At 40.0% G+C, this 576,716-nt stretch overlaps 15 protein-coding genes and 1 long non-coding RNA gene across 37 annotated transcripts; 6 read left to right on the plus strand and 10 right to left on the minus strand.

The window, feature by feature from the left end:
* Positions 1–899: 899 nt before the first annotated feature.
* adgra1a (adhesion G protein-coupled receptor A1a) lies at positions 900–13,932 on the plus strand. Of its 2 annotated transcripts, XM_071463106.1 has the most exons (7): positions 900–1,391; positions 1,764–2,034; positions 7,397–7,524; positions 9,664–9,787; positions 10,422–10,573; positions 11,788–11,883; positions 11,973–13,932. In XM_071463106.1, exons 2-7 carry the CDS (start codon positions 2,032–2,034, stop codon positions 13,468–13,470), a joined length of 2,001 nt encoding a protein of 666 aa, XP_071319207.1. In that variant the 5' UTR covers positions 900–1,391; positions 1,764–2,031; the 3' UTR covers positions 13,471–13,932. The 2 variants fall into 2 exon arrangements, with proteins under 2 accessions (XP_071319207.1, XP_071319208.1); XM_071463107.1 differs by lacking the exon at positions 900–1,391 and having other exon boundaries at positions 1,407–2,034.
* A 9,160-nt stretch (positions 13,933–23,092) lies between these two features.
* On the minus strand, positions 23,093–46,568 carry LOC139608546 (zinc finger protein 518A). Of its 2 annotated transcripts, XR_011685047.1 has the most exons (4): positions 46,029–46,568; positions 38,520–38,598; positions 24,341–32,032; positions 23,093–24,293 (listed from the first exon to the last, which is right to left on the minus strand). XR_011685047.1 is itself a non-coding variant. In XM_071462430.1 (3 exons), the coding sequence occupies exon 3, from the start codon at positions 32,010–32,012 to the stop codon at positions 27,822–27,824; it is 4,191 nt and encodes a 1,396-aa protein (XP_071318531.1). In that variant the 5' UTR covers positions 32,013–32,032; positions 38,520–38,598; positions 46,029–46,568; the 3' UTR covers positions 23,093–27,821. The 2 variants fall into 2 exon arrangements, 1 of the variants encoding a protein (XP_071318531.1); XM_071462430.1 differs by having other exon boundaries at positions 23,093–32,032.
* Positions 46,569–71,690: 25,122 nt separating this feature from the next.
* fmn2b (formin 2b) lies at positions 71,691–103,065 on the minus strand. The gene is made up of 19 exons (XM_071462836.1): positions 101,136–103,065; positions 98,765–99,015; positions 93,610–93,779; positions 93,269–93,401; positions 90,424–90,482; positions 87,833–88,836; positions 87,429–87,573; positions 85,462–85,549; positions 85,104–85,165; positions 83,994–84,085; positions 83,722–83,851; positions 83,286–83,432; positions 82,011–82,070; positions 81,506–81,626; positions 80,835–80,927; positions 80,342–80,393; positions 78,252–78,401; positions 78,000–78,081; positions 71,691–74,855 (listed from the first exon to the last, which is right to left on the minus strand). The coding sequence occupies exons 1-19, from the start codon at positions 102,788–102,790 to the stop codon at positions 74,829–74,831; spliced, it is 4,521 nt and encodes a 1,506-aa protein (XP_071318937.1). The 5' UTR covers positions 102,791–103,065; the 3' UTR covers positions 71,691–74,828.
* Positions 103,066–105,407: 2,342 nt separating this feature from the next.
* chrm3b (cholinergic receptor, muscarinic 3b) lies at positions 105,408–116,656 on the minus strand. The gene is made up of 6 exons (XM_071462835.1): positions 116,333–116,656; positions 112,077–112,147; positions 111,425–111,594; positions 109,906–110,201; positions 108,832–109,556; positions 105,408–108,709 (listed from the first exon to the last, which is right to left on the minus strand). Exons 2-6 carry the CDS (start codon positions 112,129–112,131, stop codon positions 108,192–108,194), a joined length of 1,764 nt encoding a protein of 587 aa, XP_071318936.1. The 5' UTR covers positions 112,132–112,147; positions 116,333–116,656; the 3' UTR covers positions 105,408–108,191.
* A 6,433-nt stretch (positions 116,657–123,089) lies between these two features.
* Positions 123,090–315,836, minus strand: ryr2a (ryanodine receptor 2a (cardiac)). 9 transcript variants are annotated; one of them, XM_071462590.1, is made up of 115 exons: positions 315,279–315,836; positions 268,563–268,682; positions 268,019–268,123; positions 256,474–256,548; positions 255,673–255,751; positions 252,704–252,816; positions 251,405–251,504; positions 250,612–250,708; positions 247,894–247,968; positions 244,376–244,532; positions 243,616–243,780; positions 243,300–243,421; positions 237,772–237,955; positions 237,468–237,603; positions 235,563–235,658; positions 234,910–235,028; positions 231,458–231,591; positions 230,979–231,220; positions 230,431–230,623; positions 229,775–229,979; positions 229,449–229,553; positions 228,759–228,862; positions 228,446–228,529; positions 228,071–228,230; positions 226,478–226,625; positions 226,158–226,258; positions 225,650–225,754; positions 225,327–225,501; positions 224,635–224,843; positions 224,172–224,348; positions 223,419–223,564; positions 222,221–222,335; positions 221,706–221,866; positions 219,883–220,042; positions 219,214–219,300; positions 218,474–218,605; positions 215,773–215,867; positions 215,060–215,235; positions 208,784–209,442; positions 206,326–206,526; positions 205,804–205,909; positions 205,549–205,692; positions 205,059–205,186; positions 204,225–204,370; positions 201,929–202,043; positions 201,630–201,762; positions 197,211–197,314; positions 193,489–193,624; positions 193,164–193,350; positions 192,739–192,847; positions 192,519–192,639; positions 192,184–192,353; positions 190,535–190,755; positions 188,599–188,689; positions 188,291–188,431; positions 187,035–187,198; positions 186,740–186,818; positions 186,520–186,609; positions 185,735–185,872; positions 185,548–185,625; positions 185,309–185,384; positions 184,923–185,046; positions 183,898–184,013; positions 183,333–183,397; positions 182,881–183,002; positions 182,534–182,583; positions 180,476–180,536; positions 179,088–179,326; positions 178,758–178,839; positions 178,074–178,204; positions 176,595–176,722; positions 175,929–176,121; positions 175,175–175,257; positions 174,586–174,743; positions 174,274–174,361; positions 172,908–173,000; positions 172,517–172,687; positions 171,998–172,057; positions 171,655–171,789; positions 171,372–171,484; positions 171,130–171,226; positions 170,878–170,984; positions 170,231–170,282; positions 170,069–170,119; positions 169,865–169,964; positions 168,880–168,959; positions 168,456–168,532; positions 166,877–166,950; positions 159,147–159,227; positions 158,522–158,610; positions 156,648–156,776; positions 155,954–156,058; positions 155,493–155,574; positions 152,989–153,147; positions 152,709–152,863; positions 151,316–151,531; positions 150,892–151,164; positions 149,881–150,087; positions 149,457–149,771; positions 148,977–149,044; positions 147,739–147,889; positions 147,382–147,468; positions 144,679–144,948; positions 144,405–144,535; positions 143,699–143,741; positions 142,858–142,991; positions 142,324–142,384; positions 141,390–141,536; positions 139,113–139,247; positions 137,065–137,221; positions 135,633–135,697; positions 130,392–130,492; positions 129,257–129,308; positions 125,626–128,378; positions 123,090–125,537 (listed from the first exon to the last, which is right to left on the minus strand). In XM_071462590.1, exons 1-114 carry the CDS (start codon positions 315,324–315,326, stop codon positions 128,283–128,285), a joined length of 14,901 nt encoding a protein of 4,966 aa, XP_071318691.1. In that variant the 5' UTR covers positions 315,327–315,836; the 3' UTR covers positions 123,090–125,537; positions 125,626–128,282. The 9 variants fall into 9 exon arrangements, with proteins under 9 accessions (XP_071318691.1, XP_071318690.1, XP_071318693.1 ...); XM_071462589.1 differs by having other exon boundaries at positions 192,739–192,850; XM_071462592.1 differs by having other exon boundaries at positions 205,549–205,686; positions 226,158–226,261.
* A 117-nt stretch (positions 315,837–315,953) lies between these two features.
* On the minus strand, positions 315,954–349,826 carry mtr (5-methyltetrahydrofolate-homocysteine methyltransferase). 4 transcript variants are annotated; one of them, XM_071462596.1, is made up of 33 exons: positions 349,636–349,825; positions 347,737–347,948; positions 347,209–347,298; positions 344,852–344,921; positions 344,676–344,768; positions 343,640–343,746; positions 342,388–342,447; positions 342,060–342,154; positions 341,741–341,841; positions 341,102–341,163; positions 339,784–339,851; positions 339,605–339,684; positions 338,359–338,471; positions 338,095–338,235; positions 336,501–336,686; positions 336,251–336,430; positions 335,724–335,840; positions 335,244–335,384; positions 335,074–335,163; positions 334,420–334,572; positions 333,623–333,730; positions 333,089–333,189; positions 331,421–331,488; positions 330,489–330,609; positions 328,948–329,029; positions 328,431–328,529; positions 326,462–326,537; positions 325,943–326,098; positions 324,976–325,175; positions 322,640–322,840; positions 322,298–322,490; positions 320,593–320,705; positions 315,954–317,581 (listed from the first exon to the last, which is right to left on the minus strand). In XM_071462596.1, the coding sequence occupies exons 1-33, from the start codon at positions 349,676–349,678 to the stop codon at positions 317,492–317,494; spliced, it is 3,810 nt and encodes a 1,269-aa protein (XP_071318697.1). In that variant the 5' UTR covers positions 349,679–349,825; the 3' UTR covers positions 315,954–317,491. The 4 variants fall into 4 exon arrangements, with proteins under 4 accessions (XP_071318697.1, XP_071318700.1, XP_071318698.1 ...); XM_071462597.1 differs by lacking the exon at positions 315,954–317,581 and adding an exon at positions 317,651–318,442; XM_071462598.1 differs by lacking the exons at positions 315,954–317,581; positions 320,593–320,705 and having other exon boundaries at positions 322,347–322,490; positions 322,582–322,840; positions 349,636–349,826.
* A 970-nt stretch (positions 349,827–350,796) lies between these two features.
* Positions 350,797–371,851, minus strand: bms1 (BMS1 ribosome biogenesis factor). 2 transcript variants are annotated; one of them, XM_071462600.1, is made up of 23 exons: positions 371,696–371,851; positions 370,886–371,069; positions 370,229–370,419; positions 369,521–369,600; positions 369,051–369,239; positions 368,756–368,898; positions 368,446–368,567; positions 367,978–368,171; positions 367,675–367,817; positions 365,218–365,756; positions 361,299–361,400; positions 360,650–360,801; positions 360,136–360,217; positions 359,738–359,817; positions 358,904–359,086; positions 358,598–358,786; positions 357,392–357,572; positions 355,962–356,020; positions 355,293–355,415; positions 354,699–354,846; positions 352,076–352,251; positions 351,474–351,635; positions 350,797–351,206 (listed from the first exon to the last, which is right to left on the minus strand). In XM_071462600.1, exons 2-23 carry the CDS (start codon positions 371,056–371,058, stop codon positions 350,979–350,981), a joined length of 3,639 nt encoding a protein of 1,212 aa, XP_071318701.1. In that variant the 5' UTR covers positions 371,059–371,069; positions 371,696–371,851; the 3' UTR covers positions 350,797–350,978. The 2 variants fall into 2 exon arrangements, with proteins under 2 accessions (XP_071318701.1, XP_071318702.1); XM_071462601.1 differs by having other exon boundaries at positions 370,886–371,066; positions 371,696–371,825.
* A 26,782-nt stretch (positions 371,852–398,633) lies between these two features.
* Positions 398,634–403,213, plus strand: adoa (2-aminoethanethiol (cysteamine) dioxygenase a). The gene is made up of 2 exons (XM_071462963.1): positions 398,634–399,227; positions 401,344–403,213. The coding sequence occupies exons 1-2, from the start codon at positions 398,892–398,894 to the stop codon at positions 401,800–401,802; spliced, it is 795 nt and encodes a 264-aa protein (XP_071319064.1). The 5' UTR covers positions 398,634–398,891; the 3' UTR covers positions 401,803–403,213.
* A 6,336-nt stretch (positions 403,214–409,549) lies between these two features.
* egr2b (early growth response 2b) lies at positions 409,550–412,158 on the minus strand. Its single transcript, XM_071463347.1, has 2 exons — positions 411,786–412,158; positions 409,550–411,437 (listed from the first exon to the last, which is right to left on the minus strand). The coding sequence occupies exons 1-2, from the start codon at positions 411,949–411,951 to the stop codon at positions 410,266–410,268; spliced, it is 1,338 nt and encodes a 445-aa protein (XP_071319448.1). The 5' UTR covers positions 411,952–412,158; the 3' UTR covers positions 409,550–410,265.
* Positions 412,159–480,885: 68,727 nt separating this feature from the next.
* rfng (RFNG O-fucosylpeptide 3-beta-N-acetylglucosaminyltransferase) lies at positions 480,886–502,186 on the minus strand. 2 transcript variants are annotated; one of them, XM_071461796.1, is made up of 9 exons: positions 502,051–502,186; positions 496,016–496,591; positions 490,457–490,505; positions 487,214–487,316; positions 486,906–487,059; positions 486,657–486,742; positions 486,185–486,350; positions 485,352–485,437; positions 480,886–484,107 (listed from the first exon to the last, which is right to left on the minus strand). In XM_071461796.1, exons 2-9 carry the CDS (start codon positions 496,523–496,525, stop codon positions 484,032–484,034), a joined length of 1,230 nt encoding a protein of 409 aa, XP_071317897.1. In that variant the 5' UTR covers positions 496,526–496,591; positions 502,051–502,186; the 3' UTR covers positions 480,886–484,031. The 2 variants fall into 2 exon arrangements, with proteins under 2 accessions (XP_071317897.1, XP_071317898.1); XM_071461797.1 differs by lacking the exon at positions 502,051–502,186 and adding an exon at positions 500,330–500,704.
* Positions 502,025–511,285, plus strand: dcxr (dicarbonyl/L-xylulose reductase). 4 transcript variants are annotated; one of them, XM_071461798.1, is made up of 9 exons: positions 502,025–502,160; positions 502,358–502,444; positions 503,965–504,062; positions 505,104–505,258; positions 505,390–505,432; positions 506,000–506,099; positions 506,277–506,341; positions 507,857–507,995; positions 508,808–511,285. In XM_071461798.1, the coding sequence occupies exons 2-9, from the start codon at positions 502,393–502,395 to the stop codon at positions 508,909–508,911; spliced, it is 756 nt and encodes a 251-aa protein (XP_071317899.1). In that variant the 5' UTR covers positions 502,025–502,160; positions 502,358–502,392; the 3' UTR covers positions 508,912–511,285. The 4 variants fall into 4 exon arrangements, 3 of the variants coding, with proteins under 3 accessions (XP_071317899.1, XP_071317902.1, XP_071317901.1); XM_071461801.1 differs by having other exon boundaries at positions 507,857–507,974; XM_071461800.1 differs by having other exon boundaries at positions 502,146–502,164.
* A 15-nt stretch (positions 511,286–511,300) lies between these two features.
* rac3b (Rac family small GTPase 3b) lies at positions 511,301–522,191 on the minus strand. Its single transcript, XM_071461802.1, has 6 exons — positions 522,012–522,191; positions 518,780–518,851; positions 517,263–517,380; positions 515,696–515,758; positions 514,916–515,075; positions 511,301–514,078 (listed from the first exon to the last, which is right to left on the minus strand). Exons 1-6 carry the CDS (start codon positions 522,044–522,046, stop codon positions 513,948–513,950), a joined length of 579 nt encoding a protein of 192 aa, XP_071317903.1. The 5' UTR covers positions 522,047–522,191; the 3' UTR covers positions 511,301–513,947.
* A 744-nt stretch (positions 522,192–522,935) lies between these two features.
* Positions 522,936–541,928, minus strand: lrrc45 (leucine rich repeat containing 45). 4 transcript variants are annotated; one of them, XR_011685066.1, is made up of 19 exons: positions 541,772–541,928; positions 540,292–540,589; positions 539,522–539,583; positions 539,351–539,421; positions 538,756–538,934; positions 537,936–538,064; positions 537,659–537,771; positions 536,631–536,689; positions 536,269–536,346; positions 535,165–535,300; positions 533,137–533,214; positions 532,594–532,705; positions 532,403–532,473; positions 530,506–530,598; positions 528,980–529,072; positions 528,202–528,375; positions 526,448–526,595; positions 525,539–525,796; positions 522,936–524,839 (listed from the first exon to the last, which is right to left on the minus strand). XR_011685066.1 is itself a non-coding variant. In XM_071462602.1 (18 exons), the coding sequence occupies exons 2-18, from the start codon at positions 540,518–540,520 to the stop codon at positions 525,597–525,599; spliced, it is 2,025 nt and encodes a 674-aa protein (XP_071318703.1). In that variant the 5' UTR covers positions 540,521–540,589; positions 541,772–541,928; the 3' UTR covers positions 522,936–525,596. The 4 variants fall into 4 exon arrangements, 3 of the variants coding, with proteins under 3 accessions (XP_071318703.1, XP_071318705.1, XP_071318704.1); XM_071462602.1 differs by having other exon boundaries at positions 522,936–525,796; XM_071462604.1 differs by having other exon boundaries at positions 522,936–525,796; positions 540,292–540,606; positions 541,772–541,914.
* Positions 541,929–542,129: 201 nt separating this feature from the next.
* On the plus strand, positions 542,130–548,929 carry trub1 (TruB pseudouridine (psi) synthase family member 1). Its single transcript, XM_071462605.1, has 8 exons — positions 542,130–542,342; positions 542,431–542,529; positions 543,733–543,788; positions 545,060–545,141; positions 545,283–545,355; positions 547,295–547,434; positions 547,591–547,647; positions 547,760–548,929. The coding sequence occupies exons 1-8, from the start codon at positions 542,195–542,197 to the stop codon at positions 547,939–547,941; spliced, it is 837 nt and encodes a 278-aa protein (XP_071318706.1). The 5' UTR covers positions 542,130–542,194; the 3' UTR covers positions 547,942–548,929.
* Positions 548,930–553,788: 4,859 nt separating this feature from the next.
* Positions 553,789–559,779, plus strand: hhex (hematopoietically expressed homeobox). The gene is made up of 4 exons (XM_071462951.1): positions 553,789–554,460; positions 557,268–557,446; positions 558,299–558,349; positions 558,472–559,779. Exons 1-4 carry the CDS (start codon positions 554,064–554,066, stop codon positions 558,745–558,747), a joined length of 903 nt encoding a protein of 300 aa, XP_071319052.1. The 5' UTR covers positions 553,789–554,063; the 3' UTR covers positions 558,748–559,779.
* Positions 559,780–563,232: 3,453 nt separating this feature from the next.
* LOC139609229 (uncharacterized) lies at positions 563,233–573,347 on the plus strand. The gene is made up of 5 exons (XR_011685181.1): positions 563,233–563,337; positions 565,144–565,183; positions 570,007–570,062; positions 573,033–573,103; positions 573,271–573,347. It is a non-coding gene; the product is annotated as an uncharacterized lncRNA (long non-coding RNA).
* Positions 573,348–576,716: the final 3,369 nt, after the last annotated feature.

Here is a 576,716-nt window from a genome sequence, read left to right on the forward strand (position 1 = left end):
CAAGAGTCTGAAGTCCACCACATGAGTCTAGGCCACGTGGTACTTCTCATAACAAGTCATCCTTAACAAGACTCCTTAGTATTAGTGATGTGCAATACTGCATATTTTGGTATCGATCCGATACCAAGTAAATACGGGCCAATATCGCCGATACCGATACTTTTCAATAAATAAGGTGGATGCGTCATTGAATTGCTAAATCTCAATTAATTTTTTTGTTTTTTGTGATGTTTCCTTTTTTATTATTAAATAGTTAAAACCCAGGACAGAATTAGGACAAAGTTTATAATTAAATGTTTCATAATCAAATTTTTTTCAGATAAATCTTAAATAAAAAGTGCACGCAAACCAGTAAACAAATTAAAACAAACAAGTACTGTTGAGAAACTATAATACAAAAATTTAATTAAAATTCTCACATTTCAATTTCATTTTCTTAACACATTTCAATGATTACATCAAGGTCTTAGCATAATATATACTTTTTGAGTTGGCTAAAGTAATAAATAACAGTTTCAATTTGTTACTTTCAACACTATAACCTGCCTGGATATTTTCTGCCATGCTGAAAGGCCTCTGCCAATGACCTCTGCCTCTGGACTGGGGGTCTTGCAGCAGGGCCAGGGGGTGGGGGATTTCTCTCCTCCTCTCTCCGTTTGTGTAACTCCATGTTTTCTTTTGGATGTTTTTTTTTATATGTTTATATAAATTGGTGGTGTTTCCACTATACCTGACTAGCTTTTTACAAATCCCACATTTTGCTGTTGTCTCGTTTTGGGCTTGAAAATACAGCCACACGGCTCCTCTTCCTCTCTGCCATTCTTCTGTTGTATTTTCTCTGTGTGTGCTGATGAACCTGAGCCGGAAACTTGCTTGTTTGTTTGTTTGTTTGTTTGTTTGCTTTGCGCGTCTAAGTTACGTCACGTGACTCACGTGATGGCGCAACATCTAAACACAAGAGGGGGAGGGGGAGCAAAGTGCGCCTGCTCTGCGCTGACACAGGAGCGAGTCCGGCGACCTGGCTGTTTCCTCTTTGCCGGAACCGCAGCATTGCAAAAAAGAGCGGAACTTAAAGTAAAGAATCGATCTCACCAGGCTAGTATCGATCCGATACCGATACCGACTTGGTATCGATACTATTGATATTTGGATCGATCCGCCCACCACTACTTAGTATAGATGCTGTGTGGTATTCAACTGATGGGTGCAACATCACACCCTCCCCGCCGCATGTGCCGCCTCCACTGTATTGAACAGGGTTTCCCCGCCCTTGCTCGCTACGTAACATGCGGCACATCGATAGTGGGAAATAGAGCGCAGCCACTATCTCCACTGACCTGGATTGAGCAGGATCTCATTTACGTTTAGCTGTGGAGAAGACGCCACCGCAGGTAACTTAGGCTTCTTCTTTTTTCAAAATATCCTCAGTGCATGTAAGATTTGTGTCTGTCACTTGTGTCTCCACTGATGGCTTTGCTACGATGAACATATTTGGAGAACATTCTCTATTTAAAATGACAGTCAGTGCGTACATGCAGAGGTAAACCCTGTCAACAACCTTGTTGTTCTGCTAACGAAAGGAGAACCGTCTGGCATTGTAGGCTGTCGGATAAACCAGGACCTGTCGTCACTACAGAAAATAACTGAATCTGAACGTGGTCTAACGTCGTCCTTGCCGCTCACATTCATATGTCATTCAAAGCTGGAAGATGTAAAGTCTATGTGGCAGATGAATCTTCTGCTCTGATTTCTCTACTGTGCAGATGGAGTCGGGACCAGGAGGCCGTGGCTGCCCGTCACCGCTGCTCCTGCAGCCGCGGAGTTGCAAGAATAGTGCCGGGCTGCTGGACAGACTCCTGTGAGCAGATCATCGTCTACTGCTCCAGGAGTGTTTGAGACACCAACTTGATTAAAAATCTCTGCTGAAATCAACGTCCTCTACATGGACCCGCAGGGCGCGGAGAAGTGGGGCGCGTGGGCCTCAGGGAGAGACCAGAGTATCACGATTCAAGTGTAACTCCACTCAGGCTAATGGTAAGTTATTATGCTGTTCATTATTACTATATACACCGCCTGTGTGTGTGCAGAGGCGTTTTTGCCACAGTGTAGCAGAGGGTATTAACATAGAAATAATATAACTTACCATCAGCCTTAGTGGAGTTTATAATTTGTGATATTGGGCTGTAAATGAATAGATAAGATTTGACTAACATCAGAGCAAATTAAGTTTATAGTGCACACAGTATATATTCTAGTCACAAGTTTAGGGGAAAGGATAATATTTACCAGCTGATTCTCAGACGGGTACAGATATCATGAAAAACCTATTAATACTAAGATGTTTTAAATCACATTGCAGAAGTCTTTATACTGTATGTAGAACGCAGACCAAGGAGAGCGAGCTGTGGTGTGGACAAAGGACACACCACAGGACAGGTAATACTGAGGTTTAAAACTGAATTTGGATTACATTAGTTGAAACTGTTGGCTGCTGTCCTCTCAGAGCAGCTTGCAAAGGTAGACGTCTTCAAACAGGACCACATCAATGCACACGGGGGCACATGGCAAAAATGAGCTATGAACCTCCACTGATCCCCCTGTGTCTCTAATCTTCTGTACATTAGCAGTAGTTTTTGGTAATTTGACAAAGCCAAAATATATATAGTAGAATGCAAGTAAATTTATTATGACATGTAGTAATCCTGACTCAGGATTACAGATTCTTAACCTAACAAACTGGAAATTTGGGGTTTGGAAAATGTGGGCAGTTAGCAGGTGGTCTGTTGGAAGAATATGGAGTTGCACTCTGGGAAATGCAGGATCCAGTGCTTTTGGAGATTGACCCATATAGTCTATAGGATATTTCATATATTTCCTCTGCTGCAAAGGGTTTGACGGTCATCTTTTTTAGCCACTTCCGCACAGCTGACCAGCCCCTGGCCCATTGCTCGTCCCCCAGTTGCTCACTCTGCTTGGTTGGTAATCTTGTCTTATCTGTCTTGCTTGTGTGTTACAGGATTTTCTAAGTTGTACTGATATTGATATTTGAGAGTTCAAAAACACAAGCCAACAGATAAATGATTTTTTTTGATAAGGTTCTTTTGAATTTTTTAATTATTTTTTACTGAGCAGGACATTTACAGATAATAAATAATCTTCTCACAACTCTAGCTGACAGACTATAGAATGGTGATATTGTTTCAAAACATTTCTTTGGGATTTCTATACATTTGTATATTTATAAATCTACAGTGAGTTAATATTGGCTGATGTATCAGTCAGGCTCTGGTTATCATTTAGTGTAATTACCCATGGTTCCCTTTTTAGTCATGTATCTGGTTTATGAAAATTAATTTATACATGTTGGGTCTGAGCAGGTCTTCAACAGGTCTAGACCCATAAAGATCTCTAGTTATACCTCAGTCATAACTGAGTACATACTATAGTGGTCTCTTTTATTATTATATTTATTGTTGTTGTTATTATAATTTTGTGTGTAATGCTTTCTGTTTGCTAGTGTTGTTTGCCCACATGTACTGATGGTTCCAGCTTTGTAGAGCCCATGTCTAATTTCCCCCTGGTGACAATAAAGTAGCCTTTATATCTATTTGTCTTTGACAGCAGACATAACTTGATTTAAAATACATCTGGCTTCGTAGTGAATGATACCAGTCAATTAAAGAATGCCTTGACGAGCACCAATACATATTCAGGACATCCTTGATACTAATGAAATGTTTCTGATGCACTCAAGATAAATAATCCTCAAGAATGCTTAATTTAGCTTGTACACCTTTTTTAGAAATATAGACAGCAGGAAACAAAACCAAGGGATAGAAAGACATTTTTCACCCTCTGTGGATTAATACAACCAAGGAATGCTTCTACCCTTTGACAAATCAGATGTATTTAGGGGCAAGTATGACTATTTTTTAAATAAACTTTAAATAAACTTTCAGCTGTAACACTTGTGAACTGGTTAAAAGCTCCGACACCCTGAAAAAAGATCCTGTCACACATAAGCGCAGAAATCAATTCCAGAACAAAGAAGCCTCATTACAAAATCTTACGTCTTGACACAGAGTGTGGTCAGTCATCTGAGATAAGAGGAGTGTAGTGCGCACTGATCTCTGCTGCCGTGTGTGCATGCCTGTATTTTCTCATTTTAAGGGAACTGCAAAGGATTTATTCAGTCATGCTCCGTCCAATAGATGGCTTGTTTAGTGGAGCATGATTAGAGAGCATGCTGTCCCGGAGTGAGAGAGATGAGAGGAGGAAGACATGACAGTGTCTCTAAAATACAAGACCTCTGAACACAAAGGAAAAGCGAGTTGACGCTGTCATAAAGACGGAGCCAAGTTAGCTCTTGATTTCTGCCTCCACAGGAATCTTCAGCATGAATTATGCACATGAAAGAGTGTGTTCCAGTGAAAGAAAGGAGAGAGCCGAACTGTTAGTTGCCTCTTAACACAGAGGGAATGCTAGACCTGTCCAGGAGATGTACATCACTTACTGTATATGAGTCACTTTCTCTGAGCATCCCCCACATCCCTGCCTCCACAGCTAAGTCATTTGAGCGTTGCTGAATAATATTAATGCACGTAACTGAAAGTGCACTGAGTCCCTATTCAAAAAATGTATTTGTTGCTAATCTTGCTAATCTCGTGGATTTGCCATTATGTGAAAGGACTAAATTTGTCTTTTTAAAATGGCATTGCTCATGTAATAATGTAGTGATAATGTGATAATGACTACTGAGTATTCACATAACAATGTAGTAATAATGTTGTAATAACTACTGAGTACTCATGTAATAATGTAGTAACAATGTAATATTACTAAGTACTTGTGTACTTGGCTATGGCATGACGAGATGTCGTAGATTCTACCTGGGCACCTCTACCTATTTCTCCCATTGTAGACAGTTGGGCCGTAATGGTAGGGAGTGTTGAGAATCTACCTCATCACATAATGCTGTAGCCATCCCTTCAACTGTTGCTGTTAATATACTCATTTAATAATCTAGTAATAATACAGTAATGACAGCTGAGTACTCATGTTATAATATCAACTGAGTGCTCATGTAATAATGTAGTAATAACTGAGTACTGGTGTAATAATGTAGTAACAATATAGTTATGACTACTCTACTACTTATGGGTCAGAACATTTTTTACTTTTTAATATTGACATGCATCACAGTGGGTGTTATCTCATCACAAGATGGTCTCTAGTTCACTTTCTTTCCAAGAAATTCGGTATCAATTTCATGTTTGTGTGTTAAGCAAAACTAGGATTTGTCATTATATCATATATTCAGAGCAGGTCTTACTTTTGTTACTTCAGCCATTGGTATAGTTGAAAGCGATAAGTTTCACTTTGTGAGTCTGCATTTGAGTCACTTGATCCACTTGTGCTTTCAAACATTTTGGTGGCTCTCAATGACTTATGACCAGCTGCAAGGCACATGACACAGATTATCTCTAAATTGAAGGATATTTTCTTCTGAGCAAGTCCATAGAGTGTACACCATATACTGTACAGAAGTACAGTACAGTAAAGGGCATACACATTTGTGGACATGAATAAAAACAGAAAACTAGAAATGATGAATCTTTTTTTAAAGACATTGTGAGGAAAACTGTCCTCCACAATCAGAGCCATTATCCCCAAAAATGATTGCCAATATCCCCAATGGGCTATTTGTCAAATTGAAACAAATTTGTACAGAAGAGTGAGATTTTGAGTTTAAACCAAAATAGCATGCAAGGCTATGATGTCAAAACTCAGAGTAGTTTCTGCACCTTGCCCAGAAAACATTAGAAAGTAGAGTCTCCTTTTAATCATAAAATTAAATAATCTCTGGAGAGATTAAAGTTACAGCCACAAGCATTTTCTGAGGTCACCATGACCTTTGATCCAAATTTTGATTATTTTATCCTTGAGTCCAAGTGAATATTTGTGTCAAATGTAATGAAATTCCTTCAGGGCATTCCTGATATATCGCATTCACAAGAATGTGATGTCACAGTGACCTTGAACTTTGACCTTTGCCCACAAAATTTGATCCAAGAAATTCAGCATTCAAACAAAGTAGTAGATTTACTTTGATGTTTAGTGTCATTGTCTTGCTGCATCACTCAGCTTCTGCTGAGGTTCAGCAGGTGGACTGCCACCCTGACATAGTGTCAAGCTGCTCTGACAAGCAGTGATATTTTTTTTTGGAGAGCAGCAGCTTCTTCTATGGTCTCCATGGTAGGACATCATGCTCACTCCAACCATGTGTTTGGTAGACTCATTTAAGCCTGTTACTAATTTTGCATTCGGCTTTTGGGGTCATCTTAGCTGGATGGCTACTTATAGGGAGAGTAGCCACAGAATTAAATCATCTCAATGTATAGACAGTTTGTTTCACTGTGACTGGTTAATATCTGAACCTTTAGAGATGACTTTTTAACCCTTTCTGTTATATTCAAATCAGCAATTCTTGATCCGAAGTCTGATCCAAGATCTCATTTTTGTGAGGCATTGTTCAAATCAGCAGATGCTTCCCTAAAATGCACAAGGTTTACTTTTCCACTCAACCTGGGGGCCATGTCAGGACATTTCATTGATGCACTCATACTGAAAGATTCTTGGGTAATTGTGCAGGGTTTTGGAAACATGCAGCACTGTTTAACCTCCAGCAGCATGTCACAAGGCTTCATGTAGTCATTCTGACGAGGATGAGTAAGGCTGGTTGCTATGAATCCTGATGGTGTAGCAGTGCTGACTTTATGAAGAGAGGAAACATGATTACTTTCTTTTACAAGCATTCTTAAAGCTTTTTTGTCTTTTACTAGCATTGTTGGTGTCAGTTGCAGTAGCCGGAGCCACAAAGCAGGCTCAGTTATTATTAAAAGAATAGTTCAACATCTTATAGCCAGACATGCTGCACAGATGCCATGGACAAATGGATAGAATTATGTCCAGAAAGAAATAGTTGTAGCTGTAGCATGAACAGAAAAAACTAATCAGATATGACTTGTTAATCAGTTAGCTTTGGATGTGTTGGCATTTAGATGCGTTGGATGTGTTTCTGAATTATGGAAGGTGCTAAAAGTTAGCACTTTTAGTTTTCATGCTAGCTAGGCTAATCACATGCCACCTCCAAACGTAACATATACAGTATATATCCATCTTATCTCATTATCAGAAAGAAAAGAAAACTTCCATAAATGTTAGAACTTTTCCTTTAAACTGAATAACGTGGGCAGACAAATGCATGAACATAAAGTCAAATGCACCAGGACAAGGGTGATTTTTATTCTCAATTCTTGTGCATCTAATATGCAATGACTTCATAAAGCACATTATATTCTGCATTGTTCTCTTTGTAAATTTGTGTCATTCGCAGGATTTGAAGAGAGTGTTGTCCTTCCCACCATACCCTGGGGATTACCTGCATCCAGTGGTGTATGCCTGCACTGCAGTCATGCTGCTCTGTCTGCTTGTCTCCATCATGACCTATATTGTCCACCACAGGTGAGAAGAACATTTGTTAAAGGATTGTTTAACATTTTTCAAGCCTATCTTAATACAATAGTCACATGCCCATATGTATGTTGAAAGGATTATTGATTGATGTAAAGGTCTCATATGGACTGTCGCTTAGTGCCTCAGGCACGTCGTCTATGATCATGGAATCAGTGGAGCTGACATCTGACATATTTTGCAACTTTCCAGGCAGACAGGTTAATAATAATGGTCTTGATAATAAACTTTATTTATATAGCACTTGTCTTAAAGTCAAAGTTACAAAGTGCTTTATTAAAAAATAAGACTATACACGGCAAAAAGAATATGAGCCCAATAAACAATAAAATGAGAACAGTAATAAAATAGTATAAATAAAGACTGTCATCAGACAAAAAAGCTTTTACAAAGAGACAAGTTTTAAGAAGAGATTTAAAAGAGGCTAAAGACAAGTGCTTGAACTATAAGAAATAAGACTGATTAATATTATTTGACAGACCACCATGATTAGCTCTAACAGAGCTGATGGACTTAGGAGGAGCGAACAAATGACATCAGACTTATTGTTGTTAAATTTAAGGACATTTTGGGACAAGGATTTAATATCAGAGGCAAGTTTTGACATTTATTAGGCTGCTATGATCTGTGGGTTTTTAAGGGCATGTATAACTGAGTGTCGTCAGCATAAAAATGGAAAAAACATTATGACTTTGAATTACCTGGCCAAGAGGCAGCCTGTATATGGAAAACAGAAGGGGTCAAAGAACGGAGCCCTGAGGGACACCATATCTTAGCTGATTCATCAAGGAGGTGGAGTTATCCAAAGAGACAGAGAAGGTTTTGTTGGAAAGGTATGAACGTAGTAAGCTAGGACCTGTTCCTTTCATTTAAGCACATGTCTCTAACTGATGTAAGAGGATACTATGATGAACTGTATCAAAGGCAGCACTTAAATTTAAAAGAACTGAAATCAAGCAGCCTCACCTCTGTCTGCAGTTAGCAGTAAGTCATTAGTAACCTTAACAGGTGTTGTCTCAGTATCGTGAAGTGCTCTAAAACCAGATGTAAACTCTTAAAAAGATTATTATTGTTCATAAAAGATATCAACTGAGATGAAATTACTCCTTTTTTTTAGTCCTCACACAACTTCTTCCATTACTTTTGTGAAATCGCCTTTGCATGTGGCTCATCATAATAGATACAAACAGTTGAAGCTTCAGACAGGGTCAGACAGCATGCCCAAAGAAGAATAGTCAGGTCTTAATCAGACAAAATCCTCATCCTCGTTCCAAAGTCCTTCTTTGTGTTTACATCTCTCTTTACTTTACTGACTCAGCTTCTGCCACAACACAGTGCACATTCTTGATTAATTTGGAACAATTTTGTAAAAAAGTTGTAAAATCCCATCTCATGATATTTTAACATTTGTGTAGCCTTAAAACACATGGATCTAATACTCAAACCAGCCTCCCAGGGCTGTATTTCATCATCTCACCTGTACCTAAAGCAATGCACCCCCACCACAGCCCCTTGCATTGTTTTGAGCAGAACTGTTTTCATCCTGAGCACTTGGTATCTCAGGCTGTTTCAGCTTCACCTCAACTTGAGGATTCATTGCAGGATGAAACATTTTCAACATCTTCTCAGTGTTCACATGTGTTCTTGAGATAAAAAAACTGTGTTAATTTGGCCTAACACCAACAAAAAAAAAAACAAAAATAACTGCATACATTTGATATGATTTTTATTCATATTTAAATATTATTAAATATTATCTTAACATTTGACTGAACTGGTGAATGTTTTGGGTCAAAATGCAACAAATTATTGAAAAGCACAAAACACATAATAATGTTTTTATTTATAGCAACTGCCACACTAGTAGCAAGAGTCCACTTCATGACCTACCACCATACTCACATAAATACTGTTGTTGTGACTCAAATGTATTTCATAACTGTAAGATTTCTTTCTAAATATAGCCACACAGTTGAATTATGTCACTCTTTTTCCCTTAAATACTTCTCAATGCCAAAGATGTCACAGTGTGACAGTTCAATGTAGTACATACTATATACATTCACTTTATCAATATTCGTTTGTTTGCTCAAAATTGTTGTAACTTTTAACTCTATTCTTTGTTTGCAGTGTGATCCGCATCAGCAGGAATGGCTGGCACACACTCCTCAACTTCCTCTTTCACACAGGACTAACGTTTGGAGTTTTTGCCGGGGGCATCAATCAGATTAACCTACCTTTTGTGTGTCAGATTGTAAGTTTTTTTTTTTCCCTACTTTATTAGTGTGGTGATATTTTTATGTTGTTTGTTAATTGGTACTGGGAATATTAGTTTTGCAGGTATTTGGTCAAAAACCAAATCATGCTGTGGGGAACATGCATCAAATTTATAGTAATTCATCCAATATTTCACTCTGGACCACTGTCATCCTTAGGGCCGCACTGTGAGTGGGCAAAAAATTATTTTCTTTTCTTACATTTTTAAGTGGAAGTGAATACTTTGTATAAGCTCTGTACAGCAGACCTATGTGGCTGTGCAGAACCACCATGCATTAGACAAAAAATAGTTATTTTTAGGTCAAGTTTATTATGTGATTCTGTATCTGAACTGTTTTGCTGTAATCTAACCAAAGTGGTTTAAATATAATCACAATATCAGTGTAGAGCAGTGCACCAGTGCAAAAAGTTGTTTGCATTTCTCTATACCTCTTTATTTGATGACCTTGCTAATTCATTCAGCCCTTGGCCATTTTCTTAACATGACATTGTCAATATTCGATTAGCAGCATGATTAAAAAAATAATAGGATAGAGCACAGTTTGTGGTATGGTGATTACCCGTCTATCTTACATTCATGTGTTGCTTTTCATAATGTCTGTTTGTGTTAGGTTGGCATTGTGCTCCACTATGCTTCTTTGTCTACCATGCTGTGGCTGACATTTGCTGCAAGGAACATCTGTAAAGATGTGTCCAAAGACCCACTTCAGGACCATGACAGTAAAGGGCTGGCCCAGACTCATACCAAACCAACCATCCTTAGGTAAGCCATAAGATAGTAAGCAAATGTTAATGTACACAATTGGGCTGCACATTGTTCTGATTTAATCACTATTCAACACAGTGTAAATTAATCATAACTGCCTCTCTGGGTTCTATAACAAGCTTTGATAGAACCCAAAGCTTGTTGGAAGCTTTATTGATTATGACGGCTTTAGTGATCCTTGAAATTTGTCTAGAAGTTTGAGCCCAACTATGGCAAATTGAATTGATTGGACATAGTTTAAAAAGGCTTACACCTGTGTATATAAGGTTCCACAATTCACACTTCATGTCAGGACAAAATCCAAACCATGAAGTCCAATCAACTCTCTGTAGACCTCTGTGATAAAACTGTGGTGAGGCAGATAAGGACAAGGCTATAAAAGTTTACAACCACCAGGAGTTCCTAGAGCTGACTGTCCAATGGTCACTCTAACAGAGCCTCAGAGGTCCTCTGCAGAGATGGGAGAACCTGCTGGAAAGATGACCATCTCAGCAGCACTCACTCAATCAGGCGTTAATTGTAGAGTGGCTAGATGGAGTACAAGACATATGACAGTCTGCTGGAGTTTGTCAAACAGCATTTAAAAGAGTCTAAGAGCATGAAGAAAAAGATTCTCTGGTCTGATGAGACAAAAACTGAACTGGCAGAACTCCAAAAACTGTCTGAACACAAGGCACTGCTCATTGCCTGGTTAATAGCATTAAACCCTATAGAGCCTCTTTGGAGAGACCTGAAGATGGAAGTTCTCTGACGCTTACCATATAATCTGGCCAATCCCATTTTGAGAGGATCTATCAAGTGAAGAAGCCTATTCAAGAATGGAAGAAAGTGCCCAAATCAAGATGTGCAAAGCCAGTTCAGACTTAAACAAGAGCGGTGGTTCTCAATGTTGGGTCTGGGGATCCCCAGGGGTCCTTGAGGGGGTTCCAAAAAGGGGAATCATTTATTTTCACTATAATTCCATCCATAAGTAACACAATGACAGAATATATGGCTATTTTGGTCTTGGGTTTCAAACACTTTTTGTAATACAACATCTGAAAGCAAAAAGCTTATCAGATGGGGGACCTTGGGGTAAAATCATAGTCTAATTTGATTAGATACTGGCCTTTGATCCAGCTGTATTTTCTTCTGTCTCACCGTCTCACTGGTTACCCTGCAAAATCCCCCAAGCCCGCATTTGTACTTGATATTTTTGACTTTTTTTGCAGATTTTATCTTGTTAGTGATGGAATCCCTCTCATAATTGTTGGAGTTACAGCAGCATTTGATATGGATAACTATGGCAGCAGGGATGATGCTTTGTAGTAAGTACTCATTATTTTTGAGCACACGTTCACATTTTTATTCATGGTTGAATAAATTAAATGTTTACGTCTCTGTGTGTCTTTTTCAGTTGCTGGATGGCATGGGAACCAAGCCTGGGAGGTTTCTATGCCCCTGTGACTCTTCTAGTCTTAGTCATGTCTGTGTACTTCTTGTGCACCTACATCCAGCTCAAATGCCACCCAGAGAGGAAGTATGAGCTACGAATTCTAAGTGAGGAGCAGCAGCAGTTATCATCCAGTGAGTCAAACCATCACTGCCACACAGACACTGGTGGAGCTTCTGGACCTGCTGGGGACTGTCCACCATTTGCTACAGGTATATCAGTGCTGGCGAATGAGCACTCATTTAAATCTCAGCTCCGGGCCACAGCCTTCACCCTCTTTCTGTTCCTGGCTACCTGGGCTCTTGGGGGATTGGCAGTATCACTGGGACATTTCCTAGATATGATATTCAGCTGCCTCTATGGGGCTTTTTGTGTCACTCTGGGACTCTTTCTTCTAATCCAGCATTGTGCCAAACGTGACGATGTGTGGCATCATTGGTGGGCTTGCTGTCCATCTAAGTCCAAGACAGAGAATGGAAATGGAGGCGGACAGAGCCAGAGGCAGGGGCTTCATCAGCCCCACTGCCACCTAAACTCCCCATGCTTAGGCAAGCAGCCGTTGCTCTCTCCTCACCTTGTGCAGAGTTCTTACCACAAAATGATGCCACCTCCCCAGAGCCCCACACGTGACCACACAGGTCCATGCTGTGTTGCTGTGATGAGTCCTGTTACCACAACCCCCGTCTCCCCCCTCACTGAGCCAATGCCCTCACCACGTCCACAGTCACTTCCTGATGAACTCACTCATCCTATTCTGCCCCTGCAGAGCTGCCTTACTGACAGAACAAAATCACACTCCTTCAACCGGCCACGCCCATGCCTCCAGGACTACCATTCTCACATGGCCTCCACCAGTATGGATGGGAGTATGCACAGCTCCCACCTAGACAGCCCTCATGCTGCACACCATCTTGAAGGCTCACCACTGGTTTCCAACAGCCCACACCCAGACCTCCAGCTTCCCTGCCTCAGTCCTCACTTGGATAAACAGCTGGTTTCCTGCCACAGCTTGCAACGCCAGACCTCCTGCCACAGTGTACAAGACTCAGTGACTTCCTGCCACAGCCATGCACATAACATGCATGACAGCACCACTTCCTGTCACAGCCTCCTCCTGCCTTCTCAGGGGGTCCACCCCAGCCAGTGGCACATCTACAACTCAGCTGATTATTCTTCCACCACAAGCTGCTGTGAGAAACCTGATCCCTTCATCTTGCAGTATCAGCAAGACCCTGATGCTTACAGCTGCATGTCAAAGACAACAGAGAAAGAAAAGGATAATGTCTGTGAAGAGGTGGAGCAGAAAGGGTTCCCCAGAAATACTCTGCCTCGGCAGCATGCCACCGTCAGCCTACGAGGCACCATCAGCCGAAACAGGAGCCTGCAAGAAGACAGCCTGTTTGGTTCAGACACGACAAGAAACATACGAACTGGCCCTTGGAGGAATGAAACCACCGTATAGTTTTCTTATGCTTGTACATGTGAGACCTTACAGCAGCCCTGTAATCAAATTACTCCTTAAGTGTTTGGGCCTCACTGCCTTTAACTTTGCCCCTTAAACTACAGGTTGAGCTTGCAGTGGGGCCTCATATTCTAATCATATTTCAGAACTCTTTATGACAAAGTTATCTTTGTGTTCTACAAATCAGTTTTTATAAGGAATATTCAAGAAAGATTAAAATCATGTTGAATTAATTTTCTGTTCATTGCAGTTTATAGTTGCAGTCAGTATGTATGGCTCTTTATAGCCACAGTGACTCAGTAGACTGCAATGTGAGAGTTTGACCCGCATCAGTTCCAGCTGAGTTTTTTTGGGAGTTTGTATTTTTTCCCAGTGGTTGCATCAGTTGCTCCACATTCCTCTTATAGTCCAAAGACAAGCAGGTCAATAGGTCTTCATGGTGTCAAAACTCTGGATGGGATCAGTTCCATTCCTTCCTCCACACTTGACCAAGAAACTGGAGTTTTTAAACAATATTTCTACAGGATGTGACATAGAAATTTCAAGCTTTCTCCTGTTGGCTAATCCAGTGTTTCCTATGCTTTCACATTTTACTTATTCAGATAGAAACACATTAAATGAATACTCTTTAAACTTCTCAAACACCCATTTGCCCCTTAGCAAAGAAGAGGGAGAATCTGAAGCTTTCAAATGCTGCATTTATAACCTCTTGGCTTTTGGAGTAGAGGTCTTCATGGGTTTGGACCCAATCCAAAACTGACCCATGGGGAAAAATGGAAAAAAATTGATCCAAGGATACTGAGACCTGATCCGACTTACAGGCTTAAAGATAATTATACCTGATCCAATCCAGTATTATGCAAAGAGGATGTTTCACTGATTGCTCCTTTCAGTACTTGGATTAATCTGTTTTAAAAAATATTTGTTAATGTTATGTTCTTAATGGCATTGTCAGACACAATATAATTTAAAATATGAGTTACACATGTGATTTCATTTCAGTATGAGCATGTGTGTGTTTTTTATGTGTGCAATGGTGCATGAATAGGTACATAGAGATGTGGTGTGTTTGTGCTGTATGTATTTGTTTTTATGGGTCACCCTTGCAGAATTTTACATTTATGAATATCTTGATAAAAATATTTATGAAGTCTGAAGATTTTCTATGGAGACACTTTATGTATGCTGCCAAGTAGAGTCAAATAGACTATTGTCTGACAAATATTGCACTAATAAGTACCATAGAAACCCTCACTTGGTGAGATAATAATTCAAAAGAAAAGTGCAATGTGCTACAAAGCACAAACTTTGTACAGTGCCAAAACTATGTGCCAGTTTTCACTGTGATGAGAAACTACACACAAATCATTCTCAACATTGTTTGTAGCATCATACAAACTTGAACTCAGGTTTTAGAAGATCATCAGCAACTCTTTCAAGTTGTTCCAAAAATTTCTGTTTTCTCCAGAGAGGTGTTTATATGTACAGCCAGTTCTATATCAATAAACCAGGCTCATTTTCTGTTTCATAAAGTAGTTTAATAAGTCTGACTTAAGTTACCATGACAATGTATCCCCAAGACTACCCTGGTCCTTGTCAGGTAAGCTTTCAGGTTTGGTTTCACCTCAGGCTTAATCAGTGGGCAGAACACTGAGTCAAATAACAGTGCATGTCAAATTTATCCCAAATTGACATGACCTGCAGTCTTTTCCTATTTTCAACGTATGAGCTCTGAGCTTTAAGGTTTGTATATTATCACAGGCTTAAATTTATGTCCCAGTCTTCTTTATTGTGAATTGATTCGACCTAAACTTCATGTCTCATGTCTGTGTCTTATAGAAATAGCTTGACATACTGGGAAATGATGGATTGATGTGACTCTTATGTCTGTAAAGATCTAGAGCCAGTAGGTGATCAACCTAGCTCAGCATAAATGCTGGAAATGGGAAAACGTCACGCCTGGCTCAAAAAGTAGAGTCACACCCTGTAATGCCCCCTAAAACCACAAAGTCATTTTTACATTTTTGTTTGTGCACAGATTAAAGTGTAATTGTGATCTGTACATAACACACAGACATGATACATTTTCTTATATTCTCAAAAGAAAAGTGAAAAAGCATGTTTCCCCAAAATGTTGAACACATTAGCGTTCAGTTAGCTTTATACAACAGCTTCATCCCGTAAAGTTAAAAATCCTAACCCTTGACCTCAGAAATAGTAATCTCACAAAATAATGTTAAAATAATAAGTCTACTTGACAGCTTTTCATGGAGGTTTCACCTGCATTTGGGGGAAGTCATCAATGACTTGAAGTTGGCTTGGCTGTCATGGGGTTAGCTCGTGATAAACTCTGACCCAACACTACTGAGTCAATTTCATCTGCAGATAAAGACCATGATATATATAGAATTATGTTTGTTTCATATCTGAGCACATAATGGGACATTTTTAGCAAAGATCATAAATTATATTTTGCAGCAAAAATATATTTGAGAAAATAAAAATATATTCTGTGCTCGATAAATGTATTCATAGCTCACCTAGTAGAAGGCATTCCATTGACAAGGCTGAGTCCTCTCTCCCCTCAATTTCCACTCTCTGTCCACGCTCTACTCTCTCAATCAAAGAAAGCAGAAAAGCCAAAAGAGAAATAAAGAAGTATCTATATGTTTGAGTCACTATTAACTGCTTATCTGCTCTCAAACCTCCACAGAAAACAATACATATAAATATTACTCATTATAGGTTTTTCTTTTGCATAATGATGAATTTTTTTTACATTGTAATTTCGCTTGCAAAAAATCTTCCCTGTGCTCAAAATGTCCCATTGTGGACGTATATAGTGCCATAGAGATTCAGCTCTGGAAGAAGTGAGGGAAATGTCCTTGATTTATTGAATGGTTAATTATTATTTTTACCAAGCTTAAACTCCTGGTTTACATTGTTAGGCTTACTTAATTTGCATTAAACCGTGCTTATCTGAGCCATCTTCATGAACCTCTTAGGTTCATGGTATTTAGTGGCATATAGAGAATTTCACTCAGATTAATTCATCCTTACATTTTATTCTACTTTTACGCCATAATTAAGCCTTCGTATGGAAACTGGTATTACATTGAAGAGGGATGAGTCATATCACTGTTATATATTATAGGTTAAACATGGAAGTTCACTCATGTCACATGTATACTAGTTTGCTTGACCATGTGATCATCAAATGACATTAAACTTCAGGCTGACATTGACAACTGTGTGATGTGTTGTTGTGTCCCAGTATTGCGACAGCTCAAAGCATCGTCCCAGGCCAGGGACAGCTATTTAGTGTTGAAATGACACCAAAGGATGCTGTCCAAACATGAGATCATTTTAATGTGGCATTTTTTTATTTGTCATGTCTATTGTGGATTTAAGCAGTGTAAAGAAACAAGTGGACACCTTGTAAGACAAAATGAGTATATGAGCACTGTGTGTTGTCTGCACTAGAAATAAAAATGTATTGTGAGTCACTGTACGAGTCATTTGTCTGTCTTTGTACAGGGTCCTAGATACTATCGAGGTTGAAATTAGACATAAGTAGTTTGCAGTGAATTGGACCCAAAGCCTTGTTTTGTGTCATAATTACAGACACTTATACTGTATATTACACAACATGTAGAAAGTAATTAATTACATTCACATTTTAATGACAAACGTCATATACATAAATTTGTTGTGTTTGTAATTGTATTTTATCATTCTGTACTTAAAATATAATGTATCCTTTAGTACATTTATATTTACACATTTTGTGAAGATTGCCTTTTTTTGTTTGTTTTTAACAAAGTAAATAGGTTACAGTATTTCGAAGGAATGACGTAAAATGTGCTTCAGACGTTCATGTTCCCCTCAGGATGAACTATAACTTTGATAATCACCTTTCTTTTCTGATATTGTAATTTGTCCAGTACCTAACTTTATGACTTACACCTGCCAAACTAGTAACATTCCCATCAGCCGCAGCTATACATTATTTTCTGGCTAATTAACATATCTAAGATAGATAGATAGACAGATAGATAGATAGATATGACAATGATGTGATGAAGATGTATTAGTATTTAGCTCAAAACACCCCTGTACCTAAGTAAGGCCTCACAGATCTGTTGGTTGCATTCTGTTTCTGTATCATAGACTATATATAAAGATGGATGTAATCTCGGTGACATCACCCATAGGGTTCCGAGAAGCGATTTTGAAACTCAAGAGTGGGCTGCTACACCGTCACCATCTTGGTAGTGTCCAACTGCACCTTACTCCTGGCTAATCTGGCTAAAATTGGACTAAGAAGTGGCGTGTGTGTGGAGCCAAGACTTCAGTGCATACCAGTTTGTGGCAAGTATATGCTCACCCACCTGTTACTCAAAGCAGTGGTCGCACCCTCAATAATGACTTTAAACCTTACTAGAATTTATCTGTGGGGACTGACTCACTTTTGGAGCCAGCCTCAAGTGGTCATTTGAGGAACTGCAGTTTTTGGCACTTGGCTTAATTTTTCAGCCCTGGAGGTTGCTGATTGGGCTGTATACATGGACATATTTAAATCCCTGCAGACAAGTGCAAATGACAAAATGAAATTAGGCAGACCCTCTCCACCACACATACAGAAAGTAGGGTTTAGATGTGCATTCATGGAGAGTAATAACCACTGCTTTACTGCTCTACTAGCTGGAATCTGTATTTTGATTGTTTTTTATGATAATAATAATTTATGTTGTAGGCTATGTAGCATAAAAAACAACCAAGCGAATCCATGAACTTGTTCTGCACAAGCTGTGTTTTTTTCTCATTCTGACTCAGTCACAGTCATATTCATAACAGTTTGTGACTAATCATTTGAGGAGACTAATCACTTCATTTTTACAATCCAAGGCCGACAATGCGTTACAGTTAAAACGGTTGTGTCCATAAATCAGCTGAGATGAAAAGTATGTAGTCTATTCCAGTGTTTGTGTCTCAGCATCTCTGATGACGATAATTCTTCATGTAGAGGTCTCCTCCATCCATCCCATCCCCCACACAGTGCTCTCCTCACAGCCACAGGCCACTGGCCTGAATCTCTTCAGCAGCAGAGAAGTCAGAAAAATTATGCATATGTCCCTGATATGAACATGACCTATTTTGAAGGCCTACAGAAGCCTGCAGACCTGGCTGTGTTCCTGCTGTCCTGGCCTATTGCATACACCCGCCTACATGACATGTTGTTAAAGATTAAAGCTCTTAAAGCTAATTTAATTTTATGAATATAAAATTCTACATAATTTTTGCAAATTTGCTTCACAAATGTCCAGTCTCTCTGCTTGCACTGCCTCCACTGTGGACATGCTTCTGCAATTTCTCAACCAGAAGACCATTTTTCTATTCTTTTTTATCAGACCATAAAATTTATAATAAGTGCATAGCTTCTGTGTTTCGTCATTTAATTTTAAATGGATTCCCTGTGGATTGAAATATTTAGGCAGAATTCTAACACCATTGGCCAGACTAACAGTGATTCATACAACCCTGATGGAGTTTTTGTTCAAAGATGTGTCACTTTGCTTGGATCAGGAAAACTGTGGCTTCCTCCTAGAGCCGGGCCTGTAAGGGGAGTTTGCCATCAATCATCTAGTGGCCGGGTGCAATGTAAACCGGGTGACAGTTGGGACCTAGATGCGCCAATCCTGGGCATAGTAGACTGATCCTAAGGACATGGAATATCACCTCTCTGGTGGGGAAGGAGCCAAACTTAAACAGGAGGTGTACTTGTACCAACTAGATATAGTTGGGCTCACCTCCACACATAGCACTTATTCTGGATCCAAACTCCCCTGGGTGAGCACTGCTGTCTTAGACTGCAACTGCAAGTTGCTGGGAGAAAAAATCTGATTGTTGTCTGCGATTATGTGCCGAAAAACAGCTCAGTAGGGGCCTGGAAAGGATACGACCTAGGCCAGGGGTGCCCAATACGTCGATCACGATCGCGATCTACTGGTCGATCGCAAGAGGAGTGCAGGTAGCAGGTAGCACAAAAATGTAGATCGCACGGCATTAGAAGAAGTAGATTCTACTTCCTTTAATGCCGTGCGATCTACATTTTTTCCTCAACTTCATTGGGAGTTCCGTGCGATCTACCTGCACTCCTCTTGCGATCGACCAGTAGATCACGATCGACGTATTGGGCACCCCTGACCTAGGCACTCTAATCCTTTTGGGGGACTTCAGTGCTCACATGGGCAATGCTGGGGCAGGACTGGGAGGAATGGCATACCTGATCTGAACCCAAGTGGTGCTGTTAGTGGACTCCTAATGGATCAACCATAATGAACACCACAGTTCATAAGTGTACCAGGTACCATAACATTCAAGGCCTAAATGTTCAACTTTGTGGTTGTTTCATCAGATCTGTGGTTGCATGTCTTGGTGACCACCTTGTAGCACAATGAATACACATTAAATGTTCTCAAGCACAAACAATGACATAATACATCTATGTATTACTGACTTACAATGTTTTCAGGAGGTATCAGCCTTATGGCCACAGATGTGGACACTCAGTACACATGCACAAACTCTGTAAACATCACATCATCATCATAAACATCATCATGAATCACTCAACTATTGACTTCAGTGTGACCATTGTATTTTACACTAGTCTATAGTAACATTCAGAAAGCCCCTCTTTAACAACGGTGGCCGTTATGTGTATTACCAGAAGAAGAGAAAGGGGCAGTCTACCCTTCTGTCACTGCCGACCATGTTGAGTTTTGAATGCGACTAGTTAGAACTGCAGATGAGACGAGCGGTGACATAATGGCGAGCTAATGGAGGGAATGTCTACTGATGGTCTGATGCCCTGGACTTATCTGCTTGAACATGTACACAGCACTCTCTCACATGCACATCAATTTGCAGGCACACAGAGAGGTCCGGTAAAAAGACTAACAGGGATGGTAAAGACTTTGTGTATTTTTTGATGGTCCACCAGGATTTGTCCCAGTAATCCCAATGACCAGTCTGACTACATGATAGTTCACTAGATAAAATGTTAATATGTCTCTTTTAAATATAAATAAATAAATTGGAAATAGAAAATACTTGACAAACTGTCCAAAATAAGGGATTCTGATGTGCAGGAAGAGGGGAAAACTGATCGCACCACAGCCACTTTAACTGTGGCATTGTGTATCATTAGACTATTTACTTCAAAGTGTTTCCTTGAAATATTAGCTGGCTATGTTGTGCAACATTATGTGTTTTCCTCTTGTTTTATCTAGTAAAACCAAACAGGAATGTGACCAATGTCAGGGGAAAACTAGGGTCAACATCAGCTGATGGCCATATTACATTTTAAAGCCTATTTTAAAAAAATATAACATTAGTCAAACTATAGTCTTGCATAACTAGACCAATCTCCACACTTTCTTTCAGCACAGTGCAGGAGCTGGAGAGTCAAATATAGTCTAAAATATAGTGTACAGTGTAACTTCAGTGCCCTCATCTATCAACATGTCGGTCAATCACAGTCTCATGCATCAGCGTTGTCAGACCCATTTTCTGCTGTGCCCATTTCAGAAACAGTAATTTATACCGTATACAACTGATGAGTCCAAACCACACCCATTCATCTCTATTAACTTGCTGGCGGAATACTCATCACACAATTAACATACATATATCAAACCACGACTTGAGCTTCCCAATGGTGCTACCCACTAATTTGCGATAAAATTAACATCAATGAATTCACATCAAATGTCTAGCACCACCTCTGGTAACATGTATTCCGACTGACAATTGGGACCACTGGGACAAATCCTGGTGGACTGTCAAAAACACTGACAGACCTTTTGATTAAAAATAGATAAATAACAAAAATATTGGAAACAGAAAGTCAGTCAAAGATTATCAGGCATGAAATTCACAATATGAAACAACTTGTTATCAGAGACAAAAGTGAGATAAATGCATCAGACATGAAACCTGAAAGATGAAGAAATTGCACTGAAAAAAACAAACAAACAATTTTTCCGAAACCTTTTAATTAAGACAATGAAATCAAAACAATACAGAGTGTAACATAATACAACACAACATATCAACTGGTTCTGGTCGGATCTCTCTCCCTGCCTCACTGATTTAAACTGCACATCACAATCTCTTATTTTGCATAAGTATTTTCTATTTCCAATTTATCTTATTTATTCATTTTTATTTAACAGGGACCATGTACATCTTTCAACATAAATGTCACTATTTGATGCGTTGCAACAGATTGCAGCTTCAAGCTAGTTCACCCCTGGAGTCCCTTGGCAGGTCATTTCTTGCATGCCTTGCAACTTGAGATAGATTGTCTCACTTGACAAATGTTTTTTTTTTTTTAACTCTATTATAAATGGTGTAAATGTCACAGGAGTTTATGTCATTTCTTTTTTGATTTGTTTGGGAAGCCTATTAGGGATGTTCCATTTTCAATAAACTCAGACAGTAAGCAGGAAACCATTACTTTCTTATATTACTTATACGATGTCCCAGCTCCATATTAAGCTACATACTGATTTTATGCACGTTTTTAGTGTTTAGTGTGTTCACAGTGGTAAAAGTGACTAAAGTACACAGTATGCAGCATAAATGTGGTGGATTTCTGAGCCTGCCTGTTGTCCCACAATACCATGCATAAAGAAGATGGAGGAGCTGCTCACAAGCCAGAAAAAATAAATTGTGGGTTATGGTTAAACATCTCAAAAATAATCTTGGACAGCAAAATAAAACAAATATTAAATCTGAGGGGACCATTTTGAAATGTCTTTGTGATGTTTAACTGGGAGTAGCATATTGATTTTTCTGTTTACTACCTGTTAAAGCAATAGCCTATACTATGATGATTAGTGTGTAGAACGTACTATTTAGATTTAGTGCAGGGTCAGGGAATTGGGACACAGTTTTTCAAAAGCTCAAGGAAATGGTTTTCATATCAAATAGGAAGTACATTTCAGGGGAGGGATCAGGGGAGCTACATGTTGACACATCTATTAAATCAGAACAGTGTTTTTTTTTTTGGCCATTTTAAATTTTTTTCAAATCAACAACATGCAAAGCAATTTGTAAGTGACATCGGTGTGCTCCCCATATACGATTCATAGAAAATGAAGGTAATCTTTGTCATTTTTTAAAGCATGTACTAACCCAAGCTACATTGCATGATACTTCTAACAGTCTTTACCACATAATATGTGATCTTTCAAATCATTTGTTTCTTTGTTGTTATTCTTTTAGGAAATAACACCAATATCTAGCTCCAAGTCCAACTTTTTCATCACTCCAAAGACAGCTTTTGTAGAGACTCAGAAAGACAAAGTATTTAACTGAATATAATACAGGTGGGACATCCTGTGGCATTTTGTCTTGTGCTGCCCTCATGTGGATCTCTTCATAACCATCATCATCATACAGTTGATGGTACATACAGTGGATCACCTATGTCCCTTATAAAGCATAGAATTATTAAACTACATGATCAGTAATGGATGTATCATTATTTGTGAGCATTTATAAGTATTTATAACAAAGTTATGTTAAGTAAAAACAAAACACACCACATTCTTTCCATAGGGTCTGTACATTTATTAGAGGAGAGTGAATCACTAAGTTAAACAGAAGAATACAGTACACATTGTCAATCTGCCAAAGGACATTTGAGGCACTTAGCATGAGGAAAGTTTCAGTAAAGATTTGAACAGCTTGCTGGAAAGGAACAATTTACTGTACATGATGAGTTCTGCATTTGAGGGTTGAAACTTATAACAGTATATGGTAGAGCGTCATCATAATTGGTGGTTGGCATCAGCACGGGACTGAGCTGTACTGGATTTCAGTTAACTTTTAATTTTAGGCTCATATAACTGACATAATAAGTAGTGTATCCCCGTACAATGAGTGGTTTGTAGTTATCACAGTGCAGAACTCTTGTATACGGTTGGAAATGCCGTCAACAAAACTTCTTTTTGAATTTTCATGATAGAACCAACAAGTTCTTTGGCCTGAGAGCAGTGAAGAAGTAGCAGAAAAGTACTGTGTGTTTATATCATAAGTGAAACCACGTGGGTCAGTCTGAGACAAACAACCCATTAAAATAAACCTAGATTTCATTTTATATTTGCATTGATTTAGTGCTGTGATCAATTCAAGCTGTCTGTATGAAGGGTTTAGTTATGACATCATAGAGTTGGTAGGCTCATTTAACTAGCACATATGTTCAATGGCTGCATTAAGTATGTATTTAATGCAAATTTTTGTCAGCCTTGTGATCAGCCTGATATATCAAACATATGACAAAACACAATACTGTTATCATATTGCCATCATAATGCTAAAATTAAAAATGTTGTTTGTTGAAATGTAATTTAGAAATTTTAAAATCAAGCATCAAAAACTGAATAGCATAAAAGTAGCAATGATAAAAATGCAACTTAGCAACCTTTAGTTACTTTATATCCTTTTATTTCAAGTATATATGAGCAGTATTTTTGTAGCCCTTGATTTTTATGAATTCCATAAAAAAAAACACACACTTTTTTTTGGGAGATAAAAGGCTGTAACACTGTGTGGATCTTTGTGATTTAAAAGGTTTTGCAGGCTGAATGTCATGATTATTTTTCCCACCATAAAACAGAAACCATACAGCAATCTGAGAAGTCTTCACTGGCAAATAGAACTTGCATTGTAAAGAAGGGTAGATTTTACAAAGGCTCTGACTGGGCTGAGGTATGGTTACATCTAGAACAGATGAGTTAGCTTTTTTGGAGCTAGCTAGTCTGGTTTGATTAAAGAAAATTCAGAGTGAGATATGCACATATATAAGATGATACCAATTTCCTGTTTGTGTTAAGTACAGAGGTGGAGGCAGGATTAGCTTTAGTTCACAAGAAGACTGCAAGCAGGAGTAATCAGATATCCCAGCTCAGTTCAAAGTTCAAAAATACACCCAAAGACACTTCAAGCTAACAAATGTCTATGTAATATGTGGTCTGTTTAATCTGTACACATATATGGATGGAAATGTTGTGTTTTAGGGGAAGTTATGTGCTGCAACAATTTCTTGACAAACAATAGCCCGGTAAGTCACTGTGTTCTGTCGTCAAAGTGAGGCTGTCAGATTTGGTACAGACCTTTCCTAAAACCTGTGCTCACTGACCCTATTTGACAACCTGCACTGTATAAGTGCTGTACAAGTGCTGCGCTAGAACTATTTCATGACAAACAATAATATGTCCATCTGCACAGCACTTCTGTGCAGCAATTTTACAATTCTGTTCGTGTGTGTGAGATTAAATGAATCAGATACAACATGTTCATTAAGCTCTGGTTGTGATAGTAGGTGTGTTTTTTAACTTTGGACAAGGCCCTGTTACCCTGCTTCTAGTCTGTTAAACTAGGCTAACCATGTCCCTACTCAGGTTCTGTACTTTACATATAGACAAGAGATTAATAGCCATCTGAACATCTCTGAAAAAAGCAAGCTTATTATGTAGTGGAGCATGTAGTAGAACATGGAATGGGGTTGTAGTACTAATGCTCCAATGACAGACTTTACTCATAATTAATTCAGAGAATTCACTTAAAATAAAAAAGCCCTGTTGCTGACTGAAGTGGTTGATTCAGATGAACATTTGGCAAATGATGGAAAGTGGACCCTGCTGAGGTCAGAACTTCAGTAATTGGAGGCTGGCTGTTTTGAAGCATTTTGAAGTATAAAAACATCAACATGGCTTGCATTATTCAGTCAGTTTTGCATATTGAACAGAATAAAACATTCATTTCCATGGTTCAATCATGTTAAATTATAAAAATCATTAAAAGCCATGAAGAAAATATAGACCATGTCCTGTTGTTAAGAAAAGTATGTCAAATGTACTATTAAAATAAATGTATGTACAGTATACTGAACTTGATGACAGTAAGCAGATTTACAGTACAACATTAATGCAATAAAATGTTAAAGTGAAATATAAGGGTCACGTGTAAGTCTCCTACTATACCTAAAATGTTTATAAAAGCATAAAAAACAAAGATCAGTAACTATAAAATCACCTCTCAAAGTATCTGATATTAACGTGAAACTTTTTATTGAACAAAAAACAGTTTAAAGGGAAGAAAATACCTCTGCTTTTGTCTTGGGTCTGGGTGCATCGTTCTGTTTGTTCTATAGCATCCGTCCAAAGATTATGTTTCACACCCTCATTTATTCCTGTACAGCATACATTTTTAAGTTTTCTGCTGTCACATTTTGTATTTACTTTAAAACGAAATTTTGGGGTGATCCAGCCAACCCCTTCCATCATAAAAATGACCTTTATCCTCAATCTAACCAGCACTAGCAGCAGTAACACAGGTTCAAGGGTCAGAAACATTGTATCCAGTTCCCACAGAGGTGTGGTAGTGGTCCAAGTGGCTCATACAGAGTTATTTTGTAGTGGGTGGTATCATTACGCAGGGTTTGACATTCTTGGTTCCCTAATTGCTATAGCTGACCAGATTTGAACCAGTAAACCATTTCATGTGGTTTGGCTGTCCCTGTAAGCAACCAAACCATTAAAAATGGCAAAAATCATTATGTTGCACTATTGTTATACACAGAAAAAGTATTTTGTGCATATTGTGTATACTGTAAATTCTCAAATATTAACCAGGCCTTTTATTTTCCTTGTTTTGTAAATATATTTCATCATATCTTAATAAAAAGCATCTCTGTATTCTTATCTGCTCCTGTTTTTATTTTCTGCTGATGCAAACTTGACATTTCCTCTATGTCATACTCAACACTATGCTGCTCCAGTTTGTCTTCTCTAACAGATATATTTTCTTTAACTAATTTTTACAACTTGCTGTCATTTACTTTTAAAAAAAAAAATCACTGTTAAGCTACTGTCAATAAAAAGTTACTTACTGTACAGGAGTGAAAAGCTTTCCATCGGCTTTAAAGAGATAATTTCTCTCTTTCTTGACAGGCTTTTCATATTAAATATCTGTAGTAACTGCTGGGCTTTATTGACGACAAGTGAACAATCACCAAAAAAGAAAAACAGAAGGCAACGTAAAAGCAAAAATTTGTTACACTAATATATGTGACTTGTCCATTATTTTAATACCTGCTTTAATTTGAGAATTTACAGTAATATGGCAATCACTTTTTACTTAACTATGGGGAGCAATTACAGATGACCTTTACCATTCTAATAATGCAACCATGCCAACTGTGGTATACAAAGGTTTTGGAAGTAGATACCAAAATCTTACTTTCAGGCCCTGTGACTGACATTTTTTTTACTGTTTCTGGCATAGATTTTTATGTCAAGTCTCTCTTGATGTTGACATCCTGCACCAGCAACTTCATATGTAAATAAAATATTGCAACCCACAAAATAACTTTACAATCCCAAAGCACATTCATGGGACCTTTACGATTTGACTCACAACATGTGCACACAGCCTGAGCTACTGACAACAAAAGTTATTTTCAATGAAACTGCATAGGGTGTGTTATGGGCTGATCTGTATTTCTCAAGTACTGGCAGTGAGCCATGAAGCATCCCTGTTCAACAGATACAGTATTTTATAAGACCATTGGTCTATTTGCAACACTTGGCAGACTAAAAAAATAACCATGGAAAATCTCAACTCTAGTTATGACAAATGCATGCTACAGGTTGACAAAAATCCTGACAAGAAAACTGTAAACTACTCCTGATAATAGAATAGTGTGAAATTATGTCCCGTTAAATAAAAAAAAACAAACAAACAAAAAAAAAAAACATACATAAAGGAATATTTTGGACCAGAACAGTTTTTCATCATGAGCACAAAACAATTTAATATGTCTACAGACTTTAGAGTTAAGCTATACAATTTCCTGTCCTCATGCAGGATAATAAAATATACAAAAGTCCCTTAAACTAGGCCTAGGCTGTTTTCAAATTTCTGCACAAAAATGAGAAATCAAATTAATATGAAATCACCTGAGTAATTCAATCCGACTCTGCATACACCCTTTGCTGATATTGTCCCCTTTCTTTAAGCCACGACTCCTAATTACAGTGTACCATTTTCACAGTTCAATTTGACCTGTGCATGCATGATGGAATCATGCTAGCAGTACATTACCAGAATATGCACCTATGAAGAGATAAACTATGATTCACCTAAGAAAATGTATTTACATCAACAGAAATTGAACAAACGTTTAACGGAAGGTCATTAAAGAATATACAACTTCAACCATTTGCTCCACCTCAAAAAGGCAGAAGATCAAGCTGTTTAAAGGTGATGGAAAACTTTCAGAACAGTTTATTCCAGTCTCTAGTTGCCTCCATGAGGTGCCGCTGGCCATGTCCAATCCAGTCTTCTTGGCTGTTGAAGAGTCGACCACAAAACCAACAGTCAAACACTACGGACTCTTGTCTACAACCTGATAACGTTTCCACTACCTCATACTTTTTTTTGCTTTTTTTCCTTAACTTTAGTTTCAAAAGGAATCGCTCTCGGACAGAACTCTGAACTGGTCGAGGTCTTGGATCATCGCTATGAGAGGAAACACCTTTGGTTGAGTAATTCTTCCCTTGAGCACTAAGCTCAGAGAGTGCTTGGATCGTTTTCTGAGACAGAGAGACCTTAGTAACAGCACCTTTGTACCTGTTAACTACCTTCATGATATTTGCCACTTCGGGAATGTCAGCATCTGGATGGTTGAGCACCACAACAGGTTGGTATCTACGAGGACATTTGATCTGCTGTACAGAAGTGAATGGGGCAAGTCTCAGTGTCCTTTCAACTTCTTTGGCTACAGGTTTCCATAACACAGTAGTCTCTTTCTCTGTCAGTACTTTATTTGTGAGTCTTCTAGCTTTATGCACCGGTGCTGGAAGCTCATCAAATAATGGTTTCCTGCGCCTTTTCCTTTGGCTTGGAGGCCGAATTGACCTTGGAGCAAGAATAGGTTTCTCTGCTTCACATTGTTGTACCTTTACATTCATCTTAGAGGGTGAAATGCAAGATTCCTTGACGTCTTTCTGTGCAGTATTTTGTATGGTGATTAATTTCTTGATTCCATTTGAGGCATTTGCATTTGATTTGTTTGATGACACCAGAAAACACTGGGTCTGAGGTCTGGTGGCCAAAAACAAAGGTTGACTGCTTGAGCTGGGAGCACCACTTGTAAGAAGGCTACCAGTAGGGGTGACAAATTTAAATATGACTTTGTTTCCAGTACTTTCACTGGTTTGGCTACACTGAATCCCTGTCTTTGTCTCTTGGTTGTTCAGAAGTAGGCCTGATTTGGGTGGAGAAATGTACCGGAGCAAGAATGCTTGACGACCAGTTTGCATAGTGCTTGGTTTGTCTGCAGAACTCATGGGCATGGCCAGAACTGGCCGTGAGTTCAGTGGGAGTTGTGTACTTGCCAGTCTGAGACCAGCCGTACTGGGCGTGTGAACAAATGGAACAGACCTCTGTACCAAGTAGCAAGTAGGCTGTGCCTTTGATGATCTGTCCGTAGGTGTATTATGTGGTGTGCTTGAAAGGAGTACGGGACCCTTCAAACCTGGGCTGTTGATAAGGTAGTGATTTGAGGTGGTGCCAACACCTGGTTGAACAGCAGAGAGAAGAGATGTCCCTTTTTCAGCAGCTCCTGCCTTTGGTGTTGATACACCTAGTCTCCCGCTTTTAGGAGTAAAAGTTACACCAGTTTGGTTACTTGATCTCTCTACCCCTGGCTTCATGTAAGAAACATTAATCTGAGGATTTGCAGAATTGGTTATCAATTTGAAACCTGGAGTTGTCTTCACCTGCACTGGCATGGCAAATCGATTCTCAGTAGTCCTCAGAAGTACTGGCTGCTTACCCTCTGGCAATTGAAGAATTCGTAGAGTTGTTTTTGTTTGTTTCAAAGAATCATTGTTTGCACTTGACGATGTTATTCTTTCCTTATGAAGTTGTTGGGTAATGATTGCATCTGAATGTTCTTCCACAAAATTGCCAAAGGAAGTTGAACTTCTTTTTGATTCTGACTGTTTCTTGGATATAGGAATAATGTCCTCCTCAATTTTGATAATATTAAAGTCTTGCAGCACTGACTCAGGATTTTCATCTTCTGTGGGAGGATCATCAACATTAGCTATGCACTCATCAACCTCAATGTCACTATCTGATACTTTCCTCGTGCCCTCTCGATTCTTTTCTTTAGTTGTTTCTCCATTGCCACTTTCCATGAATGGTTCTGGAGACTCTGCCAATATCAAGCTAAACTGTGATGATTCGCAAATACTTTCTTTTTCAGCTGAGTGCTGGGACATATTGTCAAAGCTTTGGGTAGTGTTAGGTAAAGTACCAAATGTTTCCTTGGAGTAGTTGTGAAAGTTAAATACTTCTTGGTTTAGTGACTTTTGGGTGCAGTTTTTGGAGCTCATGTTCTTTTCTCTGTGGCTACCTGAAGCGGGTGGGGATGACTCTGATAGAGGTACAAGATTTGTCGAAAGCTTTTTAAAATTTTGCTGACCATTGTCACGTTTAATCTCAGTTCTAACCCTATCCGTCTTTTCTGGGGCACTCTGAGAAGATCTGTCATCATTTTCTACAGTGTTAGAAGAGTTCCTTTCATATTCATCAGAGAGTTTATCTGCCACTGTGTCAGTAAATGAGAACTCATTTGCAGCCCCACAGTTCTCAGCAGTTTTTTTGGAGACGGATTCGGAAAGGAATGTTTCCTGAGCAACTTCTGAAGGTGAAGATAAACCAGTGACCTTACCAGCACACACTGTTAAAGCCTTATTGATTTTAGAACCACTATGGCCGGTTGCATCAGAATTTAACACTGCAGAGACTGAGCTAATATCAAATGTATTTCTCTCTGAGCAGGTTGTTTGACTTGAGTGACTTTGGTCGCCCACATGATCCGAATCATTTGTCATGGGATATAACGTTTCTGCAGATGTTGAAGACATACTTAGGAAAGAATTAGTTTGTTCCCCAACATCATCTCTGTGCAGGGTGGAATCAAGGTTGCAAACAGAGGTTTCTTCCTCCTCAATCTTTACCTTTACTGCCATAATATCATCTTGATCCATTTGTATGCAAGATCCACCTCTTGGTGAAACAGAAAAGCAATGTGATGTGGAGCTCTTGTTATCAAAGCATTCCCCATTCTCAACAGATTCTTTACTTTTATCTAACACAGGGTTTGATGCTAAGAAGCCCACATCTTCAACTGAGGAATGGTTCTGAATGGATGAGTCATTCTTTGCTGTTGGGATCACTTTGAGGACTAAATGCTTTTTGCCATCAACCATTTTGAATCCCATCACTTTGGTTGTACAGTTGGGGGGAAGAGAGATTTTGTTCTTAACCATCAGAACAGTGAGCCCATTAGGATTTGTGTGACTTGCAGAATCAGAGTTTGTACAGTTGTCACATTCCTGTAACATTACTGGTGTTGTCTGCTCTGTGTTTTGAGAGCCTTTACTCCATATGTTGTTGTCCTTTTTTGCTGCAGTCCCATCCAAAAATTGGTGGGTTTCCTCTAAGGACAGCTCTGGTTTGATTAGCCTGCCATTTTGGTTTGTTAAACTTCCAGAAAGACAGTTCAGTTTTGATATCCTCTGAGCCTCCTGTGATTCACCACTTTTTTTTAGCAAAAGTTTTAAGGTTGCAGATGAATTTGCTGGAGTACCACTGTCTTCTATAGTCCTCCAAACATTCCTTCTCTCAGTTTCCTGTTTGTGAACAGCTGCGGTGTGTTTTTTCAGGTACTCGCTTCTTGCCGCACCATATCCACAGATCTGACAAGTGAAGGGGAATGTACCCAAGTGAGCTTTCACATGCCTTTGATGATCCTCTTCATTCAAGCTAATATGTCTACATTTTGAACACTTCCAAGGACTCTCATTATGATGATGGATGTGCTGGACAAATGTCCCTGCATCAACAGTAATAAACTCACACCAGTCACAGTTAAACTGTCCATTTAGACTGTGACACATGATGTAGTGTCTGGTTAGCAAAAGCAGAGAGTACTGAACATCATCGTTGCAAAGCTCACATGTCACTAGAGTATTTCTGTGCTCAATCCGATGGCGTTGAAGAGCAGGAAACTCGTTTGTGACAAAACCACACAGGTCACAAGGGTATGTAGGAAGGGTTCCTTTATGGGCTGCTCGAAAATGTTTAAGGAGATCATTGGGGCTATATGTGGAATCATCTTTACACACTGAACAGCCAAAACTCAGAATCTTTCCAGAGAAAACAGCTCCCTGCTGAATTTTACAGTGAGCTTTACTGAGAGTTTGTTTCTCTTTCTTGGTGGAACTCCCATGTTCCTTAATAGAAGATTCTTCTGCATTATTGAAGAGCGACCCGTCTGTCACTTCTCTGAAATGCTTATACACAAAGTCTTTTACCTTTTCTTTTTCATCCTCTATTACTGATATGCTGCAGTTTTTGGCAGAATCATGAGGTATTACGAGGTCTTCTTCCATAGTTCTAGATTTGGAGATATCTGTAAGAGAAGAAATCAAATATGTTTTTAATAAATACATACAGAAAAATTGTTTTAGAACAAAAAAATAACAAAGTGTTATGTATGCACTGCTATGTACTTTTCCAATGATGCATGGTAATCACTGATCCAAACAAGCACAGGGCAATTGCTGATCAGGTTGATCACAATTTCAACTGCCACTCAAACAAAATTAAAGTTTCAATTATTAGACAAGGATTCCTCTTGGGAGCCCATAGAGCAGCAGTTCCCAGCCTTTTCCAACTCACGGCCCACTTGAAAATCTCAAAAATGTTGGCGGCCCACATCCGACCCCATAACAGTATGGAGGGTTATGATCAAAATGATTCTCTTTCCTTTTAATTCTTCCTGTTGCTAACCATCTATCTGTTATTTGGTAGTCAAGTTTTTTTAGCCATGGATTTAATCTTCTTATAAAGACAGCAAACAAGTGTATGGTGTGGTCCGGCAGGAAAGTTTGCCTGCTGACTGTATAAGCAACCGGAACCATGAAGCAGAAATAGCAACAAGCAGCTAACTCTGTAAGGAGAACCAAGGACAAGGTGCACAGACAACACAACTGATCTTAGTGATACAGAAGCCAGCAGCAAGACCAGTCTATACCCCACCAGGAAGCCGCACAAGCCTGCAGCTTGCTGAACTTAACAAAGCCTCTCTCCCTCCACTGGACTTGATAACATTAAATGCGCCTAGTATAGCAAAGCATAGCACAGCTAAGCCCAGGTCTGTTAAACTTTTGTGAATGTATTGATTTGGTGTGGTTAGATTTGCATTTAACCAACTGACCTCTCTTTTTATCTGGTATCTTCATCTTTAATCAACTGGCCTTAAACACAGGCACGCATACATGGAGAGGAATCTCAAAAACTGCTTTATACACTCCTTTATTTATCTCACACAAGCCATGTTTTCCCAGCCGACATTTTGTTCTCCCTCTCCCTCTCTCACTCACTCTCACAGTACCATTTGTTAGGATATTGTGTGTTTTAACTATTGCCAGTTATCATATAAATGCTTTTGAATATACCTGGTGGTCTATTTAATGTTGGACGAGGGTAAACGTTGCCAAACTGTACTCTGCAGAGCATTAAATCCTTCAACCTTTACTAGCTCTTGATATGGTTATTTTCGGTTGCAGTTGTTCAGTTAATTATTAATCAGAGTACCGAACTGATAGTTGGTACATTTCACGAGACTGAATCAGTGAATTGGCTAACCTTTCCCTTTTTGAGGGTGGTTCCCTGTGTTGTTAGTTTAATATCAATTAAATCCTATTACTTAATGATATTATGAATTGTTTCTGACAGCCAAAACTTGATAAGCTGTTGCACCTACAACATGCCCTATATCTCCACTAAACATTTTTCCTGGGTGAATCCCTAAGGAAGACATTTCACCAACTCAAAGATTTTGATTTATAGATCTTTGAAGTAGTTCAGGGTATTTGGAACAGGGTATAGCCTGAGATCCCACAATGAGACATTTCTCAGGTGCTATCCGGGGGGGGTAGGTGAGTAAGGCCCTTCAGTCATGTACATTTTAGTATGTATGGATTAATCCAAACACAATAACAAAAAATAGGATAATTTGTTGTTCATTTGTTACAATTACCGCTTGCTGTAAACATGCACATGGTGTACCTTTATTAGTACACAGTCTATAGAAAGGAATTTTTTCAATCCTGACTGGCCAATAACAGATAATGTGATGTAATGTCACTCTGCTACTCATCAACCTACACTGGCTACCCGAATCAAATTCAAGTCACTAATGCTCGCCTTCAGAATGATTTCTGGGTGTGCACCCACCTACTTGAACTCAATCATACAGCCTTATACTCCTTCTCGGCCATTGCGTTCCTCCAGGGAATGTCGTTTGGCATTGCCATCCCTCCACACAAGGCAATCTCAGTCCAGACTGTTCTCATTTGTGGTTCCCTAATGGTGGAACGAGCTACCAAGTTCTATCAGAGGAGGGAGCGTCCCTCTCTATTTTGAAGTATCTCGTGAAAACTCATCTCCCCCAAGAGCACCTTCTTTCCTAAAAACCTGAACTTGTCTAACTAGCATTTTTTGATGCACTTCCTCATACAATCTCTCAGCACTTATTAAATAGATGTACTACCTAAAATTTACACAAAGTTTTTCCACCACACTGTAGTTTTACTATTGTCCTTCCCTTGTAAGTTGCTTTGGATAAAAGCATCTGCCAAATGTAAGTAAATGTAAATGTAAATAGACTAAAAAAAAAAGTTCAAGAAAACTTTGATAATGAGCTTGTATTTACAAGAAGCTAGTTAAGGGAGCTATTTCAGTGACTACATAAGGTAACTTTTGGGGTTTACCTTGACTTAATAGCTTATTACATTGGGACCCATGTCTGTTTTGACTACACCCAGTGTATTTGGGATGACAGACAGTGAGTTCACTGGCAGGCTGTGTCTGACAAAGATCTGTAGCTTTGTGTTGTTTTTTAAGTATCGTGTCATAGACACAAGGCCAAGCAGTGGTGCAACAAAGAGTGCAAAGGTGTTTAAAACTAAGCCAGAGTAATCTACCATAAACAGATAAAGCTACTGATAATCTCCTCAAATGACTAATCGCATAGTCTATGAAGTACACAAAATTGTGAAAAAGAGCCTAAAGTGACAAAATGCCTCATTTTATCTGACCAACAAAACCAACAAACAAAAATTTACTCTCATATATAGCCAAAAAAGCTGCAAAAAGTGTTTCATATTTTTTGCTGGAAAAACTCAGATTATTAAAATGGTTGCCCACTGTTTTTCTTTAGATTGACTAACTAATTAATGGACAAATTATTGCAGTTCTATAATTAAAAAAACATTATAAAATTATGAAATTATTAAAATTATAAAATTATAAAACATTACTGAACCAAGTGACAACATTACTGTAACATGTTGCTCTTTGGTGTGTTACTGCTCTAAGTTTGATTATACAAACCAAAGTTGAAGAATCTGTATTTTATGATGATGGTTGTCAGGTTTACGGCTCCTGCAGTTTCTCACCCTATATTTGTATATACAGTATACAAAAAAAAAACATGTAGTATCACTAAAATGTTGAACAATTTTAAACTGTTATCTTACAATGATTGCATATTTTGAAGTCTAAGTGTAAGATATTTGATCTTGCGTATAATTAAAAAACAAAAGGTTATACAGATACACTGAAAATACAGGCCCCAAAGTACAGCCTCACTGAAACAAAATTAAGTAGATCTGTGATTACCAATTAAAGCTAATTTCATGAACAAAATTATAAAAGAGCCTGTGAACTCAGCTTCCTCAGTTCTGGCCTGGGTTGTGTCTAATGCAACATGGCTCCACATGAAGGAACTACCTGAAGTATAATAAACCAGATTGTGAGACTTCTCAGACAGTGTGTCCTTCTCAGACAGTGAGGACAACATACAAGAGGAAAACCATAACAAATTAAATGGCACATGTGGTCCAGCATGTTTGGTGAGGATCTGGTCAGGACTACCACCATGACTGCACAATGCCAACTGTAGCCCCTTTTCCACTGGTCAAAAAGCCCACCAAGACCCCCTGACATCGGGCTTGTGTTGGCAATGGAAAAAGCTACAATCTGCAATCCGTTATTTTTTTCATATCACACATCATATGTATGCCATTTCAGAGGTCTATCAAGCAAGCAACATAACCTTTGGAACTTCCTTTTCAGAATAAAAGCTATAGCTTGAAATAAAGCATTGCTCCATTTAAAAAAAAACAAAAAAACAACTTTAATTAAACACGCTTTAACTTTGTAGACCTAAAGACTTATGATTGGTTTCTACAGTTTCTAGGATACTACAACCTTCTACACATATGAGTTGAACTTAAGTCTACCACACTTAATTTCTCACTGTCAGGAAGAGTTTGTTGTGACTAAGATTTTCCATCAAAAGCTCTTGTTCTGCTGATGAATAAGCAGTACTAAGGTCCTCGTGGCAATAGCAGGAGGCCTTAATAAAAAATTTTGAGACACTGAAAAATTAGGAGTAAAACATGCTTGTTTAACTACAGAGTAAATCTAAAAATAAATTAAATTTTCAAGTATTGACCCAATCTTCAAAGTTGGCTCACATTATAAATTAAATGATTAAGACTTTTCAAACAATTATTTGATGAGTCAATTAGTCATTCAACAGAACTTGGAATCATTAAAATTAACCAGCACTCACTTTCCGAACCATTTCCAAATTGCTGCTCTGCACTGCTAAAATCCTGATTTTGTAACAGCCATAAACATCGTTTAAATTAATCATTCTGTTGTGATTTCGACTATATTTATCTATACATGTAAAATGCTCAGTCAGAGAGAGAGAGAGAGTTAGAAGCTCATTCATGTCTATTTCAGCTGCTCTGCGATCACTTGAATGAGAGGCATAGCATTTTGAAAGAGAAATGACCAATGGGGAAACACTGAACTGGCCAACCTTATCACTTGGTCACATGGTATTCAACAGAACAATGGTACAACTTCATCGCTCAGTCAGACAGACAGTCAGTGACATTGCATTTATAGGGCTGGCTCCACTATTTTGGTCCAGCCAAATAAAAATCTGCTGGCGTGGAGCTAGAAAGGAATGAGCTTACCAGACCTCTGTAAACTGCCCCTCATCACTGCTGCAGGCTACAGGCTCCAGGTTACATTAGCCATTACTAGCATAACTCACCTGAATCTAGACAAAACTGTCAGAAGTTGAGTTGCATTGTAGGTTTTTTTGATACCAGGTGTTGGAAGGAAGAAGACTGTGTGGACAATGGTAAAGGAGAGCACTACTAAATCTGTGGAGTACTGGTTTAATTTACGTGTGGCCTAAGCAAACAGGTAACTCCAGTTATGATTTATAGAGGAGAGGGAGGAAAAACTACAGGTCTGCATCAATTAGAACTAAAATCACATGCAATGTTAAACTTCTGCCTTCTCATTTTATTATTCTGTTTTGTACATTGTACAGTTGCTGTATAGTTGTACATCGTACAGTTGCTATTAATATGTCAGAAATATTTTCTGTAGAACAGTTGTCTGATAATCTGACACTTCCTGATTCAATCCCAGACTCCTCCAGAGGAGACACACTGTACTGTGTATGATTGTGTGTGAGAATGGATGAATGAGACATACATTATAAAATGCTTTGAGTGGTCAATAGACTAGAAAAGTGTTATATAAAATGCATATGATTTATGATAAATTATCATTCATCATAAAAACAGACAAAAGTCCCACTCCCCCCACTAATGACCCTCACGCTTAGAGGAAATGCTGTTATCTACAGCTCCTGAAAAAGCCTAAATAAAGATACTAGGCTTACTGAGAGACATTTAGCCAAAACAGAATCACTGTGGTCTGCATACCAGTGTTTTCAGTGACACACATTGCTTTGCTATATGCTTGTATACTGCCTGCTCAGTGAACGCTCTATCGGAGTGGTTAAAAGAGGCAAATCGAACCAGCCAGACTCCGAAATCTCCCCTCCCTGCCTGCATGCAGACTCACTTCTTACACAACATATGCATTTACCTTTCCTCTCTCATGCTAGACGAGTAGAATATGATTCAAGCTTCCCATGACACTGACAGCTTCTTGCTGTCTCTCTAACCTTCATCTCTGACCACCAGCTTTTCTGGAAATTTGCTCAGTAAATAAATAACAAACATATAACATAAAGGATCATCATGTGGAAAGAAAGAGATACTTCACCACATATCCATGAGCTCATCAAAAGAGTGGCTGAGCCCAAAAGAAAGACCAGCATGGCTAACAGTGTCCTACAGAGCAGAATACACAGGTGTTTTCTCTTTGATTAGACCTCCGCTCATGACTGTGTAGATATGTACAAACTGGCCACTTTATTTATTTACACAATATAATGGAATCCGGTACAACAGTTTCTTGTTTTTAGCCAGATAGTTTGTGAGGGAAGATGCTCCACTCTATTAACACTCTGTTGTTCCACCAACTCCAACAGTGAGATGCTTCTCTCTGATTATGCCATGTTAATTGTGGGAGCGTATTCTCTCAGTTTAGCTTTCAACCATTTAGCAATAATTTTGGCTTATAAACTTAATTCTCCTGATAGTTTCCATCATACAGTTTGGATGCTATACACTGTTTCAGAATTTATTTGTTGACTTTTTGTCGGTTAGTTTTGGCTGCAGGTTGCACTTGTGTATTTCAGTGCAAAGTAAACAGTTAAAGTTGTCAGGTGGTGGACCAAATGAGCCGCTTGCTGGGTTGGGTAGGGCACTATCAGCCATGCTGGTGTTTCTTTTGATTAGCTCATGGACACCTAGTTAAGTAGCTACTTAGTGGGTAATTTATTAGGTACACAAAGGTCAAACTAATGTCGTCTTCTATGGCTAGTTACGGCTTTATTGCTGAGGTAAGAACAATTAGAAAAAATACATTTAATAAGCAGTTATTGTTACCTGTATTCCTTTAGGAAAAAGTCAAAGATTAATGCATTTCAGCGCTGAGGAGCAGGACCTTGTAGTGTGGCCACAATGCCTGTAAGAAAGAGATAGAAAATTACAACTTTCACTTTTCAAGCTGTAAAATGTAATTTTCTGTTCCAATTATTATTACTGTTGTTGCATGGAAAAGAGTGTGAGAGAAAAAAATGTGTTAGAATAAACCTTGTTCACACAGCTTGTTTGGCAATTTAACCACAAATTATCAGTATTGCCATATTTTTATTATTATTTTAAGGGCACAGGGAACACACTGCCTGCGTTGTTGTGTGGTGGTTGTGCTGCTGAATTGCTCCGACTTGTGTGTGTGTGTTTGTGTGTGTGTGTTCACATCGACTACATGTCTGCTGCATCACTGCCACTGCTAGCTCTATCTTGCTAGATAGTTTGCCTTGGATAATGGTCATCAGCAGGCTGCCCAAATGTTCATTATAAATTAATTTCTGATTTATTTTTGACAGAAAATTTCACTAAAATGCCAGTGTCTCCTCATGTGGCTGCTAAAATGGTTAAAAAACATATAATATTAATATTTTTTCATGTCTGCGTCATTTTTGGATTCAACCTAGACATTGAAACTATAGTGAAAGGTGTCAATTGTATGTACTGTTGCTGGTATGTCAATATGACTATCAACAGGTCCCTACGTGAAAAACAGGTGAGACGCCAGATCTCTAGATCATACATCACAGCCATGAGGCACGCAGGCAATGTGTCCACTCTAACCTGTTAACATGTGTGCCAAAATGAAAACCAAGACATTCCGCAGCTGCTGTGCACACGTCATGCAGCCAGTGCGCTCCCGGTCTAATGCTCAGTGACCACAAGGTCAGACTGTAGTTGTTCTGGGCATCTTCCACATGTGAATGTGTGTAAGTGTGTGTATGAAATCAGGGCGTTCTTCTAAAAAAGAGGCTGCATCTCAGTGAAACTTTCCTCAATAAATACAGGTTAAAAATGTTAACATTATGAAGCTAGAAATAAAAACTAGCTTCAATAAAACTAGAAAACTCTGCTGCACATCATGCCACATGAACTACTGTTAATGCCACTTTTCTGAGTCTACATATGGGACAAGTCATGTCCACTGTGTGAGAGATTTTAGGAAAACACTTCCAATGGAGCATAGATCTCACCTTTGTGTCGCTACTATGTTTGAGTGTTGCGACCCCTTCCCCTCATTTTGGCGCACCAGGCAGTAATGGGCTCACTACTGCCCCCTGAGACCAGAGGCCACAATGGCCACAATAATCATCTTAAACCACAATAGAAAACAAACTTTTAGATTCAATTTATGCTTTGTGAGAAGTGTTTTCCATTTTGCTCCTTCAGTAAAGACTAACTTGCCGCTTTATTAAATGTACATCTGGTTAACATCCCCCACCTCCATTAAAAAGCTGCGTAAAACCACTTCCCCAAGCTTTTCCATGAAATCTACCCAGGACTGTCTACACAGTCGATAAGACAGTGCTTAACAAAGGTAATGCAAACCCACCATTTCTTCATGCTGCTACTTCTCAGCATTACACCTGCTGAATATCAAATACTTTGGATCACGGTGACGTGTTCAACCTTTATACAGTAAAGCCATCTTAGTAGTGTTTCAGGATCTAACTGCAGATAATACAGTTAAGGTCAAAATTATTAGCCCCCAATGAACTATGGAATATTTCCCTAGAATTCTGCAAAATGTTTGCATCATTCATAAAACTGTGCATAGTCAAAAATTCATCAATGTGAAGGCGTCTCTTTGGTAAATTTGGGAATGTAAAATAAATCTTCAGGTTTGCTTTATACCAAATATAGTGAAAATTGAGAAATCTACTTAAGGGACTCCAGTGAACAGGGCTAGTGGCAGTTGAACACTTGATTTAGAGGGCCACTCCTGGTAAGAAGTAAGAAATGATTTCAAAAAGTAAAGAAATCAGTCTGGAACTCAAAAAGAAGATAATGGATGCTCATCTCAAGGCGGAAGGCCATCTCCAAGCATTTTGCAGTGTCTAGAACAGCTGTGCATTGAATCATTGCAAAGCACAGGGAGACAAACTCTGTTAAGAACAAACCTGGGTGTGGCTGAAAGCTCAAGATCTCCAAAACTTTGAAGAGGAAAATAGTAAGAGACGTCAACAAGAATCCCCAGATCTCAGCTAAGATGATAGTTGCTGAATTGGCCTCTTCTGGACTTGATGTTTCAAGGAAGACTGTTGTGAGAGCTCTTCATCGTAATGGGCTTCGAGGTCATCGACCCAGAAAAACTCCATTGCTCACACAGAAGCACATCAAAGCCAGACTGAAGTTTGCCCATGAACATTTGAAACATGGGGATGAGTTTTGGAAGTCTGTCCTTTGGTCTGATGTGATGAAACGTGAGCTGTTTGGGCACATGGATGCTGCATTTGTTTGGCGAAGGAAGGGAGAGTCCTTAAACCCTAAAAACACAGTTCCCACAGTAAATGGAGGTGGGAGCTAATGCTGTGGGGCTGTTTTGCTGCCTCAGGCAGAGGGAACATTGTACATATATCTAAGTTGGTCCAAACCTTTTTGAAGGACAACGAAATCATGGTCCTGGAGTGGCCCTCTCAGAGCCCAGATCTCAATCCTATTGAGAACCCTTGGTGGGAACTCAAGGTTCATGTCCATGCTCGAAAACCACAACTGGAACAATTTGTAACGGAAGAATGGGCTAAGATCCCTCACAAGACATGTGCCAACCCAGTTAAGAACAACCATAAGAGGTTGTTTACAGTTGTTAGTCAAAAAGGTTATACTATTGACTATTAATTGTCAGAGGGCTAATAATTTTGGCCTTGTCATTTTTGTATTTTCTTGTTTCAATTCAGCACATCAGTAAAATATCTTAATCAAGCTTAGTTGAGATTTTGTCATTGTTCTTTTGGAAGCAACTAAACTATAAACACTTTTGGTTATGGTCATTTCCATGGAAAGGTTGAGGGTTTTGTTTGATTTCATAAAGGGGGCTAATAATTTTGACCTTAAGTGTATATACACACTCTCCATTGTAAAGCTTTAACCTTAAAAGTGCCTTGAGATGATGTATGTTGTCTGTGATACACATACACAAATAAAACTGAACTGAGTTGAACCCCAAAATGTCAACTCCTCTTGACTCTATAATTTGGACAACAACTATGATTCAAGAGTGAATTATCCGTTTTTAAACAGCTTTCAAACTGGAGTTAGTTTTCACATTTCCTAATGTAAAATTAAAAACAAAACAATCATCTGAACACAAACTGCAAGTGGCTGAGTGCCATAAACTGCAAACACTAACCCTCTTGGACATTTATGGGGAATCATCTAAAAAAAAAAAACCAAAAAAAAAAAAAACCCTGCCATTATAATTATGAATGAGATTTTGTATATATATATATATATATATATATATATATATATACACAAAATCTCATTCATTAATATAATTGACAGATTACATGAGCTGAGTTTGTGTCACTGTAAATTTTATATCTCCACTCCACAGGTTTTTGACTGTACATACAATTAGATTAGGTATTATTGTTTCTTATATTTCACTGGCAAGATGTTTAATTCAATTGAAAAAGGTCAGTTAACTAATCAGTAAACCATTCTTTTTATGAGTGTTCACAAGTATTTTAGTCTACCTTCAGTATGTGTGCGTAATTGTGTTGCATGCAAATATATACAGAAGTGAATTGTAAAGTATATGATGCAAGATGATACATTAAGCTACTGACTGGCTTATTACTCATACCAAAATGAGTTGAGTCTTTTTTGCACCACTCATTTTTACAACCACTGCAATTTGCTTTTCTATTACAAGCATGAGAGCACACACAAGAAAACAGCCTGTACAACATCAGGTTTACAATGAGATAGACAGTACAGGTAGAATTACATGAAAACCAAGCTAGTGCGTCGTTTAAGGTCATAATCCTTTAACAGCAGCACTAATTCAGTGTTAAACGTGGAGCTGAAAAGATTAATGAATCAACTGAAAATTAATCAGTTACAATTTGAAGAAGTACAATTAACAGTAGCGATGGGGCTCAATACCATTTTAATGAAGCTGAATCAAGTTCCAAATCCTCTTATCAGACCTTTTCATGTTCTTTGTTAGATAAGAATGAAGACATCTGCAGTTAAAAAATAGAGAATAGCTTCCTCTAAACACATTAATAACACAACTGAAACTTTTAATTGTGATTTATGGTACAATTGACAGACATGACAAGTGACAGTAATACAAAATAAAGTATGTAACTATTAAACTTAAACCAAGGAGATTCTGCTGAGCTGAATGGTTGTAGGGCTTCCAACATATATTTTGTCTCTGCTCTGTGATGTTCATTTATCCCTTTCCTCACTGCACTGCAGCTGAACAAGTACAGCCTCAATTATATTCCACTGCGAATGCGCACACCACAGATGTGAGGTTGTTATCAATTGTAATTGTAATTTCAATTTCCTTGTGTTTCAACCACTTGAGATACCCTACTTTCTGCTTTCCCACCACGATATCAGATCATTTTGTCTTTTAACCATTTGTGAACTGTGATGTCTAGATCTCTTAATTTCCCACCTAGATACAAAACCTTGCAGGATACCTCAAGTGTGAAACATCACCCCAGGGAGGGTGCCAGTCCCTGCAGCAGACAGAAAAGGCAACAAGATCAAAGGCCCTTTTGATACACTCTTGAGGGGCGTTCCTCAGGTATAAATGTTTAGGTCTCCCCATACTCGGGGTCTTTCTTCATTCTGACTGCTCGTGTGTTGATTGACCTTTTTTTTGCAAAGAAAATAAAAACCTTGTCGGCAGGCAGAAGTCTCTATTTCATTCTTCAACAACAGCAGAGAATTTCCACCACACATTACACTTCTTTCTAGTCTGCCTGGAGCACATGCACAGTTGATGCCCTTTTAACATAGTGGCCGTGTGGACAGTCTACATGGTCACAACAAATTGGCAGGTACACAGACGGCTGGCACACAGCTTCCTGGACACCCTCTGATGACGAACTTTACCACTCTCAGACTCTACTGGATCCTCACTTACACACAGATGCAGGAAGTGTAACATTTGCCTAAAAGCAACAATAATAGTGGAAATAATATTCATTCCACTTTATCATTCAGTGTATATCAGCCAAAAATATCTCAGATGTTTTGCACAATGCACTGAATATTACCCAAAGGTGAACTGGTTGCTATAGCTGACAGACTACTGCTGCTACTGGAACAGCTTGTTTGCAGGCTACTGCTACCAAAGGAGGTTCAATCAGTTATTGAATCCAATGATTGACTTACTTTTTCCACCAGCATTGTGAATGTTTAATGGCTGTGTTTAATAAAGACAAAAAAGATTATAACTGTTTGTGTGATTAGCTTAGTGGCACTGTGTGTCTTAGTTGTCATTTAGATGAAGATCAAATCACATATTATGACCAATCAATACAGAAAACCAGGTTGTTCCACAGGGTTCACAGACTTTCTATTGCCTATTTTCTTATAAATCATTTAATTTATTCACAGTGACTGTGGACTGATGAGTATCTAAAGTCTTTGAGTTAACTTTTTAATCAGCAATTCTTGATCCTAAGTCGTCTGGGATCTTTTCTGGGAGGCATGGTTCACATCAGCAAATATTTCTTGTGAATAAGAAGAAACTGAAAATAATTAGTGTTATATACAACTCAAAGTAACTCTAACTCACACCTCCAATATGGTTTCATTGACTGGATTCCAGGTTTGATAACTCCTGACTCCAAAAAGCTTTGGTAATGCTGAGGAGTTCACATATTTTTTCCAACCTACACTGTAAATGTTTGAATGATGTTTTCAATATAGACAAAAACCAACATAATTATTATTTACTATTTAATCATTACATTGTGTGTTAGAAAATAGATTGTGTTTGTTCATAATTATAAGACAAAGATCTTATCGTAATTGCAACGGTTTACTTACTTTTTCTTGCCACTGTATGATAACAGGATGCTGGAATTTGTAGAATACTAAGAATACCAACTCAATATTTATTTCACTGTTAGGATTGTAACCAACTAATTGGAAATGTAAATGTATTGTTTATATTTATTATTTACAAATATTCATCAGAGTTCATGTAGCTCCCTTAAGAATTTTTTGCAACCACTTTCCCAGTAGTACTCCCCAACACCTGGAAATAAGCACTCGTGTGGCATTACCCTTGTATTTAAAACATGCAGGGTAAAGATGTGACCTTAGAATTTTGGAAACAGGCTTTTTCACTATTTTAGGACCCAAAGATGTATCACTTGCTGGGCAGATTACTTAAATGGTTAAAATATATATATATATAAATATGTCTATGGAGCAGTCATTTAAGTAATGAAATGTTGTTGTACAACCCTAAATAAATGACTAAGCATAAACTTTATTTAACAGACAATGACAATGATGGAGGATGCATCGGGACAACTGAAAATCAACCCAGGGAAACACTTCTGGGTGCAGGCTGGTATTTCCTGTGTGTCACATATTGAGATAAATAAGCTTAATTCCATCACCAAAATGCAAAGGGGTCTGCTCTGTTAACACAGCACCTTAATTCAACTTCATACTTTAAAGTATTAATGTAAGTTCAGCAGGAGACCTGCATCCGCCTACAACTCCATAAGTCTCAGTGAGTTGTCAACACTGTGTATCCGAGGGAGCCATGTTGAGGGAAAAATGGCTGCCATCATTATATGACTTATCTGCACCAGCTACTTCAGTCCAAAAAATAATAATTTCTGCCAACACTATCTTAAACTCTTAGGCTAAATGAATTACCTCATCTATAACATACTTGAAAACAGGATGGAAATTATACTACCCACATCAAATTCAACAATACAGGAGATTAAGTCTGCTTAGATTTTATTATTTTAATTAAACTGGATACAGGACACTAATAGTGTAATAACACTGAGCAGGACCGGTGAACACCTGGACCGCAGACAGGTAGGCTAGTCCAGGCCCACACCATTTAGACGGGACAGATACAAATGAAGCTTGGAGATGAGAGGAAAAGTTGCATCGTCTCAAAACTGCATTTTCAATGAGCCTCGAACCCAGAGACAAGTAGCCTACAACATGAGGCAAGACTGTGAAATGTCCACCTGAACATTAAAGTCCCACATCTTGATTTAATTTAGGTTTACTTTTCCGAGTGACTTGCTCCACAATCGCTTAAGTTGAGGAAAGGCGAGGGAAGGCTGCATCTGTGGGAGCATTACAGGCTGTGGACACAGCAACAAAGGATCCATACTCAGCGGTCTCTGGTTTTAATGCATTGTGGCAAGTTTCAGCTCGGTACATGGAAATATGTTAGCCACTTCAGGACAATGTTACTGTCTAAGGAGTTTAATAAGCAGTTATTTTACACCAAAATGAAGCCCCCACCCACGCTAAGATATTCAAAGTTACGGGAAATCTGTTGTTTCTTACCATGAACTCGATGGAAGTTGAGGTGGCGTCCGCTCAACGTCCGACATTAAGAGAATAAGGTGAAGCTTGAAAAAACACCCAGTAGAAACATTTGCCTTCCTTCTCTCCTCTCTGTGGAACCACAGCGACGGCGGCCATGACAGTCCATCCGGGTATTGCTGTGCTCTTGACACTCATGGGGAAGCGGATGAATATGTGTTGCTTGTCAAATCCCAAACTAGTGCCTTGAAGGACATTTTTCGTAGAAAAAACAGTTAAAACAACTTTCACCAAGGCGGAATCATATGCTTACGAGATATCCATAAAAACCTGTCAGTGTTTTCGCAGCTTGAGTCCTACGTCATTTGTTGCGTGTGTGTGTGTGTGTGTGCGTGTGTGTGTGTGTGTGTGTGTATGTGCGCACTATGTGGAGGAAGAAGCAGTAAGAGCAATGGCGGATATACGCCATTTCCTACTGAATGCGTTAACATGTAGGCTGATATGCCTTTGTTGATCTCCGATACTGAATTATTTCTTTTTCAGGGCTAAATACTTATGATTGATCTGTCTTTCCTGCCAGTCCACTATCCCCACCCACCCACACACACAAACACAAAGAGACAGACTACAGTAATGGAGGATGTGAAGCTTGCACACTGTTACATTGTTACACTGTAGCATTGTAAAATATTAGCATGTTAGCAGCCCTCCTACGGTAGAGGTGTCAGTTAGACCTGTCTGTGTCTGTCTCCTTCTGACATTTCTATGTTTTGGTTACATTACATAGACTGACATTACATCCATTTAGACTGAGATACTACCACAGTATTGACAATTCATCTTATTCCAAATGAATTTGTCCAACCATGTGTTCACAGAGAATCTTCAAAAATAAATAAATAAATAAATAAAATAAAGATAAAAATAAAAAATCAAGCTATTTGTCAATATATTTTGCTTTGCATGCTTCCAATTACTTTTCACTGGAAGAAGATGCTTTTGGCTTTTGCAAAGGGGTTCAAGTACTGTAGAGAATCAATTATAAAAAAAATTGCCCAAAATAGTTTGTAGTTAGGAGTTAATTACACAAAAATGGCAAAAGGTAATTTAACCACTTGAATCACTATGCACAGATGAACGCAGTTGAACTACCAGCCAGCTACTGCAAAATGTAGTTGAAATAGTTGAATTGCATGTAGCTCACTACTCCTCCATTCCAGAACAGCTGTTAACTGGGCCTGGAGATTTCTCAACCAAAGTCAAGGAACTTTGAGTTCTGTATGAATGGTTCTATACCTATTACTAATACTTGGGGATGACTTAACGAGTCTACATATAAGTTTAAGATGTGGAACATATGGAGTAACTTCAACTGAAATTTGGGGATTAAACTGAAATTATGTTGACGAATTATGCACAGTACAGGATTAGACAGAGGCTTTTTCTGTTTTCTGTGTCTGCTGAATGTGTAAGTGGCCAACTGTTGTTGCTCACATCATAACCATCACCTTATAGGGTGTCATAGGTGCGAGTTAATCAGCTTGTTGTGGAGTTCCCCTGCACGCAAGTGACCAGACAATCAATTAGTGCAGCTTTAATTACTTTACCTGACATGCCTTTGCTGTCTTTCCAGCATCAGCTCCCCTCCTCCCCACTACCAACATCACCAGGGTCCCAGGAACAGTCCTGGAGTTCTCCAGAGATCTGCCCATTTAATATCCTTTTTCCACCAATATTAGTGAGTATATGCAGGTTTTTCAAATGTGGGAGCGATGTTATCACATGCACTTAGAGCACACACACAGAAGCAGGGGAGAGACAGTGAGCTGCTAGCTGCCATGCAAACTGGTAAAAGCCTGTTAAAGAGTCGAAGCCCCCATATGAGATGTTTTGAGCGGTGATTGTGTGTTTTTTTAAACCTTCAGAGCTGCAGCTCACTCTTTCATCCCGAGTGCAGTGTAGCTGTGGTGTTTCTGATGTAACAGCACCATGCTGGACAGGTAACAGGCCTGTGTCTGTGTGGTCTGAAAAACATTACCGCAGGAAAAAAGGCAAAAATTAGTGGGTTCATCTGGATTTTGTATTTACATCAATGTTGGTCAAAGCTGACAGCCTGAACTGATAAATATCTGCATCTCCTGCAGAGTCATTTGACCTAGGTGTGAATGTCAATTGAACCCTTTTACATTGCCAACAAAAGCCTGATGTTAGCAGGTCTTAAAGGGTTTTTGACCAGTGGAAAAGAGGCTTAATTAGGTCAGGTGAAGGGAACAAAAGGGCCCTGTATTCCATACTAAGCAATATTGTATAGCCACTGACACTCTTTCACCTTTCCTGCACTCAATTGCTCAGTGTAAGACCTCCATCACTTTTTTAATACTGAAGCTAAAAATATTCATTGAGCTCTTTGACCAACTCTACATACAGTATGATCACCTTATTTGTCTCCCCATGTTACCCCCTGTTCTTCACTATCTAGTTTTAAACTCCCAACTGTGGCAGAAATATCTGGTCTCATTCATAAGTCTAAATCATCTACCTGTCAGCTGGACCCCCTTCCTACTCTTTCAATGAAACCCTGTTTGTGTCCGAAATCACTCACACATTCATTACATTCTACTCACTATGCAGAGAGTTCTATGTAGATGACTATATAGTAAGCTCATCAGTAAAAGTGAAAAACACTTTCAGACACTACTAGAGCAATTTTCTCCTCACTGTTTTTCAGTCTTTCACTGAGAGAGCAATGCATGATGGTATATATTGCTTGGTTAGTGACCATCGGTTGTACACTACTTTTCATGAGACTATGAGTCTACTATATAGGATACAACAATTCTCACTATACATTCAGACTGCACTATAAAATGGTGAACTCCCTATATAGGGAGTAGTGATTTTGGACACAGCTTCTGTCAATTTTCCCTGTCCTCTTTAATTACTGACATCATACATTCCCTTTCTTACTGCTGGTCTTGTTTCCTCATCTCTCAAAACAGCTGCAATAACACCTGGTGAAGACCCAATCAGTTTGAATAATTTTTGCCCACTTTCAAATTTCCTATTTCTTTCTAATACTTGAGAGAACAGTTGCTGCTCAGGTTCATACTCACTTCACTGACAATAATCTGTCTGAACAATTGCAGTCCGGTTTTCACCTTTGTTGAAAATCACCTGTGATCTTTTGATGGCAACTGACTCTGGGCTCCTAACTACACTCATCCTTTTCAATTTGAATAAAGCCTTTGATACCATCTCATTGAACATCCCCCTGGAAAGATTAGTTTCTATTGGAATCACTGGCATGACTCTTGCTTAGTTAAGATAATATCTCTTCAAATCCACACTTTTAAGATTTAGTTTTTCTTGATGAGTTTGTTGCTCAACATAATCTGAAGCCTGCAAAATAGAGAATTAGTTGTATAACACTCATTGGTATCAAGAACTGAATACCACAATGAGAAGACTCAAATGCATAACTTGGAACACAGGTGAACACGGGACAGTAAAACTCGCAAGGCAGACTGGTTCCTAAGTGGAAGGCTGAGGTGATGTCAAAACTGAGCAAAAGACATACACCAAAGGCTACAGATTAGGAAATAAGACTGGAACACTAGGAGAGGAGAGACAATGGCCCTGTTCAGACCTGGTATTAACATGTGTCTTCAGTGATCTGAAATGGTCGGCTCTAAGTATGTCTGTTCACACCTGGCTTTAAAATGTGTCTCTACATGCGTTGAGTGACCACCTCCAAATGTGGTCTGAGTGATTGGATCTCAAATGCATCCTGAATGCATTCTGGGTGTGTTCACACCTGTACTTGGAGCTGTCCACTTTGGATTGGATCACACAGGAAGAATGTTAATGCCAGGTCTGAACACGGCAAATGAAACATAGGCGCAACACATTAGGGTGGGGCAGACAATTACAGTGGCTGTAAACACATAAGGGCAGGAAGTGAATCAAAAACGAGTGGGAGACTTAGTGAAGTCAAATTAAAACAGGAAGTGCATAAAAAAAACATGGTAAAAAAAACGAAAAACATGATGTAAGAAGCAGAGCAAGAGCTGTCAATTAAATACAAAGGTCAAAGGAAGAGGAAGAGAGGGGAAAACTACGTTATCCACAATGCAGATCAAAGTTGCCATCAGCTCAAAGATGAACCATTCTCCATTCATGAGCATTTATGGTGCACTGTGCCTAACAGTGGATTTACAGACCAGCAACTGAAAGGACAGTTCTTGAATGCCCCCTCTTCAGAGCTGAATCATGCTGAAATGTTCACTTTATCATACAGTGGGTTTGCAGCAAGACAAAAATATAAGAGGAAAAATAGTCAATAGTAAGATCACGAATGTGTGACTGATGCCCTACTTTCCTGTTTGCTTGCTATCAGATAATACCAGCCTAATGTCCTTCACATAGAATACAAAGTGTAGATGTGGAACCCAGAGCTACATTAAGCTCACTATTTAGTGTTCCTAAATGGTGCTAAATGTTCCCAACAAAGTTTCTTCTTAAGAGCTTTTCACAAAGCTACTGGTTGACACTTTTAGAAAAGATCTGACAGAACGCCCACACTAAGTCAAGCCAGTTCTATTTATATAGCACCAAATCATAACAGAGCTTATCTCAGGCCATTTTACATGTTTTCACTCATACTTCACAAATATTATATTATATTAATAAAGAGACCGAACATTTCCCCATGAGCAAGCATTTAGAGACAGTGGCAAGAAGAACTGCTTTGACCAGATAGAATGTCTGATATATGTTTGAACTTCTCTTTTTAATTTCAGGAGCAACTATGTTCTCATTCTCATGTGAAAATGCAATAGTATGAATTTTCCTCAGGAGAGACTGTCTGAAAATGTATGCTCTCGTCAGAATCAAAAAACTTTAATAGTCTTCACAGGGAAATTGCTTTGTTACAATTGCACAACACACAGTTAGGAAAGAGGACGTAAATAAATAAAAATGTGAAACTACTACAAAATTGTAATAATAATAATAATAAATACAGATTAAGTGAATAGAAGACATGTACAAATGCAAATGTACAAAAAGTAATTTGTTTGGTAGAATAGCCCGGTCTAATCAACATGAGCAAACAGCAGGTCCAGGGTCCTGTCTCCTCCAGTAGTGCAGTGCACAAACTGAGTGAAAGTGGGGACAGGCTTGCCCAGCTGAAGTCCCCACAGACCAGTCGGAGTGAATGATATCACACATGGTTGATGGGTTAGAAGAGGGGGGATGTAAACAACAACCAAGATGGTGTGAGAGAACTCGCTGAGAATATAGTATGAAAAGATATACATGGCTGACAGTTCATTGTCTGGGCTGCAGAAACAACCAACTGAACTGTCTGACTGCCATGTCTCCATGAAACACATAAGACTACGCTCAAACAGGTCCCTTTGATTCTTCACTAGATGAGGGCGTCCATTATTCTGGTTACCATGCTGGCCAGATTCAGTGTATTCAGCTGGTCACTGGTGTAAACAATCTGACCATATTATAATTATATCATGTCTCAACCCTCTCTATGATCTAGATTTTCACCCCACTTCCAGTGTGGCTGTTCACAACAACTATAAACACTTTGTAAAATGCCTCCTGATGTGGTGGGACACATAGTTCTCTTCTCAAAAATCTTTTTATTGGATTTTAACCAAATGGACAAAACATTCAAATAGTATACATTAGATATGTCAGTGTGACGCTAATTAACAAAGTATTCAAATTCTTCTCTGTATCCTACTTATATTAACTTTCCAGAGCATGTCCATATTAAAAGAAACATAACATGTAACTCTAACCCCTCATTGCAGAGAGCGCTGGAAGTCAAGGTTTTGCCTTTAGAAAGGAAAGAGAGAGGAAAAAAATAAGTAACAAAGGAGGGGTTTATAACTGTATTACTGACAAAAATCAACTGAATGATAGAGGAAGGAAAAAAAAGAAAGAAGAGGAAATGAAGCCTCAGATTGACTGAAGCTTCAGAAAGTATTCTAGGAAACGTCCCTACACCTTTAGCAACTTTTTGTGTGAGTTATAGACTGAATAGTGAATCTTTTCAAGACAGCCACAATGTCCCCCAGCCACTGAACATGGGTGGGCAGGGCAGCGTCCCTTAACCTTAGTAATACTGCAAGCCTGGCCAAAAGAGAGTAAAATGATAGAATGTGGCATTTACTTGGAGTCAGGCGTCCATCACCCCTCCAATAATGCCAAAAAGGGCAACCAAGGGGTTAGGTTCGAAGTCAAAAATGATGATTTGGGATAGGATATGGAAAACATCCCTCCAGTATTTCCCACGCCAGGACAAGTCCAGATCATTTGGATCAGGGAGGCTTCACCTCTTATATTTGTCGTAACAGGAATTCACATCTGGATACATACGAGAAATTTTGACTTTGGACATATGGACTCTATGCACAACCTCGAACTGTAACAAACAATGTTGGGCACAGAGGGATGTGGAGTTGATAAGCTTGAAAAACAAAAATCCCATATAACGTCTGACAATGAAAGTTCTTGTTCCCAAGCAGTTTTAATTTTGTCAAGCAGGGCATGTCTTACATCAGCCAGCTTGTCATGGATAAAGGACATTAAGTGTTAAGTGTGTGATGGGTGTACACCAAAAAAAATGTATCAATGGTATTCAAATCAAGCACCCAGAAAAACTTGGTATCTGGGAGTGGAGAAAGTGTCTGATTTGCATGTATCTGAAAAAATGGGTATTCAGTAGGTTGAACCTCTCAGAGAGACTTTCAAGTGATGCAAAACTGTCATCAATAAATAGATCTTTAAAGTGCTTTATACCCCTATTGTGCAATTCTTGAAATACAGGATAGAATCAAGAAGGTTGGAAAGGATGATTGGATGGGATGGAACTTAAAAGAGAAAAATCATGGAAACCAAACCAAATTGTATGCCAGACAACTGGATTATCAATTGATTTATTTTTGGGGAGAGGGAGTGAGGATCCAAGTAGTGCTGGAATGGAAAGGTTTTTTGCAGAGTTCAACTCCATTGTCACCTATACCAGACTTGGTTATGAAAGTGAAATCAAAATGTAATGCAGCATATATTGGCTTCCCAGTAATAGAAAGGAAAATTAGGCAGTGCCATGCCTCCAACATTTGTAGATTTTTGAAGATTAACTTTATTTACTTGAGGCTGCTTGCCCCTCCCTAGTCAAAAAAGGATTTAGAGATTAAGATTGGTAATACTATGTTAAGGTTCAATATGTTTGATTACTTGAAGATGCAGTCTAAGATTTATCCTATTCTGATTTATAGACACAAGTCATGAGAGAAACCAGTTTCTCATTTGTTTATGGGAAATGCTCTTTAAATGTTGACAACTGACTCAGTTGATATGATTATCATACAATTGTTTTTGTTAACAATACTTACAGATTATACAGATTGGAATGTACTGTTGGAGTCACAGGAAAATGATAACAGCAAGGACACAGATCTTGATAGAATGGATGACTGCACCGTGGATAACATTAATTTCTGTATGGACACTCTAATACCAACAACAACTATACACTGCTTTCCAAACAACAAACTCTGGATCACCAGTAACATCAAGACCCTTCTCAACCAGAAAAAGGAGGCCTTGGGTTGGAGACAGGGAGAAGTGTTGGTGTGTGCAACATGAGTTGAAGAGGAGATTAAAGCAGGTGAAGGAGGACCACAAATGGAATGAAGAGAGGAAGGTGCAGCACATCAATACTAGAGAGTTGTGGAAGGGAACGAGGACCATAACTGGCTATGAAGAAAATAACAGCCAGGCAACATCAGATGATGTGGAGATTGTAGATTCAGCTGCTGTGCAATGCTCTCATTCAGTCTCAATGTGGATAAAAGTATAATAAGCATCTTCAGGTAGGGGGAGATTCTCTATTTTGAGATTAGCTACAACTTAATGTAAGACTGTTAAAAAATCAGATTATGTGATTAAAACTGTAAAATAAAACTGGCCCACAGCCTGCCAGTTGCTGACCACTGCTCTACAGTTTGCTTACAAGAAACGTATTGGAGTGGATTATGCCATCCTCAACATGCTCCATCGGACCAATTCTTACTTGGATGAGCCAGGTGGTTACGTGAGGATTTTTCAAGTGCATTTAACATCATCCAACCCCATTCTCAAAGACAAGCTAGAAGGGATGGGTGTGGATCCCTCCTTCACGTCCTGGATTGTGGATTATTTCACAAAACAACCACAAAGCATCAGGCTGGATAAGTGTGTCTCACTGGGGCTCCACAGGGGACTGTTCTGGCTCTGTTCATGGTCACCTTGTATACGGCAGACTTAAATAAAACTTTGAGTCTTGCCACATCCAGAAATACTCAGATGACACAGCAATTGTGGCATGTATCAGGAATGGACAGGAAGGAGAATACAGGGATTTGACAGTGGCCCTCAGTGAATGGACCAACAAGAACTGCCTCCTTCTGAACACTTCCAAGATCAAGGAGATGGTCATTAACTTTCGCATGTCTAGTCCCACCATTCAGCCAGTCAAAGTTAGAGGAAGGACATTATTGACATTTGACAAGCTGCTGAGGCACATGAAGACTGTAAAAGCTGGTTAAAAGGCTGGGTCTGTGACTGGCAGGAGTCTGGACTCACTCAGGACTGTTGTGAAGAGACACATGCACTGTAAGATGTAAGCAATCTTGGACAATACCAACAACCCTCTCCACAACATCCTTGCAGGCATGAAAAGCAGCTACAGAAGCCAACATCTCATCTCTTTGTGCTGGCTAAAGATATTTTTCGTTTTTGTTCTTATTTTTGTTGTTTCTAGTTCAAATGCAATAACAGATAGGTTACTCAGAGAGTGACAAGTTAGGCTGGGAGGTTCATGCGGGTGGGATAGGAGAGTTACTCACTCAAACAGTGATTTACCTGATTCAGAATAGTGAATGTTATGTAATTGATCAATCAAGAGGTGGAAAGAGGGGTTTAACATTCAAAAGTTGGAACATTAGAGGAGCTAATAATCCAGTCAAAACAGGCAAAGTTCTGGCCCAGCTGAAATCACTAAACTCTGATTTGTTTTTACAAGAAATGCACTTGAAAAGTGACTCTCATAACAGGCTCAGAACTAGATGGATATGGATCACCTTTGTTCCACAAAAACAAGAGGTACAGCAATCTTAATAAGAAAAGGAATACCGTTCAACCACTATAAAAACCATTGCTAATAAGGAGGGGCAATATTTAGTTCTAACAGGAGAAATACTTAATACTTCTCTGACTCTATATGCCCCAAATATAGACAGTCCTTCATTTAAAAAAAAGCCTTTGCACTAATACCAGATATATCTCAAACAAACTTGATAATTAAAAACTAAAAGAATCCCAAGAAGTAACTCAAGTGAATTCTTGAACACAAAGAGCACAAAAATCTCAGACATATGGGAAACTATGCCTTGAGATTACTCATTCTATTCTCTGTAAATAATTCATACAGTAGAATTGATTATTTCTTGTTTGATGCAAAATTGAAACCCTTTTCAACAAATGTTTCATACCATAACATTGGGATTTCAGATCATAGCCCCCTTACCTTTTCATTCTGTTGAAATGATATTACTAATTCATGTAGAATCTGCAGACTGAATCCTCAGTTGTTGGCTGAAAATGAGTTTGGTGAATATCTGAATCTCCAAATTATGCATTTTGAAATAAATGGTATCCTAGAGAACTCTACACCACTTTATGGGAGGCCTCTAAAGCTTATTTGAGGAGCTGTGTGATATTCTGATGAATTTGAATGAGTTTGATTTACATAGAAAATTAGCATATTTGAAATACCAATATAACATACAAGGAATTTTTTCTGGTGATTGGTGCAATTGATCAGCAACAGTGGGGCTCTCTAGCCTTGTTGATGAGGCTAATAGCAGATGGGAAGAAGCTATTTTTGTGGCGAGAGGTTTTGGTCCTGAAGGACCGCAGCCTCCTGCCAGAGGGGAGTGTCACAAAGAGTTTGTGTCCAGGGTGGGAGGAGTCAGCTACAATCTTCCCTGCACGCCTCAGAGTCCTTGAGGTGTACAGGTCCTGGAGGGACGGAAGATTGCAGCCAATCACCTTCTCAGCAGAGTGGATGATACGCTGCAGTCTGTTATTGTCCCTCTCCGTGGCAGCAGCGTACCAGATGGTGATGGAGGAGGTGAGGATGGACTCAATGATGGAGGTGTAGAAGTTCACCATCATAGTCCTTGGCAGGTTGAACTTCTTCAATTGCCTCAGGAAATACATCCTCTGCTGAGCTTTTTTGATCCACCACCATTTTGCTGATGTTTAGCTCCCATTTGAGATCCTGTGTGATGGTGGTTCCCAAGAAGCGAAAATGCTCCACGGTAGCCACGGGGGAGTCACACACACCAGGTCACCAGACGCTCAGTCTCCCACCTGTAGGCAGACTCATCGCCATCAGAGATGAGTCCAATGTGAGTGGTGTCGTCTGCAAACTTCAGGAGCTTGACAGACTGATGGCTGGAGGTGCAGGTGTTGGTGTACAGGGAGAAGAGCAGAGGAGAAAGAACGCAGCCTTGTGGGGATCCAGTGCTGATGGTCTGGGAGTCAGACACGTGCTTTCCTAGCTTCACGTGCTGCCTCCTGTCAGACAGGAAGTCGGTGATCCACCTGCAGGTGGAGTCAGGCACGCTCAGCTGGGAGAGCTTGTCCTGCAGCAGAGCCGGGATGATGGTGTTGAAGGCAGAGCTGAAGTCCACAAACAGGATCCTGGCATAGGTCCCTGAGGAGTCCAGGTGCTGGAGGATGAAGTGGAGAGCCATGTTGACGGCGTCATCTACAGACCTGTTGGCTCTGTAGGCGAACTGCAGGGGGTCCAGGAGTGGGTCAGTGATGGATTTGAGATGGGACAGGACAAGGCGCTCAAATGATTTCATGACCACAGAGGTCAGGGCAATGGGTCTATAGTCATTTAGACCTGTGGGCCTTGGTTTTTTGGGGACAGGGATGATGGTGGAGGATTTGAAGCAGGCTGGCACGTGGCAGGTCTCCAGTGAGGTGTTGAAGATGTCCGTGAACACTGGAGACAGCTGATCAGCACAGTGCTTCAGGGATGATGGAGAGACAGAGTCAGGACCGGCTGCTTTGCGGGGGTTCTGCTTCTTAAAAAGCCTGTTGACATCTCTCTCCAGGATAGAGAGAGATGTTCCTTTGGTAGAGGAGGAGGAGGGGGGTTCTGATGTGGCTCTGATGTGGAGGTTAGTGTCAGGCTTGTCCCACTGTCTTTCAAAGCGGCAGTAGAACTCATTCAGATCGTTGGCCAGACGGAAGTCGTTAATGGAGTGGGGGGGTTTAGGTTTGTAGTTTGTGATCTTTCTGAGCCCTTTCCAGACAGAAGCAGAGTCATTGGCTGAGAACTGGAGCTGAAGTTTCTCAGAGTACAGTCGTTTAGCTTCTCTCACCGCTTTGCTAAACCTGTGCTTGGACTCTTTAAACTTGTCCCTGTCCCCACTCCTGAAAGCTTCCTCCTTTTGCCTCCTGAGCTGACTGAGCTTAGCTGTGAACCAGGGTTTGTCATTGTTATAACTCACCCTGGTGCGTGATGGGATACAGCAGTCCTCACAGAAGCTGATGTATGACGTCACAGCCTCTGTGAACTCATCCAGACTGTTGGAAGCAGTCCTGAACACCTCCCAGTTAGTGCAGTCCAAACATGCCCGCAGATCCTCTATGGCTTCACTGCTCCACTGCTTCGATGTCCTCACAACAGGTTTACACAGTTTTAGTTTCAGCCTGTATGTGGGAATCAGGTGGACCATGACATGGTCAGAGTGGCCCAGTGCAGCCCGGGGGACGGCGTGATAAGCACCACTGATTGTGGTGTAACAGTGGTCCAGAGTGTTCCCCTCTCTGGTCGGGCAATTAACAAACTGTCTGTATTTGGGCAGTTCGTGGCTGAGATTACCTTTGTTAAAGTCACCAAGGACAATAACTAAGGAGTCCGGGTTGGTCCGCTCCACACACAGTATCTGCTGTGGCCTGTGGTGGGATGGAAACACCGACCAGGATGAATGAGGTGAACTCACGGGGGGAGTAGAAGGGCCTGCAGTTGATGATGAAAGTCTCCAGGTCAGGAGAACAGTGCTGCAGGATCACTGTCACGTCTCTGCACCAGCCACTGTTAGCATAAAAACAGATTCCTCCACCTTTGGTTTTGCCGGACAGCTCTGTGTCGCGATCCGCTCTGAAGAGCTGGAAGCCGGCCAGCTCCAGCGCAGAGTTCGGAATCGATCCACACAGCCACGTCTCCGTGAAGCACAGGATGGCAGATGAAGAAAAGTCTCTGTTCTTCTGCACCAGTAGCTGAAGTTCATACAGTTTGTTGGGCAGTGAACGCACCTTGGAGAGAAAGATACCTGGGAGCGGTGTGCGGAGTCCGCGCCGGCGGAGACGCGCAAGCGCACCGGCACGTTTTCCTCTCCTCCGGCGTTTCACTGCGAGAGCAACGGTCAGTGCACCTCTGACCAAAATGTCCAATAATTCCACAGGTGAGTCGAGAAAAGTAGGAAAAAAATCCACTGGAGTTGTTTCTCTGATATTAATGAGCTCTTCTCTGGTGAAAGAGCTCCGGAAACCAAAGCAGAAAACTGGATTTACAAAGAAAATAAGGCAAAAAAATGCGCACCAAAACACCGAGGCAGCCATCCGCGGCGCCATGGCAACGGAATTGGTAATAATGGCACTATGTTGACCTAAAGACATAAACAAAAGATTTCTACAATCTTATTCCAGCTTATATATATCAAAGACCATGTAACAGTCCAAATTGTGAAATGTGCCTTTAAGACATGCTGTGGTACCTAGTTGCGAGAAAGACTGCATCTTTAGCCTGCACATTTGTTTTGTTTTAGTTCAGCACCTTGATGGAAATGGATGTCTGCAAATGAGCTCCTTATTCTTTTCGTCCCTCAACTCAAGAGTAACATTTAAGGAACGTGTGGCTTCTATTTTGTTAATGACAAGATAGAGCTGTCCAACCGGGCTTGGTAAGGTTGAAGTGTAGTAAGTTAATAAATGATGAGTAATGCGGAAGTCCCAGAGTTTGTGTGAATGTGTGTTTTTTTGCATCCTTCCTCTCTTTTTCTCCACACCCTCCAAACTTCTTCAACTCAAATACATGGATCCAAAAAGCCATTACATCTCTCAAAAATGGGAAGACACTAGGCCCCGATGGGCCTTAACCGAGGCAGCAATTAACATTAATCCATGAAAAAGGAAAAGTCGCACAAGATGTAGGATCATATCACCCAATCTCTTTTTTGAATCTGGATGGAATTCAATTCAATTCAATTCAATTTTATTTGTATAGCGCCAAATCATAATATACATTATCCCAAGGCACTTTACAGGGTAAGGCCAAGACCTTACTTTGTTACAGAAAAAAACCCAACAGTTCCCACAACGAGCAAGCGCTTGGCGACAGGGGGGAGGAAAAACTCCCTTTTAAGAGGAAGAAACCTCCAACAGAACCGGGCTCAGGGTGGGCAGCCGTCTGCCTCGACCAGTTGGGTTTAGGAGAAGATAGAAAGAGGGGGAGGGGGAGGAGAGGGGAGAGAAGAGAGAGAGAGAGAGACCATGAACAGCTGTATAGGTAATGGTGTTATCAATAATAATGACAGGTAACAGTGGTTAATAGTAAAGATGAGTAGTGGTGGATCTGGATCCTGCTGCTCCCGAGGCAGAGATACCTGCAGAATGAGGACAGAGAGAGGGAGAGAGAGGAGAAGCACAAACTACGGGAGAGAAAAAATACAAAGTTAATGGCATGAAGTCATTGAGAGAGAGAGGGGGAGAGAGACAGAAATAGAGAGAGAGCGCCCAGTGAATCATGGGAATCCTCCAGCAGTCTAGCTCTATAGCAGCATAGCTAAGGGATGGGCCAGGACATACCCGAGCCAGCCCTAACTATAAGCTTTACTAAACAAGACAGTTTTAAGCCTGATCTTAAAGGTAGAGAGGGTGTCTGCCTCCCGAACCCACACTGGGAGCTGGTTCCACAGGAGAGGAGCCTGATAGCTGAAGGCTCTGCCCCCCATTCTACTCTTACAAACTCTGGGAACCACAAGTTGACCTGCATTTAGAGAGCGAAGTATCCTATTGGGAAAATAGGGAACTATAAGCTCTCCAAGGTATGATGGTGCTTGACCATTAATGGCTTTGTAGGTGAGGAGGAGGATTTTAAATTCTATCCTGGATTTTACAGGGAGCCAATGCAGAGAGGCTAACACAGGAGAGATGTGATCCCGTTTCCTAGTTCCTGTCAGTACTCGTGCTGCCGCATTCTGGATCAATTGGAGGCTTTTTACTGAATTTTTGGGATATCCTGACAATAAAGAGTTACAGTAGTCCAGTCTTGAGGTAACAAATGCATGAACTAGTTTTTCAGCATCCTTTAGACATAGAATGGGTCTGATTTTAGCAATATTGCGCAGGTGGAAGAAGGCTGTCCTAGAGACTTGCTTTATATGTGAAATAAAGGACAAGTCCTGGTCAAAAATGACACCAAGGTTTCTGACTTTAGCACTGGAGGCCAAGGTGATGTCATCCAGAGTCAGTATATTATCACATAGTGTATCTCTGAGGTGTTTTGGGCCAATTACAATAACTTCAGTTTTGTCTGAATTTAAGAGTAAGAAATTGCTGGTCATCCAGATTTTTATGTCCTTAAGACACACCTAAAGCTTGGCTACCTGGTTAGTCTCACCTGGCTTCATGGATAAGTACAGCTGGGTGTCATCTGCGTGTTGGGACCTCAAGCCATGAGTTCTGAGGAGAACAATGGAGAGGCCTACATTTCCTCAAAAGCCTGAGTCTCAAGCCATGCATCCTGAAGGGAACAAAAGAGAGGCCTGCATGCCCTCCAAAGCCTGTGCCTCAAGCCATGCCTCGTGGGGAGAACAAAGGAGTGGACTACATTTCCCTCCAGGCTATGGAGCCAAAACCACCCCCACAATTCACACCTATGTGTAAAATTGGAGTTTGAAAGAAAACTCCGCAACGGCATTGGCCGCGGCCAGGCATTCCCAGCAGGGATCCCCGGTGACGTCACTCAGGTAATAAAAGCTGCGCTGCGACCCTCCTCCTGCGCTTCATTCCCGTGCACCAGGTACAGTAGAGAGCTACTCCCGCTCTCTCCGCGACTCGGCTGCTGAAAGGGAGCAATCTGCAACATCTGACCCTTTCCAGAACTTCTTCAAGCCCAGGTCACAGTCTCCAACTCGCAGGCCGAGCGCACAGACTGCTGTGTTTCTCTTCTTTTCGGACCCGACGTAGATCGCTGTGCAATCAGCTGATTTCACGTCCTGTGAGGACGAGCGCCGACTTTGTTAAAGACAAAGTTCACCGTCCCTCATCTGTGATCTTCCCGCTGCCGCCGAGGAACTCATCACTGTCACCGCCAGGAGAGCGAGACACGACCCGCCGAGCTCCCGGCCGAGGACCGAGCTGTGGAGACCCAGAGACTTTCTGTTCTGACTCCGGAGGATCGGAGCAGCTCACAGTAAGAGGCTGATGTCTGGGCAGAGACACAGTTAGTGTAGCGTGTTGTATTGTTGCTATTGACTTATAAGTGCTGCAGATCCTGTTGTTTAGATCGTTCTCTGTGATCAGCTTAATAAGCCAAATATCACTAGTTAAAGGACCAATATCCGACCAGACGAGCTCGGTTCTCTGGCTCCGTTATTGTGTGGTGATGTTGTGGTGATTATTAACTGTGGTGACGATCTCTGGTGGACTCTTTCCTCTCTTCACCTCTATTCTCCCGCTTCCCTTCCAACCACACACCTCATCTACATCTCTCACATTCAGGCCCTAGAGTGTGATCACGTCATACACGTGAGGCTCAAGGCCCCTCCCCTTGTTCTCGTGTTCACGCCACTCACGCTTGGCTTGGCTCTAGCGAGTACCTCACTCTGCCGCCATCTTGGTTCCTACTGACACGTCACTCACGTGACCTCGTCACATCCTCTCTCTCTCTCTCTCTCTCTCTCTCTCACACACACACACACACACACACACACACACACACACAAGGTTGTACATATGTGTTTTGCCTGTAATCATCTAGTTAGTAACCAATGTTTGTTTTAGTTGTAGTTGAGTTATAATCGGTTTAATATTAAGTAATGTTATTTTGAATAATTATTACTCTTATTAATAAATCCTGTTATAATTTAACTAGTCGTTGTCTGTGATTATTGTGACTATATTTGTGATAACAGCTGGATTCACAACACTCAGTGCTCGAATTTACCCTTCAACCAACCTTCTGAGACTGTATTCTGAGCCATCAATTTGGTCATTGGTCCCTGGTGACAGGGTGGTGCCCCGAGGTTACTACTTGTAGTAAACATTTATATATATATTGGTGATTATCACTGATAATCATTAATATGATAAGCCAATAACCAAATTGCTCCTACCTGTGCCCCAACATGCGTAACAATGGAAATTCATCTGGTGCCTCCTTATAATGTTTCCCAGAGGGAGCATATATAGACTGAAGAGCATTGGTCCTAGCACAGAACCTTGTGGAACTCCTGTGCCCCTGCCCTCTCCTGTCTGCATCAGTGGGACGGATGTGGATTTAGTGGCCTCATACAAGTACCTGGGTGTAACACTGGACAATAAACTGGACTGGTCCACCAATACAGAGGCCATCTACAAGAAGTGTCAGAGTCGGCTTTACTTCTTGAGGAGGCTCAGGTCTTTTCTGTCTGCAACAAGATGCTGCAGATGTTCTATCAGTCTGTTGTGGCGAGCACCATCTTCTTTGCTGCGGTGTCCTGGGGTGCGGGCATCAAGGCAAAGGACGCCAACAGACTGAACAAACTCATCAAAAAGGCAGAGTCTGTTGTTGGCTCTAAACTTGTCACCCTGGAGGAGGTGGTGGAGGAAAGGATGCTGGCAAAACTGCTGGCAATCATGGACAATCCCTCTCACCCCCTCCACAAAACACTGGACAAGCTGAAGAGCAGCTTCAGCAACAGACTCATCCAACCCCGCTGCTCTAAGGAACGATACAGGAAATCGTTCCTACCTACTGTGGTCAGACTGTACAACTCATCTACCTCTGTCAGAGCCAAGATGACACAAGATGACTTGTCACACTTTGCACTCTGAATTTTCATCACAACACTCCACTCCAAATACTAACCGTATTGATATTATATATCATATTCATACAATATTTGTATCCATCTTTTCATCTTTCCATTTACATATGCATATACATAGTATATTATTATTTATATCTGCCATTCTGTATTTTTATTTCTTTCTGTCTACCTCTGTATTTTATTCTATTGTATATTTTGTATTATAATACACCGGACAGCTGTAACAAACTAATTTCCCTTCGGGGATGAATAAAGTCATCTATCTATCTATCTATCTATCTATCTATCTATCTATCTATCTATCTATCTATCTATCTATCTATCTAACTCCATGACTAACTTCTGTGATGATAGAAGAGTCATTATTAACATGAACAAACTGGAGTCTATCTGACAGATATGACTTAAACCAGCTTAGTGTGGTTCCTTTGATGCCGACCATATGATCTAGTCTCTGTAATAAAATCTTATGATCGATGGTGTCAAATGCAGCACTAAGATCTAGTAGGACAAGTACAGAGACAAGTCCATTGTCTGAAGCTATGAGGAGATCATTGGTAACCTTAACCAGAGCTGTTTCTGTGCTATGATGGACTCTAAAACCTGACTGAAAATCTTCAAACAAACCATTCCTGTGCAAATAATCACATAAATGGTTTGCAACAACCTTCTCAAGGATTTTGGAAATAAAGGGGAGGTTGAATATAAGTCTATAATTGGCTAAAACATCTGGATCAAGAGTAGGCTTTTTAAGTAGAGGTTTAATTACTGCAACTTTAAAATAAAGAAGATCTTTCTACTTCAGATATCATACCTTATTCAAAACATCCCTATCTTGCTGACTAAGTCTTTCTTTAAGTGGCTGGAATCAATAATAATGCATTTTCTATGGAATTATAAAACTCCTAGGATTAATAGACAACATCCTCACATTATCTGAATCTAATAGAGGACTAGCACTTCGAAACTTTATGCTATAAAACTTTATACTTCAATCTTGCCTCCTAATTTGTTAAAAATAGAACAGGAAGACTGCCACTCCTAGTCATTATGTGGCATACTTTTAGCACCAATTGATAAGTCTATCTACAATTACAATCCTATCATACATAATCTGGCATGTACATGGAAACAAATAAAAGCTCATTTTGGTCTTAAACCTATATCTCTCGCTTTACCCATTGCAAGCAACCCCACATTTGCCCCATCCAATTTAGATAGAACCTTCTGCACATGGAGTGATTTAGGAATTCATAGTCTCAAAGATCTATATATTGAGGGTAGATTTGCCACCTTCAACAATTACAAAATAAATGTAACCTTCTAAACAGTACCTTTTTCAGTTATTTACAAATAAGAAATTATATAAGAATATATCTAACAGGATTTGAAAATGAAAGTTAGTCAACAACAGACAATTGTCACAAAACATCACCATATAAATACAATATATAAAAAAATATGAATAATCTCTTACATGTATAATACTTTACTATAAATAACCTCTCCATCTTCTGAAAGTTTTAAGGCCACTTGGGAAAAGGAAATGAATAATGAAATACCTAACGACATATGGTTAGAAGGACTCGGAGAAATACACAAATGTTCAAATAATGCCAGACACTGCCTTATACAATTTAAAGTACTTCATAGACTCCATTACTCTAAGGTGAAAATACACAACATATGTTCAAACAGCCGAACAACAGTTCCTCGCTTACTGCGTCATCACAGCAAAAGACTGTTATTGATGTCATAGAAACAAACAAAAGTTTGACAAAGCCTATTCGTAGGCAAGATAATAATAATGTCATATACTGTTGGCCAAAGGCAGAACAATAATAGCCAAATCCTGGCTATAAGGCAGAACTTGTTGGCTGTAACACATCAAAGTGAAATAAAAAAATTAAAAAAAAACATTAATGAAGGCTACTAGTAAAACAACTGGGCAAGCATGTGGCCTGCCAGCATACTATAAGATGAATGAAAAAATCATCACCATCTTCCTCATTTGTCATCCTCAATGATGTTGAGTTCATTGTCAAACTCTTCCTACTTATCATTTTCCTCCTCTTTGTTCTCCTCCTTCTCTTCAACTCTAGCCAACTCTCTCTGTCTTGCCTGAGCTAGCAGCTCTCAACCTGATGCGTATGGCTGTCCTTCTGGCGGTCCTCACTGCCAATGTCAGGCCTCCAGTGGCATATTCCTTCTCCACATCCCCTGCCGTCCAGTTACCATATGATTCATGGAGACTGGCTTTGAACGGCTGATTCCATACATCGTATTGAATATACAGTTGTGGCTATGTTGTAGCCACGCTTGAGATCCGCTTTTGTGGCAGTGCTGATGTGACATTGGTAAGAATCCCAGGCTAGGAGATGACGATCAAAGTTCAGCTTTCCCACCACTTTTTGGAGCCAGTCTATAATCAGATCCTCATTCATCCATCCATTTTTGGAGGAGGGTACCCTCCACTTATGTTTTGCATTGCCTTGACTTCCAAGATACCCCCCTTTGAACACCACATAAATCAGTCACACAGTTTTGTCCTGTCCGCTTTTGCAGCCAACACCACAGTTGAGTGACTCTTCTCATGGCCTGTAGCTTTCAGTGGAAAGTGTTGTTGATGTAGTAGGAAAACCTGGCAAACTTGGGAAATTAAGACACAAGACTTCAGCTGCACCCAAATTCATTAAGGTCTCTGCTCCAAAATCCATTTGAGAGGAGAAATTTGGTGGAAAAACAATGACTGAAAGACCTTGGCCCAGATTGGCAGGACATAAAAATCACAGAACAGGCAACAAAAAAGGTAAAACATACATGCAAGGCTTCTCTTGCAACTGGTACAATAGAAAGCTGGATAGCTGGATGCAGTCATGTAAATGCTGTATTTTGTTTCACATGCTTACTTATTAAAACAACCAGACACAACCAGGGGGCCAGATGCATAAATGATGCATACACAAAAAAAAAACTATGCGTGAGACTGAAGCATCCTTTTGGTCATGCGTACACATGTTTTTTTTTTTGAGTAAACCAAGTTAGATACAGTGAAGTGAAAATACAAATTAAAGAAGAGACACAGAATTTAACATAAAACAAAGTGGCCAACTTTAGCTTGCATTCATAGTTTTAATTAGAGTGTGTTTAAAACACAGCAAAAGCAATTTCCCAATTAAAACATAAATAATAGTGTTTGTGTGTTTGTAAACTTTCCATACATAATATTTACTAATCACAATTTCAGATGCCTCTGAAGTTAAGAGTAAAACAGGACTTTACAGTTGGAGTTATTGTACTAAAGTTCACTGATGAGCTCCCGACCAACAATTGGTGAAGTTGTGTTCCTTTTTTGTTATTCTTTTCTGTGCCGTGCCTGATAGTGGCATAGACACTGTTTTTGTATCCAAACTGATGCATTAAGAGAGTGTCTTCATCGATACATATGCCTAGTTGTGGGAGTGGAAATGAATCTTGTACACCCAATTGTGCGCCCAATTCCTCAATGAGTGAAATATATATAACTTAATCATGCATATGCATGCTTTTATAATTCTGACTGAAAGAATGTGTATGTATATTTCTGGTTTAGTGCATACAATAGTTTAACCTTTGAATCTACAAAGAGTTAGATCTGGCACCTGGACTGTTGCAGGAGTTACGGATATGAGACATTTATCAGAAAAGATTAAAAAACATGATTGTACCATGGCCACAGGATTGGGGTGAGAAAACACAACAAACAGGTGGATAAGAACAGGCACAGCTTATCAAAGACAATTGACAATTGTTAAATTCTGCGGGGCCTTGCGGAGTCACAAAGACTGCTTATCCATACAGGGGGGGCTGGAGCCTACCCACTACAAGTTGGTGTTTGTGACATAAATAAAAACCGCTGGTATGATCGCCACCACACTGTTGGAGAGGCTAAAAACAATCCTCCCTGAGGGACAAGAGGGTAAACTAAATGCTCAAACCTATGACAGGGCTGCTGTAATGAAGGGAGCCAGAAATGGAGTGCAGGGCAAGGTAAAGTCTATGGAAGTGCACACTACGTCCACTGCTATGCGCATCAACTGAACGTCATCATGCAACAAGCAATATCACTAATTCCCAGGATTAGTACTTTTTTTTTCAGACCTCGGTGGATCTGCTGCATTCCTCTGCCAATCAATCAAGCAAACCTGCATTCTTAATCAAGTGGTGGTGCACAGACCTCTGAAACTTTGACAACTAGGTGAAAAATCCACTGTCATGCTGTCAACACTGTATATAGGCACAAGGATGACCTCCTAAGATGTTTCCAGACCATCAGAGACTCTGGTAACTTTGATCCTCCATCTGGGGCATTGTGAGAATGCTGGATGATGAGGATTCCTGCTTTTTCCTGGCATAGTTTCAAAAGATGCTGCCACACATGAACATGCTGTTTGACCAGCTGCAGAAGAGGAACATTGACTCTGTCTACATCACAAGAACCATCAGATGTCTTGTAAACGGTTAAAAAGACATTGTAGAAGACATGAATGTTTTTTTTTTTGTTTTGTTTTTTTTTAGGCAAGCAGTATGGGTGGTCTGGATGCCTTATGTTGTTGGGGCAACAAGGAGGAGGAGTATGGGATACTTTTCCTGCTGCATAATTTAACTTTATTAATACAACCAGACCGCATCAGGAATGAGAGTGGACAGGAAGAGGAAAGCAGAGAGAATATGGGGAAAAAGAGAAGAGGGGAGGAGAGACACAGAAAAACAACTACAACAACAATAACAGCAAAACAACCACACAACAACAACTAACCATATCCACATTTATAGTCGCTCTATAATCATTAATCATGAGACACTCCGTATGTGTGTGTATGTGTGAGTATGTGTGTGTGTTTGTTTGAATGTGTGAGGGGAGGGGTAGGTGTGTGTGTATGTATGTGTATGTATGTGTATGCGTGCATGTGTGTATGCATGTGTAAATGTGTACCGATTTGTCATTGGATGTGGTGGGTAGTTTATGTGGGGGCCGCAGTAACACCACCCCCCCAGACCAAAGGCACAAGCAGCCAGAAACCAGGCCACCAAGGCCCCCAGCCACCACCAGGACCAAAGGACCCGAGGCCACATGCCCCCACGACAGCAACGAGCCGGACCCAAAGGGGAGCCCGCAAGGGAGTACAGAGTTGACTGCCCCAAGTGCAAAGAGGCCCATAGAGGGACAGCGGGCAGGGAGCCCCCCAGCCAGCCCTCAACCACCAACCCCAGTGCAAGTCAGGCCCAGAGCCAAAGGGCCCAGGACGGTTAATATTCCTCAAATGTAGATGCTTATGCTCTGTCACGGTGGATAAGAGTGTGTGGAACCCCTGTGAAGCTGTGTAGTGTGTAACATTAAGAGATTTTGTAGTATCGTAGTTAACTAATTAGTTAACTTTGCTGTCTTAGTGGACTGATATGCAGAGGTACTGTGGTACCGGAGATTTATATATGTTACTTCATGGTATGTTGTAAGCTTGTCCTGATAATAATGATAGTATTTCTGTCACTTGGATGTGGTAACAATTAGTTCTTAAATTTAATATCTGCTGTATGTATTTCTGCTCTGGCTTAGTTTATAAGTATTTTTCATGTAAACAGCAGAATAAATCCTGCATACAAGCTGAATGCAAGCTAAAGTTTTTGGTCTCTTTGTTATCATACACAGCTGTAGGGTTTACACACCCCAGCCTGACACCCATCAGACCAAAGTGGGCAACTTTCTAATCCCGACAAATGAAGTTGAAAGTAAAGGAGGACTTTACAGTTGGAGTTATTGTTCTAAAGTTCACTGATGACCTCCTGTTTGTAATCTGACCAACAAAATTGTCCTTCTGTTTTGTCGTTATTTTCTTTGCCATGCCTGATAACCTGTGGCACAGACTGTGTTTTTGTATGCAAACTGATGGATTAAGGGAGCATCCTACTGGAGTGAGATTTATCAAACTAAATCATGTGTACGCACACCCTTATAATTCTGCCGAAAAAAGTACATATGTATTTTTCTGGTTTTGTGTGTACACATTGTGTTAGTCATGAATCTACACAGTTTTATGCATCTGGCCCCAGAAGTTGTGATGTTAAGGTGTGCTTGATCATAAGTGTGTCTTCACCACCCACATACTGCGTTGATCACATAAATGAAGAGATATAACAGGGTTTGACTCCGGGTACAAGCAGCTGCCAGGTGGTCAGGAGTGAGGTTAGGGGCCACCTCCTCTCACAAGAAACCAAGATCACTTTAAGTATACACTATGTATCTTGCCACCAGGCAACTCTTTCTTTTGGCACTAGATTTTGTCAACCATTGAACTACCATATTAACATTAACAATAACAGCAGATCAGCTGCTTTATTCATACAGGGCTAAACTTCATTTTTGTAAAGCTTTGAAAGTGTTTGTCCCACACTATGCGGCAGTAGTTGTCTTTGGGTATTTCACACATCTGCACCACCAAGTACCTCCAGCTCTTTCTTGGCCTCCTGCTTCCACTCTCTTCAGCCCATCATTTCTCATTTGGAAACGTTGTCTTCTGAATATTCTGGTTCATAAAGGTATCCTCTTATTACCGTACTGATCAGCATTTTGTTGCCGCTGTCATGATCACTCATTTTCATTTTCTTTTATTTGTTGTCTACTCCGCAAACTGCTGGAGCTATAAATGTTTCAAACAGCTGATTTGTGGTGTGATACAGTACACAGCAGAAAGGTGTGTGTATGTGTAGGAATACAGTACAGCTGGCTACATCCATTGCAGCACATAATTCAGCTTCTGTGCTGGTACTCTTGGGTGCTTCTGCAAACTGGGAACGCACTGACTGAAATCTACTGCAGGTATAATACACAGACTGTGTATAAGTACAACCGCATGTCAAATAACCCAAACTATCCCTTTAAGAAATACAAGGTTTTCAAGTTCACGCATTTCCATTTGTTCCACAGGAGCACTCAAGGCTCTTCAAGAAAAATGTGGCTCTACCCATGCACACATCCTTACCTCAGGCCCAGTCAACTCCTAAAAATGCCCCTGCTATAGACAATATTTGACTCTCCAGCACTGGTACTGCACTGAAGCAAAGCATTGAAATAGGTCTGGCTATGTGAGACTATAGTTTGATTAATGCCATGTTTTTATTAAGTAGGATTTATAATGTGTAATGTCAATATCAACTGATGTTGACCCTGGTTTTCCTCTGACATTGGTGAGCTTTCCCATTTGGTGAGATAGGCCTTACTAGACCAATATCTTATTTGTTTTTTGTGCTTGTAGAGTTTGTATTGGAGTCTGTGTTTTGCTTGGAGCTGGTTGTTTGTTGATGTTAGTGGACTCCATGTCTAAGCTAACGTTAGCTCGTGTTGCAGACTGTTGGCACTGTAGGGGAATGAAAGACAGGCACTGAGGCAAGTCACTCAGGAGCACAAATGTCACATCCTTTAGATTTTTATGGGAAATTCATCCCAAGTTTTTTACATAGAAATCAGTCCAAAGAAAGTTGGCGAAGGTTTCACGTTTTAAGTTACGTTACTATACATTCACACATTGGCAATAAAAAAGTGATAAATATATGTAAATTGCTTCACATTCTTAACTTTAACCATTTTATCAAGGGATTTCAATTTTAGTGGCAGGAGCTGTAGTAGATACATATTTATCTTAAGGACCAGTGGTTCCAACCTTTTCCACCTCCAGGCTCACTTGCAAATCTCAAAATTGTTGGCAGCCCACATTTGACCATATAAATACAGAGGCCAAATAATGCTGTCTCACAGCACTTTTTATTTCATTGATAAGGATCAAACATTCAGGTCTGAACTGAAAGCAGTAGAAACATGTAGGAAGCTCAATTTTTCTTTTTTGTTTGATAGGGAGGAGATCACTGACTCACTTTCCTTTTTATAACATGTTTATATGTGATTCCTTCCTTTTGATAACGAGCTATCCATTTTGATACTCAAGTTTTTGCCATGGATGTAATCTTTAAGCAAGCAGTCAGACTGAGATAGCAAACAATTATATGATGTTGTATGACCAGCGGCAACATAATAGTTTCTATTACAATGAAATAGGTTTTGAACATTTTTAATGTTTTAAAGATCACATTGTTTAAAAAAAAATGACTTTGTTTTTTTTAATATAATTACATCTTTTCACCACAATTGTACTGTTGCAAATGATTTGTTGGCCCACTTGCAATACCTTCATAAATCCCAGGAACCCATTTCACTTCTTCACAAAGATCACTGAAAGAAACCCTCAATGAGAGATTGCATTGAGTGTCAGAGGATAGTCTGGATCATGACTTCATGACTTGAATTCACTGTACTATGAGAACCACCACAGTGTTCTGCTGTTGGCTACAAGAAAGTGAACTGTTATTCACTTCTATGTTCCTCATTAATTCCCCAGCCTGGACAGTGAGCTTTAAGTCCCATCACTAGCCTAGTCTCACCACTCAAATATTGTGCAAAACCAAAATAACGCAGAGGTCATTCTCTTTATTTTACATAAATTACACTGCACCCAGACCCCATGCATCCAGTTCATATACATGTATACAGAAACATTTATTGCACATGAAATAGTTCAATTGTAACTGGGTTCCTGTTGTGAGTATCATGCCAGCCAACAGAGGAGGATCTCACTGACAGGAACCCAAAGTGAGTCTCACAATCATTTTTAACAATTTATTACTTGACATTAATAAAGTCTTTAATGTTGCAACAAAATTCCATAGCTGTAATTCAATGTACAATACACATCTTTCATCACACAGCTATCAACCACAAAGATGTGATTAACCACACACGCGCGCACACACACACACACACACACACACACACACACTTCCTATGGTTTTCTGGTGTGATATGGCATGTCACTGAAATACATTGAAATTACACATGTGAGTAAATTTCTCCTGCCCATCAACACTGCTGTAAAAATGCAAGGTTTGATTTTCTAATCAGAGGCAAAGTTTGACTGGACAGTCAGGATGTAGAATCACACACAGCGTTGTGGTAATTTCCATTAGGTGTATGCTGAGACATCAAGATGATCACACAGAAGATTTACCGTGTTGTTTAGTAGGATGTGTTCATGGCTATTTGGGATAACACACATTTCTGTTACTTTTCATCATAGCTGCTGCAATTACTTTTAATATTTGTACAGTATAATCAGATATATCAGTGTTTAAGTGCTGCTTATCAGTGCCAGTCAATGCAGTTCTCTGTTATATCAGTGACTGCTGAAGCTGGCCCGACTCTACGATCCACACTCTACAATTCAGGTCTAGTGCCAGGAAAAAACAAACAAGTAAAAAATAGGGCTTAATCGCGATCACATTAACGACCGAGAATAACGCGTTTTTGTTTTGTTTTTTTAATCAGGTTAATCGCTGGCCACCAAAGATTCTTTGGTTTACACCATCACTAGTGCTGTTACCAAAGATTCTATAACGCTATGTCTAGAATCTTTGGCTGCTACTATTTTGAGCCTTTGACGCACCCGTACTTGTTGTCAAGCTGCCGTGGACACTACAATGATTTTTACATGGTGGAGCAAGACTTCATGGCAAGTCATGTCTAATGGAGCAAAAGGGGGACGGTTCTGGTCTGCATAAAGGGGCGTGCTGGGAGATCTAAAGTGTTTAAATCCAAATCCTGAATCGTCGCTGGTGAGGATTGGATGAGTAGGAAAATAAAAATATAACTTACCCAGAGCTCCTGTACGGATAAGTAAATTATCAGACATCTTTATAATTACACATCAGACATGCTAACGTTAGCTTCTAGTTCAGACAGACTGACTGTTATGTGTTGTCTTCAGACAGATAGGTGCACACCTGAAATAAACTTGTTTTTCTTCAAGGTAGTAAATCCAAAAATGTCCAAATTTTTCTCAATGAGTCAGACGGGTTTGGAGATCACGACAAAGTGTTTGAAAATGATGCACCCAATTACAGAGGGGCAGGAGCTTATTATATTTTATAAAATCTTTGGATATTCCCATAGACCTAAATAGAACAGTGGTTTGATTCCCAATCAAGATACACTGGTAAGAATTGCTTTACATTGTTAATGTAGCCTAAAAAACTACTCTGAAATGCAAAATAATAGAATTTTAATCATGTGATTTAATCACATGTCAATCCCCACATTTCCTGTCTCTGGACTATGACTTTGTTATAAAATAAATAAATAAATAAATAAAAATAGGCAGAAAATGTGTGTATATATATATATATATATATATACACACACATTTTCTGCCTTTTTTTATTTTTTATTTTTTTGTGTATATATATACATTTATGCACATATGAGGTTTAGGAGTTTTGAGCCAAAACAAACTGCTTCATAAATGGTCACATGGTGCTATCCATGCCAAAAGTCAGAGAAGGTAACACAAACACAAACAGCAGAATCTCTCTTCTCCTATGGCTACCACTGTAGAATCATTCTTGCACCTTTTACACCAAAGATCGATCATTGTAGATTTCTGTGATGAAGATGGTGAAAATATGTTTTGTAGAAAAGTAAGGCAAGTGTATGTTGTCCCAACTAGACAAGTGATTGAATGACACACTCAAATGAATATTTCAGATGAACAATGGTCATGCTTTGTAGTCTCCCAAGCTACAGTATGTTCACAGAAATTTACAGCAAACAGCTGTTTACATCTGGTGGATCTGAATGCTTTGTTAATCCTTAGGATTTAATAGTAATCACCACAACTGATTCTGTTCAAGGTTTGTGTTGTGTTGAACTCTGTTTTCACTGTTGATAGCAAATGCAAATCCAAAAATTCAAACTTGCACACGTTCATGTACTGGACGAGATGTGAAAGATGAATGCAGGTGCATTCATTCATTCAAAACATTACATGAAACATTACATTGATACCATGTCAGTATTATTCTGTTATATTTATGACTGATAACAGCCTGTGGTGTGTTTCTGCCCCCAGCTGAGACCAAGAATGTCTCAGCAATACTCAGAGGAAGAGTGATTCAGACAGCTGTGGCTTTGAGCTGAATTCAAATAACACCATGTGGCCTGTCAGACAGTGACAGTCAATATGAATATTGTAATACTGAGTCATCTCGTTGCTTGTGCTAATCAATCTGATTTTATACAGTCTCCATCACTGAGCCTTTGGCGATTATTGGAGGAGTAAGTGCTTAACATTTTATTTCTCTTCAGACATTGTGGTCTTATTGTTTGACTTTATCATTTTGGTGTAAAATCTTAATTAGTGAGCTTTTTTCTGATTTTATAAATGTGGGTTTATCGACTACACAGACAGTGTGATGTTATTCCAGCCTTGTGTAAGGTAATGTAATATGTCTGAGTTGTAATGATCCCAAATGTCCAGGATTCTATTTGCCTGGTGACCCCTGCAGCAGCATCCTTCCATGACTGTATTGAAATTAGTTATCACCTGCAGAGGAAGCAATGTTAGACAACATGCTGACAGAGCAGGAAAAAATGTAAGAAGATGTCCAGAGCAGGCTCAGCTTCCCAATATAGTAAATGATCCACATTTGTGCTGTCCCTTCCTTTTTTCTCTTCTGTCTTCTTCATACTGTTTTGTTTTTTACTCACTCGCTTACAGAGTCAAATCTTCATACCAAGCTTGGCTTTCTGTGGAAAGGATACATTAAAAAGGGATAAAGTGCATTACAGATGTTCAACATCTGGAACAGAAAAAAGTGAATGAACTAACAGCTTGTTTGGTCAGGATAAGCAGCAGATAGGCAGAATTAAATTCATATTCTAACTGTTGGATTAATAATGCAAGTTCACAGCTTTCATTACTGGCAGCACAATGTCACTTTCTGTCTCATAATAGTAGTTAGCACTGGCATTTCCATTACTTAACCATTATCACCCTAACATTATCCAAGTGGTATTAGCTCCTTACACTGGAGACCTATATTCAGGTCCTCTAGTAAAGGTATCAATATACCACGAGTAAAAATACTCCATTACAAGTAAAAGTCCTGCATTCTAAATGTTAGTAGTATGGAAGTACAATCAGCAGGATGTACTCAGAGTATAAAAAGTAAAAGTATCCAACACCAACACTACTGACTACTGACTTCATATTTTTGAGTTTTTTTTAGATTGCATTAAGTTATAATATATATTTTTTTAAGTGGTTAGACTACTGTGTGGACCTCCCTTCTTTGTTATGCTCTTAAATGAGTCGGGCATAACAATAATTAATACTGCAGAAATGGGTATGTAGCTAGTTTAGGTGCTCTATTTTTGACTCTATCCTGCAGAGTTTAGTCTATGACAATGCATTTTTTTCCTATTAATCTATTTTGAATCTAAAATATCTGTAAAGTGAAATGTTTAAGTAAAAAGTACAATACTAAGTCCCTGTGAAGTGTAGCTCCCTCAAGTAAGGTACCTGGAAACGGTACTTAAGTATAGTACCTGAGTAAATGTTCTTAGGTATGTTCCATCACTGCTGGATTTAAATTTAAGCACATTCACAAACAGCAAAGATGATGTGTGGATATTAGCCATGCATTGATACTGAAGCAATATAACATGTTAGATTTTCAGCTCATACTTTGTGTTGGAGAAAAAAGAATTTAACCATAATATGCCTCTATTGAGAGATAGTTGAATGTATCTAATGAGATATGGTTGGCTAGATTAGACAGGAGAAGTGACTAGTGAAATCTGATTGGCTCCCTTTGTTTTCAGATTATGACCAGATACACTCACTGACCACTTTATGACACTGGGTAGTTCCTCTCTTTGCTCTCAAACAACTTCAGTTCTTCATCTCATGGATTCCACAAGATGTTGAGAACTTTATGTAGCCAGCATAGAAATGTCCCTTCTGTGCCACTGTAGAGCCAGACAGGCATCAGCCCCTCCCACTTACGTGACCTTAATTTGTTTGTTGGTTAGGTGTATATATACCATACAAATTGAGCTTTGGTGGGCTGATGCCTCTCTGTAGACACTGATTGATTGCCACTGCTGTTTTTTTTATGTTTTATTTGGTCTCTCTGTAGACACTGATTGATTGCCACTGCTGTTTTTCTTATGTTTTATTTGGTTCGTTTTCTTTGTTGATATAGTTGAGGTGCTTCTAAATTGTACTGTCAATTTAGTTATTTTAGTAGTTTCTGTAGCACTGTGGTGATTATTGTTTTCCCCCAGGAATTTTCATAGTGTGGAGCTCTGTAATTGCTTCTGGCACAGATATTTGGATCTAGCACACGTTTTTAAGAGCACTGCAGGACTGGTGGTAACCATGGCCATGCTGACATTGGAGGATTTTGATGGCGGAGTCCCTCACCTGTGCTTCACATCCCCTTATGACCATGTGTTTGGTGGTAGGTTTTGTTTTGCTTTGTGGTGTGTGTGTGTGTGTTCAGGGCACTAGAGTGGGGTGAGTGCTCTGCCCCCACCTAATTTGGTCTCCCTGCTGTTTGCTGCTATAGCCCACCATCCCTTAGTGCTCCTCCACTTTTATCCTGAATGTAGTATTTTTAAATCATAAGGTTTTAACAGTTTGGATGAAATAAAATTGCAAATTCCTGTAGGTTTTGTTATTTTGTTGTTTTCATTTGTTTTTATGAACAAATATTGTAATCTTGGGGCAAGTCCTTGTCTCAGTCTGTCATTTTGTCACTGGTATCATTTTAAAGGCTCTAAGGGCTTGTGTAGGGTTTGCCTTGGCTACTGACGGGGCAGTGCAATCCTTGGTATTTTTAAGAAAGGCCTGCAAAGTGGATAAGCCCTTGACAGGCCACATTCACTTTGAGACTACAATCACATCATTCGTATGGATTTGTCAGCTGCACGTTCACACTGCCGATCTCCTATTCTACCACATCACAAAGGTGTTCTAGTGGATTCAGGTCTGATGACTGGGAAGGCCACTCAAGTTCACTTAACTCACTGTCATTTTCATGAAACCAGTTTGAGATTACTTTTATTTTGTGGCATGAAGCATTATCCTGCTGGAAGTAGCCATAGAAGATAGTAAACTGTGGCCATAAAGGGATGAACATGGTCAGTAACAATACATCCCACTGTCTCCATTAATTCAGGCTGTTGATGCCAAATTCTGACCTTGCCCTCTGCTGTGTCAACAGAAATCCAGATTAATTTCCAGTCTTCAACTGTCCAGTATTAGTGAGCCTGTGCCCACTGCAACCTCAGGTTTCTGTTCTTGGCTGACAGGAGTGGAAACTTATGTGGTCTTCTGCTGTTGTAGCTCATCCATCTCAATGTTGGGCGTGTTGTTCATTCTGAAATGTTCTGCTCACCGCAGTTGTAAGAGTGGTTATCTGAGTTAAAATAGTCTTTCTGTCAGCTTCAATCAGTTGTGCCATCCTCCTTTTACCTCTCCCATAAACAAGGTGTTTCTACACACAGAACAGCTACTCACTGGATGTGTTTAGCTTTTGGCTCCAGTCTGAGTAAAAACTCTGAAGACTGTTGTTGTTTTTGCCTCATTCAGTTTGATGTGAACATTAACTGATGCTCCTGACCTGTATGTGCAGGATTTAATACACCACTCTGCTGCCACATGATTGGCTAATTGCACAACTGTATGAATAAGCAGGTGTACAGGTTCCTAATAAAATGCTTGGTGAATATAAGCGTCTTTGTCAATTGTACTCTTTGTTAGGAAGCCATGATGAGTTATGATAATTATAAGATCTTTTCCTCTTCAGTCCCCAGATTAACAGACTGATCTTCTGACTTTCAGGTTACTGAAACCACACAAATGATGAGGAAAGATGAACTTACGATGCCAGAGGCGTGTTTAGGTTTGACGCTGTAGGAAGCCTTCTCTTTGGCCTGACGGAAACACTCCTCTGCTGCTTTTAACCTGCACAATATACAATGTTACAAATACACACTAAAGTTGCCACTTTCATTAAGTATAACATTAATGTTATGGTGATAATCCATTTGATTGATCTTGTTTTTGCATTCAAGGCACTTTAGTTTATTTAAATAAGACAGAACAGCAGGTTGTAGCAGGATGTGGTAATGTACCTCTCTTTGAGAATGGTCTTGTTCTCCTTCTTCCACTGGTCCTTGAAGTCAGAGGAGAACTCATGCCAGATGCAGAAGAGTGTGTTAGGTGAAACCTCCTTCTCTCCTGCCTTTGCCTTCACTGAGAAAAACACTGTGAGCTCCAGGAACCTGACAGGACACAAAGTGAACTTAATCATCATTCCCTTTTCCTACATACAACTGTGGTGAGGCATAGCTCAGGACAAGCTTTGAGGGTTCCCAGGAGTATAGTGGCCTCAATAATTGTGAAATGGAAGAAGTTTTGAATCAACAGGACTCTTCCTAGAGGTCGCCATCTGGACAAACTGAGTAAGCAAGAAGGGCCTTAGTCGGGTAGGTGACTAAGCACCCAACAGTCAGAGATGGAGAACCTGCTGGAAGGACAACAGCAGCACTCCATCAATCAGGTTATGGTAGAGTGGCTAGACAGAGGTCACTGTGAGTGAAAGGCATAAAATCCCTGTTCAGACCTGGAATTAACATCTGTCCTGAGTGATCCTCACACAAGTGGACAGTTCTAAGTACAGGTGTGAATGCATCCATGGCGCATTCAGGAAGGATTTGAGATCCAATCAGTCCACATTCATCTCATTAATCCATTCCAGACCACATTCCAAGGTGGTCTGAGCCACATGTGGCCTCATGCTAGTAGTAGTTGTCCCTTTACAGTTTCACAATACACCGAAAATATTGTACTATTTGTAATGGCTAAAACCTTATTTCACTGTAGAGCCGTGCAATGCATTGATTCACTCAACCTCTTGTACCACTCGCTCCCTCGTTTGCACTCTCTCACTCACTCACTCACACACACTCCATCTGATTGGCTAAAAATGACACCACATAGCTTTTTATTTGCATATGAAGTGGGGAAGTGAGATCCAATCACAAGTGTTCATTAGAGATGCATTTGGAGACACATTTTAAAGCAAGGTGCGAACAGGCATACTTAGAACTTATTACTTTTGATCACTGAAGACGCATGACAGGTCTGAACAGGGCCTAAGACAGCCTGCTGGAGTTTGTCAAACTGCACTTAAAGGATTCTGGGAGCATGAGGAAAAAGATTTTCTGGTCTGATTAGACAAAAACTGAACTTAGGGCTTATGAGTAGCGGGGACAGGTAGAGTGGTATGGACAGAGAGGAGAGAGGGATGAATGCAGCCAAATACAGAGATCTTTGAAGAAAACCTGCTCCAGAGTTCAGCTGAGCTGAGATTGGGGCAAATATTCACCTCAAGGCAAGATAATGACCTGAAGTGAACAGCCAAGATAGCATTCCAGTGGCTTCAGGGCAAATGTCTGACTGAATGATCTATGACAACTTGTGCTTTAGTTTTCATAATTGCACAGTTTAGTGAAAATTATCCCATTCCATGGATACTTGCAAGGTAAGTTATAAACATACTTTTTCATATTTTGGGGCAATACAGTATTTAAATTTGTGTTGTCACTATCTTTGTCAGCTTTTAAATAAATGTTACTTTACCACCCCATCAGTTAGGGAAGCCGATACAGTCAGGCAGTGCAGTGGAGTTTCATTTAGAGCTCTGATATGAACATGTCAGAGCTGTCATGTTAAGGGGAAGTAATGCACACTCATTATCCAATCAGAATATCTTCTGTGGCAATGGCGTAAGATTCCACAACAACAGTACTGGTTGGCACTGCAAATAATGTCCTGGGCAAAGTACATAGATACAATTCTAGGCCTCTTTTAAAAGATATTAAGCTTTTTCTTGATATATTACTATTTTCTTTATCCACTTAGATGCAAATGAGTCACCAAGACTCATTTTATTGTAGATGTTGCATGTTTGCCTTCTGGTCACCAGATGCCCTGTCCTAAGGTCAGAGGCCCCTGAGCAACAGCCCTATTGACTTAGTCATCATCTCTGATGTAATGTTGGAAATGCAAGACAAAAAAGAACACACTCCAGTGGATTTATGTAGTACACTGGTCATAGTAATATGTAAGGCACTCCTCAGTACTTACTGGTATAGAAACACTGCTCTGGCAGTGGCATTTACACAGTTGAAATACAGCAAGTAAAGGAGGTTGTTCTTACAGTTTGTGAGTGCTGCTGAGTTGAGCTTCCAGGGTCTCCAGTTCACTTTTAGCTAAGAAAGAAAAAATAAACACAAAAGGTCAAACAAACAAGTCGTTGGGTTTGTTGTCTGCAGCTGCCGCCCATTCAAAGTTATACAGCAAAAAGACATTTCTTCCTTCCTGGTCCACTTCTGTGATGTGTGGCCCATTGTACATACTAACTAACCAGTGCCTTATTGTGCCAAAGATAGATATAATATGATGTCAAACATACAGTAGCTTTTCCAGACCTTGGGAAAGTTTTACAAACATTAAACCTTGACAGTTTAAAGGCTCACTGTACAGAGGGTACATCTGGGTATCCTGTCAACAGTTTTACAGACTCCTGTAGAATGGGAGTCTATGAGGAACAGACTTTTTTTGTTGCAGGACTGAAACTGGCCACTGGGACAAATCAGCAGAGGTTGACTCACTGCACCTGTCTAATATATGTCATGGTTTTTGTCAGTTACCTTGTGTGAGGAAGTCCTCCATCTTATCTTTGAAAGGCTGCAAGTTATCCTCATCTGAAACTCTACACACTTTTTCCACTTCTGATGTACAAGCTGACAAAATTATGAAGAAAACAATATAGTCAGGTCAAGATTTACAACTGTAGCAGCATAAAATATACACAAAATAAATGCAAATCAAATACAATATAACTCAAGTATAGTTATTAACATGGTTGGATACCCTCATGATGTGTATGATTTTGGTGAGAACAAAAAGGGAAACAGTAAGGAAAAATATGAGCTGTCACATTTATAAAACATGCAATATTTAATGTTTAGTTACACTTCACTTCTGAGACCCAACATTTCATTTTTGTCTTTAATGTTTGTCTCCTATCTCAGAAGCTTGTCACTGTGTTGAGCGCTTTTGTCCTGAACAGAGATGATCCAGAGCTTTTTGATAATTCATCATGAGGAAGATGTATTTTACTTTAGCTTGCCAGTACTGATGTATTCATTGAGTAAAAGTGGCAAGTTACACACCCAGGACTGAGGAAGGACTGTCTGTGAGTGTGTGTGTGTGTGTGTGTGTGTGTGTGTGTGTGTGTGTGTCTGTGTGTGTGTGTGTGTGTGTGTGTGTGTGTGTGTGTGTCTGTGTGTGTGTCTGTGTGTGTGTTTGTGTGTTTTACCTCTGAGGTCCTTCCTGAGTCGAGCCATGTCTTTCTGAAAGTCTTCAAACTTCATCTGTGAAGCCTGGAACAAATCATGAGGCTCAGGGAGAGGATATAAGCATGTCTCCCTGCCAGCATCCTAGTGACAGAGACACACAGATATTAAATATCATGGCATGAATAATTAGGACAATCATAAATACCTGATACTGTTTTAGGATCACCACACGCATCATTTCCTCAGTTTGGGGGCTGCCACTCTAATAAATATGCTACATTCATTACAGTGGTGTGTTGCCAGAGCGATGTCTGTTACGTTCAGTATGTCCAACAGACAGATGATGGATACATCAGGCAAACTGTGTTTATTGGGTTTTGCTTTTTCAATGTAGATATGCTCTGAATATGAAAGGAAGCCTGATATAAGAATCCACTGAGAAGCAAACACAGCAAAGAAAAGGGTAAAAGAAAGTGGAAAAAAGGAAGGAAGGAGGAGAGAAAGTATGACAGCAAAACAGCTTACCTCATCAAAGTGTCTGAGGTAGTATGCAACAATGTAGGACAAAAGACTTTTCGTGCTGTCCTGCATTTCAAGAGAAAAGAAAAAAAAAACATTTACTAATAAAGTTTACATTAGTGGAGAAGTTGGTTTCAAGATCACAATGTTCTTTACAGGTATTTCTAGTGGTTCTCTGTAACTTTCCAGCCTTTATTTAGCACAGATCCCCAAGTTAAAAAAGTATCCCAAAAATATATCATTGCATTCATAAAACATCATCTGACCCCTGGCATCAAAATCAATATAGCAGAAACTGAGACATTGTCCTTTTTTATTCCATACATTTTTCTTCCTTGTCAGTACCTGGTGCCTACATTATCTATGATGTAAATCCACACCAACAGTTCAATCAGAGTCTGCTAGTAGCAGTTAATGTATCCTGGATATGGTTTTCAATGTTTTCTTTTTCCTAAAGAACAAGTCCCTCTCCTCATATTAATTTAATTGTCATTTATTTACCTGCAACTTTTTCCATTTGCTTATTATTGTTGTTGGGTTTTAATTTGTTGTCTTGCACAAGGCACTTTACAATCTGGCTTTTGGAAACTGCTCTAGAAATAGAGGTAATGATAAAAAAAAACTGTAATAATAAACTGTGTTGTAAAGAGTAAAAAATATGTTGTGAGCACAGTTCAGCTCAGATAATCCATGACAACTCATTCATATGAAATTGTAACATGGATTTTTCCTGAATCTTTCCCTCAGTGTGATGGGTACACAGCCAACTGCTGATGAAGACTGTTTACAAAGGAATAGATGGAAGATACGAGAGCCAGAGCACATAGACAGATAAGCCACATCCTTTTGTCAGTGCCCACTGGCTGTCGGAGAGAGAGTCAAATGTTGCTACCAGAGAGTCTGCAGAATTAACAAAGGTTACATGTTACATGTCTGAAACTGAGCTGACAGAGCTGGACGGGATAAAAAGAATCAGTTGTGTCCATTTACACCTTCAAGCCATATTAGCACACATTGGAGACAGACTTTGTGTTCATGCCCAAACTCTGCATAGATTTGCTTATGTGCTGGATGTAATAACAAGTAACATTACAAAAAAACAAGAAGATACATATTACATAGTTATAAACTATAGATATAAACTATAAACTATATCAACTTATAGTATAATAGTATATAGTATAAATAGCATAAGCAGCACATAAAACCTCACAAGGCTGTAAGGAGCCAGGTCCAGGATGGAAGAGCAACATGTTTCAGTATCTTCCCCTATTTACTCACACTGCTCTTGACATCTTTGAGTTTGGGCAGGATGTCGAGAGTGAAGCCATCAGCTTGGCCTCTGGTTCGATTACCACCATTCATGAAGTTACCAAAGGCCAGAACCAGACCTAGAACCTGCTTTACTGTCTCACTGTCCCGTAATGCCTTCAGAGAATGTGAAAGAACAAAGGCAATGAGGATGGAGACAGAGGTAATGTTAACACAAAATTGGAGAGAAGACAACAAATGTGACAAAAACCCTAAAACATTTTCCCATCATACACACAGAGGCAGTGCTGGGATCTGACACAGTGAGTACCAACAGGTTATCATATCATTTATCTGCTGTGTTGAGTTTATGCTGAAGAAAAATCAATGCGCTTTTTAAATCAGCCATATTCTGATTGGACAGTGATGGCTTTAAGTGGTCAGTAACAGACAGTGTTTGAATCACCTTGCATACTCTCTGCAGTGTGTCCAGTTTCCTCATTATAGATGACATGCACTCAGAAAAGCTGGACTGGAAGAGGATGCAGAAAACTCTGCCAGAGAAGTTTGGGATCACAGAGAGCTGGTAGAGAAACCTGCAACACATGACAAACACAGGCTGCAGCATTTATCTCCCATCACCCCTGTACTGACTCTCTAATTCTCTTCTGTGTACAGAGAATAGCATTCACAAGTATGTCTGCTCATTGGTGTTGAAAGGTCAGAGGAAGAACTCACTGCTCAGGTTTGTCCAGGGGTTTAGTGCTCTCTTTGTCTTTAGTAGACTTCATGTGCTTTTCAATCTTGTCCAGCTCTTCCTGCTGTGCCCTCTGGGAGAGACACACGAGAGTGATTCCATCTCTGTCCTCATTCACACAATTCAAATGTATGCTTTACAACTGTAATATACTATAGTGAATATATTGTTGGTTAAACTAAAAGGAAGTATAATCAGTATGACACCAACTGAAAGAAACCAGAAGCCCAGCTGTGAAAGGTGGTCTATAACACCCAGACGTCTGTTACAAGAAGGAAATGTTTGGATCAGTTTCTCATTTAATCTTTTATTTACTTTATGTATAATTTCTAAAATATATATTTTCTGCTGGGGATGGAGTGGTCATGTCCCCCTCAGTTTTTCTCTCGGCACAGTTTCTCTGTACTGTTCTCTTACTAAGACAAAACCTGATTTGTATTGATACACTCATCTGCGTCACCCTCAGCAAGTGCTAACAGGACACACGCACTGACACCAAACCTTCATCCTTCTATATATTTGATCAGATTCTATGATTGACAGTACTTTAGAACACAGTATATTAATTACAGTAGCTGATAAAACTACTGTATATGTTGACTTTTGATAGTCTGAGCTTGTGGGTGGCCCAGTAGTTGAGTGGTTAGGGCGCGTACCATGTGTGAGCGCAAGACGCTCTTAGCAGGCAGTCACCGGTTCGATTCCTGATCGGTCTGACTCTTTCCTGCATGTCGCTCCCCTCTCCCTACCCCCTTTCCTGTCAGTCTCCACTGATCTATCATAAAGGCACAAAAAGCCCCCCCAAAAAAATTAAAAAAATAAATATATAAATAGTCTGAGCTTGGACAGAGTTAGTTGTTAGTTAGTTGAGATGTAGGTGATTATTATTTACACTACAGTCTGGCAACTGATTCTTGTACTGATGCAAAATAGTTTTAAAATAGTTCAACTATGACTCACTTTTCAATTCAAATTACCCATTGATTAACTATTCTAAGCATAATTCCAAACACCTATAACCATTTACCCATATACTACCAGACAGACAATACAAGCTGTCTGTAAGACTGTGGAGAGTGTGTGTTGCTCACATTCTCATACAGGGCCTGCAGAGTCTCCAGGTCCACTACTGTGTTGTCCAAGTTCAGGATGGCTGAGAGAGAGAGAGAAAGAGTAAGAGAGAGAGGGAGAGATAGATAGAGAGAGAGAGTGAGAGAGAGAGAGAGAGAGAGAGAGAGAGAGAGAGGTAATTGGTCACAACTGCTGGCAACTAATCATAGAAGTGAAAAATTATGTCTAATGTGATATAAGAAAATTAAGTAAAGCTAGAAAAGCTGCAGAAAAAGACTGAGGGGGAACATTTCACGAGAAATAAAAACCAGCCCTGTCTTACTGTACATGGCTATCAAACGATCACACAAACCACAGCTAACACATTGATGAACTCACCATGCTGGATATCTTTCATATCAAGATGTAGAGAGGACATGAGTATTCCCACTGCCTGAGATCGCTTGTTGTTCAGGAGCTTCACAACCTGAAAACACACAGATACAAGATCATATTCAAAAGCTTACATGTAGTTTTGTCATTGCAGCAGATGATGTTACCCTGTAAAGTGCCTTGAGATAATATATGTTGTTATTTGGCTCTACACATTTGAATTGAATTGAATTGAATTGAATTGAATTGAATTGAATTGAATTGAATTGAATTGAATTGAATTGAATTGAATTGAATTGAACTGAACTGAATTGAATTGAATTGAATTGAGTTGAATTGAAAGAGGTTTGCATTTGTTTTTTGTTTTTTTTGTCTTGTTTGGTTTTTTTGCAGCATTTCCACAAATATGCTGCCATAGATAATACTGTGAAAATGAATATCAATCTGATAAAAGCTGAGTAAGTAAAACATGAGTAATATAAACAATGGCGGCATGGTAACAAGACTAAAAGTAGGACCTAAAGTCTGGATGGAACAAACATACTTAAGTGTCTGGTAAAGGAAAGTTCAGGGGGTCACCAAAGTGTTAGAAACAGTAAATTAAATGGCAATCAGGCCAGAGGCTTATATACCATTTTTCAATCACATAATCATATATTTTGTCATATATGGTTTTACACATTAATCTTGGACAGTTTTAGTATGTAAGATGCAAACCTAATGTGTGACTGGATGACACACTTAGAAGGCTGGGGTTGTACTTTATTTACTCACACCATAATCCCACATGGAAGAGACCACCAGGTCAGTATTCAAATGTACTGGTTAGAGTTGTTTAACTCAACTAACTTAACAATGTCTCATTTTAAAAATCATTTTTAAATACAAAAAATTGACTGTTTGCATTTACTTGTGTAGTGGAGACATCTAAATTCAGTTTATTCAAACTTTTTATTTACAGACTAGAATTTATTGATTAAGACAAAGGAGAGACTTTGAGCCATTATAAAAGCCTGAACAAAGACTCATCAGCAGTGCACTGCACCATAATATGGGACACATAGACTTGACCCATTCCCTTGAGAATGGACTTCATCATAAACCCTATTTAGACTTTGTGTTTGTGCATCCAGGATCTTCAGTCTTCAGTCTATCGGTCTTTACTGCTTGCTACTGAAGTATGTTGAGCTGTGTAGTTTATATATAATAGAATACTGTAGGTTTAAGAGTGACAGTGCAGTTTCCCCTTTGCTTGTTAACAAGCTGGTATTTGGCCTGTAAATAGTATTTATATCTGCAACCTTCCTTTACCACAATGACATTGTCTGTTACCCCCTTATTCTGTCAGATGTAATAACTACTGCTGATCCTGAATATATTCCTTCCACACTCCATGTTTGCATTCAGTTTGTTCCCTGGTATAGGTGATTATTGTTAATACACCAACTAACTGCAATGCTAATTAATGGAGTTACATATGAACTTTATTTCCTTTTCTGACTGCAGTGTATTTCCTTTCTAAAATTGAAGAAATGCAGTGCCTTTCTGTCCATACATGTACTTGATTGAACAAAGCTAATACTTTGGACACAATTATAGCATTTAATGTGACTTACTGAAGATCTTTTTCTTTTAATATTTTTGGGTGTTTGTATTTTTGTGCTTTAGTTATTTAACTATACACATCAACAGGCTTTTCAGAGAACCTGACTGATATATATCTGTAACTGTGCCCTCAAATAAAAAGTTGAGACTGTATTCTGGGTCTCAATATATGAGTCCTGACACACACACTCTGACAAATGTCAATCTTAAGGTTAAGCCTTTAGAATTTTTATTCTACCTTCATTCTACCTGGATTCATACCAGATCAGACTTTTGACTCTTAAGAAGGAATAATATTAAAAGGCCTTTACTCCATAAAGTGACAATACTACTTGTACATATATGTAAACATATTTAAGGACACAGACCTGTTTGGTCTTGGACTTTGTGATGGTGTCAGAGAGCGGCTGTTTCTTCTCCTTTACAGCTGTTTTTGAGAACAACTCTACAAATTCCTGAAAGTCCACATCAGGCTCCTCAAGTGTCTCCCACACCAATGAGGATGAAGCCTCCCTGAGAAACACAAAACAGCATTTAGAACCTTGTAGTATTTTTTTATATTATAATGTGTATGACTGGTCACCATCAAAACCTTTAACACCAAACTTAAATCACATCAGATTCTGTCTTTCAAAGGCCACTTCTTTCTTTGCACTACTTATTCCGTTTTCCAGAGCACATCATATTTGGACTCAAGATGCAAGTAAATAAAAAAATACTGCAGCATCATTTTAAGGCAATCATGACTACAGCTGTTACTTTACGTCTTTACTTTTTGGTGTGCAGCTGAATCCTGGTCCAGTAGAGTGGCTTCATGGGTCTGGGCGGCTCTACCACAGCCTTCCTTGCTTTCTCCTGAATCAGACCCAGAGCATACAGCCCCAACGGCAGAGGAGGAGGCAGGGAGCCCAGGGCCCCTGGAACAGCTGGAGGAACACAGATGGCTCCTGGTGGAGGAAGAGGAGGAGGTCCACATCCTGGAGGTGGTGGTGGAGGAGGTGGGCCTCCAAGTCCTGGTAATGGAGGAGGAGGGGGAGGTGGAGCAATGCCACCTGGGAGAGGAGGCGGTGGGGGTGGGACAAGGCCACCAGGAAGGGGTGGAGGTGGGGGTGGAGCAATGCCACCAGGGAGAGGAGGTGGTGGGGGTGGGAGAAGGCCACCAGGAAGGGGAGGAGGAGGTGGTGGGGGTGGAGCAATGCCACCAGGGAGAGGAGGTGGTGGGGGTGGGACAAGGCCACCAGGAAGTGGAGGAGGAGGAGGAGGAGGAGGTGGTGGAGGAGTTGGCATTGAGCATACTGATAAGGGTGGAGGAGGTGGTGGTGGTGGATGAGCTACCACAGTCTGGCCTGAATGAGGAGATACTGCTTCTCCTGGAAGGGGAGGAGGCTGCTGCTGACATGAACACTGGAAGCCATCTTCCCTGGGTGGGGGCTGTAGGAAGCTGTTCACTCCACCCGGCTCACTACAAGGCACTTTGAACTTAAAGCTGTCATCCATGGGCGATGTCTGCACTGACTTGGCCTCCAGGCAGTCTTGGTAAGGAGCTGCCTCCGTCTGCAGGTGAGCGTCACACACAGCCCTCAGTAAGCCCTCTTCTCCCCCACACTCCTTATCTGTGGTGATGGTGGAGGATTTCATACTGTCCCTGTCCAGCAGAGGGGGCTGTCGCTCAAGCTCAGCTATCTTAGTCCTGAGGTCCTCTATAGTTTGTTCCAGTTGCTGGATGACGTTAATGTGTTTTTCCTTCAGTTTTGCTGAAGGAAGGACACATTCCTCCTGCAAATGAGAGAGAACCACAAGTGGTGAAAAGTAAAAAAAATGTTTATCAAGATCTATGTTTCCTATGTGAAATACTGACCTCCTGGGACCAAACAAAGCCACTGAGGATACATACATACAGTATATAAGCTGTGTATATATCCTATGAAGAAAACTCACACAGAATAGATTCTTTTGTAACTGAGGCAAATGTACAGCATAAACATTTAGCGCCAAGGCTCTGACCCTTTTGCCCTGACAGCTAGAATTGTTTGCCATGAATAAAAAGGAGCATTAGATACATGCTGCATCAAAAAGGACATGCTATGTGTGACTGTAACACCTGGCTCCAGTTGATTACCACAACTAGCTTTCAGAGTTCACTTCATTTGTTGTTGACTGCAGTGTATTTTTTATGTGACAGGTATCCAGCTGATCTGTGTGTCATAAATGTTACCTCTTCTGTCCCCCTATAGAGAGCGAAGTGAAATCAAAACATCCAGAGTCTGTTCCATAGGTAAGAAAATCTAATTCAAATCCATCTGATATGTGTAACTACACTAATCACTAAAAATCCTGCATTTGAACACAGTCTGTGTCTAAAGTGGACATGTGGCTCACTTCATATGTTTAGCTAAGGATGGTGGCTTTTTGATGCTGTTTATTCAATATTTATTTTTTAGTGTTCTTTAAAACACCAATTCCCATAAGCCCCATAAATGTCACGGCTTGACAGAAGAGTAGTATAGTCCATGAGCAACACAAAACCTGGACATGACATCACAACTTCAGCTCTCTGTGTTACTACTGCTTCAATTCCTAAATTACAAATACCATTAGCTCTCAGTTTTGCTGAATGGATTAGAGTACCAGAGTGCCAGGGTACTCTTTTTGCTGAGTTCTGTCTCAGTTCTGTCTTTTCTACAAAGACAAATTTCTTTACTCGAGTGATTGTGTGTTTCGGTACAAAGATACCAAGAAATACTGGTGATCAAATCGCTGCTAAACTGTAGAATTGTATAGACATTTGTTTATCTCTATGTTCAGCAATAATAGTCTTAAATCACCAAGACAGACATCTGTCAAATAAAAAAACATTGCTGTCCCATAAACTGTGAGTAGGATTTCTTAGCTTGTTGTGGCACTCCTTTAACCACATTTACCACACAGTTATTTTAAATAAAGCTTCTCAACATCAGTGGAGATTGTCTTTTGTTGAAAGTGGACAGCACAGACTCTGCTAAACATTCTCTCATGTATTTTTAAATCAAAGACATGGAGCTCAATTAATCACTCAAGCAAAATGAGCTCTGAAGTCATTTTAAGTTATATCAAGTCTTAAGTTCTACATTAAAGTATGTTCATGGTTTGTCAATTCACATCCATCATTTATCTGAAAATGAAAGTACTGCAAAGAACTCAGAGAAAAAGAGAAACACTTTTATTTAGGATCATGCACAACAATTATGTGCAAAATCATTTTGCAAAAAACTGTTTAGAATGAACTATAATGTACTCTGTACCAGTTTGTTATCCACATATAGTCTTTTTAAAAATCACTCGTTTTAAGCTTTAGGTAAACCAGAGAAAATTAAAGTGACTGACCAGACAATCCTGGCTCTCCATCTGTTGGTGGCCCAAACCCAAGATGGCTGCTTGGAGTTCTGGACAAACACACACATCAGTATTAGGAGAATACAGTACAACAGAAACACTTTTTACAAGGCTCTAGGCTTTTGGCTTTAGGTGATTATGAACATGTGAAAGCATGAAGTGATTATAAAACATATCTTGATATTTCACCACTAACCAAGCTAGTTACTAACTAACCATCATCACTTTTGTACCAAAATAAATTTTAATTATTATAATTATCAGCTCTGCTGGATGTGAATATCTGCGAGAGCAAAGCAGCTGCATGGTGTCAAATAAAACCGTGACACATCTGTGACATCATAACAGTAAAACACCATAATTTATATTGTAATATTAGCACTGATGTGTTGCTCTGTGGTGTACAATGAGTATTAAGGTTTAGTTGAGAATTGCATTTGGTTGCACATCACACCATATCATACTTTTCCAGAATGAAAATCTTGATTAGTTTTTAATTTGAGTGTGGCCGTTGTGGGATATGCCTGGAGTAAACGGCCATTTAAAAATATCATCAAAGTGATTATCCAGGCTAAATGGTTTTACATTCCTACAAGTTGTTGCCCAACCTTTCCACACTGTCAGGATACAGCTAATTGTCTGTTGTTGTCAAAGAGATGGAATTGCCATCCAATGAGCTGCTCCCCTCACCAAATAATGATCAAGTGAAATACAGTGTGGTGTTCTGTGTTTGATAAACAGTATCTATATTTGCAACATGAAGAGCAGCCTGGTTGCAAATAGAACTATGCAATTTAAAAACAATAAATGTGCTCTGTAGGCCCCACATTTTGGGGAAATTCATATGATTCCCTTTATACATTTGCCAAATACAGAGAAATAAAGCAATTTCATGGTAATTGCTGGTCTACCCAGTGTGATCAGTGCCTTATGGTACACATGTAAAAATTATTGCACCATTGTAAGATAAGGATTATTATTATTTGTAAACAGGAAAAAAAATCACACCATCAACACATTGTATAAGATGCTATTACAATTCTTCAAAGTGGTGAGGTTCTACATGTGATTCATGGATCTTAATGGAGAAAGGCATCATATTCCTGCTTGTAAATGACCTTTAATATGCTTAACACGTAACTACATTTGTTGTCTTCATGTTTATTTATTTAGTTCATGTTAAGGCCAGGTCATTATTTTTTATATATTAAGCAGACGTTATATCCAGCGCTTTTATTTTGAAGGCGTCCCGCCGAAACCTCGTAAACATCCGGTGCTTCGGATTTCACTGGCTGTGAGAAGAGTGTGTCAATGTTAAAAGTGTGCTTACATTACATGAAACGCAGCACCTGGCTAATAAGAGGCACTAGCTCTTACGGTGTGTTCATAATGTTCGTTAATGGATCACGGTTCGCGAAATAAAGGAACATGAATCATCAGTTTCAGAGTTTGACCATGATTTAGCCGGAACACTACACTGAAACAGTATACGATTCTTTGTGGTTCAGTCCTAGTGAGTTAGGAGTCCTCTTGACTACTTCTAACTTCCCCCAAACTTAGGTACTACTTTTAGTGCTAATTGGATTTGTGAATCACTCTTAGTCAAAAAAAGTAGGGGTCCTAAAGTTAGGACTGACACGCCCATTATTTTTTGGGAGATTCTCCGCAATCGGCAAGTTAGGAACTACTTTTAGCCTTAAGATGCTTTGTGAATATGGGCCCTGATGTTACTAAATAGGCAGACTAATCTTCACCTGAAGCCCAACAACAATGGCAGTCTGCTAGCATTTGCACATTCTCAGGCTTTGAGTCAGCACAAAAATATGGCCAACAGTTGCAGAAATTATCACTGACCTTGATTTTCCTCTACAAATGCAGAAGAATGAAGACGGAAAAATCCCATTCAGGAGAAAATAGGAGAGGAAAAAGGGGAGAAAAACAAGTGCAAAGATCAGAGTACCTGCATAAAACTGCATGGAGATCAGGCAGACTGTCATAGAGCTTTTCTTCCTCTTGTTAAAGCAGGTAGGTTGGACTGAATCTTTTAAGACCTAAGACAGCACATCACTTTACTGTCCCAGAACGGAAGACAATGACGGTGTCCACCATCAGGACACTAGTTATTATGGGACACTGAAGACAATTTGCTTCAGATACAGTATACAGTTGTATACACTCTAGTGTTGTGAATGTCTATGAGAAATGATTTTCAGTCACTTATGTTCATGCTCATTACAAAAAAAAATAGTTAAACAGATACAGTGGCTCTTGTCCCCTTTAACAAGCATAAGTAGTTTCAACATCAACATACATAGATACAACATGAGCGCAGCCTGAGATCATCCAACAAGGCTCTCCTATCTGTTCCACAATCCCAACTTGTCACTAAAGGTAACCGGGCCTTCGCTGTCCAGGCCCCCCAATTCTTGAACTCCCTGCTCTGTTGATCTCAGGCTCACAAACTCAATAGCTTCTTCTTAAAACTCAGCTTATTTATATTTCTTGAATTAATTCTAATTATTTTTATTTTTATATTGCTTGTTCATCTATTTTGTTTTTATTGTATTCTTATTGTAAAGCACTTTATATCCTGGTTTTGAAAAGTGCTATATAAATAAAGTTTTTATTATTATTACATCATCATCATCAGTAACAAAAACAATGAATAAAATGTTTTATTTAATATAAAAGTCATAAATACCAGCCTCTATAAATAATCACTGAGGGCAAGAATAAAGATTAAAAGCTACAAAGTTAGTCCTGGTGTATTCTGAGTTTGCTGATAACCTTCATGCCATATCCAGTACGTACAGGACATGTGTAGAGTTGTTATTACCAGCCTCTGTAAATTTGAGTCCAGGTCTACTGTCTTGTCTTGTCCTGCTGATCTGCCCAGGTAGCTTCCCCTCAAGAGGATCCTGGGAGTGTGGTGGCTGGTTAACTGCTGCCCATGTATACAACTGGTCGTGCTGGGGATTATAATTAGAGTCAATTAATGAATAGCATGAGAAATGATACTGACTTTCAGATTGTTCAAAATAAATTAAGCTGAGTATGGTAAAGTCTTAGGTAGAAAAAACTAAATCTGGACTTTGATTTTAAAATGTATGAACATGGATGAAACAAACAACCCACAGCAAACTTATCTGAGCTGCAACTGCTTACATCAAACTTGGCTGATGGTGTGGGGGTGATGTTGGCGGTGCTGCCACCCAGCTGCTCTCTGAAGCAGTCAGTGAATGGCAGAAGGAGGCCCATAGCCAAGATCCTGGAGCATAGTCTCTCAGCCTCCTCTGGTTGCTCCTGCTGCTGCTGCTGCAGAAACAGCTTCTCCAGCAAGGTTCGACCTGGACACGCAGCAATGAAAGAGAGAAACAAAGCTGTGTGAACAGCTGGGAAACACAAGTAGTTAATCAATAGCACAATCACATCAACACATCAACTACCCACCACATCCAATGACAAATCAGTGCACACTTACACATGCATACACACATGAACGCACATACATACATACACACACACCTACCCCTCCCCTCACACACACACACACACACACACACACACAGATAGACAATGATTAATGACTATAGAGCGTCTATAAATGTGGATATGGTAAGTTATTGTTAATGTTACTGTGGTTGTTTTGCTGTTATTGTTGTTGTTGTTTTTCTGTGTCTCTCCACCCCCCTTCTCTTTTTCCCCATATTCTCTCTGCTTTCCTCTTCCTGTCTGTTGTCTTAATAAAGTTAAATTATGCAACAGGAAAAGTATCCCATACTCTTCCTTCGCAGAGTAAATCTGCCCCAACAACACAAGCCATCCAGACCACCCATACTGCTTCCCTAAAAAAAAAAAACAACATTCATGTCTTCTACAATGTCTTTTTAACTGTTTTTAACAATTTTTTCTTTTTCCCCGTATTCTCTCTGTTTTCCTCTTCCTGTCCACTCTGATTCCTGATGCGGTCCGGTAGTTTTTTTAACTAAAAAAAAAAAAAAAAAAATCAGTAGTACAATCTATTGCATTTAGTAAAGCAATCTGATGAGAACCCAGGTGCTCTGGATATATTTTTCTTCTGTCTGCCCTGTCATTGTAAGTTTTCTTTTTCAACTTTTCAACTTGCGGTTTGTGCCAAAACCTTCCTTCATATTCCTCCTTTGTCTCCACCAGCTTTTGTTTCAGAGACACTGCAGTTCTTGGATGTGTGATGTCTGAGAGGCCATGGCAAGCACAGAGTGTTTTCCATGTACCCACTACCCACTGGCATGAGAAGTCAGAGGTCTGGGGGCCATCTCTGGGACCACAGATGTCAGTACAATATGTGCAAAGGTATTCCTTTACAACTGGATGGAATACCAAGACATCTCAGCATGACTAAAACAGGTGTCCAATACTGTAGCAAAAGTTTCATGATGTTCATGAGGTTTGCTGAGGTTGTAAGTTCCTTAGATCTAATGTACTATACATGTATTACAAAACCGAAAGATGACAGCATGATCTACATAAGCTTAATAAAGTTTCGTTATACTAAGACAACTAGAAACCTACATATAGACCACAATGACAGACTCAAGAGTATACAATATGGTCCAGTAATTCATGATAATGGTAATTTTACTTTACACATGAAAATGTTGATCTATTGATTTTGCTTTTGCAGTACTGGTCCTATAATCTAACTAATGCTGTGTCATTACCAAGCTGGCTACACTTAAAATACTTCTTCTGTGATTTGGCCCTACCTGTGTAATCAATGTTAGGTAAACCCATTCTCCATCTTTATTCAAACACTTCCTGTTTACGTCACAGTGCAGTAAAGCAGTCTTCTTAACATTGTCATACAGTCATTTCCACATCTCTTTTTCACCAACTGACTTTATAATTAAATATTATGTGAATACCGCTTTCAAAAATACAATATGAACACTGTATTAAGAACCAGAAAATAACTGTAGTAAGTACACCTCTGTTAGTCCTCTATGTACTGCATACACAAGGAAAAATAGCATCACACTTATCATAGGATTAATGATAGGAGCAGAGGTTGTAGAACTTGTTGTAGAATGGTAGGATTTTTATGGGTCATCCCCATACCTGTATCCACAATGCACAGGTAAAGTAAAATAAAAATAATCATATTTAATATTAATTTAAGCTCTTTCCGCCTTTTTTCAAGAAAGAAGTTTGTGAGGCACACAAATGCTCAGTCCCATCAAATGCATGATCATTGAAACTCTGTAAATTTAAGAGTGGTCACAGGACACAGGTCATAGGTGAGGTCAAAAGGTATATCATCTGATCTTGTTTAGAGCTGCACAAGAGAAATAGGGCACTGCCCTATTTCTACTAAAGCAGAGGAAAGACAGAGAGGCAAAAGAAGCAGATATTTTATATCAAGTTCCACATTTTTAGTTTTCTCAAAAACATTGAAACGATAATGATAAAAAATGATTTAAAAAAAAACAACACCGTTGAGGCCCCCTCATGAGTCCACAATTGGAGGTGGTTCAGTCAGCAGCAGTGCTACCAATGTTGTACCACAAGGGTTACTGAAGGGTGAGGAGGAACGGACCTAGAGGGATGATGACTGATTAAATGTGTACTCCAGCTGTGGACTGACACTGCTCGAGATCCTCCTCCTGGCTCTTTTCATTGTTGTTCATCGCTGTGGATTCTTGCAAATGGCATAATGGGCATAGTAATAGTTTCAGCAAATATGGCAAAAAGTTTATTTATAAAAGTTATCTGCTGAACCTTTAACTGGAAAATAATGTTATTGTTTAGAACTAATCTGAGGTAATCTGACCTACACAAGATTAATGTGCAGTAGAAACAGCATTAAGATGCCACTGCAGTTAGTTAAATGAAACAGAGCGCTTGAACACCACAGTGTAAATGTCATATATTCATTTCAGATACTTTATTTGTTGTGTGCTTTACAGGCAGTTAAGGCTCCTGCACCCGTGCTGCTGGTGAGTGGGAACCCCTTCAGTGCTGAATGTGACATTTCTCTTTACATGAATGGAGTTCATGTTGTAAAGGCAGATGACATCTCAATGGGAGTTGGTGCCCTACTGGGGATCTATTTTATCTTTGGAATTAGATATTCAGAGACTGTAAAGATGAATCTAATGTTTATGCAGGTCATGGTTGGAATAAAATCAAATGATAAAGTTCCAGTAGGGGAACTCTAAATGTTGCAAGTGATAAATTAACAGAAATGAAGTGCTGATCACATCCATTTTGTCAGCCTGTGATTATTTTGATACAAGCACACATTTATTAAATTGAATTGTTAGAATAATATATCTATTGACACTGCACACTTATACTTAATGTTTATTTACAGTGTTTATTCATTCCTGTGAAATATTTTGATGCTCAGCTCTCTATCATTATGGTTGTACTTGAAGTTCAATGTCAGTAAAACCTTGCTTAAAGATATCTGCAGTTTCACCAACATCTATAATTGTAAAACAATAATAATATGATTTTAAAAAAACATTATTATTATTATTATTGTTATTACTGCACTTTTTAAAAAGTTCCCTTGAAGAGCTCCAAAAGGTTCTTCAAGTAACCCTAAGTGCAGGTTCTTATTAAGAAACTTTTCTTGAAGGTTCTTCAAAGCACCTTAAGAGGTTCTTCCAAGAGTTTCAAACTGAAGAACCTCCAAAAGTTCTTCAAGGATTTTGTCTTAACAGTGTGGCTCCGTAGTGGAATAGTCGCTAAAGATGCGAAGACACTAAACTGGCACCCACTGAAAACATTTGGTGCATCATGAAACAAAAAATACAACAAAAGAGACCCTGAACTCTTGAGCAGTTGAAATCCTGTGTCAGGCAAGAATGGGACAACATTTTACTTTCAAAACTCCAGCAATTGATCTCCTTTCCAGTGTTGTTAAAAGAAGAGGTGAACATGCCCCCCCACCCCCCCCAGCCCCCCCCCCCCCCCCCCCCCCCCCCCACACACACACACACACACACACACACACACACACACACTGCTACCCTAACCCAAGCCCATCTCCCCTTCCAAGCCTCACCCCTACCGAATACCCTCCACACCTCCCCTCTCAACCATTCCCTCTCTCCTCTGCTAAATAGTTAATTAAAATTCAAAAACGCATCAACCATCTTTCTGGGTTTCTGAATAGAAACACGGTATTAATGCAGTATGTGACACCATAACCTGAGCAGCACATGGTCTCACCAAAGATTTATTTTAAATTTTTCATTGTAGATTAAATGATAATAAATAAAATAACTTACAAAAAAGTGGCAAACACAAAAATAATGACAATTATCATTATTATTATTATTATTATTATTAGAATAGTTATTAGAATTAAATCTTGAGCTTATGGAATAATTTTCCACTTTGAACATCAATACATTTTCATACAGTCCTTTATTGTCTTCAGTTTGATCATGGTCTCTAAGTTCAATTTGTTGCTAGTAAGAACAGTTTTGTTCTGTTCAGTTTACTGGCATATACAGAAAACAGTGGTTATAAGTTAATAGCTTGACTACAACCTGCAGTTATTTCATCATGAACCTTTCTGTGGCTTCCTTTCGTTTCCAGGAAGCTTTTAACTGGACAATAACATGCTACTACTATTTTACTGTTGTTGGTGTTTACAACTCTCAACTGGAAACACAGATGTTTCAAATATACAACCACTCACTGTCTGAATGCACTTGAAATACTGTAATCTACTTCAATTAATAATTAGCCATCACCCAGATGATGACGTTTAACAAGCTTTTGACCTTTTTGCTCATAAGCCAAATATAACTTCAAGAACAGTAAAGGGGCATATGAGCAAAGATCAATGGAAAATGGTTGAGCTTGTCTCCAGCTAAAAATGCCTAAATGCATTATTAAGACAGGCTGCTTGACACTAATGCTGTCTAGGGTGTGCTAAAGCTCAGCAACATCTAGCTATGTTTAGAGCATTAACTTAAAGCCATTAATGTGGACAGAGAGGTCATGTCTGCCACATATTGATCTTTTTTAATCAATTTTGCGCATATAGAAACCTTAATGTTTCAACTACAAGACATTATTAAACTGCTCCAAACTACTGAGGTGGAAGTTCTGGATTTTCTGCTGTGTACACATCCGACTAGATGATACTGGTGCTTTGGATGACCGCTGTCATCTTATGTATGCTGACTGCTCTAAATGAGATGCAGAAAATCACATATTCAGGGTTAAAAGTATAGGCCTACAATCAGTTTTTTTGTCCTCAGTGCCATTAATGTACTTGTGTTACATTCAGTTTCTTCCGGGAAACAGTAATCACTGACTGCTTTGTACTCACCTGTAAAGACGTCCTGAAAGCCACATGTAGACACCTGTCCACAGGAAGATCTTCTGGTAGCACATATGGGCTGGCTGCCTCCCCCTCTGTAGCCCACCAGATATTCCCCTGAACCATGGGAGCCTCCTCCATCCTCCTCTCTGCCCCTGAGCCTCCTCTCTAGCTCCTCCGTCCAGTCAGCTGAGCGGCTCAGAGGACCAGCAAGGCTTCGAGATCGTTGCCTACGGACCTGGTGACCCTCAGCCATTGTCCTGTCAACATTCACATTTCTAGTTTGCTTTACTTTTGACAGTGGATCAAATGAATCATACTATTAAACTAATCTCGTTGAGTAAAATAGCAGCTTCCCTGTCAAAGCAGTAAGTTGTTTCCATGTATGGTCTAAAAATTAACTTTGAAAGACCTTAAAAACCTGTTTCAGTTCTCAGCCAGAAACCATAAGAATGTCATGTTTCCTTTTACTGCTGTCAATGCTATTGTTGCTTATTAATGGGGACAGTACTCCATGACCACATAATAATGTTACTTTGCCAAAAACAAAAGTGTAAAACTTGCAAAAACAAAAACCTTTAAAAATAATTTTAGTTATACTAATTGCTGTCATTTGGGAAATGTTATTTTAATATAATTCCTAGATATTAATTGAACTACCTTGGTGTGGGAATATCTCATACTTAGAAACTTGTTAACAACCTAAATCCATTTAATGGATAATTGATGGATCCCTTACACCTCCCCAAAGAGCAATTTCCCAAATATAGCTTAGCAACACTAACTAGGCACTACAGGCCTGTCAATCTTTAAAGTTCCTGTCCTACATTCTGGTGCATGAAGCAACACTTAGTGTGAAGCATTTGAAGAGTTGTGTCCACAACAAAAATACCGGCACAAAGAGTATGGAGTGGATTAAACATGTGGCTGGCTCACTCGCTGCCTTTGCATTACTTCGAAATCCATTTGGATTTACAGAAATTTGTACCCCCAATATTTGTAATTAATCAGAGACATCATTAGATGCCTCCTAAAGCTGAGAGAATTCTGCCCTTCAAATTCAGAGTGAAACTCCTGGATACTGAACTCCTGCTTGTAGCAACATGAACCAAAACAACTGCCAAAGTTTTTGGTCGATTTGTATTTCCCATAGCAGACACAGGTCTCTCCCCTACACAAGCTGGTCACTAGCATGTCTGCACAAGTAAAATGCATCCTAAATTAAAGATGCACATGAAGAATATAAGGCAGTGTGTTACTGCTGTGTGTTTGTCAGTGTGACAGGTTGCAGGATGATCAAATTTCACTCAGTCACATGTCTTTTTAAAACTGGCTCTGTGATTGATTTGTCACTAAACTCTGTCACCAGGAACCAACTAGCTTATCAGTGCATGATTGGTAAAAAAAAAAAACAAAACAAAACATTCTGACTTTAATCCTGGGACCTGTTACGTTTCGCTTTTAATTCTATTGCCAGTACTGCACAGTGCTGAGTTAACATAATATAATATATGTACCCTTCAAATGTATATTTAATAATTTGCAAGGTTTAGATTTTCATTCAAATCAGCAGGAGGCATTAAAAAGTCACTATGAGACCAAGTTTTCAACCAAAGAATTGATTAGCAGCTGTTCAAATCTGCCACAATAGTTGTGATTTCAGCTTGCAGAACTAACTAAAATGAGAAACTTTTAAACTTTTATCAACTGTTTAAAAATGATGATGGTACAGCTGCTGCTGTTTGCCCTTAATTTCACACCCTCAGTGCTAACTGGAAAACTTGATAGGTGTAGCAACAGTAACTAAGGGGGGATGGAGGTTTAAATGATGGGTCAGCTCTGTTTTATTACAACTTGGGTCTGATTTTCACAGCTTAGGCCACTGACTCCATCAAAGCTTTGACAGGGCAGGAAACACAGGTTGTAAATAAACCAGCTGTTTATCCAGATGATCTAAAGAACTGAAATTGAAAATGACTGCAACTGAGCACACATGCATGGTGAGTACTTCAAAATGAAGCAGGAAGTGGCTCTAAACTATGACAGATAGTTTGGGTTTCAATTTTAGTCTTCACCTTAATTTTCTAATGAGTTTAGCTAACCTGGATGTTTGTTTACAACCTGTCTGATGTTTTATGCCCCAACATAAGATCTCAGCAATTAACTTGGGTAATGTCATTGTTATTATTAATATGAATAATGAAATAAAAGCCCAAGGTGTAATAAAGTAGAATTATCCTTAAACAATCTATGTGAAACCAGTCTTCATCACCTGCTGAAAATTCAAATCAAATTAAATTTTCTCTTAAAAAGCATCATATCAGAGGTAAAGTTAAATCAAAGATTTAAAATCATTGACATGCAGCAACACCACAGGTACCTGTGGAGGTGATGGTGGGCTCTGCGCGGGGACAGGGGGCTGTGGGAGGGGGATAGGACTGGGGAGTATCCTGGGGAGCTGAGCTGTCTGGTGGTGGTCTTTATGTACGAGGGGAAGATAGGAGGGTAGGGTTTCACAACAGGGCTAGAGGAGGTGGAGGAGTGGGTGGACCTGAGGAGTCTTTTGGCCATTGTGGGGCTCTCCTGTGGAGGCAGAGGGGTGAAACAGATGCTGCTCCTCCTGCACTGCTGGGTGGAGGGGGAGTCGTTGGTCCTGGCAGCAGCAGAGTGGTACTTAACACTTAAACAATCCTCAAGGGACTCTGCACTAGTATCTGAGCCCAACTGACCCTCACCTTCTTCAAACAGGGTCCCTGGCCTCAGCCCATCAGTGGCTTCCGGACTTCTGTTATGGCTGTCTGTGGGTGGAGGACTGAGATCCACCTCCACCCCAGGCCCCCTCTCCTCCTGGGGGGATTCACCTTCTGCTTCCTCCTCCTGCTCCTCCTTTAGGGGTTTCCCAGCACTGTCAAATGTGTGATCAGGGACGCTGTTACCACTGGTCGTCATGGTGACTGGGCTGGCTGCTGTCCCCCCTTCAGTAGCCATGGTGATGGTTGTGTGAGGGGGCTGTTGTATCAAGGCATGCTGGTCTTTTGTGCCTGTAGCAATACAAAGAGAGGCTTCTCCTTCTCCGTCCCTCTGACCCTTTCCATGCAACTCCAGATTCTCCACCTCCTCCTTCTCCTCCCTCCTCCTGTACACCTCTGTGTTGAAGGGAGGGTGTAGTGTTGGAGGCTGGTCCGTGTGCTTGACAGAGCCAGACGGAATTCCTGTCTCTAGGAATGACAGGGCATCAGACCCCAGTTCTAATTCTGGGGTGAGGTCGAGTACCTCAGGAGGAGATAATACTACTCCATTGCTCTGCTTCTGTTCCCCCTCTCCTCCTACCCAGCTCAGATCCCTCTCTCCCCCTTCCTGTGCTTCCACAATTGAGGTAATCCCCCCTTGCTGCTGTTGGTGCTGCAGCCTTATAGTCAGCTGGATATCAGCTAGCAGATCCTCGTGGTCAGCTGCTGAGTGGAAGCTGTAAATATCTGTGTCTGACCCCGAGCTCCCTCCCTTCTGCCCTCCATCCTCTGTTGGAGAAGTTGCTGCTGTCGAGGCTTTCCGCTGCATCTCCTGCTTCTGCTCTCCTCCCCCTCCAGCTCCATCCCTCTTCCCTTGTTCCAGTTTCTTTTTCTTCTCAGGGAAAGCAGCCTCAGTGTCTGACTGTCCAAGCTCATCTGCAGATAAATCAGGTGTTTTAGTGCTGTCCAGTTCGTCATGTTGAGGTGCTAAAACATCTTCCTTTGAGCCTGTTACTGATGAACATGCCTCTCCTTTTCCTTTCAGGTTGCCCTTTCTCTTGCGGATGGAGAAAACAGAGGGCTTGGACTCAGATTTGTTTTTCTTCTTGCCTGGTCCTGTCCCATACATCCCCCCTCCTCCTGCACTGCTGCCAGCTCCTTTACCTCCATGCTTACCGTGGAGTTTCTTTCCTCCTTTTTTTGTCACATCCCCTCCTCCCTCTCTCCATCCTTCATCCAGTGAAGGATAGCTTCCATTACCCGATGCTGCTGCAGCTTTCTTTTGCTTAGCCTCCTGGTTGCCCATGTCGATGGAGAGCGTCTGATGGCTGCCTGCTTCACTCAAGTCATGCCTGGGACAGCTTTTTCTATCTCGGGGGTGGTTTTAGATGCCTGTGCCCGGGGAAGGTACAACCGTCTTGGCCTAATCTGTGGATGCACGTCCGGTGGAGAAGGAGGAGCGGCTGATGATGATGTTTTTTTTCATCTCTGTTGTGTCAAGATTTTCCTTGTTGTTTTCCGGTGACGAAAGCTGGCGTGGCCGTGATGTTGGCACTGATGCAGGAGAGACATACAGCTCCCTCTTCCTCCTCCCCTTTCTCTGCCTGTTTTACCCTCCCCCTCTTCCTCCTCTCCATCTGCTGAAAGGAGTGACGTAGGCACTGCATGCTCACTGGAGCTCGAACAAGGAGGCTGACTGAGAGAGATGGAGGGCAACTGGGATGGGGACACAAAGCCAGGTCTGCTGGGAAAAAATGGCAAACGAGCCTGAGAGGAATAAAGATGCTGCACTGTGCTGGTGGTTGAGTGGACTCGGGGTGGGGGTGAAAATGCAAATCCCCTGTCTTGGCTAGATAGTCTCTTATGGTCTATCAGTGCACACAGTTCTTCACTACATTTCCCATGATTCCTAGACTGCTGCCTATGATACCCATAATGCTAATGTTACAAGTGAACAAGAAGAATGACAGCCTGGCTGCACAAATTACCAGCAGTAAAATCACTAAACAGGTCACAAAGAAAAAAACCCCTTAGCACTGAGGGATGCTGTCAGAGTTAAAGGTACTTTTTATATTCTATGAACAAAAGAAAGCCAACTGAATTTAATGTAGTAGGAACACAGTCCCTGTTCCCTCAATTACTTTAAATTCAGTTGGAAAAGGGGAAAGTGAAACTTAACACCTCTTTTGTTTTCAAAGTGAAATCAGAAAGCTACTGACAGCTCTCACCTGCACGTGGCTCAAACCTCATGTTCTAAATACACAAAAAACCTTGACCTTTGACCTTCTAGAACAAAAATATTGCCTAGCTATCTATTGTCATTTATATGCAACTAAAAGAATTCATGATTGAGAAAACTTGCACTTTCTGTCTCTTTCTGTTCCCCTGTAAAATGAATATTGTGTATGGAGAGAATGACAATAAATTGTACTTGTACTTTGATTAAAACTAAACGAAATGGGGTCACAAATATATAAACCTTCATCAGAAAAATGCCGCAACAATAACATGATGAATGTTAGACTAATACCACTGAATGACTCTTCAGTTCAAAAACATAGTTGTTGTTAACATTTTGATCACTGTTTTGCATTCAAACATAAATTTTACATTAACCAGGTCACTGCAGTGCATGCGAACACGTTCTACTGAAACAGATTTCTTTGTCAGAAAACACAGTGACTAAATCTGAAAGGCTAAACAGAGTTAAGGGCATGGATCCAAGAGGCATCTCCCTATTCTAAAACAGAGTTCACCTTTATAACACATAAATAATGCAGCCAGACCACAACCATACACTGATGTGAAACTATACAGTCCAAAAATAAAATGTTACGTCATTTATCATCTGAAGCGCCACCAAAGTTTAATATCTGTGTGAGATGGCGGAATAAATTAAATATTCCCAAATATCAGGAAAATTAATATGGACTGTGTAACTGCCATTGCAAATGATAGCCCAGTATGCTGCATCTAGCACACAATGTGAGAGTTTAAAGACCTACTCAGGGTGACATAAAGACTTAAAGAGCTAAGGTCAGACTTGTAAAAACAAGTCTACTAGGAAACACAATCTAAACTTATCCTATCATTTACTCTCTTAGGAACTATATAGCTGTGGACCACACCATATCAACAGTGTTCATGTTCTTCCATTGCTGGTAGATCTTTGAGCAGAGAAATTGATTCAAATATTTGTCATGTTGCCCACAAAAGGCCTCTATACTGATGCCAGGATCTAGATCTAGGGGAACTGTGCTTCTCAGTAAGAGAGCATCCTACACCTTTCAAACACATCTCAAATATTGGCTTAAGTCAGTCCAGATCTGTGACCACTTTTAACTCAGTATGCAGCAAAATGCATTTTTATTTGTCCTTTTATTTGTATTTGTAAATCATGACTTGTAATGGTTTTCTTTCATGTCATTTAGGGAGTTCAGATGTATATTTGTATTTTTGCTACAATCTGGCATTTTTTCATTGTGTATTTTGAATTGATGTTCATCGCACATTGTCCCTATCAAAAAACAAACAAATAAATACATAAAACATGAATAGATCAGCTCTGCTGCTCTTTACCTCTAAGCAATAGAACTCAGTGTGGTGAATCTTCTTCTGGAAAATAAATATTATTATGAATTCTATGAGTTCTATGGGTTATAAATAAACATTTCCACCATTTTAAATTCAAATTACACTTTTTTTTTTTTTTCTGGAAATATAGTGACACTGTGTGGCAAATCAACAGTATTGCAGTGGTATTCACTCTGTAATAAACAGCAATTCAGCAGTTTATCTTGAGGCCACTTGATGACACTATTGCACTATTATTACAAAAACTATGAACTAGAGCTGTAGTAGTGAAGGACATGTCAAAATCTTTAACATATTTATTTATTTTTCAGCAATCATGGGTAAATATGTTGAAGGTAATCCATTTTATTTTATTGCTCTTCAGCTCATATAAACATGTGAACATTGATGCAAAAATGAAAATGTTGGACAGAGTTAAGTTGCACACATTAATAAAACACTGAAGTGCAATGTATGCACAATGTAACACTTCTAAATAATCTCAGATTATTTTCATTTGTGAAGACAGCAGTGGTGGAGCAGAAGTAATTGTTGCACGTGCCTTCAGTTCATGAGCGTGTAGGAGAATGCTGTATTTTAACTTTGAACTTTTCTTTAATCATCCAAGCAGGAAAATTCAACAGAGCAATGAAGCTGAAGGGACTTTTCTCTCAAAAAATCTGATTGAAAACTGGATAGATCTATGAACATATAAAACAAATGTAAAAGATCAAGGATGGATGGAGTCGTATCAGACATTCAGGTCATTGCTGGACACACTGAGGGAGAGCACTGTTTGTTCATGGGCCTGTGGAAACAGATGAGGAGCAGACAGTTTGTACTTATTTAGCCAATTACTCACCCTGAACACAACTCGCCCAGAATAAGTTTTGTTTATATACATTTCTGAATGTGGTGTGTATTGATATTTTTCCCACAGCACAACACAGAATAAAAATGAGGTTCATTATAGTTGCAATAGTTCATTGCAACAGTTCCAGCAGCAGACCAGAGAAAAACATTATTTTATTGCTTCTTGTCATTAAAGATTCCTTGGGGCAGTTTTACTTTTTAATTTATGAAGTTTTCAAATTTGACAGACCTTCACATGCTTTGTGTTATTTCCTGTACCAATCTCCTGACAAAACAGCATTACAATGTAAAGTAGAGCTCTACCATCTTCTCCGCTTTCACCACGTGCTTTGGGCTATTTTTGCCTCCTAATTTGAACTGCAGTTTAGCAGGGTGTCATGTGATCCTGTTATTATTTCATTATTTTCCAAAGGTAATGGACATGTGTCTTCACATTATAACACTATTCTATATTATTTTCACATATAAATAGAAAATTAAACAGGACAGTCAGTGTCACACAGTGTTATATGTTTCAGTTGACAGTACATTTCTGTGAAGAGCTTCATACAAACACCACAATAATAAATAATAATCAATAATTATGGCCTGACTCAACCTAGGTATCAACAGAAGGCTGCTGTGTCTGCAATGGTCATTTCTACACATGAAAAAATTCATTCTATTCTGTTACTAATTTTCTTTATTCTATTTCAGTGAGTGTGCAAACCACAGCTCTGAACAGAATTTTATTCAAGATCACAACAGGGTATGGCAAGGCAGATTTAAAAAAAAAACAACTCTTTTTTAAACTATAGTGAAGATACTGAATGAGTGTATTTAGAGTATTTTTAGTCATAGACACTCACAGTAGTTGTCAGTTTATATAGTAAAAACATCTCCCAAAATGACACAATACAGCTCTACAGAAGCAAAAACTACAGCCTGCAAAATGGCCTTAAAGATGAATCAGCACATTTTTAACAGTTTCATCAAGGTGTACCTAATAAGTGATAAGGCAACTAAATGTATGCAATATTTCAATAGACAGTAAACTGTCTGTCATTTTTTGAAAACATTATTCATTCAATCTATTTATTCTAAGTTCAGTAACCATAATGTTATTACTAAAAAAGTCATTTTGAAAAACCTCTTGGCACATACTGCACTGTCTTTGAGGTAACTATATCTATTTATTTATCTATTTTCACTGAATGCAGATATTTAAATATCTGACTGAAAATCCTTTCATAAGGCACAATGAAAACCAAACTGAAACCCATGGAAACTGTAAGCTGAGCTGTAAATTATCCTTGTAACATTAGTATTAAAAAAATAATAATCCCACAAAGCTCTTACACCCTTCAAGAAATCCGCTTCCTAAAACATGCCAAGCTATCATTCCATTATTATTTCCAATAGCGAAATAATTAAAAATATCTCTACCCACATTTACTATATATCTGAAAAGCCTAAGTCCGAAACAAACATTTTTAAAACAAATAACACACTGAATGGTTTGTTTTGTTGAGCCTCATCAGGCCTGGGGGGACAAATATGAAGTCCATCCTGTGTGGGAAACACGTGTCAGAGAATTTAGAGAGAATTTAGCATCTACCAAATTACATGCAGAATTCTAAAATTAAATTGAGATATATTATTCCTGAAATTGTCAATTTGGCCTGAGGGTGGCTGTAGCAGTGAGCTCATGGAAAAGGAAATGATTTATCCTCTGTGATGATGAGTATGTTCAGTATATTTGTGAAACTGTCCCATACATTTTGATAGATTTGATAATTGTCATAAATAATGTTAATATTGGCCTGTGGCACTAAATATAAGATCATGGGGCAAGCAAAAACATTGTAGTCCATTCTACGTCTGAGGACCATGTACAACATGGAAATCCAGTGATTAGTTATTGTGATATGAGATCATTGATGGTCAATGCGATATTTTTGAACTTGAATGCTATGCTAAATGAAAGATCAAGCAGCCACCAAAATTATTAGGAATTATCCTCTGAGGACCATAGATATCCATTTCAAAATTGGCCAGCTGCTGTCAAGATACAATATCTTGGACCGACTGACAAATCAGCCTTAGGCCCCTCAGCTAACTTGGCAAAACTTCCTGTAATGCTAAAACAAGTTTGGGTGACAAAATTCAGTTCAGCATTTTGTCCCTGAAAGATCAGGCATGTATGCTGCACTCCAAATCTGAAAATGGATCAAGAAACACATTTTTAGTTACAGATCCATGTAATAATTTGCGCCCATACACTACATTGGGTCTTTCTTCTGGAAAGCCACAGCCTTTCTTTGATGAAAATGAGGCTTGTTCTTCTTTTGATTCCACTGGCACATCAAAATATCCCTGAAAGTTGTACGGAAGGTCTTGTTACACAGGGCATAGCACATGGGGTTGACTGTGCTGTTTACATAACACAACCAGTAGCCCAGTGCCCAAAGAGTTTCAGGGATACAGTCCTGACAGAAAGTGTTGACCAACACCATGATGTTATATGGCAACCATGTAGTAATGAAGGCAAACAGGATAGCACTCAGTGTCCGTGCTGCTTTCTTCTCATTTGCCTTTTTTTCATTCTTGCGCTTACTGATCTCTGTCTTGGCCTTGGAAGCAAACCGTTTGGCCATAGCTGCATCTTTCATGGTGATGGCTGCAGGTGACTGGTCGCTAGGCGATGAGCTGACAGGGCTTGATTGTGACTCTTTTTGACTTTTGGATGACAATGACTGTATATCTTTGTTCATCTTCACCTTCCCACATTTCTTACCATCTAGATAGATAGATGGATAGTAAGAAAGAAAGAAAGAAAGAAAGAAAGAAAGAAAAAAGATAATGTATATCTATGTAATTTATGTGTCATGCAAACAAGGCCTTAGTGTTGTTATGTCTGACCTGTTGAAGGCCTTGCATCAGCTTCCCCCTCTGAGCCTGACTGGTCTCCAAATGCACCAACTTCATTGTTGTTGAGACTATCACAGCTGCTCTGCTCTGCCTCGCCCACTGTAGTTGTCAAGGTGTTGATGGACCTCTTGGATGCATGGCAACCTGGCAGCAGTGATGAAAACTGAAAGCAGAACCTACCACACCTCTCTCTGCATCCTGTTCCTCCTGGCATACTGGCATTGTCCTTGTTATTCTTCTCTGAAGCCTGCTGATTTAGTTCATAGCTGCTGCAGCTTTGGGAGCTCATCTGGCGCAACATAGCTGATGAAGTCTTCTGGCTGCTGGTCATACCCTCTCCACCAGTTTTGCCACTGCCACTTCCTTGATTCTGAGCCTGGCTTGGGCTGTTGCTTGACCCAGATCCCTTGAGGCCTTGTACATCTTTAGCTCGCTTTTCTGTCTCCTGATAGATCTTCCAAAACAGGATTGCCATAATAGTCACTGGCAAATAGAATGCAGCGATAGCAGTGCAGAATGTAATGATGGGCTCAGACAAGAACTGGATGTAGCATTCGTTGGGCTGGACTGTCCGCTCACCCACAATGTACTGCCAGAATAGGATAGCTGGGGCCCACAGAATGAAAGAGATGGACCAGGCTAATCCAATCATTGTCATGGCCCGCTTGGTTGTACGCTTGGCACGGTAAGTCAAAGGTCTGGTCACAGAGAAATACCTAAGCGGACACAGAAAGAAAGAAGCTGTACACAGAGTAACAGTCACAGTGTTGTGTATAACCATATACTACATTGTCTGTGGTAGTACCACAAAGATTCAAAGAATTTCATGCTCTATACATGGGACTTGAAATATGTCCTGTTTCTCATGGCTATGAACATGATGCCACCAGAAAATGGACCTCTATACTACACAATCAGAATATCCCATTCTTACAAACAAATCCGTGTCCTATATTATCTTTAAAAATATTATCATACAACTTTTTCACATGGGTAGTACCAACAATACAATAGAGTCCAGTAGACATTTATCAATAAAAAACAAAATACACCATGTTCTGCTACCTGTCAAAGCTGATAACGAGCAGATTCATGACCGAAGCATTACTCGCCACATAGTCAATAGCAAGCCACAAGTCACAAACCACTGGCCCCAGAGCCCACTGGTCCATGATGATGTAGGTAGTATACAGGTTCATTGACAGTGTCCCAATGGTCAGGTCAGCAAATGCCAGACTTAGGAGGTAGTAGTTGTTCACTGTCTTCAGTGCTTTATTGATCTTGAATGACACCAACACTAGGATGTTGCCAACAACAGTGACAAGAGAAAGTGATCCAGTGAGGAAGACAATTATGATGACCTGAAGATGAAAGGTGACAAGAGAAAAGACTAGTACATTAAGGCATTAACTACAATGCAATGTGTAAGACACTGTCATTGTTAATGTTATGTAAAGCACAAGTGAGAACAACGTTACAACATTAGAACAAGTTTGTATTCATTTTTTCCAACATTTCAAAAAGATATCAGAGTGAATTTTGAGCTGTGGACATTTCTGAAGACAATTACACTTTCGCCATTTATGATTCAGAAAATGTCAGAACAACCACTGCTTTACTTCAATAATAATGTCACTGCCAAGAACAATGAGTAACAGTGTACTGCACTATACTTTTTAGCATATGATAAATGGTACACTGGATTTTATGGCTATCTGTCAGGAAGAACTCAAGAAGTAGTTTCAAATCAAGTGCCATTAAAGTCACTATGGATGTCCCACAAGGGTGTATTCTGGGTCCTCTTCTGTTCACTGTTTATATAAATAATATAATTAGTAATTGCAAATGTATATGGATGGATGGATGGATGGATTTAACTAGACTTCTGGATGTACTTATAAAACATAGAAAGAATTGAGTCATTGACTCATTTAGCGTGTCTCCAAAGCTCCAAAGTTTATCTTGGAGTGCAACTGATACAAATGAGCCATAAAATTCCCTGGACCTTTGGAGCAGCCATGTAAAGAGTGCAGCTAAATGTTTGTCTGGGGCTTACTAAAGACCTAGAATTTACACAGTGAGGCCACAAAACTATCCTGCCCACTCTGTTCTGGATTGCTTAACTTACAGTGTGCACGCTTCATGTCTGCATATTCAAATGAGGTATCTGTGGTAACTTATATTTTGAAAAAGGACCACTGAACCACTTCATGTCTAAGCTTCATTTTATCCAGGACTGCAAAAGAACAAATATTTACATACAGAGGCTTATACTGCACCATGCTGCCTGAAGAAGTATCTTACAGAACATGCCTCACCAAAAGGCAGAGAAAAACAAGAATCCCAAAACATCCTCTTTACAAAACAGTTTGTGTGAGTGGGAGTATGGCTATATTACCTTTATCCTGATTACAATAACATTAACTTATTTCTATAAAGCTCACATCACAACAGTATTGATTATAAAACTGTCTATTAATGGCTTGTTGATGGCTTATTCAGTATTGCAGTGTTAGTTAAGCACTATCTAAAACCATGAGAAAAGATTTACCAGTAAAACTGTAAAATCACAGCTGATTACTACCTGCCAGATGGTATGTCCTCCCAGTGGGTCAAAGGCCTCTCCTGGCAGTATTAATGTCCTGTTAATTGGTGAATCAGAGAAGTTGTCTTCTTGTCTTGAGACATGACTAATATTATGCTGCCACTGACCAACACTGTCAGATAATATGGCCAACTCCTGGTATGAGCCACCTGAGGATTTAAAAAAAACAACAACAAAAAACATCTCAGATTGTGTCCTTCTCGAGATCACAAAAATAATTATGTCATAAATTTAAATAGTCAACAATTGTTGTCTCAGAGTATCATGAAGAATCCTAAAGACTTCTTACAGATGTAAATTTTATCAGCTAAGAGCTTTATCTCAGCAGCTGTTTGGCTTAAATCATAAAGAGTGTTTCTTTTTTCTTTTTTCTTTGGTTTATTGATTGCTCCTTTCTCTCTCTCTTTAGATTATACTAAGTTGAATCTAAAATTGGTTTAATACTGGGAAATACGATGTGTAAGTTCCTTTGGCTGCCCTGCTCCCCTTATGTATCCTTTGACATTTTATTGAATGCTTTTACAAAGGCAATTTAAAATGTGCTCGCAATCAACTACACAATACTAAGTATTGTACTTAGTACCTAAGTTGGCAGGCTCAAATATGGTGCTAACAGACTGGTCTCTCATACCAGGAGAACTGTTGGTAAGGAATTGGATAGAAGTAGAGCTGGTGTTCGGGTTCATGATGACCAATGGACACCTGGAAGAAAAAGCAGAAAATAGATTTCCAAATATAAAAATAAATGATTGGGGTGTTAAACATGTTTAATTCTTTAACATTTTACAAAAGATGTGGGCCAAAAAAGCTATTCCATTTAAAGATTAAGTTCGCATTTCAATCAGTTGAAACAGCAGTTTTGAAGAGAGCACGTTATCATCACTTGCAAATTGTGTTACAATGAAGCAAATGGTACTGTAACCACACAGACCTATACTGTACATGTTGACTTACTAATTACCAGCCAGAACATTAGTTTTAATAAATAAAGATTTACCAACATGCCAATATAAATATATCAATAAAACAAATTCTAGTCTTCAGACAGTTGCAGTTTATGGTGGCCATGGGTGGCTAGACTACACTTTTTGTGGGGCTCCCTACCATATTACTAAAAAAGGAGAGAACTGAGTGAATAATTGACTACATATAGCAGAAGATTATAGAAGGGAGTGAAGATAAAATGCTCACACAGAGACAACAGACACATAAACACTCATACAACTATAACTTGTAATAAAAACACAGCAATGCCTTGTAATACAGGCTCAAAAATTCAAAGGAAGCCACAGTTACTGAGTGTATGTTCAGAGGTAGTAATGGTAGTAATGCTATTGAGCTGATAGCTTTACTTAGTTTCACAAACTCTTTGGATACCTTAAATCCAAAGGCACAAAATAAACAATGGATCCGCACTTAAAAAATGTAATCTCAACACTAAAAACTGATTAATATAAAGGGAAAAAGGACTGCAACACTCTTGAGAGGGTTGTCACATAGCTGACTTGAATGTCTTACATGGATAACTAAAAAATCATTAATCTGTGCAAAATGAATAATGGGACACAGAGGGTTGCTAAGGATAGGATTACACACTGTAGGTTGTGTCTTCCAAATTGTTGTTGCCGCTCAACTTCAATATCATGTATGTCTAACCATGACTTTTATGAACCATCACAATCTGGTGTAAGAGCACAGTGCAAAAACTGCCTTCATTGACAATAATGTAGAATATATAAATAACCTCTCCTTCTTTTCATTAACAACATGCTTCCTTTGGGCCATGTGAAAGAATTCAAGGTAGACCTTACTGTAAGTGTGAGTGATGAAGATTGCTGACAGGGTCACCACCACTACCATACACCCTGATGATACACCAGTTGGTCCATGTTATCAGAACATTTCAGTACTGGTGTTTATTTTGGCCAACAGTTCACCCTTGCATAGATTGTCCAGCACAGAACAGTTAAGAACTGCCTGTTTAAAACGCATGTGAGCTGGCAGCAGAGACAGCTGAGCAGACAACCGGCAGAGAAGCAGAGTTTGTTGGCCTGGTAAGTGTTTACTTCATGGCAAGTATTGGCTTATGAAATTGATAATACAAAAACCAACAAAAGATGACAAATACAAACCAGTGTGATGCCTGACAAAAGTTGTGTCAACCATAGCCATGTCATATTCACTAAAGGATATTATGCATATGAACATACTATACATCTATTAGATTATAGTGTTTGTGTGAATGGCATTCCAAACCTGACTGGCAGGTTCGTACATAATAATGTCAAGCAAATTCATCTTTAATATGCTGCAGCCTGGTGTTCCTTCAAGCTGGTGACTGCGTTTTTTAAATTGCAGACTCATTCCACATATTTATCAGTTGTATCTAAACAGAGAGTGGCACATAGGCAGGACAGAAGCTCAAAGCCTTGCTGGCAGAAGACCTTTGTGATTTCAGGTTTCAGTTGCGATTTGGTTAAGTTTAGGAAACAAAGCTGCTTGTTTACATTTAGGAAAAGATTGTGGTTTCTGGCTGAAAGCCTTAAGGCAAACTTCTCCAATGTGCTGAACAGCCAGACTGCTGCTTGCGCAAGAACTGGCATATTATTGCATTGATAAACTCATGGTTATGATTTTATTTATTATCAGTGTCTACCTTGCTACAGAAGGAGTGCGAGTGTAAATGGTGTTGCTTTTTTCATAAGAGGTAGGTAATTTCAAATGCAACATTTCAAACAGAGCTCAACAAATATCACTAGGCACAAAAGCTGCTAGCTACGGGTATGGTATAGGAAATCAATTTAGGGATTATTTTGAAGTGAATAATCTTTCCCTGCTGCACTGCTACCCCAGATCTTTAGGGTTCCCTCACCTGCCAAATCCCATTTTATCCCCAGGTAATAGCTGTATTATATTTCATTTAAAACATTACATCTACCTAAGAGTGTCCCTACAACATATACATTAAGCCAGTAACATGACCATTTTATGCCAAAAGAGTATAGTATTGCTGACCCAGGAATTGTAAGAATTACTCTATCCAACAGGCTAAATCAAAAGGATCTGTAACAGTGAAACAATAATGTATATCCAGAGTGCACAATTACTTCACAGCAGCACTGTTCTGCATACAATAGACCAGTGATAAATGATAAATGCATATAATACTATGTGTCTTTCCCAAAAGCAGCATTATCTGATAACCAGGGAGCTACCAGTGGAGTTGCATGATGTAACATTCAAACTATGATCCATATTCCACAGACAGAGGTCAACAGGAGCACAGCAGAGTAGCATCTCAGGCTTGATCACATACTCCACCATACATAATTTGCAACATTCACAGGCTGGAAGATCCTCAACCTTGTCGCTCCACTAGTGCTGGCACCTACCACTGTTTGGTTTAGGTGCCTTAACAGTTGGTGTGGTACTATGTATAATGTGCATGGTTTTATATGCAGGCGCACCGAGACAAAATAGTATTCACATTGATGGTGCAAGACGGAGTGGAAAAATATTCAGAGTGCTCCAGATCCCTGTGCATTGCTGATTCTGGCATAGATTAGCATAGCCTGTAAAGAATAGATGACATTACTAATACAGGCTGTACTAATTAAAGCCAGAACCATCATATCTCCTCAGAAAATGTCTTCTCTCCGATGTGTAATATTGGGGAACAGAAAGGTTTGATATGTTATGTTTAAGGAGCTACACTCCTACACCAATCAATACAATCAACAAAAATATAAAAAACAGCAATAAAATAAAATATACATTTAACAAATTCAGCCAGTCCCATTAATACTTAAACTGTGTTATCTGACCTCTTTTCTGTTTTCCATGTAATACTCACAGAGTAGGGAACAAAATTTTAAAATATTGAGAAAAGTGAAAAACTAGTAGGTAAAAGAGTGAATTAATCTTCTTATTTCTGAAAAGACCAGTGAGGTGGGATAACTAAATCTAATAGTGAAATGTTTTCTTCCCAGTAATTTAAAATGTCAGTTCACTAGCTTCATACAAACAAATGAGACTGATAGAAATTTGACATAAACAACTGGAAAGTTGCATTTTTAAACAATACCCAGATTACACTTAAAGAGTCATTAGATGCTGTAATTGTTCCTCTTGTGAAGAGATCATTTCTTAAAGCTATTTAAGTGTAAGTGATGGGCCACAAAAATCCACAAAGTTCCATTGTGAAGTTCAACCAAATTTAATATAAGGCTTTAGCTGTCTGTGTGTTTGCTACCCTTCCACTGCAGTTGAGCGTGACAACAATGTTGGGGGCATTTTGTACACTATAACTTTGGTAGATACCAACTGAACTTAAGTATCCATTATTGCATAGAATCAGGGCATGAAAAAGGAAATATCACTCATATGCTGTTAAATAATAATACTTCTTTTCAGATGCTTACTTGAACAATTTCTGAATTTATGGAAAATGACAGAAGATAAGCCTCATCTGAAATGAGTTGATTGTTTCTTTTATACTTCTGTGCCATGAAAGCTGCAGGAGACATATTATTAAGCAGATCTGCTTGAAAAGTGTGAGCAGCATGTGGATAGGAGACACTACACGAAAACATTAAAAATAATTCTGGAGGACTCATTCACTTAATTTATCATATTAATCCCTGTATGATATTCCTGTACTAATACCTTTTATTTGTGATTGTCATTAATTAGACAGTAACCATGCAAAGACTACCACAGGAAGAACTTAGATGTGCCTTGATTTCTCACACTAAAAAACAAGAAATTCAGAGAAACCTAAACGGATATTTAACTTGAGCACCAACCACTACCAGTTAAGAGGTTAAAGACACTGACTGTATATGTATGGCAATATGCCCCTAAGAAATTAAAGTAAAATGTACTTACAAGTCCTCTCAGGTTACCAGTGTTGAGTATGATATCCTACTGGGAAGCTCAGCTTTGCTGCTGCAGCATGCTGCTCTCTACTGAGGCTCAGACTATTTGGTTGGTGTGTGACTGGAACCTCCAGCTCCACCCTAGACAATCACTTTGCAACTGTTTGCAGTGGAACCTTTCTGAGATCTATGACAGTGGCAATTATAGGATTTTTTCATGAGGGGGGCCCCAGGAGATCACGTGTTAGTAATGGATAGCCTCTGACAATGCAAATAATAAGCTCAAAGTGATACACCTGTACAGATCAGGGCTCTGTGGGGAGCAGACCATCTATTGCAGTTCTTGTTTCTGAAGATAGTCTTTTATGACTCAGGCTCTGGCTGTATGTTTGGACTTGTTGTCCTGCTGCAGAATGCATCTGGGGCTGATCAGACACCTCCTGATGGGACTGGTGATGGAGAAGGAACCAAATATCTAAATTGCCTAAAACTTTGATATAGTACTGTATACATGTATATATTTCTACACATATAATTGTCTTTTTTGAATGGTCAGATAAACTGATTGAAACAGAAGTGATGTAGATTTTTATGTGTTTGTTAAAGCAAAACTACGTCAAAATATATGCATCAAAAAACTTATTTACCATATGATATATAACAAGACATAAGACAGAAATGAAAACACTTGGTCTACCAAGTTCTCACTTTAGCTGGAGCTTGGAGGGACAACTGATTGACCTTGGGTAGATGTTCATAGGCACCATAAAGGAAAGTAAGGAAATGGGGGGTGAAACTATATGAGCAGTTGCAACATTGCAATTTAAGATTTTCAGTTTTAAAACATACTGTATGAAGAGCATCAGATTCAGTGTCCAGATTTCCTGGTCCCTGGTTAGACACTTGAGGATACATGCAGTAGTTCTTGCCACTGTCTATTGCATTAGGTGCTGTCAAAAATAATGCTTTTGCCATGTGAACCTTAAATACAACAGTTTACAAGTAGTGGAACCATTGTTTACATTTTTGCTGGACGTTGTAGGGTTTGCAACATCCAGATGAATTGGCTCTGAGTAAACCTCTTAGCAAGCATTGCAAGAACAAAACTCTTGGTGCTATGTCTTCATTTCATTAAGCAGTTGAATTGGTCCTCAATGATCAAATGAAATTCTGAGTGAATTCTGGGAATTGATAGACACTGCTAAAGCTAGAAAACATGATGCATCATAGCAGCGTTTGTATTTAGTCAACTTTAATATGAGATTGAAAGTTGAAAATTAATTTGTGCACCAGCATTGCACTGTCGTATCTGTGTGGTTTATAAAATGCAGTTTAAGAGTACTAATTTCTCTTGTTGCAGACTGAAGTACCCCAGCGGTCCTCAGCATTAGACTGAAGCTCCAATGTTCGTTCCAGGGTAAAGGAAACCTAAGGTACTGAGAGAGTAGGGGCTTGCCTCAGGATGTTTTCCTCATGTGAATGGTTATTATGGTAAAATATAGCAAAAAGGAAAGTCCTATTCTGTGTAAAGGAAAACTAAGCATATTTTACTATCCATCCTTCAACCACACTTAAGAATTCTTCTCCTCATGGGGGTGGGAAGTTTATGATCAGATGTCTGGACATATCTGCAGAGGATTGTCAGGATAGAGCAGGTTGCAAAAGGATCCTTAACCAGGTTGATTGCAGGGTAGGACATAGGGACCAGGACCAGGTTTCTAGGCCTCTCAGTTCAGGATCTCCCTGCCTAAGATTCTTAGCCAGAGTCTGTGTGCTCTCCCCTTTTAATGTAACTGATGACTTTTTCTTTACTGATGGTAATTTGTTGTAATTATTTTAATCATCATTTTATCTTCCATATTTTATATTTTATTTACTTTTTATTCCTTGTTTAATGTTGAGCACTTTGTAACTTTGTTTTTTCTGGAAAGTATCATATTGATAAAATGGCTACTTTAATCATTCAATTACAGCTACGCTGCTGACTGTTGAATTCTGTCTCTTTTTTCACCTTCATCTTGAACATCTGCAGTAGTCATTTAACCGCCACAAAAAACTGTGCTTGCACCAATGTCCATGCTTGGTGATGGGTTGTCTCACAACAACAGGCCCACATTGGCCAGATTGTGTATTTTGGCCCACTGTCTGGTTGCGCTAATGCCCCACTACATTTTCCATTAATCAGCCTCTCAACTGTTTATAGGAATGCCACTCGAGCGTAGATGGCAAATAATTATATAATTGTGCTGCCAACTAAACAGTGCTTTTTGTGGTTATATACTCTGATTTTACATCATACTATTCTACCTTCAATTATCTTAAATGCTGCACAATCCATTTGTACCATACATACAACAGACTAACAGACAAGTGAAAATATAACATTCTGGCTCCATGTGATACCTTGTATTTGATGACTAGGGCGGATAGCTTTATGTTCTGCTGTTATGTTCTTAATAAACTAGTGTCTGTTAGGTTGTGTAAGGTAGCGTAAGACTTATTTTTGATTTTTAATCTGCTTATGGTGGAATACTTTTACATGTTTAGTTTACTCATGATTGATTTCTAATTCCTCATCGGTCATAGATTGATTGAAGCTAATTAACAAAGTTTCAGGAGCAGGACCACACCTCAACCACACCTCTTCTGGCAATCTCATAAATACCAACCTGATCCTCGTCTCCACTTTCCAGTCATATTCTGGAAACCAAGAACGCAATCAGCCACGCTAAAACATACTTAATTAATCTATCCACTCACCTCATCCAGAGCATGGATTTTGTTTCTTTATCCACATCAGACAATGATATTTTGGACTGAACCAGGACGATCAACTGCAAAGTTTCCATTAGCCCACGTTTTCCAATCCAGCCAAAATACAGGCCTCCATGCCCGAAGACCCCACACTAGGTGGTCCAAATGCCGTCCAGGAAGCAAGTGACTCAGGCTGGCTCCGTCTATCCCACCCGGTTCCTCTATCCTCAAAGTTCAAAACTATAGTTCACCTGGCAAATCCACAGTGTCTCCAGGCCCACCTGTTCTTCAGCAAAGAGAGGACAAGGTAACACGAGTCCACCAAAGTCGCCACATTTCTCCTACTCCTTCACCTCAGGGGATAACTTCAGCACCCCGCTATCATCCCGACACTGGTCACACGACACGCAGCTGGCTGCTGCGTCTCCACACTCCAACAAGGTCCACTGAGGGTCAGCCCTAGACAAAAACCTCTGATTGGACTTTCAGCAGAAAAGGTAGGCTTATTAATTAAAATAATAATAATAATAATAATAATAATTTAGATTTTTGGCCTGATCTACACCACCAGGGCTACAGCAACCACCTCCTGCCATCATCCTGTGCAATCACTGACTTCAGTGACCCTTGTCACCTCCTGGAGCTCTTGGCACCGGGATGCCAGTGACCCTCGTTGCCTCTTCCTTGAACCACAGCGGCTCATAGTATCTGGAGCTCATGGTACTGGGATGCCAGTGACCCTGCCACTGCCTTTCTCAAACCACAGCAGCTCACAGTAGCTCCTGCCATCAGGATGCCAGAATCCTCTGCCTCTCAGCACCAATAGCCCCTGCTGGTAGTATTAGCAGAGGCTATTGGCACCAGGATGATGGCTCCAAACTTTTCTCCACACCCCTGCAACAGCATGTTCCAACTTAACTTCATCCACAGCAAATCCTCCTATGTGTCATGCTACCTCTTTCACCTCCCATCCTTCCCAGTCCCCACCAATATCTGTAAACAATGACAGACAATAAGTTTGTAGCTGTCACACTCAAAACAGAGCTCTATTGTTAAATTTTAGTTCCCTGTGTAAGTAAGCACAAGGAGTAAGTAAGGCCCTACTTACTTACTCCTTACACCTACACCTACTTACGGCACCTTTACCTCCTAAACCAGCATCATCCACCTCTCCCGTCATCTTTCCTACAACTTCTGGTATTGACTTCAATGATGCCAGATACACCACATCAAAGTGCTGCTTCCTCCACATCTGCTCCTTCTGCAGAGGTGGCCAGGCTCATTTTGCATGTCCACACTACTAAACAAACATAACATCCCGTTCCTTGTCCATCTTCTGGACAACTTATAATTTCCCTTCTGTCATCGCCACCCACTTCCGACCTGGTCACCTTGACTTCGGTATTCTCTGACTTGTCAGCAGAGAAACAGGGGACCCATCCATGTCCCTCCAGTTCCTAGGAATCACCCTTGATGCAAACCTGTTTCAGGCTATAATCCTGGTCGAAAGCTCAATCGAATCAGCCTTTTGATCTCTAATTTCCTCCTTGCTCCATGCTGCACCAAACGTTAACATTTCTCCCTTGTAGGCTACCTCAACTTTGCCCTACACTTTATTCCACACCTGCTATCCATCACTTCTTCCACCCCCTCTCTCTTGGCTGCGATCTCTTCAGACAACTCAAGCCATGCCAAACTTCGTTTATGGCTTAATCTTCTTGCTCATCCTCATGACATTCATCTGTACACTGATGCCACTCCTTCTGCCGGTTTCAGGGGTTTCTATAATGGGAGATAGTTCGCAGAGGAATGGCTCCTGGAGCTGGCAAAAGAATACAAAGTCTTCCTCCTGCCTTCTCTGAAATCTACTCTGTAATAGCCACCACCATTCCATGGGGCCACAAGTGGTCCCGCAAGTCCATTCTCATATACTCAGGCAATCTTGCAGTAGTAGACATAGTTAACAATGGATGCTCCAATTCCCCATCCATCATGCCATGCATGTGCCGCCAAGCTCCGCACTCAGTCACACCAATATATCCTTTGTTCCCAGTCACTCCAACTCCATTACTGACTCTCTTTCTCTATTCACATCGCTCATCCTCCATATTCAGCACTGACACTCAACATGTAAATCCTTCATCAGCACCCCTGAACCTTGATTCCCTAAACCACGTCATCAACAGTCTATCTCCCTCTACCCTTTCATCATACTTGATGGCTTGGAAAAGTTTCCATGACTCTCATGACCAGCATAATATAACCTTCCCATGGCTCAATCTCATCACTCCGACTTGCCTACACCGAGATGGCAATCAAAACACAAATAATTAAAGCAGCAGTCGGCAGGCTTGCAAAAATCCAGGACTTAGGCAGAAAATTTGAGTAGACAGAAGTTTCAGGGTCCTCGCCACTTCCCACTGAGCTCCAAAACTGTTTCCGAAGAATTTTTGCAAATTGCATTACAGGCTGTAGGTGGAGACAGGAGCCATATTTTTTTCAAAATTACCTGCTTTGTGTACTACTGTCAGAATATATTGACAGATTCAGGAAATAACACAAAAAATGGTTGCCTACTGAAGCTTTAAAGTTCATACAATCATAGGTCGATGGTCTTCTCAACTTCCCTATGAAGCCTCCTCACATCGCATCCAAAATCAAGAAACACATTCATCCATCTGTTTAATAAATCTTTCAAACATACCCTGTTGATGGTGTGGTCCTTGCTAGTGAACTGAAAAATTAATGATTGCTGTTATGACTTTTGATTGATTACTTTACCAATGGTTGATTTCATTATTGCTGATTGGTGATTTTGTCTGACTCGGTTATTCTGCTCAGATACACATCACATCATCTTTGTTTTGACATTTTAAATTACATGTGTACTTGTTTATTGCACATCATGCCTGTTCTCTATGATAACTGTCTGCCTGGTTCATTTTTGTGCTGCATCTAAATGGGTGTCTGATGTTAAACTGGTCCTTTCTACTGGTGCTGAAAATGATGTTAATATTTAATTAATTAAAATATTATAATATATATTTATATTATCTCCCTTTATATACACAGCCTCAAATTTGAAAGAAACTGTGCTATGGAACAATGAGCTTTCAGACTTTTATTTCTTCTCTGTTAAAATCCCCTGTTGTAGTGCCAACAGTTATGCAGCTTTACTTGGTGTAGATTTACTTTTTTTTTTATATATGGTTGATTAAATTTAAGAACATAGTTCAAATAAATGACTGTTTTTTGAGCAGCTGAATTCTTATATGCACACAGCATAAACTGTGGAAACTGATATAACACAGAAAATGAAGTGACCAGCCTCTAGCACAGACACTGCAGTTCCAGCACAAAGTATAATAATACAGATATTGTAGTGAATTTCACAGATACAAATAGTAATTTTGCCAAGTTACACTGAAAAATAACCTGATTATTGAATGTGATTTTCATCAGCATTTAACCAGTTTACAGTAGCCTAAACTGGCCATTTTACAGTTGACACATCTTCAAATGTTTCAACTGCTAAAAAAGTGAAGACAGAATTTGAGTGATTATTTTTTCAATTATGCGCATCAGTAGCACGAAAAAAGAGGAAAACAATAAATGGCTACAACTAGAGATTTTGCAAATTATATTTTTAAAATCAATTTTATCCAACTTATATTTATTAAATTATATTATAATTACTATTTATTATTCAAAATAAACAGATATTTTTCCACATTTTTAAAATGAAAGCTGAAAATAATGAGATCTAAACATAGTGCAAGAAATCCTTTCTTCATAAAGCTTTTATTGTTTGTTGAGCCTGTCAGAGGTGAGTTGGTTAAATTGCATTACCATTGAAACCTGCAAAGTGGTATATGCAGGTTTAGATAACAGTAACTGTATGTAACTGTATGGTCTGTATGAAAAATAACCACAAAACAGAAATAACAGAAAACAGAACAGAAACAGAAAACTGTAAAATGAAAAAAAAATGTTGAATTAAGAATATTCTCCTCTTCACAAGTTAATAAAGTTTTATTTTCAAAATCATGCAAATCCATTCAGTACTCAGTCCCTCTTTACACATTTATGTCTCAGACATTAGCATTAGCCTATTGTGCGGCAAACTAAACATGCCCCCTCTGTGGTAAATATGGAAAATACTGATTTATTTTACACAAGAAATAGACCACTGAGTGATGATATCATTCAGTCCTCTGTGTATTGATATGAAAAGAAAAACATAGGCATGACATCAACATAGTATAATGAGGTCAGTGCTATATACATAACACCTATAGTAGCTGGTTTCAGCTGTAACTGTATCCCCTGTGTTATCATTCTTGTCAAGTCATCAGTGCTAAATGTCAATGTTAAACGTGCCTCCTCAGCTAACTGTAAAGATGCAATCGGTAAAGATATCTTCTGCTCCACCCTGTGTCTGAGTAAACTCTATGGCATTTGATTTACAGCACTTCAAACATTTCGTCATGTACAAACAGACCAAAGTGAGAAAATTGACAGATTCATTTACCTCACAATCAAATGTCATCCATGTTTTTCACAGTGGGAGTTTGAGCACTCTGATTAGCATTAGATGTTATTAGTTGTAGAGAACTGACGTGTTACAGGTAGCTAGTTTATATGGCTAACTGCATCATACTGTAGGTTGCTTATTACAAAGACTAACAATGTTCAATATTTAATAAAGAAAACATTATGAAATACATGTTATACAGACAAAATATATAAACATATATAATATATAAACAAATAGTAAAATAATCCAAAACAGTTCAGCTCAGCTCATTATCATAAATATTAAGTTATTCTATCCCAGCAGTTTGTCTTTCAAAATGTCCTTTAAAGTATGTTTTATTTCATAAAGCCACTTTTAATCATAAAGTCCATCTCAGTCAAGACACACAGAGCAGGGCAAGTTATGTGATTGGCTGCAAGAATGAATGAGTAGACAGCAAATCACAAAAGTTGCTCTACCCATGGATGAAATAACAGTTCATAACAATGAGCTTTAAGATGTATTGGATAATTTCATGGTCAGTGAGGCATTTGACATTGGGTTTTAAAGAAACCAGACCAAGTGCGGGAGTGTCTGCTGAGCCAGGGGAAGTGTAACATTCAGGACCAGCTCTGCCTGTTTCAAAGTTAAATGTCGAAAGCTGAAGAGTGACGGGCAAAGTTCAGCCAAACCTGCATGTATGTGAAGGTGGTTTTGTGCAAAGAGCCAATAAAATATTGACTATGTACTGCACCTTTAAGATTAAGTGGTGAACTAACTTAACAGAACAACCTTTGTTTTTGTATTTCCTTACCATTATTTAAGTAAATGAACTAAAGAAATAGCTAATAAAAAGAATAAATACATATTTTTATTTAAATCTGAGACAAATTTCAGCAAGCTCATTGTTTTGCCTTTGTTTGCACTTTACAATGGTCAGTCATCTCCCACACTCTCCCAGAAGGGCTATTGCTTGAGCTTAAAACCAAATGATACTTAAACAAACCTAGTATTCATAGTATATTAAAACAGAGATGGTTCAGATGGAGAAAAGCAGGAGCCACATTCTTTTTTTCAAAGGGATGCAGTTGTGGCAAATGAGTTGGAGAGTTACAATGAAGCCCACAACACTTAAATACAATATCACATAAATCTTAATTCATTTTAAATAATCCTATTAAACAATTAATGGGCGACACAGACTCAGTGTCATTGTTATACTTGTTCATTAAACCCGCATAGTAAACATGCAATGACATTTTTTTTTTTTTTGAGAATTTTCATAGAAAAAGAGTAACTCTGTTTGCTGTATTGCATAAGATCATCACACGAAAAGGAAAAAAAAAAAAAAAAACAGGAAAGAAAAGATTATGGATAAACAGTCCTTATTTGCAAGGGTTATTGGACATTTGTTGAACATCATTTGCCAGCTGTGAGCATTCATTCATTCAACACACACTTCCTGTTATTGTGGAATGAATTTACAAAAATAACTGAAGAAAGAAATAAAACTATAGTCCAGTAATACTTCTACTTGAAATAAATCATTTAGTTCTGATGTTATCATTCATTTGGCCTTTATTTGTACATTCTGACCCAAATCCTACAAGGTCCAGACTTTGTAAGTCTGTGGAAGATTTCTCTTCCACTTTAAACTCGGCCAGTTCAGTTCCTGCTTTACAGTGAGGGAGTGACAATTTAATACCAAACAGAAATAAGTGAGCAAACATTCCAACTGAAATGGATGATTTCTGTATCTCAATGGCGACTCTCCTATAGTGCATGAGACAGAATGTATAGTGTGTATGTCTGCAGCAGTGTGTACTTAAACAAAGCTAAGTTAACAAGATGAATTAATCTTTAACATCAGTGGCATGGCAGCATCATAATGATATAATCTGGTAAGTATCATGAAAACCGTTGATGCTATTGTAGCAGCAGTTAACTAAACAAGCATTGCCACACACACACACACACACACACACACACACACACACACACACACACACACACACACACACACACACACACACACACACACACACACACACACACACACACACACACACACACACACACAGCTAAAGCTAACACAGTCTGATCCGGCAGCTCTGCAGTAAATCCTACCACAGGCTGCTGTTTACACAGAGAGGTGTTTATAAAATTTGTCCACCCATTCACATCAATGATGGTTGATTAAATATTAGAAATACCTCACAGTTCAACAGTAGCACAAACGCTACAATGATTACACAGGTGAATCAACGCATCATCACCTGGAACAGTTTCAACACAACCTGAACATTAGAACTTTGATGAAGGAGGAAGTATAACGGGCGCTCTTTCCCTTTTTGGGATTTTTGTTACATTTTTTAACTTGTTATGCCCTAACACAATTACGGCATTTTAACTACATCCATGGCTATGTGCGTGTGTGCCTGAAGAAAGCTTTCCTTTGTTCTTTAATTTATCACAGGTCTGCTGGATCAGACTGACTTAGATTAGCTATGTGGAACTGACTGGCAATTGAATGTATTTAGAGCCAGCCCAAAGAATTCAATGCTTTTGTTAAAAGGAAGAAGCCATCTTCACTTGACGAATGCCACAGTACTGGAGGTGTATTTACCACGAGTGCTACTAGTATTAGTCATGCCTTCTGTTGGTCCCCAGTGGCTGCTGTCATTTCAAACTGAACTCTACAAGGCAACTTAAAGATCATCTGACAGTACTGTGTAATACAACTGAATGAAATAATACAGAGTTGTAATTTTTTAAAATTGTAATTCAGAAATTTGAAATTCATATAGCTATAAAGCAAGCCCAACTGAAATCTAAAGCCATTTCAAATGCGAATATTTCTACTCAGGTCACACCGGTCATTTTATGTCTCCAGTGACAAAGTCCTAAGGACATGTCTCTCTCCATTTATATTTCTACTTTCCTCTAGTGCTCCCACATGGCATATTTCTCTCTTTTTTAAACACCCCATCTCCCAGCTCCACATGTTATCCTCACGTCTTTACATTTATTTTAAGCTATCCAACCTTCCTCTCCCCTCCTCCAGTGTGCATAGCTCATTCCTGGCTTAGTAAGGCACTGTATCCTTCCCGTCTCCCCTTCTTTCATCCACTCATCTGTCATCTGTCTACAGTCTGCCCTTGCTGTGCATTCCCACTGCAGAGTTACTCTACTGACTATTTATCTTAGCTAACAAGCATGTACAAACTTTGTATCCAGCTTCATAGGGATCAATTCCTTTTTGCTGCTTTGGTATTGCTTTACATAAAACTACATCATTTGATTAACAGATGTACTGAGCAAGCCCTAGTGGAGTAGCATTCATTACAATAAAAAAAGACAGTCTGAAGTCCCACCAGTGGCATGTGTGTCTTCCACACCATGCTGAAGAGCTGGACAGAACAAACTTCTTGTTCTTGTCTGGATGGTGGCATTAGATGACCGGTAGCTGTCCACATATATAAGTCTAAACAAGAGTGCTGGACTGGAGCTCCAAAAGATGCCAATAATGTATTTAACCATTCTGAAAGCTTAGTTTAGGGGACATATTTATTTCTCTTATCTTTGAAACAAAAGATGTTAATAACTGGCGAGATAATGGAGGATTGTGACTTGTAGATGTCCGTACTATGGCTGAGTTTCCAGGTCACTCAGCTCTTCTGGAACGAAATAGACTTGCTGATCATGTTGCTAACAAATATGAACACTTACTTGAAAAGCCCTTCACACACAGTGTTGGCATGTACAGGTGTGGACTCAGTATTAAAATCTGTAATCTGTACTTAAATTCAGTCCATTACAATAGGCCAATTTGTAAGGATCAGATTGTTCAGACTTTGTTGACACTGTGTCACAGGTGGTTGATTCAACTCTGTGGTAGTTTAGGAGACTGTAGTTTAGTGGTTGATTAGATTATTATGTAGAGGAACCTTATATCTTCCAACTATGTAGCACAAACTAAAAAGCCTACAAACAGTTACCTTAGAGTTGAATCAAGTCGGCTCTTTGTAGATAAGGATTTGTCTTGATCACTGACCATGGAAGATTTTTAAGAGGTCAGATTTATTGCAGAGCTCTTGTGTTGGATTACAGTGTCCACCCCTTGTACCTACATACAACGTGCACTGTGCACATGAAAAGTCGTAAACATCATTGTAATGTTTTCTGTGTCCATCACTGTCCTGTAAGTCTTTCAGGAAGTACTCTCTCTTTATCTTCCATCCACTCTCCTCCTCTGTCCATCTTTGGGTTCTTCCTTTTTCCCTTTTTTACATTATTCCTTTGTATTTTTTGCTTGTTACTGTGAATGGAGAATAAGTTAAAGCAAAGTAGTCCTCATCTGAGCCAAAAACCTAAAGTACAGCATTTAATCTGATATTTTCTCTGTACAAAGTCTTAGAAGCATTCCAAACATGGTGTGCTGGAAGTGAGGGGCAGAGCTGGCAGAGTTGACTGTCTGGATGAGGAATAGCTGGGTGGAAGGCTTAGGGTGGGGCCTGTAGAGGAGGCTGGAGATGTAGTTCCTCCTGTACTGGAAAGTGGAGCAGAGTGTAGACACTGTCGACCCCTCAGAGAGCAGTATGAAAGGTCTACAGGGGGAAGTAGAGGGAAGGTAGAGTGCCTTGGACAGGTGGCGATGTGAAAGGGAAGAGTCTGTTGCTCTAAGAACAGATCAGTTAAGCTGATCCTCGTACTGTTTCCGGAAACAGTCACCAGCAGGAAAAAACTCCCAGCAACGCTCCTGGTACATCTTCCATACGTAAGACTCCTTAAAGACAGACGGATGAGAGGAAGGAGGGAGGGTTTAAATGACATATGATATGTTTATGCATGTATTTGACTTATCAATACTGTCCACTACTGAGGTTGGTAACGACAGCAGTGCTTCAAATACTGAACCACAAATGGCCTCAGTAAGCTTCAAACAAGGTCATGTAACCTGAAGGCAGGCCTTAAAAGCCTGCCATCATGAAGAGAGCAAGATATGAGGAATCAAATGGAGGCAACAGCTCAAACTCTCTCTTTTTCTCTCCTCAAAGATCCTGTTTCCTGTTTCATTTCAAGTGTTTTGTATGCAGATAAAATCCAGAGGAGATTTAAGACATTTTCATTTAAACTCAGTCACAGTTCTGTATCTGTGTTGGTCACATCAGTTTGTTATATCTGTCTGTTCTCGGCTACATGTACATCAAAGTAGTCCTCCTCCAGTCCTAAATAAAAGAAGGAAAACTACTTCTCCACTTTGGCTAACATTAGCTAACAACTCTCCATTAGCTAACACAAACACATCAAATTTATCAACTACAAGTCAGACAAAGGTTGAATTATCTTCAGGCCTCTAGTCTCTCTCTCCTACAAGATCCTTCACTGATTGAACTAATCAGAATATTTTTAAAATCCATTTTCATTTTAAATGCTGATAATTTACATTTATAAGGCCCAACAACCCATAATTGTTGTTATGTTGAAGAATAGAAGTTGCAGGTTTTACAGTTCAGTTATAGGATCTGACAAGAACTTAGTCAGAAGCATACTGAGGCTTTAACTGCACTGATCAGAACCAGTGGAGGAAAGTTTGAAGCTGAGCTGTACTAACCTCATTACACTGTTCACTTACTGAGACCAAAGGGAAATGAGCTGGTTTACCTGGCCTGTGTGCTCTGTTTCATCTTTGTTAATGAGATACATCACAAAGAATCTGAAAGACACACAGACATGCATTAGAAAAACATACCTACCAACTTTATCTCACATACACCCACATGCATAAACAAAAACTAATGCCGCCTGATGTTAAATACAATGTGACCCTATCGTATTCAGCATCAACACTGAAGCTCGAAGCTCTGAAGTTGTTTGAAGGAGTCATTTACCTTAATTTGGGAAAAACAAGAATTACACAAAACATTTCTGATATTATCATCTTCAACTGATCTGAATTCTAAAATGCAATGCTCAAAATATAATCCTAAACTGAAGAAATCCTAAACCTTAAAGCAACACTTTCTTTTTACTTTGAATCACATTTCTTAAATGGGGAGGACAAAAAATTCCCACTAAGTTTTGGAGGTTTTCTTTAATGCATCTACCAGTCTACCTGTCTCAAAGTAAGATTTCAGCCATCTCCAGAATCCCACATCTGAAAAATCTTTCCACCCGAAATGAAATTACACAAGTTTTCTTACAATAACAGCAACACAAACATTAGCACATGGAAGAGTGGCCACATATAGCAATTTCTCCTGCAGGTTCTTTTCCAGGGGACCAGGAACCTTATGAAGAGCTCAGAGTTGTGACCAGAGGAACTGGGGGCTAAAAATAGTTGTTGTTCAAAGGACAAGATGAAGAGAGAGAGCGTTACAGAGACGGAACTGCAGAAGAGAATGAGCGAGACGGAGCTGTAATTAAAGAGCAAAGTGAATGAAGGAGAAAAACAAAACTTATTTTTTATGTGTTTTCATGTTGGTTACGTTATAAAGCAGAAATCAATAACCAGCAGGTTGACATTCTTCAGTTTTCACTGTCAACGTTACACACAGTAAATACAAAGAGGATCATCATGAGTCTGTGTTTCTGGCGTCCTCAGATGTAAAAAATACCAGGGACTAGTTTACTTCATCTCCATAGTTCCTGGAACTTTTTGGACCTAAAAGGCAACTAGTGGTGATGCTAGTGGGGGGGCAGCACCATTATCCTGCATTTCATGGGCAATGGAATGGCAACTGTAATTCAGCACTGATTGGCACAAGAACGAACATACACTCACTCCAGTCGTACTCACAGGTAGTTGGCTAAGTTGTGCTCCTGTAGCGTGTGCGTTTCAAAGCCATGTGGCACTGTGTCAAAGTAGTCGTTACCTATTCCACAGATAAAACATTTGGTCTGAAAGAGAAGCATAGAAATTTTGGGTGATTGTGTTGATACGAAACATTTACCTGTCAGTTTCTATTTGTGATTCTTACTGCCCTGCTGGGAGACAGAAATTAGCAGCTTGCATTTGGACATCATGCAGATTTGCTGAGTAATTTGGGAGATTTGTGTGTGATATCCTTTTATTACAGACCGATTCGATACGAATCGATTCCATACAGTGTAAGAACGATAACCGGGTTACAGGCCGGAGTCAGTTATAGTTTGAACCCGCTGACACAATGAAGGTCAATAAATATATAAAATAAAAAGGCGGTTGTTGTGAGCGGATGACAGGCTGGTGAACTGCAGTCAGGATGAGACACTGCTGGCACACAAATCACAGAAACTATCATAGAAGCTAAATGACTTAAAATAAAATACCTGAAGAAAACTTACGGAGGAAGTTATGAAAAATCATATCGGCGTCTTAGTGAATCCAGTTATGCGGCGAATATATCGATTAAAAACAAAAAGTGTAAGAAGTGACGAATAAATGGGGCAAAAAAAAACACAAAATCAATGTACCTTGATGTGTGTAGAAGAAAACTCGCCTTTGTGCCGTTTATTCACTTTTCACACTAACTTGTTCTCGTCCTGACGAGGCTAGCAGTAACCTAGCAACCATGCTCGTTCCCGAGACACAGCGGGACCGCGGATAGAGTGCACGTACACAGTTGTGACGTCACTCAGAGAAAAAAGACTTTTCAGAATCAGAATCAGAATCAGAATCAGTTTTATTGCCAAGTATGTTTTCACATACAAGGAATTTTTTCTGGTGATTGGTGCAATTGATCAGCAACAGTGGGGCTCTCTAGCCTTGTTGATGAGGCTAATAGCAGATGGGAAGAAGCTATTTTTGCGGCGAGAGGTTTTGGTCCTGAAGGACCACAGCCTCCTGCCAGAGGGGAGTGTCTCAAAGAGTTTGTGTCCAGGGTGGGAGGAGTCAGATACAATCTTCCCTGCACGCCTCAGAGTCCTTGAGGCGTACAGGTCCTGGAGGGACGGAAGATTGCAGCCAATCACCTTCTCAGCAGAGTGGATGATACGCTGCAGTCTGTTATTGTCCCTCTCCGTGGCAGCAGCGTACCAGATGGTGATGGAGGAGGTGAGGATGGACTCAATGATGGAGGTGTAGAAGTTCACCATCATAGTCCTTGGCAGGTTGAACTTCTTCAATTGCCTCAGGAAATACATCCTCTGCTGAGCTTTTTTGATGAGGGAGCTGATGTTTAGCTCCCATTTGAGATCCTGTGTGATGGTGGTTCCCAAGAAGCGAAAATGCTCCACGGTAGCCACGGGGGAGTCACACAGGGTGATGGGGGTGGGTGGGGCTGGGCTCTTCCTGAAGTCCACTATCATTTCCACTGTCTTCAGAGCGTTTAGCTCTAGGTTGTTCTGCCTGCACCAGGTCACCAGACGCTCAGTCTCCCACCTGTAGGCAGACTCATCGCCATCAGAGATGAGTCCAATGAGAGTGGTGTCGTCTGCAAACTTCAGGAGCTTGACAGACTGATGGCTGGAGGTGCAGGTGTTGGTGTACAGGGAGAAGAGCAGAGGAGAAAGAACGCAGCCTTGCGGGGATCCAGTGCTGATGGTCTGGGAGTCAGACACGTGCTTTCCTAGCTTCACGTGCTGCCTCCTGTCAGACAGGAAGTCGGTGATCCACCTGCAGGTGGAGTCAGGCACGCTCAGCTGGGAGAGCTTGTCCTGCAGCAGAGCCGGGATGATGGTGTTGAAGGCAGAGCTGAAGTCCACAAACAGGATCCTGGCATAGGTCCCTGAGGAGTCCAGGTGCTGGAGGATGAAGTGGAGAGCCATGTTGACGGCGTCGTCTACAGACCTGTTGGCTCTGTAGGCGAACTGCAGGGGGTCCAGGAGTGGGTCAGTGATGGATTTGAGGTGGGACAGGACAAGGCGCTCAAATGATTTCATGACCACAGAGGTCAGGGCAATGGGTCTGTAGTCATTTAGTCCTGTGGGCCTTGGTTTTTTGGGGACAGGGATGATGGTGGAGGATTTGAAGCAGGCTGGCACGTGGCAGGTCTCCAGTGAGGTGTTGAAGATGTCTGTGAACACTGGAGACAGCTGATCAGCACAGTGCTTCAGGGATGATGGAGAGACAGAGTCAGGACCGGCTGCTTTGCGGGGGTTCTGCTTCTTAAAAAGCCTGTTGACATCTCTCTCCAGGATAGAGAGAGACGTTCCTTTGGTAGGGGAGGAGGGGGGTTCTGATGTGGCTCTGATGTGGAGGTTAGTGTCAGGCTTGTCCCACTGTCTTTCAAAGCGGCAGTAGAACTCATTCAGATCGTTGGCCAGACGGAAGTCATTAATGGAGTGGGGGGGTTTAGGTTTGTAGTTTGTGATCTTTCTGAGCCCTTTCCAGACAGAAGCAGAGTCATTGGCTGAGAACTGGAGCTGAAGTTTCTCAGAGTACAGTCGTTTAGCTTCTCTCACCGCTTTGCTAAACCTGTACTTGGACTCTTTAAACTTGTCCCTGTCCCCACTCCTGAAAGCTTCCTCCTTTTGCCTCCTGAGCTGACTGAGCTTAGCTGTGAACCAGGGTTTGTCATTGTTATAACTCACCCTGGTGCGTGATGGGATACAGCAGTCCTCACAGAAGCTGATGTATGACGTCACAGCCTCTGTGAACTCATCCAGACTGTTGGAAGCAGTCCTGAACACCTCCCAGTCAGTGCAGTCCAAACATGCCCGCAGATCCTCTATGGCTTCACTGCTCCACTGCTTCGATGTCCTCGCAACAGGTTTACACAGTTTTAGTTTCTGCCTGTATGTGGGAATCAGGTGGACCATGACATGGTCAGAGTGGCCCAGTGCAGCCCGGGGGACGGCGTGATAAGCACCACTGATTGTGGTGTAACAGTGGTCCAGAGTGTTCCCCTCTCTGGTCGGGCAATTAACAAACTGTCTGTATTTGGGCAGTTCATGACTGAGGTTCCCTTTGTTAAAGTCACCAAGGACAATAACTACGGAGTCCGGGTAGGTCTGCTCCACACACAGTATCTGATCGGCGAGCGCCCGCTGTGCCTCCTGCACGTTGGCCTGTGGTGGGATGTAAACACTGGGCTTTCTGGGCTTTTTCTGAGCTTTGAAAAACTTTTACACAGATTAAAACCCCATGCCTTAAAAATATACATTAGAAAGATTGATATTCGGCTGTGTGCACAGCTGTTAAAAGTTTTACAGGCCTCTCTTTTACTATTACCGTCTATGGGAAAAATGCTTTTTGGGGCGCAGGGGGACTTTTCGCTGCAATACCACGAGTGGCCACTGGAAGAAATTGGCTGCAAGGCTGAGCGGCGGCGCCGTGTCCAGTAGTGGTGTGCAATACTGCATATTTTGGTATCAATCCGATACCAAGTAAATACGGGCCAGTATCGCCGATACCAATACCGATACCGATACTTTTCAATAAATAAGGTGGATGCGTCATTGAATTGCTAAATCTCAATTAATTTTCATGACCTTAAGTGTTTTTTGTGATGTTTCCTTTTTTATCATTAAATAGTTAAAACCCAGGACAGAATTAGGACAAAGTTTATAACTAAATAGAAAATGCTTTATTATCAAATTTTTTTCAGAAAAATCTTAAATAAAAAGTGCACGCAAACCAGTAAACAAATTAAAACAAACAGGTACTGTTGAGAAACTATTATACAAAAATTTAATTAAAATTCTCAACAACAAAAACAACAACTGGTGAAAATGTAAATAATGTAAAACAACTTAACAACCCCCATAGCCCTTAGTTAGTCTGTGCAGAAGAAAGGTTTTGGTTACAGGTTTTTGTTCAAGAACAGTATCATATTGACATTTTTTTGCTTTTAATGCACTTTGTCTGTGACTCACTAACTGCCCTGCTTTTGAAAAAATCCTCTCAGCTGGCACTGATGTTGCAACCACTGCCAGGTATTTTTTGGCAAGTTTGCTCAGAGAGGGGAATGTTTGTTCATGGTTTTTCCAACAAAGTAGTGGATCTTGATCCCGAGGAATTGGCCTTTCCTCAGTGTACCTGTGCATCTCAATTAGGGCATCAGTGCCAGTTGTGCACATTTCAGTGGGATAAATGTATTACATCAAGGTCTTAGCATAATTTATACTTTTTGAGTTGGCTCAAGTAATAAATAACAGTCTCACTTTGTTACTTTGAACACTATAACCTGCCTGGATATTTTCTGCCATGCTGAAAGGCCTCTGCCAATGACCTCTGCCTCTGGACTGGGGGTCTTGCAGCAGGGCCAGGGGGTGGGGGATTTCTCTCCTCCTCTCTCCGTTTGTGTAGCTCCATGTTTTCTTTTGGATGTTTTTTTTATATGTTTATATAAATTGGTAGTGTTTCCACTATACCTGACTAGCTTTTTACAAATCCCATATTTTGCTGTTGTCTCGTTTTGGGCTTGAAAATACAGCCACACCTCCTCTTCCTCTCTGCCATTCTTCTGTTGTATTTTCTCTGTGCGTGCTGATGAACCTGAGCCGGAAACTTGTTTGTTTGTTTGTTTGTTTGCTTTGCGCATCTAAGTCACGTCATCTAAACACAAGAGGGGAGGGGGAGCACAGTGTGCCTGCTCTGCGATGACACCGGAGCGGCGAGTCCGGCGACCTGGCTGTTTCCTCTTTGCCGAAACCGCAGCATTGCAAACAAGAGCGGAACTTAAAGTAAAGAATCGATCTCACCAGGCTAGTATCGATCCGATACCGACTTGGTATCGATACTATCGATATTTGGATCGATCCGCCCACCACTAGTATCCAGGTCTTATAATACACCCATGGTCGTCCCTTGTTTATCACTCATGCTAATACCAGCTAGCCAGCTACGGAGTTTCGCGGGCAGCCTCAGCTCTCGCTCTCAGACCTGGCGCGTGTGTAATGCTAATGCCGCCAAACGATTCAAAGTCTTGCGATACCCGATCCATGACTCTATAACCGATTCATCTAGGAATTCATTGATAATTCGTATCGATTGAGGAGGCTGCTACCGATGCAGCCGTATCTCTCACTTGTTGAATCGAATATCCGGTCGCATCGGTTTATCGTTCACAACCCTACTGTGTAACAATACATTGTGTGTATGAGTGTATGCTTTCACCTCCATGTCTTCTTTAACTTGCTCCTGCTGGTCCCTCAGCTCTCCAAATGCATCAATGATCAAGCCTAGAAATTCAAAGGGCACAGGCAGTGAACGGGTGATACCACCTGGGCCACCTGGTTTTACTGAACTCTCTTCCTCAACACTGCACCACAACCACCTAGAAACCTTTTAATAGTACTGGCTCTATATGAGTTTCTCTTGCTATTCAGGAAAGAGGCTTTAAGTTATTTTTTATTTTCATATTAATGATCACAACTTTATTTGTTTATATGAACCAAGATGGAATATCACATTCGGCTGGTCAATCTGGTCTATAGCCCCAGGATATATCATAGCAGGAAAAACACTTTCATACATTTCGTTGTACTAGGGTCATTATGCATGCTGGTCCACTGGCTGGAGTTACTGTGAGGAACAAAGCCATCATTAGTGTTACTATTCACACCAGTGCTTTTCCAGTTTGACAAGTCAAACTGTGGCTGCAGAATTACGGCCCGATCTTTTTAAAAGGCATGTTTGAAGATATGTGAACATACTCTATATTAATAGAGCAATCTATAATAATTGGTCTCATATAAAAAGTTCAATCACCCGGTTAGAAATTCTTAGAGTGGGATATACATCCACATATCCTCCCTCATTAAGGAATCCAGAACTAAGCCTATGCAAATATTTTTAATTTCAAAATTTAAACTGCTTCTTACAAGATGTCTCCTACACCGCTGAGACCATTCTAAATGTACATGAGTGTGATGCAGGTTCCACTTTAGACCAAGATTGGCTTTCAAAAGCCTTAAACTTAAACAATCACAGAAAAACGTTGTTTTCGAAGGCTGTTTTTAAATGCTTCTGTTAGAGAAGATCAAACATCCAAGAGAGGTGATTCTGACCAACACACATTTTTGAGTGGGGCGGGAACATGACATTGTATTTGGAATGGGGCATACAGTTTGTTTTTTGTCTGGCAATGACGAAGATAACTGACTCCTGGATACCATCACATTTTGCTGGAAAATGGAATCAAGTGTAGCTCTACCAGTAAGTAGTAGAGGCTTCATTTAATCAGGGCAATTAGTGAGTATTGGCCCATAATATGAAATGAAAAACAATTCCATGCTGTCAAGAGTATAAAAACAATAATCTGCTCTCACTCAAGCATTTGTAGAAAACAACTACACAGAGGCAAAACTTTCTGTGTGTTGTTTATGGGATGTAAGTATTGTTGAAAAAAGTACAGATACAGTCATTTACTCTCTTCTTGGTTCTGTCTTATGGGCTCTGTCTTCTCACATCTAAGCTTGAGATCACAATCAAGTCTCAGATGTCTGACCTTCTGGACATCATTAAAAAAACAGCTATTTCTGAGGGCTTGAACCCTTCAGTACAGTACATGCAGTGTGTGTGAGCGTGTGTCTGTGGGATCACTCACCCTGGATGATAGCCAGGAGGATTACAATGACAAAGAAGAAGAAGGTGATGTCAAAGATGATGCGATAGATCTCATACTCATCACCTGCTGGGTCTTCAATCTGGTCACCGATCCCTCCACCTGCTCTCACACCTACATACATGTGAAACATGTAGCACTGGGGGAGAGGGCAAGGGACACACAGGAAGTGAGGGCATAGGGGGTCAATGTCAAATCACACAAGTGAGACAACATTTGGAGTGCATGTTTCTACAAAGATAATTTGTAATATAACTACCATAAACTGAGCAACAATGTACAAAAACATTTTAAATCAGTTTAAAATCAAGTTCAATGACAGAGAAGTAGTCAGTGTGAGTGGGAAAACTGGACAGAAAATAAAAAAGATAGACAAAGACTTAAAATGTTAATTACACATCCTCTATACTGCACATAGAGAGAAGAAGACATAGAGTAACTGTGCTACAGAGGAGAAAGGGTAGAAGACAGGGAAAGCCCAATAGATATGAAGAAAGATTAAGAGAGAAACAAGTGAACAGAAAAGGAGAGATCAGCTCAGATCCTCTCATCCTGCTGTGTGTATTATTGTAAGGGAGGAGAGGAAAAAGAAAAACCTCCCCAGGGCAGTGGCCCTTCATCAGTCTATCCCTCCATCCCACAAAGCCCCTGTCACCTCTGTGTGGACCAGGCAGAGCTGCCACCTCTGGCCCTTAATAGGAAACGAAAGTACTCTATGGAATGCTATGGGTGGTTGACTACAGGGGATTAGAGTGTGTGTGTCCTGAAATTTCCGGGTGACAGAAGCCCTCTCCCCCTCCCTGCCCTAGAAAACCCACACCAAAGAGCCCTTATATAGTATTTCTTTCAGAAGGCTTGGCAGCAGGAACAGCACCATCACAGTTGTAATTCATTGTCTTCACCTGTGTCCTCCCGCCATCACTGTAAAGATGTTCCTACAAATCTGATTTATATGACACATAGTTACCTAGGTGATTCTACCTGCTAACATGCAGATGTAAAGGGTTACACCACCAGAGTTTAGAAGCAGCATAAACCTGCTATCACTGTATCATGACCTGTATCATGAGGTGAGATTAATGAGTCACCAGCCATCTTTGGGTGAAACTCCAGTTTCACGAAGCTGGTCCACTTTTAACCGGCAGGAATCTAAGTAGCAGATTATGCTGTGTTCCGTAGCTCACAAGCTCCATTATCATGAGACCCTTATAACACCCATGTTTCCAGTTTTCATCTTCCAGTCCAGATCCCATTATCCAGCACCAGTATATCATTAATATAGGTACACAATATAACCCAAAGTTAATCTTGAAATGCATTATGTAAATAGCCTCAGGTTGGTCGCATGAAACTCATTTTTGTTGTCATACAGACTGTTGCTATTCTTGTAAAACTAACAGATGCCTGGAAAAGAAACTGACCATGTAATCCTACAGCAGCTCAGCTGGAGCAGAGAAAAGCCTAAGGGTGAACACCATCAGACTGAAGCTCTGACCCATGACTTTCTCTCCATAAATGGAGCTGGACCCTCTTTACAGACTGGCTCTGCAGGATACTACTTAAAATGAGAGAGGGTTCACTGAAATGATCAGGCAGAACAGCAGTGAGCCAGTGGTCAAAGCACTGAAGCTAACACTTAACCATGTAAATAACAAAAAATGTACATGTCTTCCTTAAATTTAATCTTAAAATTATCTTCTTAAAAGGTCACTAGGAATGAGATGTGATGAGATGCCTGAGAACAGGCCCACATCTCAGTGCTTCTCCCCAACACCACTGTGTGTTACTAGTGCCCCCTCCATATCTATTCATGTATCAGCTGCTCTTTCCTGAGACAACCACCACTACTACATCCTTTATCCATTAGTCATTACAAGATTATCAATGATATTAGTTCACCTAATCTCTCTGATGCTGTCACTATGCACATGTAACACTAACCTGATTGCAGGGGGTGGGGTGGTGGTGGGTGTGGGGGTTGATTTGCACTTTGCGTCAAGAACGTTGGCCAAGACAGTCCTCATACTCACTGTCAGCATGTCGTCACACTTCATGTCTGGCAGTTCTCCATCTTCACTCTTGTTGTAGAACTTCCTGAAGAAGTTGAAGGCCACAACTGTGTAAAGGTAGACCACCACTGCTAACAGCCCAACTGTTAACACCAGCTGAAATACAGAAGCAGAGACAAGGACTCTGAATAAACCTGACCAGTACAGCAGTCCTCATTTGACAACAAAAATGACATCTAGCTTTTTTTGTTCAAGGTCTCCACTTTACAAGTGACAGATGTCAGACAGTTCAGTAATAATGTGTCAAGTGTTTTGTGTGATGGTTGATCCTCTCAAGCTTTCAAAAAGAAAAAAAAAACAACACACAAAACAGGAGGATGAAATGTTAAACATTTCTGCAGTGATGTAATATTTGGGTTTGGTGATAATATTCTCTGGCTAAGTGGTTGCTTCTTGTAAACCACTTGTGTGTCTGTTATTCCTTAATTATTTACAATGAATCATTCATTCATTTTAATTAATTTCCCACTTTCACTTTATGACATGGCTAATTCACTGAAAGTGAAATTAGTCTTTCTTTCTAACATATGAATAAATTAAGGATGTCAAACGATTCATTTCTTCTTAATCGCTATTAATCGCTGAATTTCAATAGTTATTTGCATGTTTTAACACAAAATTAAAATTTTATTATTTTGCATTTCAGAACTGATTTCTCTTGCTTGACAACACATAACCATCAGTCTGTCTGAACTACAAGCTAACGTTAGCATGTCTGACGGGTAATTATGAAGATGTCTGATAATTTATTTATCCGTCGACGAGCTCTGAGTAAGTTATATTTTTATTTTCCAACTATAGATATGATATGATATGACTTGTCATGAAGTATCTTGCTCCGCCATGTAAAATATTTGCAGGAAGTTTCTGCGGCAGTTTGACAACAAGTAAGGGTGCGTCAAAGGGTCAAAATAGTAGCAGCCAAAGATTCTAGAACATAGCGCTCAAGAATCTTTGGTAACAGCACTAGTGATGGCGTAAATTACAGATTCTTTGACGGCACGCAATTAATACGATAAAAAAAAAAAAAAAAAAAAAAATTTTAAAAGTGTTATGCTGCTCGGTCCTTAATGTCAACGCGATTAACGCGTTAATACCGACAGCCCTATAATAAATAATTCGTTTGGATCCAGACTTTTATATTTTTGGATACTGCTAAGAATTTACATAATTGAATAATTGAAGTCATCCTGTGTTAACTGGAGGTCAGAGGAAAATGGTCACAGTTAGTCAACCTAGAAGTTAAGGAGCTTGGCACAGAAGCACTGCTACACTACAGGAGCAGAGCGGTGTCACTGTTATGACAGTATTAACACTTGTAAAGTTATTATAGTTAATATGTTTTTGCTGATTTGCACATCTGCAAAGCAAAATTTACGCTGTCTGTCCGATCCTTTCAAGCTCAAGATGCCATCATCAGGTCCCCCCACAGATGTTCTGTGGGTTTTAAGTCACCAGACATACTTCAGTTTTTCTCTCATCAGACCACATGATCTTTTTTCTCAAACAGGCTTAATCATTATGTCTTTACTCACAGTGGCTTCTGTCTGGCTTAAGGCCTGAACGATACAGTGCTGGTGAGATGGTTGTCCCTCCAGCAGGTTCTCCATCTCTGCAGAGGACTTCTGAAGCTCTGTTAGAGTGACCGTTGGCTTCTTGGTGACCTCCCTGACCAAGGCCCTTATTGCTCAGTTACTCAGTTGGCTGGACGGTCAACTCTAAACTTTTTTTATTACACAGTTATTGAGGCCACTGTGATCCTGGGAACACCCAGAGCTTTAGAAATTATTCTATACCATTGTCCTGATCTATGCCTCACCACAGTTTTCACAGAGGTCTACAGAGAGATGACTGTATTCATTGTTTGTTTTTTGTCCTAACATGCAGTATGAATTGTGGGACCTTATACACACAGGTGTGAGCCTTTCTAAACTATGTCCAATCAATGCACTTTGTCACAGGTGGTCAAGTTCTAGATGCATCTTAAGGACAATTAAAGCAAACAGGAAGCACTGACCACAGTTTGGAGCCAGAGCAAAGGGTCTGAATACTTTGATAAATGAGAGATTTCAGTTTCTTATTTTTAATACAATTACCACAATTTCCAGAGCCATGTTTTCACTTGGTCATTGTGGAATACAGAGTGTAGACTGATGAGCAAAAATTTTATGTATTTACAATAAAATCTAAAAACGTGAAGGGGAGTGAAAACTGTCAGAAGCCACTGTAGTTGTTTACCTGTTTGCCATTGTGTGTGACTGAGGACAGGATGGTGCGCAGTGTCTTAAAACCCATGGCAATGTCCAGAAGATGGGCAGCAAAGAAGAAGTTGTTATAGTGACCCAGGATGGACATGGTCATATACCAGGCCAGATACAGGAAGGACTGCAGGGAGAGGGAGAGAGAGCTTAGTCAAGGTACTATAGTGACTAATGCAGTGAGTGTGTGAGTGCTGAGAAAGGGACCTGAATGAACACTGAATCAGGTTTTGCTTGCTGTAATCATTCCTCCTGTTCATACATGACATTAATAGATCCCGTGCAAAAACACATTTCAACTGTGTCTGAAGTTTGAGGCTTCAGCAGTTTGAGTACGATCAAGTTCTAAAGGTAGAGGACTTTTAGTACAGAATACCGTCTTTGTGTTTCTTTCCCTCCACCACAGCTGGAGAAGGGATATCTGTTGAGTATCTTGTGTAGGAAAGACAAATTCACTGGGTACATCCAAAGACTGCACCTTTGGATGTGACTAACTTGACTTTTATAGCTCAGCCTCATATTAATTCATAAAGCCCCCCTCCCATCTTCCACTGGAAGAACATTAGGAAGTGATCTCTTATTGGCCAGTGTGAACAGGAGGAATGATTACACAAGCAAAAACTGGGCACTTGATTATCGACTTTAAATGATTCCACACTTTCATGAAGAGCTGAAACAAGTCGATACAAAATATATGATATTGTGTCACGGTATGAAATATGGTGATTTTAACTATTTTAAAATGGCTTAATGGAAAAACTGAATGTGAAGAGAAGTCTCACTACGACAGGTAATTAAATGAATGCAAAATGAATTCTGGGAAGCCTGTTGTTTCTGCACAGGAACTTCAACGGTGAATGCATGTGATGCAGCCAGACATTGCAGGTGAATTATTTATGTTTCTAAAAACTTACATTGTCTGTGAATACCACCCCCAGCTTCCAGATCTGGTACTTGACATCTATTGAGTTCAGCCTGTTAACAGAAGAGAAGGAGGTTTACAGAGGCTGATCATTTGTGCTCCCCTTTCCTCAATGGACTTTTTTGCCCTGAGTTAAGGTTCCAAAGCAGAGCTTTCTTTTAGGGTGGAAGAAAATCCATCAACTCGCATTCTCAATACTTGTGTGAAAATTTAGCCTGTGGTCCTTCTTCATATGTACAGTAAATAATGTAGAGTTTCATGTGTATTATAAACACTGGCCACCATAGAACCACTGAACCAGTTCATGTTACTACTTGTAAATTTGTGTATCCTCACAGGGGCACTACTTAAAATGAACAGATTTTTAAATTCATGCAGATACATTAATGTCAGTATGAAAATACATAATATCGACTAATGTATAGAAATACGTAAATAGAAAAAAATTCTCTCTCTCTCTCTCTCTCTCTCTCACACACACACACACTCACACTCACACACACACACACACACACACACTACTCACACAGCAGCCAGTGAGCTGTCCCTCCTGGGCTTCCTCTTTTTGTGAGCATCACTGAAGTCCAGTGCAGCCTTGTCCATTCCCAGCAGTTCACTGATGCGGTCATGGCCATAAAACTCCCCATATTTATCCATTACCTGAGGAAGAGCAGCATTTCTTCATGAAATACTTCAGCGGAACAGCATTTCATCAGCTTCTGTATTTCTTGAAGTTAAACTTAAGCTAGGCACGGACAGATGACAAGATGTTATGCTCCACAAGCACTGTTCTCAACAGCTGTCTGCAGGTTATCCACTGTGACTTAGTTTGATTTTTGTAAGAAAAACTGGAGAGTGCAGTCTAAGCTAATGATCCCACTGAGAGTCAAATGAGTGAAATTCACAATCACTGCACAGGAGGAAGAGGACCTCACTGAAATGTGGCAAAAATGGCCACAAAAAAAATTATAAATTGTAATAAGTGTACAGACACAGAGAGAGAGAGAGAGAGAGAGAGAGAGAGAGAGATTGGGAGTCAAAGTAAATCTGTGAGAGAGAGAGTTTAATGTGTTATTGTGTGTGACATACAATTATTTTGCAATCGTATATGACTGATTGGAGAGAAGAAAATTAGTAAAATCTCTGCAACCCACTTTCTAAATTGGTCAGGATCTTACGAATCCTGTAGTCTAAATAAAAACTATATATACACACTATAAAAAAATCTAAAATCATTGTAGCTAAATCTCAAACTTATGCTGCTCCACAGCTAAAAGAGCTTGATGAATAAACTCACTTGGGCTCTGACATGTGATTTCTAATGGCTGATGTGACATTAGCAGGCCTACACAAATGGTGACACCTACCTTCCTTTTCACAAACTTATCCCAGTAGTTGTTGGGGAAAGATCTGAAAATTAGAGGACAAAAGCCACATTAGTTACATAATCTTTAAAGGTGTATTATAAATATTTACCTGTAATGACCTGCAACAAGAGACCTGAGAAAAATATTCTCTCCCAATTTAAAATGCTTTTTCCCCCTGCACTGCAGTCCTTGTGCTAAGTAGAGTCAGCAGGGACAAAGACTGCTAAGTACAGTCAGCAGGGACAAGGACTGCAGTGCAGAGGGAAAAAGCATTTTAAACTGGGAGAGAATATTTTTCTCTCCCAGTTTGGAGGGCATGAAAACAGACATCCTTGCAGACATGCCTCCTCTATGATTCATGGTCAACCACTTCACACCTGCCAGTGATGCACTTCAGTTCCACAAGAAGGTCATTACATGAAGGATTTTCACGTTCAACCCTACAGGTGCCCCTTTCAACCAGTAGGTGTCACTCGTTTAAAAGTATTGACAAGAATGGGGAACCTCACCATCCACACAGACAAACCACTGCCACGAGGACCATAGGTTTTACTTCTGCTGGATAGTTTTTCTCAAACTGCATCTTATCTTTTTTCTACTTGTTCTTCACACATCTCTCAGTGATTTTTGTGTTTTCAATGGATATAAAACACAACCTACAAACTCATGTATACACACTCTCAAACAGACACACAGGGTCACTCACTGTGTGTTGATGACCAGTCTGTCCCACTGTCCCTTTATGTCATCTTCAGATGGTTGTTCTGTGATATAAAGGCCGTCAAATTCCAGCTTCCTGGCCACCTCCTTCTCACGCTTAAAGATCACCAGTGGCACCTACATCACACACACACACACACACACACACACACACAATATAGGAGTGTTATATACTGATATAGGATTTTAGACAAATACTAGATAAAGACTCCAGTATTTTTAAAATTATTTATGCTACATATTAATAGTCAGTATCCTGCCTTCAGACAGTAGTATCCAATGATACAGAAGAAGGAGATGACAGTGTGCAGGACGGCCAGGATCCGTAACATGGGCTCCATGTACCCACTGCTCTCCTCCAGCACAAAACGGACAGTGACAGGCTTCAGGGGCTCCCCGGTCTCATCTATCACCTCCTCCTTTGTCCCTGCTGCCTCTCCACCCAGTCCATCCCAGTGAACACTGCTGCCTGGTTGGCTGCTGGGGTACATCACTTCCCTTTCCTCCACCACAGATGAGGATGTAGACACCTGGTAGGGACAGTCCACAGCAGCACATCACTCAGCTTCTGTGCCAGTGCTCCCCACTGCTGGCAGCGCACTGATCCAAATCTTTGCATTGACTACAGACAAGTACCTCACACAACCCCATTTCAAATAACCCAAACTGTCACTTTTAGCTAATATGTTGTGACCCTGATGATGTAACCGATAACAAATTCTTAGACAGGATGTGATAAAAGCAATGCATGTGCATTCCAATAGTTTGGCTGTCCAGTAAAACATACAGTGGAGGAAATAATTATTTGATCCCTCGCTGATTTTGTAAGTTTGCCTACTGACAAAGAAACAAAGAGTCTATAATTTTAATGGTAGGTTTATTCAAATAGTGAGAGATAGAATATCAAAAAGAAAATCCAGGAAATCACTTTAAATAAAAGACATAAACAGACTTGCATTTTATTGAGTGAAATAAGTATTTGATCCCCAGGCAAAACATGGCTTAGTACTTGGTGGCAAAACTCTTGTTGGCAAGCACAGAGGTCAGACGTTTCTTGTAGTTAATTACCAGGTTTGTGCACATATCAGGAGGAATCTTGGTCCACTCCTCTTTGCAAATCATCTCCAAATCCTTAAGGTTTCGAGGCTGTCGCTTCGCAACTCGAAGCTTCAGCTCCCTCCACAGATTTTCTATGGGATTAAGGTCCGGAAACTGGCTAGGCCACTTCATTACCTTAATATGCTTCTTTTTGAGCCACTCCTTTGTTGCCTTGGCCGTATTTTTTGGGTCATTGTCGTGCTGGAAGACCCATCCACGACCCATTTTCAGTGCCCTGGCGGAGGGAAGGAGGTTGTCACTCAGGATTTTACGGTACATGGCCCCGTCCATCTTTCCATCAATGCGGTGAAGTCGTCCTGTCCCCTTAGCAGAGAAACACCCCCAAAGCATAATGTTTCCACCTCCATGCTTGACGGTGGGGATGGTGTTCTTGGGGTCATAGTCAGTATTTTTCTTCCTCCAAACACGGCGAGTCGAATTGATGCCAAAGAGCTCGATTTTGGTTTCATCTGACCACAGCACTTTCTCCCAAGACTTCTCTGTATCATTCAGGTGATCATTGGCAACTTCAGACGGGCCTATACATGTGCCTTCTTGAGCAGGGGACCTTGCAGGCACTGCAGGATTTTAATCCATTGCGGCATAGTGTGTTACTAATGGTTTTCTTGGTGACTGTGGTCCCAGCTGCCTTGAGATCATTAGCAAGCTCTTCCCGTGTAGTTCTTGGCTGATTTCTCACCTTCCTCATGATCAGTGATACGCCACGAGGTGAGATCTTGCGTGGAGCCCCAGAACGAGGTCGATTGATGGTCATTTTGTGTTTCTTCCATTTTCGAATAATTGCACCAACAGTTGTCTCTTTCTCACCCAGCTTCTTGCCTATGGTCTTGTAGCCCAATCCAGCCTCGTGCAGGTCTACAATCTTGTCCCTGATGTCCTTAGACAGCTCTTTGGTCTTGCACATGGTGGAGAGGTTGGAGTCTGATTTATTGCAAGGACAGGTGTCTTTTATACAGGTGACTGATTGACACAGGTGTCTTTGCTGCCGGTAACAAGTTTGTGTCTAAGGAGTAGGAGTATTTAACCAGTCTGTGGGAGCCAGAATTGTTAATGGTTGGCAGGGGATCAAATACTTATTTCACTCAATGAAATGCAAATCAATTTATATCTTTTATATAATGTGGTTTTCTGAATTTTCTTTTTGATATTGTCTCTCGTTGTAAAAAGGAACCTACTTTTAAAATTATAGACTGTTCGCTTCTATGTCAGTGGGCAAACTTACAAAATTAGTGAGGGATCAAATAATTATTTCCTCCACTGTACAACTTAAAGCATTTTTACAGATTGTTGGGTTGTTATACTGCACAGGGAGTGGACACAACTTTTTGAAGCTTGTGGGTTTGTTAGGACTTTATCCTAGAGGAGCTGATTGTTACTTTTTAAAAATGCTGTCCGTGTTTTGTGTTGTATTGTTTATTGCAATGTATTATTATTTTTTTTTAGCTGCACTTATTGATGTTGGGCACTGGCGAAAGCTGTAAACACACCACTGACATATTATCACCTTATAAAATTGACATTTGCATCTCCAACATACCATATTTGTGGTTACCCAGAGAAAGGAACAACATCTCTCTCCTTTGGTCTCTACCAACTCCCAAGGGAAATGCCTGGCTCCTTAGCTCCTAAATGCTCTACTATGTTCACCAGCTATAGCTAGCTATATATATTTAGAGAATATAGTCTCAGTGGGTTTACATTACAGGAGTTTTGTCATTGAAATCACTGATTAATGCAGCTTTAAAAATTTGAACCCCAAAAGACTTAATCTTTTCAGAAAGTGCTAACAATAAATGTTTCTGTTTCTTATCAAAAGCAACATCCCTGGTAGTCTCTACCATTACCTTGTAGAATAAGAGGATGAAGTTGATTGCAAAGGCAACAAACAGTGCCAACATCCTCATGTTGTAGAAGTTCCTGGCAAAGTAGTTCTGCAGAGGAGACAAAAAGAGGAGCTTCTAATGTGTTTCTGGGAGTTACAGACAGACAAACGTTATAAATCATCATACAAATCATCCCAGTTCTTTCAGTTATGTCACTGTATTAATATCACAGCTCTCCTCCTCACTTTTGTTGTCCACTCTGTGTGTGTAGTGATCATTTATTTAAACTTCTTGAATACAAAGATGGACTGGGCTGACAGACAGAGCTCACAACCAGGACTGAAAAATAAGTGAAAAGGACAGACAAGAGTCCTATACCAGTAGTTTCCTCTGGTAGGCTATGATCTTCTTCAAAAACGCAGACTCCTGCAGATCTGGCTCGTCAGACTTTGAGGTGTGATGCCTTCTAACTTTCTGCTTCATCTTCTCATTCTTCTGTTGTTTTTCTTGTTCCTCTACATGTCCAGCCCTGAAATCACAACACAAAATATTTATTTGTGTACAGCTATCACTCATTTAACAGTGTTTTGTAGATTTTAGAGGGCTACGGAAATGGACTAGCAGTTAGTCAAGTCTTGATTTTTAAAACACAAGTCTATAAACCAATGACAAATTATAAATGTGTGTATTCTATCATTTTTCATTTACATTACGTTTAACTCAACATGTTCCAACATCATTCCCTGTGATTATCATATTTCTTCATGAATAAATGAAAACTATACGACAGGATAAATGATAAACTAACTAACTAACAATCTTCTATAATTGGCCCAGTTGTCATGGAGAGAACTGATAACATAATCATATGAACTATGTATGGCGTTCATCTATTGATGAAAACCATAAGATGTGGCAGATGTCAAACTATTGCCTTCAAGTCAAGAAAGAATTTCCATGCTAAATATTTGAGATCCATATTCTTTGTTTTCTGGCAGGACCTGGTTCTATGATTTGCTCTGCCTCACCACACATACTTTCAGACATTATCATCAGTCTGTACTGCCTTTTGACAATCAGTTGATCAAAGTGTATCTTAGTGCCTGACTCTGGACAGAAAGCAGATACATCACACTGAGTTACCAGTATGAGCTTTTGGCTTTTCCTGCGTGGTGAGGTCTGTCTCTGCCTCTCTTCAGAGCCAGTGCTGTGTTAGCTCTGGCCTTGACTGTTAGATTTCTCCCCTTGTAATTAACAATTCTATAAGTAGTGATGTCCAGTTGTGTAATTATGGTGGTTGGACCACTGAGCAGGAAGTGGCAGTCATTTGAAACGCCCAATTGAGTAAGTGGGCCCAGCCACTGCAGTTTAACCTGAGCAGACACCATGTAGATAGAAGGCTGGGTCACGCAGCAGGGTATCCGCTCTGTGTTTGACTGAAAGTAGAATTTAGAGGCAGTTTAGGTCAGAAGTAGAGAATGGTGTCAGTAATGGCACAGCCTTATACTCACTGCAGGGCCTTCATTTCATATGTACTTTAATGTCTCCTCTGTCCATACACACTGTGTTGCAGTTACAATGCTTGTTCAGGTTACATTACAAAAATGTGTACATACTCTAATGTTTTCTCAGGTTCAGATGCAGTCTCTGGTGTTGCTTCCTTCTCCTCTGAGGAGCTCTTCGACTGAAACAGAAAACACAATCAGAAAAACCAGTCAGTTTGTGGACGAGTGTATTTTCGCTATGGTCAATGAGTGTATTTTTCATGGTCTAATGGCCCTGAAAACCTGTTTTCTAAGTCAGCTGCTTCTTCTGGCTTCTGACTGTTAGGATCTTAAATAAACACTAAATAAACACAATTTTCTTTAACGAAGTCAGCAACTGTTTTGATCCTTTGATATATTATTTTAATAGTTTTGAGAGACAAGTTCTACATGACATGAAGTTAATATTTGAGATCACTGATCCTTTGATTTGTCCATTATTTAAAACTGACTGGGTGGAAAACTGGAGGAAAGAAAAAGAATAAGGAAAAGAAAGACAGTTCTGATAAACAGTAATGTAGATGTTTGAACTACTTTACTTTTTCTTCTTACCTGATGCCTCCGTCTGAGCTCAGGTTGAGGTGCTGTGGGTGGGGTTGGAGGGGTTTGGGAGGCAACAGGAGAGTTGAGCAGTTCAGTCAGGCTGGCGTTGGGGTTATGGGGGGTGATCTTGTACTGACCCCCCTCCCTTCTTAAGTCCAGACCAAAAATGTCTGATAGCAGCTCGGTCTCACTGGTGTTGACTGCTAGGTCAGCCAGGTCCTCCTTCGGGGAGCTGCGGTCAGACAGTCTCTTCTCCCTGTCCTCCCCTTCCCCCCGCACCTCATCCTGGGTGGGGTCAGGCATGTTGGCCAGCAGCTCTGACACCTAGGGATGAAAGCAGTTTAGGTGTGTAGGAGCACCTCTTAATGTATTTACTTTTTTTTAATGACCTGTGGATAAACTGCTCTAGTCTTATAGAATTATCTACACTAACTTTTATGGTCTTGGCCCCCTCCACCAAACTGCCCCCCATGAAGGTGTTGTAGAAGATACGGCAAAATCCTCGTGCCACACTGAATGCCACATGGAGAAGGCCCAGCAAAACTGACCAGTACAAGGACACTAGGGTGGTCACCATGTCCTTCACTGTCATGTTCTTTATCTTCTTCATCTGCTTCTTTAAACTCTTCATAGACAGCACCTGAAACCATCAACAAACATGTTTACTCCAACAGGCAGAAATCTGCCACAACACTGCTGATGCCTGGTACAACCCATTACCAAGATGAATAGCTTACACCTCAGATTTTCTAGCTGACAAATTATCTGCTCAAAGGTGACAAAAGTTCTACAGATGAATCTCTTTAAATGAGTAATTATTCCCCTAAGTACAGTGCCTGTAGAAAAGCACACCCTAATACCATTCCTACTCACAGGCTGGAAGTAGTGTGTTGCTGCTTTGCCTGTTGGCTGCACTCCAAATCAATATTATAGGTAATGTTATATTTAATATGACTATAAAGATAAACAAAGCACAATATGTGAACAAATCACATCAGTGTGCCATGATCCTTTGATCATGGCACACTGATGACCATGATTTTTATGGGAATAGTACCAAATTCTGGAAAACGCACTTTTGTCTGAGAGTGAGATGAGATTATGGATATCAGTTTATATTAATTTATTACAGGGATGGAGTCAGGACATAGTTAGCCTGGCTAAGCATGAAGTCCAAAAAAATAGCTTAGAATAGTCCAAAGTTCAGAAATACACCTACCAACACCCCTATAGTTCTCTAGTTAACATATTTATCTTGTTTAATCTGTTCACAAACTGTAAAAATTACTATTCTTGATTTTCAGGGGAAATTTATGTGCTGAAACTATTTGTTGATGAATGATTCTCAATGCACTCAGATACTGACCAGACACTCACACAACTTGAGACTGGTACACTGTATCAATTTTTTTATTTCACTGTGTTGGGTGCAGTGTGCTCTCACCTTTATCAGCAGCATGATGTTATATCGCAGAGCCAACAGTGCCATGCAAACTGTGGTAACAGAGAAGAAGCCTATCTCCGGATTCTCCTCATCTGGTTTCTCACGCTCACTCTCCTCCTTCACAGCTGAACGCTCACCAGCATCAGACATCTGAGCTGCCAGCTGCATTTCAAAGATGGTGTCCTCACAGAAATTCACAAACAGCTCCATCTTCTCCTTCTCCCCTCCCTCATTAACCACATCAAAGATGAACTGACGCTTGGATTCTTTGACCTGGGTGGAAGGTAAATAAGTGTAAACAGGGAGCTAGGAAGAGATGCCTTGCCACTATTGAACACTGTAACCAAACTAAGTGGTTTCTCTGAGGTGACAAATCTCAAAAACAGATGTTATACTTATTGATTCATATGCTATATCCTCTTACCTGAGGTTTCTCCCACTGCGTTCGACTAGACTCGCTGATCTCAAAGTAGACCCTCTCAATGCGCTTGGCGCTGCCCATGATCTCGATCCGGCCCAGGTAGGGTTGGAAGTAGTTGAGGACACTCTCTGCCAGCTCCAAGAAAGTCTGAAGGCGGGTGTCATGAGGCATGTGCTCCGACAGGTTGGTCAGCAGAACCGCCACATTGAAGCCAATATCCTTTTGAATCACAGTTTAAAGTTTGTTTGTGTTTCTTATGAAGATAACATTTTTAGGATGTTGCTCACTGCATAACTTTAGCTCCACTTAACCTTCAAAATACTGTGATAATTGAAGGCCCTGAGGGATTTCTCAAAGAAAAAACACAGAATCAAATGATTTTACTCAGGTTTACTTTTCCAGGGTAAATATGGACTGTATCTTACAGGCTTTACACCTGGCCAGTGACAGGCAAGCCACATAGGTGTAGCACCTATCAACAATCAGAAAGCTTTTCATACTTGAAATTACTTTCAGCCACATAATGAGGCAGTTTCCAGTTGCTACAGTATGAAATTAAATACGAGAAAATTTAACCACAGTTTGCGTTCTGCTCTCTTTCCAGCGAGTGCTTAGGGACGAACCTCTTCAAAACACCACTTCAAATACAAATATATTAGAAATTACATGTTAACAACACTTAAACAGTCCCTCTTGTAGACCCCCTCAGTTACTCTCTTTTATCCTCAAGGTTGTGGCCAGGTTTCCCTTCTGTATGAAATGACTGTAGATACATCTTAAGAACAACACAAGATTTAAACTGATAGAATTTGAATGGATCATGCACACGTATGTAACTCTCTTCCTGGTACATCGTTTTGATCATAATAATCCTGATTTATGTTTTAAATGTGGCCTAGAAGATGGCACATTACTCACTGCATTTTGAGCTGCGCATATTAAGAGGTCAAACAAACTGTATCTGACATTGTAAATATTAGGTTGCCTGTCTGCCTGTCAGGTGCAAATAAAAAGAGTTATTTAATGCTCACTTCAGGCTAAACACTGTATTGCTGAAAGACCACTGAGGCACCTACAGCTGAACATTAAACTAATTCAGAGTTTTCTTAAAATATGGAGTCAGTTTATTAATTTTCTTGAAAGTCACCTATCACAAACCAAATTATAAGGGATGCCCGATGCTGGCTGTCCCATGCAGTGTGTGTGTGCCACATTAGAAGTGCAACAAATGGAGTGGCAGAAGAAAGAAAAACCAAAATGGTTCTCCTACTAAACCCCTCATGAGATGGTAAAATTTTCTAAACAGAGATTTTATTAATAGCCTTAAATCACTCTGAAGGACGTACATTTAAACAATTAAAAGCCCTTTGTAGCCTGTAAACATCAGGCCATTTACCTTGGCTGGCTCATGAAAGCGCTCCACAAATTCTTCATAGTCCAAGAGTTCATTCTCATCAGTCTCAGCACATGACAGCAGGAACTCCGTCTCAGACTGAGTGTAGTGTTTGTGGCTCTCCATGGCCTTATGGAAGTCCCTCTTGGAGATGACACCTGTCAGTGAATTTGTACATCGTCAGCTCTTGTCTTGATTGTTCTTTTTATATTCAAATGATGTAAATCCTGTTGATTCCTCAATGACAAACATGAAAAGAGAGCATATGTTTTCGAAGCCTTGCCTTTTCCGTCAGGGTCATACTCCTTGAAGGCATCAGAAGAGGTCAGGTCTTTCAGTTTGAGGAACATATCAAAGAACTTGAGGATCATCTCCACATTGTTGGAGGACTCCACCAACATGTCCACCATCTGCTTCCCAATAGTCCCATTCACCACATTACCTGCCAGAAGAAAACAGCACAGTTCAGAAAATCACTTGAAGCCAAAACAGAACACAAAGCTTTTTATCCATCCGCAGAAGACACAGCCTTTGTCAAAGTATATACAGTGCATCCGGAAAGTATTCACAGCACTTCACTTTTTCCACATTTTGTTATGTTACAGCCTAATTCCAAAATGAACTAAATTCATTTTTAACGAAAATTCGGGACACAATACCCCATAATGACGAAGTGAAAAAAGTTTGCTTGAACTTTTAGCAAATATTTAAAAAATAAAAACAACAACAAAAAAAAAAAAATCACATGTACATAAGTATTCACAGCCTTTTCCATGACACTCAAAATGGACCGCCACAGAATGATTCTGTTTTTGTTTTTTTTTTCTGTTGTTGTTGTTTTCCCTCTAGTCTATGCTCTCAACGTAATATCGTTCCATTCATTCATCTCCGCATAGCGCTCTTTCTCTGTCATTCTTGGACACACATGGACACACACAGACACAGGCACACACACACAGACAAGCGCGCATATGCCAGCGGTACGCAGGAAAATCAACCAGTGCATCACTGGTGCATGCACACACACTCGTCTGCATACACTCTGCATACAATGACTGACTCCACCGACCGCCACGACACTGTGACACTCGATTCCGCCAACGGTGTCAGTGGAGCACCACAAATTGCTACCTGGTCTGTTTGAAACACTGCTGTCTATATAAGGTCCCATAGTTGACAGTGCATGTCAGAGCACAAACCAAGCTATGAAGTCCAAGGAATTGTCTGTAGACGTTCAAGACAGGATTGTATCGAGGCACAGATCTGGGGAAGGGTACAGAAAAATTTCTGCAGCATTGAAGATCCCAATGAGCACAGTCGCCTCCATCATCCGTAAATGGAAGAAGTTTGGAACCACCAGGACTCTTCCCAGAGCTGGCGGCCTGGCCAATCTGAATGATCGGGGCAGAAGGGCCTTAAGTCAGGGACGTGAACAAGAACCCGAGAGAGGAGAACCTTCCAGAAGGACAACCATTTCTGCAGCACTCCACCAATAGGGCCTGTATGGTAGTGTGGCCAGACGGAAGCCACTCCTCAGTAAAAGGCACATGACAGCCCGCCTGGAGTTTGCCAAAAGGCACCTGAAGGACTCTCAGACCATGAGAAACAAAATTCTCCAGTCTGATGAAACTAAGTTTAAACTCTTTGGCCTGAATGCCAAGCGTCATGTCTGGAGGAAATCAGGCACCGCTCAACACCTGGCCAATACCATCCCTACAGTGAAGCATGGTGGTGGCACCATCATGCTGTGGGGATGTTTTTCGGCAGCAGGAACTGGGAGACTAGTCAGGGTCGAGGGAAAGATGAATGCAGCAATGTACAGAGACATCCTTGATGTTAACCTGCTCTGGACCTTGGACTGGGGCGAAGGTTCATCTTCCTACAGGACAACCACCCTAAGCACACAGCCAAGATAACAAAGGAGTGGCTTCAGGACAACTCTCGTGAATGTCCTTGAGTGGCCCAGCCAGAGCCCAGACTTGAACCTGATTGAACATCTCTGGAGAGATCTGAAAATGGCTGTGCAGTGACGCTCCCCATTCAACCTGATGGAGCTTGAGAGGTTCTGGAAAGAAGAATGGGAGAAACTGCCCAAAAATAGGTGTGCCAAGCTTGTAGCATCATACTCTTGAGGCTGTAATTGCTGCCAAAGGTGCTTCAACAAAGTATTCAGCAAAGGCTGTGAATACTTATGTACATGTTTTGTTTTTTATTTTTAATAAATTTGCAAAAATTTCAAGCAAACTTTTTTCACTTTGTCATTATGGGGTATTGTGTGTAGATGGATGCACTGTACAATGGTTAATGGTAGTCAGTGCTCACTGTGGGGGTGTCAAAGTGCAGCCGGCTTGTCTTAGTCACAGACAATTGATTGAAAGAGCAGTGACCTCTCACACTATTTTGGAGAACCAGTTAGCTTGTTTGGGATAGATATTTTGGCATCACATTTCTCTGTTATCTCTTCACCAAGTCTTACTGTTCAGCTGAAAATCTCCAGATACTCGTACTCGCTGCGTACATCCTGTACTCTCTCTCACATAGATAAATCTATTTCCTTATCGAAAATGATTTTTCTAAAGCTGATTTCTGGCTAGAACAACATTTCATTTAAATATACTGAGGATTATGATTCAAACTTGCCAACCTCTAAGATTGAATCAACACATTTCAATAGGCAGTGCTGAGACCTTTTCTTGTAGAAACAAGCTGACCTTGTCTATTAGCTTTTTCATAAAGCCAAACATGCGTTAAGGTTTAAATCAACTGTGCTCATGAACATAAACCTACCTTCCAGCATTGACAGCAGCATGACCACCATGTCTTTCTGCAGGTCCATCAGCTCCTTCAGTAATTCAATCTGACTGGAGTCCTGTGGTGGAGTGGGGGGCAATGGTTAAAGACTTTTACAGCCACCAACACTTAAACTATTCAACAAAGAAGTATACATGTGATGATAAAAGGATTATATGATTGACTGGTCGTTACAGGTGCTGGGGGAAGTTTGTGGGTCACTGTTTGTTCAGACAAATGCTAACAGAGCATCAGAGGCAGGAGAAAAGAACTGTAACAGCCATTGTTGAGGAAATGCAGTGCACTGGAGGCATCTCAGGCATGAGTGACTCATCAGAAAGCTGACAGTGGAGATGGGACAGGAAATATGAGGAGAGAAAGGGACAACATGCAACAAAGGTCCCCAGCCAGACTTAAACCAGCCTATATACCCCCCACACTTTGTGATCTTAGCTCACCTGAGATAGTTTCATCTGCATGTGAGCGAAGACATGGAGAAAACCAACCACAGCGTCCCACAAACGGCTATGAGCTAAACTCTGCTGGTTGCCAGTGCATGGACCCTTAAACAACATAAGTCACAATCACATCACAGACACTTTACTTAAGGGGAATTTTCTAGATTGAAATATGTTTGAGTGGTTCACTGATACAGTCTTCAGTCTTTCAGTTTAAACCGTTTAAGCCCTCTTTATTAACTTTTGAGAATAATATGTAGGGATGGTTATCATTCAAAAATTTGTGATCTCGATACTGATACTGATACCAACTTGGATACTGATTCTTAATGATACTTTTATTTAATACCAATTAATATCAAATTCATCTTAACAAAAAGAAAATTACAATACACATTATCATAAAAATTTTAGTTTTACTTTAGTTTTATTTTTAAGCTCATTCTCTTTGCACACTCAAACACGATTATGTAAATACATAGCCAATCATCTGCATCATTAGATCTAGGTCTAAGCATGTTGCATGCTTATTGGCTCACTGACACTGATGAGAGTTACATAATTACTCCTTAGGTACTGAAATTTGATATCTGTTTCGATACACAGCCCTAATAATATCTGAAAATTATCTAAAAAGAAGTCAATTCCACATAATAACGACTTCAATAGTGACAACTGCAGTAGCATGTCATACCTGGATATACTCAGTCAGTGTATTGAAAACCTGCTTGGCCACATTTATCGCCTTTGAGAAATTCCTCTGGCCCTGCTCATCGATAACATCTTTCCCAGAATAATACCAGTAGAAATCACTGATAGACTCCTGGAGGGGAGGGGAGGGGAGAAGGAGGGAAGACAGGGAGTCAGAAGAGGAAATGAAAAGAAGAAAAGAATGAGACAGATTAAGTATGAGAAAAGTTAACTGTAGCAGAAACAGAAGAATGTTACTGTAGAACAGAGTGTATAGGGGTCATTGACATGACGTGCATATTTTTGTGTCCGAGTGTATTACTTTCCTTTAAAATAATTTTAATTAATTCATGACATGCATCAATTTATTCTATAAAACTGCTGTAGTTTGACCATGTTTTCAGTACATTATAATAATGTATATATTTTACATTTTGGCATCTCAAACCACCAAAATGTCAGGTGGCGCAACCGTCCGAGTTAATGAACAGCCTGAGAAAAGTATTAAATATGATATTTTAATAATAATAATAAATTCAAAATAAATACTGTGGCATGATTTCATGTTTGAGACCTTTCAAATAAACCAAATTCACAAATATTTATAGTTTTAAAGGTGTTAAGATAATTCAAAAACTTTTGTCCGGGAATTTGTGTATTGTCAAATGTCAGGGTGGTGCAACTGTATACATGCATCTTTTATTCTGAAGTGAATAGTGACAACATCAAACAGGATTTGTGGAAAAGGCTAAAGGTTAAACAGGTGTCTAAGTAGAAGCCTGTTTAATTTGAAATTAGCTGCAAAAGTCAGGTGACACAACTGAATCATCAGGTGGTGCGACCAGGTAAAACATTTATTTAAACCAATAAATGATAGGTTAAAGTGAACAAATGGTTGAAAACTATGAGGTATATAGCTATTGTATAAAATAGATTCATTTGTATATTTATATACAGGTTTTTCTGTATTTAAATGTAAAATTGGATATTAAAAATATTAAATACCTGGCCACTGAAATGCAAGAATCTTAAATTATAGTTAACAAAAAACTCAACCACAAAATAACAATGTGTTAGCCACTATAGACACACTCAGGTATACTTGCCAAAGATTTCACTTAGAATAAATAGAAGGAAAGTATATAAATTTGGTTGCCCCACCTGACATTTTTCAGGTGGTGAAGTTAAAAATACAGTCAAAAAATGAATTTAAAACTTTGAAATGTTGTAACACAAATAAGTCTTGTTGAAACACATTATTCTAATTTCAAAAATATGCATAATATCCATTTTAAAAAGACTTTTTAAAAACATTTTTAAAAGCTTTATTTGTCAATGACCCATAGACAACATGTACTGATTACACAATCAATAAAATAAAAACATAAAATCTGACTAAACAGCAACCAGCAAAAGGAAAAAAAGAGAACTGCAAGTCTTGTTGAATAACAATTTTTTACATGGAGTATAGAGGTCTTCCATTGTGTCTCAAATGAATATGATTATTACAAGGTTGTAACTGTGTTGTGTTGTGCATGGATAGTACACATGAATCTGTCTGACTTGTAGGGGGACTGTGTACATGTGGGAGATAGTGAATAATTAATGGTGGCAAATGCAGAGGACATTGCCCACAGGTTAGGCCACAAAAAATAAAAAACAGAAAATGGAATAACTGTAAAAATAGCCCAAACTAGTAACTTTATGATGATTTTAAAAGAGAATTTCCTTAGATTTTCCTAGAATTAGGCTCGTAAGGGATTTAAGTGAAAATGGCAAAACTAAATGGCAGTTATAATCATTTCAGTTGCAGTTTTGGAAAAAAAACATCTTTTATGATGCTTTATGAGGCAGCAGCAGTGAACCGGAGGAACTAACCTGGACTCTGAGGAGGTAGTCAACAGTAGAGATGATGATGTTGACAGTCGTATTGTTCCCCGTTTGGGTCCTTAAGTAGTTCTGGAAGTCTGAAACATGAAATCGCAAAATATTGCAAGTTTGTGCTTCTAAAATAAATTCAAATGAATAAATACTGTTGTGGCAAAATTTCTGTAAAATATTGCATAACATGTTGTGTTAAGCCTCAGACATCTGAATGAAACCCACAGAGACAAAAACTTCTGAACACGTCTTCATTAATCAGTGGATTATTTAGGACTTGGGAAAAAAAAATGTGTGTTCTTTGACCGTGACATTGACATACTGGTTGAAGAGACACATTTCCAATCCTTTTTTCAAACTGCAATCATACACTCCTTGTTGTAAAAGTGGCAGATCTGAGAGGAAATACCAGGTAAATAATGTCAGCTCAACAGTTTTAATAAGTGGAGTGTGGCTCCAGTGTTCTCACAGTCTTTCAGACAGTTGAGCAGTGCCACTTTTCTCTGATTCTACCAGCAAAAAAAACAGACAAACTCTGTTTAATAAACAAGAACACATCTGTCTGTTATTTCTAGATTGAGTCAGTCAGTAACAGAGGACACACTTGAGCACACTCACTCACCTGAGTTGTGTCCTTCACAAAGCAGCTGCAGGAAGCGGAAAAGGTCACAGGTGAACTCATCGTCCTGCATGACCTTCTCACCTGGTCAAAGAGAAGAAACACACACACCCACACACATACACACACATACACAGCAAGACATACATGCAGACACACATATGCACAAGCACATACAGAGGTATGCACAAACGTACACACAAGAACACGAGCATGTGCAAACACACACGAATGCACACACACGTTCATATAAACAGACACACATACACATAAAAAAGTCAGAGGAGAGAGAAGAAGACAAAAGCAGACAACAAACAGGAAAGAGACACACAAGAAGATGGAGAGTGAAGAACCATTAAAAAGAGATGGAGCTAATGTGACCAAATCCCCTGTGTTCTCTATCAGTCAGTGGAAGGTGTATGGTCATAATACACCATTTTATCTAAAACAATCACACAAACACGCATATATACACACACACACGCACACACGCACTTGGATGAGCAGTGGGCAGCCACAGCACTTGGTGGTGGACTGAAGTGCACTGGTCTTTTAATTGCAGCATTTTACAGTCAGGACTAGATTTAGGCTCTTCTCATGCATTTTTTTTCCCCCTCCGGAGCTGTTGCATATGTGAGAAAGAAAATTTCCATTGTAGATTCTGTACAGATTACAGATACACTGAGGAAGCTGAGGACAGCTGCTCTGACTGTGCTAAAATGCTGCTTTAAACCATGCAAAAGGAAAAGAAGGTCAGAGGAAGGAAGATGAGACACTACACAATAACAACAGAAACATGAACAGAATACATCCATAAAATATGACCACAAACTGGACAGGGCTGAAGGAGGAAAATCTGTAGGTCTGAAACAAGACTGAAAGTGCAATTTTCCATGTTTTTAATGCAGGCTGTTGGGGTGCAAACTTTTATCTTTAGATCAGTCCACCAGGATGTCAGGAGCTTAGGTTTACACATCATGGCCCAAAATGACAGAATTTGTGCAAGTGTCCACTTATACACATATGATAATGGAATCAAGGTTTATAGTTTCATTTTCCACTTAATGAAGATTAGGTTGCCATGACAGCAGGCTAAATTAGGCAGCCTTTAATTCTCCCAATTCATGTCCTCCAACTCCAAACATGATATGCACTTCCTCCAGTGTGTTATATGCTATTGCAATGTCTGACTCGCAATGGATACTTCAAAAACATCAAACAATCAAAACCAACTACCTAAATTCTAACTCCACATCCCCAGAGTTTTTTTCTTTTCAGACTTGTAGTCTTCAGACCAACCAACACTGACTCAAATGACATCACTTCATCAGACCTCAAACAGCGTCCTTTCCATTTTATTTATGTTTTCAAATATGTATTAGTACTCCCAAACACCTGGAAACACACTTGGATGTGAAATATCAGCAGTGAAAAAAAGCACTGAGAAGGCCTTGCATATTTCACCAAGACAATGCCAAATTGCATTCTGCCTGTATTACAACAGCATGGCTCTGTAGAAGAAGAGTCCAGATGCTAAATTGGCCTGCCTGCAGTGACTCATTGAAAATATTTGGCGCATCATGAAACAAAAAATAAGACAAAGGAGACCCTAAACTGTTGAGCAGCTGAAAACCTATATCAAGCAAGAATGGGACATTTCACTTTCAAAAGTCCAGCAACTGACCTCCTCAGTTCCAAAACATTTTATAGAGTGTTGTTAAAAGAAGAGCTGATGCAACACAATGGTAAACATACCACTGTCTCAACTTTTTTGAAACATGTTTCTGGCATCAAATTCAAACTGAGCATACATTTTTCATAAAACAATGCAATTCCTCAGTTTCAACATTTAATAATTTGTCTTTGTTCTATTTCCAATTGAATATGGGTTTACATGATTTGCACACCATTGGATTCTGTTTTTATTGACATTTCACCCAGTGTCACAACTTATTTGGAAATGGGGTTGTATGTAAGGGACTCCCGTTACAAAGGGGTAATATGCAAGATTTCATCAAGATTGAACCATTAATTTTGGATTTAACAAAATTGCTAGCTCAAATCAATGATGTGAGAATTGATAGAATTTGTGGTAATTCATGTCTGTCTGAAATTCCAGGATGGACTGATAGATGGAGAGGGTAAAACTTAGGACTTATCCTCTAAAAAGACACTTTAACATCTCCAACATCTGTTCTACAGTTACTGATGCTATGGCAATAAAACTAACTCTGTTTCGTAGATAGGACTGTGTTTTAGTGCACATGATCATCATTGGATGTTGCTTCAACAGTGTATATGATATGACCTTTATAATTTCCTAAATAACCATGAGTAATCTAACACTATGTTTTTCAATGTCACTTCATTTGTTTCTAAAATTATTAATTTAGTGATTAAAGTAAAGGCACTTTCAGGCTTATTCCCAACAGAGTGATAAACTGGATGAGGGGAATACATTTCTCACAGCTGAACAAAAAAAAAAAAAAAAGAGACCATATTGTGTAAATCTCTGTATTATATGTCTATATGTTTGTTTAGGAATTGTAAAAAAATGACACTTTAATGCTACAGTCCTGGGGTAAAATAAGTCAAAACATACAATCACAAAAAAGGACAGGCTCTTCAAATGAAGTTTTATCACATGAGCAGAACAGTCATGAAGGACACGTATACCGTCTACAGAACACAGCTCAGCCATTAAACAGAGAGAAGAAGGGAGGAAGAAATGATCAGAGTTCACCCTCCTTCATTCATTGAGGAGTGTGGCTGGAAACAACCACTTAAATTCCAAAGTGCAACACTTACAGAGAGTAGAAGAGAGACAGACCAACAGAACAGATGAAAAGGTGAGAAATGAGAAATAGGTAGGGCTGCAATTTCTTTTTAAGAATTAGTTTTTCTGATAAATCATTAAATACTTTAAAGTGAATACACATTCTTTAACATTACATTGTCCTTCAATCATTTTAAAACTATTAAAATGTTATTTTGTTTGTACAAATGCTGAATGTCCTAATATTTTTATCTTTTTATCTGTAAGATCAGTTAATATAGCAGTTCAATAAACCAATAAAAAAATTCAAGCACACCCTGAATTCCTTGCTGTGTGTTGTCTCAGGGTGTTAGTGACTGATTAAGAAGCATGTTATTCAAGTTCCTCTCCAGAACTATTAAACTATGTAAAAATACTCTGCTACAATAAATATTTTGTTTTTCCCACACAACAAACAAAAACAAACAGGAAGCACATCTTTGCTTACTTCCTCATTGAGAAATCTGGATCAGGCCTTATGTCCCCATCACCACTACTCGTGTTAGGTTGACAGGTGAAACAGCAGCAACCTCAGATGAGGAGTCTGTTGTGCACCAAAATGAGCAATTAGCAGACATATCAGAACGGTTAGTACAGTTAGCATCTTTTATTTGTTTATGCTGTTTGTTAGCTCACAACTGGCAGTGACTGACATAGTGTTAGAGCAAACTCTTGCTTTCTGTATAAACAAGGTTTCGGGTTTATTTTGCCTTCACTGCAGTTCCAAGATGGAAATATGCAGTCATGGAGCAGACTGCTTATTTCAATCATGATATGTCATTAGCTAAATAACTAACCAGCTTGTAAGACCAATAAACTTGCACCATGTATGCACATTTTATGCTAGTTTGCTTATCACATGCATTTATTGGTTGTTTCTGTTTAATGTATTTTCAGAGTAACTTAGTTCCTGCAAAGTCTTAAACCACAAATTTTCAGATTACATTCAAACAGAAATGAGGGTTCCTATGAATGTTTCACACCTTCCAAATTGTTCACAGTGGAAATCTGTATTTATCATTCTCAAAGGAATTTTAAGTCGAAAACAACTGGACTTGGTTATTTGTCTAGGAAAACGTTTCACCTCTCATCCAAGAGGCTTCATCAGTTCATGCTCCCATCTGACCAGGCTGGGACTGGTTGTCCAGTTGTCTGATTTAAAATTCCTTTGAGATACTATGACCTGGACAAATGAGAATATTCACAGGCTTATTGTATTTATCATTGTATAAATTGGGTAATTTGATATTATCTCTGCAAACAGGCCATTGATTTTGATTAATGTTATGCTATACTATGTTAGGCAGGATTAACTAATTTTCTAGCCACTTGAGGGAGCGCAACAACTTGTAAACACAAAAGAATATGTGTCAACAAACAGTTGCACCCAGCTGACACACAACATTAGCATTCACATGGAATGGTGTTTGTGTCCGCCTGATGAATGTAAGTCCAATATTCCGTCTCTTTTATTTCTGTTTTTGGTCTCTCTGTAACTGTTCGTCTGCTATTTGCTGCTGAGCAGGTAGTGGACAGTGGCTTTTCACAGCTGTTTCTCTGAAAACAGTTGCATGCTGCTGCACAGGTTGATGAGAGCGCAGAGACAGAACCAAAACAGTAACATTGTTGGCCATAAAACCTGAACAGTGAGCTGACAGAAGCTAAAGCTGGGGGTAACTGCAGGTGTAGATACACTGTTCACATAGACATTTCATCCATTATTATAAAAATGATGATGAATGTCGCTTTAATGATTCTTCAGCTTAATCTGCTTTTTTTGGTTTGGATTTTTTGTATTCATTGCAGCCCTAAGAGAAGACAGAGAGAGTGGCTGAGAACACAGAGGGGATCATACACTTCACAACAGAAAACAACCAGCACAATAACCATCTCCATTACTGAGACACAACAATTAGCTGACTTTAGGTGAACTACATGACTGAGAGGGTGTGGGTGGAGGATGAGGGTGAGGGAAGGTAAATACTCATATTAGTAATATTTAGAATGTGCCAGATACTGTACAAATCCTGAGAGGGAGGCATACGTGGGTTATGTTTTAGATGGCAGGTTAAGGCAATACAGCTTACAGCTACAATTCTACAACTTCTGCCTGGACATGTCTAGAGATTTAAATCTTAAATTCCATATAGTAGATTCAAAACAAAACATCACCACCACTTTACTATTGTCACATAGAACATTTTATATCATAACTCAGAAGTGGACTAAGACTTTAAACATTATGAGAAGACTCAACTACAAATCCGACCAGAGAGTGACTTGTAATTGGTCTATACTGTAAAAAAACAAAAACAAACAAACAAAACAAAAAAAACAAAACAAAAAACAAAACAAAATAAAACAAAAACAAAAAAGAAAAAAAAAGAAAAAGTTAAAATGGTGAGGGTAAGGCAGAAAAGTAGCTACAAGCACAGAGCTGGTAAGGACGAGGTTTGAAGGTCTACACTCAGGACCTGGACAGAACTGACACAACAACTAACCAACTGTAGAGTAAGAGCAAGAGAGAGACCAACCAACACACAAGAAAATGGCAGAAGGCATAATTACCACGCTCATGAGTGATGACTGAGGAAGGGAAGAAAGTGCAGTAAACCAAAATGAGAAAAAGGAAAACAGGGGGAAGAAAGAAAGAGAGAAAGAAAGTAAGAAACAAAGAAAGAAACAAAGAAAAAGATTACATATAGGGAAAAGAGCTTTAAAAATTCCCAATTCAGCTTTTTGGTCAACATGGAACAAAATAATAGAAGACTAGATAACAGAAAACATGTACAGCTGAGTAAAACTTAAAAAGAGTTGCCTAAAATATATAACAACAAGACCTTGTGCTTTTTTTGGTTTTTTTTTTCCATTTTGATTTTAGACGTGCATCAACGTTGAACCTGTTCTGTTAATATAACCTTTTAAAATTAAGAGTTTCTTACAATGAGGATGGTATGAGTTGAACATTGTCAGACGTAGTTGGTACCATGACTAATTATATATATATATATATATATATATATATATATATATATATATATATATATATATATATATATATATATATATATATATATATATATAAAATTGGTGCAGTAATGAGTGACGCAATAAGCCAGTTTGGAAAACAACTGTTGTACAATATAAATCAATGCATTAATGAATGTAGTAGAATGAACACCTCATTATGAATATTATGACCTTTCATATGCAGTAAAAACATTTACTGTTCTCAGTAATAAAATATGGTCAGATGTTCTTTTCTTATTTTCTCCATTCACAGTTACACTATAATATGTATTTACATTGTGTACTTGCAGTGAAAACCAAGAATTAAAGTATAAAATATAAAAGTATTAATGACGGTTTAAAAAAAAAAAAAAAAAATTATGTACTGACAGTACATAATTACGCAGCAGTGATTGGAGTTAATATATGTAGTGACTATTCCATGATCAACCAGCACAGAGTGCATAAGACTCAACAATAATCAGGGAACAATTAATATGGAGTAATATAGAAGACTGTAAACTATTATCAACATTATATCCAACATGGTTAGTTTTTTGTTTTTTTTTCATTTTTGTTTCACAAGGTTTCCTGTGAATTCATAGCCCAAGATCTGACATAACCAATCATGGTTGGGTGTCATATAGCAGTCTAACGTAACCCCTGTTATGAGACACTTTGCTAAGGTACTTGTGGCTAGCGAGCCATGTAGCCAGCTGCACTGAGATAAACAGCTACAGTAACTTCTGAGGCTATTTAAAGTTCAGTGTCAATGTTAATAGTCCTACAAAGTGTGTGAAACATTTACAGTCTCAAACACTTGGTAGGACAAAGTTTGTTCTCCCAATAATTCATTGTGGCCTCCTCCCTGAGGGGTTTAATGGTGGGATAACAACATCACTCTGCTCAGCTAATTACAGAAGAGTATTCCTGTGCACAACCACAGAAGACATGTATAAATGTGGTGAAATGACAGTGTGAAAAGAGGTCAGAAATGTTATATACTGTAACAGATATTTAGGTTTTTTTAAACCACAAATTACTGAAAACAAACTGCTGCACCTATTATAACATGACAATTTATGTACCAACAATCACTTTATGATTACCTCTTCTTACCCATTACTAAATAAGTTATGTAATATGCAAGTTATGAATGCATAACTTTTAAAATCTACTTGTACAAAACAGTCAAACAAACAAATGAGAGTTTCTTCCACTGCTGTAGGCTGTCTACATGAAGTATCAGTATGCAATCTAAAGGTTGACCGCGAACATTTGTAACAAATAAATACATACAGAAGATGTAACAGGCTAATCATGAGTACATACACATGTACACCAGGACTCATTCTTGATAATGCATAGGAACAACAGGTAGTACTGCATTACCACTTGGTAAAAATTAACAAAACACTGAACCAAGTGATGACAGGATAAGTGGGACAAAGCAAAATAAAGAAAGATGATTTGACAGGAAAAAAAGAACCTTCATGTATCAAGAATAACAAAATACAAAAGAGTATATTTCTTCTGGCAAAAATATTTTAATGATCACTTTCTACCATGCCAGAACATGATAATGTCAGTCTTTTCATTGGACATGTTTTACCATCAGCTACCTTAGAATCTACCTTTTAGTTCTCCATTCTGAAACCAGTGTTCCCAGTATGAAGTGCCCTGTAGATTTTTATAGATAGTTCTTAATGTACCATCCTGAGGTTAAATAAAGTGAAAGTGTAGGCCAGCAGGCCTCACTTTTTAAAAATAATTTAAGTACTTCCTCTTGTTTGGTAATGTTTCAAAGCAACAACACTAATCTCCAACTCAGAAAGAAAAATAATTCAAAGAACATTTCGTTCTACTGCTCTAAAATAAATCTGTAAGGTGTAAACATAATGGAGCTTACCTGAACCCTCCTCTGTCACCATTCCCAGTCCTTCTGCTTTGTTCTGCCTCTCAAATGCATTAAGATCCAGAACACTGAAACACAGACACAAGTGTAGTGAAATTCTGTTATTTCACTGACGTTCCTCCAACTTGCAGCCTTGGCCAATAGCTGAATGCTGTTCTGTTCTATAATGTACATAAACACCTGAATCCATCTTTGTCCAGAGTAACATCTGAAGACTGCACTAAGTCTGCTTTTCAATGTAAAGACTTAAGCTATCTTCTCAGTCAAAATCTTGAGGCAGCGCTGCAACAAATAAGACCAGCCCACCCACCTTATTGAGAAGGCGCAGATTCATCCGGTTCAGTACAAAATAAGTAATGGTGTTGGTGTATGTACATTAGTAAAAACAAATGATTAAGTGATGAATTGAGTTTCAGAAATTTCTTTAAAGGAATGCTCATTTGGACTTAATGTCGTTGTTCTATGTTCTATGTGTTAAGTATCATTGGACAATGGATATAGGTGTCTGGACGGGCAACATTTAAAGTATCTTGAATTATCCATTAGCAGCTCCCGTTTGCAATGGACCCTTCAATTCAATGATTATTCTCAAGGAAGTTCTGCAGATATAAGGAATGTCTTATCTATGATTTCTAAGCGGAGTCATGAACATTTGTTCACTGACATCAAACATCAGATCTTCAGGACATCATTGAATCTAAAGTATATGTATCATGCCTTTGTTCAGATTTGACTGAGTTAGGGCTCTGAGAAGGATTATGATTTTTGATGAACTCGGGCCCTTAATCACCTCCATGAGATGTCTCACAAGCAATGTTGCTGCTGTAACTGTTGACTGTGTAGGTAAGCAGCTAAATCAACAGCCAAACTAGAATAACTAGCTTCTGGTTGCTTTTAGAACAGCTTCATGCATCTGTCACTTTGGTAAGTGGACTGCAAATGGACTATAGTGCTTTTCCACTTGTTGACCACTCAAAGCATTTTACAATTATACTTCAGTATCTCCCTTCAACTCTCCCACAGTCTGAAAACCCACTGTATGTTCTGAAGTAATATGGAACAATAAGCAGATTATAAGTGTCTAACATTACCCCTATTATGAGACACTTTGCTGAGGTACTTGAAGCTAGCTAGCCATGGAGCCAGCTGCACTGACATAAACAGCTACGGTAACTTCTGAGGCTGGTTAAAGTTCAGTGTCAAGTGCTGATTTAAATAGTCCTACAAAGTGTGTGAAACATTAACAGTCTCACACACTTTGTAGGAAAAAGTTTGTTGTCCCAATAATTCATTGTGGCCTCATTCCTGAGGGGTTTAATGGAATAATAACATCACTCTACTCAGCTAATTATAGAAAAGAGTAATTCTGCAGAAGACATGTATACATTTGGTGAAATGAAAAGAGGTCAGAAATATGGTAAAAAGGTATTTAGCTGCTACACCTATCATAACATAATGAATGGAGCAGTAAACAGATAAGTGTGCATGCAAACATAATTACTGTACCTGCAATATGAATACATTGTGAATATTTTTGTTTCAGCCAAGATCCATGAAGCAAGAATAGAGTTACCTGCATGACTGCATCAGCCCAGCCAGACTCTGAAAAAAGCCCACATCCTTCTTGTCTTTCAGATAATCCAACATTTTCTGTCAAAGTGACAAAGACCACACAGGACAATAAGAGAACTGAGTAATATTTTAGACTCACTTTCAAAACAAGAACAAAACAAGAACAGAGGAAGTGGACAATCGTAGGAACAACTGTAGAGTTTGGCCTCAGTCCCTCATTAAGATGAAACAGCAGCTCCCAAAAGACAGGGTCTCAACAAACACTCCATATTCCAAAAGAATATATAATCCATGCATTTTCCTGTTAGTCTGTCCATGTCTTGTAGGTCCTTATCAGAATCGACAGCCTTTTAAATGCAATGGGAACACTAACAAACACATGATGACATGTTTTATGACAGAGAAGTGAGTGAGCATTGTAATACCTGCTGCACCGTAGAGTTTCCTCCATTGAGAATAGCTATGCCCAGCTTAAGAGTAGAGGCCACCATGGGACCCATCTCACCTGGTGATGAGAACATTATTCCTTTATCTACCACAGATCAGGTTCATTCAAAACATCATTTATATTTTAATAATGCAGCCGCCACTCTCATTCTGAAAGGGGATGAATGTAGCTGACAATAACACTATCATTGCAATGACCATATCTAGTGTGAGTTACCATTTCCTGAGTTGTTAATATGCCTTAATTAGTCATTATTTGAAAAATGAGTTGATAGTCACCCAAATTAAAGTTAATAGTTTCTTTGTAATGAACAAACACTTGTTGAATGAATCTCTTTAATTTCTGAAATGACTATAATTTTAGTTAGAAGTTACAAGCTAACAAGTGCTCTTCTTCAGATTGGATTTTCAGTAAAGCAAAATACTACACAAACCCTAACCATGATTTCGAAAAATTATAAAAAATTTTACTTGCTTTGTTTCATCAAAATTGCACACACCCCTCTGTGGGTAGGTCATTTGTTTCATGGAGCTAGTTGTGATTCTGCCAGTTTGTGATTACAATCTGGAGAAGGCCTCATGCTATAAAATCCTACAGCAATGTCTGATTTCAGTATCTTCCTCATACTCAGAGCAACACCTTCACAGGTCACTGGAATGGTGTACAAATTCAAATGTCAAACTGAAACGTTTACAGTTTCATGGGTGGCTGTATTCACACTCACTACACACACATGGCTGGTCCCTTTGAAATGTGAGAGAAAGCACCTTAAAACATTTGTGTTTTACCAGCTAATTCATATTAACTCCCATTTATTGCTGTCTGCCAAGTCATTATCGTAAGTTGTCAAATAAAATTATAGCATTATCATGTTTTATTTTAGTTCCTTTTTTTCTCATTAAATAAAATGTATAATTCAGGCCAAAACTATCCACAAGAAATGTCTGAGGACTTGAACCAACCTTTGCTAGCACTGATGGTTTGAAGCACCATTTCAGCAGCTCCTCGATCATGTAGCCGAGCCTGCTGATACAACAGCTTCTGTTTCTCCATCTCCTTCTCCTGTTCATTCGAAACATTAACCAGGTAGCATCAGAGTCTGCAGCTAAAACCACCACCACCAAGACTGACATGTAGACAGACACACAGAGTGACTGACCACCTACTTCAAAACTCTTCACTTCCTCTCCGTCTTCATCCTCTTCATCATGGCAACTCTGAATGAAAAAGAAAGGAGCTTATGAAGACAACAATGAACACTGTCAACATCATCAACATTAGCATCAGCTTTTCACTTCTAAGTAATGAAGAGGTTCAGTATCTGGTACCTTAGCCATGATGTCCGCATAGGCCATGTAAAGATTATCCTCATCTAGTTTACTGCAACAGGAAACACACACGGACATACATGTAGACACACAGACACACACATTAGCACAATTTGAAAAGGTTATATTATTTGAGCTGCATTAAGTATTTCGTTACGTGTGTGTTCTACTGGCAACTTTAAGGTCATTGTTTTGATTGAAAACATGCCGACCAGAAGAAAACTGCCTGTGCATGTAGAGGTTTCTCTTGGAGCTCCAGAAAACTAACTGTAGACTGTACCCACACAATGTGAAACAGCAAAGATGAGAGATAAACATGTGACTGGTGTAAGGAGTTGAAGATGTAGAAAGTTCACTTTTCTCTTGAGCTGGCAGAGACACTAGTACATGTTGGCCTTAAGTTTGCCTCTTTCCTGGGTGTGTAATTTGGCAGTTGTTTGTTAACACAGTACCTGTGAGCTCATAGCTGTCAGCGTCATTCTGTTTACAACATAATACCTGTAGTATAAATAGTAATACACTGACAAATATCAAGGATGGTAATTTGTGATCTTGAGTTTTCATACTGCTTATTATGTTATTAGTTCCTATGACTGAGACTTTGTAGAACCTTGTATCTTACATAAATCGAGAATATGAGAACCCACCACTTTTCTGTGAGGGCTGTTCTACTGAACAGCTGAATGAGCTGATGCAGAGGATCAATGTGCTTCACCCCTTCCTCTTCTTCAGATGCCTCTTGGTCACCTGGTTTCTGACATAAACACACATTCATGATCAGAAGAGACTCAGGGGTACACAATGAAAAATACATTCTGGTCAAATTTAAAAAGTAAAAGAAATTCTGCCAGGAGGTGAAATAATCCCACTTGTTTTACATTTGTATGAAATTAACTAACAGCGAGGTCTTCAATAAGTTTATCTTCAAAGTAGTGTTCTTCTGCCTCAATCCATGACTTCTCGTAGCCCTGCAGGAACAGGTTGACAGCCCGGTGCCTAGTTTGGGGAGATTCAGTAGGCATAAAAGACACTCTGAATTTAATGAACTGTGTGTGTGTGTGTGTGTGTGTGTGTGTGTGTGTGTGTGTGTGTGTGTGTGTGTGTGTGTGTGTGTGTGTGTGTGTGTTGATGTAGAATTTACCTGGGCAGGTTGTAGAGCGGTGCCATCCTGAAGCAAGCTACCACTGCTCTCTTCCTCTGTTTGGACAGAAGTTTGTGCCACACTGCCTTCTTACTGCGCTGAGGGTGCTCAACCTAAACACACAAACTGAACTCAGTAGTGGGTCACTGTCTGGGGACCATATAATCTACACCTCTAGAACAGCTAGTTTCAGAGGTACATTTGTAATCTCAATATTCACAAAATTGGACAGACATCAGCTCTTCTAAGAGATGAGTGCAGACCAGCACATTACGACACACACCTGATCCAGGTGGAAGAGGACATGAGCGATGTCCAGGACTCTCTCCACTGTCTTCTCTGGGTCTGAGGTGTCCTCATAGTGATTAGGGAAGTCCCTGTACAGAGCCATCTGCCAACGAATGGCTGGGTCCTCCAGCTGTACAAGACAAACACATACAGTCCCAGTTACACTGAGAAAATGCAGTTAAATGTGTGTTGATGCTGAGCACTTCTCTGAGCAATTAAATACATATATGTGGCCTTTCATTAGATTTCACAAGATCTTGAGTTTTTCCCGAATATATATAGGACCTTGATCTTGTTACAATCATGAACAGGATCTTGGTACTTGACTGTGCTCTTACCTTCCCTTGTAAATGGAGATTGTTCCTGATGATCTCTCGGACTTCATCCTCTGTATCTTTCTGTTTACAAAGCAAATGTAGATGAAGATAAACCTATATGGGGTCCCCACTGGTGTTAAGGGTTAAGACCCTGACTATGAACCACAACGTCCATGGAGTCTGGCCTTTACTGCAGTTCTCTTTCCCTTATTTCTGTCATATATCTACTCTTACTATCTAAAAAGGCACAAAATAGAATAGAATATAAATGCCTTTATTGTCTTTGCACACTGTTGTACAATGAAATTTGCTGTTTAGCTCCTGAAAACATTTCACACAGCCATTCTTCCATAGGCATGAGTTTGCATTTACGCATGGTTCTACTTTAAAACTAAAGTGACCACTTTGACAAATTACTCATGTTTCACATCTGTAACTGTAATTTTACCTCCTCTTGTGGTACAGTAAGAATGTCTCATCCCATATCAGAGTCCAGACAGCAATGTTAAAATTGTACTTGACAGATATTATTTTTCAGACCTGTGTGAAGCGGTTCTTAGCCAGTGCAATGAGCTCTTGTTCTCCGGGGGCGCAGATGTTGAGTCCAACAGGCAGAAGACGCTTCAGAGTAGCAACGATCAGACTTGTCTGCATCGAATATCGATCACCCTTTCTCTTCATCTTCTTCCTCTCCTGGTCTGAAACTATTCCCTGATCAGAAGTCAAGAAATGCACACAGACACATTCTACAATGTTAGCCTTACCAAACAACTTTCATTCATATTACACAAATGTGTACTGAATTGCTGGTTGTGAATGCTGCAGTTACTGAATTTCTTACAAGGATGAATTAGCATGAATACATGTTTCGATGTGAGTTGTTACAAACACACACAGTTATGAGCCTCCACTTCGTTCCATGTGCCCATACCTTTGACATCTTACACTTGGTGTCAGTGATGAGGAAAGACATGTTGTTGATTTCGTTCTGAACCACAAAGTTCTGCTCTTCCCTCTTGAAGTTCTGCAGAAAGATGACAACATGACACCACCCACACAAGGATGCATGCTTTCACCGCTTTTATTTATCCTCTACACAAATATGTGTCAGAGCAGGTATGAAACAGGACCATCCTAAAGTATGCAGATGACTATTATTATGACTATACTATTATTGTTAGCAGGCTCTAGGACAATGAGAACAGCCATGGCCCAGTCATAGACAACTTTGTCAAGTGGAGTGAGGAGTCCTACCTTCAGCTTCACTAAGACCAAAGACATGGTAACTGATTTTAGAGGACATGTATCATACAGTCACATCCATTGAAGGTCAGATAGTGGAAAGTGTACAATCTTACAAATACTTTGGCACAAAACTGAACTTTGAGGCAAATTGTGAAGCTGCGTGTAAGACTGGGCATCAGCGTTAGCTGTGTCTGAGGAAACTGTCTTATTTCCATATTGACAAGACCATGATGATCTTATTCTTACCATGCTTTTGTTGAATCGATTTTATCTTTTTCTCTGGTGTCATGGTTTGGAAATCTCTCTTTAAAGAGCAGGAATTCTCTGAATCAAATTGTTAAATGGTCAAGTAAGCTGATTGGAAAGTCACAACTTAATATAGCATCCCTGTATGCTAGACAGTTACAGCAGATAGCTAGCTTGATTTTAAATGACGACGCACACAGTGAATATCAGTGAATATCAGTTTCTTCATTTAGGACAAAGGTCCATAGTCCCAAAGTGCAGAACAAAAAGGGTATAAAAAGCGCTTTGTTCCAGTAGCCATCACTCATATGACTAAGTTGTAGTAACACTGCATAGAGGCAACGTTTAATTTGTTGATTTATTTGTATTTGCCTTGCACATGCTGTTGTCTGAGCTGTGTATGTCTATGATTGATGACTCTTTTTACTGCAAACCAAATTTACCTACGGGGACAAATAAAGTAACCTAACATAACCTAACCTAACCTGACTCCACATTGCCATGACGATCAAGTATAAACTAGTTTTGATTTCCAACATGGTTCTTATTACGAGCTGGTTCAGAGGGATCATAAAAAATGGCCTACAATGAAACATGAAAGGACTAGATTATAACCAGATATCAACTTGTTTAATCAGGTAATAATGATCAGAATCATCAACAGTGGAGTTATGAGAAAGATAGCAGGAGTTTACTAGTGACTCTGCGATTTCTCCCACTAAACCTTGACTAATATTCCCTTGTCTACCTTTCAATCAGCAGCACTTTGCTGTGCATCTTTGCCTCCTTCCCAGTGATTTTCTTACATGAGACTTAGCCCAGAAGATGAAAACCTCAGCCACCATGCGGAACAGCTCCTCAGCCTCTGGGTTGGACTCCTTCAGCCATCTGGCCCTGTCAATATATGAAGGTAATTAGTGTATATTGGCACATCTTCAGAAGATCCTCTGTGTTCTGTGCTGAACTGAACTACTATGTTCATTGCATGTTAGAAACACAGAGCATGTGCAGGACATGCATCTCGGCTTGTCTCACATAACTGTCATTTATCACATTGAAGTTATACGTCACATTGGTAGTTTCAGAAAAACAGGAACCATTCAGTCAAAGCAGTGTACCTGTTGTAGTCGACAAATCGAATGAGGAGAGGGTAGAAGGCGTACAGGTCTCTGACCAGTATGGTGAACTGGTCCATAATGAGAAGCTCCGTCTCTGACATCTCACCCCTCCCCTCTGCTTTGCTGTTTTCCTCATCCATCAACACAACTGCTGCTTTCTGCACAACACAGTACAAGATTAGTATCTGTTAATGGGCACGCTCAATATATTTGATCATAGCAGTAATAAAATATGATCAGATTTTAATAACTATAATTGTTGTCAGGAAGTTATAGTCCATTCTAGAGGCTCTTTTTATTGTATCATGTCATTTTTGTAATAGTCTAGTTATTGTGTTATGTTGGCAGATTAATTAAAAGCTCCTGTGGGATGAATTAACATTTTTGACATTTGACAGACCTATTGTTGAAACTACATTGTAATACTGTATACTGGGCAAACCCAGGGCGACCATCAAGGCTGATCATTAAACAGCAGCATCAGGTCAGTTGTAGGAATATAAATGAAATATTTCAAGACTGTTTTAGAGCAATCTTCATTTGTGTTGTAACAAGGTAATACAGGAATCTGCAACTTGATAAAACTCACTTTTTTCAGTTTCTCCATCAGAGGCAGGAAATGGGTCTTCAGCAGTTCAGGTTTGGCCTTGCTGATGATTGGCTGAGAGAAAACTTGGGGCAGGGACAGAGGTGGAGGTTGACAATTAAAAATACGAAAAGACACTGTGTGTGTGTGTGTGTGTGTGTGTGTGTCTTGGTGGCTGCATATACACATTCAGTTGGCAGCTTATTAGGAACACCTAGTCAGTTTTATCCAACATTACTGTACTTAATCCTTCTTCATTAGGGCTTTAATGTTCCGTTTGTCTTGAAACTGTTTCAGAGGTGTTGATTCACCTGTGTGATCATCATGAAGGCTGCAGTTTGTGCTGCCATTGAACTGCATAACATCATACAAAGAGGTGATTCTGTTATTTAGTCTATCCTCACTGATAAATATGGAGGACAAAATAGAAACACCTGTCACAATATTGTTCAGCAGCAAACTGCAGCCAACACAATCATCACACAGGTGAATCAGCACCTCTGAAACAGTTTCAGAGGTGTTGCCAATAGTTTGACACTACTCCTTTGATTGACAGATCAAAGGAGTAGATATGCCAGTCAAGGCAGGAAAGTAGAAGACTGCTAGAAAGTAAATATGGATGTTAACAATGCAAGATTAAAACATTTGTAAATGTTTTATGAGAAAGGGAATGCACACAAAGAGGTGAGCAACACAAAATATAAACATGACTTTCGAAAACTTCACAGTCTGTCACACACATCGTCTTCATGTTTACCAGCCAGTCTTTTCATCCAGGCCCCCTCATCTATTCCCAGGTTGTTATAGATGATCTTGAGAATGTTTCCCAGCAGAGTATTCATGTGTTCAGAGGTTACAGAGGTGCAACAGCTGTCAGCTTTGTCTGTGTTGCTCTCAGGTCCATGTTCCCACCAGTGAGACATGTAGCTGCACAACATGGGCAACACCACCTGCAGTAAAAGTGAAGTTTGACAGTGAATCACATAGATACAAACATTACAGGAAGACTATCTGGATTCAGTCAACACAGGCTTTACGTCAGAATTTATGTCTTTTTCCAGTCAACATCTTGCTTAGTATGGACATACACTGGAGAACTGAGCACAGAGAAACTCTGAGGACAGGAAAGGTGTAGCTGTGACTCTAAACAGTCTCTGCATTTAATCCACTCAGTGCTCAACAGCCAAAAGTGCAGCACTGAGGGCCCATCTCCCACATAGAGGCTTTGGTTAAGGGACAATGGACATAATATCTCTAATACTTAACACTGATGATTTTGGGGTAAGAAGAACCTGACATCCTGAGGAAACAAAACCACCATGAATATGGGAACAACAGAAATAAGGGCCAGGCTGGATCCCAGGACCTTACTCCTGTCCTATTATTCTGTTATATGGATTTTTAAGCTAATTATATGCCCCACCTCCATGACATGGGGCATCTGAGTGTATCTCATGCCAGATTCTGCCAACTCCATGATCTCCTCCAGAGACTTCTCTAAGTTTGGGATCACAGGACAAACCTCCCCAACGTGTCCTGGAAGACCTAGAACTGGGAGGAGGAAAGAGAAAAGTACTTACAGTTTTTCTGAGTTGCTAAAGCTCTGAACCAGATGTGCAATGGCCTGAATGCGTTTATTTGAAATGATCACTGTTTTGGCATAACCTTAATCAATTTTCATTTATTGAGACACAATTAAAAGCTTTCATTTTCTCTTTTTACAAAAGTACTTACACACTCCCTAAAAAAACACTTTGCACTGTTATGCATAATAGTAGCTACAGGTGGAATTACAGCTCAGATATCATAGCTATACAAAACAACTCAAAACTGTTCACACTTGTTGCTGACAATATGATTTCAGAGTGCACAGACAGCACAGGTGATTTGAAGGTTGATGCCAACAACAGATGGAAACAATCTCAGAGGCAGAGAAGGAAGAGGAGGAAGAGTAAGACCAAGAGCAGTAATTTCAGATTAAATTGTAGCCATTGTGATAGACCATGTTCTAGTTCATGGACTGACAGTGAGGGAAGCAGGAAATGAGTACAACCCAATCTCAGCAGATTCTCTTCTCATTCCTTCTTTGTAGGGCTGAGACCACCATGTGAGGGTGGAAGGACTCCTATATTCTCCCAACAACAAGAGGGTCTCATGATTGACATAGAACAACTAAAGCCATTAGACTACAAGAAATACGGCACTGAGTTGTTGAAGACAGGGCAAATTTTGAAGGAATTAACAGTGTCAGCCATTCCACCACTGACTGCGTGTCCTCCAACACAGCAGGGTGCACATGAAGCAAGTCTACAGAGGACCCTTTCTAACTGGAGAGACGAGGAGATTCAGGAACTTCTGTCAGTACGGGCCGACACAGAAATTGTCAGATTATTCCAAGGAATGGCAAGAGACTTGGTTGTAATGATGTAAACAAAAAACACTGCGATTTTTGCAGCATATATTTTGCATAATGACCTGCTTCCTGCACTCTCAACCCAGACACCACCCACCTGTCAAGCTGCACTATATTGTAATGTATGTAAATCAGGAGTGCATACACTCTACAGCACTGGTCTGTCTTATTTTTAGCATTTACTTACTGAAGTAAGTACATCTATTTTACATATAGAGTTTTTCAATTGGAACGACCCCCGTCTGACAAAGAGAAGGAGAAGCAGGAACTAACTAATAGGCCTAGTTGTGATAACTGCCAGTGAGTATTGATTTGAATTTCTGAGTAACATATGGAGTACAGAGTTGCATATAGAATACATACAATTCTCAGAGGATACAATTACAACATGAATTGTATATCTTGGTATAATCCCTCCTCCTAATTTAGTTTATGAAATACAAGCACACAGGGCAACAGACTTGAAATGAAAATCACAATCATCAGTACCCCCTCTGTCTTTAGTTCCTTTGCTGTTGTAGATAGAGAAGCTGTTGAACTTGTTGATGTGAGGCTCAAGAAAGGCAACAGGGAATGCTGCTGAGAAGGCAGCTAGACACTTTCCTAATGCTGGACGCTGTCTGGAGAGGAGAGCACAGGAGAGGAGAGGAGGACATAATTGTTGTCTAAACATGCTGAAAATACTATTCAATCACACAGGGAAAAAGGTGCAAATAATGAACATGCATCTGTGAATTGTTAACCAGTGCAAGTACTATAACAGGAAAAACATGTACATTTGGCTACATTTGGATTTTCCACCCTAAAAATTCAAATGAACTTCATTTCATCCATGGATATTTGTGTGCTGCATTAAACCCAGCAGATCTGAACACATAAAAACCACTAACTGCCACAGCTAATTGGCAGTGTTAAATTAGCCTGTGCCTTTCTCTGCTTTAGACATACACACCAGCAAAATACACTCAATAATGGGACAAGCAGACATTTTTGTGGTATGTAAAGTGCACTGACAATAAATCAGCATTCAGCACAAAGAAACATTCATCACTGTTACCTTCATATTGAATTTTATGAATGTGTGTTTTCATAGTAACCAAAGACATTGTTGCGGCATTGTCGTTCCAGTGGTCTTGCTTATGTTTGCATCTGGTGGAAATGCTCATACTCTACCTTTCTACATAGATGCTTTTGTTGGTTCCTAGAAAGTAAAGGCTGTTGAGGATTCTGTAACAGGAGACCTGGACATCATCCACTGGAGCAAGAGAAATAAACAGTTTTATTTTTCAATTAGTTCATTTTTTAATAAAAAAATTGAAATTCCTGATAATTCACTGTCAATTAAGTTTTGCATCAGAATGAAACAATTTCATGGTGGGATATCTCACATTTTTTCACTCCTTTTAAAATATTGTAATAATACCCAAATGCATTATTGTTTAGGTCTTCACAAAGAAAGCCTTTAGAAACGATATTTGGTAGGATTTCAATGTGGACACTCACATATAAGGTCTTCTCCAAACATGTTCTGTCCGATGTGTTCAAACAAGGAGGAGAGGACAGGCAGCAGGGCGAAGGTGGTGTAGTTGATGATCTGAGTGACACCCCGTGGCTGCTCCCTGCTGTGAGTGAACTGACCAAGCTTCAGGTTCTCCTGTGTCTTCTCCAGGTCCTCTGCTGCACTGTCAAAGTATGACCGCAGAGCCGCCTTAACTGACTCCAGACCAGTCTTCATCACTGTCCTGATATATGGGGAGAGTCAGATTTTCCATCCTTATCTTTATAAGAGGTACATAATCTTTCTTTATAGTTATTTTTCAGGCAAAAGCCTTCATTACACACACACAGAGAGAGAGAGAGAGAGACAGAGACAGATAGAGAGACAGAGAGAGAGACACTGCAGAGGGCCACAACCGGACTAAAATCCTGGCCACAGCAGCAAGGACTAGGCCCAAATGGCACGTGCTCCCCCAGGTGGGCCACCGGGGTGCCCCAAGACCACCATCTTTCTTATTTTGTCTCTCTCACAGCTCATAGCCTCTGTCTGGGATCCACAATTGTTTAGCCTTTATTTACTTCCAACTCCAGAACGTAACAGACTATTATTAGAGGTAGGTCTTTATGTCTAACTCCCTCTGTTTAATATGTAGAATTGGTCATAGCAATATTTCAGTACAAAGCCTCATTACCAATGACTTCTCTCTCTCCCTCGTATCAGATGTTTAGTTATTCTTCTGCCTCATGATATATCTAATGAAAGTTGTTTATTTTGGAGGTGAGGCTCAGTGTATCGGAAGTGTTCCTCTGCTTTCCTGTAGTTTCCAAGCAGCTGGGAAACCAGAATGGCTCAGCAGACTGCCTGTAACAAGAGATGCAGCCTTAAGCCCCTGGTCAGCATCCATACATGGTCTAGTCATGTACCAGGTTTATACCCAATTTGTTTGAAAAAAAAGTCTGTAAATGTAGTGACAATGCTGAGTTGGCAACACTGCAGACTGTAAACATCCCCCTAATAGAACCTGTTGGAGCCAGAAACTCAAGGCATTAGGCTGGCCAGTGGTGGAAATGTGATCAGTTAGTCAGTCAGCCAGTCGGGAGCATTCAAGATTATAGGGCTGGACACACTGCTGCTGTCCAGCCAAAAAACTACATTACACCACAAGTGAAATATCAGGATAAGATGCTTTAATGGCTCAATTTCAGGATGTCAACAGAAGCTCAACATCTACATCTTTTTATTTTTTACTCTTTTATTCATTTATTTTTGTTGTTCTAATAAGACAAACCTAAGAACATTGGCAGTATTCACATTATGTGTCCTTAACTTAAACATCATCCCTGCTGTGATGAGGGGCGCACACACACACAAACACCAACATGTTTTCCCTTACCTGGCATCCAGGCTTTGTCCCAGTATCTGCAGACAGTTGACTATGGATGTGGCATTGTTACCTGGAAAGCAGAGAGGATCACATGATAAATAGACTAATTTGGATCTGGGGTTCATATGTCTCAGGGATGTGAAGAGTCAGGCACTAAAACACACTAAAGAACAGAGCAACAGCCTCTACCTGCTGGAATCACCTGGAACTGCCTGAAAACAGAATCTGAAGAATTACATCCATCATGTTGGTGTTTTAGTCAGAAGGACAGAAGAGCATCATTTACAAAGGAAAATAATGTTTCATTAAAAAAATATTAAAATTGTTATATACATGCATCAAGACAAACTATACAAAATATCCATATATTACAAACATATTACATAACTCCTTTCAAACTGAGTTAAAAACATGAAATATTACCATGGTTAATATTCTGATAGTATAATAAACACCAATAACATTAAAATGTAACATTTTATTAGTCCAAATGTATGTCTTTGTTTCCAGTCATATCAAGGTTTAATCTGCAGAACCCCCTTTTACTTTGAGGTGAATGACTTGGTGAAAACATTTTCATATGGTCCAGCAAACCACACGACACACACAGCTGCTGAGCAGAGCATAGTAAATATCATGCATGCATGCACAAACACCCATGCACACATGGAATACACACTGTTACTTCTGATCACATACTGTAGTTGAAAATCAACAATAATTCTAAAGGATAATTCCTTTAACAATGTATCTACGTTTGTGATCAATTACAATAACTGACATTTAGCTGACAGTGGGCTGTTTTGTTGGTACAGGAGATAAACCTGTGTCCCAGTGGTGGAACTACTCACTAAGCCTCACTTTGACCCAGTTGAACATATAGACATGAAAATGTTGCATTGCTCTTGGCTTCAGCAAGAGCCAAACATCTAAGTAATATCCATGCACTGTGCATGTTGCCTCAGAGTGACTTAACAGCTTTATCCTGATTTTGTCCAAAATGTGGTCAATCCATGCTCACTGGTGCACCCCTGCAGTGTTCTGTGGAGAAGAAGCAGCTGCATATGGTAAGCCATGGGTTTGGAAAACTCTCAGTCCATATTTAGGGCGACGCTGTGCAGGAGAGCTACACTGCAGTTAACTGATCACTGCCCCTCACATTTGTAGGGTTTTAAAAGCTGGATGTCACATCTCCAATTCTTGCCATCCTAGGGACATGTCTCATTCACACATGTCTGTGTAAGGGGGCTTGGTTGCTGAGTTGTCAAGTTAAGCTTGTCTGGCAGAATGGGAGTCTGCATGTCTCACCAAGACCGTCCATCTTGCTGCCAGGGTAAAGTAAGAAGAGACACGCTTCAGCCATGTATAAAGGCAGAGGGTGTGGACAGAGACATCATGAGCCACACAGGTCTGACAAGGTGGAGTCACATTATGAGACATCTCATCCATTAGAGAATCAGAGACACACAAGTAACCTGAAGTGCATGCTTGGCCTTTATTTAGACTTCTGTCAAACAAAATATTTACCAGTGATGATTCACCTGATACACACGTGACATTTCCCAGATCTACAACCCTCTTAATGCTACAACAGAGAAACTGACTGGTCCACATTGGATTATGGGATACTGAGCACTGTAGGGACACACACATTTGGGCAAAAGCAGGCATTAAGCCATTTGGATGACCTGTTGAAATGGGACTCTGTTAACCCACCATGACAATTTCAGTCTGAAATGCAGACTTGAGAGGTCAATATGAGGCGTTTCCATCAGGATCATCATGTCTAAATATGTCAGCAACTTTATGCCTTAAAAAACCTAATACAATGACAGTATAGCATTCTCTCTTCGGTCCAGGAACAGTTCCAGATAGTGTTTCATTTGTTACACCAAATTATGTAATTTTCTTTGTGGGACACTTACTGTATGTAGCATAGACAGGACCCTTTGGTTGGCATGTCATGAACCCGCTCATACTGCACTTATCTCACACTCAGCACTTTCTTATTAAACCAAGCTTTTACGTCTCATCAACCAAAAAGCATTAGGCATAAACCATCCTTACCAAATGAGGATATCCTATGTCTGACAAGCACTCCCAGTTTGCAGAAAAGACTGAAAATATTGAATGAAAGGAGAGAGGAGGTAGAGAGGGAAGCAAAGAAATAGATAAAAGAAAGGTGAGAGATACTCAAATGACAAAGGCCCAGGGGAAAACAGAGTGTGTAGGTTTCGTATAAAGGCACACAGTCCGATGTCAAGCTGCTGAGACTTCCATCAGCTTGGTGACTGTCATACACACATCTCCACAACTATACATATTAGTCATTTAAGCAACAATACAAAAGAGAAAGAGCTACTGGCATCACTGGCTTTCTATCTGTCTCCCAGTGTGTCATTTGCCGCACTTACCTGGTTACCATTTCCTTCTCTTTGTTGGAGGCATGGCCACCACTGCTAATTGGATGAATGGCTGTTGACAGGAAGTAGAGCCTATGGTTTTTGAAGTACTGATCCACCAATGGCAAGACAACCTGTGGGTTAAATGGCATAAACACACAGTATAATTACTTCTCAGATGTCATATTATGTATCAGTCTATAAGCAGTTATTAGAAGGATTTGCAGTTTTGTAAACCCTTTTAGATGATTGGGAAAACTCACTGCTAGACATACAATGTTAGTTCACTGATTGTCTCAGGCCATACAAACCTATTTTTTCTAGATGGTTTGAAATTTTATTGACAGTGTTTTGGTTTTTTTTGTTTTTTTAAATTAGCCTTCATAAAAAACCTGAGGGTCAGAGATGAACATCTCCAAAATCTAACTGACACTCATGAATCAAAAAAAGTTGATGAGTCTGACCTTTCCAAAGAACTTCATCTGCTGCTCATGAGGAGCCTTCTCTCCCTTTGGTCTTGCTCCCAGGTCTAAATGACAGCAAGGCAGAACAAAATCAAAGTTGATAACATCTGGATAGTTTTACATGGTGACATTCACATCTGCATTGTCTCAGGTGCAAGCACACCTTGCAACTCATAGAGACCAATTTCATTTCTAATGCCATTTTCACAAGAAGTACATGGACATCATGTGACTTAGGACTTTATCCCACAGGTCTCTGTTTCATGAATATGCATGATAGCAGATTGGCATGAGCCTACAAAACACAGATAATATCTGCAACTTTTACAAACAGAGAAAACCATGTCTTAGGTAATGCTGCCTGTTGCATCAGTGGCATTAACCATTTCTGAGCACATGCCGTTTGGACAGAAAATAGTAGGGGTGACTGTGTGACACACACCGTGTGTGTTTTGCACAAATTGTCATCATCATCATCATCATCCAGTTGAATACTTTGCATGCATAATGAATTATATTTGTTTCTGAACCATTTTTCATTTATTAAACAGCACAGGAGTCTCACCAAACTCCATCATGTGTTGGTGGGCCTGGTCTACATATGTGATGAGTTGCTGGAGGAAGGTGTAGGCGAATCGTTTCTCTATAGCTGGAGTGTCCAGCTCCTGTGAGTTCACACCTCTGCAAACAACGAAAACAATCTTAAAGGAATGACCTGACATTTTGGATAACACACTCTGTGCATCCATTATAGAAAATAGGTCTGGGGTGTGTTCAGCCTAGCTTAGGAGTAGCACAGAGACTAGATGTCAGACCCTCCTGCCCTACAGTAACCCCAACCTTTTGGTTCCCCTGCCTACCTGTTGCCGACCACTTCCGCACTTTATAACTTCACCTCCTGTCCACTTACTTTTGTCCGTTGAACCTGAATACAGGTGAACTGTTTTGAACTTTTGATCTGTGTCTCTGAGGTGTGTTTGAGTCGTGTCACTGGTAGTAGGAGGAAACTGCTAACTTAGCTTTGTCCAACATGAAAACACCTTCCTACACTGCGAGACTTGTATGCTTTTTATACTATACTATTATTAAATAACACACACACACACACACACACACATACATATATATATATATATATATATATATATATATATATATATATATACACATATACATACATATATATACATATACACACACATACATACACACATATACACATACACACACACACACAGCTGAGTGCACTGACAGTACACAGCATCTCAAAAGCCTTGCTTGTTGAAGTGTTTTATTTGCCTGTAGCTACTGTAGATGAGAGATTTACACTTTCTGTGGCACATTAGACTAAACACAACCCAGGCCTTTGTACGGGACATAGAGATAAAACTAATATTATCGACTTTGGGTCAGACACTTGATCAAATCATGTTTCCTAAAATCTCAGATTGTTCCATTTGGTTGGTTGCTGTGCACACTGTAGTGTGTCACCAAGCATGACTCATATTTGAATTAAATCAGTCAAACTCATACAAAATGAACTTGTACTTCACTTAAAATTTGTGTGTAGAGTGTTTGTCTTTTTCTCACCTGGACACAGTGTAACCATTGATCTGAAGGAACTTGAGGATGTCCTGTGCTTTCTCTCTGTCTCTGGATTTTTCTTTGGCAGTCAGTGTATCATAAGGAACCAGAAGGGGATGGTTTCCTCCACCTGGAGACAACAACAGCAGAGCAGGATGGAGGACAAAGCAAGCTAATAAAAAGAGAACCCTTTATTTCAGCTTTAAGTTTGTGAAGCGACAGGACTTTTTTGTTCATTGTTTTAATGGGCTTTTCACTTAATATCTTAATATACTGCTTCAGCTGAACCATGATGCATTTCATTTGGTTTCCACTCTTACACTGCTTAAATTTCGGACTGCTGGTGATGGCAGCCAAAGAAAAACAATGTGGATATGTTATGTTAGATTTACCTTTGGCTTCTAGCTCCATTTTCTTTTTCCTGGCCCAGAGATTATGATAATTCTCTGCAAGCAGCTCTGCCATTGACTGGACAAACACAATATAAAACACATGTGACTTTGTTGCACAGATCCATCCATCGTCCTCAGTAGCTTCTATTTTTATATCAATTGTCTCCCTGCTAGAGTAACCCAGATTAAATTTCTCTTTTATTTGTTTCACACTTTTGTGTGTTCAGTCAGTCACCTACCTGCATGTCTCTGGACAGTGTAACATTGCTCATATCAATGGGTCTCGGGCTGAAAGCTGGAGCTCCTTCAAAAGATAGCTGTGGAACAGAGAGCATTCTTTATATCATTGTATGTCACAGTCTTTTTCTGTATTAATGCCCTTTATAGCAAAATTCATATTCAATTTGTTTGTGTGTGAATGTGTACCTGGCTAGCCTGTGATATCCTCCTGGACTTGTTGTGGAGGCTGGTAGGGTCTCCCTCTCTGATCCTGTCGATGCTCCAGCCCCATGACAGCATGGTTTTCAGAGACTCTCTGACTGACCAGCAGTAAGATTCCTTATCCTGCAAGAAACCCCGCTTCATTATGCCATCATAAAGTGTCACATGCTGCGAATGGAGAACAAAAAGTTTTCCTCTCTTTTGGATCTCTACCTAGGATATTTTCAGTGGCATACAACTGCTGGTTCTGAATTAAGACAGCCAAATGAAATTAAAATGAAATTAGTCATTAAAAAGACCCTGTGCCAGTTAACGCATATTCGGTATCAGAGGAATACATTTTAACACGCAACGTTCTTCCATCAAAGATACATTTAAGGCTTCAGTTATGAGTTTGGTCTTTTGCCATGAGTACCAAAATCAAATGAAACCCCGACCACCGCAGCCAACTGCTTGGGTCACCAGTTTCCTACCTCTGACTCAGATAGTTCATCCTAACGTTGGATAACCCCCAGATTCATGCTAGGCTAGTGAGAAATCATACACCAGAATCAGAATTTCATGAGTACCAGCCCAGAGTTGGCCCAAGGCTGGCACCCGCAGATCCAGAATCAAATCAAATCACTTCAAAGTGTAAATCTGAAAGTTTTGCAGAACATTTGACAACAAGAGGTCAGTTGGTGTGACTCGTGTTGACTTCAGAGACACTTGAACACCTTCTGGTTTTGTTGCCTGAGGTGAACAGACTCAGACAGCTGCATGCACACTACCTTTTCAGAGAGGCCTTTGTACGCTTTCAGTAAAGGGTGGCTCTTGCTGATTTCACATATCTGTTCCCCAAATGACCAGCCACTGGAAAACTGTACAATATACATAAGAGATAGTTCAAAATTCAAACATTTTCTTACATAAAATAACCACTGAAACATCATTATCAGTAACAGGACAACCACAATTTCATGTTTAACTTGTCACTTGTTGACTCCTTACCCTCTCTATACACCACTTTTCATGGTTGTGCTCTGCATATCTGGTTATGAAATAGTCCAATTTCTCTGGGACAGTCACACTGGAGAAGGTGGAAAAGAAAAAACACATTTATATATGTGGGGTCACCTGCATCAAGTCTCATCAAACAATGATGACCCTTTTATTAAATTTTCAGTTTGGATCTGCAAAAAAAATAAAATAATTCACTGACATAAGCATGACAACACTTTAAAAGGACAATGTTGAGTATTAGAAATAAAAGTTATTCAACAAAGAAGAAATAAATGTTGTATACTTGGTGGTGTCTGCAGGCTGTGGAGTGAAGTTTCCCTCTGAGTCCATGGATGACTGTTTCTCCATCATGGCCATGTAGTTAGACTCCATGTAGTCTGGAGGAAGAGCTCCCGCCACAGCACTGAGACATGGCAACGCCAGCTTAAACAGCTCCTGGTCATACCGCTACATCATGCAGACACATATACAGTACGCTGCTTATACATCACACAGAAATGTTATGCTTCTACTGCAAGTTTCACCCTCTCTGCTTATGCTCACACATATTTAAAGCTAATGACTTTGACCAGCCTTAGATATCTGTATGTTCACTGAATCATGGCTGAGGCAGGATCATTTAATTCCATGAAAAACAAAGACATCCACAGCTGTCTTAACCTTGATAAACCTAAAAACCTATAGTAATTAGTAGTGGTGATGACATGGTAATGTTTTCTTGGATCACAGCTGTTGAGCAGCACATTTTACTACTCTGCCCTGATCTTTGTCATGGCTAATCTGCACACCCATGAGTAGCATAATGAGCCTGGCTTGTTTTACATTACTGCATGTGCAGTTGCAGTATGCAGCGAACAAACATTACTTATTTTTGCAGAGATGGGAAAGGTCATATATTAACAACCACAACTACTGTAAATTATATTATTAGTAACGATGCAAGACTCAGAGTTAATTTTATGATCATCGTCGTATTCAGGTTAAGTGTAAATTTATTTTACATAAATTTAACACATTATTTAAAAGGTAAACTTTATACAAACTTTACACATGAAGATCAGTTAGTATGAGTCAGTCTGTCAAAACAATTCTGTCATGTCTTCTGGGGCTCTGTAGGAGCTTTGTCAAGTCTGGGAAAATAACCCTGATGATGTCATAGCGATGTCATCAAGGTTATCTAATCTTGGAGATTATAATAAGAATTAGAAAAAAAAATAGAAATTTGAAATAATTAGAAAGATTGTAATAAAAATCCTGATTTACAATCTGCATGTGTGAAGTTTGAAAGAGATGACCAGGTATCTCACAGCGAAGGTCGAGCAAAGAGATTCTATTAGTTGCATTGTGGGAAGTTAAGAATTTTGTATTTTTACTGCTGCACTGATTTTGATACATCTTTAATAAATCTGTCCCTTGTGAGTCCCTAAACTTGTCTTGTTCTGAATACCCTCCACACATTCATTTGTTTTAGCTATCACCTCATTCACTTCATTTTCATTTGCTCTTCTGTGAAAAAATTAAGCTAAATTACAGCCTCACCTTGTGTGACAAAGCATCAAATATACCCCAGAACAGTTTCCTGGAGAGGTGAAGTTCTTCATCTGATGCAGCTCCAAAGTTTCCCCAGCCTCCAGTCAGGCAATAATACTTCCAACAACGCTCGTAGTGGTTGGTCAACAGCTGGGGAAAGTCAAGAGGATGCTCATCGACCATTTTCTGGCTTTAAAGTTGAGGATAAAACACCAGTACAAATGTGCAATTGCATATTCTTCTTAATATTATTGCTAAAGTATAGTCCCTGTTAAATCCTCTGGAAAGCAGAGATTGACCTGTGATGTGTTTCTCACCTTCAGAGGCATCTTGGTGTGTTCATTAAGCAGAGGAACATCAAACACCAGCCTCCTCAGCAGATGCTGCATCATTGAGGGTCTCAGCTTACTGCACATTATCAAGATAACATACATGAGTCGGCTGTTTGCACTGACATGAAATACAGTGCATACGGAAAGTATTCACAGCGCTTCACTTGTTCCACATTTTGTTATGTTACAGCCTTATTCCAAGATTGATTAAATTCATTTTTTACCTCAAAATTCTACACACAATACCCCAAAGTTTGCTTGAAGCTTTTGCAAATTTATTAAAAATAAAAAACAAAAATGTTATTTGAACAAGTATTCACAGCCTTTGCTCAATACTTTGTTGAAGCACATTTGGCAGCAATTACGGCCTCAAATCTTTTTGAGTTTGATGCAGAACCTCTCAAGCTCCATCAGGTTGGATGGGGAGCGTCGGTGCACAGCCATTTTCAGATCTCTCCAGAGATGCTCAATTGGGTTCAAGTCCGGGCTCTGGCTGGGCCACTCAAGGACATTCACAGAGTTGTCCCAAAGCCACTCCTTTTGTTATCTTGGCTATATATATATATATATATATATATATATATATATATATATATATATATATATATATATATATATATATATATATATATATATATATATATATAGTCCTGTATATAGTCCTGTTGGAAGATGAACCTCCGCCCCAGTCCGAGGTCCAGAGTGCTCTGGAGCAGGTTATCATCAAGGATGTCTCTGTAAATTGCTGCATTCATCTTTCCCTCGACCCTGACTAGTCTCCCAGTTCCTGCTGCCGAAAAACATCCCCACAGCATGATGCTGCCACCACCATGCTTCACTGTAGGGATGGTATTGACCAGGTGATGTGCGGTGCCTGGTTTCCACCAGACATGACGCTTGGCATTCAGGCCAAAGAGTGGTCTGAGAGTCCTTCAGGTGCCTTTTGGCAAACTCCAGGTGGTCTGTCATGTGCCTTTTACTGAGGAGTGGTTTCCGTCTGGCCCCTCTACCATACAGGCCTGATTGGTGGAGTGCTGCAGAAATGGTTGTCCTTCTGGAAGGTTCTCCTCTCTTGGGTTCTTGTTCACGTCCCTGACTTAAGGCCCTTCTGCCCCGATCATTCAGATTGGCCGGGTGGCCAGCTCTGGGAAGAGTCCTGGTGGTTCCAAACTTCTTCCATTTACGGATGATGGAGGCGACTGTGCTCATTGGGACCTTCAATGCTACAGAAATTTTTCTGTACCCTTCCCCAGATCTGTGCCTCGATACAATCCTGTCTCAGAGGTCAACAGACAATTCCTTGGACTTCATGGCTTGGTTTGTGCTCTGACATGCACTGTCAACTATGGGACCTTATATAGACAGGTGTATGCCTTTCCAAATCATGTCCAATCAAATGAATCAACCACAGCTGGACTACAATCAAGTTGTAGAAACATCTGAAGGATGATCAGTGGAAACAGGATGCACCTAAACTCAGTTTTGAGTGTCATGGAAAAGGCTGTGAATATTTATGTACATGTGATGTTTTTTGTTTTTTATTTTTAATATATTTGCAAAAATTTAAAGCAAACTTTTTTCACTTTATCATTATGGAGTATTGTGTCCCGAATTTTGAGGTTAAAAATGAATTTAATTCATTTTGGAATAAGGCTGTAACATAACAAAATGTGGAAAAAGTGAAGCACTGTGAATACAGTATAAGCAGTGTAAAAATACAGGAGACAAAATGTTGAATGTGACTTCATTAAATAAACAATGAGCAGAGGGACAGGAAGAACAGCCAAATGACAAACAAAGACATTACAATAAAACACAAAGGAACGGCTTAACAAAAATGCATCAATGATAGGAGCATAAATAATTCACATTTTCTGATGACAATCTTAATTAAAATTTTAGGTTTAAATTCCAGTCTTACCCACAAACAGCCAGCAGACACTCTTCAATGGCGTCCCTCTGGGCCTTGGTGAGGCAGCAGCCTTTGGACAGGCGGTAAATGGTGTGGAGGAGGGAGTCAATCAGAGAGGCAAATGGCTCTGTCCCCGCAAACAGTGGTGCACATTTAGTCAGGAGAGGCAACACAGCTGTACAAAGATACCTGTTGAGAGCAAGTGCCATGTCTGTGGCACTGAGAGCAACCTGGCACAGATACAGAGGAGGAGAGGAAGAGCAATGTTTCGGTGAGTGATCAGGTTTGTGCAGGAAAAATCTGCATTTGAAGGCAATGGTATTTAAAGAAGAGAAAAGTGTGATGTGGATGAATAAGTCCACAAATCAAAAGTCCTGAATGAAAATGATAAACATAAGGACCTGCAACTACTTGGATTATTCTCAGTGGTGCACAAATATACTCAGTAAATGTTCATGTCTATCTACATTTTATATTTTGTGTTAAATATGAGGTCAATGGAAACTTACACTGAGTCATTTTGTACATTATACATTTTATAACAAATCGACATCTCCATTAAAATATTCTTGACTGTATGTTTGAGTAAAATTGTTAAAAATGCCTCTGAAGGCTGTGTTTGAGTAAAAGTGTTGTGTTGTTCATTTAGAATTCAACAGTATCACTAATGTAACAAATGAAGGGAGTTTTTGACAGTTATTGTGTTTAGGTGATTAGTTATCTAGTTATTTGTCCCTGTTGCAGGTTGCTAACCACGCTAACGCCAGACACTAATGCCGTGTGGGAGGGGTTTCAGCTGATATGGGTGGACAGGACAAAGGAGAGTGGTAAGAGGAAAGGAGGGGGATTGGCAATATTTGTGAACAATAGATGGTGTAACTATTAAGGTTACTATTACAGAACAACTCTGCAGTATAGACATTGAGCTGCTAGCCATTAGCATGAGGCCATTCTGCCTACCGGAAGAATTCTTGCATTTTATTGCACTAGCAGCGTACCTTTCCCCCCTCTGTTAACGCGGATGCGGTATGTAATGACTTTCACTCTCTCAAAAGCAGGCTGCAGACACAGTACCCTCATGCACTCTTCCTCATCTCAGTTGATTTTAATCATGTCTTTCTGGACTTCACTCTACCCACATTCTCAGTACATGACATGCCCCACCAGAGACAATAAAAGACTGGACTTACTATATGCCAACACAAAGGAGGCATACATCTCATCACCTCTCTCTCCCCTGGGAAGATCAGATCACAATCTGGTGCATCTCCTCCCTGTGTACTGTGTACAACTTCTTGTACGCAGGCAGCCAGCAGTCACCCATACAGTGAAAAGATAGTCTGATGAGGCTGAAGAAGCTTTAAAGGACAGTTTTGACTCAACTGTGAGGGAAGTACTCAACTGTGTGGGAAGCGATGACCACAGGGAGGACATCGATAGTCTGACACACTGCATAACGGACTACATAAACTTCTGTGTGGAAAATGCAGTACCCATCATGACTGTACAGTGTTTCTCCCTGTCCTGTCCTTCCTGCTGCTGCCACCACTGTCTGAGGCCCCTGTGGTCTACCCCACCTTCACCTCAGCTCCACTTCACACATCACTCAGCTCAGCTTTTTCTTTTTCACTCATTCACTCACAAACACGCACACTCACAGTGTCCAGGGAGGCAGCAGCTCTCAGGTCTGGTAAGAATCCAACTTCCAGTAAGTGGAGCAGAAAATTCTGGTCTTCTATACCATAGACCCGGTCCAGGAACAGCACCATGGCTGCTTTATGGTCTGGACAGAAACCAGCTGACATGTCTGGTTCCACCACCATCCCATCTATGAATGCACAGGCACAAACACACAAAGGTTAAATATCAATATTTACCCATAATACTGAAGTTAATGCTGCCGTTTATGTTCATCATTGATTCTGTGCTGGACTTGTTTAAAATCAGGATTACTGCTATATGCACGTCAGATGAGGTAGGTGCTGGTGCTCACCTTTAGCCAGGTTGGGCATGGAGAATGGGATACTGATGACTCCCACTAGGTCTTCAATTGGAATGAGAGACCTCAGAATGGCTCTGATACGGATTGCTTCACCTTTTCCAGCATGGATCAACTGATACAGAGTAAGGGAGGTTAGTGTGAGCATGAGTCTGTGCGTGCGTGTGCGTGTGTGTATGCGTGTGTGCGTGTGTGTGTGTGTGTGGTCACTCACATGCATCTCTGGAGCACAGCGACCTAGCAGGTCAATGAGAGCAGCATAGAAGGTCATGATGGCATTTCCCATGTGGATGGTATCATCCTCCTCTTCCTCTAGCATGTCACTGCTATACACACACACACACACACACACACACACAGAGTACACACAAACAATGACATGTCATTCTCCCCTTAAATACATTTGAATTTCAAATTCAGGCTTTTCTGAGGGTTAGTTTTATACTGAACCTATGCGACAGAACTGGTGTGACAACAACCATATGCTGAGTGAACTAACACTAAAGTACTTGTCCATGACAGAAAACAGAGCTGGTAGGTGGAACCCTCTACACAGTTCAATTAAAAGCTTCAGAGATTAATTTTTTCCCCTCTGAATTATGTTTTTTCTCCTAAAATTTCATGATCTAATGTTCTTACAGTGTTCTGCTGCTCTCAGATGTAGGAGAAGGACCATCCCTGGAAGGATCCTGAGAGATCTTAATGGCTTCCTCCATCGCTGCCAACAACCCATCACCACCTTCACCCCGAAGAGCAGGGCCAAAACATTCTGGTCGGCGAATCAGGAGCCTCACCACAACATTGGCATTCTCCTCCACGCTTTCACCTAACCATAGAACAGTAGAGGTGTTTATGCCAGACACATACTACTCTGACAAAGAAAACTGTTTTTAGATTAAAATAATTTGACCAGCAATATAGTCGATTATGAAGAGACTTAAATTTAAACTGTTTAATAGTTTACCATTGCAGAAGACAGCAAAGCGCAGGAAATCAAGGTAGCGTTCCCCCTCCACAGGGTTCCAGCCGATGTCGGGGTACCCTTTACGCACCAGCATCACACAGCTCTGCAGCCCACAGCCAGCCAGGTACTGCACCACCTGCAGAGGCAGACGAGGTGACACATAGAAAGAAACTCATTTCAAATTACTGGGGTCTCGCCATGCGCGGCGGGTCTGTGCCCCTCCAGCTTGCGCCTGCAGGGGTGGTGGCCCTACCGCTTGGGCCGCCTGAAGGCATCTCTGGGCACCCCGGTTCGGCTCCCCGCTGGCTGGGCGGCGCAGGGATGGAGAACATATTGGGGCCAGTCAGGGATCTGGCCCCAGTGGGGGGGTACATGCCTCGCCTGCCCTTGTTGCTCCACTGTACCACATTCCACATGACAGTAGGGCCTCTGAGGGGTGGTGCAGGGACGAGGCAGGTTGGTGGGCAGGACTGCCCACCGGCCCTGCTATTGTTGTTGTGCTGCTCCTCAATTTTAAATGCACATTAGATATCACATGACACTAGGGCCTTGGGGGGTGGGATGGGGCAGGTGAGACTCTGCCATCTACCAGCGGTGGAGTACCCATGCCCCATCTGCTCCCTCAATTTTAATACACCTTAGTCATCCACACGGCCCACAAGCCATATGACGCTAGGGCTTTGGGGGTAGGGAAGGGCAGGGAGGACCATGCCCATGCCCTGACCGCTCCCCCAATTTTAAGGCGCTATAGTCACCCACACACCCAACTCACTCACGCACTCATACGCACACCCCCACATACACACTTTGCACCCACACCAGACGTAGGGTGGGGAGAGGATAGCTTGATGGGCCCCCCTGTCTATCTGTCCCTGGTGCCGTGTGGACTGTGTGGAGAGCCTGCCATATGGGGGAAGGAGATCCATTGCGGGGATGTCACGGGTGGCCCTGGTGGGGGTGGGTGGCCTCCTCTTGTGGGTGGCGGGCTGGGTGGGGGCTGTGGCCATGCTGCGGGGGTTTGGGGCTCCGGCGGGTAATCCAGGCATTTCCGGGATGCTCTGGGCCCTGCCAACGAATTTGGGGAATTGGGTTTGGGGCTGGGCGGGAGGGCCTGCTGTTCTCTATCCCCCCGGGCTTGGCTTCCCGGCGGGGGGGGGCAGGGACTCCATCTGCCCTCCTTCCCCCATTTGTCCTGCAGGGTCACTGGGGCCGGAATACCGGGCCACCGTGGCGGGCTGGGGTCTTTCCCGCTGGGTGGGCGGGGGCTGGGGGGTTGGGACCTCTCCGGTGTGTGGCGGGCTCTCCGCTGGGCGTGTGGGTGGGCCTTCAGCTGCTGGGGCCATTTGGCTCTGGGTCTGGCTCGCGCTGGGGTTGGTAGTCACGGGCTGGCTCTGGGGCTTCCTGCCTGCTGTCCCTCTGCGGGCCTCCTTGCGCTGGGGGCTGTTGCCTCTGTACTCCCTTGCAGGCTCCTCCTTGGGTCGGGCACGTGGCTGCCGGGGGGGCATGCTGGCGCGGGTCCTTGGGCTCTGGGGGTGGCTGGGAGCCTCGGTGGCCTGGTTTCTGGCCACCTGTGTCTTTGGTCTGGGGGAGCGGTGTTACTGCAGCCCCCACATCAATTACCCTCCACATCCAATGACAAATCGCTACACACTTGCAATACACACATGAACACATACACATACATACACACACACCTACCCCTTCCCTCATACACACACACACACAGACAGATTCACACTAGGGTTGTCACGATACCAGAATTTCAGTAGTCGATACCAATACCCGTGATTTTCCACGATTCTCGATACTAATTCGATACCACAATTACAAAAAAAAAAAAAAAAACCAGGACGACCCGATGGCAGAGTGGTACCACATGAGCAGATGCTCTCAGCAGGCGAGCGCCGGTTCAACTCCGGACCGGCCCGACTCTTTCCTGCGTGTCATTCCCCCTCTCTCTCTGCCCCTTTCCTGTCACTCTCTACTGTCCTGTCAATAAAGGCAAAAAATGCCCCCAAAAAAAACTTTACAAAAAAAAAAAACAGAACCCATGTACTTTTAAATTCACTAATTTATTGAAAACTGCTTTAAACTGTCAAGAATTTAATACCACTATAAAAACAAGCAATACTGTGCTTTATGGTAATAAATAACAACAATATTCAACTATTTACATTCAAAAAAGAACAGGAGTGGCATGGAGCCTTCAAGTATATAAAACAAACAATATTCTTCTTCTTATAAATATGCAAATAAATAACCAAACAGTGGTGTGGAGCCTGATCTCACATAACTAAAACCTCTCATACCAGGCACTGTTTGCATGTCGGCTTGTTTGTGTCTAGAATTGCTCCGTATTCATCCGCCTCCAATGCAAAATATTTGCACTCGCGACTCTTCGTACCTGTTTTGTCACCGAGCCGACGTGTTGTGCTTCCACTCCCAGTTGCTGAAGCTCTGTGCTGCTCACACGCGTATACTGCCCCCGTCACGTCAGTTCCGCCAAGAATCGGCACGGCTCGCCGAGGGAAAAGTTGAATATTCGGTTCTGACTAGGGTGACCAGGCGTCCGGCTTTAGGCCGGACAGTCCGGATTTTCAATGCCCTGTCCGGCCGCTGTATGTTTGTGTAGCCTATTCAGCTACACAAACATCATCTTTAAACCACTCACAATTGTACTATAAATGAGAGTATACCAGAGTCCTATGTACACCATAGTAATTTATTGATATGCCGCATAATGTCCTCCTTTTTGGTGTTATGGAAATGGTCACCCTAGTTCTGACGGTACCAGAAAAAAGCAGGTATCGATGTATTTTTTGCGTGTTGGTATCGAATTGGTACCGGAAGTATCAGTTCTTGTGACAACCCTAATTCACACACACACACACACACACACACATACACAAATACACATCTAAGCATCTAATGGTGAAGGACTATAGAGTGACCATAAATGTGGATGTTGTTCGCTATTGTTATTGTTACTGTGGTTGTTTTTCTGTTGTTGTGTTGCTGTTGTTGTTGTTGTTTTTCCCTGTCTCCCCACTCCCATTTTCCTTTTCCCCATATTCCCTCTGTTTTCCTCTTCCTGTCCACTCTCATTCCTGATGCGGTCCGGTTGTCTTAATAAAGTTAAAATATGCGATAGTAGGAGTATCCCACACTCCTCCTTCGCAGAGTAAATCTGCCCCATCAACACAAGGCATCCAGACCACTCATAGTGCTTGCCAATGATATTGGGACAGGACAAAAAAAAAAAAAAAGAAAAAAAAGAAACTCATTTCATCAAGAAAGTGAAAAAATCTCCCATTATACTGAGACGTGTCTCTAATACTTTGTAGTTCACCTCTATTGATAGAAATTGCTTCTACCAAAGATCAGAAACACCCCTTTGTATAACAACACAGTTCAACAGCAGCACATCACCTCAAGACACTTTCAACACAAGCTGAACATTGAAACTTCAAGGGCAGGGGATACATTACAGGACTGATGGATTAAATGGGATTTGTTTAAGTGGACCTGATAAATTGGCTATCTGCAGTGAAATCTATCACTTTCTAAGGTGCCAGGCAGCGTGAGGTGAGGGCTAGGATGCCACACTGAATTCTCTGCAGCTCTGAGTCCTCTGAAACACATGTTCACTACACTCTTCCAATGAAGCAACCACTGTGTTTCTGTGCGAGTGTGTGTGTGTATATATTTTTTTTCAACCTCACCTTCTCCAGGTCCGGCTCTCTCAAAGCTAGAGCCAACTCATTATTATCCATGACTGATGCTGCAGCCACATCAAGAGGAGTAGAGCCTCGCATGGACGGAGAAGCTGAGAAGAGAAGAGAAGAGAAATATAATTACTATCGATATAAATAAGAATACAAGGAGTCTGTGCTGCACACAGCTCTACAATGAAATAAGCTCCCTTCCACCTGAAGTAGCAAAATATGTTCAGTTGTGACTGGGCTAATTAGAATGTGGCAGAGGAAGTCAGTGGAGTAGGCGGTCCTTCAACGTGGCCAGGATGCATTTGCGTTCACACTGCTAAAAGAATGTGGCCACATGTGGCCCAGGCAACCTGTGGTCTGAGAGATCGGATCTCAAATGCATCCTGAATGTGTCCTAGGTGCGTTCACACCTGTACTTTGAGCTGTCCACTTGTGATCAGATCACTCAGGACGGATGTTAATACCAGGTCTGAACAGGGCCACGGTGTCTGTGTATTCCTCCAGATCAATGCAGTCTGCATAGGAAGCTGCCTCTTTTGACAAGTTCCAATCAGTACTTTCAAAGAAGCCCCCTTATATTTCTAGACTGGTCTAGAGAATTTCAGATGGTCTGTAAACTGGGATTATCATGATACATACAGAATATCAGAATCTAGTATGAAAGGCTAAGGGAGGGGCAGGGAAATGTTTTGCATGCAATCTTTGTATTTGTGTAATCTCCATGATTGAAGTTACCAGTGATGATGAAAAAAGTCTGCGGGGGAGCTGTTTGTTGATCACTGATGCTGCAGAACAGCTCTCATACTGCCTCTGTCATGTTAGTTTTGGGGGCAGGCAGACACTAACAACAGTGGTGAATCTCACCAGATAGTATGGCCTGCATTTCACAATCAAAAATTCCAACAGCAGAGAGCAATGCTTGGACACTTCTTCAGCATTTGTGCATCATTCTTAATGGGCAGGGATGACTCCCTGTTAGAGACAGGGACAAGGCACTGGAGTTTGTTCATTTGTACCGTAATAATCTCAAGGAGGCTCCAGCTGGTGCCCTTTTTAAAAGGTCCGTGGGAGACTGCTGTGTGTGTTCTACTATACATCTCAATAACTCAATAACATGTTCTGACACACACACACATATATATAAATGTGCATCCGGAAAGTTTTCACAGTGCTTCACTTTTTCCACATTTTGTTATGTTACAGCCTTTTTCTAAAATGGATTAAATTCATTTTTGAATTCTACACACAATACCCCATAATGACAAAGTGAAAAAAGTTTGCTTGAAAGTTTTGCAAATATGATGGTCTCTCTGACAATGCTCCAGTGTTGCTCTGTGGAGAGAGGAGAAGCTTCCAGAAGGACAACCATTTCTGCAGCACTCCACCAATCAGGCCTGTATGGTAGAGTGGCCAGACGGAAGCCACTCCTCAGTAAAAGGCACATGACAGCCCGCCTGTCAAAAGGCACCTGAAGGACTCTCTGACCTTGAGAAACAAAATTCTCTGGTCTGATGAAACAAAGATTGGCCTGAATGCCAAGCGTCATGTCTGGAGGAAACCAGGCACTGCTCATCACCTGGCCAACACCATCCCTACAGTGAAGCATGGTGGTGGCAGCATCATGCTGTGGGGATGTATTTCTGCAGCAGAACTGCAGCGGAACTGGGAGACTAGTCAGGGTCGAGGGAAAGATGAATGCAGAAATGTACAGAGACATCCTTGATGATAACCTGCTCCAGAGGGCTCTGGACCTCGGACTGGGGCGAAGGTTCATCTTCCAACAGGACAACCACCCTAAGCACACAGCCAAGATAACAAAGGAGTGGCTTCGGCAGAACTCTGTGAATGTCCTTGAGTCCAGATTTGAACCCGTTTGAACATCTCTGGAGAGATCTGAGAATGGCTGTCTACTGACGCTCCCCATCCAACCTGCATCAGAAGAATGGGAGAAACTGCCCAAAAAAGGTGTGCCAAGCTTGTAGCATCATACTCAAAAAGACTTGAGGTTGTAATTGCTGCCAAAGGTGCTTCAACAAAGTATTGAGCAAAGGCTGTGAATACTTATGTGCATGTTATATTTTTGTTTTTTATTTTTAATAAAGTTGCAAAAGTTTCAAGCAAACTTTTTTAACTTTGTCATTATGGGTTAATGTGTGGAGAATTTTGAGGTAAAAAATTAATTTAATCCATTTTAGAATAAGGCTGTAACATAAAAGAAAAAAGTGAAGCGCTGTGAATACTTTCCAAATGCACTGTGTGTGTGTGTGTGTGTGTGTGTGTGTGTGTGTGTGTATATATATATATATATATATATATATATATACATATATATATATATAGCAGGGGGTCAAGACATAATACTAACAAAGTCACGTGTGACCTGAAAGATGCAAGCAACCTGATTACGGCGCCTGTCACCCAGCAATCTTCTCCTTTTCATTTTCTCACCTAAGTGCGCAGGTCGTGTATGCTTTCAGCATTAGCTAGCATAATTGTTAACCGCCTATGCCAGTAGCCTTGTAACCTGCCAGTTGGAGCTACATTTCATGATCCTCCAGAGGCTGCATAGCCGGTGCTCATTGAAGCAGGGAATGTTGTCAGCTCTAGGACCACAGAGGGTGTTTTACAGGAAGAAGCCATCTTTATTTCCCTGGCAGACCCACTCTTTTTACTGCCAAGTGTTTCTGCTTGTTGCGTCTAAGGTTATAGCGTGTCCTGTATTGGTTAGTAGATGATTTGTGAGCAGAGATTCCAGCCTGTCTTCGATCACGCGCTCCATTTGCAATTCCTGCTTGGTCCCCTTCAGCACAGAGGATGTTCTTGATAAGTATCCATCGTACCTTGGCACTGAACATTTGAAACAGGCATTGACAAATAATGTCTGTACTAACTGCACCTGCACGCGTTTGCAGAGAGGGCTGCAAGGTTGGCCCGGCATGACAGTAGCTTTTCTGAGGCTGGATTACCCTTTTTGAGAATGCCTGCTCAGGACCCACCTTCAGCTTCTAAACGTCACAGGCACACTGAGGATAATGCCCCCAACACGAGAAAGAAATGGAAGCACAATGAACCTTGGGCTCTCAAGGTGGACACACTGACCATCCTACTGCTTCTACCACTATGGTTTCAGGGCCACCACTTCAGACTTGATAAGAGGGATATAGCCTTGCTACTTTACCCTCCGTTTCTGATCAACATGAGGACGCACTCTTTATTGCAGCCTCTGGGAATCTCTTTTCTGATAGGGAAGATGGAGAACAGTAGGAACCCTCAGTGTCAGGCTCTCATGGGTCAGTGGCAGATTCCCTGAAGGACGCTGAGGCTGGCCTTTCCCCAGTTAAGCAAGCCATTCAGTTGGCCATATCAGGGATGGTTTGGATGCTGCTCCTATAGAGGCTGCCCCCTCTAGTGCTTTTTTAAAATGTGCTCCACAACCATCTACCTTCAGAGTTTCGCCCTCTGTGCCATACATTGCTGAACTTCAGAGGTGCTGGCCTGACCCCAAAGTGTTCCTCCACCTACCCAGTGAATGCAGGGCTCTGGCTGCCATGAAAGAGCCTGCCCAGTATGGCCTAGACCAAATGTGACCACATGTTGTGGTGCTCTGACAGCGCTCCTGCTCACACTCACAGGTACTGGACACATAAACATTAGGGCTGCAACTAACGACTATTTTAATAGTCGACTAGTCACCGACTATTGAAACGATTAGTCGACTAATCGGATAATTATTAATTTTTTCTTAAATTTAGCATGAAGTCGCTTTAATTATGTGGCAAATGATAATAAACACAAGAAAGATGGGTACTTCAATGAAAAATGCATCTTTTATTCAACTTTGCTGCTGATTCATACAAAAAGTAAATTAAAATGTATCTAAATTACTAATTAATAAATTAATTATTAAATAAATAAATTAATTAATTAAATTAATTAATTATTACCGAGGCGAGTCAGACTCCGTTTCGTTCAACTGCCCGATGTGCCTTGCAAGTAATCTTTTTATTCGCCGTATCCAGGCTAAAATGCTCCCAAACTTTAGAAGTTTTGGTACACGTAGCTGATGTGTTGGACGCCGCCATTTCTGTGTACGTTACCGCGACTCGGCAGAGATTGTAATTAAGTAAGATGCCTCACTCTGTTGGAAAAACACGTCTGGCGACAATAGTCGACAATGGAATTCATTGTCAACTATTTCTATTGTCGATTTTTGTCGACAACGCAACGTCGTTGCAGCCCTAATAAACATCCAGTCCTTGATTGATCCACAGCCCAGTTCTCCACATGTCTGCACTTGTGTTGTGTCTTAGTAGTTAGATGCATCTGAATGCATAGCGTATAGAGTGTGCATAATTTTTAAGTAAAGGGGGAAGAAAAAGAAACAACAAGACATACAAGACACATACACACACTCACCAAGGCCAACACTACTGTTCTCCAGCAGGTAGCTGAGATGGTCAAACATGGCTTTCTGGTTCTGACGACTGATCCGACAGAAATAACAGAGAAACCGACAACAGTTGGCCACCATCTTAGGAAAGGTTATTTCCTGCAAAACACACATATCATGTAAAGAGTTGTTAAAATCACACACCCATTGTCCACTCATTGTAACTGCAACATAATGTTTTATCATCACTTTATTATTTATTTATTTAAGTTATGTTTTTCAGTTAAAATAAGTTTGAAAAAGCCTGTCTATTTACGCTGCATACCTTCGAGTCTCCCCCACTGAGCACATTGACCATCACTTCCATGACAGTCTCGTGCATCCCCAGAGCTCTCATGAGGTTAGGATGCTGGTAAAACACCTTGTTGTTCATGATGTCACTGAAGAGGAAGGAGCACATCACAGTGAAAGAAAAAACAACTCAGGGTCTTTGAAGTTATATTAAATTTTTATATTAAATAATTGGTGTTAAAGTAAGTGTGGTTAAGTAAGTTGATACTACAACAGAGCTGGTTGGTGTTTTGTTGGTTTAAAAGCAACAGATCCTTAAGAAAGTGTCTTTTGCATCATTGATAGATTTGATTAACAGTGGTTTAAATTTCTTCAAGTGTATTTTCTGTAAAAAAAACCTCTTCAAATGCAGTTTTTAAAGAAGTGAGAATGGGGTATCCATGGGGAGCACACAGTAAGGTAAGATGAATTCAGGTCATGCTTCATCTCAGAGGATGGAGAAAGTATGGTTCAGTACATCCATGCATTCATGTAACTCCAATGCTAGTGCATTTCTGCCGGGCATCTGCTTATATCAACTACAGATTCAATTTGAGATTAGACTTGGTAATTATATATGCTGCAGTGTCAGTGTCAAATACTAAATAAGAAGCATTAATTACTATACATGAGAATATAGGGATTTAGACACAAGGACAGTGTTAGAGAATTATTTTCAGTTAGATGTGTGCAAATATGTATACAGTTGTCACAGGTTTGGACAATGACACATTTTAAAAAACATTTGGTCTCTTTATACCACCACACTAGATTTGAAATGAAGCAGTTAAATGTATGTATGTTAAATGTAGTCTTTCAGCTTTAATACAAGGTGTTTAACAAAAATATTGCATTAACCATTATGGAATAACAACTACTTTTAGACATACTCCCCCATTTTCAGATGCTCAAAAGTAATTGGACAAACAAACAAAATTGTGAATATAAGAATTGTTTTTAATTTAATTTTAATTAATTTTATTTGGAGGAAAATCCATTGCAGTCAATGACTGCCTGAAGTTTGTCACCCATGGACATCACCAGATGCTAAGTTTCCTCCCATGTGATGCTTTGCCAGGCCTTTACTGCAGCCTTCTTCGGTTGCTACTTGTTTGAGTGTCTTTCTGCCTTCAGTTTTGTCTTAAGTGAGTGAAACACATGCTCAATGGGGTGATTGACTTGGCCATTGAAGAATATTCTGTTTCTTTGCCTTGAGAAGCTCTATAAACTTCAGAATTCATTCTGCTTCTATCAGCAGTCACATCATTAATAAACACAAGTGAGCCAGTTAAATTAGAAGCCATACATGCCCACGCCATAATACTGCCTCCACCATGTTTAACAGATGATGTGGTATGCGTTAGATCATGGTCCATTCCTTTCCTTCTCCATATCTCTTCCCATCATTTTGGTACAAGCTAATATTTGTTTCATCTGTCCAAAAAATCTTTTTCCAAAACTGGGAAGGCTTTTTTAGATGTTTTCTTGCAAAGTCTAATCTGGCCTCCCTTTTCTTCAGGGTTACCACTGGTTTGCGTCTTGTCGTAAACCCTCTGTACTTGGATTCATGAAGGCATCTCTTGATTGTAGACTTTGACAGTGACACACCTACCTTGCCCAGCGAATTCTTGATTTCAGTAAATGTTATGAAGGGGTTTTTCTTCACCAAGGAAAAATCTATGATAATCCACTTTAGATGTCTTCTGAGGTCTTCAAGGCTTTTTGGTGTTGGTGAGCTTGCCAATGCCTTCCTGCTTTTTTGGAAATGTACCAAATTGTGGATTTGGGCACTCCTAAAGTTTCTGCTATCTTTCTCAGAAGTTTGTTCAGTTTTTTTCAGCCTAATAATGGCCTTCTTCACTTGCAGTGACACTTTTTTGCACCACATGCTGAGAATTTCAGGGACCAAGTGCCAAATGCAAATTCACATTTGTAATCAACTCCAGAGCTTTTATCTGCTTAATTTGTCACGGCATAACAAGGACAGAGGACACATCTGGCCATAAAACTGCTTGTCAGTCAATTGTCCAATTACTATTTAGCCTCTGATAATAGGAGAGCACGTATAGAAATACTTGTTGTTCCTTAATGGTTAATGCAATATTTCTGTTAAAAACCTTGAATTAAAACTGAAAGACTACATTTAAATCACATTTTGACTGCTTCATTTCAAATCTATTGTGGTGGTGAAGACAGACAAATTAAAAAAAAAAAAATGTCACTGTCCAAATGCCTATGGACCTGACTGTATAATCTGTGTTAAGAAGCCTGACATATGAGTGTGTCCTCACCCCAGCCCTCGGATCATTAGTTTCTCCTCCTCTCTTCCCATGCGGACACTCAGCAGAGATCTGATCTGACCCAGAGCAGCCAACAGGTTGATAGTGTCCTCAATGGAAACTGAATTTATAGTGTAGGTCTTAGGAAGAGCCCGCACCTTGACACAGAAAGAAAGACACACATTCCCTTTGCTGTCAGAGACTTGAATGTCCTGTGAGAAGCAGTTCAGACTAAACATTACAGACTATAATGAACAGCCTGGACAGTAGACTGTACAGTTCAGACAGTTGTAGTTTAGACTGTACTGTATAGACAGTCAGACAGTTTGTCATCACTTTTCATAACTTCAAAAAGACAACTCAAAAGAATGAATTCTACTTCCTCACTATAGTTTCATCAGTCAATTATATAATTATATATAATTTTTCACAGTAGCAATGCACATGATGGTTAAACATAATATGTTCTGTTTATGACAGATAGACATTACTTTATTTCCAGATACTATATCATGTAAGTGTTATATAAGTTGTATAAAAGTAAAGAAGTAATTTTTGCATGATATCCTACTCTGTGAAGTATTGGTGCATTTTCAAACTAAAAATTAATGGTTCATATAGATATGTACCATGTGAATGTGTAAACCACTGTTTTTTATGGAAATATGAAAACGTATGAGACTTTGTGTGAAGCTGCACACTTGACACACTGTTATCATATTTTAATGAAACAGTAAACAGGGTCTTAAATTACATCTTTTTCTATCTATTAAAATGAACACACACACACACACACACACACACACACACACACACACACACACACACACACACACACACACCAACCTGTCCTCCGATGCCATCATACTGGCGGTGCAGCAAGACAAACATGGCTCTGACCAGCTCTGGATCCTCAATAACCGACTCCTGAGCCCAGCGGACCATTGTATCTGAGATCAGCTGCTGTAACGTACCTGCACAGAAACATGAGAGTTGGGGGGGTTCATAATCAGAAAATCTTATTTCCTTTCAATTTCTTTTTCTTTTGTACATTTTTCTTTCATATAAGAAACTGTTACGGTATAACAAATTGTACATAAAATAAATGCCCTAAATATTCTGGTAAATTAAACCACTGGAGAAGCTGTAGACAAGGAGAAGCCCTGTAGAAAAAGTGGCTCAACATTTAGTTCCTTGTTTCACCTGACCACAAGGCTGTAGGTGATGTGCAGAGAAAATGTTTTTTGAAAGTGAAAAGGATGGGAGAGAAAGCATATTAGGTGTGTGACAACACTTAGAGGAAGCAGGTAATAGTCTGTCTGTCTATCTGACTTACTGGGTTTCCTGTCTTTCTTCTCCTTCGGCAGGTTGGCCATCTTCCTCTTCAGATATGCAACTTTCTCCACCAGCGACATGAGTCGACCTCGGATGGTGAAGTCACTGTCACCATCTATGCCTCTGTCCTCATCCAACTCTATACCTGACAGAAAGGAGAAATCACTATACAGTGCATACCTTGTGTTGCACAAAGTAGTCATTGTAGTTCATTTGAACACTGGCTGGACTGTTCAGGTGAAGCTGACTAGTTTACCACAGTGTCTCATCAGATCTTCATGGAAGTCAAGCAGCTGTTCTCGGATGTATTCAGGACAGGGACATTCCTGCTTCTCATCCTTAAAGTTCAGCAACATGTTGATCTGCAGAAATAAAACAAGTCCTGTTCAGTACATATCTCTACAATGACCTCTGGAATGACAGCACAGAAATCCATCTTACACTTACTCCAACATTTTGAGTGGGATGTCAGGAACATGTTTCCACCACTGTGTTAGCTTTGTGCAAAGATGCTATTTGACTTGGGGTTGCAGTGTTTTAAGTAACAGATCCATGTGCAGTAAGACTCAAATCAGCATAACATGGTAACTCATACACTGAAACTTAAAGTGGGAGAAAAGGGGAAGCAAAGTAACTGGCATATAGAGTTAGGTGGCTTCAGCTCAATATCAGTATTTAAGTTGATTTAGAATTTGTTCTTGATCTTAGCTTGTTTATTCAATGCGTCAATTCTCCAGTTCTCCAGCTCAGTCTCACTCTTCTTCAGTGGTGTTCCTACCTGTTCCTGTGGAGGTGATCTGAACTCTTTGGTCTTCTTCGCAGTGAGAGCTGCAGACATGTTAAGTGCCAGCATCACCTCGTTGTAGCGGAACCGCTGGTTGTCTTGGAGACAGGCCACAAAGTCATCAGAGAAGGCCACCACTGCTTCAATACGATGACGCACCTGACAGTCACACAGATACTGCAGCACATGGCACATCTGTGCCCGCGCACACACATGCGCGCGCGCACACACACACACACACACACACACACACACACACACACACACAGAGTCACAAATAATGCTAGGCAAACTCCATATTATGTTGAAAAGTTCTAGTAGATGAGAGGACAAGTGTAGGATAAGAGAAACCTCTGTAGAATACAGTACATCCCTGTCATGGCAGAGCCTTTGCAGGTTCAAACTTTAAGGCAAAGAAAACCAAAACTATGAATCTGTAAGCAAAAGGTGTTTGCGTTGGACTTGCGTTCCTGCCATCATCTCTTAGTAATAACATTAGTTGCTCTTAATTGCTGTGTTGTTTCCTCTTTATTTCCTGGTTCGGATGCTGAATTGTAAAATTATCACAGTGAGAAAAAGATTTAAATGTTATCCATTGCACTTCACTGGATATCTCTTTTATGTCATTAGGATAATTAGTGTCAAGAGAAGTTGTGTGTAGCCTTAATTTCAGCATAAGTTTTACAGAAGTGTAGAAAATGGCACTACAGTATGTGGACATACACTCACCGGCCACTTTATTAATTACACCTGTTCAACTGCTCATTAACGCAACTATCTAATAAGCCAATCACATGGCAGCAAATCAATGCATTTAGGCATGTAGATATGGTCAAGACGACCTGCTGAAGTTCAAACTGAGCATCAGAATGGGAAAGAAAGGTGATTTTTACTTTTTTTCTGGCTTTTTATGCCTTTATTTATAGATATAGTGAGAGAGAGACAAGTAAGTTGGAAAGAGAGAGAGGGGATGATGTGCAGCAAAGAGCCACAGGTCGGATTCGCTGCGATTAGGACTAAACCTTAATGGTACCACCGAGGCACCCCAGAAAGAAAGGTGATTTAAGTGACTTCCCTTCGTACCAACTGAGCATCATTTAAATGCCACAGCCTACCTGTGTATTGTTGCTGATCATGTCCATCCCTGTATGACCGTACTGTACCCATCTTCTGATGGCTGTTTCCACCAGGATAACGCGCCATGTCACAAAGCTCCAATCATCTCAAACTTGTTTCTTAAACATGACAATGAGTTCACTGTACTCAAATGGTCTCCACAGCCACCAGATCTCAAGCCAATAGAGCACCTTTGAGATGTGTTTAAACAGGAGATTTGCATCATGGATGTGCACCCGACAAATCTGCAGCAACTTCATGATGCTATCATTTCAATATGGACTGTCAATATGGACAATATGGACTCTGACGAATGTTTCCAGCACCTGGTTGAAACTATGCAACAAGGAATTAAGGTGGTTCTGAAGGCAAAAGAGGGTCCAACCTCGTACTAGCAAGGTGTACCTCATAAAGTGACCGGTGAGTGTATATACAGTTTGGTCCAAAAATCTGAAACCACTTCTCCACTCACTTGAATGTGTGTGTGCACACAGGATATGGTTCAACTTCAGAAATGCAGAGCTTGTGTTGTCATTCGTGAGGTTGCTAAAATGTTCTGCAGTATGTGACAATGCAGCAGCCTCATTCCTCAGGGTTTGATACTCAAACAAAACTTTCCATTTGGTTTCCTGTTGGACTGAGCCTGGTGATACCCTGTTGTATTTTTTACTGTGTATGTTGGGAGCTTATTCAGCACCTTTTATGTTTAAGATTCCTCTGTTGTCTCTACTATGTGTTGCCATAGCAACCTACGGGTTTGTTGTTTGTTGTGTTCATGGTCTTTGTTGATACTGGACATCAGAAAATGATTTTAACTTGCTACTTGATATTTTCTGTGACTTCAATTGGACAGTACATCACACATGTAACTAAATTTACATATGAGAGTTACCCAATGCTATATCAAGTTTAACTGTAACTTTCAAAAGAGGTTGGTTATCTTTAAATCACTGATTACTCAGTGAAAAACTAAATGTTGAGCTGCTGTGTAGTTCCTCTTATAAGCCCCAGATCGAGGCAGACAGGCGCCCACCCTGAGCCCGGTTCTGCTGGAGGTTTCTTCCTGTTAAAAGGGAGTTTTTCCTCCCCCCTGTCGCCAAGTGCTTGCTCTTTATGGAAACTGTTGGGTTTTTCCCTATAACAAAGTAAGGTCTCGGCCTTACCCTGTAAAGTGGATTGAAATAATGTATATTATGATTTGGGGCTATACAAATGAAACTGAATTAAATTGAATTGAGTTGAAAAGCTGATTATGAATATTGTAATACTAAATTATAACAACTATGTTTGCAAATACACTAGTAGAAAAAATATAAGCACATTTACAATCAGTTACCTGGAGTTTTACAGGCTCTGGCAGCTTCATCTGTAACAGCCCTTCTTTTGGCATGTTCCTCCCTCCATCCTCCCCTCCTCCCTCAGTCTCCACCTCCTTCACCATCTCCACCTCCATGTGAATCTCCTCCTGCCCTTCTCGCCTTTCAGAGAACACAGATGGTTCAATCAGTCGGAGGATGTTCTTCAGATCTCCATTTTGAAAAACTCCCATGATGAGCATGGTGTAGAAGAGCTTGATGAGGGGGACAAAGAGAAACTCAGTGCTGCCTCCTATTGGATCCCGTACATGCATGCTTCCCTCCCGCACAGCCTCTGTCAGCATCTCAATGGTTTTAACTTTCAGTATATCTAGGGGGAATTCAGGGCTGTACTGGAAACAGTCTCCTGATCCTGATCCGCTGTTTCCATTGTTACGATACAACGATCCGGTCCCGCAGACAAAGCTTGGAGATGAGAAGTGCATTCTCGGTCTCAGGGATGTGCTGAGGCCGATGCCTGGCAGTCCATGTTTCTTCTTCTCATCAGGAAACAGGGTGATGCTTTTTGTTTCATCTGTCATGGGAACAATATACTCATTGTTCATCATGAGGCGAGCTGTGGCATAGCTGCTCAGGTGGATGTCGATAAGGAGGTCGTAGGAGCCCGCACGAAGCAAGCCTGTGGGTGAGAGTATTATTATAATTGTACTTTCACATGGATGATTTAGAAAAAAAAAATCCATTATCGTGACAAACATAATGATAATATACTGTACAACAGCATAATGTGGTACCATTCTGCCTAGTTAGTATTTTCAGTTAGATGACTGCAGATATTTATCCAGTTGTCACAGATTCCTTTATACTTTATTTGCATTCTGTCGATAACATGCATAAATATATGGGTCTGGTTCTTCTTGTCAACAAATCTCACGTGCAGAGCCAAACCAACAGTGAACGCCTCTGACAAACCAGTATTGTTTGTGTATCACAGCCTGATATGTCTTATTCCTGTGAGCCACAGGGCTTCATTGTTTCTAAAAACTATTAAAAACAAATCAGTGAGTCACACTGTTGCTCTGGGTGACACGTTCCTTCATCACCATGAACACACACACTGTACTTTGTTTTGGCTCAGTACCACACACACACTGTTCAGCTGCCACAAACTATAGCACTAAATGTTGATTAATGCACCGCCACTATTTCCTGTGTGAGCAAAGATTATTAAAGCAAGTTACAGTACTTAGCAATTTTAGGAAACTACTGAGCCTTTTAAAAAATAAAAGTATATGGTTCTGAGTTGTTTTTTAAGTTTAATGTCTTCACTAGAAAGAAATGGGTTTGAAGGTAAGAGTCACAGACAGAGTAGGGAAGAGAGAAAGTGTTAAGAGATGGACTAACTTGGTTTGGCTATTGCACATGGAATTTGTTGACAGTAAGAAAAAAAATGCAATAACAGAAACATTATCCTTTAAGTAAACTATTTAAAGAAGAACGAAGCACGACTCCTCCCATCTGTTCCAGAGGCAATAAGAGGCTCTTTCTGCTTCCTCCCCCAACCTGCGACCAGCTGTTTTCCTCTCCCTTCCTGCTATCCCCAGCATTGTGACAGTCTTCCACACAGACTGCACAGGGAAACCCCTGTAGCCAACCTCAACTGAAAGTAGCCAGGAATGCCACCTTTTTTCCCTGCATTGTTGGACCACATCCTGGTGCTTGGTGGCCTTCCTCTTTGAGGCCTTTTTGTATCGATCTTACCTCAGGACCGTCAGTTTAGTCAGTATAATCCCATTTGCCTCCTGGGACCATATGACGATGTCTCTATGTTTGAACAACCTGGAGAAAGTGTAGTTCTATTTCATTCTTCCTGACCGCCAGGGACAGTATGTAATACTTGGACATGCATCGCAGGAGGTCAAGACATAATACCAACAAAGTCACGTGTGACCTGGGTGATGCAAGCAACCTGATAAAGGTGCCCATCACCCAGTAATCATCTCCTTTTCATCTTCTCGCCTAATGCGCAGGTTGTGTATACTGTTAACATTAGCTAGCGTCATTGTTAAACACCTATGCCAGTAGCCTTGTAACCTGTCGGCTGGAGCCCTCCAGAGGCTGCATAGCCGGTGTTTGTTAACGCCAGGAGCGTGGTCAGCACTAGGACCACAAATCTTTGGATTTTTCCAGGTAAGTAGCTGTCTTTATTTCCCTGTCGCCAAGTGTTTCTGCTTGTTGCGGTTAAGTTTATAGCATGTGCCATATTGGCTATCTCGACCAATGAGTCTTGCTTGGGTGTTTTCGCCTTCCTGCGGTGACTGTGTGGACGATATTAGCACTACTCCATTTGTAGCTGAGTGCTTCTTGTTCTATTGCTACATCAATAGTCTCACAGAGCCGCAGGTGACCTGAGTTTATGGCTACTGCCGCATTGTTGGCTTTCTTAGCTAATTAAGGTGATATTGTAGCTGATTGGTTTTTGCTCCACCACTACATTTCTTGCCTCATGGTGCCACAGGCGTGTTTGGAGTGCTGTGTAGCTGAGTGTTTTCCCGCTGTACCGCTACACCTCTAGCCTCACAACCTTTGGGAGGTACACTGCTGAGGTGCACTTGCCTTGGTGGTGTTTTTCTTTCGGAGTAGTGTCAAGCCACCTGAACTACACTACTTGCTTATTTGTGAGCGGACATTCTGGCTGGCCTGTCTTCAATAATGCTCTCCATTTGCAATTCCTGCTTGGTCCCCTTCAGCCCAGAGGATGGTCATGATAAGCGTCCATCGTGCCTTTGCATTGAACATCTGAAACAGGCATTGACAGGTAATGCTTGCACTAATTGCAGCTGTATGCCTTTGGCAGAGGGCTATGAGACTGGCCTGGCACAACAGTAGCTTTTCTGAGGCTGGGTTACCCCTTTCGGTAATAGCTGCACAGGGATGGTCTAGCTACCTTGTCCTCTCTTTCTGATCAACATGAGGAGGATGCGCTTTCTATTGCGGAGAGCAGGAAAAACCTGACAGAGAGTCCCCCCCTCCCCTCAGTATCAGGTTCTCACGGGTCAGAGGCAGATTCCTTGAAGGATACTGAGACTGGCCTTTCCACTGTTAAACAAGCCCTTGGTATAGATGCTGCTCCTGTGGGGGCCGCTCCCTCTAGCGCTTTCTTTAAACTTGCTCCACAACCATCTATCTTCAGAGTTCCGCCCTCTGAGTCATACATTGCTGAAATTCAGAGGTGTTGGCCTTACCCCAAAGTGTTCCTTTATCTACCCAGTGACTGCAGGGCCCTTTGCTGCCATGAAGGACGCTGCCCAATATGGCCTAGACCAGATGCCTGTCATCGATGCTTCCATTGCTTCTCTGATAGTATCTCAGAAGAGGCCTTGAGACCAGATGCTTGTTGTCCACGCCCGTAGTGTAGGATCGCATGATCCCCTTACCAAGGGCTATGATTTAACAACGTGGATGGGACATATTGGAAATTCTCTCTCACACCTTGTCCTAGCTCTGTCACAGACTCTCCAGGCTGCTGGAGTTGATGCCTCAACACAGAGCTTAAGTGATGCGTCACTCCAGACATTTGCCTTCATGACCAGGGAGCTTGGAAGATTGATGTCCACTCTGACCTTGGCTCGACACCAAGTGTGGCTTGCTCACACTTGGCGTTGAGCTTGCTCAGTCCCCCTTATCAGAGGGGTGCAGGAAGACACTTCACACACTGCCTGTCATTCCAGGCCAGATGTTTGGACCTGCAGCCCAACAGGCCTTGGAGTGTAGTGCACAGGTGAACAAGGACCAGCACTCCTCATCCTACGGCTGGTACTTGTAGTCCCTTGAGAGCTGGGTGCACCCTCAGCGGGCCCCTCCACAGCCTGCCTTTCAGCCACCTAGAGACAGAACACCCAAACATGGGGCTCCTCCCAATTGACCTCCCAGGCAAGAAAAAGGACATGTGGGTCGGGCCTGACTCCCAAAATCCAGACACCAGTCTTTTCTCCATGCCTTGATTTTGGACCCTTGGTGTTGTCAACCCTTTCCAAGGGGTACAGCATTCAGTTCTTTCGGGCTCTCGCTTGCCCCTCAGATCTTCACCAGATGCATTGCAGCAGCAATCACAGTTGGGAGTGTGCATTTGGCATCCCCATCCAGATCGCCTTTGGCTGTAAATTTGTGCGATCAGGCTGTGATCCAGACTGTACTTAATGCTTGGGCACCTTCGACTAAGGCTCTATATACCAACAGGTGTCAACTTTTTTAAGTTGGTGTGTGGATCAGGATGTGGACACAGAGTGTTGCTCTGTGTCTGTATTGCTCAGATACTTGCAGATGTTGCCAGATATGGATCTCTCAGTTTCTACCATCAAGGTGTATGTTGCTGGCATCTAGGCTTGGCATGTCCTGGTGAACAATTGAACTGTGGGGTCACATCCTCTTGTGAGTTATTTTCTGAAGGGTGCCGTCCTGTTGTGGCCGATTGCGGGAGTTACCCATTGTCCTAGAGTCCTTGTGCTCCCCACCGCTTGAGCCCCTGGACCAAGCTTTCTCCCTGCTGTTGCATCTGCAAAGCGTGATGGTGAGCTTCATGCCCTGTTTGTTGCCAGGGACCGTTTACAGCTCTGATGGGTGTGGGGTTACCATCAACTAGGGGTGTCTCCACCTCTTGGGCTGCCTTGAGGGGTGTTTCACTGAGTGACATCTGTGCTGTGGCTACATGGGCTTCCTCCTGTAATTTCACTTGCTTCTACAGGGTTAATGTTGCTGCCCCCCATCCAGGCGTGACAGCGTTTCTATCTGCTCCTTGAGCATGCAACCATGGCATGGTGAGTGTGGATTCCTCATGACCTTGGTCATCAAGGTATTACATACCATCTCTGGCACTCATGAAGAATGAAATAGAACGAGAGTTACACATCTAACCAAAATTTCTTAGAATTCTGGATGACTGCCAGAGTTCAGTGTCACTCAGAATCTAGACAAGAAAATTCTGTAGTAGAGGATTACTGGGAGACAGGCACCTTTATCAGGTTGCTTGCATCACCTAAGTTACACATGACTTTGTTGGTACTATGTCTCAACCTCCTGCACATGTGTACGATGCATATCCAGGTATTACATGCCAGAATTCATAGAACCTTGGTTACATCTGTAACTCTAGTTTTCTTCCCAGGTCCACATTCATCTCCCGCCAAAGTGCCTCTTTTTCTCCAATAACATGCACAGTGGGTCCTCCCTGATTCCCCACCTGTGCAGGCTTGTTGGTGTTGGAACAGTGTCATACACTGATCTGAGTACAAAAGAAATGGAGAACTTTGTCCAGGCTCCTTGGAGGAGTTGGACCTTGGCTCTCCACTGCCTTGGGTCTGCATTCCCCCATTGCTGGAAGCGGATGGTTCTAAGTCCTTGTCGCCTCATGTGCAGGTTCCTGATCATTTACTTAAACTTCAGCATGCTGATCTTGTGGTGACACCTCCTCCAATCTTTTCATTGCTGGAGTCTCTGTACATCATCTCAAAACTGCACATTGCCATTTTGAACTCTGTGACCACTGACGATGGGGGAGCTGTAATTGTCCAGACCTGATATAGAACCACTGATGTGAAAACTATATATAATGCTATGATGATCTGTAAGTCTAAACTGACTACTAACCATAGAGTTAAGTGTTGAGTTTATGATACAGGGATTGTGAAGGAGAGAATGAGGAAGAGAGTTTGAAAACAGCTGTTACCTTTTACATGTTATGAATTTATGACAGGTTTCCTTACTACAGCCCAGAACTGGCAGATGAAGGTCGACAAGTTCAATTTTCAGAGTCCAGAGACCATGACTGCGCTCAGGCCAGACATAGTGCCGCTGTCAGAGTCATTAAGACAAGTGGTCATGCTGGAGCTCATAGTTCCTTGAGGAGACTGGATGGAGGAGGCCACAGAGAGGAAGCAAGCCAAGCAGACAGCGTGGTGGAGGATTGCTGGGGGCATTTTGCCATAGAGGACTGCCCATAAAGGTGGGCTGCAGAGGATTCCTAGGTAAGCCCCTCAGTAAGGCATTCTATCTCCTGGGTCACCAGGATCACAGGTGCCCAGAGAAAGAAGGCCATCATAACCAGCACAGAGGCAGCAAAAAAGGGACTCGAGATGGCTGTGGCTGAAGAGGCGAGCTGTGGTCAAGTGCTACTGAGATACAAGTCAGGGCCTGATTAACTCCAGCTGGGTGACTAATTTCTGGCCTCTACATCTTTCTCAGGGACAGGCTGTATTATTTTGCATGCAGCTATTTTTTCTGTACACTGTGAGTGTTACCTGGCATGTACTTATTCTCTATAGCCTGCAGCAGCTGTGCTTCGTCTACATGGGAGCAGAGGGCATGTGCAACCCGGTTGTTTCCCAGAGCACAGATTGCAGAGTACAGTCTGAGGGTATGGTAGTGAAACTTTAATAAGTCCCTCTGCTCTGACAGCTCCAGGATATCGACCGACCTGGACAACAGAGAGAGACTGCATGAGAAACCAAAGAGCAGGAGGAAGAAAATGTGTGCATGTTCATCTATTACTCAGTGTGGGCACATAAATCTGTTAACACAGTGTGTGTGTGTGTGTATGTGTGTGTGTGTGTGTGTGTGTGTGTGTGTGTGTGTGTGTGTGTGTGTGTGTGTGTGTGTGTGTGTGTGTGTGTGTACTTGTACTTGCTACATAGTAAGGACCAAAAAATTTATTTTACTAACAGAATGAGGACATTTTGGGAAAGTGAGGACATTTTGGCCGGTCCTCACTTTTTGAGACACCTTAAAATCACATTTTGAGGGTTAAGACTTGGTTTTAGAGTTATGGTTAGAATTAGGTTTAGGTTAAGGTTAGGGTTAGGGTTAGGGTTAGGCACTCAGTTGTGATGGTTAAGGTTAGGGTAAAGGGCTAGGGAATGCATTATGTCAATGAGAGTCCTCACAAAGATAGAAGTACAAGTGAGTGTGTGTGTGTGTGTGTGTGTGTGTGTGTGTGTAGCTGTGGATACTCCACCTGTTCTCCTCAGGTATGTGCAGAGACATGAACTGCAGAGGTTCACTACACTGGACCAGCCAGCCATGTCTGTCATTCACTCTCGCTGCTGACACCTGATTAAAAAAAAAAAAAAAAAAAAAAAAAACATTGTTAGCACTTCACAGACAGCATACATGAAGTCTCATGTTATTTTCCCACAAGTTCAGCCAGTGGAAACTGTTTTATATATATGTATATATTTATATTTTTTATATATGCCCTTATTGTGCCCTTATTGAAATATTGAAATATTGTACATTCTTTTTTGTTACTTTCTGTATCGTATTGTACATATTGTAAGTTATGCTGCTGCTGCAACGCAACAATTTCCCAGTTTGGGATCATTAAAGTACTTTGATTGATTGATTGATTGATATCAGCACACTACAAGGGAACAGCAGATAGCTCACCATGCTCTCAATATCAGCATCTTTTCCAAACTGTTTTTATAGATAGATCTGTCAATTAATCTTGCATAATAAAATAGAAAATATCCAAAATCAGTCAGGAAATCAGCTTTCTTGTTCCAAACCAGAAATAGTAAACAGTTTCAGATATCCTTCTAAAATGGTTCTGAGAAGTGAGCCAAATGTGAGACAAAAGCTGTGTCTATTCCCAACTATAAGCCTTCATTACATACTATATATAGACAGTGTATTATGTTATACATGAAATCATTTGCTTTTTTTCATATGTACCATACAGGTGCTGGTCATATAATTAGAATATCATGAAAAAGTTGATTTATTTCAGTAATTCCATTCAAAAAGTGAAACTTGTATATTATATTCATTTATTCATTACACACAGACTGATATATTTCAAATGTTTATTTCTTTTAATTTTGATGATTATAACTGACAACTAATGAAAATCCCAAATTCAGTATCTCAGAAAATTAGAATATTACTTAAGACCAATACAAAAAAAGGATTTTTAGAAATGTTGGCCAACTGAAAAGTATGAACATGAAAAGTATGAGCATGTACAGCACTCAATACTTGGTTGGGGCTCCTTTTGCCTGAGTTACTGCAGCAATGCGGCGTGGCATGGAGTCGATCAGTCTGTGGCACTGCTCAGGTGTTATGAGAGCCCAGGTTGCTCTGATAGTGGCCTTCAGCTCTTCTGCATTGTTGGGTCTGGCGTATCGCATCTTTCTCTTCACAATACCCCATAGATTTTCTCTTCACAATACCCCATAGATTTTCTAGGTCGGTGGTTCGATCCCCAGCTCCTCTCGTCCACATGTCGAAGTGTCCTTGGGCAAGGCACTGAACCCCAAACTGCCTCTGATGGCTGTCCCATCAGCGTATGAGTGTGTGTGTGAATGTTAGAAGCACTCCACTGTAGATGTAAGTGCTGTATGTATGTGTGTGTGAATGGGTGAATGTGGCTCACGTTGTAAAGCGCTTTGAGTGGTCAATAAGACTAGAAAAGCGCTATATAAGCAGTCCATTTACCATTTTATTTTTCTATGGGGTTAAGGTCAGGCGAGTTTGCTGGCCAATTAAGAACAGGGATACCACGGTCCTTAAACCAGGTACTGGTAGCTTTGGCACTGTGTGCAGGTGCCAAGTCCTGTTGGAAAATGAAATCTACATCTCCATAAAGTTGGTCAGCAGCAGGAAGTGCTCTAAAACTTCTTGGTAGACGGCTGCGTTGACCTTGGACCTCAGAAAACATAGTGGACCAACACCAGCAGATGACATGGCACCCCAAACCATCACTGACTGTGGAAACTTTACACTGGACCTCAAGCAACATGGATTCTGTGCCTCTCCTCTCTTCCTCCAGACTCTGGGACCTTGATTTCCAAAGGAAATGCAAAATTTACTTTCATCAGAGAACATAACTTTGGACCACTCAGCAGCAGTCCAGTCCTTTTTGTCTTTAGCCCAGGCGAGACGCTTCTGATGCTGTCTCTTGTTCAAGAGTGGCTTGACACAAGGAATGCGACAGCTGAAACCCATGTCTTGCATACGTCTGTGCATGGTGGTTCTTGAAGCGCTGACTCCAGCTGTAGTCCACTCTTTGTGAATCTCCCCCACATTTTTGAATGGGTTTTGTTTCACAATCCTCTCCAGGGTGCGGTTATCCCTATCTTGTACACTTTTTTCTACCACATCTTTTCCTTCCCTTCGCCTCTCTATTAATGTGCTTGGACACAGAGCCCTGTGAACAGCCAGCCTCTTTAGCAATGACCTTTTGTGTCTTGCTCTCCTTGTGCAAGGTGTCAATGGTCGTCTTTTGGACAACTGTCAAGTCAGCAGTCTTCCCCATGATTGTGTAGCCTAGAGAACTAGACTGAGAGACCATTTAAAGGCCTTTGCAGGTGTTTTGAGTTAATTAGCTGATTAGAGTGTGGCACCAGGTGTCTTCAATATTGAACCTTTTCACAATATTCTAATTTTCTGAGATACTGAATTTGTGGTTTTCATTAGTTGTCAGTTATAATCATCAAAATTAAAAGAAATAAACACTTGAAATATATCAATCTGTGTGGAATGAATGTATACATTATACAAGTTTCACTTTTTCAATGGAATTACTGAAATAAATCAACTTTTCATGATATTCTAATTATATGACCAGCACCTGTATATATTTTTCACACAAAACAAAACACAACACAACACAACACAAAACAAAACAATGCAGACTTCTTGTAAACAGTTCTTACCTTAAGAAAATGGTTGGGAACACGACTCCATAAAACAGGAGTAAGAAACTGGACGTGAAGCCGAGGAGGACACTGAGGAACCAGGTTTTTCCTCTCACTCTTAAACAGACCAGCTGATAGAGGCATCACGTTCTGACAGGAAACAGAGACATGTCATAAGATAAGGCTCAAAAGAGCGATATTCCAACCCAGTTTGGATTTTCTTTGTGAGTCAAGTGAATGTCATTTTAAACAGTCATGGATTGGATTCATGTTCCAGAGCAGACTGTTTCATCCCAGCAAGGATAACTGTGCTGACCTGTGATATTATGGCCATGCTTGTGCCATTGTCACAGCATCACTCTGTTTTGTTGGCTACAATAAAGAATGATAATAACGCTCTACCCCGAGGTATTTTGGTTTCTGTTCTGTGTGTTTCTTTGTTTACTTAAGTGAACTGAAACCAACGCTGCATTGAGTCCACAATTGCTAACACAAGAAAAGGACCAGAGCAGATTAACACCAACATGGTGGGAGCTAGTTGAACTCAGCAGGGTTTCAGGTAAGGATCTTTTCTTGTTGACTGTCCATCAACATATTCAGTGAGATCAGCAGGCCTTTGGCAGAGCAACAGTGGAATTTCTTTAACAGTAATAAGAACCAAAGTGCAACTGGAACATCTGAATAGGGAGAAAATGGGGGACAAAATTATTAATTCAAAAATAAGTTCTGTCAGCATGAAGTTGTTTACATGTCCTTACCTTTATTCTCCCCAATTCAAACTGGAAGACATTGGGGCTGGTTGCCTTGGCAAAGACTGCAGGAAACAGCTTAGTACTGGGCTCGACCTGTGGAGAGAAAAGAGAGCTTAGTTATTAAAGTCCAGCTGTAATTACATGTAGCCATTAACCCTTGTTTACTGTCATATGTCTAGACAAAATTATTGTTAAATGTATTTGCTTTGATTTTCTTTTAGAAAGGGTTAAAAAATATTTTTCAGAAAAATGAAAATGTTCCTTTAGGCTCTAAGCCTCTGAATCAGCAGGTCAGTGACTGAACAAGCAAGAGCAACTGACTAGTGTTACTGTCAGCAGCAACAGAAAAGTGATGCTACTGCTTTATGTAAATACTGCTTAAAATTAATGATTGTTAATGATTTGATTGGCTGGATGTATGAACAGCAGTTGTCTGTACACACATTCTGATTGGTTAATGCAAATCTAGGCATTCAAATATTAAAGAGAGTGAGATGGTCTAATGTTAGAAGAAATACATGCAAAGAAAGACAAAGAACAAGGCTGGAAGGAAGGAGGCAAATTATGGTGTAGGAAGCAAAATTACAGGAAATACAGATAATTTAAAAGGAAACAGGAAACAATACTGAAGAAAAGGAACAGTCAAAAGCCTGTAACACTACATCAAATGTTTACCTGGTAATATGTGCTGAGTTCTTTGCCATTGGCAGTGAAGGTCAACAGTCCATTTGTTGTGTCGACTAGACAGCCAATCTCTAAGCCATTGTTGTTCCTCCCCTGACCAGGACTGCTGCTCTCTCCAGCCCACACCATGTAACAGTTACTGCGCTTTATACTGCAGGACACACACACACACACACACACACACACCATCTAACAGTTACTGTAAGATGGTGACACAGATGCCCCTCAGTGTGCTGGTGATTAAAATCTGCTTTAGAGCCAGTCACATCAGTGCTCTCATCGCTCTGAAACAGCTGACCAATCACAGCTCAACAATGGAAAGACCCTTCTCCAGGAAATCCTGTCTGAAGGTTGCAGATCTGAACCTTGGAGAGCTCATAGTTCCCTATTTTCCCAATAGGATACTTCGCTCTCTAAATGCAGGTCAACTTGTGGTTCCCAGAGTTTGTAAGAGTAGAATGGGGGGCAGAGCCTTCAGCTATCAGGCTCCTCTCCTGTGGAACCAGCTCCCAGTGTGGGTTCGGGAGGCAGACACCCTCTCTACCTTTAAGATCAGGCTTAAAACTGTCTTGTTTAGTAAAGCTTATAGTTAGGGCTGGCTCGGGTATGTCCTGACCCATCCCTTAGTTATGCTGCTATAGAGCTAGACTGCTGGGGGATTCCCATGATTCACTGGGCGCTCTCTCTCTATTTCTGTCTCTCTCCCCCTCTCTCTCTCGATAACTTCATGCCATTAATTTTGTATTTTTTCTCTCCCGTAGTTTGTGCTTCTCCTCTCTCTCCCTCTCTCTGTCCTCATTCTGCAGGTATCTCTGCCCCGGGAGCGGCAGGACCCAGATCCACCACTACTCATCTTTACTATTAACCACTGTTACCTGTCATTATTATTGATAACACCATTACCGACACAGCTGTTCCTGGTCTCTCTCTCTCTCTCTCTTCTCTCCCCTCTCCTCCCCCTCCCCCTCTTTCTATCTTCTCCTAAACCCAACCGGTCGAGGCAGACGGCCGCCCACCCCGAGCCCGGTTCTGTTGGAGGTTTCTTCCTGTTAAAAGGGAGTTTTTCCTCCCCCCTGTTGCCAAGCGCTTGCTCTTTGTGGGAACTGTTGGGTTTATTCTGTAACAAAGTAAGGTCTTGACCTTACCCTGTAAAGTGCCTTGAGATAATGTATATTATGATTTGGTGCTATACAAATAAAATTGAATTGAATTGAATTGAATTGAACACACAGCACCTCACACCACAGCCAGAGGCAGATGGCAAGGGTATTTAACAGGTAACTAGTACAATGGTGATAGAAACAAATAATTAAAAATAGTTCAGTAAAGCAGTTTATATGACTACATCACTCCAAGGGATGTTTCAGTCATAATTTTATTGTATTTTACATTATAAAATGTGCCAAAATTGTAATATCTAAACCATTGCTTCATAATGTCTAAAAAAATGAACTGCTGATTTTTGTCCTTTTTTTTTTTAGTTAGAAAGGGTAAACAGGCTGTGATGAAAAGGATTAATAGTAATCTAACGTCTCCTGCAGCAAACAGCAAAATGTTGACTCATAAGGGGCCAGTGGGCCCCATTAAAATGACTTCTGAACAACATTGTGGCTTAAATAGCGGTTTCCACAGCATGAGATGAAAAGTCCTACTTTGTTGGCTGTAGTTTGTATGTTGCCAGACATTTACCAGGGGATACTACAGATTGTAAAGGGTTTAAAGATGCAGACAGGATTAACCTGCACATCTCTGCCCATCATAAAATTATAAGAAGAATTAACCCTAAACTATGGATTGACTGGAGATTGACTAACCTCTCATGAACTTTGCCTTTCTCGTCTCCGAGGGTAACAGTGACAGTTTGGACCTTGTGCAGCTCGAAGCCTGGGTCATATTGATGGAAGTCAGAGGTCACCCAGCCTACCCACACACTGCTGGGCTCCTGACCAGGGAAGATCCGCACTGAGTAGTAGTGCTGCACAGAGAGAGGTGCAATCAAGTCAAGTTGCACCAACTGCACTACCCCTGAGTTTCTTTGTCAACACATTATGAAAGAGTCAATGAACATACTTTTTTAAAGTGGTGCAGGGGATAAACATTATTTGCTAAAAACCAGAGCCATCTTGAAAACTGCAAATAAATTCATATTTGACAAATTTAATGGCAGAACGTTACAGTTTGTTTGTACAAACACCTATAATATTTGTAATTTATTGACTTCAAAGGCTTCGTCTTCAGACTCACTTCCTCCCTTAAAGTGGGGAGGTGGCATTAGTAAGTATGTATAGGAGTGTTTTATGAATTAGATTTTGTGTGTGTATTGCCTTACGGTGGAGGCTTGCATGAGGAATTCGTACTCATCTCTGTCATCAGCCATCACTTCCTCTGACAGTCGAGCAGATGAGGGGCAGCTGTTGTCTGGTTTGTTTCTCTTCAACATGAACCTGGTAGAGCAGATCACTGGTTTAGGTTTGAACATGGCGATCAAACACAATGACATTAGGTAAAACTTCTTAAATAAGTGAATGGTACCGCTTTACAATAAAACTACCCTTATAAAGGATATATGAATGGTTTATTACTGCTTTATGATTTAGCTTGTTTACACTTTATAAATTATTTATAAGGTGTTACAACACATTAGATAAAAAGGACAACAGTGACCTGTTGCTTACCAAATAGTGAACCCACATTCATCTGTATTGTTAAACCTCATATCTCATTAGTTACTCAGCTTTCTTTGTTTTCTCCATCATCCAGCACATCTTAATGGTCAAAAAGTTTCATTTGTCACATCAAATTATCATGTCAAATTCTGGATTCATACTCTAAGGCCTTGGCAATATTGTTTACATTGACATGCTATCACCAGCCAGCCTCATCATAATCACAGGTGTTAATATATAACATATCCTATCAGATTTTTGGCGAAATGCTTTTTGCTGGTTGGCATCTTCTTTAGGACAACATTCCAGGTATAACACAGTTGGTAACCTTCCTTTACTTGGTGTACTGCTGACCTATTCTTTTTTTCCACTTATCCACATATCTGCATCCTGTAGTTCACTAAGTTGATTCTCTCCCGATCCATCTTTATGATTCTTGGTATCGTATTTTTACAACCATTTATTAATGAGTTATTTCCATTTATATTTGGTAAAAGGGAGCCCTAAGTGTAAAACCCATTTTAATTTATTAATTAGTTACTGTAATGCTCCCTTTTACCAGTTATAAATATTAGTAACTCATTAATAAATGATGATGGGTTTTATACTATACAGTAAGACTCCCTTTTACCAGTTATAAATGGTAGTAACTCATTTGTAAAATTAAAGAGTTGTAAGCATTAACTTGAGCTTGTCAAAAAGTGAGCCTGCATCAATGTATGAAAACTGTGTTAGAACTTGTTTCTAAGTGTTTTATATTTATGATTTATAAAGTGTTAACAACCAAAGTAATAATGTAATCATAAACCATATATAAATTCTTTATAAGGTAGTCTTTATATAAGGAGACAGAGGGTTCACCGTTGTTTGAGCTTGGATGGCTTCTCCTGGTTATAATCTTTGTGGTTGTTGAACTCATCTCTCTCAGGTCCATTGGGACCATTGTGACCATGAGACGACTTCATCAGGACCTCAAAGTCTGATACCGTTTCAAAGTCCTCCAGCTCCTGCAGAACAGACAGTGAACACAAAACACATATTCTCAGTCATATGCCCAACACTGTTGTTCACATTTGCATGTGAATATGAGTAGTAAATGAGCTTTCCTGTGGTAGGCAGGCTCCCAACAAACTCCATTGATCTCATAGTAAATTTGAGTTAGGTTCAGTTTAGATATATAGAAATAGTCTGTTGAGATTTGAATTGCTTTTGCATGTTGGCCTTTTTGGTGTTGGTGTTATTGGGCCAGTGTTTCATTCCATTTGACCTGAGTTTCACATTGTGGTTTCCCAAAAATATTTTACTTGTAAACATCTGCCAACGTATGTGATCATTAAGGTACTGCAAGATACTGTATTCGTATTGTGCAGCAATAACCACAAAACGTGGACTAACCTTAATAACGTATGTTTTTATTTCAGCATCATCACAGCAATGTGAAACACTAACAGTCTACAGAAATACACATTATGCAGCAGAGCAGAGATAATGTGCAATGGCAGGGTGTACAGGAAATCATTTTATACATGTCAGTAGCAGCACTTGGGCTACACAACAGATGGACTGCATTTGAGTGTGTGTGAGTGTGTGTGTGTTACACACAGCATCTGTTACCCTCTTTGGCGAGAAGAGGCTGCCATTAGACCTGGATCTGGAGAAGGATTCTGCACACTCTATGGGCATGCTCAGTCTGTAGAAGGTAATGTCAGTGTAACTGTTCTGTGAGCCAAATGACCTCTGGGTGACCTTAAGGCATGGACACGACTCCACTGTTCCATCTATCCTTGTCACCTGAAAAGAAGAAGAAAAAGTTCAATTCATTTGTTCCATTCCCATCATTTCTTTTGCTTGTTATAATCACTTTAGCTATGTGGAAAAACCAAATCTGGATAAAATGTCTTTATACTTGTGTAGAAATGTGTCTGAAGGGCTCTTAAATGTCAATCCACTACCATTAACTGTTGTACCAAGAATCTATAGTAGTTACAGACCATGTAGCTAATAACTGGCTATCGGTTAGTTATTAGCTACATGGTCCTTAGTAAGTACAGAGTCTACATCAGTTGACCATCCTCACCTCTATGTGCTGGTGGCTGGGTGGAACAGGTACAAACTGAGGCAGCCTCTTGCTGAGCCACATGGTTACATCTCGGTTCATGTTGACAGCAAACGGCTCGTAGCCTTCCTGAAGGCCACAGATGGTGAAGTACTTGAGAGTGCTGACGTCTTTACCAAAGTTCATCCTCCCCACCTGACACACACCCAGACTGCACACAGGGATAAAACCTGGGACGCACAGATGAAATCACATTCTAAGACTAAGCTTTTAGTGCATTACTTCCTTTAACATGACACGTGCACCTGGTCAACTGAGTAACATTTTCAAAAAAACAACTGATGTGTTCAGAAAAAGATGAGAAATTCATATTCAATCTCTGCATCGATTAAGAACTGTGTGAATCAGTGGATAACTTTAATAATCAGATAATGAATTCATACCCAAACTGGAAAAACACACACAACTGAATTTAAAATCAGTGTCATGAACCGCCTGCTTACCGCAGGTGGCACTAATATCTATAAAAAGACGATGAAGTTGAGAGGTTTGTCTGATGCACTGAACAACTTGAGCCTCAACCTAAATAAGGATCTTGATACAATCCAAGCAGTTTGGAAAGGAACCAGTGTTCAAGCTTTATTGTGGTGTGACAAGTATTCTGTATGATTTAATTTAGTGCGCGCGTGTGTAGTCACTGATGCAGCCCTGACCTTCACCAGCTTCAAAGTCCTTGAAGGCCAGCTCAGAGCCAGAATCATCCAGCAGCACTTCTCCATTGAGTGTGAACATCATGGTGTGTTCATTCAGATCCACCATGCATCCCACCACATCCCCTGTCTGCCAGGCACGCCCAAAGTGCTCGTTCCCCTGGTGCCAGCGCTGCACCTGGGAAAGAAAAAAAAAAAAATTTAGTGAACATAAACAAAATATTTGCAAGGTCCAGTACAAACTGGGACTGTGAACGATGCTGAACACAAAGAAATTATGACTTTCAATGGGATATGACTGCATGAGCAAAGAAAAATCTAGATACCTTGAAGCCATCAAAGACAAAGGCCTGGTCATCAGATCCCAGCTCTTGGTCTGGAAGGCATCCTGGCCTGGCCCAGCCCACCCTTATCTCTCCTGCTGTCAGTACCTGGAGGAGACACAGGAACATGTCCATATCCTGCTGCCTGCAGTTTGTTGAATTTCACTAAACGAGCACATTCTCATGTCGGTGTCTGCAGATTACGATGGATCAAGAAACACAAAGCTCAGAATAGGCCACTGTGAAGGGTGTTGAGAACTAGTGTGCTCAACTCAAACATCTTTAGAATATAATGGGTGCCAACCCAAAAGGCACTGGCAGATAAGGATATAACACTTTTAATAGGCTGATGTGCAGCTTCAACTGTGGTTAAAACTATAAAATTATTCAGTTAATAATTAGAGAAATTTAATATTTTACTATAATAAATCATCACAGTAAGCTTTAAAATTCCATCCACTAATGATTGATACATGTCAGAGAAATACCATCATATCTTCCATCGTCTTACCTCCAGCTCAAAGTACCACTTCCCAGCATTAACACAATAGGTTTTCTCTGCTCTGAAAATGCGGAACCTCTCAGCAGACATGATGTTGAGGTCAGATTGAGCTGCTGGATGAGACAGAGGCAGGAAGGGACAAGGGGAAAGAAAGTCATCTAATGAACAATCACAAGGACACATTATAAAAACATCTTAAAAATTTTTGATTTTGTACTTTTGTGTAAACAAAGTGGTCGTTTTGGCCCAAAAACATGATACAAATATTAAAAAATCCTAAAAATGATGAGTCATTCAATGAAATGATACAATGGAAAGAGGTATTGTACCATGGTCCTGGTCAGGAGCTTCCAGGTTGTATCCATACCCCAGCAGAGTCCTGACGGCCTCTCTCAGACTGTCTTTGTTGGACTTTTTGGTTCTCTCATCCAGCAGAGTATAGGGGACCAGACGAGGGTTTCTACGACTCTTCACATCCTGGCAGAAGAACACAGAATACAGAAGCTCCAGGTGTTTTCTCAGTGCCCACTCATGCTAGACTCACATTTATATCATTGGATTATCATGGTCGCTGACTGATGGTCACACCTCAGGTTTTCTTAGCACAGTTAACATTCAAGCATTTCAAGTAATGACATGACACAATCTCTCATTACTTTATTTTATACAGCACAGTTTATTGTTTGTTGACAGGTTGTTTGCTTATTTCAGTGCATACATTTAGTTGACATTGTGTCATAACTCGGTTATATTTGCTTTAATGAATTTAAGTTGTGCTTCTGTACTCGTTCATGGATCCAGCTGAGTGTGCCAGAGACGAGTCTGCCGTGTGAGATCTCTAGTTCCAGAAGAACCCTTGGTTATAGTAGGATATTTGCCAGTTTAGAGTTAATAGTTTATTCCTATCTCTCTGTGTCTGTGTGGGCTGGTCTCTGTCTATACAAACTCTATACTTCAGTCTTCAGTTTACTTAAATTTCCCTTTTTTCTGAAATAGTGTGACCAAAAATTACAACACATATACAATATGACACAAGAAGAGCCAAGTGTTGGGTAAGCGTGGTTTGTGTGTGTGTGTGTGTATTGTAGTAATAGTATCTTTATAATAATAATAATTACTAAGTAGTATGAAAATAATGTAGCTATAATTGATAACAATAATTACTTTTTTCAGATTCTAATGAAGTTGTAAATAAATGACTATTTTTGCTTTTCAACACCTCATGTCCTTGAATCTTACTGCTTGGTCCCTAAGAGTAGCATGTATGAAGTAGATCATCCATAATATTGCATCATATTTTATGATCAAATCATTTGTTTAATATGGAACATTGTGCTATGCAAAGAAACACGTTTTATTTTATTTTATTTTATTTAACTGCATGCTGTTTAACTGTTCTCCCACCTCATGGCCTCATGACCCATCCCTCATGGGATTATAACTATAACTGTGTTGTCACTAAATAAATGTAGTCGAACAAAAAGTGCAACACTTAGGCTCAGAAATGTAATAGGGTGTAAGTATAAAGTAGCATAAATAAATTATAAAAAAAAAGGAAATTTCCTAAAATGGTACCTGGGTATCAGAGCATCAGAGTCACAAATAAAGTCTTTAGACTTCAACTGTCTTGACCCACACTCAGTCATAATAATGACTTATGAACTGTAAAATCTTTTATGGACATTATGAATTAAGAGATATTTAGTGTATAAGGGACAGCTAGTGACTGAAGGCAATGGTGAAGCACCTGCAAAGCAGACCAGTCTGCCAATCACACGAGTCATTAAACTGTTACACAGGTCCCTGATAAATAAATGACATCCAGAGTTGAAGGAAACACAAACTATCTCTCTCTGTCTCAGCACATAAACGAACACACACACAGTGCACACTTTTTAACAGTATGTGTTGCAACCTCCCACCTGTTGGATGCCGTAGGTCCAGCCCTGGTGGATGCGGTCTCTTGCCCAGACATTGTGAGCATTCTCAGCCAGTTTGTCCACCATGGCTTCCTGGGTGGAGGTCAGTTTGATGTGACTCAGGTCCAGAGGAGCAGGTTTATAACCACTGGACAACTCATAGCTGCACAGATAAAGTTGAGGCACTGAATCGTTAGCTAGCCTGCTGCTCAACAACCTCACTGGGCTGATGTCTAAGAGTCTCTATTGCTCTAGTCACAGTGATAATGATTTTGTTCTGTCCTATGAATCATCTCATGAAATGTCCCATTGTCATCACTGTATCATTACATCATGAGAGTATCCTCCTGCTTCCCGCCCTTGGCTGAGGTGACTTACGTTGGTGACAGTTTCATGCTCTTGACTTTCTCTATAGCATGTTCATCTGCTAAGCCAACATGGCAACCCAAAGCCAGGAGAGTTCTATAACAGACACACACACAATTAAACATGTAATGTAGTCTTACTGAACATAAAATGCCACTGTACCATCACAAATACTCCCACATTGACTTAGAAACTTGCATAGTAAGCGAGTGTAGAAAAGAAAGACAGTTAAGAGGTGTTAATGAACACTCATCTGGCTTCATAGTGAAACTGAGGTTTGAGCTAAATGTCACATCTTATGCTGCTCACTGCACTGATGCATTACTTGAGAGTCTCCAGAGACATCTGTAGGTTGTAGCTTCGCTCCTGTTCAGGAAGCTTGGAAAACTCCACCAGACAGGGGTGCTGCCGCTTGTTATCATCCCGTACCTGAAACACACACACACACACACACACACACACACACACACACACACACACACACACATAAAAAAGCAAAGGTTGGAAAGGACAGGAATCTGTTGCTTGGCACCCTTTGACCTCAGGCCGGGAAGAACCAGGATGGGAGTTACATCCAGGTTTTGTGTTTTGCCCTCTAACTGGTTTCCCTATTGACCCTTTGAGATGTGATGTCCCAGCTCCTAATTGGGCAACCTGTGCCAAAGTTAGAATACAACACCGAGACAGACTGTTATTGAAAACTGAATTTAAAGGAAGCTGTAATGACCTTGGGTTAAAAGACTAAGTTGGATCAAAGCTCTGTTGATTCAGCATTCAGCCCCAAACTATCGGAGGGTCCTTGAACATCTGAAGGTGCTGAAAATGTCACACAACCACAAAGTCTGACAAGGTGTTGTTGTTCCATGTCTGGATGAAGAAATTAAACTTCTATTGTCACAGACTGCTGTAATATCACACGTGCAGTCCACTATTAAAGATGTGTAGTTGAGTAGCTGCTGAGTTCTCAATAATCAGCAAGTGAGAAACAGTAATGAGATGTTTGCCTAATACTCACTGCACCATAGGTCCAGCCCAGTTCTATCTTGTTCATCACCCACAGTTCATGGATATTTTCTGCAAGTTTCTCCCTGATCCTCTCCAAGTGAGGAGGCAGCACAATCTGTACTCACACACACACACACACACACACACAAACACAGTTCGCTTACATCATGTTGGTCATTTTCTGTTACTTTCCCAGTTTGTCTTTACTGACACAGACAGAACAGAAAATACAGTAGAAGTAATATCATCACAAAGAGCCAAGTTTTAGAAATCTATTTCACAACTCCTCCAAGCTAGAATTAACCCATTGGTAACAACCCTAATAGTGGTCTCTACCTGACTGGTGTCAACAGGTGTGGGGGTGAATGCTGCCTGGCTCAAGGTGACTGTGGGTCCCAGGAGGTCTCTGGCTGCTGTCTGGTCCTGACTGGCCTCCAGCTTCAGTTTCTCCCTAGGCAACACCGCCTCATAGCAAGGAGCATAACCTGGAGGAGGGAGGAACTTAAACTCCCCATGTCGACCCCCAAGAAGGAAACGCACCCTGCAGTGTGACAGGAGGAGGAATTAAGGAGACATTATGCTAGACTGGATGTGATTACTACATCAGATTAAAACAATGGATTTTTTCTGGAGCTTTCAATTATATCACCCTAACTTTATCAGTAGATAGAGTTTTTAATTTGTCATGAAGATGATTCTGTTGACATGCTAGCTCCAGAAAAAGCTGGTAAGTGGCCCTTGAGTTAGGAATGTTTTGTCAAATTTCTTTTGTTAGTAAGGCTGTAAATGTGTTGTTTGTGTTCTACAGTAGACAGGAATTGTCAATTGTGAATTACATTGTGGCAACTGAATGATAATTTTGCAGCTCTGCCACCAGTTGAAAAGGACTGAACATGACATCATGACAAAATGTAACTTGTACTGTTTCAATAAATACATAAATTACAAATAACATAAATACAGGTGGGAAGTGTTTCTAGTAAAGCACTGACTTGACCCCAGCAGAGAAGCTGGCCACGGGGAAGAAGAGGCCATCAGCGTTGAAGTTCTCAAACATGCCCTGAACTGGTTGGCCGTTGATCCTGAAGGAGATACTGGGCACACTGAGGTCCAGGCAGCAGCTCACCACATCCTCTGACCTCAGCAGATGCTGATTGGGGGAGCTAACGGTCCGTGCAATGCAGCCTGCACAGGTGTGGTGCAAGGAGTGTGAGGACCGAGTTTAAGTTTGGTTTGTGTTTAACTTTAAGTCTGCAACATGTTTTTGAACAAAAAATCTGAGTTTTGAATTAGCTTTAGATCTGAAACAATCTTAGTATTAATTATCTGAACATGAGTTGATCCAGTTTGTTTGAGTAACTTAATAACATAAGCAGTGATTTCTTTTCACTATGTTGTCTTATGATCTGAATATGTGTAGAGTAGCTCGTGTTAACTTACTGCTACATCCAAGGATGCACAAGTATGATCTGGTCGTTATTGTACCATCCACACCTACTTATATTACCATCATCTCTCTTATGATACAACCACAGCGTACCTGACCAAAGATGGAGTCCATCAAAGCCGTAGGAGTAGAGGTCATCACCCACCCCATTGCCTCCCCACCCCTCCCCACCACTGGGGTAGGGTGCATAGCCACTGGTGTTGGCCCAGCCCACCCTGAGGTGAGTGGCTTCTGCTGTGACAAATGGCAACACCTGATCCACGATCAGCTCATAGTACCACTTTCTGTACTGAGCAGAGCCTTCACTGACACCCAGGAAGATGTTTGGACGCATGCTGTTGGGAGAAGGAAAAGAAGTCATAATTTCATTTGAAATCTTATTTTATAGGAGATGTAACGTAAAGTGATGAGTGGTCAAGAACCACCGCTTTAACACACAGGCAAACAAACCATCAGGACTAAGATCAACTACTGTGCAACTCATGTATGAATGTGTGTCTGTGTGTGCGTGTGTGTGAGCATTTATGTGTGTGTGTGTCTATGTGCATGTGAGTGTGTTTGTGTGTGTATACCTGCTTACGTGGTTGATCAGGCGGGTCTGCAGTAGCAGATCTCTTCCTGGCAGCAGGTTGTCACAGATCAGGTGCTGATTGGAGCGTACTGCTACACCGTGACACACACACAGCGAACACAACACATCTAGAACCTACACAGCATGCACAAAGAAGAAAAATTGTCATTGTTGTAAATATATCATTGTTACAGTGTAAACACACATGTGCAGACACTTAGTGGCACTCTGGTGCAGGTATTATCCAGGTATTCATTACAGGCTACTCTACTTGAGGGATTTAAAACAAAGACGAGCTGAAAAATGGGTCTGAATTCTTAAATCACTGCTTCTAATCGTCTTGTTCATCCAGCACCAAAGCCTCCTCTGCCTCAAGTTATGCCCACAGATTCCTACACCGATTCCTACAAGCCTTTTCACACCACACATAATTATCCACATGGATGATTTGCCCATAACATTGACACTGATTTCAAGGTGTATACTGGAAGCTTGTATACGTGTGCAACTTTTGTGGTACATAAATCTATACTGTATGTACAGTGGTGCTCAAAATAATAGTGTGTTTAAAAAAGTGAGCAAAGCTCAAAATCCTTATCATAGCTTTTATTTCCATACACGCAAATGCATTGGGAACTCTGCACATACTATTCCAAATCAAAACATGAAGAAAAATGTATCAAATTTGTTATCACTTTACAGAAAGTGAAGAAAAAAGAATATTAGTCTGTTCAAAAAAATAGCAGTGTCTGCATTTTCCTTTACAAACTCAAACATTTACTGTATAAACTGAAAATTGCTTGAAGATCTAGCTTTCCTGTGGATCACTGAACTAATTTTTAGTTGTATAACCACTGTTTTTTTGAGAACTGCTTCACATTTGTGTTGCATGGAGTCGACCAACTTCTGGCACCTGTGAACAGGTATTCCAGCCCAGGATGATTGGACTACATTCCACAATTCCTCTGCATTTCTTGGTTTTGCCTCAGAAACAGCATTTTTGATGTCACCCCACAAGTTTTCTAGTGGATTAATGTCCGGGGATGGGGCTAGCCACTCCATAATGTTAATCTTGTTGGTCTGGAACCAAGATGCTGCTCGCTTACTGGTGTGTTTGGGGTCATTGTCTTGTTGAAACACCCATTTTAAGGGCAATTCCTCTTCGGCATAAGGCAACATGACCTCTTCAAGTATTTTTATGTATTCAAACTGATCCATGATCCCTGGTATGCAATAAATAGGCCAAACAGCATAGTATGAGATATCATGATGCTTGTGCCACCATGCTTCACTGTCTTCACAGTGTACTGTGGCTTGAATTCAGTGTTTGGGGGTCATTTGACAAACTGCCTGCAGCCCCTAAACCCAAAAAGAACAATCTTGCTTTCATCAGTCCAAAAATGTTGCACCATTTCTCTCTAGGCCAGTCAATGTGTTCTTTTTTCTGCACTTCTTTTTATGTTTTCCCCTCTCAAATCAACTTTTTAATCAAAGTACACTGTTCTTCTGAACAATGTCTGGAATGACCCATTTTACTCAGATTTTCAGAGAGAAATGCACTATAACCAGCATGTACAACATTTGCTGTCTTTGTTCTTAAATAAGGGCCACCTGATCGACACCTGTTTTTTCACAGAATGAATGACCTCACTAATTGAACTCCACACGCCCTTTTCAATTAATGATTCAATTACACAGAATCAGCAGCATGCATGTCATAACTGTTGGGTCTGTTGGTTTTCTATTACTCTACTACACCTACTAGTAAATCATTTGCCATGTAGAAATGTAATTTCTACCAAAAACAGAGATTGATCTGGTTAGTGATGTTGGACTGCTATTATTTTGAACACAACTGTATGTCTATGTACAGTCTTGGCCAAAAGTTTTGAGAATGACACAAATATTAATTTTCACAAAGTCTGCTGCTTCAGTTTTTATAATGGCAATTTGCATATACTCCAGAATGTTATGAGGAGTGATCAGCTCAACTGCAAGTAATTGCAAAGTCCCTCTTTGCCTTGAAAATGAACTTTATCCACAAAAAAACCCCAAAAAATTTCCACTGCATTTCAGCCCTGCCACAAAAGGACCAGCTAACATCATTTCAATGATTCCTCCGTTAACACAGGTGTGGGTGTTGATGAGGACAAGGCTGGAGATCAATCTGTCATGATTGAGTTAGAATAACAGACTGGACACTTTAAAAGGAGGATGGTGCTTGACATCATTGTTCCTCTTCTGTTAACCATGGTTACCTGCAAGGAAATGCGTGCAGTCATCATTGCATTGCACAAAAAGGGCCTAACAGGGAAGTTTATAGCAGCTGGTAAGATTGCAACTCAGTCAACCATCTATCGGATTTTCAAGAACTTCAAGGAGAGAGGTTCAATTGTTGCCAAACAGGCTCCAGGGCACCCAAGAAAGTCCAGCAAGCGCCAGGACTGTCTCCTAAAGTTGTTTCAGCTGCAGGATCGGGCCACCACCAGTGCAGAGCTTGCTCAGGAATGGCAGCAGGCAGGTATAAGTGCATCTGCACGCACAGTGAGGCGAAGACTTTTGGAGGAAGGTCTGGTGTCAAGAAGGGCAGCAAAGAAGCCACTTCTCTCCAGAAAAAACATCAGGGACAGACTGTTATTCTGCAAAAGGTACAGGGATTGGACTGCTGAGGACTGGGGTAAAGTCATTTTCTCTGATGAATCCCCTTTCCGATTGTTTGGGGCATCTGGAAAAAAGCTTGTTCGGAGAAGACGAGGTGAGTGCTACCATCAGTCCTGTCTCATGCCAACAGTAAAGCATCCTGAGACCATTCATGTGTGGGGTTGCTTCTCAGTCAAGGGAGTGGACTCTCTCACAATCTTGCCTAAAAACACAGCCATGAATAAAGAATGGTACCAGAACTTCTCCCAAATCATCCAAGAGCAGTTTGGTGATGAACAATGCCTTTTCCAGCATGATGGAGCACCTTGCCATAAAGCAAAAGTAATAACTAAATGGCTCAGGGAACAAAACATAAAGATTTTGGGTCCATGGCCAGGAAACTCCCCAGATCTTAATCCCATTGAGAACTTGTGGTCAATCCTCAAGAGGCGGGTGGACAAACAAAAACCCACAAATTCTGACAAACTCCAAGCATTAATTATGCAAGAATGGACTGCCATCAGTCAGGATTTGGTCCAGAAGTTTGACAGCATGCCAGGGAGAATTGCAGAGGTCTTGAAAAAGAAGGGTCAACACTGCAAATTGACTTGTTGCATGAACTCAGTGTAATTGTCAAAAGCTTTTGATACTTATGAAATGCTCGTAATTATATTTCAGTATACCATAGAAACATCTGACACAAACACCTAAAAACCCTGAAGCAGCAGACCCTGTGAAAATGTAATATTTGTGTCATTCTCAAAACTTTTGGCCACGACTGTATATCTAGAAGAAAGAAAACAGTCCCTGAACCTTGTGGTTGCGTCCATGCTTGTCCAGCAGAGATATAATGGACTTGATGTGTCCCTCTTTGATTATGTTCAGTGCCTCAGGACTCTCCACCAGCACACAGTGAAGTACCTCTAGTATACCTAGAATAACAAAACATATAAAACATAGTAAGAATGACTAAATATGTATAGTAAGCATTCAAAACATCCCAAGGCTAAAATCAGCTCCTAACTGACTGAATTAGTATATACAGTTAATATACACTTAAGACTACAAAAAACTGATTTGATGGCTCTCACTTGTGACATTGGTGCCCTATGTAGAATTACACCATGAAAGGTTTGTTTGGTTAACTGAACACATATCAACATGTAAGTGGTGTTTGATGCCTGTAGCCTCAGCACTTCCAGTAAAGAGTAGCTTGTAGCTTTATAGCTGGTAAACGTCAAAAGTTTAACTTCCAAGTAAAACTAAGCTCATTAAGAAATATTGTGTTTGGATTTGTTTTCTGCTGTTTGCCAAGAAATATCTGTTTCTTCCACATATGCTGTGTCTTGCGTAAACAGAAACTGGACCCTTTGATCTCATCATCATTGATCATTGTACAATGGTCGAGTGGTGATGAGTCATCAGTCATATTAGTTTGAGTATCTTACAGAGTCAAGCTGACTAACCAGAAGAGGCCTCCAGTCGCTCCAGTCTGCTAATGAGCCAGTCCAGGGAACCAGAGAACTGGGCACAGTTCTTCCTGTTTCCTCTAATCAGCGCAGCTAAGGGGAGAATAGAGGTCAGAGCACAAATTTCAGAGGGGAGGAGAGGACAGGAGACGAGAATTGCACAAACAAGACTTTTGTACTATTTTCACATTAGTGTTCATCTCTGTCCTCTGATTGCAACATTTTTTATTATCATGTAATCTATTTATTATGTAATCTTAAGTTTTTTTTGATGCACTACTACTCCCACATGCTTGCAGTTAGAAACATGGTTCCAAAGCTATATAGTATGTTTAAGAGATAGGTGCTATTACTTTAGCTAAGACTGAACTGTTGTGAACAGCTTCTGCACACTTTAGTGCTTCACATCGTGAAATGGTGGTGCGAAATGAGCTGCACAATGTTTTAGCTCATAACTCAGCAACTATGAGTTGTAGAAGAGGGTGTCTATGGCTTCAGTAGATGATACTAAAGATTAACAGACCATGATCATTTGCAAAAAATAGTTATCCTCCATCAGTCTTCACCAAACTTGGAATTTGGAGGACCCCAGAAACAAAAGTAAAGAATGTTTTGCAATTTCATTTAACATTTATATTAAATTGCACTTTCACAGATAGGTGCACAAAATCTGGTTGACATCAAAACCCAACATTCGCTAAGTGACATTGTGATGTTTGGCTGATGTTTATTTGAGGGTGGGATTTGCTCACAACTAGACTGTCGATTTTTGTGTCAAGATTACCTTGACATGAGACATTTGGAGGATGTTGGATTTTGGTTACTTAACAACACAACTTAAAACTAACAAAATATCAACATCAGCTGTCATCAGTATTCAACATCAAATTAATGTTGCATTAGATGTTTACCTGACGTCACAACCTACATTCAACCAAATATCAACATCTAATGACACTGGTAGCCAGCTTTGTGCCTGAAGGGATTATACTTCTGTTTAATGAAATAAAACATGACATAGCAGCTGCAAGAGCTGAGGGCCAGCTGCTACAGCTGCTGCAGCTGCCGCAGCTGCCAGCTACAGTGGCTGAGCTGTCAGCATTAACTTCAGAAAATCTGTTTTCTTTATTTTTTCATTTTAACCTTTCTACTGTGTGAATGATCATTTCTTGTTTTGTGAATATCAAAATGTTGGAAATAGTGAGGAAACAAAAAGTGTGTGTGCTGAAGGACAGCCTCATAAAGGTATAGCGTGTCAGCGCTGCCCCCCCTGCTGGCGAAAAGGAGCCTCAGCAGAGTTAGTGGATGCAGCAGGTGGAAACGTGCCACAGAGAAAGAGGGAGAGACTTTGCTGATGATTATTGTTGCCGTGTCCATCGGGAGTTGGGAGCTCCACAGTGTGCGTTCAGAGACCAGTGAGTGTAACGTTAGTTTGTTTATCATTTTCTGCCGTTCTTTATGGTTTATATTTCTTGATGATAATCCAGCTAACCAGTTAGCTCGTGAATGCTATTGCTAGGCTACTAGCTCGTTAATGCTAGTGAGTGCTACTAGTGGACCACATGTCTGTATATTGTTGTACATTATTGGTTGTGGTAAATTAAGAGTATGGTTCATTTATTCTGTTGGTTATGGTTAATTACCATTCTACTGCATACTAAATTGTATGGTTAATGGTTTACTGTTCTGACAACTGTATTTGTATTTTGTGTCTGTTACAGAACCACACACCCACCCACTTCCACACACATATATTCTCACCCATTATGAATGGACAATAAAGAATTTAAAAGGAACATCATCTGGACTCTTGCATTCTAACCGATGCCCCCCAGTGGCCACAAGTGCTTTAATCCAGTCAATATACAGTCCTTATAATAACCTCCAGTACAGTGTGTATACCCAGTAGTTGGTAGAGGGAATTGAGGATAGAGCTCCAGGCCTCTCCTTCCTCTCTTCCTACTGCCTCAGCAAAATGAGCTGCACTGCTGTAGACATGTAGTCGATCAATACACTCCAGGACCAGGCTGATCATCCCCTGCAGACACAGAGGTTGGTGGTTTTACTGGTTTATTCAGCTGGAATCAAATGGAGCATTTTTACCTCTATTCTCACCCAATAAATACACACACACACACACACACACACACACACACACACACACACACACACACACACACACACACACACACACACACACACACACCTCCTCCTGAAACAGGTTCTGTCGGTTCTTCAGAGCTCTCAGTCGGTTCTGCTTGTCTTCATGTTCCAGGTGATCTCCAGGTGGCTGGAAGTAGCCAATTAGATCCTGCAGACTCAGACTGACTGAATCTATTGGTAGATCTAGAGTAGAGCTCTTCCCCTTTTTCCTAAGTGTGTCCAGACCCCTGGAGAACATAGGAGAACATTCACAGTCACCAACTTTACGATGAGGATCTCACTAATGCTGTAATATTGGTTCTTACTACATGGTACAAGTTGCAGGTACCGATTGTGTTTACTGATTCCAACATGTAGGTGCATTAGGATTTGTGCTTTTGTTGCAAGCTGATCTATATGCAAAAGTCATATCAGTAAATGTCAAGGTGATGTGTACCTGAAATAACTTTACAGAAGAAGTAACATATTGTGTTATTTCTGCTGTGAGTGTTGTGCAAAAATACTTTGATGGTGCTGGCTGTGATTGTGTTTCGGCTGAGTGTGTTGGTTGTGGCAAGCTTGTCATTTTGAGGTAACTGCTCATGCACACCTCCCTGCTTCCTAACACTGGTTTATGGATGTGATGATTCCCCAGCCCAAGCTAATGTGATGGGTTTTACCATATCTCACAAAACTGAGTACACCCCTCACATTTTTGTAAATATTCTATTATATCTTTTCATGGGACAACACTGAAGATATGACACTTTGATACTATGTAAAGTAGTCAGTGTACAGCTTGTATAACAGTGTAAATTTGCTGTCCCCTCAAAATAACTCAACACACAGCCATTAATGTCTAAACAGCTGGCAACAAAAGTGAGTACACCCCAAAGTGAAAATGTCCAAATTGTCAATATTTTGTGTGGCCACCATTATCTTCCAGCACTGCCTTAAACTCTCTTCGGCATGGAGTTCACTAGAGCTTCACAGGTTGCCACTGGAATCCTCTTCCACAACTTCCATGACAACATCACGGAGCTAGTGGATGTTAGAGACCTTGCGCTCCTCCACCTTCCATTTGAGGATGCCCCACAGATGCTCAATAGGGTTTAGATCTGGAGACATGCTTGGCCAGTCCATCACTTTTGCCCTCAGTTTCTTTAGCAAGGCAGTGGTCGTCTTGGAAGTGTGTTTGGGGTCATTATCATGTTGGAATACTGCCCTGTGGCCCAGTTTCCGAAGGGAGGGGATCATGCTCTGCGTCAGTATGCCACAGTACATGTTGGCATTCATGGTTCCCTCAATGAACTGGAGCTCCCCAGTGCCGGCAGCACTCATGCAGCCCCAAACCATGACACTCCCACCACCATGCTTGACTGTAGGTAAAGCACACTTGTCTCTGTACTCCTCACCTGGTTGCCGCCACACATGCTTGACACCATCTGATCCAAATAAGTTTATCTTGGTCTCATCAGACCACATGACATGGTTCCAGTAATCCATGTCCTTAGTCTGCTTGTCTTCCGCAAACTGTTTGCGGGCTTTCTTGTGCATCATCTTTAGAAGAGGCTTCCTTCTGGGACGACAGCCATGCAGACTAATTTGATGCAGTGTGTGGCATATGATCTGAGCACTGACAGCCTGACCTCCCCACCCCTTCAACCTCTGCAGCAATGCTGGCAGCACTCATACGTCTATTTTCAAAAGACAACCTGAGCATGTGCACTCAACTTCTCAACTTCTTTGGTCGACCACGACAAGGCCTGTTCTGAGTGGAACCTGTCCTGTTAAACCGCTGTATGGTCTTGGCCATCGTGCTGCAGCTCAGTTTCAGGGTGTTGGCAATCTTCTTATAGCCTAGGCCCTCTTTATGTAGAGCAACAATTCTTTTTTTCAGATCCTCAGAGAGTTCTTTGCCATGAGGTGCCATGTTGAACTTCCAGTGACCAGTATGAGAGAGGGTGAGTGCGATAACACCAAATTTAACACACCTGCTCCCCATTCACACCTGAGACCTTGTAACACTAATGAGTCACATGACACCGGGGAGGGAAAATGGACATTTTCACTTTGGGGTGTACTCACTTTTGTTGCCAGCAGTTTAGACATTAATGGCCGTGTGTTGAGTTATTTTGAGGGGGCAGCAAATTTACACTGTTATACAAGCTGTACACTGACTACTTTACATTGTACCAAAGTGTCATATCTTCAGTGTTGTCCCATGAAAAGATATAATAAAATATTTACAAAAATGTGAGGGGTGTACTCACTTTTGTGAGATACTGTATATTTATCAATTCATATACCTTGTACATGCAGCAGATGATGGGCCTGGCTTTTCTAACATAAAGATTCAGATTATCTGCAGTGCATCATATACTGTATTTTCGATGAGTAACAATTGCCGCTGCTTCGTGTGTCTCTTATGTTTGCTCTATAGAGCTACTTCCTCCTCAGAAGGACCTGCCTCTCTGCCTCTCTGTCTCTGTCCACTGAGTGTGGAAGATTTTCCCTCCTCTTGCCTCATCCACCACAGCTAATGTGCCTCGAGAGTCTGAGACATCTTAATTCACACAAGTGTGTTCAGCCCTGTTAATTAATGATTCAGAGCTTTTCTCTTTTGTAAATAATTTTCTAGTCAATTATATGCCCAGATATTGAATCCTACAACAAATGTATTGATTTGTACAATTTACTGTATATGTATATGCACTTGTACACATACTGTATACACATATACATATCACTACATACAAGAAAAAATATGCTACATGCATAGAAAAAACTCTATAATCAGTGTTTTAACTGCATGAGTAGACTGCAAAACCACAAGGATGGAAAGAGGAAAATGGGAAAAGTTATATGCATTACAACAATACGCAACAGTGTGTTATATACATGAGTGAGGAGGACAAAAGTTATTCTTGATGAAATTTCACTTTGTCATTATAGATCATTGAGTGTTGGTTGGTAGGCTAAATGTCAATTTTATTAATTTGCAATAAAATCTACAACATCAAGTGAAGGAATGTGAATACTTGCTCATGCCACTTTGTATATATCAGGAATATTAAGAACACAATATTACTGGGTGGTTCCTCTCTTTGCTCTCAAAGGCAGCCTCAGTTCCTCATATCATGGATTCAACAAGTTGTTAGAAACTTTCCTCTGAGACTCTGCTCCATGTTGACATGAATACATCACATCATCTCTACAGATTTGTCAGCTGCACATTCACGCTGCCAAGCTCCTGTTCTACCACATCACAAAGGTGTTCTACTGGATCCAGATCTGGTGACTGGGGAGGCCACTGAAGTTCACTGAACTCACTGTCATGAAACATTTGCTTTTTGATATGGTGCAATATCATGCTGGAAGTAGCCATTAGAAGAAGGTAAATTGTGGCCATAAAGTCATGCAGGGCAGTGAAACACAAATCTTATGCCTCTGTCATTCAGTCATTTTTACAGTTCTTAAATTTTGCAAATTTTCAATCAGAAATTTAGAAGAGTCATGGAACACAATGATTTGATGGCTATTGTCTTTCTTTCAGGCCACTTCCATAATTAGTTCCTAGTCTCAGAATATTAAGAAGCAGTTGATTAGAGGTGAGGGCAGGATGGACTGTGCAACTCATAGCAATGAGTACAGTGTGCTAAGTCTATCTCTGCTCCCAATGAAAATACAGACCCCTCACAGCCCACCCCCTCCATATTGTTGATGTCACATCAATCTATTTACAGCTTTTCATGTTTCACCACCATAGAAATCAAAGGAGTGACGACATGGGAACTCTCTAATTCTCATGAACATGTCTGAACAGAGGCTCACTGGACAGATGTTTCACTGGGACATTTTGCAAGGACATCATTTACATTGTTTTTCAAAACTGTGTAATATTCAGGACACTCAGCAAAAGCTGTTTAGCGCTTTACACTACGAGTCACATTCAACCATTCACATACCCATTCATACAGCACTTGCTATATACACAGCACATCTCTATCACACACACACACACAGACACACACACCAATGGCACATCAGGGGCAATTTGGGGTTCAGTACCTGCCCAAGGGATCAAGCCACCGACCTCCTGATTGATTGTGTGTGCTCTACCTCCTGAGCCACAGCCGCACACATATTGTCTCATAGGAAATGATTATGGTATAGAACTTTAACCAAAGGTCATGGGTGCGTTAATGATCCCTCTGATGAGGAAAGTCTTTGCTAATGCGATTTCAGTAAAAATAATCGTGAAGTCCATTTTATGTTTCATTGCTAATATGATGATTAACAGGCTGTATTGTTAGTAAAATATCCTTTATTTGTGATTAACAGTAAGTTAGATGGAATACTTTATTCATCTCTTTTGGGAAATTAGCATATTGTGTTTTAAAAAGAGAATCTTTTCTGTGACAGTTTTTACTTGTTTGGGAGTTTGGGAGATGAGACAAACTTTGTTGGTTACAGTGTAATATAATGTTATATGTAAGAAGTTCTGTTCATTCTTGAAAAACACAGTTTCAACGGTGTGATGGTATTTTTGGTGTCTTATAGGTCCATGTGGGCTGGGCACATGAATGTGCAACAACACTACTACATGGAAACAGGGCGATGCATTGAGTTGTACTGATGTGTTGGCCATTTAACAACATGCAGCATCTTGAACAGGACTGCTGGTGTGTTTGAGAATCAGATAATGCAGCTCAGTGCTGGAGAAATATTTGTTTAGGGCTTTTACATGACTCCTCACAGAACTTCTACTTGTTAATAATTCATCATTATAATGAATACTGCAGTTGACATTTATATGAATTGTGAATCACTACAGATGACTTACTGAGCAACATTTATCTGACCAGCCTTGAAGGGCTGCAGCTGCTACATGCTTGTTGCTGCAGAGCGCACTTTTTCCCTTGTACCAAGCTCCTCTGCATTATTCTGCCACATGTTCACTAAAGGGGACAAGTCTCTCCTTAAATTAAAAGACAATCAAACAGAATCCAGAACGCTCAATGTTTCACATACACTAGCTACATTAGACGCAGGATATTTGCATTCAAATAAATTACTACCAGTATCTCAACTCATGTTCACTCCAGAGCAGCCACCATTTCCATTATGCTTCATTTTTGCTACCATTAACAGGAAATTGCAAATAGCTTGTTTCTTCACATTGGCAGGTGCAGTTACACGATCAGTTATATGATGCCACATGATCATTGGATGAACAGCACTCAGAGAGGTTGCAGCATGCTTGTTGTATGGTTTATACATGCACAGGAAGCTGGTTTAGTTGACTAATTCAGTTTGGATGGGTTTCAGTATATTTCCTGCTTACTGAAGAACCAAAATTCATCTTGTTTCAAACCCAGTTCCACAATATAGAGGCGCATGTTGCAGGAAATCTCTATCAATCACAAGATGTCTCTTTAAAATTTTCTGATCATTATGCTGCTGCTTTTGGTGTTTCATCCAACAAAATACACACTGCAAGTCAATACACTACATTACATGTATAATTGTGTGTGTATGCTTGTGTGTGTGTTTGTGTGTATGTGTGTGTGCATGTGTGCAGTTAAACACCTGATGAAGAGGTTGAACAGAAAGACAGTACTACGGATGACTCTGGCTGTGCGGCTTTCCTCATGTTGTGACCGAGACAGCGTTAGCCCGTCGTCCATGTGACCCTCATGATGCATGATGGCCTGAAAGAAGATGTAAGATTTGGGAACTGAACACTGAATTAATCTAATCACAAATTTGTCAAGACTGCAGAAATTGTTTTTTGTGAGACTTCTTTGGTACATATTCTTCTTTGGCATACAGCAACCCCAACAAGGAGTGAAGTTACCAGAATTGAGAGAAAAAAGGAGCTGTAAAAATTAGTAGAGTAGGGTACCTTTCTCTGTACTCCACCCATGCGTGCACACTTGGCATCAACAGTTTGATATGTGAGCCATAGGCAGGTGTCAACGTGTTGGATGTAACACACAGAGTCGCCATATTTAATGTCTGGAACACCCATCCCATCCACTTCCTTCTTCACACCAGGGTCCAACTTTTCCTGAAGTAAAAAGAGAGGGAGAAAAGCTGTCATTTATTGACTCGATGTTACATGAAAGATACAAGGCCACTTATAAAGGGTAGCAGTTTCAGTTTTTAAGATTCTAGTGATTTTAACATGGATGTGTTTTTAGAGTTTGCTGTGTCATTGCAAACAATTTATTTAACAGAATCATTTATATCCCAAAAAATGTGTTATCTTTCATTTACAACACTGTAAACACAATACAAGTCAAACAGTAAAAAGAACCTAGGATGAACAGTCATTTTTTACCATTAGTTTTATAGCACCACAAATACAAACAGGGCCTCAGTGGATGAACGGGGGCCTCAGTATCATAGTTCTAACATTCCATCTTCCTGCCATTTCTGTTCCATTTCCCGCCTCTTGGCTACTGCACACAAAATCCCCAGACCTTAGTTTTCTTACTTGCCTGATTCCTGTTCCTCACTGTTTCCCTGCCTGCCTTGTTTGTGTTGCCTTTGAATGTTCCACTAAAGACTGCTTCAGTCCAATTTTGTAATAGGTTATTCTTATTCTTAAGCTCTAATACGGTACATTCTGGCCTTCACACAAAGTGTTGTGGACATTATACCTTAGAGGATCTGAAGCAGAAGGCTGTAGATTTGACATCAGCCTTCTCTTTGTCCATCAGCAGCAAAGATTTATCTTCTATCAGACTCAGATACTTCCCTGTGGTCACATGTCTCAGTCTGAATGGCTGACCCCAGCGGATATGACTCCCACTCCACCTGGTCACAAACGCAGCAAACAGCAGACACAGTTAGAGACCAGCTCTTGAGCAGCTGTTGAAGCTGATAAGGAGACAAAACATTTCCCTCAGGAGTTGGTGGAGACCAAAACAGGGCTAAAAGGGAGAAAATATTAGTCTTACATTCATCAGGTAGACACAAACACCACATGAATGATCATGTTGCTCTGTGTCATGGCAACTGTTTGCTATCACATTAGCAAGACTGTGAGCTGTGTCAGTGCTGTGTTTACAGCTTGCTCTGCTGTCAACAAGAGGCCAAAAAGTAATTAATGCAGTTTTAAATGATGTTCGTCAGTTGGGTTAAAATATAAACAGAATGTAAAATATACTGCACATGCTAAATAAGAGGTTCGAAGGTGTCTCTTCATTTTAAATTTCAGTCAGCAGGACTTATAGATGTTTCTTAATGTGGATAATTACACACAGGTGAAACACTCACTCTGTCTGATGACACCATCAGACTACACAGCATTTCTGTATGATTAGCATTTTGTGTCAGATTAGACAATTATAGTAGTAAATTCTTGTTGTGACTTGGTCATGAGACTTGACAGACTACATGTTGGTCCCCACCCAATCACAGCTTGCCGACTTTCAGGACCTGCATGATGTCATCAGGAAGTTCAGGGAACAGGAACACCTCAGGGAACACCGATACAAAAACCCAATGGAGTCGAACTAGTGTGTCACTTGCTGTCTTATGTTTGGAAAATCGTAAAAAACAATGTCTGAAAAGTAGGGATGTTGTTGTCATAGGAGAGTGAACCTTTCCTCTGTTGAACAGTTCCACCTAGAAGCATCAGCGTCATTATTCACTACTTACAAGTGCACGTGGAAGAGCACTCTATGCTCCTATTGGTAAACGTCACATAAAGAAGGCAAAGGCGGCTAAAAAGTCTGACATGCTCATCTTTTTTGGGATGCCTTGGGGCATCCCATATGTGGCATCAGCTGTCATCCACTATGTTATACTACATGCGATAAAATGATCAGATGTTGCACCCAGTGCTCATTTGTTTTCCCATACTCTCAGGTTGAACTAATTATTGGGCTGATAGCATGTAGTCTGAACCCAGGACATTGGAATCTAAGCACGCATGCAAGATATAATCAATTACAATAGTTTAAGATGGTAATTTAAAGCAGAATACAACTTCATAAATTATATTTACATAAAATATGATAACTATGTTCATAAAGTGTCCCAAGTCCCAATAAAAGCTGTCAACAGTGTGTTCTGTAGATCAAGTGTGACACCGTTTATGGAAAAGACATTGATGTTGTAGCAAACTAGACACAAAGTAGTGGAGCAGAAATTACATTTCCCTCTAAAATGTAATAGAGTGGAAGTATACAGTAGCATAAAATGGAAATACCTCAAACATGTATCAACTAATTTTTATATTGTTCAATTACTATACCAGGTAATGCATATTACAAAAGCTAATATCAAAAAGGTAAAAGACTAACTAAAACACCACATCCACACAAAAGACTATTGAAATGAAATAATAAACTCTATATTAATGTCAGAATGTATCTCTAAAACAACTGCCTCACTGCTCATGACTGAGCACCACTGTTTGCTAAAATTAGATGATATATGATACTTTGTATTGGTAATGAAATGCAAAGGCAACATTGAAAATTAAAGGGCACGCATTCAGCTAGCTAACATTCGTTTGCTAAACTGTAACTTAAGGCAAAAGTTAGAAACTGGCTAACATTAGCGTTCATCAGAAACTCTGATGGTAAGAAAATAATGAGTAATAAACAAGCTAGATAGCAACTGCTACTTACATTTATCTATAATGACTCAATTTGCTCAACACACAGGCCTTTGCTCCCCATGTTCATCAATGAGCCTTGGCCGCCCATGACCCTGTCACCGGTTCACCAGTTTTCTGTCCTTGGACCACTTTTGGCAGTTCCTGACCACTGCAGACTGGGAATGTCCCACAAGAGCTGCAGTTTTGGAGATGTTCTGACCCACTCATCTAGCCATCACAATTTGGCCCTTGCCAGAGTTGCTCAAATCCTTACACTTGCCCATTTTTTCTGCTTCCAACACATCAACTTCAAAGATAAAATGTTTACTTGCTGACTAATATATCCCACCCACTGCCAGGTGTCATTGTAACGAGATAATCAATGTTACTCACTTCACCTGTCAGTGGTCATAAATGTAATGGCTGATCAGTGTATACCACATTCACTACACCCAACTGACTTGGTATCACATCTTTGGGCTCTGTTATTCCCTCCTCTGGATCTGCCATTCCCTCATGCCCTGTTTCCTTCCAGTACAGTCACCTGATCTTCCCCTCCCATCTGCACACCTTCTCACTTTGCTAATCACCCCTCTGATGACCACACCCACCTCACCTTCCATGAATTTAATATGTGTTCCTTTGAGTTTACGGTCTTTGGTGTTCTGTTCTGTTTGGTGCCTGTTTCGCTTTGTTATTATGCTCACCTGTTTCTCTGTTTACCTGTCTGCATATTTGCCTGCCTGCCTGACACACACTCACAGTCTGAATGATGTATTAGCCCATGTTAAGCTAAGCTACGCAGGTCTACGCTCCATACTTCCCACAACCATTCTTTAGCTTCAAAGCAGACAAGAGGTACTACCTGGTTATCAACCTGCAAACCATTCCAAAAACTACTATTACTGCTATGTCCTGACAATGCTGTTACTTAGCAACTACTGAAATCATTTAAAGACTGTTGATGCACACCATGGGTAGAAGGTGCAATAACTTTAAGGTGATCTCCACCACTTTGCTGCCCACAGTACAGTAAAGTCATGCTAGACTCTTCACACTGTGAGGGATCCCCAGCAGTGGCTGTAGACAGCTTGGCACAAAAACATATACAAATACAAATCTGTGTGTTTTGTGTGTGTGAGGCGACAACAACAACAACAACAACAACAATAATAATAATAATAATAACTAAGAGTGGTAAACCACTTTACTGGAAAAGACATGAGACATGAGACAAAAGACATGAGAGAAAGTAATAAGATCATACAGTAAAAAAAAAGAAAATAATAAAAATGAATAAAATAAAAATGAATATAAACTAAAACTAAAATGATTAAAGCTTAAAAAAGTTTATATTAAAAAAGCTGGTCTCTAACTTTTAAAAGGACACAAAGAAGTATTTGTGCAGATTGTGAACGGTAATGCATTAGGACAGTGAACACACCTTTGGTTGCAAGATTAGACTTAATTTTCTATGCTAATCTAACTGTGTAAGTGCATGTATGCTGGTGTATATTAATGAATCCACTTGTTTGTTTTATGTGTGCACAGTGTGTATGTTATACTTACACAACTCGCAGCGTCTCCAGCCTCCACAGGGACCTGGCATGACTGGACACTGCTCCCCCCTCATAGTGCACTGTCCTAAGGGTAAAAAACAATCACACCTTTAATCAAATGATATATATTTTCCATCCACAGTGATGCAAAGTAACTAAGTATATTTATGTGAGTACTACTGCACTGAGGTACTTGTACCTTACTTTTGGACTTTTTTGTGAGTATTTGGATTTTCTGCTGCTATATACCTCTGCTTCATTGTTCAAGGCCAATATTGTACTTTTTTGCACTGTATCATTAAAGATGCATTACAGTATAACAAATTCATCAAGACTTATTATATAATTTTCTATTATTAGACATGGATCTCCTAATTCTACACTGGTATTGACACTTTTTACTCTGAAAATCTAGTTGCCTTTGATTTGGAATGTCTGATATGCTGCTATGGACAACTCAGAGAAAAATGTTTGCAGACAGGAGGAGGACACAGTCCCTCTCATCAGGATTCTTTAACAACATGACTGTCCCATTTGGGAATAACTTAAACTATAATTATTCATAGTCCTCTCAATCTGAGTCACAGTAGACGGCTCAGTCTGTAATGGGAGTTGTCACTCTCCCTCCCAGTAGGCCATGGTAATTTCCTTACAAAAGCAGCTGAATACTTTCTGTAATAGTTTCAACTGGAGGTTGAAGGAGAGCGGGCAATTAATTTAGAAATATAAAGCTAGAAATATGGGTTTGATTAAAGATGCTAAAATATTTCATACGGCTGTATGTTTGTTAAAGATAACTATAACTAGCTGAATCAAGAACTGGATCCAGATGAGAACTGGCAAACCACTGGAATCATTGCGGGAACAGCAAACAGGTAAATCTGCTCTCTTCTCTCCAGATTTAATGTCAGCAAATCGCAGTAGGTTAATGGCATGGTGCTAGCTTTCAGTGCATCTCTCTCCAATCTGTGTATCTCGCTAAACAAGCCTGGCAGCAAGTCTCTTGGTCTGTCTATGTCTTGCTTACCTGCTACTTCCAGGGCTGTTCTGTGACTTTGTGTATGACAAAAGTTAGAGTGAAATAAAATTATGTTTGATAAACACCAACTGGCCGGTGTGTTTATGAACTGCAGCTTGGAAAAAATAACCATATCATGCATTACCAATATCCAAGTGAAACTTGTGCTTTCCAGCAGCAGTACAGCATAATACATGGCGCACATCATTTTAAAACAAGGTAGCGATTATCTACGCTCTTAGTCAAAGTTTATTTACAACTCTGGACTAATGCAAGATGGATTGATACTGACTATTGATTAAATATTGGTATTTAATTAATTAATTAATATGGATGCACACCTCTCACTAAATAATAACCACCATATTATCCCAAGCCACAATATAAATAGTATTTTATGTTTTGCCCATGCCCATTTATATGGGTCTGAACCAGCTGATAAAATTAATAAAGCTGCCGTCATAAACGATAGACTTGTGTTTACATTGTATAGCCAAAAGTAAATCAGGTGTGACTGTGCCAAAAACCAGTGTAGGCTTACTTTTTTCCCACATAGAAAGTTGATTAGGAATCATTAAGGGAGTCCATAATGAATCACACAGATAAGCAGAGTAGAAAAGCCATACCTCACCAGAGAAGGAGATCTATGATACCACTTATCCCCCAACTACAGTGCTGTCCTTTCATCCCTTCCTAGGAGATTGAACAACCATTTGGCATCAGGCGACTCCTCCACAGAGGATTAATGCCAACAAACAACCAAGTCCAGCTGCTCTCTAAACTTTTTTTGGATAACCATGACCTCTATGACTGAGAACCTTCACAGGCAAGCTGAACAAACATGGACTCCTCATTTCACCCAAACACTGACATTCAAGGTAATTTAGCCTAAAGTTAATGGAAATAATGAATATGAAGCTTTATTTTTAAAGCACAGTATTTTTAACATCTCATTCGACCAGTTCTGCTACTGTACAATCACCTGAAGCTGTCAAGTGATGTGAATGCAACTTGTAAACATGGGACCCTTCCAGCTCTACAATCCATCCCCAATAACAAAAAAATGGCATCAGCATCATTGGCTCATGGTTGACAATCGGCTCCAGGATTAGTATCCTTGAATCCCATTCATACAAGTTTTCTAAGATCTAATAGGCATATATGTTTAATCTATTTATGGACAATCAATATATTTTCCATACTCAGCCAGACTACTGAAAACAACTACAGAAAAAGATATTTGAGTTTGGATCGAAAGGAAATTTAGAACTAAAAAGAAAAATAATTTTCCTGTAACAATGCACTTTTTGCACAAAACAAGAACTGTGGATCTTGTCCCCCATCTCATACACTGGAATCATGTTAGGGATCACTTTACAGCCAGTATAGACTGGAGAAACTATTAAAGTCACCATCTAACCAGGATCACAAGATGTTAGGCTTTTTGTAAGGGTTTAGCCAATAAAGAGCCAGACTAAGATGAACCATTTTTAATCCACAATCAAAACTCATCTGTGAATATGCCTTGTCAAAAAAGAATAAAAACAAAAATATTTGGCTTTACATTGAATTTAGTTTCAACTTGCACTCAGAAAAATCATGAGCATGTTGTTTTTTCTTTGGTATTGTGGGACTGGCAAACTACTTCACATAAAACCAGAGGAGTAAATTAAGGAGTAAAATAATAGGCAGTCTTGTAATTGCCAGTACCTCCTCTGCTCGTCTCCATGTTCCCCAGATGGAACGGTAAGACACTCATCCATGTGACCATGAAGGAGACGCAGAACGTCCCCTCCTATCAGGAAACCTGCAGATAGAGGGCAGAGAGGGAGAAAAGGGGGCATGACATTGGACAAAAAAAACAAGAAGGAGGAAAGAGAGAGACTGTGGGACTCAATAAATTAATTTTACTCCAGTAAAAAACAATTTATAGTCACCAGTCTGCTACCCTACTCTGCTCATTTGGTAACTCGTGTGAGTATTCTGATGAACTTGACTGCTGATGTGGTAGGAGGGCAGCAACAGGTAATTATGGTATTATGACAAGGACTTGAACTTCTGAAACCACCTAATCAGATATATAAAGACAAGCAGACCTGATGCCTGTGGGAACTGTAGTCCCTGACAGGTTACTGCAGTCAGTATCCAGCTGCAGTGTCCCAGTTCCACACTACGTATGTATAGTGTCTGTACGCACACTTGATTAAGAATTATTATAATGTACACACTGTGAACTTGAATTAGGACACAGCACATCAAAAATAATTCAATCTGCAACAAAGTTAGTTCTTACCTCATCCAAATTCTGAAAAAATTCTCAAAAAATTGAATATCATTATGTGTGTAAACGTGTTGAATCCAATTTGTCCTGATATTTAAATTCAACATCACAAATTTGTCCAAAAATAAGAGGCAACAAGAAGAAGCAAGAAAGTAAGTCAGCAAAAAGCACGATACAAGCAGATGAAAAAAAAGAAAAGACAGACTCAAAGGAAGACAGTACCTTGTGCTACTTCACTGCCAGAACAGATGGGAGCCACGCTCCACAGAGTCTGCTGAAAGGCTGCATCTACATGGAGACTGCCATTGCCATAGGACAGATGCTGCAGGAAGAGAGAAACGTCAATTTAATAACATACCAGACTGAAATACACACTGAGGATGTTGCTCAGTCAAGTCCTGTATTCAGCATGTCAGAAAGATAAGACTGTCCCTCGACTGTGTAGTGCTTCAGATGCATCAAACCAAATGCATGGTAGCATCTTTACAGTGATGATGGAAAGTCAAGAGAAAGAAATGATGGAACAGAGAGAGAGAGAGGGACAGAGAAAGAGTACTTGAAGGAAATGTAGCTATATGTTGTAAAATCACAGTTGCATGTAGAAGTTTGGGCATATGACATGTTCTGATGATTTGTTCAGTAAAAAGAGGTAAGTGCAACTCCTGAAGGAAACAGACGTTAAATTTTGCAAAGTACAAATGAATATTCGGGAACAACAGAGCTCAGCATATTATGCAAACAGGCACAAGCAGGCAAATGTACACATACTGTATGTAAATACACTGCCTGAGGTCTTTCCAGATAAGTAAGATGTAGATTATGAAATCAAGCCTACATTTGTGTTAAGATTACATAGCTGTAGCAATTTTTATGAAAATGTCCATTATCAGGAGAACCCTCACATGTAAAAATATATTGGCTGCTTTTCATTCTGTTAATTATATATTCACATGTCATGGCTCCTCCGTTCCCTGGCCCATCACATGGAAACTTACTGAGGAGACAAGGACAGAGGGGATTCCTGGTGGAGCTTAAAGCAAAAAATCACAGGTGTATCCATGCACAAGTTTTTTTTAACAAATAGCAACATTTCAATCAGAATTTACAATGATATCGATAATACTGCATGTTTGTAGTAATGTAGATTAGATAAAGTGTAAAATCTGAATCATGAATGTATCCTGAAGCCAACTTGAAGTACCCATAGTAGTACAGCAAATGTGGCATGCATGTGGGATGTTGATTGGTAGTTCATCCAGTGAATATCCCACTGGCTTCTATGTGTAGGTTCGGTGTTCTATTGGTTGTCTTTAACTTTTTTCCTTTCAGACTTTCCAAAGTTTTGTCCACTTTTGTTCAGTTCAAGAAGTAAGAGGGAGAGACTAGAATGAAGGGGTGAAAATAGTAAGAAGGAAGGAGGCTGAACAAACAAATCAAGAAAAAACAAAAAGGAAGAAATGAGCACCCGCCCAGCTCCCCTCTCTCTCCTCACACATGTTCCCACACACAGCTCCTACTGACCAGATATCTTTCAGAGGAGACGCTGACCAGGATGAGATCATCTCCCACTCTAACTTTCTCTCCCTCTGAACGCTGCTTTGATGCTGGATGGATGGTCCACCAGCAAGCCTCGCCTACACATACACACAAAGAGAAATATAGACACACACACACATGTGCACGCATACACAAAAACATACACACACACACACACACACACACACAAAGCGAGCAGTAGCTCAGAAAATAGAGCAGAAATATGTCCATGACTCACAGACTCATACAGCAACAATAACTCCTGTGATACTACCTAGCACCTCAGTTTGTGTGTACTAGTTCTTGAAGGTCTGACATGATCAGGATTTTTTCAGAATGTTTAGGCTGTCTGTGTTTAATTTTGATCAGAACTTATTTATTGCTATCCATACCTGTTATCGTGATGTTACAGTACATTTCCCCCTTTAAGTAATTTTGCATATTTGGTATCTTTGTAAGCTTTTGGATCACCACAAGAATCTAAAGTAGCATTAATTAGATTGTTATCTTTCAGGAGCTGAACCCCATAATAAATCCACAGTAATCACAATAAATCAGATTGCAGTTCGGAGCAATTCTGTTTCCACAGGTGCAATCCTGTCACACAGATGAATTCAAGAACTACTTTCACCATCCTGGACATATTCAACAGCCTCTTCATTGTCCTCGTCTGTGTGATTAGGGATGATGCTGCAGCTTGTCCTCCTCCCATGTGAAAGTTGCTTTCCATGAGTAGATGTTTCACAATTTGAGGTGTTCTGCAAGTTCTGCACAGTTGTGTCCATTTTCATGTTTGTCAATTTTTCCCAAGTCCCATGCCAACCCAGTGTCTAAGGTCATAACAACTGCATGGTTTCCCTCTCTCCCTAAATAACATAAAATAAATGTTCTTTCTTTACACTATTATGTATAGTGAAGTAGTGATGCGTCTTCCTTTCATTCTCCCATTTTTTCTGCCACACAGCTGTTGTTTCTCTTCTCACTTCAGTGGCTTTTTAGCTGCCATGTCAGCTGCCTTATTCCGTGAGTGTCATCAGAACTGAAACAATATCTAGAAATATGACTCTGGCTTCACTTTCTCAGTCCACTACAATGTCCTTATTATAGCCATTAATTCTGTTGTACAGACTGAAACCATTTGTATTTTATAATTTCCGAATCTGGAATGTAAAACACAAACCTTGGTTTTACAGTTTTGGGGTCTTGGGCCCCTTCAAGATAATATTCACAGTAGTTCTTTAGCCATACTACCCTGTACTACCTTGTTTCTGACAAAGTAAATTTCTCAAATGGGTAAAATCCATAGTGGTACCACCAGCCAGTGAATTATAGGGGCAATCTCTACCTGTCCCTACTCCAGCCTTTTCATCTTTTTATTCCTCTTGAAAATGAAACATTCCATCAATTTTTCCCCATTGGTTTAGTTCACTTATGTACTGCATGGCCCGTTTTGACTAGCAAATTCCCAGCAGAGTGTTCTCCATTTCTACAACTAAAGCTGGAGCTGGGGTGGTATGGACGACCTATTCTCAGTGCCTTTTGCATCCAATCTCTTGAGAGCCAATTTGGCTGCTGTTCTGTAAACACCCATAATCTTGATCTTATCACTGCTCCGTAAGCAATTAGTTGTGTATCCTGGCCAGCATCCCATGTATATTCTGAGAGGAACCGCAATACATTTATTACATTTTCACACTTAGTCACAATGCTGTCTGTATGCTGTCTCTATGTTAGCCAAAACTTCATCAAAGTGCACTTACAAGAATTTGACTTATTTTACCCTCAATTAAATGGTCATACATAAGTAAATCCTGATATTCAGCTCTCTCATTACCAAACATGACATCTTAAAGTCATGTTTGGTCATGTCAGCTTTTTTATTTAGGGCTTCCTGCATTCTCGCTCTGCATTAATCTGAAAATGCATATCACTAGACCATTCAAGTACACTGGGCATGCACATGCCAGTGTAAACAGGAAGCAGATTGTCTACTCTGTGGCTGGTTAGTTGCAGAGAATACTGTGAACAAGGAACAGCACAGGCAATTGTGGCATTATGAAATGCAGAATTTAACTGCACAGTAGCTGCTAGCAAAGACAACAAAGTCAACAACACTTGTAATTTGTTATCCATGTTATGTTCACTACTGGTAGCCGTGACTGATAAGACCCAATCAGGAGGCAAGGCGGATGTCTGTGTCATTGTTTCCAAAAGTCTCTTCTTTCTGCCCATCCAGACTACACACAACCCCAGAGTTTTCAAACTAAGGCGGAGTGTTAGAGTTGATGCGACTCATTTGTCATGTAAGTTCTTTACTCACTTTTATCAAATCTGATGTAAATTATATACTGACTACATGACATTTTCTCAACTAATTTTCTTCGCTTTTTCATGCAGGCTCATGTCAGTTTTTACAGCTATTGTACCTTATTGAGTTTTCCATCTCAAAATACAAAGATGTTTGCTAAATTTACAAAGAGTGGGAAAATGTTGCTTTTTTTTAAAACTTAGGTCTAAGTAGCAGTTTTCTTTTAGCTCAGTTTTTGGTCTCCACCAACTCCTGAGAGAAATATCCAGCCCTTCAGCTGCTAAATGCTCCACTATGTTCACCAGTTGGTCTCTAACTGTGTTTGTCCTGCTGTTTGCTGCTGAGCAGGTAGTGGCTTTTTATAGCTGTTTCTGTGAATCAGAACAGTAAAGATGTGGGTTGGAAAACCAAACAGTGAATTAAAAGATGCTACGAAGGCCACACAGTGCAGGGAGGAACAGCAGAGTTCAGAGATTATTCTCTTTGGGTTCATCACTATTAGAGACTCACATTACATGTTGTCATTTGACTTATTGCTCATTAGCTTAGTGCAGCTTTAAAATTTAAGTAAGTATGGCACAAAGTAGTCAACAAACATTGTGACTGTAGAAATCCACACAGGTATAGAAATCTGTTCGACTCCTACCTGTGGTATCTTCCTGCAGTCCTACATCAAATGCCAGTTTGTCTGTGGATGAGCGGGAGGTTGACAGACAGCACAGGTACTAAACAGAGAATCACAATTAATCAAACTCAGTTTATCTATCAGATCAACTAGATCATCTATTAACTACAATGCATCAACTTCGCAACTGCTCTTTTACACCAAGCTCTCCAGCTGTGTGAAATGTGCTTAACATTGTGTATAAAGGGTTGTCCATTGATCCACATAGATCACCTACGCTGAGATTAACAGTTCTAGGTTCTTCAAATCAGTTTTGGAGTACTTGGATGACATATTTCACCTATTTCTATTTCACCTATTTCATCCCAATCACTGAGCACTTTATTAGGAACACCAAACTTAGCATATATAGCCATTCAGTTAGCTCCAACCAGTCTAGCCATTCTTCTCTGACCTCTCTCATCAACAAGGTGTTTCTGTTCACAGAAGTGCTATGGAGAACCCAGGAGGCTTTTATGTGAAAATCCCAGGAGATCAGCAGTTTCAGAAACACTCAAACCAGCTTGTCTGACACCAACAATCATGCCATGGTCAATGTCACTGAGATCACATTTTTGCCTCTTCTGAGGCAAAAATCCTGTAGCTGCAGGATTTTATGCTGCTACATGATTGGCTTACTGGGTGATGGCATTAATGAATGAAAGTAGGTGTACTTATTCAGGTGTTCCTAATAAAGTGCTTGGTGAGTGTATATGTATATATATATATATATATACGTGTGTGTGTGTGTGTGTGTGTGTGTGTGTGTGTGTGTTCACTAACCATTCCACTATAGGAGTGTCGTAGCAAGACAGCGTGTCCATACAGTAAGGTGCGATGCCCACCGCCCTGGGCAGTCTGAAAGAAAGAGAGAGAGAGAGAGAGAGAGAGAGAGAACAGGAAGAGAAAAAAAACAGCAGTTACAAAAGACAGGACATCCCCAAGACAGAAAGACAGTGAGAAACAGCAAAACAGGGATATCAATTAACACTAGAGACAGAAATACCAACAAAAACGGATGCAGACAGGAAGAGAGAGAGAGAGAGACCAGCTGTGCCAAAATACTCCACATACACTATATAATTAGTTTATTTCAACACACTATAATTCAAAAAAGTAAGTAAGCTAAAGTGCAGTGTTGTTGATTCCACTTGCATAATCAATGTATCATCTTAGTATAGTATAAAGGTGCTCTCTGAGGACGCTCAAAATAGCTGATGTTTTATTCATTGTATAATCAAACAAGTCTGCAAAAGGAAAATATCAAAATGTTTTTGTTTTATAACAAACAATGACACTAACACTGTGAAAGCAGCTGAAGTCTGAACCAGGAGACTGTGCCATGTAAGTGGAGTCTTGGTTTTGTCCCTCTATAGGTATACACAACCAACATATGTCTGTGAGTTCTCCTGCTCCACTGCAGTCATTCTGCCCCACAGCCTTCAGAGAGCAGAGCTGCTTCGGTTTCACACCTATATTAATGAATGTCAACAACAACTACAGAGTTGAAGCTTTTTTTCTCTCTCATTATTTTTATGTAATTAGTGATACGACAAATACATATGTTGTGTTAATATGATGTGTATTATATTAATGCAGCCTTTAAAGCTCACAACAATAAAATATGAAACTTAAATCTCAGTGTCTAAAATATGATATGAAATATGAATACTAATGTCTATAGTCCTAAATCCTCCTTCATTTCTGATTAAGTCTCAAAATGACTGTTGGATGTTTGTATTCAGTTTGTGTTTCCAATGGCAAATATCTGGGTATGACCCAAATTTTACACAGGACATAAAGAGTCACCAATCACCAATGTGAAAAGTTAGTTTGGACCATTCATTCCTCCTGCCAAGAAACAAAATCTGATAACAGTGGTTCATCATCATATATTCATCATTATACTCATATGCAGAAGGCATTTCATCTCAAGGATGACACAAAAGAAAAAAAAAAAACAAACAAAAAAAAACAAAGACAAACAAAACATGAAAAAAATTTAACAATGTTTTTTCCGATGGCAAAACCAGATATGGCTATGGTCAATAATTTTTATATCCGAAAGATAATATTAAAAGGATGCTTGATTCACTCAAGCTTTCCATTCATCATAACATTTCCTTCCATCACATAGTACACAGTGCAATTACTATTTGTACAATTCCTCACATCAAGAGAATAATGACATGCAACAGACCTGGGGACTGTTGCATATGCACAAAACGGCTTGAAACATGCACATGGGACTACACACAGGAGTGAGATTCATGAAAACAAACTTGACAGAGGATGTGTGCACCTGTACAGAGACTTTGACTCATGCATATGAACAGTTTGGAGACACAGATGTTATGATGACCCTTTCACAGATTAAATTTCACTTCATATTAAATGAATAATCATACATTATATCCACACTGTGACAAACATTAAGCTGCAGCAGGGCAAGACACTAATTATTCCATAAGTACCTCGCTGCTTTAAAAGATACAGACTCAACTCAAATCTGAACCATTTGTACCTGTGACTCTTTATTAAACTACTATTAAACTATTGAGCACCTATCACTGGCTCATCTTCACAAATGCTCAGAGCTCAGAGGAGAGGGCCACACCATATGATGCTCACATTTGGTCCTGGTCAGTAGTGGAGCCACCATAGCGATGATGCCAGGATGTGTTTTGTAGCAGATTCTGGACAGTCAGGCTCACCCATCTCAGATATTATCCCTGAATATCCTGATTTCTCTCCATCTCAACCACATTAACTGGTGATGTGATAATGGGACAGCTGTGGCTCAGGAGGTAGAGGGCGTTGTCCATCAACTGCGAGGTTGGTGGTTTGAGTCCTAGCTTCTCTAGTCCTTGGGCAAGATACTGATCCACAAATTGCCCTCGATGTAACATCGGTGTATGAGTGTGTGTATGGCAGAAAAGAACTGTATGTGTAAAAGAATGTGTGTTAATAGGTGAATGTGGCTTGTAGTGTAAAGTGCTTTGAGTGCTGGATAAGACTAAGTGGAGTCCATTTACCATGACATAACCATCAAATATCTGATTGTTGGTAGATTTCCAACAGAATCTTGTTACACTGTGAATATTTCATCAACACAATTTTAATTAGTTCTCAGGTCACTTTTTGGGCAAAATCTTTTCCGTGAAATGACTGTGCTGTCAGGGGCGGCAGGTGCACAGTGTGCACTCGAGATGCTGCAGAGCTGCCACCCACACTCTGCCTTCTCCAGCCACCTCACCTGACACCACTCCACCACCTGCATTCATCATCAATTGTGGAAATGAGAGAAACATCCATCCACTAGATTTTTTTTAGCACATTTCTTGTAACCCAAGAAAACAGACTGGACTCTACATTATGGACTCCATTTTCTAAACAGAGGGTGTAGGTGTGGAGACATTAGTAGGTGAGGAAGAAACTTGAAGAAAATGTGACACAAACCTTGATAGGGAGCCAATGGAGAGGCTATACGATGGGGGAGTTGTGCTGTGTGAGAACCCTGGCAGCAGAGTTCTAGACTTACTGGAATCTATCCAGGGCTTTCAATTAGGATCCCATTACAATAATCCAGATGAGATGTAGCAAATGCATGGATAAGGGTTTCTGCAATGGAGTCAGGGAGTGATGTCCGGAGTGTAGAGATGTTCCTCAGGTGGCAGGTGAAGTAAAGCAGATTTGGGGATGGATTTATGTGAGTTTCAAATGAAAGGGCGGAATCAAATGTAATGCCCAGGCTGCAAAACAGTATAGTTCTAGTTTTAAGGGGGGCAAGAGAATCCAAACTAGGAGAGGACTTTGTAGTACTAGAACACAAGGTCATTAAAGGGCACAGTAGGATCTGGAACATTATGAGTCAGTATCATGTCTCCTATGGCTGCTGTAGAGATCCAGAGTTTTTTTTTATATTTCCATAAGTGATGGAGCATTAGAGGTGAGGCTGAAAGTGGGGTATATGACCTTTTTCATGCGTGGTAAAAGCTCAAAGCCTGGGGATGTGGCTTTGTTAAGCGATACACAGCCATTATGTTGCTGCCACTCAGTCAAACAGCAAAAATCAATTTTCTTATCAACAGTGATATTGTTGAGAGACCGGGTTTTAAGGATCATGATTGAGGTTGTGTTGTCCTGGTCAGATTGAGCAAGTGAGCCTGGATGGAGAACTCAGACAGCAAGACTTCATATGTGGTTTTATTGTAATGTGCTAATGGTGGTGCCTTGGTACACGTCAGACTCCAGAGAGGAGATACAGGTTTCAGAGTAAACAAACATAATGAGGACAGCCTCATTGTAACATTCAGGAGTGATGTGTCAGCTGAGTTGGACCAATTCTTATATGAAGTATTTCTCATGTTACCAGCTTCTGATAATGAACAGACACCAGGGGACAGGTATCTGTTGTAGTTCAAACAGCATTGGACAAAGACAGTGGAACACAACCAGATAAAAAGATGGAGATAATCCACTTTTCTCAGGAATTCAGTGACACAATAGTGAAATACACAGTGTAGGCCTTTTCCCTTTTTGTGTGTCTGCACATAAACCTTTGGTATGGATCCTATGCATAGTTTTATAAATGAGGCCCCTATCCCATGTTTGAGTGGGGGCATTCAGAACAGCTATTGACAGCTCTTTGCAAGTAGCCTAAGTTATGCCTAAATTATGGTGTTCACACATGCATTGTCCAATCCAAGAACATATAGGCTATGTACATATATATACACATGTATATATATATATATATATATATATATATGTGTGTGTGTGTGTGTGTGTGTGTGTGTGTGTGTGTGTGTGTGTGTGTGTGTGTGTACTTGTACTTGTGACATAGTAAGGACCAAAAAAAGTATTTTACTAACAGAGTGAGGACATTTCGGGAAAGTGAGGACATTTTGGCCGGTCCTCACTTTTTGAGACACCTTCAAATCACATTTTGAAGGTTAAGACTTGGTTTTAGAGTTATGGTTAGAATTAGGTTTAGGTTAAGGTTAGGGTTAGAGTTAGGCACTCAGTTGTGATGGTTAAGGTTAGGGTTAAAATTCTTTTAAAGCTTCCTGCACATAAAAGTGTCTCTGAAACTTTATTCATCCACCAATTGTTAATGGTGTCTGAATACCTGATCACCTGACAAGCATGAGTTGGGTTACATTTATGTGTGGAGTTTTGGGACCCTTTCAACATTGTCCGATCAAGAAATGCACGTTATGTTTAAGAAGTGGTGAAAAAATAGATTTTGTGTAGATTTATGACTAAAACTATCCCAAATAGTAAAATGAAACCTAACATATGCCTGCGTCCTCAGCCAAAGTTCGGTCCGTACACTTCCAGATCTGGAAAGGTTCCGGCAGCAACATTTTCTGTGTGTGTGCCAGAATTGGTCCAAATGTGGAAGCTGCATCTCACAATTATGCTGTATATGGGCCAGATTGGGCTATGGAACCAGGTGTATACTGGGCCAGGAGAAAAGAAGCATGTGTCCCAAGTATGGGCACCAATTGTTGGTTGGATTACAAACAGGAGCTTATCAGTTTATTTTAGTACAATAACTCCATCTGTAAAGTCCTGTTTTAATCTTAATTTCGACATTTTCATTGGGCACCAGACAAGCGTCTGAAATTGTGATTAAATATTAAAACAGTATGAAAGCAGTTTACAGAAGTATTGCGAATCACAATAAACAGAGGATATAATATTAAACCATGCTAAAGGAAATATTGAGCACACAAACACAGTTATTTCCGTTTGTCAATTGTAAAATTCTGGTGAAGTTGTCTGTTTTATACTAAACTTTGTGTTGTGTCTTAATGGAATGTCAAATTAGGAAAGGTATTTTTCCAGTAGCCTGTTTATCTGTGAGTAGGTCTCAAATGCATGATCCAGAGAGTCAGGTAAGAGTTCACCTGTACTTGATTTATGTAAGCAAAAAAACAAGCAAAACTGAGAAGGCAAGGGGTGAGTGGAGTTGGCAACAGGAAAGCAGGAAACACAGGCACACAGAATAAAAAAAGGTAGACTAAGACAGAGCTTAAAACAGACAGAAAAAAAAATACTGGAGAACTGCATATGGTAATATAGACAGACCTGGCAGGGACTGAATGTTACTGGGCAACAACTATGGAGCTAGTTGGGGAAGCAGGTGAGTAGGAGTGTGTGGGGAATTAAGTGATCGGGAACACTTGGAAAGACTGGGGCTACTGCAGGGCAATGGAAGTGTCAGGATCTGGAATGACAGGACAGTTGGTGAATAGGAGAACCCAACCGGTCGAGGCAGATGGCCGCCCACCCTGAGCCCAGTTCTGTTGGAGGTTTCTTCCTGTTAAAAGGGAGTTGTTTTTCCTCCCCCCTGTCACAAGTGCTTGCTCTTTGTGTGAATTGTTGGGTTTTTCTCTATAACAAAGTAAGGTCTTGACCTCACACTGTAAAGTGCCTCGAGATAATGTATATTATGATTTGGTGCTATACAAATAAAATTGAATTGAAAATTGAATGAATGAATAATGAAAAAGCAGACCTGTGAGAAGTTGTAAAAATTATTTAAAATTGATTAGTATTTGTATGTGGATAGGACAATGCATCTGTGAACAAGACAAATTACTCTCACATCACCATACACTAAATGTTTTTAAATTGTAGATCACAAAACATTTCACACCAATAGTGGGGCTATATTTCCTTCATTTTTTGCTTTTGAACGTTGTTCGATGATGGACCATGCAACTGGTTTGTTCATTCTGCTGTGCACAGACCTATGTAGTTCTTCTGGTTGGCCTTTCAAGAACTGTCCTAAAAGTGAAACAACCCACTCTGTCTATTCTCTCATACTCGTTCAAACTGAGTGGACACATCCACTGTGGCACTCAAGAATGAAACATTGCTAAACCTTGGTCAGGCTATGAGAGCTAAGATACAGAAATAATGTAAGAATTTTAACAAAGACAATGTTTCCATCGTTAAAACCCACTGGTCAGCTGCTTGTTTGTACTGTACTCCCTCTGCTGAATCATGCAGCTGGAGTTTTGTTGATGAGGGACAAGGTCAGTCTGTTTGCCAAATGGCAGAATTCCCTCTGGCCACTATGTTGTGGTGTTCCACATTGATAAGGTCATATCTAAATTATCCAATATGTTCAAATTGACACTCAATATATAACAAAAACACAAATGTGTATGACAACTTTGCTAGTGTTCATACTGTTAATGCTCATGACAGTGACCATAATGACCAACATTAGGACGATAACACCCATGATGAACACAGACAGCGAGTGGAGGCACACCTACCCATATTTCCACATCTACATGCTGTGTGGAAATGAGAGAGAGGGGGAGAAAGTAAGTTGTCGTAGTCATTTTACAAATGACACATAAAAACACACATCTATCCAACAGATAAGACTGTTGGATGAGGAGATTATGACAGTTTAAGACCTTAAATATATTTAAGGTCTTATACTTTCATGTCCCTTCTTTGTAAGATTTTGTTGGGTTGGTATATTCTTTTTTGCTTTTTCAGTGAGATTTTTTGAACTTGTTTGTAATCATGTAACGTAACCAGAAATATAAAACATGGCTAGTTGTGGTTTTATGGGGAATTTCATGGATCTACTTTTTAGTTAGGTGGTGGGTGTATTTTCAAAGTTTGGGCAGCACTAGGTCAGCCATATCCCTGGCTGCTAGTCTTTCAGCCAAGCTATGCTAACACCTTCTGGTTCTGGTTCAAGCACCATCCTGAAAGTGCAGACATGTTCTGACATCAATCTTCTTATTTGAGTCTCAGGAAAAAAGTAAATGACATGTTGAACTGTACCCAAAAAGTTGTAGCTGTTGGCATTGTTTGAAGTTGCAACTATAGGGAAAGGGTCTTTTCTATGTATTTGCTAATTGGTTGAGTGGAAATCTGTATGTAGTTAGTTAATACATCAAATAATAAAGTGCTGTTATGTTGTTTGTTTCTACCTGTTGCAGTTTTTCAATCACAGAAGCTGTGTGACCGTGTCCATGAAACCATGACAGCTCTTCTCTCGCTTCTTCCTGACCAGTATCACATATACTTTTCAAATGAACCCTCCTTGCACTGCAAGCATGATCCCCCATTGAAACTTGTTTTAGTGAAGTATGTGTAAGTGATATGTTGCTCTCTTTGTACTCAAATCTATTAACCTCTTGAAAAAAAAAAACTGATGAAAGGGTAAACATGGCAGCTCCGTGTTTATCCCCAAAAGTCTCTAAGAGTATTCAGCATGTAGCAGCCTCTTCTTCAAGTCTGTTGACCTCTGACAGACTGGGAGTTAGTATTACCCCATAAACATTAAGAGTGATGCTCAGCATAACAACCACTAGACTACTGTACATGCATTTCTGTACACATATTTATCTGAAATAAGTCTCGCTGATTAATGGTTTCCCCCAATGTTCCCTTAACTTGGCTCAAAATAACTGATGTATTTGTTTTATGACAATCAGGTGAGACAAAGTCAGTGACGTTTCATCTTTATCCTCTTCTCAGGATTGATGTTTAGCTGAGCACAGCTTCACACTGGCTCTGGAATCTACCCTACATTATCCTAATGAGTTAGTTTGCACATTTTTCACAAACCAACTGTTAATGTGACTGTACAAGTTGGTTTAACAGGTATAAGCTAGTTCACAGTGAAATAAGTTGAACTCAGTAAGACATTATTTTTGGAAATGAAGTTACTTTTAGCTGCAGAGCAAGCTGCAGCTGATATTTTGAAATTCAGCACATTCATTTATCAATTCTTAAAAATTGAACTTTAACTCGTATGAGGCAGGAAATGATCATGCAAACACTTCTTTGGCACTTGTTAACATACAACATCCTGCAGTCTGACAAACTGTTCATCCTCTTTTGTTGCACACATCACAATGTAAATCAGCAATGTGTGCAACATCTAGGTAAAACACCTGGAGGAGTTTATTTTATTTGACATTTGTCACATTTACCTTGATTGAAATAGAAATTTTTTGCTGCTGTGGTGAATTTAGGCTTAAAACTGTATAAACTACTGTGTGATCTCTTGATTTTTAGACTTGGTGGTCTTCTACCTGTAGCCTGTAATAGTGTGTCCACACCACACAGCCCCTTGATTTGTGCTGTCAGTCTGAATGACGACAAACAGAACTAGTACACAGGACTTGGGAAGATGTTTGGGGCTCCAGCAAGCTGTGTGCCAGGAATGATGTTGTACTACAAGATATATACTGTATATATATTTTATCCATCCTTCTGTATATGAACATAGTAGCTGTTGTATTAGAATAAGTATGTTTCACTCGGCCATGTCATGCATCTTGGGTAGATCTGATGACTTTCTAATATAAAAAAGTTAAATGTAAATAGATCCAAGATGCAACCAAGATGAGGAGTTGAGATGTGATTGCTTTGGAGTTTGACAAGGTATAAACATGTCAGTTTAGCCGTTAGTGGAAGTAACCACAGGTAACAATGACAGATCTGACAAATTTCTCTGTAGTTTACCCAGTGTGATCAGTGCCATAGAAGGAATGCATGTCAAAATTATTCCATCGCAAGATGAGCATAGATTTGTAAACAGGAAAAAAAACAAAAACATGTGAGCAACACAGGCCGTATTCAGTGCTACCTATACAACTCTAGACATTGTTGAAAAGTGGCTCTACACACAATTGGTGGATCTTAATGGAGAGTGGTCAGAGGCAGCTGTTTGGCATCATAAAAGGCATATTCCAGCTGGATGCTTTGTGTGGGACAGTGGATATCCATGTAAGACATGGCTTCTCACATCCAACCTCAACCCACAGTTACATTACTACAGGTACAACAGGTGGCTAATAGGCCACAAATTAGGCTTAGTTACATAGCCTATGACAGGCGAGTTTCTCCACCCCCCCATTGAGTGAATTGAATCTACGTTTTTTTTTTTTTTTTTTTTTTAATTCAATTACTGCAGGATGGTGCACATGTGTTTTCGCTGGCACAGACTGGTCTTTCATTAAGTAATTACTATGGTTCTTGCAAGCAAGCTCGTCCATGGGAATTGACATCAGCCATAGTAATGGAGTCTCACTCTTATCTTAGGAGTTTTTGATTTTCCTAAGTAAAAGTTGGTCTCAGTAGCTTTGTGGATAAGATTTAAGAGAAAACCTTTAGTTAGAAACTTTTAAATATGACTTGGGAGTACGTTTAGTGGTAAGATAAAATGCTTTGTGCATACAGGCCCTGAGAGCCTTTAAAAGACCACAAAAACATTTGTTTTGCTCATTGTCCATTTATACAAGTCTTGCATGTGTTTGTGTTAAATTGTTGGTGGTTATTAACTACTTATCTAGCCCAGGAAATGATTGTAATCTGGCCCATAGAGACATGTACAGTATACAGTACAAAAGCATATTAAAGTTTAGTCAGTCATTTTCCTCTACCGTCAACCAGTTCTTTATCGTCCAACTTAATCCATGGCTACCTAACTGTGGGTGAAGCCACTGTATTTTTCTAAAGGATTCAACATTGTCAGTCCATTATGCAGCAAGATTACAAAGATGGGTGTGACAACTTGCAGATAACAGCATAGGCATAGAGGACCCAAACACAGAATCAAAGACTGAATGATACTCTGAAGCATCTTTAATAGCTTACAAGTAGATGAGATGATAAGATGGCAGCAGGAACACAGGAAAAACATTAAGGACAATGAGCAGATAATCCAACAAAGAATTGGTGGTATATTAATATAATTGGTATATGTAGTGGCTTGGGTGATGAAGGGACTGGCTTCCGGTGTGTGAGTGGGGAGGGAAATTAGGTGATGGAATAGAAAACAGGTGAGCAGATGGAAATGGGGACAGAAAGTCTGAGGACATCTAGTGGGCGGAAGGAGAATTGCTGGTCTTGGAATAAAACATGGCCTGAGAAATGAGAGGGGGCTAGAGATGGGGGCCGAGGGGAAGTTAGGAAGCAGATCATGACAACTGGCTCTTTCGTAAACATCAAATACTTTATGTTTTAATGGGTTTATCTGTGCTTGTCTGTATAAGTGCTCATGCTGTGCAAATATTTGTACTTGCACAAAACTGTGTGTTTGTGTGTCTGCTGAGAGTGAGACAGGAAAAATTAATAACTCTGACCTGACTTCATTAAAAAAACGCAGGTCCTGATGAAACATGATATGATTTATCATCTCATCATTAGATCCTTCTCCACCACAACATCACATCTGCACTGTGGCTCTATGTGGCTTTTCTTACGCTACTCAGTTTAACTGTTCAAATATTTCAATAGATGTTTGAGTTTTGGGTTTTAGGTTGAACAATGCATCAGCAAAATGTAACAATCCTGTGCCTGAAATTTACCTCTCAATGCTATTTTCTCTGTTATTGAAAACCAGGAGTCCAAGCTAAAGCAAGCCTCAGTGTTACATTAACATTGCTCAGCTTGTTACCTACAACTAGATATTCTCTATTGTGCAAGTGCTATGATGAGATGTTTGACAGAGTATCCTGCTATTTAACAGAAAAATTACAGTCTGGGAAGTTGGTTTTCAATGCCTCCAAAATGATCAGTGGGTTAAGTTACACAAAGAAAAGCAAAGCATTTTATCTTGATATAAATCAGAATACTGCAAGGTCTGTCTGCTCTGAAATGTGTTGAGTTGATCACATTTTGTTTTATGTTAAAACAAACAAAAAATAAAACAAGTCCAGCCTTTTTGCCATGTCTGTTCTTTCATCTTTTTGGAAATACAGCATGGTTTTGGCAGTGGTTCAGTTTCAAACATAAAATACAGTTAACTCAGAAAATAAAACAAAAGTATAAAAAAAAAAAGTATAATAGTTGATCTGAAGTTACACAGGGGTCAAAATTAATAGTATGAATGCTCCAATGATCAGTCCAGATTTTTCTCTAATGTAAAAATGCTTAAATATAATCATTTGTAGCAAATCTATAAAATGACTCAGAGCATGATGCAGTCTGCTTCATGTTTGGAATAATGACTGATTACAGTCAAACAGCAGCTGTACAAAGGGGATCAGAGCAGCACATCTAGTCTAACTGTTGAGGAACTGTTTGGAAACACAGTGTAACAGTGAAATGAACTCAGCTGGAAACTCCACAGCAGCCTTGTTCTTGCTGAATTGAAGTGTGCTCATGAGGAACCACCTGAGTATAGAAGATCAGACTCACTCTCACTGTTTCTGTGTCAACCACTTTCTCCTGTGTCTGTTTCATCAGGCTGGTGTCTCAGCCCTGGTCTGACAATAACATATATATTCATTCATCTCCCCTTACTGTGTGTGTGTGTGTGTGTCTTCACACTCACCCCCTCAGCCTTCTCCTCTGTATTGGCCAGCATCTCCTGAAGGGCTCGTACTGATAGTGACTGCTCCAAGACAAAGGTGCAGATGGACAGATCTGGAGGCACATTCTGAAACAACAGGCACATGGCACACACAAGTGATTTATTGGTGACTTAACTTTTACATATTTCATACTTTATGGTTAGGCTGAGTGCTTTATTAATCTCAAATAGAAATTGCATTGTTACAGCAGCCAAATAATCACAAAATAACATAAGAACCCTCAAAAAGACAGATAAGAAATAAGTAAGACAGACATAAATAACAACTATTAGATGCATTTAGATGCTAACACCATTAGTCTCTTTCTTATAACTGAAGCTTTCAGCCAGGAGAGGATGTCATCAGGTGGCGTCAAACTTTCCTCGCACATTTTGACCACAATGTCCTCCAGTTGGTGGTTGGCAGTGGTGGTCACTGCCCATCTTTTTTCTTTTAGTTTATTAACTATTTGGCATTCTGTTATTCATGTCATATAACAGAGTATATAAAGGTTTATGTCACTACCTTGGAGTTGGAGATGGATTCAAGGAAGCAGAGTCTGTTTCCAAAGCCTTCAGCAGCCAGACATAGTTTCTGTTGCTCCTTGTGGATCGTAGCTGAGCACTGTAGTACCACCTCATCATCCTAAACACACACACACACACACACACACACACACACACACACACACACACACACACACACACACACACACACACACACACACACACACACACACACACACACACACACACAAAAGATACAGTTACAATTCAAGACATTTGTTAATCCAGTCACCAAGTGATTTTGTGATGCAGAGAGTAACCTCATCATCATGACTCAGTAAACCCATCAGTTAAAGCTAAAGGATGAAATTTCCCTCCAGGTGGCAGTACTGTGAATTTCTCTCACTGTAGTCTCACATTGTATGTGAAGTAAATTATATAATTATAAAAATATAAATTATATAATATAATAAAAACTGAAAACAGAACACAACCACAAAATAATTAATCAGTCATTAGAGCAATGAACAGAAAGGGGAAGGCTGAAGCAACAGTGTTATGTTTGCTGTGATATTGTTACTTCATCTGCTAAATGCAATCTATTCATAACATTCTATCAATGCTACGCTATAACGTTTGGTGCTGTTTGAGTAAAAGCTGAATGTCTGAGTTCCTGTTATTAAAAACACTCAAAGCTAATCACTGGGCTTCAGTATTTTTGTGGTAGACACCAATATGCATCAACAGTCCAGTTACCGAAATGAAAAAAAAAAAGCAGATATTGGACGATTTTTCCAAACTGGATGAAGATCAATGAACATTTTTAAAATTCAGTTCTATCATTTTAAAAACTCTGTCTTTATACAGTATCCGCACATTGAAACTGCAGCATAGTGACAGGATGTGAGCTCTGATCTAATGTAAGCAGTGCTTCACAGCCATCCACCACCCTGATGATACCAAGATCTTTAGATAATAAAAAATATATTTTTTTGTTTTACTAAAACTTTGAGCTTCAGATTTTTGTACAAACAAGGTGACGGCTCTTTCCATTTCTACCTCTGCTAGATAAATCTAGAAACAGTGGCATCAAAGAAAGAAAACACTCAGCCTGTACAGTCTTGATTAGACAGATATAATTTCCCATTCACTTCAATTCATGCATTTTAATCAGGAGTTAGATTGAGACAGCAAGCACAGAGTGGCATTACATCACAGAGTAGCACCACGCACTCCTTTTGTCACACACACAAACACACAAACACACAAACACACGCTTGCTCTGGTGCAAACTGAGGCACAGTGTATCCTAAGCTATCGTGTGGCTATGATAAGCTTCTTATCAGTCAGTCAGACAGTAACAGCACTACAACATGTCCTACACCAGAGTGCTACAATCAATTAAAAATCTGTGTGCTCACATATCACAGCAGCTAATCCTGCTGTAACTGAGATCTAAACGGCATACATCTGTTTGTCCGCCTAATGTCTGTCTACCCATCCGTATAGTATGTGTACTATAGTCCCCACTACATGCACACCTCACACCACAGCAGCTTCCTAGGGATAAGTGGCTAAATGACAGAGTTTGAAGTAATTGCCTGTGTCCCATCAAGCATGGTTGGATGAAGGAAGTGGTCTTTGGTCCCCAGAGTTGAAGTCAGACAGTTTGTATGTACCCCCATGCACCACCACAGCTTCCAACTTCCAGGACTTTCAGTTTTGCTTTACATTTCTCTCTCTATCCTCATCCTCAGTGATTTGTCTGCTCTAAAAAGGAGGATCCTATATATGTCTGAATGGTTCCCTGTCAGCTGCCTGAATGTGAATGATAATAAGAGCATTAAATGTGCTATATGTAAATTTTCCCTGCCACCAAACATGGTTTCTTAACAGGAGTGGTTGTTCTGGTGATCACTTGCCAAGAGTGTCATCTATAATTGAATTTACAATAATACATTCCCTGAGTAGTGCTACTTCTTCAGGGCAGAACGGACACTACAGTGACTCAGTATCAGAAAGTGAGCTGGCTGCTGGCTGGTAGCATACTAACTCCAGTAGAAATAAAGAAGTGATAGAAATAGAAGCCAAACAAGAGTTAACATTGCTGCTGCTTTCCACCACAGAAGACAACTCTTGGCGAGTAAAAGAATGAAGTTTGATGCTGCACTAACATTTTTTTTGATTATTGATTAATCTGCCAAATATTTTCATTAACTGATTATTTTGATGATAAGAAAATGTATTCAAATAGTTTCTTTTAGTCACAAAACAGTCCACAATGCAAAAATATATAATGATTAAACCCAGTTAATGTTTGAAATCGATCGACTAATCAATTCATTGCTCATCAGCTCAATTGCGGTAGCTCAGTGAATCAGCGATGACCCTGGACATAACATTAAATAAGCAACAGAAACAGACAACATCAGATGTCTGTGCATCCAGACCAAAACCACTCATAACATCTACTGAGAGGAGGTCAAAGGTCATCGAGCAGGAGTCAGAGAACAGAGAGAGAAAGATCAAGTTCACATCTGACACTGGAGACCAAATTTGATTAATAACTGATTATTGAAGTGAACATTGAGGTGTGAAGAGCAAGTACAGTTGTGGTCTCACTATGCAAAAGTGGATATGATGAAAATGTGTGTAAATGTGTAGTTATCAGAGTGTGATCAGTGAGCTAGCAGAGAACAGACACGCACTCACACGTGTGAATCTGCCAAAAGACTCAGACTCAGATCACTTTTACATCAAACATCTTTGGATTTCAGTCACCCCTCTCTCTCCGTCTCTGTCTCTCTACCTCCTGCTCCCTCATCTCTCCCTCTCTCACCATAGGACAGCGTCGTTCGCCCACTCACTGCAGTGCTCCCATGACATGCATAGATCAGCAGTGTGCATGTGTTTGAGAAAAAAAGCAAGAATATGACAGATTTTTGTTGATCATGATTCTTATCCAAAAAGATATAAAGCCTCACCTGAAACTTGCTTTCTTTAAATTATTAAAAGGTTTTTTTTATACTAGTGCACAAGCGTATTGTGGATGTTATTATATCCAACAGCACATTCATTATGCATATGTAAGCTGTGTATGTATCTCTTTTAGCCTCTATTTATTGTATTGTATTACGTATTGTATTTATTTCTGTCAGCTGTAGAGTCATGCAACTGTAATCTTTAAAACACAGAGCACAGCATTGTGAGATTGTTAGCAGAAACTATTTACTTTATTATTCCTTTTATTTTATTCCATTGTGGAATTGTTGAGAGCACTAATAGTGTTTACATTAACACAGTCAGAATTCAGACACTCAAATAAAATGCCAGACAGTAAATGTCCTGTACTGTACTTGGGACTGCTTTCTGACACAGTTAATGAAAAGTGTCTAAGTTTACTGCTCACTTTTGAGTCAACTACTAAGTCCTGTAGGGAGTGAATAAGAGTGATACAGGCACAGCCATAGTGAAGTTAGAGCTTTCAAAAACAGTATCTTATTTCACCTTAAATGGTTGTAAAGTAGGTGGAGCTGTAGGATCAGCCACATGATAATACCTTACAATATATGGTCATAAAAAAGAAAGTCTGCAGCAGCTCATACGAGCCTAATAATCAGACTAAACAGCCACTTTGTTTGACTTCATTCAGTTTGGATTATCTGTTTTTTTTCCTATTTTATCCAAACTGCAGTTATGGCCTTCTCAGTCAGCATGTAAGCTGCTGTAGTAGCTGCTAGGAGCAGTTAACTTGTTTTTCACAATGACTAAAGAAATGTGTCAAATTAACAAATAACTCAACAGCAAGCTGAACTAATGTTCCACTGCTGCCTCTGGATCAAAGTCTGTTTCACCTCGGACCACAGCAATCTGTGATCGGAGGGATTGGGTGTGATCAGTGGTGTGCTGTGTTGTAACAGTATCAGGAACAGCCCCAGACCCTTCATTGGTTTGAAAGCAGGCTAGCCCATAATTTCATACATGCACGTCCATCAAGTAAAGGTGGGGCATGCAAGAAAAGCCACATCGTTTTGATTGCCATAGAAGCACATGCAGAAGCAGTGGCCTCTCTAAGACCAAATATTTCAGTGGTGATTGTTGTATTTTTTTTTTTTTTTCTTTTTTTCCCTTTTATCTGGCAAAACTCTGCTACTGCCACCAGGGTCTTCTGGTGAGGCCGAGTGAGTATGATGAACAACTGCTGCATCTTTGTTTTCATTGAAACGTGGCTACACAGTAACATTCAGGGCATTTGGACGAACTCACAAAATGACAGGAAATTATTGCTATCTGGTGGGACTTGTGGTGGTGGACTGTGTGTTTATATCCGCAAGAAAAGGTTGTATCCAGAGACTGTTCACTGGTTGATCTTATGATCATGATGAAGTGATGGCTGTACTATCTGCAGAGGGAGTTCACTGCTGTTACTGTAGCAGTCTACTTGGAAGAGCTGTACAGGAGCATCATTGATCAATAGCACACTGACAGATTTTTCAACTCCAAACATGCTAATTTCAAGACTGTTTCTCTGAAATTCCTCCAACATGTAAAGTTTGTCACAAGAAAAGAAAATATACTGGACCTTGTTTACATCCAAGTTGTTGTTTCTAATGCAAGACTACTCACTCTTAAGCCAATGTTATGCTTTCCACATCCACTAGTACACAAGGGTCCGCAAGGGTCCATGAGGGTCTGTGTGATGTAAACCCATGCAATGTACCCACCAGTTTCTTATGTCCACATGGCCACTACCTTACAAGGGTACCAACTGCGCATGAGTTGGAAAACAAACATGGATGCTGAGTTTGAAGAGAGGCTGTGTGAGGAGGTCCACCTCTACATTCATTTTTCTTGCATAAATGGAAACACACATATATAGATCACACCCATACCCTGATGGAACAGCCATCATTTCGCCGTTGTGATTTGAATTGTATTGTGCATGGAATATGTAGACAAAAATCTACTGTTTATATATGGAACACGTCCACCAAGTGGAGCTCAAGCCGAGTATAAATGAAACCAACTTGCATCCGTGGTGTCCACAGCTGTCCATGTATGCATCCGCAAGAGAGTATAACTGAGGCCTAACTGTTCAGACCGTGGTGCTTACTGAGGTAACTGAGGAACGCCATTTAATTTCCCTGTATGTATATGAAGCATATGTGTGGAAATGATAATAAACCTGAACCTGAATAATGCCTCATGCAGTGATAAAGAAGGTGGAGTTTCTCAAGTAAATCAACATACATTAAAATGAATGAGTGCTCCACTTGTTTCACAATCTCATTGTGGTTGGAAAATGGCCACAGAGTGGAAGGTCTCTCCCAGTGGGACAATTCTGGTGTATTATCTGCTGCAATGTTTCTATCTGCAGCTTGATGATGTTGAAGGAGCAGTATAAATTTTCATTGATAAAAGTGAAAATGACTCAATATAATATGGTTCCAACTGGGGAACCCTCTAGTTGTCATAAGCTGTATTGGGAATTCATCAGTCACTGTGAGTCTCAGTATCCCTGTGATCAATCTTACTCTAATTTTCTAGACATGTGGGCTGAGGGAATACCAGCACACGCACACACTCAGATACACACAGCCATGTAAGGTTTGTTGGAAACTAATGTAATGACTTAATGACATTTATAATGTCTGGCACATGCAACCCCTCCTGCCCACACACATATACACACAAGGAATGGGAAGGTAGCTGAGATATCTGCTATGGCTATCATTAAGTTGAATCATGCCTTTGTAACATTTATAATGGCTGACACACACACAGAGGGAGAGAAACTGTTCCCTGTATGAAGAGGTCTGGTTTCTGTCAACACCAGTTTGCATTCCAGCCTTCTATGGAGAGAGAGAGAGAAAATGATAGAGAGACTCAGAGAATTAATGGAAAAGAGACAGACACAAAGGGACTGACAGAAGATCAACAGCAGTAGTTCTGAGATACACTTTTGCAATTGCAGATCTGTAGTATGTGTGTGTCTAAGTGTGTAGTCTAATCATTTTAAATAAAGTGGAAACCTATAATTATTCAAAGGAATGGAACTGCCTGATGCTGCATTTCCTCTACTGACCATTAGAAGCTACTGTAACTCAAAGACTGACTGTAGGGATGGAACGGTTCAAATAAAAAAATCCAACCTATTAGGTTTGCTAGTCAAGGTGTGTATTGTTCAGTTCCTTTGAAATAGGCCATGAGGCATACACAGAAAAAGCTTCAAATAAAATTATTGGAAACTGGAATTACACTCAGTAAAAGGCCAAGTCAAAATATTGACAATTGGAATTACTGCCTCACGGTTGCATGCCTCTGCCAACTAGTCAAGTTGCAGGAAATATTGTCACAATCTCTCCTACGGCTCCTGTGTCTTAGTATTAAACAATGGCCAGAAGTGTTTTTGCAGAACATTATGATGTCACAGTGAACTTGACCTTTGACCCTTTGGATATAAAATGTCAATGGCACATATGGACTCATGGCTATTTAAATTTTGTTCGAAAGGCTGAACCAGCAACGTGCTGCCACAACACAGACTAGCAATACCAGCCCACTGTCAGAGTAGCTCTTCATTGTGCTGTCAGCACCCATAAAGAATGTTACTGAGAGGGGAATCTTTTTGATCTTTTTGGTTTAGTTACTTCATGTACATGATGTACTGTACACAAAATGAAAAAGGTCATGATCCACAAAACCTGGTATCTAACTCAACTCTAATCTGTCAAAATGACAGCCCTCAGATTTTTCTGTCATTGTTAACAGTCAGTGACTTTGGCTGCTGACTGCAGCTGTCAGTCAGACTTATAAATGACAAGAGGACATGACAAAGTACAATCAAAGGATCTCCCAGCATCACTTCTGTCTGCTGTATGGGAACATGACTGATTTACTCTTACCTACGACAATGATGGAAAAAAGTAGTGAATAAAACAGCAACTGTGCGCAAGTATTGTGCAACACCTGTGGCTTATACAAGCAGCAAAACTTCCAGTATGATGAACCATTTAAGAAGACAATCACCTGAGTGAGTCTGTTGACAGTACAAGGAGGAGAGAGTCAGTAGGAAAGAGCAACTTCTTCTCCCTGCAGCATTTAAATCTCTCACTGCAGATTCAGACATGATAAAATCCAAAACTAAAGCACTGGTGATGTTTATAGTGAGAGATGTGCAGCCTTGTAGTTTTTACTGCACTTTATGCTCATGGCCTTTTTCATTTTTACAGGAAAATAACGAAGCATTTTTTGTTTGCACTAATGTGAAAAAATATTTTAATTAGGATTTGACAATGAAGAAGTGTTTACATCAAAAACAACTACTTTGCCACATTTTACACTCTATTAAAAATTGGGTTTTATTTGAAATGTGGTGGAATTGCTACAAATCCGTGTAATGGAACAACAAGCACATGCAGCCCAACAGTCATACAGCTTGTATATAAACTGAAAGTCTATCACACCACTTTTTTGCAGGTTACACAGATATTGAGTGTCCCTATAATGTTGATAATAGTCCATCAATGCACAGGAAAACTGTGGGTGCAACTACAACAAGTGCAGTAGTGGACAAGACAAACTAAAGGTTAGGCTGTAACTTACAGTTCACCTATATTTTCTCTTCCAAATACATTTGACTGACCTGGAGGCTTGTTTCCAGCCTGTATGACTGATCGTTGTGTTTGTGGCCCTGCTGTACCTAATTTTAGTAATGTCACTGCATTCTTTCTGACCCACACTTGATTCACAGCTCCCTTTTATTATCAATGTTTCTACCAGCAGGTGTTCTTCAGGCAAACGCCCACAACTGAGATATAATGACCAGTGACACCAGAATTATCTAAATGCTTTTATATGTTGCAAATCTGGTGAACATAGTGGAGTATTTAGCAGCATGAAAGCCAGATATTTCCCACAGGTGCTGCTGGAGACCAAAAACAGAGCTAAAAGAGAGGGAATATTGGAATTAGATTCATCAGGTGGTCATAAACACAAGTCCATGTGATGGATGTGGGAATAAGCAACTGTTTGCTCACAAATTCACCATATTAACTTAAAAGATGATGAGATGTCAGTGTTGTGTTCACAAATGGTTTCCACTGCTTCCAAGTAGCCAAAACCATCAAATAGGGCAGGTTTAAATCAGTGCACTCCATAACCTGACACATACACTGATAGCAACAAAAAACAGTATAGAGTAAGACAATAGATGATTAATCAGATGACGAGTGAAGATCTGTTCCATTAAAATATTATTTCCACTGTATTTCCCTCTAGCCCAAGGGGTGCTGCAGGACACTCCCTCACCCTCACTGGCGTCAGTCAGGATTTGTGCATGAAGCAGGGTGTTGTTGAAAGGCTTCTGCTGTGCAGATGAACACACACATCGGCACACACGCACAGACACACACACACACACAAGTGTCCACAAGTATAAAAACAACCTGAAAAAATCATGTGTGCAAACGCACAAAAAGCACATTAGAGAGCATAGCCAGTGCTCATCAGGACTGCACTCAAAAGCAGTGCAGAGCTGAATATACACCATCTTACACAAGAGCTTATTCAACAGTAGCAGTGAGTGGAAGCATTAAATATGACCTTCCTGAGGCAGAGACTGATAGAGAGAGCTGCCACAGAGGCCTGTCTGTAATCCAAAGGTAGACAAGTAGGATCAGGAAAAGACACTACGGCCATGATAAATCCTCCTGTGACACAAGACAGAAGGAGAGAACAAAATATCTAAAGGAATGGCTAATAGTATTTGAAGACAGGCTCATTTACTTTCTGTCGGAGGGTGAGATGAGAGCATTTCATATCATAATGTAAAATACATTTTTTAAAAGACTCAGGAATTTCCTAAAACAGCTGCTCACTGTAGATTTATCAAATGTTACTGAAACAGGAGGAAACAGTGCATTTGTTGGCAGCAGATTAATCCGCATTTGGTGCTGTAGTGAGTATTTGTGGCAGCAGGATGGTGTGTGTGGGACTGAGTCAAAATAAACTACAGTGTGTGTGTTCATGGTGATGAAGGAACATGTCACCCAGTACAACAGGGTGTTACTGATGTGTTTTTAATAGTTTTTGGAAAAAATGGAGCTGATCATAGCCATTAACGACCATTATTGTCCAGATCAAGAAGCATTTGAAATGGAGAACATTTTGAAAAAGTGATAAATCACATTAAGACTATTTTCTTTCTTCCCTATATATAGAGTGACAGAACATGCTGTCTATCCCTTTCTGTCTCCACAAGCCTGTGGTCAGAGAGTCAAAACAAAAAGATTCTGCTAGATGGCTGCTCTATATAGCAGATCAGCTGTGTGTCAGTATGTACTGTTGTACAAAGTGTGTATGCGTGAGCTGTATTCAAAGTATCCAGGGTTATACAGTATCAGGGATTTTGAAGACACACACACACACACACACACACACATGCTGACAGTGGGCAGGTTAGCGGAGGAGGGTTTAAAAGCTTGGCAGAGAGAGAGAGTGAGAGAGAGAGAGCGAGAGCATGGAGGAGGGGAAAGCGTCAGTGATGATGTAATCTGAGAAAAGCAGAGGGGGGAGAGAAACAGAGAGGGAGACTCTTCACATAATCAAATACTGCCATACACAGAAGAAATACTGATAATCAAACTTATTGAACATGTACTGCACATCTTACTTTCATTCATGTTCATTTACACTACTGTCAACAATATGATGAACCTTATATAACAATTAATGTTTTTTTTTTTTTCCAAATAAGGGCCATTTAGTTATTAATGTAACAATTAACAGTATCCTTTTAAATGCATCCGTACTCAAGCTTATCCACCCTTGCTGTTTGTTACTCATTGTACTGAATCATAAAACAGAACACATTATCTGGTTCCAGTTTGTCAAATGTGCATAATTTTTTACATTTTTTGGGACTGATGTGATATATTCAGTTTTACAAAACCAAACCAGTTTGACTCCCAGCAAGAGGAAATAGCCACAGTATCTTACAATAGGGTCCACACTGTTAACTAGTGATAATAATGTTTATAATGTAATGTAATATTTCATTTTAACCGAACCACAAAGGATTTATTTGTTACTCTTGACAATCAGTTTTTCTGAATTGTTGACCATTTTCTGAATCTTTGGCTCATTTTCACAAAACTCTAAACACAAAAAGACAAAAAAGAAAAGGAAATGAGGCTGCATCCTGTCTCCTATTTTGGTCTGGCCACAGCACCTCTCCTACATCATGAGCAATGTTCTCTCTGGCTAAACAACAGGGAAAGCATCTTCTGGATGGTGACGTTCCCTGATATTCCTTCCACATTATTCAGGGACATTCACAATTTCATGGTGGCCAGTAATGTTCTGTCCCCCGTCCCCTTCTTTTTGCTAGTTGAAAACCAGCTCCATCAATAAAATATGAACATGCTGAACTGCAGCAGCATCTAAGACTCTCTGAAACAGACAATATGAGAAACATACCTATAGAGCAGTGAAGCACAACACTGTCATGTCCGCACAGCATTCTAGGTAGCTGTCTTTGTTCCTCATTATTGCAGCATTTCCTCATTTTGTTTCCTCTCCTCTCATTTCAGATCCTCACTTCCTGTCCTTGTGCGTCTTCCACCGCTGTGATTGTCCCACCCCTTACCTTTGTCTCATTATCTTCCCCCTCATAGTGTATTTAGTCTGCTCCCCCTTGCCAGTGTCAGCTCTTCTTCGACCTTAGTATCAAGCATTCCAGAATCTCTTCTAGTGTTAGTGTTCCCAGTTTACTGTGCTTTGGTATCTTTGACCTTGCCTTTGCTTAGCCCTCTTGGATCTGTTTGCCTGCACCTTTTGACTGCCTGTGTACAGTACAGACCTTGACTTTTTGAACCTAGTGACTGTCCTGAATCATGCAATCAAGTCTATTTTCCTTGTGGTTTACCAGATGTTACAAATACACGTAATTACAGTACCGTAACATGTCTATACAGTGCTGTCATGATAGTGAATTTACAGTGTAGTACTCAGTTGCACATTGTTATTATTCAGTGTTGTTTTTTAACCCTCTGAGTTTGACTCAATTGGCACCCTGCAGACCTGTTTCATCTTGATTCAGTTGTGCTGTAACACAACATAATCCAATGTAGACAACCTGGTGAATGTTACCGAATGCTATACTGTCTGCAATTATGCAGTTCTTGATTTATTGTAGTATACTGATATTGTTTGCAACCACCATGTTCACAATGGTTGTCTCATGTTCTGGTGTGAACAGCCGGTGTGTTCCACCACAGCTTATAGTACTTACTAGTTACAGTTCCTTTTTTTTTTTCAATTTAAAATGACATTACTGTAACACCGGCCAACAATCACTGAGTAATAAAGACCTACTGATATATCTCTAGACTGCAGTATACTACTGTAGTATACAATGTACAAATGGTCTTATCCTCATCCTCCTCTTGATCCTCTTACTCTCACTCCTTGACCTCTAGTTCTTGCTTCACTCTTGACCTCCATTTTCATCCAGAAAGGAGAGCTCACCTTTGTTCATCCTTTTTTGTGCTACAGCTCTGATTTCCAAGTGAACAATTAAGCAGCTAACGTTTACACCTGTGAGGAGTGGGTGTTGCCAATTAGTAAAAAAAGCTTGGCATTGTGTTTGGCGTGGCTTTCTGTGTGTAGTAGTTTGTAGTAGTAGTAGTAGTAGTAGTAGTAGTAGTAGTGTAGAATTGAAAAGTGAGTGTAAAGCAGAAACTGTGCTTACAAATTTACTGACTAACAATGTTGTGTGATTTCACACCTGACCTGCTCGCTTTGGTTCAGCTGAACCCTGGTGCATTTCTCCATTCAATTTGCTTTATTCAAACTGACGCTAAAACTCCACTTGAAAGCTAACCATGATCCTACTTTTCCAATGGTCTCAGTCTGTTTCCAAGCAGAATCTGGTTTTAACATGAATTCAAAAGCTGCCACAGTATACAACAAAACTGACTACTGTACAATATTACTAAAATGTGGCTTGTTTATTAAGATGCCTTTCATCCTGTCTTTACCTGTTGCAGTCTCATAATTCTGATCAACACGATCAGCTGCTGTATGTCTTTGTGAGCTCTTTGTGATAACAGAGATCATACACATAAGAAGCATTAAAATGCTCCATTAGCTGCTGTCAGTCACCAGAATTTGATTTCCCAAAACAGATCCTTATGATGTGCTGATAATGCAGCATGAAACTGGCCAGCCTGTCAGTCTATATAACTTCATGTTTACAGCTCTTGTTTGTTTATTTGAAAAAAAAGCCAGTGTGAATGTGAGAGTGCCCTTAAAGTACATTATTATCACAGACTGCTTTGTTCAGCTGAGCTCTTCTTCTCTACTCAGCTAATCATGTGAGGCCTAGGCAGTGGTGAGAGCAGTGTATGAAAATATTGGATTTGTCGGTTTCACCCTGGGCAACTATTCTATCTTCAAGACAGACAGTAGATAGGTGTGAGGTCATGATATGATCTCTAAAGATAAAACATGTTGCTAGACAAAAGTTAAGAAGATAACTGATCTCACTACAAGTCTGCATGGGGAACTGCATGACTGAATCACAGTGTAAATTTCAGGGTGCTGAGGTTACAGAAGTCCTCATATTTACCAAATGCAGAATTCAAAAAAGATATTCATGTGTTGGATGTTGTGCTTTCAACCTGAGGTCATGCACATTATGTGCTAGGACAATGTTGTTGTTGAGTTATGTATTTATATGTGAATAATGTTTCATTATTTTCTCGTCATTCCCTTTTTGTCACTCTGTGGGTTTGTGGCTATAAAAGGAAGTATGTGGAGAGGTGGAAGGAAATCATCGGCTTCTTGCTGAGCACTGTTACTTTTGGTGAGTTGATTTCTTATTGTTCTTATTTAGTAGTTTGGCTTAGGGTCGCAGGTAATTAATTCTGTGTTCCATTTTTGTTTGGGGCTGGTTGAGCTGCACAGCTGTTTTGACAGTCAATTTTCCTGGTGTTCCCTTGTTGTGGGTGTTATTAAGCTATTCTCTCTGGTTGTGCCACAGTGAAAGCTATAACAGATAGCTCCAGTACAAACTTATGAGATTGTACACATCTCTTCTGTATTCATTCCTCCAATACTATATATAACACTACATACTTGTATCAGATGTTCAGAGGTACACTGAGGTACCAATCCATGTACAGCTTTAAAAACAAATAATAAAAGAGCCTTGAACTCAGTCTGACATTTGACAGGTAGCTAGTGCAAGGATGCTAGTCTGGGTTTAATGCTGTCTCGCTCTATGATACCACTTAGGAGTCTCACTGCAGCATTCTGCAGCAGCTACAAGCAAGATATAAAAGCCTGGTTTAGTACAGTGAATGACAAAAAGTCCAGCCTTGAGAAAATTTATGTGGTTGTACCTGTCTTCAGGTCCTTGAAGAAAACCTGCTCCAGACCTGAGACAGGGGGCGACAGTTTACGACAATCACTTGAAGCTACAGCCCAGACAACGCTGGAGTGGCTTCAGCACAAGCCTCTGACTGTTGCTGAATGGCCTATCCAAAGCCCAGACTTAAGCCTCATCTGTGGAGAGACCTGAAGATGGCAGTTCACAGATGCCTTTCCTCTTCCAATCTGATGGAGCTAGAGAGGATCTATAGAGGATCTGTCAGGAAGAATGGGATAAACTGCCCAAATCCAAGTGTGCAAAGTCTTTTAGAAACCTGCCCAAGAAGACTGGAAGCTTTAACTGCTACCAAAGAGGCTTCTACAAAGTACTGAATTAAGGCTCTGAATAGTTGTGTAAATGGGAGCTCTCAAGAAATCTCAAACCTTTCTTTTTACTGTGTCCTTACTGGTGGGCAAAAATGTAAATTTAATCCAATTACAAGTAAATCTACTGACTGACTTGTTTTTCACCAAAATAATTAATTTTGGGTGAAAATGCAAGAAAATAAGACAGAATTATCTCCATTTAAATTCAGCACTGACAAATTTTAAATTGGAGCAAGGAATGAGGACTTTTTTGGTTCATCTTGCAACGTGAAGAGGCTCCTGCTCTGGATGTGAAGAGAGTGGATCTGAGACAAATGTAAGTATGTTATCTGCATATAATGTCCATTTGTGAGTTTAGTCCACACACATGAGACCTTTGTGCCTTTCCACTTCATTAAGCCAACTGTTCAGCAGTCATGTAAGTTGAAATTGAAAAAGAGTGCACCCTTGTTCTGCCTAGTGCCTCACTGCTGGAAAAAGTACAGCCTGTATCTAACAACAAAAGCAAGTGGCCCTGTGAATATAAGGCTCGGCTTAAAGACAATGTTAAGACTGTATCCTCAACTCCATTAATACTTCACTAAAAGCTCCATTTTGATCAGTAACATGGAAATTCACATTTTATGTAAGTCTTTCATCGAAATTCAAACTTTGGTTTGAACATGGGAGAGAATTAAACATTGGAAATGTAATGGTTTGCATTACAGTATATGGCTACAACAATCATGTTTTAGTTTGATCTTTTTGGCCTTAGCTGGTATCTTGTTGGATGCTGTTTTGCAGAATTTTTTATCTGCTATGTTGTTTTTACTCCTACTTGGACTGCTCCTGTCGGCAAGTCCTTTAAGAAATCTGCTTTCTACAAATTGTCTTGCCAGTCATTTGTCCTGTGTACAGTCTAAATATTTGGCTTTGAACAAAACTGTGTCCTGGCACACAGCTGAACTAATGACTGTTTCTGTTTTTCTCTGTCATGTTGACTCTGAAGATCTGCTGTGTTTTGCAGCTTTTAAGTGCTACGTGCATTCATGTAATGTTTCTGCACGGCTGGGATGGATCTGCCTCAGTGACTGAACAGTGGTTGCTTGTTACAATTTTCATGCAAACTATAGTCACCTTGTTACCAGAGCTAATGGTTTAAAACTCACTGATCCATTATAGTTTTAGTAATATTTCCATCTATTTTCTTTTGTTGTTAATCTTATTTCCAGAATTTAATAGCACAATATTTCAATTTTAAGTACAAGAACAGTAATGCCTGTAATCCTGCACATCATTACTATATTAACACATACTGAGATGTGTGTATAAATGCCTTTCTGTACACCTGTTGGGTAACTGGAATTCAGCAACAGCTCCACCAACCCTCTGGATTTTTTATAGCCTTCCAGTGCTCTGGAGCAGAACAAATCTTGCTTTTTTCTCTTTTCAAGCTGCCAAATACCTTTTTTCTTCACTGTCACTGTCTGACCCTCACTGCAGTGTGGACATTTACAGGGAGGATCAGGTATGTATGAGAGTGTTTATGTGTGTGTATGTGTATGTGTGTGTATGTGTGTGTGTGTGTGTGTGTGTGTGTGTGTGTGTGTGCTTGCGTGGGTGTGCCTGTGTGCGTGGGCATGAGTGTGAGATGCAAGTAGGGAAACCGAGATGGCATGGCACCCCTCGCTTCGCTGTGTTTCTCCATTCCTTGCTGCTTCTCACTGCAGTGCTCTTATGTAATCTGATTGATCATAGCGGAATGTTCTAGTGCAGAGTGGATGGGAAGAAAGGAGAGGAGAGGAGGAAAGAGCTGAGGAGAGGTGGGAGGAGGAGAGAGAAAAAATGAAATGAGATGAAAGCACAGGTCGGATGAACACTGCTTTTCTCTCTTATAGTGGCTTTAACACACATGATATCTCATGATCTAATGGACAAATGGTCATGAGACTGGCTGAGCACATTGATGATCTCAAGAGGGATGTTGGTGAGCTGGTTGGTCCACCACTGAGGTCCAGATTGAAATACAGTATAAAACAAAACTGAGTACACCTCTGTACAATATCACTAAAATGTTCAATGAATATAAAGTGAACCATCTTACAATAATGGTAATATTTTTAAGTTGTTATTTTTAAGTGTTGGGTATTTGATTTTGTGTATAATTAAAAGCAAACAGGTTAGCTAGACTACCTTGAAAATACAGACCCATAAGTACAACTTCAATGCAACAAAACTGAATTTACCTGTGATTACTGCAACAAAAGTTGTAGTAATTAAAAGTTGACACCTGTGAGTTCCAATGACAATATTAATTTCACGAACAAGGTTATAAAAGAACCTGTGAACTCAGCTTCCTCAGTTTTGGTGTGGGTTGTGTCTATTGCAACATGGAAGAAACAAGTAATGATGGCACAAGGATTATCTGTGGAAACTGGTTGTTCAGTAACTGCATGAGAACTGGATACCAGACTCCAAAATTGTCCATGTTCACTTGAAAGAACATTTCATAAGCTAAGATGTGGCTTCCGGGTTTTCTTCTGCATTGCGCAGCCCCTTGCACATGTGCATTAGTGTGCTGAGCCTCACAGCTTGCTCTGTCATTTTGACAGACATTTTTTTTTATAATTGGAGTTTATTGCAGACATGTCTTTTTTTTCTTTTACTGTAATACATATTATTTTGTGTATTCTTCTTCGTATTATTATTTTTTAAGTTATTTTTTAGGCATTTGATGCCTATATTTGATGGCCACAGTGAGAGATAGACAGGAAATTCAGGGAGAGAGAGGGGATGACATAGAGCAAAGGGCTAAGTTGGACTTGAACCCAGGCCGCTGCGGTTAGGAGTGAGCCTCAATGGTATGCGCACTACCAGGTTAGCCACCGGGGAGCCCTGTTTTTTTGTGTATTATTTTGCATTTTACATATTGCATTACATCTTAAAAGCATCCACTATCCAGTAGTCAAGAGTTGAAAGTTACTACTTGCTGACCCAACTGTTGTTTAACAGCACATTTAGTAAGATGTACATTGGGTCAGTATGAGCCAGTGTAATTTGTAGCCTTTGCAGAAGAGCCTGGTCTACACTCTAAAATGGCTGCTCATTGTTGTCCTTCTTAAAACATAGAAAAGTAGGATAAAGTGTCTTTTTTCTGTGCTGTGACCCTTAGAAGTTCACAGCAACCTACATACTGTGAGTTGATCAGGTGAGTGTGTGTGTGTGTGTGTGTGTGTGTGTGTGTGTGTGTGTGTGTGTCAGAGAGGGAGCAGAGCATATGTAGAATTTGAGTAATGGCTCTGTGCAGGGTCTCATACATCATGGCTTAAGTGTGCTGTGGATGATGGCCGGCTGCATGGGCAGCCTATTTCTAGGAGATCTACCTATGGCATAGAACCAACACACACTGACAGGTTGCTGCTGCAGTGCTGTATTTTGCACTGGTCCCAGAGGCTGGCTGCGGCCTCTCAAAGACACCAGAGAACTCTGTAAAGTCTTAACTTCATGTGAAGTGTCCCATATATGATGGGGCTCAGAGAGAACAGCAGCATAGCCTCTGCAGTGCTAACTTCTGCTGCAGTGGAGACCTCAGACAACACATGATGGACAACAGCCTGGAAAAAGTCTGTGACCTTACTGTCTGAGTTAGATTAATATTTTTAAGTATTTTTTGCTATTGTCCGGATTTATAACCGACAGCCAAGAGATAACTGCAAATGAGAGAGATAGGTCCTTTGTTGTACTTGATTGGGAGACATTGCTATTAATGGTCAGTGTGCCCTGTACTCCTGCCCCTTAGCCATAGGACCCCAAACTAGATTCATCATTTGAAGGTGATGGCCAGCACCTGGAGTCCATCTTTGTATTTGTACTTTCTCAAAAAGAGTTCTTAGCTTTACCTAAAATTTCACAGCTAATGATTCCTGGCAGTGAATAACAATCACAAAAAGAAAAAAAACTACAATAAATAGTTTTGATTGTAGGCTCAACTCATGTGTTACGTCTCGCTGCTAATTCCTCTGTAATTGATGCTTGAATGTATCCGTGTGTGAATGAATAAACTAATGCCAGTGAGCGTTCTAAGTTAGTAGACAGATTGTAGACAGATCTTACTGCATCCATTACTGCATTAAATTAAAGCCATTGCAAAATAATTTCAACTATTCATCTGGAATGTACCCTGCTCTGGCCATAATTGGAACACACAAGGACAAGTCACTGACGTTAAGTGGATGTATGTGAAGATAAGATCTAGCTCTATGACAGACATAATGGATATATTTGTGGATAATGTCTTTTTGAATTAAAAAGCACATAAGGGCATACTTCACATATTTCAAAATCTATGCACCAGATATATCAGGGTTAAAAGTCAACTAAGCTCAAGAGCCACAGAAGACATTACACAACTATGTTCACAAGCTGTGTAATGAGGTATGGCTCTCACATAAGCATATGACAAGATGCTAACAGCATTGTGATGCAAGGTTAATATCATACTACTAAAATGAATAACCAAGTTTGAATACCATATTCCTCTAATGATCAGCATGCACGAGCCAGCAGACTAGGTCAAAACCTTGGTTTGTCCAGAGAGTCGCTAGATGCTAGGTGCTTTTTTGAAAAAGAACAGTGGTAATACAGAAAAGTTGGCAAATCTGACGACAAAGGCGCTAAGTTGGCAACACTGCCTGTAATTGTCCCCATGATGACATAATAGCAACTGTTTGTGCTAATTCATGATAAAATTAGGAAACTCCAATACTGGGCAGCCGACTAGTGATGTAAATTTACCACATGATCACATGGCGTGAGCATGACCGTCAGAGAGATGGTGCGGTCACACCAAAATCTACTTCCCATTCATGTCCACAAGGCAAGGCTCAAATTGTCCAGCCAGTATGAGGGAGGGGGTAGGAATGAGCCCTTCAGGATATATGGTTCGTTACATTCTTGTTTTATCACTGCACAGCAAAATAATAAAACAGCAAAGACAAAGGGATGCCGTTTGGTTGATGTGAGTGTAAGGATGGTGACAGAGTGGCACAGACACTAAAATTTTTCATAAAACGCTGTTTAATTTGCATCTTTGTGGACTGCTAGTGTTAGCCTGCAGTATTGCTAGCCCCCAAGAGTTATGTTTACAACCCTACCCATGCTATTTCCTGTCCCTTCCTGCTTTTGGCTATACCACACAATTACATTTTGCCAGGTGGATTTTGCTGTGAATAGGGCTGGGTACCAAGCTTCGATATATTTGTGGCACCAATCAATGCTTCGATCTTACCAAGCAGTGAAAAATGTATTACCTTTCAGTGCCAAATTTCAATAGCCAAACATTAAATCTCAGCGTCTGTGAGCCAACAAGCATGCAATATACTTGTGTCAAGATTTCAAGTCGCTGGTGATTGGCTGTCTAATGTAACATTACACTAACACATCACAGAGGCTCGCCCTGAAGGGGAAAAAAAATGCTCAGAAACAAACTTGTGAACTGGCTCATACATGTGTTTGTGTGTTTGTGTGTGTGTGTGTGTGTGTGTGTGTGTGTGTGTGTGTGTGTGTGTGTGTGTGTGTGTGTGTGTGTGTGTGTGTGTGTTTTTCACCATGTATTTGTGGTGTAGTGTGACAAAATGCCTTGGAAATCAAAAGTGTGGCTCCATTTTATCAAGCTCAATACCAGTAGAGCAAAATGCAATATGTGTACAAAAGACGTTGCAGCAAAGGATGGCAACACGACAAATTTAATGAAGCGCTTAACTTTGCATGGCATCAATTTAAGAGCAGAAAGTTGCTCTGTGTTCAACTGTAAGAAGAACAAATCACAGCCTTTCTCCTCTCAGTCAAGTCCGCCTCCGTCATCACCACTGGATTCCTCATCTGCAGCGCCAATGACAAACTGGGATGTAGCATTATCTGGTATATTGTTTGAGTATAGCTCATTTAGCACATTATATGGCTATATAGCTAGGTAGGTAACTCAAAAGGTGAAATGCATTAAGATTGACAGGAAATGAACAACTTTATCTAATATAAGGTCGGTTAGCTCGTGCTTGTCTGCTGACTTGTCCTGGTTAAACAGCAGTTATCTTTTTTTTCTCTTCACAATTAGCCCTTTGCCTCTGTAGTGTATTTTTTTGTTGTTGTTGCTGAAATTGATTTTAAAAAATTTGTATTGAAAAAAGTATAGTTCAGGAACTGGTATTGAAGTCAAGGTATCAATACCAGTATTGAAAAATTTTGAACGATACCCAGCTCTAGGTGTCACTGCACAAGGAGTCAGGTTATAAGATCTGTGATGTACACCTGAATTAATAAAACTGGATATTACTGTGTAATACTACAAATGGCTTGGACCAGTCAGTCAATACAAGCATGATTTCAGTGCTATGCCTAAACTAACATCATTTACATGAGTTTTAAGAAATCAGCTTACTGGCAAAAGCTGACATGATTACTCAAGTACATGTAAACTCACTGAATAACTAAAGGGCACATTGGATAGTTTTTTAATGAAGAATTCTATAAAATTAAGAAGGATCAACTCCTATGAGAAATAGGAGCTTGACACCAACAATCATAACACCGTCAAAGTCACTGAGATCACATTTTTCCTACTGCTGACACATGATTGGCTGTTTGGATAATTGTATGAATAAGCAAAAAACTAATGGAGTTTTAATCCATTTTATCAGCTTTTGGATGTCTTTTTTTTCTTCTTTTTTTTTTTAACAGACATATTAAATTGCAGGCTTAGTGTGCAGCATCAGTGTGTTATAATTTCAATTTTAAGAATTGCAAATTCCACCACTGAACTGAACCACCCTTTCAGCTCTCTTTCACTCTCAGAATATATTTAGTGGAGAACCCCATCTCTGATTTCTTCATCAAATGCCTCCTTTGTACATTAAATATTAAGTACACTCAAAATGTGAGTGTAAGTTAAATGATGAAAGTAAAATTGCTTGAAACACATCTCTCAATGAAATAACAGTGTGAAAACATAGACTGCTGCCCTTCAATTAAAAAAAAAAAAAAATTGTTAATCTTTTCCAAATTATAACCTTCCTCTCCTGAAGGATGAATGAAGTACTGATGAAGTATTCAACAGATCGATTTAAAGACTGAAGAATATTTCCTGCTCTGCTCAAGGCAGCATTTGAATACTCAGGGGAAGCCTCACCAATATCCCTAGCAGAGGTCTACAAGGTCATCAAAAGGCTTCTCAGTGGTGAGACCCCAGGTGTGGATGGGATTCCCCCCTGGAAGCTGAAGGCTCTGAACATTGTTGGTCTGCCTTGGCTGACACACCTTTCCAATGTCATGTGGAGGTCAGGAACAGCGCCTTTGGAAGGGAACACCCTGGGTACTGGTTTCCATTTTCAAAATGATGTGCACCAATTATTGCAGAACCACACTACTCAGCCTCCCTTGGAAAGGTGATGTTCCTAATAAAGTGCTCAGTGAGTATACAGTACAATCCAATGCATCCAGTACGACATACATACAACAAATCTTTTTTGTTAACTTTTTATAATGTTCAGTTTGTGTTGACCTGGTTGATTTTATTCTATTGTTAGATGCTGCTGAATGAGAGTGTACCATACTGAGTGTTAGTGTTTAACTGAGTGGACAAAACATGATTAAGATTATTATAATTTTCTCTAAGATTTACTTGCAGTCGCTTTACATGTATTCACACCCAAGCCACATTTTTATTTGCGCTCTTTGTGGAAGACTAGACACTAGTCTAATTAAGATGGCCCAAGAGTGCAGGCTGATGATAAGATACACCAGCGACTCAATGACCAGAGGGAGAATCCCATGCCATTTTCACATATGCTGAGTATAGTGCCGTCAGTTAATTTTTCAGTCAGGCTGCTATGTGGTCAACTGCTCTCTCCCACTCACTGAACACAGCTGAATGACAGCCACAGCCAGTAGGAGGACAGCAAATTCAGTGAGCAGAACTGTTATTTTCTATTTTTTTCCAGTCCTCTAATCATTTCAACATTAGCATTGAAGAAAATTCCAACCAAAAAACGTGATGTCATATTGTAGCTTTATTGCCACTGTGTTTACTAAATCATTAGGATTAATAATTATTTGTTTATGACTTATAAATGATGGGGAGGGCGTCAGCTCAGATGGTAGAGTGGTTGGGCCAGCGAGCCCTGGGTTGGTGGTTTTATCCCCATGCCCAAATCAGGTTGTATCAAGAACGTCATCTGGCATAAAACCTACGCCAAATCAAATATGGGGATGGTGATGTGCTGTTGCGACCCCTGATGGGAGCAGCCGAAAGATGATAACATTTGGATTATAAATGGTTGTGTAAAATGGTCTATATTCACTATATTTGGTGATCGATAGAAACAAAACCAGTGCAAAATATGTTAAATTTTATTTATGTCACAGGCCACTTACATCAATTGCATCCTGACAGCAAAAGAAGATTTTTAAAGGATTTGAAGCATATATACTGAATTTATATATAGCACAACATTTGTGAAACAATAATTATGTAATACTAACTACTGTATAATAGTTAAACAATTACTAATACTTAGTGTTTATCATTTGCAGGGCTATCACTATCCACTGTCCTCAATTTGCCATAGCCAGCTGCTGGGATAGTTTCATGTATTCATACTTTAGTTGAACAGTGTGTGTTAGGCCTGCTGTGAACTCGGTGATGAAAGATGCACACAAAGAAAAGGACACACACAGCTTAGAATTCAACTATGTGCATGCATTTAATAAAGCATGATCCTGCCAGTCCTGTTTTTGTAGATGACTGTTTACAGTACTGATGATGAACAGCTGATGAAACATAGGTGAGGATGTTTCTGTGAAAGCTAGTCTCCTCTCCTCTGCCTCAGCTCTGGGGTTTGAGTTTCCAGCAGTGGGAGTTGTGTAGGCTGAGTGTGATCATAGTTTGTTGATCTTTCTTCTGTATCGGCATAATGCACAATGGACACACACAAACACTGGTGATGAATGTAAGTAAGAAGCAGATATAAGAAACTATAAATTCTCGTATTGTGTCTATGATAATAAGTGGGATTTAATAAGTGAAAGTGAAGTTTAGGTAAGTGTGGGTCGTTTCAAGTTAGTACAGATCTATACAGATATGTCTGATCTACCCTGACAGCTGCTATACCTCCCCTCAACACAAAGAAAAACTGAGACAATACAACTGTTTGGGTTGGATGATGTAACAGGACTGAATGAGAAATTATATAAAGCAATTTATTGGAAACTTATGACAGAGGGAGTAGGGATCTTGGCATAGGGGATGTTGAGGAAAAATTGAATAAATACTTGCCAGTTCAAAGCTGTAAATATTAATGACAAGAACTTACTTTACAAATGCAAATATATTGTTAATTTGACAAATAAAAAAAAAAATTTAAATCAGAAAACTGTCAGCTATATTTATTAATTATAAAATAAGTGAGTAAAAAGTAAAAATAAATCAAAAAGTATATTTAGTATATTTCATCCATAACTTTATAGACAATTAAACTATAGCAAAGATGATGGAAAATATTGTATTACCTTACACAGGTCTCTGGTGCTTTCAACTATCTCACATGGTCTTCAGCAGATGTAGTCTGCTCAGCCATTGTGGAGATAGATCTGGTGTCATCTGAGCTCATGACTTTCTATTTTAGTGAATTTAGGTCCAGATTTAAGCATCAGAGTTTATTCTTGACTATGGGAATAATTGTACAAAACAATTCCACTTACTTTCTTCTCTGGATATATGTCCAGATACAGTTCAAAGCTCCAGAAAAAACTAGCAAGAAGACCTCAAATTGGGTTTGTTTTCGTCAAAATACAGCTGCTGCCACAAGCTACAATTGCTGGCCAAAAATGAAAACCCGGAAAAAGCTCTCACCTTCTCCTGCCTACTAGCCTTTTACCTGTTTCCAAACTGTTAGCCATATTAATGACAGAGTTCAAATTAAGTAATGTAACACAATCACTTGAGTGCTGTGTGACAGAGTTTAGCTTTAACCCTGGACTCTTACTGCTAAGACCGTTCAGTGCCACAGACCTGTACAGACGCACTGAACAGAAGCTGATACCAGCTCTGATACACACACACTGCCCTCGATGCTTCCTGTACTTGCCGAACTACAGCCTATACACTGAAGAAAGCCAAAGACAACGCTTGCAGGTTTGCCAAATTCATTCATGGACATTCATGTTTATATTGCATATTGTTTTACTTCTAGTCAATGCCTGTGTATCATGTAAGTGTGACCTGCACAATCTTGGTGCTTTAAAAGGTATGCAACACCCAGGACTCAAAATTCTCAATCCAGTTAGAGGTCCGTATCCAATACATGCTAAAGGCAAATAACACTTGAACCTCATGGCTCGATTTCCAAGGTCCAAGTAATACGGCCACAAATACATTATTTACTAGAGTGAAATCAGGCATTATTCCAGCAGAGGTGCAAACTCATGAACTCCATCAACATTCCTCAGTAGAAGAGCATAGAGAGCCTCTCTGTCCATGATAAGTTTTTCCACCGTATTCACCTATAAACTAAACATACAATATAGGAATATTATAGTCTATAGTGATATTTCAAAAGTGGAGGTAATCTTTTTACATGTTTTCTTCAAATCAGGAAAGCCCAGTTCCCTCTACAGTGTCCTTGTCCTTGACTGCTCACTGCTAACTGTTCTGTTGGCCTGGGGAGGGCTGCAGAAAGACAGACACATAAAAAAATCTAGTTCAGCCCACAAAAGACAAGGTTGCAGAATATTAATGTTTTACTGTGTGAAAACTGAACAAAGCTTGGCAACAGAAATGTAGCGATTCAATCCAAGTATGGTGTAATATTATGGATAAGAATGAGTAAAGGGTGTAAAACAACGTAGAATGGAATAAACACACTAACCTCTTTTTCTATTTTTAAAGCTCTACCAATAGTAGGGTTAAGAACTGAGGGCTGAGGGTGGCTGTAGGAAAAAGGCAAAGCAGAAGCAGTCAGTAAAATCAGAAGGGATCGTCCTCTGGAGAGCATGTAACCCTATAAATTTAATTTTTATCATTATCCTATTAGATTACCATATATTTTCTGTGCTAATTTCATATATATTTGCCTGAATGCATTGTGTTGGCCAATATTCACTGTTTTTAGCCACACACACTACGCAGTTTCGCTCAAGGTATGGCAATGTTCGTCAGTCCACCACTTTGGTCCAAACTGAGGTGTAGGATGTTTTCAGTGTGATGCATCCCTCTGTTAATTTTTGAGCTCAGCCATATGTCTTCCTTCCTACATAAAGACATGGCTTACATAACAGCTGGCTGCATCCCCCTGCTTTAACCCCTCCACATTTCATTGTGTGCTGGTTAATCTGTGGCTCTTACTTTTTTCTGTCGGCATCTCTCTTTCTCCCTCTTCTCTCCAATATCAACATTCTTCCTCTAGTCCGGCTTAGTGAGAGGCAGGCAGTGCTGCTCTGTTGTTGTAATTACAGAGACATTTGGGATCATTCCAGGAATATCACTGGCTAGTCCACTCCGTGTGTGTGTGTGTGTGTGTGTATTTGATGTATTATTCCTGTCAGAGAAATGTTGGCAGCAGTTGTATGATAAAAGTCAAAATCCTACAAATCCTGCTGTCAGCTGTGAATTAGTGTGGCCATGCTGGGTCCAGCTGGATGGAATACTGTCAGAACATGTAGTAGTGTTGTTTAAGGTGGAACTCAAATGAGTGGACATGGCTTTTAATGCAATGTCAACTTCCAATTAGTCAAAACTAGAGAAAAACACACAATTAACATCTTTACAAATAAGAATTAGTACAAAGAGCTTTAAGCACAGTAATACAAACAAACAAAAAATGCTGCTTTAAAGTGAGTCTGTTTAAGTTTTGCTGATCAATGGAAAATTGATCAAAATTATTCTTCTATTTAAAGTTACAGCAATCTGAATATTTTGTAAACATAACACCTATATTACTGTCCTCCAAATGTTTGTTTCACATGTCTGTTTTGGTCCAATCATGATCGAGTGATCATGCCAAAATTCAATGTCAGAACAATGTCTACTATCAAAATACTTAGTTAGTTTTAAGTTGTATTGTTAAGTAAAAAAAAATCGAGCATCTTCCAAATGTCTCATGCAAATGGCATCTTGTCATATAAAATACTGACATTCTGGTCATGAGCAAAAGCCATTTGTGAAAAATCACAATATCAATTACCAAATGTTGGGTTTTGGCAACAACTGACTTTCATTTCCAACCAAATTTTAACATCTATCTGACATTAGCGTTGCTATAGTCCAACATCTTTCTGATGTTACATTGACGTCTGGTGGCTGCTGAGAACCTTGAAATTACAGAACCCCACGGGCACATTCAAGTCATCAGAGTGGGAACATCTTGGTATATATTTTAAGTTTTTTGTTTGTTTGCTTGTTTTTCAATGAGCCCATTTGGAAGACCATCTCCTGTACATATTGTTGACTGAAATACTGAGATACTTGAGACTGACATTTAAGTTGGCAATAATACAGGCTACAGTCTGTCAAATAGTGATAAATTTAACATGTGCTGAATTTTGACTCAGACTTATGTTCACTGTACATCAGTGGTGAGAGACTCGAGGGAGGAAATCTGGAGAAAACTGTGTTTGAGTCTGGCAGATTGATTGGAACACTGGTCTTGGCGGACAAGCTAAGCCTGAAAACTAGCCCAACTGGGACCTGGCTACTCTGGAGACACAGTCCCTTATTAACCCTTATTAGACACCCTTCTCTTCCTGGAATTGTTTAGTTGTTGCCTATTTTCAGGAAAATTTTGAGACGTTCTTGCAGTCACGTCATTGCTGAATAAAACGGGATGCTGAAACTCTGACTCATGCCTCATCCTCTCTTTGTTCATCCTTTGAACCTGTTAAAGGTCACCTTCAAAGCATGTTTCACTTTTAAAGAACCCCCCCCCTTTCACACACACACACACACACACACACACACACACAAACACACACACACACACAAGTTCACAAACAAAGCAACAGCACAAATAAACAAAAGCACAGAGGAATAAGATATATAAGGCTGTCATACTCACACATACACACATAATACTTGTGTATTCATTGTTGGTTTGAGTCTGCACAACGGGATTTGTTGAAAATAGGAAACATACAGTTGTATGAAACAGGTAAGCATGTAGTTAATGAAATAATAAGTAACAGATCATTAATATTTGGAAACATGGTTTTGGTTTTATTTATTTCTTTTCATTCTACAAAATATGTCATTTGACAAGAGGTGCCCAAACCTTTGCATATAACTGTAAAGAGTATTGCCAGCTTTATCCTTAAATAGAGGAATATAAAAAATACTAGTCCCAGAAAGCTTTGCAGTACAAAACATACAACCAAGTGAGCTGGATCTGGCTAATGGCCAATACCGATCTGAATCTATCTATGATTTTGGTTCAGTTCACTGTGATACAGGCTTTTATCATGACTGCAATGATGAAGTCTGATGTCTGGCACGAATTTCAGTCTTCTCTTGGTGAGGCTCATGCACTGCAGTATTTCGTCACAGAACACATATTGAACTGAAGGAGCTCAAACAGTGATTCCCATGCTTGCTATGGCACATCGATCATTTTTCCCTTTTTCAAATCTCTCCATTTCAAAACTGGAATCAATATGCATTATTGTGAGCCTCACTATCTTGCTGCAGTACAAATGAGCCTTGAAACTTTTCTGATTTTCATTTAAATCAGCTTCTGTTATACACAATGTAGTAACCCCATAAAACCCCTTAAAGAACATCTGGATCATACCACGGCCAAAGCATCCAACCAGTGGGGTTTTACAATACATAATTACAATACAATAATTACTGTTAGTTTTGTTTTTATATGTTTGTACATTGGAAATGTGAAGAATAAGTGACCTTGTTTCAAACAATACAAAACAAAAAAAGAACAAACAGCACACTCAGATGTTCACCTGCCAGCCCGCAAAAACACTAACAACCACAGACACACAAAAGCTCTAAATCACAGCAGTGCACTGACCAGTATATTGTCCAGTATTAATTATTAATCTACCAATCAGCTTCACTGCTCATTTTGAATTATTCAGCAGTGGCCTAGGCTGTTTAATTGAGCCTGACCAGACCTGAAGAGGAGCAGTCAACCACTCTGTGATTGATTCTGTGTGTAACTGGAGGATCAGCCAAGGTGGGAGAAAGCAAATGACACAGCAGACTGAGGGCAAAGAGAAGCAAACATCATTGCTCTGAAACAGCCAATCGCACTGACACATCACAACAGCTCAATAAATGTAAAGTGCTTCTCCAGGAAATCATATTGTTGTTTTTGGGTGCCGAACGCCATGATCTGAACACACAGCACCTCAAATCAGACATGTATGACCACATCAATCCAACATTATTTCAGTTTTAGTGCTACTGGGGCTGCCTTGTTTTGAGAGGATCAAGGACAAACCCAAAAGGGAGACATGCAAACTCTGAAGGCAAACACTGACAGATCATTTGATCAGACATTGCTTATTATTTGAAATGTGAGTAGCCTGACGTTGCCTAACGCACTTAGCATGGCTACTCCGTCTAACATTAGATAGCCTAGATCTGTGGTTCCCAACCTTTTTCAACTAATGGCCCACTTGAAAATCTCACACATTCGACCCCATAACAATACAATTCATCTAGGCCTACACTGGCCTAGATAAATATGCTATTAGGGTTATCCAAGTGTTTGTGGGAACTGTGGAAGCTAAATTACCTCTCTTACAGAATATTTGCACATTTGTCTATACACTGTGTTGGTGTTCCAAGTTGTGTGATTTTTTCGAATTACATTAACATGTTCAGTGTCCTTGTTGGTTGTTTCGACATATTCAGAATCATCACTGCTTTTGCTGGTGTTGTTGACAGGCAGCTCGATTCGTGCAGGCGGCGGCTTGAACTAATGACCACAAGTCCACTAGGAAGATCTGTGGTCAGACGCAGCCCTGATTTCTACTGATGTCTCAGGTTTTGTATTGCGTCACAATGTAGCAGCCTGGTGTCACACATGATTCAATAAAGGTGAACACAGTGGCCATTTGCGTTGTGTCACTGTTCAATGGTGCAGCACTTCGCCAATCAGATGCTGTAGATGTATTTTCTGTAACAAAGTAAGGTCTTGACCTTACCCTGTAAAGTGCCTTGAGATAATGTATATTATGATTTGGCGCTATACAAATAAAATTGAATTGAATTGAATTGAATCAACATGTGTCCTGCTGCCTTCAGATGCTGCAGAGATTTAGTGAACTGACAAAAAGAGAAACTTTTCATACAGGCTACAAGGTAGCTACAGACAGCAGATAAGGTAAGAAGACTCACTTTAAATTAATATTACTTTATCGATAAATGCAAAATGGTTTATTACATTTTAAGCATCATTCCATCATTGCTATGGTTGATAAATTTACCAAAGTGGCAACAGATTAGCTATGTCTAACACACTTTTACAAAATACCAACAACCAACAACCTCCTTTGCACTGAACCTCCCACCTGTTTGTTCTTCTCCTCCCACCTCTGCAGTGTGTGCTCTGGGCAAAGCTTGTTTCAGGGTCAGGAAAAACTGATGAAGCGCAGTTTGCGCTTGTGATTGCACCACCATGAAAATAGTGTCCTGAGTCAGATACATACACATAATTTTTAGGTAGAATATAAGACACAGAGGAGCAAGAAACCAGTGCTTCATATTCACTTCATTTCAGTAAGAGCCTGACAGATACATAAGCACAATATTATCAACCAATTTTAGCTTATCAAATATAAATTGGTAAAAAAGTATCACAAAGTCTTTTTGAGAATTGTATTTATCTCAGCTGCCTTTATCTGAAACAACTCTTAAATCTCCTAGCGCTGCAAACTCATGCTTCCTCCATGCTTACGTGCTGTCTGGTTAAATTCAATATAACGCAAATTTGCTTCTTTTGGTCACTTTTAAACTACTGTCAATAGAACTCCACACTTCATGCTCACATGCGTCACCCTAAAGTGGTAAGTATGACATGACGCTAATGTTACACTGATGGAATTAGTGTAAATCCACTGCATTTGTATAGCATTTTTATAGTCTTATCGGCCACTCAAAGTGCTTTACTCTACAAGTCACATTCATCCATTCCTACACACAGTCACACAACACTGGAGGCTGAGCTGTCATGCAAGGCGCTTAGCTGTCATCAGGAGCATTTTGGGTTCACTGTCTTGCCCAAGGACAATTTAGCAGGTGGACAGGAGGGCATAATCAAACTGCCATCCTAATCAGTGGACAATCCGCTATACCACCTTAGCCTTGACTGACTGTCATGGGCTGCTCATTAGTCCAACCACCATCACTGTATATCTAGTTCCACCACTCTAACAAATAGACACAAGTTGGCAACCAATGGTATGATGTTGTGTGTGAGTGTAAGAGTTAAGTCTTTTTACAGGGTCATCAGGTGTTCAATAACTGGTGTTTGGTTGACTGCCACTGGCTAAAACACGGAAAAGGCTTGACATTGTGTGTGCCAGAATCATTCCGTCCTTCCCTGTACCTGTGTGCTTGAGGAAAACATCCCCAGGAACAGATATTTTCTGTTTTCCAAAGACAGAAATCAAACAGAGCCTGTGTTTATTCAATCCCTTATGAAGAGCTTTCACTCTCACAGAGGTGAACAGACAGCTGACATCAAACAGTGTGGACTAAAATATACAGTCCCAGCTTTTTTAACCATAGCAGAGCATGCACTATCACTTAAATATCAAAGAGTCAAACAATGACAAAAGGCTGAAGTGTGAGAAAGAGAAATGTTTCAGAAAATGTCTGCAGGAAAGGACTCATACACCAGAGATCCACTATCACAAGATAACAGACTGCTGTAAGTCATCAGCTCGTTTGTCCTGCTCCTACCATAATCTGTACAATGCAGTGTTTTCTAGAGAAATCTTATGAAAGCAGTAGTGTGGATTATTTTTCACCCATTGACAGTCAAACTACAGCTACACTAAAAACTCCTTTCACACATGCAGCCCTTTACATTAATTTGATGTCAATTTACCATGTCCATGTCATGTCTGAGTGAGACCCTGAGTTACTTCATAATTACCATTACGGTTTTATGCAGAAACAAAAGAAAATCCACAATTAGCCAGTTAATCGATCAGTCAGTGGTGCCTTGTCAGACATCATAAAAAACAGGCAGCAGAATTGGTTCTTTGATAACCTTACATGATGTGAAAATGTATCAGTCCAGTGGTGATCATGATGGTCTGGCATCAGACTCCAGGTGCCAAAGAGTGTTTAGGTCTTTCCATTAATGTGCCGTCATGTCTGAATAAAGTTGTCAGAAATATTAATGTAAATGTCACCAATGTCTGAATAACATCAAGTCATCACTTCAACAGCATGATAAAGCCTGAGATGGTACGTATTCCAGGTTTGTAAAGAGCTCCAGTCTGCTGGAGGACAGTGAATTGGTTGACTGATACATAGGTTATCAACATTATTAATGATGACAGGACAGTGCACTGCCACAATCACACACAATGATCTCGCAGAAAAACACACACACACACACACACACACACACACACACACACACAAACACACAGACTATCAACCAAACACTCACACAATGAGTGTTTGGTTGATAGATAGTCAGAGACTTGTGTGGCTCATAGAGAGGACATAACATTTATTAAAGTAGGAGGGAAATCATTAAACTTTCATATTGTGAAAAAAGGCTCATTACTCAGTGTGTGTGTGTGCATCTGCATGTGTGTAAGTGTGTGGTGCACTAACAGCTGATGGAGGACTATTGCTTTTTCCACTGCTCATACAATTCCCCCTCTACCCCCACCCTAAACCACACAGGGCAACTTCAACAGTCTATTAGACAGCCTGTACATTGTTTGCTTTCATTTCAAGAAAAAAAAATGCTCTGTTTAAAAAGCCTAATGAAACCACTGTTTCTTTCCTGACACTGATCTGATTCACCTGAAACAAAATGCTTAAAGTAGGCTTCCAGATGTGGATTCATTTGGGTTACTTACAGTAGGAGGACATGCAGTTCATTTGCAGCATGCACACAAATCAAGGAAACATTAGTTAATCTGCATAAAGCTTTTCGGAACACTGAACATTTGAACTCATTGTTATTGGGCTGCAAGAATTCTAGTTGACCACATTGGTGTTTCATTTCCTGAAGTGATCAGAAGCACTTACACTATCACTGATGTATAAATGATACCCACACACACAAACCACACATTTACCACACACAGATGGTATTTATAAAACTTGAGTGTGCTGGCTAACTCACATTAGTCATACACTTCTTTCTAGAGTGCTGTGGTGAAGCTGTGAAACAAATTCAGTCAAACATCAAATCTAATAATAAAACACGGATGGTGTAAGTGTTAAAGCCAATTTCACTGTGTAAGTTAGTTTTGCAGTTTTCAAAGTTAATCTGCCAAAGTCACATTCATGAACATAATTATTATTTTTGTTATTATTTCAGTTTACCTTGGAAGCATATTTAATTTCCCTGTGGTCATGATTTTTTCAGTTGATCCCTTATTTTAAAGCTCACCACTAAGGAGGTTATGTTTTCACTCGTATTTGTTTGTCTGTTTGTCATCAGGATTACACAAAAAGCACTGAACTGATTTGCTACAAACTTGGTGGAGGGATGGTACATGGGCCAGGGAAGAACCCATTAAATTTTGGTGGGGGCCAGTCAAAGTTATATGTAACTTTTCCACATAAAAATGTCTAAAAATTACTAGACCTATGTTATCTATTTTTTGAGTGTATTTACATTATCCAAAATTTCGTAAGCTATCAAAGAAACGAGGTTAAGCAGTCTCAGCCATTCTGAGACGCCCTGTTTCTGCCGAAAAGGTGAATCACTGATTTATAAAGTGAAACTGCTTTATTCATCGTTTCTACCTGTTTTAATCCCCTGGTTAATCCCCTAGTTGGTTATGGAGAGGAGCAGACCTCCGCAGATGATTCGGCTGCTGGTAAAAACCTCCTGAATGTCTGGTTTATAAGTTATCAAAGACACAATCGAAACAAATGTTAGCAGCAAACTCATGTCTGCTTTATTCGGTGCCTTTAATGGTTATAATCACCAGGTCTGTTTGATTTGGAGAGGAGACCTCTGTGGATAATTTAGCTCCTGGTAAAAACTTCCTGAATGACTGACACTGAAGGAATCCAAACTGGAGGATGCTTATGGCAACAGTGGTGAAGACAACAACTCCAATGATCCCACGGTATTTCATGATGTCACCCAACGCTGTCTTACATTTTAGTTTTGACTGAGAGACCTCTAGCAGCAGAGGTTACATACTGTGCATTTAAAGGGGCAGAACCAGGACATTTTCGTAAACATTGTGAGATAGGGCATTATGATAATGTTTTCATCAGTTTCTCAGAAAATAATATTTGGATCTTGATGTAAAAAAAATATTTATGGTATTGAGATCCATAAATTTTTGCAGATCCAGACAATAATCTGGATCTCACTGACATGTAGGATTGTTTCATGGAAATAGGTCTGCGCTTTACTACGTGCTGCTCTAGTTCAGCTATATTGATAGATAAATGCATTTTATTGCTACAGTCCACTTCATGCACCTCCTCTGTCTTATTGGGATTACACAGATAGCTGTCGTTGTGCCTGATGAGAAGCTGATCCAGGTTTTGAACCAAATGTTGAACAAACTCTGTTTGTTGTGGTCTTTAAATTAAGCTGATTTACCACTATAACTGTTTTGTTTTGTTATTGCGCAGTGAGTTTGAGTAGGCTGTATGTATGTTCTGTGTATTGTTTTTAATTTCACTTTAAATTATTAAAAAAATGATAGATGAACCATGTACATGAACAGTTTAATAATTCTGATGCACGGACGGAACAGCTGGCACCAACCAACCCCAACTAGCCTCTCTTTTACACTTTTCCCACATTCACACTGTCTGACATTGTAGTGATGCACTAATCTAACAGATATGATCAGACACCCAGAATATTAGCTATATTCTCATGTGTTTGATTTACTGCTTTTATTTAGCTCCTGCTCATACTTTAAATAACAGTTGTTTTCATACTTTTTATTTATGTATTAAGTTGTATACTGGGTCATGAGTGTGTGTTAATAAAACTTGTTTTGCTCCACAGGCCAGTCAGCATGTCCTTACAAAGGGAACCGAGCTCCCTTGATGAATTTAGGACAGTGCTGAACTGGCAGAATGGGTACAGTAAGTTTTATACTAACACAAACAAGCTCTGCATGGCTGCACCTAACCACAGTCTGAACTCTATGAGCCATCCTCACCCTCATCTCTGTACACTGCTCTCTATTCTTCTAATACCAGCATCTATCAAACCCTGTTTTTCACTGCTTTTGGTTGTAAGCCAATTTCTAAAATTCACATCAACCTGGTCTCTTTCATCAACTTGTAGCATCAACTTACAGTCACATGACACATACCTGAATAAGACCCAAGACATACAGTATAGTGTATTTAGACCACTTAACATTTTTCTATGTTGCAGTCTTATGCCAAAATCAAAAAAAGTAATCTTTTTCCTTCAACAATCTACACTCAGTACCTCATAATGACAAAGCCAAAAGGGAATTGTATACATTTTAGCAAATTTTATGAAAAGGCAAAACTGAAATATCACATTGACAGAAGTATTCAGATGGTTTGCTATGGCACTTGAAATTTACCTCAGGTGCTCCTATTTCTTTTGATCATGTTTGAGATATTTCTACACCTTGACTGGAGTCCACTTGTGGTAGACTGAGCTGTTTGGACATGATTTGGAAAGGTACACACCTGTCTATATAAGGACTCACAACTGACAATGCATATCAGAACAAAAACCGTGAGTTGGAAGGAACTGCCTGCAGAGCTCAGAGACAGGATTGTGTTGAGGCAGAGATCTGGGGAAGGCTACAGAAAAAATGTGCTGCATTGGTTCCCAAGAGCACAGGACTCCTCCTAACCGAGCCAGTAAGGAGCCTGGTAAGAAAGGTGACTAAGAACCAATGGTCACTCTCACTCAAACACACACAGATCCTGTGTTGAATTGGGAGAAACTACCTGACAGAAGGGGTCTGAATACTTTATGTATACACTCTATCCCTGTGCAGTCACCTATCATCAGATTGTCCTCGCAAGAAAAAAAAAATCTTAATACACCCTACAAGGACCTCTGGAACACATTGTTTATTATGACTCTTGCTGTCGAAGGCAAAGGGGGAAGCAGCCTGATGTTGCTAATGCAACCAAAATTCAACCATAGCAGTGGCAGATCAGCAAACAGTCACATGATTCATTTCTGTGATGGTGATTTGTACCAAACCTCTTGTTCTGCAGAGAGGGGCATCCAATCAGAACATGCTAATACATATAGGTGGAGTGTCCCTTTAATTGACCTGCAGTGGCTCTTCACTGGAATTGTCTGCTCAGTCTGCAAACACAGACATTTCTCTGTAACAGAGATTCAGTGAACACAAACACATGGCTGCTGCCATGCTGTTTCCTTTGTGCTGAGACATCAGCAGTCACCGGTAACCATGTATTGATCTGCATTCAAAGTGCACTTAGCAGGGAGTGCTGCAGGATTAGAGGGGTGGGTTGGGAAGGGGGCAGAAGGAAAGAGGAAGAGGAGGAGGGCGAGGAGAAGACAGAGAAGGGGAAAACAAAATGCCTGGAGATAAATTTACAACTGTTAATAGAAACTCAGCATTTCTGCGTGTTATGTGAAACATTTCTTTCTGAAGGCAGATTTGTTTTGCTGCTGTTAGTGTCCTGGTCACGTGTGAGCAGCACAGACATATAGAGGCAGTAAGACTAAACATTATCGGCAGGAGCAAATAGCTGTGGACAGCTGCATTATCAGTGAAGCCATTGGTGATGTAGTGAGAGGGTTGAGCTGATTAAATATAATGAGGGCTGTTTCTGTACCATATAAACTACTAATAATCAAGAGGCTTTTACACAGTTCAATATAATATTGATTCTGATCACTAAATTGACTCATTTTTCATTAAGATCAACCACAACAAAACACATCATTTACTTGATCCTACAATGTAATCTAAAATGAAACACTGGGTCCAATAATATCCTAATCATATTATTCCAATTGGTTGATTTTCTAAAGTGACTTATTAAATAAATTCCATTACCTCCCGCATATGAATAAATACTCAATGGGAAATTCATTAAACCATTCTGTGTGTTAAGTAGCAGAGTGGAGAGTCTGACATGACTGTTGTTATACTGAGGGAATTAGTGCTGTGGAACATAACAGTGAACTGTGAGCCATTAAAATAAAGGTAATCCCAACCAGTGTCCTTGAAGTGCATTAGTACATGAGTAAACGTAAAGTGGTGCAGTGTACGACCCGATGATCTAAATAACATCAAGTGCAGCATTGTACTACAAGACAAGAAACTGGGACATCAAGAGACTGCATCAAAACAGCTCAGTAAGAAAAAGCTACTAATGCACAGGTCATTTGTATACAGACCAACTGTAAGAGTTGTTCAAAGTGGTTCAGCTCCAAAAAGGGACAAATACAGAATCAGTTATCAAAAAAGCAATTATCTTCTGTCACAAACTAAATGACAAGAAAAAAAACCCAAATCAACCAATCAAGGTACTTTTTTTTAAAGTCATGTAACGCCTGCTCTGTCTACCTATCTTCTTCTTTCAGCCTACAGTCTATCTGTTCCCCTGCTCCCTGCATTGTCATGGGACTCTCCATACCTGCTAGCATGATGCCTCACTAACAAAACAGCCTACTCAGCCTACTACTAACAGCCTTGTTACAGCAGCCATCTAGTTAACAAACTGATCACTTCATAATGTTGGGAAAAAGACAGACAACCACTGGAGTGTCTAAAACTTATCACGTCATCTTAGGGCTTGGAAATATACTTTTGTTTAAAAAAGTAATGTTTTATGCGTAAAATGGAAATTGCAATACCTCTTGTGGCCACTACGTCAAAATCGTTTCACAGCCCAGCTGTGATGGGCTGTTGTCATTCCAGGTGTTCCCTAGTCCTGATGGCTTGCTGACTCTGACTGTCTCCAAGTAAATTTAACAGTGGCATCACTGAAAAAATGGAAAAGAATCACACACTGATATGCACTCTAGGTCTGTATTTGTTGATGAGATATTATCTCTGTGAACATAGATGATGCCGTGGGAGTTGATGGAACAGTGTACAGATTCTACTCTGTCTCTACCTGATGGGTAGATAACGCTAGCTACCCAGCTGTATACACGTGTATGTCAGGCTGATGCCTTGTCAAGAAAGAAACAGCAGGAGCACATGGATTGGTGTGCAGACATTTCCACTCTGTGTTGAAAATGATCATCATTTTCAACACAAAGTGAAGTTTTGTGCTCAACTTGTGTATTATAACAGTACACAGATAAATGTGATAACCTGTATTTCCAGCCTTTGCAGGTGGTGCAGGTCTATTATTATTCTTGCACATGCAGAACTATAAAGCCTGAAAGGGGTTATATTCCGACTCTGGATAATCCAACAAAATTCAGTCTCTTGTCCAACAGTTATGGGGACCCAGACACTTGAAGTCTTTTATGGGATCTTTAATCATGGATTTCTGATAATGCATACTCATCTTGGATAAACTATCCAGGTTATGCGTCTGTCCCATGCAACCATTAGTATCCTAAGACTATCCACAAATAATGCATTCAAACACCTCTATAAAAAAGCCATTCTAGTGAAGGCTCTTCAAATTAGGATAAACAAAACCAATTCCTTAGGAACGAAATTACCCCAAGCATATTAGAAGAGTGTAAATTGGATTTAGATTTAGTTTAACAGAAATCTCGGGGGCTATAGACTCTATGAAGGCAGGAAGAGCTGCAGGCGTTTGCAGATGGCCTCCCGATTGGCATTCATGATAAATTATTGACACCTACAGTGCATCCGGAAAAAGCGATTCACTTTTTCCACATTTTATGTTACAGCCTTATTCCAAAATGGATTCAATTCATTTGTTACCTAAAAATTCTACACACAATACCCCATAATGGCAAAGTGAAAAAAGTTTGCTTAAAATTTTTGCAAATATATTAAAAATAAAAAACAAAAAGACATCACATTTACATAAGTATTCACAACCTTTGCTCAATACTTTGTTGAAGCACCTTTGGCAGCAATTACAGCCTCAGGTCTTTTTGAGTATGATGCTACAAGCTTGGCACACCTATTTCTGGGCAGGTTCTCCCATTCTTCTTTGCAGAACCTCTCAAGCTCCATCAGGTTGGATGGGGAGCGTCGCTGCACAGCCATTTTCAGATCTGTCCAGAGATGTTCAATCGGGTTCAAGTCTGGGCTCTGTCTGGGCCACTCAAGGACATTCACAGAGTTGTTCTGAAGCCACTCCTTTGTTATCTTGGCTGTGTGCTTAGGGTTGTTGTCCTGTTGGAAGATGAACCTTCGCCACAGTCCGAGGTCCAGAGCCCTCTGGAGCAGGTTATCATCAAGGATGTCTCTGTACATTGCTGCATTCATCTTTCCCTCGAACCTGACTAGTCTCCCAGTTCCTGCTGCCGAAAAACATCCCCACAGCATGATGCTGCCACCACCATGCTCCATGTAGGGATGGTATTGACCAGGTGATGAGCAGTGCCTGGTTTCCTCCAGACATGACGCTTGGCATTCAGGCCAAAGAGTTCAATCTTTGTTTCATCAGACCAGAGAATTTTGTTTCTCATGATCTGAGAGTCCTTCAGGTGCCTTTTGACAAACTCCAGGCGGGCTGTCATGTGCCTTTTACTGAGGAGTGGCTTCCGTCTGGCCACTCTACCATACAGGCCTGATTGGTGGAGAGCTACAGAAACGGTTGTCCTTCTGGAAGGTTCTCCTCTCTCCACAGAGCAACGCTGGAGCACTGTCAGAGTGACCATCGGGTTCTTGGTCACCTCCCTGACTAAGGCCCTTCTGCCCCGATCGCTCAGATCGGCGGGACGGCCAGCTCTAGGAAGAGTCCTGGTGGTTCCAAACTTCTTCCATTTACAGATGATGTAGGCCACTGTGTCTCATTGGGACCTTCAATGCTGCAGAAATTTTTCTGTACCCTTCCCCAGATCTGTGCCTCGATGCCATCCTGTCTCGGAGCTCTACAGACAATTCCTTGGACTTCATGGCTTGGTTTGTGCTCTGACATGCACTGTCAACTATGGGGCCTTATATAGACAGGTGTATGCCTTTCCAAATCATGTCCAATCAACTGACTTTACCACAGGTGGACTCCAAGTTGTAGAAACATCTGAAGGATGATCAGTGGAAACAGGATGCACCTGAGCTAAATTTTGAGTGTCATGGCAAAGGCTGTGAATACTTATGTACATGTGATGTTTTTTGTTTTTTGTTTTTTATTTTTAATATATTTGCAAAAATCTTAAGCAAACTTTTTTCACTTTGTCATTATGGGGTATTGTGTGTAGAATGTTGAGGTAAAAAATGAATTAAATTCATTTTGGAATAAGGCTGTAACATAACAAAATGTGGAAAAAGTGAAGCGCTGTGAATACTTTCCGGATGCACTGTATTCTGGAGATGTTTAGTGAGGCATTCCAGAAAAAATTCTTAAAACCGTCACTCTTTACTGGTTTTTACTGGCAGCCGATCAGCAGAGTTGTCCTCTTTTCAATAACAAAGGGGCCAGGGCATTAAAAGAAACAACAAATAAAGCAGTTCCACCTTAGAAATCAGTGATTCCCCAACACTCTTTGGTGGACCCAGGGCATCGCAGAGTTGATATGCATGGACATCCTTGAGTAGATGGGGCCTGAGATACCATTTGCCTGACTGTTCTCTGATAACTTAAGATCCAGATGTCCGATAACTAAAATCTGCCATCTGGTTAAACTATATAGCCTAAAACGACCAATGTGTAAAAGGTGTATCTTAAAATGTGGCTTAAAACAGAATAAAAGTCAATTTTGAGTTTCTGTAAAGCAACCACATCACCTGTTTTTAATATATATAATTTCACTGGTTTGGGAATTGCTAGAAACAGTCTAAGTATATAACTCAAAAAATCTATGAAATAGGTCTAGACATTTCTAGACATTTGAATGTGGAAAACTTACATATTTTAACTTTAATAGAAACAAAAGAGGTGTGAAACTAACAACTGAAATAGAATAAATGTCTCAATCAATTACAATCCCATTTTGGAGCATGTTTTAAGCTGTGAGAACAATTGGCAACATTCACCAATTCCTTAACAGTCAAAATTAATCTTTTAAAAAATGAATATACTTCCTAAATTAATTCTTTTACTGATTTCAAAAGACACCATCGCTCCTGCAAGAATAGTTACCAATGGGCAGGCCAAGCTCCCCTCCAAGCCTTTGTAGATTTAGAGACATGCTCTGTTAAAAGCTACTGTTGGATCTGTACATGAACCCATCCAAAGTATCACCTTTGAAGAAAGCAACACATCATCGTATTGTACTGAATATGTGTGGTATAACATTCAAAAATATAAACTTTCTCAGCCTTTATCACATTTCAGTCAATCTGGATTAATTATGAGTTTAAACCTGAAAGAACTGAAGGGGTTAGGTTTCCATATATGGGCAGAGAGGGGACTGAGGAAAATTGGAAAATCTACACTGGGGAAGCTCATGTTGTTTCAGGAGACAACAGAAAAATTTGACTTTCCAAGAAAACAGTTCTTTAAATACCTGCAAATAAAGTCAGTTTCAAACCTAAGATTTACAGTCTGAACTTGTACCTGTCAAACCTAAAACTAAGAAAGAAGGAATATACACGTAAAGAAGTGTATCTTACAACCAACAGCTATTGATCATTTTTGGAAGAGAACAAATAGACAAAGTATTTAAGAATGGATTCATGAAATGGCATCAAGATGGTATTAGAGAAGATAACTTACATATTTAGAAATAGACAAACTGTGTTTGAGGAAATCTGGAAACCTTTTATTCCTAAGAAATGGCACCAAGAGTACTACTCTAGTACCTTTTTATTTATTTATTTTTTACTTATTTTTTAAGTTTTTGTTTTCATATTTATTTTGTACTTTGTAGCTGTTGTGGGTTTATGTCACATAATTTGTCTTTTATTAGTTATACATTATTGTTAGTGTAATATTTTGTTTTTGTGTTTGTGTATTTATCATTACCATCTGATCCTTCAATTCTTTTTTTTCTGTGAACGTTTAAAGTGCATAATGTTTTCAGAATTTCAGTTTTTCTGTGTCTACTGCCACACTGTGTTGTACTGTCCGCTGAATGAGTGTTGCTATGCTACAGTGTTCTGCTCCTGTGTCTGCCAATACCATTTGATTCTGATGAAGATGCAGTACACGTCCAGACATTAGTCCCTTGCACCTAATGAAGCAATAAATGAAACAGAGTGCTCCGGTGCCTTTCCTGGGTTCAGTTTCTGTGAGGTGGCCTCACATTCTCTCTGTCCTCTGAGCACTGCTCCATTGCAGTGGTCAGATGTTCTTGAGGTGGACACATCCATCACTTTACCTGACACCTGTACTCTGCACTGACACCTCTAATACTGCAGCAGCCCAGCACATACTGACGAGATGTGATGTAACAAAAGACACTCATCCTGTGGAAAGTATGCATACAAGATAAAGGAATCACCAGGCACAGTAAGTCCTCTACAGCAGCCGCTGTCAGACTGAACAGTATTACAGTCTCATCTGATCTGGGTAAACAAGGCAACAAGACACTGGTCGCTTGCAACTCAAGTGGATCACATAGGCCTAAGGCTAGGCTAGGTTTCTTGAGGGCCGACACAAAAGTGGTTTGTACTAGATAAGTATGTCAAAATCTGTGCTAACAAAAACAGGAAACACCACAAATTCAGTTTGTCCCTGTTGAGACCTGGTATTAACATCCGTCCTGAGTGATCCAATCACAAGAGGACAGCTCTATGTACAGGTGTGAATGCACCCAGGACGCATTCAGGACTCATTTGAGATCTGTTCACTCAGACCACATTCGGAGATGGTCTGGACCACATTTGGCCACATTCTTTTAGCAGTGTGGACGCAAATGTGTCCTAGCCACATTGAAGAACCACCTACTCTACTGACACCCTCTGCCACAGTCTAATTAGTCCAGACACAGTGTCATAATGAACTGAAAATATTTTACTATTTCTAACAGATAAAACTTATTTCACCATAGAGCTTTGCACACCGCACTGATTTGGTCAAATGCTCCATACTGCTCGCTCTCTCTCTCTCACGCACATACACAGAAGCACATTTGACAATGGACTTCTGCCTGTCGGATTGGCTAAAAACAACACCACATACCTGTCTACTTGCATATGAAGCGGGGAAGTGATATCCGAGCGAGTGCTCTCTGAAGACACGATGTGGAGAACAGACTGTATGTGTGAACAGACGAATTTAGAGCTGACCACTTGTGATCAGATCACTGAAGACGCATGGTAATACCAGGTCTGAAAAGGGTCTTTCTCACCTGCATCACCATAAATCAAGCATCTCAAACACCAGTAGTTAGACCCATTCCCTGGAACAAGTATGGAGGCACTTCACAGAAACACCATCCTAAGTTCAGTAGAAAGTGACTAAATTATAGTGTGATGAATGTTGATACTGATTGCCATGAAAACAAGACTAGGTCAAAACTTAGTATCTGGCTGGACTGCACATGGTCAATGTGCAAAACTGAGGATGTAATTATGTTTGCTTCTCTCTACTCTGTGTGCCCACATATATGGGATTTTAATACAGCCAAATTCCCAATAAAGCATTTGCTCATTTGCATGTTTTTCTGTTTCTGTTGTCAGACAATTGAACAAGTATGAAACAGTGACTGAAAAACAGCTCATAAAGACCACATGTTGACTTCCAAACCATTTCCAAGTTGCTGCTTTGCAATGCTAAAAATCCTAACTTCATGATGATTGATGTGATATGATGATTTTAAGATCACCAAACACATAAGTTAAAGACAATGACTGTGCTGTGATTTCAGGTATATTCACTTGTAAAATGATCAGTCAGAGAGAAAGTTAGAGGCAATAGAGTATCTTTGTTATTTTATCTTTCACACAGCATCCGTCTGGTAACAAACTGCTGCTCTATCTTTCTGCCACTCACAGAACAGAGTAGATGCAGAGGGGTAGTGTTATGGGCAACTCTCTTCTAAGTAGCCAAAGTTTGTCTAAAAAGTCTCTAGATTTGTCACTAAGTTTTTTATACATGTGCAAAGTTGGCAACACTACAGGTTATAAACAACCCCCTAAAAGAAACCGTTTGTCCCAACATATTTTGAAAGAACTGCAGCTAATGGGAGAAGCTCCAACTTACTCACTTCGGATGACCGATGGTGGAATTATCACTCAACTCTATCACTCAGTCAGTCAGTCAGGCATGACATTTGCGATTACAGGGGTACCCCTGCTGTTGTGGTCCAAAAATAACCTGATAACACTGTTTTTCCTATCAAACAAACCAAAAGGTGTTCAATACCTTATCATTACTTAGGCCCAGTTTTACTGCTTTTCAGCACACATCACACAAATCAAAGACAAACTAACTTTAAAAAAAAAAAAAAAAAAAAAAAAACCTATAAAGAAGCTTAACTAAATTCACTAACTGGACTCTTTCACTGTAGCTGAGAAAAATATTTGGCTCAATATTGATATTCACGAAAAAAATATTTAAATATATAGTATTGATACTACAGAGATGTTTTCATTTCTCTACAGCCACAGCTATGAGTTTGTGGTTAAAAAAAACATGGCTCATCAGGTGTATTATTGAAGAAAGTCATTGCAGTATACTGGGTGGATTCACATAATTTCTAATTAATGAGTTGCCTTTTTGAAGTTGCCGTAATATGTTTAAGCATAATATACAGGAATATTTACCGAGCTCATTTTCATGCACTGCTGAATTCTGATCTTTTAGTAGACTTGTCACAGCATCGGTACAGACCTGTTTGTAAGAACACATTTCCTAAATAGCAGTTACAGAGTTGTTGTGTAGATTATTCACTGAATTACTAAGAATTTTAGTGGCGCCAAGCTTATTATCTTATGTTTTAATCTTCTTTGTGTGTGTGTATATATATTTTGGGGCTGCAACTAATAACAATTTTTATTTTTGACTACTCTGTAGATTATAGTCTTGATTGACTCTTTAATTCTAAAATGTTGGAAAATTGTAAAAAATCCAAGTCAATGTTTTTCAGAATCAAAGTTGAAATATTTAAATATGCTGTGTTGTTTGTACATCAGTCCAAAGACATTCAAAGATTTACAGCAGCAAATCTCCACCTTTAAGATGATGAGATTCTTTCACACTTTCTTTGCATACAATGTCACTTAAATGTTTGATCAATTATAAGTGTTTCTTTATCTGTGATTTTTTTAAATCACATTTTGTATTGCTTGTGTGCTCATCCTCTTCTATTGTGATTATTTTTGAAAACTAAATAAGATATTACTATATTTTAATATTAACTAGTATTGTTATTATGTAAGGCACACATTTCTGTATCATAACTGCACTTTTTGCCATAATATTGTATAATATGTTTTCATAAATACTCTGGTTATAAACCAAGACACCATGCCAACCAAACTAAAATAAAAACATGTAACTGCAGCCACCAGTTTATCTCGAGCCTTCAGTGTGTATAAGAATTTGATTATTGTTGCCAACAAAGCAGCACCTCACACTGCAGGCCATGGCTCAGAGGCTCCCACATGCTGAAATGGTGACGGTGACCTGTTGGGGGCCAGTCTGTATAGTAACCAGGATGTTCCTCTGAAGTAGGTTTGTCCTTACATCAAAAACTTAATAAAATCCCTTCATCAATTTAAAGGAGGTATGTTCAAGAACACTGGTTTCCAAATATCCTCTATCCATTTTCAGCTGTTCCTCCATGTCTGGGCCCGGCAGGCAACAGAGTATACAGAGAAGCCCACACATAATTTTTCACAGCCACATCTACCAAGGTGCTCCAAGGTTAGACTAGATATCTAAACCCTCCATATGTTCTGGGCGTGTGCCTCCCAGCTGGAGATACCCAGGGGGAGTCAACTGAGAGGTATCCTGATGAAACTGAACCATATCAGCAAATGCAAAAAGAGCCCAGGTCTTAATCTGAGATCTATCTGAAAGTCAAAGCACAGACTAACTATGAAGGAAACTCATTTGCAGCATGTATCAGAGAATCTTTGTTTCACTCAGTACCCATAGCTCATCACCATCAGCGAGCAATGGAACATAAACCGAGAACTTCGGCTTCAGGCTCAGTGGCTTCTTCATCACAATAGCCCAGTGCAGTGTGTGCAGAACTACAGCTGTGATATAGCTAAATGTAACACTGTCCATTTCTACTGAGAACATGGTAGTTTGACTGGCTTTTTATATCTTCATATTTCCATGAGAGCAGGTGAAAATGTTAAAAGAAAAATGCAAAAATGTGGAATTCTTCTTAATGAAACATTTTCCAGTTTAGTAAGAGCCCTGTAACACTGATCAGGTAGAAATTCAGACTTATCTGTAAAAGAACATATATTCCATCGTTTTTGTCTTGTTTTCGAGAAAAACAACAGAGACAACAACCAAATGATTTTTTTTTAGAAAAAAAATACAGAACAATGTTAACTCTTTTTATAGAGGCATCGATCACATATTTTATGTTTTCCACTTTTGGCCACTTTGAGGCAGCACTGTAGCCTTGTAAAGTTGATATGGCTAATTTGTCGGATAACATGCATCAAAATGCTGCTAAAAGCTCCACCGGCTAATCTCTGTCTGTGTTGCTCGCCACTGCCTTGTGTTGTACACGTTTATCAAGGCCTTTTCACTAAACACAAGAACCCTTACCAAACCAAAACAATAAGCTAAAAGAGGCTAACATTGACCATAGAACTGAGAAGAAGTGATGAGTAGGGTGATAGAGTTGCCATTATGACTGACTCCTTCCATTTAAAATGCAGTCTATCTGGATGCTTTAACATAGTTAAAGCATCTAAGACTCCCAAACTCAGAAACAGAATTTTATTCTGCAGTTTCATCTTATTTCAAGTATTTTCTAGAATTGAGTCATTGCAGTAGTCCTATCAAGATACTGATGCTGACAAAAACAAGGGGAACTGGCAACAAAGGGATCATCTCAGCCACTGCAGAAAAAGGCTGCACATTAGGCTTCAGTTTACGTGACATATTAACTTACATATTCATAATATTAGGATATCATTGTGTAGGCCATATTGTGTGTGCCAACCGCCTTTCCCTAAAAAGTAAATACACAGGTGCAGTGCATTCACGTGTGGTTTTTCACGTGACTTTTTGCAAAGCAGCAGCTCCTCTCGTGTCCAACACAATTTGACTTTATTATATGACTTACATGAGACCACACGACCACACACACACAGGGCACTGTGGCATTGCCTCGTGTATAGGCTGATTGAAGAGAAGTGAAGCAGATGCAGCAGGCTTCATGCTGCCAGTCTGCACCGCACTGCGCCCCGCATCCACCCAACACACACCAGCGACTACACACAGCCTGCGTGCTGCTCAGCTCCTCTTTATGACACAACGCCAGCAACACTAGCCACAACAAATACAACCAACACCGTCTCCCCTCTTCCTCCGCTCTGTCAGTCTGTTTTCACACCTCTTCCATCCTTCCAGACCTCTGTCAGCATGATGCGGACTCACTGACCAATGACTGGTATCTACAGGAGCTGTCATCCTTAATGCGGTAAACTCCCTGCCCACACTACACACACACACACACACACATACACACACAGCCGAGCAGAAAGCCGCATTAACATCCCGCACAGCGGTGATATTCGGCCCCAGAGGCAAGTGAGCAATACTTACAGTCCGCAGGAACTGAATTTCATCCTCGCCTTCTCCTCCTTCAGCCATGGTCAGCGTTCACACGGAGATGCTTGCGGTGTGTCTGCGTGTGGAGTACAGGCTGGGTCTGCGTGTGTGTGTGTATGTGTGTGTATGTGTGTATGTGTGTGTTCGAGACAGCAGAAGCCAACGCACTGTAGGACTCGTCTCTCATTGGTTGGCGCGCTAACCGAGGGAGGAGTTGCACAGGTGTGAGAGGGTGCGTGCGTGCGTGCGTGCGTGCGAGCAGCCCCGCCCCCCTCCTTCCGATATCTTCCGATATTGAAACTCATTCCCGCCATGGACGCTCACAAGCTGATGAAGTTTCTTTAAGAGGGTTTATTAAATTATATGGTAAACTGCTATCTCAACGTTAAAATATAATTATAATTATTCATTATAATAAAATATAGAAAATAGGAAAATATGATGTGTGTACTTATTTGTTTGAAGAGCCGTAGCCGGGATATGAGAAATACTGATTCAGGTGATGAGTCTGAGTACCTTCATACATTTGCAGAAGACTCTACTACCTCTAGACTACCACTGTTACAGTGAGGTTTAAACTAAGAAAGACAGACAGAAGACAGTGTTGAAACAATTTATGTTTTATAAAATAACACTAACATCTCAATACCGTTTTACAGTGCACCATCATTTATCTTTTTTTTTTTTTACAGTATAAGGTTCAAACAGATATCAGCCGCTGCAGCACATCAGGGCTTTTAAGACAAGCGAAATGCACCTGAGCCAGCTTCTTTCAGTAATACTTTGTTTCTTTTTTTCACTTTGCCCCATGTGGAAACATTCAGGATCCTAGAACAAGTAGATACGTTGTATGGTCCAGTTAATAAAACAACATGTAAACAATATGTGGATGTCGATGAGGAACTAGTTGTACCTCAGCGCATAAAAAGCTTTTTATGCTGGGGAACAGGACACCGGGAGTAAACTGATAGAAGCAGGGATGTTGCAAAGAGTTTAAACGTTTAACCAAGTTTACTAACTGAAACATCTGAAGATTACACCTTACAGCCAACCTAAGCACTGCATGTCATTGTAAATTATGATAAAACACTGTGTGAATGATAAATGATCATTGTTTCATTTTAATGCCATGAACCTCCAGTAAACAGAAAGTAGTTGGTTTCATATTATCACAGGGACAAGTTGTGTTCAAGTTTGTTTTTAGCAACTGTTTTACATGATAGCGTTTTTTGTTTTTTGTTTTTTTTATCACTACTGAATCTTTCTAATACATAAACATTGTTCAATTTAACAATAATTACAGCACCCATATTCTGTAATTGTGTCTGAGTTCACTGATTCCTTAGCAGTATGAAGTGATGTCTGGAAGTCAACCCATTCATAAAACAGTTTAAACAAAGGCTTTCACAATCTCCTTAGAAATTACAGTGTAAATAGACAACCAATTAGCCAATCAAACACTAGTACCTTGGATTCAAACAATGAACTAATTTCTAGTTGAAGGTACACTGATACCACATCAAGGTGAAGCAGGGTATCTGTGGAAAAAGGCTGAGTCATTGTGACTGTTTGTTGTAGCTTCAACTGTCTCTCTGCATATTTTATTTTTGAATGTGCCTATCAAGTAATCATAATCAAACACCGACAATATGGTGACTACTAAGAAAGTACACTATAGCCTCCACACAAAGTGATAAAATGACACTAAAAAGAAAATAAAATTTTAAATAAATACAATCTGTATGCAAAGACCTAAACTTTCACTCCCACATACAATTCAAAAATTTATGTGAGATCAATAACAGTTATAAACCATGTGTCCAGGGTTTCCTGTATAGTTGTACTGTAATTCGTTTTCATTTATACACATTAGATTTTATTTGAATTAAGTTTTATTTATCCTTTGGGCTGTTTGCACTGATGGTGTTTAAATGGCACATGAATTGGTCCATACCACCAAGTATGAAACTCATCTTGAAAATTGGCACTGAATGTAAGAACAGATTCTTAGCGTTGTTTGTTGTTTTTTTAAAGCAAATTTCTTTAAAAGCTGTTTGCATTAAAGGAGGAATTACATTTTTTGGTAAATGTGCTTCTTCATCTTCTTTCTCAGAGTGATGAGAAGATGGATTGAGACCTGATTCTCTGTTAGTGTTGTCCTTCTCTGATCCCCCTGTGGTCCAGTTGACAGCTGGAGCCTTCACACTCTATGCCGCACTGTCATAACCCAGTACAGGAGCAAGCCATCTCTCCACCTCCTCCACACTCATCTTCTTTCTCCTGGCGTAGTCCTCCACCTGCGGACAAGAAGAACAGAGAAAATACAAGTTTAGCCTGGTTCTGTGTCCTAAGTCTTCTCTGTTATACATCTTTGTCACCTTAAGACTTAAAAGCCACATCCCAGTTTGCCTCCTCCCTCCATTTACTTTGTGTATTTGTGTATGTGTGTGAAATGTTATAATTCTATCTTCTACAAAGACTGACATTAATAATGACATTAACATATGTTTTTTTTATTTTACTCTCATATTTACTATTTACTTATAAAAGCCAGATCAAGACTATTAAATCAAACGGCCTGTAACTTTTTCAGTGAGTATTACTAACAATGACATGCACAAAATTAAATTTTGTTATTTATTAAAGCTTTTACAACAATCAATATTTTTCAACATACAGTTTGTACATTAACAGGCTGTAACTTCTCACAGACAGGCACGAACCTAACACAAATGAGTCATAAAAAACACAGTCACTTATGGTCACTGCAGCATGGTTCTGCACACTGTGCGCATAAGTCTGTTTTGTGGTTGTCCACAGCTGGACAGATGTGGTATCTCCAGCATTTGTGTGGGAGTTCCCCAGCTTTAGCACCTCCATTACGCGCTTTGTCTTGTTAAAGTCTATGTTCATAACAGGCTTTCCAGATCTCTCATCAACCTCTTTCCTGTCATGCACTTTCTCCCCTCTCTCTCTTCATGTCATGGGTTTCACAAGATGTTGGAAACTTTCCTCTGAGACACTGCTCCATGTTGCCCCAGCTGCACATTCCTCCTGCCCATCTCCTGTTCTACCACATCACAAAGGTGTTCTACTGGATCCAGATCTGGAGACTGGGGAGGCCACTGAAGTTCACTGATGGTTCATGAAGCATTATCCTGCCGGAAGTAGCCATTAGAAGATGGTAAACTTTGACCATAATAGGATGCCAGCAATGGCAGCAATAATACTCCGATAAACTGTGGCATTCAAACCATGATTGGCCCAAAGTTTGTCAAACACTGGCTGCACCATCACAGCTACCATCTGCTGCCTTGCAGAAATCCAGATTCATCAGACAAGGCTACGTTTTTCTACCTGTGGAGCCTGTGCTAACTGCAGCCGGTCATATAAGGCTGACAGGAGTGGAATCTTATGCAGACTTCTGCCATTGTAACTCAGCAGCCTCAAGGCTGAACATGTTCCAAGATGCTCTTCTACTCACCAGTCTGGTCATTCTCCTTTGACCTCTCTCATCAACAAGGTGTTTCTGTCCATAAAACTGCTGCTCACAGGATGTCTTCTGTTTTTCCCTCAATTCAGAGTAAAAATTCTACAGACTTATGTGTGAAAATCCCAGTAGATCAGCAGTTTCAGAAAAGTCAAACCAGCCCATCTGAGACCAACAATCAAAGTCACTGGGCTCATATTTTTCTTCATTCTGATGTTTGATGCAAACATTAACTAAAGCTCCTGACTTGTATCTGCTTAAATCTGGAAATCTATCTAAATCGGGTAGATAGGGCGTAATAGTCCCAGGTTGCAAACATCCCCATTAAAACATAATGTGTTTTAAATTTTAAAATAGTGGCCTTTTATTTACTTAAAATGTAGAGAGATCCAGGCCTTTGTCTCTAATTTCCCCTGTTCCCCAGTTCATCCAAACTCAACTCACCTTCCTCCATGTTTATCTGTTGTCTTGATAAACCCAGTATAATTTACATTTTCACAGAACTTATTCCATAAATAAAACAACAGAGGCATGTCATAATGTGCTGCTAGTGGTACAGGTAATTCCACCTCGCCTCAGTGTTTTTTTAAAACTTGATTGTGTTAGCCATGTTAGTTATTCCTTGAGCTCATTATTTGAATACTGGTATTTATTTGAGAAATTTTTGTATCACAATATTTTATCCTATAATATTGCTTTTTACAATGGATTTCTAGAACCACAATTTTCTGTCTGAGTATATGCTCTCTGAGAATACATGTAGAATACATTATGTATAGTAACATACTTTCTGCAGTGCATTCATTTGTGTGTTGAGGTTGTTTTAAATGTAGTATGATAGTAATAAAATAATGTTAATAATCCTATTACTGTAAATATAAATATAAATAAATATTTTCTTGAGAAATTATATTTGAAAAGTGGGGTGGTGTTACATTTGGGGATGAAACAATTTCACAAAATCACAACATCAGGTGTTCTTTTTGATTGAAGAGAATAGCAATGGAGCACCAGCACCTACACAGCTACACAGAGTGCATTGTGGGTTGTTTGTAGCCTTAATGTTGTTAGACTAGCAAATTTCTTCATGTTGTTTATTGTATAGTGTGTTTTTTAGAGATAGTCAGCACAATACATTTTCTAGAATCTCAGTTTCAGGAGTTTATAGTGGATAAAGTAACAAGATCCACATAGTAAATACAAAAGTGTGTACTAATGTCTTTACTGCAGAAGAAAACTGGGGACAGAATCGTCTGCAATCAGTCAAGAGTTACAGATGTAATAAGATGTCATAATAAAGACAGCCTGCTTTATATCAGTATATTAATTATAATAACTCTGTCCAGAGTTCTCCAAACAGGAGAGAACACATCTATGAACCAGTGTTGTCTGTCTTCATGCTGAATGCCACACCCACCATAGTGGTGCAGGGTTACACCCCGAAGAGCGTCATTTGTGTTGCTACATGTGGGTAGATGCTAAGCTCAGTTTTCCTGTATGGTCCATATTTTTGAGAAATTCACAATGAAAGAGCTTGGGCTTTTTAACCTTTTCTTAGAAGAGTGTCCTGGCTTTCTTCTCTTTTTAATTCTAGTGCTCCCTACTGGACACTTTTCTGATGATGGTGCAGCACTTGGGAATGGTGGGACATTTTGTTAGCACAAGTCAACATGTGTCACAAGAGAAACAAGTCCTGTTGTAACACTGGAAAATTGTGAGTTAGAAGGCTCTTGATATTTCATTCTGAAAGACTGACACTAAGACCAACACTGTGTCTAGTTAATTATAGCAGTTTAAAATGTGGATGGTTAGTCGAACCTGTTCCTTGGTGATCTTTCCCACAGCGAAGTATGAGCCCTGAGGGTTGGAGAAGTAAAGTCCAGACACTGAGGCAGCAGGCGTCATGGCCAGAGACTCTGTCAGACCAATACCTACACACACGCACACACGCAGTAATTAAATACTGGTACAGCAAAGCACACAAATACCCACATCATAAACACATACATACACAAGTACACAAAATGTCAAAGTTTGCACGCACACACACGCACACACGCACGCACGCACGCGCACACACACACACACACACACACACACACACATACATATGTACAAACGCACATGTGTGTTTATTTTGTGGAGACTCAACTTCACCTTAAACCTCAAGTCCTCAACCTAAAATTAAAATTTTACATTATAGGGACTTTCTTTGTGTCCTCAAAAGGAAAGTGAGTCCAAAATGTGACTGTAAACAGATTTACTCTGTATACCCAAAATGAATAATGCAAGCCCTCCCACACACAGCAAACATTCAGTTTCCATCTGGACCACACTGGGATGTGTTTCAAAAGGGCATCCTGAGCCCCCCCACCTGTGTGCAACTGCTCAAATTGGAATTTGTCACTGTTGTGATGACAGCACTAAATCTAATGCTCTTCACTTGAGACAGTATGATGAGTTTGGCAGCAGCGTGGCTGAGCCAGCATCAGCCTAACAGACAAGATACAATGATCAGAGGAAAGCTGAACAGACAGCTTGACTGATACTTGTGGAGATGCTTTGACAAGATGATATCCAGTCTACTTCCCTCTCTTCAGACAGACACAACATGTGTCAACCATGATATATCCCTTCATGCTTATGTTAGCTCAGCCAAGTAGACAAATTCCTATTTTTACATCTGAAACTCCAGTTTGTCTATTCAGATAGAAGCTGTGTTCACATCACGTGCATTGAAAACTTTTTATGTGGTGAGTCTGACTGTGTTATTGAGTTTCATACATGAAAACACAGTGTCAACTTTTGGTGCACTTTTAGTCCATTTCAGTGGATGACTGTTTAATACAATGTTGATAGTGTGGTGGCTTGTATTTACTAAATAAGTGGAATCACCATCATACACAATAGTGAACAGTCATTTCAAGTTTCAGTAGCACTCAGATACAACTCACCATTTATGGGAATGAGTGTGGAGTGTGTGTCCTGTACCTGTCCATTAACATATTGATTTTTAAAAAGCTACTGTAAACTGATGAATTAAACTTGCATTTACTTGATGCATTAATATACTCAAATGTGATACAAACAGTAAAAAGCATATTTTTATTTCTTATCCAGTCTTTAAAAGATGAATTAATGGTCTTAGTTTTTCCTTTCCTTGATGTGCCTGCCTCATAATATATTCGACATTTACAGTTTCCTTGTCATGTTTATTTACATTTAAACACACCTCCTTTTAACTGAAAGATATAAAACCAGTGTGACGCCTAAAAATAAATGTCCATCCCACAGAGCAGCAGCAAGATCTCCTGCTCTTTAAGTATTCTGCCTTTTTCGCCTTTTCTGCCTTATGCACAAAGAAGAGAGGAGACAGGAAAATGTGATAACTGAAAATGTGGATTCTTTTGTTGTTTAAGCGACTAAAAAAACATAACTGCGTTTCATGTGAAGAAGCAATACAGAAGCATTGGGAGCCTTTCAACTGCAGTTATGACAGTGAAGTGGTTTTTGTTGCTCTCACCAGTCTTGTCCTGTATACCAGCCAGGCTCCACATGGTGGTCTTCTCAGTGTGGTCAGGCTGGCTGGGGTAGCCAGCTGCAGGTCTGATGCCCTGGTATCGAACTCTGTGGAGGTCTGAAGCCTGCAGAGCTTCATCAGCACTGTAGCCCCACAGCTCCTTGCGCACTCGAGCATGGAGCTCCTCAGCAAATGCCTGGGGGATAAATAGTTGGTTTTAACAGAAACCAAAGAAACACCATGGCACCAACAGTTAATCTGTCATTCAGCACCAATAACTCACTGACCCGTATGATACCAGCAGTGACGGAGGCCTGGTGTGTTAGGACACCATCCATACTGTACCTCAGCCAGGCGGTCAGCCAGAGCTTTGACCATGATGCTGCTGTAGTCATCTCCCTGAGCCTGGAACTGCTGACTCAGCTCCTCAGCTCCAAACACACCCACAGCAAACACACCAATGTAGTCTGCCACACCACTGTCCACAGGGGCCACAAAGTCAGACACACTAAGGTAGGGCTCTGAACTGGAACTGTCCTTCTCCACCTGCAACACACAAACACATAGCATAAAGGTGAAATTCTCTGAAAATAATATAACACAAAAAAATTCAAAGCATCACATCTGAAGAAAACAATACACATCAGCTGCCTGATTCTTACCTATGGTAAAGCTGCATAATCCTTTGTATCCTTTCTATGACCTAATACATTATGACCATGCACAGATGAAGCAAATTATATCAGCCTGTCCCCAAGGCAAATGTGTTTGATGCCTTTTTTTTTTTAACAACGGTGTAAAGACCTGAACAACTTTGACAAAGATCACATGGTTATGACCAAGATGACTGAGCCTCTCATCTCCCAACCTGCATGGCTTCTTGGCTGCTCCTGGTCAGCAGTGGTGAGTACTTAGCAACAGTGGTCTGAGGATGGACAAATGTGCCACAGACCGACACACCATTGATATGTGATGGAAACAAAGGCTATTCCGTCTGGTCTAAACTGACAGAAGAGCTACTGTGACACAGGTCGTAGAAAATTCTAATGACAGACAGACTTTTTAGACTTTAGACTGTTGATCAAGATGGTTCTCACTCAGGTAGAATGCAGTAAGCCAGGAAATGCAACAAGAGAAATTCTATTATAATCTGACAGTAAAGAGCAATTTAATATAAATAGGTGTTTACATCATACTGATTTTGCTCCTGTTTAGGATCTTGCCATTGGTGGATCTACAAATTTTAAGTTTACTTAGAAGTGGTGCTAGACCATAGCAATCAACAGGGTCTATTCTGTGTGAGTGGGTCAGGAGACAATGTTCCAATCCCTTCTGTTGTTTTGACATTTATCTCTGTTGCCTTTATTGTTACTGTGCACATAATTTATTCATCCATATTCAGATTAAATTATGTCTAATAATAATTATATATTGGTACCAAATGGTATTCATGGATTGCCTCTGTGGTACATTGCTGTTCTTCACTTCCATGAGGCTACTGTACCATACATTTGTTCTACAATACACTCAAGTGTAAGAACTTGGACATATCATCAGCGACGCTCCAGATATCATAAGGTGTTTCCTCATCATCAGACACTCTTCCCCAGGAAATCTAGTTGGAGGTTATGAGTTCCCAGCTTGTGGACAGCAGCTTAGGATGTGTTAAAGGGGCCCTCTCTGCAGGCAAATTGGGCACGCCGGAGGTAATTTTGCAAGCAGTTGCATGCTCCCACATTCTCCAAATTCCCTTCTCATACAGCCCACTATTCTGATACCTTTATTTCCATAGAGCTTTATCATAGCAAGAAATTGTATGGCTGCTGAGCCCAGCTTGACACAGATCCCACCAGGATGTTGTGCTGCGCACATGCCCCTGGTACACTGCCTCTTGCACCCACCACCTCCTTCCTGTTCTTACTTTGCTGCCAGCTTATGAGAGTTCAGAGTCAGCAGAGTCCCTGTAATGCATCAGATCTTTGGCATGGGTGTCCTTAAATTCCTTTTCCAGGTTGGTGACAGGAAGCTGAAGCTTGTTGGTGTACCCATGCAGACTGTCAGACGGAAACTCTTGTACCAGTCCAAGATGATTTACACCAAATGGATCTGTAAGCATTCCAGCCATGCCACGGTCACATCTCCTCTGCTCTCTCTTGCCTCACAGATCAGCTGAGTGATCACTCCTGTGTACTCAATGCAGTGTGGCACCTCAGAACACCCCACTTCTGCACTGTTGTGTTCATATAGGCATTTTTTCAGGTGTTGAGTCTTGAAGATTATTTTGCCTTCCCTGCTGAGGAGTGAGATTGTTCAGAATTGCATGGTGTCATTTGCGTTTTTGTCCTTTAGAATCCAGACATCCTTTGCCCATCTCTCCTGCTTCCCCTCCCCCATATCACCCCGCTAAGTCTCCATAGTCACTAAAGAAGTCTTAGTGAATGTTTGTACACCTTGTAAGTGTATCTGATACTACACTTGAATTTAAATTTGCATCACCTTCAATTAAAGGAAAATAGACAAATCAAATTAACCAGTCTTATTATCAGGGTGAGGATGATCCTTGGGTGAGCAGGCAGAAGCTGGAAGATGATGCAACCTCTGCTGGTTTTTTGGTCCGCACATGTAGTCAGATAAAAGCTCTGCTGTTGAATAGTTTTAAAAGTAATCTCATTCTCCCTTACCTGTTGCCGTAAGCCATGGAACGTGGCAATGGGTTTGGTGTCTCTGTGCATTGGGACATCATTTTCGTACACATTGATGTCATCGCCATCACTCTGGGCACGCCAGAATCCCACCAGGCCCTGACCCTTCAGACTGCTGCTGTCAATCATCTGGTTGAGCAGCCGCTGGGCGTCATCGAAGACACGACGAGCCTCCAAACCTTCAGGACCCAAACAGCATTAAGATCAGATATGGTTTCACCCTATAAAGTGGTCACTATTGCCAATGTTTTTGTGTCCTGTAGTTGTATACTTCAGTGATGACTTCACTGCACAATACTCCAGAAACTGTACAATGATCACTTGCATCTGCACCAAACCTGTGCATTTACAATTTATAGAATCTTTTTGATAACTTACATGCTATTGTATGCAACGTAAAAAATGTTTACATTTATCCATCAATTTAGCTTATTTCACAACCACTAATAGATACAGTTTTATTTTTGTAAATAACGGTATTAATTTTTCAATATGGGTCAAATAAATAATCTTATTTTTATCCATAATATCTTTATTATTTTGTTAAAGTGGCAAAAGACAACTTTCTCCTTCACCTAGAATTTCCAAGTGGCATCACTGTTGGTGCCACAGTTGCAAACACCAGGTCACTTTCCATTTCTCTCAGAGCCTACCAACTACCAACAACACAGGGCAGAAAACAATCAACACCACTTTGGAAATTAGAGAGAAGAAAGAAAACAAATGCATTATCCTCTTTCTGTTTTGGTTGCGCAGAGGCAGATGCACTTCCTTTGTGCCATAAATCGAGTTTCATATCAAGGCTGACAAGGAACCAGTCTAAACACTGATGGTGTCATTATTCTATAGCCATTACATTGTGCAGTCAACATTTACTTCATATGATAAGTTCCAGCAAAAAAAGTGTCTGTTGCCACTTGGATCCTGACAGAGGCTGAGCGCGTACCAACGGTCTTGTCATTGAAGATCTTGGGGTAACCTCTGTTGGGGTATTTTCCTCTCAGCTGCCACACATCAAAGAAAGGCTTCCAGTCAATGAAATCCACCAAACTGTTCAGATCGTACTGCTCAAACACACGGGTGCCCAAGAACTGAGGACGCACTGTCACACAGAGAAATACACACAGAGAAATACACTTGGTTTTAATTCATTTGAAAATCAAAACTTTTAGTTTTACAGTATCACACAAATATTCGGTATTTGCTAGTTTTAGGACTTTGAAACCATGTTTCCATGTTTTTTTCTCATATATTATTGCAATCTTGTGGTTCATTTTCCAAAATCCAGTTTGACATGTTTGGTATCTTTGGAAACTTTGGTATCTCTAGTAGACATTAAAATAAAGGTAAAAAGATGGACATGACAGACTGAAAATGATGGACATGACAGACTGAAAATGCATCAGTGTATCTGAGGTACAACTTGTCTTCAATGATTTTGATTCATTCATCTGTGCCAACTCACCAGGTCTGGGAAGAGAGAGCCAGTCTATATGTAAAGCCTTCTCTCTGGCCTGGGAAAGAGACAGATACCGGCGATCCTAAAGGCAACAGATGGCGATAAAGGATGAAGAGGAAAACAAGGCAATTTTATTTAACACATTTCATTAAAAGTGACCTCATTGTGCTTTACATGAAAATAAATGTACAAACACAGATCCACCCAACTACGAAAAAAAAAAGTCTGGACATTGGTCGCAGTCTGGAGCCCTGTGACAGCAGATACACAGAAGAAAGAAAAAGTGAGCGAATCTGTTGGAAATTTGTATATAAATTTGTCTTATAATATTTTCAGATTTTCATCTTCAAATCATACAAATAAAAACACATAAACCAGTGTATTGTCCATTCTGTGTGATTGAAGTTAGCACCTTGACACTCCATAAGACCACTGGGAAAATGTTTTATGGATTGAAACTAAGTCTGAATTGTTGGACACTATACGGTGTAAAAAGGGCACTGCAGACCATCATGAAAATATCATCCCAAAAGTGAAGAAGGGTGGGTGGAGCATCACGATTTGGGGCTTTGCTGCCTCTGGGCCGGGGAGGGATAATGCAGGATAATGTCAGAGTGGCTGTCCACCTGCTGAAGCTCAGTAGAAGCTATAATATGAAATCCAAGGGGTCACTTACTTTTTCCACCAGCACTGTGAATGTTTAATGGCTGTGTTCAATGATGACAGTAAAGATTATATGTGTGTGTTTATGTGTGTTATTAGCTTAAGAACATGGTGTTTAGAACATATTTAATGCAGAAAAACAGGTCATTCTATAGGGTTCACATACTTTTTCTTACCACTGTACAGGAAGGGAAGAGTATGTGATGTAGTTCCATTAAGGTACACAGAAAGACATATATACAGCAAGAAAATTCCTTAGTGTTAAAGTGATATTCCACATTTTTTTTTACTGTCAGCAAATCTCATGTGCAGAGCCACAACACTCAATGTCTCCTTCTAACAAGTATTGCATGTTTATCACAACCTGACATATGTTATTCCTCTAAGCTGTAGCGCTCCATTGTTTCCAAAAACTATTAAAAAGACATCAGTGAGTCAGACTGTTGCACTGGGTGACATGTTCTTTCATTTCCATGAACACACACACTGTTGTTTATTTTGACTCAGTCCCACACACACACTGTCCTGCTTCCCCAAATACAGAGCACCAAATGTGGATTAATCCACTGCTAAAAATAGTCCCTAATAAATGCACCATTTCCTCCTGTTAGTTTGTTAAAAGCTACAGTGAGCAGCTGTTGTAGAAAATTACAGAGTCTTTTTAAAAAAAGATGTAAAACGTGTGTATAGAATAACATATTCATAAGGAGCCAAAGAGGTTAGGTCTGAGAGGCGGACAGAGTAGAGAAGTAAAAGAGTATTGAAAGATGGAGTTACACATTCGTGGTTTGAGTCCTTAGATGGGGACTGAAAATGAGAAAAATACAGCATAAGACCACAATACCAGACTTATCCTTTAAGTCGGTAGTTTGTTCTTAAAAAGCTTCTATCACCTTTATCAAGCTGCTTCCTCCAGCATTATGTTTTCATTTTCCATGCAGTATGAATCTTGTCCAACCATAATGGCAACAAAATAATAATCTTTCACTTCTATTTTTTAATGGTTAAGGATATTAAATTCAATAAATTATCCCCTTTAGAAGAAAAAAAAACTACCATAAATGAGCCTGTGTGAAATTGCAGTAAAGACATGAGATATTTTTCCGTCTTGCAGCTGTGTACCGGGGCTCAGGTGTGTTTCAATTTGTCTGGAGGCTGCTGAATCTACCAGTCTGTATTTATTTGTGATAAAGGTACATATAGATGCAACACTGATCTCAAAGAAGGTCACCTATGTGGGGCAATGGATCCAGAAAAACACTTTTAAACCACATAAGTAAAGTGTCTCCTAGTTACTACCAGCCATTCTTACCTTCAGAGAGTCATAGTGCTCCTGCCTGATGTCCTCATACTCCTCTTTCAGGTCATCAAAGTACTCCTCCCTCACTGTCTCATCCAGCAACTGCGAACACTGACAGACAGGAAAACAAGCAGTAGATAAGACACACTATTGTTTGGACCAATCAATCAATGTGTGGCCACACCAACTTCTATCAACTCTTTGACCATCATATACATTAAGAGATCAATAACTCCTGATGAGATTCTGATCTTCACTCTCCTTTGTTTATTAGTTGGAGTTCTGATCAAGAGGATTTCAGTGGTGCCATGTTAGACTGCTGGCAAAGGAACAAGTTTTTGTTGTGGATTCTTAAAAGGAATTATTAACAAAACAAGTTTTTATTTTGTCTGGATGGGATATTTTGTGTATTCTGTTGCCAAAGACATTTTCATCCATTTTAATGAATGCTATGTGCCCTCTATATGGGCCAGAGGGTTGAGTAAAAGGCACTTGAAAAGTTCCACTGAGCTCAGGTAGATGTACTGACCACCACCACACTCCTGGAGGCATCCAGAACATGGATAACAGGACAACTGTAGCGAGGGGCGATCTTCACTGCTGTGTGTGTCCTGTCAAATACAAAACATCAAATCCAACAAAAAGATATCAGCGTCCTTTTATGATGAGCAACGGAGGCACTACTCCTAATGCCTAATTACAGCTGAAGCCAGAAGCTTACAAACACTTAGGTCGAAGTCAATAAAACTATTTTTAATTTTTCCAGCAATTGTTTACCAACAGATTGTTTCACTTTTCCAGTGGGTCAGAAGTTTACATACACTAAGTTGACTGTGCCTTGAAACTGCTTGCAAAATTCCAGAAAATGATGTGTTAGCTTTAGAAGCTAAATTAGCTTTAGAAGCTAATTGACATAATCGCTGTTAATTGGGGGTGCAGCGGTGAAGTATTTTAAGTTCTACCTTCAAATTCTGCGTCTTTGCTTGACATCATGGGAAAAAAAGAAATCAGGAAAGATGTGAGAAAAAAAGACTGTGGACCTCTACAAGTCTGGTTTATTTTTTGGGGGAAATATCCAAAAACCTGAAGGTTCCACAATCATCTGTACAGACAATAGTACGCAGGTATAAACACCATGGGATCATGCAAGTGTCATACCTCTCAGGAGGGAAATGAACTAGAGATTAACTAACTTTGCTGCAAAAAGTGCACTTCACAAAACAGAGAACATTATGAGGAAGGAAAATCATTTGGATATATTGAGGCAAGACATCAGCCAGGGAGTTAAAGCTGAGTCACAAATGGGTCTTCTAAACAGACAATGACCCCAAGCATACTTCTGATACTGCTAATTGTGGCAGAGTGGCTTAAGGCCAACAAAATCAAGGTATTGGAGTGGCGATCGCAAAGGCCTGACTTCAATCGAGTTGAAAATTTGTGCACAGAACTGAAAAGGCGTGTGTGAGCAAGGAGGCCAACATACCTGACTCAGTTACACCAGTTCTGTCACGAGGAATTAAGGCAAGATTCCAGCAACTTGTGTTGTTCATTGTGAGAAGCTTGTGGAAGACTACCTTAGACATTTCATTCAGGTTTAACAATTTAAAGTCAATGCTACCAAATACTAACAAGTGCATGTAAATTCTGACACTGGGAAGGTAATGAAAGGAATAAAATATGTAAATAATTATTCTGACATTTCACATTCGTAAAAGGTAGTAGTGATCCTCATCTATAGATTTATTCGGATTAAATGTCAGGAATTGTACAAAACTATGTTTTAATGTATCTGGCTAGGTGTATGTAAACTTCTGACTTCAACTGTATATATGATAGATATATATCTTTAAAAGTGCACATTACAATGTGTCATGTTCTACAGAAACATTACACATAAGCACCACTTAGCATCCTGTGTGGGCATCTGGAGGGTACAGACAGCTAAAAGTCTACTGTGATGTACTTCATAATAAGCTGCTCACGCTGCACTCTATTACGTACACATATTTGTTGATCAGCAAGGTGTGTTTCTACCTTATCATAGATGTATGTGTTTTGTGTTTGTATTACTTTGATGTGGTGGCTCCTCCAATCAGCAGCGGTGTTGTCATCGCCAGTCTCTCCATCTCTTTGGCCACATAGATCATCTCATCCAGAGAGGGCGTGATGAGACCAGACAAACCAATGACATCTGCAGGTACAGACATAATTCACACCCATTACTGCTGCTGATATTGTGAGAGAATAAGAATTAATACAGCAGCAATAGTTTGAATAATTTGCATTGGCAGTTAAGATGCCTAGGGCTACTATGAAACATATATAAAAGGTATCTGCAAGGGTCTGGAGGGGGGTAGAGTAAATAAAAAAATTGTAGACTAAAACAATTGTTTTTTGCAATTGTTACTGTTTATTGCCTTTTTTGTGTTGGTTCATGGGGAATTAAATTTTGTTTCCCTGTATGTATGTGTGTGGTAATAACAATAAAGCTGAACTTGAACTTTACTATTTTCAATGTCACTGACAGATTGGAAAACAAGCACTGGTCCTGTAGTATGAACCAATCAAACTAGTCAAGTCAAACCTCTCTCAAATCTATGGCCACACCAACTAATAACAACTTCATCATTTTAAATGTCAATAATGAACCTTGGAACTCAACACATAATGTTTTCTTTCTATCGTCACTACCAAGAGCACTGTCTTTTGCTATCATTATCTTTGACTAGTAATCAATTGAATGGAAAACAATGATCTGATTATTTGATACAAGACCCAGCAAAAACCATAATTTCAATCATTTTTATATTTTTTTTCAGGAAAAATGAAAGGCAAAAAATGATCATTCCAACTGAAACTGTGACTCATATCGCAATAGCAATATGATTTTTTTGCATGTCATTCAGCCCTGATATCTTTGAACTATTTTTGGGGTTTGCTAATTTAAACATGTTCTGTCAACATCTCATACTGACAACATGCATTGAAACTGTGTACTGTACCTGCTTTCTGTTTGATGGCCTCCCTGAGGATCTGATCACAGGGAACCATCACACCCAGGTCGATCACTCTGAAAGAGAACAAACACCCCAAATTAATTTCTTCGATACAACTGATGTATTTATTCTAAATAATGTCAGGTCCCTCTGTGCCTGGCTAAGACCTGAATCAGTGCCACAGGCAACTGAGACACTTAGTGGTGCAGGACAAATGGTGTAGGACAAATAACAAATCCATCAGAATCAATCAATCAATGTATAATGTCCATTTCTGTATAAGATGAACATTGAACAATCCTTTTAGTGATTATAACTGCAGATTGCTCTTCATTACAGAATCTACAGTTAGTGTTAAAATTTGTGAGTTTCAGTGTCCTTCACAATAAGAGCAGTTTGTATTAGATCAAAAGCTTGTGCTGGCATGCACACACCTTTGTGATTTTTAACAGCAATGACGCATTTTGTGTGCAGAGCCTAACTGGCAGTAGAAAATGACAAATAGCTGTGTCAGGTGTAAAATTAAATAAGTGGATAAGTGAACAAGTCTAGACTCTTTGGATCCATGGATGCCTCCACTGTAAGACATCCTAAGTCATTACGTTGCAACACTAATGCTATTATGTGGTCCCGAGATTTAACTAACATTGTGCTCAGTCACAGTGTCAAGTAAATGTCATATAACAGATATAATATCACCATATGCCCCAATCATTTATTAAATGTTTGCATGAACACCAGGTGATGTTACAGCTGAACTGTCTATGAGCAGTTTGGTTTGTTTGCATGCTACTTCAGCTTACACAGTAATGTCGCCAGAGATGGGCAATTAGTGTTCACCATTATGAAACAGCCTACTGAGAATGCAAACTTTGGTGCTGTCACTAATCTATCAATATTAACTACATCATTTACTTTTGTGTGTGATAAATAGTGGAGATTTCATCAATTCAGCCCATCCTTTGAATGGCTTGTAAACATAATCATCTGCGCTTAGCTTCTTCAATGACGGTATTCTGTAAAGATGAAGGCTATTGTATTCTTAGTCTGACATCCAACAGCACAACAAAACTGCATTGACATAACCATGACGTCCACTCCAAATTGCTCTATATTACAGAATGTAACACACACACACACACACACACACACAGCAAATTAGTGCCATTAAACAGCAGTTATAGTGTTGGGTTGGTCCCCAGGGCCTGGCAACAAATCAACACTGCCTCTTTACTCCCATAATGCATTGCTGTGCCCTATGAGAGATCAAAAGGCAGTCTGAGGTGAACTGGTTAATTCTCTAAACTGTTCAGTGAAATACTATCAGTGCCACATGCACTGCAACCCAAAGGAGCTGTATGTGAGAACCTCAGAGTCCAGCAGCTGATGATGTGATGAGTTAGAACAGAAAGCTGTGATTCTATGTGGAGGCTCCTGGTGTTCACTCATACACCGTAAACAACAGCAGACTGACAAAGTCTGCCTTGTGAGTGGTTGTTTTTAAATGTTGATTCCAGTCAGTGACGAATATATTTGCTGTTATTAACAATGCATTGTGAGTTAAGTGCAGCTGACAGACTGAATGTACTGGGAAGGGTGTGGTGGAAAAAGAACCTAATGCTTTGTGAATTATTTCAGATTGTAAACCATTCAGACTGAACAAACCAGTTTTACCTGAAGTTGTTACAACCCAGCACCACACCTACAATGTTCTTGCCAATATCATGGACATCTCCCTTCACAGTAGCCAGAACTATGGTGCCCTGATAGGGATCCTGCAGTGAAAGGAGAGAACATTAGAGGAAGTGGAGGGTCAAAGATGAGACTGAACAGGCTGTTTTCTATTTGTGTATGATGTCATTTGTTTCTACAGGGTGCACATTTAATTTATTCAGAAAAAGCTCTTTTCACACTTCCTAAGTCTAGATTTGCTAAATGTGTGACTGTGTATTTGCTGTCATGGCTGTGGAAGGAACTACTGCTCACTTCTGTCTCCTAAAAACACAGAAATTAATTTTTATAATCTCAGATGACACTCTTTTATTCACCTAATAATTTTTCTTTGGTTATACTTTTTACTGTATAATCTCATTACTGTCTATGTTCTCTGTTTATGCAGGTTATAATGCACATTGATCACACAGATCCCTTATGAAAACACATTCTGAAATCTTTATGGAAATATCTTCATATCCAGTTGATACTGACAATCTCTTCAGTTGACCCTGATGACATCATCATCTCCTCCCTCTCCTTCTCCATGAAAGGAATCAGATAGCCCACCGCCTTCTTCATAACACGAGCTGACTTGATCACCTGCGGACACTCAAACACTTGCAACTTCAGTTCATCATTGGTTTTGTTAGTAGTTTTAAAATTCTGAAATAAAGTGGTTTGTTTAATCCAAAGAGTGGGATCTGAGAGACCTCTGTCTGATGGACTTTCCTTACCCTTAATTTTATAGTAAATCCTAGTTACAAAAAGTGTCATAGAAGAAGAGGACTGAAAATCTGGGAATATAAAACAGTGTCGACATCCAGGTGTTCAAAGGTCTATTCTATTCCATTCTATTTTCTCCAAAACACTGGAAATAGCAACAAAATATTTAATTAGAGCCTCATTATTAAAATCAGCTATTTTATCTCATCACAAACATAATGACAAAAATGTCAGAGATATATATCTAGAAACAATGTCAACATATCTTGGACCAAGTCTTTAAAACTCAAAACCAAATGTTTGTTCTGTGTACTTAAAGAGTGAATATGGACAATTTTATCATTGTTAGAGCTCTCTTAACCCTCAATATGAATATTGGTGTCACGTCAAAAATCCTGTATCAGTTGTAGACTAATGTAAATCCAGCTTGAGGAGAACACACCATGGTTAAGCAGTCAACCAAAGAAAGAGCGGAACAAAACAAACAATCATGATCCAGGACACGTTGATGGAAAAAGTGAAAAACACCAATGCAAAAAAAAGGAGTGGAATTAGTATCATCCTACCTGTGGCAGGAACATCTTCCCAGCTCCGAAGAGATCTCCCACTACCTTCATGCCGTTCATAAGGGGGCCTTCGATGATGTGAAGGGGTCGAGTGTAGCGGTCAACCTGAGCGCGACACTCCTCCACATCCTCCACTACATACTTCTCAATTCCCTGCACAGCAACAGCACAGCGCAGAGCGTCACAGAGGAGTAGAGGTGAAAACGTGTTTACGACAACAGCTGTAGGACTAATATGTGACTGACTTTTACTGACATTTGAAATGAGTGATATTTGTGATATTAACAAGTTGAGTGAAAGCACACAGAGGCGAAGCAAAAACCCTGAGCTAAAATCATTTCTGTTTGAGAGCCAATACATTAGTGATTGAAATGAGTTGATTCAAAGCACAGAGAGCACTTACAAACACATTGATCCTACATGTGTCCATCCATTTGCTCAGCCAAGGACTGAACCTCTCTCTAACTTTCTTTTTTCATTTGTTACACAGATATTTTGGCACTTTTCATGTGAACAACCAAGTGTAAAACTGTGAATATCTCCAATGAAAGCTTGTCTGAAACTGTGTTATCTCCATATTTACAGTGTATTCAGAAAGTATTCAGACCCCTTCACTTTTTTCACATTTTCTAATCTAATCATTAGATATCATACCTTGATTAGAGCATACTCCAGTCTCTCCTCCACACTTCCTTCTCTCCATTCGTCTGTCTGAACCACCTTCTTCCCTCCTTTCACATTGTTCTGTTAACAAGAGCAGTAAAGTCAACACTTGCTCACCAATCTAACGCAACATCAGTTCAGTGTACTGTCCATGTGTGTACCTGTGCGTATGCCAGTAGTTTCTCAGTGGCTTCAGCGTCTCTGTTCCAGATGAGGTTTTCACACAGTAGCAGCAGCTCTTTATCGATGTCATCATACACCGGCAGGTTTCCAGCATTCACTATCCCCATATCCATACCATCCTGGGACAGGAGAGTGTGTTATTTACAGACAAGCTTCCTACTGTACTACAATCTCATAGAAAAATCATTGGTGGACTCATATTTTCATAGCTTTAGCCATTTTTCCCATGGCCACAAAAATTGCATTCACAAAGTTCATTAAACTGTCCCTCGTAAACGTCTGTCAATCTCTGTACTGCACAGTTTTCCTGTTCAGTTCAGGTGAACTCACTTTCAATTTGTTACTTCTGTTTCTTGACTAATCTGACCCTGTCACCATGTCCCAAGATCTCAGCTATTACAATGTTAAATCTGTCAACAGTGAGGTGTGTGGCTTGAAAGTTGTGTGTTAGTGTTTACCTTGATAGCGTGGTAAAGAAATGCTCCATGCATAGCTTCTCTGATGGCCTCCATCCCTCTGAAGGAGAAGGAGAGGTTGGACAGACCTCCGCTCACCCTGGCTCTTGGTAAGGTCTCCTACGCACACACAGACACACACAGACACACACACACACGTATGATACAGTCAAACTGGATCTAAGGTTATGGTGTAATTACTATGGAAAAAGAGTCACAATCTACAATCTTTGTGATATTTTGCAATATCTTTTTTACTGTAGCAAGTCAGCAGAATAAAAGAAGAATAAAAAATCATTTCAAAAGTTTAAAAGTATTAATTTTATTTTTCTCCCTATATATGACTTAATGTAAATGCTGTTTGTTAGCATGCCTCTTATAGTTGGTGTACAGCAGTTAGTAGTTTGCTAAACTTTAACCATTTTGTGTGAAGGTATTGGGAGGGATGGATACAACTGCAGATTCTCACAAATATTGTGGTGATTGGTTGAATTTGCATTATTTCTTCTTGTGAGTGACCATGACATTACCTTGATAAGCTTGGTAGCCATGATGAAGTTAATAGCATAATCATTGTGTTCCTCCATGCCCGTACCGATGGTGAGGATATTGGGGTCAAAGATGATGTCATTGGGGTCAAATCCCACTTTGCTGACCAGCAGCCCATAGGCTCGAGTGCAGATCTCAACTTTGCGGTCTGTATCTGTGGCCTAGAGACGACAGAACACTGGTCAGCATGCAAGTTTGAGTTTGTGTGTGACAGGGTGTTTGTCTCCTCACCTGTCCTTCCTCGTCGAAGGCCATGACCACCACAGCAGCTCCATAGCGCTTCACAGTGGCAGCTCTGAGTAGGAACTCCTCTTCTCCCTCCTTCAGACTGATACTGTTAACTATACACTTCCCCTGACAGCACTTCAACCCAGCCTCGATCACAGAGAAGTTAGAGGAGTCAATACATAGAGGAACCTATGGAGTAGAAGGAGAGGCTCAGTCTCTGTTTTACTGAGCAGGTTCATTTACAGGCTAGTTATTGAGATGTTCATGTGCATTTTCAGGTAAAAACAAAAAGGAAAATAAAATGTAACAACTGAAGTTGATGGAGAACGCTGTGAAAGAAGAGGTGAAGTAAAAAAAATTGTTAACAAGTTATAAATATCAAGACTCTGCTGCAAGTTTGTAATTGTGTGATGTTAATGTGAGATGTTGTGAGTCACAAAACAAATACCAGTTTTTTACTGGTCTGTCCATCATCATATTAACACAGGCAGCAGCTTTGGGCTGTTACACACTAATCTGTACCTGCAGGCGCTGTCTGATACAGCATTTCACCTCATTCATTCATACAGTCCATATCAAAGCACGTTGAGGAGTGCAGTGATTTGCAGACATTTACATCAGGAGCTTATTATCCACAGCCTGTCATTACTATCTTAACTGCTTTGATGATCAGTTAGTCTTCATTCAAGGACAAAATCCAGTGAATTCTGACCTCAGGTTCAAATACTCCACATGATCATCCTCAGCTCAGCTAAAATCTGTAAATCTATACATTTTGTGTTTTTCTAAGACAAACTGTGACATTATTACAACTGTCAGGTTGTAAATCATTTCTTCTGAAACATTCACTGGATATTAATCTGTAAACAAACAGAAAAATCTGTGGGAAGCCTTCTACAGCTCTTTTACTGCTGCTGTGTTTTTAATGTCACACATGAATGTTTCTGGCTTCACTGGATTCAAATGGAGGCTCTGCTCTTTATTTATCTGTTGCCATGGTGAATCATAGTATCAGAGCTCTATTGCTCATCACAGCAGCAACTACAGTGCTTCATCTGTGTCTACACAGATGCCTTCAGGCACAGCGTTGAGTGCAGGTCACCTGGGTGCTGGCAGCGCTCAGAAGCCAAGACAAAAGCACTGTAAAACTGAAGAAAACAGACCAGAAGACTAAACATATGCATTTGTTCATGTTTACATGTGTGTAGTTTGAGTAAAATGCGAGTTGTTACAGTCTGTGTAGACAGCAGGATCAATTAAAAGAGAAGTGTATCTGCTCCATCAAAAGTGCGTGAGGCGGACAACTGAAGAAGTGTAAGGCTTTCTGTGTAGATACACCGTTATATTCTGGATCTGTCAACTTTGCTTGTGCAGTTGCACACATTTGTTTCTTTCTGTTCAGTGTCTTGCTGCATGACACCCTGTTCATTTGTACAGTATTTCTGTCCTTGAAACAAAATTATTAAATGGTCAAGTATACTTTCATTATATTTTCAGTAGCATATGATTCTGTAATATTCAATATTGCAGTATACCCAATATAATATAGTAACATGGCCAAAATTGGGTGTTCATTTCCACTGCCTTTAAATCCTACCCGCGCAATGTCAGGCTCAGAGGCAATGAGGTTACAAAATCGAGCCATGGCTGTTGGCCCCTCCAACATGCCCTCATCCATGTTTATATCCAGGACCTGAGCTCCCATCTCTACCTGGGCCTTAGCAATACTTAGAGCCTCCTGAAAAACAAAGAGGGAAGCACTTACCAAATAAACAGAGAAATGCAATATTGACTTGCTTGTGATTTGACTGCAATCTCTCAAATAAAGGAATAAATAATTGTTTCTCAAATCCTGTCTCACCTCATAGTTTCCTGCCATGATCAACTTGGCAAACTTGCGTGACCCAGCTACGTTGCATCGCTCGCCAATGTTCACGAAGTTGGTATAAGGGCCAATCCTGAACGGCTCTAAACCTTTAAATCAAACAGACATTTTGTCATCATATTCTGTATTTTGGATAAGAAGTGAACTGGTGGAGTGAAGGAGCTCTCTATTTTTTTTTATTTTAAATATAAAACTATGAAAAAACATACTCCCATGCCTGGATGTAGATTTTAATTGGTTTATATATTTAAAGCATGTGATTGCACCAGTCATGAAGGGATGTACATTCTCAAATAAAAGCCAATATCCAAATAATAGCGGACTATTAAATGACAGCCAGAGGTTTATTGTGCACCAACAATTAAAGGCAGGTTGTTATTGGATGATTAACTGGGAAAAAAATATTGGAGGGTAAAATTACCTGTACAGTGAAGGCTCATACGATAAATTCAGTATAATGTACATTTCTGCAATTCAAATTCCATCAGTAAAGCAACAGATTCATTCACACTCGTCACTCTGTTGCTACGAGTTTCTCTTTTTTGACCCAAGTACTGTTTTATGTTAAGCGACTATAAATAAACTTCCACAGGCTTTTAATAAGAAACAACAGAGAAGGAAGTGATCTGTTTTGTTGAAAAAAACTTGGGAACCAGTTTGACAGAAACAATCAACTCAAGGTCTAATTAGTAGCTGTTTCTGGAGCAAATAGCAGTATGTTATGGTTTTCATTAATTGACAGAGACTTTTTCCTCATTAATTATGCTTGATAATTTCCTGAATGAGCTAGTATGTGGACACTGAGTTAAGTTCTTTGTCAAAACCGCATTTGTCAAACCACACTATACTGAAGTCATCAAAAGCAGGTACACATGGAGGTTTTAAATCTGCATTAACAGCAAGTAACAACAGGAAGGTCTCAGCAAGTGGAGGCTCCAAACAAAAAAAAATTATAAAAAATATGTATATGAAAAAAAAAAAATTAAAAAAAGAATTCATAGCCATAGAACCTCACACACTAAGGTCTGTCTTTAACATAAGCCGGTAAATAAATAAATCACTGCCTCAATTCGCTGTTTTTACATTCATCATCAACCCCAGTAACCAGGATTTTACTAGTTTAAACAGGAGTTACTGAAAACTTTATTCACATGTATTAGTATCTGTCTTTCAACCAATTTTCACAGCAGACTTCGCAGATGGTAACAGGAGGTTTTCATACCTGAGAGCAGCAAGTAGTCTTGATAAATGTCAGCAGCAGGAGCTCTTGGCTGGCAGTTTGTAACTGCTTCACATATGGCTCTGTAGGAGCAGGAAAGAGGAAGGGAAAAATATTTTTTAATCTTCAAAATGGTATGAAACTTAAGATGAAAGTGTACTTGTCAGAAACATGGCAGTGACCTGATGTGCCCTGGAGTGGTCCCACAACAGCCTCCCACAATATTCACTAGTCCATCTTTAGCAAACTCCTGTAGACAGAAGATACAAAAACTTAGTTAATTTTGAATTTAACTTTTATTTAACCAGGATGGTCTTTTGAGACAAATATCTCTTTTTTGAGACAAACAAGTTATGTAACAAAGAAAAGAACAGATTAAAGCAAATTATGATATCCTTGACTTGAAGTTTATAATAATTCAAAGTAGGAAAATATGTTTATTTTCTTTCTTTTCTGAGAGTGAGAGGATGGACATCAATCTCATGTCTGTGCATGATGTACTGAGCTAGAGTCTGAACATGGTTAGCCTAGGTTAGCATAAAGGCTAACTTAAAACTGTCTGTTTTACATTTCTGTTTTTGTCCTGATTAAGTAAAAGAGATGTGACAAGCTAGTTAGTGATCTTTACTTGTGTTGGTAGGTGTATTACATTTTATGTAATCCTGCTGATAAACCAACAGGTGAAAACATAACCTTGGCAGTGGTGACCAGTGTATTGGAGGCACAATGTAAAACTACACCCAGCAAAAGAAAATGTCTATATTCACCAAAAATAAAGAGTCCAGACTTCAACAAAGAATACCACCCTTCGGGGATTTAGCAATAAACAACAAAAAATTTGTCCAGTTTAGTTTCTTCAATCTGTCCTGAGTAAACCCTCCTCCCAAACGAATCAATACAAGATCTCTGACAGAATTTCAGTTCTGTTCAGTCCAGTTCTTCTCCCACAAGTTATCTTCACAATCAACCAATAAAGGATCTGACAAGAAAATAAAGGGGGTGGATTACTGTGGTGGATGCCAGAATCCCATTGGCAGAACAAGGGAGGTGTGAATTGAACATATATATTAAAAGAAAAAAAACATTATCTATAATAGGATCTTCACAGCAGCAGCAACTTGACCATTTCATTTTCCTCCATTGAGCAATTGCGCTCACCTAATCACTGAACAGAAGTGGGGAGGGGTGAAGCATTGGCCCAAGCAGGTTTTGTGTTTCTCACGCTGCTGCGCATCTTCAAGGTTTCGAGCTTTAACTGTGTCGACCCAGGAACTACTTTCTCATCCCACTCTCAGAAAGAAAGCAAAAAAAGAGCAGTTTGAACGGTATCTGTTAATGTTTTGGAGGTGGATTATCTGAAAGTGTTTTCTTTGTTTAATCTGCTTTTGTGGTATTTTGTCTTTAGGTTTGACATTACAGAGCATGGGCAGAAAAAAAGACCTCCAGTAAAGCATACAAGAAGGCTCCTTGTATAGCATTAATAGTAGAATAGAACAGAACCTTTAAACTGGAGGCTGTTACTTGTGGAGTTTCATCATAGTCTCCGAATGTGTTGGGAAGACCTATCAGTAAAGATAACACACACAGAGATCATGACATCACATTACACAATACAGCCTAAACTGTGTCAAAGGTGGTAAATCTGCTTAGAAATACCAGCAGAATCTTTTCAACCGTGTGAAAATGTTCAGTTTGAGGCTGTAGTTTGTCTTGGTGGGAGAACACGGGAACACAGGCCTGCATTTTATTGAAAGCTGTTTCTAGGAGTGCTAAAATGGTAACATAGCATGCACTCATTTTTATAAGTCTCAGTACATACATGGAAATATAAAGTAGATCATGCATTTAATTTGAAGAGCTGTTTACCATACTGAGGTCAGTGTAATTTTATATGGAGCCTCGTGTGTGCCAGTTGCTTTCTTATAGACTTTTGCAATGTTGAATTACAATGAATTGATAAAATATTACTTAAAAAAAGATGTAATTAATCTATTAATTACAGTGATGCAATAGTAAACTCAAAGTAAAAAAAAAAATTAAATCAAGTAGTATAATTAAATTATTGTTCTTATTCTGTTGATGATCAACTGTTTCAGCCCTGTACTTTGTTGAAGATGTATTGTAGTGAGTGTAGGTTACCTGCATTGGGATAACAGATAATGAAAGCTGTGGTGCTTTTTCCAATGGCCTCAATGAATGGTCTCATCTCTGTCGCCCCCAGGGCACAGTTGAGACCAATACTGCAACACAGAGAGGGAGAAAACCAGTGAGAGACTGGACTTAAGACCAAGACTGCAACACAGAGAGGCCAAAACCAGTAAGAGACTGAACTACCGACCAGTATTGCAATACAGAGAGGGAAAAAAACAGGATTTTATTCTAGTAACAGAACACTATTGTCACGACTCTAATAACATGACATAGTAACTGTAGTTAGGTATGAGGTACAGTAACTCACCATAGTGGTTTAGCATGGGATAGACTCACTACAAAGGCCTCTCCAGTCTGACCAGACAAAGTTCGCCCACTCCGGTCAACAATGGTCCCTGAGATCTAGATAATGAGTGGGACAAGAGTTTAGCTCAACTAAACCTGAGAGAACACATTAATGCTTGGTTAGCCCCAAAATAGCTGAGATAAATGTCAATCCTCATTTTTTTTTTTTTTAAATTTCATTTTTGATGAAAAATTGGTCAGACAATTGATTTTTAAGCCACACGTTGATAAATGAAAATGAGGAAAATGTGGTCTGAATATGATAAAAAAAAAAATATTTTAAAACATACAAATATAGGTTTTCTTTCATAGCTGCTTTCAAACAGCAGGTCGATGGCAAACAAGGCAGCCTGTAGGAGGAAAAATAAATAATTAGACACACCAATCCCTACACATAAAACAGGTTACATAATCTTCTAACAGCAACTTTAAATTAGATTTATAACTTGTCCACTGAAATTACTAATTTGTAATTTGCCGGCAGGTATCTATTAAAATTGTATATCACAGGCCACCTCATACAGAGCTGTGGTAAAAAAGATATAAGCATATGTAAACTATGCCTGATACAAAGAACTGCACGTATACAGCATTTTTTTAATGTGGCAAAATGTACACTGTACGTTACACTTTAATTAATAACTAGATTATAATCTAATTTAAATCTGATTTTTTTTTTTTTTGCTGTGTAATCATCAGGAAATTAAACTGACAGAAACAACGCCACATATTGTAAATGTGCTCCCGTTACTATACAGGTTTGAACCCGCTTAATGTTTTGTAATATTGTGGTATGATTATTAGGGCTGTTAAAGTTAACGTGATAATAACAAGTTAAAGCAAATTCCTTTGAACACCACAAATTTTGTTGACACGCAATCAACGCACACACATTCTGTGATTATGACCTTTGGCCCTCCCCCATAGTTTGGGAAATCAGGAAGCGATGCAGCAGTAACATTGTGGATCTAAAGCAGAAACAAACATTCTCGAGCAGAAACAAATAAAGAAAAGGGTCTTTTGAATGGCAAGTTAAACAAAATTTGTTTGAATTTATTTTTTGTATTTTTGATCCCACTTCGAAGAAGGGGATGTTTTTGTGAGCCTTATTTTCCCCCCATGTGAGTTTAGACACAGTTATGAGTGAGAATATTTGCTTGAAGTGTGCAGGATCCTGGGAATGTTTGTTATGTTTTTGCATATTTTTTGAGCCTGTAGTACCTTTGAGGTTATTCTAGAGAATATAAAGTATTTTTCCTTGTTTTGGATTGTTGCAATAATAATAAACAATCATTACATAAAGCAAGCATATTTTTCCACTCCCATGTTGATAAGAGTATCAAAAACGTAAAAAAGAAATATCCCGTTAATTTACAACAGAAAAAAAAATGTGTGATTAACTTGCGATTAATTGTGAGCTAACAATGCACAGCCCTAATGATTATATTAATTACTCAAGATTTTCAAGGTGCTTAGAAAACTAATCTAACAAAATACATTAAATTAACTGATTAACATTTTACACCAGTTATAGGAGGCTACCTTAGCGTTGGCAGTGTCAAAGATCGTTTCAACCAGCAGGATGTCTGCTCCTCCATCTAATAAACCTCTGACCTGCTCTGTGTAGGCTTCTACTAGCTCATCAAACGCTGGGGAAGAAAAACACACACACACACACACACACACACACACACACACACACACACACACTGTAAATTACATTGCTGTAACCATTTGTTGGCGTCATTCAGCAGGCCTTTCATAACAGATATTTTGACTTGTCATAGTAGGAAAAGCACAGGTAACATTAGCAATGGCTGAAGATGCTCACAAACGTCATGTATAGATATTTGCTAAGCCACATGTTGATGAATTGAAATTGAAGATTTTCTGTTACAGATGTGAGATCAGAGATTCTGCTCTTCTAATGTATAGAATATATATAATATATATAATAGAACATTAGAAACAGGTTTTCAGATGTTTTTAATAGGTTAAAGGTAACTGAAGGAGGGGAAAACTCAGTCAACAGAAAGCCAGTCACAGGAGGGTCAAAAGGTCATGTAAACAACTAACCACCAGATGACCATTATCAGAGATACCCTGACATTTAAACACAGCCAGTGACAAACGCAACGTTGTGGTCACCTGGTGGGTAAAGGTTAAATTTGATAGTTTACCTATTATGCGTCTATTTTACTTTTCAGGATGGCTGCCAGATGGGTATTGCCCCTATATAATCCCTTGTATGTCCGAAGGCCTCATCACTGCTCCTTTTTTTAAATATAACTTTACAGTAGCCACAGTTAAAGGTTGTTAAATGTAAGACTTTTTAATAGATTACAGAATGAACTTTCATACCCTGCTTCATGCTTATTTTGCCCAAACTCTGAAAGTATGATGGAAACCAGTATGGACCATATGACCTAAAATTATTTATTTTCTGTAAATTAAATGTAAAACTTTTTAATACCTCCTAAGACCTTCAGGGAGATTAATCAAATGTTTAAGACTTTCCAGGACCTGCACATATCCTGAAAAAGCACAAAGACATAATAAAAGGGGTCAGTCATCTTACTGATGTTCCTGAAGTCCGGTCTCTCCACAGATGGCGATACAGACAGGGTTTTATTGGTGGGACCCACTGCCCCGGCCACGTAGCGTTTACAACCTTATAACACACACAGGTTACAGTTGAAGTTAAGTACACAAGGAATTCACCTGAGAGACTGTAATACTAAAAATTCAGCTTACCAGTTTGTTTGGTGATTTCATCAGCTGCCCTCCTCGCCAGCGCAGCCGATGCCCTGTTGAGATGATAAGCCTGCACCACAAACACAACACCACCAAAAGCAACAGAGGTTTATGTTTTTAAAGAAGATAAATGAGCATGTGACAAACTACCTTATCAAATTTTTTATGACTATCTTGAACCGGTCTTATCTGGTCACTAGATGCAAAAATCTAAAAGTAAAACTAGGCACACACAGCAGAGATGAGTAATACAATGAAGACAAATAACTGGTCACACAAAGTCTCCCCATTTAATATTCATAACCAGTACGTAAACATGTATTAAATGGTTTATAGCACACTATCATGTAGTAGTTTAATTCAGTGGAGTATTTGTCAACAAGTATAACTAGCCTGACAATTTATATTATTACTGCCAACTGTATCTTACCATATTATACATAGTCATTGTCATTCTTTATATGTTTCTGTTTGGCTAGCAGTTATTCCAAACACACCGACTATCTCAACCAACCAACTCGCAAATGTACACCCCATTAACAAAATGAACAACATACATCTTGTAAGATCTACCCAGCGTGACATCAGGTTTTCGTCTTTACTTAAACCCAACTTAATGTCAACATCCCAGACTCCACCATCCAGCTAGGCCAGCTAACATGTCACTGTACAGACAGAGCAAGCATCTGTGCACCAAAAGAATAACCATCTTCAACACCCCCTTGAGTCAGGCTGTTGTCTCACCATCCCTCAAAGCCACCACAGCCATAACTCTGCCAAAGAAGTCAGCCCCCATCCTGCGTAAGAGACTCCTCCCGCATGAAGTACTTTGACAGACTAGTCATGCACCACATAAAATTCATTCTTCCTCCCACCTTGGACCATTATCAGTTTGCATTTTGTGCCAAACGTTCCTTTGATGACCTAATCTCCTCTGCCCTCCACTTAGACCTCACTCACCTGAATATGAAAGGCTCTTATGAGACAATACTGTCCATAGATTTCAGTTCAGTATTCCACACCATCATCCCTCAGCAGATGATAAGGAAACTGGACCTGCAGGGCCTGAACAGCTAATTGTCCAACTGGACACTAGACTTTCTCACTGAGAGTCAGTAAGGATCAACAATAACACATAGAGCACCACCACACTGAACAAGGGGGCTCCTCGAGGATGCATGTTCAGTCCCCTGCTCTTCACCCTGCTGACCCATGCTTGTGCACCAAATTACATTTGCAACCACTTTGCTGAAGGCACAACTGTGGCGGGTCTCATCAGTAACAATGAGGAATCGAACTACAAAAATGAAGTGAACCAACCAGCCAAAATAGACAATCTCTCCCTCAGTGTAGGGAAACAAAAGAGATTGTTATTTGCTTCAGAAGAGCCCACACCAACACACAACATCCCCCAATGACCATCAATGGTACTGTTGTGTGGCAGGTGAGCAGCACCAAATTCTTGGGTGTGTACATCACCAAGGACTTCTCCTTGACTGACTGCATCACTGGCCTAGAAAGCCCAGCAGCATCTCTACCTCCTCCAGAAACTAAAAAGAGCAATGGCCCCAGCACCCATCATGTGCTCCTTCTGCCGACATATCACTGAGAGCAACCAGACCAGTACAGCTGCTGCATCAGCTACACTGCCTCCAAACTCAAGACCCAGAACCCCTCCCTGCTTTGACATTTAAAACATCTCCTGCCATCATATATGCCTTGTACATACAGCAGAATTGACAATAAAGTCGACTTTGGCTGCCCACAGGAAGCATTATACTTACTTACAACTACATTTTGGTGTTAGAGATCATATTTTTCCCCATTCTGATGTTTGACGTGAACATTAACTGAAGCTCCTGACCTGTAGCTGCAGGATTTTATGCATTACATTGCTGCACAACTGGCTGATTAGACAATTGTATGAATACACAACTGGCTGATTAGACACAACTGGCTGATTAGACAATTGTATGAATAGGTGTACAGGTGTTTCTAATAAACTGGTCGGTAAGTAAGTTTATTAGTTATAAGTTATTTATAATATTATAAAACTGGGTTATGAAACTAGGTAATACATTACTGTATGATTATTAGCTAATTTAATACAGATGTTTTGATTATGTGTTATATACCTGACACCAATTGAGCCAAAACAATTATAAAATACTTTGAAATGGAGATAACAGCAAGGGCACAGAACTAGGTGAAGAGTGTACAGCTGTTTTCTTAAAAGTGGGGCGATTCATCAGCGGTTTATGAGTTCACACCAGTCAGTCTGTGTACTTGACCTTTGTTTCTACAACTAAGTAACTGCATGAGAAGTCCACTCTGGTTTAGCACTGTCAACATCATACCATGTGCTCCAGTCCATAGTCTGCCTGAGCGATGGAAGTACTGCTGAATGTGTTGGTCTCTATGATATCCGCACCAGCCTGCAGGTACTCCTTTATACAGAGGAGAGCATAGGTTACATACATCCAAAACAGACAAGGTTCAAGTCCTGCACAGACCACTAAAAGAAACAGTGTCCCTGATACTGTGGATGACCCACAGTCCTCACTGTGGACAGTTTTATAATAACTCTTTCAGTAGACAGTGGTTGAAAGAGAGGTCTGTAGATTATCCAGATTAACAAGAACATTATTTCTGCAAAGACATGTTGGGTTTGAGTTTGTTAAATGTCATTTCACACTGCTTATAAACAACACAAACAAAATTCAATTGACTTTATTTGTATTGGTTTGGTGGCACAAATTTCACAGACAAATATCTCAAATCAACACACTAAACTGAAATGGTCTGCGTGGCTGACACCACCACAGCTAAGAGAGACAAAGTTTTTTGGGTGAGCAGCCCCAAAGTTTTTCTCTTGGATGAAGTACCTTGTGTATTTTGTAAATTATATCAGGCTGTGTGATACTGAGAAGGTCGTTGTTGCCCTTCAGTGGAAGCGGGTGCTCTTTAAACTTGTCCCCTCTGAAATCCTCCTCTTCAAGCTTATTTTGCTGGATCATGGTTCCCATCCCACCATCCAGGACCATAATCCTTTGCTGCAGCACTGCTCGTAGCTCAGACTCTAATGGACATCTGCATCCTAGAAAGAAACTGGGACTTTATTCTGGGATGAGCAACTTTCAAATACATTTAGTGTTTAGACAAAATTTTAATGGTGCTAGGTGCACTGCTCTCACCTGCAGAAAGAGTGGTGTTGGACAAGGAAATAGTGGACTAGACTCAATCAGTGAGTTAATGGCCTTAAGGGGTCTAGGCTTGTTGTTTCAGCTGCAGGTACAACGATCCCTAACAGGTTTAACCTTTAGTGTTAACCAATACTTAAGCCTATTAGAGGGAGAAGCAAATACGAAATAGAGCTGGTTTTGGTATATGTTGCTGAGTTGCCAAGGGAGTAGCATATGCACCAACAGTGTGCGGACAGTAGGCCCTGATTGTGCGGTGCGTGCAAAGATCTGTCTAATGGGACATTCAGAGACAGCACAACAACAGCACCACTGTATCCCATATTTCCCGTGGCCACTGGATCATGGCAATTTAACGCTGCATCAAGCAAAACACATGTGCAGTACAGGTACAAGTTGTGCATGCAGCACTGTGCACTGTGAAGACCCCAAATAGTGAACTGAATGCAGCGGCCAGCACAGTGCAAACCGTGTTGTGTCTGAAAAGGCCATCAGGGTGCTAAGGCAGAGCCCCGAAGGAGTTAACTAATTGTAAAGCCCATAAGAGGGCTATGCACATACTCACAGACAGGTTTGGGCAAACTATTGTGAAAGCATAGCTCTGCAAGCTACCAATTACATCAGACTGGAAGAAATGTAACTACACCAAAGCCACCCTAGGGAGAAATCTAGTTTTACTAAAGCTACCTAGAAAAAGTAGTTCAAAGTACTCTGTAAAAAAATAATGAAATTAACAATGTACACATGCTACTTAATTATAACAAAATTTATACAAAAATGTCACATGCTAGCAAAACATGCCACTCAATTGAGTTTATTGCAAAAAGTACCTACTTATTCAAAGGTCATAATATAACCAAAAAAATAAATGACCTCACTATTCATGAGAGTGTCAAATTTGGTTTTGTATGCACTAACTGCTTAATTATGGCCACAGTGATTCTTCCTCAGGCTGAGATTAGGGAGGTTTATCCAAGTTAACTGTGTGGTGTGGGCTCCCTGACAAATGCATTGGCTGGGTACAGTGTATGTCTTTAAAGTGATCAGGATGAAAGAGAGAGGAGATATGTTGAAATAATAAAAAGCCTTTTGTGGCTAAGAATTGTTTGTAGTTTCAGTTGTTTATTACACAAAACGTAATTTAACTAATTGAATCACCATGAATGCAGCTGAACTACCTGCGAGCTACTGCAAAATGTAGTTTATTAATTACATGTACCTCACTACTCCCCAGCACTGCTCACAGAACTGGAGTTTAGACCAGTAAATACTATCTCTCATTCAGCTAGTTGTCGCCAGTGGCCGCCAGTGTTGGCTTAGCGGTCACCATTCTGGTCAAAAGAGCATCTCTACATGGCCACCTTGTTCACTTACCTGCTCTGTCATACTATGAGGAATACACCCTCTGTCATTGTTACCTCTACACAAAATTAACTGTCCAGTCTCGTTACATGTAATATACTATGTTAATTAGCTAGTTTAAGTTCACTCACATACACACACGTGGTATAACTAGTGGCTGGACTCTATGAGGTAGAAGGCTAAAAGCTAACTGTTAACACTGGGAAATTTAAACGCATTTACCTCCTTCTGAAGAGTACTTATGAATGACATTAGTCGGAGCCATCCTGTGAAGAGCCACCCTTGAACACAGCCCCACAGTCCGCCTGAAGATCGAATTGTAAATTCTGGAGCTCAGACTTTTAAAACTCGTCTTCTTGTTTTCTGCAGCTTTAGGTCTGCCAGCGGCAACATGTACACTTCCGGTTTGAAACTATCACAATAAAAGCTGCATTACAATGCATTTCTCACTAGCTACAACGACAAAATTAAAATTCATGCTCCATGACAGTAAGTACACTACAACATTATGAAAACAAGTCAAAACTATGGTACAGTAAAAGAGCCTTTTGACATTTAATTTCAAAATGATTATATATTCATGATGACTATGGTAAATTGCCTTATTACTGTATTTCTTGGCAGAGATGGGCTGCCTTATTTATCCTTGAATTCTTAGGACATGAAAAGTTTCACTTAAAGAAAAGTGACAAGGTTACAAGATTAAGGAATTCATCATTATCCCAAGTACTGTATTTAAAAATATCACAAATGAATCCAATGAGACTCTCTGTGATTAGTGATATGGCTGATAATATCATCATGATGTGATGAAATTACCCATCATTAGGAGGAGGGCATCCCTCACACTTGAATATTCAGGTGCTTAAATTAGTTGAAAGGAGGGCAGTCTCAACAGACAGACAAATCTCTCTAAATAACCCAGTTGTTCTAAGACAAATTACACATGTACCGGTACATGTAATATGTAAACCAATGTGGAGACTAACACTAAACTGAATATGTCTTCTAAGATGTTCATCATAGACAGGCTATGAATTCTGTGAGAACTTCTGATGCTGGAGGGGAAATCTGACCAAAGAGAACACTTCAGATTTGAAAATGGCTAAACCTTGATGTGACTGTGTAAAGTTCATAACTGTATTTCTAAGTGGAATTAGAGAGAGAGAGAGAGAGAGAGAGAGAGAGAGAGAGAGAGAGAGAGAGAGAGAGAGAGAGAGAGAGAGAGAGAGAGAGAGAGAGAGAGAGAGAGAGAGAGAGAGAGAGAGAGAGAGAGAGAGAATGACAAAATGGAGAGAAAGAACTCTCTGACAGCTCCAACACAATCACTGACACTGTGATTTGCAGCTTAAAACTTCAATTTGCTGGACTGACGTCACAGGCTTGGGCATTATCATGATGTTTTATTGAAATAAGTCAGACACATTTTTCTTTACAGCTAATCTTCATTTCAATACATAAAGAAAAATATAATAAAAATGAATCTGCCAGAGTTATGAAAAACATGCTAAGAGTTCAAAAAGACAGAGACAAAGGTTTGCCTCTTTTTTAGTCTAAATCCAGAGTCAATCGTCCTGTGGCGCCCCCTTCAGGCTGGACTTGTGTTTCTTCTGGTCTTTCTGGCCCATGACACGGTACAGTTTTTTACGTGCCTCCCTCTGTCTCTTCAGCTTGGCCTCCTCCTGTTTCTCCTTCTGCTGCAGGAACTCCTTGTGTTTGGCATGCTGCACCGTATGGGCTTTCTTCCTCTTGTGGTTATGAACTGTGCTCAGAGCGTGGAGCAGAGCCGCCACCTAAAGGAACAGGACAAGAAAAACAACATTTAAAGTCATGAAGTCATGTTTTACTGCAGGCAACACTACAGGGTCATCTTGTAGTTCAAAAAAATCCACAACAAGACGGCTCTTTTTTCATAGTTTTGACCATCATTTCTATCAGTTAATATTTTGCTTGCTGTGTGTATGGTCAGATCAGTGTTCCATGATAGATTAACACACAACCAAGGCTGATGCTAATTCCTAAGCTACAGTGCTAAGACTGTAGAGTGAGGTTTTGCACACCTTTCTCTCATGGGGCTCTCTGATCACACTGGGCCGCTGCAGGTCTCTGGGCGTCTTTCCTTTGGGTTGCTGCTGTTTGGGTTTGCTCTTGAAGGGCAAGGCTTTCTGCAGCTCCTTGGGGATGTGAAGGGGGTTGAAGTGCCTTTGGGCTCGGGCAACTGGCTGAAGGGACAACGACAAATATTCACATGTTGAGTCAGGTTTAAGGCTTTGTTAAAGATATAGAGGTATTTGTTAAAACTATGGGACAATTCAGCAACAGCTTTTACTGTCAAGCCAGCTGGCACTCAATACACATGAGACAAATACACAATGAAATCTGGTTAGGCCTCTTACTATTGATTGTTTATGATACCTATACCTTCTTTAGTACATCATTTTGTTCATAAAATACCAGAATATAGTGAAAAATCTCCAAGGTAACAATTTCAAAAGTCTTGTCCAAAACTCAGAAATATTTAGTTTACTGTCATAGACAGCAAATCCCCACAACGGGGGGCTGGAGTTTTGGAAGGCACTGTACTCTATGTTTGTTACATTACTCTTAATTCCTGAGTCATTCATCACATCAGATGTTAACAGATCCACCAGACTGTGTCTACCTTGTACAGGGAGTCAGTGTTGGGATTGTTGCGGATGCCCAAGTCATGTTTGAGCTGCCCCAGGGTCCTCATGCCCTCCCAGCTGTCCTTTTGACCAACAGGCAGTAGCAGAGAGGTGACAGGGTTGTAGAGTTGAGGAACAGACACTGGACACCAGGAGCGCAGGAACACGATATCTGTACAACACAGTCACACATACACACAAACACACCAAAACACATCAATACATAGCAATCATTGTAGAGTTGTCACGATACCAAAATGAGTAACCACGATACTATACCAGACAAAGTATCACAGTTCCGGGTATTATCGCGGTACTGCGGCCTTTTTTTTAGTATTATAATTATTTTTTAACAGCTTGTTGTTGTTTTTTGTTTTGAAGCGATTGTTTTAACGAAGCGGAGCTGTCTTCATCGAGTTCCTTCTAGCCGGCAGAAACACACGTACAGCCAATCAGCTAACAGACTGGCGGACCCAGTGTGCGGAAACAGCCTATATCTATATATATATATAACAGCCAATCATTCAGCAGCTGTGTGGTTCGGTTGCAGTAGTTGCCATGTGGGTTTGTTTACAGGGGAGTAGCATGCAGTGAGAAGCCGGGAGGAGAGTAGAGGCGGCCGCTATGTAGCGGAAACTGGCACCGGTAGCATAGTAATCCACGGTAGTACCGTCGTGTAGAATTTCTAGTATAGCAGGAACCGTTACGATTTGGCACCGTGGGGTAGCGTGGGTACCGTGGGTATCGTGCAACTCTAAATCATTGTCTAACTTACTTACTTTTCACACCAATGCATAGTGATCTTGAAATAGAGACAACCATGGTAAAGATGAGATTCAGCAGTAATTAATAATAACAGTGTTCTGTTATTGAATCTGGCAACATGAATGCTTGCAAACTGTAAACATGGGGAATGTTTCCCACCTCTACCATCACACCTTATGAAGTGATCTTGGTATCACTCATCAGTGAGAGGTCAGAAGTCAATGGTTTTGCACACAATTTTACAGTATAAGCTGAACAACTGCAAACTTTTAATGGCCGTCATTTAAAATAATTAAATCTTACACGTTTTGGTTTTCTCTTTTTAACTTGTCTGAATAAACTGAACTCTACATCTAATTTACCACATGCATGCAGACTGCTGATTTTTTCTTACCCACATGCTAAAATTACAGGCTGCTTTCACGCCTGTAGTTCCTGTAGTAAAATTATATACTGAAACATTTTTGTTTGAGTCTGTTTTGGCAACTGTCATCAGCATTCCTATGTGTATGGTGTCACAAACCTTGATCAGTCTATCATCTGCTGTGGAGCTCACAAAGAAATAACTGATTGTAAGTATTGTAAGTATTGTTACAACCAGCGAGGATAACAATAGTGTGATTGCTGTAAACATGATGGAACATAGCAGCTTCCTCATATTTCACTGCCTCACCTGCTCAGTAATGGTAGGTGACAGCACCACCATGTCGTGAGAAATGAGCTACAAAAACTGCAAAATGCTTTAGCTCTGTTATGGCAGTAGCCGATGTGTTCTCCTACTAAAGCCTCTAAGTCAGGGGTCCCCAAACTTTTTCCTGTGAGGGCCACATAACTTTTCCCTTCTCTGATGGGGGCCGGGGTCAGTTTGTAACAGAAAAAGTGTGACGATCGCAGGGGTGCCTAAACGTAAACATTTATTGTTTTCCAGAAAGCCACACATAACCAAATATTAATAACCCTTTCCGGGATCTTCACAGAAAAAAAGTCAGGAAATAAATAATAACACTATTAATGAAATAAATAACACTATTTGTGAAATAAATAATAACCAAATAACCCTCTTTGGGTTCTTCACAGAAAAAAAGTCCATTGAACATTAACTTTCTGTTGTGCCGTGCACAATCTTAACAGGTAAAAGTTTAGCTTAGTTGTCAGAGCAGAATCTGGTTCTGATTCAGCTGAGCTTGGCGTACAAATGTATTCTGCTGAGCTAACAGTCCACTTTTTAGCTTTGAGTGTTTGTCTGCTCGCATTTGGCCTTGCAAGTTATCATACTCTTTGTGACGGGATTCATAGTGTCGGCGCAGATTGTATTCTTTGAATACCGCCACCACCTCTTGACAGATGAGACAAACAGCCTTTTCTTTGCATTGAACAAAAAAATAATCGTTTGACCACTGCAGGTTAAATACCCTGCATTCTGAATCAATTTTTCTCTTACCAAACCTTTTCGCCATTATTCCGTTCTATTTGACAGGGGCTAGTCTAGGATTCGCGTGGCCAGACTGAAAGAAAATCATAATGCGTCTCTGGTATTGTTCAGGGGGCCGGGCCAAATGTGGAGGCGGGCCGTATCCGGCCCATGGGCCTTAGTTTGGGGACCACTGCTCTAAGTTACACAATTTTTACACCGAGTATAATATTCAGACATGTTTTTCATTTTCTGCAACATTCCATCAAATGGAAGAGAGTCTACATATCTTGACTCACATTTCACCAAAATACAGCAGATAGATTTGATATATTTGTAAACTGTAAGATCACCAACAGGATTTAAAATAAGCTTTAAAAATCAGCAGGAACCTATTATGAACTATGCAAAATAACAATACAAGTCAAACAGGCCACACTCACCACTCATGAGCAGGCGATCCTCAAATGTGGCTCTGTAAGCTCCTGGTGGTGTAGACAAGGCCTTCTTGATCTGACCTCTGACCCCTGACACTGTTCGTACAGAAGCACCTTCAAATTTAGCTACCTCCAGCACTGTGTTGAACATGCCCTGTGAGGAGAGGGAGAGATATGAATTGTATCAATGAAGGTATGTGTTAACAGTACTATTTATTCTGCCTCTTCATACTGTGATGCCTCACTGCCTTCAAATTGCCCCCCACAGCAACACATAAAGGTGAATCGTGTGTTTGGTTATTCTGCAAGAGTGCTTTATATATCAAGAATGCCTTTATTGTGATAGGTCTGTGTTTATATAAAAGTTCTTTAAACCCAAGACAATTTCCTCTGTTTTAAGGTAAAAAAAAAAGCAAGATCTTGATTGTGCTGCAGATCAGTCAGAGTCACTCCAGGGCATAAAAAAGCAATGACAGCCAAAACAAAAGAATGTTTCTGAAGCAAATGACCTCTCTGTAATCTGGGTTTATCACATCCCACCCAAACATCTTTCAATAGTTAAACTCACTGATTTGTACCCACATGCTGCAGCTTTCCTACCTTAACGAAGCTTGTGTTCTTAAAGATCTTGTAGGGGTACCCAATGAGTTTGAGTTTCTTCACTATGGTCACTGATTTATCCAGATCCAGGATCACACCTGTGGCTGCAATACGGAAATTAGCCTGCAGAGAGAAAACAGGAATTCAAGGTAAACTAAATAAATCAATAATCAATACCAGGAGAATAATTTAGATTTTTTAGAATTTTAGTCACATGAAAATTTAAATTTGATATCAAAAAGAAAGTGATGCCACTTAAAAACTGTAACTATCAGGTAACAGTGAAGATAGCAATGTTAAATGGACTCACTGCACCTATGTAGCGCTTTTCTAGTCTTATCAACCACTCAAAGCGCTTTACAGTGGAAGCCACATTCACCCACTCACACACACATTCATACAGCATTATTTTCTAAAGACATAGCATTTCTAGCATTCACACAAACTCATACACTGATGGAATAGCCATCAGAGGCAATTTGGGCCTCAGTATCTTGACCAAGGACAGCCGGGGATCAAACCATCAACCGTCTGATCAGTGGACGACTACCTCCCGAACCACAGTTAATGTTCCCACATAATGTTATTCTCAGTTTCTTCATCTATAACAGTTTAACTGAAGTGACGACGCCAATTTAAACTACAGCAACTCGACAGAATAACACTCACTTTAGTTCCTGCTACTGACTGCACAGCTATGAACCCAGTGCCCTGTGGTGTGATGGGACCTTCAATGAGACAAAAAGAGACAGAATAACGGTTATTATCAAAGAGGTGGTCATTTCAGCCAGGACTCTGACACAGTTCTTCAAAGACTTCAACAGTGCTGAAACAAAAAACAAGTACAGAGTAAGAAATTACTCCATTTGTTTTACAGAGCCAATTGTAATGAATCACAGGTCTTAAATTACTTATTAACACTGTAAAAACAGTTACCGTACCATACCTCTAACACTGCATAAATGAGCTCAGTCGCAGTTCATCTGATTTGCAGGTATGGGAAACACAAGTGAAAATCGTGAAAATTAGGAGCCACTCACAAGTGACATTATATGGATCTTTTAATTTCCTATAATTTCTTCAAGTGTTTTCATAATCTAACCGCTTACTAAAGACCCCAGTCGTCTCAGTGTTTCTCTTTGCTGCAGTCTCTCTCACACTGTGTGTGTCTGATTTAACAGTGATGCAGATTCTACTTGGTTTTTCGCAGATGTTGCAGGCACAGCTTCTTCTGCTGCAGTGGTCAGTCTGTGGCAATAAAACAGGCCTCCAGTCCCTCCTCCCATTCTTTGCACCTCTGAACAAGGACATCTTTTAATACACGCCGCATGAGCTCAAACAGGGCAGTTGCAGCAGTGCCACTTTTCTTTCTGAGTCTTTCTAAATTTGTCCATTATACAGTTTATTTACATCCAAACAGGACTACCTGCCACCATTTCATCTTCCATCGCTCCACCTTGTGATACTCCACAGATCACCTGGCCCAGATCCACAAATTTTAGAAGAATTTGGAGAATCATTCTCAGATCTTGTTGCTCATTCTGATGAGATTCATTATAGGTGGGGTTTTTTTCTTTACCCAAATAAGGCCCATGATCCTCTCAGTAAAACTTTTCTTTTTTTTTTTTTTTTTTTAGATATTTTTTTGGGCATTTTTTGCCTTTATTAACAAGACAGTAGAGAGTGACAGGAAAGGGGCAGAGAGAGAGGGGGAATGACACGCAGGAAAGAGTCGGGCCGGTTGGGAGTCGGGCCAGTTGGGAGTCAAACCGGCGCTTGCCTGCTGAGAGCATCCGCTCATGTGGTACGCACCCTAACCACTCTGCCATCGGGCCGCCCCTCAGTAAAACTTTTTTGCCACTTACTAATACTTAAGATTTAATTTTCCACATCTGTGCTTTACTATCTGGAAGAACATAGGGTGTTTCTTATAATAATAATAATAGTATGTGAATATTTTCTGATGTGAAACATGGAGTAGCCCAGGGCTCTGTTTTTGGCCCTCTGCCAATGCCAAAATAACATCATAGTCTCATTATGTACATGTGAAAACAGCCATTCATACACCAGCAGTCAGCAGCGCTTTAAGTGTGTCTCACCCCAGATGGAGGCTCCGCAGTGCATGTGCTCTGGTGTGTATTTGAGCAGGCGGTGGCGTCCGTTGTGATCCTCGATGTGGTAGAGGGGGATGGTCTGGAAGCGCCTCCAGCCTAAGGACAGGATCAGGGGGTCCCGTGTCTTCAGGATGCGCTCATACCAGCGATGTTTCTTTAGTCGCATCTGAGAGACACACGTAGATAGATATGTTTACTACTTTGAAACATTACGAAGAGAATCTTTGAGGACATTTTGTGTTATTTGTAAAAACCAACTGTCTCATACTAACACCTAAGAGAGTTTGGTTCACATGGTGTTAAGATTATCAGAGACATCTGTCAGAATACAGTGGGGTACAAAGAAACGACCTCTTTAAGTTATTTCAGTGGAGATACTGAGGGACAAAATTCACAGTTGATATTTTGTGTAAAAATGAATTGTGAAGTTTCGAGGCTTTGGCCGTCTGTCGACAAATCAGGGGGCTATCGACCACAGTTACAGTGTTTTTAATATGAAATCCCTATGCACATTACTGTCCCTCTGCTATGGCTCCAAAAGTGAAACACAGTGAATTTCTCACTGAAACACTGTAACTTTGAAAGATTGTCACTTGATTTGTCTAACACAGACAGCTGGAGCCTCATATTAACGTCTGCTGAACTTTAACATGCATTTTCACACTAAACAAGGGCTGTGGATGTTGTCCTCTGTCACTTACACTGAAAATTTTAGGAAGGCATCTCTTTAGGGCCAATATGGAGAGGGCGAACAATTACAGCAACTAGTAACGCTTTCAATGTACATATGATACAATGTACAATGTGATGTATGATGTATGACTTCACAAATGTGAACTTCATATTTAAAACTAGGTCATTTATACATGTTAACTAAAAATACAGACAAAGATTCATATGTCCTTTTTTATCTATCTTCTCTGTCCAGCTGTTACAGAGAAACATGATCATTCATGTGGAGTTCATGCTGCTAAATGTTCCACTATGTTCACCAGCTGGTCTCTAACTGTGTCTGATTGCTGTTTGCTTCCAAGCAGGTAGTAGACAGTTTTTTGTTTTTGTTTTTTTTTTTGTTTTTTTACAGCTGTTTCTCTGAACGCAGCCGCCTGCTGCATAAAGCCAAACCGATGAACTGAAAGATGTTAAGATGCTCTGTAGTACTATTAGTCATGTTCAAACCACTGCACATACCTGCAGGTATCCTATGTTGCCTTCACTGGAGCCCAGACCTCCAAGGATGACGGGATAATGGGGATCGAAGTTGGTGACAAATTCACAGGGGACCGAGGAGATTTCTAATCTGACGTACATTCCTGGCCGGAAGCCTTCATACTGCACTCTGGTCTCATCATCAACATCCTCAAACTCCGCCCTGTTCAGCTGAGGACATAAAGACAGGACAGGATTACAAATAAAAAAAAGAATTAAGATCACAGTAAGTAACAAATCCTAAAATGTATTTCAATGTAAGGTTTATCATATTGTGGAACAGTCTACCTCAGCCTGCTTCTGCATCTCCTCCTTTAGGTCATCAAAGTAAGTTGCGTCTCCATCGTCATATTCTGCATCAAATCGCTCCTTCAGTCTGCGTTTCTTCTCCAGGCGCTTGTTCTTCTGGACCTCCTCATCATCCACCTTCACCAGACTCTCCTCAGCTTCATCATCATCCTCCTCACTATCCTGTTGGACACAAGATGCACAAGACAAAATACCATCAAACTGAGGAACCTAAAAGCATTAATTAGTTGACAGTATCTGTGATGTATTTGTATTTGCATTTTGAACACAACGTTTCTTGTAGACTTTCTTTGAAAAATCATCTCTACTTGTGAATCAATATGAGTGTTTCAAAGGAGCTGACTCAGAGTAGAGAAAGTTCATTTGTCCTTCATTTGTCCAAATACAGTGACGTCTGTGAGGTACTTGGACAATTTGTTACATCTGAACATTGAATTTGCAATAAAACAGTAAACTATCTGACTTAAGTGCTGAGTCTCTGTTTGAGGGTGTTTACATCCATAATCCAATATGGATGTAAACACTCTCTACACACATTAAAGCTGAAAATCCTTTTCGTCACAGTTTCATTTAAAATCACTGGCATAGCCATGTAAACCACAGGGGAGCAGTCAGATACCTGTCCCTCACTTGCAGCATGTAAAATTTACTCTGTAAGTGCTGCAGTAGTAGAGAAGTACTGAAAAAAAAAATCTTCATATTTAAGAAAGTTCATTGCAACAACACACCCATTTTGTCCACACAAAATTAAGCAAACTGAAGTAAATCAGTCAGTGTTAGTGAGTGGAAAATAATCTTCATTCATCGTCATACCTCAGCCTGATCCTGCTGCCCAGTCTGGCCCTTGTGGACTTCACCTGTTTCCAAATCCTCAAAGTCACCATAAAGCTCCTCTAGAAAAAATAAAATAAAATACAGCACAATAAGTTTTTTCCTCTGAAGCATGTTCGCGTGCTTTAGCAGTCAGAGATAAAATTGTGGTTCCCCCAAAAAATGACTTTATGAGCTACACCAGTTTCACTCTGAACTGAGTGTCCACACCCAAATCACTCAGACAATACTAAATATAGAGTAGATCCTTAAATGCATCAAGAACTGAGAGCTCCACGCTGGGCACAATAATTCACCCATTATAACTGTTTTTAACCTGTTCAAACATAAATCCACAGTTTAGATGAGTGGGATGCCCCCCCCTCCTCATTTCTTTTTACCATCCTCCTTCAGTAGTGTGGCTGCATCTTGGTCTTCCTCCCACTTCCCTGTCACAAAGCAGTCCCTGATGGAGTTCAACATCTGGAAAAAACATGGCAACTTACTATAGTTTTATTTTAACATTTTTTTGTATGTTCTCATATCAGCAATACATTAGGAATAAGAGTTAACGATATGCAAAAAAACTCAGATTGGGATTATTTTGGCAGATATTGCAATTGCGATATGAGACACAATTTCAGTTGGAATGGTCATTTTTGCATTTCATTTTGACTGAAAAAAAAAATAAAAATGATGATGATGTGATTTTTGTGGGGGTCTCTAGAAAAAAAGCATGTTCCTTTAAATCTGGAGAATATGATTTGTGTCTATCAAAAAAATTGCAGCTTCTGTGGTTGAGATATTGCACTTGACCATATTACAATTTTGATAATATTTCAATAAATTGATCAGCCCTAATAAGGAACATTCCCCATTTTAACAGTTTCCGAGCAGTATTAGAAATGATCCTACCTCCTCCAGGTCCCAGTTGTGGGAGGTGTCAGGGTTGAAGCGGGAGCAGTCCACAGCGTTTGCCTTGAACCTTTTGCTCTTCTGAGGGCGGCTGACTCGAAACAGCCCCCCCAGCTCCTCCTCCTCATCCTCAGAATCATCTACCTCTACAACTGAAAAACAAGACCAAAACTAAAACTTACACTCAGTGGGCAGTTTATGGCAGCTAAAATAATGAGAACTTACTCAACTGTGTGATCATTTTGGAAGCTGTACCTTGTGCTGCTGTTGAACAGTACTGCATTACACAGAGATTCGTTTATGTTATTTAACCGACCCTCCCTGATATAAATGGGGTGGAGAAAACAGTGAAAAAGCCTGTCTATATACAATTTAATAACACCACAAACTACATCCTCCAAAACGACCACAAAGAAGAATCAACAGCTCAGACCTCAGAGGGGGAAACACCACTCTGCTCAAGCTGTGGGCTTCTTTGCCTTCTCCTCCATTATTTCCTCAAACACCTTGTTGTGCATAATTTTTTTATGTAATTCATAAAAGATGACAGTCTTCAAACTATCCTTATTTCACATTAATATTTATATGTGTATAAATATGTAAATATGTCTCTGAATCCTGTGTAAAAGAACAACGGGACATTGGTTACCTGAACCATAAACCAGTTTTCTCAGATTGGGGGCAGCTTCTTGTTGCCGTAGAAACGCCTCTGATGCTTTCCGCTGCAGACCCTCCTTCCACCGCAGAGTGCCTGAGGATGAAAACAGCAACATGATTCTTGATCAGGGTCACAACTACAAGGAAATGAAAACTTCTCATGCAAATTCTCAGCTGATTATAGTCACTCATCTGTGGCTAAGGTGTTTAAAAACTTCTGAACCCACAACACAAAAGCTACACTATCTGACTCCACGTCTCAATTCAACTGTGCATTGTTTCACATAAAATGGCTCAACAAGTGCAAAACATTTTCTTAGCTCCAACAAACATTTAGTTGCAGCTGTGGCCTGAACTCATACATGAAACAAGAGCTCACCTCTTTTTGTATAACTCACATATGAACAAACACAATAAAAACTTGAATTTACATTTTGTTCTTCTCAGTTATTTCAGAATCAGAATCAGAATCAGAATCAGAATCAGAATCAGTTTTATTGCCAAGTATGCTTTCACATACAAGGAATTTTTTCTGGTGATTGGTGCAATTGATCAGCAACAGTGGGGCTCTCTAGCCTTGTTGATGAGGCTAATAGCAGATGGGAAGAAGCTATTTTTGTGGCGAGAGGTTTTGGTCCTGAAGGACCGCAGCCTCCTGCCAGAGGGGAGTGTCTCAAAGAGTTTGTGTCCAGGGTGGGAGGAGTCAGCTACAATCTTCCCTGCACGCCTCAGAGTCCTTGAGGTGTACAGGTCCTGGAGGGACGGAAGATTGCAGCCAATCACCTTCTCAGCAGAGTGGATGATACGCTGCAGTCTGTTATTGTCCCTCTCCGTGGCAGCAGCGTACCAGATGGTGATGGAGGAGGTGAGGATGGACTCAATGATGGAGGTGTAGAAGTTCACCATCATAGTCCTTGGCAGGTTGAACTTCTTCAATTGCCTCAGGAAATACATCCTCTGCTGAGCTTTTTTGATGAGGGAGCTGATGTTTAGCTCCCATTTGAGATCCTGTGTGATGGTGGTTCCCAAGAATCGAAAATGCTCCACGGTAGCCACGGGGGAGTCACACAGGGAGATGGGGGTGGGTGGGGCTGGGCTCTTCCTGAAGTCCACTATCATTTCCACTGTCTTCAGAGCGTTTAGCTCTAGGTTGTTCTGCCTGCACCAGGTCACCAGACGCTCAGTCTCCCACCTGTAGGCAGACTCATCGCCATCAGAGATGAGTCCAATGAGAGTGGTGTCGTCTGCAAACTTCAGGAGCTTGACAGACTGATGGCTGGAGGTGCAGGTGTTGGTGTACAGGGAGAAGAGCAGAGGAGAAAGAACGCAGCCTTGCGGGGATCCAGTGCTGATGGTCTGGGAGTCAGACACGTGCTTTCCTAGCTTCACGTGCTGCCTCCTGTCAGACAGGAAGTCGGTGATCCACCTGCAGGTGGAGTCAGGCACGCTCAGCTGGGAGAGCTTGTCCTGCAGCAGAGCCGGGATGATGGTGTTGAAGGCAGAGCTAAAGTCCACAAACAGGATCCTGGCATAGGTCCCTGAGGAGTCCAGGTGCTGGAGGATGAAGTGGAGAGCCATGTTGACGGCGTCGTCTACAGACCTGTTGGCTCTGTAGGCGAACTGCAGGGGGTCCAGGAGTGGGTCAGTGATGGATTTGAGATGGGACAGGACAAGACGCTCAAATGATTTCATGACCACAGAGGTCAGGGCAATGGGTCTATAGTCATTTAGTCCTGTGGGCCTTGGTTTTTTGGGGACAGGGATGATGGTGGAGGATTTGAAGCAGGCTGGCACGTGGCAGATCTCCAGTGAGGTGTTGAAGATGTCTGTGAACACTGGAGACAGCTGATCAGCACAGTGCTTCAGGGATGATGGAGAGACAGAGTCAGGACCGGCTGCTTTGCGGGGGTTCTGCTTCTTAAAAAGCCTGTTGACATCTCTCTCCAGGATAGAGAGAGACGTTCCTTTGGTAGGGGAGGAGGAGGGTTCTGATGTGGCTCTGATGTGGAGGTTAGTGTCAGGCTTGTCCCACTGTCTTTCAAAGCGGCAGTAGAACTCATTCAGATCGTTGGCCAGACGGAAGTCATTAATGGAGTGGGGGGGTTTAGGTTTGTAGTTAGTGATCTGTCTGAGCCCTTTCCAGACAGAAGCAGAGTCATTGGCTGAGAACTGGAGCTGAAGTTTCTCAGAGTACAGTCGTTTAGCTTCTCTCACCGCTTTGCTAAACCTGTACTTGGACTCTTTAAACTTGTCCCTGTCCCCACTCCTGAAAGCTTCCTCCTTTTGCCTCCTGAGCTGACTGAGCTTAGCTGTGAACCAGGGTTTGTCATTGTTATAACTCACCCTGGTGCGTGATGGGATACAGCAGTCCTCACAGAAGCTGATGTATGACGTCACAGCCTCTGTGAACTCATCCAGACTGTTGGAAGCAGTCCTGAACACCTCCCAGTCAGTGCAGTCCAAACATGCCCGCAGATCCTCTATGGCTTCACTGCTCCACTGCTTTGATGTCCTCGCAACAGGTTTACACAGTTTTAGTTTCTGCCTGTATGTGGGAATCAGGTGGACCATGACATGGTCAGAGTGGCCCAGTGCAGCCCGGGGGACGGCGTGATAAGCACCACTGATTGTGGTGTAACAGTGGTCCAGAGTGTTCCCCTCTCTGGTCGGGCAATTAACAAACTGTCTGTATTTGGGCAGTTCATGACTGAGGTCACCTTTGTTAAAGTCACCAAGGACAATAACTACGGAGTCCGGGTTGGTCCGCTCCACACACAGTATCTGGTCTGCGAGCGCCCGCTGTGCCTCCTGCACGTTGGCCTGTGGTGGGATGTAAACACCGACCAGGATGATTGAGGTGAACTCACGGGGGGAGTAGAAGGGCCTGCAGTTTATGATGAAAGTCTCCAGGTCAGGAGAACAGTGCTGCAGGATCACTGTCACGTCTCTGCACCAGCCACTGTTTGCATAAAAGCAGATTCCTCCACCTTTGGTTTTGCCGGACAGCTCTGTGTCGCGATCCGCTCTGAAGAGCTGGAAGCCGGCCAGCTCCAGCGCAGAGTTCGGAATCGATCCACACAGCCACGTCTCCGTGAAGCACAGGACGGCAGATGAGGAAAAGTCTCTGTTCTTCTGCACCAGTAGCTGAAGTTCATCCAGTTTGTTGGGCAGTGAACGCACGTTGGAGAGAAAGATACCTGGGAGAGGTGTGCGGAGTGCGCGCCGGCGGAGACGCGCAAGCGCACCAGCACGTTTTCCTCTCCTCCGGCGTTTCACTGCGAGAGCAACGGTCAGTGCACCTCTGACCAAAATGTCCAATAATCCCACAGATGAGTCGAGAAAAGTAGGAAAAAAATCCACTGGAGTTGTTTCTCTGATATTAATGAGCTCTTCTCTGGTGAAAGAGCTCCGGAAACCAAAGCAGAAAACTGGATTTATAAAGAAAATAAGGCAAAAAAATGCGCACCAAAACACCGAGGCAGCCATCCGCGGCGCCATGGCAACAGAAATTTACTATGGGCTCGGGTAAATGTGTGTAAATAAATATCACAAACTGTGGTAACAAAAAATTTAATTTCCCCTCTTTAATATTAGCTGAGGCTGCCACTGAGGTACATGGGTAATTTCACACTATAAACACTTAAACACAAGAAAATATATGGCTTCATAATGCGATAATGAAAACTTGGTCTTGTCCAGCTGATTTGCAGCTGGAGTCAGACCTTGACCTTGGTTTGGACTTAAGGAACCTCCGCTCTACGAATTTTATGACTTATGTGTCAACGCTTAAACCAGCTTTACACAGACTGGACAGACAACAGCAGAGAAATAAAATGTCATTAGTGTCTTTCTCCTCAGAAATGAACTGGACTGAAATAAAAACCCGATTACAGATTCAGCCTTGTACTCACCCTGTTCTTCCTCCCCCTCACTCTCGCTTGCCGTTTGCTCCTTCACTGCGGCCTCAGCTGCATCTTCCTCCTCTTCCGCTGATTCATCATCAGACTCTTCTTCATCATCGCTCTCTTCCTCATCCTCCTCAGACCAGTGTCCAGAGTCTCCTGCTCTCCCACCCTCCCCCTTTTCTTTCCTCTCGTCCTCACTAATCTCCAGGTCGTCTTCACTGTCAGCAAATGCCGGCACCTCGGCGATCCCTTCCCGCTCTCCTTTCTTTTCCTCTAGTTTCTGTTTCTTCACTGGGGGGGCACTGCCTGATACATTCTTCTCTGTCCTTTCACATTTGGCTCTTGCCTCTTTGAGAAATGTGGAAAGGTTATTCTCGTCTTCATCCTCTTCCTCCTCCTGATCACTGTCCTCACTGCCACCCTCCTCATCATCATCACTGGAACTGCTGTCATCACCTTCCTCCTCCTCAGTGAAGACCACCGCCCTCCTCTCTCTCTGCGTGCTTGGATCCCAGACCCGCTTCTCTTGAGGACCCTCCTTCTCTCTAACACACAAACAAAACTAGAACATTCAGACACTAGCATGTTTCCTCATGTCTGTCTTATTCTTCAGCCAGTTAACATTGTGTTCATCTCACATATTATACATGAATATATAAGTGACAAATAATAAAAATATTTATCATTAAATTACGTTTTTTTCCCCATTTTGCAATCCATTAGATACACAAACTATATATTAAACTATAAAATACTGTATATTTTTAAGAAGATAAAGCACAAGTGTGGAATACTTTTATACATATTTAGAGTCCATACAGTGCATCCGGAAAGTATTCACAGCGCTTCACTTTTTCCACCTTTTGTTATGTTACAGCCTTATTCCAAAAAGATTAAATTCATTTTTTACCTCAAAATTCTACACACAATACCCAATAATGACAAAGTGGAAAAAGTTTGCGTGAAATTTTTGCAAATATATTAAAAATAAAAAACAAAAATAATCAGATGTGTTTAGTCAGGTTCGCGGGAAAGATGACTGCAGCAATGTACAGAGACATCCTTGATCATAACCTGCTCCAGAGGACTCTGGACCTCGGACTGGGGCAAAGGTTCATCTTCCAACAGGACAATGACCCTAAGCACACAGCCAAGATAACAAAGGAGTGGCTTCAGGACAACTCTGTGAATGTCCTTGAGTGGCCCAGACTTGAACCCAATTGACATCTCTGGACAGATCTGAAAACAGCTGTGCACCGATGCTCCCCATCCAACCTGATGGAGCTTGAGAGGTTCTGCAAAGAAGAATGGGAGAAACTGCCCAAAAATAGGTGTGCCAAGCTTGTAGCATCATACTCAAAAAGACTTGAGGCTGTACCGGTAATTGCTGCCAAAGGTGCTTCAACAAAGTATTGAGCAAAGACTATGAATACTTATGTACATGTTATATTTTTGTTTTTTATTTTTAATAAATTTGCAGTTTTCAAAAAAGTTTCAAGCAAACTTTTTTCACTTTGTCATAATGGGGTAATGTGTGTAGAATTCTGAGGTAAAAAAAAAATTTAATCCATTTTGGAATAAGGCTGCAATATAACAAAATGTGGAAAAAGTGAAGCGCTGTGAATACTTTCCGGATGCACTGTATATACATATTTGTATACGTATAAACAGTGGGGTATATACATGAGCAAAAGTACTGTCCAAAACAACCATTTAGCTCTGCTTGGTCAGGCCGTTTAGTCTTTCTAGAGTCCAGATGATGAACCTTTTACTGATTACTCTTGTGTTTGTTTCCCTCATCATTGACTTTAACTGTAATTGTTTCTGTGCCCTGCACTGGAAAGCTCTTTGCAAAAGTTCCACACAAATAATTATCATACATTTTTATGTATTATTATTTTTAAATACAAATAATAAAAATAGGCACACTTGTTGCTGGTGCCACTTGGCATTTGTTCATTTATACACCCACTAATAATAATACTTAAACTGAGCACAATAAAGGGCTGCATACAGGCGAAAACAGATACACGCTGTTCTGGTCTGTGTGCACAGGGGTAAAACCTTCTGGTCATGTTGATGCAAAAAAATTAAACCGGGCTTTAACATCTGGAAAAAACACGGCAACTTACTAAACTGTTTAAGTTTTATTTCAACATTTTTTTGTATGTTCCCATCAACAATACATTTGGAATACGTTTTGACGATATGCAAAAAAACTCAGATTTTGATTATTTTGGCAGATATTGCAATTGCAATATGAGACACAATTTCAGTTGGAATGGTCATTTTTGCATTTTATTTTCACTGGAAAAAAAAATATAAAAATGATTCATGATGATTTTTGTGGGGGTCTCTAGAAAACAACCATGTTCCTTTACATCTGGATAATATTGATGTCACATCTGTAGTTGTGCAAAAGAAAGCGAGAGAGAGAGAGACTGGAGGTGTGTGGTGCCTCACCCACTCTGCTGGTCGATGTCTGTGGGGTCCAGTGAGGCTGAGCCGCTGAACAGAGACACTTTACTGGCAGCCATCTTTGCATCCAGGGTGGCATGTGTGTCGATAAGAGACTGGACCAGCTCTGTGGTGGGCCGCACCTCTTCCTGTACCAGATGAAGAAGAATACATTGCCCACACATACAACGCTTCTGATTTAAGTGGAGTCACAAATCACCCTCAGTGATTTGTAGAAACAGAAAAAAGTTTTTAATAACTCTGATTATTCAGATGTAAAACTCACTGCAATACCAAGCAAACACACACCTGCTGCTGATTGACGTGGTTGGCAGGAAGGTCGATGTACACAGCATCTTTGTCGTACACAACCCCCCCAACCCCAGCCATAGGTGCGTAGAGCAGGCGTTCCTTCTCGTTCAGTGCTCTCTTCTTCTGAGCATCTGGCAGAGGACACGGGTCAGGCAGGAAGTTTACATCTGCCACCTGAAAGTCTCCTACACCTGCAGAGAATACAGCACACAACATATCTCGCACACATTTTCCAAGGAAATTATTTATGAGTATTTGTGCTTTCAACACAATGGTGTGAAGCAGAAAGCGTTTTTTAATTACATCGTTTGTCAGGGACAAAAAAGATTAATGTTCTGTACCTGACTGAGCTAATAGTGACTGTAAAGTCAGTGACAGAATCACACAACAATGCCACATAATGATTCCACAAGAAACACACATCTCTAAACACAAAGAAAGGTAACTAACACAATGCTTATGTACCTGGGACATGGACTTGGCCTTTGTTTTTCAAATATGTCCCTCTGAGGTAGCCGTAGAGTGACACAGTCCGGTCACACTTGGGGTCTGTTCTCACCTTCTCCGGATCAGTCAAGTCTTCCATACTGTGTCAGTGCAGAAAGCAGCATTGAGAATATAACAGTTAACTGGGTAATAAGTAAAAGTTCTCCAACAAAAAAAAAAAAATAAATAACTTTATTATGACATTACAGCCAAACTGAAGCCAATGGATCATTTTAATGACAATATACTCATGTGAGTGAGGAGTGTGTAGCTCCAGGTCAATACTCACCGGTCAACCAACACATAAGGATGGGAGGTCTGCCACACCAGGGGACGAAACTTCATGACAGAGATGAAGCGGCCCAGGTTCTTCACTTCCTGAGTCTGGTATTCACCATACACCATACCAGACAGATAGAACAGCTTGGCCCCCTGAAAGGTTCCAACACAACACGCATACACATGTAAAAACTGTTTCCCATGGTACTGTCATTGGCAGCGAGTTATTGTTTCAATGCACAGGATTGTGTATGAGCACAGGGGCCCGCTTTTCAGCAGTAAGGATGTGAATGTGTTGTGTTTACCTGGTAGACCTCTGTCCAGAAGCGATGTTTGAGGTTTTTCTTCGTCTTCCTCAGTGTCTTGTTGTTCTTGAATGAATCCAGATGAGTCAGCACACCCATGATACGAGGAAAGCCGTGCACCTGACAGATGTTGAGAAACTCAAACGTCTCCATCTCAAAGCCAAAGCTGGCATCAATCAACATCAAAACCTGGAGAGAGAAAACACAATGAATTTAATTAATGACACTTTATTCATCCGTCAAGAGTTTATTCAAGCCAACTCATTCTGTTTACAGAAGGCTGAAGGTCCATTTAATGAACAAGTCTGTCACTAAGTGAAGTTACTATCATTTACATTTACTCTAAAGTTTATCATATTACAAAGTGCACAAATATGTTTTATCATGTGAGACTGTTTCAAATCTCACTGAAGTTAACTCCTTGATACATTTGTTAAATGTACTTGTTTAGTATGAAGTGAAAAAGTTACCAGGTCAGCTACTTTTGCAAGGTCAATCATGGTGTTTATGTCATTGTTACACTCCATGAAAGTGAGGCGACGCTTCTTTCCTGAAAAAAGGCACATAATTATTAGAAGCTGGAGTGCAGGACTTAAATGAATGTGCGGGACATACAAGCCCTTTGCCAAATGAGTTCACATGATGCGGATTAAGCCTATCAACTCCAGACACAAGTTCAGCACTGCAAACAATTAATATAACATGATGGTTGAAAGACTAATAGTGCCAAAACAAACAAAAGTATTGGTTTCCCCATCTCCATTTCCCCTATTCCTGCCTTTCTCTACTGTTGTCTTGAGGCAGAAAAGTTCTTATATGTTTCAGTCTTGAAAGTGGTGGACAAACATTAACGCCATCACTAACCCATACCTGTTGGCATATATTCTAAAAACAAGCATTTACTGTGTGGTCAGGTGGCACAGGGAAGTAAACAGGTAAAAAGAAATTAACAGTCCAACAATGAGCAAAATAAAATTAAAAACAAAACTTTTTTAAATCATGAGTGGGGACATTCTATTCACAAACTAAGGGAAGCAAAAATGCAATTTTATTAAATGGAAAACAGTAAAATAACTTCTAATTGTACAATCATCAACACTTACTGTAGAGATTTCAGTGAAATGTTGGAAGTGGATCACATGTTACATGTCTACAAAGAAATCATTGGCCAAACTCACCAGAGACGATTGTCACAGGTCCACATATGTCCCCCAACTTCTGCCGGGTGAAGTTTTTGATCAGGCACCGGATAAGGGTGCTTTTTCCCACCTTGGGGGGCCCAACAACTACAATAACAACTGGAGGAGGTTCCAGGGGAGTCCGGTCCACAAGGGGAATGTGATGTTTTTTGGTCTTTATGTCCTGGGCCCTAAAGAAATACATATATAGGGTCAGTTACCTCCATCAGGGAGGGTTTTTGGCTGTTTGTTTGTTTGTCATTCAGCAGGATTACACAAAAATTATGAACTTATTTGCACCAAACTTGGTGCAGGGATGGGTCATAGAACAGAGAAGAACCTGGTAAAGTATGGGGTAGATCAGTGGGGTTTTAACAGTTTCCTCTGTATTGTGAGAGAGGGCATTTTTCAACATTATTGTCAATATTAATATATTATATTTATATAATATCCTCAACAGGGATACTTACATTTGTGTTTGTGGACTTCGCTTGAATTTACCCCAGTTACTGATTATTCTGGTATTAGATTCAGCAATTATTTTTTTGTCAAATGTGTGTCCCTAACAGACCTAGTGAATTTTACATCCTGAATGCTACACAGGCCTGAAGTCTCAGTCTGTCCAACAGACAACATAAGAAAGCCATTTGTATTGACCTGTGGAACGTCTTGGCCATGCGGACAGCAGACTGAAATGCAAATGCTTTGGGATTGCGTTTGCGTTCATCCTCCTCTGTTGAACCTCCCTGCTTCTTCAGCTTCTTCCTCTCTGCCTTTGGGCCGCTGTGCTTCTGCTGATGTCGTTTCTGTTCCTTTACCTTCCCGTCCATCCTGACCACTGCTGAACAAAAACAGACAAGACATCATTTTGGGGCAAAATGAACTGCCCCCACCCCGACTCCTTTAACTAAGCCCAAGAATATATACAGCAGCAAGTCTGGGCAAGACACACTCACTGAAAATCTGGCTACTTTCAGGAAGTATTAAGACCCCTTCAGTTCATTTCACACACTATTGTATTGTAGATTTTACTGTAAATGGACAAAATCTCGATTCTTGCCCATCTATCTACTTTCAATGAGAAAGTCAAAGCAAAGACAAATGACAAAGTGAAAATATGTTTTTAGAAATGTTCGTAGTTTGTAGAAGCTCCTTTGGCAGCCATAGAAAAATAAAAACACACAGGTCCTCGCATCGTTCTTAAGTACAACACATAGAGTAACTGCTGGGCTGAGAAGTGAGATAAAAGTCCTGCTACAGAAGACCTGGATCCGGACTGTTCAGGTCTCACTTTGTCCTACTCAGCCGAATAGAGGAGGACACGAGCCAATGTCTATCTGTCACGGAGTAAGACCCCTCAGGGATCCAGGCTACAACGTGTGCAGTCTCCCTGTGCGGACACACACCAGCGTCGTGCCGCGTCTCCACAACAACTACACAATAAACGCAAATGATTAGTCTCCATACCTGCAGATAAAGCGCCTGTAGTCTGCTCCCAGTCTGAGTGTTTTCTTTACTTCTCACGTGTGTACTGTAACCTCCGGCCCGGAAGTGTACGGAAGTGTCACTTTTTAGTAAACCGGGTGGAAACAAAATTGTAAAGGGTTCCGCGCCCTCTGCAGGTGGCGAGAGATGAACGTGGCCTCTCACCTTAATGAGTGATGAAAAAGTGATCATGTTTTATCTTATCTTATCTATTTATAAATTTTATTTATAACGCATTGCAATACAGTGACAAAGTCAATGCTGTGAAAATCAAGTAAGGTTTCCTGTTCACAACAGAATCACACCAACCAAGAAAGGATGTTTTCAGTTTATACATAGGGTACACTTAGCCTTAAGTTACTGACAGGAAATAAGAACCAAATGGTTCATTGTTCAAAACAGAACAGAACAGAACAGAACAGAACAGAACAGAACAGAACAGAACAAAACAAAACAAAACAAAACAAAACAAAACAAAACAAAACAAAACAAGCAGGATTGAAATAACAAGATAACATGAGAGGACAAAGCAGCGAAAGTTGAGCCATTAAAATAATAATTTCCAGAGGTTTTGAGTCATGTCACCGACATTAAACAAGTGCTGTAGTGTTTCTACATCTGTGTTGCACAGGTGACAATTATCAACATCACATTTAAATCTTGTTGTGAAGAATTCATTTGAAGGATACATTTCTTTTAAAGTTTTAAAATGTGTTTCTTTGTGTTTAGGAGGAAATCCAGTATTTTAGTTCTAAGATCCAGTATTTTAGTTATTCTATAGTTGTTGAGATTAAGCGCATGGTACATCATATTTACCAAATATGGCCTCAAAAATTCCATCAATATTTATATATTGGTTAGGTGTTGATGTGATATCTGGATTGTTTTTGATTAATCTATTAAATACCATGGGAATGTTTTATATTAACACTTATATATTACTATATCACTATTTCCATCTATCAGATACACATTTGACCATATTTGTTTGATCACACAGTCTTCCATAGATATAACTCTATTATCATATAACTGTTATTCCACAGCGAGAGCTGTGAGGGCTGAAATTATCTTTATAAATCATTTTCAAGGGTGAAAGGATTTCTTGGTGGGTGTCAGAATTTAACAGGCAATTTAAATATTTTAAAGTCACTACCTCCCGATTTATTAAACACAAATGTTGTTAATGAGAACCAGGCGTCTTTACCATTCCTGAGGAAAGACTGAAGCTATTTCATTTTTGATACACCAGTTATGATTTTGAGCAAAACTACTTTTCAGATGTCATGATGCTTATTTTTCCAAATTAAAATTTAGTTTGTTAATTTTTTTGATAATTTTGGGAGATAGCTGAGGAGTTTGAAGGATGGATCAGCTTAGGTATAGTCTCCATTTTTGTTAGCAGTATACAGATATGGACCAGAAACATGAGAAAATATACTCATATAGTATATATATTGTTTGTAAGGCCAAAGGAATTTGTTCTTCAGCAAAAGTGTTGTGGCATCTACATGTGTTTTGTAGATTTGTCAAAGGCTTACAACTGGGTTCCCAGGGGACTGTGGGAGTATGGGGTACCATGAGCCACATAGTCCTTGTATAAACAAAATGAGAGTTGTGTCCATATTCTGCCAAGTGCATTTTCAGTGGATGGTGGACTCTGCCAAGGTTGTCCGTTGTCACTTATCCTGTGATATTCATGGACGGGATCTCAAAACACAGCCAGGGGGTCTGGTTTGGGGGCCTCAGAATTTCCTCTATGCTATTTGCAGATGATGTGGTTCTGTGTCCTTCATCAGACTGTGACTGCTCATGTATAGTCTGTTTGTCAGTTTGCAGCCTCCAAGTTTGAGACTATGGTTGTCTGCAAGAAAATAGTGGATTGCTCCCTCCAGGTTGGGGGTGAGTTCCTGCCCCAAGTGAAGGAGTTTAAGTATCTTACGATCTTGTTCATGAGTATGGAGAGTGAGATGGACAGGAGGATTGGTGCAGCAATGTGGACATTGTACCAGTCTTTTGTGATGAAGAGGGAGTTGAGCTCGATGGCAATGCTTTAGATTTACCTACCAATTGACGTTCCAGTCCTCATCTACAGTGTGGTCATGAACTCTGGGTAGTGACAACGAGAATGTGTTTCCTCTGTAGGGTGCCTGGGCTTAGCCTTAGAGATAGGGTGAGGAGCTTGGATATCTTGAGGGTGCTCAGAGTAGTGCTGCTGCTCCTTCACATTGAGAGCAGCCTTCCTTTAGAGGTTTTTTGTGACCTGACAAGTCCAAGTGGGAGGGGACCCTGGGGTAAACCCAAAACTTGTTGGAGGGATTACATTCTCCAGTGAGCCCATCTGGCCTTGTAACACCTTGGGATCCCCAAAAGGAGTTGGAAAACATTAGTAATATTTTGATTTCTTCCCAAAAATTGACCCAATGGTCAGATGCTGTTTGTAATAGAGCAGTGTAACTCTTAAACTCTCAAATCTTCCTTAAAGATGTCTGTAAAAATTTCATCAGTTACAGAAATCATGTTTTTTTTTTTTTTTTTTTTTAACTTAATATATTAATATAATTGAACATTAAACCATGATAACAAAGTACTCTGGGGAAAGATTAGTAAGAGCACTCAGCATATCTTGAATATAGAAGAACTAAAGGAAACTGATCCTGCTGGTTGGTCTTGGACTAGGAAAAGATGAGAAAATGAAAGGAAATGTGAAAAAAAGATATGAAGAGGAGAGGAAACAAAATTTATAAGAAACAGCAGACAATATCAAGAGAATAACCAAGAGGAGTCAAAAAGGAAAGAGATGAAAGGAGCAAACATAAAAGACATGAGACAAATGAAATGAAAAGAAAAGAGGCGGAGGAAAGGTTTCTGTAGTGAAATGCCTTTAACCACCTTGTGTGAATGTTTGATGTTTATAGTCAGCTGGTTGGTAATCATTCACAGGTGCTGAGCCACAGCAAGAGTGACAAACCCTGCTGTTTCTTCCTCTTCTAAATTCCTCTTTATATTTTGACTTTCAGATTTTAGCTTCATTTGTCACAGTTGGGCACTGTTAAACTCTGACATTTTGCAGTCTGCCTCAGAAGTATAGTTGAGATGAAGTCATGGGAGCTGCCTAGTAAAGACAGTATCCCACTGTTGAAGCATCACTGTGTTACATGGACCCACATTCTTTTTAATTAGAAAAATATAAACATTTATTTTATTCACATTGCCAGAACAGAACATGATTCTTCAATTACCAGAGCCGCAGTAAGGATTTGGTACCACTTGGTGGTGCCAACAGACAGTTTGCATTCCTGAGCCTGATTCAGCACCACAACTGAATAATCTGGACAGAGAAGTAATAGTGCAAATGTGACAAGGGACAACATTATAAAATAGTAATTACAGTGCTGGTGAAAAATGTCCTGGAAAAATACTTTCTGCCTGTCTGATGGAAACAAGCCAAAGCCTGACCAAATTCCAAGTTCTTTATTTTAAATGTGACCATCCTAATTACAATCACTGTCATCATCATTATCCTCTTCTTTTTTACTGTCATCACTGTTATTGTTAGCATCTTATTCTGAAGAGTCCAATAAACCACGAGCTCCCCTCCTGGATTTCAAAGCCTTTGAACTTCCTCTCTTTAACATCAAGTGCTTGTTGTTCTTTGGATAATCCATTTTCACCTTCCTCCTAATAATACAAGTAGGCTACTGTTATCGTCATCATCTGGTTTGCTAAACCTGGTATCTAACCTGAAAACATGATCATGACACAGGGCTAGTGCCAAAATATTGACAGTGCATTAGGGACGGATCATCAGCATTTATTGTATGGAAGTGATCTTTCATTTCAACTATGTCACAATTGTTACGTTCAGAAATGATTTTCTTTAAAGTTTTCGAAGTTGTGGGTTTTTCTTATTCTGACTTGATCAACTTCAACAGAAATTCATAAAGGCACCACACAATACATCATTAGTTCATTAGAATATAAGCGAGTGAGATGACTGAAAAAAATAAGAGAAAATCTAACTATAGATTTTAAACAGAAAATGTGTGCTTACAGCAGAAATATCTGAAAAGTGTCTTTGATTGAATTTAAAATGATCTTTGCATATGAGTAATAGCTAAGGAATATGTACCTGAAATTGAAGCACGGAAAGGAGTTGAAGTGGCAGCTTCAACACAGTTACTGAAGGGGTTGTAAAAGCAGTATTAAGTTTAAGTGCTGAGTGAAGCTGAAGTTGTCATGGTTCAGACCACACAGGGCTCAAGCATGACTGGACTGCATGGTTGGACTCTGGAATCACTAATTTATGTATGTATGTAGTTTAATGAATTTTTACTCCTTATGTGTCTTAATAATTGTAGCAAGACAGCAAATCCATTTTTGAAATGTGTCAAATGAGGTGGCCATTTATATTTGGATAAATGAATAAGACTGCACATATGGGACTCTTTTGTTCTACATCAAGATTACAACAAGTCTCAAAGATGAAACTGTGTGTGCAGTGACAGTGACTCCAGTTTCCACAAATCTTTCACCTCCAGTCAGGGCCCAGACAGGGGTTCAGAGCTCAGTTGTGAAATGTAGACACCAAATGAATTAAAAATGTGGAAATGTGAGAGCTGTGGCCCAAAACATGAAGTGTTCACACTACTAATAAAATATCCAGAAAAGAATAAGCATATTGATGAAACTGTTCACTTTTCAGTCTTGTAAAAGCGTGCAAGCGTCAATTGTGCACTTGTGTCATTGCAACAACACATCGGCTGATATAAAGCAGATGATTGGCTGTTTTCAGTGGGAAGGGGCAGGACATGTGTCATACAGCCACCAATCTTTGGTGTTACAGACTATTCTATTCAGGAATCTTTTAAATGGTTTGTCTCTGGCTTGAGCCTTGGACATACTTTCTGCAGACATCTTCAGACTTATCTTGGTCCCATTCACACTGCAAAATTAGCGGGACTGGCATTTCATGCATATGCATTTCTTGATCCACACTCCATTTCAGTTGGTGGCGGTAATGCACCTAAATGTTGTTTGTGTCATTTACGTCACATGCACCAAAGTGAGGCTTTTTAGGGGGTGGGGGTGGGTGTGGGGGAGGTCATACTGCTTGTCAGGGTTTCACCGCCACCCACATACACACACACACACATACTCACACACACAGACCAATAAAGTAGCTGATGAATTGGTCCATTTTCAGTGCCTTGGTGTTTGTGGTGGAATGATCTGTCATTTAGTAGAGATGACCTGATGTTATCACAGAGTGAGACAAAACAGGACAGAGAGATGAATGAGACCATAACAAGTCCATAGCCAATATTTCCACATCAGTGAGTCTAGCTGTTTAAACAACAAACACACATACAGTGCATGGCAGCCCTCTCTCCGTGAGTGAACCATCTCTTACAAAATAAGTTGTGGTTTTAGATGGTCAGGGAAATTCCCTCCACAGGGCCAGGACAAAAAAAATTAACATGAGTCATACTTAGTATATTGCAACACTAGTCTGTATATCTTTGTATATTTTGAATGTCAAGAGAATCATAACCATAATGTTTAGGCTAAGGGGGGATTCAGGGTTATTTTTATTTCTGCTCTCTTAGACCTGCAAGTAGAAACACACTAGTTCATAAGTTAAATTACCTGGCTACTTGATATCAGCCTGCTTTGCCTTTTGTACTGGGGCACTAAAAAAGATTGCCATTGTCATCCTGCTCGTGGTGCTATATAAAAATCAGGGGATCACCAAAGTCGTTAGGATTCATTTTCAGAACACTATGGACATCACATCATATACCAACCAACCCACCAATGACTAAGAAAAGAGTTTCATACTTAAATTCTATGCATTCAGATATCTTTGAACCCACTAGCTAGTAAAACGTGTCTCCTAGAAAGTACATGTACTAGAGTGCATACCTCCTCTAAGGTGAAAAATGTCCTATCCTACAATGTTTAGGAAAGTGATAAAAAAAAATTCTGATATCTGCCCCTTCAACCAGATCTACTCCAAAATTTGTGGGATTCTTCCCTGGCCCCTGCCTCATCCCTCCACTCAGGTTGGTGTTAAACGGTTCAGGACTTTTTGTGTAATCCTGCCGAGTGCTGCCAAACAAACAAATAAGCAAACACAGGTGAAAACATAACCTCCTTGGCAGAGGCCATAGTCATTATAATGGCTGGCTTGATTATATTAAATGTCAAGGCAATTTTTTAGATTGAATGAAGTGCTACATTTATGAACTGCACAGGAGTCACAGGGAGGTGGTCGAGGTGGATGGCAGGTGTTCAAAGCTGTGGATTGTCACAGCAGACACTGAGGTTTGCATCCAGAGTGCTGTCTGTGGTTTGGCAACAAAAGTACTTTCATAAAGGTCAAGGAAAGATGTTAGATTTGGTTAAATGTAAATAAACAGGATCTTTCCCTAACTTTAACCAAGTGCTGTGAGATTCTTAACAGAACCAAACAGATAATGCTGTAATCACTACAAGTGAATATTGTACTGAAACATCAGATATTTTGGTGGGGAAAAAAATTGGTTAATGTTACTAATATCTATAGTGTCAGTGAAACAGCTTTGCGGCTTGTCAAATGCATTTATTTACAACATTTCGTTGTGTTAATAGGAAACAATCTGTTCAGCAAAATTTATGTGCTGTTTCAAATTGAGCTATAGAAGAATTACTAGATGGTGCACTTAGCAGGTATTCTTATCATTTTGGTATTTACTTATTAAAACATTTTGACATATTTGAGATAGAACTTCATGTGTGACAGCACAGTTCATTCTGTATTTGTTTATGTTTTTTTAAAACTGTATTTCCCCCTTTTTTGTAAACTGTATATCACAATATACCCCTCTGTTCCCCTCAGTCCATGTCTTGCTTGCCTGTCTTTCTACTCACCTTGTTTATTTCAATAAAGTATCTTCACTGCATCAGCCTGCCTTTGTGTGTCTGACTTTCTCATAGCTATACTGGAAGTGACTAAGGTAGAAGTGATATTATATTGTCTGTGCCTAGCCACTAATATGAAAGAGCAATTACTACCAAACTACAAACTAGTGTTTAAGCTATAATGTAACTCGGGGCCCCTCTACCAAGATAAGACTATTAATGAAGAAATTTACAATTAACTTAATTATCACAAATGAACTGCTACTCAATGAACATAGAGTCTTCAGGTCCAATGGGGGCCTGAGCCCTTGGAACAGTTGCAAGCTCTGTTGCATGGTTTGCAATTCAGCTTTGCCTTCAGTTATCATAAACTTTTTTTACTACATTTCAAAATATAATGGACAGGCTACAGTGACATTTCATTGCATTCATGCAGCTAAGAGGTCAAAGCTGTCCCATTTTATCGACCCAATTACCTTTTCTCATGTGCCAGACTTAGCCTGTGGGGGGCACTTGCTGGGATTTATATGTTGAGTCTTGATTTCTTTTTGCAGCAGATTTGAGATAGACTGCACCTAACTATGACATTGCTACCTGCACCCTTCAACTTCACAGTCACTGTTTGACCAAACATCCTCCTTGTCTGTATCAACTTTTCTCCCACACATTTGACCAAGGCACACATGTCATGGAATGGTGGAATTTGGAGACTATTTTTAGCAGCATGACTTTCAAAATCTGCACTCACACACGTACATCCACCTACACACAAACTAAGAGAGTGAGATTGTGAGATTGTGAGGAGATCATCCATGGCCTATGAGCTGGCCTTGATCGGTTGCTTTCAGTTCCTTGTTTTGGTTCTGTGGATTCCCCTCATGACACACACACACACACACACACACACGTATACATAACATTTGAAACGTAAAAGCATGAAATGTGCAAATTTCAGTCCATTTAAGGAGATAACAGATGCATCTCATGCTCAGTAGCCCCACTGATGCATAGTCATGATTTATGTTGCATAACCATTTTACATTGACTCTGGTTAATGCAGACAATGAGCTACAGCAAGCTGTGAGAAACTGTCAAGGTGGTATTTGTTTATTTCATCTTTGTCAGCCATTGTGCAAGAATCTCAGCTGGGTGTTTAAATGCACAGTGCAGCTCACCTGCCAATGATTTATCTTGATCAGCTTCTCGAGCCACCTCACATGGTTACTTTCAAGAGGGAGATGCTCTCTTTTTCCTTTTACAATTTTGTATGCTGACAAATGACTTTGCACAACTATATCAACCAAGCATGTCTGAAGGCAAAAGTGTTTGTGCCTGCTCCAAATGGTCCCACGGAATAGTGGGCCTGTCATCACAATGTCCTACAGCTGCATGACATTGCCTCCATGATCTGTTTACAATAATTCTTTGTCTTTTGCATGTGGCCTTGATGCAAAGACAGATAAAAGTGCATGCTTTCAAACTGTCTTTTTTTGAAGGCATTCATGCTGTTGCCTGGTTGTACACATGGAAAGTGATAGAAATAGTCTTGTGAAAAATGGAAAAAGTGCTTGAGAGAGAAGTTCAAGTCCTGCCTACTATTCCGTACGCCTGATCAACCGCCGCTTGTTGCATGGTTAGTTTTTGATAGTAACAAAAAAGTCAGATGATCTCATGATCTGATGAGCTCTTTATTTAAAGCATAGAACGGAATCCGAGATCATCAAAAATTGCAAGTGTATTCTTCTTAAACAGTTGACTAAAATCTGGTTCACTCCTACAGTACAAGTGCTTTCATATTTTTTAATATGAGGAACAAATAAGATAAGTTCTAGTAGGAACTGAGCTGTATACTGAAAAGTTGGTGTTTAACCTATGGCAGAAGATGCGTAGTGACTTAAGTGGGGGGCTCATCCCACCACTGTGTAGCAAGAGCAGTGTCTGACCGAGATGAACAACCACAGGGTCCTCAGAGTGTGGGGACAGCTAATTGTCCAGAAGACAGAAAAACACAGTGGTCAAGTCGAGGTGTTTGATCATGACCAGGAGGTGTGGGAGGAAAGAGGAAAGGTGTAAGAAACCTTATGAAGATTGAACACCAGGCAGATAGAATTACCTGCAGTGGCACAGACACCAGCAAGGAGGGAGTAGCAGTGGTCCAAGTTGGAGATGACAAGCACCTGGATGAGCACCTGGTTCACCATCCTGGTGAAGAAAGGCTGAATCCTCCTGGTGTTGTAAAGCAGAAATTAACTGGAGCAGACCACTGCTGCAACATTCGCTGAGCATGATGGTTTGTTTGTTCTACAGTGTGGTCACTCCAAGCTGGAATGCAGGAAGAGTGAGTACAGAGCCTGAGACATCCAGTCTTCTCCAGTTTGCAGAGGAGATGTGGTGGTTCACTGTGTCAAATGCAGCAGAGAAGTGTAGGAGTATGAAGAAAGTGGAGAGGTGGCTTATTCTGGCAGCATGGAGCTCTTCTGTCACCACAAAGAAGACTGTGTCAGTTGAGTGAAACTAGACTGGTAGGGGTCTGGGATGCTGACCTATGACAGGTGAACAGATGCAGGTCTGTAGAGCGGGAAAGTGTCCTGAGATTGGAGATATGCTGATAAGGAGGGTAAGGAAAGGGAGGAGGTCAGAGGAAACAGACTGGATAAATGTGGAGGGACAGAATCAAGGGAGCAGGTGGTGGGAGTGGAAGTTATGAGGTCTAAAACATCACAAAGGGGAGAGAAAGAGTTGGAGGTGGATTGGCTGGTGAGTGGTAGGTTAGACTGACCAATACATCAAGCATTAGCAGGGGAATGAAGGAGTGACTTTGGGGTACTGTTAACTTTCTTTTCAAACTTAGCAGCAAAATCCTCCAGGAGGAGAGAAAAGGAGGAGGTGGAGCAAACCTCACTGCTTCTATTCTTGATCAAATTCTTTATGTGTCTATTTTAGACAATATTTATACATTACAAATGTATTAGATTGTTTTTCATATCTCATTTTCATTATTCCTGGAGATTTAAAGATTTCACATAAAGAAATTACACTTCAAAAATTATAATTCTAAATGTTCTTGCAGAAAAATGTGCAACTGAATAAACCGTAAGGATTGTTTTATTTGTGGGGTCAGTCTAGATGTCTGATTGGTTGTTGCGTCTCTGATTTTCCATGTGATCAATCATGTGATCACCTGACAGCTGCTCTTCAAAGTGACTTTTACACCTGTCTGTTAGCAAGAGTAAATCACCATTGCAACAACTGTTTGACTGTTAAGTTGGTACTTTAATTCTTAGCAGTTTCACAAATACAGACTCTGGTCTAAAGCTGCAAGAAGTTACTGAAATTGTCTGATACAGTCTAGACATAGGCTCCGCTAAACTCAACCTGAGTAAGGGCTGATCTAATTGGGTGGAGCAAGCAAAAAGACACAAAGACACACAGACAGGAGAATACTCTCACTCTCTGAAGATGCCAATTAAGTTTATTTTCGTTGGTAAAAGAAATAATGAGGCTGCTCAGCAGAAAGAGTGGCTTGGTAGAGCAGGCCCTTTGAGCCCTTGGCCATGGCTGTGGCTCAGGAGGTGGAACCAGTTGTCCACTAATCAGAACGTTCGTGGTTCAGTTGCCAGCTCCTCCAGCCTGCATTTCAAAGTGCAGGTGTGCGAATGTGTGTGTATGGTAGAAAAGTGCTATACGTGTGTGTGATTGGGTGAATGTAGCTTCTATTGTAAAGCCAAAAGACCAGAAAAGCACTACATAAGTACAGTGCATTTACTCCACAACCCACCCAGGCTCCTGCAACAAGAACATACAACAGCACAGGAAGCCACAAGGGTGGGCTGTCACAAAAGCCATGCCTTTAGTTTAATTTTATATTACATTTTTACATTACTTTGTATTAACATCAATTGTATTAACATCATTTTATTATGTAAGATTTTTATTAAGATTTTACATTATAAATTATTTATATTATTATTATTATTAGTAGTAGTAGTAATAGTACTACTAGTAGTAGTAGTGTTAGTAGTAGCCAAGTAGATGTAGTAGTAAACCCTCTGTTTTCTTAGGTTAAACTATTACTTCCACAGGCTCTTCAGGATGTGTGGTCCTCTATGTATGGATTTATTGTCTACTGACTGTATTATTGTGATCACAGGAAATGATTCATCTCAGACTTTTGTGTGCATGTGTATCAAGTCCCTGTGTAGTAGAGACATTATTCTGACATTATACAGTATTATCCATTCAATGATTGAGCCTCCATCTCTGAAAGATCATAATATCCATTTCCTGTCTGAGTCATGATCTGTCCACATACTGTATACACACACACACACACATACACACACACACACACACAGAAATGAGCTCAGAACAGTATTTAAACAACCTCTCTTACAGACACATAATGTGCTTTCTCTCCCTCCATCACTCTCATGTTTTGAAGTCATTAAGTGCATCTCTCTGTCACTTCCTTGTTTTTTCCTGTGTGTTGCTGTATTCATATTCATAATTTGTCCATTGCTCTCCTTTCCTCATCATCTTCCATTATGGTAGTTTTGATGTTTTCAATGATCCTCAGGACCAAGAGTTAAAACCATCACAGCAAACTTTAAGTTTTGGTGATTGTTACAACCTGGATTAGCATTTTGGGTGGTGCTAGAAGAATGCTCATATAATGTTCATCCTGTAGATGTGTGAATGTGAATTTCATGGAAATCTTCTCATTAGACTTTGACATTTCTTCAACTCAAATCCACAGGAATTAAATGATTCTGTTTCACATTTATTCTCTCCCTAACTGTCTGGTTAAGTGAGGCCACAGATGTTCAGGATGTTTTGTTTAACCTAAGCAGTAGGTTTTTAATTATGCTAGCAGTGTGGCCCTGTGGGTGGTAGTGTGGTCAGTTCATCTGTTCATCACTTTGGTTCATGCTGTAGAATTGACATGTTATGTACATTCATGGTCCTAGAGGAGGAATCCCTGTGCCTTTGGTTATCTCCTCCAGCACCACCATGATGAAATTTGTGGTCTATATTTGAATATTTGAAAACTACTAGATCGAGACTAGACAAATATGATGTTGACTTGTCATCATCAGGTTGAAATTTCAAATGCTGTCAATGTCTGTAACATTTCAAAATGCAAATAAAATAGAAAAAAAACATCTTAATATATGTGAGCCAACCAAGCACATACAAGAGAAAAAGCTGAAACATTGAGGGAAACTCACTCTAAAATAACAACAAAATCAAAAACAAGTGCAAAAACAGAACTCTCTCTTACTCAAAGTGGAGCCAAAAAAACTGAAACAAAAACCATCCAGTGAGCAGCAGCTCTGTGGTCAGAAACATCTTGTTGAAGAGAGAGGTCAGAGGAGAACTGGTTGGAGCTAAGAGAGAGGCTACAGTAACTCAGATAACCATTCTTACAACTTTTCAAATCTGAGGCTTCAGTGGGCACAGCCTCAACAAAACTAGACAGACTGGAAAAGTGTAGCTTCGCTGAGGCAGCAGATAGGGTCAAAATTTTATGTCAACAGCGTGAATCCATGGACCCAACCTGCCTTGTGTCAAGAGTCCAGGATGGTGGTGATTTAATGGTGTGGGGAATGTTTTCTTGAGACTTTGGACTCTTAGTGCCAGTCAGACATGGTTTGAATGCCACAGCCTGTGTGAGTATTGTTGCTGACCATGTTCATTCCTTTATGACCACAGTTTACCATCTTCTAATGGCTACTCCCAGCAGGATGATGCTCCATGTTGCAAAGTAAAAGTCGTCTCAAACTGGTTTCATAAACACGACAGTGAGTTCAGTGAACTTCAGCAGCCTCCCCAGTCTCCAGATCTGGATCCTGTAGAACACCTTTTGGATGTGGTAGAACAGAAGATTTGCAGCGTGAATGTTCATGTCAACATGCAGCAGAGTCTCAGAGGAAAGTTTCAAACATCTTGCGGAATCCATGACATGAAGAACTGAGGCTGTTTGAGAGCAATGGAGGAACCATCCAGTGTTAATGTGGTGTTCCTAATAAAGTTTTAAATGTAATTTGTAAATTGTTTTTTTCAGTCTTATTAAGTCTCCCTCATATTACTGAATGTTCTAATGTTACTACCAAGGTTTTTACTGTTCTTTTACGGCTTTTCTCCAGTGTGACATCTTCAGCCGAAATCAAACCACCCTCAGCTGACGCTTTTTACAGGCTCAGTCATCTCAGGAATGTCCAACAGGAACCAGAGGACCAGGGATCCCCTTCACCTCCTCTCCACTGTTACCCAGCCCACAAAGACCTGTGCAGGTCCCCCATACATCCACCTCTCCATCCTCTCATCTATCATTCATCCATCCATCCACCTGTCAGGCCATGGCAGGGTCCAGTGCGACTGACAGACATGAGCTGCCGTCAGGTTGAGTCTTCTCTTACGAGGGCCCTGTCGGAGCCTGGAGTGCCACGCCAACTCAATCTTAGTAGTGGACAAAGTGAAGAGAGCGGGAGCCGTCCCATCAGTCTCCATTATGGGACAGTGTTGTTGCTCTGCTGTCATGTTCCTGTGGTACTCCAAGGGAGATGCTGTCTCATACATCATCAGGGAACAAAGGGCCTGGCTGGGGGGTGGGGAAAGAAGGTGGGAGGAGGTAGGTCCTTCCTGCCCCTGAGAGACAAACACAACCCAACCCCCTCCTCAGGTCCCAGTAGCATCAGCTCTCCACTTCACTTGAGGGGAGCTCTACTCAACTTCAGGTTCCTGACAAGATCATTTTCTAAAATAAGACTTTTGTGACAACACCAAGACCTTCTCTCAGATAATCACCAACTGTGCAAATACAAATGTTAAAACATATTTGTATGTGTTAAAGGATTATCCACAGCTGGAGTCTCAGGAAACTTGTCATGCATCATCTGTAGCTGGACACAGTTAATCAAAGGTAACAAACCTATTTCAGTTCTACATCTTTCTTTACTAAACTGAAATTGAGTTTTGTGAGGTTAAGGCTGGATTATAATTATTCTGTGCAATACTTTGGTTGAACTTTGTTTCACTAACTTTGATCGTCTGGTTCGAGTCCACATCATCCACATTTTTTAGACAAATCCAATTCTGTAACTGAAAACATGTGGGAGGTCAAAGGTCAGAGATACTCAGTTTTTGTAGCTGCTGAGTATTAAACATTCCAGATGTGTTATTTCAAGTGTAAAGTATATGCATCTGGTGTTTTGTATATTGTATAGCCAGAAAGGCCCAGTGTAGAGGGTATGTGTGAGAGAAGACCCTCTGGCAGCTGAAGCTGATGAACAGCATTAGCATAGCAATGGCAAGCTCTATTATTGCTACAGTGGTGCAAGTCAGACCTCCCCCATACTCTGCTGACAGTGAACTACTCAAAGGCTGTGTTCAGATCAATTGACAGTAAGCCCTGCGTATAAGAATGCGTACAGACACAGTGCATGCCTCTTGAAATCTGAAACACCACAGTGTGCAGATTTGTTAGTCTGCAATACCCAGTAATGGAGAACTGAACACAGTTTTCAAAGATGGCTCCCCTGTTGGCTCACACATGGATGAGATAACATAATTTAATAATACGACTCTTCCAGATGTTCTGTATGTTACTGGGATGGATCAAATTCTGATAATAAACAGGGTCATCACAGGGGTGTTTAATATTCAGAAAAACGTATTCACCATTTTATAGCACTCCTATTCTGATGAATATGTATAGCTTTTTGGACGAGTGTGTGTCATGAGGTCAACATGCAAGATGCAACACAATGCACACACTATGAAAAAACTGCTTCACAGACCAGCTGTGTTTCTGGAGTCACGGTGGTACCTGACCCAATCATGTCCTTTCCTTTCCTCTCAACCAAAACACACCAATAATCAGGTAGCCAGTGTATGTACAAAGACGAAACAGATAAACAAGCCAGTAGAAAACAGTCCAAGTCACTGTAAGAGTCTTAAATAAGGACCATCACATTTAGCTTTTCCTGCCTTCTTCTTCTACGCCATCACACACCCACAGAGGTGATGGCGTGTGGGTCTCTGCACAAAGTGGCTTCAAGCTTAAGCTAAATTTGGCTTTTTGTCCATTTTTTCTCTCCCAGCATCTGAGCTATCCAAAAACTTACCAGAGAAGAAAAATCTGAAGACAACTTTCTGTAGCCTCTAACTATGTTTATCACAATATGGCTAATCCCAAATTACAGAGGGGCAGGGTTGGACTGAAACAAGAATTCAGGTTTGGACTCCATCCCAGGCCTCCCTGTTCATGCAAACCATTAGACGACTACATTTGTAGGCTGACCATATTTGTTGATGTAACAGGCTACCAGACTAGTTATAAAATTGGCCACTATGTTCATATGAGGGCAGCATGCAGTTGTGCAGTGGTTAACACTGTCATCTCACAGTGAGAAGGTTCTGAGCTGGTTTCCACCAGGTCCTCCGGCTTCCTCCCAGTCCAAAGGCATGCAGGTTAACTGTTGACTCTAAATTATCTATAGGAGTGACTGTGAGTGTGGATGGTTATTTATCTCTATATTTCAGCCCTGTTACAGACTGGTGACCTGGTGTAGCCCGCATCCCGTCCAGTGTCAGATGGGATTTTCTTTGCAGTGTGGCCCAGGTATCCTGTCCTGGCAGAGATCCTGGCAAGGGTCTGTCAACTCATTCCTGAATGAAGTTGAATGTTCATTTTGCAGGCCAAAATGACCACCAGGAAATGTCACTGTGCTCCTGACTGGCTGGCTGTGTTTAAGGCCTGGAGAAAGAATGACGAAAACATTTGGCCTTTTTTCAGTTGCTCAGGGATTTTGTGTGGACAGAGATCTAACATGACATCAGGAATGTCTGCTTACATGACTGTGATTGGCCATTGTAATGCTTTGCAAGATGAAGTCATGTGGCAGCAAAAGTTAAGCCAGGTTCAACTTTTACGAGACAGCCTAGTAGGTGTTTGCACCGCTGGACTGACTCCATTCAAATGAATGAAGAGGCTGTGTTTTATTTACACGACAACACAAATTTCTTATCATTGGCCATCACCAGTTCAACTAATGACCTAATTAGGAAAAGCTTCCCTTAATAAACATTTATATGTGTGTGAGTGTGAATCGGTAATTGATGGTCAAGCTAAACAAAAGAGAACGACAACATTCAACTCAGACTTTTGGATTGTTTGTATTTAAGATTAGCCAGATTGTTTTAAAAACAAAAGAGTGATCTGGGTTTTTTTTCAAACAGACTGGAGTGAAATTACCATCACATTTGAAGACCATGTCTAAAGGGGGTTATGGATAGAGCCTCTAATCATTCAATAAAGCTGCTCAGTCTAACACAACACTGCAGGTATAAAGCACACACTGGAGTCAGATGGCTTATACAGAGGTAATAGTTTCTATCAAAGCAGCAGCAGCAGTGACAAATGGGCTGGTTCTGCCCCATTGTTTTACACTTTACTCATGCTCTTCTTAGAACTGAGTGATAGAGATGCTTTTATTATCAGTTTTAGATGTCAAGATGTTTTTTCACAAACCACAGTCAGGAGTGTGTGTCACAGGAGGCAAAAAAACAACAATCCAGACTCATTGTTTAGTCCAAGTTAGTATAGCATATCAATTCAAATCAAACATCAGGAATGGTGCAACAAAAAACATAGGTTCCTCATTAATTTCAGATACGTGTTCATTCTTTTCAGGAGTCAGATGCAGCTGACATTCATAACATATTCTACATTTAGAGAAAATCACTCTTTATTTTCTTTATTTTCTGAATGTTCATGTTGATATTTACAATGACAATACATATGTAGTACCACATACATTACTTAGTGTGCTTAAGTACAGGTTGGAGGTACTTGTACTTTAGTAATTCATTTTATGTTACATTTTATTTCCACTTCATTACATTTCAAGGGGTAATGCTGTACTACTCCACATTTGACATCTTCAGTTACTAATTACTTTTAAGATTAAGATTTTACATTTAATGAGGAGCTTATAAAAATTATGCAGTGCTACTATTAACCTATCCATTAGTCTATAAAGTACCTAAAATTACCTCCAGATTGAAAAATTACAACATGAAGTAATAACATCCAATAAAACAACATTATCACTTATCATCATTATTATTAGTAGTACATATATATTACATATATACAACATCCTGAAGAGTGTTTCTGCATAATGAATACTTTACTTTTGATATTTCCATATTTTGTGCCAATAATCCTTTATCACTTTTACTTAAGTAACATTCTGACTGTTACTTGTAAATAAGTATTCTATGATATTTTTACTGTCACTTAAGTAAAGGATCCAAATACTTTGGAGTGTGGGATTTAGTGGCATCTAGCAGTGAGGCTGCAGATTGCATCCGTCTGTATACACTCCCTTCACCCATCCCTTTCCAAGCATGTCAGAGAACCTACAGTGGCCTTCAGGTAACGTAAAAACATGAAAGGCTCTCTCTAGAGCCAGTGTTTGGTTTTTCCGCTCTGGACTACTTTAGAAACATGGCATCACAACAAGGCGGGCTCTTTGGAAGAGGACCTGCTCCCTATGTAGATATGAAGGGCTCATTCTGAGCTAATAAAAATACAGTTCATTTCAGGTGATTATATGGACCAATGCAATGTTAATATTGTATTCTATTTGTCAATTGGTTAGGTAAGATGTCCTTCCTGTATCAGTTTCATGTTTTGGAACATCAGATAAGCATGAAAAAAAATTAATCGATTTATGAGAGATCCCATGGTTTGGTGGACAGCAGGAGCCTGTCTTGTCCTGTCTTGCCTGTCCTGCAGGTGTCGCTGTTGAAGCATTTCAATCAGAATTTCAATAATGGAAAGAAGATAATTATTTTATACATGACACTGATATTTGATAAGTTTATATTTGTATTTTAATCTCTCTTTTGTATCTTAAAAATAGAGTAGGAGTAACCTCCTCTACCTCCATGGACCTCTATGATTCTGACGCTACCTCTGCTGCTTCATCAGAAATCTAGATCCATCAGATGAAGCTAAGTTTTTCTAGTCTTCAACTATCCAGTGTTGGTGAGCTTGTGTCCACTGCAGGCTCAAGTTTCTGTTCTTGTCTGACAGGAGTGGAACCTGATGTGGTCTTCTACTGTTGTAGTCCCACTAGGTCAGCAGTTTCAGAAATACTCAAACCAGCCCGCCTGACACCATCAACCATGTCACAGTCATTCTAATGTTTGATGTGAACATTAACTGAAACTCCTGACCTGTAGGAGGATTTTATGCTTTGCATTGCTGCCATATGATTGGCTAACTGGATAATAAGCAGGTGTACTGGTGTTTTTAATGAAGTGCTCAGTGAGTGTACATATCCTGATCTAAAACACCTTTCACAACTGCAATTCCAGCATCTCTATTTAATTAATGTTGTTTGTCTCCATGTCTGTAGTTTTCTTTTTCAATTTAAACCTACTGGCTTCCTGGGCGGCATGGCTGATGGGCTGGTGTCTGTCTTATGATGGTGGAAGGGTTCTACTTTTCAGGCTGGTAGGTGGAGGGAGACCTTAGCCCACATTGGTTAATTAACAAACAATAAATTGAAAACAAAAGTAATCTAATTGAAAAATACCTGGGTCTCCACACCAGATAGTTGGACCAGTCCCAGCCTGGTCAGGTGCGAGAAAGAACTGATGAAGCCTCTTGGATGAGAGGTGAAACGTCTTCCTAGACAAATAACCAAGTCCAGTTGCTTTCAATTTAAAACTCCTTTGAGATACTATGACCTGGACAAATGAGAATATTCACAGGCTAATCTAATTGATTGATAATGAAAATTAGCGTTGATGGCAGCCCTAATATAATCCAATCCACGCATGATATAAAGTCCTGTGCAGGAAGCTGATTCTCTGTTAAAACAAGAGAAGACTTTTTATCAGATTGGAGAGAGAACAAAAGCATTACCACCACTTCCTTTCTTAAGAATAAACACTGATGGACATGGAAATATCCAGTTACTTATGTATTATGATGAACCCAAAATATGTGTGCATTAAAAGCCCAGAAAGAACACCTTACTGTTGTATGCATCTTCACAATGTACAGACCAAACATTAGCATATTGCATCTCATGATTCAGCTGGTTGTGTAGGCTCACATTTCCACAGATGAACCTACGAACTCCCCAGAAAACCTGTCTAAAGAAAGCAGCTTTTTGATGGAGAGAACAAACATTAGCATTGCATCGTCTCCTGCTGCTTCCACTCAAGTTATGCAGACATTTCTTCTGACAAGCTAATGAATTTTCATCTTTGGCCCGGGTTGTTAGCTTTCTTTGATGCACGACAGTGTTGGCTTCATTCTCAATGATGGCCTGATTCAATGAGGCCACAGGGGGCAACAAATAAAAGACTCCTCATGTTCTCAACAGTGGAACGCATCGTGAAATAATGACAACTCTGATGACAGAGAACAGGCTGCGTATTGACTGAACACAAAGGCCACGTTGACTGGTCGCACTAAGTGATCCATAAGCAGCTGTTATCATTGTCTCATTGTCTCAATATGCCGATTCCAGAGGACAGAGGAATGTGTGTGTGTGAATATGTGAGTGTGTGTGTGTATGTGTGTGTGTTTGTGTGAAAGCAGATGCTTGTTCAGTCACACTGTATATTTGTGCATACCTGAATGAGTGTGTGCATATGCACTTATGTGCATGTCTGTATATATGTCCAACAAATCTGAGCATGTTGTGTGTTTGTATGTGTATGTGTTTGTGAATAGCTATGCAAATTGTGGACAGGCAGAGAATCACTTGCTTCATTCAGAGTTCTTTGGCTGTGGCTGTGAGGACGGCATGATGAAGCTTGCTTGACTTCTCTGCAATGTCAGTCATGCACATTTTAAACAGCCTGGGAATAATGTTGGCTTTATGTCCGAGGACCAGCGCCACATGCAAATAAGACCTTGGACAAACAGGGAGTTTTACATCTTTGCCCTCAGAGAACACATAATTCAAACAATATTGTTTTATGCAACTTAAATTCAGGATGGTCAGATGCCCTTTCAGCACATAGTTCCCGAAAAGTTAGGACTCAGTGCATGGCTAAGTCAGACAAAATATCACTTACCTGTTGCCAAAAAAATCTGATTCAACCTATAATCTGTTGTAGCATTCACTGCTAAAGTCTCATCCATTGGCCCAGTACCAGTAAGTCATTAGGTAGGTCATCTGCTGGCTCCCACACAATTGTGTTGTGCTGTCTTGGTTTGAACTCGCATTGTGCTAATTTTATTGTAATGAACTAAACTTCCTTTTGTAAATAAAAGTTGATGGTTTTTTTAATGCAGTTTTTCTATTTCATTTGTGAAACATTGCTGAAACCCAAAGTTGGCTTTCTGCTATGTAGGTGTCATTTACACTTGTCAATTCAAATGCCACATATCCAGATTAAATGCAGAGGCTTTTGTTCACACTTAGCCACATGTGTACTAACTGTCCAGATCAAAATTCAGATTAATTATGAGACGAGTAGAATCTATGTATACATTGACTTCCACTTACTGCTAAATACCCAGCATTATCAATGGCTATGGATCTTTCTTTGTAGCTCCGTAACAGACACACAGGCATCTCACTGCACTTCAGCCCTGTCCTCAGCCCCTTCTTTTTGACTTTGTGAATTCAAAGTTTCAGAAAATATTCTTAACTGAACTACCGGTAGGGGGGCATCTTCCCCAGGTCATAGGGGAAGACAGTATCCACCCTGGAACTGGATCAAAACAAAACTTTCTGGTGTCAGCCATTAATACCAAAAAAAAGAAAAAAAAAATCCAGCTCAGCCAATAACTTAGCCAATGAGCTGATTACTGTGTCTACTTGATCCTGTAAGAAATACTTCTTTAACTAAGAATGAACAACAAATGAGAAATGAATTCATAGACAAACTGTCTGTCTGACCCTCCAGGATTTCAGATTAGTTTACCACATCTTATCTACTGAAGTCGGGTCTCCAAGCAACACGGTCTTATCTTCTAGAGCAATGACACTGTGCCTGTGTCAACCACACACAAGTGTGTGTGTGTGTGTGTGTGTGTGTGTGTGTGAGAGAGTGTGTGTGTGTGTGTGTGAGAACCTATAATGAACTGGCCTCATTATTTCTCAAGAGGATATTGCTTGCTTTGTGTCTCCCTCACTTGTTATGCAGAATGCATCATACATAATGCAACACACACATAAATGCACTGAGTTACTCACACACACAAAAAAAACACCCATGTAAGGAGGTACTCAAACCTAAACCCACACACAACTGTGCCATCTGTTGCACTGCACACGTGATCAGTAAAGTACATTCACTCAGAAAGTGGTTGTGACGCGGGTGACTCAACCATGTGTTTTGTTGCTAGGTGAACCAGGCTCACTTCCTGATCCAGAGGGCAGTGAGAGGTTGAAGTCACAACTGTGGTCTGACCGGCCAACTCCTTTTGGCTTCGTACAGATGTTTGATTTGAAAGATTCGTCAGCATTCAGAACAACAACTCTCCATCACACAATAACCAGACCTTGACCCAGATTAATAGACAAACTTTGACTCATGATTGTCTATCTCTACATGGGAACTGGAACCTGTTACCAGATGTTACATTTTCAGGGTCCTGGCAATGTCCTCTGTCCTAAAACAAGAGGTATAGCCTTACATCTCATTGATAAAATAAGAAACTAGAAAGGGGACCTTGAGTTAGTGGGATTAGTGAGTCACATCAAATATGTAGCTTTGTCCACGCCTTCCACACTAACCCATGCGACAAAACATTCAGTGGTATGTGCCTACCAAAGTGACGTATACGATCATAACAAAAATTATTCATATAAGGGTTTTCTGTTGTGTCACCTCTAAGGCTAAAGAATCTTAAGATTTAACTAAAGAAATAGATCCAACAGAGCAATAGGTACAAGCAGTCAGCTGTATTTGGAAGAAGAAATGTTGAAAAATATAAACTGTTAAATTTGATAAAGTTTTACTTTAACCATACACATCAGAAAACATTCATATGAGTACTTTTTGTAATGTTCATATGGGAATCTGTTACCTTCCATTTAGTCCAAATCCATTTTGAAATTAGATAAACAAAAAAACACTTCACTATTGTTTTCTAGTTTTCACTTTATAATTAAAAAAACAAACATTGTTTTTCTGTCTATTCACCATACACATGCTTGACAAAATAGGAGTTTTTGAACGAAGAGAGTTGAATGTTGTGATTAATATGATGATTTCCCTTTTTCAGCTGGCTTTCTTACATTAGCTCTCCAGAAACACATGGATTCCTCAGCCCCTTTTACACAACCACTTCAAGGGGAAATGTGCCTTAATTTAATCTCAGCCTATGAAAGGTATGAACATTGCTGTTCTGCCTTTATGCTGGCAGTGGAGGTAGTCATAGAGCCGTATCAATGTCTGTCTAAAAGGGAGGACTGTACGATGGCCCTGAGAGCTCAACGCACTGCAACTTAGAAAACACATGCAAACAGACAACAACATAAGCATGGTCGTGAAATTGGTTGTGTTGTGTGTATTTGCAGTGCATGTGTTGTCAAATTGATGAAGATTTTTTCTGAATTTGTTTGTGTTTTGTCTATTTGCATGTGTTTTCTTAAGTTGAGGTGCATTGAGCTCTCAGGGCAACTGTAGAGATGGCAGGGTGGAACATAAGCTGATTCTTAAACACCAGCATGCTGTCTAAAAGCACACACTGGGGCAGTAATATGCTGATTTTGTTTGGTTTAATTTAAACAAGCAAAGGCAAAATGATATAGGGTCTTTAATTTGCAATATAGTAAATCTCTCTTCGTGTGTCAATAAAATGTGATTTTAGGGATTCTGCTTCTGCCTGGAGATGATTCCAGCAGATCACCAACCACAAACCTAGACCACCCCCACTCCATTAATGATCATTGTTTGGCCAATGATCTAAATAACTTCTATGGCTGCTTTGAGAGAAAATAACACCTCTTGTCTTCCTCAGCCCCAGTCCAGCAGCAGCTCTTATGCCCACACCCTCACTCAACCCCACATCACTACAGTGGGAGCCCACATCATGAACCTGCAACCTCTGACTTGAGAAATGTCTAGCATTTACTATCCACTACCCACTTTTAGTGCACCTCTTAACCTGATTATCTTGCACTGCACCTTATTGAACAGATTTACTAAGTACATACTCCAAGGTCTCCTATTGCACTGAAACTTAAGTGATGTGCCTCACTTGTAAGTCACTTTGGATATAAACATCTTCCATAGAGGTTATGTTTTCACCCTGTTTATCTGTGTATTTGTGTTTGTTTGTTTGTTTGTTTGCTAGCAGGATTATTCAAAAAAATAAATGAACTGATTTGCACTGGACTTGGTGGAGGCTTGGAGCATAGGCCAGGGAAGAACCCATTACATTTGCAGATCTGGATCATTCACATAAAATTTGATTTTTTTTTTGTCTGAAGTCTGCTGTATGTTGCATGACACTGGCCTTAGCTGAGGTCTGTGCTAATTTTTATGGTGACTCAACCTTGACATTGGACACGACAGTTTATTGCACATTCACACCTTAAATTCTCTCCATTAAGTTGCACATATGTGTCATCAACATGTTCGGACTGCTAAAAAGGACATTAAGTAGAGTCCATGCTTCCATTATCTTTCACATTACTCCTGGATTAAATGGATCTGTGCTTTCTGTAGCAATCGAACCTGAATGTAACACTTCACGCTAAAATTTCAGTGTCACAGTGTAACAGTGTGTACAGAATGTACCAATGTGTAGCTCATTGTAAGCTTTATAGCCACCCCCTATTATTATTTTGTAGAACTCCTACGGTCTGTTTTTATTGCATAGAGTCAATTCGATTCAATTCAAAGAAAAGAGAGAGAGAGAGACCATGAACAGCTGTATAGGTAATGGTGTTATCAATAATAATGACAGATAACAGTGGTTAATAGTAATGATGAGTAGTGGTGGATCTGGATCCTGCTGCTCCCGAGGCAGAGATACCTGCAGAATGAGGACAGAGAGAGGGAGAGAGAGGAGAAGCACAAACTACGGGAGAGAAAAGAAAAAACAAAGTTACTGGCATAAAGTAGTCGAGAGAGAGAGAGAGAGAGAGAGAGAGAGAGAGAGAGAGAGCCCAGTGAATCATGGGAATCCTCCAGCAGTCTAGCTCTATAGCAGCATAACTAAAGGATGGTTCAGGACATACCCGAGCCAGCCCTAACTATAAGCTTTACTAAACAGGACAGTTTGAAGCCTGATCTTAAAGGTAGAGAGGGTGTCTGCCTCCCGAACCCACACTGGGAGCTGGTTCCACAGGAGAGGAGCCTGATAGCTGAAGGCTCTGCCCCCCCATTCTACTCTTACAAACTCTGGGAACCACAAGTAGACCTGTATTTAGAGAGTGAAGTGTCTTATTGGGAAAATAGGGAACTATAAGCTCTTCAAGGTACGATGGTGCCTGAGCATTAATGGCTTTGTAGGTGAGGAGGAGGATTTTAATTTCTATCCTGGATTTTACAGGGAGCCAGTGCAGAGAAGCTAACACAGGAGAGATGTGATCTTGTTTCCTATAGTTCCTGTCAGTACTCGTGCTGCCGCATTCTGGATCAATTGGAGGCTTTTTACTGAATTTTTGGGACATCCTGATTTTTGCAATATTGCGCAGGTGGAAGAAGGCTGTCCTAGAGACTTGCTTTATATGTGAAGTAAAGGACAAGTCCTGGTCAAAAATGACACCAAGGTTTCTGACTGTAGCACTGGAGGCCAAGGTAATGTCATCCAGAGTCAATATATTATCACATAGTGTATCTCTGAGGTGTTTTGGGCCAATTACAATCACTTCAGTTTTGTCTGAATTTAAGAGTAAGAAATTACTGGTCATCCAGGTTTTTATGTCCTTAAGACACACCTGAAGCTTGGCTCAAGTTAGTCTCACCTGGCTTCATGGATAAGTACAGCTGGGTGTCATCTGCGTAACAATGGAAATTTATCTGGTGCCCCCTAATAATGTTTCCTAGAGGAAGCATATATAGAGTGAAAAGTATTGGTCTTAGCACAGAACCTTGTGGAACTCCATGACTGTTATGAGTCATTATTAACATGAACAAACTGGAGTCTATCTGACAAATATGACTTAAACCAGCTTAGTGCGGTTCCTTTAATGCCGAACATATGCTCTAGTCTCTGTAATAAAATCTTATGATCGATGGTGTCAAATGCGGCACTAAGATCTAGTAGGACAAGTACAGAGACAAGTCCATTGTCTGAGGCTATGAGGAGATCATTGGTAACCTTAACCAGAGCTGTTTCTGTGCTATGATGGACTCTAAAACCTGACTGAAAATCTTCAAACAAACCATTCCTGTGCAAATAATCACATAACTGGTTTGCAACGACCTTCTCAAGATTTTGGAAATAAAGGGGAGGTTGGATATAGGTCTATAATTGGCTAAAACATCTGGATCAAGAGTAGGCTTTTTAAGTAGAGGTTTAATTACTGCAACTTTAAAAGCCTGCGGTACATAACCAGTTGATAAAGATAAGTTAATGAGACTTGATATAGAGGTGTCGATTAAAGGAAAAACTTCTTTGAACAGCCTTGTTTCTTCTATCAATGATGAATAATAGGATGTTCTGGCTTTACGGAGACTTTGTTTATATGCCAATAGGCTGTCTTTCCAAGCCTTTAGAGATTCTTTCAGGTTAGTAGAACGCCACCTTCTTTCTAGCTTCCTTGAATTTTGCTTTAAAGCTTGTGTTTCTGAGTTGTGCCATGGAGCTAGCCTTCTCTGACTCACTACCTTCTTCCTCAGAGGGGCTACAGTATCTAGTGTTGCACGCAGTGAGGCTACAGTACTGTCAACAAGATCATGAACCTGTGTGGATGTGAAGTTAAGAGAGCTGTCCCCCACTGCATTGATACATGGCAGTGGGCTAAGTACTAATGGGATTCTTTCTTTAAATTTAATAAACGGTATTGTGGGTTTCTGGGAAATACTGTTAGATATTCAATGTCAATCCCATAAGTCAGAACCAGATCAAGTGTATGGTTAAAAGAGTGAGTGGGTTCATTAACATGCTGAGAGAAGCCAATTGAGTCTAATAATGAATTAAATGCAATACTCAGGCTGTCACTTTCAACATCTACGTGAATGTTAAAATCACCCACTATGATGACTTTATCTGTGCTGAGAACTAACTCAGATAAAAAGTTTGAGAACTCAGATAAGAACTCAGAGTAAGGGGCAGGTGGACGAAGTTTTTGTATATATATATAGTATAATTGATGAACTTTCTAAAGCATAGTAACAAAAATCAAGCCAATTTAACTCTCACTGCTGCTGCACACAAAATATAAAATCAAAGTATTTGCATTACATAACAGCAAATTCTCAATTATTGTTAAATCCTTACTCTGATTTAAAAAAAAACACACACACAAGTTTTAATACTAACCATGGGGAATGTGAGAGGGCAGCATCAAGAGGCAGGATGTGAGGATGTGATGCTGGAGGAGGGGAAGGGGGAGGGTTGGTTCTTACCGTTCAAATCTCGACAATACGCAGAGGTACCTGGTTAGGGCCTGGGTCAATAGCGGTCAAGTAAAGCATCATCACAGATGAGAGGTTGGAGTTAGGGATAGAGTTGGGTTAGGTTCTGCATAAGGTGAGGAAATACACGTCACTTCCCTAGAATTTACTCACCAGCCCTGCGGGGAGTTCAATGGCCTGTCTGGCCTTCCCCTCTGCAACTCTGTTGCATTCACAGGACATCTGGGAAATGGAGTCTCACTGAAATGCAGGTCATCTTATTTTTGGAATGTTTAGGGTATGTTGTTATATTCCCCAGTCTTACACACTCACACAGGTATGCCTGTTAAATGATGGTTGTTAAGTGCTTCTCTTTTCATGTTTACATATATTAGATATAGTTTCTATTCTCTAATAAAACTCCACATCCCACGCCGCTTTTCGCTTCATGCGCATGCTCCATGAACGAGGAGAGGGGACGATGGAAAATGACTGCAGGGAGGCTCTCATCTGTGGCTGAAACTAGATATTATCACTATGAACTGCATTTTGATTTTATAAATGCCGCATCTTCATCTGTTTTAAGCGTCAACCGAGCAACTCCGGAGAAAACCTGGTGACACTGGAGGATCTAAAGGCTTTTTATTTTACTGGGGTTGTATTTGTGTCGGAGAAGTGCCAGGGACACACCGATAACCGTTAGTTTTTTTCCGCAGCCAGGATGCCGCGGGACAACAAAACTCCTCTGATCCAGAAAATAGCGAAGCAGGCCTACATCACCTTTAAAGGCCTAAAGTCTTCGGCCAACGGGGATAACAAACTGGCTGCGGACCAACAGAGTGAACTTATCTCCTTAGTGACCGCGGTCAGGGCTGCCGACCTGAAAATTGCACCCCGTAAAGGCAAAGCGAGCTCCGGGGCAGCGGGGCTCCAGAGCCCCCCGGTCACCTACATGCACATCTGCGAGACGGAAGTGTTCAGCATGGGGGTGTTCCTCCTGAGGACCGGCGCCTCCATACCGCTGCATGACCACCCGGACATGAACGGGATGCTTAAGGTCTCTTACACCTTTTATAAAATTCTATATTTTAATTAAGTTCATAATTCACCAAAGGTCATAGGGCAAAGCAGTTATCCAGCTTCATATGCTGTTTCATGCTATTTGAGTTGTGGACCTTTAACAAAACAAACAAAGGCCAATTACACTGCAGCAAAACTTAAGATTTTCAGAATCTGTTTGTAGTAATTATTTTTCTTATATCACAGAGAGCATAGGTTCTGTAGGGGCCATTCTGTCATCCATGAATATTTTCCCAATTACCACATTAGACACAGATCCAAGGGTCCAAATGGCCCCTGTGTGCACACAGAGGACCCTATGATCATAAGACTGGCCATACAGTAGTAATGAACTGATACCAGGACTGCATTACCTGTCCAGGGGACCCAGATCCTGGGGGGCCTCAAAAACTTCAGCTTCATTACATACACTTTAGTTTTGTTAATTTGATTGATTGCAAAATTATTTGGGAATTTACTACAAAACCAGCTCAGTGGGTCTGGTGTTATTAGTTAATTTTGCGTAGACAATCTGAGCTTTTTTATTTCAGTTAATGTGCTCGCATTGTGCATATTCCTGAATAAAATTGTGTTTAGTCTAATAACTGCAAACTAATACAGAATTACTGTTCCCCCACATTACACTGGACCACATGGGAACTTTGGTGACAGGGTTTCTGCAGAAGTAAGGTCAGTATTTTTGCTGTGGGACCTCCTAACCGGCCAATCAGATACCAGCTAGAAGTGACCAATGTAGTTGCAGCCAAATGTTACCAAACATGTAGAGGAATCAGTTCGAAAAGCTGAGATATTGAGATTTTACACCGAACAAGAACAACAGCGATGAAGAGTTAAGCTGCTGGATTCAGTATCAGCAGAGAAAGAGCTATGCTCTATCCAAATGATATCAAACTCTTTAACACTATTGGGTGGCTTCTATAATTTAGTGTTCTTCTTCTTCTTATGTATCTCATTTAATAGCTTGTTAATGAAAATATATCTTGCGTAATATTTCCCTTAAGGACCCATAACATCCACCCCTGAGTCATCTCCATTTGGTAGTAGAGGCTCTGAGAATTGAAAAGGGGGCACACTTATTTGGTTCCCTAAACCAAAACACGTTATGGTCATTGTCAGGAGTTCCAATTACAAGCATGGCATCTGACTACTGCCAGTGTGAAAAACATCTGCTTTATAATGAGAAGCTTTTCTCATTAAAACAAATAATCTGACATGTGTCTAGGTTACATAAAACACATTTTAGGCAGTGGTTGGCCCAAAAAGATCAAAATGTGTGTCCATGTTTAATGTGTGTATGGCCATAAGGTCATTAAGGTGCTTATAAATGAGTATTTTTTTCTGATATTAACAGTGCATTACAGTGCTTCTGCATTTCATCAATTAACCGAAAATGAATAGCAGCACTTTTCAAAGTCATAATGTGTAAATTTTATTCCTTCCTTTATTCCTGCTACAGAGGAGATTGTGATATTTTAGTGTTGATGGCCTTGGTCATGGTTTGTTGTATAATGATAAAACAAAGAAGGGGGTTATTGTGCACATCCATCCCGAATACAATAGATAAAGAGAGGTTATCCATCTCCCAAAAACATGATGATGACAACTTTTAACATATGAACTTTTTTCAGTGTCCAGGTAAACCTTTTGAAGTTTACCTTGGTGACAGATCAGCTCAGTCCTTGACTAAAAGTATTCTTCAGTGAACAGCCATTGACAGTGGAATTTGGACATGGATGTGTTTCATCATTTTTAGCAAGTTTGTGTGAGTCTGTGTGTTCATGTAGCGGCCATGGCAGCTCTCAGTTGTGTACCCAAATATTTTCTGCATCAATTAAAAGAAACTGAGTGCAAAATCTGTAAACATAAACTGTGCATCCAGTTTGTCACATGACACACAGATAGATTATCTAATGTTCAGTTTTAAAAATCAAACTTTATTTATGGCAAAATCTGTCCAAGTAATCTCGGGGAAAGAGTGATGTAGGAGATAGAATCAATAGAATAATAACAGTAGAAGCAAAGGTGATTTAGTAATTGTAAGAAATTATAATCATAAACTGGTATGCTGTGTTCTTCTCCTGTCTCCTGTGCAGGTTCTCTATGGGAAGGTGAGCGTCCGCTGCTTTGATAAACTGGAGGATAATTTGACTGTCAACACCGCTCAACCTCATTTTGATCCCCCACTGACCTCGCTCCAGACGACCTCCCTTTGGCGCTCCATACTCCGCTCAGTCGCTGAGTACTCAGAGAACAGCGGGCCGTGCCTCCTCACTCCTCTGAGGGATAACCTCCACCAGATAGATGCAGTGGAGGGGCCAGCTGCTTTCCTGGATATCCTGGCACCGCCATACAATCCAGATGATGGGCGGGACTGTCACTATTACAAAGTCCTTCAAACTGTGGCAGAGAGGCAAACAGATGGAAAGAGCGATGAGGAGCAGCAGGGAGAGGAAAAGGAGAAAGAAGAGGAGACATGGCTTCTAGAAATCCCTCAGCCTGAGGACTTCTGGTGTGGTGGGGAACCCTACCCAGGCCCTGCAGTCTCTATCTGAATGAGAACTCTGATCACTACAGTGTACGGCAGTGATAATAATTCTGATATCCATCCATCCACAATGGTAAACTTAGTGTTGTTCCCTTCCAGAGGAAGGTCAAACATGAGATTGAGTGCCTTGCTCAAGGATGCTACAGTAGGACAGAAGGTTGTTGGACTTGAACTCTGACACACACCACATAAGGATCACTGAACTTCCACACGCCTTACACCTTATGGCTCTCAATAGAGCGCATACCTCCACAAAGGCCAAACAATCCTACACATGGATGTGAGATCTAGATCATTATCTGGATTTGCGCCAAATTATACAAACTCATAAATATGTGTGATTTTTTTTACATCAAGATCTAAACATTATTTCCTGAGAAATGGATTAAAAAGTTTAAAAAATGCCAGTAATATTAGGGAAACTGATAAAAAAAAGATTTTATCACTTTCCTTTATATTCCTTTAACCTGATTGGCACCTAAATGTAATGGATTCCTCACTGGCCCATGGTCCATCCATCCACCAAGTTTGGTGTAAGACACAGATGAAAGCATGACCTCCTTGGCGGAGGTAAAAACCTTATCAGTCCTGGTAAAAGTATTGACAGCAGGAATTCACTTCCCAGCTATGGTATTCTTCTTCGAACCATTATGTTGCCATGTACACACATGAATGTCATCGGTCAAACGTTCTGTGACTGGTGGGGTCATCAGGGTTTCTTTTGCTTGTCCCGTGAAGCTTAGAAGGCCTTTCATGTATTATATTCCACTGTGCTGCAGAGGACCTCCACACCGTCATATGTCTTAATGCCAAAGCCTGTAACTCAAGTTGTACCTGCCTTATTTGTGAATATTGAATGTATACTTCTTCAGACTGCCATTTTTATTGTTAACACTTATTTCTCCTTCCAAAGTGCACACACTACATTATGCATAGTTTATTTTTATTTTCTGTGTTTAACTTATTCCAGGTGACATGGTTCCCTCACAGGTCTAGACAGTTAAGGGAAAAAAAGCTGACTTTCAGCTCTTTCTTTATATTTGGTGATGTATTATGTTTTGTCATTTTTACTAATGTAACTTAATCCAGAGTGATATGACGTATGTGATGCATCATATTAAAGACAGACAGAACTCTTTAAACCCAGTCTAGAAACTATAGTCCATGAAGTATTACATTTTACAAAAGGAAGCTGTCAGGGAACATCAACATTTTCATGCTATAAAACCAACACACTTTGACTTTCTTCACTACTTTTTACATGTAGATAAACACTATATAATTCCTATCTGTATGTTACATAACTTAGTTTATATCCTTTGCCCTATATTAGACTCCACGCATGTGCCAGTTTGACAGTGATTCTGTTATTCTTATAATGAATGTATGTGGAACAATAAAGTTGATGGGAACACTCATTTAATTTCTCTCTCATACCACTAGTGGTGTTGTGTTGTTGACTTTTTGATTTTGGTCAATACAACAACAAAATGTCTATATCCACTTTTGCACCTTTTTAATAGCATCTGGTCAGTGTCGTTACCATTGAGTACTACTACTACTGTTTCACTTATCCAGCAGGAACAAGGCACAAGCAGTGACATTAATGCTACAGTTGAATTCAGCCATCATGACTTCATGTCATTAATCACACCTGTGCTTCTCCTATGACATGCTGTGAAAAAAGCCCATTCTAGCTAAAAGGTTAATACACTAAACTGTGACCACAGCATGCAGATGGATTTGTTGTTAGGGATGCACTACTAAACAGGAAGTGAGCTTTTTCACTGCATTACCTTTCCTATTCATGATCAGTGTATTTTGTCTGATCCTTTTTGCACACTAATTTAGCTTTTCCCTTCATCTGACCCTGTAGGTGGAATCAAATATGATCTGCCCAGTTTGAGTCAGTGTCATTATTATTTTGACTTGTATGAATTAATCAACCTACAAACCTACATGGAGCAGTCCACTGGAGACGCAAGAGGTATCTACACAAAACTAAACATGTTTTGTTCATATCAGAGTCTTAAGTCCCTGTGACCCCTGTAGTGTATTTGTGTGTGTTAATGGAGCTGAGAGATTAGATTAAAATGTAGATGGCAGATGGCTGTAGTATTTTTCTGAATTTAAGAATTATATTATTGTACTTACACATTTCATCCAATACAAAGGACAGCCATAAATTACATTTCAGATTCATTTTTAATTCATTGGTTTGAATAATCAAGTTAAACTGGACCTGTCCGGTTGCTGTGTCCAATTATGTCCTGTGGTCTCCCATATCACATAGTAAGCTGAGGCAAATTATTTGCATTACAATATTCTAACAATTATTAATTACAATTAATAATTATGTAATATAATTAATTAATAATTATTATAAATATGAAAATAAGCTTTAGGTTGTAAAAACAGACTTAGTCACATCAGTGAGTCACCAAACTGGATCTCATGACAGGATAAACACAAACTGCATCTGCTGGATGGTTTAGATTTTCTACTGTCAATGTACACTCACCACTCGGGAACGACATGTTGAGGCAAACATTTGGACAACGGTAAACTACAGAGCTCACATCGATCTGTGAGCCAACGGGAGGACAGCAGGGTCCCCAGAAGAGGGCTGCATCACCTCCTCTGCTGCCACATAAGTATAAAAGCCAACAGGTTTACTCTTTAAATCCTTTTTGCTCTGGATGAGGAGGTTAACATGTAGCCTACTGTACCTTCTGTCTGAAAATGTGCCACAGCAGAAATACAATCCCACCTGTAATAAAAACAGACAGAAAGTGGAACGGTCACCTCCTAAAAATATATGTATGACTATATCTTCAGTCTTTTATAACCGGCATTGTAGCACAAAAATCTGGGCCCCATACATATGCAGCCTCAGTGGCCCCCATTCCTCTTTAAATCTGTGCGAACTGTGCATTGTCGCCTAATTTTATTGTGTTTTTTCAATGTAATGACTGCTCCACCGTTAATCCTTAGTATTAGCACAGTACTGCAATGAGAATACTGTATATTGATTAACTTTACTGCAGCCTTACTGAGTGGATTAAATCATGTGCACCTTTGAGACAATGACAGTGTGACTGAGAGACTCTAATATTGTTTTAGAATAAATAATCTGTCCTACTAGCTTGCCTGTTACCACTGCTTAAATTCCTGAACATAGACAGATGGTCAAATCTTGCAAAATAAGGTTCTTAAAGAAAAAAAGTCCACAAAAGAAAATGATGCACCCGTCCAGTTGGCACACGGACAGGGGGCCCTCAGATGTGACATGTACAGTTGGAATGTCACAAATGTTAGATTGGATTTAAATGAAACAACAGGTTAACCACTGCAACCTGAACAATGAAGGGTAATGCTGTATTTATTTGAAAAGGCAGAACATGAAATGAGTTCAGGCAAATCCTTAAAACAAAGTGTAAAAGGATTCAGTGTCAAATCCAGAGAGAGAACAGAAGGAGAGGAAAAGGTCAACGTCCAGAAAGTTTTCTCCCACACGTCAACACAATAGAGTATTTGTGTTATGCCTTGAACTTTATTGTTAATTTGTGGTTCTCATTAAATGTTGGGCAAAATTTGAAGAAATCAGTGTTAAGTTGATTATTTAATATTTGCTGACAGCCACCAGTGGAGGTGTCAGAAAGAGGATGTGTGATTTTTTTCCCAGACCTTTTAAATCCTGTTATATTAATTAGGAAGTGATTCCTGATTTGTCATCAAGAAGGTGCAACATGAAACACATGCAACAAGATAATGAGAAGAGTGCCAGTACAGAGGTGCACACTGACCATCACAAACCATAAATGAGCTATATGCTATAGCACAGTAAGGGGGAAGGGAGGGGTGAAGGACAGTGATGTTCTTTGTTCAGCTCAGGATGACTTTCTACAGTGTTGCTCATTTGTTCTTGTGGTGAAGTTGACGTCAGAAGAATAAAGATGTTATAGATTACTGCAGGCTTCACCACAGCTTCTTATCAGCTGGGAAATGGCCTTGTTTTCTGTCTTCTCCAGAATCAAGAAGTGTCATTTGTGTGTGTCCAGTGCAGAGAAGGTCTGGGACATTTTTAGGCCACCTCTATCAGAAACTGAAAACTACAGCTTCCAGTCCAAAACTACTTATTTTACACTCAAGATCGCAAGATACAATAAGTGATAAACACTTCAAATTAGATAAACAATATATATTGGTACATATCATGTTTGTATGCAACAGGTGTGCATTAGACAACAATCAATTGGAAAAAAAGACTCTAGACTCAAAGTCGTATACTGAGTATACGACTTTGAGTATACTGAGTATACTGAGCCATTTCTTGGCATTTGACTTTTCTCAAAACACTACTATTTCCATGTGGCTATCCTGTTAAGTACTGAGAGTCAGAAACTGATTTCAGTCAAGTGCTAAATTATATTAACTTGAAATCCAAGAGGAAATTCACATGACTGTAACATGCAGACAAGTTGAGTGATTGCAGGTTGTCACTGTTTATCCTGGAATATTTAAGATTAATGACTCACTAAATTACCACATTAAATACCTGCTCCACAACAACACAATAATTGAATCTCTTTCGCTATGATGTTTGATCAATGTCACTACAGTTTATCTGACTTAGACTCATATGTCTGCCTAAAACAGTGTTTCACAGGAGTCTGACATTGTGTCTGATTTTAATATTAGAGGATGGCTATTTATTATATGGAATATATGGATATATTATACATAATTATATAGATTATATATAAGGACTAGGATTAGTCTATGGCCTATGGCACAACTAACTACTATGACCCTTTAATAGTGGATATTGTCATATCTTGGCTGTAAATTCAAGTCAGCTGAAAAGCAGATGAACATGAAATAGAACATGAAAAAGAAATGAAACACCTTAAAATATCACTTTTTCACATTCCATTTTACCTTGATCAGCAAACACATTTCATTATTTTTTTGCAATTTAATCACATTGCAGTTTATTCATTAGGGCCTTAGAGTCAGGTCTTGTGTACATAGTGACATTATTCATCCATATCCAAACTTGACCAGTATTAATCCATTATGACACATCAGCATGAAAACAGGGTGAGAAAACAAACTACCATTAGAATGGCCCTTTAGATTATTTCTTACAGTTTCAGTGTGATCATACATGAAATGTCATCGTGCTATAATATGCAGCAGGTTCAGAAAGTATTCAAGATTCAATTTCACACTTTCAGCCCGTTAGTCTGCACTTTGTCACTATACCCGTAATGATGAAGTGAAAACATGTTAATATACATAATTTTTTGCAAATGTATTAAAAATAAAAAATGAAATATCTCATTAAGGATTAAGACCCTTTGCTGTGGCTCCAAACGGTTTGCTTTAATGATCCCTTACTGAGACATGTCTAACTTGAATGGAGTCCACCTGCGACCTGTGAGTGTTTCCAGGAGCACAATAACTGTGAATGAAGTTTGGAACCACCAGGACTTCCTAGAGTTGGCCGTCCAGCCGAACTGAGTAACCTCGGTCAGGCCTTGGTCAGGGAGGTGACCAAAAAACAAAAGGTCACTCTAACAGAGTCTCAGAAATCCTCGGCAGAGATGGAGAACCTGCTGAGGGAAGGAGGAATACAGGGAGGTTCTTAAAGAAAACCTGTATAGGTGACCTGAGACCGGAGCGACCGTTCAGCACTCAGCACCACACTGACCTGAAGCATACAGACAAGACAACGCTGCAGTGGCTTCAGAACAAGTTTCTGACTGCCCCTTGACCAGTCGAAGTCCAGACTGAAACCCCATGGAACCACTGTGGAGAGACTTGAAAATTGCAGTTCACTGACGCTTCCCATCCAATCTGATAGAGATAGAGAGGATCTGTCAGGAAGAATGGGATAAACTGCCTAAATCCAGGTGTGCAAAGCTTGGAGAGACCCTAACTCTCCAAACCAAGAAGATTGGACACTGTAACTGCTGCCAAAGGGGCATCTACAAAGTACTGAAGTAACGGTCTGAATACTTTTTTTGTGAATGAGAGATTTCAGTTTTTGATATTTAATAAAAAAAAGAAGAAGAAATTTCTAAAATCATGTTTTCACTTTGTCGTTGTAGATAACTGAGTGTAGATGTAACATTTGTGTCTTGCATGTTACATTGAATACATCATCATGTCTGATAACAAAATTATCTACATATGTAGAAAGATAGGAAAAATAGTAAGTTTACATTTACAGTTAAATCTGCAACACAATAAAGTGAAGGGGTCTGATTTCTTTCTGAAGCCACTCTATCTAAACTGTAGACTGCCTACAACAGGCCTTTACTTTGACTCTCTAATACTTTATGGGGGAGATGTGCAAGAAAAGAGCCTAAAAATCTGATTAAATTTTCCTCTTATTTTCTTCCAACCACACCCATCTCAGTGTTTTTGGGTGGGCCATGAATTGAATGAGCTTCTGTTTTATTCACATTATATGAATATCACTAAAGCATTTGTAAGATTTACTTTACAGCATCAGTACAAATTCTGTAACTTGTAACCATTGTGTAATGAACCCTGCTAAGGTAAAGCACCTTAAATGATTCTGTTATTCCACACATGAAAAGAACCACATCTTGGTGCTTATAAATACACAGACATTAGTAAAGGGAACGGAAATAGGTGACCACAGCAGCCCACTCCTGAGGTATTAGATGTGTGAGTCACAGACAACATGAAAACAATAAAACACACATTCAGCTTGTAAAGGTTTGGAACAAAGACCAGCTTGTTTCTGATGAGTTTCAACTGGCAAATTAAAAGAAATATAATTTACATAATAATGTAGCGGACACTGAAGTCATGTCCTCTGTCATTTCCTCTGAGAGGAGTTAACGTTGTACTATTAATATATAATCTCTCTCATGTACACCGATCAGCCACACTAGAACCAGTTGCCGGGTTTAATCTTGTGGCTGATCAGTAGTAAGGGGATTTTAGACCCTGTGTATTTCACCTTTAGGCTAGCAAATGAATAGCTAAATAAATAAAAGCAAATTAATAAATACATATATAAAGGATCGAATATTTCTTCACCACAGTTTTATTTTCAGCAGCGTTAAGACGGTTTTGAAACAGCATTTAAACCTCCACACTGGGATATAAACTTAAACTCATATATATATATATATATATATATATATATATATATATATAAACAGTTAGTTGGGTAAAATAAATATTAAAAAATAGTGAGCTGCATTGGGATGTATCATCAACATTTCTCAAATCTTTGCAATGTTCCTGCCCGAATGGGTCTTGATTTTTTAAATCTATTTCAAAGTCGCCATTATTTCCCTCTATTTTGTTACTTTTTACCTCAAATACATGAAGATGAGACGAATGATCTGCATTAGAATATATGAACCTTAAAGAATAGTTCATCTGTACAGTGTGTTCACTGGGAAAAACTGCGGACTTGCTCTGTTGTGGCTGCCGAGTTTAAAACAAACTATTTGCATACGAGATCATCGCCTGTTTATAACCTGATATGGCACCTAAATAACAACTGAGTGGGTGAAAACTCTGAGTCAGATATGCCACGAGTGACGCAACGTGGGATTTACCCTATAAATTTCCAACATCAAGTCTTTTTTATAAATGCAGATAAAATAATTTCATTCACCACTTTCAACCCGCAGGTTTGTGTTCCATGAACACATCACGGTTGACACCACTGGTTCTGAGTGATAAACAAAACTGATACCGGCTGTGTTTAGCATCTGCATACATTTAATAAGTCCCAAAACACACATCACAACGAAAATGTCAAGTCGCTATTAGTTCAACATATTTACACTCCAACATGGTTTTACACGTGAACCACAATTGCTGAACACTTGGAATTACACGAGACGAGATGTGTACAAAAATAGAAAGTCTTTCACTGTACATATTAAAAGACAAATATACACTGCACGAGAAGCGCCCTTGAATCAGTCAGTGTACAAAAAGACACGCAGCAAGGCACTAAAGGGGAGAAACAGTTGTCAACAAACATGTTAGAATCAACACTTTGTCAATTTAATAACTTAAAACTGTTTTCTTTATTCAAAACGTTATTGCAGTTATTTCACATTTAAACTTGCAGCCTGTTGCGCGCTCAATAAGTGTGGCGATATTTTAAATTCCCCTTTATTACAACTGCCCTTGTATATTCTCATGAATTAATGGCTATATTTACTTGTATGTTCAGTAGACTGTGCAGGCAAAGTGCATTCGTGTCAGTCTCTGTGATTTCTGGATCAGGAATGGGTGGATGTGCGTAATTGCGCACGATTGCACAGAAGTTTTTGTTTATTCCCATCCTGGTGTTTAGGCTGCTATCTTTAGTTCAGATAAGTTTCAGTCTAATTATTCGATGCTTTTTCTCCTCTTTGCGGGTTAGTGTGCGTCACGCTGCCATGGTGACAACAAAGTTTTCTAACTATGGACAGATCCCGTTGGATGCACTGATCCCTCCTGACGGCCGCTCCAGCCCGGAGCTGCCGGATGAGGAAGAGGACGATGAGGATACAGTGGAGGACTTCCTCTCCTTCTGCCTCAGGTGAATTTTAGTGTGTCTCTTCCTCTCGTCGCTCCGGGCGAACTTCCGGCCACAGAAGTCGCAGGCGAACGGCTTTTCCCCCGTGTGCGTGCGGATGTGCGTGGTGAGGTGGTCACTGCGGCTGAAATTGCGCATACAGATCCGACACTGGAACGGCTTGTGTCCAGTGTGGATGCGGATGTGTCTGGTCAGTTCGTCAGAGCGAGAGAACCGCCGGTCGCAGCCCTCCGCAGGACAGGGGTACGGCCGCTCGTGGATGGGCGTCTTGCTGGGTCTGTTCGGGTACTTTCTGGGCCGCAGGATCGGCCTAAGGGGCAAGTTCTGTGGGCTGTACGCAGAGGGAAGCCTCGGCGGCCCACCCTCGGAGCAACCACCACCCGGACCCCCCAGCGTAAAGTTCCTAATAGTGTTCAGCGGGGTCAGAGGTGGAGGGACGCGGAATGTATCGAGCGGACATGGGCCGAACGGTTTCCGATCCTGAATACCTGCTGTGTGCATGTCCCGCTGGCAAGCCGGCTGGAAGAAGCCCGAGTAGTCAGGAATGATGGGGAAAAGCCCCGGCGCGTCTGAACTGCCGGGCTGCTTGGGCGAAGAGTAGGAGGGTGGTGGGTAGGAGGCGATAGGACAGGTGGAAGTGGACAAAAAGGCCGAGGGGTCCTGGTACACCTCCCCGCAGCCAGAAGAGGAGTAGGGAGGTGGGGGGGAATAGATGTGGTGGTGATGGTCTATCTCTGCCTGGTTCTGAGCCGCCATGGTGCAACTCAAATTTCCGCTGGAGAAATGACTTGGAGATCCCGAAGAAGCAGGGGAGGAGGATGCTGAAGAGGAGGGAGGAGGAGGAGGAGGCGGCGGCTGGGCCACGTTGAAGATTCCCGAGACGATGTTTATCACTCCCTCGGGGTTCCAGTTACTTGGATACTGGGAGTCGATGGAGAACTTTCCCATGTAGGTGAACGTCTGGTTGCGGTGGGATGCAGGCTGAGAGAAGCCGCTGGAGTAGGAGAGGTCCAGAGAGCGCTTCTCTGCGCTCATGTCCGCGCTCATCAAGCCATCTGCAGAAGAAAACAAAACAAGTCATTAGTGAGGCAACAAAAAACATGATTAATTAACCTCTTCACACTAGGTAGGAAAGTGGGCTTTAAGTGGAGAGAAGGCTGTTCCATTACGCACGGACTCTGTTCTTATCATGTCATAACATTAATAAACGAAAAACAGCCTATGAACTATAAATCTCTTTAACTATGACAGACAGAGGCAAGGCGGTTGTTATTCTGTTCTGAAGTAGTCTGTAAAGTTGTTTACTCAAGCATTCAGGATATATGCCTAGATAACTTTTCATACGAGAATATTCCATATTTCTTCAATACACACTCCAGGAATATCATAGTGTGTCATCTTACCTGCTGTGACATTAATCTGGTCGTAATGCGCTCCTAAATCTGTGTTGGGGAAGATAGCCACAGAGGTCGGCAAGCCGGTGGCGATGTCATCCACGGAGTACACGCTATCAGGATGCACGAACCCCCCGAGATTCACCGGCACCTTCTCCAAAGTTTTAGCCGTCATTGTGAAAAAGAAAAGTGCGTCTGCTCGCCTCTCTCTCTCGCTTCTTTCTGTTCTTTTCTTCCAAGCGTATAACAAACAACAGTGTGTAACCCAGCCGCGCGTGGGTCACCACTGCATGTCTCTGTTTGTCACCGGGTGTGAGAGGATGAGCTTCGTGGGTCTGCTGCGCTACATGCGCTCTGCTGATAAAGTTAACTCTTGTAAGGGACGCGGGCCCTGGCACTAGTATGTATATATGGGAAACCTTTTGAATGCGATCACTACGTCATTACCCTAATATGGAGTGGGAGGGGTGGTGAAAGCGGAGAGCGGAGAGGCGCTGCCGATGCTGATTGGCTGAGAGGCTCCGTGACGATGTCAAAGGGAATCACTTGTCAATGGAGAATCCGCTGTTTGAGGAGAGATAAAGCGGACTTTTCCACTTGATGTTAAACAACAGAAAACAGCCAAAAAACTACACAGCAGCAAAACGTGAGAAAACGCAAATTTACTTAATTTACCCCTCTTTCAATTATCAGTCATATTTTTACATATAGGCTACTCTCTTATAGGCTATTTTCTGTTTAATCGCGCTCAGATATCAAAAGAGGAATTCCGGTCGAGCTTCTTAACCCATAAAAGGTTGAATCCGGTAAACAGAGGAACACCCACCTTGCCCCATATTTGGTTTTGATTCCGGATTATGATCATCGGAAAGTGACGAGTTTTACCGAGCTGAGCGAGAAAGAGAAAGCGGCTCTGGTATAACCACAATTAAATGAGTCGGACAGACGAGCGGAATTTACTCCTTTGGGTGCGAGAGGCTGCATGGGCGCGGAAACTTGTGTCAGTCTAATTTGACTATGCTCTAGGAAAGAATAGTTTTGGTTCACTGACGAGTTAAATATAGTCATTTAGAGATATTTATAGAGCTCAGCGAAAGGAAACCAATATCTATAGAGGCAGAGGTGGGGGGCCATGTGAAACAAAGAGTGAATTCTAAAGGTGACAGTGGGTCACAAAAACAAACACGATTTCATTCATTTATGACCTTTTTAAAAACCTTTTTTCATCGTTATCCACTGGATGGTGTTGTTTTTTAATCGTGTGTGAAACATGGTGATCGATTGTGTTGGAGTCTGTTTTTACATGTTGCTATCACCTCTACACTATACTGCTTTAACTGTGCAGTTTGTGGAAGTTAGTTGTGTGCCCTCCCGTGGCCTCCTTAAGAAGTGACCCCCCCCCCCCCCCCCCCTTTCTCTCGCTTGCTCTCTCTCTCTCACACACACACACACTCAGGTCATGGACTCATTCTTTTCGTTTGATCTTGTAAAGTCCCTCCGTGGGTGGACAAAAGTACAAAAGTTGACAGACAGAAAACAGAAAATATTGGGCACCTTGGGTGGAATATAGTTTCCATTGTGTGTGTGTATGTGTGTGTTGCACAGTTCACCACTGTCATGCTGTATTTAGGCTTATCATATATATGTATAGTGTAAAACGAAATACTACTGAAACTACTTCTCAGTGCAGAACATTTTGCCATGAGGATGGCTGTGCTGAAGCTGGCTGAAAATTGGTAAATTAGAAATATTAGATTCCAGATGAGACAGCAGATAAAATTGACACTGAGATAAGCCATGCTGAGATAATACCTCTGCCCTCAGCAAACAAAACAAATTTTAAGGAGGGTGGGACCAAAGCACACCAAATGTAAATGTATAACTGCAAGATAATTTCAGAGATATTCCTCATTATGGCACAAATACGCTCTCTATATTGGAAAAATAACATTGCATTGTGAGCAGTAGCATTTTAATGGTATGCACACTATTTGTGATATATAACCTACTTCAGTGGTTCCTGACCTTTTCTAAGTTATGGCCCACTCAAAATCTCTAAAATGTTGGTGGTACACATCCAGCCCCGTAAAAATATGGAGGCCAAATAATACCCTCTCACAGCACTTTTTATTTAATGAGAATCATTGAACAATCTGGTTTGAAAGGAAAGCAGGAAGTGCTCAATTTTCTTTTTTGTTTGACAAGATCACTTGTCTTAACTCTCTGTCCTCTTAATTCTTCTTGTTGCTGTCCACCTATCCATTTTGATACTCCAGTGTTTGCCATGGACTGTTAGCTTTGAGCATAACTTTTAGTGTGCAATCAGACTGAGATAGCAAACAAGTATATGATGTGGTCTGGTCGTGTCGACTATCATCCTATCATTGGCTTATCACAGTGATAGGCCTTAATACTAGAAAGAAAAGGTGTTGTGTATATATATATATATATATATATATATGTATTTGTCAACCCACAGTGGGGCCCAGGCCCACAGGTTGGGAACCACTGTCCCACTCTATATATACTTATTAAACAAGATAGTTTAAATAGATTAAACAGGAAATAATAAATACATCAAAAATTGGTTTTAAGAGTAAGGGACCCTTCTGAAAAACATCTACAAATAAGAAACTGTATAACCTCAAAATTCTTGTAAGTTGTCCTTCTGAATCAGTTGACATGATCAGACGAGCTACCCATTAAAGAGGACTAACCAACCACACGTCTTAAAAACTGACATATTTTTTTAATGTAAATGTTGTAAAAATACAAGCATAAATGCGAAGAAACATGCTGAGATATAATACAATGTTAGCTGTATTTCATTCTGCAAAATTGTGAGGACATATACAAGCAGAATGTGATGTACTGCAGCAGGAGACCCACATTTCAAAAATATGTTGATGCAACGTGGTGATCATTGTCCTCAGATATTTCAACACCTCATTTCCACTAAATTATGGCCTAAGTATGTTCCCTCACAGCTGTTATCTACTTCATTATTTTACTGTGATATTGTGCAGTATTATTTTTTCTATTCTTGATCATTCTATGTTTTAATCTGCACAGTGGAAGCCGTTTTCTGGTTTTTCTGCTTTGCAAGGCTCATGACACTCACTGAGGCCATTTCACTGTTTAGAACTACCACTAAACTCCCACGTCCCCCATCACTGTTAAAGGTATTTCATACCTTTCTACAGCTATAATAACAAATGATGAAGGTGAAAGAAGGGCCCTGATATGTAACTGATAAGGCCCTGCTTCTCAGGCCTGTAGTTACATGTCTTTCCATCTCACATAAGGTGTGAGTAATGAAACAACTGTTTACATAGCTTTAGAGTGTCACGTTTACACACTCATCTGTCACATTATTTTAACACACTAGTCAATAATAACTGTCAATAACGGCTCTGTTTAGCTAACACATGCCCGGTGTGTGTGTGTGTGTGTGTGTGTGTGTGAGAGAGAGAGAGAGAGAGAGAGAGAGAGAGAGAGAGAGAGAGAGAGAAAGAGAGAGAGAGAGAGAGAGAGAGAGAGAGAGAGAGAGAGCAGGTGATACTGTACCCAACATTTAAAAAAATACTAAAAGCTGCCCTCCATTCCCCACCCCCTATTCCAACATCTGGGGAGGAGGCTTGAAACGCTGTTTGACATACTGATTTCTTTAGACCATTGGAAAGACCATTGTTAAAAAAAAAAAATCTTTGGATGATGACATGAACCCTGGTGTCATGCGTAAGGGTCAGCTGTGCTGCACACCCATCCACCACCTTGACCTCCTCACCATCAGGGCCTGTTTGTGCTCTGTCAGAACTAGTTCAAGACCAAATGTCTGACAATAAGAGTGTTTATACCTGATCCAAAGAGCCACACTCAAAGGTGGAGTCAGCTTCTCTCTCAAGCTTTATTTCATTTGTTGTACGACCTCTGTCACTTTTCACGTGAACAACATGTGAGTCCGACACTATGAATGTCTTCCATGAGAGACTGTCTGAAAACGTGCGCTGTTATCTCCACTTTTAGACAGAATATGTCATTCCCCCCTTTCTATGCATGCTGGCTTTCCACTCCACATTCCAGTGCGGCTGTTCAGAACAACAAGAAACACCTACGAACTGGTTGTTTTCTAGCATAATCCTGCCCCTCCCCTTTGATACATGAAGGATAAACTATCTGCTACATTGACACTAAACACTGATTCCAGATACAAAATGTGAGCTGCACAATCATCCAGTCTGAACATCACTCCCAGGGATACTGGGTAGGGACACTTCATTTGAAGAGTCATGGGCTGACTCAATATCACTGATATTGATGAAAAGGCCTGGCTTGCAGTTGTGCCAACTGCAAGCCAGGCCTTTTCATCCTTCAGTTCATCCTGAAGGTGTCAGATGGGGTTAAGGTCAGGGCTCTGTGCAGGCCAGTCAAGTTCTTCTACCCAAACTGGGAAAACTTCTTTTTATAAACCTGACTTTGTGCACAGCAGCATTGTCATGTTGAAACAGCAAACTAGAAAACACTCTTGTTTAAAATATTTTATGCTGGAACATTAAAATTTCCTTCATTTTTCTTCATAGAGGCCAAGACCAAACCAGAGAAGCAGACCCAGACCAACAGTACACAACGATGTGTGGACAGTATTGTCCACATTTGGGCCATATACTTAGAAGTCATTAAGTGATCCTGACACATCAAGAGTTGTTTTCTCCAGATAAATAATAAAAAGCATTTACAGCTTACAGCTCTCTGAGGCTGGATTCATTGCTTTGGACTAAATGCTGATGTCAGCATGCTAACATGCTAATGTTTAGCAGGTATAATATTTACCATGTTCACGACTATATTTTAGTATGCTAGCATGATAATATTTGTTAGCACCAAACACAGTCACCAAAGTCATTGTGATTCATTCTCTGGGGATCATAAATGTCCGTACAAAACGGCATGGCTAACCATCCAATAGTTGCTGAGGTATTTCAGTCTGGATCAAAGTGGTGGACTGACTGACACTGCTGTCCCCAAAGTGACGCTGCTCGCACGGCTAAAAATAACTACGTACTGATCTCAGTAGAAACGAGATGATTTCCTGGTCACTTTTGAAAAGTCATGAAAGTCTGATGTGATAATCATCTAGAGTTAACACACATAAGACCATTATGTCATTGCTTACATTTGACATCAACACGTAACAGTTATTGTAACCTACTTCAGCAGCGACACAGGGAAAATCCCTGTACTGTCCCTAAAATATACCTACTGCACTGTGACTAACAGTGTACCTGTGATTATCAGTGGGTGATCAAGACAGACAGAAGGCACTGGTATTCTTTGTCATCAGAAAGTTTACAATATAGTGACCCTATAAGATTATATATATTTCTTTAGTCCTACAACTTTAAACCTCATATTAGAGTCTCTAACATTTTTATCTAATGATGAGTTTTGTTTAATTCACAAAATCTGAAGAAAACTAATTCTTTAATATTGACACTACAACATAATCAGTTCATCATCAGGACCTGACGTTACATTTTGTCCTCTGGACTTCTACACAAAACGTGCTGCATTACAGTGAAAGTATAAAATTGCTCATAATACAGGCTAGTTCATATTCAAGCTTTCCAACTCAGGTTATACCACTACCACAAGTTTAATATGAGAGCATATACTGTACAATTATTTGTACAATTATTTCCTTGTCTGTTTAATTGTCACAGACGTCGAGACAAAACCCACACTGGATACTGTTTGCTTTAGTAGCCCACATACTTTCTCTGTGTGGGTGTACAGCAAATGGGGTGTGTGCATGCAAATGAGTGTGTTTATATGTGTGAGTGGGGTGGAGAGACGATGACTGTGCAACAGTCAAAGTGAGAAAGCTCATATGGTTTAACTCTAAATCTGACCTGTCTTCAAATGGCAGATCAACAAACACCAGTGGGTGCCCCACATATACACTGTTGCCTTTCACTACCCATATATGGAGGACTGAAAGGTTTATTAAAGACTTTCATTTCCCTCATCTGAACTCATAATAAATATCAGACATCAGGCAGGTAGTGCTCCTCCCAAACCAGTTTTGCAGTTTGGAGGTATGTGCAAAATATAAGTGTATTTTTTTTTGTTTTTAAAGAAAAGTTGACAAAAAAACAATTGTGAATGGTCTGTGATGCAAATATAGCTGGGTTTTCTCCTCACGTAATATCATTCCAATTAAACATGGTGATGGATTTCCAGCATCTGCTAATTGTTGGGATGATTGCATCCACTGCAACAGCCATCTTAGTATTTAACTGAAGGCGACGAAGGCATTTGGTGCACATGATGATAGAAAAGCAAACCACTTATATCTGGCCACAGCCACGAGTCAGGGATTTTTGGGAGAAAATAGCCTGCAATGTTTTTGGATGTCATCTGACTACTCAAGATATGTCATGTGACTTAAATGCAGAAGAATTATTTCTATTTCACTTTACAATACAACAAAATATCGCTTTGTAGAATAGTCTGAATACCCACCTCACCTTTGAGTGCATATATTTTTTTTGGGACATTTGACAGTTTTTTTTACACTGATATCTTTCCATAACTCGTTTTTTAGTTCACAATTTAAAATTGCACATTAAGCAGGTTAATGGAAATGCAGCTAGTGTGCCTCCACATGTCTGTGAGAGGGAACTATTTTAACCTGATCATTTTTTATGAGAACTGCTGATGTAGCCTCTTGCCTTTTATGTCTATGATCAGCTCCTTCATCTCACTAACAGTAAAGTTCAGGTTGTTATTGTTGATTACAGTTGCTTACAGTTATTTTTCAATACTAGGTTCACACCTTCATCACAGCAAAAACCAATGGGACTAAACTGTGGATCATTTTTCAGTGATTTGACACATGATGAAGCCATTCAGTGACAATGTCTTTCAAATTTCATGACCAAACCTCTGTAAATTTAAACCTTTTAATAACACAAAATTTGCTTCATTCATCTACAATTACATTTAAGAAGAAATAAAAAATAAAAATTGGGCCTTACAACACTGAGGCCTATTTATATTCCCTGATGACCTCCACTAAAGACTGCCAGGTGTGGAACAGGGGCAGGTGAAGTGAGGATTACAGCATTTCTGATTCATGTTTGTGACATTTGCAGAGTGGCAGCACAATCCACGCAGTAAAGAGATGCTCTTCTTTGGTTGTAATGGAATCTTGGTTCATACCAAATAAATATATCAATCAATCAAAGCTACTTCATAGACAATATTGATCCATATTGTGATGATGCCTGTTCAGTGTTTTGGGCAAGTGTGTTTTCTTGCTGAGAAACAAATGTTGTCAGTGTTCTGGGCCCAGAGTTGATTCTGATGAAGTGTTTTGGTGCATTAGTGTATTTTGGATGTGAGATTAAAAGTTGTGTGGGGCTGCATGTTGGCAAAGAGAAGTGTGTGAAGACTTTTGTAAAAGTGAACACAGTATTAAAAAAACTCTAACATCACACGAGCTGACAAATCTTTCAAACTGGTCTCTCAAATTCACTCACTATTTACCATGAGGCCTGCAAAGGAAAACCATCATAGAATTGGTGTCTTCAGTGTCTTTCAGTGTCACTAGTGATGTTAAAGAACACTCTGGAGATTTTATTTCCTGTAAGTGTTATGTAATGCAGCTGTATGCACAGTTAATGAAACATATGACATCAGTCTTGTCTTGTGAGTAACAGTGTGTTGCTGGGTTTTTGGAGAGGATTTTAAACTAACATATTGTGACTCAGAAAACTTTAACTTACAGAAAACTAACATTGTTTTCAGCAGGAGTAGGATTCAGTAAAATTAAAACATATTAATTATTATTCAGTGTGGATAAAAAAGAGAATGACTAATGAAATGGAAACATCTTGAGATATAAATTCAATTACTAATTTCATGCAAAATTAAAAAAAAGAGCCTTTTTTACCTTTTATTTTTATTATAGACACTTCAAGCTAACACCATCTCCACACAGACTGGAACAAAAGCAACACATCACAGCAGCTGCAGTCCACCACAGGATGCACTCAGCTACAGCACTAGTGTGTGGTCATGCAGGCCAATAAACAAGCCTTGTAGTTAAATGTGTTAAAGAGAAGAAATAGATTTGAGGCCTTAAAAGAAGCTTCAGATCACAGTGTTTCACATAAAGCATGAGTGTAGCACAAGCAGTTACGTGGCCTGTGTAGACAGCTGTACTGTTTACAGCTGAAGCATATCTGTTTCATCAGAAAAACAGCCAATGCAGACAGGATATAGTGTCTATAACTGTAAATGGCAACAATGGGAAAAGATCATGGTTAGAGTTAACAGATTCAAGCTCCAGCCTCCCACACCAAAGTCAGATGCAGTACACATCCAACAATGACCCCAACCTCCACAGCTTCACTTTCTGCTTCATTATATACAGGACCCACTAATTCCTGCACTAACTGTGAAAACTGGTATAATGACATTAATATCCTGGGATATTGGAGTATTGGAGCAGCAAAAGCGCACACATACACACACACACACACACACACACACACACACACACACACACACACACACACATATATATATATATAAATATATATATATAATTTTTTATTAGTTTTTTTTTTTTAAATACAAGTGTATTTTGGATGTTCAGATTATTGTCTCTCCTCCATTAACCCAATGCAACATTGTTTTAGGCTTTTGGACCAACGCCTCAACCATTTTCTTTGTATTGTATTTTGTGGGATAATACCTCACCCACATCCCTCCTACCATCTTCTCTTGGCATACATTAACAATAGCACGTTCATCCTCTCAGAGGAATTTTTTAAAATCAAGTCCATATTTTTAGAGATGATTTGTGAAGGATTCCCACACAGATTTTAATTTTAGAATTTCTATGACTTTGCATCCACAGCTTTCAACTCTTATGGGATCAAAACTGTTGTAGATGATGTTTGAATTACAATCTTTTGTGAATGTAAAATGAGGTAAAACGAAGCATTTACATAAAAGAAGAAATAGGCCTATTAGACAATGAAAAGAATAGTATTGGAGCCCAGTGACGCAGATAGAAAGTTAAAGCAGTAGTTCCACATTTTTGGAAATACATTTATTCACCTCCTTTCTGAAGAGAGGATTGACATCAGTCCAATATGATAAGTGTAGTGCTGGAGTCAGGATGTGGTTAGCTTAGCTTAGCATAAAACTTGATCCAATTCTGTCTTAAATTCAAAAATACACCAGCCGATACCTTGAAATCTAATTGATTAACATGTTGTAGCTTGTTTGCTTCATACACCTGCAGAAATGTAAAAGATGCACTTTGTTGTTTTAGGGGCAATTATATACTGGAACTGTTTTCTTCATGAACCACTGCTGGGTGCACCACCTGGGAGTCTTGTTGCCACAGGTTCAACCATGTCTGTGGAAGAGTCAAAACCTGTGCTCATCAACCACATCTGACAACCACTGTTATAGCCGAAGCACTGTTGTAGGTTTGTCAAGAAATACTGTAATTCCAACACATAACTCCTGCTAAAGCCACAGATTGTCATTTTTATTGTTTTTTTGTTTTTAGTATTTTTTAGTATTTTTTGGACCAAACCATACTACCTGTTTCGTCCTTCTTCCAGTCTTTATGCTAAGCTAAGCTAACCATGTCCTAACTCCAGCTCTGTACCCAACACACAGAAATGAGACTGATGTTAATCTTCTCATATAATGGAGGATGATCAGACTGCATATTTGTGTCTGATAAGATGGTTGCTGTGTATCTTAAACAACTGTAACCATTAGAGAAAAAAATTAATCATCTCCTTCCTACAGCCAGCACAGATGTATTGTCCAGACTATCAACTGTTACAGCTGATTTATATTTAGACTGCTTCTCTCATATAGCTCTCTCTTAACAGTTTATTCAACATAAACTTGTCGTTTAGACCATATTCAAACTATACTGTTCGACGATGCTTTACACTTCCATCTCAGATCTGATCACCTTATCTTTAATAGGCTGTATACTGCAGGCTTTTAAGGTTCTAGTAGAATGGGAGGCAGAGCCTTCAGTTAGGTTCCTCCCCTGTGGAACCAGCTCCCAGTTTGGGTTCAGGAGGCAGACATTTAAGTTTAGGCTTAAAACTTTCCTCTTTGATAAAGCCTATAGTTAGGGCTGGCTTAGCTTAGCCCTGAACCATCCGTTAGTTATGCTGCTATGGGCCTAGATGCAGGGGGAACTCCCACTGAGTTCTCCGACTGCTGTCTTTCTCTCCCAATGCATTTATGTTATACTACTGCATATCATTAACTTTGTGTTATCTCTCCCCTCTAGTTTGTGCCTCTCCTTTCTGTCTCTCTCTCTGTCCTCATTCTGCAGGTATCTCTTACTTATTCATTTTATTAATATTTTTCTTCTCATTATTATTATCATTAACTGGTGCTGCTATTACTTCTGTTGTTATTATTAATACCATTATCACACCTATAAATATCACTGGTATTATTATCATTATAACAACCAGTCTGACAGAGCCTAAGTACAACAGTATAAACAGATGTTACTGGTCTCTCACTCTTCTCCCCCATCCTGTCCCCCTCTTTCTCCTTTCTCGTCCACTTCTCTCCGACAAACCAAACTGGTCAAGGCAGACGGCCTCCCACCCTGAGTCTTCTCCCTGTTAGAAGGAAGTTTTTCCTCTCCACTCTTGGGTTTCTCTCTCTGATATTGTAAGGTCTTGACCTGACTCTGTAATAACTCTGCCTTGCAGGGACCAACTTCTGGGAACAAGAATGTAAGCACGGAATGGAGTCTGAAGCGATGTGATACTGGCTGTCTTGTGTCCCCATTTTTGGCCCGATCACCCTCCATCTGTAGAGTCTGGCTACTATCAGGTTGATATCATGTAGTCTGACCCCAACATTACTCTCGGAAAGAAGAAAATAAATGAAATGTTCCTTCAAGAAATATCAACAATACTATATGAAAATATACCATTTTTGGTAAATATATGTAATATATATACATACATTTTAATTTTTCCTACCTCTTATGATGGTAATTTTGTTCAACTAGTCTGGACTTGTGGTGACAAATCCAAAGCCACGGCATACACAGAAACTGAGACATTGAGCTTTGATCCAGAGGTTCTTTCAAAGTGAGCAGTATGTCCTTCAGTGTCCGGCTCAAATATACTTCAAGAGGATAGTCTTTCTAACAATCATACCAGTGCCCACCGGAACACACACTAATCCCATTTTTCATGAGGTTATAGATCATTAGCCCTTATTCTGAAAGTCACCGCTCTTAAATCCATAATTCTTCCTTTAAAGTGGCTCGGCTGCCACCATGACTATTAGCTTTGTTGCATCACAGACTGACAGCTTTCATCGCCTGCTGTGTGAAACATGAAAGCGAGTGGAGTCACTCTGATACTGGTCCAAGAAAAGAGAAGAAAAGAGAGCAACCAGAAAAACGATAAAAGCAGAAAGCTGCAGAGTAGGAAAGCTCTGTTATACAGAGACATGCCTTGTCTCAGATGGCCTGAACAGCGGTCATACTGTAACTGTTACTGTTCTGCACATTGGGTAAAGTTTTTACTTTCTCTGTGATTGTGTTCAGACAGAACACTAGATGTGCTGAGACACACACAAATTCAAAGGAAAGATGCAATATGACACAAATTTGGCCAAGATGGCACAAACTGACATAAAGTCAGAGTTCTGAGATCAGTCAGAGGCTGAGCTGAACATATTCACAAAGACTCACTTCCACATTCATGGTTTGTTCATCTGTTGCTAACAAGCTAACAGTTAATGTCTGCCCACTGGTTGTCCACCAGTCACATTTGTGTAATCAACATGCAGAAAGGAGGATAAAAGTAAATGTTTGGCTGATGGTAAGAAACCTTTGATTAATGGTGCAAATTTACTTATTGCATATCAGTTTTTCCATTTCATTTGTAATATAGTATTAGATTGTTAGTGTTAGATGCTGTCCACATAGAGTGACCGACATTAGTTAGAAAAGTTATTTATCAGCTGTAACCCTTACAATAAGTAGCACAAATGGTGGAAACAACTATCAACATGTTGTTTTTACACAGAACAAGAAATACAGTACATCTTCATTGGAGTGTTGCTTCCACAGCCTAAAAGTATATGAAAAACACAGAAGAACAACTTTTCAGCTGGGGAAATGGGACCATCTGAGGAGCACATTAATACAGCATTTATTAGTTAAATTAGAAAGCCTTAATTGAACTGGCCCCTGCTTCAAGTCTTTATGCTAAGCAAGGCTAATGTCCTGATTTCAGCTCTGTACTTAACATACAGACATGAGACTGATATCAATTTACTAATCACATTAACTTCAAAGAGAGTAAGCCATTTAGTATACAATATTTAATATAGTATGATTGTCTGACAGAGACTGCTGAAGCCTGCTGACTGCTGAAATATTAACCGCTGATTTTAGAGGACACTTTTAAATAAGGAGAATGGATCTTTTCACAGATAGCATGGAGAGGAGGGATGAACTAATAATAACTTTTTTTAAAATACACATGGGCACTTGAATTCTGCATTATTTTTAAGAAAAATCTGAACTTTGCCTTTAAGATTATTTTTCTGGACATTTTGCCTCCATTTGATAGTTAATAGCAGGACCTGCAGGAATGAAATGCATGACCCCTGCCGGAAACCAAACACTTAGCACTTCTTTATCTATGATAAACATGAATATAACAATGTATTTTACATTAATTTTTTTTTTTATCTGTCTCATGGCTGTTTTACCAGTTAGCACTGTCCTCCTGCTTGCAGCCCTCAGAGAGTTTCTGTTAAAACCCCCATGTAGCAGGAGTTCACCACAAGAACACACGCATTCACACAAGGTCACACATACACAGGCACATGCACAAGAGCAAATAGTCTATGGCTTCCTTTCTTTCTCAGTTTCTTTCTGTTTCTTCTACTTACAAGTACCCTTTATTTACATTAATGTATAACTATATATAATGTATTAACTATATATATCTATATCTATATAGATATAGATATACATATCTGTGTGTTTGCAGACAATAGAGCCTCCCACTCTGCTAATACAAACATCTAGCCGCCCCTGTAAAGTTCCAGAGCAAAGTGTCATAGCTGTAAGTGTACAGTCATCATCCCCATCACCATCCACCTCTGCTCCACACTAGCCTGCAGTGCCGCTGTGGTCTGACTGATCTGACACCACACTACACAGCACTGTTCCACTGTGGAAACACTGCCATCTCCAATGCATTACTCTGTTCACTTTTTGGTCCTGTCCTGTCCTGTCCTTTACTGTACTATACTGTACTGTACTGGGGGTGTGCTGGTTAGTACTCTGGCATGGAACTGTTGTGCCACACAGGAGGTTAATGAACAACAGTGCTAAAAAAAATATTAATATTCCATGTGTTTCTCTCTTTACAATAATTCACATTAAAATCTTAACTTCAACAAACTGAAGCTGTGAATTATAATCTTTGGCCTATGGTTATAATCTGGACGGCATTATGTTTCTGTTAAAATGAAAATCATTTCTTGGAAAAACAGCTGAAATGAAGCTCAGGATGAGGGCTATTCTATCTCACTCTCTCACCCCGCTTCTTTTAATCAGCTGGCTATGGGTGTTTTCGACAAACTAATTACATTTCACCATGATCTCAATCAGCCAATTTTATCAATGCGGTCAAAATTTAAATCTGTGCTCCTCTCTTCTGCTGTCAGCCATCATTTTGTCAGCCACCCCATTCAATTCCAGTCTTTATATACAGAGTGCCCAGGTTGAGTCCACTTCTCATCACGTCCATATCGTCATTATTATCTTTATGTCTAGACAACACAGGAATTTCTTATACTACACACAACCCCCCCTTCAATGATGACATCACAATGGGGTATAATTGCCAAAGACTCATACCCTCTTGTTCGTGCACATGGTAATAAAAGGTTTTTTTTGTTCACTCAGGATGAAGTCTAACTGAACTGGCAGTTAGCAAGGAAGCTAGCTCAGTGGGTTACTGGCTACTGCAAGCATGTTCCAATGTAGCTGTCATGTTAGTGGTTGGCTGATCAGCTGCAGCAGCTCACCAACTACCTCCACATGCAGTCTCTGTGTGATGGTGTCACGAAGAATCCAGCAACATGTATTTTACAAATGTGCAAATGGAATTTCTGCACAACTTATTTTTTCTAATTGGGCATTATTTGTAAAATTGAAATGCTAGCCAAAAAATAGACCCTTCAAGTACTGAGGCCTCACACACACACACACACATACACACATGCGCGCGCACACACACACACACACACACACATACGGCAGTGAGAAGGGAAATGTTCCTCCACCCTAATGTATAATCACTGGCTGAATAAATGACAGGAGTGTTTGACAGAGACATTAAACACACACACACACACATTAATGTGACAGATTGGTTGACAGGGTAACTACAGACCCACTGATAGCTCAGCGTCAATGGAAGAACCCTTTAAACATTCACCCAGGGCCTGAATGCAAATAATAATGAGACACACACTTGCACGTATTGATACACACTCACGTATATACACACATAGCAGTAGCACATGTGGAGTGATGAAAGGATGGCACATTAGCACATCGACACACACACACACACACACATGCTGTCATGCCATAATGAAAGCTGTGACTAATGAGGCCAGCCCCATTTTGCGGGCTGTATTTATTGTGTCCCCTGTCACTAGTTGTAGATCATCTGGTGCCTCTGCCAGATCCTGAAGATGAGCGTTGACAGGGAATTAACTCTCTGTTGTCATCCTAATCCACACACACTTAAAGGTTTATCATTGACACAGAGGTTTACCATAGTTACCTCACCTGGATATCATTGGCTGTGTGTATGAACCAAGTGCCAACCACAGGGGCTGAAAAATACAGCCAACACAAATGTGCCGAAAACTGCAGTTCCTCCAATGGCCACTTGAGGCTGGCTCCAAAAGTGAGTGTTACAATGTCCAACTTTACAGCAGAAATAAACATGTTTACAGCCTGGTAGCCTGCAAAAAACATTTTGGTCTCTATAGCTAATTTTCCTGTCACAGCCATGCTGTGACTTCAAGTTTCCCCAGGGTTTACTGTGGTTGTATTTTTTCCCATCTGTCTTTTCCGGTGTCTCCTCCCCTTTAGGCGTGTGTATGTGTGTGCTTCTCAGCAGGGGTGTGGTGCAGCACTGGCTACCAGGCACACCTGCATCTCATCACACATCAAGATCAGTATAAAAACCCTGGCTCTTCATTCATTTGTCACCACCTTGTTCCACTCATTTTGTGGTAACACTCCAGGCCACCACTAATCTCAGCATGTTGTTGTTGTTTTCTGGATTGCACTCACCTGTATCTCTCTCCACCTCAGTATAGACTCTGCCAAACACCAAACACCCAGAAAGACTCTCCCTCTCTTGATTGTCTGTGGCTCATGCCAATAAAGAACTTTTTATTACATCCAGCCAACTGTGTTTGTGTCTGAATCTGCACCGGAGTCAAAATAAAACTGAACACCTAATTGCATGGATTCAATTAAATAAAATAATAAAATAAAATACTAATAAAAAATAAATAAATAAATGGCTGCATTGAGTTATGGGTGGGTGCTGTCACAGTTGGCTAGCTGCTTGTGGTCTAGCCACTAGTTCTCTGCTAGGTGTCACATGACCACCACAAACATGACCTCTTAGCCATGTTTGTGGTGTTTGAGCCTTTTGGAGGATTTTTCATGCAAATATTAGACAGTTAATTTGGTTTGCTGTGTGCTGAACAGAAAACAAGGAAGTCTGTGCTCCCATTTTTTGAGGTGAGTGAAATTGTAGTATTATTTTATTTTTATGTTGGCACTAATTAGCAGGTAGTGGTTGTTAGCCTAACTAGCTAATTAGCCAGCAAATGAATTAGTTTTTGGTTATCCTTCAAGAAAGCTGCCCAGATGCCCAGCCGTGCCAATAATGCTAATGAGAGCATATGCTTGCCACAGTTATTAAACCTGCATACAGGCAGGTCTTGGCTCCACACATACACCACCTCTTTGCCCATTTTTGAATTAGCCAGGAGTTAGGCGGAGTCAGGCACTGCTAAGATGGCAACAGTGGGGTAGCCCACTCTGAACTTTAACACAGCTCTTCAGAAATCTATGGAAGACGTAACAGAGGGTATGTCCATCTTTAAATACAGACTATGGTATGAAGACGTGTCTTCACAGCTGAATTACCAGATTGTTTCCACACCTACACTGTCAGCTGGTTTGTGCTTCCATGTTGATGCACACTACATTGAACTTGTATTTAATCAGACTACACAGAGTAAACCTAGTAAAGGAAGTATTCAAACACACTGCACAGAGGGTGGGAGAAACAGGTAAGTAACAGGGGCCTAATGGCTCAACAATGTCCCTTTGGTTCACTTGCTCTGGAGCTTTCAGCCAAATCACACTTTATCAGCTGATAAAGTTTGCTTGGTTGTCATGATGATGTTTCATTCTTGATCTTGAACAGTGGCTGACCAAAGAACTTAAACTAATGGTTCACTTAGAGCACATGCTTGTTCTGGAGCCCATATTATTCTTCAGCAGCCCAAGTATTAAAGGCACTAACAGTGAACAATTTACAGTAACTTGGGTTCATTTGCTGATGAAGACCATGTGATATGGTCGAAAGCTCTGACACAAGTGAGTAAATGAATCTTAAATAAATCTTAAATTTAATATTGTACTTACTGCACCATTTTTTTAAAGCTTAAGTTGATATAAAATTTGTAGATTCAGATCATTACAATATGTAATCAACACACACACACACACACACACACACACATATATATATATATATATAGTGTATAGAGCAGTTAAATTAGCCCTACATTCATCAGCTGCAACATTAAAGTGATATACACATACAGCAGGTCATTGACAGCAGTGTGCTCCACAGTCATGCTGCTCCATTTAGTGTGAACAAGAGCTCAGCTACCACAAAAGCTCTAAGTTTCTGCAGAACACAGAAAGTGTTTGAAAAGCCCCGACGTTGATAAGCCTGATCTGAATGTTTCACATTTTCAGGAATGTTTCTCGTCCGCCTCCACAAACTCAGATGAGGAAACGGTTTCGCTGTGGGGACGTCCTCAGATAATGTGGCCTGTTTTTCTCTTGTCTCGCCCACGGACACAAAAATGTTTGCACACTGTGGCAAAGAAGTGAGAGAGGAGTGAAAGCCCTGCCAGATAAAAGAAGAGGGGAGAAGAGGGAAAAAGAGAGGAGTCAAGCAAAGAAGAGGAAAGAGAGAGGGAATGATGAGGGAAAAAGGAAGGGAAAGAGGAAGGAGCATTTAGGAGAAAAACAGAGAGGAGAAGCAAGCAAGCACAGGGAGGAAGGAGAAAATGAAAGAAGCAAAGACAAAGGGAAGGAAGGAAAAAGAGAACAGGCAGAGTGGAGGAGCAAAAAGTGAGATGAGGGAGCAGAAAAGGGACAGAGGAAAGAAAAGAAGGGGGATGTTGAACAGAAATCATTGTGGGGATGAAAAGAAAAAGTAAAGAAGGAGGGGAGAAATGGAAAGGTGCAAACGGAAGCAAAGACAGAGGCAATAAGAAAAGTAAGAACAGTAGGAATGGTGGAGAGAAATGGCAGAAAATGGGAATGTGATAAGAGAAGGAGAACAAGAATAGATGTGGAGCAGATAAACATACAGAGGAAAGATGGAAGAAGGGACAGGATATAAATAAAACAATAAAACAAGGGGACTTCAGGACAGTAACTGAAGGGGAGGGAGGAAGGATGAAGCAAAGGAGTGAAGGACAACAGAAAAGAATGGGGTGGAGGAGGGAAAACAATAAGAGAAGAGGAGAAGTGAAGAGACAAAGAAAGAATGAAACTGAGAGTCTAGAGAAGGTGGAATGAAAGTAGAGAAGAGGAAGGAGGAAAGGAAGTGAAGGCAAGAGTCCATGTGACAAAGAAAAGAGAGAAATGAAGCATGGAGCAAAGAAGGGAATGAGAAAAGGAAAGAGAGAAAATCAAGGCAGAGAAGAGAAAAACAATGAAGAAAGGAAAAAACAAGAGGCAAGGGGGAGGGAAAGAGAAAGGAAGGAGGGGTTGCTGACGAGGCCCCTGGGGTTTGCTTTTGCTTTTGCCGAGCGCTCGACACACCCACGCCACAACAGCCACTCGATTACCAGTCTTTTATTTCAGCATCGGCTCCAGAATCAGCCAGGGCTATGAGCAGCAGGGGCCCCGGGCCTCTCCAGCTCCCTCATCACAGGATCAGTCAACATTTATCTGCTGCTGGCATCACTGTGCTGACTTACATAATCCCTCTGTGTTCCACTGTTTCTCTGTTAAACAGCAAATATAGTTTGAAACCCCACTCGGAGATTTGGCCCCAAATTGACGCTGTTCCACGACAATTTAATTTGATACTTTTGCTGTTTCATCTTTTTCCTGTGTGCCACTGTGGGTGAGAAACTTACAGGACTGAAGAAAATTAAAAGTCATTCTGCTTTTTATTTAATGGGAAACGTGGGGATAGAAAAAAAAAAAAACCTATTGTCCATATTCAACAGAAGAATCAAAGTTAAATCCAACTTCTTGAAATGATGTTATTCCTGTTTCCTCATAACTTAAACAGCACAGATATACAGTCACATTTGTATTGTCGTTGTCTTAGTGGAAAAACTGGGTTTGACTTTTTAAATGTTCCTTCCATCTTTCCTTACTAATGGACTTTTTGCAGACATATATTTGTGGCCACATCAGATTTATCAGCAGAGAGATGAACAACACGTTCCAGAAAACACAAATTAAGAATCAAACTCAGCTGGTTAGATTCTTGTTTCAAAATGTAATTTTAATATTTAGGTTTGATTTTGTAAAGATGCTAAACAGAGTCATTGGTTTGATCCAATATTCCACCAGGAGCTGCAGCTTTTCTCATAATCATCAATCAAAAAGAACAACAACAAAAAAAATCTTTGAATTATCAGTTAACTTTGTGTCTCTTATACCTTATGTTGTGATTGGAATGATTGATATTTGCACATTAATATAATAAGATTAGCTGATGGATTTGGAAATAATGATTTTGATATCTGAATAATCATTGGAATCAGACAGAAGAAAAAACATAACAAAATAAAAACAAACTATTTGAGGACATCATTTCTGATTAACTTGTGTGTGGGGCAGTGGATATTTTATAGGTTATATGAATATAGATGTTAACAGATATTAATTAAAATCTTTTGTAATAAATGTCAGCTACCTAGTCTTCTTTTCAAAGTTTGTCTCTGCCGTCCACTGCGCATATCAGATTGTTAAAACCCCACCGCTCGCTCTGCAGTAAACACCTGATACTGAGAGGAGACAACAGACACTTACTGGGGGCTGATGCTCGCTGACATATCATTTAAGGTAGAACCAGCAATTTACAGTGCATTCAGAAAGTATTCAGACCCCTCCAAGTTTTCACATTGTATTATGTTGCATCCTTATGCTAATATTAATTTTTTTTTCCCCTCATCAATTGATACCAAATACCCCATAATGACAAGTGAAAGCAGAACTCTCGAATTTTTTTTCAGATTTATTTAAAAGGAAAAACCGAAACAGCACACTGACAGAAGTATTCAGACCCTTTACTCAATACTAGAGTTGAAGCAGTGATTACAGCTTTAAGTCACTTTGGGTAGATGTGACAAGCTTTGAACATCTGGATTTGGGGATTTTCTGCCATTCTTCTTTACAAACCCTCCTCAAGCTCTGTCAGGTTGGATGGGGACCATGAGTGGACAGCCATTTTCAGGTCTCTCCAGAGATGTTGGATTGAGTTCAAGTCAAAGTCCTGGCTGGGCCACACATGGACATTCACAGAGCTGCCACCAAACCTCTTCTGCATTTTCTTGGCTGTGTGATTAGGGTCATCGTCCTGCTGGAAGGTGAATCTTCAGCCCAGTCTGAGGTCCTAAGTTCTCTGGACCAGGTGGTCATTAAGGATATCTGTGTACTATGCTCCATCCAGCTTTGCTTCAACCATTACCCATGGTGAAAAAAAACCCCACAGCGTAGTGTTGCCACCACCATACTTCACTGTTGGAATAGTATTGGGAAGATGAAGAAAGATGCCTGGTTTTCCCAAGACATGATGCTTAGAATTCAGGCCAAATCAAGTCAATCAGTCCAATCTTCGTTTCATCAGTCCAGAGAATCTTGTTTTTCACAGCCTGAGAGTCCTTTAGGTGCCTTTTTGCAAACTCCAAGCAGCTTTCACGTGTCTTTCACTGAAGAGAAGCTTCCATCAGGCTTCTCTGCCATTAAGCCCTGATTGGTGGAGTGCTACAGTGATGGTTGCCCTTCAGGAAGTTACTCCCATCTCCGCACAGGATCTCTGGAGCTCAACCAGAGTGACCATCAGGTTCTTGATCACCTCTCTCACCAAGGCCCTTCTCCCCCAGTTACTCAGTTTGGCCAGGCCGCCAGCTCTAGGAAGAGTCCTGGTTGTCTTTAAGAATGATGGAGGCCACTATGCTCTTGGGAACCTTCAATGCAGCATAAATGTTTTCTTTTAACCCTCCCCACATCTGAGCCTTGACACAATCCAGTCTCTGAGCTCTGCAGGTAGTTCCTTCCACCTCATGGCTTGCTTTTTGCTCTGATATACACTGTTAGGTGTGAGACCTTATATAGCCAGGTGTGCACGTTTCCAAATCATGTCAAATCAATTGACATTGGTACAAGTGAACTCCACAAAAGAAATCGGAGGCACCTGAGCTAAATTTCAAGTGTCATAGCAAAGTGTCTGAATACTTATGTCAAAGTGATATTTCAGTTTTTCCTTCTTCATAAATTTGCAAAAAGTTTCTAGAATTCTGTTTTTTGTTTTTGTTTTTTTAATTTAGCATAAGGCTGCAATAAGATTAAAGGTGTCTGAACACTTTTTGCATGAGCTGTAAATGTTTTATAAGCAGTTGTTGATATCCAGATACATTTTCATGCAATAACTGCTAAAATGTTTATGGATGGATAAACGTAAAAAGTAAATATTCATAAACAGTTTGCTTCAATGTTGACAAATGTTAAAATTTTGCAAAGTCAACTCACCTGCATTTGTGCAGCAATCTATAGGAGTTTACTATTAGGGAACATTCCAAATGAAGATTGCCTATATTTTCTGCTCACTAAAAGCAAAGAGCTACAAATAATGGGATTCATATTGGAAAGTATTACAAAATGAAATGGTCATTTTCAATTAATTGTGAGTGATGATTTTTTTTTTTTAAAGAGTCATATCTGCAGAAGAGAAAAATTCTTTAAGTGCTGAGAGTTTGGTGTATTGTCATACGAGCTCTCTCCCTTCCTCAGTCTCTCTCATTGTCTCTCTACCTTCTTGTCTTCTCAGGGCTCATCACTGTCCACCCACTCCCTCAGATTCCCCCTGTCATCCTGCACTGCCAGGACACCCCAACACACACACATACTCAGAGTAGTGAGGCTGACCATGTGGGAGATGGCTGCATGTTAGGCCGGCAGATTCTCTTTCTTCTCCTCTGGCCGTGGGAGGTTCCTGCTTTTCTTGGTAATTTTGTGTAGGTGGCTCTTTCCTCTATTGAGACTGACCATCAAAGAAATCAAAGAAAGAGGGCACTGAAATAACATATGACAGTGAAGCGGAGAATTACCTTAATCTGAATGCAGTTATTTTGTAATATTGCTCTGCTGGAATTATTCTGCTGCAGGAATTAATGCTGAAATCTGTTGATAAAAATATTTTCTGGAGACACACACATACACACACGCACACAGAGAAGAAAAATAAGAGAAAATGATGGATGGAAAGTATTGTGTTTTGTATTTGTATTTCAATTGTAAAATACAATTTGTATTGTATTTTAGAGCTGGTTTTCTCAAGTCATTAACAACCTTTTTTTTTTACCTCCTTTATTTAATTATTCTTCATCTCAAGACACAAAAATATAGAAAAAAGAAAAGAAGAGATTTTTGGCAGGAGTAGGTGAAAAGCAGTGGAATTAGTCCCACTACACTTTGCTCATGTGGTCAAATTATACTAATCTGATTACTCAGACTGTGAAGAATGTTCCCTAAAATAAAACATTCAAATGCTATAAAACTTGAAACCCACACATGGAAATACGTGTGAATGTTATTTAGGAAAAAGAGAAAAAGCCCCCTTTCAGGTCCCTCTACAATGCACTCCATGAAATGAGCCACTCACTGTTGCAAAGTGGGCATTTCCATCTGGTCTGAAACCTGCTCACTGCATAACATCATGAAATCTGCAGCAGCACAGGGAGAGGTTTCAGTGTGAAATGGACAAAAAGGAAAAAATGAACAAATAAAGAAAAACACTATACAGCAAAAAACATCACCCAAGTTGGTCTATGTTTCATATGAATGCAGAATCTGTACATTACATCTAAGTTCATGGCTAAAATCACTGGAAACACACTGCAGAGCCACTGTAGCTACTCACTGACTCACCTCTCACGCTGTGGCTGCTGGAGGCAGGGCAGAGTGGCAATAAAAAAACAGCCCAGGACTTTTGACTCAGCCTGGCCCACCAAAACCCATCTGGAGAAAAAATCACAGACAGCCCATGTCACACTTTACAAGAATCATGTCGTAAACAGAGGTTGCGATGTGATGATTTGTAGAACAATACATGAAATAGAAAGACCTGCACATGAATTATATGTATATGATCTTGTAATGTTAGAGTCGAATTGTTTAGACAATTCACTTACAGATTTTATTATTGTAGTTTGTTAAGAAAAACTCTATGAGAAACACCATATTACAGTTCACAACTATAACAACAAAGTGGCTGAAAAATGACTATATAACTCTATAACTATAGGTTGGTACTGGGAGAGAGTAGAATTCAGACTGGACACTACAGCAGCAAGTACAGCTGCAGACATGCTTGAATTTTAGTAGCTTCTTCCACCAATTAAATATAATATAGACTTTAATTAGTATACATTTAGATTTCTGATGAAATGGTAACAGAGTTACAATCTAAGCAACATTATCCTCCCAAATAAACTCAGCAGGCTTCTTGGTGACTTCTGCTCATTCTGTAGAACCTGACTGGTATTTATGGTGGACTTACTTGGACCTCCTGTCTCGTGTGCAGAGTTACTGCTGCAAGATGCACAAATGTTTGAAGCAATTTGGATTTTTCTGTATTTTATCTTCTTTTCTCTGATGTTTTCAGCCAGACCTTTATGTTTTTTTAAACTGTTATTCATGGAAAGTGAGTCAGCAATAATCCACTGCTGACTCTGTGTTTAAACAGTGATAGAACACATAAATGGTAAGTGTGTGAGTGCAACTGCGGGACCGAACAGAACGTATGTAGCTGGAGAGGGAGACAGACGTGAGGGAGATGTTGGCTGCTCAGCCACCACCGCACAGCCACATCTATCTCTCTTCCTCCCTCTCCCAGCATGCCAGGCTGTTTGCTGCCCGATCACACTTAGACATACACTCCTGACCCACCTCCTTTTCCAGGAGTACCTCACTTTGTGTCTGCCTGGGTCAGTTCAATGGTTGGTATCATTTCTGACTATATTGCCGCCTTTTTCTGGATAATTCAACATTTCCTCATCTATCGATCATATCTGTGTGTGTGAACAAGAATCATGTGGCTTCCTAAAGAGAGCAGGGAATTTGTTACATGAGAAGGGAGTGGAGGTGTGTGGGATGCAGTCGTGCATATGTGAGTGTTTGTGTAAGCATGTGTGTTTTCTTCCAGGGGAGCCGCAACAAATATTGGCAAAGTAGAACTGAAACAGAGACAGTCTAATATAAAGTTTCAGTGATGCCTCGACAATGATATCATTGTGTGTGTGTGTGAGTGTGTGTGTGTGTGTGTGTGTGTACTTGTACTTGCTACATAGTAAGGACCAAAAAAAGTATTTTACTAACAGAGTGAGGACATTTTGGGACATTTTGGCCGGTCCTCACTTTTTGAGACACCTTAAAATCACATTTTGAGGGTTAAGACTTGGTTTTAGAGTTATGGTTAGAATTAGGTTTAGGTTAAGGTTAGGGTTAGGGTTAGGCACTCACTTGTGATGGTTAAGGTTAGGGTAAGGGGCTAGGGAATGCATTATGTCAATGAGTGTCCTCACAAAGATAGAAGTACAAGTATGTGTGTGTGTGTGTGTGTTTGTGCGTGTGTGCATCTGTGTGTGTGTATACATTTCCATTGCACACATGGTCTGGGTGGGCGGTGGCATGCTGTGCATTGGGACAGGAATGAAGAGAAAGGTTCCATTGTGTTGCATTATCTTTGTTATTTGGATCAACAGAGTGCAAACACACAATTTCAACTGTATCCTGCTATAGGAATAAATACATGTGATCGGGGCAGACTAAAGCAGTAATTCAGGCCAGGAATTTGTCTCCATCCCAGGCCATCTTCATGTAAATGATTGCCATTGGGATTATTCATTTACAAGAGACGTAAAACTTTCACAAAGACATTCCTATTACTATGTACATGAAGCAGGCGTATTGGCACCTTACAACAGTTTGATCCAGATAAAAGCAGCTGTAGACATATATAAACTGGGCAATTATCAGTTTTTGGGGACACACTTTTTGTCACAACACCTGTACTGAATCCATAAATCACACCTCACTTAGGACTCATTTAAAGCAATGAAATACAGGTTTTATAAAAAGTGGGCTACGTAAAAATACACTTACATGTTCTTGTTCCATGTCTGAGAGGCACTCTACTGCTACACTTTGATTTTGTAGAAATCTCAACAGTGGGCTGCAGTTCATTGCAAAAGGCCAAGTAGCGGTTCACAACTGGATTACATCTCACGGGGAGACCACCTTATCTTGTTATAATGTGGTACGTTTCATGTTATATGAATATGAAAACATTATAACATGAAACATTATTTTTTTTAAATATGCATTTTAGTATATTGTTATAACATGGAAAGTTACTTGTTATAATGTGTAATGCATTTTTGTTCTTTGTCACGTGGCAGAATGTTTAGTGGGATGACTACAGGCTGCAGGCAAGAAACATATAGAAAGTATGAATTCAGCAGACTTTATAAGGCAAGGATCATCCATAATAGCAGGACTGGACTGAACATGTGGGAGTGGATCTGCTCACAGTAGCGATCTACATGAATTTGAAAACTTTGATGTGAATTTGTGCTGTTGACCGACAGCAAACTGAGAGTTCAAAACACAATAAGCTATCTTAGCTTATTAGCAGTGTTGCACTTTGATATGACTGTGTTCTGCCAGAGGAAACAAACGTGTAATGGTTTACAGACAGTTATAGACAAGAGTCAATGGAGAAATACATCTCTTGAATAAATTGTACAATCTTACCATATTGTCTGGTTAGCATGCTGAAGCCAGCTAGCTTGGCATGCTGCTGCCTTTAGGTTTCAGAAATATAAGCAAACCAAGTTGAAACCAATAGCCTAACTCAGGCATCAGTCACATTCTTGGAAAATGTTTTGCCAGCTGAAATACAACCATACACTTTGACTAGAGTATTATTCTGCTAGCCTCCACAAGCTAACAGCCAAATGTATTTATTTGATGGGTGGGTGAGATTATCATCCCCAAACAGGTAATATTTAGGTAATCAATAATATTTTTATTTCACAAAACAAAAAGAGAGGGATGTGATGTAAAAATATTTTTGAATCATCTGATTTTGGAATGAATCTCATTCCCGTTCATCATCCACAGCATGTCTGGAGGATCACATGGGAGCGGCCAAAGATCAGCAGGTTAGAGTTAATTGGTTTCCGCTCATTAAAGCGATCCCCTGCCTCGGTCATTAGACTGAGCCAGGCTCCACCATTGACATTTGACTTCTGTACCATCATCAGAAAACATTAATGCTAATGTCTTGTAACTGCAATAAAGAGTAAGAAAAAAATGCTCCCTCATATCAGCGTCATTAGAGAAAGATGAAGAAACAGCTATTATTTGTCTGTTACACACATATGTATGAATGTAGGTAAGTGTATTGCCATCTATTGCACATGCCTGCGTGTGTCTGTGTGTGTGTCTTTGTGCGTGTGTCTGTCATTATTCTGACAGCCCCCATCAATATTCATCCTCAGTGAGTGTGAGAGTGAGAGCTATGACTGGAAATGATGGGGCTGCTGTGAACTAATGGATACCTCCAACTACAGGGAAACGGAGTCTTACAGGTCAAAGAGTTCAAGGCCATTTCACGGTTGTGTTATGTGTCATCTTCACTTCACATCATGTTCAGCAGAATAAGAGGGAGGGGAAAAAAGACAAGCAGACAGAGGTATAAACATGTTACACGTAAAATCACTTTCTGTTTGAATTTGGAAAATTACACAGAAATCGATGCAGAATACAGCGTGATCATGTAAACCAAGCTAAGCTATTTGATGCTTTACACTTCCATTTTCATTTTCATTAAATAATTTTAGTTTTTATTTGGAGTTGGCTGCCTCTTATTCATAGATGTTACAGACGTTACCTGAATGTAACTCTAGTTCTATAATAAATCACTTTAGCTTATTTCCGCTCTGTGGAACTATCACAAAGTCCATGAAAGGTTGTTTAACACCTTTAACATGTCTAAAGCATGATACAGCCATATTGGTGAGGTGATATCTATGGGTGAAATACCTGATTCTTGACTATAAATCAAAAGCTACACCATAGCTACTCACCCCAGTTAATGCAATGCTAGCTCCTAGCAACTACATGTTAGCACACAACAGCTGTGGACTCAGATTTTTTTCAGTCTGTTTATCTCACTTGAGGATGTTTGCTTTCCTCCCAGTTCCAGTAGCCCTCACAGCTGGGACTCAAACAACAGGATTGTGTTGTCTTACCATTAGTGGGGCTATGAATGTTTATGATAATTTCATTTGAGATTTGAGGTGTTGTCAGTATCCCTGCCATACTATATTGTGTGCAAATGGAATATTAATTTTGAAGCATAAAGAGCAGGGTTAAGATGCTGCATGTACTGGTTTATTTCAAAATAGTCTGCACATTGCATGTTATCACAAAGCAACATCACTTTTTCCAACAACATGTGTGTGTTAAAGGAGTGGTTTGGGCTAGGAACACTGTAGTTCCATCTTCATGCAGTTTTCGTGACTGGCCTTTGCACTTCATGGTCTAAAAACATGTGAGTCATGGCAGTTAATGCCAGTGTTTTTTGTGTTTTGTGTACATGAACATTCAAAGAACAATTCTACAAATGTCTGAGAGGAATCTGGAAAACAATAATAAATGTATAAAGTCAGGACCACACAGTCATTCAACTGAATTCTCCTTCATCCTCATTCAATTCAGTGGAAAACTGCTTGCAATTATTTTGAATTATTAATGACTATTTTAATTGTATCTTGCCCAAACATTTTCAAATGCTTATCAAGGTCAAGGTACTTGGTGTTTGTCTCTGGGTTTTTCCTTGCTGACATCATACTTAATAAATGCTATGCTCGCAGGCTGTTTACTTTCATACTGGATTAAGTATTCCTGAATGCATCACCAAGAAGATATATCAAAGGTGACAAAGAACAAACATATTGCTTGCAAGTTCATTTCAACCCCTAAAATGAGTGTAATGAGTGCTAATGACATCAGGATCTTATCCTGTACCACAGATTCATGTGGCTTTTTTGCAATTCAAACTAACTGGGAAACTTCCAATATCAGGCAACAGTGTTGGTGTTCACCAACATGAACCTGGATTGACCCCATTAGAAAAAGATATGTCACACTTTCTATCAACATTCCATCTTCAACAGATTGTTTTTGATGGAATTTCTAAATGTATGCTTTTATTGTGATGTCAATGGGCGTTACACAGACCTAAAATGTTTAACCATTTCAGTTGAAACTATCAGCTCTCAGAGAGAGGACAGACTGAAATAGAAGACAGACAGAGACAGAAAGAAAATGGCCAAGACATTAAGCAAATGGCATCATTAAAGCCAGTTAATCTTCACCTGTTGACTTCATACTTGTAGAACGCTCCATTCATCTTCCAGCACCTCCCAGGACATGGTCAGGTGTCAAACACGCTAACAAATGACCTCAACTAATCGCTCTTTAATTTACTACAAGCAGTCACACTGAGGCATGAGGGCTAGGTCCAGCTAATATCACCTCTGTGTGTGTGTGTGTGTGTGTGTGTGTGCCTGTACAAACATGCCGCAAGTTTATCCATTAGTCTGTTAGTACATTAATCATATGTGGAGGTTCTCTCATCAATAAGCTGCTGTCCATCACAATAATTAACCACTGTAGCAGCAGTAATTAATGTCTCACATCAGCCTTATGTCTTCACTTGTCTTTTGTATTGTTGTTGTTACAGCTGTTGTTGTTTTGCCACTGATAATGACCCCAAACAATATAAGGGTTCAATCAAATCAGGTTTTTTAAAGTCTAGCACACATTATGCAGTTCAATCAGTCATTTTGACCACATGTGAAAAAAGGGTATGTGTTAAATCTAAATGAGGTCAGACAGATATATGTGCTGATTTTGTTCTGCTATTAGAGATCAGATGGACTCACTTAATGACAACATTGGTACAACATAGAAGTTCCCCTGACACAAGAAAGATTTGTCAGTAATGGCAACCCTCCACTCCATAGATGTTTGCATGCAATACCACGTCCACCATGACAATTATTCCCATTTGCCTTACACTCCACCCTGACCTTCCACCTGTTGCCCCTGTCTCCACAACTTTGCTTAAATTTCTTCTGGCTTCCTGCTTGCTAGTTCGCCCGTACATTCCTCAGGCTCCCAACGTCTCTTCAGCACTGTGCACTAAACTCCTGGAAGGTATGGAATCTATTTAATCAGCCTATTGCTGTCATCCAGCCTCTCTCTCTCAAATTAAAATCCCAGTTTTGTCACTCAGCTATCTCCTTCTCAGACAAGAAAATGTTTTGTCCCTTAATTAGTCCAGTCCGGTCTGGAGTTCCTGGGCATTATTCTGGACAGTTGCAAGATGAAGACTTCACTTTCTTTCAGAAAGTAAATGATGCACATCATCGTATTCCATTCATCAAATGTCTTACAGTAAGTTTCTCCTTCCCATTACACCAACTCTTAAATCCAGTTCGAACAACTTTCCAACAGTGTTGCAGAAAGTCTGATGTCAACTATTTCTCATCAAAGCAGCTCACTGAGATTTGACAGGCATGTTTTTAGAAGAATGTATTTATTTAATCTCCCTTTTATTCTTCAGCATACAGCATCATTTATAATCTCCAGTCAAAGCGTGACTACAGAACATGGCAACTCTTTCCTCACATATTCTCCCATCTATGTTCCTGCTTAGATCCACTGTCAACATTATATTTTCTTTTGTAATGATAGTGTATGGGGTAAGTGGGTGTCATGTGACCTGCAGTTCCATCTTTGGCCACTATGCCAAAATTGTGTCACAGTGTGTCTCAGTGTCTCAGAGCTTGGATGAGTAACTCGTGAAATGAACCAAATCGTGGCTTAAACTAACTTTAAACTTAAAAAGTGGATTATTTAATAACAGCCTCACTCTTTCATGCAGTAAGTGGTCATGGAAGCCACTGAGAGCCAAAGTTCATCCATATAGAAAATTCACACACTTATACCTTGTGAATTATTTTCTGCTATTAAAACACCTCACTGTGCATTATTGGTTAATTAATTGACAAATATCAATGCAACAAATAAGCAAAGAAAAAAACACAGAAATTTCTGTTGAGGTGAACTTCTATTTAAGCTTATTATTTTTTCCTGTTAGGATAATTGGTCATATTACTTGCAAAGCACAAAAGCAGTAAAACAAACCTAAATGTTTTTAGTATGAGCACTGTATTAGAGTTTAGGACAATAATAACAAAATTTTTTATTGGTCTCTTCTTTCTGGAATTGTTTGATCTACCTATTTCCACATAAAAATAAGATTGCTTCATAAGATTTTACTGTACATGCATGCGTGTGTGTGTGTGTGTGTGTGTGTGTGTGTGTGTGTGTGTGTGTGTGTGTGTGTGTATAGGTTTGCATGTGTATGCGTATACACTAATTATATCCTGAATTTCCTGAATTTATACAGTTCATTGCTGATTGGATATTGAAATAAAAAAAGACCATGGACAAACACACAAAAGGATTACTCTTTAACGTTTAATCAATTTAAAGCATGTACTAGTAAGACCATTACTGTACCAGTATAATGTTCATTTCAGTCAATATTTCAGACCTAATTCTTTAATGAGTGGCAGAATCATAAAATCTATACAGACCTATTAATACATTAAACCACAGGAGCCCTATGAGGCTTGCTCCTCCTCTAATAGCCTGGGTGATTAGGATACAGACCAGTCAAGTGACCTATATAAACATTAATGCAAACACACACATACACACACACACACACACACACACACACACACACACACACACACACACACACACACACACACACACACACACTTACTGTACATGTACATTGTTGTCCATCAAGATAGATTCATAAAAATTTACAAGCTGGTAAATAGCAGACTGGCATTCAGGCTTTATTAAACGTATCTACGCCATTACTTTAATGACTTCATTGATACAGTTATGATATCTGATCATCTTCATTAACTTTAACTTTCACAATTTCACACTTTGTTAAAATGTGAGATCAACTGTGCTCTTTAATTTGAAATAAGACATTGTGTGTGTGTATGTGTGTGTGTGTGTGTGTGTGTGTGTGTGTGTGTGTGTGTCTCTGTGTGTGTCTGTGTGTGTGTGTGTGTGGGAGGGTGTCAGGAAGACGAATGACCTCAGTGTCATGCAGGCAGTCTGGAGTCCTGTCATTAGCAAACAGCACAGAGGAGGAGAGAATCAAATGTATGTGTGTTTTACTTGTCTTCTCTCATCATGACACATTAACCACAGAGCAAGCAATTAAAGACAAAAGCAATAATGACATGTGAAATAAAACTGCAGGAAAACCATGAAATACTGGTTGATCTACAGCAACTGTGACATTAAACATTAAGAAAAACAAAAAGGAAAACATCTCATAAAACATGAATCTAAGAATTCTAAAACAAATCATTTCCAATTTCAGTTTTAATAGTAAAGTAATGATTTTTTTCAATTAGATACAGAACAATTCAGAATTAATTATTGAGGTCAATGTATTATTTAGCCTGTTTGAATGGGGAAAGAATGCAGCTGCATTGAATCCTTGTGAAAACTGTGAACTGCTCCTAATAATTGCTACCACAAATTCTGTGTTGCCTAAAACTAACTTTGACTGAGCAAAACAAAACAAAATGCTCAACACCTACTTCTACAATTATTATTATTATTATGATCATGATTCTGATTCTAACCATGATTATGATTATGATTATCATTATACATCTCTATGTGGATTTGTGCTATGGTCTCATTCCTCTTGCTCTCTCTTTATTTCTGTCTCAGCCTAGTCTGACTCACTGGATGTAGGCTGCAGGTAGAAGCCTGCCATTGGTGTGTCTCACGCAGTGTTCTCCCTTTCTGCTTCCCCTTGCTGTTACCATTTTCAAAATCCCCTTCACAAAAGGAAACAACAACCTCAAAGCTAGCACCCTACACGCTGAAAAAGGAAAGTTTTGATAAAGGTCTGACTCTTATCACACGGTCGACACCTTTTACTGTTTTTGTGGTGTTTTCTCTGCAGGTAATTAGCCATTTTGGCCAAGGGGGAAAGGGGCCTGATAGACCATCATATTGGCACATTTTGCAATGACAACTATAAACCCCGTTAAACCTCCTATAAGGACACTATACAATGTCGTGTGGTTGCCCTAAAACCCCCCTTAATGGGGCATCTGATATGTGTGCTGTAGCTAGCATCTACTCATTTCCTGCATGTGAGGCATTCAGGGAACATCTGTGTGGGGTGGGGGTTCTGTGGGTTTTCTCGACGGGCTTCTTGGCCTAAGGCCCCCCAGAATCTGGGATCACCACCAGCCTCTGCACATGCAAATGTTTTGAAGCAGAACTATTGCTGCATACTGGGCTCAGCATTGCCCAAAATGACTTTGTTCAAGACATACAAACAAAGCCAGAGCGTTTTTTTTTTAAACGCTATATCAGAATGATATTGGGTGGCTATTGCTGAACCATAACCCATATTTGGTTTTAAATTTAATCTCTGTATGAGCTTCTGATATCATCACATCCACACACACTCTCTCTTACAGATTATTAGTGTGATCACTCTTACTCTCCTCAGTTTGATGCACACATTCATTCAAATCCAGCCTCTGTCTCTTGTTGTCTTCCTAATATTGAGTGTAATCCTATCAGCATGTTATTGCTTTGACTCTCTCTGCTCAACAAGACCATTAACACAGCTAGGTGAGCTAATGAGGGGACCTAATTGGTTAATTGGCCTGTTTGGTTTGGGACCTGGTGGATCATGTTCCGTTTTTATTAGGCTGAAGTTACCTCTGCTCAAATACTAAAACATTCAAAAATAGCCTACATTACCCACAATGCAACTTGATCGCCAGTTTGGTCAAAGGTTCAGGTGACTCATGCCAGTAGCAGTATCCTGTAGCCTGTAAGCTGCAGCAGAGATATACTACTGTTACTGTAGTATGTATACAGTAGCATTCCCCAACAAAATTGGCAGAGTTGCTCAGTAAGTTACAGTCACTCTCACAGATATCATACATTCAGCCCATTTCCCATTCACTTTAACAGAGGATGATACAGCTGACATGATGCTGTGTGAAATCTGTTTGATATGCTTGAAGCTGTTAACAGGCAGAGGACATTTACTAATTATTGGCTGAACTTGGAGGTCAAAGGTGAACAAACTTAACTCAACTGTGACCTTTGTTGACTCCAGAAACCCTGACCATTGTTTGTCAAAACCTGCTTGAACCCGAACCAAACCCTATGTTAAAATTCCCAGGATCCTTAGCGAATGCACACTGTCAGACTCCCAAATCCATCAGCATCACAACACGGCTGCTTTTGCAACCACTTCTTTGTTTGGGTGATTCAACATAAATTGATTAGTCCCAGTTGATAAGATGGCAAATCAAATTCACAGACTCATTGTGCAGTTAAAAGATATGAATGAAAGAAATAAAGATAATGTTATGAAGGCTGATTGTATGCTAATTCTTTGTATAAATCACATTTGTGAAAGAAGCACAGAGACAGACAGAGACAGCATTAGAAAGTGACAGAGAGTGGGGGAGGGCGTTACTCTGCCAGAGAAAATATTGAATCCATATCTCCAGATTCTCTGGTTCAGCTCTATGAAGATGAATGTTTAGAAATATGAATGTAAAGATATTAACATAACTAAAATGTGGATAATAAGGCATCTGTCATGAAAACAGCTGGCAGAGGGTTTATCATACACACTCTGCTCCAACTGACAGCACAAATCCACATTCATGATACATACAAGGATGGATCAATGTTCATGTTCTGAACACAAATACAAAACTGTCCAATTAGGCTTGTGAATTCAAGAATTATTAGCTAAAAGTTGTAACAAAATTCTGCACAAGACCACATACAGTACCATTCTCTATCACATCTCTTGGGGTTGAAATCCTGATAAATAACTCTGTATTTTATAATTTTGCAGGATGCGCAGAAGTAAGTTGTAGAATCAAGGCAGGTGTATTTGTAAAACACCTTTTAAAAACAAGGTAAAAAGGCATAAAAGGCATTAATACAAGACAGAAGTAACGACATCATTGCAGTCGTCGAACCTACTGAAGATAAACAGAGAAGTTTTTCAAACTGCTGAGACAAGTGGCAAGAAAACAATATGGAAGTATATCCACCTATGTATACAGTTTTTCTTAAAATATGATAAGATCTTAACTAGATTTTAACTAATAATACACAAAGCATTGTATTGTTCTTGTCCATATTGAAAACATCATTCAAACATACACAGTGTAGGTACATCAGATGCCCAGAGAAATAACCAAAGACTTTAACAAATCATTGGAGCTGGTTTACATGGAAAATCCACCTTCTGAAGTGGCCCAGTCAGAGCCCAGAACTTAATCCAGTAGAGATGCTGTGGAATGACCTGAGGAGAGCCGCTCACACCAGGCACCCTGAGAATATGGCTGAGCTGAAGCAGTTTTAGAAAGAGAGGTCCAAAACCCCTGCTGAACATTGTGCAGGTCTGATCAGCAGCTAATGGAAGACCTTGTTATTAAATCCAAGGCTTCACTTTTCACTTTTTCACCAGCACTGTGAATGTTTTATGGCTGTGTTCAATAAAGACACTAAAGATTTTAATTGTTTGTGTGATATTAGCTAATGATGATATATCTGGATGATTTTGGCTGATCTTTTAGCTGAATTATGTCAATGTTATTGTTAAAATTTAGGTCTGAGTCACTGACTACAATAAGATTTCTGGCTTGGTTTCTTGGCTTGTGGTCTTTAACGTGAGCAGTTGGCGCTGAGCACTGACTTTGTTCTTCTTTGGCTCCAAAAACATAATTTCAGTTTTTTCACTTTATCAAACTGCAGGATATTCAGTCAGTTATTTGGTCACTGCACCTACTCAGTGCTTGTATAGGACCATGGTCACCTGGTGATACTTTATATATAGCTGTGTTTGTCTGTATAAATGTATAATGACCAGTTAACACAAAGTAGTCCCTGTTATTAAGTGGTGTATAGATTGTTTTAAGAGTGGTTTAATACAGCAACTAAAAATCTCTTCCTTACCCCATAGATAATTACTATAACAGTTGTAAAATTGTTGAATGGATATCTTGAGCTGAAAGTAAAGTCAATTAATACTCTTGTATCATTAATTTTTAGGCCATAGAGGTTTGATGTATAAAACCTTGCCAGAGCTACAACCAGGGCTATCATCTACTTTAGAGTCTGAGTCCCCCGATGCAAGAAAACCTCCCAGGAAAAAAATTGACCAGATATGAATAAAAAAGCTCTAAAATAATAATAACTTGGATTTCTTATATTTAATCTTATATTTCATTCACGTAACTATTCGATTGAATTTCCCAACACAAATGTCTAAACACTGTTTCAAAGTCTTGGGGGGAAATGTGGATGGGGGAAAAATACTGAATCCTTTACTTACTATTTGGGTAATACAGGGTTAGTAGTTTGATCCTTACCTCCTCATGTCCATATACTGAAGTGTCTTGGGCTAGGGTTCACTTTTCATTGCTCACTGCCATCAGTGTGAGAGTGTGTGTCAACGGGTGAATGAGAGGTGAGTTAAAAAGCACTCTGGAAAAAAGAAAATGTTTAAATGCAGCCAAGTAGCTCTTAGTCAGATATCATGAAGTAAGCAAGGAACTACTAATTAACTTCACATTAGCAAAACAGCAAAATACTAACTGATGTTTAGGAAATTAGCTATTAACGAGTAGCTACTAACTTGATCAAAAATGACTCATGAAGAAAGTGATCAGTATAAAAAGTGATTCAGAGACTGACTAATCAACTCATCATCATACAATGAGTCATTGTTGTATTATCTCCCAGTCTGTTTTCTAACAACTCATCATCATATAGTCCACAAGTCAGAGTTATTCAGAACAGAATAGCTGCTCAGTATTTTGTACCTTGGATTTGAAAAGACCAAACAGAAGTAAATGTTGGGATGATACATATTTGAGTGAAACAGGACCATTTATTTATTTATTTGTGCAATAACACCAATAACATTGTTTTATTCTGAGTGTCTGAGTGTCTGCAGTGTGCTGTCTTGTGTGTTACAGATCAGTCTTAGTGTTGTGTTAACAAACACATCACATTTTTAGCTTGTAAGACAAATATAAATATAGATTTGAAAACATGCATATTTATTCTCCACCTCCAGTTTACATTTAATCCACTCACTCACATCACCAAACTAAATGTCAATTTCAAGACAGACAGAAATGCGTGGATGTTTACTGTGCACCTCTGCAACCACACAAACAACTGCACGCGCGCACACACACACACACACACACACACACACACACACACACACATAAAGTGGTGGGAGAGAAAGGAAATCCCCTCTGTGTATTCTTTAGCTCCAGCTATGAGTGTGTGTCTGACATGAAACTAACCTGTTGAGCAGCGTCTGGTCCGAGTTTAGGATTTTCCTCTGTCTTCATAAACGTTACCGGACTTTTAGTAAGATGTAATTCTGTGAAGTCAGCACATTTACAAGACCAACACTTTCAACACCAACACGTGGCTTTTAATTACCAAATTAAGTTCTTTCATTTATCTTGATGTAACCCTTTCATTTGGCACACAGGTAATATTACTATAAATAACATCCTTAACATCTACACTCTTATATTATATATAGCAGGTTTCAGCAATTTTAAAATGTGAACCCAAAAAATAGACCCTATCAATCAATAGAATCAAAATAGATAATTAAGATAAATTAAATTAATTAAGAAAACAAAGATTCATAATAATGTTTATAATATACAGTTTATACATTATACATTTTGATCTGTGTGTGTGTGTGTGTGTGTGTGTGTGTGTGTGTGTGTGTGTGTGTGTGTGTGTGTGTCACCACTGTCATGACTTTGATCATACAGGGGGGTGCACAGATTGACTGAATATATTGTATGTTAAAGGCTGGACAAGTCATGTTTGGACAGGACAGATCTGGAATCAGTTTTTCTCTCAATGCATTGATCCTCCATTACTAAAACCATGACACATGGGTAACATTTATGGCAACTGTTGTTCCTTGTAGCCCATTATTTTCCCCATATTGATTCTGTGCTGACATTAAAATGCTTCTCCTGTCTTCACTGTCTCTGTCTCTGCTTCACCAGACAAAGGACTAAGACCTTTGTCTATTTACAGTTTTACTTGTTTTAAATCCTAATTATAACCTATGCATTTCATATTGCTTGTATATTCTTGTCTTAATTCCTTTTCACGTCTTATGACACCACTTTGAATTACCCTGTGGTTGAGAGGTGGTATAAAAATAGAGTTACCTTGTAGAGACTTATACAGATCACCACATGTACCAAACTTTATTTATGATGAATTATCATCAACTATTTGTTATTCTTTTATTGAGAGATAATATTTAAAAAAAGACAACTCACATTTTATGAAGACAACAAAGGTAAATGCAGGATGTACAGTTTCGTAAAATAGAAATAATCCATAAACCTGTAAATGTTATTTTCCTTTTTATGCCAAAATATTCCACCTGAAAAAAATATTCAATGTCATAAAAATGTATTAGCAACACAATAGAAAGTATGGGAACATTAGGAAGAGTTAACATACCTTTCAAGATAAAAGTCTCTGCAAAATCCATTTAGGATTTCACAGGAATTTATAAAGCTCAACAACATCTGCATAGTGTTCATGCACTCCACTGTAGACTGCTGTCTGTGATTGCAGGGCAGTCTCATAAGACGACGGCAATGTACAGACAATGTGTACAACTGAGCAGTTGATCAGCTGGAGGTGTCTGGGACAGTGACAGGACTGTATTAAACCAACACTCTGAGTCATGGATCAACAACTCTACCAACACACACATACGTATGTCAGCTTCACACAGACCTGTGAATAGATGAAACCTGGCTTGATGTTCTATTCAATGCAAATAAACAATGATGAGTTAATGGAGGTTATCAGTGACGCACAACCACGGGGACAAAAAAGCCAAAGTACAAAATTGCTCCACGAACTGCAAACAGCCCTCTTCAGGACACACACACACACACACACACACACAGTGGAGTATTGTGGAGTATAATGGTGCACTGGAAGGGTTTTATGTATTATGACCTAATGCGTCACAGATAAAGAGGCTCTCCACTTCTCATCCCACTTCCCCTCTCTTTCCCTCTTTTCCTTTCCTCTCCTACCCCTCTTTCTCCTCTCTCATGTCATCACTTCTCCTCTTCTCCTGACCTCTCCTCCTTTTCCATTCCTTCTCTCCACTTGTTTCCATTTCTCATCTCTTCTCCTTTCTGCTTGTCTCCTCCTCCCATTTCCTTGCCACCTTGTCTCCTTGTCTCCTACTCCTCTATTTTTCTGCTATCCTCATCTTTTTCTCATTCTTTCTTTCATCTGGCCTTTTCTCTTTCCTCTTGCTGTTCCGCCCATCTACCCCCTCTCCTCTTCATCTCTCCTCTTCTATTTTTGCCTTTGCTCTTCTCCACTCTTCCTGCCATCTCTCATTTCTTCTTCCCTCCACTCTCCTGCTCTCCTCCCATTTTCTCTAGTTTCCCACCTTTATCCTCCTTTCATCACAATTTTTCTCTCCTGTTCTATCCCTCTCCTTCTTCTGTCCTACTTTTCTCCTTCCTCTGCTTTAATCCTTCTTTCTTCTCTCTCCTGCTTCCCTGCTCTTCATCTCTCTTTGCAACCTCTCCTCTTCTTCCCGCGCTCTCTCCCTTGCTCCCCCATCTTTCTTTCCTACTTTTAATTTTCCATCTCTTTAATCCTCTAGCTCTCCTTTCTTGTTTCCTCGCCTCTCCTCCCGTTTCCGTTTCTCTCCTTCTATTTTGTCTCCTTTCCTTCCATCTTCCCTCCTTCCATTCATTCTCCTTCCTCTCCTCCTACACACTTTTGTGAGAGTTCAACAAAAGATAACTCACATCATCCTGCAGCAATCACACACACACACACACACACACACGTAAAGATATACAAATGCACCCACTGCATCCCACCCACACTGTGTATCTGACACCCAGCTGTGATAAATGTGTGACCTCTGACCTCTAATCCCCTTGATGCCCAAATCTTAAAACAAGTTCACCTTTAATTACCAGTTAACATGCAAATCACACACACACATATGCACACACACACATAGTCATACACAGAAAAAGTCAGAAAAGTTCACTTTTAATAACCGCTGCTGCTGATGAATGTAATATAGGCCTACCAACCCCCTGCCTAGCACACACACACACACACGTACACACACACACACACACACTCACACACACCTCAGTCATGAGTGATTACATTATGTCTGCTCACTAATGATGCTGGTGAGTCTCGTGTTTCCTCCAGGATAAAACTGATAGGAAACCGTACCTGCCCCAACGCTTTAATGCTGTTAAAGAAGCGTAGGAGAAGCTCATCCACTCCCTGTGTTCATTTAGCTGGGGAGGAGTTGTAGGAAGGAGGGGGCTGGGGAAGGGGAGACATCATTATCAGGTATTATTATCAGATGGCCAATGTGTATAGTTTAGATAACGGAAGAGGAGCGGGTGGGTTGGGGGGTCTTAATGTTGTGACAACAGAGTAGGAGTGAATTAGACAGGGCCCTAACCTCAAGGCTGATAATAGCGTTCATAATTGAATGCCATTCAGTTGTACAGACACTAGTTAAACAACCAGCACAGAGAAGAGAAGAGAAGAGAAGAGAGGAGAGGAGAAGAGAAGAGAAGAGAAGAGAAGAGAAGAGAAGAGAAGAGAAGAGAAGAGAAGAGAAGAGAAGAGAAGAGAAGAGAAGAGAGCAGAACAGAACACAACAGAACAGAACACAACAGAACAGAACACAACAGAACAGAACACAACAGACTTAGTACATTAATAATAACATACATTAGTAATTTTTATATTTTTTATTCTACTTTTTAATTCAATTCTATGTGCATTCAAGGGTTTCCAAAGTAACTAAACATGTAAAACTGGAGTTAAAGCAAATAAAGTAAAAAGAATGCAGAAGACACGTAGAATAACTCACCCTGAGAATGTTAATGCTGTCGCCTGGTGAGTAGAATTTTTCAGATTTTTTTATATGAATGGTAAATGAAAACGCAACAGCCCTGGAAAGTTCCCTGCTTACTTCAGAATGCTTCGGAACACTGCCTGTCTCCTGCTTGTGAAGTTTGTAACCAATGAAATTGGTCTGTTCCACATGTGTGCTTCAATGCAATCTCTCATAAAGGTTTTTTTCAGCAGAAATTGAACTGTTCATTTAACTTGTCAAAGTTGAACAACTATAGATTTGTTAGCATACAGGAAATATTACAGCTCCCATGATGTTCCACCAACACATGAGCAGCAGCTTCTCCCTAAACTATGATATCCACCAACAGTCTTTTCTAATCTGTAAGACTCTTTCTCTGTAATCTCCACCATCTACGTCCTTCGTCCCTTTTCGTCCTGCTTTTATTACAAACATGTCTGGATCGGCTGCAGCGCCATGCTGCACCTCACTGCAGAGTTGTTGGAATTGTGTTTGTTGGAGACCAGTTAAGTCAGAAATATTAAATGAATTGTAGTATTAGATTGTTTTTCTAAAAACATACAGAGTGAACACACAATATGCTGCTGAGCGATTTTATGTTTTTGAATGTCATGAAAGGTTTTCTTAAGCAGAGGCCATTCTCCGATGCTTCTTGCCCCATAAGCAATCAAAGACAAGCCGGTCTGCAGACCCAGCGTATGCCTCTCAAAATATGAAGCAACAACGTTTGTTATTTGTTTGTTTTTATGATATTATGCTGCTAAAAGTCCATTTCACACACAGTTAAGGTTAGGCCCAGGCTACTAGGGATCAATATATTCAGTATTGACTTCTGTAAATTCAAAATTACTGCTATTGTTCTTTAAGTAACTGCTGCATCTTGAAAGCTGCTCACATTAGTATCACATCATTGGCAACACGAACTTTTTGTCTTGTGTAAATCTTATCCTGCATGCCAAATCAAGAAAAACAAATCACCCTGCACCTGCGTCTTGTCATTAAGGAACCACTATTATACCATTTATTGGATTTCAGTGCCACTGGAGGATGGCTAGAAAACCACAACACTGGCATTAAGCAGAAATCGATCCAGCTGTCTTTACGCTCTTTAGCAGGTTTTAATTGGTGGGGAACAGGAGAGAGGCGCGCGGCAAAAACATCATTACAGGCTTAAACTAGCACAACAGGGTATTGCTAAGATTTAATTACACCGGGCTATTGTTCAATTTGCCTCTCAATGCTTCAATTAAGTAAAAAAGGGATTGTGAGGGTTCAGGTTTCAGGCTCATCTGGGCAGAAGAGGAGAGAGTTTCCCCAGTGAAGTTCATATAACATCACACAGCGGAGATCAAATGGATTTGTCACTGTTTGACTAATGACAGGAAAGAGGAATAAACCCTATTAGAAAATCATCAAGAATCCCTCTGTCTCTGCTGATAGTCTTTGTGTGTGTTGTGTTTCTGCTGTAGAGAGGCCTCGGAGCTGATGCTGATGTGTTTACTCTTATATTGAATTGTGCAGATGATGTGATCTGAGGTTGATGGGCTCCAAAAATAGAAAAATCTCTTCCTCTCTTCAGAATAAAGGAATGTACAGAAACTCCTAGAACCATTTCCCTTATTGGTATCACAGTTATTCTATCTTATTTCTTTAATCTGCATCCAAAGAAACATTGAGGTTGTAATTTCACTGAGGGGGTAATAGAGAAACTTTTAACTCAGTGATGTAGAACCAAAACACTCTATCCTCAGGCCACTTCACAAGTTTTGTGCGCAAAGTTTAATCTGAGAGTTCCATTTTTCTAATGCAAAAACATCTTTAAAACAAGAATTTGCATCCACATGCTGATATTTGGAATGAATATAAGAGGCTTATTTGTTGTTGTGCAGTTCAATAATTACATTTTTGTTCATCTTTCATTCCAAGCTGTTGGCAGCGGATGCATGTGCAAAAGGTGTGGGACGCTGTGTCACTACTGCAAATAAAATCAAAATTCAATTATTTGATTGGTTAAATGAAAAAAAACTTTCCATCTACATGAATGGAAAAACAATTGTAGTCCATCTGGTTAATACACAGACAGGACACTGTCATCAAAACACCATCAAAAATATACAATTCTCCCTCTTGAGTAAAGATTATTTTTCCCCCAACATAAAACACATGATCTGATTTTGTGATTTGTGATAGTGATGTGTAGTAGCAGAAAAAAACATGTAATCTAATTTCAGTTGGTTTTAAATAACAGTACATAACCAGTTCTAGGAGTTTTTTTTAGGCTCTTTTCCCAAAATATTTTTGTGAACATAAATTAAAATTTTCAGTGATTTCAACTTTTATTATACCAATAGTGGTGTATACATGCAGTATTTTAATGAAATGTGTGTGAAATCACTATGAAAAGATGAGACTGACCTCATCTGGGTGGTATATAATGACAGTCACTGGAAGGTGGGGGTGGCGACAGGGGGATGTCTGCACCTTCAGTATATGTTAATGTGTCCTCCACAACCATTAGTTACTCAAAATGTCCAGATAAATTCTGGCAGTGTATTTCCATGCTTCTGAATTTCCGACTGTGTATCGTGAAGCTCTTTTTATCTAGTAGCAATCCTTTGACATCCTTATGGATGTAGCTATAGTCAGTGGCTGTGGGACCATTGGATTAAAATTCATTTATCTGTCTCCTTGACACATCCAGCCAGAGTGACAATACTTTTTCTCCTCATAATGATTTGGGGGCTTCTGAGAAAATGTATTCAATTTATCTGAGCACATGCTGTTGCCTCATTCACTCTCTCTTACTTGATTCTTGAATTTGAATTTACAGTGGATTTTCTGCATGTGTTTATTATTATGACTTTTCTAATGATGTACAGAGACGAGATGTTGTCCCGTCCCCTCTGTCTGTGAGCCTGGCCGCAGATCTCTGAAACATCCCAGAAAAGCAATGTAGAACAGGATGGATTGCCTCCACTCCCAACATTTAGATGAGGTTTTTGAATGCATTTCCTCAGTCTTTGCTTGTTGGCCATCTTCCATCTTCACATGCAGATGGATAGTGTGACATTCTCTTAATGTCCTGTGGTCACATAACAGGCCAGATCAATACCTGCTTCCCATAACTTATTGCTACAAGGGTTGGGCATTGCAGAAATAATGGGTTCTGTATGCTTAGAAACTTAAAGCAACCCTGAAATGTTCCTTTTTCTAGAAAAATCAGTTTTGAGATAATTTTGATGGTGAGCAATTTTAGGATAAAAAAACGAAAGAATGTCATTGTGTCTTTGCTCTGTCCTGAAATATTCATAGGCAGGGCTGGGGTGTGTGTCTTTGTCTTACTGCTGTAGACACATGTCCTGCTGGATCAATACATGCTGGTCATAAGTTATCAGCAATCAATATCTCAGGGCTTTATAGCAGGGCTTTTGCTCACCTTTATTTTACCCTGGGTAGGATCCTTGTTTATCATCATTGTTCTGATCTATATTCAGTTATACACATTCAAATCTGGGAGAATAAACCACAAAAAAGGTCTACCGTTAAAGGGCAGCTCAGTGAGACTTTACTTAATGTACAAGGCAAAATCAAACTGTAGTAGATGGCTGTTGTGGCTATGAATGTATGTGTAGTTTAGAGGAGCAAGCAGGACTTTTTTCTCTCCATATTTTTTAATCCTTTCTGTCCCTGTGTCTTTTTTACCTGTCCTTGGCTACAGAAGATAAATGAGATCTCATCCAATTGAAGACTCTACTGCCTTGTTGAGGGAACAGTCCAACAGTTTAAAAATAAAAGAATTATTTTTCTTTCTAAGAGTATCAATAGTATCTCATGTCTTTGTTTTAATTACGGAGCTGGAGTCAGGAAATGGTAAGCCTAGCTCAGCATTAAGACTGTCTAATGCTCAAAATTACACCTACCATCACCTCTAGAATGAGAACTTAGAATGGTTAATTAGCTGCAATAACTATCTCTTGACAAACAGCATTTTCCATCCATCTGTCACTTCTGTGCAGCATCTCCAGCTATGGCGCAGGTTGTCAGATATGGTCAGTGAGCCCAGGTTTTGGTTCTGGTCTGTATACAGACATGATAATACCAAACCTGGTAACCTCACAGTGACAAGACGATTCCAGGAGCTTGCTCACAGTCGCGGTAGCGTGCTGCTGCTCAGCAATAAATAATTACAGCCCCTAAAACAACAAACTGTTGTTTCTACATGTGTGCTTCTGTACAGATTAAACACAAACTTGTTAGTAATCGTTCTTTTGCTGTTTGGTTTATTTCTTAACTTTGGACAGTCATGCTAGCTGTGTCCCGGGCTTCCAGCCTTATGCTAAGCTAGGCTAACCACCTCAACTCCAGCACTGTACACAGACATGAGATTGATATTGAAGCTTTCTGGAGAGTCTCAAAATATTATACCATTTCTTTAAAGAAACATTGACATTTTTATCATCTGGCCAGATGAAACTGATGAAAATTTGCCTTCCAGGCTGACAATGGCTCATTTATAGTTTCTCCTGTTTCCGTTGATCCATGAGCATTGTCCCATAGAAATGAACTAATAAGATAAAAATACCTTTGCAATGTTATCCATAGAACAGAACAGAAGAGAAAGATGTGGAGATGTTTGAAGGTGCCTTTTTGATAAGGCCAGCAGTTTCTCCCACTTCCCATCTTAATGCTAAGCTAGGCTAAAATACCTAACTATCTGACACACTGAGGAGAAACTGATAATTTCTCCTCTGACCCTGACGAAGAAGATAAACCAGCAGTTTTTCTAGCATGTCTGACTTTCTCCTTCGGTAACAGGGCTTATTTTTTCCATTTGAAGGTTCAAGCCTCTTGCAAGCTCAGCACACTCTTTGTTGCCAGTGGTGTATATGACTTTTCATGTGTGTTCCAGTTCTGTACTTCCTTTCTTCCCTGCAACTTCCTTCCTCAGTTGAGTAAAAAACTACAGACATGGCCATTATGGCTGAAGTGTTGTCAGTCCTGTCTTGTCCCTTTCAAAGAACAAAGACAACCAGAGACTGATGACCTCAGTGTGTCTGTGATGAGACACAGACTACAAGACCATCTTCATCACTTCATTCATCATTCATTCATTTCATGTCCACCCCAAAAGTTTTTGTTATAAAAAAAACAACAACCTAATTTTCCTGCATAATGTAACCCCACAGAAGAAATGCTGGTTTTATAAGTAACAAGTCTGACACCATTTGGTGCAGGTGATGATAAAAACCTCCTATATATTAATTTGAATAATCTTAATTTGTTCCATGTAATTTCTCATGTAATACAAATCTTGTCTTAAACTGTTAAGACAAGATTTGTATTACATGATTTACATTGTTTATGTGCAGGTTTGTGGTTTTCTCACTTCTTGGGAGGCCACTGATTACTATTATTGCATGTGTGGTATGAAAATAAGACAAAAAGAGGCTGGTCTTTAAGGAAATGGAGTTACTTAATTCATTTTTACTGAGACAAGTCAAGTCAATTTTATTCATGAAGCCCATAATTACAGATTTGTCTCAGGAGGCTTTATAAACTTTTTAACATATGACACTCTGTCCTTAGAGCCTCTATTTGGATAAGGTGAAAGAGATAAATAAACAGATAAATAAATATATACATTAAATTAAGCTTTAAAAAGGGAGAAACATGTTCAGAAATAGTCATGTGATAGGTATAAGAGGGTAGACATAGAGAGACATAGTAGAAGTAGTTGTAGGAGAATTACAGAATGGAGAAGATACTAAAAGTTAAAAAAGATATGAAAAATAAAGAGCATCCTTAAGAAAATAGCTGTTGTGAGGGGGTAAACAACTTGCTACGGTTCAAACCTCCACTGTAGGCAAATGTGTGGGCAGCAGGTTGTTTGATGACAAGTGCTTGAAAGTTCGGTTTAATTCTTCTTGTCCACCTCCATACTTCCTCTGCACTTCCTCTCTGCTGACCACTGACTGAGGTCCTGCTGTAGCAGAAAACCACAGATGAGGCCGTTATGGCTGACGTGTCGTCATCCCTGTCTTGTCCCATCCAGACAAACAAAGACAGAGGATCCCGTTGAAGCTCTGATGATGAGACACTGGCAGTCTCCTGTCTGCCTCAGCAGGGCATCAGGATGCAGCAGAGAGCAGGAGCTACATTCACTCCCATTCAAAGTGGCAGCCTGTGATGGAAAGCCTGTTAATGTTCAACCACAGACAGGAACTGATACAGTGCTTCTGCCAAGGAACGATACACACCCCCTTTATATCCATTCATCTCTATCATCTTTTTGTTGCTTGGCCAAGAAAATCTGAGTATCAATATCCACATAGATATTTTAAATCAATATTCTGTATGTGTAATAAAAAATATACACCATTCAAATTTCTGAGAATGTTGTTAGTATAACATTGCAATAATCAGACATTCTGTACATATTTATCACCATGTAGAGCAGTGATACCCCAGGGGCTAGTTATGCAATGACTGAAAAAAGTAGGTAGTAGGTTTTATATTAAAACATATACCACTCAAATATGTGTTTATAATATTTACACATTATGATCATAAATTGCAGTGATGATTATCTTAGTTTAAATTATTTATTGGCACAATAATTTGTCAACCTAAAGCTGACTGACAGGACACAATCAGTTTCCTACCAATCAGAATCAAATAATACATTAACATCAAGTTTCATGGGTTGAGAGAGCAGTGCAGCAAAAGAAGTTAGCATGTTAGCAGAAAAGTGGAAATAGACAGATAAAGATTAAAACATCTTGCTTCTAATACCTAAAGTGGCAGTAATATGAATGCTAAGATTAAATATAAATGATATTTAAGGATATTCAATTCATTTTATTTACATTGCCAAATTGTAACATATATTATCTTAAGGCACTTTACAGAGTCAGATCAAGGCTTTACAATATTATTGAGAGAAACCCAGCAGTTCCCACAATGAGCAGCACTTGAGAGTGGAGAGGAAAAACTCCCCTTTAACAGGAAGAAACCTCCAATGGAGCAGACACAGAGAGGTGTGCCTTTCGATGGCAGGGCAGTTCTGGTGACTCTCTTGTATGGAAAGTAGCTGAGTTCTGTATAAAAAGTCATTAGATTTTAGGATAAATCTAAATCTAAGAATAAATGCGGTGAGTTGGAAACACTGCTGTAAACGCCCCCTAATAGAAAGTGTGCTGATTCATTTTGAAAGAGCAACAGTTGATGGGGAAACTCCAACACCCAGCCAGCCAACCAATGGTGTAATGACTTAGTCACGTGGCTTCGGCTGACCAATGGTGGAATTTGATCAAGTAACTCTATCACTCAGTCAGTCAGTCAGTGAGTTGCATTTATAGGGCTGGCCCCACTTTCCTTTGTTCTTTGCCCTTTCGTAGCATTTATTGCAGTATTATTGTATTTTACTGTTTGCAAGCACTGAATGCACAGACACAAGAAGACTCAGAGGTTTTGCAAATGTTTGAAAACTGGTTTTGTGTTTATAGCTCTGAGAGAAGGGTTGAAGGTTTCTATAAATGTGTCTTAGCAGTTTCTGAAAAACTGTAATGCACTTTCAGCACCACACCATACTCCCACTGACATCCCAGCACTCAAATCTAGTAGTGCTAGTTCCACCAGAGAAAGCCATCAGTCTCTGAGGTGACAGTCAGTACTACTACACCATGCCTCCTCCCAGCTTGCAGCCCCACATGTCCTGTTGCCCCCTGCTGCTTTCTCTGCTCTCTCTGAGAGGTAGCCTGTCAATCCATCCTGCTGACCAGCACATTGGTCCAGAGCAAGATAGCGCCACAACTACTGGACAGATGGGATGGTCATGGTTACCAGAGGATGAATAAATGTAGAAGTAAATGCTTTAGTGACCCGCTAAACAAACCAAATTATTCATCTATTAATGTTTGTGGATGTATAAGACTGACTAAAGTCCTGTGCCCCTGTTTTGGCTTGGAGTTGTCTGATGGTCCTCCACATCTCTAAACAGAAAGAGGCTGTCACACAGCAAGGTATCGTCCATCTCAGGGTGTCTTTGTCTCTTCGACAGGACAAGACAGGAATGACGACACGGCAGCAATAACGTCCATGTCTGTAGTTTTCTGGTGCAGCAGGAAGCCAGGGGAGAACACAGAGAAGGTATGGAGCTGCAGTCGCTGAAGTCAAGGGAAAGCAAATGTAATGCTTTGTTGTCAAGAGGGTTTTATCAAACAGCATCTTGTCTGTAGTAATGTTACATAAAAAGAAAGGGGGGAAAAAAACAGAAAAACTGAAAAAAAGCCTAGTTTATTCTTTCATCACCTCTTGATAGCAGTTGGCAAAAATAAACATTTTTTACCGCATGAAACATTTTAAAATTCATACATTTTATGCAATAAGGCTGATGTTAACAAAATAGCAAAATCAGCAACAAATGTATTCTATTCACAAGTACTGTGTGAGTGTGTATATCTTATTCCTCTCTGCTGTACAGCTCTACAGTTAAAAATACTCATCAGGGCTTCAAATGTTTATTAATTCCACTATTGTAAATAGTCCCCAATGCACTATTTCCTCTTGTTTGAGTTATGTTTGCTAAAGACTACAGTGGCCAGCTGTTTGGAAAATGTTTTTAAAAATTAAATTGTATACTGTATTTGTGATCTGCCTCTTTAATAGGAACCATAGCTTTATTTGGGCTCCCAACCCAAACCACCCTTAATTTTGTTTTTCAAATTTTTAATTATTTGGATAATAGATAGTGAGCTATTCAATTATATTTACTACAAGCTTTACCTAAATAGAGTCTCTGTTTTCCCTATAACCAGTAGGCCTACTACATCAAATAGTTCTTTTCAATAAAGCCCAAGAAAATTATGAGGAAATAAAAGACCTGTAAATGAAGCATTGTGATTTTATTTTCCAACATGAATGCTGTTTCCAAGCTGTTGTGAAGAAATACTGAATCCAGGTGAAAAATACAAGCTTTAAAAGTGTAAGTTTAGCCTAAAAATAATGTTCTTATGTTTATGTTTTTATATATCTTTTTTTTTTTTATTCTGATAATGTTGCAGAGGACAGGACTTCAGTGTCCTCAGTGGCCCTCAGAGGAACATATGGGCTTGGGGCCATGTACAGGGTATTTTCATATTTTCATGGAATTTGTTGACAGTTAAACAAATATAGAATATCACAAACCTTATCCTTTAAACACTGGCACAAATGTTAGCTGATACTGCCTCAGGCTGAGAATTACAGCATTTCTTATCCCACTTCCTCCTTAAAAAGAAATGTAAAAAAATGTTGGTGTCTCCTTAATGTGATGCATTTAACAAATGAATGCATCTAACAAGGAAGTGCCCTTTGTGGTGACTGGAATCCCTCCTGGGTGTATGGGTAAGGTGTGTGGGAGTGTTGTGTGGGCTTTCCCCATGCAGAGGGACTCTAAAGGCCAGCCTACGCACTCAGGATCCCACCTCTATCCGAGCTTTGACATCCAGCTGCAGTCTGTCAGCAAAACAGCCAGCAAGGCAGAAACCATAGAAGAAGAGGACAACAAGAAGACTGACGGAGAACAAAAGCTGTGTGAGAGTGAGAGTGTGAAGAAAGGAAGAAAACTGTGTGTGACAGAGAAAGTGTGATGTGGACGGGGATGCAGGAAAGTCTGTGTCGGTGTGACCATCCTGGTGTGTAGAATAGGCCCACTCCTACACTCACATTCCTCTGTATTATATGCAAGTCAACGGGAATGACAGTACGGACACGCACATCCTCAACAGCTGCAGAGTGAGCAGGGAAATACCTGCAGCAGGAAGCCGTGTGTAGGAGGTGATGCTCTTTTCCCATGTCTGAGGGCAGCGGGAAACCTCGAAAACAGCAAGTCATGGCTTTCTGTTTGATCAGTCTATACCTCCTGAGTTAGTCTGGAACACCTAGATGAAGGAGAGGGGTTAATGTATTTACCAATTATATGCACGTGAAATTGAATCAAAAGAGTAAAATCATGCACACTGGCTATACTTTTTATTAATTCCATGTATTTTACAGAAACAAAAACAACCACCTTTGCTCCACTATTGAACATTTCAGAGGGAAATATTGGACTTTTTACTCCACTGCATTTATTGAACAGCAACCATTACTTATTTTTCAGATCAGAACATATATGATCAGTTTATAGAATATCCTGCATTCTCATACTAGATTAAACTGTAGATCAATCAGAAAAATTCACTTCAACATGACCAACAATAGCATTAAGTTAAATTGCTTATGTTGTAGTTCTTTAAATTACTTACACAAAATCTTTATATATCACACAGTTTCTGAAATCTTTGACTCAGTTTTCAGTGTTACAGTTCTCTACCTAAGACACAGACATCTAATGGGAAGTTACTTGTTTGCCTTTCACAAACACAACCAATCAAAATGCTACGGTGTGACCAGCATCACGCTCCTACTCCTCACATGTGCAAACACTAATTGTTTAACTGATCTCAAACCAATTAGTACATTAGAATAGTTCTATAAATAGGCCAAAGGTAACATAGCAGTACCTGCTTTGAACAATGGATGCAAATATCACGAGGAGAGTAAGAGGAATGGGAGGGAGGGGATAAGGACAAGGTGAACGGGAAGAGGACAAGGCCAAAGAAGAGTAGAAAGGAGACAATAGTAGGGCTACACTTAATGATCATGTCATCAACCACTGGTTAACGATGAGACAGGCTGGACTGAAGTCCAACTCAGCGTGAATCAGTTTACAGTGGCATTCATCAGAAAAAAGAACAGGTGTATCTAATAGCTACTTCAGCATTACTGTAAAATACATATTACTGCACTGTGTTACATAAACATTTATAGGTCTTAACTGTAGCCACCCCTTTACGGCACCGCACCATAGGAATTTATGATAATCATATTGTGCTACAATACACACTGCACACATCCACACTGTTTTGCAAATGTGAAAAGTGGAAAGGCAAAGAACTCATGGAGGACAAGGTCACATGTTTACAGAGGAACAGGCGGTGGGTACTGTACATATGGTTTTTACATATGTGAATGGTTTATGTACAAATCACAGCACCATACTACAGTTACAACAGTAATGTTTTTGATAAATAAAGATAACCTGTTCCAACACTGTATTGATGTTTACTGTGTACACTTCAACCCCTTTCAGTAGATTACTGTACTGTACTGTCATTTTACAACATTGTGTGGAAATGTACACACAAGCCTATGGGAGGCAGACAAGCTTTAGATTTACCAACAGTGTGAACATGGTATCTCCAAAGATTTACTATAGAGAAAAAAAGTGTTTGATGCAAATACTTGATTCTGAGATGTGTTTATAATATTTTGAATGCAGTTTTTCATTTTGCAGCAAATATATGACACTTTACATTTTGTTTGTGCAATTCTTGGATTTGTGTGTAGTGTTTTCAAAAAAATTGGACCTAGTTTAGAAAATGTGTGAAAGCTGTTGTAAAAAACTGTAATGCATCAGTCATAATAATCCACAAATACAACAAAAAACCTCTGACTCTGCATAAAGAGCACTTTTACTTTTGATAGGCCGCTTCAAGTATATGTTGTTGCTAATACTTACATATACTTTTACTTACATAAAAATGAAAGAATTTGAATGTTTGTTTTTTTACTAACAATGGAGTATTTTTATGCTATGTTACTGATACTTTTACAGCTTAATCTGAATACGTCCTCTACTTCTTCTCCAGCATTTATGGCTAAAACTAATTTCCAATCCATGCCCCTACAAGAAAGGAAAACACAAAGAATAATACAAGAGCCATGGTCATTATAACTTATGAGGTGGGCCATGGGTAAAGATTTGCTGTTGTGTACCTATTGTCCCCCCTCATCTCCTACCTTCTATGCATTTTGTATGTACCCTGTCAACCCCCACTTTCCATCATGTACAGTGCACAGAGCCGTTCATGGAGTTTCATTATATTCCCAGAAGCCCATGTGAGGTCAATGTGTGAGTTTGTCTGTGGTAATTTAATCAAACAGAACTTTACAGGAGAATATGCACCTTGTCGCTGCAAAATTAACAACCACGAATCAGGGTCATAAAACTAGATTCTGACACAGGCCCTTCTGAAAGACAACAACAAACCAATGTAACAAAGCAGGATCCATCTAGTCTGATATTATTTTTTATAGCATCAATTCACTAACAAATTTACAAGTAATCAACTCACCAAAACACAAACGATACTCTGGTTTGTTGCCCACTTTGCATAGTTGTTAATAAGGCTTTCACAATGAATTACCATAAAAAAGGCATTAAAAAAAGGCATCGATAAAAAAAGAGAGAACACAGAACAGGAAAATTATCCTTAACTACATGCCTGATCCATCTTTGAAAACTGTTTCAGCGTGAATTGAGCTCAGTTGTAAGCCAATTTTAGTTTTGTGTGTAAGAAACCCTACAAGGTACCTTCATGTCACTGAGCACCTGAAAGATCTGCGTTCTGGCTGATGACACCTTCCTGATGATGATGTTTTCAGCTTACATATCTTCTCTTTTCTTTTTATTTTATTCATGTGTCTGTTGTAAGCGCTATACAGTGGCATTTACAACAGATGAGTTGCATATTGCTAAAACTTATAGAAACTGCCACTGCTTCATTTTAGGTTTAATGTGAATTTAAGAGTACAGCATCTGCCCCGAGTGGTAGACGTATCAATCAAAGCTAACTTCTAAAAATGACATGGTTATCTGAGTTACCATAGTATTTCTGTCAGCTCCAAGCCATTCTCCTCTGACCTCTCTCATCAACAAGATGTTTCCTTCTACAGAACTGCTGCTCACTGTCTTTCTGTTTTAGCTCCATTCTGAGTAAAAAGGCAGTCTAGAGGCAGTTGTGTGTTAAACTCCCAGGAGATGAGCAGTTTCAAAGATACTCAAACCAGCCCATGTGACACTAACAATCACGTCACAGGTCACATTTTTTCCTCATTATGATTTTTGATGTGAAAATGAACTAAAGCACCTGACCTGCATCTCCAGGATTTTATATGATTCACGGCTGCCACATGAGTGGCTAATTGCTAAGTAGGGGTAGATACATTCCTATTAAACTGATCAGTGAGTGTGTAAAAGAGTGCAGCATGTGGGACGCACGTGCAAAACGGTTCTCAAGCCAGAGTTTGTCAAATGGCGCCCTCTGATGGTCACTTGTGAACAATGACAGGACAGCACAAGGAAAAAGCCTATGCATTTGCAATTATTATTCCTACATGACACAAGAGTTTAATATTCTTTAACAAATAAAAATCAACAGCTACAAAACACCTTAATGAATACAAATCAAATGGTGAGAAAAGACAGATCAGTGTGCCAACAGATTACGGTATATTTAAAGGAAATGTACCCCACAAATCAAAAGTCAGCTTCCTGTTGTTGGATGAAAATTAGTATCCCTCTAGTGCATGGTGATGTCATGTCAGTCAGTCAGTCAGGCTACTGGCTCCCACAGAGGACTCATGAAAGCTCTGGTCAGGATCATGTCTGAGACCCTGAGGAGGGCCCCAAGGTCAGCTTGATTTACAGTTTGATATAGTAGCCACATCATGCAAATACTAAAATCGCTTAAATAAAGCTTGTCTTTATCAAGCGGATGTGTAGCCTCTCTACATAAGAATAAAAAACTGACTGGCCACCAAATCCAATTAATGCTTTTCCTCTATTACACTAGCACCCCAGCACAAGCCTCCTGCTGAGGTGCGTCAGCATATCAGCACAAGGCTTGTGCTCAGGTGCTGTCCCCACTGACAAGCAGCTGTTGGTGGACCACAGGTCTAGAGCTGTCGTCCATGCAGGCAAGACCCTGCTGTCCCCCCAGCCACCAGAGCTTTCCATGTGTCCTTTCTGGGAGTGTGGAATGAGACTTGACAGACGTGACAGACACGGCTCCTATTCGGTTGGGGAGAACTGGTGACCTCAACTTAATCAATAGTCATTCTAATAATCAAATGATTTTCATTTTCATTCTCATTGATTATTGATCACACATATGTGAAAGCAGCAGTTGGAACCAATACTTCAGCAGGAAACTTTTTTTCCTACTGTTTCAGTAGACCTTTATATCTGTGGACTGAATGACAGTGTCAGTGGTTCATGTGTCAGTGTCGTTTCTCACAGGATGTTTTCTGCCCAGCACACAGACCACAATTTGATTCTGACAAGATATGATTTTTAATTTTAAAAAAAAATATTCAATTTTCTTTTTGATTTGATTTAATCAGTCCACCATCTCCCACAGAGGACCCCTGACTCTTGTTAGGTGTTACACACATACAAAAAATAGTTTAACCCTCTATTGCATGGTGACGCCATGTCAGTCAGTCCACTCAGAATCTCATCAATGTGCTTGTTTTATCTCTTGCTCTTGCCAACCTTGCCGGTGTTATTATGTCACCCTTCAGTGCCATTCGGACCATTCATGGCTGCTGGATCTATGTTGATGACTTCTGTCTGTTGCATTCTAATTATGATTTGTTTCTTACCACTGTATCTATATTTCACCTGGTCTGCATTGCTGCAGACAGCAAGCAATATGCAATCCTCTGCATTATTGCAGGAAAATCACAGTGTCAGTGGTCTGGCTTATGGTCTGTGTGAGCTAGACACCGGCTGCTGTCTATGGACTATTTTACTCAATGGCCACTGTAGCAGAGTTAGAGCGGTATATACCAGAGTCATATTGCCAGGGCAAGTTAAAGCTAAAAGTAGACATCAGTCAGAACGATACCAAAGTGAAGTGATATCTCTCCTTAGATCTGATCTCATAACAGCTTTCTGTCCCATAAAGGATCTGATGCCTGTTTCCCATCATCATGTAATTTACTGCCCACTTGTGGTGGCAGCAAGGTATTGTCTCTGAAGCTATTTTGACTTCCAGCCATTGTACCTCTAGTTTCTGTCATTTTCATGGGTGTGACCATGTCGTGTTGACAAAGACTGGAGCATGTCAAGCAGAGAGGACAGCAGTTTAATTTGGACATTTGATCACAGAGGATAATGCTGGAGCTTTAACTGGTGATTGGCTACAGGCAAAGTGTGCAGGGAAGCTTTCTTTGACTCAGCTTCTACTGTAAAACTCCAAACTAAATCACTAAAACTCGTTAAAGACAAGAAGTTTTGAATTGTTTTCCTTACTGGATATATTCACACTATAAATAGCTCTTCTTTTTTTGTTTTGTTTTATATGTCTTTTTATATTATGGCTTTGTTCTGGCTCAACTGGAAGCAAAAGATTCCTTGAACAAATAAATGAATAAAAGAGCCGCCAATGGTCAAATATGGGATTTGAACATTTACCAAATATTGCTGGATGCAGGTAGGCTATGCAATTTCACGAGCAGATTTAAGTGACACCTGTTGAAGTTCAAGGATCTGTTAAAATAGCCTATGTCAGTAGTTTAGGTGTGCTCCTCACTCTGCTCCAACTCCACCCCGCTCACCTGCTCTGTCTCTACAGCCTCTACAGGTTCTCAGTCCTGTCCAAAAGGTGAACTACAGACCATATGTGTGCTAACCCTGATCCAGTCTGTTCATGAATGGACAAATGTAAAATTACATTTCTTTTAAATTATATTCACAATGTAAAATATAACTCACACCACAATTTGGCTGCACTAACACCCTCACCAGTACTCAGAAAAGATCTTGAACAGTTTACATTGAAATCAATTACAGAACCCAAATTATTTTCTGTCCTGTCTGTTCAACAGGTTACCATATGTGCTCTAATACTGCCATCTAGTGGGCTTTTAGACAAACACCACATTAAATTATATTGAAGTTACATTTTTCTCAATAAGTAGTAGTATATAAAATGCAGATATTAATAATGTCAATATTATCTCCTAAACCTCAATTCATAGGTAGGTGGACTGGAGAATTTTCTTGTCTTGAAATGATTAAGATCTATGTAGGGTTTTCCTTCAGATATTGATGAAGTGGTACTACCCAAATTTAAATGGCTTCAGATGTTCAAAACGTACATATCAATAAAAATTAACACGGTATTTTCTGTCGTCTTCAGACAGGCATATCTGATGTATTAACACACACACCAAATTAGATCAGCGTTCCATACTAAACCTGCACATTAAACATTAAGAAATGTAAATAGATTAATTCACATTATTGTATAGCAGTGAAGCTATAGGGGTGAATTGCCATTTATTTTTGAACTGTTTACTCCAGTTTTGCTTTACCTTAGTGAGCCAGGGGTGGTTGATGTCTTTTGTTTCCTTTGTTTTCACCAAGGGTTAATTAGTACTTTCTGGTAGATAGTTTCTTTTGATTATTGTTTTGGCCTTGGTTCACCCTGAAGCTGTTGCTTCTAACACTTGGAATAAATTATCTCACTTCATGACAATACAATCCTGACAATGACAATACATTGAGTTTTGGGACAGAAAACCATCAATCCACGTGTTACATGACACAATTAATTAAAGATTGATCCAAGGTCAGCTGTTGCAGGCCAACTGTCTGCTATTGCAAACCAATTGTTCTTCCATAATAGACAGTTAGGCTGCAATGGAAGGAAGTGTCGAGATAGAATTTACATCATACACATCATGCTGTACCGACCCTTCAACCGTTGCTGCTTAAAGTTCCTATTCTTGCAGACCAAGTACTTGCCAGTGGTATTCCCTGATGACAGTGGGCTCTGTCAGCAGGGTAATGGTTCCGGCATTCCACAAAAATAGTTCAGGAAGGGCTTGAGGAACATGCTTTTAGTAAAACCAGTATTTTCCCTATCTTTTCCATGACATGCTATTGGACATCTATACATTTGCTGAAATATCTCTGGTCCTTCATTGCAACAAACATTGAGAGAGACACTAAACCTTAAAGAAAACTGGCAAAGTCAAAGTCAGCGGGCGCTCGCCGACCAGATACTGTGTGTGGAGCGGACCAACCCGGACTCCGTAGTTATTGTCCTTGGTGACTTTAACAAAGGTAACCTCAGCCACGAACTGCCCAAATACAGACAGTTTGTTAATTGCCCGACCAGAGAGGGGAACACTCTGGACCACTGTTACACCACAATCAGTGGTGCTTATCACGCTGTCCCCCGGGCTGCACTGGGCCACTCTGACCATGTCATGGTCCACCTGATTCCCACATACAGGCTGAAACTAAAACTGTGTAAACCTGTTGTGAGGACATCGAAGCAGTGGAGCAGTGAAGCCATAGAGGATCTGCGGGCATGTTTGGACTGCACTGACTGGGAGGTGTTCAGGACTGCTTCCAACAGTCTGGATGAGTTCACAGAGGCTGTGACGTCATACATCAGCTTCTGTGAGGACTGCTGTATCCCATCACGCACCAGGGTGAGTTATAACAATGACAAACCCTGGTTCACAGCTAAGCTCAGTCAGCTCAGGAGGCAAAAGGAGGAAGCTTTCAGGAGTGGGGACAGGGACAGGTTTAAAGAGCCCAAGTACAGGTTTAGCAAAGCGGTGAGAGAAGCTAAACGACTGTACTCTGAGAAACTTCAGCTCCAGTTCTCAGCCAATGACTCTGCTTCTGTCTGGAAAGGGCTCAGAAAGATCACTAACTACAAACCTAAACCCCCCCACTCCACTAACGACTTCCGTCTGGCCAACGATCTGAATGAGTTCTACTGCCGCTTTGAAAGACAGTGGGACAAGCCTGACACTAACCTCCACATCAGAGCCACATCAGAACCCCCCTCCTCCTCCTCTACCAAAGGAACATCTCTCTCTATCCTGGAGAGAGATGTCAACAGGCTTTTTAAGAAGCAGAACCCCCGCAAAGCAGCCGGACCTGACTCTGTCTCTCCATCATCCCTGAAGCACTGTGCTGATCAGCTGTCTCCAGTGTTCACGGACATCTTCAACACCTCACTGGAGACCTGCCACGTGCCAGCCTGCTTCAAATCCTCCACCATCATCCCTGTCCCCAAAAAACCAAGGCCCACAGGACTAAATGACTATAGACCCATTGCCCTGACCTCTGTGGTCATGAAATCATTTGAGCGCCTTGTCCTGTCCCATCTCAAATCCATCACTGACCCACTCCTGGACCCCCTGCAGTTCGCCTACAGAGCCAACAGGTCTGTAGACGACGCCGTCAACATGGCTCTCCACTTCATCCTCCAGCACCTGGACTCCTCAGGGACCTATGCCAGGATCCTGTTTGTGGACTTCAGCTCTGCCTTCAAAACCATCATCCCGGCTCTGCTGCAGGACAAGCTCTCCCAGCTGAGCGTGCCTGACTCCACCTGCAGGTGGATCACCGACTTCCTGTCTGACAGGAGGCAGCACGTGAAGCTAGGAAAGCACGTGTCTGACTCCCAGACCATCAGCACTGGATCCCCGCAAGGCTGCGTTCTTTCTCCTCTGCTCTTCTCCCTGTACACCAACACCTGCACCTCCAGCCATCAGTCTGTCAAGCTCCTGAAGTTTGCAGACGACACCACTCTCATTGGACTCATCTCTGATGGCGATGAGTCTGCCTACAGGTGGGAGACTGACCGTCTGGTGACCTGGTGCAGGCAGAACAACCTAGAGCTAAACGCTCTGAAGACAGTGGAAATGATAGTGGACTTCAGGAAGAGCCCAGCCCCACCCACCCCCATCTCCCTGTGTGACTCCCCCGTGGCTACCGTGGAGCATTTTCGCTTCTTGGGAACCACCATCACACAGGATCTCAAATGGGAGCTAAACATCAGCTCCCTCATCAAAAAAGCTCAGCAGAGGATGTATTTCCTGAGGCAATTGAAGAAGTTCAACCTGCCAAGGACTATGATGGTGAACTTCTACACCTCCATCATTGAGTCCATCCTCACCTCCTCCATCACCATCTGGTACGCTGCTGCCACGGAGAGGGACAATAACAGACTGCAGCGTATCATCCACTCTGCTGAGAAGGTGATTGGCTGCAATCTTCCGTCCCTCCAGGACCTGTACGCCTCAAGGACTCTGAGGCGTGCAGGGAAGATTGTAGCTGACTCCTCCCACCCTGGACACAAACTCTTTGAGACACTCCCCTCTGGCAGGAGGCTGCGGTCCTTCAGGAACAAAACCTCTCGCCACAAAAATAGCTTCTTCCCATCTGCTATTAGCCTTATCAACAAGGCTAGAGAGCCCCACTGTTGCTGATCAATTGCACCAATCACCAGAAAAAATTCCTTGTATGTGAAAACATACTTGGCAATAAAACTGATTCTGATTCTGATTCTGATTCTGATTCTGAAAAAGAAGACCAAACAGTCAATCCACATGTGTCCACTGATGAGGCGACTGATGGATTCTGAATGGTTGTTGGTGACGAGAGAACATCAAGTGTAGCTGTATGGAAGTGAAGTTCAGTTTTGTTCAGTTAAGTCAAGTTAACTGTTTATTTATTTGTTTATTTTTGGTTTTGTACATATTTTGTTTTACATGTGTAGCATGGTGCCATTTTTTAAGGTTCCCATTCCCACACTGAAAAAAGTAAATCTAAGAATATGTAGTTGCGACATAATTAAGCCTGTGATAATAACAATAAAAAACTAAGTTTGTCTCTTGACATGAATATATCAAGTTGTGAATTAGTCTACATTTGTTCAAAACACAAGTCATTTTGATTTTTTTCCGTAACAAGCTGTAAGTAAGTGGCTCAACAAATCTTCTTGTGCAGAACACAACAAACAATTTGCTCGTTGTATTTACTCTGCTCCAACTGCGCCCCGTGTGGTGCATTCTGGGTACTTCGCGCCAACCGTCTGGGCACCGGCAGAAGTTCGAGAAAGTGGGAGACTGAACTTTAAGGTAAGAGTTAAGTTAATGTTAGTGATATAGTTGGTTAATTACTACAGTCTTTCAGGTGTTATATTGTTGTAGAAATGAATAAGATAACTGGAGGCTCTTGATGTGATTGACAATAGTGACAATAGCAAGCAAGTGGCTTCAAAAGACTTCTTGTGTGACTTGAAACTAATGTTAGCAAGTTTCAAATGTAATTTGAAGCTAACGTTTGGAAGTGACTGTAATTTAAAGTAAGCAGGGATGTGTTTTTTTCTTCCACGTAACGTTAATCGGACGGCGCCGGGTGCCGCGTTTTCGGCTGCATGCTGAACACACCTGTGCGGTGTTAGCCGTTAGTGAGGGGTTTTAGCTGTACGTCGGCCGTGTGTGTCCGGGTGTGGGTGACCAGTTCTTGGTCGCAGTGGGGGCTGTAGGCTGTTAAGTTAGCTCTGCTTGTTAGCCGCTGAACCGCAGCATCGGGCAGAGCGAGCTCAGTGCAGGTGATAGACAGCACCGACTTCAGAGTTCCCAAATACGATAGCCTACTGTACAGGGGACAGCGTCAGATGCGTGGTGCACAGACGATCTTTGTGCTCGCTAGGTAGCACCGATCAGAACATGTAGCATACCAAAATGACGGGGAGAAACTCAGCTTAATGCCCATACCAAGCATTTCCACCCACACGAAACGCAAAGAATATATTCCAGCTCGATAAAACGCTGCTAGTTAGCTAGGTAGTTAGTCTGAAATTCATTGTGAAGGTCCTTGTTTACTTAAAGATGAAGGGGCTTCCTGAGTGAAGTGTGCACTCTTTTTACCATATACTATCTTTGGGGTTACTTCCTAGCGTCAGCTGTGTTTCTCACTTTACGCATGAATGCATATCGTGAAACAGGCACAGGAAGTTTGTTTGTTGTTTTTTTGTTTGTTTTCCCTTAGTTTAACACCACACACATAACTACATATGCTCCTACATATTGCAAATTTCAGTTTAGGTTATGATTGGTTATTCACGAGATACTGCTTTACTAATTCTTAGATTCATTGGGCTACTATCCCATGATTCAAAGGTAGATTTGACTCTAAATGGTGTGGTTTTTTTTTTTTTTTTTTTCTAGGCGGGGGTTTGAAAAATGTACATTTTCACTGTGTTCCTGATGAATTTACTCTGACACAGTAACACATGTCTTTATTCTGACACTTATGTAGTAATCTCTAAGGTCTTAGCTTTCTTGTGCTTGTACTTTTTATCATAGTACAATTGTCTGACAGCTTTAGTTACTTTTGAGATGACAATTTTTCATGGCCTTTCTGTCCAGTGAAAACCATGTATTTCCAAAGATGAAGTGTTTATTTATATTTATATTCTCCTACTTTATGATGCAAAGCCTGCAGAGCTAGAAAGCCTGACGCCAAACTTGCTTCAGACATGCTAATATTATTTATGCTCTGCTTCAGTTTTGCAAATATTTATGCTCTTAAATATGATTTCATCCAGAGTTGTCTGACTGAACTGAGTTGAATAAATTATTTACACTGTTTTGTTTTATTCTTAACATAATTTAAAAGATAAATTATTTACTATGATTTTGTTTTCTTTAGTGGTCAGTTACTAACTATGTCATTGTATCCTTACCAGGTGATTTATCGTGTCAAGCACACTGGATGAAGGTATGTAAAAACAGTTCCAATTGTTGTGGGGAAAGTGGGCAAATGTTAGATTATTTCAATTAGTTTATAGATAAGACAAAAAGTTATCATTTTGGGGGCAGAGATTTTGCTCTTTCACTAAAAAAATGTTGTGACAGCCCAGTCTAAAATGTAGCAAAAGTAAGCCTGATGAGGCTATCAGAATAAAAGACAAAGTTACCTGAATACCTGTCGCCAAATTAACAGTATTTTCTCTAGATGAAACTGTTAGAATAAAAGCCAAATTTACCTGATTACCAGATTAAAGGTGGCCTAAATTCAGTTTCTTTAAATTCTTCAATTTCTTAGCCTCCTGTACAGTCATAAGGCCCTGAACTCTCGTATGCATCAGAACAATGAGATTTTACAATATCATCTGTAATATTTGACTGATCTGCATACGCTCTTGTATAATTTGTGCTAACAGAAGCCGAGCCCCTGCCCATAACTTGGCATCACACTGAATCTCCCAGCTGACTTCTGCTCTAACCTCCTCCAGCGAGACCACCCCTTTTGCTCCTCCGTCATTGGTCTGAATGTACTTGGATCTAAACTCTGGCTTTTATTCTTAATGGGATGGATTTGCAAGATTTGTACCTATGTTGCCCCTGAAACAAATGAACTTTTGAGGCACTACAGGTTAAGGCACGACCACAGCGAATTTCTTCCCTGTTTACATGCTGATTGCCCCTGCTCCTTCAAAACCTGGAATACCCTCAAATCACATTTGTCAAGGAAACATCCAACTAACAAGTCAACACCAGAAGTGATTTGTTTCAATTGTGAACTTTGCAGTTCTAGTTTTTCAACTGAGAAGGATTTTTTCCAACATCTTACAGTTCATCTTAGGAAAAATCAAACTGTGCACTGTGTCTTCAGAGAATGTGATTTTTATACAAATGTGTTTGGAACCTTTGCATCACACAGATCCCGAAAACACATAGCACATTCTTCAAATGACTTCCGGGCCGAAATTGTACACAAATATATAGATCAGTCAAATATTACAGATGATATTGCTGAAGCACATTGCTCTGAGGCATACGAGTGTTCAAGAGCATATGACTGTTCAGGAGAGTATGAAGAACTGAAAGAAGAAGAAATTGAACTGAAGTTGGGCCACCTTTTATTGAAATTAGAGAGCATTTACAACGTGCCAAGCAAGTGCATTACTGAAGTAGTAGCTGAACTCCAGTTTTTATCCTCTGTGGTGTCAGGTCCTGGCATAAGAAAAACTGTGACATTCCTTGCAAAACGCATGACCCCTTAAGAGTTGCTTTCAGTGGAGCCTTAGTGTTCTGTTTTTGTTGCTCTGTGTCTCTGTAATTCTTGTATCTCTCATGATGTTTCTCCATCTCTCGTCTGACCTCTTTTGCAGATCGAGGAGGAATTCCGGAGGATTACACTGAAGTCGCTACAGTCCACATTCCTGGGGAAGTTGGACCAATACACGCCCAGACTGTTGAGCCTCTACAGGAGGAAGGGAGGCGCTGTTGGGAAGAAACTTGATGAGACCCTTGACATGTTAAATGAGGCATGTACTTATTGCACAACAGTTAAATTGTTAGTTATATCTATTAGCTTTCTGATGTCTGTATTTAGCATGATCTCATTTCTTTTTTTATAGGACAACAGCATTGAGTCCAGAAGAGAAGCTGTGATCAGAGGCCTCATTCTCTACCTTGGTGAAAAGACAGAGGAGCTAATCAAGGACTACAAGGTAAAGAAAACTGTTTCAAAGCCCTGCCTGTTTGAGATGAGGTTGTGCAATCCAGGATAGCTGATGGCTTAGTGGTATTTTAATTAAATAGATTTTTATGAGTGCCTATGTAGAAATGGATGGAATTTTATGATTTTAGCATCTAATTATTAACAATGCTATAGTCAAAGTTGAGAGATACCAAGAGACTTGTATGTGAATGTGCTGCAAATTTACTTAAAATGGCATTCAATTGCATTAAATTTAAATCTGTGATACCCTTAGACAGTCTTATGAAACTACAAAACTACCAAAGCAACCAATCATATCAGTCTGATCTCCCATGCGGGGAGAAAGAGTGCTAAGAGAGCTATACTATATCAATCATTCACATTGGTATACAAGAGGGTTTTATTCTTTCTGGAATATTTTACAGGTTTTTGATGATGACGATGCTGCGACTGTCCAAGAGGCCCTTACTACACATGTCCTCAACATCTTCGTGGTCAGCAAAGCCAGAGATGAAGATCTTCCCAAGCAAGCTGGAATAGCCATTGAGGGAGCAGAGGTCCTTTTTGGTATCCCTGATGTGGCACGTGCTTGTACCTACCTGATGGGCCTTATCTATGCCTTGGAACTAAGGTACCCTAACAAACTGAAATACACCTTTGAGGTTTTTCAGAAGATCTTCTTAGAGCTGGAGGATGTGAACCAAAAGGTGTCCTCCAAAGTCCATGATCTCAAGGTCAGTTTACATGCATAAAAGCCATAAAGACATTGCTAGAGGTTTTGAGTGAGCTCCCTCTTGTCAAGGTTTACAGTTGTCGGTTTTACATTGCGTCTTCTCAGGTTTTCCACCACGCTTCTTCAGTTTACATTTTTATGCTTTGAAGCTTGTACATGCTTAAATTTGTTATGTGGTGTAAATTCCATCAGTTGTCTGCACTTTAAATGGCTAATATAATTCGGCTCAGCACAAGGAAATCATTGTAAGCGACCTGAGGTGTATTGTTCAAGGAGCTTTTGAGGCACTGCTACAGGAGGAAGATCTATATATATATATTTTGTGAGGTGCTGGATTTTGTGTTTTTTGCGCAATCAATGTATTGGTCAGATTTTGAATGTAGCCGTCATTTGATTAGGATGTTCAAACCTTTAAGGTCAGACTTTTGATTGGGTCTCGTCCCTGCAAGTACTTCCTCAGGATAGACAGAATGGATGTTTGTTTTGTAGAACATGTTTGCGGAAGTTCACTTTTCATTAGAAGAACCATTAAGTAATAGGATGTGAATCCCTTGAGTTATGTGTTGGGTCATAATGGAGTTTATGGTCTTATTTTCTTATCAAAGTGTTTTTGGTATATCGTATGTTCCATGCCGTCAATACACTAAAATATTACAACACATCTGGAACTATTGTTAAACAAGGTAAACAAGCCCTTTTGTTTTGTTAAGTTGAATAATTGATACCAGATGTTGTTTGAATAATGTGGGCGTTGTTGCAGAGTATACAGTATTAGGGCTGGAAAACTAAAAATAATTTTCATTATTGTACAATCTGTCTTTTTTTCCAATTAATTGGTTTTTGTTTTGAGAAAATGGTGAAAAATGTTTCCCGAAGCCTAAGATGCAACTCAAAATGTCTTGTTTTAAAGATTAATTGATGATTAAAAATCCTATTAAAAAAAATCTGTGATGAATTGAGTAATTGGCCACTTAGCAATTAAACAACTAATAGTTGCAGCTCTATACAGTACACTCAGTTATTGCCCAGTTCAGTGGCAGTACATGTATGACATGAGTTTGGAATTTTGGGAGAATTTGCAATAAAATATTTCAATTTTGGTGACTTATGACCTCTTGATTGTGTTGACCCTATGACCTTTCCTCTAGTGCAACTCTCACACAATTTGCTGAGTGCACCAGGGAATTCACCCTCTTAATTTTTTTGTTATGTCATTTTTTTTCTAGCACCATGGGGCAAAAATGTCAATTTTTATATTGGACAGCTTGACCAAACATAGATCACATACTTGATTTAAGTAGCTCAGCATAGCAAAAATATATCATGTTTTATCTACTGAGAAAAAGTAAGGCAACTTTTTGCATCATTTTGTCACGTAGATCAAACAAGAGTTGTCTTTGTATGTACAACATTAATTTTGCAAGTCATGTTAACTTACAGTTGCTAGTAAAGTCAACTCACGTTTGCTATCAAAGTCAACTTACTTTTGCAAGTGAGGTCAACTTACCACAACTGAGTTCACTTTGTTTGCAAAAGTAAGTTGACCTCACCTGCAAAAGTAAGTTGACTTTACATGCAAAATTAATGTTGTACATACAAAGACTACTCTTGTTTGATCTACGGGATAAAATGATGCAAAAAGTTGCCTTACTTTTTTTAAGTAGATCAAGCCCTGTATTTTTATCAGTGCAATAAAGTAAAGTGCAATAAGAAACTGGATTTTTCTCTCATGTTGTAAATACATGAATGAAAAGCAGTGAGTTAGCTCTGTTTTTCACTCAAAAAAACATTTTGTTATGGTTTGTGCTCTGTGCTTATGGAGATTTTGGGAAGACTGATAAACACTAAGGTCTAACGTCACCTTTTGTCAGTATTAATTTAGATAAAAACAAAATCAGAATCAATTTTATTGCCAAGTATGTTTCACATACAAGGAATTTGTTCTGGTGATTGGTGCAGTTGGAGGTTCTTGGAGGTTCTTGTAAACAACAGGTTTACACAGTTTTAGTTTCAGCCTGTATGTGGGAATCAGGTGGACCATGACATGGTCAGAGTGGCCCAGTGCAGCCCGGGGGATGGTGTGATAAGCACCACTGATTGTGGTGTAACAGTGGTCCAGAGTGTTCCCCTCTCTGGTCGGGCAATTAACAAACTGTCAGTTTGGGCAGTTCGTGGCTGAGGTTACCTTTGTTAAAGTCACCAAGGACAATAACTACGGAGTCCGGGTTGGTCCGCTCCACACACAGTATCTGCTGTGGCCTGTGGTGGGATGTAAACACCGACCAGGATGAATGAGGTGAACTCACGGGGGGAGTAGAAGGGCCTGCAGTTTATGATGAAAGTCTCCAGGTCAGGAGAACAGTGCTGCAGGATCACTGTCACGTCTCTGCACCAGCCACTGTTTGCATAAAAACAGATTCCTCCACCTTTGGTTTTGCCGGACAGCTCTGAGTCGCGATCCGCTCTGAAGAGTTGGAAGCCGGCCAGCTCCAGCGCAGAGTTCGGAACCGATCCACACAGCCACGTCTCCGTGAAGCACAGACCGGAAGATGAAGAAAAGTCTCTGTTCTTCTGCACCAGCAGCTGAAGTTCATCCAGCTTGTTGGGCAGTGAACGCACCTTGGAGAGAAAGATACCTGGGAGCGGTGTGCGGAGTCCGCGCCGGCGGAGACGCGCAAGCGCACCGGCACGTTTTCCTCTCCTCCGGCGTTTCACTGCGAGAGCAACGGTCAGTGACCTCTGACCAAAATGTCCAATAATTCCACAGGTGAGTCGAGAAAGGTGGAAAAAATCCACTGGAGTTGTTTCTCTGATGTTAATGAGCTCTTCTCTGGTGAAAGAGCTCCGGAAACCAAGGCAGAAAACTGAATTTATAAAGAAAATAAGGCAAAAAGTGCGCACCAACACACCGAGGCAGCCATCCGCGGCGCCATGGCAACTGGAACCAGGTTCATTGATTTGTATGTAGGCCTATGAAAAATTAAAAACTAAATAGTGCATTAAAACAAATCTCTTAATGGTAAGATACTATAAAAGAAAAAAAACAGCTATATAATGTTTTTTTCAGTCAGTTAACTGTAAAATGCTGTGAATGTAATCAAAAAACATGTCCATACTGTATTCACCATTGCTCATCTGAATATTTATTCAGTCCTGTAAAGCAAAAGATGAGTTTATTGTGTGTGTGTGTGTGTTTGTGTGTGTGTTGCATTGACTGGTGTGATTAATGGTCATTGCTCCTCTACTCCAGGTGGAGGCGGTGTTGCACCAACACTCAGATCTGATTTCTGAAGGTTTCCATGGAAATAAGAAGAAACGGAAACAATGATGAGCTGTTGTACCGTATAAAGTGGCGTTTGACCGCGTGTGTTGTCGCACTTGTTTGTTCATCAATATAAAGAGTGTAAAAAGACTGGGTCCCGCTGTATTACTCAGGCTGCAATACAGCGGTTATTCACGGGCGTGGTCCCCCTACTGAAGGGCACGGGGGCGCACTCCTCCTTAGGAGACCTGGTGGCCTAGGGCTCCCCCAGGAGCACCATATCCACACCGTACTCAGTGCGGACACCCGATCAGCATAGTCCGATAGTCTATAGTCTGCAGCTCAGAGCCCCTGAGCTCAAACGATCCGGGAACGTGGATTACGGGGGCGCGCCACCGCACCCTGCGGCAGATCCTCGTTTCATATTGGTGTTTGGGGTTTACGAAGGTGACGTCATCGGGTGGCAGGCTCCGGCGGCATCTGGTGAGAGAAAAATAAAGTTTAACTGCATTCTTAAAGGCTGCTCAGTGTTTGAACAGTTTCCCACTCAGTGATAAAACATCATTTTAATAAAGACAAATACTTTGTGATCCTTTTCCTGCGTGCTTCTCTTTTCACTTTCTCATTATCAAATTATTATTCAAACATGTTAGGTCTGACCTGACAATCAAGAATCAGCCAATGTCATGAAATATCCACAAGTTACGGCTGCATGTTCACTGGGGCTGTAACAATATGTTGCACCACAATATTCTGCCATACAAAACTGTGACAACATGCACTGTGGAGCTGAAACCATAATATTAATCCCTCTGATCAGTTATGACTCCAAAAGGTTCAGATTTGTGTTCATACACATTAAATGGCAGAGTGTGATTACACTGTATGTCATCCAGGACACTGTGAACTGTCAGCAGTGTGAAGTGTCTCTGTTTAAATTTTTCCTGTAAGACAACAGTTAACAACCAGAAGCAGAGTTACAGTTATATTACTGTCAAATTAATATTTTTTGACTCTCACTAAAATTTTCAATTTTATACTGTTAATGGAAAATACAGTATGAACTTGTTTTTGATGACAACTGTATTTTACTATTAAGTAACTCTATAATATACATAATATACACACATAATAAAGCTGTTTTTTTCCTTGACAGTATCCTTCAGTTCACTGATTTGTATAATTGAACCTATTTTTTTTTTACCTAAATTAATATTGACATAGCAGGTTATACACACAGTAACAGTCACAATATGATTAAAGGTGAAGCCATGAAAATATGGAACCATAATTCGATTTCGATGGAGAGTTTGAACAAGATGATGCAACAACTGCATGTAATGCTGCCCGACAACATGAAATATGATTAACTTTTCTCTCTTGTAGATAAATTGAGTAAAACATTTTAGAAAATTGTACGATTACTATACATTTCCTGTGAAATGTTATGTTTTCCATGGTAGCATTATCTTTCCTGAAAGCAGGACAATCCTAATTGTTGGTGAGCAGCATTGTGTTTATTAGACTTACTTATACTTCTGTGTGCTACCATGATGTTGGTGAGTTTTTGAAATTCTGCATCGAGGGTCCAAACAAACATAGCTTAACAACTTTAATGACCCCTGCTTAAAACCAAGTCTTAAGTCTCAAACCACCCCTTGAAGGTCTGAGGAGTGGACAAAATGTCCTTACAAGAATGGTTTCAATCCAAAATTTGTCCAAACAACCACAGAAAGACATACACATGCGCGCACACACACACACACACACACGATCATCACTGAAGTGCACAGAGTTTACAGACACACACATCATTCTCCTCCAGCTTCATTAAATCACACGTTTAGCTCAGTGAGCTCATCAGCCTGTTTAACAGGGGTTTAACTGATTACACAGGCAGTTCCCAGGAGGAGGCAAACTGCTATACGTCTGACAGCCGTTTCACTTCAATTATACATGATGTCATTAACTGCACAATGACTACAGTGCTGCCCAATGATAGTCTTTGTGACACTGCATTCTCTTCTGTGACCCAAAGAAAATAAATGCAAACATCAACCATGGCAATATGGGGGCAATGCTACAATCAAGTAGTCAAACACTTGAGAATGCAGAAAGTTTTATTCCTTAAACAACATAATACATCAGTGGTAAACAGTTTACAAAAGCACTTCTCTCCCTCAGTCTTGCCCACTGACCTGCAGTGAGACACTAGCTCTGGATTTTGGATTTTAGTCTTGTGTGCAAAAAGGTAGACGGATGATTTACACAAATACTTTTTACAGGCAGAAATACTGATGCTGGTTTGTGTGACCTGAGTGGGTGGAGCCAAAGAACCAAAGAAGGACCAGAGGTCTAGATCTAAAATGGTTTCTTATCAAGAGCATGTTTGATCTTGGAGGGTCAGAAGACCAGCTGGTGTATCTCTGAAACTAAAGTGTGGCTGAGGCCAGAGAGGCATTTCCTCAGTTTCAATAGTAGCTATAAATCTTTTTTAGAAAGTTTCAATGTGATGTTAACTAGAAACAAAACTAAGAGTCTACATCCTTGCTAGTGGGACTGTGAGCCTATAGTAAAGCAGAGCAGCGCTTTGAACAGGCAATCTTTACCAACTTCACCGTTTTTGTTTAGCATATTAGCATGCTAACATTTGCACTAAACACGAAGTACATCTAAGACTAATGGAAATGTTAAGTTTTGCAGGTTTTCAGTTTTTCAAACAAAGTATAATTTTGACCTGACTACATTAAAACTTAGTTATGATTCATCCGGAGGGGAACATGAATGTTTGACCCAAATTTCATGGCAATCTGATAATTTCATTTGGACCAAAGTGGTGGACTGACAGACTAACACCACCACCCCAAGAGCCCCCTACAGCCTACCCTAACATTTGAAAAGGTACAAATGTTAAGTTTCTCCAGATTGTGACGCAAGCTAATGACGTGCCCTGAATGGAAAGGGTTCATCTTCTAGAGAGGAGAAATATCTGACCATTAGATTATATTTTTAATCTGTACAGGTGTTTAAACTGCAGGCTTCTGGTGGCACTTTAAATTCAATGTCATACAGAGGGACATCCAGCCTCTTTTACAATAACTTATCATGAACTAAAGGGTTGCTCAACAGGAAATACTGAACTCATGGTAGAGCTAAAGAAAAACTCAAGGATCATCAAAATTATTAGAAAGCATCCTTCATGGCAATGTTGTGGAGGCATTCTTTGGCTCCACCCACAAAGGTCAAAAGGTGCAGTCAGACCAAAATTCACTTTACTCTCATTCAGGAAAAATTGTTTGTATATAGTCTTGTTTACAAGGTGAAAGAATACAAGCAACAGAGAGGCTGTGTGGATGCACTGAGTGTGAGGACAATGAGGACTTTTTTTTTTTTTTTGGTCTGACTGCATCATAACAAACAAACTGCTCTGCCTCCACAGCAGCTCTGCCTTAAAAAAAGAAGATGCAGAGCTACAACTACAACCTATGAAAAAAAAACGAATATACATGAGCAAACAAACAGATAACAAAAAAGACATTAACTCATATTTACACCAACACTGTAACATGTAACATACAGGAAGTGACACAATCAAGTAGTGCAAAACCATAAACATAGGCCTGTGAGAAATAGGTACAATACAAGAAGAAGGTATCTGGCTGTGAGAGGAAGATGTGAGAGCACAGAGGTTTTGTTAACCACACAAACATTATCTAATTTCTGATCATATCAAGCTTCAGTTCAGTTCATGTTTGAGACCAAAAATAAATAAATTGAAATTTCAACACATCCTGCTCTGCTTTTTTAAAGTACCTCAATCATTTTTCATTATAAAGAAACTATCATGATTTTATGTTTACTTTGTGCTCAGGTCACCAGTAACAGAACTAGAAAATTAAATAAACTTTGAAACAATTAGAGTCAGTGGTTTGTTGGTGAGTAGGCAGCTCAAGGTAATGGTAATACTGTGGGTCCTTCACATACTGTAGCCTTTGCCTGAAGTGGTTCTCCACTCATTTTAAACACTCATTGTGTTTTACAACGACTTTCTCATTGGTTGAGATTATGTAACAGAGCATAAGATGACTATCTGGCGAAGCAGGAACGATTTTCTTCATCATCATCCATAACCACAAGAGAGCATCAGTGTTTTTACCCAGCACATTTTGCTGCTTTGCTGGTAAAATTAAACCAAAGTGGATGGAGCCAAAGACTCAGGCTAATCTGTCCTTCTTCCTGCCTTTATCACTGGGTCATTGATAATGGCAGAAAGTAGGAAAGGTGGATGCTAGGAAGTTATTCTAATCCACAAAGTAGTAGTCACACCATACTGGTAGACTAGCTAACTAGACAGGTAAACTAGTCAGCTGAAAGTATAGGTTTCAGACTTTTATGAGCACTGTAGTTATTCCTCCACAACAAAACTTAGAGTACATATCTATAGTTAGCAAGAGTGCTAGCTTCTGTCTCTCTTACTTCATGCCTTTATTGTTGTATATAAAGGTGAGCATCCGAATGCTTAAATTTGGATGGGCATGAAATTCGAATGGTGGAATCAGTGGTATAAATCTGTATGACTTACACAATTTCAGGAGAGAAGTGATCTGTGAGTCCTAAAGACCTCTGAGATAACAAACATCCAGTCACAGTGAGCTTCAAATTCTGTTGCTACACCACAGATGGTGATGTGAAGATGAAGGTTGAGCTTTGTAGAACATGAGGATTAAATTCAGCAGCTTCAATCAATTTTCTTTTTGGTTGGGTATCACTTAAGAAACTAGGTTTCAGTGTTGGTTCCTGACTGCAGGATCAAAGTATTGTGAATATTCACTTATGCTTCACTGTCAACATGAATGGCAATCTCCCATTATTATATTATAATACAGTTAAGTAATTCAACTAAGAGGCTGATGTGACTTCTATTTCCCACTGGACAAATGATGATTACACTCATGATTTAACGTGAATGTAGCGTAATATCAGTCTTCTTAAAAATGCAGCCAGGGCTTCACTCACCTCCTTGCTTTGTTCTTTGGCTCCATCTATTAGGGGTTCACTTAATAAGTTAGATCAGTTCTTTGTGAGAGGTGTAAAAAAAGCAGTGTGTATTCATGAAACATGAGGTGAGGCTGTGTTGGATAAAGACATGCACTTAAAGACATGTAGCTTAACCCAGACAGGGCAGAGTGAGGCAGTGGGATAAAGTTTCAGCAGGTGTCAGTGCTACAGGAGGAAAACACAGTGGCTTTCAGTTTTTATGGCGAGGTTTGACTTTTGGACACCAGTCAGTATCTGGGTACAGGAGGCAGTGGACTGTCTTAAACCTGCAGGATGAAAAAAGACAAGAGTCAGAGAAAGGACAAAGTGTTCGGTGTTTGGAGGAAAGGGCTGATTTATGGCAAGATGAAGCAGTGTAAATATTCAGAATAAAGCATACCGTTAAATTGATATTAAGTTTTTTTTCAAGTGGTTAAAATACGTTTTTCTGCTGACTCCGTCCACAGCAACTCATCACTCAGCTTCCTGCTGCTTATCTAAACTGAACCTGAATCCATGCAGATAATATCTATAGAAGACTATAGAAGACTATAGATAAATACCTCACACAACCCAACATCAAAAAACCCAAACTATCACTTTAATATCATCGCTTTATATTAATTCAACAATAATCATACAAGTAGTCAAACTGCATCTTATGTTTCAAGGATGTGCCAGTCACACTTGAAGTACAGTATATAACCAAAACTATGTGGACACATCCCCCAGTACTTTTGGTCTGGGTCTGACTTTGCTGGTTTTCTCTGGGACTGTGGCTCCAATGACAGCAAATCTAAACGCTTCAGCATAGTACAACACAACACTGGCCTGACCAGCGGCTCACTCAATGCTCTTAAGGATGAAATGGAGTAAGGCTGAACAATTACTTGAAATATTATTGAAATCGCAATATGGCCAAGTCACTTATTGAATTTGCAGGAGCTGCATTTTTTTTTGATAGAGGTAAAAAGTGTCACAACAAACCATAAATGAAGCACTGTGGTGCTACAGAGATCATATTCTCCAGATGTAAAGGAATGTACTTGCTTGTTACAAGCCCCAACAAAAATCACATCATCATTATTTCTATATTTTTTTCATTGAAAATTAAATGCAAAAATGATAATTCCAACTGAAATCATGACTTTTCTTGCAAACTCAATATCTGCCAAAAATAATCACTATATGATTTTTTTCCCCCCTTTTCTTTTTGCATCATTCAATCCTGAAATGAAGGATACCCCTGTAGTCAAAGAAAATGGAGAAGAGCAGCAGATTACATGTTCAGATGTCCACATACTGGCCATAAAGTGCACATAAGCAAACAGACATAAGATAACTGATAAATTGCTCTGCTAATATAATACAAATATAGTGCTACACTAACATAAATGTAGCCTGTGATCACACTTATCATTACTTCAGACTACTGCTGATGTGCATGGTATGGCTCATGAGCCATAGGATTCTGCAGTGTGTGAAGCAGTACTGAGTACATATTAACTTGTTTTGTTTTCAATGTGTTTACCTTGTGGGGTCTTCAGCCAGTGAAAAAGCTCCAACAATGCTGACCACGTTTCGTCTGTTCTCAAAGCCTCCGTAGCTGAGAGTCACCTGTGGCGGAACAAACGTACAACATACTTGTTTTGACTTCACTGCAGGTACCAACAACCATAGCATGTGAAAGTACCAATTGCAAGTATTCAGTCTTTTAATGTACACAATTTAATTCCATTTTAAATGTCCCATATTGTAGATTTCCATGTCTTATTTGATTATAAAGCAGATCTAGGTTCTATATTAATACTGTGACAGTATCAAAGCCTCAGTCCACAGAGAAATGCACACAGCCTGTACTCAGAAACTGAACCTAAAAATGAGCTGTCAGGACTACTGTAACTTTGTGATGTCACAACAAAGCAGCCACCACTCTAAGACATGCCCCAAGCCCAGACCTTCTGGACCCACCATCCAGCTTTGCAGGATTTGGTTTCTCTGAATCTTTACCTGAAATCTGCTATATTTTTATTGGATCACTTGGATCAGCAAAACAGAAGAGAGGCTGAGATGCTCTATTCTGATTGGCTCACTGACCTGTTGTTACAAGAGCTCCAGAGAGAAGCCTGAGAGAGGAGATGTAAAACTAGACTGAGATGGTTTTTGGTTCTTCATACCACAAATATATCCTCTTGTGGATATCAATATTTCAAAACACTGGAAAAGTGTAAAACATGGGACCTTTGAACTTAGCACCTTTTAAATGTCAAATGTTTTCTTAGTGTTCCACATCTCATTATTCTGCAGATGAAACAAATAGTAGAAAAAAAACCAAAAAAAAAACACACACATGCACATACTCACCTGCTCCAACACAGAGTCCGTGGGCAGCTTCTGCAGGCTCTCCAGGTGAGAGTGGAAGAGGGGTGTGTGTGTTAGGGTAACCTCTAGCAGTGCCTCAATGATGTAGCCAATGGTGCAGTCGTCTGGGAGACGGATCTTCTCTGCCGTGCTGATGAAATTTCCCAAACTGAAAACACAAGACAGAGTTTCAGCCAATAAGCCCCAACTTATTTCCTGCCTAAGGGCTGGGTTACTCTTGAAAATTTGCATGTCAGATTTTGGTGTCAGTTCCTCAGCTTTTTGTTTTACCATGGTAGATACATGGTGAACTACATAGAGGGAAGAAGTGGCTTTTAAAGTGAGAAGACCAATGCCACTATCTGTATATGAAAGCTCTTGTTTTCTTCCACTGAATGCAGCTGAGTGACACCCTGGCCTCAGAATGTTTGATAGCCTGAATAAGTTCAAAGACCAGGAGAATCCATGACCTTACCTGGCCCATGGACTCATTTTCAGAGCCAGACCTCTGCTTATACAGAACCCTGCTCCACCTGTGGCAAACCAGAACTTAACAGACACCTGGAACGAGACAAAAACATCCAGATCAGCCAGGAGTTAAATGTGAAAAGAAAAAAGACTTTAATTACATCAACCAGATTCCTGAAGGGACACTGTAGTGCTTGCTGATATATTTGTCAATGACTGGAGCCAGGAACTCTTAATAAGTTGTAAGTTGACTGACTGATCCGTCGCTCTTGACTCTCTCTGCAGCCTCTATGGGGTGATCCAGACTGGGCCGGCCCAGGTAGACATCCTGGCTGTGGTGGTAGGAGGACAGCATCCGCAGCAGGCTGGGCAGAATCACATAGTTATCATCGTCCACATGGCAGAACCACCTGTAACGCACACGCACACAAACACACACACATACACAGAGTCAGAATTGCTAATTGGCTTGTAAGTATTTAGGTGTTAACTGTGTCAGCTCCTAGAATATCATTGGTTCGCTAATTGTTGACTGTTTTCAGATCAGGAGCAGGTTACACTCACTTTTTCTGAGACTCGATGAATTTGTCATACTCCACAGACATCTTGCAGCACAGAGCCTGTCGGGTGTGAGCTGCTGAGCAGTTAGTGTTGATGATGTTGGCTCCTGTTAAAGAGATGGCAGAGGACAGTTCAGTTCTGTCGTCTACAGTATATTATTGCACCTACACCTGTATTATACTTTATATGCTGGTTGCGCATTATTAATGCTGGAGATACTGTGTATTTAAAATGTTACCGTTCAGTTTGAAACATATTTATTTCCACAGTTGACTACATATTCCTGTGGTTTCCACACTGCTAACAAGAATGTTGCGCGGGGGTCTGCAATGTCAATCATTACTCATCCTGAGCTAATTAAACCACCATAACTTTAACCACAGGCCTGATTGCTTGATCATGATTGGACCAAAACAGTCATATGAAAAATGCAGTTGGAGAACAATAAAATGCAATGTGTAATATTTTTCCAAAATACACAGCTTACCCTGACTTTGATATATATAATATTGTGATTTAGATGTGTTATATTGTGTGTTAATTGTGAAATAAAAACAAGTTTTTTTCCATTTGTAACGTAATCTACACAGAGAGTATTATTCTACCTATTCAACCTCTATGTGTATTTTGTTCGGTTATACATATTTCTCTGTACTGAGTCATTACAGCCAGCAGTCGATGTCGTCTAAACTGTGAATCACTTTTCATTGATTTGACACAAAATGTATCCAATGACCACACTGTTCAATTCTCATGCACTGTTTCTCACTCAAACTCAACCACCACCAAACCTCTGTGGATTTACACTCCATGTAGCACATATTTAACATTGAATAGTATATAAACCTACATTTAAAACCAAAAAAGATGACTCAAACGGTGGAAGGTTTATGATCAGATGTCTCTCCTAGGCATATCAGTGGAAGATTGTCACAATGGATCAGACTCCAAACAGATTCTTTCCCAGGTGTATTGAAGAGAGGACTAAGGGGGCGAGGTGGACGAGAACTTGTAGCCACATGCAGAAGAGTATTTATTTCTGTACCTGTAGCTGTAGCTACTCCATACATACAGAGAATATACAGAATGTGTTTGTTTTGTATTGTATTATATGTTATTATATGACAGGCACTAGGCAAGCGTCGGGAGCCACGCCAGCATCAGAGCTGCACTTGTCACTGTAGTGGGAAGCGTATTGTAACTGGTAAAGGCCAATTGTGGTATGAATTGGATTTGTTGGAATAAGTCCCACAAACTTTGATCAATCATCACCAACCTGCACTCAGAACTCAAGACGTCAACCTGAAGTTAGCGTAACATCCGGTAACATGTTGCATTGAGGTGCTTTTTACATCATATCCTCACAGTCCCATGCAAATCACATATCTAAAATTTGGTACTAATAGGACTTTGTTTGGGTAAGATACATAACAATTTTTATTTTGATAGCTAGCAATAAAATTTTGTTTGTCAATAACGTGTGGAATTCTTGAAATAACAAAAATGTTTTGATAACTTTAGATCAGGTAGGTCTGAAGATTATACGTGCCAAGTTTTAAGCAGCTCAGTCAATAACTGTAGTAGGAATCTGAAAACCATTACTATTAACCACTGTTATCTGTCATTATTATTGATAACACCATTACCTATACAGCTGTTCCTGGTCTCTCTCTCTCTTTTCTCCTCTCTCCTCCCCCCATCCCACCCTTTTTTTTTCTCCTCTTAGACCCAACCGGTCGAGGCAGACGGCCGCCTACCCTGAGCCCGGTTCTGTTGGAGGTTTCTTCCTGTTAAAAGGGAGTTTTTCCTCCCCCCTGTTGCCAAGCGCTTGCTCTTTGTGGGAACTGCTGGGTTTTTCTCTGTAACAAAGTAAGGTCTTGACCTTACCCTGTAAAGTGCCTTGAGATAATGTATATTATGATTTGGCGCTATACTTATAAAATTGAATTGAATTGTATGCAATTGTTTTGCATATTTTGTAATTTTGCAAAAACATTTGTCAGGCGGAAATGTGCGTGGCCTAGCTCATTAGATTCAGCACAATTCAGGGAACCCGAAGAAATAAGGTTTTTGAATGTGCGGCACCCGGTTTGGGAGTAATGGGCTAAAACATGTTTACCTTGATAATATTGCCCCCTACTGTGTGTATCATTTGCGTCTGGGTTATGTGCCAGCCCCTGTACCTACCCTGTGAAAAGCACTGCCCTGCTTTGAATGGTTTAGGCTATGGAACCACTTTTAGTGGTGGAAAAATAAAAAAATAATAATAGCGAAGAAAGAGAATAAAAATCGCGTACCCCAGCCCACCGTGGGCTTGGACCCCTAAAAACTACGGCAAAGACAATAGTAATCCCTATAGTGATGCTACTGGCTGTTCTGAGTGACTCAGTGTTACTGTGTCAGTGTTCAGGTACCAGAGCTGATCCTCAGATGTGTGTGAAGTGTTTTGGTGGATTAGTACACATCAGATATGAGATTAATTGTGTTCAGCTGGATGTTGGTAAAGAGAAGTGTGTGACGAATTCTGTAAAAGTGAACACACTACAGAGTATTGTGTGTAACCAGTTGTGGTGAGCCACATGCCCAACACCTGAGATCTGCTGAAACTGTCAGCTCATTTAAATCAGGGCTTAAACGTTACTATTTGCTGCAGTTTACCAATAAATCACATATGTAACATCTTTTCAATCTTGCTTGTTTTTTATGTCTTTTATCACTGCACTTTAAAATGGCGTGTCCTACTATTTCTGCAACCTTGATATGACATTCAAATATTTTTATTTTACGTTTATATTGTTTTTAAATGCTATTTTATGTCATCTTAATGTTCTATTTTTAATGTATTTCCATGCCTCTGTAAAGCACTTTGAATTGTCTTGTGTCTGAACGGTGCCATATAAATAAACTTGCCTAGCCAAAGCCAGGGGTCAGTTCCTGAACCTGTTCTCTACATATACATGTTGCCATTTAACTACATAATTCATTACTTTGATATCAGTGTTGTGCCGATGAGACACATCATGATGCCTAACTAAACACGACTGAAAACTACTTTACTGCAATAAAATGACAATGTTTCCATTTGACCAAGATGCACTGCAGTTTACACACAATGATTCTAATGTGATGTTTGACCCAGTTTAAAGAAACATCTGCACCTATATGACCAATCTGTAATCTATTCTTCAAAAAAGTGTTACCAATTCTTTAGCCACACAAAACAACAAGGACACGTTCTACATTTACCTGTTCTCATCCGCAGCTCCTTGTCCTCACCGTCAGTGAACATGTAGGTCTGAAACAGATAGACACACACTGTTACACACACACACACACACACACATTCACGTTCTCCTACTAGGACAAAGTGAAGCGCTCCTTTGTTTTCTCTTGCTGATGAGGATGTGTGTGCAGCTGCAAGAGGAAGAGGAAAGACAGAGCAAAAATGACACACACAAACACACAACAGTGCCAGATACAGCTGAAATAAAAGAAAAGCAGAGGAAGAGCTCATTTCCCACCACAACTCTGTGTGTAAACTGATCATATTCAAGTATATAACTGCTCCTGTTCATCTTTCCTTTTCATTTCTCTTTAGGTGCTGCTGTGCAAATAAAGTGCAAGTATAAGTTTTTACAAAGTTCACCTGCTACACTAGCACAAGAGGCTCCTTCATATTTTGGTTTTTTGCATCATCAGTTTTTGCATCATCTCAAGTTTGTCCACATTGTACTTCCCATGTCAGTTTGCTGTCTGAGGAAATCGTACTGCCTGAATCTTGACAGCCTCCAAGCATCAGAGCACACTTGTTCATGGTAAATACACTCCACTTACAGAGCGCTTTTCTAGTCCTATTGACCACTAAAAGCACTTTACATTGCAAGCCACATTCTATACATACAGTGGTTCTACCACACACACACACCCATACACTGACTGAATGGCCAACAGAGGCAATTTTGGGTTCAGTATCTTTTCCAAGGACACTTTGACATGCCGTCTCGGGGAGCCGGCTATTGAACCACCAACCTTCTGATTGGAGTGGACAACTGGCTCTACCTCATGAGCCTCACTCCCTAATGAACCAGATCAAAATGTTTCACAGCAGACACACTCACAATGCAGTTAATAATGTTATCATATGAAAGTAGACATGTCAGCTGTGTAAAGGTTTCCTCCCACATTTCTCGCCCTGGTCATGTGTGAGTACTGGTCAGACACAAGTTCATCCAACAAGAAGGATCAAGCACACATTCCTGGTGGATTAATATGTAACATAAATGCTGCTTTTCTACTCTTTGCACTGTTTTTGCCACCTAAAAAAGAAAAATGTCCTGCAATGCCAATTGCTTTACGTAAGGGACTCGGATTTGTTTCACTGCTTCATTGCTGCCATATTACATCACCCCAACTCTTATTTGACAAGACATACAACATGTGAACAGTCAAACCTGACACAGCTTTAAAACTGATAATTCCCAGATCACAATTAATGTCAGAGCTTCTGATAGTGAAACTGTTTTCAATGGACGTCTGTATGGACAGTTTGTTATGTACCATGTTAAGCAGGCCTGCCCAGCAGGTCAGAGGGGTCACTGACTTTGAGCTTCTCATAAATAACCATCGTCTGTGTCTTTACGTGAAGAGGCCTTCTCCCTACACATGGAATGTTACAGTCAAGGAGCTGCACTGACACATTTACACTTAACGCAAATTAGTAAGAGCAGCTATTAATTTTACAAGGGGTTGTAAACACGGGCGCAAACATTACTGACCTGAGAGCAGTAAAATAAGACAGCAATAGGCCTGTAATGCTTTCCAGTATCTGAGAGTAAATAGTTGGTTAGGGCTGTCAGCTAACACAGAACAGACTCTCAGACCTGGACCTGGACAAGCTGGGAACACAGACCGCACTGGCTGCAGAGCGGTCTCTTTCAGGAGCAGTTCATACTCCAGGAGCAGGGTTATATAAAAGTGATGGTGCTGCCGACTCCAAGGCCAGGGGCCAGATGCATAAAACTGTGTAGATTCATGACTAAAACTATATGTAAGCACAAAATGAGAAATATATGCATATGCATTATTTTTGTCAGAATTATAAAGGCGTGTGTATGCCAGATTCTGTTTTATAAATCTCACTCATTGATAAATTGGGCACACGTGCACAAACCTTATTTCCTCTCCTACAATTAGCCATAAATGTATGAAGACACTCCCTTAATCCAACAGTTTGCAGACAAAAACACTGTCTGTGCCACAAGTTATCAGGCACAGCACAGTCGGTCGGATTACAAATGGGAACTCATCAGTAAACTTTAGTACAATAACAACAACTGTTCAGTTTTAGTCACTCTACAAAACCATGTGTACGTATGGTCAAAAGAATGTGTGAGGTACCACAGTCTCACAGGACATTTTGGCCCTGTACAGACCTGGTAATAACATCCATCCTGAGTGACCTGATCACAAGTGGACGGCTCTAAGTACAGGTGTGAAGACACCCAGGACGGATTCAGGACGCATTTGAGATCCGATCACTCAGACCACATTCGGATGTGGTCTGGGCCACATGTAGCCTCATCCTCTTTACAGTGTGAACATAAATGTGTCCTGGGCCACATTGAAGGGCCGCCCACTCAACTGAGTCCTCTGCCACCGTCTAATTAGTCCCGTCACACTTTCATAATGAACCAAAAATATTTAACCATTCCTAATGGCTAAACCCTTATTTCACTGCAGAGTGTGTGCAGCCCATTGATTAACTTAACCCCTCAATACTGGTCACTCTCTCTCACACACTCACACACTCACACACACACACACACACAAGCACACTGACAACGGACCCTGTGCGTCGAATTGGCTAAAAAAAAAAAAAAACAACACCTACCTATTTGTTTGCATATGAAGCTGGGAAGAGAGATCCGATCACAAGTGGCCACTGACGACACATGTGGAGACGCATTTTAAAGCCAGGTGTGAACAGACGTACTTGAAGCGGATCACTAAAAACACATTAATACCAGGTCTAAACAGGGCCTTTGTGTTCATAAAAACCAATTCAATGGGCTGGAATGGCGTACACATGGTTTTTGTATGTATGCATCATTTATGTATCTGGTCCCAGCACTGTACAGACGGTCTGCAGTTGGTCAGTGGTACAAATCTGAGATTGATAGTTCAAACGTCTCATAAATGTACCGATTGTGTTCCCTGCACCTAGCGACCGCCTCAAAATGGCAGTTCAGTCTGATTTAAGGCTATAAAATAAAACCATCTGTGTTGCTGAGAGAGACCATAAAAGTTGGTTGCATATGCACTTATTTTGATAGATTCCACACAGGCTTTAAAGCAGCAGTTGATGAAACAATCTCCATTCAATATCCGATCACTTGCTTGATCTGGAGTTTTCAACTGTAACATATGGTCTTCATCTGCACACAGACTTTGGTCACTTGTCATGGAGCCATAGTTGAAACTGTCACACTGTGAGAGTCAGAGCTGGAATAAGTGATGCTTGTGTACGGTGGTGAGTGGGGCATAGCCAAGTGTTTCAGCATGGGTCATTCAGTTTCAGGTTGCTGTGGAATTTCCTCTCCAGAGACTCAGGCAAAGGCTGCACCAATGGATCACACATACTTGGATTTCAAGTCTTAGGTCTTATCCAGAGTGGAGAGCAATGGAAAGTGTAGAATAACTCCACAATGACCTCAATAAACAACTTGATCTGAGGGAGGGAACTGTAATTAATTTTCTTCTAAACATCCTGTGGCTCCACTAAATGTCAGTGAGATCAATATCTATTCACATCAGTTTGGAATCTGTGGTGGTGATAAAGCAACACCCTGAAAATCATCCTAACCAGAGATGCAGGGCGTAACGCAGCAAGAGCCAAATCCAATAACACACACATCAGCACTATGCCCTCATCCAAACAAACACTGGTGGATCCACCACTCTGATCGTTATGTTCCTGCGTCAGTATGCAGCTGAAAGCTTCAGTGATAACAACTCATTCATCATCATACAGGACTTTTAGTTCATTCCACACCCTTGCAACCATAGTGGATGGTTAAACTCTTTGGTTACAAGGTTTATGGATATGGTTTACGGTTATACACTACCAGTCAGAAGTTTGATGACAGCCCCATTTTTCCAGTTTATATTGAAATTTAAGCATCTTATGTCCAATGGAAAACCTCAAATGGTGCCAAGGTAAAAAAAAAAAATTAGGTCATCAAAAACTGAAAAATAAGGTAAATGTAAAACCTTTGTCAGCGATGAGGAAACTGATTAATTTCCAGCAGCACTGAAAGTAAATGAAGCCTTGAAAGTAAATGCAAATAAATCCTACAAACCCTCTGCCTGTACAAAGACAGTGTTGGAACTCGGCTACATTATTAGGACAATGCTGTACTACAGGAGGTAGGACTGGTTGATCAGGGCTTTGTCCTACAGCAAGATAATGAGCCGCAACATTAGAGGAAAAGAACCAGACGGAGGCTTCACATGATGAAGAGCAGCACAGTCTCTAGACTTAAACCATATGGAGCTGAAAGCAAAGCAACCTGCAAGCGCAACACATAAGTGGTAACTTCTGCAACCGTGTTGGGACCAACTTTCTGAACAATATTTGATTCCTTATGTAGACAGAATATCACGCGTGAGTTCAGCTGCTGGATGAGTCAAACATTTCGATTAAATTTAGTTTTTACAATCTCTCATTGTTTTGTTTTGCTATGTTTTATGATTTAATTTCAGAAACACTGAGACATCACACTGTGTGAATTTCAGTAACAAGGTTCATCTAAACTACCACTATTACTAGGTGGTGTTTTGAACTGGAAAGTACAGATGAATATGATTAATGTTGTCCTGGCACATTGTACTAGCTAAGCTCAATAGCTTAGGGCTGCAATCAACAAGTATTTTCTTTATTAGGTAACAAATGAATAAAGATTAATCTATACATGGCAGAAAACCAATACAACAGTGAGAGAGATATAACTGTATCGATCTGGTGTGTGTGTATGTGTGTGCACTTTTTCCACCTCTGCCAGAAATGTTAACATTTCATTTGCAGTCTGCAAAACAGCAGCACTATCACAAACCTCAGTGCTCATGTGAGAAGGTGACATGCACACTGATGGTTACTGGTTACCAGCCTTCTGTTGGAGTCTGTGTCCTCTAGACTAGTATAGGGTTCACTCTGAGTTAGAGCTTCAGTTATGTTATGGACAAATGACTAGTTGGGCTTCAGTGTGTGGTTAATTATTGTTGATTGGTTGGGGTCAGGTTAAGGTAAAGGCAAAAACAAACTGATGAAGAAACAGATGTCAAAATAAAAGTCACATGGTCTTCTAACTCTTCCTGGGCGAAAGCAGCTGCTTACCTGGGAAGGTTGCACTTCCAGTGTTTGACATATAGTTCTTGTGTCTGTAAGTGAGTCACTTTGGATAAATGTGTCTCCTTAATGAGTGTAGTGTTAAGCAAATACTGAGGCCATGAGTCGTTGATTTTACGAGGACATGTGCCCATACAGTTTGCTTTTGTGAGACCTAAGAAGGATGACTCTGACCCTCAAAGCATTTCAGTGAAAACGGACACTAGCTTAAACATGATCCTATCTGTCACTCCCTACGTGACCCTAACCCTAAGTTTCTGATACAGCACTTGATTGATATTAAATCTGAAGGACCTATTATTGGTATTTTGCTTAATAAATAACTAAAATGATAATCAATCAATGATCAGGCTTCAGGAGTTAATGCTACATCCACAACAATGAATAGCAGCTCTGCTCACCTGTTCTTTAGCTTGGGAAACCCAGGTCTGAATCAGCAGCTCCAGTCTGGATTTGTGGTACTTCCTGGTAGTCTTCACAGCAATAAAAATGTCCTTCAACTCTAACGGGTCATGTGACTTAGACCCTGAAAGTCCACCACCAATTTTTCCTCCAGAGAGAACCCCATTTTCTTGGCTTCTCTTAGAGTCCAACCCCCTCTTATCATTCCTGGTGACTTCAGTCTCGGTGGATCCCCCCTGGCCCGCTGAGCTCCCATTGAGCCCTGTGGCCAAATCAGTTTCCCCAGCATGGACAGACACTGCTGGAACCCTAGTGTGGTGCACCAGGCCCACCTGTGTGGGTCTGATTTGGGGTCGGGGCTGAGGCAGGTCCACCTGGCGAGCTGGGGGTTGGAGGGTCGGGAGGAGCAGAAGCAGGAGGCCACAGAACGCAAGGGAAAACAGGAAGCAGAACTTGCTGACACCCACTGAAGCTATGTGCATCCTGACTGGCCGATGGAGCAGGTTCATCAGCCTCCAGGGCTGCAGTCACTTCCAGCACCACCCTGTCCCATCCTTACACCATCACATGGAAACCTGCACAGAGAGGAGGAGATTCAGCAGCATATTTAGATGTGTGTTTATACTCTGAAGATTCATTCAACACCTCAAACTACAGAACGACATTATTAGGAATCAACCATCACTACAAAGACATGGAGGGGTTTTATGCTACAACTTTTTGTCAGTGAGGGAGGAGTTCGTGCGGACACTCGGTATGACTTTTCCAGAGAACAGCATGGTAAGCTAATGTGTTTTTTAACTGCAGCTCTTCACCTAAACAAGTCGCTGTGTTTTTTTTTACCTTTTAGTCTCATTCCACCCTACAGTAGAGCACCTAGTGTGGCCATATGTTGTTGTGTATACCAATTTTTATTGGAAGTTGGAAGTCTCACTCATCTTAGCAGCAAATACACTGTATTTCCTGTAGCTACTTCACAATAAAAGCCTCTCAGGGGTATGAAGGTGGACAGATTTTATGCGCAGCAGCAATAGCAGGTGTTAAATTAGCCTTCTGTTGAACAAAACTGCCTGACACTCACTAATTTCTTTAAATATAGAAATATAATTTCTTTTGACTATGATATGGGTAATATGTAAATACTGATCAGAGTGCTCACAAACTGTTGATAGCTCAGGTTGGTCTGCAACCTGTGAGTACACTAGAGTCAAATGGACATCACACTGAAACAGGAGAATGCCTCTGTCACACAGAGAATGGGAAACAGAGACAGTATTTGGGAGAAAGTATCTTTAGGAGTGATATAATACAGCTCCAACTGGAAGAAAGCCATCTGTAACCTCTAAAATACTGTGATGATGGCTATTATGGGCACTTAAAGTTGGCTATAGAGCACCCATGGAAAATGCATGTAGACGTCTGACTGGCCTCTCTATGTCCACAACCAAGCAGCTCTGAGAGCCACACCAGGCCTCTATGCAACACACATGCAGGGAGGCTAGTAGGAGGTATACTAGAAATGTACAAATCACTGTCTCTATTCCCCCTTTAATTTCCATAGAACTAATCCTTCAGTACTTATTTGCAGTAAACTTATAAAAAAATATTTGGAAATTACACACCTGTGATATAAAATAGTGCTGGCATTTGTCTAAATTTAAGTTTTGATATATGTCACTCAGAGGAAGTAACCAATCAAATTTTACTCCTGGCTTCATGATTTGCTGAAGTATTATACTGTTATAGACCCTCTTCATTAAAACTACAATACAACTGTACTATTCTAGTTACAATCTTTTAAAAAATATTCTGTTTTATATATTTTCTCCCTGTGTCGATTTCTCAATAACTAATTTTGTTTTGAGAGGAACGTTTCTAATAACCCACTTCCTTGAGCTGAGAATCCAAAACAGTAAGAAAAAGGTTAAATCACATTCTTCCTTCGGTCGGTAAACAACTAGCGCTGACACAATCAGCCAATTTATTAACTGAACGACAGAAAAATCATCAAAACTATTTGGAATTTCCTGCTTCTTAAATGTGGTGATTTGATGCTTTCTGCCCTTTTCTTTCTTTATCACTGTAAATGGAAATTTAGTTTTTTGGCCCGAAAAATCACAGCCCCCGACCATCAGGCTGTTTTCTAAAACTGAGGGAAAAAGATGGCAGCTGGCACACTGTGACCATACTCAAAGTGTCCTTGAACAAGGCACTGAAGTTCTCAAAGTTTTCAAGGGTGCTGTTGTGATGTTGACCTTTCACCTCCCAAAAGGACAAGAATGGGGCAAGGGAAGAGAGCAGGGAGCAATAAATGATCATAATACAATGAAAAGAAGTGATCATTAACAGCTGTAGTTCGCACAGCTAGCGCTGAGAGTAGTTATAAGAGTTTCCATGTTGAGTCAGTCCCACTGTGAAGACAACAATCTATTTTAAAAGGTGCTTATTTCCAGCACATTTCATCAAATTTCAATTACATCTGTTTCCTAGCACTGAACTGCAGTGACCCAACCTGGAATGCTTTGTCTAAGGTCTCTTTTGATTCAGTTGTTAAAAGAGCTATTTGAAAGTTTTGCATTTGCTTGTCACTGTTTTCTTTTTGTTTGTTTGGTTTTTTTTTTTGGTTTTTTTTTTTTACACCTCTCACTGTTGTGTAGGGGTGTTAAACGTTGTAGTTAAAGCCTTAACATGTTTTGAAATTTTTGAAAACTATATTTTATTATGAAACCAATAAAGGGCACTTGCCATACTTTTTCAGCATCTACACCACATTGAACTAGGTCCAGATAAAAAAAAACCCACTACACTTAAACTTGCCAAATCTGGACTAGATTGCTCCAGACAAGCCAGAGACTTGTTAAACCACAGTTTCAGATTTGTGAAACCTTCGTTCTATGTGTGAAAACAGAAATAAAAACGTGATTTAACTGCTTTTTCAAATCTAGGCCACATCAGACCAGGTCCAGATCAAAAATTAGTATACTTGACTTGTCACATCTAGGCTGGATTATAAACTGAAAAACAAAAGGGCAGCAATACTATGACTAAAAGCTACAATAGACAGTGCAGCAAATGATTTGGCTGCAGTATAAACTCTGGATTATCGGGTAATGATGATCATATAAGAAAGACAGGCGAGAGACTGATTAGACAGTGAGAACAACATGAGAGGAATAGCAGCTTTCAGACGTTAGATAAATGAGATTAATTAAATGATTTCTCAATCAAATGTTGATACCTGTGAGGATGAAAATTGACAGAAAGCGATTCATTTATTATTATTAATTATTGTCTAAGAGTGAAGGCTTTGGCAAAGACAAAGGAAAAATGGCTAGTTAGAGGAAAGGTGAGAAAACTATTTTTTTGGAAAAAAGTAAATGAACCAAAATAAATATATAGGGATGAGTAATAACTGTTTTACTTCTGTTTTTAAGTGAGGAAGTGTGAAACAAAAATGAAATAGAGAAAAACGTGGACTAATTTTACGTTTTCACAAATAGAAAAAAATGAACCAAAAACCCGAAACGTTTAAGTCTCAGTTTTTCCTGGAATATTCTTGTCCAGATATGATAGGCCTAAGCGAAATAGCAGAACCTGGTCCTGTGTGGTCTAGATGATGGACAAAAAGATGTGAACTCGCCATTTCTTACTTTCACGTAAGATGAAGCTTTCGCAAATGTGAAGGTGGGTTTCTGACAGGGTTGAGGCTTTAACTAAAATGTCTAACATCCTTTTGCTCAGCTTTGTGTATGAAGTTTAACGCAGTTTAACAATCCCTGTTGAAGCTAATCTGTTTAGAAAGGCTGATACTTTACCTGCAGCTACAGCTTTCAGTTGTTTAATGGCAACATTTAAACTCACTCTGGTAATTTACCAAAACAAAAGCTTTGCTACTTCAGTTAGGAAAAAAAAAAAAATTAGAGATCGGCTTAAAAGGCAGTGATACATATCGTTAAATGATGGTATGACTCTTAGTAAGACAACGTTAAATTCGGCATACGTATAATTTACCAGACTCTTCTCATTTTCAGTACACTTACATATTTAAATTTACTTAAAGTTAGTGCTTACAAATGTGTATAAATGGGGTAAAAGCTATTAGAAAAATAACATTTTAATGCAACCATATGCTGATTAAAAAGTTACATCTAGAACAACGTGAACAGTGTTTTGTGTCGATTCCCATCCAATTTGCCCCCATGTTCTACGAGACGGGAGAAAGTCAGTCTGAAAATGGAAAAATTTCCAATGGAGTTTGGCGTTGTGAGACAGCTTTCGAAAGAATAGCATTGGGGCTTCTCTGCAGCACTTACCGTGAAATATCAGAGAACACATCTGGTTTATTTCTTCCAGTATGATGCCTGTATGTCAGTCAGGATACAGCTTTTACTGAAACACAACTAGCTTAGTGGAAAACCTCAGTTCGGACGGTGTTGAATGATAAAAGCCACCGGATCCACCGCTCGACTCGTTGTCTTCCTTTAAGTCCCAACGTGACTTTAAATTCTCAACAGTCCCGGTTTCTCCTCTCCTGTCCTCGCAGGGCAGGTCGCTGTTTTTTATTCAGGAAGTTATTCAGCAAACTGTCCTAACACAAGCTCACTGATATTTCCAGCCCGTCCGCATCTAGTTAACAAAATATTCCACAAGCCACTGAACTCAGCCCGGACAGACGAGCTGAGCCAAGCAACAGCATTAATAATGCAATTCCGGCTAATCCTTTCAAAATAAAGGACTGATTGGCGAGCTTTGTCCTCAGTACACGGTAAGGCTGGGTGAAATAAGATGAGTGCCTGAGTGTACGCTGGTGTAACTTTCAGAAAGAAGAGCTAAAACACGACGGTAACTTTAATAATATTTAGTAAATACAAGTGGGAAAATGTAATTTTTGATGAAATATCTGATAAAAATCCAAATTGTACCCACGGTGTTTGTTTATGTTAATTTTTGTTACAAAATTGTAATTACACAATTACAATTTGTTACCATTAGTTTTAGTGAGACCTATGGCCTGCATATTTAACACTAGATTATTTCCTTGCTTTTAAAAGATAATTACAACCATTTACGCCTGAGCAGAACAAACAACATTAATACTATCTACATATAATACAACATATAATACTATCCAAATTATGTGTCAGACAACTTGGAATAGTCACGGTTATTGTCGTTAAGCTCTTATGCTTTTATTCTTTAAAAAAATGTGTACTTCTGGTAACGCTTTGGCCAAACTCTCACACACTTGACGCAGCTCCAGTTGCTGCTCTATGCTGCGATGATTGTTTGTTTCGACCTCTCTCACCTGCGGCTTAGCGCCCTCTGCCGGTCATTAATGAGGCAGCGTTTCACTAGCAGAACTGTCTGAAGCTGCTTCATCCTGTGAGCATGACTGCATATACGTATATATACAAACGAACACCTGTGCACCTGAATTTTCATGCAGTCATCAAATATGCCATTCATACGGCTGCTGTCTGATGCATAAAGCCTGCAGGAGCTTCAGTTAATGTTCACATGGAACATCCGAATGAGGGGAAAATCTCAGTGACTTTGACCGTGACATGATGATGTGTCAGACGGGCTGGTTTGAGTATTTCTGAAACCACTGATCTCCTGGGATTTTGATACACAACAACTTCAAAGTTTTTACTCAGAATGGAGCCAAAAACAGAGAACATCCAGATGTTCAGTCAAGCTCTTATTATGAATGCATGTAGTGAAGAACTAAACGAAATGAAATCTGGTGATTAGGTATGTGGAATCACCAGAATACCCAGACTGTTGTTTGGGGAGAGAAAACTATATCAAATGTAATTTTTCTTTGCTGCGGTAGAAACTAAGTTCCATTCGCCTCCAGTCTGCTGGGGTGGAGGCAGAAATCCCAAAGACAGCTCTGAAAACCAAATTAAACCAAAACTGCAACTTTTATGTAGGTAAGAAAATACTGTAGGTTTTGGACTTTAACATATTTACACACAGATAGACGTCAGCGGTGGTTTCTGCGTGTTCACGGTGACTGTGCAGGACTGACCTGGAACCATTAACTCAGTGGATGTTTAATCTTTGAGCCCCGCGGAAGAGAGCCAGCTTCCTGCAGCCACTCTGCTGCCGCTGCCGCTGCTGCTGCTGCTGCTGCCGCTGGTGAGTAGGCTTCTGCCACGCTGTTATAACAACCACAAACCACACTGTATGAATTAGTGTCTGGATGCAGGGAAATGTTTGGAAGATTTAGGAGAGATCAGGAAGTGGTAACTGAGTTTAGCTCGATCAGTCCAGAACCCTGTCACATGACTGATCGTCTCTCTTTGGCCTGTAACTGTTATATGTCCTGTTGCAAGTAAACTGCGGCTGATCTCTGCGGACAGTATCGACCATGGAGATTTCATTTGCGGGTAAACGGGCTCTGGTCACCGGGGCAGGAAAAGGTAAAGATATCAACTAACACAAATACTCTCGCCACGTTTCCAGTGCGCACACTGACATCTGAAGGTTGTTTTAAGAATCACAGGTCTGCAGGTTAATGTGCAGGACAGACAGGGGCTGTGACTTCAGGATAAAGTATGTTACCTCCCTACATCCCAGCAATATCACACAGAGATGATTTTTGTTTTATTTTTGTCATACTGACGCTTAAGAATAGAAAAAATACCTTTAAATCGTTTATAGTCGTGGAATGTAAAGTCTCTAGGTCTTTGAAGTCCACACATTCCCAGAAAACAGTGAGGACATGACCTCAGTGTCCAGCTACAGTGTGTTCAGGTTACACTGAGGTCCAAATATGTCCAGTTGAAGTTTGGAGAAATATCTATAATCATCTTGAATATTCATTTTTGATGCAACAGCACAGTCATAGAAAACATATCTTGGGTTTAAACATCAATTTCACACATTTTAAGTGTCACATACAGCTTCAGTCAAGTGCAGTCATAATTAGGACCAGTGCAATACCTGCTGATTTTTTTGTTGATAACTTACTTTAAGAGATATGAACATCTTTTAATATGAAAAAATTATGAAATTCTTTTTTAATACAACAGTCCAGTCCAAAGTTGTTAACAGTTGTTCAAACACAAGCAGCTGTACAAAAAGTTTGTCTAAATAGAATAGTATACGGTTTGTATACGCAAAATATTAAATTAAAATTGATTAAACTATCTGATCAGTAAATAGATAAACAAGGTTATGAATCTAACCAGACATTTGATGTCAAATTTTAATAGTTGGTAGTTGGTGATATGTGGAAAAAAAAGAAGTGACACAGCTCTACTTCTGATTTGATTAAAAGTGTGGTCAGTCAAATAGAAACAAAATCATTGTTATTACATTAGACTCATATTTTTTAAGCCTACAGAGTTTATCTTTAAATAAAAAATCTCATGATTTGCTCACGGTGAGTTCCACATGTCAAACTTAGGTAATGGTTTAATTTTTAAGTCCCAATATCTAGCATTTATAAGCATAAATTATCAATGGTTTATCACAGTGTATAATTTAGTTGTAAGAAGTTATGTGTTTATTAATATATTTGCTGACAACTCTAACCCCTCCTGTGGACACATGTAAGTGGAGGCTGCTGTATGAACAGAAAATGAGGACCGATATAGAAAACAGCTGGAATAGTATGAAAAAGATGTTATATGTTATACACCATTTATTAAATGTTTGTATATTGCTGATAAAAGCTGAGGTGATGATGATGATCTCTGGTAAAAGTGCATATGAACTGATCAGCGTGTTGGATGAATTTGTTCGTATCCTTAAAGAGTCTTGTCAGCTCCAACACAGTGAGAAAATGGAATAAAAACGCTTTGTTCATGGAGGGCAGTCTGGCAAAGCCTGAGACATGTGTGGAATGTGTGTGTGTGAGTGTGTGTCAGCTCTGGTGTCACAGCGGCAGCTCCACTCTGTAATAAGTCTTTGTGTTTATGGATGTTTTGTGTCTCAGGGATTGGCAGAGCCACGGCTCTGGCCCTGGCACGCTGTGGGGCAGAGGTCACGGCGGTCACACGCACACAGGCTGACCTGAACAGTCTAATGGAGGAGGTATGTCCCCCCTCACCCTCTAGCCACACACACACACACACACACACACACACACACACACACACACACACACACACACACACATATATCCATCTGAGAGCCCCCTGTTCCCGACCTCTGATCCCCCCACACCCTCCTCTGTTTTATCTGTCCCCCTGAGCCCCCACTCCATCTCTCCACTCATTAACATCTTAGGTGTCTACATTACTTTCCACCACACTGCTCTGTTCTTCTTATATTGTCTCCCCTTATCCTACTCATCGTCTTCTTCCCAAGAAGAAGTGGAATGAGGAACTGACTTTGACTGACATGAAGCATCTATATGAGTTTACTATTCAGACTCGTCCATGTTATTTGGTGCCAGTCAGATACATCAGAGCTTTCAGAGCAGACTCAGTTAAGGCTTGGATGTTGATGCTTGAAACTGTTGTTTAAAGGAATTTTGATATGAGATGTATGTGGCAGGAAGTAAATGTGCAGTTTTGCCAGTAGCTATTTATTTGTAAATAACAAATAAAGTAAATTATTTAAAAAAGAGGGAATTAAAATATTTTCATAATAACTTCAAAAGGTAAAAGAAAAGAAAATCATCAAACAGAAATCTTCTAAGTTGAAGTAGTTTGTGAAGCTTGATATCAAAAGCATGAGAGAGAAATGAGATGAGAACAGCAGAAACTTCAGCCTCTAAACAGTACGTTTAAGGATTTTACTCTTTGTTTCTTCCTCTGAGGAGGACACTGAAGCTGTGTCCTGATACATAGTAAACACCACAGCATGTTCAGCTCTGATTTTAATAGTGGACTATTTCAGTGAGTCAGTCAGTATAAAATAAGAAAACAAGAGATGTAATGTGTTTTGTACTAACAGGATATGATTTTGTTTGTCTTCATAATGTATTCACTGTAGAATGCAGCTGTCCTGGTTAACCAAAGGTTCATTTAGAAATGAATTACCTTTACATATTTGTGTTTTCCCTTCTCTTTCTACATCGATTTCTTCTATCATCTGCACCGACATGTCTGCTTTTGACTCCCCTCGCAGTGTCCGTCCATCACCCCGGTGTGTGTGGACTTAGTAGACTGGGGAGCCACAGAGGCAGCCCTGCAGGATGTCGGCCCCATTGATCTGCTGGTGAATAATGCTGCCTGTGCCAACCTGCAGCCGTTTCTCACAGTCACACCCGACCAGTTTGACCAGTGAGACAAATATAAGATACTTTCATCATCCCCAACTAAGAAGCACAATGCAGAACATATGAGTCAGGATCTACAGTTTCATCATATGGAAACCTGTTATGTTTATCATCCAAGGTGTCTTTCATCTCCAGGTCATTCAGCGTGAATGTAAAAGCTGTGCTGCAAGTGTCCCAGGTAAAGTAATTCATATCACTACTACTTTGCTTTGTAGTTTGGTCTTTCAGTAGATTCAGTGACATAATGTCTACATATTCCCAGCAGCTACAATGTAGTTCAAGTCTAATTTCCTACTGTACTACTTTACTGAAATTGGTTTAACTTCAGCTGTCAGATTTTAATGGCTTCTACTGTATGTATTTGAAAATATTCATCTGGTCTCTGTGCTAAACACAGAACTAAGAAGGCCCTCCTCAAAGTAATAAAGAATATCAGAAGACATATGGTCCTTCTGGACCTCACTGCTAGATTCAGGCTGTGCTCTCTGGCTTTTCAGAAAGAGTTAATACTTGTGGTGTGCCTGAAAGTTAATTCCTGGGCCCCATTCTTTTCTGTTTTGAACATGTTGCTTAAACAACAAAGCTTAAACTGGCATTCCTGTAACGCCTGAACATAGATAGTCAAATAGATAACTCTGACTGGTAAAAAGAATATGAGGTTGGTATTTTTCTTTTAATAACACCATAAGTTTAAATGCAAATGTCTGCCTGCTTAATCAAACCAGACCTCTGTCTCTGTGTCTAGATAGTGGCTCATGGTATGAAGGCCAGAGGATCAGGAGGCTCCATTGTCAACGTGTCCAGCCAGGCCTCACAGTGTGCCCTGAGAGACCATGCTGTCTACTGTGAGTAAGAGAGGAACAGCCATGTGCCAGCACTGCCTGGAGCCTGGCTGTGTATCCTGTCCTGCCCTGCACACCTCAGGGAAAAGAAGACCTCATTTTTTTAAGTGCCTAAATGAAAGTAGTTGAGTAAAACTGTTTCAGTTTTTTTTCTGTCTCTGTGCCCTTGTCTCTGTTCAGGTGCCACTAAAGCAGCCCTGGACATGCTGACTAAAGTGATGGCTCTGGAGCTCGGACCCCACCAGGTACCAGCACTCTGAGGCCCCTTTTTGACTCAAAGTCCATCTGAAATCTGACTGTGATAATGTTCTGTCATGTTGTACATTTGTCTTTTCCACAATCTTAGCAATTTAAAGGTAATGTTAAAAAATAGAGCATTTTCTAACCAGTTAGCAGTTAGCATGAAGTTTTTGGCTTTCATAACTGTGGCATTGATACACCTTTACAGCATTTCACATTCAGTATTTTGGCCTTAAGTACACTATGTAAATTAAAGAGCACACACTGCATTGCCTGCAGTAGCTGAATCTTTGGTTGATGTTTTGCTGGATCTGTGTCCCAGCATCACATCGAGACAACTGAACGACCAGCTGGTCTGCTGTTGGCGCCACTTCTACTACTGTGGTTTATTTTAACCTATCTCTGCACAGCTGGAGGTTCTCCAACTCCCAGAGGATGTCGTCCTCTGCAAAACTGCTGAATGATTAAGTGACAGCAGGCTAAGCAACAGTATTTCACTACCCTCTCTACCTGAAAGTTTTACTCTACTTCACCTTGAATCACACTTGGCCACTTAGCACTCATTTAATCATTGGCTCAATCCCAATATCGCCCCTTGGCCCTACTCCTAGTTCTGGAGAACCCTTGACTGGGTAGTGGCCCTTCACAATTGAGCTACAAGGAGTAGGGGTTGAAATCTTTGGGACACCACTTGTTACTCCTTTCACAAAGTATTCTGGGAATTTTCTTCTACCACTTCATTTGGAGTTTGCATCTGAAAGCGCTTAATTTGGGGGGGCCAGATGACCACCAGCCCCTGATCCCCAAAAGAAACAGGACACTCTACCCTATGAAGCAGCACACAGATTGGAGGGGTAGGGCCAAAGGGGGGAATTGGGATTTGACCAGTGTGGTTGGGTGTGGTCATAGGTGTGCTCGGTATTCCATGAAACCACACCCATCAATGATGTCACAAGATCTTGGCGTAGACCTCTATATCAGTGCAGCAAGGTGAGAGGTCAAACGAAGCAAAAACAAGATTTTCAGATGCTGTTACATCATGCTTTAGGGAAATGTCTGAACTTTGGTCATAAAATCTCTTGTGTGGTGTGCAATTATGATTAATCTCAACATTAATACAAAGAGCTGCAAAGCTAAACACCATGTTTGGTGGTTGTTAAAAGAAATGTTCAGTGCTGTAAACCCTACCCTGATTCCTCAGTAGTATACAGATGCTTAGTTTCTGAGTGTCTTATAATATCTTTTCTAACCAAACCCACTCCACTATAATCACTTCTGCCACTGATACCACTAATACTTTGAATAATGATGACAATACAGTGAAGGAGTTTTGCAGAAAAATGAATTTATTAAATACAAATCAGTATGAAAAGAGCAAAATTAAATTCACCTCATTGTCTCTGCTGTTACAGAACATTTAATACCTTTAAAGTTATAAGATGTTTAAACACAAAGAATGAATCTTAATGGAGCTCTCTTTGATGACTTGTTTTAACTGAAGTGTGTTGTGTTGTGATCAGATTCGTGTGAACACTGTGAACCCCACAGTGGTGATGACTGAGATGGGTCGCCTGGGCTGGAGCGACCCTGAAAAAGCCAAGATCATGACGTCCCGCATTCCCCTAGGCCGCTTCGCAGGTCAGACTCAGCAGACTTTAGGTACATTATATATACACATACTGTACAGCAGGAGGCTGCAGATGTGGTTGTCTTAAGGAACAGTCCAACATTTTGGGAGATACACATTCATTTGGAGAGTTAGATGAGAGGATATTAAACTCTGTTTTATTAATGTTAGCCACAATTTGATGTGGTGATATTGATGTCAAGTTTCTGCTGCCCCTTGGTGGACAAAAAAGTTCAGGTTTAATACACAGACATGAGACTGGTATCAATTTTTCTCACACTCATAATGTAAGCACATAAATGTTTCCCATAATGTTGAGCTTTGTCTTGACATTTTTGTCCACTTTAAACAAGGGACCTGGAGGGAGTGTTCCCGCTGCTCAGCCTCCTCACAGAGTTTATACCAGGGTGCTGAAAAGGTTGATTCAGATTCAGGAATGTGGATTCCACCCTGGTTGCGGAACAATGGAGCAGCTGTTCATCCTCGCCAGCTCATGCAGTCTATATGTGTTTGTGCTTATATGTCTTCTTATAACTGAAGTGAGAACTGTGTCCACACTGTCTCCAGTGAAGTGTAGAAAGTTCTTGGTCAGTGTTAGACTCCACCAAGACTCAGTTCTGGTCATGGTTTTCACAATTGGGATCTTGAGATGAAAGCAAAGAGCAGGACCAGACCTGTATCTACTCTTTTTATCAGCATGGGAATAAACTAAATGTCTGTGTGCTATTACCATTTACAACTCTTCAGATATGTTTCCTCTCTAGTGCTACAATCATATGTGCACACACACACTTTATAAATTTGTTGACCCAAATATTAATTGAGCTCCTGTGTGTGTGTGCAGAGGTGGAGGACGTGGTGAACAGCATTTTATTCCTGCTGAGTGATAAGAGCAACATGACGAATGGAGTCACTCTGCCGGTGGACGGGGGATTCCTGGCATGCTGACCAACATGAGACAGCCCAGCACACCACCCTCCTGCTCAGAGGAGAAACAACCTATCTCATCATCTCACTACATTAAACAAACAGGTCAACTTAATTTACTAAATATATCCATTCAATGTACAACCAACAGATTTCCTGTGCTGCTTGTGCTAATGTGAGTACATTATTAAAATGTATCTCCGCCCTTCTTTGCCATTTATTTCAGTGATTATGCAGGGTGATTATTATACATTACACAGGGCTTAATATGTTTGCAGATGAGGTTAGAATCAACCTGAGTAATGATGATACAGAGATTTATATTACATTATATGAATTGATTTATGTGAATCATTGTCATGGAGCTGAATTACAGCCTTAGATGCTGTGTATTATTATTGCCAGATGTTGTACTGAACCGTTAATACTAGTAAAACGAAGGTAGTCATACCACACTTTATTTAGTTTAATATAATCAGACTTTGTCTCATTAACTGAAGCTCCTGATCTGTAGTTGCATTATTTTATGCATTGTGCTTCTATATGATTGCGCGAGTGTATACATACATTCAGAATCTGAGGCTGCAGTGGACACAGGCTCACCAAAACTGGACAGATTAAGACTGGAAAAACCCAGCCTGGTCTGATAAATCTGGATTTCTGCTGAGGCAGCAGATGGTAGGGTCAGACTTTGGTGTCAATAGCATGAATCCATGGACCCAACCTGCCTTGTGTAAACAGTCCAGGTTGGTGGTGGGCCCTTACTTTGGGTCCTTAATACCAATCAGTCAAGGTTTGAATGGCACATTCTATCTGAGTATTATTGCTGACCATGTGCTTCTCTTCAGCACATGGCTACAGTTCACCATCTTCTGACGTCTACTTCCAACAGGATAATGCTCCGTGTCACAAAGCAAAAGTGACATGACCATGACAGTGAACTTCAGTGGCCTCCCCAGTCACCAGATCTGGATCCAGTAGAACACCTTTGTAATGTGGTAGAACAGGAGATTGGCAGCATGAATGTGCAGTTGACAAATCTGCAGAGACGATGCGATGCAGTCATGTCAACATGGAGCGGAGTCACAAAGGAAAGTTTATATATATGGAAAATAAAATTAATTAAACCATAATCTACTCATTTCACTTTATGTTTGACAGAAAATCCAGATTCTCAAAACCTAATTTTGAGAGAAACTGATTAATTAATTATTCTAAAGGCTTACTACAAGCTGTATTAAACTTGAAAAAATATTCAAATGTAAAAACAACTTATGATAATTAAAAAAAATTAACACTTATTTAAAGTGGCTATTGAATATTGAGGCTCTTTTGCATACATTTGTTTATTTACTATATGTAACCTATATGCAAATGTAATATATGTACATATACTGAATGTCCAAAATACATAAATTAAATATGAAAGCTATTAAAATTGGAATAATTTAACATATTGACATATATGTCTATTCCATACAAATACAAATGTATGTATTCTTATATCGCAGACATATTTACATGAATATATATCTATCCCATAACCTGTCAATATATACTGATATTATATACAGTAAGGTCCAAAAGTCTGAGACCATTTTCCCAGAATGTGAAGATAAACATGTTTAAAATGACTGAGAAATTAATCAGAAAAACATATAGCATATATCATTTTTATATGTATGTTGTTTTAATACTCCTGCTTATGTAAATATACATTGTTAACAAATATGTTTATAAGATGTCATATATGATAAGAATTCATTGTATAAATATTTTTTTATATATGTACCTATGCAAATTTTCAGACATGTATGTATGTCTTCATATAACAAAGAGGATGTATGTATGTAATCACAGTATATCCCCTGATAGGTGACATATATCGCAACATTGCTCTTGATATAGGCACATATATGTCCTGTATTACATTTCTGTATGGGAAGTGTCACTGTCCACTAACCTGTTTTTCTTTTATAATATTACATGTAACTCTGTACTTGGGGGCACGGCGGTACAGCGAGAAGGTTCTGGGTTCAAATCCCCCGTCTGGGGCCTTTCTGTGTGGAGTTTGCATGTTCTCCCCATGTCTGCATTCCCTCTGGGTACTCTGGCTTATTCCCACAGACTAAACACATGCACGTTAGGTTGACTGGTGACTCTAACTTGCCCATAGGTGTGTGAGTGAGTGTGTTGTTTGTCTCTGTATGTCAGCCCTGTGATAGACTGGCGACCTGTCCAGGGTGTACCCCACCCTCGCCCGATGTCAGCTGGGATTGGCTGCAGTCTACCCACGACCCGGTTTGGATAAGCCCTATAGAAAATGGATGGACGAATAGGTGCATATGCGGCACCTCCTCATGTGGTTGTTGTGGAATAAAGAGAAAGAAAAGGAGTTGAGACGGCAGAGTACTTTACATATACATTTGTATTTAGTATACAAAAAATTGAAATATTTCACCACACAAATGTGAAGTAATAAAAAATAAGACAAACAGTTAAAACAAGTATACAAGTCATCTTACATTACATACGTACATGGCCAATGCATTTCATCATACAACCTCTCCTAAGAATTACAGTGGGGCAAATAACCAGAGAACTTCCATGCAATAGTAGAGTAGAACTTTTCGCTGCATTTCTCAGCTACATTTCAACATCTTAGCTAGGCAGGACCACATGACATGATTCAACCACACAGTTTGCTATGCCAACCAAAGACAGCATGACAGAGTGGACTGCAGTGCTGTGTCTTGCCACACGACGGAGACAGACACACTTGCAGGCCTGCAACCATACAGAAATGCATGCCATAAAGGTGCAATCTGCGGCGTTTGCCACCATGACAAACTCTACAAAGATTGGCGCCTTTATTGTACGCTGTTACCAACACTTCTAACTTCAACATAAGCAACTATAATCCCTTTAGTTTCAACTGTTTTAGTTTTAAGAGCTAAATATTCAGGTACATGTAGATAGATATTCATAACGCATTCCTTTTCTAAGGATTATTCTGTACATCATTAGATGTTATTGATACCCATTTTTTTCTTTCTTTATGTCCACAGAGTGTTGAAAAGTCTTATGTATTTCTACAATACAATATGAAATAGTACCAAAAACTGGACACTAAAAACTTGGCTTAAAACAATACTGTCTTTTATGCGCTATCCCAAACTGTCAAACAACACCGTCTCACTGAGCGTTCATGTACACACCTGTGACAAACACTCACTCAAACACACACACACACACACACACACACACACACACACACACACACACACACACAGAACAGAGACAAGATCTAAACAATGGGATAAATTAAGACAGAATATTTTAAGACCCATGCAAGTTCCTCCACCCCCAGAGGCAGAACTCAGGCAGCAAGGTTGTACAGCCCCCATGTTTGGCATGCTCGTCTGTCACGTGTTCACAGTTAGATAAAGTTACCCAAAGACACTTGACTAAGATCAGATATTTGTCGAAAGTAAGAACACAAGTGTTAAAAAAAAACAAATAACGCACAGACTGAGAACAACTTTTCCACCTTGCTAACAGTGAAATGTTTCAATTTCACAAAACGTAAGGTAATTAAACAAAAAAAGTCCACTTGCTTGCTTCCTCTCCAGAGCCATATCTCGTGAGCTTCATCAGCAAACACGGCCCAGAGACGGACTTAGAGAGAAGTCCTCATCATGGCACAGTCTTTGTTGACGAAGACCATGGGATGCAATTAAAATCTTGTGAAAGAGATAGTAAGCGGACCCTTCATTATGATTTTTTTGTCAAACTACTATTACTATTGCAGCTTGACTATTAATTGTTAACCTTGTAAATTACATTTTTCAGCCTCATCTCTCAGTCTTCACCTGAGTAAACTGATGACCTTATGATAAGAGTAGTACAATGGGTCAAGATTCAGCCTTTACAAATTTATGCAAGGCTGAAATAGAAAAGGAAAAATGTGTGATCAGTTTAGAGTCACTGCAGTTAAATATTTATGCTTTTACTTTTGGTTTCTATTTGAATATTATAGGTATCTTCCATTTAATCCTTTCAGACATAGATGTTTTTAGTTTTATCCATTTTTCATATCAGTACTGACAACTTTGTACTCATCAAAAGTATTTGCTGAAATATCTGATAGGGCGAGAAAGCAGTCACACAGCTGTTACTGTTGACCATGGGCAGCTTCACCTAACAGGTTAAGGGCAAAAATGTACCGCTGGGCCCCTTTGACAACCCCACCCGACAACACACCTGGCCCCAGATTTCTGTGGGGTAATATGATTTAACACACTGATCAGGGAATGTGGAGCATAAAGACCCTAGATGTTGACAAAGACTGGGCCTCAAGTTCAGGTGATACATCTCTTACAAACAAGTTTGACTAACCCGGAGGTTTGCTTCCAAAACATAACAGCAATTGATTTGGTGAGCACAATGCTATCATAGCCAAGAGAAATAATGGCTGAAACCTATGACAGCAACCTGAGGCGTTGTTGTAATAAACCAGAATTTCCCTTCAATATATCGTCCTCATTTCTTGTTGAGGAACCACACTAACTCTATTTTAGACTCAATGTGTGAAATTCTATAAATACAGGCAGTAGTATTTTATTTCCAAATGCTGATCTTAGCTCAGAAGCTAAGGGTAACTTCTGACTTGAAGGCGTATTCATAGTTCACTTCCTATCAAGTCAACACTGCATTAATTCAAGCAAGCATGGCTGAGAAAGAAGAGATGTTACAGTATGAAGACGAGTATTAGAAACCTTTGTCAGCCCTCATGGCAACTTGATGTGGTTCTATGAGTACAAAGTAGGTGGACAGTCAATGTCTTTCAGAACCTATGAACTATTCAGTAATGGTAAAAAAAAAATCAGAGTAAATATTGGTCGTGTTACCAATATCACTTTGAAAAAACATCAATATAAAGAAAGCAATCTCAGCAGTGCACACTCACTCGCACTAGTTTTCTCTCTCATCCTCTCAGAGAAGTAGTGGTTGTTGTTCATGGTGATGCAGTGTAGTGTAATAGCAGTGTTTCCTCCTCAGAACATGGTGCACCTCTTTCCCCTCTTCTTCACTGGCGGAGGGCAGAGCACGGCTCGGATGGCCTCGTCGAATACCGTCTTCAGGCCTCGCTGGGTCAGCGCAGAGCACTCCAGGTACTTCACAGCGCCTGAGGACCAGGAAGAGGGGCATGATGGGAAACACAGTTCTCAGAGACATGTGTAGCAATGGCTCACCAAGATTCAAATGGGGATGGGAAATTGGGAGGGTGTGACCAAAAATAACTTGACAAAGCTGACAATGTGAGAAGCACACGGCAACTGGCCAGGTGCGCAGAGGTGTGTAACTAGTGCAACATAAATGCATCCAGGCAGAGACCAACTCTTAGTATGATTCATTGCATTGAGACAGATCAGAGAGGCACTGTGATGTAGCCTCAGCAGGTTTTTCACCCGACCATGGCTGCACAGAATTATTATGCTTAGGATGAAAGTCAACAGTCATATAAGCTGTATGTAAAATATATATGAGGGTTTGAACAAAGAAGCTATCATGAAGGGTTTAGGTTAGTGATTTTACTCTATGTTTTGTTTTTAGCAAAGTTCCCCTTGATTCTTTTGCTAACAGAGCTGGAGTCAGGGTGTTGTTAGCTTTAGCTTATCATAAAGACTGGAAGTCTGGCTCTGTGTCCAACACCTCTAAAGCTCAGTGATTAACATGTCTGTGATTTTTTTAAAAAGAGAAATACCTGCTGTAAAAGATATGATCATCAATCAAACTTGGCTGAAATGTGACTGCTGCAAATATGTGGCAGCTTCACAATAAGGCAGTCCCTGATTCACTGTTAGACTTGAACTGAAATAATAACTTCCTCCCTATATTTGACCTCACTTATCACAAGGCTACATAATCATCACTCACGATTTGGAGCTAAGTAAATGGTAATAAATGACTAAATCGTCATGCAAACCATATCCAGCTGTGCACATGCCATACTCAGTCTTACCAATCTCTCTCGCCATGGCCAGGCCCTGCGGGTAGGTGATGGGGGAGAGCTTCTTGTCTCGCAGCCTCTCAATGGTGTCCTTGTCATCTCGCAAATCCAGTTTAGTGCCCACCAGGATAATGGGTGTGTTGGGGCAATGGTGTCTCACCTCGGGGTACCACTGAGGCACCGCACACACACACACACACACACAAGCATACATATGCATATACAAAGGACAAAGTCAGTGAGAGAGGAGAGAGAGAAGAGTTAGCTGGATACGGAGGCAGAGCGACAAGCGCCTTTCCACGATGACATTCAACAGACTCTGTGAGTTGTGAAAATAGAAAAATTCATTTTAATACATCAGTCTGAAAGTAAGTTTAGCTGTATGAACACAAAACATCCTCAGGCAAAGCAACCTCCAATCAAATCACATCATATGATGAGAGAACAGATCCCGACCGACTAGAAGCAAACAGACTCTACAGAGGGAAGCCGGACCATGAGCAAAGTGTGATTTCATATGAAAGCGTCTCATGATGCTCAGCAGACCAAACCACAGCCAGCCACCCCCTCCCTCTGCAGAGTATCTGGACTCGTTCAGACCTCGTCTTACAACGTATCTCCATACCACATCCACTGGGGGGATGAGTTCAAATCTGGACCGTTCTAAGCCGTGGTCTGGACAGGTAGGGCAGCAGTGTGATAAGCCAGGTGGAGCCATAGATGTGCCTCCTTGTGGTCAGACTCGGCATGGAAGGGACAAGGGGGTGGGGGGTGGTCAGTCAGCGTACTGACCTTAGCTCGGACGTTCTCAAAGGAGGCCGGACTGACCAGGGAGAAGCATATCAAGAACACATCCTGGGAGAGAACCAGAGAGATGGCTAGTTGAGATCAAGATCTGTGTGTGTGTGTGTTTGAGCGTGTGTGTGTGCGTGTGTGTGTGTGTGTGTGTACGAAGCCACACATTTTATTTAATTTTATTGACAGATAAAAGCCTATTTGTTCTTAGAAGACACTAATACTTCTTTATTAAGGGCTGTTCTCAAAGAAAGTCTTGATCAACTAAGAGTGATTAATTAATTAATTTTAATAAGTGCAGAGGGTTCTCACATTATAATGAGACAGTTTCATGTTATAATGACATAGTTTTCTTGTTGTAACTACATGCCAAATAATTATGTTCAACAAGAAACTTTTCTTGTTAGTATAACAAGAAATCACTTATTTTGTAATATCAAAAAACTTTAGTGCAGACTGTTTCAGTTATATAGCTGGAGAAACATGTGTTTCATAGTTGGTAGTCTTTAATTTACAATTAAAGGGAACTATCTGATTATGCAACTAACCCACCTTATATGTTAATTAAGTTTAATGTTATATGAATAATATTTTGTAATCAAATCAAATATGTTATTTTGTGGCATGTAATTAAATATTTAGATAAACTAAATTCTTCACCATTCTAGGAGACCAAGATCAGTGGTTCTGGTGGGCCGTGAAGGTATTGCAAGTGGCCCGACAAATCATTTGCAAAACAGTACAACTTTGGTGGATTTTATTATAAAAAAGATTTAATTATAAAAATGTTATAATGATAATTATATAGAGCATGTTTGTAAATGTTTTAAAAAGAAATGATATTTAAAAACATTGAAAATGTTGAAAAATTCCTTTCATTGTTTTTTTTTTTCACGTATTACGGCCGAACACTGTGGTAAGCCAATGATAAGAACATTAATGTTGTCACCAGCCAGACCCTATTGTATACTTGTATGCTATCCCTGTCTGATTGTGCGTTAATAGATTACATCCATGGCAAAAACTGGAGTATCAAATGGATAGCTGGTTAGCGACAGGAAAAATTAAATAAATATAATAAAAATTGAGCTCCTGCTGTTTTCAGCTCAGTCCTGAATGTTCGGTCATTATCATCACAATAAAAAGTCCTCTGGGAATGTATTATTTGGTCTCCGTATTGTTACAGAGTTGGATTTTTGAGTGGGCTGTGAGTTGGAAAAGGTTGGGAACCACTGACCTAGATTATCTTAATTAGGGTTATTGTTGACACTGTTTACATAATCATGTATCTGTAATTATGTGTCCACCAAAATCCAGGTCATGTCCTTTACTCTTCAATCTTAGCACAGATACATACATAAACATTCATTAACTATTGACTATTAAGAACTAGTTTGTTTGGTGCAGCACATCGTAAAGTAGCATCATGCTGGTGCAGCTGGCTCCATCCTGTGCTTTACTCTGGAAATGCTGTAAACCTGTTTCAGAGCTGAGCATGTAGGCGAGAGTGCACGAGTCTCTCTTTGTGTGTGTGTGTGGGGTCGGGGGGAATGAGTGTGAATACCGTCTGTGGGTAAGACAGTGGTCTGAGCCTATCGTAGTCCTCCTGTCCTGCTGTATCCCAAAGGCCCAGGTTCACTGGTTTTCCATCCACCATCACATTGGCAGAGTAGTTGTCAAAGCTGCAGGAAGGATACAACATATATATTTATAAAATGCAGGGATAGGAGACAGTCCAAACACACAGCTGATTTTGTTTGAATAGAACTAAAATCAGGGGTAAGAAAATCTCACTTTTTCAAGGGGCAATTGCTTTAAACAAATGAGGAATCTTGAATCTTGAATCTTTCACGGGAAATTTTTATTTACTTTAACATAAGTTTTATACTTAATTATTATACTAGTAATAGTTTGTGATGAGCTGAGTAGCTTCTGACTTGTTTAATTGATTGACACTAGGTGGTAAAGTATATTTAAAGCATTAGTTCAACATTTAGGAAAATACTTAGATGTTTTCTTGCTGAGACTTAAATTGTATCTGTCCTGTCAATGTAAGGTTAGGACAAGCAGTTTAGCTTAGCTTAGCTTAGTTTAGCTTATCTTATCTTACCACAAAGAAACAGCAAGAAAGAGCAAACCTGAGACTGTCACAAAATACCAGCACCTACCAACACTTCTAAAGCTAAATAATAAACATGTTTAATCTTTAACACTGATGTGTAAAACAAGTTGTGGCTTTACAGGTGCCAGAGCACATACACCATTACATTTCTCCAGTTACCAATCCCAGCCAAGAATTAGTCCAAAACATAACTCACAGCAAAACCACATCTTCTACATTATTAACATTAACATTATTAATTGATGTGCTTTAAGGGCACTAGGGACAGAGTCGAGCTAGCTATTTCCCTCTGCTTTTAGTCTTAGCTTAGCCTATTCATATTTACTGTACAGATAAGTCAGTGGTATCAATCTAATGCCTGATAAGATGGCAAAAAAGTGCCCAACAGGTTAAACATTGGAAAAACACTGACATCTCTGTGATACAATAAAATCACTGAAGTTTATTCTGCTGTCACCTAACCACAAAAATTTCAACATATATAATGTGATGTAGTTCATTTTCTGTTTAAATATACACTAATTTGACAAACAAAAAAAATCTCAAATCAATGATCATGATCACAGGTTTACAGTTTGGTCAACAACTGAGCTATTTGTATGAAAGCTTAACTGAGGAAGACTGTAAAATGTGGTTGAAATTTCAACAAAAGGCTAGCAAGTCAAGACTGAGTCATGTGTTTTGTTTTATATTGTCAAACTACTTTTTGTACAGTCGTGAATAAACCTGATAAATTCAGTTTTTATAGATAAAATAACCAAGATTTTCTGTTTTTGTACAATCCAGCAGGTGAAATGCCCGACAGGCCAAAACAATGATGCAAAACATTATTAAAAAAACAATATTTCCATAAATCCGTCATGTTCATTGGTTTGCAGTATTACCCAATAAGGACTAATACATTTAGACACATTAAACTGAGTCCTAGTGAGAACATGTGTAGTGTGTGGTTTACTCACACAGTGGGGATGTATTCACCAGGAAAGGCATTGGTGGTGTAACTAATCAGCAGACAGGTCTTACCCACAGCCCTGGGTGGGGAGAAGGACAGCAGCGTTTCAATACAGCTCCACACTCATGTGTACAAAAACTAGATCTGTATAGATTGTATGGAGGAATGTACGCATGGCTGTATGTGTTTGTGTGTGTGTGTGTGTGTGTGTGTGTGTGTGTGTGTGTGTAAAGGCAGGCTGCTGCTCCCTTTCCATGAGTGCCACACAGACACTGGCCTACATTCATATTGCCTGAGGGACACAGAAGCTCCCTATGAAATATAGAGGATGAGTAAATAACAAGAGGGAGGGAGTTAAAATTACTGATACTGACAACTTCAATTCATTTTTAAATTTTATCTAAAGAGGAAGACCATTGTCATAAGGTCTTCATCTCATTAAACAGGTATTCTAGTGACTTAGCATTCACACACCTCCATGAAGTTGGGTGATCAACGAGAGACTGTAGCAGTGATATCCTGACTTTCAGTCCATATGTTGGGTCAAGCTCCAAAATCACTGTATCCTACACTTCCCACAATGCATCTTGATACTGTCTATTCTTTATTCTGTCTCTATTCATCAATATTAAAACTCTATATGTTTATGTTATGACCATCATTTTGAATTATTCATGTTTGTCCATCAGTTTGTACATACTACATACTACAACACCTATGAGCCTCAGTTACTGTTGCTATGGAGAAGGCACAAATTGGGTGGTGCAAAATTGAAAAGACTATTGCTAAGACTGAAGCTATTAGAGGTGGGACCAAAACACTGTGTCATAGTGGTAGAATTCATCCAAATCTGAATTAAGATAAGATTTTGTTATCAGTTCTCTGAATGTGAAAACACACCTCAGGAGTTGTATTTAATTTCTCCACTTATATTTTTACATCTTCGGTTTTGCATCTGACTTTTTATTTAAATGTATTTCACTTTTTTAAAATGTATTTTAATAACACACATCTTTTGTACTGATGATTCAACCAGGAGTCTTTCATGTCCATCCATCACTGTCTATGAAATGAGCACGACTTTCATTTCAAGATTACTCCTCCCAATGGCAGCTCTATTGTAATACATACTGACATATACAGTAGATCAATATAAAAAAGTGATGCTCTGGATGGCACAATTTGAAGCCCATAAATTCATGGTGTGAGTTGAAACTGTTTAAAATTGAGTGAAAAATTCACACATGCCCCAAATGTGATACGTGAATCTGTGGAGACATAAATAAAATGGGAAGAAAAAAAGAGAAAGAACTGGAGTCTCTGACATTAATTAGAATCTGAACTGTTCCATGAACACACACTCAGATGGTGTCAACACACAATCTCACTACAGATGACCATTTTAAAAGAGAAGGCAGGTCACCTCCAAATGCAACCACGGTCAGTTAATATTCTTTGTATAATGAATTTTTAATCAGTGCAGGTTTTATATTTGTATATTTGTAACTTTGCCACAGCCTAGAAAAGTGATCTTTATGTACGTGACATTAAAACATTGTAAAATCTATAGATTGAGCCGGAATGCAAAGGCAGAGCCAGTGGAGGACACAGTGGCGGAGCATGTGCAGTCGGCCACATCACGCAGAAGTACTCTGGAAAGCTAGAAAATGTTTTTGGCTCATGCACCCAGAGAGCAATTTAATTCAGGTGAATGGGCGCCATCTTTGAGACCACTACCCGTTCTTATAATGCATTCATGAGCTAATGTCTGTGCAGCTGGTGGCCTTTTTCAAAACAGACATGTTGACTTGTCTTTATAGCACATGTGTTAATAACATTAACCACGGCTCTGCTTCCAGGTAAGTCATGACAGTGTGACAGTGAGTTAACAGGAACCACACAAGGACCCTGAAACTGAAGCAGCTGAATGGAGTTCAGCTATCATTCATTTCATTACTTACACCTGTGATGTTTGGGGCAAATAAAGACAAAATAAAAAAACAATCCACAGGTCAAATGGTCCAAATAATATCAGGGATAATGTGTACGCCTTCTGAACACAGAACAGGACATCACACACACACACACACACACACACACAAAATAGCTAGCTACATGGTGTCAGCACAGCAAGTACTATCACAGTTTATGTTGATCAAAAACTGACTATAAAAAAGCACACATTTGTACAAATAACACAAAGCAATAAAATTCTCTTCACATTTAGTCTGACCACACCTTTAGATGCTCTCTGCCTAGTAACACCCACATCTTTCAAACTCAACCAGCTTTCTCTTATAAATATGTAGTTTCCAAAGCCCAAGACGACACAACCCTATGACACCACTTGGGTTATTCTTCTCAGCTGAGCAGGAGCTACTCCCCATGACCAGTAAACTGAGCTGAACTGTAAAATCAGCAGAATGTTCTTTAAAAGATCTATGACCTTTGACAATTCCTAACACTATTTTTCTGTACATTTGTAAATTACAGTATTGTTTCATCTACTACAGTGCAGAATCAAGGTCACAAACTTTTCTCAGAGATCTGAGATTAATCTCAGAAAGAGGAAGTCAAAATTCTGCAAAAAAGAGCATTTTAAAATTGAATACAAAGTCAAATTGTTTTGTTTCAACATTTCGACTTTAATCACATGAATGTGACTTCAATCTGAGGCCTATTCTTAATTTTTCTAAGAAGTGGCATTAATGTAAGAGCACATTTTTCCTGGTCTCAATCTGCAGCTAGCAAGGATATTAAGATTTGACAACATCAATGAATAAAGTCCACCCACAAATACCAGTGCATGTAGCTGAATGGGAAGTGGATGCAGTAAGAAAAGGCTCACAGAGCAGAATTAGGGCAGCGGGGCCTGTTTGCCACTGACAGGGCCACAAATTCCTTAGCGTGCATCAGCACTTCAGCCTGCCTCCAGTGGCCTGCGAGCTGTGCGAGGCGTGTAGGTGTTCCCGCATAGCATCCCGAGGCGCACCGCTCTCACCATTACAATGAACCGGAGAGCACGACGGGAACAAACCGAATGCACCCACAAAGCACACCATCGATTAGATCTGTCGAACACCGGGGAGCGGAGCGCGGAAAACCGACGCGACCGACAGATCGGTGAGCCCCAGCTCATTTTCCTACATAGCATCCTCCCATCATCCATCCGTCCGTGGACGCATCACTGAATCACACAGGAGAAAATGTGCTGGTGCCCTGCGTGTTTCAAATCTTACCCGTCGCCGACCACCACACATTTGATCGCCTGCATTTGGACACGAGCTGGAGGCTTTCACGGAGCCGTCGATAGTGGTTTGATAGATCCGACAGTTTGCGCCGAGGTCTCGGATGAGAGCAGCGGGCCAGTCCGCTCGGCGATGGAGCCGCAGTGAAAGGGGACGACGACGAGCAGCGCCGAGTGAGTCCGGAAGGTACCGAGCGTGTTTAAAGGGACATATAGCTGAATAGAGGAATCCTAGCAGAGCAAGAGAGCGTTCACCTGGTCTACTTCCGCCTTCGCTTTCCACTGCTACCACCATGTAGACACATTTAACCTGTTCTATTAGCTTTCACGTACAAGTTCAAAACTTAATATCTCATGACTGACTAGCAGCATGTGTGGCCTTTCTGTTGGCTTCTACACTGCACACAGACTGAACAAACCTCCTGCTTATCTTTAGTGTGCACCGACTTAAGATACTTTCACATTTAAATCTAATTTTGCTGGAACTTTGATTCATTTTCTCTGCTGCCCTTTACTGTCCTTTATTACATCAGGGGCTATTTACTGCACTGAAACAGCATTCCTCCTTCTTATTCCATTTTACTTATAGTGATTTTATATTCGTGTAATTATATTTGTCCTGATGCATTCCTATGTCAGACTCCTCTCTGTTTTTGAGCATAACTTTACTAAAAATTCAAGATATTGATTATTTGTGGTTGTGATTAACCCATATCACAGCCTCAGACAAAGGTTTGACAGGGTTGAAATGTGTGTGAACTATCTTGAAAGTTACAACTCTTTGGATGCCGTTTCAAGACCCAGTGACCTCATATATCCCCACCCCACCAACACACTACACCCTGAATACTGTACCCTGAGATACAGAATAATACCAACCCCTAACACATTCACACATTAAGACAAATCACAAGGCTTTGCTTTTTCAGAAATGACCTAATTTTACTGATATAAAACACGTCATCATAATCAAAGCAAAATGATAAAAACACATTTAAGCACATAAATAAAATATCCATCACACATCTGAAAACATGACAAGATATAAAAGAGCAGTGTCTATTATACAAGAAAATACTATTAGTAAAAACAGCAGATAACATTTAGTGAATCATTTTTCTGCTCTCTGCATCAGAACTGAAGGGTGGGTGTGTGGTGTGTGGAGGGTGGTGGTGGGGTGGGGTGGGAGGGGGGAGCCATCTGGTTTGACAGATACAATATTAAGGCATATTTGAACCAAATCTCATTTTGCATGTAAACTCTAACAATACAACGCTGACTGAGATTAGAGGAGACAAAGAACAAGTTCAGCAGAATGGAGCTGGACAGCGAGAAATGATATGAATGATCACGTGCAGTTAATTTGAAGCACAGTTCATCTCAGTTAATGTAAAAGCTAAAGATGTAAGAGCAGGCTTCCTTTGGCAATGATCTAAGCACAGAATAAAAGACAGGGATGCGAGTTTAATCTCATTACAAACAGTAAATCATTTCTTTCAAATAAGACAGACTATAATATAAATGCAATAGCATTTCTTTATCATTTTGGTGTAGTACAGTTTTATTTGATTGATTGATTGATTGATTGATTGACTGAAAACAGGAGACATAAAAATACATATGGAAACAGAATTTGCAGTGTTGCTCCAATAATGTGCAAGTAAAAACAAAGCTGACCTTGAGAAGAGATAAAACCGTGTTGCTTTGAAACTGGAACTAATCTTATCCATCTGACAAACTACTTGTTCAAAAGAAACAAGAATGGGTAAAAGTCTAAGGCACTAGTAGCAAACCCTAGAGGCTGAAGTTTTCATTACAGCCCACAATCTGAGCACCTTGGACTGAATGAACAATGCATTATCTATTAGACGAAAGCAGTGGGGGTTAAATGGACATTTTGCCCTGAGGGTGGTGATATGTAAGAGGTTCATAGACTCAGGAGCATAAGTGTGCTAAATTGCTAAATTTAGTTAAAGATCTAAAAATGTGAAGGAGATCTTGCTGGTGTTATGGATATCAGACTACTTAGTGACCATGCTAGTGGCGTGGCTCTAGGAATGGCAATGCCAGTGTGTTGTTCGCTACAACAGACAGACATTGACAGACATTCATGTTTTCTTGACGATGTACCCTAATGACTATGGTAACCCCCTGACTCGTCTGCTAGTGTCATGAGGTTGATATTTATGGTTTGGAGGGAAATGTCTCACTGTTTGATGGATTAACATGAAACTTGCCCCACACACTGACGCGCCACTCAAGATAAATTATAATCACTGTGGTGATCCTCTGACTTTTCATCTAGTGCCATCATCAGGTCTAATTTCCACTTCATTCAGCACTTTGGTTTATGACCAAAAGCCTGGAAAACTAATGTCACTCCCATCTGCCTCAGGTGTATGCTGTGTTTATTGGTAACACATGTTAGCATGCTAACATGCTAAACTTAAATGGTGATATTTATAAATATCATATACACTTGATATCAGCATGTTAGTACTGTCATTGTGAGCATGTTAGCATGTTCATGTTAGCATCTGACTTAAAGCACAGTACCACTTGCATAGCGTGGTTAAGATAAGCTATGAACTGAGGTGTAGGACAGAATGGATGGATGGATGGATGGATTGATGGATGGATGGATGGACAGACAGACTGGCAGACCAGCTAAGAGAACTGTAAACTTGAGTAAATTTATCATAGCTTGTGATGTAGGAAGATGACATGTCCCATGAGTAGTCTCTTAGTCCCCAACAATGGAAACTGTCCTCAGCGGGCACAACACCAGATCTGTTCACAAATCAGTGATGATCTGGAGGTCTGGAACCAGGTCAGTCAAAATACATGAAAGAGAAAATTAAGGTGAAAAGGAAAATTATTAGCCAGACTATCTAAATATCTAAATATCTATCACATTTTCACAGACTCACTTCTTGCTTCAACTTTGACGATGAGGGATTATCAATGATGTTTCACAAGTGTTGAAATAAAGTGGTTTGGTTAATCTGGATCAACTTTTCTCTTGCATCCAACTTGTCTGATCATCTGATTACTCATATTTCTTGTCTGACTTCTTTCTATTGATGTCATTGTATTCCCAGATCTCAGCTATTACTATTAACTTCAGTGATGATAGTCTTATCATAACAGGGAGACAGAGATAAATGACAATGACAAGACTCAAGCTGTAAAAAAACAATAATTTCCTTTAAAATCTTCAGTATTGACGTACTGACCAACACTGTTGTCCTTAGTGGAACAAAAGATTAAATTACCTGCTAAGATGAGTCCTTCTTACTGTAAATTCAGTGTGTTGCGATGTGGCAACAGCAGTTCAAACTAAAGTACTGATGAGGTGCAGTAACTGCGAGTATTAACAAAGTTCTTACAGTTTTAAAAGTTTAATTTTTTGGCTTTGTCTGCACATTTTGTTGTGCTAATAGTCATACTGCCCAGCACCAATTATCTCCCATACGACTCTTATACTGATGATTTTTCCATTCTGCAGACTCTCCTGACCTGTGCGGGCGCCCAGTGAGGGCTCAGGGGTTACAGCTACTGTGCTGAGCTCTCTCTGTCATTTCTTGGGGCTGCTGTACTGTCCCAGAGGAGAGCCCTGAACATAGGTGAGGATGGCACTCTGCAGGTAGCTGGCTCTGTTGGCCTCATCCTCCCTCATCCTCTGGATCTCTGCCTCCTTCAGCCGCAGCTTCTCCAGCATGGAGGACATTTCACTCTCTTTGTCGAGGAGCGCCTCTCTGTGGTTACTGCTAAGTACTGCAGGACAGCAAACCACAAAGACCAACCAGAGTAAACCAAGTTATACAGTACAACCAAGTACAACACACAAAAATCATGGCAAGCCAAAGAAAACAACACATGGTCACAGTTCCACAGACAGTTCCTCCTAAAATTTAAATCATTCAGTGAAATAAACATAATTTACTTTTAACCAATTCAGTTTTGTAATCCCTAATTTCAATGAGCTAAATGATTTCTCAATATTAAAAACAGGTGAACAAGACACAGCACATCTGCCCAATATATATCAACATGCCACAACTGCCTGAGGGACAGTGGATGACCTACCCACACACACACACACACACACACACACACACACACACACACACACACACACACACACACACAAATAATATACTGTAAATATACATAATTAATATCCACATCTATATTGATCTTGATCTTGGTCTTGTTCGTTACATTTTATATTTTGAACATTGTCAGTGTGTAAAAGATAAAAGACAGCATTACAGAAAAAAATTCAAAACTCATGCTTCTGGTATCAATACATTTCTTTAGACAAATTAATTTGCACTGAAACAAATAACACAAACAGAGACAGAAGAGGAAACTCATCTCAACTTTTTGAAATGTGCTTTTTTTGCTAACAATAAAAAAATGTACCTTTAATCTCTCTTTCCAGAGCACTGATCTTCTCTTTGAGTCCTGCCTGTGCCATCCTCTCCGCCTCTAAATGTCCAATCTGCTCCTGCAGCTCCACCCTGACCCGGCTCACCTCAGCCACCTTCTCCTGGTCCTTACATGACAGCTCCTGCAACAACACAACGCCTGTTAAACACCCAATGCACATTGATGCTAACAGACAAACACCCTTTGATTATCACTTTCAGGCCACAGCACAGCAGCCTTTAGTGGCAGTTGGGGTTTATCTCAGCGCTGGTAACAGATGTGGTTCAACTTGTACAGTTGGTAATCTATCATAGAGTTGCAAAGTGGGAGGAATTACTTTAGGCACCCATCATCTGTCTGCGAGTATAAGCCCTGTTCATTTTCTTACAGACAATATTAGCTGACATGAAATTCTCCTGCTTAAATCTTTAGTACAAACAATGAAGAACTGTGTTAGAAAATATCTGGTTCTTTGATAAAATGTCAAAGGTACAACCCTGGGGACATAAACACTACAGGAGAGATGTCGACTATGCCTCTTAAGGTGGATTTTCAGTAACAAACATCCAATCACCTGAAAGCTGAAAACTCTGTTGTATGAGCCACAGTAAGCAGAGGCTAAAGATGACACTGTAGAAACTTGGTAATATTCTCTGTACTTCAAATCAAGTCAATGTGAGTCAGTGTTTGATGATTTTGGCTTCTCCTGTGTTTAGTTCTTCTGGATTTGCGAGAGCTGCTTTGTGTTCCAGCTGTGTGGTTGCTGCTGGAGACATGGTCACATACTGTCATTAGTCATTTTTGAGACAGAGTAAAGATATGGAAGCATGAGAGTGGTGTGCTATAAAGAGCAACTTCTTGCTGAGACCACAATGGACAAAGAGAGAGAGTCCTCATCTGTGAATTATTAGTTTAGTTTCTGTCTTCATCTATTTGTTGTCCTAAATGAACTGAAACCAAGCTCAGTGCACAGCTGGCGACACGAGAAGAGGGGAAACAAGCTGAGCTCTCATCTGCATTGTTTTTTTATTGTTGGCAAATGAAACATTCAGCATATGTTGTAAAGCTGCAAGGCCTTGCCATAATCCAGACCTAAGGTAAATCATTTTATTTATCATTTTAACACCTGTCATAACCGGGGCTGGGTTATGCACTTGTGTCAGAAAAACAACTCAAAGAATATTGAAATGTGTGAGAAAAAAATCTGAAACTCAGTCTGATGCTGTGGATCCATATTCAGGCAAAATTGAGACAACAGCACCCACTGTATTGGATGTACAGACAATTATACAGGAATACTTTGATACCTGATTATTCTCAGGCTGCAAGTCTACAGTTATAACTAGTAATATTTTTCTGTGATTTCTCAGTGTATTTATGGATGTTTATTTGCAATGACATTAGAGGTGCTAAAGTGTAAGTCACACCAAATCTAAAAATATGTATGTTCATGTCTGTGTGTTCCTTGTATGATTTTTGGTTGGCTTCAAGTCCAGGAGCTTATCACCGTGAGGTGACAGTTCAACCACTGAACCACAGGCACTTCAGTGGAAAAGCCACATTTAATAAAATATCAGATATCTGATGAGGTGACTGACTGCACAGATCAGATATTTTATATTGATTTGCATGTCATCAAACATGAACCATTAGTTCAACTGTAAAATGAGTTATATGTGAAACATAATGATGCCCACATTGTGACCCTGGAAAGTTTTATGTGTAATGGGCATCTGGTGGGTCCTGACCTGCTGGAGCTCCTCTATCCTGCGCCGCAGTCCGTCCATCTCGACGCTCTGCTGGCCGGTCTTGGCTTGCAGATCAGAGATGGTCTGTTTCTGCTGGGAGCAGTGGAGCTGCACCTCCTGCAAGGAGGAGCGCACCGTGCGGAGCTTCTCCTCTAAGGATGACACGTGCTCCTGCTGCTCAGAGGAAACAAAGAGAAGGAGGAAGATGGTAGAGAAACTGAAGGAGGAAAGTGTTGTATTGCGTCTTTGAACTGACCTGGCTATAACACACAATATTAACTGTCAGACTGTCCATGACCCATAGCTGGCACTGAAAGCCTGGTCACATGTGTCATCTTGTTAAACATCTTATTGCTTCCAAAATGTTGTTCTTTATTGTGAGATTACTTATTTCAGTAAAGATCTTATATAGCTGCTTGTGTTTAACAGTTTAGAATTTTTCCTTCTTCTACTAAATGACAAAACATGTTCATATTCCTAATAGGAATGTATTTAAAAAGTATAGTTTAGGGATCAGCATAGAAAGTGAGGTATTGAACTGACAGTTCTTGCATGGACGTGGTATTGTTTCTTACCACGCCTGAAGGTGGAGCTACAGAAAAGTTCAGGGGCTGACAAACATTATTATTTAAGGACCATAAAAATCAAGAGCTTGATTTTAATGGCAGTTTGACCTCAGTTGTTGATTTATCTTGCTTTCCATTCACTGGACAGTTGGAAGCAAACAAAGTGAGTGTGACATTAAAAACTGATCAGAGATGCATATTTTACAACCCACCTCTTCCAGACGCACTTGAGTTCGCACTCTTCCCAGTTCCTCCTCCGCCTGAGCCCTCTCTGTCACACACGCTGCTTTGGCTTTACTCAGCTCCTACAACAGAGGCATGTTACATTTTCACATGACGTTACATTATAGTACAGATGTGTATGTGTTTATTTCACTGTGTCCACCAGCTGTGCCTCCACACCAACAATGTAGACAGTGTTTTAATTCAACACTCCAGCGCCAAAGTGTTCCCAATGTTCTTGAATTTTTCCAGTTGGACGTGAGAGGTGGGAAATTCCCAGAGGAGCCAACTCGTAGATTTGAATAACTGAACTCCCCGGAAAAATACAGTTAGGGAAAGTATAATTTCCCACATTCAATAAATACAGCATCCACTCAGTCTTTGGAATTGAATCTGAGCAGCTTATAGTAAATTTATGTAAAGGTAAAGGTCACTTGAGCACATACAGAGTATACTGCTGCAGTGCCTCTGATAAGGGAACTGATTTATAGTTCAGTGTCTGATTTCATCTATTGAAAGCAGCACACCAAAACTACAAAGGAGTATTGTACAGTATTAAGACATGTCTTGCGAAATTACATATTCCAAAGTAATGTGTTGACATACTTTCATTCACAATGACAGAGGCAGAACACAGTGAGCAGGTTTGTGTTTGTTAGACATGTTGTCCTGACACTTCTTTCTGCAACTTCCTTAGTGTTGTCTTCACTGTCTTCCTGCATTTCCATCAGACATGAAGAAAGAAACACAAGCTGCCCAAGCCGTCCAATCACAGCTCTTAATGTCTGCACATGGTATCTCTCTAGCCGTTGTAGCTTGAACGTGTAAATACATGTATAAATCCTGTGTTAATGAGCTGCAGGAGTTCAGCTCATAACGACGGTCGTATGATTAGAGGTGACAAGTGGAGTAAGTAAAGCTCTGCAGACAGCAGGCAATGATAGTAAAGACGAAAAGCAAAACAGCAACCAATACAATATCTGCATACATGCAATACATACACAAATAACACCAGGTCATTGTCGTCACTGTCATTTCTCACCAAAACCATAAGAGACAGCAGTGAGGGAAAGCGAGAAGCTAGAGGACGCCGTTCTACGTCTGCGGCTGTCAACAGGCCGAATCACATTTGGCTTAAAAAGCCAATAGCTGACGGGAGTACAGATCTCATGTACCTGTGTCACCTCTAGGGAGGTAAAATCTCCACTGTGATGGAAACTAATCAGCCTCACTGTGTAGGGGCTGCTGGGAGTCCAGTTTGCTGGCCTGAGCTGTCTCTGTAGCCCAGACACAATACAGAGAGCTAACCAACCAACAAACAGTATTAAAATCCATGTTAGAATGTGACGGAAAAGGCTGAATTGAAATCAGTGTAGAGATTTAACAGCACTGCAATAGTATTTTTAACCCCTCTGACCTGATGAGCAAACTGGTGGATGGTCTACCCTGTCCTGTGTGAGGATTAAAATTCTGTGCACTGGACACCATACATTTGATGAAATCCCCAGACTCTGACCTCTTCCAGTTGTATCCGCTGCCCCTCCAGTTTGAAGATGCGTTCTTGCAGAACTCTCTCACTCTCTTCGAGATGACGGTTCACATGCTCCACCTGACAGAAAATTAGAATTTCTAGCATTTTATAAATTAAATATATATTTCTAATATAAATTAGAAAACTGAGCTAAGGTGAATCATACAGAAAAAACAGAATTACTACCTCGTGGTTGTATGCCTCTGCCAACCAGCCAAATTGCAATATATATGGTCACAATCTTCCCTTCCTGAGTTATAGCACTGAATAATGGCCAAAAGGGTTTTTGTAGAAAATGATGTCACACTGAAGTTGACCTTTCACCATTATGATTGAAAATGTCATTGCTTAATTTTATCCTTATGGACATTTGAGTTAAATCGTGTCCTAATTAGTGTATGAATCTGTGAGTTACAGCCAAAATGGTCACAGTGACATTGACCTTTGACCACCAAAATATAATCAGTTCATCCTTGAGTCCAAGTCAACAAAATCCCTCGAGTCACTACTGAGATATCGTATTCAAAAGAATTGGACCAACAGCTCTGGCTGTCGCCGGTGCAGGGGCATAATAAAATAAAAAATAAACTGTTTAGTGGTAACAAAATTGGCTGCTCGGCACCTATAAAGTTACATCTTGTCTGTGTAATCAGTACAAATACTCAAGTGGAAAATAACATGATGTGGCTCTAAAGGGGATTCTGTCGCTGACTATTTCTTGGCCAGGTGCAGTAATCTTCCAGGAATCTCTACACTGGTTGCCTTGACAACCTCATGGCAACAAAAAGATTTCAGACTTCCTGGAATTACGTGTTAAACTATTCTTTTAAATACTCTTTTAAAACATCTATAAACTCTTCCACAAATGTCCACAATAAGTAAAATGTCATGGTTGAAGTATGTGTGAGTAAAAATATATTTTCTTTTCTCTTATTTATTTATTCATCTTCTGAGGTTCAAATGATTTATGTAATTGTAATTTTTCCACTGAAGGTGCCCTGCAGAGTTTCCATGTAAACAAACAAGAGCCATGTTTACTCACTAAAAGACACTGAGGTCTAACAAACATGATGAAAGCACTTCCTTCCCAATAAAACATTTGCAAAGCTAATTTTACTGCATTGGCACCACTTGTAGAGCAGTGGAATATTTTGGCAAGACTGTGTATTCTATCAGCTGCCGGTGTGCTGGAACCAATCCCAGCTGACACTGGGCGAGGGCGTGGCACACCGTGGACAGGTCTCCAGTCAGTCCAGGGCTGATATATAGAGACATACAACCACCCATGTTCACATTCATGCCTATGGGCACGCTAATTAACCTAATGTGCATGTCTTTGGACAGTCATTTACAGGATAACTCTAGTTTATTACAACTTGGGTCTCGCTGACAGAGGTTTGTCCATCGTTTCTGTTGGTTATAATAACACTGTACTCACCAGGTCAGTCACTGAGTCTGACAGTTTAAGAAGCATGAACACGAACCAAACCAAGAGTTTAATCAGATTATCTAACTAACACTGTGTAAGCACACCTGAATTTTTCAAGTTACACACCGTTTGTACAGCAGTAGAGCAGGTCAAAGGTAAAGCAGGAAGTAGCTCTGTAAACTGTGATGGATGTTTACAGCGGACAGTTTGGGAAATAATTCGACCTCTCACTTTTTGTTTTCTCTTCCAAATGAGTTTGACTAACTCTGATCATCTGACAGCTTGTTTCAGACAGATCAGATTTCTTTTTAGTTTTGTCATTATGTTCCCAGTTCTAAGCTATTAACTTAGTGAGTGCAATATTACAGATTGGAGCTACCAAGTGATGGACAAAACTACAATAATAAGACCATTTCATTCTTTTGTACCCTGCTTAGAATTTCAAGAGAGCACCTCTTTCTGTCGGAGAGCGTCCATGTCCTCCAGGGCTTGCTTGGACCTACGTTTCTCTGCTTCCAGACGGTCTGTCAGAGGGTGACACACAGGAAATCTCTGCTGGGTTTCTTGTAATAAAGTGTGCGTGTGTGTGTGTGTGTGTGTGTGAGATTGTGAAAGTGAGTGTGTGTTCTGTATGTGTGTGTTACCTTCTGCCTGTGCTAGTCGCAGCTTGAGCTCAGCCGTGCTGTTGGTCAGTTCTTGCTTCAGCTCAAAGATCTGGTGCTGCTGAGACTTACACCTGCGCTCCATTTCCTCCACCTAACACATACAAAACACAAAAACAGTCAGGCTCACATCTACCACAACTGGCACAGATATATTGTCCAGTAGAGCAGCCTTAGAATTGACTGTAGCATCTGATTTATATTAAGACTGCTTCTCTCTGATAGATCTCTCTGAACTAACTTCAACCGTTTCTTCCTTTAAATCACCAACTTCACCAGCGGCCCACAAACTATACTGTTCAACGATGCTTTACCAACAATGCTTTAATTAATTCTCTTTCTCTGCCCATGCATTTATATAGTACTGCATGTGATTAAAGTCTCCATCTGAGTCTGTAAAGTGCCTTGAGGCAATTTATGTCTCAATTCAAATGTATTCAATTGAATTGATTGAAAAGTGCCCCTAATCAAACATAATCAAATACTGAATACATAAACTGACCCTGTTACACACTGTTCTCTTACTTTGCTCCTGAGTTGGATGCTGGTTTGGGTCTGGTCTTGGATCTCTCTGAGGAGTTTGCCCTCTCTGAGCGCACAGTCCTACAGGATAAAAAAAACAATTTGATGCTGAGCACAAATTTCAAACAAGCATATCTCATAAGTGTAAATGATTTTGATATGGTATGTATCAGTTTGTCATAATATGTTCAAGTTTTGCAGAACTCCACTGTCTGTGTTACTGACTCTGAGCAGATTGTAGCTGGAAACAGACAACATGAGTTAATGCTGCTGCAACACTGAACATGACCTTGATCTTGCCATGCTAGGCTGTTACCAGATCATTGATAATGCAAAGTCGGTTTAATTTATTCCACCCTCACAGAGCAATTTCAACATGTGCAGGCTCTCTGTTAACGTTGCGTGACCAACTGGCTCAGTTAACTGTGGGATTATCAATCCAGCTGCTATGAACTGAACACATGAGTGGCAGTTGACAATAATATGATATAGTAACAAGTAATAAAAGCAATGTGTTAGAAATTTGCATTAGTATATAACTACAAATGTTTGCATATGGGCAGGTTACAGGCTTAAGCAGCCTGTACAGGGAAAATACTAGCTTCTTAGAGCCGAAGTGACACAAAAGATGTTTCTGATCCATCAGTAGACGCTAAATGTCCAAAAAGGAGAATGGATTCTTCCTTTGTGTGCACCAAGATTGGCTTTTTCTTTCCTAAAAGAAAAGCCTGTAACAGTGAGTATTCCATAACACAGATGCTCCAGACAGTCGTGCGTTTGAGCTGTTGATGTACTGAGGAGCACACCAGCTTGAAGACACTAAAATCACCGCCTTGTGGTCGTATACCTCTGCCAACCAGCCAATGTGCAGGAAATATGGTCATAATCTCCCCTTCCTGAGTTACAGCATTGAATAAAGGCCAGAGGTGTTTTTGCAGAACATTATGATGTCACAGTGAAGTTGAGCTTTGACCATTTGGATATAAAATGTCTAAATTGAGTTAAATTGTGTCATAATTAGTGTATGAATCTGTGAGTTATGGCCAAAAACATGTCTTGTGAGGTCACAGTGACCTTGCCCTTTGATCTTTGACCACCAAATTCTAATCACTTTATCTTTGAGTCCAAGTGAATGTTTGCAAATTCCCTCAAGGTGGTCTCATTCAAGAGGCAAAACCATCCATCAGTTCAAGTGGACCTTTGCACCAGATTTTGGAGAAAAAAAAAAAAACGTTCACAAGGCCACCGTGTGAGGTCACCGTGACCTTGACCTTTGACCACCAACATCTAATAAGTTTATCCTGAGTCCTAGTTTGTGCCAAATTTGAAGAAGTTCCGTGACAGCATCATTGAGATATGCAGTTCACAAGAAAGGGATGACAGGCTGAGTACTTAACACCTCTGGCTCTGGTTGTCGACGGCACAGAGGCATAAAAAAAGCTTAATGAAGGTGTATGTGACCTGATGTGCAGTGTGCAAACTCAAAAGCAGGTGACTTTTTATTTACATATATTTATTACTACAGTGACTAATTTTCTGTTTACAGGTTGCCTCATATCATTCAATTATAAAACTGGTTATTACTAACTCTACAGATTGCTTTCTAACCACAGTGGTACACTGACTGACTGACTGGATTGTAAACATTTATTGCCATGCAAAGTAAAGACTTGTTTGTCTGTACTTGTTTGTCCTTGGACTGTGAGGATGTGACTCTGAGCTGTTGCAGTTGTCACTGTAATATGGCTGCAGTATTTTGTCCATTCTGGAACCTTGGCTCAAGGTTTTTCTCACAGCTAATTGTCAGTTGATCATCCTCAGCATGAACTCAAGCTAACATGTATCACTAGTTACAGCACATGACAGGGTTGTGCTAACATTTGCATTGAGTTAAGAAACTATATTTATCATTCAAATAGCAAAAAGTGTTCAATTTAATCTTTCATGAGTTAGTTACAGGCTGAATCATATATAAAAAGGGTAAAAACAAGCTAACATTTTTTTTAACATGTTTTAACATTGTCTTCTCACCTCTTGCTCTTTCTTCCTCTCTCTGCTTTGTTGCTCCCTCTGTTCTTCTTTCTCAGCCTTCACCCGAGTCAGCAGTTCTCCCATGTTTTGATTCTTCTGCTCAGACAGGGCGAGGGCAGCCTCTGTCATCTGCAGTCTGCACATCAAATAATCATGTGATCAGAGGAATCAATTAGTCAATTGACAGAAAGTTAATCAGCAAAGTCTGTATAATGAAAATTCAATCAAAACATTGTTAAAAAAAAATCTAAGTGGAATTTATCAGATCTGAACACATGGTATCTCATGATTATCACAGGAGAAAAATATCAACTATGAAAAATGAACAGTGACATGCAGGAAGAACACCAGAGTCAGTTTACTCTCTGAGGTCCCACAGGGGTCTGTTCTTGGTTTCTTTCTGTACAGCCTTTACATCCTTCTCCCTTGTTACATCCTCAGTAAACACAAGTTACCATAGCTATGCTGAGGAAACACCACTTCTCGTCCCACTGGACTTGACTACAAACTTGAACTTGACTCTCATAAATTCCCCGAACAGCTACAATGATGTTGAAAACTGGTTGCCTTGAGGCTTTCTCACACTGAAACAGGGAGAAAACAGAAATCTGGTTTCAAATCTAGTCGATCAATTTTGGACCCATACATATCATTAAGAGTAACAGCACATAATAACTAAATCTCAGATGTTAATGTTTTTAATGCTTTGTATAGTTTTGTGTACACCAGTAATGTTTGTTAACGGCTGCTAGCTTTGCATTTATTATGCAAATTCAAATGTGAACCCCTCCAGTGTTCATATATATATATATGCACACGCACACACACGCACACACACACACACATGGAGTACCAGCTCTGTCCTAGTAGAAAGAGTTTATATCATGATGGGTCAGGGGAAATGAATACAAGCATCAGGTTGTGGTCACCTGATTAAATATTCGGCATGCATCAGTATTTCAGGAGGGCCAAGTCAGACAAAGTGTGCACTGTAGGTTATACTGTAGTCTTTTATACAGTCTTGTGCTTGGCTGGGTATTACACACACAGACTGTCCTGTTCTTCATATTGCGAATGTAGAATAAAGGAGGATGAAATGCTTACTTGGCAGTGAGAGAGTTGACAGCCGACTTCCTCTCATTCAGAGCTTCCTGGAGTTGGCCAATCTGAATGGAAGTGGACCTAATGACAGACAGGACATTGACCAGAAAGGAAGTAATGAGGTCATGGACACAAAATTTGTTTTTCTTAAAATGATATTTGTTTTACAATCTCAATATTGCTTTTGAGGTAGATGCAGAGTGAAATATGTGCTGCCAAAAGTGAATAAGTGCTGTATCTCCCAAGCATTATTTCCTTTCCAGTGCAAATATGAGGTGGGTTAAAGGCTGATGTGGAGCTTGTTCCTCTCAGTTATACAGCTATTGTTACAGCAAATGACTGAACATAATACCACTTGCTCTCACCTGTTGGAGCGTCCTATCTCTTCCCTCTGCCTGTCTATGGTTTCCATCAGGTTTAGGAACTGAAAGAGAGGAGAAACAACCAGAGTGATGACCATAAACTTCAGCATAAATCAAATTCTTGTGTATGTCTAAAAAGGCCCAAAAGTCTTTAGAGTATGAAGAACACCACCGGTAGGCTTGAAACTTCACCGTTAACAAAGCATGGTGACAGCAGTCACCGACTTCAGTTCATGTCATTTCAGATGAATGTGAGAAGGAATGTGAGAAGTTTCTCTGGTCATATATTTTAGGAGGCATCTCAAGTGACATTAGAGAGTAAGTGAAACATAGCAACTAAAGCCTTTACTTGTACCACTAATTCTCATAATCAGGTTATTTCTTGATAAGCTTGCTGAGAAGACTGATGTCAGTCAGATTAATTTAACGTCACCACGTAAGTGCATGCTGATGATGCAGGATGACATCTCCAAAGCTGTCCAATTAAGGAGTCACCTGTCAGCCCATGTGACTTCATATTTTCTTGGTTCATTTATGAAAAGTCAGTGTGAACATGGACCAGATCAGAATTCCATCCATCCATTAGCTATACCTCTATACCACTTATCCTTATAGGGGGCTGGAGCCAATCCCAGCTGACATTGGGCGAGGGCAGGGTACATCCTGGACAGGACGTCAGTCTATCACAGGGCTGAAGTATATGCTCACATTCACACCTACATGCAATTTAGAGTCACCAGTTAACCTAATGTGCATGTCTTTGGACTGTGGGAGGAAGCCGGAGTACCCGGAGACACAGACAAGGGGAGAACACACATAGAAAGACCACCCCCAGAACCTTCTCTCTGTGAGGCGACAGTGCTAACCACTGCACCACCACGCCACCCCAGATCAGAATTAAAAGGAAATAAATGTATTTTAAATTTTATTTATTTATTTTTTTTCTTGGTCTAGACCAAATGAATCAAAGTACAGGTGTGAAAGCAGCCTACGAGTATCAGAATTACTCCATGCTTTAGTTTGAGGGTTACCTGGCGGCCCTTCATGTCTTTCAGTGTTTGAATCTCCATGCTGAGGACCTGGGTCCTGCTGCGGCTCTCTCTCAGGGTGGACTGTCTGTCTGAGTTGTGCCCAGTGGTTTGCTCTAAAAGGGTTAAACAACAAGCACAAAATAGTCATGAACAAAGACGGAGACACAGATTTTCCCAGTAATGAGAGGCATGATAAATCATAAATTGAAGACATTCTGTTCAAGGGACATTCACAGATGTAACTTTAATTATTACACCCTCTGAATGAAAGACTTACCAAGAGCTTTGAGTGTATCACTGGGAATGTTGTTTCCTGCCATCTCCAGCTGCACTATGCTCTTGTTCTTCTGCAGAGCCTCTAGCAGGGACCTGCCACCCAGCAGACCAATGTTGTTCCACCTCAGATCTGTGAACAGACAGTAACAGTCATTAAGAGAGGCTAGAGTGGTCCATCATTCATGTACATCATATAAGTATCAATATCAGACTGACTGCAAAAACTATGGAGGACTCTTGTTTTCAAATAACAGAGGAAAGTGATTGTTGACCATTACTGATAACGAATACATCATATGTATTTATGATTAAAAGCCGTTTCTCTGTTTGACACTGGCTGTTGAACAACCCACACAGGCACGAGGCAGATGGCAGATTCAAGCCCACAACCTTCTTGCTTTGAAGCAACACTGCACCACCGTGACGCCCATTGCAGAAACCTGATTTTTTAGAAAAGTCCATGTAAACAGAAAACCTGGTTGTTTTTCAACACACTTACAGATTTCATGCAGGGCTTTTAAATTCATGCATTTGAAAGAAATTGATCCAGAGGAGTATTTTTTATTACTGTGACACCAATGTTTCAGGATTAAAGATTATTACCTCCAGCTGTGATATTCTATCCAAAATTATTTAATTCAAAGACTGACTACACAAAACTACAGTTGAGTTTCCTGACTGAACTACTAAATAATTCTGTTTCTACAGCTATACGGTGGAGTGTGTACTATTGCACTACAGAGCTTGTGTCCTCAGTCCAGAAGTGGGTTTGACATAAAAAATATATATTTATTTTCATATTTAATTTCACTGTGAATCACCTAACACTTCTAGGACGGTGTTGCGTTTGAGTGCCAGCGCGAGCTCAGATGCTCCGTGGTGGTTGATCTGATTGTTGCGCAGGTCCAGGTGTGTCAGCACGCTGTTGGAGGCCAAACCCTCACAAAAGAGTGAGAAGCCCTCATCCCACACCCCCAACGCGTTCCACTCCAACACCAGCCTGCAAACAGCAGTTAGAGCCTTAATTCATGAGGATGAGACATTATTCACTGTTGCAGCACTGTGGAGTTCATTTTAGTTTCAAAAATCAGGGTTACATCCTGATTGAGAATCCTTTCTCGTACAATAGATGGAAGAGCTTGTCCTCCCTGCTCTCTTTTCCCACCAGGACTGTGAATGTGTAATGGCTGTGTTTAATAAGGATACTAAAGATTAAAATTGTCCGTTATTAGCTTAAGCACATTGTGTTTGTTGGTAGTTGTGACTAAGATGTAGATCAGTTTACATTTTATGACCAATCAATACAGAAAACCAGGTCATTCAGGTATTTACTGACTTTTTTTTTGACACTGTAAAAATACACGTGCTGTTTTACAGTAACTGACAATGTTCTCACATGAAGAGTATCATTCTCACCTACGCAGAGTCTTGTTGTGTGCCAACAACTTTCCCAAAACCTCAGCCCCTGATGACCTCAGGTTATTCCCCTGTGAACAATAATTTGCATCAGCTGACTAGCAATGCGCATCTCATGGATAAAATCCATTAGTGTCTAAGAATGTCAACAGTCAAATCTGGCAGGAGTACCTTCAGATCCAGGATTTTCACAGTGGTGTTGCCAAACAGTCCAATCAGGAGTACTTTGGTAGCTGAGAGTCACACACAAGAATGAAATCAGAGACTTCCGTTATACATAATGTAATCAAATATCACATGCAGAATCAAAACAACAATGAATGTCTCCTGTTAAACATCAGTGTGTGTGTGTGTGTGTGTGTGTGTGTGTGTGTGTGCGTGTAGCTATAATCTGATATATCTTCTCCATTGTTTTCCAAAAACACATCAGTGAGCCACACTGTTGCACTGGGTGACATGTTCATTCATTACTATGAACATACACACACACACACACACACACACACTGTAGTTTACTTTGACTCACACTGTCCAGCTGCTGCAAATAATGACAAGTGCACCAAATCTGAATTAATCCACTGCTGAAAATAGTCCCCAACAAATTTGCTCCAGTTTGAATAGTGCTTGATAAAAACAACAGTGCAAAGAACAAAATAGAAGATCATTAGCATTACCCTTCAAAAATCAGACTAATCTGCATTAGATAAGTTTGCTACTTCAGGCAAACTCAGGCAGGTTTTATTGAAAGGTTACAGGCAGTACTAAGTAACCACAGGGGACTGACTTCTCTTGCAGCTTCAGTCAGCTTTCTTTGCTTTTTTTAAAGGATAAAAGTAAACCAATGTATCAGTTATGGTAAAAGCTGTTTTATAATAATCAACACACAATATACTATATCAGACTACACATAGATGGTTTGTCTGTCTTAAAAACTCACATACCTTCTTCACTGAGCATGCAGTCACTGAGTGAAACCTCTGTGAAGATGGTCTCTTTTTGGAAGGCCCTGGCCAGCACAGAGCAGGTATCCACAGACAGGCTCTGTCCACTCAGGTCCAGTCTGGAACCCTGAGCAGCCCTGCTCTCCTGAAGTTGCGCCACAACACTCTCCTGGGGCTCCACACCTACCTCCTTACACAGACGCAGGTATGTCCGCCTGAAATCCTCCATTCTATCAGCAGTCCCTGCTTTTCATCTGAGATGTAAATGCCGTCTTCCTTCTTTCCTCTGGGACTTGACCTGTTGACAAACCAGAGCTGAGGCTATCAGTCGATTAATCGATCGACAGATAATTCATCTGAGAGTATACTGATAATTGATTTCAAGTCATTTTTTAAGCTATAAAGCCAAATATCCCTGTGTTTTTAGCATTTAAATGTAGAGATGTCCTGCTTTTTTTCCTCTTGTGATTGTAAACTGAATATGCCCTGGTTTTAGTCAGCTGGACAAAAGAAGCTATCTGATGACATCATGGTGGGCTTAGGGAAATCAAGATACACACGTCTCATCCTTTTATGACATTTTATGGACCAAATGTTTTATACAGGTTTAAAAAAAAAAATAGATGGATGAACTGATATTGAAAGGTAAAAAATAATCAAATTACTAACATAATGTTAAGTGGGTCTTGCAGAACACTGGTTCTCACTCTAGGGATTTCCTCTGTCCTCCATCAAATACATCCAAACTGGAGGCCAAAGGGGATTCTCTCTGCTAGATGTGCTTATTATAATCAAGTACCTTTGTGAGGCTGGACTTCATGAAGAAACTGCTGATAGGCTGTCAGTGCTTCCCAATTACCACCATCTCTGTTCTAACCAGCAGGAAACTATAAGATCCACTCGTTCACATACACATACAGTTGAATCCGACGTCAACGTCTAACAATGCAAGTAACAATTAAGTCTCGGAGAACTGACCTTGCAAGTACCTAAGTTCACCAAACTCCATAAAAACTGTAGTGGTTTTGACTGCATCCTGATTTCGACAAAACGCACACATTATAACATGAAGTGGAAAATCTACCCGACAACTCTATAACTACTTTTTCAATTCGGCAACACCAACTCAAAGAAGCGGATTACATTTATAATTCATTTTAACTTTAAGAACTTTTTTGCCAGTAAAGTTACTAAGCGGAAAGAAGCAGTGTGACACAAAGGTATAAACATTCCATATCATATGTTTGCCGAATGAGAATATGGCTTATATTGATTCAGAAACTGCAGTGTCTCATATTTTACAATGTAGACTGGTAATATGTTCGCTAAAGTGTTATCACCAAATTTTGAATGGGAGTGTCGTGTAACGCTATCGTTACAGTATCTCCACACAAGTCAAAGGGTCGGCCATCAAATGGTTAACCGACGTGCAAATAAGGAGAGACTTTGAAGAAGTTTTTCTGAACAATAATAAAGTTACCTTCAAACAAAAAAATCCCACAGACCTCGGCGATTACAGCAGAAATATCTTCCTGGCGGTTGTTGTTTTAGACAGCTCAGCTGACAAGCATAGGAAGCCAAGCGACAAAGTAACTAGGAAGTGCATTTCCGCGCAAAGCATCTTGGTCAGCGTAGTTTCAAAAACGTAAAACATTTTGTGCCATCTATCCTCGTCCTGGTGAGATTAATTAATAACGAACTAAACTGTACTTAATCAAGCTTTATCAGTCGCAAAGTCAAAGGGACATCGTGTTATCCAATATAACGTTATTTTGGCTTGTTGGGCCCCAAAACGTAATTAACTTTTTGTACCAGTAGATGGCGGGAACACAACAACGAGTCGATAAGCAGCAGTTTGCAAGTAGAAGAACAAGAGTGTTGGCCGTGGAGGACTGAAGCGAGCATGGCAGGGAACATTACTAACTCTGCGGTTCCGATATCTAGTTCTCTGTCTAAACTGCGGTCTTTAAATGGGTTGTTTGCGATATATAAAAAAGAAGGGCCTACGTCTGCAGACGTTTTAAATACGCTCAAAGAAACTTTGCTTAAGGGTAACACGACAGAACGCCATCAACCTGTAAACGTGTTGTCAACTACTGGAGCTGACAGTGAAATGTTTTTGTATCATGTATCTTTCAGAGGCTGGTGTAGAAAACCCGAACCCCCGGAAGAGGAAGAAGCAGAGCCTGAAGATGGGGCACGGAGGGACCCTGGACAGTTCAGCCAGTGGGGTGTTAGGTAAGAGAGTTGTAGCTTGTATACTACCAGGTACTGGTGCACATGCGACAGTTGTCATACCGCCCTTGGCTGAGTAGTGATGGGGGCAGCTATTAAAGGAGACTTCCACCCAAACACTTAACTTGTTTTGCAGTACATTTTAAAGGAAGGATTTATTGACGAATACAAGTATGTAGCAACAAAAATATACCAACTTCAAAATAAAGCCACAAAGTAGTGTCAGTATACCTCAGTACTCTAAACTTAATACTATATTATTGTTGACTACAACTATAAGTCTTTTTCAGGTAAAACTGCAGTGTTAAATCAATCATCCATTTATAGACTTCACCTGATTAAACCACTTTGTGAGCCCTAGTCAGCCCCACCATCTGAGATATTAGTTACAAATCAATTAATGTTGCGCAATCAAATACCTCAAGTCCTAAAAGCAACATCCTCTAAATCTAGTTATTTGATGGAACTAGTAAATATTATAAATCAATTTTACTCAAGATTTTAAGTAATGATACAACAGTGGAAAAAATCTTCACACAAAGAGGATTGCACCATCTTAAAACAGACAAGTTAACAATAAAATTCAAACGATGAACAAACACTGGTATGTATATGAATAACCCACCATGCTAGATGATCATCAATCATCAATGAAATATATCAGCAAAAACAGGACAGACAAGGTTATGAAAAAGTCGGTCAGAGGTTGACCTAAATGATCACTCTTTATCCTGAGGGCAAAAAGAAAGTCTGAATTAAATTTCACTAAAAAACAAAAATGGCAACCTCATGGTGGCACTAGAGGGGGATCGACAAAGTAAATAGGATTCTGCCACTGGGGACTATGACTGGCCCTTTCTTTTTGACACTGTAAGAGAGATGTTAATTCAACCACGTTTTTTTAGTTCAGGTTGTAGTCATTGATGGTGTTGACTGCATTTATTGAACTGTGGGACTTAATGACCTGTATAGGACACCGCATGAGCTCCAGATCAGTTCTCCTTGGTCTCTCAGGCATTTCTGTGTGGCTGCCTGATATACTTGTGTTTATTATAGATTGCTATATTATAGGATCAAACCAAAATTACATTCTGCTTCAGACTTGTTATGACAAGGCAAAATGTCCACAATGGATAATCTAATGGAGAGCTTTCTATGCAATGAAAATTGGACTTCCAGTTCTAACACAGTCTCTGCTTCTTTCAGTTGTTGGTGTTGGGAATGGCACAAAAATGCTCAGTACCTTGTTAGCTGGTTCAAAGGTGAGTTTGTTTACACTTGTGTTAAAGAGTCAGAAAGAGCTATGAAGAACTACAATGGCAAAAAAAGCATGTGAACCCTCTGGGATGGCCTGGTTTTCTGTATTAATTGGTCATAAAATGTAATGTGATTTTCATCTAAGTCACAACTATAAATTTTAGTGTCTTTATAGAACACAACCAGTAAACATGCACTGTGGTGGTGGAAAAAGTAGGTGACCCCTTAGATTTAATAAGTGGTTGGACCTCTTTGGGCAGCACTAACCTCAAACAACTTCCAGTAGATATTGATCAGATCTACATGATGTTCAGGAGGAAATTTAGACCATTCTTCTTTATAGAGCTTCTTCAGCTCAGACATATTCTCAGGTCTTTCTTCTGGTGTGAGCAGCTCTTCTCAGGTCATTCCACAGCATCTCTGCTGGATTAAGGTCTGGGCTCTGACTGGGCCACTTCCGAAGGTGGATTTTCTTTGTTTGAAGCCATTCTGTGGTAGATTTACTCACATGTGTCATTCACCTGCTATGTCACTCCTACTGAGCTTGTGTAAGAAATCCTGTAAGAGACCTTGAAAGTGGGAATTCATTTTCCCCTTGATGATGTTTGGCTGTCCGGGCCTAAAGGCAGCAATGCCCCAAATCATGATGCTCCCTCCACCACACTTCACGTTTGGGATGATGTTTTCTGTTGGTGTACAGCTGCCTTTCTACAACATACATAGTGCTGCATGTTCTTCACAAACAATTCATCTGTAGTTACATTCTGTTAAACAGTTCCCCAGCAGTGCAAGAGACTCAAGCTGCTCTTTGGCAAACTCCAGGCACAGTGATTTATTATTATTTTTTTTGGAGAACAGTTACATCATGATTTGTGTGTTGTAGACTTGCGAACAGAGAAGTTTACCAGCTCCAATGATTCATTTAGGCCTTTAGCTGCTATTCTGAGGTTCTTTGCTGTTTCTGAGTTTTCTGCATTGTGCTTTTGGAGCCGTCTTAGCTGGGCTATGTTTGAGTGTTTTTTATTAGTCAAGTCTAATCCACACCTCCCATGTTGTTGCATTGGTTTGACTCCAGGTTTTACAACCTCTGACTCCAGTTAGCTTTTGTTGATGCCATTAGCTGAGGGGGTCAAGTACTTTTTCCAAACCAGCACTGTGAGTTTTTGAATGATCATTTCGATATGGACAAGAACACAATGATTTGTAGATTTTCTTTGCTCAAAATTGTGACTTACAACACCTACAAGACCAAACAAAAGTTAGTGTTATTTTTCAGAAATACGTTGCTGTGGGGGAGCTTGGAAAAGCAACAGACACTCTTGATGCTACAGGCAGTGTGATTCTGGAGAAAGACTTTGGTAATAGATCGATCACAGATCATATCATTTCACCTTCACCAGTTTATAATCTACTCGTGCACATCACTGTTTTCCTGCAACATGTACAGCACAGTATAACATTTCACAGTATGTTTGTGATTTTATGTTTTTACCCCACAGAGCACATAACCAGGTTGGACATTGAGGAGAAGCTGAAATCTTTTACTGGTGACATCATGCAAGTTCCTCCGCTGTGAGTAAGGCCTCCGATCTGAGAAAATGTTTCCATTATGATAACGTGTTATGTGAAAGCAAACTGTCCAATTTCTAAGTAATACCATCAGGTCAAAGTCTCATACATGCAAAAAATCTAACTGTGTATGAAGCATATGAAGCCTCTCTTCTTTGGACACTAGAGATGTTCCCATACCATTTTTTTTCCTTCTAGATACTGATTCCGATACCTGAACTTGTGTATCAGCCAATATCAAGTACTGATCCAATACCATTGCAGTCAAAAGAAAAATTAACAGCTGTATACTAGGGGTACAATATGATGTATATATATGGCTGCAATATGATGCTGTCATTATTGGCTCAGGTGGGCTTTTTAAAACATGAACAAATACATGATTCCTATAGGATCTTTCTTTTGTTATCTAATTTGACTGTAAATCATAGAAAAATAAATCTTGAAATAAATAACACTTCTTACACTAGTTGTCCTGACACCACTGCCACCCCTCAAAAGTAAGGCCTTGCACACTGTTGACGTTGCCTTTTTTCTGGTGGGACAGTGTAACGTGCCAAATTGCTGACTGTGATGAAGTTTGGCCGTGGTAAACACATTTAAAACAAAATGAATCTTTCTTTCTTTCTAAAATATGGACTTCAGATAAGGCCGTGGTCTCTGGTGAAGAATCTTCTGCCTCATCTTTATGTAACGCAGCCATCGTTAGGACATTGACGGGTTCAAATTGAGCTTTTCAAAACTGCAGCAACAATAAATAAAACTAAAAAACCTTCACTCACAGTTGTTAGGAATGAAAGCCATTTATCAGCTTTCTTGTTTTGACTTGAAAGTAATTTTAAATTCAGGAGGTGCCTTAAATTGATCAGGTTTAAACTAGATTGGGCAGAAACAGAGGTTTGTTATTAGTCATGATGAACAGTGTTGTATCTGATGCAGTGTCTGTAATTTGAAATAAGAAGGTTAGCTCACCACATACAACTGCTTTGTTATGAGCAATCTCCACCCAGATTTAACTGGATGTTGTGTCACTTTTTCTCAAGTTGCTCAGTGGTACAAATGACAGAAGCTGGCTGTGATTTCCAGCATTTACCAACATTTATTAAATGGTGCTAAAAGTGTTACTGAGTTTATGAGCTGCTGCAGGATTTGAACAACAAGGTGATCTGGCATTGTTCTTATGCTGTCATGTAGCTTTTGCCATGTGTGATGTTGCTTGCTGTGATTGGCTGAAATGATCTTTAGACCTGGAGCAATTAGTTGATCAATCAATTATCAACTGACAGAAAATTAATCTGCAATAATTTTGATAACAGAATAATTGTTAAGTATTTTTTTAAGCAAAAATTGTAAACATTCTCAAGTATGAATATTTCTGAGACTAAACAAGACATTAGATCACATCGCCCTGAACTCTGAGAACTGTTGAAGGACATTTTTCACAGTTCGCTGACATTTTATAGCCTAAACAATAATCAATTAATGGAAAACAACTGTAAGTTGCAGCCCTGCTGATCTTATCACAGGCGAACACAGGAGCTAACTGACCCTGAAGCAAATAAAATAAATGCTGCCTTTCTGCAGAGCCTTATCTCATTAACCTAACAGTAATAAATAATAAATAAAGGATCCAGTATGCTGTAGTTTTTTATTGCAGTGCAATGAACCGTGCATCCTCTAGAGGATGCTAGCAGGACTTAGACTTTTAATTTTATGTGTGTCACTTCCCCTGTTAAGAAGCTTTCCTGCCAGTTTGAAGAAACTTTCCTGCCAGTGACACTTTATGCAGGAAAACAGGCCAAAGTTTCCACATTTCACATTGAGGGAGGAGGTTATTCTTCTGCAGTACTGTCACATGGATGGATTCTACATAAAATCTGCTGTCAGTGCAGCTTTCATTTCAATTAATTGTGGTGTGATATGTTGATTTTTGTCATTTTAGCTACTCTGCTCTGAAAAAGGACGGCCAGCGTCTGTCTGTCCTGCTGAAGAAAGGTCACAGTGTGGAGGCCAAACCTGCCAGACCTGTCACTGTGTACAACCTGACCCTGCAGGAGTTCAAGCCTCCTCTCTTCACTCTGGGTTAGCACATGTTGCATAACCAAGTATTTTTCTGCCTCCCTTGATGTAGTACTCACTTCTTACACGGCATGTTAAATGTCATTTCCTCCTCTCTCCATATTCTTATTGTGTTAAAATAGACATACAGAAAACTCAGTAGTTGTGTTTCCATGACAGATATTGAGTGTGGTGGTGGATTCTACGTCAGGAGCTTGGTAGATGACCTTGGAAAAGGTGAGATAAATTTTATTTCATAATTTCCTTCTCTGCACATTTATGGAAAAGTCAATACACTGAGCCGACAGATGAGAAATCAACAAGCGTAACCTGCGTCTGTGTGCTGCAGCTCTGTCGTCATGTGCTCATGTGAAGAATCTGATCCGGACCAAGCAGGGCCAGTTCACACTGGAGGAGCACACCTTACGTGAGGAGCAGTGGACACTGGAGCATATCATGGGCTCTCTGCAGACCTGCTCAGAGTCAGAGCAGCGTGTGGACTGTACAAAGACACCAGAGGCTGACACCTGAGGAACACACTACAACAGGAGCCAATCTGAATGTGAGAAGTTGGTCAGTCATAACTCACCTGCTTGGCTTTTCTATGAAGAGAACATAAGGTCTCAATGTGTCTATTTCTCCTAGATATTTCAAAGTGTGTTTGTAAATTGTGACAAATTTTGTCAAAACCTCCTTTGGAACTCACTGGTCCAGTGTCATTATTCCACACTAGACTTGTGATTTCAAGTCCACACTTTCTTTGGTTTCTGTCTTGTCTCTGTCTCACCTACAATTTGAATTTTGTAAATAATTTTTTATTTTAAGTTTCCCCTAGACCCCCAGCCTCTGTCTCCATTCGTTTATAGCCCTCTTATTATGGAGCTGGGTGACAGAAACAAAATAAAGTGTATGTATACGTATCACAGTTTAAAGGTTAGGTTGTGTCAGGGAAGAGTGCTTGACAGTGCACACAACCATTTTCAGTTTTTGATACTTCATAGTCTAACATGAAACAGACTTACAAGTGTATATTAAACAAAAATTGGAGACAAACATTTCACACTGCAGGATTTATTATTTGAAACAATTTAAAATTTATTTTTGTATCATTTCTGTATTATAACAGTTTGCCACAATTGTGGGGAATCTTTTAGATCATCAGAAATATTGACTTCAGATATATTACAATGGTATGATCATATTAATTGATGTAAAAAGAGCCCTGTGGTGTTGGTTTGGGCGTTATCTTCATTTAGAGGGTGCAACAAAGCAGGTGAAATAAACTCATTTTAAGTGGAGATGTATTTGTGGCTGTTTGGTCTAAACGTTGCTCCAAATAATCTCATATGCAAATGAAACTAATCTGTTCTTCCAATACAGTGTTTTTTGTTTTGTTTTTTTTAAGTTTCATGTGCTTCACATGATCAGGTGTTGCTACATCAGCAGTGTTGTATATACAGCATGTCTAATTTCATTTGTTCTGCATTTGCAGATTAAATAAATATTGAAGTGAAACTGACATTTGTTCTTTGTTAAATACTTAGATTTTATTTCTCACTGATGGTTTGTAGCTGTGACTGCAGCCTGGTGAAAGTGTCCCAGACATGCTAGTAAATGTCTTATTTCATACTTGGTTTTCTTTGTTTTTTAAACTTATCTCTTTGTTGATTTTCATTCTTTTAAGGAAACGGTTTATATTGGAAAAAGCTAACTTCAGCCAATGATGTTTTATATCCTATTTATCCAAGTACAGCAGAGGAGACAGCAGAGTATTAGTGCATACTTTAGTTTAAGTCTCTGGATGGACTAACAGTGCATCTGCCAAATGAGGTGGGAGAGACAGTATGGGAGAGACACACAGAGTGGTCGGCTATATGAAAGACCAGAGGAATGAAAAATAAACAAAATACCACTGCTGTTTGTAATAAGTCAAAATGTTGAATCATTTTATCATTTTGATTTGGAAAGTATTCTTCTGATGTATGTCTCAACATTGTACTTTTGCATCATGAATGTCATTGTAAGTCCAAGTTTCAATTTATGTCCCTACATGATTGAATTTTCTATCTGGTAATTATGAGTCAGCAAGTCAAAAATCTAAGACAATAAGTAAAAAACATATACTTTATCAAAATCTTGACTTATAATTTCATAACCCCAACATCATCATTTCGTCTTTGTATCTGACAGTAGACATTTTAACAGGCCATAGCAGGAAAAGCAGAGGTTTAATCAGTAACATTAACAATGGGTGCATTCCACGTATGTGAGCCATTTCCAGGCTTCTGGTGTTGTGCATGCTTGCTAAGTGACATTTGTGGAGTTGAGGCATTGTTAATGTAGTTCGTGTCTTTCCTGATAGGTCATGAGTGATCATCCTGACTCAAAGACCCTGCACAGCCAAACACAGTTTTAAATGACTGGATAATGAAACCTGTAGTTATAGGTCGAAGTTGGGTGGAGCTTTGCTGGGAATTACACAATGTCACTGAACTAAATTTATATGGTGTCAGTTGTCCTGCTCTAAGAAGTGCAGCAAAGCTACAAGGAGAGTCAGAGAGCTGTCAATCAAGTGCAGTCTCATCAACAGAAAACACTCACATCTTTCTCGTCCAAAAATTCTTCATTGAGTTCAGAGGTACCAGTTTGGGGTCATTTTTTTTTCTAAAAGTAAAACAGTTGAACCTTTTAAAGGCTTCAGGTTGTGAGCCTTCAGAATCAAGTAACAGACTTGAGAAGACCTGTGTGGGTGGATTATGGCTTTAAAATGTCTAAATTTCAATTTATTATCACATATGACATGATTTTAACTAAGAATTATTGGATGCTAAGTCAAAATTGTGACTTAATCTGTTTAGTTTAATCAGTTTAGATGTAATTTGAATGCAGAGTGATCAATAATTACATTAGTTTTCATCATTCATCTTTTCTACCTGGCAGAAATGGACTTCAATAACAGGTCACTAAATGTTATTTGTAGTTTGTGTTCATGGACAAGTTCTGTCAAAAAGTCACCAAATATACTTTATTGATTCTTGTAGCCTACATGGACAGAAATTGTCCTTTTTTCATGACAGTACAACATCCACTTGTAGTGACTGCATCCTTATTAAACTGGTTTGTGGTTCTGTTTTAGACTCTCACAGCACCTGGGGAAGGTCAGGGAAAGATCCTGGTCTGGTTCAATACAGAAAAACTTCACAGTGACATCTGCTCATTTACATTTAACCAAAACCACCATTGTTGCCTGGACTAGTGGGGTTCAGAGACCCCTTGGGATCCTTCAAAGGATTCCTGGGGGTTTCCAGAAAATTCTTGAGTAATTTATTTCACTATAATTCCTTCCATAAGTAACACAATGACAAAATGTATGAATGTATTACGGGAACATCTATCTTAACAGATGGGGGTGATAAAATTTGTGTGTTTAGGGGTCCTTGACATTAAGAAGTTTTTGAATCACTGGCCTAAACCACAGACGGACTCTGGATGTGAACCTGGTCAAAAAAGAAGGAAAAAAAAAGCGTTTCCAATTGAAATACATGGGTTTGGATAATCTGGATCATCTACTAAAATCTGTCATTTTTATTACTCTGGTGTGTCCGACGTTACCAAAACATTGAGGCTGCTTTGCTCTCGCTGATATAGATAATGTGTAACCATGCAGCGGACTCGGACGAGCTGCGTCTTTGACTCTGGAAGTTAATAGGAAGATATATGGCGCCAGCTGCCAAGGAGCCGCGGCAGCGCCTCTGCTGCGAAGTTATCAATCGTCGTTGGACAGGAGTCTGCCGCCACGGGAAGCCTCCCGGATCAATGCGCTGTAATGATTGGCTCGGTCCAAATATTAGCCGTTTGGTGATTTCTTTCATGTCTTCAAGGCTGCTCATATCCATGTTTGCTCTCGGAGTCCACTTTATCTAAATTGCGGCCGTTAGAAAGTTGGCAGTCGGCGGAGCGCGCTTTAAAGACGCGTCACACACCAGAGAAATCGAACCATTGGATTGTGATACGTGACCTGTGACCTCATCATTAATGAGCCCGAGCTGGTCATAAAACTCCCGGGTGACCGCGGCACGTGCAGCTGGATGCGAGGGGCTGCTCTCGTGCGCGCGCACCAGTTATCGGTTATTGTTTGCCGCCGCGCGCGCGCGCGGGGGGGGGGGGTGATAAACGTGCACGCAGTCTGCGATTAAAGCGATTTGCGTATCAGCTCGGCCGCGCTGACAGATGGATTTCACAGGAAAAGCTCTAAACATTCAAATCATGAGTTAATCACTTCGCCATTCGGCGGCACCGTTAGGGACGTGGATTGCAGTCAACCTGTATTACATTGTTAAGATAACACCCCAAGATGTTTGATTAGTCAAAGACCAGTTTAACACGCTCATAGGCCGAGGATAAACCCGGGACACTGGGGTCATGTCATCCGGATTTGTTTTCTGGGACTCTGGGGGGAGTATGTCTCTACAGTTGAAACTTAAACCTGGTCGACTCCAGTGTTTTGAAACTTACGCTAAATGTGAAATTCCGGTGGGCCAATAAAGATGTAGGCTACAGGATTCCGAATTTAGGCTGATGGAAGTGCATTCAGTATAAAGCAAGAGAAGGCTCTCTGTAAAATAAGAAAAAACTCCACTCATACACAACTTAGTTTAATTAGAGCAAAACAGGGCAACAGTAAAAGTCCACTGATAACATGTCAGTTAATGTCCTTAATGTCGGTCAGGGATTGAGTTTACTCAAACTCAGCAGCAGTGGGATTTATTGTTAAGAGGAGTGAAGGAGGATGACTTCATTAGATGTTTAATTTTTGCGTCTCTGTAGGTGTGGGGCCCTATGTGGCCCCTGAGGAAGAGCCCGAGGAGGAAATGACTGTTAAAATCATTCTTCATTCAAGCTCAAATAGCAAATAGCACTGTTGTCCTGATCATTTATTATTGATTCTGATCATTTAATATTGACTATCTGCTGATACAGAGACTGATCAGAAAGGTTTAGTGAGTAACTTGTGTTCATCTTTTCTTTACAGCTCCAGCAGAACAGCTCTGCATGATCATAGTGGAAGCTGTATCACAAGTTTATTAAATAATGTTTAGTCCATTATCCTGTTTTGGATTGTAATATATCTGCAAAGGGTGCCGGTGGGAATTTGCTGTGGTGAAAACTTAGGAAAGGATTTAGACAAAATAGTTTCAGCCAATAACAGAACTTCAGAGTAAAGTGATAAAATACCAAAGAGAAAGAAGCAGAACAGTACAGTTGGTGTGAGGGGGTCTCTTACTTATCTGTGTCCTGGGGCCCAGTATCTCAATCCATCAAAATGAATCACTCAGAGTTAAAAGGTTGCAGAGTAACAGATACAGACTACATACATAAATACATCAGTGTTGCTAACAGGAGACCTCAATACAAATTACTACACAAATAAAAGAAGCAGAAAGTTAAATCGTAACGGGTTCTGATATTGAGCCAAATGATAAAATTCAGTAACACGTGATTATTTTTTTTATAATGACAGTTCATTTGGAGGTATTTACAGCGTGTCTTTGTGAGAGAATCTATTTTCTGTTTAACGCCACTCTACATCTACTACATTAATCTGACTGCTATGGTTAGTGTGTATTTTGCAGATTAAGTTTACATTTAAAACATATGATCATCTTATGAAAGTGATGCATTGATACAGAAACAAAGATAATCTCCACCTTACAGATGCTAAATTAATGCTGCTACACATCAATGTGTCAGGACCCAGAATACAGCGACATGTTGGAGAAAACGTCAGAAAATGCCAATCAGATGATAATTATCTGCTTCAGTAGGCTAACACTTCATTTTCTGATAATACGTCTGCGTTTAACACTTTGATAAGATTTCAAATGGAGGAATTTTTCCTCATAATTGAATATTTTATTTTGCAATGTTGCTTCTAGTCCCGCTAAAGTAAAGGATCTGAATACTTCTCCGGCCGCTGATTGTTATTGACGCACTGGGATCTGAAAATGCGTTAAATCCAGTGGTTAAATCGTTGCATTTAAGTCGCATGAAGAATCTTATTGTAGAAAGAAAGCTTCGCAAAACACAGTATGAAGATTAATTCACATAATGTGCTGATTATTATGTGGCTACATATCGGCAGTGAAACCAAACTTTACAGGAGACACATTAAGAACTTTCTCATTTCATTTTCTTATTTTTTTTAAGTCTCTGTTGCCGCCGCGAGCTGATTCTCCTGAAATACAATCATCGCTTCTCTCCTGTCATCTGATCACATGTGGCTCGATTGGAGCTGCGAGTGAGCCAATCAGAAACGGCCGCTGGCCACCTGCAGGAAGTTGGCCGTCCACTTATCTCCTCCCTCCTCCGCCTGCAGCCAGATAACAGACCCAACAGTTGGGTCAAGTACCAGCCTGATCACCACCGCAGCCTGATGGACACCGAAACACTCTAACGGTCTCCACAACCCGGAAAGACTCTTTGGTTTGTAGCCAGCAGACTGAAGTTTGTGCTGAAAGTTACATTATATTCTTGGTAGTATGTAAAAACTTTCTGTGAGAGACTGTCGCTAAAGAGGAAGGCTGTTGGAGACAAGGGAGGGACGCAGCTTTCCGTTAACTCAGCTCCAGCGCACAGCGACGGCAAACAGCACCATGAGCGTCCCGCTTTACGCACCGACTCCCATCCAGCCGGCGCACCCAACTCCCTTCTACATCGAGGACATTCTGGGGAGGACTGCCTCCACCACCTACTCTCCCTCCTCTTCCTCCTCCTCCGCCTCTTCATCCTCCTCCTGCTCCACGCCGGTTATCCCAACTCCGACTCTCGCATCGCCCAACTCGTCCTTCACAAGTCTCATCTCGCCGTACCGGACGCCGATTTATGAACCCACACCGATCCACCCGGCTCTGTCACACCACGCCGCTGCGACGTTAACAGCAACGTACGCCTCCGCCGGGGCTTTCGCTGGCCCCATCTATCCGTTCCACCCGCAGCACCACCGCTCCATGGGGGAGTACGCACAGGCGCTGCTGAGGCGCGACCCTCTCGGTAAGTTGGGCAGCTGGCGTGCGCAAAACTCTTGGATATTTTGCGGGTGTAGATATTTTTCTTAACAGTGAATGTAATTTACAGAATCACAGAGGACAACCAGCCATCATATCCTGTGTTTCCTAACCTCAGTTTTAAGTCTCGACTCTTGCCCTTATGACACTGTCAGTTCTCTGTTGTGTTTGTGCAATCGGGCTACATGACAAGTGTTTTCACTTTTCATAAGTGCACATTTTTTCATGTTACATATTTATCATGCTTTAGATTTTCTTTGTCCTTATTCGTGTGTAATATCCAGTCCATTTAAGCGCAAAAATACATAAGTCAAACTTATTTGGATGATGTGGCAAAAAGGGCACTTTTCACCCTGTGCATGAAAACTTTTTCGTCTTCACGAGCTTCGTTTCACTGCCAGCGAAACTATTTTTGCATAAGTATATCACGCTTGGTCATGCATGCATATCGAACTCAAGACTGTCTGCAGTGACAAGCGTCCCATATAAACAGACTGCAGAGTGAGCGACAGTTTGTTTCTCTTTAGTCTTCAGCTCATCTCAGTCCTGAAGAACATTTTCTGCGCGACGCCTGTCCGCTCAAGTATGAGTCCCTTGTTATTTTGACAGATATATTTGGGGCCACAATAGCAACAGGCTTATCCAATTCCACTCAGTCTGTTCGTGGTGGTAGTGGGGTGGGGGTGGGGGTGGGGGTGGTTGGCGGAGGGGGAGGGGTGCACGGCAACCTTGACTCGTTTTCCTGACTCCCATTGTTCTGCAACATCAGAGGAGCAAGTCAGCCGGTGACTAAAACATATCTGGGCTCTAAATCACTTGTTATTTCACTGCTGTGTTTGTGTGTGTGTGTGTGTGTGTGTGTGTGTGTGTGTGACTGTGTGTGCCCTCTTACCACATATTGTATATCAGCTTCATGCTCCTCTGGGAATGAATTAGGACTGAGATTGTGGGATTTGGGGATTTTTGGATTTGAGATGGGGGCTCATCAGTTTTGTCAGATGAAGCTTCTGGTGAACATCTTAAGGATTTTAAAGATGCCACTCATGTCACTTCAAATTGTGAAGAAACATGTCAACTGTAAATGTTTCGTCTTGCTACAATGGTTTTAAACTTGGTGTAAATGTGAGCCCGATAATAGCAGCATCATCTAACACATGGGAAAGTTCGCGCTCAGGGCTCAGGGTTTAGGTGCGAGGTTGTGTTAACCGGTTTAGATCAAGCTGTTTCAGGGGTTATTATTTGTATCCCTGTTGCACTGTGGTCCTCTCAAGTATAGTGTGACAAGCAGACCGTCTGGCTTTTGTGTTGCGCTGAACAAGCCGGGCTTTTTCCGTTCATGGCGGAAGCCGTGAGCCTGTCGATAGGAGTAAATCTGGTTTCAGAAGCTGTTAAATGTTTTCCTGGCTCACCCCGGCCAGCCGCTTCCTCGGGAGCCCGCTGCACGCTGCTGATTATTTTATCGACATCCTCAATACAGACATATTCAGGAAACACTCGGCCTCTGATAGCCCGGGATCCGTTTTTCACATATTGTTACACTTCCTCTGCCCGGCCAGCGAGGATGTGGCTGACTTTCTTTATGGTTGGCGGCGAGAAGAAAATAAAGCAAACAGAGCAGCACGTCAGGCCTAATGGGATCTTAGAGAAAAGATAAAGTCTCATTTACCAGAGCTTAAAGTGGACAACAATCAAAAATAAATAAATAAAGGAAGGAGTGGAGTGACGTATGGGCCTGGTGTTCAATAAAAACAAACAGCGGTCACACATCTGGACAAACAGAGGCCGAAGACAACCTGAACATACACACAAGAAAATAACAAAATAAGGAAATAGGAAAATAAAGGAAATAAGAGAATAAAAAAGAGTTGCCCGGCACTATAAAGAAGAGCAGCTGTGCAGACCAACAGCTGAGGCTAAATCTTTACTTTCATTCATTCACATGAAATGAACAAGGTCTGCCTCTGTAATTAGTTACTAAACTAAACTTTATTCATCTCATTCTTCACCCCATGACTTTTCTGCTTAAAGGAACATACCTCATGGGACTGGATTAGCCAACTTCCCTCGGTAAGGAGCAGCAATAAGAAGGTCTTTGACAGCAGTTTCGACCACAGCAGATTTATATTGTGACAGTGCAGAGCACAGAGGACACTGGTGTCTGTTGGTGGATGCCATCGCCTATAATCACACCGCAAAGCAGGAAGCACATGAAGCGGATATTTGGCCATAGTTTTCACTCCGTCACGACCTTCCTTAAAAGACAGCGTGCAGCGGGCCGGGGTGGCGGCGCGGCCTCGGCCATTGTTTGTTCCCGGCCATTAAGAGGAGAGGAAACCAGACAAAAACACCCTGATTACACCGCTGTGTCCTCTCCCTCAATAAATCTGTTCAGAGTCATTTCAGACAACATGTGGAGCCACTAAAGACTCAGATTCATTTTCTGATTCTTTTTCCTCATTTCTTTAAAAACGCTTAATGTTGTAATATCCTAATATCTTATTTCTAACAGGTGCAAATAAAGTTGAATGGTAAAGTGCAGGATTATTAGACAGATATTCCGTTTATTATCAAATCAGGTGTTTAAAATATATTACATAGAGGTAATGGTGGGTTATGTCTTCAAGGGGTTTGATTTTATTTCCGTCTACCTTTCTTCTATTTTTTATTATTGTTTTTAGAAACGTTTTTCTTACTTTTTATTTGTATGTCATCCAGCTCTATAAGCACACGCTTATGCAGTTCTGTGTGAAATGACAATGAATTTCCCGCCCTGTCTCTCCTCCTCCCCCACAGGGAAGCCTCTGCTGTGGACCCCCTTCATCCAGCGGCCACTGCACAAAAGAAAGGGCGGCCAGGTTCGGTTCTCTAACGACCAGACCATCGAGCTGGAGAAGAAGTTCGAGACCCAGAAGTACCTGTCTCCCCCGGAGAGGAAGCGGCTTGCGAAGATGCTGCAGCTCAGCGAGAGACAGGTGAGTCTGAGTCCGGGGGGGGGGGGGGGGGGGGGGGGGGGGTCCCTTTCTGACTAAAGGACATCTGGCTACTGCATTACTACTTTTCTATGGATTTAACTGCAGCAGAACTTTTTTTTACAGAGCGGGAAATCATCTCAGTGTCTCAGTATTAATAGATCTGTTCCACTTCAAAAGATTTGGCTTTTTAATTGAGGTTGTCGCCTGTTTGAAGTATTTGTTTCGAGCTTCGACAGTTCATGAGATTGTGCAGAGATGTGCGGCCCACAGGTCTGATTTGATGTATGTGTGCTGCCAACAGTGTGGTAAAATGAAGGCTGGAACGATTCAGTGAGTTAGTTTATCATTTCATTATTTAATTCAGTTTTATTATTATTATTATATCTTATTATTATTGTTAATTCCGCTCACCCACAATTAAAAATAAACCAAATAAACACAGCGAGCTGCGGCGGGCCTACCTGCAGGAGCAACCCGGTCATAACAGACTAAGACGATTCTGATCAGCTCTGGTTTAGTCCAAATAATTGCAGTAGAAATAACACCACGGTGAGCAGTTCATCATGAGCTGGATTTTAGGCCATAATCACGTTTTGACTTTTGCCTGGAAGTTTAATCCCGCGGATCAAATCGTTTAAAGATTGTGTGAAATCCGATGAAATCAGCTTTATAGTTCTCTGAACTGAAGTAAACGCGTCCACTTTGAACACGAGCTATTTTGTTCATACTGTGTACACTGTTGTTTCTTCACTTTAAAGGTTAAGTAAAGCGTTAAACAAACAAACAAATAAATAAATGAATAAAACCCTCATCAGGAACATAATTCCTTTATTCTTGATTTTGTCCTTTCAGGTTAAAACCTGGTTCCAGAATCGACGAGCGAAGTGGCGCAGACTGAAACAGGTGAGGAGCTTTTACAAATGTCACGTTATATCAAAAATATTGTCATCACACGGTCACACAGCCTCATTGAAATTCAGTTGTTCAGGCCTCTCGGTTCATAAAACCGTTTCCACCTTCATCAGGAGAACCCTCAGGGAGGCAAGAGGGAGATGGAGGATGACGGTTCCGCCGGGAGGAGTAACAAAGGGGACGAGACGACCGAGCCGACCGGGATCCAGAGCCCGGAGCAGAGACAGACAGTCCTGGCCTGTGAGCCAGCGCAGGCGGGCCGCGGTGTGAGCTCCGTGTCCCCGCAGCAGCCCCACACAGAGCTGGACTCTGACTCCGTGTCCGACGATTCAGACCAGGAGCTGGATATAGAGGATGACGACGAATTCACACGGAACCCCCAGTTCTGAAGCGCAGGCTCCACACTGACACTGGAACATTCGGAGCTGGATGATGAAGATGATGATGAAGAGCACTGGATTCCTCCGACAGCTGAGCCTGTTAGTTCACCTTCACCTACACAGGTTGATAAAGTCGCTTCCCCGGTGTTTTTACCCCTGACTCTCATCCCTGTTTCTTTACACTTTTCCTTTTTGTATATAAAGCATCATATTCTGCTGTATTTGTGTTGATTGTTACCGTGTTATGTCGGCCACTGTAAATGAATAGTAGGCTTATAGATGAGTTTCTCTGTAGGCTGCTGTAGACCTGTGTCGTTTTACATGATGAACGCTCTGTAGTCTATTGGCCTTTGCCTTAAAATCTCATATTCCATTGAATAATCAAGAGGAAATGACGATTTGTCTGGTGACATCTAAGAAACTATTTTTGTGATGAGAATAAATTGTTACTTTTGGATGTAGCCGGAATTTTATTGTGATTTATTATTTCTTATTTCGTAAAATAGTAGCCAACAGAAAAAAACGGACACCAATAAATTAGGCTAAGTCATATTTTAAATTATAGATCATTTATAATTTGGCAAAGAAAATAAGAGAAAGAAAACAAATCAATAACCCGAAATAAATAGGCTTTAATAATTAAAAGATATAAAAGATAAGAACAAATTCGCTCAGTATTAAAACAAAATTAATACGTGATTATTATTTGAATAACAGCAAAATGAAAATGTTTTCAAGGGAAACTAAAGCTTTAATGACAAGTTATAAGAAATTTATTTTTGAAACAAACACTTAGTTAAAGTGTTGTAATAATTTTAAATATATTCAAACCCATTTAAAACGCCATATGTTCATGATTGTCCACCCTCAGTTCTGTGTGCACTTGAATTCATATTTCCCAGAGTTCAGCTGGATACATTTGGGTTGACATTTTTGTAAACTGGGATCTGAGATTTTTGTAGTCTTGTATCTTGTGACTTGATTATACAGAATCATAAATCATTGACTTTTTGCTTGAATTCAGTAAAAAGATTTCTCACATGTCGGGTGTATTTTTTATTTCCATAGTTCAATCAGAGCCTGGTGGTAGTTTCCAGCGTTTCATCCCGTTAACTAATAATCCAGTTTCAATGCAAACAATGGCAACCATATTACAAAGCATGACGTGTTTTACATTTTTAAATATGTCGCGTGTACAAAAATGATTAATAAAAAGCCATGATGGAGTAGAAATAACTCAGTTATTTAAATAAAAAGCACCAATAAAACATTGAAATTCGCGAAAAAAACAAAAAAAAAGTTCTATTTTTGAATTAAACTTTAACAAAAGTACAGTGGCTTTATCGGCAAACTGTACTTTAAGTTTCTAAAGTTAATCACTGTGAAAACTGGCCCCTTTCATTGTTCTATAATTTGTAGTAGTGGATTGATACTGATATATCAACGATTTTATGTGTATCTGGACAAGGTAGAGCTAATATTAACTTCTCAGTCAATTACTCAGTTAAATCTTTAAAAATGCATCAAAGTTTGCTTATCATATGTTTTGGGTGAGATTTCAAAACTGAAAAATAATCAGCACCACTGATGCATATATATTATTTAAATATTATAATATATCATATGAAATAATTATTATTGTCACCACAGGATGTTATGGCCTTGGTTTACTTCAGTTTGCCCTCTGGATGTGGATCACTAGATCCTGGGTCCCACCATAATAACCTGTGACCTATACAGCAAACTGTTAATCGTGAAGGAAACATCTGGAGCTGCATTCACGGGTTCCTGCTCTGTCAGCAAATCATTTCAAAAACACATACATTTTAACATTATGCATAGTAAAATGCTAAAAGGAAATACTTTTAATTGGTTTTATTAATTAGTTTAATATTCTGGTTTGACAGAAGAGCCCTCACTCCTGCTAATTTCAGTGCCACCACCTCAACACCCTTTCAGTGTGCTCTTTAGTTCTGATGAACACTTAAAGCTGGTGCGATGATATTTAAATAAATCAATATAAAACTTGATGTGGCTAGATATATATATATTTCCCGTAAATCACTGTTCTTCATTCTGCTGTTTCACTGCTTCCTGATTTCCAGAGGAATCAAAGGCAGCCACAGATTAGCAAACAGTTTAGTCCATGTCAATCGTTGTCCCATCACCACCTTCATCTTCAAATAGCTTATCATTGAGCTCTCATGCACACACTGTGAGTGGGAGTTTTCAGTAAGTAGATTAGGTTAATGATTGAATGAAGCTCAGAGGAGCAGGGACAGCTCACAGACAGCAGGGGACTGATTAATAGTCATACAATATGTTAACAGTACTTTTTAATACACAAGATAATTAGAATTGTTGACATGGACATTTACAATGAATGTTTGGAAATGAACAAAAAATCATTTTTAACCACATGTGATATTTTTAAAGATTAAAACTCATCGCTCCCATAACCTTGTTTGAGTTGCATAGCTGAGGTTCAACGGCCTCACACGTACAAGACTATTCCAAAACCAACAGTATGCACATTGATTTCAGCCTCTGTATTGTGTAATGGTTCACAAATTGTGCAGGATAAAGTCAACAATGGGAGGAATAGCACACACAGTTGGTGGGTAAAATGTTCAGCAGATAACCGGCTGGTTCCAGAGTGCCTGTATGATCTGGTCTATTCACACACACACACACACACACACACACACACACATACACGCTTTTCAGGAATAAATGTATAGCCTTGTTTATGAGAAGGAAGACTGCAGTGGTTACACACTGTGCCCACAGATAACAGAGATCATCTTTGCAGTTTTAACAAAATCTGGCAGGGATAGTTATCAGATTCTAGGTAACCTGTGTAAGTTGACATGCTTTCATCAGTCTTATTCTAAAATCACATTTTAGGCAACTAATGAAATCATATGATTGAGACTATGACAAATACCAAGGGACGTCAGGAGGTCCTCAGGAGGTCATCAGGTGTGCTGATCAGATAGGGCCTTTAATTCTGTTTATTTGAAGCATTTAATATCATCTCAGTCAGCTAACACTGCCTCCCACAAATAAGGATTATATACTGCTGATTAGTATAAGTAAATATGTTTTAATAGCCTAACCCTCACCACTAGGACAAAGGATGTGAACCAACACCAAAGTCCTGTGACGTTTGCAACACTTCCTGCACTGGAAAAAATGTTGATGAATCACGATCATGATCAATCATGTTTCCGCCATAATTTCAAAACTATTCAGTCATACATATGCTAATTTTTAGAGCACAGGGTTGTTCTGTGGACTAAAAGAAATTTCTGAGGATCATACAAAGCTTTCAGAGGACAGCAGATGTTACGAAAATGCAGTCATGACGTTACATCTTTAAAGGTCCTTTACTGCATTTGAAAGGCTCCATTCTTAAAGCATAAGTCTCTTTACTCTGTGTTTTACTTATTGTCAATAAATCCTATGCAAAGACCCAAACCAACAATGTGTGAGTGCATCTCTCAACACTTTCTGACTTCCCTCCTCTGTCTGTTGCGCTCAGCTCCGAGCCCATTGTGTCCTCCTGAAGACGTAAATCTTTTAAAACACATCTTAGATATACATAATGGCTGCTCACTGTTTTTTTTTTATCACACAAACAGGAGGAAATTGTTCGTTTGTCAGGGATTACTTTCAGCGGTGGATTAATCCACATTTGGTGCTGTAGTAAGTATTTGGGGCAGCAGGATGGTGCGTGTGGGACTGAGTCACAATAAACTACAGTGTGTGTGTTCATGGTGGTGAAGGAACATGTCAACCACTGCAACTGTGTGACTCACTGATGTGTTTCAATAGTTTTTTTTTTTTTTAATGTTGGAGGTCTCAGAGGAAAATGAAAATAAAATCAGCTTCAGTAGTTTTCATATTTACAAATCATTGAAAACCATGTTAACTCAACACAGCGGATTTCTTCATTGACAGAAGTGAAACTGTGACAGAAACCTGACCCTTATCTGAACCACAAATACCCTGATCAAAAATATTGTGACCTAATCATAACCCTGATCAACTGAGCTAATACATTTCTAAAATATTAAATGGGTAAAGCAACTTTTCAGCTCCCAAAAAGAAGCATATAACATGGGTCATCTGGGCACTGATGGGGTAAAGCACTTTATTTGTCTGTAGCTGTTAACCACTCTGATAGTCAGCTGATTTTCTGATCAGAGATCAGAGTATTAGCTCTTTAATAGGATGAAACCCTCATAGACAAGACGGTGTTACTACAATCTATTAGCTGAGTGTGTGCGTGAGTCTGTGTGAGTGTGTGTATCATGTGGTATTGGTGCACACAAGTTAATGTGTGGTTATATTTGAACGACTGAGGAATGTGTTGACTGTTGACCTTGGCCAAATGGAAGCCATTATCTCCCCCTGCTGAGGCCTCCCTCCTCTGCTGAGCTGATAAATTAATGAGAGAAAACATCGCTTACATCGATACTAGTGTCGCCAGCAGCCACATAGACACTGGGAGGAGGAGGAGTAGGGGGAGAAAGGTAGAGGAGGAAACAGACATGGATAGCGATATCAGTGGCAAATATCATTGGTGAGACACAGGTAAGTAGAACAAGGAAGAAACAAACAGAAACAGTTTATTTTTTGTTTATCCATTCCAGCATTCATTTCAAACTTTGCTGTAAAGATTATGAAATATTTTTTAAAAAACATAGGAAATATTAATCAAGGAGACAATGTCATGAACAGAAGTGTAAATGCCAAAATGTTCAGCTGTTATTTACTGAACTGCAAAAAGAGTTTTGGCAACTATTATGGCTGTTACTCTATGTTTTTGGGTTGTCCGTCGTCCATACCAAGGTCCATATGTTCCATTCTTGTGAACATGATATCGCAGTAACGCCTTGACGGATTTTAGCATTGTGAGTGTGATAACTCAGTAATACCTTGTGGGATTTTCTTCAAATTTGGCAAAAATGTCCACTAGGACTTAAGGATCAACTGATTACAATTTGGTGGTCAAAGGTCAAAGGTCAAAGTCACTGTGACCTCACAAAACACAGTTTTGGCCAAAACTCACAAATTCATACACTAATTATGACACAATTTAAGTCAAATGTCCATAAGGATAAAATGAAGTGATAACATTTTATATCAAAATGGTCAAAGATCAAGGTCACTGTGACATCATAACGTTCTACTGGTCATTATTCAGTGTTGTAACTCAGAAAGTGGAGATTGTGACCATGTTTCCTGCATTTTGGCTGGCTGTCGAAGCAAACAACAGCGAGGTGGTACTTCTAGTTGATGACAGATTTGATCCTCATGGATGATACCCTTCAGAGGGGTTTTGTTGATCTACAACTTTAGGGGACAGGCTATATTGATCTCCTGTACACCTTTCACTGCCCCATATCCCCACCTCCATGTTTCAAAGTCAGCACTGGGTAGTCACTGTGGGAGTCTCCTGACCACGTCCACAACAAACATGCTGGACCATATCTGATCCAGACTAATTTATTTTGGTTTCATCTGACCAAAGATTCATCAGGCCTCTTTTCATGTTCTTTGGCAAAGTGTGCTGTTGAAATTAGTTATTGTTTTCCCCTGCGTTGACAGAGGTCTACTTTAAGCTGAGTCCTTCTCCATGTCTGATCAGTCACTGAAACACCAGTTTCCTTGTGTCAAGTCAGAAACACTTGGTGCATCATTTTCAAAGGGCGACCACTGCTCCCTCAGCTATCGGTAATGCGACTCTTCCTGTACCTGCTAACAACTGGTACCACTGTGTTTCAGCTCATGTTCAGTAGCCTGTTCATGCTCTTGTTCCTCCCTCATCTTTATGGAGTCTCACAGTCTGGTTTCTTATTGTTAAGGCAGCTCTTTCATGTGGAACCACACTGCATTAGACACAGGTTATTTTACAACTTGTTCATTCATTTAGCCTTCATTGAAAATCACAAGTGTAATCACTTTTGTTGCAGTAGTCCGTCTAACCTGTTTGTTTTTAATCATAAGATCAAATATCCTACAACTTTAAAATATTTATTGTAAGGTGGTATAATTTTGAATGATTTAACATTGTAGTGATCAGTTTTGTTGTATACTTTAACTATCGTCTTTTCTCTTCTCTCTACTATACATTTAGACAGATACATACAGGATACATTTGACTTTTTCTACTGAAACAGTCATCAGGTCATTTTTTCCAGACTTCAGCTCAAACAAGTTCTGTACAAATACTGCAAAAACTAATCTTATACAATAGACCATATGGACCATATTCAAATTCCCCAAAATATATAAATTAACATTTTATTATTAGAATTATTTTATTGATAAATCATCATCACTTTGTGTCAAATTAATTTCTCATCTTGTAAAACCCTCTCCACGTTCACTTTGTAGGTTGAGTGTATCTGCACGCCTCTGTTCAGCGTCCCATATGGTGAGTCAACAGTGAGGACTGGAGTTGTCCCAGAAACCACTTACTGTGTGTGTGAAAAGGATCCACATCGAGACATTAATCCCCAAAACAATGTTCCAATAGATAAAGCGTAAGGGAGGCCATTTGAAGCAATGGAAAAAAGGAGAGAGGTCCGGCAGGAGAGATTCATTCCTCCGGCAGCTAAGGAGATATCACTCACCGATTCATGGGTGCACTCAAGTGTACTATTTGCTTTTCAATTAGGCCATATCCAAATGGAAGATAGCGAGGTTTTAAAAGTATTCACATGCTAGTCAAAAGAGTACAGGATTTTCTGCCTCAGCATCCAATTTAGATAGAGTCCATCTGAACAATTAGCTGCTCAAACAAGCTGCCGGAGCAGGGCACACACACTGATAATAAATAGCTATGGCCAAATGTTGCAAACATCCGACTGAATTAAGGTGCTATTAGGGCACAAGTGACATTTTAGGAACAATATAAAAGGATATCTCCAAATGGAGATGAGCATGTGCAGGAAAATAGAGACTTGTTGAATTTTCCACTGTGATTAGATCTAAAAATCTGGCTTTTTAATAAGGTGTCCAGGATATTTCTTTCATTAAAATCCTTTTGCAGCCCTAAAAGGGAGCTGATCACTATTTGCGTAACATATCAAATCACTAACTATGAGAAAGGTTGTCAGCTATATAAAACTAATAATACATAAAACACATGGAAGGACCTGAAATTCATGATATAAGCTTATGTAACCAAAATACCATAAACTAATCTTGGTTCACCAGCTACAGGATACATTTGACTTTTTCTACTGAAACAGTTATCAGGTATTTTTTGCAGACTTCAGCTCAAACCTGTTCTGTACAACTACTGCAAAAGTATCAACATGTTAGGGATAAGCAACAACCTCCGGGGATGAAAAATGAAGCCGACACACAAGCGCAATAACTGCAGTTCTTTGAATGGCCACTTGAGGTTGACTCAGTCCCCATTGATTCCCATGTAAAAATGCTTAACTTTACAGCAGACATAAATATATTTACAGCCTGAAAAAAAAAGGTTTTGCTCTAATTCTTATACAACTAACTTGTTTAAATTCTATCAAGGCTTAAGTTCTGCATGGTTGAAGGTATGTTGCTTTGAGTGACTGGTGGGCGAGGGTATGCTTGCCACAAACTGGCATGCGGCATGGTGTCAGCTCCACACATGCCCCACCTCTTTGCCCATTTTTAGATTAACTGCGAGTGAGGCGGAGTAAGGCAATGCCAAGATGGTGAAAGCTTAGCAGTCCACAGAGCTTCAAAACATACGGTGATGTCACGGATGCTTCGTACATCTTTATTTACAGTCTATGGTTAGGGGCCACAGGCCTAAATCTTGTAAAGAGCCCTGATTGAGTCCCTATATACTCCATGTATACTGGCCTCTGTGCAGGAGAGGATACATGGCAGCTTCATCATTTGCCCAAAGACCCCGAAATCTTGTAGGCTGGACTAAAACCTGGCTCCAGGTGTGGTGTGCATCAGTTAGTTTGGATTGGATTATGCACATATTATTCAATTATACCAAACATCTCTTTGTGCTGATGAGGTCCATCTGTCCATCCATCTATCATCATACTTCATGTGCCTTAAGGTTGTGGTAAAAACAGCACTTGGAAAAAGTCGTCACCAGGAGGACATACACATGTACATCCATGCCCCCAGGTTCTGGCCCCTCCATACTGGTGCAGGGTATGATCCTCACTGCCTTGAATGCAGGACATTTTGCTGACAGAGTGCCAAACCAAACACATGCACAGATTGTACAGATATTATTACAATGAGTCATTTAACCCACCCTGTACCAACAAGTCCAAAGTATCCCTCAGCCCACTCACAAGTGTGTGCCCCATCACCTACTTATATTCATAGAGACCAAACTGAGACGATTCACAAATCTGCAGGTTGTGTAGTTTGGTCACTTTGGGCTGGTGAAGTGGTGAACGATGTATTGCTGACCTCATCAGACAAATGTCAGATTTCAGATCCAAAAGTTCAGTTGCCATTTCAGTTCACTGAATTACAGCACAAGATACACAGTACATTATCATTAGCCAAGTATGTGGCACCGTGACTTGTGAGAAAACTGTACCATAATAAGGCCAGATTTACCACAGAAAACATCAAAGAAATGTCAAACCACAGATTTCAGTCTGCCTCTCTGCACACACAAAGCCAGTGTTGTAATGTCTGAGTGGAGTCACTTAATGTCAGAGGAAATGGATCCAAAGCTGAAGTCTGACCAGCCATTTTTTATTACCATCACTGATTTCAGGAGATACACTTTAAAAACTGTTGGGTTAAAATGAATGTTTTCTCCAGTCTGTATGCACCATATAGATTTTTGGTTGTAACACGCGTCAGTTGTATCACTTTCAATTTCTCCAACAAAATTACCGGCTTAATAAATCGCTTGCCGGCGGGTGTCACACATCGGCGGTTGTGACGCATATTTTGAGCGACAATTTTATTTTAATGTTACAAGATCACCATAATCTTCAAATTTAGAAATACATTTTAAAAAGTAACGTACTAAAATAAAATAAATTTAAATTAAAAACTCATTATTTATATTCCAAAGCCACAGGGAGCCGCAGAAGAGGGATGAAAGAGCCACATGTGGCTCCGAAGCCACGGGTCTAGGTAATGGAGGTAATGGAGATTGACAACAATTGATTCTGGGTTTTATCTAAACACAAAATATAGATTATGCATTAATTACATGACAATTAAGAAAATATCAAAACTTATCAAGAGTCATGATGATGTACAACAACTACTAGCATTATAACACAACATCCCAGCCAAATACTGCAAGGTCTAAGAAACAAGGATTGCACACTTGCACTCCAGCAGAGAGCCCAGGGTTCTGCTGCAGGTAGGCAAAGGGGTTTGCACCATGATTCAATCCTCTTTATAACCTTTGATGAATCCAGGCCCCTCCTCCTTTCCTCTCCTCCTGTGACAGCTCCTTGTCCAGACCTGCTCTTCACGACAACTAGTTTGTATGACATTTTGAGATACAGACAGAAATGTCAAAAATGGTCAAAAACGGTCTTCCCTACATTTGATCAACATGCAGTGAAAGAAAAGCCACATACAGGCAGAGAAAGTCAAGGAAGACAGGGAGGATTGAGCTTCAAGTCCTTTACCAGACTTCACACAAACTCATACAAGCTCAAAGAGCGCACGCACACACACACACACACACACACACACACACACACACACACACACATGACCACTGGCCTTTGCTTATTAATGTGGGGTTTCAGGAAACTATTGCTGCGCTGATGTTTCCAGCTATAATGTAACTGGCAGAACAATGGAGTGTTAATTTGTTTGGTTTCCAGCTAAGGACTGTGAAAACAGTGATGGCCACAGAGACAGGAAAGGACATTAATAGATGAAGGAATGCTGGGGGATGGGGGTGGAGTGCTGGGCAATGTCCATGCTGGAGGATGTTGGACAGAGAGAGGGAAAGTTAGAGGACGGCATGTTAGCAACAGATTGCACTAGAGTGAACAGTCTGGCTCTGGAAAAAAGGAAAAAAGACACTTTATCTCTGTAGAAAGTGAAGTTACAAAGCTTTGAAGCTCCATCTTCATTTCTGCCTCCAGACCAGCCAGTCATTGGATTCCCCGTCTGTTGACTAGTGCATTTGTAATTGACAACTAGCTCTTAGCTAGCTGGGCTTCTGGGCATCTTGCTTGAAAGCTAAGGCTAATTCATTCGCTGATTTATTAGCTAGTTAACAAATCAAGCTAACAAGCCAGGAATGGTGGGAGCAGACAAGATATATGCTAATTAGTGCTAACATATAAATAAAATTATACTAGAATTTTGTTCATCTCAAAAAACAGGAGAACAGACTTCCGCACTTTAGTCAGTGATTTGAATTAGCTGAGGTGACACCTAGTAAACAGTTAGCGGCTAGACACCGAGCAGTTAGCCAACTGTCACCCATCTGTCATTCAAAGCTGCCACGCCCTCAATTATACTTAACTTTAAGCCTTCATGAAATTAAATGGGTGGTTGTATAAAGAATCATCCCCATACAGTTATCATGAAGGAAGATATTAGCTATACAGACTAAAACTATTTTTTGCAGCAGGCTGTAAACATGCTTATTTCTGTTGTAAAGTTTTAAGCATTTTAACATGGAAGTCTATGGGGATTTACTTGCTTTTGGAACCAGACTCTACTGGTCTTTTGAGGAACTGCAGTTTTTGGCACTTGTGTGTGGGCTTCAGTTTTTCAACCTCGGAAGCTGCCATTTAATTAATCCTGGAAGGCTATTGATGTGGTGCTTTTCTCCTTATGAAAGCAACATGGGGGATGTTGACCAATGAGAATTTGGTCAGACGAGAGCATATGGTCCGCTAACGCGCTGTTCACACTATGGCTCCTGTGTAGACTCGATTGGTGTAAGAGTAGTCCCTGTGAGGTCAGCAGAGGATGGTGCTATTTTATCAAATTGAACAATGCACACAGACTCTGAGAGACATGACCACCATCATTATATTATGCTGCTTTTTATTGTTTTTTTTTCAGACACACTTTGTAAATTGTCATCTTCAAAGACAGTCATTTAAATTACAAAAAATCTCCTGCTGTCTATAAATTGTGAATATATTTGTATCTATAATAATGGATTACCAGTTTTGCCAGGTTTATGAGTTCACGTGGCCCTGTCAAACTGCACTGGAGAAAAAACAAAATGATGAATTCTCGTCAGGGTACCAACAGCAAAATAATTTTTGTCTATCTGATGTTCCTCAGCCTGGTAAGGCCAGTTCGTCCTCCTGCTGTCCTCTGAGGAAACAGGATGTTGAAAGGTGAGGGAGACATACGTTGTGGAAGTTATGCTTCATGAGCTAGTGCCATCTATGGATGTATTACTGTAAGAGAGGTTTCATCCACAGTGCAGGCATGTTTTTCTATAGATTATGTGGACATGAGTTACAGTAACAGGATCAAACTGTTATCTATGTTATCAACATACATAGAAATAAATATAAAGTAATTTCCTTTGCTCTCAAATAATCAAGACAAGTTTTTTGTTTTGTTTTGTTTATTATCCACATGGTCTCTCAGGTTCCCTATTCAGTTTCTTTCCGTCACCCTCCATTGACCTGTGTTTCTGCATGTCTTTGTCTCTGTGAGACTCTGTGTGTCTCTGCATTTCTCCGTTGCTCTCTGTATGTGTCTGTGTCTGTGTATTTCTCTGTGTCTCTGTGTCTCTCTGGGTGTCTTTACATGTCTCTGTGTGTCTCTGTGTCTCTTTGTCTCTTTTTGTGTCGCTGTGTGTCCCTTTGTTTCTGTGTGTCTCTCTGTGTCTGCCTGTGTCTCTGTATGTCTCTGTATGTCTTTGTATGTCTCTGGGTCTTTCTGTAGCTCTCGGTGTGTCTCTGTGCATCTCTGTGTATCTCTGTGTCTCTCTCTCTGTGTCTCTGTGTGTGTCATTGTGTCTCTCTGTGTGTCTCTGCATGTCTCTGTGCATCTCTGTGTATCTCTGTGTCTCTCTCTCTGTGTCTCTGTGTGTGTCATTGTGTCTCTCTGTGTGTCTCTGTATGTCTCTGTGCATCTCTGTCTATCTCTGTGTCTCTCTCCATGTCTCTCTCTGTGTGTCACTCTTTGTGTATCTCTGTGTCTCTCTCTCTGTGTCTCTGTGTCTCTGTGTGTGTCATTGTGTCTCTCTGTATGTCTCTGTATGTCTCTGTGTCTCTCTCCATGTCTCTCTCTGTGTGTCACTCTTTGTGTATCTCTGTGTGTCTGTCTCTCTGTGTCTCTGTGTGTCTGCCTCTCTGTGTCTCTGTGTGTCTGCATCTGTTGAGTCATGTGGAAGTTCTTCCCCCAGTCAGCAGCAGTCTGAAGTCACTGATGGCACCCAGAGGATTTGCCTATCAGTAAACGCACATGTTCTCCTGTTTAAAAACAACAAGCTATCTAAGAGCACACATGTGTCTGCAGGGTGTTTGACTGTGCTGCTTTACTGAACACCTTGTGTGTGCGCATGTGTATGTGTATGTGTTTGGATGCATATCTGTGCCTCTCTTTCACTTCCCCATTCTAAATGAACACTGAGCCAATTTCACAACAATGACAGACTGGATTAGCTTGCACATATTGTCAGACACACATGTGCACACTGACGAGGTTAAGACATAACAAGTAATTCAAACCATATTCAAACCTAAATTAGTGACTATTTTCCGATGCTCCATAGCTCTTGTTTGACATAGAAAATATTCTTGAAATATTACAAATGTAGTGATTATGGGTTCATTGTACTTTTTCCTCAAAATTATGATTTTTATAATACTACAAATTTGCCAAAATATCATGAATTATGTCTTATGATCGAGACTCTACTTCATCATAATGAAATGCAACATCTGTATGAGCTGCAGCATCAAATAAACTAAAGGCTGGAATGTGACTTGAGCATGTACTCTAAAAGACTTGACACAGCAGGCAGACCTCAAAGAACTGGTCAGAGATCAAATGCTCTGCCTTGCCTCCAGTCTTCTGTTAAAATTTGTACTCAAAAACCACAAAGTCTACAGCTGACAGCCGACTGATGGAAAGAAAAGGAAGAAAAGGAAAAAGGGAGAGACAAACAGCAGCCAAAAAAAAAAAGGAGAAACAGCACCAAATGGGTAAAACAACACATTTATAGTCGGTGCCTGCAGTACTATTACATTCTCATGTGGACCGTATACAGTATACACTTGTAAAACCTGGAAAAAAGTCAGGCACTACAGTAAGACTTTTGAAATCAGATATAACTATGTTATGGGTCCTCAGTATTAACTGTGGAACCATGTAAATTTTTTATGCAAAAAGTTTTAACTGTTCCTGTTGTTGACAGACGCAAAATCCTTGTTTGAATATGTACTCTTCTCCCTCTGTTTGTAGTCTTATTAAATGTACAGTCAATTTACAGTTGAAGTGTGATTCTTGGCAGCAAGTCAGCAGATCCCAGTGATACTGAGCCCATGATATGAGGCATATTTTATATAAAACTTCCTGCTGCTCTGGGTTTGTTCACCTGTGTCTTACTGTATCTGCTGTGTTCTGAAAAAACATTCATCATTATGAGTTTAGGAAATTAGAAAATAATTTAAAAATCTTTAGAGCTTGAATGAGTTTTATTTTTGACAATAAAACAGCAATTAAAACAGATATGAGCTTTGTTAAAGGTCCCACATTTTACACCTTTCTTGTGTTCTATTTGAAGTGTTGATATCCATAAGAAGATATGTTTGTGGTTTTAAGAACCAAAAACCATCTCAGTGTAGTTTTACATCTCCTGTGTCAGGTTTCTTTATGGGGCTCTGGTGAAAGAGGCTCTCAGGCTCTGATTGACTCACTGTTTTCTGTGTGATGGTATTAAAACATAGCAGATTTCAGGTTGACATTCAGAGAAATCAAATCCTGCAAGGTTAGATGGTGGATCCAGGTGGGCTGTGGTTGGGACATGGCTGAGGCCCTGTTCAGACCTGGTATTAACATCCGATGTGATCAGATCACAGGTGGACATCTTTAAGTACAGGTGTGAATGCACCCAAGACGCATTGAGGACCCATTTGAGATCGGATCACTCAGACCACATTTAGAGGTGGCCTACTCTACTGACATCCCCTACCACAGTCTGATTAGTCCCAACACAGTTTCATGATGAACCGAAAATATTTTACTTTTTTAAATGGATAAAACCTAATTTCACTGTTGAGCTGTGCACAGCACACTGATTTGCTCTACCCCTCCATGGCCTGCTCCCTCTCTCACTCTCTCTCTCACAGCAAACTCTCAGCTGATGAAACATGTGTGCTATAATAAAAGGCTCCATAACAGCTACTAAAAGGACCTTGAAGTAAGTTCACCATTCACAGATTTGTTTATTTCTTTTAATATCTCTGCATAACCTGAAAACTGAAATAATGCTTTAAAATTTGTGCGAATTGTTTTCTCTCTAAATGCTTCTATAATTACATAATTTCCTCAGATGTCTCATGTGTTTGGATAAAATGTTTTTTACAGATTCGCAAATAGTGATACACAACTGGCCGACAAATCATTTCACAGGTTGAGAATATTGTGGACCCTGTCTTGATTCTGTTTGACTTCCTCTTCTTAGTGTTTGATAAACCTGCATGGCAGGATGAGCTTGACCTCTTCTTTCAGAGGAACAGAGGTGAAGAGGAGTCCACAAGTGTGCAGACAGAGAGACTACACCGCAAACAATCACAGAGTGGACAGGTGCTGGGGTTCAGCAGGCGGACTGCAGCTCCACTGTGTGTCAGGACACATGTGATAAGCATAATGTTTATTTTCCAATGAAAGTCATCTTGTTGAGTTAGACATTTATACACTTGTATAACCACGGCCTCTTCACTGAACATGTCCAGCATGAGTTCAGGTCACAGTCCTTCATCCCAATCTCTCCACAAAGACAAAAATCTCTGGAACCTTGGGATTTAGGCTCGAGAAGAAAAACATGTAAGACTTCCTCTCTGCCTGTTAGCTTCGTGGAAATAGAGAAATAATCACCAGAACTCTGAGATAAAATAACCTAAACCTTATACATGTGTATAAACATGTGGAGAAAAAGAAGCAATGACAAATAAAGAAAGAGGGAGAGAGAGAGAAATGGATAATGGGAGCAGACGTGTGTGTACATATGTTAACATTTGTCCTTGTTATCCATAAAACCTGCCCACTTGAAGGAGACAGAAGAGAGCGCTGACAGCCTCTGAGAGGTTTATGTCTGCTGAGCAATAATCATGCATGCCTGATATGTGTGTGTGTGTGTAAGGGGTGAATGTAGCTGAGTAAACCAGACACTGAGAGAGACACTCGAACACCCATCAGAGCTTTTTGTCCTGCTGACAAGAGCTCTCTACAGAGACACACATCCAGCTACAGCAAAGCCAAGTCCACAGCCCGTGGCTATTACCTCCAACAGCAGAAACCTGGCAGCTCCTTTCAGAACTACCTGTGTTTAAATAAACACGTTGAAGCTGCTGCAGTATTGGTTTCCACAATCAGTTCACTTCAAACTTCTCATCTGCCGTCCATAAGGCTGCAGCCAGTAGAAACATAAAATAATGTGTTGGTACAGTTTCAGCTGCCTTTCAGTGGTTTCATGTTCATTTTACATGACTTTACCACTTAGAACAACAGCCAAATTACTTGTCCTATAGTTAATTACTAAAATTTGTTTGTACTGTTTTTATATTTTCAGCTTTCATAATATAGAAACTATCATAATCAGATATGGTGTAGAAGGTTGTGTATACATACCGTGTATCTATGTTTGGCTAGGAAAATCTACAAAATACATCTGACTAATGATGCTGGTAGTTGAAATGTTTGGAGATGACCAGGCCACTGGGTTGTACATGTCCTCTATGGCTCCCTCTGCAGGTCAACATCAGCCAGTGTGTACAGAGAGTATATAACATACACAAAGTTCTGCTGATGGTAAACTTGCAGTATGTAAAAGAAACAACTGACAACACCTTGACCTTGCAAAAAACAAACAAACTGTAACCGTTAAATATTCACAATTCAAAATGAAAAGGCTGAAACCTTTCTAAGTAAAGTCTCTTTTCTTAAGATAGGACAGAATCTGGAGTCCACATACTGTTGGTTGTGTTGGAGTACAAAATGTAGTATGGTGGAAAGAACAGTCTGAAGATGATAATGGTGATGTGGAGGGGATGGGTTGAGCAAAAATATGTCTGAATCTGAAAAACAGAATGACAGGATTCCAGTTAAAGAGCAGCATCCAAACATGTTTACCGGAACAGGCGCAGAAAGATGATTGGCCAGATATGATGATGTCAGAAATTGCAAATGACAGCTTTTCACTGCAGGGAAAAGTAGAAAGTGATGGAGAAATAGGTCCGATTCACCTATAAAGAGAATAAAGGAATAAAAGAATAAAGACAAAACGAGGAAAAAAGCTTTATCCTAGGATTAAGTTTTGGACACAACTTGTTTTCTCAGCTGTATAAATCTACTCTTATGCTACATATATGACCTTGAACCTTAAACCTCTGTTAAACCAGGTGTGCACAATGGCGGAGTGGCCATTGGGAGAACCAGGACTTTTCCCAATGGGCCACCACATAAACTGGACCAGTGGCTCAATGTGAAAAAAAAAACACATCAGAGAGGGACAGAGGGAGAGAGTGGTGGAGAGAGGGAGGGAATGAGAGAGAGGAAGCTCAGAGAAAAGGAGTTAAAATCTCAAAAAATCTAAATGTTTGTGCACAGTTGTGCACATAACACAGCTCACAGTGAGTCCAGTACAAACTAATGCCAGGATGAATGTTTTGTTTTTCAGGTGCAAACCTGTAAATGTATCAAGTATTTTGAAAATTCATGTTTTTTAGTATTGGGGCTGCATAAAGCTGATAAATCATGAAATCAATAAGTGTTACAATAGTTACTGTGATAATTGTGTTGATGCTACGTGTATTTTTACAGTACATTAAAAAAAACGTGTATGCTGTAGAAAAAAAGATAAGTATTTAAATCAAAATGCAAAACAGCTATTTACACTGAGAGGCACTAAAGGTTGTGTAACTTAGCCAAACTGCAGCAGTGAGTCTCTCCAAAGTCTGCAGGCAGCCAGAATCAGGAGTAATATCCACAGGTTAACAAGCTAACAGGCTAACAAGCTAATAACAAGCACTGAGTCTAATGGCTTACTCTGGTATATGAATGAATCCAGTGAGAACCAAAGCCACTGTAGCTATTGTTGTAGCTGTGAACTGTAACATGAAAATGTGTTGTCTCTAATGTGAGGATTTGTAACAACCTAAGGTAATAAAATCATCATGGAACCTGTAGTTGAACTGTGTAAACAATTTAACTATAACATTACAAAATTACATAAACATACACTCAGTTAGCAGTTTATTAGGAGCACCTGACTAAATCTAAGTTGGTCTGATCCAGCAGTCCTGTAATAAATCCTCCTTCAAGCAGGTTCCAATGTTCAGTTTGTGTTGAGACAGGTGTTGATTCACCTGTGAGATCATTTTGCAGGATGAAGTTTGTGCTGCCGTTGAACTGTATTGCATTATACAAAGACATGTGTCTTAGCCCACACTCACTGATTTCAATGGGGTGGATTAAATAATAGGAACTCGTGTCAACATATCACAATGCAGTTCCACAGCAGCACAAACTATATCATCCAAAATAATCATGGTGGGTGTGAATGTCATATCACCAGTTTCAGAAAATTACATTAGTGTTGGAGGAGGTAGTATCTGACACTATCTGACCATCCAGGATTATAAATCCTACTTCACTCTCCTTCTCACTCCTGTTAGCAAATTCTACCTTTGTTATTATCTAGTTCATGGAGTCATGTGACCTCATGTAATTCCCAGCATTGCTCTATCCACCTTCATAACATGTAGTCTTCATGATGTCATTGTTTTATTGTTTAACCATGCTTAGCTAACATT

This window comes from Trachinotus anak, unplaced genomic scaffold (assembly GCF_046630095.1).
Source record: "Trachinotus anak isolate AG129_WGS33_773 ecotype Australia unplaced genomic scaffold, CSIRO_AGI_Tana_v1 ptg000025l, whole genome shotgun sequence".
NCBI lineage: Eukaryota > Metazoa > Chordata > Actinopteri > Carangiformes > Carangidae > Trachinotus > Trachinotus anak.

What these genes read in the sequence shown, in the direction of transcription:
- adgra1a (XM_071463106.1), top strand. An exon ending in ACCAAACCAACCATCCTTAG is followed by an intron (nt 10,574 to 11,787) that starts GTAAGCCATAAG and finishes CTTTTTTTGCAG; the next exon opens with ATTTTATCTTGTTAGTGATG. An exon ending in AGCAGGGATGATGCTTTGTA is followed by an intron (nt 11,884 to 11,972) that starts GTAAGTACTCAT and finishes TGTCTTTTTCAG; the next exon opens with TTGCTGGATGGCATGGGAAC.
- bms1 (XM_071462600.1), bottom strand. Translation starts at nt 371,058, where the DNA reads ATGGACGGGAAGGTAAAGGAACAGAAACGACATCAGCAGAAGCACAGC. An exon ending in TTGCAAAAGTAGCTGACCTG is followed by an intron (nt 369,240 to 369,520) that starts GTAACTTTTTCA and finishes TTCTCTCTCCAG; the next exon opens with GTTTTGATGTTGATTGATGC. An exon ending in AGTCAGTAGCAGGAACTAAA is followed by an intron (nt 355,416 to 355,961) that starts GTGAGTGTTATT and finishes TTCTCTCTGCAG; the next exon opens with GCTAATTTCCGTATTGCAGC.
- hhex (XM_071462951.1), top strand. Translation starts at nt 554,064, where the DNA reads ATGAGCGTCCCGCTTTACGCACCGACTCCCATCCAGCCGGCGCACCCA. An exon ending in TGCAGCTCAGCGAGAGACAG is followed by an intron (nt 557,447 to 558,298) that starts GTGAGTCTGAGT and finishes TTGTCCTTTCAG; the next exon opens with GTTAAAACCTGGTTCCAGAA. An exon ending in AGTGGCGCAGACTGAAACAG is followed by an intron (nt 558,350 to 558,471) that starts GTGAGGAGCTTT and finishes CACCTTCATCAG; the next exon opens with GAGAACCCTCAGGGAGGCAA.
- dcxr (XM_071461798.1), top strand. Translation starts at nt 502,393, where the DNA reads ATGGAGATTTCATTTGCGGGTAAACGGGCTCTGGTCACCGGGGCAGGA. An exon ending in TGAACAGTCTAATGGAGGAG is followed by an intron (nt 504,063 to 505,103) that starts GTATGTCCCCCC and finishes CTCCCCTCGCAG; the next exon opens with TGTCCGTCCATCACCCCGGT. An exon ending in CTGTGCTGCAAGTGTCCCAG is followed by an intron (nt 505,433 to 505,999) that starts GTAAAGTAATTC and finishes CTCTGTGTCTAG; the next exon opens with ATAGTGGCTCATGGTATGAA.
- LOC139608546 (XM_071462430.1), bottom strand. Translation starts at nt 32,012, where the DNA reads ATGGAAGAAGACCTCGTAATACCTCATGATTCTGCCAAAAACTGCAGC.
- egr2b (XM_071463347.1), bottom strand. Translation starts at nt 411,951, where the DNA reads ATGACGGCTAAAACTTTGGAGAAGGTGCCGGTGAATCTCGGGGGGTTC. An exon ending in CCAGATTAATGTCACAGCAG is followed by an intron (nt 411,438 to 411,785) that starts GTAAGATGACAC and finishes TTTCTTCTGCAG; the next exon opens with ATGGCTTGATGAGCGCGGAC.
- fmn2b (XM_071462836.1), bottom strand. Translation starts at nt 102,790, where the DNA reads ATGGGCAACCAGGAGGCTAAGCAAAAGAAAGCTGCAGCAGCATCGGGT. An exon ending in TGCAGGCCCTGTATGAGAAT is followed by an intron (nt 84,086 to 85,103) that starts GTGAGCAACACA and finishes TGTCTCTCCCAG; the next exon opens with AGGGCACAGCAGGAAGAGCT. An exon ending in CACTGCAGAGAGTATGCAAG is followed by an intron (nt 83,433 to 83,721) that starts GTGATTCAAACA and finishes CATTCTCTGAAG; the next exon opens with GCATTACGGGACAGTGAGAC.
- rac3b (XM_071461802.1), bottom strand. Translation starts at nt 522,046, where the DNA reads ATGCAGGCGATCAAATGTGTGGTGGTCGGCGACGG. An exon ending in TGTGTGGTGGTCGGCGACGG is followed by an intron (nt 518,852 to 522,011) that starts GTAAGATTTGAA and finishes CTCCCCACCCAG; the next exon opens with GGCTGTGGGTAAGACCTGTC. An exon ending in GGCCATGGCGAGAGAGATTG is followed by an intron (nt 514,079 to 514,915) that starts GTAAGACTGAGT and finishes CCTGGTCCTCAG; the next exon opens with GCGCTGTGAAGTACCTGGAG.
- trub1 (XM_071462605.1), top strand. Translation starts at nt 542,195, where the DNA reads ATGGCAGGGAACATTACTAACTCTGCGGTTCCGATATCTAGTTCTCTG. An exon ending in CCTTGTTAGCTGGTTCAAAG is followed by an intron (nt 543,789 to 545,059) that starts GTGAGTTTGTTT and finishes GTTATTTTTCAG; the next exon opens with AAATACGTTGCTGTGGGGGA. An exon ending in GATTCTGGAGAAAGACTTTG is followed by an intron (nt 545,142 to 545,282) that starts GTAATAGATCGA and finishes TTTACCCCACAG; the next exon opens with AGCACATAACCAGGTTGGAC.
- chrm3b (XM_071462835.1), bottom strand. Translation starts at nt 112,131, where the DNA reads ATGAACCCGAACACCAGCTCTACTTCTATCCAATTCCTTACCAACAGT. An exon ending in CCTTACCAACAGTTCTCCTG is followed by an intron (nt 111,595 to 112,076) that starts GTATGAGAGACC and finishes TTAAATCCTCAG; the next exon opens with GTGGCTCATACCAGGAGTTG. An exon ending in CTCGTTATCAGCTTTGACAG is followed by an intron (nt 109,557 to 109,905) that starts GTAGCAGAACAT and finishes GTGTCCGCTTAG; the next exon opens with GTATTTCTCTGTGACCAGAC.
- mtr (XM_071462596.1), bottom strand. Translation starts at nt 349,678, where the DNA reads ATGGCTCCGACTAATGTCATTCATAAGTACTCTTCAGAAGGAG. An exon ending in TTCTTTACCACGCTATCAAG is followed by an intron (nt 335,385 to 335,723) that starts GTAAACACTAAC and finishes CTCCTGTCCCAG; the next exon opens with GATGGTATGGATATGGGGAT. An exon ending in GAAAGATCACCAAGGAACAG is followed by an intron (nt 317,582 to 320,592) that starts GTTCGACTAACC and finishes TCTTGTCCGCAG; the next exon opens with GTGGAGGACTACGCCAGGAG.
- adoa (XM_071462963.1), top strand. Translation starts at nt 398,892, where the DNA reads ATGCCGCGGGACAACAAAACTCCTCTGATCCAGAAAATAGCGAAGCAG. An exon ending in ACATGAACGGGATGCTTAAG is followed by an intron (nt 399,228 to 401,343) that starts GTCTCTTACACC and finishes TCTCCTGTGCAG; the next exon opens with GTTCTCTATGGGAAGGTGAG.
- rfng (XM_071461796.1), bottom strand. Translation starts at nt 496,525, where the DNA reads ATGAACCTGCTCCATCGGCCAGTCAGGATGCACATAGCTTCAGTGGGT. An exon ending in CGGACTCTGTGTTGGAGCAG is followed by an intron (nt 485,438 to 486,184) that starts GTGAGTATGTGC and finishes GTTCCGCCACAG; the next exon opens with GTGACTCTCAGCTACGGAGG. An exon ending in CTGGCTGAAGACCCCACAAG is followed by an intron (nt 484,108 to 485,351) that starts GTAAACACATTG and finishes TTCATCCTGCAG; the next exon opens with GTTTAAGACAGTCCACTGCC.
- lrrc45 (XM_071462602.1), bottom strand. Translation starts at nt 540,520, where the DNA reads ATGGAGGATTTCAGGCGGACATACCTGCGTCTGTGTAAGGAGGTAGGT. An exon ending in CTGCATGCTCAGTGAAGAAG is followed by an intron (nt 539,584 to 540,291) that starts GTATGTGAGTTT and finishes TGTGACTCTCAG; the next exon opens with CTACCAAAGTACTCCTGATT. An exon ending in CACCGTCCTAGAAGTGTTAG is followed by an intron (nt 538,065 to 538,755) that starts GTGATTCACAGT and finishes GTCTGTTCACAG; the next exon opens with ATCTGAGGTGGAACAACATT.
- ryr2a (XM_071462587.1), bottom strand. Translation starts at nt 315,326, where the DNA reads ATGGCTGAAGGAGGAGAAGGCGAGGATGAAATTCAGTTCCTGCGGACT. An exon ending in TTGATGCTTTGTCACACAAG is followed by an intron (nt 187,199 to 188,290) that starts GTGAGGCTGTAA and finishes TGCATGATGTAG; the next exon opens with CGGTATGACCAGGAGCTGTT. An exon ending in GTTTGGAGAAGACCTTATAT is followed by an intron (nt 178,840 to 179,087) that starts GTGAGTGTCCAC and finishes CTCTTGCTCCAG; the next exon opens with TGGATGATGTCCAGGTCTCC.